General features: G+C 23.9%; 5 protein-coding genes across 15 annotated transcripts; 4 read left to right on the forward strand and 1 right to left on the reverse strand.

The window, feature by feature from the left end:
• The first annotated feature begins 3,512 nt into the window (after positions 1-3,512).
• LOC122507305 (ral guanine nucleotide dissociation stimulator) lies at positions 3,513-89,821 on the forward strand. 2 transcript variants are annotated; one of them, XM_043619928.1, is made up of 7 exons: positions 39,329-39,639; positions 51,283-51,683; positions 66,290-66,394; positions 73,750-74,182; positions 80,218-80,843; positions 83,637-83,951; positions 88,440-89,821. In XM_043619928.1, the coding sequence occupies exons 2-7, from the start codon at positions 51,522-51,524 to the stop codon at positions 89,085-89,087; spliced, it is 2,289 nt and encodes a 762-aa protein (XP_043475863.1). In that variant the 5' UTR covers positions 39,329-39,639; positions 51,283-51,521; the 3' UTR covers positions 89,088-89,821. The 2 variants fall into 2 exon arrangements, with proteins under 2 accessions (XP_043475864.1, XP_043475863.1); XM_043619929.1 differs by lacking the exons at positions 39,329-39,639; positions 51,283-51,683 and adding an exon at positions 3,513-4,272.
• A 5,750-nt stretch (positions 89,822-95,571) lies between these two features.
• On the reverse strand, positions 95,572-97,897 carry LOC122507297 (peroxisomal N(1)-acetyl-spermine/spermidine oxidase-like). The gene is made up of 8 exons (XM_043619913.1): positions 97,741-97,897; positions 97,393-97,660; positions 97,081-97,291; positions 96,721-96,957; positions 96,506-96,631; positions 96,142-96,347; positions 95,888-96,005; positions 95,572-95,782 (listed from the first exon to the last, which is right to left on the reverse strand). Exons 1-8 carry the CDS (start codon positions 97,817-97,819, stop codon positions 95,660-95,662), a joined length of 1,368 nt encoding a protein of 455 aa, XP_043475848.1. The 5' UTR covers positions 97,820-97,897; the 3' UTR covers positions 95,572-95,659.
• Positions 97,898-101,889: 3,992 nt separating this feature from the next.
• Positions 101,890-342,477, forward strand: LOC122507326 (whirlin). Of its 7 annotated transcripts, none has more exons than XM_043619982.1 (17): positions 101,890-103,132; positions 152,943-153,295; positions 159,559-159,839; positions 165,214-165,225; positions 182,919-183,049; positions 209,994-210,002; positions 215,631-215,951; positions 220,115-220,347; positions 221,753-222,053; positions 224,598-224,654; positions 243,826-243,980; positions 260,887-260,968; positions 261,226-261,333; positions 322,625-322,837; positions 335,853-336,158; positions 337,517-337,595; positions 340,833-342,477. In XM_043619982.1, the coding sequence occupies exons 2-17, from the start codon at positions 152,976-152,978 to the stop codon at positions 340,973-340,975; spliced, it is 2,751 nt and encodes a 916-aa protein (XP_043475917.1). In that variant the 5' UTR covers positions 101,890-103,132; positions 152,943-152,975; the 3' UTR covers positions 340,976-342,477. The 7 variants fall into 7 exon arrangements, with proteins under 7 accessions (XP_043475917.1, XP_043475921.1, XP_043475919.1 ...); XM_043619983.1 differs by lacking the exon at positions 101,890-103,132 and adding an exon at positions 143,582-143,660; XM_043619986.1 differs by lacking the exon at positions 322,625-322,837.
• A 12,180-nt stretch (positions 342,478-354,657) lies between these two features.
• LOC122507327 (sodium/potassium-transporting ATPase subunit beta-1-interacting protein) lies at positions 354,658-371,165 on the forward strand. 2 transcript variants are annotated; one of them, XM_043619989.1, is made up of 6 exons: positions 354,658-354,956; positions 356,522-356,659; positions 357,502-357,582; positions 359,471-359,662; positions 361,103-361,163; positions 370,251-371,165. In XM_043619989.1, the coding sequence occupies exons 1-6, from the start codon at positions 354,903-354,905 to the stop codon at positions 371,006-371,008; spliced, it is 1,284 nt and encodes a 427-aa protein (XP_043475924.1). In that variant the 5' UTR covers positions 354,658-354,902; the 3' UTR covers positions 371,009-371,165. The 2 variants fall into 2 exon arrangements, with proteins under 2 accessions (XP_043475924.1, XP_043475925.1); XM_043619990.1 differs by lacking the exon at positions 370,251-371,165 and adding an exon at positions 364,222-365,499.
• An 8,371-nt stretch (positions 371,166-379,536) lies between these two features.
• Positions 379,537-396,777, forward strand: LOC122507293 (glutaminase liver isoform, mitochondrial). 3 transcript variants are annotated; one of them, XM_043619905.1, is made up of 13 exons: positions 379,539-379,986; positions 382,498-382,595; positions 383,474-383,509; positions 385,447-385,546; positions 385,927-386,069; positions 386,417-386,790; positions 389,053-389,333; positions 391,650-391,826; positions 391,977-392,137; positions 394,087-394,212; positions 394,423-394,443; positions 394,942-395,082; positions 395,968-396,777. In XM_043619905.1, the coding sequence occupies exons 1-13, from the start codon at positions 379,894-379,896 to the stop codon at positions 396,152-396,154; spliced, it is 1,938 nt and encodes a 645-aa protein (XP_043475840.1). In that variant the 5' UTR covers positions 379,539-379,893; the 3' UTR covers positions 396,155-396,777. The 3 variants fall into 3 exon arrangements, with proteins under 3 accessions (XP_043475841.1, XP_043475840.1, XP_043475842.1); XM_043619906.1 differs by lacking the exon at positions 394,423-394,443 and having other exon boundaries at positions 379,537-379,986; XM_043619907.1 differs by lacking the exon at positions 383,474-383,509 and having other exon boundaries at positions 379,540-379,986.
• The last annotated feature ends 23,368 nt before the right edge of the window (positions 396,778-420,145 follow it).

A 420,145-nucleotide genomic window follows, 5' to 3' on the forward strand; every position in this document is an offset into this window, starting at 1 on the left:
CAATTGATTTCATGTAATTATTTGTTAATTTACATATTATTTTCTTTTTCAATTTTTGATAAATTCAAATTATATATTTTTCGATCGGCTGATGAGAGCCGATCTGCGTTACCACAAGCAAAAGTAAATAAATAAATAAAAATCTTTCGATTCTTGATGAACGAAAGTTGATGACAAAATAATGTCATCGCAAATTCTTCCCGAAATAGATGAAATAAATGAAATAAACTTTAATGTGTCCTCGTTCTTGATTAAAAATTCTTAATCAAAATGAGGATAATTTTACAAGAAAAAAAAAAAATGTCGATTAGGATAGTATCAATTCTTAAGACTTCGAGGAGCTGCAATTTTTTGATGACACTATAATGTTAATTATAAAAAAAAAAAAAAAATTAGAATGGATAAAAAAACAAATAACAATGGAAATGAGTCAATGCGGTTGTGACCAAACTAAAATTAAAAAAAAAATACATGGGATCAGCTTAGAATGCAGTTTGTCATAATAAACTTTAATATTTATAGTAGAGATCAATCAGAATGCGTAAATTTGTTAAAATTCGTCTCGAATTTAAAAAGGACGATTTTTTTCTTTGCGATTGTACAAGTTTTGACACAATTGACGTCTAGGCGATGCCATTTCAAATAAGAGAATATACACACATTAATGATATTCTTGCAATCTTGAATGCATATTATTATTAATATGCAAAACTTGTTTTTTATATACATAAAAAAATTTTTTTTTTTATTAAACTTGACAAATTTTTTGGTGCGTTTGTGGATTGCGAAAAAAAAACTCTTTTTTTTAAATAAAATTTCGACAATTAATGGAAAATGCGAAGAATGTAAAGTTTTTCTGCCTACTATTATAATTATTATTATAATTATTATTTACGATTTATTACAATTTATTTAGAAAAAGGGCAATTAAAGCTCAATTAAGAAGTTTTCGTTGTTGAGAAATAATTTTGGCTTTCTTTGTACTTGTTTCTTCACTTTGTATAAAAATCAAGTATTACGTTTCTGAAAATTTTTCGATGAAAAGAAAAATTATTTTTATTTCTGTGGTATGTAACTTATTAAATGCAGTTTGTCTTTATTTTTTTTTTTTAATTTTTTTTATTTATTTATTTTTCGATTTATTTTTTTTCGATAACATTTTTTTTTTGTACTTTATTTATTTTTATTTTTTTTTTAAGATTAAAAGTAAAATGAAAGGAAAAAAATTTGGAGAGAACAACAAAAAATGTGCGAAATTAAATTATTTGACGACAGAAAGTGTGGAAATAGCGACTGGATGAGCCTGATTGGTGGTGGTTGGTTGCCTTGTATTGTTTTTTTTTCTGAAATGCAATCCTCGTTCCTTCCGTGCGTTTTCATATGCAAAAAGAAAAATGAAATCTTTTTTAGTAATCATGGGACGTCGATCGCTAAATCCACGATTAATCGAAGCACTATGCGTATAAGAAATTAATTATATGATAGTATTAAATTTATACATATATTATATAAAAAAAAAAAAATAAAATAACGGACGTGTCAAATCCGGAGCATTTTTGCAGATACTTTTTGTTATTCATGATTTTTTTTTGCGCTCATTCATTGTCAGCCCGTCTTTTTTTTATTTTCTGGTAATGTTTTGTCCTTTTTTTTAGAGAAAATTTTTTTTTTTTGAAAAAAGCAGACGGGTTAGTCTGTAAAGGAACTGTAAACTTATAATATAAACAAGCCTTTAGTTGGGATCAGCGAGGTGGGTCCATTTTATGATGTTATACACTTTGCGAAGGACACGACACCTCCATACGACGTAAATTATACAAAAATATACTACACGTATGTAAGTTACTTTTAGAATATTTGAGTAAAAAAACATACATAGTTTATAGCGTTTTATTAAATGTTGTGAAAAAGTCATTTAATGTTGTACTTGTCGACTTTGTACCCTTCAATTTTTTATTTTAAGAGTATATTTATAAATTTTTATTTCTAGTTGTATAACATTTTTAATTTAGTTTTAGTTTCGTTTGTCACTTAATTCATTTATTTTGTAATTATTACTAATTTATTGATAAAAAATTAATTACTAATAATTTATTAATTTATTATTAATTAATTAATTACTAAATTTATTCATTTGTAATTAATTATTAATTTATCAATTCGTAATTACTAATTTTAATTTGGAATTAATTATTAATTTATTAATTTGTAATTAACTATTAATTTAGTGATTCATTAATTAATTATTGGGAATTAATACATTTTATAATTGTTAATTAGTTGTTTATTATTGAATTCAGTATTTGATAATTGAATTCATTAGTAACTTATTATTAATTTGTAATTAACGATTAATTTAGTAATTCATAATTAATTAGTTATTTATTATTGAATTCTATGTTTAATAATTAATTGAATTTATTAGTATAATTTATTGATTAATATTAGTAATCGATATTAGTAATTGAATTTAATGATTAATTAAATTTAGTTGGATACTATATTTAATTAATTTTTTAATTAGTATATTTAATGAATATTTATTTTTTTCAGGGCCCTTATTTTTTGTGCAATTTCGCGATTATATATTTTTTCTTTTATCAAAAAAAAAAAAATTACAATTTAAAAAAATTATTCATTATCATTTCTTGAAACAAATTTTAAAGAAAAGCAGAAAATTTTAATATATTTTAGAAAATTACGAATTAATTAACTAGAGTAAAACAACAAGAGTAATTAATTTAAAAGTTTTCTTTACTTTCTGACAAAGCACATATTTTTAATTTTTTACAAAAACAGTTTATTTTGACAAAAAACCATTATTTTAAGTATCACATTAAATTACTATATTTTTAATTTTAATTATTTATTTAATTAAAGTTATTTTATGAAATTTTTTTTATGTGATAAATTTATTATTTATAAAATAAATCGATTTATTATTATTTTGTAATAAAAATTATTTTGTAAATTACAAACTAGTTAAACTTTAACAAAATTTTAACAAAAATTATATTTATTATTTTTTATTATCTTATTTTTTTCTATTTTTTAATTACTTTTTTATTTATTTATTATTTATTGTTTACTTATTATTTTTTTCCTCATTTATTTTGTGTATTATCATGAATATTAATTATTATTAATACATATTATAATTTATTATTACTTCAATTAAAATAATTAAAACAATTAACATCCAAAATATTAAAAAAGTAAATATTTGAATTTTTATAAAAAGGGAAATACCACCGGGAATCCCCTGTAAATGAAAATTTCTTTTTTATGGTTTTTTAATTATTTTTCAAACTAAAATGTCGTATAACGGTAAATTAAGTAAAACTTTGTATTACAAACTCGAATTAAATAATTTACTTTGTATACTAATGGGATATAACAATTAATCTGCAATGTTTTTAATTGAAAAAATTATTGAAAATTTGAATTTAGCGCGCTTAGTGAAAGTGCGCACGCGCGCGTGGTCCGAAATTCAAAATGGCGCCGCAGCGGGAATTAGTCAATTGTCGTGTGTCAAACACATGCTTCTTTTTTCATAAACAAACTGTTGTTGTTATTGGTTACTTTCTCAGAAAGGTTGACAAAGAATTCACTTGCGAAAGAGTCGACGGTGTTAATGCGTGTAGAATGCAAATTGAAATTGCATCGAGAGTGACACTTGTATTTGTCGTTGTCGCTCTCCTACTGGTGGGGAGCCTGTGGGAAGGGAATGGCGTCTTTATTTAGTATAGGCTTTATACAGAGGTTAGTTGATCGTAGTGCGTCGACAGGTTGTGAAAAAGTAACATGTACATTTTGACAATTGAATCAAGTGAAGTTGAATAAAATGATTGGAAATTGACGTTGAGGTTAGAAAATGACAGTCGACAAGTTTCAATGGAATCGACGGACATGAGAGCAGCGTGTTTTGAATTAGTGTCGTTGACGTTTCTTGTGTCAGTGTCCTTCTCGTCTCTCTCTCCCTCCTTTGAATCTCAATTCATTTCATCATTGTCGCGAACAAGTGTTTAGAAAATATCCATCTCTCTCTCTCTCCTTTTCTCTTGTACGATGCCATATGACAGGTACGAGAGATGCAAGTGCTTCGAAACGAGATATTGGATGGCCAAAGGAATTTGACAAAATCTTTTTTGGTAAAATGAAATTCTAAAAGAATCACGTAATGAGGATAATAGAGGATTACAAGTGCAGGGACGAGAGCGATTTCCATCACGTTAGTGGGCTATGAGCGCTGACAATGGGGACGACTCCTTGGTAATTATTCTTACTTTCATTTTTTTTTCTTATGACCAATTTGATCTGGCTGATATTGTTACGTTCTCCGGAAGTTATAACTGGAGATTTGTTTGAAATTATCAGACCAGATGTAATTAAATTTTATTGAAAACTGCGAATAAAATTGGTGACTGGAAACATCTGTTCGTGGGGTGTCTGTATAGAGCTTCGGTTCCTTTTGGAACCTGCTGTGCTTCCGGTTACCGGTACTTAATTAATTTTATAGACTGGCTTTAAACAATTTATTACCTTCACTTTTTATTGTTCTACATTTTTTTTAAATTCTCTATTGTATTTTCTAGATTCTCATATAACTCAAGAAAAGTAACCGAATTTTATTACAAAAATTAATTTCGTAAAAACCATTTTCACATTTTTAATATTTAAATTTTTTGTTTTAATTTATTAAAAGTATTTTTTAAATTGATTCTCTAATTAATAATTTTATTCTAAATTAATAACTAAAGGATAAATTTCAAAAATACTGTTTATTATACAATAAAATTTCATTCTCTTCTTATTTACAAATAAAAGAAATTTGTTATTATTTCATTTCTTTCAAGTGTTATCAAGGTCAGTGTGTTTCTCGATTTTTCTACAAATACCAAACATATTTATTTGATTCTTTCTTTATATCTTTCTTGATTTTGAATTTTTTAAATTTTAATTCAATACAAATTGAAGATAATAAAAAATAAAAGCTAATTATTTTTTATATGCTTCTTTATACATAAAATAAATAAATAAATCGTTGGTTGAGATATGGTCTTAAATAAATATTTATTTAACAAAATTTACATTCAAAAATTTTATAATTTATTTTTATACGTGACGCAATATTTTATAATAAAATTATTAATTTTAATAAAGTTTTTTCGGCTTCAATATTTACAAACATGATTCTACTGAAATGGAAAATAATGTAAATTAAACATTTACGTAGGAATTAATTTTTTTTAATACACAAAATAATTTTTTGTACAAAATATAAATTAAAAAGAAGTGAAAAAATTGTCCTTCATTTAAACATTCTAAACTTTAGAAACAATTTAAAGATTCAGAATTTCAAATACAAATAATTTTTTTATTTCAACTTGAACGATAAGTTTTTTGTTGAACTTGAATTTTATTACAAATTAAATATTTGTTTATTTATTTATTTATTAATGTAAAATATTATAAATACAATTGTTCATTTTCATACGTTTAAAATAATTAGATACATTTTTTTGCTGTTTTTTTGTACTATTAAAAAAAGGCAGTGAAAAAAATATTTTTCCTTTGAAAAGATAACATTTAGTTATTTATGTTAGAAACCTCATTTTAGTGTTGGTCCCGAGAAAATTCTTAATTATCTATTTATTCATTTTCTCATTAAAAAAAAAACTTGAAATAACTTGTTGAAGATAATCTTTTACAATAACGCAATGTGTAACCATTATTTCTTTTCTTATTCAAAGATTTATTTACTTTTTGTAAATAATATTTTTTTCTTAATTTTTATTTAAATTTTTTTCCGCGTATTTTTAAGCTCCAATTTTTAATATCTGTAAAGTAAACTTTGCTCTATTCAAAGTGAAGTTTACAAATTTTTAATGAAATTAACTTCGAAAATTGTGAAATTTACTCCAAAATTGGTCAAAATTGCTAAACTAAACTTCGGTGAAATTCACAACATGTTTATGATCAATAATTAAAAGAAAATAATATTTTTTCTAACGAAATGAAGAAAACGGTGCAAAACTTTTTTTAAATGAAAACAAAAATCTAAAATAATATAAAAATATTTTCTCTACAAAAAGTTATAAAAATATTTATATATATATAAAAATATTTTTTACGTAAAAATTTTAATATATGAAAATAACTTTTATACAAAGTTTACAAAAATTAAAGTATAAAATTATTTTTTGTACAAAAAATTGTAAGAATTTAAATATAAAAATATTTTTTCTTCTAAATTGTTGATTATATAAATTATCTAAATCTAAATTAGTGAAAATTCGTCAGCTAATTAAAAATAGTAATGATTTTCACTAACTTAGTAAAATTTTGCTACTTAATTTAGTAGTTTTAATTTTATTAATTTGAACTATTTACTTAAGTTTTAATATTGAAAACTACTATACAAATTAATGGAAATTTTTACTAATTTAAATTAGTTGATGACATTTTGCTAATTTAGAGATTCAGAAAGAGAACGTTGAGTAAACGTCACCAAAACGTCAGAATGAAAATGAAGTGAAAATATATGTAAATTTTTGAGAATGAGTTCAATGAACGTAATTGAAATTATTTTCTTTTGAGATGCAATTGAACTTCTTTTGTATTAGAAATAAAAAAAGGAAGGCAATAAATGCGAACGGGACGTAAAAATGCTTTAGACTTTTGCCCCACCCTATTAATTTCGTCAAGTTGAGAGGCTAAGCAATTTGTTCTCTTCTAGACGACATTCTATTCAATTTACTGGTATTACATGTTCAAGCCCTTTTCTTGTATTCTGTTATTTGATTTCGCAAATTGAATTCGTATTTATCAAGGAATACGAAAAATACTATCATTTAAATATTTTCAGCTATTTGGACAAAATATTTTATTTTTACATGTAAAATAATTTTATTCTACAATCTAAATATTTTTATAGATTTGTCTCTAAAATAAAGATGAAAAACGTATTAAATTTTGAAACTATGTAAATTATTCTTTATAACACGTGACGTAATATTATTATAATAATATTTAATTTTGAAACAGAAAGCTTGTTGATTTGAACGTTCAGACTTTTAAGGACATAAATTGGAAATATTTTCCAAATTTCGTTCATGAAATTATTATCTTTAATTGCCCAGAAAATTATTTTTTTGATTCTGAATTTTGATGAAGCGTAGAGTTAAAAAATAGCTTCTTTTATTGTAATAGTAGCCCAGTTTGACGATATTATTATTTATATTGTCAAGTGCAAAAATATTTCTAAAAAATTGAACTGAAGGAAGGAATTCTGTTTTGATATCGTATAATTCAAATTCAAATCCTTGTATTATGATTCTGACGCAAAAAACAGGATATGATTCTTATTAGGATAAGACTTTAGAGTCAATATTTTATACGAGAAAAATTTGAATTTAGATGATCAAATGAAAATTTTGTTATTTGAATCTTGTGAATCCTGAAATTTCTATTTTATGGAAAGATTTATTCCTTTTCTTCCTTCAGTTTTTTTTTCATATCTACATAAGAATTTAAAAGTTATATATACACACGGTGGTTGTTTTGTTATACACTGGTTGCTGTAAAGAAAGTTTCAAAATTTTCGTTCAGACAAAAGTCATTTATTTCCCCCGGAAAGATTTCTTAACGAGCCAAAAATTTGTATTCTAAGAAACAAATAAAAACTCTTTGAAAAATAAGATTTCATCAAAATCTTACCTTTGCTTTGAGAATGTAAAGTAATACGTGTCAAGTCTAACGAGGCGCGTCGTGGAATGCAGAGCGAGAGAAGTTCGCATTCTGTGTTCGAACTTTACAGTTTTGTCGAGAGAAAAGGAAAAGGCCGAGGTTACAATAGACATTGATTATATATAGTAACGTTAATCAACGAAAGACAAATCTCTATCGTTTTCAAATTAGAACACGAGAAGAAATTTGATAGGAACCAATGAAAATTGATTGGGTTGACAAAAATTTGGTTGGGAAAATTAGAGATTCTTGTGGACCAAAGAAAAATTGGACAGAAGTAATAAAAGTTTTCTTAGATGCACAAGAGTTTGATTAGAAAAAAAGAAAGTTTTCGTGGACCAACAAAAAATTTGGGTTGAAATTATGGTAGGATGAATAAACCAATAATTTGATTGGACCAAAAGTTTTCTTGGTCCAACGAAAAATTGTTTATAGGACGACTAAAAATGTTTGTCAACGAACAAGAAATTGGTTATGACAATTAAAAATTCTTTTGGACCAACAACAAACTTATTGTATTTAGAATTTTAATTTTTGTAAATATTTCATATTTTTATATATAAATATTTTTAAAGAATATTCTCTTCTTCTTAAAGAAACAGGTTGAGGAGGTTAAAGTTTTGAACGTTCAAATCAACAAAAATTTGGTAGGAACGATAAAATGTTTTTATAGACTAAGAAATATTTGGTTCAATCTACAACAGTTTTCTTAAGCTACCAAAAATAATTGGTGAGAACTACTAAAAATTTTCTAGTATCGACAAAAATTTGGTTAGAACTATTAAATGTTTTCGTGGACTAACAAAAATTTGAAGGGCACTAATAAGAATTTTTTTGGACCAATCAAAATTTGATTAGAACTACTAAACATTTTTGTGAAAAAAAAAATATTTGAAGAAACATTTGAAAGTTTTTTTGGATTAACACAAAACTTGTTTAAAAAAAATTTAAATTGTTTTTTTGAAGCAGCAAAGAAATTTGGGTGCAACTACAAATTTTCTTTGATCAACACAAAATTTTGTTGGAAATACTTAAAATTTTCTTGGACCAACAAAAATTTGTTTGGAGTTACTAAATAATCTTGGAACTAATAATAATTTTGAAGGTCTGTGAAGCTGGCCGAACCACTTTTATAAAAATGAATTTAAATTATACCATTAATTAGTGCTCAATTAGTGCTATTTTTGTACCATATTGCCGAATTTAGTGCTCAATGTTTATTTAAAAAAAACAATGGTTCTGCTGAGTGAACGTTCCGCTGGCCGGACCATAACGAAAAACGCTTTAAAAACGCCAACAGAATATTTATAAATAGCCTATTATTTAGTGCTCAATTAGTGCTCAAAGATTAACAAAATAAAAAATTTTTTTATTAATTATTTATTTAAAAAAAAAAAAATTTTTTGAATGAGTGAGTAATCCGTTAGCCAGACCATAACGAAAAACGCAATAAAAACACCAACAAAATATTTATCGATAGCCTATTATTTAGTGCTCAATTAGTGCTCAAAGATTAACAAAATAAAAATTTTTTAATTAATTATTTATTTAAAAAAAATTTTTTTTCGATTGAGTGACTAATCCGCCAACCGCACCATTACGACAGACACGTCAAAAATCACAACAAAATATTTATCAATACCCTAAAATTTAGTGCTCAATTAGTGCTTAAATATTAACACAATAAAAAATTGTTTATTAATTATTTATTTATAAAAAACATTTCTTCGAAAGAGTGAACACGTTAAAAATGTTTTAAATTCGTTTTATAATTCGTTTTCTTAGCCTATAATTTAGTGCTCAAATAGTGTTCGCAGATTAAGAAAATAAAAAATTTTTTTTATTAATTATTTATTTAAAAGAAAAACTTATTCAAATGAGTGAGCGAACCGCTATCCGCACCATTACGAAAAACACATTAAAAACGCCAACAAAATAGTTATCAATAGCATATTATTTAGTGCTCAATTAGTGCTGAAAGATTAACACAATTCAAAATTTGTTTATTAATTATTTATTTAAAAAACTAACTTATTAGCTTATTACTAACTCAGCGATCCGCTGGCCGGACCATAACGAAAAACACGTTAAAAACGCCAACAGAATATTTACAATTAGCCTATTATTTAGTGCTCAAAGATTAACACAATTCAAAATTTGTTTATTAATTATTTATTTATAAAAAACATTTCTTCAATAGTTCTAGAGTTCCTGATAGTTTTTAGAAATAGTTCCGGCAATTAAATAGTAAAAAATAAGTTTTTTCATAATAGGGGGCCAACTTCACGCAGTCCCTCACTATTGAAAAAGTGGATTTATAATTAGAGTTTTGAGTTGTTTTAATAGAGTTCTAGAGTTCCCTTCCTTTTCAAAAAATCTAAAATGTTACGTTACAAGAGTTCTAATCAGATTTCTGTGAGCCCCCAATACTGTTCGATAAAATAACTATAATAGGTAACAATTTTCTTAAGACCCAAAAACTACTGAATTACAAGACCTTAAAGTTTCAAAAAAATTCATTTTTTTGTTAAATTTAGAGTTCTAAGAGTTCTGATGAGAGTTCTGCGAGCCCCCAATAGTGTTCGATAAAAAACCCTGAAACCAATTTTTTCAAAACCTAAAAACTATTAAACTACAAGACTTTTATGTTTCAAAAGAAATTTGGTTTTTTTAAATTGAAAGTTCTATGAGTTCTAATCAGAGTTTTGTGAACCCCCAATAGTGTTTGATAAAAAACCCTAATAAGAATTTTTTCAAAACCTAAAAACTACATAACTACAAGACATTGAAGATTCAAAAAAATTTGTTTTTTTTAAATTAAGAGTTCTTGTAGTTCTGATCAGAGTTCTGTGAGCCACCCATGGAGTTCGAGAAAAAACCCTAATAACAATTTTCTCAAAACCCAAAAACTACTGAATTACAAGACTTTAAGGTTTGAAATTAATTTGTTTTTGAATAATTGAATAAGTTCAAACACTTAGTCATGTAAAGTTGGCACTACTTTTTAAAAAAATCAAAATTTTAACAAGAGTTCTGGGCACTTTAGCAATAGTTCTCGAGTTCTATAACGATTATTATTTAAATAGTTCTGATGATTGACAAAAAAAGCGACAATGAAAAAACTTGGTGTTAACTTTGCATAGAACTATTATTTATGCAAAAAAGAGTTTTGTTCTCATATTCTGAAAGAGAATAAAGAGTTCTACAGTTCTCTACCAAAAGAACAAGAGTTCTGCAAAATTTCGAAAGTTATTAACAAATTAACCCCTTGGCTATCAACGAGATTTCCACTGTTCGGGCCAAAAGTTTGTTGAAAAAATTTTTAATGGATTTTTATGAAACTTGGTACCTTAAGGTTTCTAGGGTCGCTGATTATAATATATAATAATATATTATATAATATTATCTCTCTATATTACAAAAAGATATCGCCGCCGCTGTTTCAAGATTTTTTGACCTACAGGTCGAGAGTTGACCTGTAGTTTTCCCCTCAAAATTTAGGTCAATTTTGAGGACTGTTTTGACCTAGACGTCAACATTTGACAAACAATTTTCGCTACCCTCAAAATGTAGGTCAATTTTGAGGGCAGTTTTGACCTACGCATCAAAATTTGACAAAGAATTCCCGCTACCCTAAAAATTTAGGTCAAGTTTGAGGGCAGTTTTGACCTAGACGTCAAAATTTGTCAAACAATTTCCGCGCGCAGACTTAATGATGAGGTGAAGTTTGCCATCTGACCTAACAATGTAAGGTAATTTTATAATTGTGTTTGCTCTTACACCTATCATTTTGACCTAATTTTGACGTTTCATTTTTTACTCTCTCATTTAGTTACGTCATAATCTATGTGTAATTTGACTTTTATTTAACTACAACTTAAAGGGTTAATCTGACATCAGTATGATAATTTTTGGTAAAATCAAATGTCAATAAATACCCTGACATTAGCTGATGAATTTAATTTTTATAGTTTATTAAAATTTTTATATATTTTTTTACTTTTATTTTTTTATACAGGGGAGGATGGGGCAAGGATAGTAAGTTTTTGCTTATGCTCAAAAATCGAGTAATTCATGGTATATTCGCATTTTAACACCAAAAGATGATAGTAAAAATTGGAAGTCAATCTGTCACCATTTGCGAAGTTAGGAGTTTATTTTTGAAAATAGTCTATTTTGCTAAAATGTCAACGTTATGTTTATCATATTGTTTTCTATATTAGAGTTTCAGAATATTTATTTACGTAAGTGTTTTTCGGAGTGGAATTTCCTGCTGAACACGAATATTGTATTTATTTTCAAATTAATTCACGTCGTTCCTTAAAATTTAAAAAAAACTGAAATATGCGCTCAAGGGGCAAGGATAGTTATAGAGATAATACGGCACGGTAAAATCCTGTTAATGCCATTGCAAATTTTAAAAAAGTGTTTAATTGTTCTTTTTAGGTTGATATACATAATGGTGCGTAATTATATATGTAAAACAAAGCTTATTGACCAAGCAATTGGTAGTTGTCTGAAGATTTGGGGTTCACAAAACTCTGATTAGAACTCATAGAACTTTCAATTTAAAAAAACCAAATTTCTTTTGAAACATAAAAGTCTTGTAGTTTAATAGTTTTTAGGTTTTGAAAAAATTGGTTTCAGGGTTTTTTATCGAACACTATTGGGGGCTCGCAGAACTCTCATCAGAACTCTTAGAACTCTAAATTTAACAAAAAAATGAATTTTTTTGAAACTTTAAAGTCTTGTAATTCAGTAGTTTTTGGGTCTTAAGAAAATTGTTACCTATTATAGTTATTTTATCGAACAGTATTGGGGGCTCACAGAAATCTGATTAGAACTCATAGAACTTTCAATTGAAAAAAAAAAAATTTCTTTTAAAACATAAAAGTCTTGTAGTTTTGTAGTTTTTAGGTTTTGAAAAAATTGTTATAAGAGTTTTTTATTGATCTAGATGGGGGGCTAACGGAACTCTAATTAGAACTCTTGTAACGTAACATTTTAGATTTTTTGAAAAATTCTCGTGTTTTCAATTATTTGTTTATGACTTCGGATTATCAGAACTATTCAGTCATGTAAAGTTGGCACTACTTTTTTGAAAAATCAAAAATTTTACAAGAGTTCTAGGCACTTTGGTAATAGTTCTAGAGTTCTCTAACGATTATTTAAATAGTTCTGATGATTAACAATAAAAAAAGCGACAATGAAAAATCATAGTTCTAACTTTGCATAGCACTATGATTTTTGCAAAAAAGAGTTCTGACCTAATATTCTGAAAGAGAATAAAGAGTTCTAGAGTTCTTTACTAAAAAAACAAGAGTTCTGCAAAATTTCAAAAGTTATTAACAAATTAAAAAAACATATGAAAATAATATTTTGCAAGTTCTGAATAGAGTTCTAGCATCGTTGCGAAGAGTTCTATAAGTATGTCTAATGACATTTTGTTCTAAATCCAAAATCAAAAAAGTTACGGGACTATGAAGTTTTTTAAAATTTTCAAAATTTAAAATTCAGAGTTCTGAGAGTTTTGTAAAGAGTTCTGGCATCGTCATAAAGAGTTGTATAAGTATTTCTAGTGACATTTTGTTTTAAATCCAAAATCAAAAAAGTTACAGGACTTTGAAATTTTCATAAATTTTCAAAATTTTAAAATTCAGAGTTCTGAGAGTTCTGAAAAGAGTTCTGGCATCATCATAAAAAGTTCTATAAGTATTCCTAATGACATTTTGTTTTAAATCCAAAATCAAAAAAGTTACAGGACATTGAAATTTTAAAAAAATTTGAAAATTTGAAAATTCAGAGTTCTGAGAGTTCTGAAAAGAGTTCTGGCATAATCATAAAGAGTTCTATAGGTATTCTTAATGACATTTTGTTTTAAATCCAAAATCAAAAAAGTTAGAGGACTTTGAAATTTTCATAAATTTTTAAAATTTTTAAATTCAGAGTTCTGAAAGTTCTGAAAAGAGTTCTGGCATCATTAAAAAGAGTTCTATAAGTATTCCTTATGACACTTTGTTTTAAATCTAGAATCCAAAAAATTACAGAACTTTAAAATTTTCAAAAAATTTAAAAATTCAGAGTTATGATTAGAGTTCTGGCATCATAATAAAGAGTTCTATAAGTTAGTATTCCTAATGACATTTTGTTTTAAATCCAAAATCAAAAAAGTTACAGGACTTAACTGTTTGAGGAAAGTGCAACATGATTGTCCCAAAATTATTAAACATTAAATCCTCAGAATTCTGAATTTTTAATTTTTTTAATTTCTTGAAATCTTCAAAGTCCTGTAACTTTTTTGATTTTGGATTTAAAACAAAATGTCACAAGAAATTCTTATACAACTCTTTATGACGATGCCAGAACTCTTTACAAAACTCTCAGAACTCTGAATTTTAAATTTTGAAAATTTTAGAAAACTTCATAGTCCCGTAACTTTTTTGATTTTGGATTTAGAACAAAATGTCATTAGACATACTTATAGAACTCTTCGCAACGATGCCAGAACTCTATTCAGAACTTGCAAAATATTATTTTCATATCTTTTTTTAATTTGTTAATAACTTTTGAAATTTTGCAGAACTCTTGTTTTTTAGTAAAGAACTCTAGAACTCTTTATTCTCTTTCAGAATATTAGGTTAGAACTCTTTTTTGCAAAAATCATAGTGCTATGCAAAGTTAGCACTATGATTTTTCATTGTCGCTTTTTTTATTGTTAATTATCAGAACTATTTAAATAATCGTTAGAGAACTCTAGAACTATTGCAAAAGTGCTCAGAACTCTTGTAAAATTTTTGATTTTTCAAAAAAGTAGTGCCAACTTAACATGGCTCAACTATTCGAATAAAATGTAGGGAACTCTAGAACTCTATTAGAACAACTCAAAACTCTAATTATAAATCCACTTTTTCAATAGTGAGGGACTGCGTGAAGTTGGCCCCCTATTATGAAAAAACTTATTTTTTACTATTTAATTGCCGGAACTATTTCTAAAAACTATCAGGAACTCTAGAACTATTGAAGAAATGTTTTTTATAAATAAATAATTAATAAACAAATTTTGAATTGTGTTAATCTTTGAGCACTAAATAATAGGCTAATTGTAAATATTCTGTTGGCGTTTTTAACGTGTTTTTCGTTATGGTCCGGCCAGCGGATCGCTGAGTTAGTAATAAGCTAATAAGTTAGTTTTTTAAATAAATAATTAATAAACAAATTTTGAATTGTGTTAATCTTTCAGCACTAATTGAGCACTAAATAATATGCTATTGATAACTATTTTGTTGGCGTTTTTAATGTGTTTTTCGTAATGGTGCGGATAGCGGTTCGCTCACTCATTTGAATAAGTTTTTCTTTTAAATAAATAATTAATAAAAAAAATTTTTTATTTTCTTAATCTGCGAACACTATTTGAGCACTAAATTATAGGCTAAGAAAACGAATTATAAAACGAATTTAAAACATTTTTAACGTGTTCACTCTTTCGAAGAAATGTTTTTTATAAATAAATAATTAATAAACAATTTTTTATTGTGTTAATATTTAAGCACTAATTGAGCACTAAATTTTAGGGTATTGATAAATATTTTGTTGTGATTTTTGACGTGTCTGTCGTAATGGTGCGGTTGGCGGATTAGTCACTCAATCGAAAAAAAATTTTTTTTAAATAAATAATTAATTAAAAAATTTTTTATTTTGTTAATCTTTGAGCACTAATTGAGCACTAAATAATAGGCTATCGATAAATATTTTGTTGGTGTTTTTATTGCGTTTTTCGTTATGGTCTGGCTAACGGATTACTCACTCATTCAAAAAATTTTTTTTTTTTTAAATAAATAATTAATAAAAAAATTTTTTATTTTGTTAATCTTTGAGCACTAATTGAGCACTAAATAATAGGCTATTTATAAATATTCTGTTGGCGTTTTTAAAGCGTTTTTCGTTATGGTCCGGCCAGCGGAACGTTCACTCAGCAGAACCATTGTTTTTTTTAAATAAACATTGAGCACTAAATTCGGCAATATGGTACAAAAATAGCACTAATTGAGCACTAATTAATGGTATAATTTAAATTCATTTTTATAAAAGTGGTTCGGCCAGCTTCACAGACCTTAATTTTGACGTCGGTGAAGTTCGCAACGTTTATGATCAACGATTGAAAAAAAAAATTATTTTCCTACGAAAAAGAATAAAATTTTTTGTTCACAAATATTTCTTTTGTAAATCATTATTCAACATACTAACCAAAATATTTTCTATACAAAAATTAATAAAAATTTGCTTAAAAAATATTTTTCTTATGAAATCGTTGATTATAAACGTTGTGAACTTCACCAACGTTAATTTTGTTGGTACAGCTAAAAGTTTTCTCGGACTAACAAAAATGTTTGGAGCTACTAAATATTTTCATGGATCTACAAAACTTTGGACGGAACTAATAAAAATTTTCTTGCACCAACAAAAATTTAAAAAGAACTGCTAAAACTTTTCGTGGAACAACAAAATTTGGTTATTTCAATCAAAACTTTTCCAGGAGTAACAACAAAATTTGGGTAGAGCAATGAAATGTTTTCTTGAACCATAAAAAAATTTGGTGCAACTACAAATTTTCTTTAATAAATCACAAAATTTGGTTAGATCTCCTAAACATTTTCGTGAATCGACAAAAAATTGGTTGGCACTGAAAGTGATTAGAATTTTTCTTGAATCATTAAAAATTTAGTTTGAAAACCTAAACATCTTCTTGAACTAATAAAAATTTTTCTGGTCTAATAAAAACTTGATTGCATCTGCGAAAGTTTTCTTAAACCAAAAAATATTTCGTTATAAAATTTAAAATTGCTAATAATTTTCTTTGAACCATTGAAATTTTCTGGGACAAACAAAAATTTTGTTGGGACTAATAAAAGTCTTCTCCGACCAACAAACATTTATGTGCAACTACAAATTTTCTTCATAATTAACAAATATTATTGTTGGAAATACTTAAAATTTTTTGGACCCACAAAAAATTTTCGATACTAACAATTTTCGTGAACCAACCAAAAAATGTTTGGAAGTCCTTTTAGTTTTTAAGTCTATAAGAAGTTTGGATAATTTATTTAAAAAATATTGATAAACCAACAAAGATTTGGATTTCCTTAGACCAAAAAATTGAAAAATTTTCGTCGATCAATAAAAATTTGGTTAAAAGTAGATACAGAAATATTTTTCGAACCAACAAAAATTTTGTTTGATAAAACTGAATGTTTTCTTGGAGCATAAAAGAGTTTGATAGCAAATAAAAATTTTCTCGGACGAGCAAAATATTTTGTTCCTTAAACAAAAAGTTTTTGATTGCATTATTAGCCAAACAGCTAAATATTCTATTAACCAAAAAAAAATTTCGATTACTTTTGTAAAAAGATATATTTTTAATAGATATCAAGCTTCGAATTTTTTTTGTCAAGAAAAGGAAGAAAAAAACTTTCTCTTAAAAAAAATCGTTTTTTCTTTCTTCGTATGTATTCGGAACATTTTTTCTAGGCGGATTAAATTGATTGATACTGAATTTGTAGTGATCGAATTAATTTTTGTTGTTTGTTTTTTGACATTAAGATAATGGGCGTTAAACTTCTTTTGAGTTAGCTGCAAAAGAATCACACTGTGCCATTAAATTCCTTAAACGTAGAATGGCATGCTTGTCATCTGTTGGTACTGTTATAGTCACAGTTTTTCCACTGCAAACAACAAATTCCGGTTCATCGTTTTAACTTAAACTCAATAGTTCTCTCTTCTTGGTGAATCAAGTCTTCTTCTTGCCAAGGAGATAAACCGGTCAACTATACAATATACATTAAATATAGTACCTCTTCTAGAATTTCACCTCATTTTCATTTAACTAAATTTTATTTATTTTTTCATTCATTTTCTTTATTTAGAAGAATTTTCATTGAATTGAATATTTATATACTTGATTTTTCTATTTAACAGAACGTTTATTTTTAAAATATATTAGAAAAAAACATTTATTTTATTTGTCAGAGTTATGAAACAGAATTTTTCTTCTTTCGTCAGATGTGATAAATTGCATTTATTTTTCTTTGGGAGAGAAAAGTTTTCTTCACACTGACAAAATTTTTTTTATATTTTTCATGAAAATATTATGCTCTTGAATTTTTTTTACAAACAAAAATATATGTGTGTAATTGAGAAACAGTTTTTAGTTCACAAATACTTATAAAAATTGAAATGATGAGAAATTGTTCTGTTGAAATGAATTTTCTTTATTTTTTTTTCTATCTCGCAATCTATGTAATTGATTTCTCCTTACTCGCGAATATGAATCATTTCAGACGCACGCAAGTGACAAAAGTTATTTTTTTTTCATAAAAATAGCGGATAAAACATTGTTTTGTTTTTCTTTTGTTCTTCAGCATTTGTTGTTTTTTATTCTAGTGGTTGTCCACTTAATTTATTTTATATTATTAATTATTGAAAAATTAATAATAATAGAATTAATCAAAAAATAAAATCGCTTTGCTTCAACCATAACAGCTCGGTTGTCCCGGTCAAAAAATTTATTTACCATTCGGATTTTATTTTTTGATTTAATATTTTTATTTACCCCGCAGTATATAAATTTTATTTATTTAATAATACTTCCTTCATTTTTTGCCATTTATTTCCCCTCGATTTTTTTTCTGCCCAAAATTAAAGGATAATAAACTTTGTAAGAATTTTATGGGAAATATTTCATGATAATATGGGAGGTTTTTTTTTGAAGTTCTCTTTTTTTTGTAGCGTTAAAATTATATTCGCTCTCTTACGGAAATTTCACGCCTGGGTAGTAAATAACATTCGCATTGCATTCACAATGTTATGTATAACATTGAATAAGGGAAAGAGAGAAGAAAAAGGGAAGAATCCATTCTCTCTTCTCCTCGATTTCAGAATGGAAATCCTTTCTTCTCACGTATCCGCGAATTAATGGCACTATGCGCGATATGTTGATTGCGTGGGAAGAGCTGTACATGTATACATATATACATAGTATAATAGTAAAGTAAATATACATATATATGAGTTGAATAATGCAGTCTGGAATATTAGGATGTCATTTCACTAAAATTAACTTTTATATTATTACACAATACTGCTAAAAACAATATGTATGCACATGGAAAGAAACGATCGGAAATTATTGTCTGGTGTGTACAATATTCTCTTTTTAGATTTATTGGAATGTATAATATAATAATAATTTATGTCGCATAGAACAATATTGTCCATCGAGTTTTAATTGTATTCATTGTGAATAGTGGAATTTAATCGTGAAACATATTAATTATTATGTGCTCATTATATTTAGATTCATAATATACAGGCCTATATATGGTTTCTTCATTTTTCATATTGGAGTGGTTTCTATAATTCATTTTTTGTCCACCGAACATGATCCCGAATCTAAAAATTGCCTACACCCACAGACAAAAAAAAAAGGATTTTGATAAAAGTGGGAATGAAGACTAAATAATTGAGAATTTCGAAAAAAAATTGGGATAATATCCCCAAAAACACATTTTCTGGATCTGTATCCCTGCTTTTCTCAAAATCCTGACGTACTACACAATTTCGGGACCTGGGATCGTGTTCAGCAAACAAAAATACATTAAAAACCACTCCGATATTAAAAATAACGGAAAAAATTTTTTTTGGTCTTCACCATCCCCCCTTGTTTTTTAAAGTCTCTGTTTTTTGGTCTTAAAGTGTACGGATGTATCACGCTTTAATTTAAAACCTCATAGAAGTCAAGCACGTCAGGGCATTGAGAAACAATATATTAAAACACTCAAAGACATGTTTTTTGGGGTTTTTACTCCCACAATACAAATAATCCTTAAAATGATGGGCAATTTTGGGACCCAGGATCGATTGGTGGACAATATTCCCAAAATCCGTTTCCCAAAAAAAACTTTTCCCAAAACAGTTTATCCCAAAATATTTTTTCCCAATGCTGGATTTTCCAAAAAATAATTTTCCCAAAAAATTTTCCTAATGTTATATTTTTTCCAAAATGTATATTTATTATTGCCAAATTAGTAGTAAATAATCACATTCGAACGTAATGTCCAAGTGATTGTAAATACGTAACAAGTTTGAAAAAATAATAGTTTGAGTAAATTCTAGATGGAAAAAATATTTGAATAAATTCTAGTTCGAACTAATAATAGTTCCAATAAATTTTATTTCGATAAAACAATAGTTTGAATAAAGTAAAAAGTATGGGCTATCAAATGTGTAAAAATCCAAAAAGATGTACATTGAAAAATAAATCTAAATCTAATAGTTTGAATAAATATAAATAGTATTTTGAAAAAATTCTAATTTCAATAAATTCTATTTCGAAAAAAACAATAATTTGAGTAAATTCTATTTCGAAAAAATAATAGTTTCAATAAATTTTTGTTTAAAAAAAATACTTTTAATAAATTGTAGTTTGAAAAAATAATAGTTTAAAAAAATTGTAGTTTGAATAAATTCTAGTTCGACAAATTAATAATTTCAAATTTCGAAACAAGACTACTTTCAATAAATTCTAGTTTGAAAAAATAATATAGTTTGAGTAAATTCTATTTCGAAAAAATAATAGTTACAATAAATTTTTGTTTGAAAAAATAATAATTTGAATAAATTGTAATTTGAAAAAATAATAGTTTGAGTAAATTCTAGTTTGAAATTTTTTTTTAATAAATTCTAATTCGAACAGATTGGTGGACAATGTTGGATTATTTTTTTTGGGAAATAAAATATTTGTAAATATAATATTGGGAAAAATTTTTTTTTGGAAAACATTTTTTGGGAGTAATTTTTTTTTGGGAAAATTGACCCCCCCACCCTCGGGATCGTGTACAGCGGACAAAAATACATTGAAAACCACTCTGATATCAAAAATAAATCTTTTTTTGTTTTTTACCCCCACTTTTTTCAAAATCTGCTGTTTTATATTAGTCTTGCCTATATGGGTCTTAAAGTGACACTTTTCAAAATACATTTTTTTAAAAACTCGAAATTACAGTTACAAAAACTAAAAAACTTATTTAATTTTGAAAAGTTAACATCTTTAAAAAACTAACATTGTCTTGCGTTGTACTCGATTTATACTCTTTTGTGTCAAAACTCATTTTTTAATAACCTCAAAATTCCGGGCACACATCCATAAATTTTTTTTTAAATCTGAAAATTTAATATTTTTAAAAAGCAAATATTGTCCTGCATTGTCTTCGATTTGTAATATTGTGAGCCGAATATCATTTATTGAAAAACTCAAAATTCCGGGCACAAACATAAAAAAAATTAAAAAAAAAAAATTAAAAGAAAACATAAATTTTGGTGCTAAATTGTTCTGAACTTGTGTTTTGTTATTTTCTGAAAATCTCAAATTCCAAGTAAAACAGAGGCGGATCCAGACAAGGTTTTTTTGGGGAGGGCATCCATAAAAAATCAATTTAATGTTATCTCTTTCTATCTCATAGGAATATTTGACTCTTGGGGGGGGGGCAAGCACCCGTGGTTCCCCTCTTGGATCCGTTACTGAAGTAATATAATTAGAAACCTTTTCTTTTGTCCCCTAAAATAAAAATTTAAAAAAAATAATCTTGTACCAAATTGTGCCCTTTTGTTCAATTGAGGCATTTCAAAAGCAGGATTTTCCAAGAACATTTAAAAAAAATTATTTTTTCCCTTAAAAATACTAATTAATTTAAATAATAAAGGAATAAACGTGAAGTGTTACTAAAGTTTAAAATAATTTTATTTAAAAATACTGAAGTAATTTTTGGTTTTTGAAAAAATGCAGTTCACATCTTATACCTCAAAAGAATAAAAATTGAAAAGTAATTTAAATTATATAAGAATAATTTTATTTGAAACTTTTTAAATATTAGGTTATACGCAAAACGCAATTAATTCAAAATTTTTTTAACAATTTAAATTTTATAAAGTTATATTAACCCAGAGTAATAAATAATAATATAAAATATATTTTTCTTCCTTTATTATTTATTATTTATTTCATTTTATTTGCGAGTGAGTTTTCTTGACACCTGATGAACAGTTTGTGCATTATTCTGGCGCGAAATTTGAATTAAACGAAATAAAAGATCCAGTTATGTCAGGATAATTATTACACTGGAGCTTCACTTATTTTCACTAAGTTCAAAAAAACTGAAAGGCAAAGTCGCACTTATTTTCACTCTGAAACGTAACATTCAAATTGATTTGATTGGTGGATTATTTAACATCAACCAATGAGAACGCACGGAGAACCTTTTAACTGAAAATAAGTGAGACTGGAAATAGTGAAAATAAGTGCGACTACAAATAAGTGAGACTGAAAATAAGTGAAGCTCCAGTGTATTATATAGTGTAATTTTTAGGTTTTAAAATTGAAAGAAACTTTAATATTGGTATTGAATAATATGAAAGTAGATGAATTGAAAAAAAACCTTTTTAATGTATTTCACTTTGTGGAAGTCATATTGATGATAAAAGGGCAAAGATGCAATTATTACTTTCAGAGCCACGTTCTTTTTTATCAGTGTTTCGCAATCGTGCTTGTTTAAAATTGATTTTGATGAGAATCAATGAAATATGACATTTTAAATTGAAGTGTTGTGTTTCTCATCATTTATTAGAAAATATTTTTTATTGTATATATTTGTGTCTTTTTAAAATGTAGGTTAAAGAAAAAAATTTATATCTTAATTTTGAAAATTAAGTAAACAGATTTCTTACTTTCTTCAAAAAATTATATCGTTTGTTTATAAGGAGTTTTACTTAACATTAATTATTATTAATAATGAAAATAATTTCTACGAAGAAATATCAATAATTTTGATAATAAAAATGTCCTAGTTTATATAATTATGTAATTATTAAACGATTGATAAACTGAATATTCCTTTATTGTAAATATTGAAATAGCCACTGATTGGAAGTTAATTGCCAATTAATTTGATCTAAATGTTTACTTACAACTCTCTGGTCAGTAATATTTAGGTGATTGTTATATCCATAATTGACTAGTATTTATATCTATATTATTTTAGTCTAACATTTTTTTAAAATTTTTTGATAAGTATTTCACAATCTATAAATATTTCTTGCAGGGTCCTTTTATCAAATGTTTATAGCTCCCTGAAGTTAGCGTCAAACGCTGTATATCGTAAATCGTTTTATTCGCAAAAACGAAAAGATAAAACTATTGTTTCAAAGATTTTAGGCTAAAAATAAAACCTGAAAATAATTTAACCTTATGAGTGAATAAAAGAAGCGAAATTAGTGTCATTTTCATTTCTAAAAAGTAAAAATTTCGAATAATGGTTTTCGGCGTTGAGCGTCGACGCTGACTTCAGGGGCTTTCACAGGAGCCTTAGATTGTTACTAAAAAAAATTTTTCTATTTTAATTTTAATGAATTATTTTTGACACAATTAATTGCTATTATAAAATAGTTTAAATTTGATTTATTTTGGTATTTTAAAATTTTTTTATTGCATTTTGCCATTTAATTGTCCATTACTTATTTATTTTTATGAAAGAATTGGCAATATTTAACTAAAATTGATGTTAAAATTCCACGTGTTACTAATTAATGACTTGTAACGGAAGTTAAAGTGTGCACTTGAACTTGTATATTGTGTACGGTAAATTAGCAACTGGTGATTTAACGTACACGTTATCTGTTGAAGGGCACGCTTTTGTTGTGACAATAAAGCTACTCGAATGTGACAAAGAGTCTATAGTTGCGTGTGCCTGAGCTTGTCAATTTCAATAGGAAATTTCGCGACTTTATAGGCAATCGGGTTGTAAAATAGGCGTGGGTCATATATATGTATATATATATTTACAACCGAACGTCGCGTGAGTCACATAAAAACTCCTACGTTAGTCAAATAAGTTTTGCTCAAGGACTCAAATTTTATAGTGTATATAATATTTGAAAACAACTTTATATACAAGGTTTCTTTTCTTTCTTTTTTTATTGTCTATTTTGGTCTCTTATAAAAATTTATTGGATTTCTTCATTTTTTCCCTTAAGGATACATTTTCAATTATCGAAACATTATTCGAGAAATAATTTAAAACAATAATTATTGAATAAAAAAAAATCGGAGCAATGCGAGTTGTATTTGCACTGAAACCGTTCTGTACACAAATGTTAAAACTTGATATACAAACGAATTTAATAATTAAGTAAAAAGTTAAAGCAAAAATTCAAAAATATTTTCCAGAAAAGAACAATTTTTTACATCTTAAATGCATAAAAAAATAGAAAAAGATTTTTCCCCGGTTCGCCTTTCAGAAACTGTATTTATAAACGTGAATTCACAGGATCATAAATTCAGGGTTGCCAAGCAAACTAGAAACCTGAAAAACCTAAAAATGTCAGGGAATTTTCTAAACCTTAAAAAAATCTAGAAAAGTCAGGAAATTTTGATAGAAATCCTGGAAAATTGTTGTTTTCTAAAAGTTATTGTGTTTATTTTTGAAATCTAATTTTTACTTAAATATTTCAAAATTAATTCAATTTTGAGTTGCGTTTAGAATTTTCATAAGTAGATGAACTTCAAAAGGTTTTAATTTGAAATTTTGTAAAATTACAATTTTACTTTCAATTAATTTAATTAGAAATTTTAGAATACCTAGATTTTTAAAAAATTCAATTAACTAAAATTCTTCTGAAATTAGTTAAATTTTTTAATATTTTTAATTGATTATTGAAAATAATGGATTTATAAAAGAATTTTAGTTAAAAACACTAAGACAAATTGAATTTTGAAGTAATTACAAATGATTGCAGAAATTCAATTATTTTCAAAAGAATAGTAAAATTCTTCTCAGAAATTCAATTATTTTTAAAAATTTTCATAAAATTCTTGGCACAATTTTAATTGTTTTCAAAAACTTTCCTCAATTCAATACTTATTAATATGTACTTCTTTAATAAAAATTCCCCATTAATGAAAAAATATTTTATTAATAAAATTCTACGCAAACATTTCATTATTTTCACAAATAATAAAAATGTCCCAGGAATTCAATTTTTTACGAATTATTTTTATAAATAATAACATTTTTTACAGGGATTCAATTATTTTTATAAATAATGAAACTCATCCCAGACTTTCAATTATTTTCAATACAATTTTAATGGAATACTTCGAAAAATATAAATATTTTTAAAAAATTTATTAAAATTTATCAAAAAAATTCAATTATTTTAAAAATCTTTGCCTATATTTTCAATACATTTTTAATTAAATTTCTTCAAAGAATTAAATTATTATAAAAAATTTTAATGAAATTCTTTGTAACAATTCAATTTCTTTCAAAATAATTTTAATAAAATTCTTCGTAGAAATTTAATTAATTTCAAAAATTTGTCAAAATTCAATTATTTTCAATGTCTACTATTTCAATAAATTTTCACAAAAGAATTCAATTATTTAAAAAAAAAATTTTAATAAAATTCATCTTTACAAATAATAAAATTTTTCTCCGAAATTCAATTACTTTTACAAATTTTAATAAAATTCGTGGTAGAATTTCAATTATTTTTAATACAATTTTCATTAAATTTCTCGAAAAATAAAATTATTCTTAAAAATCTTATTAAAATTTTTCAAAAGAATTCAATTCTTTAAAAGTTTGTTGATAAAATTCTTTATGGGAATTGAATTTTAAGAAACATTCAAATATTTAATAAAATATTCATTTTTGTATTTAAATAATTGAATTCTCGTAGAATTTTCTAATAAATATATTGATTTAAAAATGAATTAGAATTAAAATTTTAGATTATAATTGAATATTGAAAACATTATAGCGTGGATTTTGTAGAAATAAATGAATTTTCAAAAGGTTTCAAATTAAAATCTTGGAAAATTTGAATTTTTGTTATTTTAAACTAAAAATTCTGTGGAATTCATTTTTTTAAGAAAGTTTTATGGAATTTTATTTTAATTACTTGAAGTTTTTAGTTTCTAATATATTTAATTGAAGAATGTCAGAATAATCGAAATTTCGTAAAATTAAATTGTAAACAAATTGAAAATTCTGAAAGAACTTTTTCAAAAATTATTTTTAAAAACTTGACTTGAAGAATAATTTTAGTTGAAAATTCTAGAAATGAATAGATAGAATTAAAAGTGAACAAAAAAAAATTTAGTTGTGTAACTGATACTTATATCTCGTTCATTCTACCTCACTTGCGAGCGAGTTTTCTTGCCCTCTACCGGATAGTTGCATAGTATTTTTGGCGCGAAATTCAAATTCACTTTAGTATTATATATATAGAAGGCGTATTAGATAAAAATAACTCTTGAAAAAATATCGATAAGTAATTACAATTTAATATAATTCTTTTTTTTTTAATAAAAACTACTTTTAAAATATTAAAAAAAGGTTATTTTAGAAACATGTTTTCGAAATTTTTTAAAATCGAAAATAATTGCTTTCACTTTTATACCGACTAAAGTTATAAAATTAATTGAACATATAACTTGTGACTATATGTGTGTGTGGTTTATTATAACAATATTTTCTATTCGAACTCACCGCAGACATCTATACTTATAAATTTATTTTGATATTTCCTCGATGTTACTTGTTAATATTTACACTTTCGGTTAGGAAACCGCAGGTCTTTATCAGTACTATTTATATATTCGTATTGCAAATTTCTCGTTTCATTTGCGCGCAAGATCTTTTATTTTCTCGCTTTTATGCGCGTATAAATATTATAATGTTTGTGCGTGAGTTTTTTTTTGTGGCAAATCTTGACGTGACACTTTCATTGAAAAATAAGTACTTTGATCATTATGTGTGTTTATATATGTATGAAAAATTAATGACGATGGTTGACGAGGTAATAGAGCTAATTACACACTATCAGGGTATATCTTATGTATACATATGCCCACACACATACTTTGCGAATCGTATGAAAGTGGAGAAAGTTTTTATTCGCGTTGACGCCATATGACTATTATATATATTATAAACTATTTTCGTGCGTGCCTTTATTTTCCCTTTTTCAGTTCGATACTTAACATTTTTTTTCCATTAAGTTTTCTTTAATGTATTAAAATAGTCAAGGCAAGAAAGTAAACGTATTGAAATATTCAAGATATTTACATGAATGTCTGCGGAAACAAAAAAAACATGAAATACGCAGCTCTTATAATACTTTATATTTTTAAATCAATTTTTTAAGTTACTTATTTAAAGGTTAATTATATTAAAATTTAGGCTAAGACTACGAGTATTTACATCTAATGCTAATTATCAAATTTAAATGGTCATCTACTATTATTATTGTTTTTATTTTGCACTTTTCTTTCCGTGATTTTGAATTTCGCGCCATTATAACTTATGACAGTTTCCGCCCAGATGGCATGAAAATTCGCTCGTAAACGACGTGAAGCGGACGGGATATAAGTATCTGTGATTCTTTATTTAGATTCTATGTTATTCAGTATTGATTGATAATGAATAATTTTTCTTAAATATTTAAAAATTAATTCAATTTTAAAAGAGTTGCGTTTATAATTTTCATTAATAGATGAACTTGAAAAAGTTTTAATATGAAATTTTATAAAATTTTAATTTTCAATGAATTTAATTAGAAATTTTAGAGAATTTAGATTTTTGAAAAATAAAAAGAAACTCAACGCAAAATTACATTTATTTTTAATACAATTTTAATCAAATTCAATAAATTATGAATAAAAAATAAATTTAAATATGAATTTTAGTTAAAAACACTAAAATAATTAATTTTTTTTAGAAAAGTTACAAATGATAGCAAAAATTCAATTATTTTAAAAAATAATAAAATTTTTCGCAAAAAATCAATTTTTTTTAAAAATAATTGAATTTCTGCTATCATTTGTAACTTTTCTAAAAAAATTTAATTATTTTAGTGTTTTTAACTAAAATTCATATTTAAATTTACAGTAGAACCTCGGTTATCCGAGCCTCGATTATCCGAGATTCCGGATTATCCGAGGCACTAAACATGCTCGGATAATGTGGAATAACTCGGATAAAACGGATCGAGCGACTAAATTTGGAAAATAAATTTTACAAAACCACTATTTGTGATCATTGCATTTAAAATTTCGTCCATTTTTGTCATTTAATATTATTCTAACACTTTAAACACATGAAAAATAATTTAAAATTTTGAAATTTTCATTGGTTCCGTGTTATCCGAGTTTTCGATTATCCGAGGTACCTCTTCCCCACATTACCTCGGATAATCGAGGTTCTACTGTATTTTTTATTCATAATAATTTATTGAATTCGATTAAAATTGTGAGTATTAAAAATAATTGTAATTTTGCGTTGAGTTTTTTTTTATTTTTCAAAAATGATGATTTAAAAAAAATTTTAACAGAATTCCATGCAAACATTTTTATAAATATAATAAAAATTCCACTGGATTATTTACAAATTCTTTAAAAATTTCTTCGCAATAATTTAATTATTTTCATAAATAATAAAAATTCTTTTTAGGAATTCCATTATTTTCATATTAATATGAATAAAACTCATCACAGAATGTCAATTATTTTTAGTATAATTTTAAGAAACATTAAATAATATTCAATAAATTATTTATTTTTATATTTAAATAATTGAATTCTCGTTGAATTTTCTAAGAAAAATTAATTTAAAAATGACTTTCAGTTAAAACTTAAAATAATAATTAAAATAAATTTTTCAAAAAATGCAATTTTTTATAATTTTATTATAAAATTCTTCTCAAGAATTTTATTATTTGCGAAAATTTTAATAAAATTCTAGTAAATTTTATTTGATTTCGTAAAAAGAATTTAATTTAATTGGACCAATGTCCAATATTTTTAATAATATTTGATAATGATAATAGTATTTAGATTAAATAAATAAATACTATTATCAATATTATTAAAAAAACGGTTCTTAAATAAAATTATTAAATTAATACTTGATAATGTTTGACGATATATATTTTCAGTATTTATTTATTTTTTGCTTTTTGTCATTGATTCTTATTATATCAAAATGGGTTAATTTTGTAATTAATTTTAAATTTATTAGAATTTCGCATCGGGAAATTTCCTGGAGAATATATAATGAAATTAACACCTAACCTAATTTTGCGTGCATCACATTTAACTATGCACTCTATATTTGAAATTACCTCTGACGAATTTGCCGTCACTGTCTCCCTTGACGTCGGATCGTCGACGTCATCAATGTCGTTCGAGGCAATGAATTATGATATCGAACGCTTCTCTCTCTTCCTCTCTCTCTCTTTCTATATATATATGCATTTTAGTCGATTAATTTCAAGTTTGTTGTTGACAGGTAATCAAAACTAGATTTTACATTATATCATTAAATTCTGCTTCATATAAATAATAATTTATTATATAATTACACTTTATATTCGACTATTATGTATTTATCTATTTATTATTTATTTACTTATTATTTTTTATTTATTAATTTTTTTTTATTACTTTTATTGTATATATTTTTTGTTATTTATTATTATTTATCGTTTATTATTAAAATTGTAAATTTTCAGGGTTGACACAGGTCAGGGAAAAGTCAGGGATTTTTATTAAAAGTACTGGAAAAAATTTAATTTTTGGAATTCATAAAAAAATTTTGAATTTTTGTGTCTTTTTTGTTTGCCTCATAAACTATGAAATTACCACGAATTCTAATCGAAAATATTGAATTTTTTACATCTCTAACAATAATTTCTTTTTAAATAACTTAATTCTTGAAGAATTATCATAAAATTATTGCTTATTTAAATTGCTTAAGGGCATTTGAACCAATATGACGTCACAATTTGTTCAAAGCATTTGTTCTAAAACTGTGACGTCATAATGTTTCGAATGTCCTTAATGAATAATTTTACTTAAATATTTCTAAATTAATTGAATTTTAAAAGAGTTGCGTTTACAATTTTCATAAATAGATGAACCTCAAAAGGTTTTAATTTGTAAAAGAAAAAAAAAAATTTTTAATTTTAATTTTGAATTAATTTAATTAGAAATTTTAAAGAACTTAGATTTTTTAAAAGTTTTAATAATTCAAATTCTTTTGAAATTAGTTAAATAATTTTATATTTGTAGTTAAAATTTTAGATACTTATTGAATATTAAATGCATTACAGCATGAATTTTTAGGAAAATAATTAAAAATAATATTGATTTAAAGAAGAATTTCAGTCAAAAATTCTAGAAAATAATAATTGAATTGAAATGATGAAAATAATTTTGAAGAAGTTACAGTATAACATATTCTTATAATTAGAATAATAATTTTATCACTCGGCCATCTTTAATTATTGTAAGTTATTGAATTTCAAAAGATTTGAATTTGAAATTTTTGAAAATCTTAATATGGAAAAATAATAATGGTTAAATATTTATTTAAAAAAGAAGTTAATGATGTTTTCATACAATTTTACAATTAAAGAAATTCGTAAATCAGTGTTTAGTCTGGAAATCAGGGAAAAGTCCGAGAAAAACAAAATTAAATTTTTGTGGCAACCCTGATTCTGTATTTTTGTTATTCCTAATTTTTATAATTTTAGGTTAAATTTAAAAATATTCTTTTTATTAACTTTTACAATCTTCAGTTCATTTAAGGGGAGACCCCAGCTTAATTTTGATTCCTTTAAAATAAAATTATTAAACGAGAAAATATTTTTTTTCCTGCATCATTTTTAACCTGAAAACATATAAGATGGTCAAAAATATTTAATTTTAATTTTTGAAGAGGTTAGAATTTTTTTCTTTTGACCTATTGCATATTATTGCAAATCCATGCGAGAAGTTGTTTAGAATGTTAAAATATGCATGGGAAAAAATTTTCGTTAAAAAATATTAAAAATTGTAAGAGAAGATCAATTTTTAATATTCAAATCTTTAAATTTTGCCGAAATTTCAAAAGCCGTAAATCTTTAATTTTTTTCCAAATTGTGTATATTTACGTAATTTTATGCTATTATTCAAAAAACATTGTTATAATTGACATTTAGCTCATTTCGTGGTAAAAACCATAAATATCATAGCTCGAAGCTTTTATGGTATACTTTATATATGAGGCTCAGCATCTTAAAAGGGCACTTTTACCATGTAAAATCAATGGTGAAAGTGCCCTTTTAAGATCCGGAGCCTCATATACCGAAATAAATGCAAAAAGCCATGATTTTTATAGTTTTTACCATGAAAATGAGCTAATCGTCAATTTTAACTATGTTTTTTCGACTCAGAGCATCAAATTGGAAAAAAATAAAGGTTCAGGACTTTCGAAATTTCGGCAAAATTTAAAGATTTGAATATTAAAAATCGATCTTCTCTTACAGTTTTTAATATTTTTTAACGAAAATTTTTTTCCATGCATATTTTACTATTCTAAACAACTTCTCGCATGGATTTGCAATAATATGCAATAGGTCAAAAGAAAAAAATTCTAACCTCTTCAAAAGTTAAAATTAAATATTTTTGACCATCTTATATGTTTTCAGGTTAAAAATGATGCAAGAAAAAAAATATTACCTCGTTTAATAATTTTATTTTAATAAGAAGTCAAAATTAAGGTGGGGTCTCCCCTTAAAAAATTTTCAACCAATTTTTTTCATTCTTTAAGTATAATTAAATTAGTTGAAGTAAAATTGCAAATTTTTATTACAAAATTTGTAGTTTCTGCGGGCAATTTGCAGAATTTATAATTTTGTAATCTAACTAATTAATAAATTAACTAGTATTAGCTGCAGGCGTCAAGGCGTACAGTAAACAGAATGCTTGCAGTCAGGGGTTCGATTCTTTCTAAATTGGGGATAAAAATTATAATTAATTATTAATCAATTCTAATTAGAATTTATAGTAATAAATAATAAATATAATTTATAATCATTTATAGTTTATAGTAATTTAAAATTTATTTTATATAAAATAATTCAAAATTTAAATGAATAAATTTTTGTTATTCTTTATACCTACCTCATGTGAATGAAATTAAAAAGCGAAACTGTAAGGAAGTTTTTAAATGCATAATATCCGTTCATTCCCCCTTTTTTCGAGGGTTGATTTGATGACTCAGTGAGTAAAAGCTCTTTCAAGACAAATACAATCTCGTTTCTTCTTGTTTGGTGTGAGTACACCGACAGTAAAGTACACTCGTATATACATATAACCGTCTGTCAAATGCTTTATCACCCCCACCCCCTCTTTTTTTCTTCACCCTTTTCGTTTTTTTTCCTATATAAAATTCACCAGACGCTTTTCAACTATATAACTTTTGTTGTGATGTGAATTTATACGCGCTAGACTCATTAGCAAATGTTAAGAAAAAATGTGTTACTAAAAAAAATTTATTCTCGTAGATTTTCGGAAATAAAATTTTATGCATTTATGTCTTCAATTAAAGTTGGAATTTTAATTATAATAGCAGAATGATACAAAATTTTTATTATTTTAATTACGATTACAGTTGCAGTTAAATATGGAAATGCTTAATTATATTCAAAAATTTAAAGAAATTCTCGTCAAAATTTCAATTTTCTTTATAAATAATAAAATTCTTCTTCAAAATTCAATTATTTTCTAAAATATAAATAAAATTCTTGGCAAAATTTGAAATTATTTTTAAAAATTTTCCTCAATTCAATGATATTTAATATCTACTAGTTTAATAAAATTTTCCAAAAGAATTCAATTATTTTAAAAATTATAATAACATTTTACGCAAACATTATTTACCTATTTTCATAAAATAATAAAAATTTCACAGGAATTCAATTATTTACAAATTTTTTATAAATTTCTTCGCAATAATTCAATTATTTTAATAAATAATAACATTTTTTCATGCATTCAATTATTTTCGTACATGTAATAAAATTGTTTTTAGGAACTCAATTTTTTTCATCAATAATAAAACTCATTGCAGAATTTCAATTTTTTTAAATAAAAGTTTAATCAAATTCCTCGAAAAATGTAATTATACTTAAAAATTTTATTAAAATTCGTCAAAAGAATTAAATTATTTAAAAATTTGTTGATAAAATTCTTTATGAGAATTGAATTTTAAGAAACATTCAATTATTCAATAAATTATTTATTTTTGTATTTAAATAATTAAATTCTAGTAGAAATTTCTGATAAAAATTGATTTAAAAATGAATTTCAGTTGAAATTTTAGATAATAACTGAATATTAAAAGCAATATAGCGTGAATTTTTAGAAATAATTAAATTTTGTAATTAATTTTTTTGAAAAAGTTTAATTGAATTTTTTTTATATTATTTGAAGTTTTTATTTTCTAATATATATTTAATTGGAGAATTTACGAATAATTTAAATTCGCAAAATTGAATATTGTAAACAAATGGATTTGAAAATTGTCAGAGAACTTTTTCGAAAATTAATTGATTTAAAAAAGTAGAATGTTAGTTAAAATTTCTTGAAAATAATAATTTAATAGTTTTGTTTAAGTTTATTAAGTTTCTTTTTTTTTTAAGTTTTGTCAGTAATTATTTATCAATCAAAAATTTTTAAGTAAACTTTGTTTCGAAATCAATTATTTTTAATAATAAGTTTCTGAAAGTTCTTCAAGAATTCCATTATTCAATTTTTTATAGAAATTATGTATAACTGTAACTCTTCATCGATTTTTTTAAAGTTATTAATAATATAATTGATTTTTAAAAAAGTACATATAACATAAAAATTCTTAAAATTATTTTTTTAAATACATTTTCAAATAAACTTTGAAGCATAATTGGTTTTTCAATTACACATAATTAAAAAATGTCCAAACAATTAAAATCAGTAAAATTTTTTGAAAAAAATTTAATTTTTTTAATGAATTTTTTGGAAAATATTAAAAAATAATCTAGTTTCTTAAAAGAAATTCTAATTACAAATATGAAAACACATTTTCTTTCCAAAATTTTAATAAGCCTAAAAAATAAGATGTTTTGAAAATTTTAATTTACTTTGATTGAAGACAATTGAATTTTAAAAATTTATTGTAAAATTCTAAGAATTAGTGTTTTAAAAAATTTTATAATAAAAGTTTTCGAAAATAATAAAATTTTTTAATAGAATTTTCAAACAATTTAAAATAATAATCAATTTTTTAATAATTTTAATGAACAATTTTGAATTATTTTCTCAAAAAGTTTGATAATAAAAATTTTAAAAAATTAGGTTTTTTATAAAATTTTATTGTAATTATTTTTTGAAGATATTTGAATTTTCAGAAAATAAGTAACTGAAAATATTAAAAATAATTTAATTTTAAAAATCTAATGAAAATATTCTAAGAATTACTTTTTTAAAAAGTATTTTAATACAACTTTTTGTAGCTAATTGTTATTAATTATTTTCAAATTTTCATTTTCTTTAAAGATGTTTTTTAAAATTTTTATTGGTTCGTAATTTTTCATTTTTGGTCCGTAAAGTCCGTATTTTTAAATACTTTCACTGTTTCGAGCCCTGGAAGAATTGAACCCCTGACTGCATCAATTTTGCTACTATATAAACCCTTTAACGCCTACAGCTAACACTAACTAAATAAGTGATTAGTTATGACGTTAAGGAAATTTCAACTATAATAAATATTATGTGGTTATAAATTGTAGTTGATAAAAAGCGTAAATATAGAACGGTAGTTTTTAATTATTAATGGATATAACTTTCTATGAATAATACTTTACGGAACTACTTATTTCATATCGCTATATCTTTTCCTTCAAAGTATAAGGTTCATAATTATTTTTGCTATTATTATTTTTTTTATTTTAAATTAAATTAAATTAAAAATAAAAAAATTGATTATTATTATTACTATTATAATTTTTATCATTATTATTCCCACTATTATTATGATTATTTTTTTAATAATTTATATTATTATTGTTATTGTTATTTACCTTGATATTTTAATTAGAGACTATTGTTATTATTTTTATTTCCTTTCAAAACCATTTAATTATCTTTTAAGGAAAAAAATATCTATTGTATTGTTACAACAATTTTCATGCCAATTTCGAAGAATTTTGATAATATAGTTTCAATAATAGTTGATAATTTAAAAATGCTAGTAATTTGTTTCTTTGTTAATTTTTTTTAATACTATTGTAGTATTATTTTTTGCTTTTCAGTAAAAAGTGGATAAAGAGTATAGATTTTAAATCATGTATAAAGAATTCTTAAAGTTATTGTATATATTCTTAATTGTTTTGACTTGAAGAAAATTTTTTCTCCTTTTCCCTGTTGAGGTATTTTAAAAATAAATTTTCTAAATAAGTAGGTATCTTTTTTTAGTACAAAATCGGTCCACGTGAGTTCGATATTATCTGGGATGAAAAAAAATATTACCGACAGAGATAAATCGACAAGTTTCTACACTGGAAATGTTGTGCATGTGCTTTATCGATGGGTGATATTATCAATACAGGTGTAAAGAATTATCTTTCGATTCAAAAAAAAAAAAAAGAAAATTTAGATAGTTTATTTTGGCCTTTATACTATTAAATTAAACGTTATTATTTTTTAAACCCTCAATTTTTGGAAGTACCATTAATTTCACCCGTTCCTTACTCATAACCTTAATGAGAAATTAATTGAATAATTAATTAAATTATTACTTAAATTATTAGTTAAACAACTAATTAAATAATTAATTTAAATATAGTTAAGTAAATAAATAATTGATGAAGTAACTAATTAAAGAAATAATTAATAATTCCTTCAATAATTGTAATTAGCCACACCCCAGAACAAAATTTTATTAGAATCAGATATTAATTTATATAAGTTAAATAAAATTATATTTGTCTCAGAGCAAATTTGAAAAAAAATTAAAAACCTTTAAAAACTTGAAATTGTTAATTACCTAAATTATTTATTTGTTTATTTAAATACAAAACTTACTCGGCACAATTAAAATTTTTTATTTATTGAAACAAACGAAATTTATTTAAAACATAAAATTTATTTGAAACAAATAAAAAGTTTAATTGACTTTCAGTCAAATATATCATTTTTCAGAGTGCCTTATTTTTAATAATAATCAAAATATATAATGAAAATAAAAATCTTAATTTTTTTAAATTTACTAAAATATAATAATTTAAAGTAGGTATAGGTATTTGTTAAATTAAAATTATCATTCTTCTCTATGTATTTTTTTATCTCTCTTATAATTTCTTAAAAATTTATTTAAATTTTTAGTGTTTTTAAATAAATAATATTAAATAAATTTAAAAAATAAATTTTTTGATTATATTCTCATTTCTCTAAAATACACTTCAATAAATTTTGTTATTTTTAATAAATCAATAGAAATGGTAAGCTTACTGTAGGGAAATTTTTTTGTATTATCTATAAGAGATATAAAATATAAGAAAAATAAACACTGTCTACATAAGGAAACGGTTCTTATTTTTAGTTTGGACTCGGATCAATAATTTGATCTTCATATTTAGTACACAGGAAAAGTTCCACCAATAGAAATAATTTTCTTCATTTTCATTACATAATTCCCTTCTTAACAACGCGATGATTTATTTTAAAATTAATCTTTTTTCTCCGTTTTAACTTTTTTTCTCAACAATTTTTATTATTTATTTTTATACTATTTAAAAACATATTTTTTAAAAGAATTTTCGAATTATTTATTTTTATATTATACTTAAAAAGTATTTTTTGTAAGATTTTTAAATTATTTTTGTATTTTTAAAAAACTTTTTAAAAAATGTTAAAGTTATATTTGTCAGGAAACTCAGGGAAAAGTCATGGATTTTTGATAAAAGTACTGGAAAAAATTAAATTTTTAGAACTTAGATTTTTTAAAAAATTTAATAATTTAAATTCTTCTGAAATTAGTTAAATTTTTTGATATATAAGAAGTAAAGTTCCCTTCCTTCCTATTTAATCAATTAAAAATATATTATTAAAAATAATGGATTTACAGAAGAATTTAGTTAAAATACTAAAAAAAATGAATTTTGGAGAAGTTACAAATGATTGCAGAAATTCAATTATTTTCAAACGTAATAAAATTTTTCGCAGAAATTCAATCATATTCAAAAATTTAAAAAAAATTTTTGGCGAAATTTCAATTATCTTCATAAATAATGAAATTCTTCTCCGAAATTCAATTATTTTCAATATTTACTATTTTAATAAAATTTTCCAAAAGAATTCAATTGAAAAAAAATTTAAATAAATTCTACGCAAATATTAAATTATTTTCATAAATAATGAAAATTTCGCGGGAATTCATTATAATAAATATTTCAATTATTTTTAATACAATTCGTTGAAAGAATTTAATTATTTACAAATTTGTTGATAAAATTCTTTATAAGAATTTAATTTTCGGAAAGATTAGATTATATTCAATAAATTATTTATTTTTGTACTTAAATAATTGAATTCTTGTAGAATTTTCTAATAAAAATTGATTTAAAAGTGAATTTTAGATAAAATTTTAGATACTAATTCGAATATTAAATGCATTATAACATGAGTTTTTAGAAATAATTGAATTTTGAAAAGGTTTCAAATTAAAATCTCTGAAAATTTTAATTTTTCATACTTTTAACTAAACATTCTGTAAAATTAATTTTTTTGAAAAAGTTTAATTGAATTTTTTTGAAATTGTTTGAAGTTTTTATTTTCTAATATTTATTTAATTGGAGAATTTCCAAGTAATCAAAAACAAATTTTTCGAAAATTATTAAAAATAATTTATTTAAAGAAGGATCTTAGTTAAAAATTTTGGAAAATAATAATTGCAAATTGAAATGATGAAAATAATGATGAAAATTTCTGCAAATGATTACCAAGTTGAAATCCACAACGTTGATCAACGAAAAAAAATTGTTCAATTAGTAAATTAATCAAAAATGATGCAGCAATATTGACACAAAAATATTTAGAAAAAAAAGATTGATGTTTATATTTTAATAATAATTATTTTACAATTAAATATTTAATTAAAAATAATACTTGAATGCATTAAATAAATTTTTTTCGTTGATAAACGTTGTGGACTTCAACTTCGTAAATGATTGCAGAAATTCAATTATTTTCGAATGTAATACAATTCTTCGCAGGAATTCAATTATTTTCGAAATTTTAATAAAATCCGAGTTAAAATTTAAATTATCTTTATGAATAATAAAAACCTTCTCCGAAATTCAATTATTTTTATAAATAATAAAATTCATCGCAAAATTTCTATTATTTTTAATACAATTTGAATCGAATTCCTCGAAAAATGTTAAAATTTGTATTAAAATTCGTCGAAAGAAAGTATTTTTAGAAATAATTGGATTTTGAAAAGGTTTCAAATTAAAATGTTAGAAAATCAGAATTTTTCATATTTTTTAAACTAACAATTCTGTTGAATTCATTTTTTTTAAGAAAGTTTAATTGCGGATTTTTTTCTCAATTTTGAAGTTTTTATTTTCTAATATATATAATTATTTAATTGAAGAATTTACGAATAATTGAAATTTTGTAAAATTGAATTATAAACAAATTAATTGGGAAATTCTTAAAGAACTTTCTCAAAAATTATTAAAAAGAATAGATTTAGAGTAGAATTGAAATTAAAATTGAAATTAAATTGAAATTATGAAAAAAAATAAAATTTTTAAAAAATTTAATTCCTATGGAAAAATAATAATGATAAAATATTTATATTTATAAAAAAGAAGTTATTGATGTTTTCGAATATTTTTACAATTAAAGAAATTCGTAAATAAAATAAAATTTTTTATAATCATTTTGAGAGTGAATCAGAATTTTTTTTTTGTGATGAAAAAAGTGAAAATTTTGTCTGATGGAAGTCAGGGATAAACAAAAATAAATTACTGTAGCAACCCTGAATATTGAAATTACATTTTTTTCGAAATTCACGCCCCTGAACCAATATTGACGATAAAAATTTGATCCAATATTTAATATATAAGAAATTTTCTAAGATTACACGATTAATCGTGTAATCTTAGAAAATTTCTCATTTGCTGATAAAGGAAGAAAACAATTTTCATTTTTGAAAGAAAAAAAGAAATGAGTTCAAATTGAACAGCAATTATTAAATTACACTTGACCTGCTATAGAAAATGTACATCATCACTTAATTATTATTAAACTAGGTTTGAAATAATTTTTAATGAAAATTGTTCGTCCTGTGTAAAGGAAATGACTTCATTTGCCAACTAATCGCTTTTGATAAACGTATTTTTATCGTGTTATCTTTTGCATTTAAGTATATTTAGCAAATGGGAAATTCTAAATTATTATAATTTCCATATTAAAAAAGAAAAGTGGTGGGATGCTGCTGCTACGTAAAGTATTAAAATCCACGCTATTAGAATTTATGAAATTACATACGTATACCCATACATACACGCATGTATAAATACGGTTTATTCACGCTCGCAATCTGGATACTATGTACCGCGTGTCATGTAACTTGAACGTCGCAGTCATTATAGTCGCTTACGAGTCAGTCGTTCTCCGAACGTCGACACGCGAGGTTCATTATTTCTAAGTTTCCTATCATTTTTCAAAAAGAAAAACTCAATAAAATAGAAAAAAAATGTCTGTGCGTTCGATAAGGACTCGTGTTGTTTAATATATTTAACAATTTTAATCGAATTCAGCGGGAAATTTAGTTTTTATAGAAAAAAAGAAAATAATAAACAAAAATTTATAGTTGACAACAATTCAAATTAGTTGAGTGCTTTAAAAATGAAATGAAATTTACAGAAAGAAAATACAGTGAAAATTGTGATAGAGAAAATTTCCCATCGGTAAAGTAAAGTTACTTCTTTTTTTTAATTAGTGCCGTTATTTTTTATTTTTATTGTTTTTTCTCTGAATTAATATAAGAAAAGCTGTTGCGCTTGATGTTTAATTAAAAATTTACAATAAGAGACTGTTGATATTTAAAATATTTTTTATATAATTACTTTAAGAATTCTGTCTGATTGGGCAATATATCAATTGTTTATTCAATCTTGGGACGATTTCGTCAAAAGTAATTTAAAATTATTTTTTTGTTATAGGTTTTTGTAATTTTAAATTACTTTATTATTTATTTTACTCAAATTCATCGAATAACTTCGGTAATTCGGTATTATTTATTAGGATTATCAATTAATTTTCAATGTTTCATTTTTTTTATTTTAATTAAATTTTTAATTTATTTATTATTGTAATTATTTGTATAATTCTTAATTTTTTTTAGAATAGAATAGAATTTATATTTCTTGATGCTGCAAATATAATTCTTAATTATTAACAAGTATTTATTAATAATTCATTAATAATTTATTATTATTGTTATTACAATTATTATTCTTACTATTTTTATTATTATTATATTAATTACACACTGAAAAAAATTCATTTGATTCAAATAACCAATTAATTGTCTATTATTAAATAAATATTTACTGGAATAAAATTAGTTTTGTATTTAAATCAATTAAATTGTGTTTGACTCAACAATTTCAGTTTTTAAATAAAATAAAACTTAATTGATTGAAATAAAAATTATTATTAGATCCAAGTAAAAATGTTTATGTAATATTATTTATTAGTAATAATAATAATAATAATTATTATTATTTATTTAATCGATCATTTGAATTGAATAAATTTTCTTCTCAGTACAATATTCAATTGAATATAATTAATTATTATATTCTTAAACTTTATATGGAGTAATATTGGAAAATATTTTTATTTAAATAAAAGATGAAATTTAAACAAAAATTTAATTTAAAAAAAAAGATGAAAAATAAACAAATTACTGTTTGGCTAATTTATAACTCCGATAGATTAGTGTGGCAGTAGTAACAATTTCCAGTGATTGTTCCTGGCTTTTGTCAGACAACGCGTCTGAAAGTTTGACTTAGTATATAGACATGTTTCACTGTGACTACTGGAGTATTTTTGGAATTTTCTTGCATATAGACATGTATATAGTGCAAAAAGCTAAAAAATCGTCTAATGGAATGATGTGACCAAAATTGTCGATGCACGTGCACTTACTTTCTGTCGGTATTTTCTCCAAAGCTTTCACAGAATGTATTATTTGTACCATTATAGAGACAAAGATCCAGTGCACGTGCATAAATGGCATTCTCTTCATTTTTTTTTTGTTTTCCTTTTTTTCTAAGTACCTACCACGTGCATGAATTGTAATATATATGTCTGTATACACATAATTATATGTAAATAATTATATTATTGCAGTGTATAGATTTCATGCTATAGTTTTCTGTACATTTGACAATAACTCTAAAATTTTCTATTTAAATTTTTAATATCGAGAAACAAAGTTTTCTTGAATCGATATTATTTTTAGCATTGATAAATATTTTATTAATCAGGAAAGAAATTAACAGGTTGAAATTGAAAATAGTAAAATAAATTAGTAGAATAATGAAAATAATATTAATAAAAATAATAATTGTAATAATAGTATAATATAGTAAACAGTAATGATTAAAAACCGGTCAACATTTATCTGCATTCATTTTTAGAAATTTTTTGCAAAAGTAAAAAAAATTTATTTACCGGTTTGTGAAATGTCAGTGTAGATTAATTTTGACATTTAAGGAAAATTTGTTTGCCTCAATTTTTTATATACATTAATGTTTTTAATTTAGGTTTGTTCGTAATTGTTTTTATATAATTAAAAAAAAATTTCTCATGTATTGGAAAAGTGATAATTACTTATTATAATTTGGTAGAAAATACTTTCTTCCTTTACGAAAAAGTATAAAATTTTTCGATGTAATTGATTTTTTATTCTATTAAAATATCATTCACACAGTTATTATTTATAATAATTATTATTATTTTTACCATCATCATTATTATTTTTATTATCATTATTATTAAATAGGAGAAGGGCAAAAATTTTATTGTTTAAAGAATTTAGTCTCTGGTTTTTAACAAGAAAGAGCGTACTTTTTTTAACACTCTACTGCTTAATTTGTGAAAAAAGTTTTTAGGAATTTTTGTGAAATTTAAATTTCTTTCCAAAACTCGTTTATTCAAGTATGTTAATTTCTGTCATATGTTGGAAATTAACATATTTTCAAAATCGTATTTTTACAAATGTCCAAGTCACAATTAATTTCATTTGAACTAAAAATAAAGTAAAATTTCGATAATGATACTATCAAATATCCAAGTCAGTTTTTATTCAAATCTTTACGTTTCGGAAATTTCAACCGACCAAAGGTAAAAAGAACAATTTTCTTAAAGGTATAAAATTATGATACCAAAACGGATAAAATTGATACAAAAAATTTGTATCAATTTATGATTTCACCCACATTTTTGGTATCAATTTGTTTGAATTTGATACTTTCAAGTTGACAGTGAATTCAAAATTATATGTAGGAGAAAAAACAAAATCAAAAACCGTTTACAAAATAATTAAAAAGCAGCCTATTTTTTTGTATCCTGAAGTTTTTTGCATTAAAAATCAGAGACTTTCAATTATTTCCAATACAATTTTAATGGAATTCCTCAAAAAATGTAATTATTCTTAAAAATGTTATTAAAATTTATCAAAGAAATTCAATTATTTTAAAAACCTTTGCCTATATTTTCAATGCATTTTTAATTATTTTTATTCAATTTCTTCAAAGAATTAAATTATTTTCAAAAATTTTTAAAGAAATTCTTTGTAACAATTCAATTTCTTTCAAAATAATTTTAATAAAATTCTTCGAAGAAATTTAATTAATTTCAAAAATTTGTCAAAATTCAATTATTTTCAATGTCTACTATTTTAATAAATTTTCACAACAGAATTCAAATATTTAAAAAGAAATTTTAATAAAATTCAAGAATTCAATTATTTTCAAAAGTAATATAATTTTTCGCAGAAATTCATTTATGTTCCAAAAATTTACAAAAATTTTCCTCAAAATTCCAATTATCTTTATAAATAATAAAATTTTTCTCCGAAATTCAATTATTTTCATAAATTTTAATGAAATTATTGGCAGACTTTCAATTATTTTTAATACAATTTTCATTAAATTTCTCGAAAAATGAAATTATTCTTAAAAATTTTATTAAAATTTGTCAAGAGAATACAATTATTTAAGAATTTGCTGATAAAATTCTTTATAAAAATTCAATTTTAAGAAACATTCAAATATTTAATAAAATATTCACTTTTCTATTTAAATAATTCAATTCTCGTAGAATTTTCTAATAAATATTGATTTAAAAATGAATTTTATGTTAAAATTTTAGATTATACCTAATTGAATATTGAAAGCATTATAGCGTAGATTTTTAGAAATAATTGAATTTTTAAAATATTTCAAATTAAAATCTTTGAAAATTTGAATTTTTCATACTTTTAATTAAGAATTCTGTAGAATTAATTTTTTTCAAAAAATTTAATAGAATTTTTTTTAATTATTCGAAGTTATTATTTTCTAATATTTATTTAACTGAAGAATTTCCAAGTAATCGAAATTTCGTAAAATTAAATTGTAAATAAAAGGATTTGTAAATTCTTAAAGAACTTTTTCAATAATGATTATTAAAAGAAATTGACGAATTTTAGTTGAAAATTCTAGAAATGAATAATCGAAATGATGAAAATAATTTTTAATGATGTTGCAGTAACAAAGTAGCAAGTTTTATAATAATATTCTTCTATGTTATTGAATTTAAAATTTTTGAAAATCTTAATTTCTGTGAAAAAATAACAATGATTAAATATTTATTTAAAAATAAAGTTCTTTAGAGTCAGGGAAAAAGTCAAAGTTTTGTTTGGAAATCAGGGGGTTATTTACTTTGGTAAAATAAAAATGTATTTTTAAACCTAGAAAAATTCCATTTTTTAACCTGGAAAACCTGGAAAAGTCAGGAAATTTGAAAAGAGCAAAAGCCTTAAATTTTTTAACCAAATTCTTTCTTTTTACACAAAATTTGCTAAATTGAACCAAATTAAATCAAATAAATACCTACTTCTTTAGAATAACCTAAATAAAAAATCTTAAAACTTTAGAATAATCTAAAAAGTAACCTAAAAATAAGGTTTATACAACAAGATAGACTAGATTCAAACATAATTTTTTTCAAAGTGTAGTGTTAGCAATAGCATTAAGTATTAGTTTCATTTAAATTTATTATTTCATAATAATAACAATAATAGTTTTTAATATATAAATCGAAGCTATAAATGATCATGACTTATATGGAGTTATGTAAGGAAGTTTGATGTCAAAACATGTATATAAAAATGAGATTTATACGAGTAACATATATTGGAGCATAAAATACATCAAGAATTTTATGAAATATCTATTATGTTCTCTATGTATTTGTGTATATTGCCGTAGGCTATAGAGATAAATATTAATCCGTTATTCGAATAAAAAACGCGATTCATTATCAAAATGATTTTTTATCATCACCACTTGTTAGATCTAATTTTGTAACATATGTATAAGAAAACAATTACATTTCACAAGTATCATCTGATATTGAGGGTAATTAATTTTTAACTTCATAATTAGGTTCTCTAGTTGTATTTGCAGAAGAGAAAAAAGTGTCACATATTTAATTCTTTATCATATGTGCAATCAAGATTATCAGGTTGATTTAAAAATTATTTTCTTTGTAGCATGATGGAGACAATGAAACACAGTTATACAATTAATTTGTTTATAGTAATAGGTAGTTACAATCAATTTACTATTCTTATGGCTACAATAATTTTTGGATAATTCTCTCAAATGATTTTTATGGTATAATCCCATAAAAATCATTTGAGAGAATTATCAGCTTTGCGAAATTTCTTGTTTCGAATTAATATTGAACACTAAAGATTTATTTCCAATTATACTCGATTTTTCAACATTTCGAATTAGTATTTGCATGAATATAAATATATGGACTAATTATAATTTATCTGAATTATAATTTAAGATGAGTTGAAAACCGAAGAAGTTAAAAAAATGAATTTCAAATATTATGAAATAATTGTATCAAATAGAAATCTATGGGGAAGGAAAATTAGTTTATAGAAGGTTTTATTGTTTATGATTTGTTTCTGTTATTTATAGGTTAAAATGGTATTTATAGGAATTTTTAAGTTATAAAAGTTCTACATTGCAGCACTAATATTTAATATAGAAAATTGATACAAGTCTTAGGTAACTAAATTTCTATTTTACAGTATTTTCATTGAAAGAACTTTTCATTTGCTCGGATTTGTATTTCTGTTCGTAAATAAGGGAATCATCCTCCTAAAAAAGAAATTACCCTCCTACCATAATTATTGAAATGGTTTCTAGTTTGTAATTTTTGTTTTATGTTCCTCTATATATGTCCAGATGTTTCATAATGAGTAACATTATTTTTTTCTTTACAATTATTTAAAAATAGAAAATGTTTCATCATCTCTATGATTTTGTGTTATTAGTTATAATTTGCTTCTTTATTGTTATTTCAGGCGAGTATGTTTGTGAGGTTATGAATTGTTTTGTATATGATTCAGAATCGTTTTGTCCGTAGGGATCAGAGATTATATATAGTGTGTAGAGGTTATTGTTAGACACTCTCTCGGAACAAAGATGACCCTTTTATATGCGTATATGGTATATACTAGCAACAGCAGTTCTCCCAAATCGATTATTATTATTACTTATCTTGAATCTTGTTTCAATCATCACAAAACGTGGTACATGTGAATAAATGCACGCGATTGGAATTTGTTATGCAATTAGTTTATTGTTCAGGAAAAAAATTGTCTCCAGAGTGAAAAAGAGAGAAAGAAGAGGAAGTCTAGTCTTATTGGCTTGTCTCGAACGAGCGGATTTTATGCCTCTTAATAATGCCAACGGAAGTTAGCGTTAACAAAAGGGTCGCGTCATAAAAAAAAGAAAAAAATTCTGTTCGAATAAAAGGGGAAATGTTATTTTATATCTGTACACTAATACGAAGAGTTTAGAAGAAACTAATTAAAAGTAAGAGGAGAGGAGATATTCTCAAAAAGTGGGTCAGGGAGTTAACCAAAATTTCTCTTTTTTCCAAAAATGAAGGAAATAGGCTATTTCTTTTTAAATTAGATAACTGATACTTTTAAAAATGTCTACAATTTTAAAAATCAATAAAAAAATCCTTGCAATTAAAAATTTGGGTTAATTCTTTCTTTTCATCGAATGTACTAGTTGTGTTTTAATCAAACAAAAACACAAATTGTATGTTTGTTTTAATTAAACAAAAACACTAGTTTTGTGGTTGTTTTAGTCAAATGCTTGAATAAATTGAGCAAAAACACTAGTTGTGTGTTTGTTTTAATCACAACAAATGCCCAAACTATTTGTTTCAATGAAATAAACAATATATTTGTTTGATAAAAAAAATGAATTCACCATGTAGAATATTAGGAATTAATAAAAATAATGATGATAATTGAAGTGGAGGCAATTTAATAAATCCGAGTGGAAATGTACATTATAGTTTGATTTTCTCTTGTTGGGAAAAGGTCAAGTTGTTCATTGGCAAGTGTCACTCGTGTTAATCCGTGACAGGGCGTTGAATAAATTTATCGAAACCAGTCGCATCAAAACGGATATATACTTTTTTATCAGCAATTGTCATTCAATGCCGCCTTCTAAGGCTTAATGTTTTAATTAATACTCCAAATAGATTAACATACATGAAAATTAATTTAGTTTTTTTAAGACTTTCTAACAGTGTCTATCAGTTATGTTTATTAGTGAAACTCAATTTTTTCAAACAATAGTAACTATAACAATAATAATATAGTAATGTCTATATAATAATAATAGTATCAGAATTTTTTTTCGTAAGTTCAAATATTTCAAACAAAAACTTCCATTTTGTAGTAAATTCTTCGCGAATTATATTATTTAAATACAAAACTTAATTTTTTTGAAAATGTTTAGACAAAATTGTATTATTCAAATACAAAAAATTTTTTTTCTAGAAAATTTTTGAGGCGCATGATTATTCCCCAAATGTCATTTTACTGAACTGTCATTTTATCGAATTGCATTTATCCGAACTGTTATTTTAACGAAATAACACTTTTACAAATCGCCATTTTTACGAATTGTCACTTTTGCGAAAAGTCATTTTTGCGAAATATCATTTTTACGAATCGTTATTGTTCCGAAATGTCATTTTTACGAAATGTCACTTTTGTGATTCGACATTTTTACGAATTGTCACTTTTGCGAAAAGTTATTTTTGCGAATTGTCATTTATGCAAACTGCCATTTTTTCGAATTGTCATTTTTACGAAATGTCAGTGTTGCGAATTGTCATTTTTGCGAAAATTGCTATAGTAAAAATGTCTATTCGCAAAAAGTGACATTTCGTTAAAATAACAGTTGAAATAAATGCAATTCAGTAAAATGACAGTTCGGTCAAATAACATTTGGGGAATAATCATGCGCCTCAAAATTTTTCGAGAATTCAATTATTTAAAAAAAATTCCATTTTTTAGTAAATTCTTCTAGAATTCAATTATTTAAATAGAAAAATTCAATTTTTCATAAATTTTGCATCTGTAACTCTTGATGGTTTTTTTGTTGAAAGTTTTTAAATTGATAAATAAAATTCAAAGGCTATGTTTTCAATATTTCCAAAAGTTCAAAAGTTTTCAAATTTTCGAAGCACTTTTAGAAATTTTATATTTTTCCACTACTATGGATAAAATTTACAGACTTTCAATATTTTCCAGACCAGTGGCAACTCTGTCATTGTAAAAATTCATAAAAATGTGTTTAAAAAAAGTTTCACTCAAAAGTAAATTAAAAAAAATATATCTTTAAAACTCATATTTTTTAATTCATTTGAATAAAAATGACTCGTAGTGATCGATATCTTCATGTTTTATAACAATTTTTTGGAAATTGTTTAATTTCAAAAAGGTTTGAATTTGAAATTTTTGAAAATCTGAATTCTTATGAAAAAATAATAATGATTTAATATTTATTCAAAAAAGAAGCAGTGGAACATTTTTCTGAGTAATAATTTTAAACTGATTGAGAATATTATTTAGAGTCAAGAAGTAAGAATTTTGTCTGGACAATATTATAAAAACAATATTATATACCTAAAAAGAATAATAGTAATAGGTAGTAAAATTTATAACAATAAAAAACTATTATTAGCAAATACAACAACATTAATAGTAATAATAGTAATAATCATAGCAACATTATAGCGATCACTGTTAGAAATTAATTTTTGCTCCAAAATTCGCATCTTTTAATCCCGGAGTGCATTTTTGATTATTCTAAAAATAGTCAGAAATTCTTTAGAGGGGATTTATTATTTTTGCGCGGCTTTGAAAATTGTAGTCGTTTTTTTTCTATCCGTAAGCTTGCAGGAGAGAACTGAGAAGAGCACTTAAAGGTGACGAGACACGTGATGGTGGTTATAAGTGAAGGGTCGTACTGCCTGTTAGCTTCCAGTTTTAGTTGAACCAGAAAGTGAAATTGCAAGGGTTTGAGCGCGAGCGAGAAATATTGAGCCGGGTTTCTTTCCAAGAGAGAACGTGTGTCATCAAAAGACATATGACTAGTGTTTGTGTCAGACTAATGATGATCGTTTTTCTCTTCTTTCTTGAACCCAACCCATATTATTAGAATGACCTCATACTCCAATAGATTCTATTCTCTTCCTCGTTTTTCTTTATTTTTTTATTGTTTCAATATACATACGTATATAATAATCAACGGATGTCAAGGGCTGGCCTTTGAATATTGATCAGATATAGTTTTCTCTTTTTCCTGGTGCTATGTGTGTAAATATCGGCAAATCTGCATTAAAGTGACCTATGTACAGTGAAATATCGCGAGTTGGCTTTTGCTTTCGTGTTCAGTGAACATCAGGTTAAAACTATTATGTATATATAAAGAGTGGGTTGCCTCCACGCTTTGATGATCACAACGTCTACGGTGGAAATGAGCGCTAACGAGGAAACGCCAAATTGCGCTTTTGCTAACGCGAATTGAAATTTATTTATGGGAAATTGTCGAGGCTAAATTTATGGTTCATGTTGAATGGCAAATCGCAAATCTTAAATTTAAATAATTGATAAATGCTTTTTAAAAATGTTTATGAATTTAGCGTCGACGCTAAGCTTTAAATAATATTTTCATTTCACAGAACTGTAAAAAAAATTAAGTCACACTGAAAAAAAGATTTATTTTATTCAAATAACCGATTAATTGACTATTATCAATTAAATATTTTCTTGAATCAAATAATATTTATTGGTGTCAATTAAATGGTATTTGAACCAATAATTTCAGTATTTGAAACAAATACCATTTAATTTACTCCAATAAATATTATTTAATTGAATATCGAATGTCGAAAACTATTATTCGCACCTAAAAAGTTAAATTATTTTTCAGGAGCTCAATTATGTAATTTGATTCTTATTTTACTTTCATTTTCATTTTTACTTCCACTTTGATAAATTTTTACTTTCACATTCACTTTGACAGATTTCTATTTTCCTTTTTACTTTTATTTTCACTTTCACTTCGATAGAATGTAAAAATAAAAATCTTTCAAACCCAAAGTGGAAATGAAAGTGAAAATAAAAATCTATTAAAGTAAAAATGAAAAGGAAAATAAAAATTTGTTAGAGTGAAAGTGAAAATGAAAATAAAAGTCAAAGTAAAAATAAAATTAAACAATCGACCCTCAGGGCATTTTTTTAACCTAAAATCTTCGAAAAATTAGTTCTTAAAATTAATTCTTTTCGCTTTTGTGAAAGAAAACTTTCTTGGTAAAAAATACAATTTATTTCGATTTTTATAGTACCAAACATAAATATAGTTAAATCTTTCAAAAATTTTTGAATAATTTTTTTAAGTTACTTATAATTTTGAAATAAATAATTAAAAAGTTTTTAAAAAATAAAATTTTGTAAAGTTTTATTGAAAATAATTAATTTTTTTTAAAGAATTTTATTAAAACTTTTAGAAATCAAATTTTGAAAAAATATAATTTTACATTTTAAAAGTAATTGAAATCTTAAAAATTTTAAAAAACATCTTCAAAGAAAATGAAAATTTGAAAATAATTAATGACAATTAGCTACAAAAAGTTGTATTAAAATACTGTTTAAAAAAGTAATTCTTAGAATATTTTCATTAGATTTTTAAAATTAAATTATTTTTAATATTTTCAGTTACTTATTTTCTGAAAATTCAAATATCTTCAAAAAATAATTACAATAAAATTTTATAAAAAACCTAATTTTTAAAAAAATTTTTTATGAAACTTTTTGAGAAAATAATTCAAAATTTTTCATTAAAATTATTAAAAAATTGATTATTATTTTAAATTGTTTCAAAATTCTATTAAAAAATTTAATTATTTTCGAAAACTTTTATTATAAAATTTTTTAAAACACTAATTCTTAGAATTTTACCATAAATTTTTTAAATTCAATTGTCTTCAATCAAAGTAAATTAAAATTTTCAAAACATCTCATTAGGTTTATTAAAATTTTGGAAAGCAAATGTGTTTTAATATTTTGTAATTAGAATTCTTTTAAGAAACTAGATTATTTTTAATATTTTTCAAAAAATTCATTAAAAAAATTAAATTTTTTTCATAAAATTCTACTGATTTTAATTGTTTGGACATTTTTTAATTATGTGTAATTGAAAAACCAATTATGCTTCAAAGTTTATTTAAAAATGTTTTTAAAAAAATAATTTTAAGAATTTTTATGTTATATTTTTTTAAAAATGTTTATAAAAAAATAATTTTAAGAATTTTTATGTTATACTTTTTTAAAAATCAATTATATTATTAATAACTTTAAAAAAAATCTATGAAGAGTTAGTTATACATAATTTCTATAAAAAATTGAATAATGGAATTCTTGAAGAACTTCCAGAAACTTATTAAAAATATAATTGATTTCGAAACAAAGTTTACTTAAAAATTATTGATTGATAAATTTTAAATTACATGAGACGAATACGCCCGATTTTAAATGATTATTAAAAGTATAATATAATATGTAAAATATTAATATCATACAATAATTTATTATACGAATGATTATTATTTATATAAGATTATTATAAAAAATTACAATTGTTACAAATAATTACTAGTTTATACTTAAAGTGTATAAATTATAATTTTTAAATATCAACAGCTTTCTTAAAATAATTAGTATGCACACACAATTAAAAATTACAATATTCACTTCTAAAATATTAACAATTTTTTTTATAAATTTGTAAAATATTAATTTTTTATTCAATTCGAAAAATCAGTTTTCACGTATAAATTTAACTAATTAAAAAATCATTAAGAAAAATTTCTCTGAATTAACCGTTACGTTTATGGATTTATAAAATGGTGAATAATAATTATAAACCGACGAATAATTGCAGATTCTTAATGCGAAGAGCGATTCCAAGGCGAAAAGAAAAATGGACTGTAAAACTGGATTTGATTATATCGTCAGTAAACAATTACATATCAATTGGGCTGTAATGGGAAAATATGAAGAAATGAAAAAATAAATGAACATTTTTCTCTTTTTTTCTTGTTTTGAGCAATAAGTGCTGAGAAAATAGATAAAGTAGAGAAAAGAGTGTGAGAAAGGAAAACAGTGGTCTCTTGATTGTGGATGCTGTGGCCTGTGCTAGGGGATGATGGGCTGAGGCCCTCGTCACCTTCGGGGGTGACAAATGTCAAGGGGGCCAACAGATTGACCCCCCTTCTTTTGTGTGCCCCATGTAAACCGACATTAAGAAAAAATCAAAGTTCAACCCAGTGGTATGTGCAACAGGTAAATTTAACAAAATTTTCTTCTTGTCTTGCTCACTTTTGAGTGGATATACATGAAAATTGTTTTTCGTATCTATAGACAACTTTTGTTATTTTTTTTTTGTATTTTTTTATGATAGAATAAAAAAAAGTACTGCGCATGTTTTGCAGGTAACATTTTTTTTTTGAGTGATTTTGACTGCATGAGATTAGGATTCTATTAGATTAGCCAATCCAAATAAGGATAGGATTTGAATAATGAATCAATATTGAGTTAAGGCTTTAAATTAAATTCTCTCGTTTTATTTATAGACAGGAAAGTAGAATAACAGATTGGAAAAAAATTTATTTCAAGTAAAAAAAATTTTTAATTAATTAAACTTGAATTTAATTTTTATAAATTTAATCAACATTTTAGTGAATTTAATTAAACTTAAAGTTAATTTTAATGAACTTAAGTGAACTTAAATTTAATTTCAATAAATTTAATTGAACTTAAATTTAGTTTATTTAGTATTTTAACTTTAATAATAATTAACTATTAACTCAAATTTTTTTCATTTTTTTTTTTTTGACAACGTTTCGATGGACTGGTTCGTCATCATTATCAGGTCACTAATTAAAAAAAAATTACATAAAAAATTTTAAATAAAAAATAAAACAAGTCGAAGAAATTAAATTTTAAAAATTAAAAATCACGAACATTTTCTTAGTAAGTGATTAGTAAGTAAGATTCTTAGTAAGTCAAACTAATCACTTACTAAGAAAATGTTCGTGATTTTTAATTTTAAAAATTTTATTTTTTTGACTTGTTTTATTTTTTGTTTAACATTTTCTTGTGACCAAGTGATGTAATTTTTTTTAAATTTGTGACCTGATGATGATGGCGAACCAGTCCATCGAAACGTTTCCAAAAGAAAATGAAAAAACTTTGAGTTTCATTTTATTCTTTCTTCCAAGAATCGAATAAAAATTATTACTATAATAATTAATTAATTAATTAATTACATCAGTTAATAATCTATTAATTAATTAAATTTGTTAATTATTTCTAATCATAGTTAAATTCGTAAATTTTTATTAAAAAAATGAGTATCTAAAATTAATAAATAACAATTTCGAAATGAAATAAATTAGCGAATTATTGTGAAAATTTATTAATTAAATTCAATGATTATTTTAGAACTATTTTTAAAAAAATATTTATTTAATATAGTTTTTTTTAGTTGATAGTTGCAATCAAAGGTATAATTTTAGTTGCCAATAACCTTGTAAAGTTTAACTTCATTTTTTATTGAAAAAAAGGAAAACTAGAGATATAATACTTTCCAACAATGTTGATTGGTAATAAACTGAAATAAGTATTAACCGGTGAAACCTTGTAAATAACAATTGAATTGAACTTCGTTTTCTCGAAACTTGAATATATATAAAATATATATCCGAGAGAGAAGATTACTTGGCAGAGATATGGGTGCGTAATCCGTAATTTTATACACCTTTGCGATTATATATACTATTCACACATATGTATACGTGCACTCACGTGTGAATTATAAACAATTTAAAAATTTAATTTCTTTTTTCTTATTCTCAACACATTTTGCTATCAAGCATTTTATAGTGTATAATCAGGGTTACAGTGTCATCAGACCGTATCATGTGTTTTTAATATAATATTGGTAACAGGTTCAGTCAGTTGTATTGTTGATAATATGTAGTTTATGTATATACGTACATATGCATATGTATATTATCAAATGAATTCGTATAATATCGTAAAGCAAGAGTTTATGAATGAATGTTATTTGACATGCAATAGAATCGTATCGTCTGACTAGTGCATTTTTTTCTTTTTTGTTTTTTATTATTATTAGTGACTCACATTGTTGTACACACTGAATTTTTCAAGGAAAAACGTCAGTCATCGCGTATATAGAGAAAATGAATATTAAGCTTTTTTCTTGTTATTTACAGTTTTTCTTAAAAAAAAAAAGAATTCTTATCAGTTTACTATAGTGAAGTTAGAAAAGCATAGAAATGTAAAATTGACATTTTTTATTCATTTTGTTTATTGGTTTAATATAATTTAAATAATTAAATAAATAATATATTTTTGAATTTTTTTCATTAAAATTAATTTTTATTAAATATTTTTATAATTTGGTACGTGTTTCAAAATATTTTCATTATTTTTTGAAATTTATTTTAAAATAATTTTAGTATTTTACTAACTTGATTATAGTTACTGTTACTTATGGGCAATTCCACGTGAGATTTAAGTCGATCTCTTAAAATCGGCCAAAAATATTTTTTTTCTATTCTGTATCGAAAAAAAACAGATACGTATTTTTTTATTTATGTTTAATTGTTCAAATTTTCGAGTTATGAATTTTCGAAAATTTGGACTTCTAATTGTAGACCTATATTCAGTAGCTTATAAGTCCGAAAATATTGAGTTTAGGAAAAAGTTGTCAAAGAATGAAAGTTTTAGTTTTCTTATTTCCGACTTTTAAGAAATGTAAACAAAAAATTTTTTTTTTAATTTTTTATTGAAAAAAAAATTTTTTTTTATAAACAAATTAATTTTTTTTAACTTTGGGCCGGATTTTTTTTTATTTTTTTTTTATTTTCTTGTACCTTATAATATAGAGCAGATTTTTCAAAAAGTCCCGAAATGGGCCTGATGTGTTAAATGAGTTTTAAAATATTTTCAAAAATCACTTGCAAGCATCACGGTGGGATTTTTTTTACATATTTATGAAAATAATTTGTAAATAATAAATTTAATTATTTCTAAAAATAATTGAAATTTTGATAAGAACATTTAAAAAATTTTTGAACATAATTGAATTTTTGCGAAGAATTTTATTACTTTTGAAAATAATTGAATTTCTGCAATCATTTGCAATTTCTCTAAAATTCTCCAAATTATGTTGTACAATTTACGAACTAGGATAATTTATTACTTAACAATTTGCAGTATAATTAATCAATTTTTTTTTCATTGATGACCTAATATTTATTCCTTTTATTTTAAAACTCAATTTTTTGCTTCTTTTCATTTCAGCAATATTTTTCTTTGTACACACAAATAGGCAAAAATAATAATAGACAAAAAAAATAATCCAACATTGTGATAATGATTCTCAGACTTGATAGCACTTCACTGTGAACTTGAATGACATTCTGACTATACACTGTAATTCAATATAGAATTCAATGAATGAGATCATTTCTCAAAGTTCAGTAGAAAAAAAAATGAGAAGATAGAGATATTTATTTCTATAGAGTTTGTGAAAGAGATGAAAAAAAACACATCTGATTAGATGTGTTTACCCACGGTATGTTTTTCTATAACTGTGCGTGCGTAAAAGGGCGGAGAAGACTTTGTAATTATGCATTACTTGGCCGGAAACTGAGGTCTATCTGCTTCTAATGGGATTCTTGTAAGACATCACAGGCCTTTGTTCGTTAAAGAATAAAAGACACTAATTTATCCTTGAAAATGTATTTCACCTTCCTCCAAGTATTGTCATAATACTTGGATAGTTTTAATACCTTAAAATTTAATATTAGAGAATTAATAGTTTAAGGACTACTTTTGCTTATTTCGTTAAATTTGAATTTCGCGCCAAAATAGCTCGTTAACTGTCCGTCCAGATGGCATGAAATCTCGCTCGTAAACGAGATGTAGCGCAGAGGGTTATACAATTTTACTTTCAATTAATTTAATTAAAAATTTTAAAACACCTAGATTTTGAAAAAAAAATTAATAACTAAAATTCTTCTGAAATTAGTTAAATTTTTTAATATTTTTAATTGATTATTGAAAATAATGGATTTATAGAAGAATTTTAGTTAAAAACACTAAAACAAATTGAATTTTGAAGCAATTGCGAATGATTGCAGAAATTCAATTATTTTCGAAAGTAGTAAAATTCTTCTCAGAAATTCAATTATTTTCAAAAATTTTAATAAAATTCTTGACAAAATTTTAATTATTTTCAAAAACTTTTCTCAATTTAATGATTTTTAATACCTACTACTTTAATAAAAATTCCCAAAAGAATTCAATTAGTTAAAAAATATTTTAATAAAATTCTACGCAAACATTTGATTATTTTGACAAATAATAAAAATTTTCCAGGAATTCAATTATTTACAAATTATTTTCATAAATAATAACATTTTTAACAGGGATTCAATTATTTTTATAAATAATGAAACTCATCGCAGACTTTTAATTATTATTTTCAATACAATTCCTTATCAAAGAAATTAAATTATTTTAAAAACCTTTGCCTAAATTTTCAATACATTTTTAATTAAATTTTTTCAAAGAATTAAATTATTTTCAATAATTTTAATGAAGTTCTTTGTAACAATTTAATTTCTTTCAAAATAATTTTAATAAAATTCTTCGAAGAAATTTAATTAATTTCAAAAATTTATCAAAATTCAATTATTTTTAATGTCCACTGTTTTAATAGATTTTCACAAAAGAATTCAAATATTTAAAAAGAAATTTTAATAAAATTCAAGAATTCAATTACAGTAGAGACTCCATTATCCGGACCCCTTTTATCCGGATATTCGATTATCCAGACAAATTTAAAATTAAAAAAATTTTTTTTTAATATAAAGTTTATAAGGTCTCAAGCCGTTAACTTCTATTTTAAATTTCTTTACACGAAATGTTGCGTTTTAAAGTGTTTTAATTATTATCCGGACAAGTGCCTGCATCAATTAGTCCGGATAATGGAGTCTCTACTGTATTTTCAAAAGTAATTTAATTTTTCGCAAAAATTGATTTATGTTCCAAAAATTTTCCTCAAAATTTCAATTATCTTTATGAATAATAAAATTTTTCTCTGAAATTCAATTATTTTCAAAAATTTTCATAAAATTCTTGGCAGAATTTAATTTATTTTTAATACAATTTTCATTAGATTTCTCGAAAAATGAAATTATTCTTAAAAAATTTTATTAAAATTTATCAGGAGAATACATTTATTTAAAAATTTTTTGATAAAATTCTTTATGAAAATTCAATTTTAAGAAACATTCAAATATTCAATAAAATATTTATTTTTGTATTTAAATAATTGAATTCTTGTAGAATTTTCTAATAAATATTGATTTAAAAATGAATTTTATGTTAAAATTTTAGATTATACCTAATTGAATATTGAAAGCATTATAACGTAGGTTTTTAGAAATAATTGAATTTTCAAAATGTTTGAAATTAAAATCTTTGAAAATTTGAACTTTTCATACTTTTAATTAAGAATTCTGTAGAATTAATTTTTTTCAAAAAGTTTAATGGAATTTTTTTTTATTGATTTAAAGTTTTTAATTTCTAATATATCTAATAAAAAAATGTCAGAATAATCGAAATTTCGTGAAATTAAATTGTAAACAAAAGGATTTGAAAATTCTCAAAGAACTTTTTCAAAAATTATTTTTAAAAAATTGACTTAAAGAAGAATTTTAGTTGAAAATTCTAGAAATGAATAATCTAATAATGTTGAAAATAATTTTTGAAGAAGTTACAGTAATAAAGTAGCAAGTTTTAATTAATATTAATAAATATTTTAATAAATAATAATATGAGTCTTCGACTCGGAGTGATCGCTTTCTTCATGTTTCATAATAATATTCTTATATGTTATTGAATTTAAAATTTTTGAAAATTTTAATTTCTATGAAAAAATAATAATGATTAAATATTTATTTAAAAATAAAGTTCTTTAGAGTCAGGGAAAAAGTCAAAGTTTTGTTTGGAAATCAGGGAGTTATTTAATTTGGTAAAATATAAATATATATTTTAAAAACCTGGGAAAATTCAGGGAATTTGAAAAGAGCAAAAGTGTGACAATCCTGTTTTTATAAAAAAAATTTGTCTTAATATAAAAATATTAGATTAACACTTCCTTTTCTTCTGAAATAATTTCTCACAATTCTTTTCACTTACAAGGAGGCTTAAAGTGTCGATAAACAGAACAATGTCACTTCCAGTTGACATTTTTAGTTCTTTGTATACAAGAATTAACTAGACACTTCTCTCTTTGAAAGAGCAGTTATTTAAGTGTCTACTTCCATGCTTTCATCTCCGAAAATTTTCTCTCTCTTTTGTTCATTCGGTCTTTGAACTTATTATTGCCGTATATAAATGTTTTTAATTTATCTACACATACATATACATTTAATAAAATAATATATTAATAATTATAAAATGGAAAAACTTGTTGTTCTTGTTATTATTATCTAATTGTGTAATTACTATTAGAGTGTCTACTAACCGTAAAATAAACGGAAATTGAAATTAATCGTCAATTTATCGCTAAATTGGAAATTTTTAAAAAGAAATTTAATTGTTGGAAAATTTATTAAAATTATTAGTTAAAAATTAGTTCAAGTTAATTTTAAAATAAATTATTTTTGTATTGTTTCGAAATTAGGGCGATTTAATTAAAAATTATTCTAAATTTACTATAGTTATTACGTAGTTAATATAAATTTAATTAAACATTTATTGTTCTCTTTATTATTAAATAAATAAATTAAAAATTAGTTGAAATAAATAGAAAATGAATGGTAGTAATTAAAAAATTAGTTGAAATAGATAAGAAATTAACTGCATTAAATAAAAAAGTAGTTGAAATGAAAAAAAATTAGTCGAAATAAAAATTAATTTCTGCTTGATTGTGGACTTGATATTTCTACAAATAAAAAAAAATTAAAGAAAAAAAAAAAAAGTTTTAAAAATTTGTTAAACCTTAGTTTTAGTTAGTTAATTGAAATTAGTTCAGATTAAAATTTTTTTTTTTAATAATTTAAATTATTAATTTTTTCAGAAAAATTTTTTTTATCTCCACAATGGTTTTAAGGAAAATTCAACTAATGTCTATTTAGTTATAGTCGATTTAAATTTAGAGTATAGATTTTATGTGTGTATTGATCTTATATAGTTTCATATAATATATGATACGATTAAAACCTTTTTTTAGTCTCTCACGTGAAAGTGTAATAAACTTGTTTTGTGGACATTGAACTATCATCGCATGATATATCATTCTTTACCTGACGAAGAACATCAAATCAAAAACTAATTTCAAAATTGAAAATGAAAATAAAAGAGTAATATTCCATTGAAATGAAAAATTCATTGAAAATAACGGATTTGTAATTGAATAAAAATTACAATGCTTTCAAATTTGTAAAAACAGTGTAATATCAATTATAGTTTGTTATATTTTTTTCAACTTTATACTTGTGTTTACAAAAGTATCAAATAAAAAAGAAATTAATTAACCAAATTTAATTACTTAATTTGTAGTTTAATTTTTTAATTATATTTTCCCTTTATTTTCATTTTATCTTTTGTTTTTTTTCTCCTTATTTTCAATCTTGTTTTCAATTTATTATTTTATTTTTAACTTTATTTTTGTTTTAATTTTTAATTTTATTTTTGGTTTAGTTTTTAATTTTTGTTTTAACTTTTATTTATTTTATATTTATTTATTCATTATTATTTTCCAGAATAATTTTCAAGACCGCATTCCAGATTAAATGCGAGTGTACTTTTCATAGTTTTTTTTTTAATTGCTCGTCATAAACGTAATAATTTTTTGTTTTTTTTTGTGGGAAGAAAAATAATTTCAAATAGACAATTTTGAAATTACGAGCTCATAAAATTGTGAATGTGTAAGTTCTTTTGCCATGATTGTTAACCCTGAGAAGTTAACAGGTCGATGCCACTTTGATTATTTATGTATAAGTCTTCGATAAAAAAGGAAAAAAAAACCTAGTCACGGTTAAGCCTTTTTGCACAGATCATTTATAATGTTTATTGTTTAAGACGTGTCAATATTTTTATATTGTTTATTAATTTGATAATTTAAAATTAATTTAATAACTTTTTATGATTATATTAATAGTAATAATACTTTGTACTTTTTTACTAAAGGGCAAGTCTCCTTTATGTTGAAATAAATCAATAATAATATTAATTAATTTATTATTTGGAAAATAATTATAATAAAATAAATGTAATAAATAACAAAATAAATCTGTGGAAATTTAAAATATAAAAATAATAGTTATTTTTATTTATATTGTTATTATTATTATTATATTATTAAATTATTACTATTATTATTGTTATTACTATTAATTTTATTTTCTTTTCTTTATTGTAAACGAGATTAATAATAATTATTTATTTAGTATTTTTATTAATATTTTTTTTATTAATTTAGTTTTTTTAATCATATTTTTTATCAATGTACAATAATAAATTCTTGTAAATAAATTTATAAGGGAGGATGATTATTTATTTAAAAATTGTAAGGGAAGGCAGAGATTTTTTTTTGTATTTACGTTTCTGAGAGAAAAAAATCATAGTACAATAATTTTTTTTATAAACCTTTGCGATGGATTTGTTGTTGTTAGTGATCTATTGTGTTCTTTGATAATTCAGGGTCGTAGAAACTCATAAGACTTGGGGTTCGTCATGCCTCGACTCTTTTTTCCTTAAACGTTTAATTGCCGGATCTTCTCGCAACGTTTGTTGCTTCTTTCGTTTTAACTTTTTCATTTTATTTTTGTACACATCTGTTAAATACTATATTTTTCATATGTAGGTTCAATGATTCTAAAAATTTACAGAAAAATATTTTCTTCTTGTTCATAAGAAAAATTTATTCTTTTTCTATTTTATAATGTTTTAAATAATAATTTTTCTTCTAATATTGTTTTTAAACATTTATTTTTGTTTCAAGCAATATTATTTTCATGAAAAAATTATTTTCTCATGGTTAGAAAATATTTATTTTGGTTTTTACTTATGTATTTTAGTTATTTATGATACATTAGTTCGTGCCTTTCGGCACGATACATTTTTCAATTAGAAAAAAATAATTAGTAGAAAAAATAATAATTGCTCTCACTGTTTTTTCTGCAAAATAAATTTTTATTGAAAATTGCTTTTTGATGTAAAAAGAACATAAAAATGTGGAGTTGAACTAACTTTTGATTTGAATGTCTATATCTAATTAAACTTTATAGAAATATTTTTTTTTTTTTTTTGAAAAATGATTTTCAAAGAAAGTTTTTATTAACGAGAATATTGAAATATTAATTATTTCTTAAGGGCTTGTCAAAGTTGCTCTGATTTTTACATGAAACTTTAATTGAAAAAATAGCCATGACTTTGACACGAACTTAATTAACACAATGAATTTTTTTTTTTTTTGAAGCGATAAATATTATTTTTATATTTTCTTTACTCTCTAATTAATCAATATATCATCTTTTTAGCTAGATATGTACAAAAAAATGTCATTTTTTTTAACATTTTTAATTTATTTTTACTTTTTTTTATGTTTCGATATTTTTTTAATTCAATTCGCATAATACTGTCAAATTTAAAATTTGTAATTAAAAAAGTTTTATTTATTTTTTATTTATCTTCGTATTTTTAATTTTTAAAGTTTTTAAATTAATATTTATAATTAGGGTACATTTTTATTATTTTTAATTTTTAAAATTGTCAAATTGAAATTTATTTATAATTTTATATTGATTTATTCAAATTCACGGTCGCAAAGCCTTTTAGTACAAAGTACTTAATTGTTTTTTTATGAAAAATTGTTATGCATTTCATTTTCAAGATTGTCAAATTGAAATTATTTTTCATTAAAAATGCTTTTAATTTTAGAAATTGAAGAATTAAAATTTCTTCATTTTTATAATTACAATTTACTTTTAATTTTTTCAACTGTTAAATTAAATATATTTTCAATTAAAAATTTTCGATTAATTTAAATTAAATTTTTTAATGAAACATTTTTTTCTATTTTTAATTTTTTCAACTAACAAATTAAAAGTTTTCAATGAAACATATTTCTGTATTTTTTATTTTTTAAATTGTCAATTTTAATGTTTAATAAAATCAGAACTGCCACAGGTCAGGGAAAGTATCAGGGATTTTTATTTAAAGTACTGAAAAAAATTAAATTTTTAGAATACCTATTGATAAGAAAATTCTAAATTTTTGGTGTTATTTTTATTTGACTCATAAACTATAAACCTACCACAAATATTCTAATATACAAAACCTTCAAAAAATTTTTCTATCTTTGACAACAATGAATTTTTTAAAATTGTTTAAATATTTTAAAAGTTTTAACAAAATTCTTCACAAAAATTCAATTATTTTTAGGAATTTAAAAAAAAATTCTCTGCAAAATTCAATTATTTTCATAAATAATAATATTCATCACAAGAATTCAATTATTTTCAAATGTAGTCAAATTCTTGGAAGAAATTCAATTATTATTAAAAATTTAAACGAATATCTCGTAAAGAATTCAATTTATCTTTATAAATAGCAAAATTTTTCGCCAAAAATTCAATTATTTTCAAAAATTTAAATAAAATTCTTTTCCAATTTTCAATTATTTTGATAAATATCAAAATTCATAACAAGAATTCAATTCTTAAAAAGTAATAAAATACGTTGGAGAAATTAAATAATTTTCAAATTTTTTTAAAAATTCTCGACAAGAATTAAATTATTGTCAAAAATTTTATTAAAATTCTTGGCAAAATTTTAATTATTCAAACAAAATTAAATAAAATTATTTTCATAAATATTATATTTAAATTCTTCTCAGTAATTCAATTATTTTTAAAAATTGTAATAAAATTATTCAAAAAGTTTTCAATATTATTTTCAAAAATTTTTATAAAATTCTGTAATATAATAACTTTTAGTTAAATTTTTATTAAACCCCTTAAAAGAAATTAATTATTTTCAAAATTTGGTAATAAAATTCTTCGTAGAAATTAAATTTTAAAAAACATTCAATTATTGAATAAATTATTTATTTTCGTATTTAAATAATTGAATTCTCGTGAGAATTCTCTAATGAAAATTGATTTGAAAGTGAATTTCGTTTAAAATTTTAGATAATAATTTAGGTAATAGTAAAAGCATTACAGCATGAATCTTTAGAATTAATTGAATTTTGAAAAGGTTTCAAATTCAAATCTTTGTAAATCCAAATTTTTCGTACTTTTAACTAATAATTGATTCAAAGAAGAATTTTAGTTAAAAATATAGAATAATAATTTTATCACTGGGTTATCTTTAATTATTATAAAACATGAAGAAATCAATCACTCGGAGTGATCGATATCTTCATGTTTTTACATCAAAATTCTTTGAATATTCTTTTAAGCTATTGAATTTCAAAAATATTTGAATTTTAAATTTTTGGAAAACTTAATTCCTATATGGAAAAATAATAATAATTAAATATTTATTTAAAAAAGAAATTATTTTCAAAATTATATTTTTATTTTCTAATTTTTTGTTTTAAATTTAGACACCTTTGGAATTAAACGTTCTTATATTTTTAATTCTTAAATTTCTTTAAAAATACAAAAAATGCTATTTATAATAATAATTATCCATTTCTATTACTATTTCAAATTTTCAATAAGTGTTTAATTTTTCCGCGCATTATAATTAATTTTCATATTATTAATATTTAAATGGACGTTTATAAAAATTTGTCCCGAGTTTATTGTGTGGGATCGCGAGAAGACAGTTAAACAATGCTTCTGATAATGGTTAACACCCATAGTTAGTTAAAAGTCCTCGCATAATCCATGAAGTTATCACTTGTCACGACAACCAAAGTAAGTCACGGCAAAATGACGCATTCTATTCTTGCCGAGTATAGTATTTAATAATTTTGTCATTTTTTTTCCTTTTCTTCTTTTTCATTATTATTATTTTTTTTGTTTTATTTTGCTTCGTAGACTTTTGTCATTAATAGACTTGGACCTTTACATATATGACCCCTAGGGAGATATAGACACTCTTTTTTACACCAACAATATAAAAAAAAATTATCTTGAATACCAGACGTAATTCTGACGAAAAGATGGAAAAAAAGATAAAAACAGATTGAACACGTTCTATAATTGTTAATTAGTTTTTTTATTCTCATTTGATTCACACATAAGTTATGTAATTTAGATCGAAAAACGGCGGTTGGATTGAAATTTTTTCCCGTTCATTTAGAAACTTAATAAATTATTAATGTATATATTGTAGAATTCTTTATTTTATATTGAAATGTATGTTAATTACACTCGTATAGAAATGTATACATTTTAAAAAGTATTTTTAGACATTTTTCTTTCTTTTTTTGTAATAAGTCAAGGTCACAATTATTGAATTTTAATTTTTACATTCATATTTATAAGTGGCTATATTTATTACGGAAATGAGTACGAAAATTTAAGACGAGAAAACCAGTTTTTGTTTATTCAAAATAGAAGAAAATATTTACTTTTATAATTTACTTATTATGCAATGTTGCCATGATATTAAACAAAAATTAAGCAGAATTTCTACTTAATTGAATTTTCATTTTTCTGTAATCTTTACACGTGATCGACTTTCAAGTTTTTTAATTTTATTTTGCATTTTATTTATTTAAATATAAATTTAATTTTAACAAAAAATAGTAAACAAAGAATAAAAATTAAAGTAATATATAAATATGAAAAAAAGTAAAAATAAATAACAATCAAATACCTAAATAATAATATTGTAAATGAATTGAATTTATTTATTTAACTTTTTATTTTATCGAACTGTAGATTTTGAATTAAATGAAATTTTAATTAAAATTAAAAAAAAATTACCATTTCATACAAGCTTTATTCAAGATCAATTTTTATGAAATGATTCTGATAAATGAAAATTTTCATTAAATTTATAATTTATTAAGTAAATATTATGTAAAATAGAAATTATTCGTAACAAATTCTTGAAAATAATTCTCGTAAACATAAATTCTACTAAACAGAAAGTTTGAACAAGTAAAAAATTTGGGAAATATCAGTGAAGCTAATGGAAAGTTTGGCTAAATGCGATTTTGGTTTAATAACAGTGAAGCTAATGGAAAATTTTGCTAAATGTGATTCTGGTTAAATAAGAAAATCAGTTCTATGAAAATTCTATCCAATGAAAATTTTGATTAATAAAAATTCTATTAAGTGGAAATATTTGGCTTAATGAAATGTTTAATAAACTGAATATTCTAACTGAAAATGCATCGAATTCACATTTTCTGCTAAATGAAATTTCAATGAAATATAATTCTGCTAAATAAAAAGGAAAAATTTTCATTCAGAAGAATTTTTCTTTAACAAAATTTTCATTAATAGAATTTTTGTTTTACTATAAATTTGTATAAGAGAATTTTGACATTGAATATACATTATTGTCTAATATGTGCATTTAATAGAACTTTTATTTAGAAAAAATATTATTAAACTGAATTTTTACTTTTATAAAATTCTTATTTTTTCAATTTTTTTGTTAAAAATAATTTTTATTATAGGCAAAATTATTCTTTGACGGAATTCCCACTGAATAAAATTCTCAATTATAATAACATTTTTTTCTACTAAACTTTGATTAAGCAGAATTTTCATTTTATAATTTTTCCTTTATTTATTTTCCAATTAATCAAAATATGATTTTTTCATATTTTTGTTTTTCAGAATTTATATTCACTGGGATTTTCAGTTGAACTAGTTCTCAGAAAAATTAAATTTTTATTTAGCGGAAATTTTCTTCATCCGAATTTTCATTGAATAAAAATTTGGATGAAGAAAATTGCAAGAAAATGAAGAAAAACTCTGTCAAACAAAATTTTAATTTTCTTTGACTGAATGTTTACTTGAGTGTTAAGTCTGTTAAATGAAAATCGACTAAGTGTAAATTTTGTTAAATAGAAAATTAGAAATCCAACTAATTAGATTCATTATTTAGTATAATAAAAATATTATTTTTAAAAATTTATTAAAATAAAAATTCTAGTAATTCAAAAATCTAATCAATAAAAATTTCTTTTAGAAGAATTTCTATTTAATAAAAATCTCCTTTAGGAGAATTTCTCTTAAATAAAATTCTCTACTAAATATAGAAATTTGTTGAAATAGAAATTAACTGAATTATTATTATTTTCTTAAAACCCCAAAAATTATGTATAGAATGAAAATGAAGTTAAATATGTTTGTTAAACTAAAACATAGTGGTAGTTGACTATAGTGTAATTATTTACAAACTGAATGAAAAAGGCATCGTGAATATTGTGATTAATGTGCTGAGTGATATAAAAATAATTAAGTGCCTTGAAAAAAAAAATATTTATAACATGTCAAGTGGTAGAAAAATGTTCAGACGTGTGAATCAACTTTGTAGTCTTTGCTATATAATTGGAGGACGTGGAATGTTGAATTATTTCTTTGTGAAGACTAAATAAAATATAGACGAGGGCCATTCCTGCTCTATCGATTAAATTTCATTAGAGTGTGCGTTGAGTAGATTGTAGAGTATGCTCCAAATGATAAAAGGGATTGCCATAGACCTTCAATGAAATTAGGACTATAATTCACATCCCCTATATGTATACGCACTCTTTGTATATCTATTTATCTACTATAGCAAATACTGCACACTATAATATAGTACTACCTGTCTTATTGCATATTTTTTCAAATTAGTCAAGTTTCTTCTTCATTTTTATTTTTCAGCCCACGTGGCGACTCTGGGGCGAGGAAAAAGGAGATGATGTTATATACACAGTGTACCTGAAAAAAGTCCGATATCACAGACCAACTAGAAGTCTTTCAGCTTCGGTAAGAATTATATTCATTTTATATTATATCTAAATAAAATATATAGTTTATCTCATTTTATAGGGTTCGATATAAGTCCGTAAATCCCGCAAACGTCCGTAAATTTGCTTCAAGTTCGTAAAACTAATTTTTTTTTTAAAAAAAGGTCCGTAAAGTCTGTAATGTGATTGAGAAAAGACGAAAAGTTCCAAAATATTGTATGATATAATTTGGAGAATTTTAGAGAAATTACAAATGATTGCAAAAATTCAATTATTTTCAAAAGTAATAAAATTCTTCGAAGAAATTCAATTATGTTCAAAAAATTTTTTAAATTCTCGTCAAAATTTCAATTATTTTTTGAAATTAATTAAATTCTTCTCCGAAATTCAATTATTTTCAAAAATTTTAATAAAATTCTTGGCAAAATTTCAATTATTTTCGAAAATTTTCCTCAATTCAATGACTTTTAATATCCACTATTTTAATAAAATTTTCCAAAAGAATTCAATTAATTAAAAAAAAAATTAATAACATTCTAAGCAAACCTTTAATTATTTTCATAAATAATTATATTTTTACAGGGATTCAATTATTTTCGTAAAAAATAAAATTCTTTTTAGGAATTCAATTACTTTCATAAAAAAAAATAAAACTCATTGCAGAATTTCAATTATTTTTAATACAGTATTAATCAAATTCCTCGAAAAATGTAATTATTCTTGAAAATTATAATAAAATTCGTCAAAAGAATGCAATTATTTAAAAACTGGCCACACTATCCGCGCGCAAGCGCGCGGGAATGTTGTATGGAACTGCTTATTTTAAACAATTTGAAAAATTTTAAAGAAATAATTATTATTACCTAACAAAGAGATTTAACTAACTAAAATTCAAATAATTTCACTCAATGGTCTTAATTTAAATAGAATTTACATTACTAGACTTAAACTATGGATAGAACAATTCCAATTAGTATCTGGGTCATCTTTTGCATTGCTTATTTCATAAAGCCATTTTAATTTAAATACTTTTTTAAGAAATAATAATTATTACACACTGAAAAAAGTTTTACTTGAAATAGCGATAAGTTTCTCTAGAATAACGAAAGTATTAAATGAAGCACTGAAAAATTTCGCTACTAAAGTGAAATCTGTAGTTTATCCAGCTAAATATTTTTTGCCGTGCATAACGGGAAAGGAATTAAATTAACAACAGATTTTCTAAATTAAAAAAAAACGAATTCAAATAGAAATTAATCATTTTAAAACTTAACCAAATTCACCCCAGAAATCACTGAATTCGATAATTTAGAAGAAAGTCAGACAAAAGCAGGGTTCCTACAGAATCTGGAAATCATAGAAATCATGGAAATGGTATGGAATTTCTAAAAGGCTAATTCTGGAAATCAGGGAAATCATGGAAAAGGCCTGAAATTGTTAAAAGTTTCTAAATTTTTCAGTTTTCCATTTTTCCTCTTGAATAGAAATTCAAATAATAATAAAGCTAAATCCCATAAAAGAGAGGAAAAAATGTTGAATTTTAAGAAATTCAGTTTTTTGAATTTTTGATAATTTTTGATAATTTTAGATTTTTTACCAAAGAGTCGAGGCTATTAAATAAGTAAAGTATTTTCCAAGAGCACAAAAATAATGAAGCTGAATCCCATAAAAGAGAGGAAAAAATGTTGAATTTTAAGAAATTCGGTTTTTTTAATTTTTGATAATTTTAGATTTTTTACCAAAGAGTCGAGACTATTAAATAAGTAAAGTATTTCTCAAGAGCACAAAAATAATGAAGATAAATCCCATAAAAGAGAGGAAAAATGTTGAATTTTAAGAAATTCGGATTTTTGAATTTTTGATAATTTTCGATAATTTTAGATTTTTTACCAAAGGGTGGAGACTATTAAATAAGTTAAGTGTTTTTGAAGAGCCCAAAAATATTGAAGCTAAATGCCATAAAAGAGAAGAAAAAATGTTGAATTTTAAGAAATTCGGATTTTTGAATTTTTGATAATTTTCGATAATTTTAGATTTTTTACCAAAGAGTCGAGACTATTAAATAAGTAAAGTATTTTCCAAGAGCACAAAAATAATAAAGCTAAATACTATCAAAGAGAAGAAAAACTAACTAACTAATTAAAAAAATAATTATTCATTTAGCTTTTCAAACAAAGAATTCCGTATCTTTCGAATCTAACATAACTGCAAAATATTAAATTAATTAATTGAAAATGATAAAGTTAAACAGCTTTTAATTCTAATTTCTTTGGAAAACAAAAAATCTGTAGTAAAAATACTAATTATAACTTGCATTAATTATTTAATTACAAGATGTAATATAATATAATGAAGCATCAAATTAAAAAAAATTCTAAATTCGTTTTTAGAAACAACGAAAAAAATGCCAGGTAAATTTTAGGCGTACCATAGCCCCAAAATTTTAATTCTATACATTGGTTGTTTAATTGAATTTTTAACTTTATAATTATCATTTACTCGGCAGGTATGTGTCCATAATTTAATGTTAACATTATTTAAATATAGAGAAAAGATATTTGATGTAATATAAATGTAATAAAAATTATAAGAAATAAAAATTATGAAAAATAAATATTATATTTTTCATAAAAACAGTATTTAGAGTTCTGCAAGTTTAAAAATTATTAAAAAGTTAAAAAACTAAATATTCTGTAATTAAGCAATTTATGAAAATAAAATTCAATTGAATGTTATATCAAATAACTTTTTAAAAAAATATTGAAATAATGTTAACATTAAATTATATACATTTAATTAAATTATAAAAAAGTATTTACCTTCAGAATGAATGATAGTTGAAAAGTTAAAAATTGAATTAAACACATAATAATATAAAACATAACATAACAGCGTGAATTTTTAGAAATAATTGAATTTGAAAAGGATTCAAATTAAAATCTTTCAAAATCTGAATTTTTCATATTTTAAACTAACAATTATGTGGAATTCATTTTTTTGAGAAACTTTAATTTACGAATAATTGAAATTTTGTAAAATTGAATTGTAAACGAATAAATTTGGATATTCTTAAAGAACTTTTTCAAAAATTATTAAAAATAATGCATTTATAGAAAAATTTTAGTTAAAAACACGAAAAAAAAATTCAATTTTAGAAAAGTTACAAATTATTGCAGAAATTCAATTATTTTCAAGAGTATAATAATATTCTTCGCAAAAATTAAATATTGGTCAAAATAATTAAATTCTTCTTAGGGATTCAATTATTTTCAATAGTAAAACTCATCGCAGAATTTCAATTATTTTTAATACAATTTTAATCGAATTTCTCGAAAAATGTAATTATTCTTTAAATTTTATTAGAATTCGTCAAAAGAATTCAATTCTTTCAAAATTTGTTGCTAAGATTCTTTATGTGGATTGAATTTTAAGAAACATTCAATTATTCAATGAATTATTTATTTTTGTATTTAAATAATTGAATTCTCGTAGAATTTTCTAATAAAATTGAATTGAATTTTAATTTAATTTTAATTTTAATTAAAACGATTAGAGCGTGAATTTTTAGAAATAATTGAATTTTGAAATTAATTTTTTTGAAAAAGTTTAATTAAGTTTTTTTATATTATTTGAAGTTTATATTTTCTATTATAAATTTAATTGAAGAATTTACGAATAATTGAAATTTCTTAAAATTGAATATTGTACCTAAACAAATGGATTTGAAAATTGCCAAAGAACTTTTTCGAAATTTATTAAAAATTAATATAGATAATCGATTTAAAGAAGAATTTTAGTTAAAAATTCTTGAAAAAAATAATTGAATTGATAATGATTTTAACATTCTTTCATCTTTAATTATTATAAGACATGAAGAAATCGATCACTCCGAATCGAAGACTCGGAGTTATCGATATCTTCATGTTTTAGTTATGAAAAATTTAATTTATAGTTTTATGTAAAATGTTCTCTTATCTGTCTTAAAGAATTGAAAAAGATTTAAATCTCATTTCATAGGCACTCAAAAAAAATTTTTTGAATTAGGTTTCACAGAACCTTTCTTTTTTGAAATATGTGAAAAAGTAACTTATTTTTTAAAAGTAAATGACAAGAAAGTGACAAAAAAATATTACATAAAATAAAGTTAAATGCAAAATACTTTGAATTTATCGAGATTTTGATTAGGGGAGACCGGGGCGTAATGGCTAAGGGGCGTAATGAATAATTGTAATTTGTTTAAAAACCGTAAATTGTAATAATTTCGCACAATAGACAAGTTATTGTACTTGGTATACTGCAAGTTTGTCGGAAGTTTCATTAATATTTATTCATTATTGTAAGAAATATAGTAGAAAAACTATTTTTGACATACGAAAGTAACTTTTCAAAATTTTCGTTTTTTCGTTCTATTTTTTTCAAAAATACCTTTAAAAAAAAACTGAAATGAGGTTTCGATCTTGACACGTTTGTTTTTAAGGGACAATTCGAGATTTTTGATTCACACTTCCGGTATTGTTAAAAATAAGCCAAATATTTGCCGAGTACCCCCGGGGCGTAATGGCTAGTTTTTCCCGGGGCGTGTTGGCTAATGCAATACGCTATGTATAAAGAGCAACCTACCATATCGGCGAAGTGTAGGTTTGTTTTCGCGGTTACTTGTCACTTAGTTTAAGTATGTTTAGGTGTTTTTAACAAAATTTTAAAGTTTTGGTCTAAAATTTACAAATAGTAGATTTCAAGCTACGATTTTAATGAGAAATTGAAGGGCTACATAAAATAAGGGGACGAACGCGAGGCTTGGAAAGGATATTACCAGTCGGGTAGCAGTGACAAGCCTTGAGCCGCTCACTGCTACCTGACTGATATTATCCCTTTCAAACACTCGTTCGTCCCCTTATTTTATGTAGCCCTTCAATTACAAAAAAAATTGAGAGAGTGTCAATATCACAGAATATTACTCTCTAAATCTGAATATGTGAAAATTCACATATTTGTACGTTATAAGTCGTCTTCTCGATCAATAAGTGCATATACACTTATAATAAGTGAAATTTCACTCAGAATAAGTGAAAAATTCACTTATTTATAAGTGTATATGCACTTATTGATCGAGAGGACGACTTATAACGTACAATAAGTGAAATTTCACATATTCAGATTTAGAGAGTATTGAAAAAGCGATAGTTGAAGTATTACTGAATAAAAATAGCATTCCAATTAAGGTTCCTGGGTATTCACCCAGGAACCTTAATTTACAATATACAATAAGATTAGAAACTGTAGATAATAATTAGCAATCATTATTCATTACGCCCCGGGAGTTATCCATTACGCCCCGGCTCGGGCCGTATTTTGGAGCTCTGCATTGCTCCAGAAAAACTGTTGTAGAATGAAAAGTAAGAGTCATATCGGGACGTTTGTAGTCTTAAAAGAAAGCTGAGATACCAAAGTAACTTTTCTGGATGATAAACATTAAATTAGAACAAAAATGTCCGAGTAAAACAACAAAGAGTGAAAAGTTAGCCATTACGCCCCGGTCTCCCCTAATTTTATTTTTTTCTTCACAATTGAAAATTGAGTTTTTTTTATTTTATTTTATTTAGTATATATAAACGAAACAAGTTGAAAATTTATTAATAAAACTGACAATTTTTTATCAATGAAAATTAGGAATGAATAAAATTTCGATCTGTGTACAAAATTAAAGCTATATATATATATATATTTTATAAAATAAAAATTGCTGTGCAAAAATAGGAAGAATAATCAAGGAATAATAAAAGTTTTATAGTACGTAGAGTGAAGCAAAAAAAAGAAATAAAAAAAATTGTAATTTTCATCCACATTGCTGGGAGAAGAGTTTTATTAAATGGGACTTTCTTTAATAAAAGTTTAATGAAAATTCTATTTCCTCGTTTGATTATATAGTTTTTCATAGAAAACTTTGTCACTGAGTTATATAAAAGTTGTCCTATTGACTTTCATCGCTCTGAGCTTTATCATTGCTACTTGGAACAATGCTCCTAAAAGCATTCATTTTGACTTTAATTCAATCATTAAATTCTCTACGTCTCAATAACAATTGTCTATCTTTTTTTAATTAACATTTTTATTCGTCCAACGTTTATAAAATAGTTATTTTTTAATTAAATTTTCTTTTAATTTTTAATTTCAGTTTATAGTTTTTGTACTTTCATTTATTTACTTTTGAGTTAATTTTAAATTTTCTTTTTAGTTTGCAATTGAGGCCTTGGATCCAATAACTCACCCGACGCTTGGAGGAACGCGCAACTGCCAGTCAGTGAGCAGTGAGCGCCTCTGGGCCACTCACTGCTACCCGACTGGTATTAGCGCGTGCCTTCGAGCGTCGGGCGAGTTATTGGATCCAAGGCCTCAATTTTAATCTCCAGTTTTTAATTTTAATTTAATTTTTAATAAAATTTAAAGTTTTATCTTTTTGTAACTGTTATTAATTCAATTTTTTCTTTAACACTGCTTAAGGAAATGCAAAAGTCGTTGTGATTTTTTTGATATTTTTCTTCTCGTCTTTAATTTAAATTTATTAATATTCTTTTAATTTGAAATTTTAAGTATGTTAAAATATTTATAATTTATTTAATAATCCTTTTTTATCAACTTTCTTTAATTTATAATTTTATATAGTTTTCATGGACTATTAATTTTAATTTTCTTTTATTGTTTAATTTTATATTAAATTTTCTTCAGTTTTTGTAATTTAATTTGATTTACAATTTTTCTTAGATTTTTATTTATTAGTTTTCTTTTAGTTTTCTTTTAGTTTTCAACTTTAATCTACAGCTTTTAATTCTAATTTAATTTTTAATTTTCTCTTTGTTTTTAATTTATAATTTTTTTCTTTCTAACACTATTTAAGGGGATGTCAAAGTCGTTGCGATTTTGTCTATTACATAGAGCTTCAATGAAAAAATCGCATCTACTTTGACATCCGCATCCCCTTAAAGTTGGAGGAGAAACTGAATTTTAATTTAATTTCCAACTTAATTAAAATTTGCCTCTTAGTCTTTAATTTAATTACAAATTTGTTCTTATAGTTTTTGATTTAATTAAAATTTGTCTCTTCGTTCTTAATTTTAATTTATTAATTATGATTTTAATTTATTTTGCAATTTTAATTTAATTTTAATTTACTACTTTTCTATCAATTTTTTCTTTAATTTGAAATTTTCTTTTAGCTTTTAATTTTTATTTACTATTTTTCTAATTAGGTATAGATTTTAATTTATTTTGTTCCTGTTTTTAATTTTAGTTTATTAATTTTCCTTTAATGTTTGAGTTGTAGTTTTTTAATTAGAGAATTTGTAAAAGTTTGTTTATTGGTAATTTTATTCGCAGGATTCAGATGATGAAATTTCACATTTGGAGTGGGAGACGGTGAGGGTGAGATTCCTAAAGGCCGGCACAGTTCAGAGATTAGTCGAGAGTTTAGCTAACGACGATGGTGAACTTGAATCGACGTACATCAATGTTTTTCTTGCGACATATCGCGCGTTCACAACACCGCAAGAAGTTTTGGAGCTTCTACTCGTCAGATACGATTCCCTGGACGAGAATACTGGAGCACTCACTGGCGAGCAACATCGAAAAACATTGGTTCAAGCACTTCATGTCTGGCTGGACGCGTATCCTGGCGATTGGTGTACACCACCGACACATCCACTTCTCATGAGACTTTTAGATTTTACACATCGACGACTGCCTGGCTCTGAACTTGAACTTAAGGCCAGGCATCGGCTTCATCGATTCTCACAGCCTAATGGCCAAATTGGTAATTTTTTAAATTTTTTTGCTTTTTGTAATATAATTGTACGTTTTATTTTATTTTTTTTTTATTTGAAAATTTAATAAACAGATTATTAAACTTTTGATATCAACTTTTTGATATCTGCTACAAAATATGAATAGCAAATTGTCACAGCGAAAATAAGAGAACATGATAGTTTACTATTACATTAAATATTTTTCGTTGTGACAATTTACTAGTGACTCTAAAATAATATTTTGTAGCAAACATCGAATGGATTGAGTTTAATAATCCGTTTGTTAAATTTTTTGAAAAAAAAATTTTTCCGCGTACTATAACATTTTTATTGGAGCAAGAAGAGAAGAATTTGGTTTTTTAAGAATAAGATAAGGTTGGAAAAAAATTTAATTATTTATAGAAGTCATAACAAAACTCGGAATTTTTGCGACGTTTTTGTTTGCCTTAAAAGTTTGAAATTACCAAGAATTTTAATATAAAACCTTAATTTTTTTCTATTTTTGACAATAATTTATTTTAACTAATTTAATTCTTAAAGAACTTTCAAAAAATTATTACTGTGAAGTCATAATATTTCAAATGCCCTTAATTATCGAGATTTTATAGTAATTAGTTTTTTTTAAAATCTCAATTCAAAATTTTTTGAAATTGGTTGAACTTTTTAATATAAATATTTAATTATTAAAAATAATTGATTTAGAAAAGAATTTTCGTTAAAAACTTTTAAAAAATAGAATTTTGGAGAAATAATTGAATTTTAAAAAGGTTTCAAATTAAAATCTTTAAAAATCTGAATTTTTAATTCTTCTAACTAACATCTCTGTGGAATTAATTTTTTTAAAAATTATTTCAAGTTTTTATTTTCTAATATATATATATTTAATAGAAGAATTTTCGAATCATCTAAATTTCGTAAAATTGAATCTAAACAAATAAATTTCAAAATTCTCAAAGAATTTTGTCAAAAATTATTAAAAATAATTTATTTAAAGAAGAATTTTAGTTAAAAATTCATTAACAAAAAGTTTTGAACGTTCAAATGAACAAAATATTTTGTAAAATATTTTTATAGATTACTGATTACAATAAAAACTAAAATCTCAAATTTTACTTTTAGAAATTTTATAATTAATTTATTTGATAGTGACGCAAAATTATAGGTAGTAATAAAAATTTAATTTGAAGAAGAAATAAATTAAATATTTGCGGGCAACCCAGTCAAAAGCAAATAATTTTTGATAAAAAGAATTAATTATTATTCTTAACTTAATTATTACTTAATTATTATTCCCACTAAATCTTAAACTGATTTTCAATCCAATCGAGACGAGTAAGATAATAGTTAGTGGAAATTTTAAGCCTTTTTATTTAATTTCGTCGACATAAATTACTTATTGCAGTAAAAATAAAAAATTTGAATTCTACATTTAGAAAATTTTTAATTAATTTTTTTAATTAGAAATTATGTAATTATAAATTTTAATTGTATAAGTGACAACATTGTGGAAAAGAGCAGATTTATCTAAAAAATAGTTTTATTTATTTTATTGTAAACTTATCAAAAAGTTTTATCCCTTGCATAAATCAAATTCAGATTATTTAATTTTGTTTCTAATTTATTACCAATTTAATTTGGCACTTAAGTCAAATATCTTATTTTTATAATTGTATAAATTATAGGTTTAAAAAATTATTATTTGAAATTAGAAAAATAATTAAATGAATTTTCAATTAATTCTCTTTTAAAATAGCCAAAATCATTTTTTTTTATTCAGCAATTTTTTTTTGATCCAAAAACATATTTTCTACAAATTTACGGACTTGTCCCATTTATATTTTCTTTTATGACTATTGAATTCCTCTCAAAACGTGACTATAAAACAGTTTTTATGGAACAATTAAATTATTATTTTCTTGATACAGTTAAAAAAGTCGGTGAACTCTTCCTGTAAATAATTGAAATTTTGATGAATATGTTATTTAAAATTTTGAAAAGAGTAGGTTTCATAAAAATTTTTATTATATTTTTATATATTTCAATTTTAAAAAATATGAAAAATTTTTTAAATAATTGAAATTTTTAAGAATTTTATTTCAAATTCTGATAAAATTCGATTCCTTAAAACTTTTAATGCTATATTTTAAAGATATTTAAACTTTTAAAAATAATTGACAAATTTTGAAATATTTGAAGTTTTCTGATATTGTGTTAAAAATAATTAAGTTTTTTTTTAAAGAATTTTATTCAAATTTTTTAGAAAATAATTTTGTTTTCCAAGAATTTTAATTGAAAATTTTGAAATTAATGGAATTTTATGACTAAAAAAATTTTTTTTTTTTGTAAATGTATAAAGTTGCTGTCTTTGTAGTTTTTCATCGGGATTATAGAGGAAAGATTCAAAAATCTGTTCGGATATCAGGGAGAAACAAAATCCAAATTTGTGGCATCTGTGTATTGGAATAATCTTTTTTTGTAGTACAACGAGAAAGTTTATTATTTTGTCAGATAGTACAAAAAACTTTCTAGGATGTACTAGATAATTTGTAATTATTTTAATAGCAATCGATTGTTGTTGTTTTCTTTATAATTTTCTAATTGAACGTATGGAGAGTTTATTATACGAGTAATAAATATAAATTGCGTCTGTTATAAACTTTCCATTATACTTCTTATTTGTTATATTTTAAACGTGTTTAATTTTTAATCATGATTCTGTAAATCTATAATGACTAAACTATTCCTATATACATTTTATGAAAACATATTTTATTTATCGACTATCTTTTCTTTAGAATTTTATTTTTTGTATTTATTTTATTTTCATTTATTTTATCTGTTAATTATTTATTTTATTTACTTTATTTTTTAAAATTATTTGCAATTATTTTTATCCCGATAGGAAAACTTAGCAGTTGAAAATTGTAAACTATAAAAATAATCTAAATTATAGATGGAGAATATTTTCGATTTTTTTTATTATAAAATATTTTTTATCTTTGGAAAAGGAAATTGAGTAAAATAAAAATTGAATAATAGTTTCGATTTGTTTTTGTTAACAGTGAAAAATATTTTTTATCTATGGAAAAGGAAATTGAATATTTTCGATTTTTTTTTTATTAACAATGAGAAATATTTTTTATTTATGGAAAAGTAAATATAAGAATAGATTGGAAAGAATAAAAAAGTAAAATAATTTTTTGTTAAAATTAAAATTATTATGTGGACGTTTGATTGTTGTTGACTGCAGAAAAAAAATTGTTTATAAGGGTTTCCGATATAATGAACGTTAACAACAATTAATAAATGAGGGCAATTTCGTTTCACTGTGTTTGTCCTCCATTTAAGTCAACATCTATGACACACTCGTCTGACTCTAGACTTAGTTTCAGGAAGAATTGTGTCAGCAAAGATCAAGAATTTGCTCTTGACAGTAATAGTTGTCTGAGGTATTTGCAGTTTCAAGAAAACTTTAATCAACTTGAAACTTTTGAAAAAAAAAGTAACGAGACTTCTATATTGGGATAAAAATTTATTTTTTATATTACAATTTTCGAAATTCAATTTATTATTATTATGCAAATTACAAAATTTTTTATTTTCAAATTTTAATTTTTGAATAATTTCATAATCAAAATTTAAAAAATTCACTTATTAAGTACATAATTAATTATTATTGTTTATATTTTCAAAAATTTTAATATAATTCTTTGCAATTATTCAATTATTTTCATAAATAAATACTAACATTCTTCGGAAGAATTCAATTATTATTTTTATAAATAGTAAAATTCTTCGCAGGAATTGAATTATTTTCAATACAATTTTAATAAAATTTCACGAAAGAATTCAATTCTTTTCTAAAATTTGAATAAATCCATTGAAACAATTCAATTATTTTCAATTATTTTAATTTTTTCCTCCTCGTTTCCTTCAGGTTATTCAAAAATTTTTTTTCTGAAAAATTCCTTAAAAATGCCTTTATTTTTAAAACGTTTAATAAATTTCCTGAAAAATATTCAAATATCTTCTTTAAAACTTAAGAAATTTCAATTATAATTCCAAAATTCAATTATTTTAAAAATAATTAAAGCAATTCTAAAATTGAGTTAATCTCAAAAATTCAATTATTCACAAAACTTTTAAGAAATTTCTTGTAAATTATTAAATAATATTATTCTAGAAAGATTAGAAAATGATACAATTTGTTTCTAAAAATTTAATTATGTCAATTTTTTAATAAAATTCTTTATAAAGTAAATTTTTTTTCTAGACTTTAAAAACTAATTTTTCAGAATTTTAAATACAATTTCTTTAAAGAATTCAACTATATTAAAAAATTTTGATTAAATTCTTCGCAAAATTTCAATTATTTTCAAATTTCAATATAATTTTGATAAAATTTCACGAAAGGATTCAATTTATTTAATAAAATTTCTCCAAAGAATTCAATTATTTTCTAAACTTCTAATAAATTCTTAGAAACAATTCAATTATTTTTAAAAATATAACAATTCTTCGCAAGAATTAAATTATTTCTATTAAATAATAAAATTATTCACAGGAATTCAATTATTTCCAATTTACAATTTTAATAAACTTTAATATGAAGTATATTTAATTATAATTTTTAACAGACACGATTATTTTTTAAATTTGAAAAAAATCCTTTTTTTTAATTCAATTATTTTCAAAATTTCCAATTAAAATTATTCAAAAACTACATTATCTTGAAAAAACACAGAGAAATTCTTCAAAAGAATTTAATTATTTCAAAAACTCTAATAGAATTGTTTAAAAGAGTTTCATTTTCTATCAATAATTTTAATAAAGTTTTAATAGTAAAATTGTAAATTAAAATTATGAACAAAATCGATTATATTCAATAAATTAAAGAAATTTTTTGAAAGAATTGAATTATTGTCAAAACCTTTAATAGTATCTATTCTTCGAAAGAATTAAATTATTTTTTATATTTTAATAAAATTCGCTGAATGAATTAAATTATTTTAGAAAATTGTATTAAAATTGTATAATAGTTCAATTATTTCCAAAAATTTTAAGAAAATTCACTAAGTAAGTGTTTAATTTCAATTATTAAGAAACAAGATTTTTATAAGAACTTCAAAGAAATTCTTCATAAAATTCAATTACTTTCAAAATTTTCAATTATAATTATTAAAGAAATTAAATTATTTTATAAATAGGATTTTGAAAAATTTTAATAAAATTCTTCGCAATAATTCAATTATTTTCATAAATAATAAAATTTCTCGAAAGAATTCAATTATTTTTAAAGATATTAAATAAAATTCAATTATTTTTAACATTTTTGTAAACATTTTTAAGAAAAATTAATTATTTTAAACGTTTTAATAAAAGTTTGCAATTGAATCCAATTATTTTCAAAATTTTTAAGAAAATTCTTTCAAAACATTTCATTACTTTGAAAAATTATGATAAAATTCTTCAAAACATTTCAATTATTTTTATAAATTTGTAAAATTCTTCGCAAGAATTCAATGATTTTCATGACATTAATTTTAAAATTGAAAATATTTAAAAAGTTTGGAAACAAAAAATCAAACAACAACTAACCTCAAACTTCGAACAGATTACCAGAATACAACGATTATTAAATATAGATATAGATTTTCATAATTTTTTGTAATTAAACTGAGGGTTTAAATTAATTTAGTTCGATAAGTAATTAAACAATTTATTTTCTGACTAAATAGTCAAATAGACATTAAGTATTTTTAAATATTCTTTGTAATTTTTCAAAGTTTCCATTAAATTTTGTCTGTTTGCGGTTAATTAATTATAGTAAACATCTCTAAAGTTGGAATGAGAAAATAATCATTATTGACTCGATGATTCACTCTGTTGGTAAAAGTAATTAGCGATTTTCAAAATTGTACAAATAAAGATTGATGATAAAAATCTCTAGGGAAAATGAAATGAATTGAAAATAGAAATGAAAGTAAAAAATAAAAAAAAAAAAAAAAATTGGCTTACTAACGCATTTTATCTTTTTCCCCAGACTCGTGTCAACCATACGACAACAGTCGTCTCACTCAGCATGGAACGACAGATGTGATAAACGATCATTGGCCGACCTACATTTTTCCCGAGGTGCCCCATCGACATTTCGCCGAGCAACTGACGCGAATGGACGCCGAAGTGTTCAAAAAATTAATAGCCCATCAATGTTTGGGCGCAGTTTGGTCGAGACGCGATCGTTCACGCAGTCATGACGCTGCAACTGTTTTGGCAACTGTCAATCAATTTAACGCCGTTTCGTTACGTGTAATTGCGACAATTCTTCAAGACTTGCAATTAAAGGCACACGAGAGGGCGAGAATTCTCGAGACGTGGATTGACATTGCTCAGGAATTGAGGGTGGTGAAGAATTTCAGTAGTCTCAAGGCAATTGTCTCGGGACTTCAGAGTAATCCTGTTTATAGACTGGAAAAATGTTGGCAATGCATGCCACGTGAAAAGCATGAGGTCTTCAGAGAACTCGAGAGAATATTCTCGGAGGAGAATAACGCATGGACACAACGAGAATTACTCATTAAGGAGGGAACGGCAAAATTTGCTGACACTGCCGGTAGAAGCGATAGGCATTTACAAAAAATATTTCAGAAACAAAATACTCACGCAGGAGTAAGTATTTTTTGAATGGAAAAAAAAAATTTTTTTCCACACTGAACTTGGAACAATTTTTTCAGTCTCGAATCTCAAGTTATCAAATCTCTATTTAAATGATTTTTAGGAAAAAGAATTAATAATTTACTGAAAATTTACAATTGTTATTCAAGCAAAGTTCTATTTATTTCTATTTATTTTCTATTTATTTTAGCCCTTTTCTATTTAACTACATTTTTAAAAGAGATCATTATTTTTTTAACCAATGTCCATTTAGCAGAATGTTTATTCAATAAAGTTTCTTGCTAGTCGAATTTTTAAATTACAAAATTTCCATTACACCGAATTTTTATTTGTCTGGATTTTTATTTTTACAAACATAAATAGAAATTATGTTTTAGAAATGATAGAATTCCTATAACGCCGAACTTTTATTTTTTTCCGAAATTGAAGTGGTCGAAGATATTGAATACTAAAATGTTACAACATTTTAGTTAATTATTTATATTACTTTATAAAAATCACTTAAATAAAATTTTTTTAATTTAGAATTAAACACCGCAGACTCTTTAAAGTTAAGTGTAGAAAATTTGCTTGCGTTTCGTTAAAACTTACATTTTGATCGATTTTGTTTTCAATTTTATCACCTATTCTATTTTAATTTGTCACTATTTTAATTTAGCAAACGCTACTTTTTCGTTATTACTGAAAAAAGATTATCTCTTAATTCTATATTAATAAAATCGGTCTTTTTTCTGCACATTGCTCAAAATTTTGAGAAATAATCAATTATTTTACCACTTATTTTTGTATTTTAATAATTGAATAATTGAGTTATATATTTTTTATAAGAATTGATTTAAAAAAGAATTTCAGTTAAAATTTTAGAAAATATTTCAAGAACTGGAAGAATTGTAGTTCTAATTTTTAGAAATAATTAAATTTCAAAAGGTTTAGTATTGAAAGTATTTTGAAATTTTAATTCCTGGTGGATAAATAAATGACAATAAGTATTAAAATATCTATTAAAGAAAAATTAATCAAATTTGTAAAATTCAATTTTGTAGTTTTGAAAAATGAGGTTTTTAAAAAATCGTAATTAAAATTTCATTAAATTAAATTTTTTATTTCACAGAATTTTATTTTCTCACTTTAAAAAATTATTTATAAATATTGTTGTATTTTTTGAAGGATTGTAACTTAAAATTTGTAAAATAATTAAATTTTACGAAGATTTTTGTATTTACATGTCTCGAACTAGGTCCGTAAATTCCGTAAAGATCTTTAAATTTGCTAGAAGTCCGTAAAAGTCAGTTTTTTTTAAAAAAAAGTTCGTACTTTGATTGAGAAAAGACGAAAAGTTTGTAAATTGTACGATATAATTTGGAGAATTTTAGAGAAATTACAAATGATTGCAGAAATCCAATTATTTTTAAAAGTAATAAAATTCTTCGCAAAAATTCAATTATGTTCAAAAATTTTTAAAAATTCTTTTCAAAATTTCAATTATCTTTAAAAGTAATAAAATTCTTCTCCAAAATTCAATTATTTTCAAAAATTTTCCTCAATTCAATGATTTTTAATATATACTATTTTAATAAAATTTGCCAAAAGAATCCAATTATTTAAAAATATATTGATAAAATTCTTTATGAGAATTCAATTTTAAGAAGCATGCAATTATTCATTAAATTGTTTTTTCATATACAAATAATTGAATTCTAGTAAAATTTTCTAAAAAAAATTGATTTAAAAATGTATTTCAGTTAAAATTTTAAATTATAATTGAATATTAAAAACATTATAGTCTGAATTTTTGAAATAATTGAATTTTGCAAAGGTTTCAAATTAAAATTTTTGAAAATCTGAATTTTTCATATGTTTTACTAACAATTCTGTGGAATTAATTTTTTTTTGAAAAAGTTCAATTGTATTTTTTTAAAAATTATTTCAAGTTTTTATTTTCAAATATATATTTTATTGAAGAATTTACAAATAATTGAAATTCTATAAAATTGAATTGTTAACTAATGAATTTGAAAATTCTCATAGAACTATTTCAAAAATTATTAAAAATAATGGATTAGAAGAATTTTAGTGTTAAAAACACGAAAATAAAATTTAATTTTTTAAATTTCAAAAAGAAAGTTTTTTCAACTAACAATAGGTTTTAAAATTTAGTTAAGAAAATTAGTACCTAGATAATAATTGTAATCAATCGGACTTAAAATTTTTGCAAGAATAATTTAGAGCCTCTGAGTAAGATTTCAAATAAACCGAGTTTTTCCGAGTTTAATAAAAAATATATAATTTTTTATAACATTTTTTAAACCATTTTCAATAATTACCACCTTCTTGAAAAAAATATCACCTTATTGATAATAAACCATTTTATCTTTAAAATAAAAGTACAAAAACATGAAAATATGTTAATTATTTTAGCAATAATGTTAATTTTGAGACAATAAATTTATTGTTTTGTAAAATCTGATTTAAAAAATTAACACAATTCTTTTGTTCAAAAATAATATTTTCTACAATTTTAGCAGTTTTTAGAATCTTAAAACAAGGAAGTGTTAATTAACGTTCGTTTAAAAAAAACACTATTTTTAATTTCGCTTCCTAATAAACAAAAAGTGATAAATTAATTTCCTAAAATTTGTAAGAAATTTTAAGCAATGTGAAGATGAAATTTTCAATTTATTTCCAAATAAACTAAAACTGAAATACATTCGATAGTCAGTTTAAAATATAAGTTTAATAATTAAAAGTATAAGATTTTAATTTTTCATGATGTATTTCTTTTTTCAGAATATTAGCTATGGCACGATACCTTATTTAGGAACATTTTTGACTGATTTAACAATGATAGACACAGCAATTCCTGACTCGATAGCGGGGGGACTTATAAATTTTGATAAGCGACGAAAGGAATTTGAAGTGCTCGCAAGGATTCGACTTCTTCAAGGCGCAGCGAATGCATATAATTTTAATACTGATCCAATATTCGAGAAATGGTTTCATTCAATCATTGTGTTCGACGATCGAGAGGCGTACAAACTCAGTTGTCAAATTGAAGTTCCACCTCCTGGAACAACTCTCAATAATCGGGTAAAAAAGAAACAGGTGTGTTGATTTAACCTTTATACATTTTTTTTTATAAAAGTTAATTAAAATTAATAAAATAAAGTAAATTTTTACAAAAGCAAACATTTTTTGAAAATTTTAATTAGAGTTATTTCAAATAAATGAATTATAGGGATCACAGGTTGTCACCTATTCACATTTTTTACACCTATTTAAAAATTTTGTTAACAGTTTCACCTATTTCACCTATTTTGTTAATTTATTACCTTTTTCACTTTCTTTTAGGATTCAATTAAGTTTTGGATGTAATATATTTTAAACCTGATTGAATTGCCAATGTAAAATCATAAATTATGCTGAGAAGTGTTGGAAAAAATTTATTATCTTTAGAAGCTTATTTTTAACCTTCCTGAGATTATATTAATTGCAAAATTGCAGAATTCTAGATTTACACTTCTTTATTATTATTGTCTGCAATTGTTTTCAAATTGTTTCAATTTATCTAACAATAAGCTTAAATTTATCAAAATTTTAAACAGATTTAAAATACACCTGGTTCAAATTTCAATGAATTTTAGATTTTACTTAAAGTATTTCTTGATTGAAATATTTATTGAACGAAATTTAAATACATTGTAATTCTGTTTGTTTTTTTACCACAAGTTATCCAAATTTAAATACTATTTCAAAATTTTAATTCTATCATAATTTTAATCCTACCAAATTACAATTTATTTAAATTTTAAATCTATTTTGAAAAAGAAGTTACTGTGATTTCTGTAATTAATAAATTAGAAATAAAATTTTACAAAAATAATTTCAAAATAAATTCTATAAAATTAATTTATCGAAGTGATTCCATAAAAATAAGTTACTAATAAATTCTTGTATAAAGTACAATTTTTTCATTTTGGAAAACTGCTTTTTCAAAAAATTCTGTATTGTCTTTGCAGACATAAATGAATCCAAAACAATAATTAAAAAATTGAAGTAAATTCAAAAAATTGTTAAAACAAAAATATAAGAATCAAGAAAGTTGACACAGATGAAGGAAATCAGAAAAATGTTAATGAATTTTGTCAAAAAGTATACTGAAAAAATATTAATCCAGAATTACAAAAAAGCTTCTTGTTTTTGATGTTCAGAAATATTTTTGAAACACTTATAAATATTGAATTCATGTTCAATTTCTTTTCGTTTTAAAAAGTTTTTTAAAAAAAAACTGAAATATTAATATTAATTAAAAATTGTGATTGCATTAACAAATATTTCAAGAGAGAATTATATTCAACGTTAGCTACAGTTGTCATTTTATTGCATTGGATTTTGAGATAACATTATCTTGAATTTATTGAAGAGTGATTAAGAATTGTTTTAGTTAAGATTTTAGATGGAAATTTTTTTAAAAATTAAGTTTTCTAAGATATTTTAATTCCATTTTTTCCCTAAATATTAGAATTTTTATAAAAATTTTGTTGAAAAATTATTAATTTAATTGAAATTTTATGAAATTAAATTGAAAATAATTAAATATGTTTCAAAAATAATTTAAAAATAATTAAATATGAATAATTTCACATAGAGATTTTTAAAAAATTGGATTTTTAAAGAATTTTAATTTTATAATTGGAAAATAATAATTGAATATTATAAAAAGTATTTCTTTGTGTAAAAAGCAGTATTAAATGCTCCAAATTGCATTGCAAATAATTTAATTTCGAAAAAATTTTATTTAAAATTTTCATTAATTAGTTAATTTTAAAAAGATTAAAATTTTATTTTGTTTTCATTCAATTTTCAAAAAATTCTGGAAAATGAGATTTTTTAAATATTTTATTTTTATTTTTCTAAGATATTATCATTATGCAAATTATAAATTTTTTTCTATCAAATACAAATTTTTGAATAATTTTTATAATCATTATTTAAAAAGTTCACTTATTAAGTACAAATATCTTTAAAAATTTTAATTCTTCCCAAGAATTCTATTATTTTTATAAATAATAACAATCTTCGAAAGAATTTAATTATTTTTATAAACAGTAAAATTTTTAGCAAAAGATCAATTATCTTCAACAAAATTTCACGAAAGAATTCAATTATTTCCTTAAATAGTAAAATCTTTGCAAGAATTCAATTATTTTCTATAAAATTTCACGGAAGAATTCGATTTTTTTTCTTAAATATGTAGCTTTAAAATTTTTCAGAAGAATTCAATTATTTTCTAAAATTTTAATAAATTCTTCGAAACAATTCAATTATTTTTATAAGCAGTAAAATTCATCGCAAAAATTTAATTATTTTTTATAAATAATTAAATTCTTCTCAGGAATTCAATTACTTTTAATGCAAATTTAATAAACTTCAATAATCAAATATTTAAATTATAATTCTTAACAGACGAGATTATTTTAAAAAGTTGAAAAAAATTCTTTGTTTAAAATTTAAATCAATTATTTTGAAAATTTTCAATTTAAATTATTAAAAAAAGTACATTATTTCTCAAAGAAACTTAAAGAAATTCTTGAAAAGAATTTAATTATTTTCTATATTTTAATAAATTTCCTTCTTAATAAGTTTTCCTTCTTCGAAGAAATTCAATTATTTAAAAAAGTTTTCACGAATATCTCGTCAAGAATTTAATTATCTTTACAAATTGCAAAGTTTTTCGCCAAAAATTCAATTATTTTCAAAAATTTATAAAAATCTTTGCAAAAGTTCAATTATTTCCAAAAGTTTTTTGCAATTCAATAATTTTCAATATTTACTATTTTCATAAAATTTGTCAACAGATTTAATTATAGAAAAAACTTTTTGATACAATTCTGCGAAAAGATTCAATTATTTTCATAAATAATAAAATTTCATTTACGAATTAAATTATTTTCATCGCAGAATTTCAAATATTTTCAATACAATTTTAAATAAATTCCTTGAAAAATGCAATTATTATTAAAAATTTTATTAAAAATTGAGGAAAGAATTCAATTTTAAGAAACATTAAATTATTCAATAAAAGAATAAAATTCGTTGCAATAATTCAAAATATTTTCATAAATAGCATTTAATTCGTAGCAGAAAATCAATTATTTTCAAAAATCTTTAAGTAATTTTGCAAAAGAATTCAATTATCTTGATAAACAACAAAATCGCATAAATTCTTCCCATAAAATCAATTATTCTAAGGAATTTTAATAAAATTCTTTTCCAAAATTCAATTATTTTGATAAATATCAAAATTCATCGCAAGAATTCAATTCTTTTGAAAAGTAATAAAATACTTTGCAGAAATTAAATTATTTTCAAAATTTTTTAAAAATTCTCGTCAAGAATTAAATTATATAATTATAAATAGATAGGGAAAAATCTTCTCAAGAATTAAATTATTGTCAAAACTTTTTTTAAAATTCTTCTCAAAAAGTCAATTATTTCCAAAAATTTTTATAAAATTCTTTTAATGAATTCAATTGTTTTCAAAAATTATTATTTAAATTCTTCTCAAGAATTCAATTATTTAAAAAAAATTTAATAAAATTCTTCAAAAAGTTTTCAATTATTTTCAAAAATTGTTATAAAATTCTTTAATATAATAAATTTCATTAAAATTGTAATTTAATTCCTTAAAAGAAATTAAATATTTTCAAATGTTGTTAATACAATTCTTCGTAAAAATTAAATTTTAAGAAACATTCAATATTATTTATTTTTGTATTTAAATAATTGATATCTCGTAGTATTAAATTATTGTTTTTCGTACTTTTAACTAACAATTCTGTAGAATTAATTTTTTTGAAAAAGTTTAATTGAATAATAATTGATGTTATTGATTTAAAGTAGAATTTTAGTTAAAAATTCTAGAAAATGTTAATTGAATTGAAATGATACAAATAATTTTGAAGAAATTACAGTAACAATATTCTTATATAATAATAAAATAATGATTTTGTCAGTCGGTCATCTTTATGTTTCATAATGATATTCTTTATGAGTTGTTCAATTTGAAAAGGTTTGAATTTGAAATTTTTGAACATCTTAATTCCAATGAAAAAAAAATGATTAAATATTTATTTTAAATAAAACTATTGGATGTTTTCGAATAACTTTACTTTTGAAGAAAATTTGTAAATAAATTTAATAGAACATTTTTTTGAGTATCTAATAATTTTGAGAGTGAATCAGAATATTCTTTAGGGTCAGGAAAAAATATAAGTCAAAGTTGTGTTTGAAAATCAGGGGAAAATAAAGTTAAATTTTTGTGGCAACCCTGTATAAATAAATTATATTTTTTATCTTTATTTAACTAATTTTTATGGTTCCTTAAAAGTTCTCTTTTTTAATTTTCAGTCCCCTATTTGCCCTAAAATACTTTTTAGGGACACTGTGAAGCCTGCCAGTATCAGGGAATAAGACAAAAAGTTTGGAAATCAGGGAAAAAGAAACTCAAATTTTTATGGCTGCCCATTATTTATATTAAGAATGAATTATCAAAAAATGTCCACGTATTAAATGGATTTTATTTTTTTTTAGAATCATCAAGGTCATCGAAAAAATGACTCGATAGCGTCAACGTCGAGTTCGAGCAGTTCTCAATTCTATTGCGATCTAGATTCATTGCCAAGTTCGCCACACAATTCCCTAGATCGAAGAACATCGCCGTCACAAATGTCCAGCTCGTCTTCCAGTTCTTCACTTCCATCATTGGACGTCTCATTGAGTTCGGGCGGTGGTGCGTCGTCGGGTCAAAATTCACGCCTAGCGCCTCAAATTGGAGTCACAACAAACGGAGGCGGTAGTCCGTGTCATCCTGGCCTACCGAGTCCAAGTCACTCGCACAAAAGTTCGCCCGATTTTTATATTATTAAGGTAACAATGGAAAGTGATAATGTCGAGACAGACGGTGTTATTCTCTATAAATCAATAATGCTCTCGAATAATGAGAGGACACCGCAAGTTATTCGTAATGCAATGCTTAAATTGGGTATTGAGGGCAATCCCGATCAGTATACATTGGCACAAGTGCTACCGGATCGCGATATGGTACTGCCAACATCGGCGAATGTTTATTATGCAGTTAATACGGCTCATAATTTAAATTTCATTCTAAGATTGAGACGCGATGTTAATGACGGGACCACGGATAGTCCGAAATCTAAAACGAATTCTCATAAACGATAAATGAGTTTGAGTATTATTGCATTTATTTAATATTCCATTCGAGCGATTGCTCATCGAGACTGTACCGATGTTGCGAAAATTTATCCCTCTTTTCTTTTTCTACTGATTTTCTCAGTTATTAATTAAGAAGAGAAAAACGCACATTTTTGCCAAACAAGTTTTTTGAGATGCCTTTTACGAATCGAATCATTGAATATATGGATTTAAAGATAATGATTCGTCGACTATTTTCCATATCATGACATATCGATATTAGTACTGACGATGTAGTTGTATAATTGTAAATCGAAACGCGTTTCACGATATAGTGATTTAGAGAAATCGAATCTCCTTGTATATTTATTATTTCTCCTTTTTTTATTAGAGGTCGACTAATTTAATTTTTTTTTAAGAATTTAGATTCAAACTTCACAAATTAATTTTTAATTAATAGATTATAATTTTTTCAAGTTTTCAAACTTGAAATTTTTCTATTTTTTTATAATTGATATTTCCCGGTGTTTCCACAATGGAACTTTATTGAGTATATTTTTTGCTTTTTGATTGTCAGCCGATTTTTTCTCTTTTATGATTTTGTATTATATAAATTTTCGAAAAATGACTAAAAATCATTTTGAACTTGAGGTAATTATTTTTTAATCTAAATGAGCCATGTATGTGCCTGGGGGATAATTATAAATCACCGTAAAAAACAAAGAATGAAAGGCGGAATAAAAAAATTTCCCATGGACAGATTTATCTCTGCATTCTTTGTTTGTTTTGAAAATTAATTTTTGTGGTTAAATTTAATTTTTATTTTTTGTAAATTTACATAACACTATAAACGAGTCGACTATGCACTCAATCACTCATTGTTATTTTCACAAAATCAACAATTAAAATGATGGTATATTCGCAAACAACATTATCACGATAAACCACGTGCAAAAAAAAAAATATATAAAAATATCAAGGATACTTTTATACAATTATAATTCATAAAATAATTTCGTATAAACAATAATCACACCGTGATTACATCCACATATCACTCAATAATTTTAAAAACAAAAGAAAAAATATAAACCTGAGATCACTTGTGTTGATAAGGCAGGTATTTCAAAAACTTTGCCTCCCAAAATCATAAATTGTTCCAATGTTGTTTAATAATTGACAATTATTTAATTTATGAAATAAGGAGGGCTCGAACTGGGTCCGTAAAGGTCCGTAAAGCTTCAAGTCCGTAAAAGTCAGTTTTTGTAAAAAAAAAGGTCCGCAAAGTCCGTAATTTGATTGAGAAAAGACGAAAAGTTCATAAATTGAATGATATAATTTAGAGAATTTTAGAGAAATTACAAGTGATTGCAGAAATTCCATTATTTTCAAAAGTAAATAAAATTCTCGTCAAAATTTCAATTATCTTTAGAAATAATAAAATTCTTGTCCAAAATTCAATTATTTTGGAAAATTTTCCTCAATTCAATGATTTTTAATATTTACTATTTTAATAAAAGTTTCCAAAAGAATTCAATTATTTAAAAAACAATTTAATCAAATTCTACGCAAACCTTTAATTATTTTCATAAAAGAATAAAAATTTCACAGGAATTCAATTATTTACAAATTTTTTATAAACTTCGCAATAATTCAATTATTTTCATAAATAATAATATTTTTACAGGGATTCAATTATTTTCGTAAAAAATAAAATTCTTTTTAAGAAATCAATTATTTTCGTAAATAATAAAACTCAATGCTGAATTTCAATTATTTTTAATACAATATTAATCGAATTCCTCAAAAAATGTAATTATTCTTAAAAATTTATATTAAAATTCGTCAAAAGAATTAAATTATTTAAAAATTTATTGATAACATTCTTTAAAAATGGATTTTAATTAAAATTTAAGATTATAATTGAATATTAAAACGATTAGAGCGTGAATTTTGAGAAATAATTGAATTTTAAAAAGATTTCAAATTAAAATTTTTGAAAATCTCAATTTTTTCATAAATTTAACTAACAATTCGGTGGAATTCATTATTTTGAGTAAGTGTAATTGCAGATTTTTTTTTACATTATTTGAAGTTTTTCTTTTCTGATGTATATTTAATTGAAGAATTCACGAATAATTTAAATTTTGTAAAATTGAATTGTAAACAAATTAATTTGGAAATTTTTAAAGAACTTTTTCAAAAAATATTAAAAGTTATGCATTTATAGAAAAATTGTAGTTAAAAACTCGAAAAAAAAATTTTATTTTGGAAAATTTACAAATTATTGCAGAAATTCAATTATTTTCACAAATAATAAAACTCATTGCAAAATTTCAATTACATGGTATTACTAATACAATTTTAATCGAATTTTTTGAAAAATGTAATTATTCTTGAAAATTTTATTAAAATTCGTCAAAAGAATTCAATTATTTATAAATTTGTTAATAAAATTCTTTATGGGAATTGAATTTTAAGAAACATTCGATAAATTATTTATTTTTGTATTTAAATAATTGAATTTTAGTAAAATTTTATAATAAAAATTGATTTAAAAATAGATTTCAATAAAAATTTTAAATTATAATTGAATATTAAATGCATTAGAGCGTGAATTTTTAGAAATAATTAAATTAAAATCTTTGAAAATTTGAATTTTTGATATTTTAAACTAAAAATTCTGTGGAATTCATTTTTTTAAGAAAGTTTAATTGCGGATTTTTTTAAAAAATTATTTGAAGTTTTCATTTTCTAATATATATTTAATTGAAGAATTTACGAATAATTGAAATTTCGTAAAATTGAATATTGTAAACAAATGGATTTGAAAATTGTCAAAGAACTTTTTCGACAATTATTGAAAATAATCGATTTAAAGAAGAATTTTAGTTAAAAATTCTTGAAAATAATAATTGAATTAGTTTTAAGTAAAATGTTCTCTTATTTGACTCGGACTGGTTATATTTTTGTCAGTAATTGGTCCGTAATTTTTTATTTTTGATCCGTAAAGTCCGTAAAGTCCCTAGATATGAAAAAAGCTGATAAAATTCAAAAACTAAAATTAATTATTAAAAAATAATATTAAGTATTAAAAATTAAAGTAACTTTTCTTTAAAAAAAAAAAATTACCCCAAGTTCAATGATTTGATAAAAGTGAAATTCAGTTGTTTTTGTTACAGAAGTTTAGTGAAATTAAGTAAAAAAATTTTTTCTTTGAAAAAAATCCTAGTACAAAATCAATTTATCAAAAAACTTAAATAAATTTATCTACAGCTGATCTTTCTGTAAAATGTGAAGAATGGAAAAAAGTTTTTGCGTGCAGTATCGAAAATTTTGTAAATATTAGTGATCCACAGGTGTGCATGTGTGTTGATGGAGAAAACTGAACGAAAAGATAATTTATTGTTTGTATCTCGTCAAAACTGTGGATCTAATGTTTCATCAAATCGAATATATAAAAGTTTTCTCATATATTTATTTTTAAAAAAATTCCTATTTTTGTTAAATTTTAATCATGTTAATTAAATCATTTTATTTTTATTTGTTTTTGTATAAGTATTTATTATATTCTATATTTATTATTTTTTAATTTTTTACGTTATTTATTTTTTTTATTGCATTCATTTATTTTTATTTGATCTTATTTTTTCTTTATTTTTACAATTCATATTGTTTAAATGCAAAATTTTTTCGATTTGAATTTTGTTATAATTTTTGTTTCAACCATCTGTTCTGATCAGTTTTCTCGAGAGTCACACCAACTTTTGTTAATAAGTTCTCTCTCCATGTAATATAAAGCTCCATTTATCCGGCGAAAAAAATTCTGTGATACTGGAATCGCTGTTTTTGGCCGCGTGATAGAATCTCATACAGGAAAGAATACTCAAATACCTGATTGGCTTTGCGTAGAAATTTAAAAAAATAAAAATTATATATATTATATATCTGCCTCCGGGCATCGTTTAGCGATTTTAAAGATAACGAAAGTCAATTTATATACCTATATACATATATCATTTTTAATCGAGACCAATTAATTTTTCTTGGACTCTGATTATTATCCAAAGTGTATTATACAACCAGACTATGAAATTATTAGGATCTAAGAAGTAAATTTTTTTCTTGTCTTTGTTTGAAAATGAAAAAAAAACTATTTCGATTTATATTCAACTCGAAAAAGTCTGGATTCAGATTTAAAAAGAAAATAGTTTTAGGCAATTTTGTACTTACAATCATCGATCATTGTATTACACTAATTTACTGACAGTATGTACACACCATTTTTCATTATAATAAAATCAATCAATTGACCGATATTTTTTCTTTATTTCTGAATTCTTGATTTTCTTTTATATTTAAAATTGAAAGTATTTTTGTCGTTCATACTTATTCATAGGAAAGAATTTTCATTATTTTTATTATTAAAATCTTTTAATTTTTATATTGTTAATTAAAAAGGATATTTTAATATGAATGGAACAATAAATCTTATTATAAGTCAACTAGCAAAACTACACGCGTGCAAGCGCTTGTGAAACTTTCGCTGTCATTATTATTTTAAAAAATTTCTTTTTTGAAATTTAATGAAAATTCTTCATTTTCTAAAAAATATAATTTTTCTAACAGTTTTTCTTTAAATTTAATTATTTGAACAACTCGAGGAGAAATTATCAAGATATTTCTAACAACAACTTGAATGTAAGATATTTTTTAATATAATTGAATTTTCGAGTACCAATGGAACAATCGTGGTAATAAGTTTAATTCTAATTTTTTTTTTAAATTTAAATATTTTCCAAATTTTCAATCAGAATTCTTAAAAAGTACGATTATATTTCAAAACAATTTTTAAAAGTAATTATTCTCATAAATAATAAAATTCTTTAGAGCAATTCATTTATTTCCAATACAATTTTAAGAAAATTTATCGAATGAATACAATTATTTTTTAAAATATTAATTAAATTCTATTATTTTCAAGAATTTTAATATAAATTCAATTATTTTCAACAATTGTGATAAAATTGTTTTAAAAAAATCATTATTTTCAAAATTTTTAATAAAATTCCTTTAAAAAATTAAATTATTTTTTAAAATTCAGATAAAATTCTTCGAAACAATTAAATTATTTTTATGAATTGTAAAATCCTTAACAAGAATTCAATTATTTTCATAAATAATAAAATTCTTCAAAGGAATTCAATTATTTTCATAAATAATAAAATTCTTCAAAGGAATTCAATTATTTTCATAAATAATAAAATGTTTCGGAGGAATTCAATTATTTTCAATACAATTTTAATAAAATTTCTCGAAAGAATACAATTATTTTTAAAAATATTAATTAAATTAAATTATTTTCAAGATTTTTGATAAAAATGCAATTATTTTGAACAAGTATGAAAAAAAATTCTTCAAAACATTTCAATTATTTTTATAAATTGTAAAACTCATCATAGGATTTCAATTATTTTCAATACAATTTTAATAAAATAACGGGTTCAATTATTTTTAAAAATAAGTGAATTTTTGAGAAGAATTTTAAGAAAATTGTATTTAAAATAATTGAATTCCTGTGAAAAATTTATTATTTAGTGATGTTATTGAATTCTTTCTAAAAATTTTAAAATAACGTTTAAAAATAATTTAATTTTCCCTAGAATTCAATTAAAATTGTATTTAAAATAATTAAATTCCAGGGAAAATTTTATTATTTATGAAAATAATTGAATTCTTGAATTGAATTTTATTAAAAGTTTTTTAAATAATTGAACTCATGTGAAAAATTCAATTATTTTTTTAAATTAATTGAATTTTCTCCGAGAATTTTTCCAAAAAATTTTAAAATTATTGAAAATTTCGAAGAAATCAATTAAAATTGTATTGAAAATAATTGAAAGCCTGATAAAAATTTTCTATTTATATATATAAAAATAATTGAATTTTTGTACGAAGATTTTTATTATTTATAGATTTACTTTTTGCAAAGAATTTTATTACTATTATTAAAAGTAATTGAATTCTTGTTAAAATTCAATTACTTTCAAAATTTTCAGTAAAAATTATTTTAAAAAACTGCATTATTTTCAAGAAAATTGAAATAAATTCTTCAAAACAATTCAATTATTTTAAAGAATTTTAATAAAAATCTTGTCAAGAATTACATTATTTTCAATAAAATTTTAATTACATTTTCTCGAAAGAATTCTATTATTGAAAAAAATGTCGATAAAATTTTTGTAATGAATTTAATTATTGAAAAAAATGTCAATAAAATTCTTGTAATGAATTTAATTATTGAAAAAAATTTAGATAAAATTCTTGTAGTGAATTTAATTATTTTCAAATTTTGTTATAAATACTTAACAAGAATTCAATGATTTGTACATTAATTTTAAAATTTTAAACATTTAAAAAGAAAAATTATTATTTAAAAAGTTAGGAACCAAAAAAGCAAACAGCAACTAACTTCAAACTGCAAACAGATTACCGGAATACAACGATTATAACAAATGTTTACTCTAATTTTACAATTTTTAATTTCTCTCATTTGAAAATAATGTTTCCAGAAGGGAAGCATCGAGATAGTTGAAAATCTATTTTTTAATATTTGGATGTTGTTTCATTATTCTTTCAGCTTCCCTCCATCCAGTTTCAAGTGCACCATGAACTGTGGCAAAGTGATGGGGACTCGTTGCCTCGCCGGCAAATAGAACGACCTAAAAATTTCATTAAATTTAAAAACATGTTAAGTAGATTCTTAAAAATATAATTACATGAAATTCAAGATTCGAGAAATTGAAAAAAAATTCATTAAAACTTACTGGTTTTCCTTTTCCAATGGGTTCTGATAATTTTGTTGGATTAGCAACATCAGGGTCACTCTCTACACTTCTGTAGCTGAGGGATCCCATGAAATTCTTATTGGTGAGCCATTTAGATCTAAAATGCTTAACATTCAGTTAAATTTTCTCTTCTGTTAGCTAATGGAATGTAATGTAAGCTAATGTTAGCTTACAGAAAATTTAATTAATTTGAGTTACTATAATTAAAATTACTGTTTCAAATTTGAAATCACCTAAGGATTCCAGTGGGATTAGTGACGGTGTGTGTCTTTCCGAAAAATCGGTTCATAATTTCAACAACATGACTTTTGACTTCATCATCCGATAGTTTTTCCATGTCCTCAGTGTTCTTTACCCCGGATATCCATGCTTCGAGTATATTTGGCATATAGGGACTTGAAGTAAATCCAGCTAATCCCCTAAGCCAGTTCTTCTTATTCTGTAAAAATGTTTTTCTTTTTTTACCCAAATGTAGAGTGTAATTAATATTTTCTCAATATTTTGAACCTTGTACAGAAATATTAAGGTAACGTACTTATGTGTTGAATAGATGACAAGTTTGACTGTCATTTATAAATCTTTAATGATAATACGTACATCCTTTTCGAGATTTTCTAAATCTTTGTTCTTCCAAATAAGATTGATACCATAATCCATATCTTCCTTCCACCATGGTGCATCAAAGGAAAGATAAACTTTTCCTACATTTCCGAAACCGGTTCCCTTAAATTATTTGTAATAATATTAGACTTGTTTCTCTTCTTAATCTTTTATGTTGTCAAACTTGGAAATAGTATTTACTATTAACAAACCTCGATTGCTTTTTGTTTATCATCTGGTAAAATGGGTTTGAACATTGACTTGTGTTTGATTTTTAACACACCAACGGAGGATGTGACGATTACATAGTCTGCAGTATATTCATCTCCATTTGTAGTTTTTACTTTAACTTTTCCATTTGGATCTGAGTAATCAATTGATTCTACTTCAGCGTTTAATTTTGTATTCTTCATAACTGGTAATTCTTCTTCTGGTTTCGGAAAACGTTTCTACAAGAAAATGCTAAATGTATTTTTTTGATAAAATCTAACTTCTTAATTTACTGTTTCTAATAATTAATCAAATCCTTAGGAAATTTTTAAAAGTTCGACTAATTTTCACAAGAATATTACCATTAATATGTCAAGAAGAGTTTTATATCCATTTGTTTTCCAGCTAATGAAAAATTCACCAGGACTACTGTGAAAATCTCTAATAGATACTGTTGAAACATTATCCCATGAATTTGCAGAATATATCGACATCATTGTCATATCAGTGAGACGTGTCAATCCGTCTTTATTCTCCTTACATTCTTGATGTGATTCCACATACTTATGAATTCTGAAAGGAGTAGTAGAGAAATTTATTATCTGGAAATATATGAATTTGACTATTTGGTATTGTTTCTTAATTAAGTATTGAAGAAAAATAAATCTAAATACTCATTCTTAAAGTAATCGCCTAAAGGAGAATTTTTATTTTTTTCAGCATATGCTACCAAATCCTCTTCCACTTTGGCAAAAAATTTATTAAAAGCTGAGACGGTATCTTGTTTTATTACATTGCCATCAGAATCAATTACATTATCAAAAATATTTATTACTCTATCGTCTCCTTTGTCTATCACTCCATATGGCGATGCCAACTTGTAAACAACATTTCCTTCTGCCCCGTAGACCCATTGGGCACCCAATTCAACTTTTTTACCAGCTAATGGAATAAAATTTGATTAATCATTATTAATACTATTTATGTTTAGGAACTAGAACATATTATTTTTATTTTCTTACCGAAATTTGTGGTAAATATTCGGCCTCCAATTCTATTTTCTGCCTCTAGAATTTTGACATCATTAAAGCCATTTTCCATAAGCTTGGATGCTGCAGCAATTCCAGATACTCCAGAACCAACAATAATTACACATGGTTGATTATCATTGCAATTTACTTTTAAAAAAATCGAAAATAAAAATATTATTGCAACAGTCGAAAATTTCTTTATAAAAAACATATTATTTCAATATTATTTTTAATAATATGAGAAACTTTTCAAAATTATGCTTCAAGTTAATACTATTTAAATTGTTATGACCATTGAATTTAAGCGAATCTATTATTGAAATGACACTTGCGATAATCTACTCGTTTTATATGTTTCCGTAGGTGAATTTTTTTACGGTCGATGACAAAAATACCTATTATACACATGGTAAAATAGCATAATTACTCTCAATTACAGTATATAATGATAAATAAGTAATTATTTAAAGTACATTTCATGGTTTTATATGAAGATAAAATTCAATGTTTTTTTGAAACATAATTGTGTTTTTTAAGTTTTTTCTGACTTTTTTTTTAATAATATGATAAAAATGAAATATAAAAAAATTTCTGAAAACTAGAAATTGAATGAAGATCAAGATTATTATAGGTAATTATTTTATCAATTAAAATACTGCACAGACAATGTTTAGGTCAATAATTATTATTTATAAAAAAATTTTTTTTTAAATCTTAACTAATTATTATTATCTAAACTATTATTATAATTTAATTAAAAATAAAAAAGTTATTAAGCCAAATAATTGTTAAAACTAAATTAATGTAACCCGGTGAGTGAAAGGTATATATAGGGTAAAATTTACCCTGTGTAATATTAATTTCTCGATAATTAGAATTTGTAATGCTGAATTTAACTGTAATTTTCAATAGCTGCCCTGGATACGGTAATAAATCAATAAAGAATAAAAAAATTTTTTTTTACATATTCTATTGTTTATTTATAACTATTGTCAATATATGTTCGCTGCACAGTGTGTTATTTTTGCATTTTCATTTTCAAAACGTAATTTCTCTTGAAGGAATTGACTAAAATGAATGAACCTTGGACCAAAATAAAGCTAAATAAATATAGAATAGAGGAAAATTATAGAGATCCCTTTTTCTAATTTTTTGAGCTCCTGGGAGTTGAGTGACGTTAGCATTTTTTATGAAAAAATGACAAATTGGAGTAAAAAAAACCTGTAAATCATGGCAAAACTTAATAAAACAACTTTTATGTAAGCATTTGGGATCACTGAATACAAAAATAAAGTTGGTGTTTCCAAATTCAAAATGGCGAATTCAAAATGTCGGACTAAATTTCCAAATTAAAAAAAAACTTTTAATTTGTTCAAAGTGTGGTATTGTAATGTTTTCAAGGTCGCTGAATTCAAATATGATGATAAAATTTAAAAATTCAAAATGGCGGACCTTATATGGCGGACAAAAATGTTTAAAAATGCTTCGATTTCATTAATACTTGGTACTATAATGTTTTCGAGGTCGCTGAATTAAAATATGATGGTACAATTTAAAAATAATTCAAAATGTCGGACACAACATGGTGGACAAATTTGATGCTCCAATTGAATAATTAAAATTTTTTTAAGGCGGCATAAGTAAAAGTAATAGATCGTCTAACATAATTTGTTTTGAAATAGGTTTCAACGATATATTTTAAAGCGCTTAATACAATTTTTTATAATAAATGCAGCTTGCTAAAAACACAAAAATTCTGTAAACATATATTTGAAATTTGTAACTTTCATAAAATCTTTATAATTAATCGTTGAAATATTTTATTAAATTTAATTTTGTATAAATTTGAATATAAAATATAATATATTTCAATACACCTACGAAAGTGACACAAATTCTCTAAGTGATGGATATTAAACGGAAGATTAAAAAAAAGCGAAGAATTCTTAAATTTTACCATTATATTTGAATTCAGCGACTTCAAAAATAACGTAAAAGTTCCAAGTCTTATTGAAATCGAAGCATTTTAAAAAAAATTTTGTCCACCATATTGAGACCGAAATTTTGAATTTTTAAGTTTTACCATCATATTTGGTTTCAGCGACCTCGAAAACATTACAATACCATACACTTTGAACAAATTAGAAGTTTTTTTTTAAATTTTGGAAATTTAGTTCGCCATTTTGAATTACGAAACACCAACTTTTTTTTTGTATTCAGTGATTCCAAATACTTACATAAAAGTTGTTTCTATTAAGTTTTACCATAATTTATAGGTTTTTTTACTCTAACTTTTTCAAAAAAATGCTAACTTCACTCAACATCCAGGAGCTCAAAAAATTAGGATTTAAAATTAAAAAATAAAATTAATAAAATTAATTAATTTATTAAATTAATTTAAATAAATTTAAAATTAAGGATTCTCTATAATTTTTTTCTATTCTATACATTTATTTATCTTTATTTTGGTCCGAGGCTCATTCACTTTGGTCAATTCCTTCAAGAGAAATTAGGTTTTGAACGCGAAAATGCAAAAATAACACACTGTCCGCTGACTATAAAACACTTCAAGAGTATTGTTTTTTGTATAATATAAAAAAAGTTGGAATCATGAAGGTACTTCACTATTATTGGTCATCAAAGATAAGTAATGTATTTTACTATATTATTAGAATGAACTTTTCATTTGCTTTAAACAATTTATTATTGCTAATTTATAACAATTCCAAAAACAAAATATGAAAAATCAAATTTCTATATAAATTTGGCAGCTTTTATTGGTATTATTTAATGTTAAATTAATAAATTAAATAAAATATAAAATTTAATTTGTTATAGTTATTATTTAACATTGTTTACACAATTAATTGTTGTTATATATTTACTTTTTACCTATTGCACATAGAAAGATGCAGTTTTTTTTTTAATTTTGTAATTTTCGGACCTACTTATAATAACCGATAAAAATGCTAAAATTTCAAATCGCTATTTTTAGCAATTATATATATATATATATTATTTTTATATACATATATTTATCGGTTATTATATAAGTGGGTCCAAATTGCAAAATTCGAAAAAAACTGCATCTTTCTAAGGTGCAATAGAAAAAAAGTTAATAAATAACAAGAATTATTTGTTTAAACAATTGTTTAAATAACGATTTAATATTTAATATTTATTGGTTATGATAAGTAGCTCCATAAATTGCAAAATTAGAAGAAAAAAATTGCGTCTTTCTAGGTGCATTGGGTAAAAAGTTAATAAATAACAACAATTGTTTATTTAAACAATTTTATGCAATAGTTGTTAGCAGTTTAACTAAATTTCTTATTTGTATTATACAGGACCATAAAATTTTTTTTAAAGAAAGTATTGAGCGGACCATGTTTTTTATATGTTTTTTGGGTCGCTTAATTCGAATCCGAACTTAGTTTTCCGCCATCAAGTCAAATTTCTTCAAAATGGCGGATCCAATATGGCTGTCGAATTTTTTTGAAAAATTATCAGATTTATTCGAAACTTGTTACTCGGGGGTTTTTGGGGTCGCTAAATACGTATTTCACCTTAGTTTTTCAAAATTCAAAATGGCAGATCCAATATGGCTAACGAATTATTTAAAAATTTATCATATTTTGAATTTTTGAAAACTAAGGTGAAATTCGTATTCAGCAACCCCAAAAACCTCCGAGTAACAAGTTTCAGTCAATTTGGGTAAATTGGGTAAATTTTAAAAAAATCGACGCCATATTGGATCCTCCATCTTAAATTTGTAATTTTTACGAGTTTCTTTGATTGTTTAACATTATATAACATTTTTCCAGTGTTTTAAAGTTGTTTTTTAATAGTATCTTCTGCTTATTTTTATATAAATCTTGTTTACAGTCAGTTTTTTTTTAATTTTATTAATTTATGAAAAAACTTGACGTGATGTCGGAAAACTGAGTTCGGATTCGAATTCAGCGACCACAAAAACATATAAATAACATAGTCCGGTCAATACTTCCTTTAAAAAAATGTTGTGGTCCTGTGTTATTAATTTAATACAGTACCAAAAAAAGTTAATTGTTTAATAAAAATTTTTTGATTTGAAAATTTATCGTAACATTAATGAATTAGATTACTAGGCAACATAAAACAATAATAGTAAAAAATTTCCATGATTTCAAGGTTATTTTTAATATGCAATTTAATATGCAAATAGAAAATCATTGCAGGGTAAAAAATACTCTGTTCCTAACGCTCCGTGTTACAAAGTTGAACCTTACGCTCGCCGGATTAAGTTGTTTTTAAAAAGTTATCAACAGCATCTTAAAATGCATTGGTTTCCAAGATGGAAAAATAAGATAATTTTAAAAGTGACTACAATGTATTTTAGATGTTTTTGCATAGCCGGTGACAATATTCTTATAATTAAGAATAAAGAAAGAAAGAGTATAAACTCGATCGAGAGAGATGCGTGCTGCTAATAACGAATGTCTGACTATTGCGCTCTCGTACTACTGCCAGTGCGCCGGACTTGAACCATAATATTGGTGGCAATAGTAGTAGTAGTAGTAGTGTTAGTAGTAAATAGTAGTATCTCGATAGGGTACAAAGTATACATAGATATAATACTCAATGTGGAGGATATAGTTGAAGGAAAAAGGCAATAGGTCGCGTGGGTGGTTGGGGTGGAGTGTAAAATCCATGGAGCTTGCGCGCCCCTTGCTCGATGGAATTGAGGTTTCAGCTACACAACAAAATAGTTTGCCAAGTTTTCGTCAGGTGGTGTTCCCGGTCTGCGGATTCGCCACCAATCCCCTTCCCCCCTCCTTGTCCCTCCCTCATGCCATGTCATCCCCTTAACGAATCCAAAAACTGCAAAAGCTCGTCAAGTAAAAGCACTGCCAGCTTCTGAAGCATCGAGCAACACGAGCGGCAGTTGGGAGCTTCAGGCCGGCCGGAGGCAATGCGCGTTCTCATCTGCAGTTACTTTCGCCATTGCGTTTGCGTGTGCAAAGTTAATCAGTGCTTTTTTACCGCATATATACGGAAGCGATTGTGTACTTGAAGGGCCGTGGACATGGTAATCGTGAGTTTTGTGTTTTGAAGGGGAAAGGATCCTCAAAATTGTTGTCCCATCACACGTTTGGAGCGACAATTTTCACTCGAATAAATATGGCAGCAAGTCGAGGGATCATTTTCTAGTCGATAATTATTTATTCTTCAAAATTTTTCATCAACAGAAGGAATAACGACTCTTTATTTCCAAGTCGCTTTCATGTTTACCATTTTCAACTTTGACCCAGAGAGATGACAAAATGAAAGTGTCGGATTAAGATATTGTGGAGCCCTTGGGGCTTACTGGTTTTTATCATCTTGGGAGCCCCTAATTTATACAGTGAGTGTTCATATATTCTTTTTTCAATTTTATCATCTTTTTTTTGGAAATTTTTATTTTTGTGCTTTTTTCTACAGATAGGCGAAGAACAAATAATATGCTAAAGTATAAATTGAAAAATAATCTTTCTTTTAAATTTATTCTTCAGTTACTTTTTTCATTTACTTTTTATACTGCATAAATAGTTATATTTTTATATAATTTTACATGTTTTGTGCATCTTATATATTTTAGTTATATTTTTGGATAAGTTACAGTTAAAGAAACTCTGCATCGAAATTGATTCTTATAACGAAAGTAGGAATAATATTACATAGGAAAAAGTAGACTACTTTTAGTTGATAAAAATGTTGAAATTATTTATAAAAAAAGAAAAGTAACATTTTTTAATAAATATCGTATACTTATTTGGAAAAATTTATTCAATACCCATATTATTCAAATTCTTTTTTAAATTTTATATTTATATAATTATGTGATTAAACAGGAGTATCATAGGTCAGGGAACAGTCAAAAAAAATAAAATTGGTCAGAGAAGACGGAGTAGTCAGGAAATTATATCAAAAATTCTAAAAAGAATCCTTTTCTAAGGATATCAAATTGAGACAAAAAACGAATCAAAATGTTGCTTCGCAACACTTTTGATTCATTTTTTGTCTCAATTTGATATCCTTAGAAAGTATGTGATATAGAAAATAAAAAATTCCTAAGAAAATTCGAATTTCTGAGGAAATGATTCAACGAAATTTGAAGATATTAAAAACATTGAGAGTTCTTCTTGTACTTTTTGTTCACTTTTTAAACTTTTAAGTTACTAGAAATTTTAAAATGTAACCTATCATTTGTTTCTACTTCTAATCTATTTTTAACAATAATATAATTGAACGTTAGCAAATATTTAAATTTATTTACATTAAATAATTTAATTCCCCTAAGAACAGTTTTAAAATTTCTATTTATATATGATTTAAGTAATATTTGCCTTACAAAATTTTAAAATTTATTAAAATTTGGAAGCGTAACAATTATGATTTTTATGAATAATTGAATTTCAAAAGGTTGATTGCAATTTTGGAAAAATTTTATATTTACTTTCAGCTCGTCTAATAAACTCTAAATCAGAATTAATTTAAAGTAAACAATAAATAATTAGTTTTTAGTAATGAAGTAACTACTGTTTAGTTAAAAAATAAATGGAAAACTTGTCAAATTTTACTAACAAAATTAGTTTTTAGTCGAAAATTTAAGTGCAGAAATATTTTTTAGTAAAAAGATAACTAATTTTTATTAAAAAAAAATATAACTGAAAAAGTAGTAAAATTTTTTTTTTAAATTAAAATTTTTTGTTTATTTTAAGTAGTAAATTAATAGAAATTTTAGTTATTTTCTGGTCATAAACTATAAGTAAATTTTAAGTAGTAATTATAGTAATAGTTTTAATTAAACCGTTAGCCAAAAAACAACTATATTTTAATTAACAAATAATTTATTGACAAAAAATAAAATATTTTTATGCACTTAAAATTTAGAAAGAATTTTTTTTGCTTGAAATCTGAATTGGTTAAAAAGAAATCCTTTTTTTAAACACTAAATCATTGAATAATAATATAATTTTAATATTTCCACTATATTCATTTAATTTATAATAATTAAAGAGGCTGAATTCCGCAAAGTTTTTAAAAACGAAAAATAAGGAAAATTTTTTTTTTAATCATTTCTAATTTTCATGTTTGTGAGTTTTTAAGAAATTATTACTTAATAATTATTGCTTGAAAAAGAAATGATCGAAAATAACGTGAATTTGATACTAATATAAAATAAACCGTCGCATTATTTTTGAGTTTTCGTTTTTAAAAACGTTGCGGACTTCAGCCACATAATAATTAATCATTTAATGAAAATTTTCCTGTTTTGTTAAAATAACTAAAATTTCTCATAACTAATTATTAAAATGTGAAATAAATAAATAAACTAATAATAATAATTAAGTATCAATAAATTATTAATTTTAAAAAGAAATTATTACGTAATTTTAAATAAATATGATAATGTTTTAGTTTATTTCTTCAAGTAAAAAATTAGTCGATTTTTTCCAAAAAAAATTTCATTTTATTTTTTTCTTAACCAAAAAAATTAAGTATAAGAAAAAATTATAACTAATTTATTTGGTAAGAAACAATATTTATGTCATAACAATTAAATAATCAATTATTTCTGTAATAAAACAAAAATTTTCTTTTTTGCTCATATGCAAAATGTAAAGATACATATAGCTGGAATTTTTCGTCGCATTCTATCGGAATAAATTTATTATTTGTTTTCGACACAATTTTTGGGAAATTGAATAATAAACGTTTGTTTGATTGTAACAATTATTGAGAAAAAAAGTTCGTTAGAGAGAGAGAGAGAGAGAGAGAGAAATAGGAATTTTAGCCAGCGTATGTTTGTCCAAATATGAAACATTGAACCTTTTATTTAAAAACTCAAATTTTATTTTTATATTTATATCTATATTTCAAAAATGCAATCTCGAATCAGATTTATTCTATATACAATTTGAGAATTTATTTTTAGTTTCTCAAAAGAGTTCTAAAAAATCAGTAAAAAATCTTTGAAATCATCAAAAGACGAAAAAAGAAAAATAAATACAATGGAATTCGAATAATATTTCATTATTTCTACAATTTGATGTTGGCAAGTTTGCCTTTTTATATACAGCTATTATTTAATGTATCATTAATTATATTAGAGGCGCTAATAGTGTTGATATAATTTAGTTATTGGAGGCAGTGTGTCGCATACATATAATTATAATAGCATGCTTTGCTAATTTTCCGTAAAATATTGACCCACACTCCCTAAAATGTGTTTCGTGATAAAATTAATGGATAGTTCGTGAAGAAAAAAAGCTACTTTCACCATATTAGAACATTATGTCCATTCAATGCCCATTATAGAAGCAGATTGTTCAGAATTATATTTAAACACATTTTAACACATAATCTAATAAGAAGTAAATTTCGATTTTTTCAAATAAGAATTACATTTTTTAATCTAAATAGTAACTACGGTATTCCTGTGAAATGCGGTGAAAACGAACGCTTTTGTTTTTATTTAAAATTCCGGGTTTCTCGCCATAGCAATATCTGCTTGATTATCGACTCTTAATTCCGTTGCTTGTTTTTGCTGCATACCAAGAGAATCCAGTATAACGATCTCAACCACAAAACTTCCTTTAAAGCCTCCGATATTTCGATGTATTATTCTGCCTCAGATGATGACAATACAGTAATCCTCTGCAAATTTGATGACCTTTCTATTTACCCATCTTGAAGTACAAACACGTATCCAGATGTGGATTTTCTTTCAGACAAATCCCCATCGTAATCTGTAGCACTATAACCATTAAAATTACTCTGAGCATTATCGTTGTGGATTAACGAAAAATTTCTTGTTTTCTTTAGATGTCCTCTAATCTTTCTGATCGCTTGCCGATGCAGTTACTTTATTTATTTATACACTCGTCTTTTGTCTTAATACTGGCGTCACAAATGTCCCATTGGAAATTTTCTTACAAACAATATACCTAATTATTAATTTACAATAAATTTTGCGTCTATAGAACAAATTTGAGATTAAGAGTACTCGCATTTGCCTGGATGAACCGTCTTTTAGATTTTCTCGACAGAGGAAAGCCCAGGTGAAAATGATTCGTACGAATATTGTTCGGAATTCGTTCGAAATTGGTTCAGAATTCGAATTTTGATTAAATGCCGAAGAAAATTATTATGTCTCAGAAAGAAACTAAACATATCCCGAATTATACATTTAAATTGTCCATTATTTGTGATCCAATACCTGATTCATTCACAGAGCGGAAGAGCATACAGATCTAAATGTCTATTTGGAACACTGGAACAAATTAAAATCCTTAAAGGAAACAGTATGAATATGAGGTTGTTTTTGTGTGATTTCGATATTTATTTTAATTTTAACCTTTGTCATTGACCTGGGAAAACAGTTTTCGCCGATTAGAAAGGTGAAGGGAACCAGGTGAAGGTTCAACTCAGTCACGATGCTTTCGGGCCAGCCTAAGTTCCGGTCCGGAGTCCAGATGTGATATGTCCCCAAGCTATTTTATTTCTGCGAATCCAAGTCGTAGGAAGGTACACTCTCAGAAAGGCAGTTGGTTTATAGTTGAAATCTTTTTTGTTCAGACGATAGATTCTTGGTGATGGTTCACCACAGTTTAGATACGATAGCGATCGTAGGGGTGACATGAAGAATAAAACCAGGAGATTAGGTGGAGATTTCTAGACTTGCTAACTCGAAGACTGATTAGCTTGAACTGTTTCGAAGAAGATAAGCAGTTGATTTGGTGGCGACTTCTAGACTGACTAATTCGGCCAGGGTGTCACCTTTTATATGTCCCTTTGCAAAGGGAACTTACTTTATACCACCCATTTTTATCACCTTTGGTGAATGCAATAAAAATGTTAACTACTGTATCATGCAAATGGGGATCCAATACACCGGGTAACAGTGGACTGTCTAAATTACATTGTGTCACGTCATCCCATTTTATTTATAAAATGATATTTTGTGTACACTGGTTAAAATCTGAATCCTTATTTTCTTGTAATCAAAGCAACATTGATCAGAAGTCTTCACTTGGATAGCAGATACTAAATATGGTCATCTGTATTTTGTGATCCTTCATAGGGAATGGTTTTTCAGTGGAGTTTTCTGGCTTATTTAGTTAGAGTTAGAGGCAGATTTGCAGAAATTTCCAAGAGTGCTGTCGTTACCATCTTTCAGGCTAAATCGACTTATCATTCTTTTAAGTTGTGTTAGCGAACAGTTTATTGATTCGACTAGAAAATTAATTGACGCCTGACGGAGAAATTTAATCATTTCAATTTCAAAATTTATGTTCATGTTGAAAGCGTCAGATTTTGTATTACGTTTAGCAGAAGATTTAATTCATTATTAAATTCATAGGTCACAAATTATAAGCAATAATATTTTTAAATTATCAACCTTACAATTAAATATACAAATGGCATACCGGCCAAATTACTTTTTACATTTCAAATTGAATTTCATGGTCAGGTTTAAGCACAATTAAAATATCTTCACATGGAAATCCTGTAAGTGGTCTATATGTACTAAGTATTCATCTAATATGAAGATGTTGCTCCTTACCGTTCTTCAGATGAATATTCGTGCACTAAATTGGACACCAGGCTTTTCATTAAGTCCTTCTCATCCAGACTCCGCAAAATGTAATTGGTCCTCAACAGGAAACCTCATAAGTGGATATTTCGCCACCCATAAAACCGCCAGTTTAAATAAGATATTTAAAGGACCAAGGTATGTGCAAAAATTGCCTGGTCCACTTAAATTTGTATATTAGAACAATAAAACAACAAAGTATTCTCGGCGAGATGTGCTGCTGGCGATGAGACTATTCAAACATCCATGCTATATACGGAATGAAATGGCAATTTTCATAAAGCGCAAAGAAATACTTATTGTGTGAATCCCCACGAGAGATAGATTGAAAAGCAAAACGACTATTTTTCAAATGATCAAATGATACTTCGATGTACATTATTTTATTTGATCGTCACAACCTGTATTCAGGACTATCTTTGAATGTAAGAGGTTGACACCAGAAGTCTATAAGTGTTCAACTGATAATCCAGTAATTGGCTCATAGTACCTACCTTCCTGTGATAGCAGGTGAACGATTCTGGTGTGTCCATTGTACAGAGGCAAACGATACCTCATATTTAGATAATCTAATTGCACTATTGTATTTTTTGTCCCTCCAAAAGAAACTTCTACTTTAGGTCATATTTAATAAGTGTTGTTTTTACCTCTTTGCAAAAAAATTGATTATGTTTCGGATCCAATTTTTTGTATACAAGTATTTAATTAATTCCTCATATACATTGAAGAGGGTTTTTTTTTATTTTTTTATCTAAAGGTTGGAATAGATTTCTGTTTACTTTTGCATCCTGCTGGTGGTTCTAAAGGATTTTTCTCTTTTTTTGATGACACTTTTTCGTTTAGTTCTATTGAATGATCCTCTTCTTTATTTGACGTGACCACAGTCTCTCTCTCGATGCTTCATCAGAAAACAGTTCGGCAACTTCGTCGTGCTCTGCAAGTGGCATAGGAAATAAACTTGTTCGCCTGCATCCATTCTATCTTCTATTTCCACATTAGAAACTCTTTCTACAATCTTCTTAACTGGGTCAAACTTACGATAAACCTTATCCGTTAGAGAATCATTACCAACCAATACACGAAGGTCGACTGTCATGGTAAATGTTTGACAAATAAATTCTTTACGACAGTACAGAAAGAAGATGCATTTTTGTCAGACAATTATTATAATATTTTATTATTGTCTACTAATTACTGTTGTCTGAGTAAGGTTAGTACTTGGATGGGTGATCGCGCTTTTATTCTAGTAATAATCCGGTGTTTTGTCACTTCTTTCGAGATATATCAAGCGGAAGGTTTGACATCGAGGTATAATAATGTGCACTGTCAATTAATGTCCAGTTTACACCAGTAGAACTCGGCTGTCGATAAACCGGTTGTAATTTGGAAAAGTTTTCTAGTTTTCCTTTTCTCTGGGAGAAAACCCATTAGACGTATGGTTCAAGCAAATGTGAGTACACCTATAATTTTAAGTCGTTCTGTAAATGCAAAATTTATTAAATAAGATAGTTTGTAAGAAACTTCGACAGGGGTACTTGTAAGGCTAGTATTAGGGCAAATACGAATGTTAATAAATAACATATTTTTTTGTTTTATTTTATATAAATTTTATTTAATTTTAATAACATAATGCTCTTGATGTCATTTAAAATTTTAACGAGATATTAAATATAATTTTAAGAATAATCTCTACGAAAATAAAAGCAAAAGTTAGTTTAAATTGTGTGCGACGTGGAAATGTTTTATAGTGACAATTTTAAAATAGAAGCTGATGGACCGAATTCCCAACGGGTGTATACATCACTCTGATGTTCGATCACAAAGTAATTTATCTTTCTTCTCTGTTTTTTTTCCTTTTTTCCAGCTATATGCATATACACTTTTTGCTCTTTATTATTATCATTATTATCCTTCACGGTTTAGAGCTTTTGTTCTTAAGCATCCACTCCTACCTGGCCACGAATTACCTTCCAAAGTCAAGTCTTCATTTTTTTTTCGGTATTTGTCACGTACAGGATTCACATGGTACGTGCTCGATGACCGAATATTCATCCCTATACATGTTTATTAATAGTACAATAGCAGCTTCCCTTTTATGTTTCCTTTGATTTAGAAAAAAAAAATTTGTTGCATTAGATCAGTGTCGAAAAATTATGTATAGATAATTTTTTGTTTTACGAAAATTTTTTAATTGATTTTTATTAGATTTTGCTTTCTTTCTTTTGATAAAGGGAATGATGTAAATATTAGTGATGTATTTTTTTGTGTAGAATGACGGGTTTTCGCGTTTATTGGTGAATAGATGAAATGACAGGGGTTATCGAGATTCACAAGTAGAGAATCGAGTTTCGATCGGTGTATTCGACAGGTTTTGCATTCAGTTTTGCTTGGTTTGTTCCGGGAATAAAAAGCCTGTCAGTTACAAAAGGACGGGTTCCTGTCCACTTTCAAAATAGCCTAATATACAGAAATGCATTTGGTAGATAACAAAACATGGTTTTTTCTCATTATGTTTATAATTATTTAGAAAACAATAAGATTAATTTTTACAAATAGCAATGATGTTACACTTTTAAAAAATAATTGAACAAACAATCGGATCATAAGTTAGTTTAACTCTACATTTCTACTTATAAATTTAAATAAATTTAATTTTTCTTATATATTTTAAGATAAACGTTCTTGACGTGCGACAAAAATATTATTTCAACGTTGTATGTGGGCGTTAGATCAGATAGTAGTTTTAGGCAATTTTGTGATCACTTTTATCGACGTCATGTTGTGTACATCACAAAGTATTGACGAACATCTATATCACCTTGAAAAACTCTTTGATTGAATGGAATTAGACAGAATTAGAGAAATTTAAAAAAATTAATAATGTTTTTAGGCTTAATTGATATTAAGTACAATGCTTTAAAAACTTCATGCAAAAGAAATTTTTACTTTACTCGAATTATTAGAAACCAAAAGTAAATGGGATTGGAACTCTTCAAAAGTTGAAGTATTAAATCATGTAAAATTAATAAATAAGTCTTCTGCTGATTTTCGACTGTCACAAGTATATTGACGCCTAACAGTGCGGTGTAACATTTAATCATGAGATCGAATATTAATTAACCGAAAAATTAATTAATCAATTTTAAAATAGTTAAAATTACCAAAAATAAGAAATTCAAGTTTTTGAGATTTTAATACAAAAGAAATAAAATTTATCAAATCCTTTTTTCCTTGCAAAATTAACTTTTAAATCTGATAAAAAAAAAATAAAAAAATTACTAAATTTTATGAAAATAGAATACTTTGCAAAATTTTGCTTGGAATGCTTTCTATTCAATACTTTGTACATCATGATGATTTCAGACTACTATTGAAATAACAAAATTACAAGTATAGATTTGTCCTCATTCTTTCGAGAAGTGTATCACCCCTCATTGATTTTCGTATTAGGTTAATTTTACGCCTTCTTTATTCTTTTAGTTCCACGTGTGTATATATATATATATATACTCTATTTGACTCTGCTAATTAGGAGCAATTTTAAAAATAAGAAAATTATCACATTTACACTATTATAATATAAGGAAAAAATTTGAAAAGGAAGCATGTCGTTTGGCATGTTAAAAGTAGGGGAGAAAAATTATTGACAATTATATGTTCTTTATTTCTTGTATGTTTAAGAAACACACGTATGTATATATACAATAATATATACGTGGGTATTGAAGGAAATTTCTATATCTACATGTATTAAAAGAGTCCTTTAGTCACGCTCAGTTCGAATACTATACCTTTAGTTATGGTTTCACTAACCCCCGACCTCGTGTAACTGGAAAGAAATCGATCAAACCGCTGGAAAGTGCGTGCATTTCACTTCTCGTGGAAAGCAAATCAACTTTTTAGATTTTTGAACGCCAAGAGCCATCTAGTTGATAACTGACTTTACTGACAGTTGACTATATTTATTTCACCATTACCTCGTTTAATAAGTTATCAATTGTAATTTACACTTTCTAATTTGAAGGAATTATTGTTTTAGTTTTAATCAAAACTATTATGTTTTGATATTACAATTGATGGAATATTACTGGTTCTTTATTTTATTTTTTAATTATTACTACCATTGAATTAGAAACTATATAATTATTGACTATATAAAATATTGCAAAAAATATTGTAAATATTACCAAATAGTGTAGACACATACTCTTGAGGACAATATTCGACCAGTAGCGGTTTAGAAATTTAAGCTAATTCCACTGTTCTTTATATTCATTCATTATAATGAATTAAGCCATCTATCTTTGGTATAGTTAGTAAACAAAGGTTGAATATTAATAAGAATGAATGAATTATTGCTTTTTATTATATTATAACAATTCTATTGGCATCTGTAGCGAAAGCAGTTTATTAACATTAACATGTAGTGAGGATTTTAATTAAGAAACTACCCAGTGGGCAAAAAACCATCATTGTTTTAAAAACGCTCCAAAAACGTTTTTAGAACGTTTCATGTCTGCTAAATAACAACCCAAAAACGTTATATGTTTCTAAAACGTTTTAAAAGCAATGGAACGTTTTTGGAACATTATTTGGCAGACATGAAACGTTCTAAAAACGTTTTTGGAACATTTTTAAAACAATGATGGTTTTTTGCCCACTGGGTATGATGAAATATAGAGAGCGGTTTATTCAAGTTAATGACCTAGGATCTTTACTCAATCATTTATTAACAAAAGTGATTTTTATAAGAAAATCTGGTCAATTGTTCACTGTTCATGACGTATCCAAAACGTAGTGTCTCAAAAGGGACGTAAGGACAGTTTCGGCCCAGGAAGATCTAGCTTATTCTGTTTTTATTGTTAAAGACCAGACAAGATAGGTCGAATCGTAAAGTTCAATATAACTTTAATGTAATAATTGTGACTTTGTTTAAAGATTAGAAGATTCAAAAATTAAATAGTGCTAGTCAGATTGGTTATTTGTGCAAAAATGTGGAACCAAACGGATTTTCATTTATTTTTTATCAAAATTGTTTTGCGAAAATTATTTTTAAACTTTTATAAACTTTTAAAAATCCCAATGAATTTTAACTTTGAAAAAAGTACTTTACCATAATCTATTTTTATGAGTTGAAATTGAAAATATTTTATCTCAAAGACATTAAATTTTTAAAACCCCAATAACTGTAAGTGCATTTTTATTTACGGTTAGATTTCTCTTTTTCTACCACATACACATACAGACCCATGTACATATAAGAGTCTGTTTGTGTATAAGTTTATTACTATTAAGGACCTATTAAAATGGTTTCGTATTTATAGAATGCATTGAATTAGAGAAGACATTTTTTACGTTTATTCAACCTGAAAGTAAAAGCTTAATTGTGTTTTTAACTTTGCTGATTTAGTAGAAATGCACTGAGAAAACATTTATTTCAATCAAGCATGTTTTGTTTAAATTGAACTTAGAATAAACTTTCGTACTACTTTGCTTTTTCTATTATATTTCTGTATACAAATTAAATAGAATCAACAGTAAATTAGTTATTTTTAAATAATTTTAACGTAGAAAAGTAAAAAACCAATTGTTTTGAATTATTTAATAAAACTTTGTAATGTTTCCCTTTTATCAACCAAAAAATGATTAATAGAAAATTTTACTGAAATTCATGAGAAGTTAATTGTTAATGCTTCAGCAGCAAGACAGGGAGTAACATTTTCAACATTAAATATGCACACGTTGCATTTCTGTCGTTGTTGTATATGCGTTTTGTACGTTACACACCTTGTGAATATTCAACATTGCGACGAATGCCATGCAATGCACACAGCTAATCTTGACATTACATTTTGTCCCCGTTAATAAAAAGAATAAAACATATATATATATTTATATATAGAGAGAAAATGAGAAAAAAAAGTAGTAGGTAGTCTCAAAAGAAAGACTTTACATAAAAAAAATGCTTTTATTGTTCCTAGAAATACCGTATAGAGAAAATTGTTGAGAGAGAGGAAGAAAAAGTACTGAAAAATTAGCGTCCCTTGCTATGAACCGCACGCTCTTGAAATTCCAGGCATAAAATAATCCTAGTAGGAATTCATGTTCACAGACTGGCTCTCGTGAAAATAATGCTGCTCCTTGTTTCTGTGCATTTAGAAAAAAGAGATGAAAATACAATAGCGATTCGTTTGACAGGAGAGAAGAATTGAAAAATTATATTTTCGTATAATTAGGATAAAAGCTTCTGCATATTTTAAAAATTTTATCTGAATTCGATGATTGATATTTATAGGTTGACTGAACAACCTTTTGGCTTTCATCTTTGCAGGGAAAGGTTCTTTCTCTTCGCTCTTCATGAAATAAGAATTATGAGGGATTCTTCTTACAATCTGCCTGGTCAGATTGTTTTTGGTCAGCTATTCTAGACCTGACCTTTTAATAGCTTTGTAATCTCTATCTATATACCCGTAGTAAAGAAGAGTAGTTAAAGACACCCTTACTATTATAATATTCCTCCTAACTGGAGAGGAAAGAAAACCCAACTTCACGTGTTTAAGATTTTCCAGCTTTATAGCTGAGCCGCATTTTTTGACTGCAATTATGAGGAGTTTATTAAACCGAGGACCTTCACTTTCCTGCTTCCACCTAGCGTTGTCAATACTCTTTATAGTAAATTATTATAGCAACAACGACCAGATTTCTTGAACATCTAGTTTTGTAAGGGTATCAGGTCACGGATCTTCACCGCAGTCTCCGGATTCGAAATCTGCACCCTACTCAAGTCTCCAATTACTCTTGTTATTAATTATCTCCTTAGCGAACTGTATATGATTTTAAAAACCTCTGCTTTTGATAAGGAGGCGTCCTTTCTTGGCGGTAGTGTTCCCTTCCAGTCCACGATCTTTGTGCGACTGGCCTCCGGGTTTACCTCTTTACAAAGTTTCTTCAGCACTGCGGTGTACGTCGTACCTTCCAGCCACTTTGTCGATCATCGTTGTTCGTTGCTGTGGCATTCTTGTCTTGTTGATAAAATTTGGTTTTGGTGTCAGTTTCGTCACCTTGCTTGCAATTCTTTTTGAAGGTCCTTACTCTACTTCTTTGATTCTTTCATCAAGTTGGTATTGCTCCTTCTTTAAGACAACTTTCTTATTTACAGCTGTATTAAAACGGTCGTGTCATGCTTCTTCTACGTAGACTAATATTTGATAAAGCCTTTCACCCTCTTTTCTTCCTGTTTCATACTTGTCCTTGACGTCTTTTATGAGCGATGTTAGGCTTTTACGTCCATCCTTGATTGTCATATTTATTTATTTAAGAAACATAACGGAACATGCCCTTTCGTACAAAAATACTCCTAAGTCTAATATAAACAATGAATTTATTTTACTTAAATCTAGGTTGAAACTTTATTATGTGTGATTAATCTCAGTTTCTAGTAAACATTATATTACGCAATGCCGCTGTGAACCTTGTAGCATTATTATCAAAGAAGTTTATTTCACTAGAAATAAAATTAGCTTCTCTAATGATTCGATCAATTAATGAATTATTACCATAGTTTGTTCTATGAAATGCCACTGAGAATAACGTATAACGTCTAGTAAACATTTTAGGAACGGATAAATTTACCATAGATAGAAGTGAGGGAAAATAGATAGCTCCGTTCATCAGTCTGTACAAAAAAGACATATCAAAGAAATGGAATCTAGATGTCAAAAGAGGAATATTCATTAAAGTTCTTAAATATTCATAATCATGCGTACGATAATCAAATGGAATATTTAGTATTCTCGCAGCAAATCTAAGAAATTTATTTTGAACACGTTCAATTCTGATTATGTGGAAGACATAAAAAGAAGACCAGATTATACATGCGTATTCAATTATTGATCTGATAAGCGTCAATGATAATGTTGACCATTCTTCTGGATTTCACAGGCCATATCAGCATTTTGCAGATATCTTCTTCTATTTTCAAAATGCCTGCTGTCTTTTCTTCCCGAAAATAAATGGTTTTTTTAGGTCCTTGTTGTAGGAAGCAATGTTCGCTGCAGAAGAATTACTGAAAACAGAAATGCATTTGGCTTGACTCGTCACATATACTTCCTCGTCGTCTTACCTTATCCACGATGATCTGAAGAATTCCTAACTCATTGTCGTTCTCCCGAATCTTTGGACCATTGACCATCGCTCCCACGCTAAATGCTTGACGATAGGACCCGCAGTGGGGGATTCTGCTGAAACATTACCCCTCAGGTACTCTTCCATGTTTGTACAATCGTTCATATTTGTTGTTTCCAGGTTTTGGTCAACGTTGGTTGTTTCATTTCACCGGTACCACCTTTAAATAGAAAGTGTTCCTCGATCGACCACATTGGGACGCTGTTGATGTAGGTCCAGCAATCCCTATAAAAGCTCTACTCCTTATTTACAATTATTTTGTAGCATTTTACAAGCATTTTGTTACATGAACCTTGTATGGTTACTATCATTTGGAATATACTATTTTCAAGTATTAGGAGACTGATTCTTTTTGGAGATATCTGTGAAAATGAATTGCTCTAACCTCGTAGTTTCAATATGTGATATGCGAACGTGTTACTAAACGTGTTATGAAATATTTTCATATGCTATTTATTGACCAGAAAATTCAGTTTGATGGCAAAAATCCTTCTGCAAATTTCATAGCTGATTTAGTATCGGAACGTTTAGAAAATATATCTATGTATTTTAAAATTTGTAGTGGGAATCAGATGTATGTAAATAATGTTGGCCAAGTGTCTAAAGTGTATTTTGTGTATTATTTGTCAATTTGTTCCTGGGATAATTATTTCTCCAACCTCATTAAATGGACCACTTGGAGAAGTGTTGTTTTTGAAGTCTCATTGAACAGAGTTGATGCGTTGTTTTCATTAACAAAAATACTGTTACACAACAATTTAGCGAAAAACTATTTTAGTTAGTTGACCAGCCGGTCCAATTTTATTAGCTCTACTTCTAGGTCAAAACAAGTTGATTTTACCTAAAATAATAATATGTGTTAACATATTATTATTTTAAGTAAAATCAACTTGTTTCGAAAAAATATTTATTTGCTAAAAGTAAAATTTTGATACAAATTTTTTTTTACACCACCCTCAAAGAAATAAATTTCCAAAAGTTCAATAAGTCAAAAAGTATCTTGACGTCAGAAGCATACATTAGACATTATGGCGACTCTTATTTTTCTGAATAAGAAGAAATGAAATAAGAAAAAGTGAGAGATATAAAAAGAAAGGAAAATTCCGAGTTCTGAAATTAATCTTGACAGTATTGAAAGTACTTTTCTTTTAAGAAAAAGCCCGTAGAGTCAAGTGTTAAGAAACGAGATTAAACTGCGCGAATAAAATGGGATGAGAAAAATGAGGACATATAAAAGTAAAAGTTGTAAAAACAAAAAAACAATTTCTTTATAAACTTTAGAATTCCTTTTCTGCAAAACAAAAGCACATTTCAATTGTTTGTGAAATATAAAGTTTCGCTTCGCTAGCTTTATTTTCCAATACAATACACGTTACAATTCAAAAATCATATTATAAAATAGATTGTTTGCTGTTTATAAAATCAGTATATATTGGAAAGTTTATTTTTTATTTAGATTGAGAACATACCACAATTGTATATAATTGATTTTTATCTTATATGGATTCATGTTTTTTTTCTAAATGTGACAATTGAGGTTAATTTACACGTTCGTACACTATAAATTTTTAATTTATTTTTATTATTCGGATGTGGTCCAACAAGCTGCCAGGTATCTTTATTTAATTTTTATTGCTAATTTGTACTGAAAGGTTTTATTTCAACAAAAATAATAATTCTCTGTTTTTATTAATGAGACATTTATTTTTATGAATCAAACAATGATTTCCGTTCTAGTGAACTATTCTTTCAATTTATTTATTAAAAGGGATAATAATAATTTTTGAGCTGGAAAAATTCCGCGTCACAATAAATAAATATATATCTGTATATATGTAACTTTCGGATATATGTGACTCGACTATAAATAATCCAGCACGTTCTATCGAAACCAATCGCCTATACGATGTTAACCACCCGCAAGGAATCGTGCTTTACGTTTTAAAAGTAAAAGATACTATGTTTTACATTAAAATGATTTATACCCCGGGTAATAGCACAGAAAAATACATTACATTGTAAACAAAACTTCTCAAGTTGAAAATTATATTCGAAATTTTGTATTATTTGAAAAAAATTGTTAATTTAAATCACACGAAGAAAAATGTAAATTTAAATTAAATGATATGAAAAAAGAATTTTTTTAATTAACGAAATGCATCTTTAAAAATACGCTATTAGAAAAATGCAAAAATTAATTAAATAGAACATTTAATTTCATAAAATGGCAAAGCAATCATTAGCCCTACCTTTTTTTTTAAACAATTTTGAAGGTTGTTTCATAGGCAATTTATTTATTTTCTTCGAGTCATTTCACAAACATATATGACAATCAGTACTTTTAAAATAATTATAATTTAATTTAATTATAACTACTATTGAATCTATAAAATCCAATTTTTTAGTACATGACATTAATTCATTGTTTCCATTTTATGGAAATTTTATTTCTTTTAACATACCATCATCACTTGGAAGTTGGAACTATATAACCTGAGAAGAAATTTTTCACTCTGAAAATTCTTCAATTACCTCTTTTGAGTCTTTTTTAATTCCCTTTAACACGTTTTACAAGATGAAATTTTTTTATTATTTTTAAAGATCTTTCCTTTCTTTGCCTTTCATTTATTTAACTCGTTCAGTGTCAGTGACCCAACATTGGGTCGTGAACTTCTCGCGCAAAATAAATAAATTTTGTTATGAAAATTGTAAAATAAATTTTTATCACTATTCGCTCAGTATAGGTATCAATAATACTAAGTGAAGTAATAAATAAATAATTTTTTGTTATTTCCAACTAATGTAACAATTTTAAATTTGATGACCTTTTAAACTTTTTATCCTAATTAAAAATGTGAAAGAAGGGATTGCTCTTCGAGCCAACTTAGACAATCTTTTCAGCTGCGGTTCTTAATTAACAAACTTTTTCTTAATCCCTTAAAGTTCAGAGTGGTCACCCATACAAAATCCAAATCCCCTCTTTGAGGATAAAATTGACAATTAATTTATCTGAATGATAGAGATGATAATATTAAAGAATGAGATTTTTGCATCACAATAACAGTAGTTATGATTGTCAGAAATACAAAACATTTTTAAAATATTCATTTCTTTAGAATACGTATGTTGCTATCGTTATTTCCAAACTTTTCTACGTTGCCTTCATCTGGGACCTTCAAAAGGACATTGAATACTTTGAAAAAAATACAAGAAAAAGAATTTATGAAGTTCTGTCTTAAACACCATATAGATCCTCCTCGGCTATCGAGAGCTTTGCATGGAATTGAACGTCCTGACTTAACGGCTGTTTTCGGCACTCACCCAGGGTTAACCCCGAGTTAAATATTATCCAATCGTCAAAAACATTCTGTTGGTCTAACCAATCACCATTAACCCGGAGTTAGCTCGGGGCGAGTGCCGAAAACAGCCTTAGAAGAACGTCGTAAAATTATTAATTCTAAATTTTTATTTTGTGGCGAACTTCGCGAGGCTTCAATATTTTTGAATTTAAATAAATGGGGATAAGGGTTCGGCTCACGACAGTCGACACAAGGGTTGATGAACGAAATCTTCCAATATCAAATTACGACTTTACCTGGTGTTCTAACTAATGAGTAGTTGCGAAATAATTGATAAACGAGACCAATAGATGAGAAAGAAAAGATTGTACGAACTTACCAAGTGATGATTATTTATTGAATCGCAGCTCAAATATTCTCCTATAATTTGAAAATCTTAGCGATTTGAGGAACAAAAAACACAATAAAACAAAAATATCTTCTCCAACTGCTACGTCTATCCGCTAAATCATCTAAACTCTTTTTATCAGCAGCTCAATTATAAAATTATTAAAAAGTAATTGATTGGAATTCACTTTCAAGAAACCTTTTCTTTGAAAAGTTAAAAATGTTCAATTGTTCTTAATTCCTCTCTTTTTACTGGGGGGAGACGTGATGCTAAGGAAATGCGTCACTACTCGGTTAAGGGATGTGCCTTGTGCTGCGGGTAATAATTTGATAATGTAAAACAAGAGTGTGAATTAATATTATATCGTAACCTTAATCTGCAAACCTCGTATTACGTCAAAACTGAAACCTTTTTAAATATCTCTATTTTTCTCGTTTTAAATTTGTTTCAAAATGAATTTATTTCGTGATGAGAGGATACGTAAAAACACATATTCTATTTTATCCAAAATGAAGTGGGTGTTAACTGGGTGCCATTTTCAGCTTCTTCATGAATACTTATACTGTGTCAAAATTAGATTTCTTGAGACTTTTACTATTGTTTTTAAATTAGTTCTTCTTGCAACTTTACTAAGGGATAAACTTAGTTCGGTTTTCCAAATAATACTCTCCATGACTTTACCACCACGCATTAGGGTCGATTTCCAAATGAATACTCTCTGCCAAAACAAAACTGCTTGCCATTTTTATGGCGAGACTCGGCTGTCCGTCCGTAGCTTCTAACGGCCCTCTTGGGGTCCGTTAGATTACAAGGTAGTGGTTACCATTAGTAATTATTTTAACCAGTAATCATAGGAACTGTTTATATTGCTACAGTTGCTACAATAATAGTAACCATGAATTATTAAAACTTAATAATTCGTGAAAGTTTTAGTTTTTATGGAAATATTTCTGGAAAATCATTATGATTTTCTCGAGAGTTAATTATTTATTTTATTTTTTGATGCACGAAACCCGAAGATGTAGTTTCTTTGCGCGACTACCTTGCAATTTTGATGATTCACGAGTTATATCAATGCGCTGAATTTGCTTTTCTTATATCTACGAGCTGACATTTTCCTATGTTCATTTAAGTGCTTAACTCACGTAAGCTTTTTGTTATCTGGTGGTTCCATATTCCTTGCTTAATACATATAATTAATATGATCATAAAATTAATTCACTTATGTTCTAATATGTATTTGTAACGATTTTATTATTTCACAAAATATTTAAAAATACTGCGACAATGAAAATAAAAAATTTATTAATGTAATTCAAAAAGTGAGAATTAAAACAAAAATACAAACAAAAAATTGACAATTTATTTTCAAAAAATAAAATTTTATATTTATCTCACTATAGGATTTTCCTTTTTTACTGTGAAAAACACCTGCTTTTAGATTAAGATAAAATTAGCTTTTGAATATATGAACCTCTTTTTACAACTTGAGACAATAAATTCTTCTATCGGTTCTCTACACTGAGAAAAAAAATTATTTGATTCAAACAAATTTTGTTTAAATCAAACTTAAAATATCTTTGCTATACAGTCAAACATATTTAAGTTTAATTCAAACATATTTTCTGGTTTAGTTTAAGAGATTATATATTGAAATCAAACATAAATTGTGATTGATTTTAAATTATCTGTAGTCAACTTTTAAGTTTGTTTCAAACATAAAATTTTTAAACATAATTTTTGTTTAAACCGTAACAAAAAATATGTTTGAATTAAATATAATTATTCAAACAAATAATACTTTTGAATCAATGCAGTAGATATTTTCTGTATATTGAGATTAAACTTACAAACTAATTTCAATTAAACAAAATCGTCTAACATTATTTTTGTGTTTCATTTAAGTATAATGTTTTCTCAGTGTATATTCATAAACAAAAAAGTGATAAAAGTATTTTTAATCTTTGTTAAACCTTCTTTAGAAGTCTTTTTTCACGATAAGGCGCAAATAGAATAAGACTATTGAACCGTGAAACTAAATTTGTGTCTATAAGGTGGTGTTATAAAGTGTTAACTAATCAATTAAGTTAAAATTTGTCCATTTGCGCGTTGAGGTACACTCGATTAAGTTTCGAAGGCGTTGTATCGTGGAAGTTATTGTCACACATCGAGTATAGCTATAGAGTATACCTATAGAAATCGAATTATAATAGTCAATGTATATATGCTATGGGATCTATAGGTTGATGTTAGATTCACCCCCACACACACACACGTATATATAAATAAGTATAGTATATACGTGTGTATGTAGGTGCTCCTTAGTCCAAGGCACATTCCATGTCGAAAGTGTACACGCTGCGGGTCAAGCGTTCGTGAAATATTGCTACCGCAGTAGCCGCAGTATTGTTTCCTGTGTGTATAAGAGAGGCTTGATGCTCAACTAGGGACCTGAATCTTACATACATTTTTTTTACTATGTTTCCTCTCATGTTGAGAAAAAATGCATTTCAGTTGCTCGTGACTTCTATTACACCCTTGTGGACACAATGAATCCAAAAGAAAAATATATGATTTATCGAGAATTGATTCTAAAAAGGCTGGTATTTATTTTTTTCAAAAATGAACATATGCATTTGTTTTTTAAGTAACAATAAACAATTATTCGCTGAAAAAATTTTGGGTGATAGGCATTTACTCTTCTTCTTTTTCTTCTTATATGACTTTAGACACGGCCAACTATCAGAACATTTACTCGAAGCATTTACTTAAAGTTGAGATAAAAATATCGAAATCCTTATACTTCAAGATAGCTTCTCTTGACAATCTATCGTACAGGATCCTCAAAGGATCCCGTGCAGGAAATTCGGACAAGGTTCCTGTGCAGGTTCCAGTGCAGGAAGCTGAAAAGCGAGTAGCATTTCTCGTTACGAACCCAGGACTCCATTTGCCTTTCCTAGAAATATGCTGATCAAAATTTTAATCAGAAGGTTTTACCTAAATCAGAAATACTATACACTCTTTGTAACGTATTACCATCAATTGTATATTGAAATTCGGATACGTCACTCTGTCTAGAGAAGGAAATAGTACAACATTTTTTAATATTTAATAACAGATGGTTATTCACTGACCATTTGTGTAAACGAGTATGAGGTCTGCTTGAAATTTAAGAAAATGGTCATTACTTTCAATACTTTGTGACGTAGAGATTAACTGATGAATCAAATTAATATATTAAAATATTCAATTTAAAAAATTTGCATCGAATCCCGTCCAAGAAACACTCTGCTACTCGCAAACACCGCTTTCTCAAAAACACAAAATCTCATCGGGGAATTCTTCCAAGACGATGCCGTGATGCAAACCGGTCAACTGAACAACAAACAACTAAACGAACTTTTCAAACACGACCGTTGAGACGCTACCAATATTCTCTTATCTTTGGCACTCTCCTCCGGTCCACAATAAACTCAAACACATTAAAACACCAAATTAATAAACAATAACAATTTATTAATAAAACTCAAAAGCTCGAAATATTAAACAAACTACAAATTAATAAACCAAATTCTCAAACTATAACTCTCGATTCTGACACTCGTCAAAATCGCGTCACGACTTCTCGGAAACCCGCAATTAAGTGTCGAACCATCTGATTGTCCCCAGTAGGCTTTCCCGCTATCAAAATCGTTTCCTTGTTTTTCCTTCGCAATTTTCGGAAGAACCCTTCTTCTTATCCCCACGGAACTGCACCTGAAAGAAACCTGGAAAGGGTCGCTGACCATGTGACGTACGCTGACAATTAATCATGCGCAAAATCATTTAAATTCTGATTTCACGAAAACCACAGCTCCTCACACGCTGATACGAAAGAATATACAAAGAGACTTGACAACAAACGAGACAGACCTTTGATAAGAAAGAGACAAACAAACGACCCTCTATACGCTGAAAATGCTTTCCCTACACATGGCAAATTAGGCCGAGTAAGTAACGAAACATTTCGTTACAAATTTTGTAAATTTTAAGATAGTTTGCATATAAGAAAAAGTTACAATGTTGAAAGATCAAAGAAAGATCATTTTAATCATCTATCCGATTAGTAGCTTTTGAACCACTCAAGTTCAGAAAATCCCATAGTTGCGTTAGTTTGGAAAGTATATAATGATTAATTGTATCGAAAGCCCAGGTTCTGCAGAATATTTTATGTATAAAAAACATTGATCATCTGAACAGGTTCATGTTGTCTTTATGATCGCTTTTTTTATGTCTTTAGGACGATTTTTAAAAGACTATTTTGAGATGTCTTTAGAATATGTCCAGGACGACGTTTACATAATGTTCTAGGAACATTTCCAAAAACGTTTATCCAATATCTTAGGAACATTCTATGTCTTTTGGTGTCCACTGGGTCCCTAATAAGAAACGAGTAGATATGTAAATTAGGTAAAGAAATTTCTATTTTATTCACTTTGGAAAGAGAAAGAAGCACATGGTTTTTATTCTTATCTTAGTTTTGTTGGAAAACAAAGTCAGGAAGCCATTCAAATGGTGAGAAGTAAAATTGGAACAAACCCTTATTTTTGAAGAGATTTAGACTTTTATGTTTTAAGCTTCCGAAAAGGTGATTTAACTTCTGTAATTTTTGTTTCGATATTACAGTTTTTTTAGGATAAGTCCTTATGTGTTTTATTTACTGTTGCATTTAAGGATCTCTGCTTTCGACCCAAAAAAAAGACAGAACTTACGCATTTATTTGTTTTCCTTAGTTTATTCTCATTTTTTCGATTTATTTCGAGCGGTTTCTCGCGCTCGGATACATCAGTAGATTTATTGCGTTATTAATTTCAATATTTTTAAACATAGTTTTCCGTCTTTTTAATTTATTTTTCGTTAATATTTTAAAATTGCGTTCTTCAGCCTAGAAAAAATGAGAGTCTACCAGAAATAAAAATTACATCTGAATGTATGTATTGAATATAAAGAATAAATTGCGTCCTCCACTTCCGCTAATGACCTATGCTTTTTATCAGAATTTTTATTTCGAATCGTTATTTCCATGAATTTTTATTTTGAGATACAATTTTTTTTTATCAAGCTGAACTCTCATATTTAATGAAAAATTGCAAAAAGTTTTCTCCTACAGTTGAAATTTAATAAAAGATATATCCAATTTTTAATCAATATGGAAACAGTAATATAGGTGAATATGAATATAAATTTTACAATTATCTTCTGAATGATCAATTTGTAAATATTGTTACATATGTAATTCTAGAAAATCGACTATATTGTTTTGTGCAAAATATATACCTATATTTTCTGTGTAGTTGACATAGTTTTGCGAAATTATCTTCCAGCCTTTTTATGTTGCTTCATAAAGTTGATAACGGTCAGAATATATCTTCAAAGTGTTTCTGTTTTTAATAGTGACAAATAAAAATCAAGTATTAAAGTAATTTTTGTGTATTCAAATTTTATGTAGTAAAATATTTTTTATATATGTTAAAGTAGGATTTAGAAATTTAATTTTAATTTTTAAAACTTTAACTTACGTGTCCTTCGGACAAAAGAAATTGTAAAGGTAGTGGATTCCCCCTCAACTTAGTTATTGATTCAACTAAGAGGTTGAGAACCCTACTCTTGAATAAAATGAGAAGATAGAAAAATTATTAGGATGTTTGAATTGAAACACAAAATTAAGATAATAACAATTAAATGTATATATTTTGCCCAAAGTCCCTATTACAGATAAATCTAATTTTATGTGTAAGACGAGTAAGTGTGTCTGTGTGAATGAAGTATAAGTGTATGTTGTGACACGTAAGATCTTTACTCACTACTGGGTGATTCTTCCTTGGTAATACGAATCCAATGAATGTGTCTTGTCTTTATATCCGCTTCACGATGTTCTTCCGAAAAATTCAGGAAATACCAAATCTAGGTTCACTAGATTGATATTTCGCTGTGAACTTTAATATTCTTTTTAAGTTGCACAAAGTTTAAGATCTGAACCTCGTAAATAAAGGATGTCTTCTAATATATATTTGAAATTAATATTATTTATTTTTATAGCTTTACTTTATTTTCCTTTTTGATATAAGAGTCTTTTACTTTACTTTGATCACTTTAATTCTTTTATATTCCTTTCACAAATTCCTTTATGTTTATTCTTTATATTTTTTTATATTCAATTTCATTTATTTTATTTTCAATATTTTCTTTTATTTCTTTTATCCTTTTTAATTATATGACTTTATTTTATTCTTTATATTTCAATTATATATTTTCCAATTCAACCTTTTTTACTTCTATTTATTTATATTTTTCTCAATTAAATTCACTTTTCTTAACAAACTTCTTATTAATTTCTTTGAACTTCTGAGATCCTTTTATACAACACGGCCAATTGCCGGACTTAGGTTTGCCTGGCCCAAAAATGCCGGCTATAACTACAGGCTACAACGGCCTGGACTAAACTGCCCAGATTTCCCTATGTCGATCACTTTTATTGAAAGACAATTTAGTGGGAGAATTCATAGTTAACGTGGCTGTTGCTAAGCCGATTTCTGCAACCTTGCAGATTTAGGCAGTGGCGTGATCCGAGTTCGGTGACTTGGATGCACCACTCCTTATATTGAACTATTTGCTTGCCTTTGATAATTTCTATCCATTTCTCAAAAGAGTTAATAAGCTGTTTGTGAAAGAAAGGAATTTATTGAGAAGTATTGTATTATATTCTTAAGTTTTTTTACTTTAAAAATTGTCAAACTCAAAAAAACATTAAATTCAATCTTTATGTAGAATTGGAATTTTTGTCAAATTTGGGATACCTTGGATTAAAATTACCAAAGTGAAGAGTGTCCCTTTTGTGAAATTACAAAGGGTTGTTTTTCGTGTAAATGTTTTGAAGCTTGTTAACAAAATCTCTTGTTGTGTATAATTCGTTGTTTATAATTCGGTTTTTTAAGTATTGTAAATAATTATTTATGATATAAAAAGTTACGGAGTTCGGCCGTAACAATATAAAAAATGTAAAAAATAAATAGAAAAAAATATATATGTAGTTCAAAAAGAATACAAAACCAGTTTCTTCGTAGATATTTCTGAAAGTTTGTTATTATATGTTTCTTCTCCGTTAGGGTTTAGTGACTTTATAAACAGTCAAAAAATTGATTTTTTAAATTTTCTTAAACAATATATTTTTAGAAGTGTATTTGCAATTTTTTAAAACTCTTCCAGTGAAAAATGAATGGGATGTACTGTATAACATGTAGGCGCGCTGGATCGCTCCAGATCAGGCGCCAGTCACACCTGGTGCTTAATAGATGTTCCCCTATCGTCCTCCACTGAGGTATTTCGGGTTTTTGATTTTCAGAGAACTCAGGATAATATGAGAAGCAAGTTTAATTTTCATTGTGAACGTTGAACTTAAAATATCGAACGCCTCTCATGTCATGACAGAAAAGTTAGTTGAAACTTAAAATGTGCTTTTCTCAAAATTACATTTTGACTAATACTTTTATACTTTTTTGTCAACTTTTGGTGTTCCACAAGAATCATAACTTGGACTTCTGCTTTTTAAATTATTTATCAATGATATCACTTCTGTTTTTAAATATATTTTTTTCATTGTTTGCAGATGACCTAAAAATTTGTAAATCAATTGAGAACAGTAATGACTTTGAAGACATCCAAACAGATTTATCTACCCTATAGGCTTATATGATTGTCTATTAATAACTTATAAATCATAACATATTTTTAAAATATAAAATTTATTAAATATAAAAACAACGGATATATAAATATCCGTTGTTGTTAGGGTAGGTAAAAAATAACATTTTTTAAAAACTTTAGTGGTTTTTGTAGAAAAAATTCTTGAAAAAGATCTTTTTTGGCATTACAAATGGTGTATCCCCCCTTAAACATTTACAAAATACTTTCTTCGTCTAATCATTAAATTTTAAAAATTCCTTAAACTTCCTTTCAACAATAGTTAAACTTGAGTTTTATGTCAAAATAAGCAAATCCTCTTGTTAAGTGAAATGCATAATATATTTACAAAGAGACTATAATATCTTTGATTGACGCACGTGTAAGCAAGTATAAATATATCAAAGGCAATGCACTGTAATCCAATATTCTAAATTCCGTTCTTGAAGTACATTTGTTTTATGAGCATTTAGTGGCTTCTCTTATGCTAATTTACATTCAATAAATTCCTATTTACACAACTACTTTTCACTTGTAACTATTTTTCCTAAGGATTCTTATTTTATTGTCAATTTATACATAGATTAGAATTACTAAGATTAAGTAAACTATGAAAATGGTATTTTTGTTTTATACATTACTTTTTTCTGTTATTTAGAATTGGCTTTTGCCAATTTTAATATTAAATGTTAAAATAATTAAATGCTTCAATAATGAAAAATTTGAGAAAGAGAAAAATAAAGTATTGTTCTACTTTATTTTGAAATCAAGAACCGTAAAAGCAATAAGAGCGGATTTTCAATTTTGATTTCCCTGGGGTGAATATTACTGTAAGCACACAGTTCAGTGGCAGCTGCCACTTTTCAAAGCCTTTGACAAATTCCTTTTTCCTTTTTCCTTTTTATTAACCTTTTTCTATCATTTCAATTAATAAGAAGTTAGTAGAATTTTCATAAGTAGAATTTTGTTTAATGTGTAAAATTTGAGATAATTAAAGATTTTTTAATTCCGTAAAGCAATTACCATAGTCACTGATAGTTTTATAGTATAGGAGGTTTAAAGTTTGTAAGTTAATTAAATTGACCAGGGGCGTGGAAAACATCTTTACTCCACTATTATTATTTTCAAATCAATTCAATTCCATTCAATATTTATTGCAAACAAATATAAAATTACATAAATAATAATATCTCGGGGATTATGTACAGTTATCAACGTCAATATCATGTCATGTCAATTTTAATTAATAAGATTTATTATCTATCAAATTTTGTATAATTTGATTCTTTAAATCAATATGAATATCTTTCATAGTAACGAAACAATAAAATTCAATATCATGCTCGTACATTCATGTCCAATCAGCACATAAGCTTGCCACGACCTTGCCACAAGCTTTTTACAATATTAAAAAATTATTTAATATTCAATTTTTATTTAATATAACATATGTAATTATAACAACGTTATAATAAAAATGTTATTAATTTCCCCAAAGAATTGGAGTTGTGCACTATTATCCGTGATCAGTGGATAATAATAAAAAATTTCCCCAAAAAAAAATTTTAGTTATTAAAATTTTTTAAAAATCTAGGTGTTCTGAAATTTCTAATTAAATTAATTGAAAGTAAAATTGTAATTTTACAAAATTTCAAATTAAAATCTTTCGAAGTTCATCTACTTATGAAATATGTAAACGCAACTCTTTTAAAATTGAATTAATTTGAAAATATTTAAGTAAAATTAGATTTCAAGAATAAGCACAATAACTTTAGAAAACAACAATTTTTCGCAGGATGTCGATCAAAATTCCCTGACTTTTCCAGGTTTTTTCAAGATTTAGAAAATTCTCTGACATTATCAGGTTTTTCAGATTTTCAGGTTGCGTGGCAACATATAGAAATTTAACTTTTCTAAAATTTTTGTAACCACTTAAAACTTGTTACTTTTAGGTCAATAGGGTCACTAATAGATTAACTAAAGTTGGGAATTATATTCCCCATTTCGAAGTTTAAGTTAAATTCGATAAATTTCAAGTTTTCTAAATAGATGCTCGCTTTGAAATAAGTTAACTTCTGTTCGCTTTAATTCACCAATTTGTGAAACAAAGAAATTAGAGGTATTCAAATACACGAACGAACACTGCCACTGGATGTGTTGAGTTCGGTGGAAAGTTGTAAATTTTCAACTGTGCAGCTGTAAATACAGGGAGGCGAATGTCAAGGAGAAACAGTAGTTGATTTAAATGCAAAGTATAAGGGTATTTGACGTTAAAACCTGGCAACATTAACATCAATAAAATAGTGGAAGTGACTTTAGAGTTTGGCCGCACGTCATTGACGGACCTAAATATATGTATAGTGTGAGTGTAGTAAAATGTTACCAACTATAGGTAGAGATGTAAGCAAAGGTTTGTAGCGAATGGCGAAAAGGGCGAGTAGAGGGAAAAAAGAAGAATAGAAGCTTCTGAATGAAGTCGGCTACTGGGTTTGCAGTATTGATCGCCCCATCCTCGTGCTTTTAAGAGAAAGCTCCTCTTCAAGCTTCCCCTGACCCTTCTTGTCCTTCCTTAACCTCACCCGTTATACCTTTTCTTCATATATAACAACAAGCACGCAGACCTCCAACCAACCCCTGCATCTGCTGATACTACTTCTGCTGTTGCGTTGCTATTGCTGGCAAACAAGCTGATTTTCTCAGTGTCAAGGTTGGGTCAGACTCTCCTATGCATATACAACAGGAGGGTGTGTATCGTAAATGGGCAAAGCTCCCAAGAATTTACCAATGGGTCATACAGATCACTTTGGAATTTAATTTATTTTTCCTTACACCGTTCTCTAGAAGAAAAAAAATTACTTTGTGAGTGGCTTTGAAAAGAAAGAGATTGAAGGTCACTAGGTAACTGAATACCACTACTGCATTCAATTGGAAACGTATTTATTTTTTAAGTAGAAAATGATTGCTTCCTAATTTTAGAAAATATGTTATCGTTGAGGAAAAGTTTTTTAAATTGAATTTTTTTAAGCACGAGAAAATGTTTCAGTATTTCTCCGTATTATTCCTATTGAAATTAGTTTTCAAAATTATGCATCTCTGTTCTATAATGTCTCTGTTTATTTCTGAAAATTGTTGATGCTGTTTCATGTAAATGTATTTCTCAAAACTTCCAAACACATATGTTAGATAAGATTTCTAGGAATTACTATTCTGGTTGTTTGTTTCTAACCGATTAGCATTAAGCAGAATTTTTAAAATTGAATATAACCACCCACTTTGATAATTACGTACTGGAAGTACGCAGTGGCAACTGAGGTGTTTTAAAGATGTCCTAAAATAACCATCGAAAATGGTATATTCAGACTCAAAAGTTTTACATCAGGAATCTCATTATTTTGAGTATGTCGACTTGCAGGACTTTTGTTAAATACAGAATTCGACTACCTAAGAACGATTACAAAATAATAATTATAAAAAGGGCTTTTGCCTGATGAACAGACCATTCACAATATATCTTAACTGATAATGTTAATAGTTAAGTCTGCAACGATGTTAGAAATTTTTTATTATTATCCACTGATCACGGATAATAGTGCACAACTCCAATTCTTTTGGGGAAATTAATAACATTTTTAAAACCTGCCCGAGTTGAACTTTTAGACCTGCTTACCTCCTTAAAACTGAGGGTTTGTAAGGATGTAATAGGATGAAAGCAGAGTTTATTTGCATTGCAAGTTAACTCTGATTACCTCCTGCAAACCCCTGGTTAGCGACAAATTTAGATGGTAAAAGGAGTAAAGCAGGTGTTCCTAGAACCTTATTAAATACTGCTTGACCCTTACTTACAGAATTCTTTCCTCTCCCAAAACCCTGGAAAAACTGCTCATAGCATATTTGAGATCATTTTTAACTAATTTTTATAATAACTTTAATTATTAATAAATGGCATTATTATTTAATGATTTTTACTTTTTTTTTAATTTAATCGTGACCAATAGCGAATTCATAAATAATGTTAGTATATATGTGGAGATTAATACATATCCATTTATATATAAACAAAAATTTTTAATTTAATATTTGTTAATTAAATTATTTAACGGTGTATATAATCATTAAATTGCATACTTATACCTATACAATACTGAAAAATCGGAATAAACGCAAACCTACGAAATAAATAAAATCTAACGCACGCGAGACTTGAACCTACGACCTACGGACTACGGACTACGAAACTAACGCCCTAACCACTATGCTACGGAACCTAACTGAACACAGACGCTCTATTTTCAGTGACTTGTTGAGTGATTCAATAAAGCATTAATTGACACTAATACACTACAGCAAATAAATAAATTGTTTAATAATAATAACCTTTAAACATTCATAAATTAATATTTTTATTATTTAAAAAAAATGTCAAAACATTTCAGTTAAAAATAATATTTATAAATTAATAATAAAAAAGTACATGTTTCGGTAACCTATTCGCAGTTTGAAGTTAATTGTTGTTTACATTTTGGTTTCTTAATCTTTTTTTAATTTTTCTTTTCAAATATTTTCAATTTTAAAATTAATGTATTGAAAATCTTTGAATTGTTGCAAAGAATTTTATCAAAAAATTTGATAATAATAAAATTCCTTCAAAGAATTTCTTTATTTAGAAAAATAACTAAATTCTCAAAGAATTTTATTAATATTTTTAAAAATCCTAATTAAATTTTTTTGAAAAATTTCTTTGAATTTTTTTTTAAACTAATGGAGTTTCTTTAATAATTTTAATTGAAAATTTCAAAAGCAATTGAATTTTATGAAGAAGAATTTTATTAAAATTGTATTGAAAATAAGTCATTTCTTGCCAAGAATTTATTAAAATTTTAAGAAATAATTAAATTGTTTATGAAGAATTTTATAGAAATATTTAAAAATCATGAAATTTTACGAAAAATTCAATTAAAGTTGTTTCGAAAATAATTGAATTTCTTTAAAGAATTTTATTAAAATTAAGTATATTCAAAATAATTGAATTCATCATAAGAATTTTAATTACTTTTCGAAAATAATAGAATTATTTTAATTCTTTTGACGAATATATTCAAAAATTGTATTGAGCTAGTAATTTAATTCTTATATAGAATTTTTTTAAAATATTTTGAGAATAATTAAATTGTTTTTCAAAAATTTTAAATTCTTGTTGAAACTAAATTTTATGGGAATTTTTGAAAATAATTAAATTCTTTCGTTTAATTTTATTTTAATTGGGTTAATAATTATTTAATTCTTGCAAAGAGTTTTAGTATTTATAAAAATAGTTGAATTATTTCAAAGAATTTATTAAAGTTTAAGAAAATAATTGCAATTTATGAAAATATTTAAAAATATTTGAATTCATCTAAGGAATTCAATTAAAATTGTTTTGAAAATAATTGAATTCCTGCAAATAATTTTACTATTTATAAAATTAATTAAATTCTTGCGAAGAATTTTACTATTTATAAAAATACACGGAGAGAAGAGTTGCAGTAAATGTGACAGAACGCGTTTAGTAAATCATTTAGTGCACCGGTTAGTGGCGCCAACTGTATGTTTAGTATAATACACTACGACACCTCTCTGTTTAGTAGAATATACTGTTTGCTCAGTGTATCTTACTATCTTACTAAACAGTGCAGTAGATGGCACTGTCTGTACCGTCAGTCCAAACCTAACGATTCTGTTTAGTAGATTTAACTGCCATGTCAGTAGAATCTACTACGCCCTTCTCTCCGTGTAATTGAATTTTTTCGAAGGATTTATTAAAATTTTAGAAAATAATTGAATTCTTTCGTGAAATTTTCAAAATAAAAAATTTTGTAATTTGCAAAACAATAATAAGTTGAATATCTTGTTCCGCGCGTAACATTTCCTATTGCGTAAGAATGTAGTAGAAGCAATACAGGGTTTGAGGTTCAATTAGGACTTAAAAAGGAGTTGTCAGAGTTAAATAGAACTTACGCAGGAGGAAAAAAACACCAAGGGTTTGTTAGGTGCAGGTTAGGGTTAAATTATACTTACCAGGAGGTAAGCAGGTCTAAAAGTTCGACTCGGGTGGCAACATTAACATTAATACAATTTTTTAAAAAAATTTAACTTATTATTAAAAATAATGGATTTATAGAAGAATTTTAGTTAAAAACACTAAAAGAAATTGAATTTTGAAGCAATTACAAATGATTGGAGAAATTCAATTATTTTAAAAGTAGTAAAATCCTTCTCACAAATTCAATCATTTCTTCCAAAAATTTTCATAAAATTCTTGGCACAATTTTTATTATTTTCAAAAATAGTTCTCAATTCAATGATTTTTAATATCTTCTATTACTTTAATAAAAATCCCCCATTAATTAAAAAATATTTTAATAAAATTTTATGCAAACATTTCATTATTTTCATAAATAATAAAACTTTTCCAGGAATTCAATTATATATAAATTATTTTCATAAATAATAACATTTTTTATAGGGATTCAATTATTTTCATAAATAATAAAACTCATTGCAGAATTTCAATTATTCTAAATACAATTTTAATTGAATTCCTCGAAAAATGTAATTATTCTTAAAAATTTTATTAAAATTTATCAAAGAAATTCAATTATTTTAAAAACCTTTGCCTATATTTTCAATACATTTTTAATTAAATTTCTTCAAAGAATTAAATTATTTTCAAAAATTTTAATGAAATTCTTTGTAACAATTCAATTTCTTTTAAAATAATTTTAATAAAAAATCCTTCGTAGAAATTTAATTAATTTCAAAAATTTGTCAAAATTAAATTATTTTCAAAGTCTACTATTTCAATAGACTTTCACAAAAGAATTCAATTATTTGAAAAGAAATTTTAAAGAAATTCAATTTAACAATTCAATTATCTTTATAAATAATAAAAATTTTCTCCGAAATTCAATTATTTTCCAAAATTTTAATAAAATTCTACGCAGAAATTTAGTTAATTTTAAAAATTTGTCCAAATTCAATTATTTTCAATGTCTACTATTTCAAAAAATTTTCACAAAAGATTTCAATTATTTAAAAAGAAATTTTAATAAAATTCATATCAAGAATTCAATTATTTTCAAAAGTAATATAATTCTTCTTAGAAATTCAATTATGATCCAAAAATTTACAAAAATTCTTGTCAAAATTTTAATTATCTTTATAATAAATAATAAAAATTTTTCCGAAATTCAATTATTTTCAAAAATTTTAATAAAATTGTTTACTAAATTTCAATTATTTTTAATACAAAATATTCATTGAATTTCTCGAAAAATGAAATTATTCTTAAAAATTTTATTAAAATTTGTCAAGATAATTCAATTTTTTTAAAATTTTTGTTGTTACAATTCTTTATATGAAAATGTCAATTTAAAGAATCATTTAATTATTTAATAAAATATTTTTTGTTTTTGTTAAATAATTGAATTGTTGTAGAATTTTCTTATAATATTGATTAAAAATTAATTTCATTTTAAAATTTTAGATTATAATTGAATATTGAAAGTATTATACCTAGCGTGGATTTTTAGAAATAATTGAATTTTCAAAAGGTTTTAAATTAAAATCTTTGAAAATTTGAACTTTTCATACTTTTAATGAAACATTCTGTAGAATTTATTTTTCTCCAAAAATTTTAATGGAATTTTTTTTAATTATTTGAAGTTTCTAATTTCTAATATATTTAATTGAAGAATGTCAGAATAATCGAAATTTCGTAAAATTAAATTGTAAATAAAAGGATTTGAAAATTCTCAAAGAACTTTTTCAAAAATTATTTTTAAAAAATTGACTTAAAGAAGAGTTTTAGTTGAAAATTCTAGAAAAAATGAATAATCGCAATGATGAAAATAATTTTGAAAAAAGTTACACTAACAAAGCAGCAAGTTTTAATTATTATTAAACTTGAAGAAAACGATCGCGAGTGATCGCTTTCTTCATGTTTTCTAATAATATTCTTATGTTATTGAATTAAAAATTTTGGAAAATTTTAATTTCTACGAAAAAATAATAATGTATGTATTTTGCTAATTTGTACGGAAACTCAGAGATAAAGCACTTAGCAGATTATGTGGAAATTAAAAAAATGACATTCATATAATTTTGTAATCGATTGAAGCAATTTAATTAGAGACGAAGGTTATTTCTTTTTTAAAAATGTATAAAATAGAGAATTGGGGCGTCCAATGTTACATTTTAATGACAGCCATTCTATTTGCCTTATCTGACATTTTAATTAGAATTGAAGTGCCAAGAGTATATATAATAAATTTAAGAGAAGTTATATTATTAGCATATCATTATAACGTCACTCATTAAAATTCATCTCTTGTAAAAATGTGCTCAGAAAAGAGAATCAAAATTTATACATCTATTAAATGAAATATTTTTATGAAAATTATTATCGCAGTTTTTTTTATTTAATTCGTTTAGTATAATATTATTCTTTTTTCGCAATTTCAACTATGAAAGCTAAATGTCCCTGTAATTTCCGTTTGTAATTATTCAGCAAGAAGAGAATTTATACTTTGGAAACTAACGTTTATTATTTAAATTATTTTCTAAAAGCCGTTTGAAATAAAATTTGTTTTTTTTTACTAAAAGTTTAAAGAATTGTTTTACAATTTTTTTTATAAAAAATGTTGAATGTTTTCTAAAATGTTTAATCAGAAATTAAAATTCTTGATTGGAAGAAATTTGAAGTTTATTAGTGTCGAATGTCACTGTTTCCGTGAAATCCAATTGGATGATATCAAAGTCCGGAAATTTATGACTCCGGCCTTAATTGGTCTCTAGGGCACATTTGAAAAACAGCTCGTTTATTTCCGGAATCAGCGTCCGAATGTCCCGGCTCGTGCAATACGCAAATTACATCAAATTTTGGGTATAAAAAAAATATTGGCATTCCATCTCTCTTCTTTTCTTTTTATCAACTCTTTGCTGGAGATCAAACATCAAAACAACGAAAATTTCTAAACAAAATTTCTTGATTTTATGTAGTTGTAATGAACCAGTAAAATAGAATTCGTTCACTTATTTTTGTATATTAATGGTAACCAAAAAAAAACAAGATTTTTAATTTTCTTTAATGCTACCTTAAAATATTGTTCTTAATAGAAAAAAATTAGATACTTATTTCTTAATTTTTTTAAATTCATTTTTAAACTTCTGATTTTCAAAGTACGGTGTTTTTTTTAATAAAATAATTAATTTTGAGTCTCCTGGCTTAGATCTGATTAATTTTGTTGTAAATAAAAGTATTAGTTAATTAACTTTAAGTATAAAAAGTTTTAGTAATGTATCTGTTTGTCAGATTTCTCACAATATTTGACATTGAAGACAAAGAAAATCCAATTCCCATAAGACACAGTGTTAAATGTGAAAAGAGAAAATTATTTATATCTTTCGTCGCAATCAATATCAATCAATATCTTCTTTAAACAATTATCCATCAGTATATCAAATTTCATAATATTATCTGTTTGTTATTTCTGTTTGCTAAAGAACCTCCTTAATAATGTTGAAAATGATTTCATGTATGATGCTCGATTTTTTCAACCTCAAGAAAAAATTCAGGATTTAATTTCTAGTTGACGTTTATATTTGCATAAATAATATATATATCTACATTTTTATGTATTATAATTAATAATTTTATTCATGCATTTGAAAAAAATTTTACTATGTTTTCTACCTGTTTTAACGGGTATAGTTTCAATTTTCATTCTTTCGGATGAGTAAAATCCGTTAAAAGTTTATTAATTACTTATCAACTATTTTTAGTAAAAGATTTTGTAGCATATAATTAAATTCCATCAATTTTCGTCATTAAAAAAATTATCAATTAACATTTTGGAGATATTTTGACGAGAAAAATAAAAATTCACCTTTTTCAGGGACTTGTATGACCTGAAAACAATTAGGTTTTTGAGATTTAAATCTAAATATTATAAAAAAAAACTAAAAAAGTAAACAAAAATATAAAAATTAAAAAAAGACTTTCCAGTTCACATTTACCTTCACTTGGTGTAAGTTGGGCAATATTAAAAATAGTTTAAAGATTTTAATGGCTAAAGAACGTGATTAACGAATTTCAACGGACCGATAAGTTTTTATTGGAAAATTCGTCCGCCATATTGGATCCGCCATTTTGAATTTTGATAATTGGACATTAGATTCGTAATAAGCGACCCCAAAAACCCCTAAGTAACAAGTTTCAAACGATACTAATTAGTTTTTAGAAAAATTGTCCACAATATTGGATCCGCCATTTTGAATTTTGAAAATTTGAGTTCAGATTCGTGATCAGGGTCCTCTAATACCCCCGCGAGTAACAACTAAACACTTTAAACAATTTCATACTTTCCGGTGAAATTTTCCAAAAAAAAATTGAACTTCAGACTCTATTTTTGAGCCGCCATTTTAATTTTTTATTTTCTCTGTAGTCCTATCTTGTAGCTTAAATATTTTTGTCACGTTATTTGTAACATTCGAAATTATTTTTCTGCTATTTCGTAGTAAAAAAAATTGAAAATTAACCAAAAATTTGAAAAAATCGGACTTTTTTAATAAAAAACATTAATCTTTCTTGTTTATGAATTTTTTATTTTTATTTATTACGCTATTCGATAGAATGCATATGAAAACATAAGAAATGATGATTTATGAACTTTTCTATTGATTTTTAAGTACCGAAATAAGTCCTCAAACTTCAAGCCAAAATTTTGTACATTTAGGCGTTAAAGGGTTAAACGATTTTTTAATTCAATAATTGATCCAGTAATTATTTTCCATAAAGTATATAAGTAATGTCATTAATTCTTTTTGAAATTTTAAAGATTTGTAAGATTATCATTTATCATGTAACTATTTTAGACAAGGAAAAAGAGGAGTGCGTGGGACCTAAGTATATACAGTAAGATGATTCTAAAGAATTTTTAAAAATACATTTAAATCCTGGAAAGTAATAATGATGCGAAAGGTATATCAAATACAAAATATATTTTTAATTGGGGAAGTACATTCGTTAGTCTCTTGGGATTCGTATAATATACAGCATTTAAAAAAATTTTCATCACCATTAGACACACCCAAAATATCACTTTTGTTTACTTTTTTCTGCTCCTTGCAATTCAATGCGTGTTTCATACAAAACAGTTTTTTTCTAAAAAAAGAAAGAAAAGAAATTTTTTCAACTATATCATTTGTGCAGAACATTCGCAATTTACAGGAGTTCATAAAGCAAAAACTTTTGTATAAAGTTTTCTCCTAAATTTCTGCTTGTACAGTAGTGTGGATATGCATTTGTCTCCAAAAAAAAGAAAAAAAAAATAGGTTCGTGCATTATACTTTATTCGCGGCGGGACTAAAGGTGAAGGTAATTTCAATTTTAATATTGAGGTTACCTTCAGTTCAGCGCAATGTGCCATCAGGGAATGAAGAACCAATACTTCAGTATCGAACCACGTTTTACATGATATAAAATTTATATGAGAAAACCTAGTCCTATGCTTATAACTTTCTCGTTTATACATCAGAATTTTCTCTTTTATATCATGAAATTTTTAAAAGCGTTTTAGCAAAAAAAAGTGAGTTAAAATTTTTAAAAATTCCCATTGGGAAACTACCGTCAAGGTTGATTGGTTAAATATTGGAGCAATTCTTATCGGCGTATATAGTAGCAAAAATAATAAATTGTATAATTTCCCAGGATTTTATTTCTACATAATGAAATCGATTGTTCAGCAAATATTTTGCTTTACTAGTAAATTTATAATAATTGTAATTAATTGTTGTAATTGTCCAAATTTATGAACTTATCCTAATCTATATGTCAAGTTGCATACCTGATGGCAAATTGAAGAGAAAATTAATTAAAAATAATCCCAGTGGCATTAAAATCCGTGGGATGTTCCTAGGGTGCCCTTTCGATTCATTTTTTTCTCAATTTGATATATCCTTGGAAAAACTGTTGTGTTAAAATCATCTTTTGGGGGTCTTAAGCATATATGTTTGGGACGAGCTTAAAACATTTCCCAAACATGTCCAAAATATTATTAAGACATCTTACTTTGCACTGTGAAGTTTCAAATATTTATTCCGTATTCCATTGCTAATAATTTGATGTTCATTAATTTGTTAACAAATTTAAATTAATCACCTAACTCATTAAGTGAAACTTGATGCAAAACGTTAATTTTTTTTTTGTTTTCACTGAATATATTCTATACCCTCTAGTTTAAAATGAAAATTTCATTAATGACTTTTCATGGTAATGTACATGCACGAGGTTAAATTTTCGGATGCTGAATCTCAAAACGTGTGTTAATCCACGAGCGCACTCTTGTTTTGAACTATGCTATAACAAAAGCTCGCGCAGGTGTGCGCACTGGCCTCCCATACAAATGGCTGTCTCAAGCAAGTGGTGCACAATAAATTCCCATTACCTACATTTGAAATTCATCGCCTTTCAAGATAATGGCCTGCTTTCCAGCTTTGCATAATAATAAGTTCGCCAATTTTTTTTTGGGAGCTATTTTACATGTTTTTTTTCGTCGTCCAGAATCAAAAATTATAAGTTCGTCGTATTTTTTTGACTGTTTGTTCCTCTTCTTTCTTCTTTGACAAATATTAGTTGAATGTATTTTTGAAAATGATGACCAATGTATAATATTTTGAATTCGTCATTCTTCGAAATTGTTAATTTATAACAAAATGTTAAAATATTTTATGTCTGCTTAAGGAGAAATGATATTGATTCAGGATGGTTGCGATCAAAATTATCGTCTTTCATCGTTAATATTTTAGAAAGTCTTGTAGCCTAGTGATCAGTGTGTTTGCTCAGCGGTGCGCAAGTAGTAGGTTCGAATCCCTTCAGATGTTATTCTAATTTTTCTCGTACTAATTTTCGTGTACTTTAATACAAATGCTCCTAATCCCTTATGGTAATGATCTCTGATAATAAACAATAATAGTTTAATCGTTGGTAATTTTAAACAATGGTTATTGTGATCGATGGTTAAAACATTAATAGTATCAATTGAAGGGAATTGTAAACAATGTTAGTTATAATTGATGATCGTTCCAATCTTTAGTAGTTGTAAACCTTGGTAGTTACAATTGTTGGTAGTTGTAGACAAACGGAAGTTACAATTTTGGTAGTTGTAAACAAATGGTAATTAAAATTATTAATAAATAGAAGCAAAAGTATTCAATGTTATTATATATTGTAGGCAATGGTAATATTAACAGTTATTAAAACTAATTAATTTTTAACTGTTAGTAATAGCGATATTTATCAGTACTGTTCCAAATTGTTAAAATAGCCATATTCTCTAAATTCTTCAATAATAAATTAAAAATAATCAATGGCAATATTATTATTGATAAAACTATCTATTGTAAAGTTTTAATTAATAATTATCCATTTTAATAAATGACAGTAGTTGTTGACGATTTGACAATTAAAAATTCATATATCCAAAGGTTGATAATTTTAAACAATATAATTCCGATACAGTTAATGATATACAAACGAAGTGAAAAGCGAATTTTCAGAAAGTACAATGCAGAAAAAATATTGAATAGAAGAGACGCGCTCATTATTAGTGTCGATATTATTATTATTATGTCCGTAAAATATAAGAGCATTATGTTTATAAATAAAATGGAAAATTTTCAAAAAAAAATCACCGATATGTATATTAAGCATTTAAAAAGTTTAAATTTAAACATTCCTCTATACACGGTTATATATTGATTATATATGTATATGGAGAGTCATGATTTTAGTTCTTTGAAATTACATTTGCACAAAACTCATTAGACTAATTAAACAAGAGGCAGAGAGTAAATTAATGCTAACAAGCCTTCACGTAAATAATGTTTATCCTTCACATGTAGGTGTAGGAGTCAAAGTATTTTATATTTTGTTGTATATTATGTGAATATATATTTATGTATGTTTTGTCTATTTGCAAACATGTGTTACGTAATTTATGACATATATGGAAATTTTTTCCCCACCCCAAATGGGATGATAATCGACAATTAAGGATGAATTAAAGGGAAAAAAGGGGTTGGGGGAATGAATATCTTGATTAGCACTGCTATCGATCTTGTTTCGACTATATAAGTATCGATGGAGGCAATTAACTCCCGGTCAAAGCCCACAAATCTCGATGATGAAAGTTGGCTTGATAATCGACCACTTCTTCTTCTGCATCGTCTTCTTCTGCGAGCAATTGCCTTATTGGCACGCAAACTGTTCCTAGGGCTTCCTTTTCAGTAAAAGGTTTCCTTCAATTCGGTCACTGATCCTCATGCAATTTCATTTACTTATTTCTCCACAATTGATTACTTTTTCTATTTTTGTTTCATTAATTTTCTATTGCTTCTTCAAAAATATGTATATTGATATTCTATTTATAAGAGACTTTCTATATCAAATGCTATGATCCAAAACAATGTCCAGAACATTGTTGTTTTATATAGATGAAGTCCTCTGAAACTCTGCAGTAATAATTTTGTTACCAAATTCTAGAACTAATTTTGAACAGATGTTCCAGAACTTGTTGCATACTTGTTACTGGAATGATGCAGAACAATATGTAACAGAACTAATTGCTGACATTATCATTCACTTGAAGGAGCTAAACTAATAGTGAAATAATAAAATTTAATTAGTAAATTCTAGAACTAATTTTAAGCACATATGTTCCAGAACTTGTTTGTGCACTTGTTACTAAAATGATGCAAAATGTGATAGAAATAATTGCTGACAATATCATTCACCTGGAGGAGCAAAAATACCACAAAGATTCAACAACAGCAGCAGAATAAGTTCTAGACCATTTGGTTTTTTGTGGCATAGTAGCAGAATTTTTGCAGTTATAACAAACTAATAAAATTTGTAGAACTAATGAAAAGTTTCTAGAAAATTTTACTAACATTGCATCTACTTAAGATGGCTAAGCAATGTCATACTCTTTAAAGATGAAAGCACTGAAACACTCCATTAACAATTTTACCATACAAATAGTACTTTAAAAAATTTAGAAAAGACTTTTCGGATCATATTTTATATTTTTCATAAAACCAAAAAAGAAAAACATTCAACATGTTGCGATACATCATATACAGACTTTGATCGCATTGCGTCCCATAGTCCTAGGAGCTGAGGGTAAACTGATCTCCCCTATATTTTCCTCTTTCCGAAATGAGAAATTATTCGTTTGAAAATCAGTTGACAATTAACGCGCGTGTGTTTATGTTGCTCTGTTTATTATGTGCTCATTTATTTGTGTATCTTGTTCTTATATAATATGAAGACAGTTAATGTGATGATTGGAGAGAAAAGTAAGCATTTAATTGTAATTGAAGGCTTCAAGTTTTCTTTTCAAAAAACATTAAAAAATAACGTACAACTATGGGTTTGTTAAGGATATCGAAAATGCAAGGCATATATTAAAGTAAATTCAATTCATAAAATAATTGAAAAAAATGTCAATCATGACCATGTTCCGGACAGTGAGAAAATTCTTAGTAGATAAAAATTTTGTGTGATTGTTTAAACGAAAGGTGTTGATGATTCTTCAGATCGTCCACCAAAAATTTTACATAAGGAATTAAAAAATGGAGACATAGATACTTTGATGATGTTCGTAAGGTAAGGATTAATATGAATTAATGTCAGAAAGGGCGCGATTTCAATATTACCGGAGACTATACAAAATCTTTACACGAAATTTTAAATACAATTGACAAATAATTTAGAAAACTTTTTATTACATAATGACAAGATTCATAACATTATTTTTTTTTCAACTGAACAAAATGTAACTTTCTTATGCAATTAATGTCCAATTTTTGTTGATGGAACATTTTATAGTTGCCTAAAAATGTTTAAACAACTTTTTATTGTTCATAGACATTATGCGAAAACATTTATATTCCTCTAGCTTTTTCCTCTTACCAAGCAAAATGACAACATCATATCAGAAAGCATTTGATATTTTGATATCTGAATGTTTCAAACTTAAATTACAGTTATTCTCGCCTCACCAACTATTGTTTATGTTGACTTCGAGAAAGCTATTCATAATGCCATTCGCTTTTGTTTCGCAATAATTTTTATAAAAGGCTGCGGTTTTCATTTAAGCCAAATTTTTTGCCAAAAAATTCAAGAATTAAATTTAGTTACAGAATAATCAAGAGAAAATTCAGAAATTGGAAATTTTCTAAAATTATTTATATTCTAAAACACTTTATTTCTCATCAGTATTCGAAATGGATGCACTAATTTACTTCTTAATCCTAGAATTAATTTAATACACTCATTTCGGAAAATGGATGGAACTTATTGTAAGAAGTAATACAGAATAAATGTTAGAGGATTAAACTAAAACACAGTTTCGGAACTACTCCGAAAGAAAATCATGACAATTGCTCTTTAAAGCTGTTCTGAATGGTCTAAAACATTAATGTAATGTACACACTGAGGACTTTCAAAAAAGGGTTCTTGAAATATTTAAAAAAAACATTAGTAAAAGTAGTGATGACACAGTTGTGGATTTATATTTTTAAGAAAGATTCTTGTACGTATCCATTAATTGTGGTAAAAACAGAAACTTTTGTATAGATAAGATGTGAGTTATTAATATTCAAATTTCAAACTTGTGTATAGGATTATATTAAAAATTCAACACAGGTATCTTGTCTCCTAAAATAAAAAAAGATTTTGATATTCTCACCAAATCCAAAGTATACAAAAACAAAAATTTCTTCCCGCACAGCACTGCTAAATTTTCAGGAAAGTTTCACGCTAAACATTTATTGAAGTGGAACATTTAAATCTTTACACAATTGTCACTAAACTTTGCAAGTATATACTCCGAAGTTCGCAAGTAAACCTTTATAATAAATTTTTAGGAAAGTTTTAGTGCTGTGAGGGTTACAAATCATTTATTAGGGACCTTACGTCCGATATAAATTTTTCGAGAAAACTTCAGATGGCTTAATTTTAAATTTTTTTAATAAAAATTGAAAACTAATGTTTCATAAATATTGTAGAAGTAGTTATGGTAACAATTGAGGCAGTGTTATAAATAATTCTACAATTATTATTTCCAGCGTTATTTGCATTGGGTTGAAAATTATGGTCATGCTGTTCTCCTTTAATAAATTTATTCCTTGCATCGAATTAATGCTTTTTCTTCCTATTTAGATATTCTGCATATAGGAGAAAATTGGATAATTTTCACTTCGTTTAGAAATATTTAAATTTCGAATTTAATTTTCGTCTTTAAAAATTACTAGATTTTTGAAAAATTCATACACAAGAAATTGGTTTTTTACATTATATTGGTTTTCGATTAATAATTTTTGTAAAAGATAAAATATTTAATCTGAATTCTCCTACGTTTATATACGTGAATACTTAAAATATTATCTTGAAAATGTATAAATTTTCGTAAATTACATTCTCGTCTTAATTAAATTTGAAACATTTGAATAATCTGCACGTAGGTATTTAAACGGTTAAATTCGTTTGCTTTATGGGAAACTGTATTTTCATGCTGTGATAATAATAATTAGATAAGAGGAGATTTTTAGTCCTTAAGAGGAGGGGTAAGGAAAACAGATTTATGCTACAAAATCAGATAATTTGTTATTGTAAAATTAATAATTATTAAATGCTAGGGAGACGATTATGTATTTCAATTCCCCTTTGACTTCCACTTTTACTTTTCAGTTCACTTTAATTAATTTTCACTTTTCTTTCCACTTCCACTTTAATTAATTTTTACTTTTCCATTATCACTTTCACCTTTGATTTCACATTAACTAATTTTCACTTTTCCTTCCACTTTCATTTCTATTTTTGATTCCACTTAAACTAATTTTTACTATCACCTGTGATCTTATTTTAATTATTTTCACTTTTACTTTTGATTTCACTTCAAATTATTTTTCACTTTACTCTTCAGTCTAATTTCCACTTTAATAAATTTTCTTTTCTAAATTAAAAGAATTAAATATAAAATTTTTTAAAAATAACGAATATATCGTATATTCAATAAATCACTTAAATTTAACAAACAGAATTTCAGAACAAGATTGTCTAAAAATAAAATAAGAGTAAAAATGAAAGTAAATTTAGAAATGAAAGTTAATTAATGTAAAATCAAAAGTGTAAGTGTAAAGAAAAATCGAAAATTATTTAAAGATAAATAAAAACTAAAAGTGATGATAGTGAAAGTGGATGGAATAAAGTAAAAATTAAAAAACCCTTTGCGGTATACATTACATTACAACACTAATTTAAGAAACAAAAATGTTTATGGGGGTTTTTGGGGTCGCTAATTACGAATCTGAAGTCCTTTTTCTAAAATTTAAAATGGCGGATCCAATATGGCGGACGAATTTTCAAAAATTAGTCGAAGTCGCTTGAAAGTCGTTACTCGGGGGTTCTATCGGGGTCGCTGATTACGAATCTGAAGCCCTTTTTCCAAAATTCAAAAATGGTGGATCCAATATGGCGGACAAGAATATTTTAAAATTATTAAAATTGCATGAAATTACTTACTCTGGGATTTTTGTGGTCGCTGATTACGAATCTGAAGTTACTTTTATTTAATTAACTTTCTTTTTTGAAATAAAAGTAACTTCAGATTTTTGGTGATCCCAAAAATTCCCGAGTAACAACTTTCAAGTGAATTCGATTAATTATTAAAATTTCGTCCACCATATTGGATCCACTATTTTGAATTTTGGAAAAAGGATTCAGATTCGTAATAAACGACCCAAAAAACTTTTTAGAACGAATTCACCCAGAAGAAATAAACTTTTTAAGAGTACTGGGTTACCACTATGTTGCAATGGGTTAAAATGAAAGTGAAAACTAATCAGAGTGAAAGCAAAAGTGGAAGGGGAAGTGAAGTGAAATTATCTAATCGACCCCTAAGTCCATAGAGTAATGGCATCGAAACTTTCCTAAAAATTTATTAAATATTTACTTGCAATATTCGGAATATTTAATTGCAATGTTTATTGAAAGTTGTGTACAGATTTAAATGTCCCGATTAAATAAATGTTTAGCGCGAAGCTTTCCTGAACATTTCAATAAAATCTTCGCATAATTATAATTATAATTATAATTATGCGAAGATTTAATTTCATGTTCAGGAAATGTTCAGGAAAGCTTCGCGCTAAAGATTTATTTAATTGGGACATTTAAATCTTTACACAATTTTCACTAAACTTTTCAGTTAAATATGACGAATATTGCAAGTAAATATTTAATAAATTTTTAGCAAAGTTTCGGTGCTGTGGAGGGGGGGGGGAGAGAAAATTTAGAGTAACTTTTTGCATTTGTCTACACAAAACTCTTCGTTCTTTACTATCATTCCGCACAACTGTCGAGCAGACATTGAAACGCAGCCTAGAGCAACGAAGCTTCAAATACTCATAACTTTGTCAATTTTGCTCTGATCGACTTGAAATTTCGACACAATATTCTTCCGATATTATGTATTTATTTAAAAAAAATTTAAATGCAGAAAAAAGTTTAAATGCCTAACACCTCCCTTAATAAAAATCGAGATTGTAGACGAAGGTCAGAGTTTGAAGAAGCGTCAATATAGTGTTCATACTGAACAGTTTGCAGCTAGTTATGACGGATTATGCGAAAGAAAAGAAAGCGGGGGAAGAGAGAAATAAAGAAGCTTTATGATGGGGTAGGGCAGTGGGGTCATGAATGAGAAAACAGCGTCATTCGACTTGAGAATAAACGCGACCTGCTGCAATATAAACACGACCCACGACTCGACGTCTAGATTGCTTTTGAGAAATGAGGTCGGTTTTCTTTTACCCTTTCCCTCCTCTCAACTTTACTCAGCTTCACTTCGCAGAGGAGACTTTCATATACCTGTTACGTTCTAAGAATCTTTCTGAAAACGCTTTTACTGGTAAACCCTGGAACGAAGAGTGCTCAACAAAATTTACATATGAACACATGACTGGAATTGAGCTATACATGAACAAATATATATGTGTATACTCTATATATTTAAATTTAAAAGAATTATATTTTCATTTCGTTTTCAAATTAAATATTCTTTCCTACTTGGACGCAATTAGTTCACTTGAATTTTTTATCCACATGGCAAAAATGCTTGGTGGTGGTTTTCAATATTTATTTCCCTTTTTTTTAAAGGGAATTCAAACTAGAGATATATTTTTATATAATTAAACAGATTTTATACAAGCGGGATGTTAAGTACCCAAGAGTGAGTATGTGCATACGTCATTTTTCGCTAAAGGAAAAGTAAAGTGAACTACTTTGCTAAGTGAGATATTTAAATATCAAGTAAGGCACTTCCTAGAACACATTGAACCCATGCTCGACACGCAAACCATGCCGACGTAAAGACCAACTGACGGAAAGTCATCTTTATTCAAATTTCACTTGCATTTCAGAACTCATGCAGTTGTAGGAAAGATCATATCTATCAGCTTTTACACGTGTTCAATGTACCCAGATATCCTTCGATTAAGGGTCAAGTACTTTCGAATCCATTCAGTAATTTCTCATTCTTAAATGCGAACTTCACTCAACGAAAGTTGAAAAGTATTTCTGAAATGGAGCAGTTTTACTATTTTTTTCTAATACAGATGATGATGCTAATAAAATTATATTAACTTCAATTTCGGTGTTAAACAAATTTTTTGACAAAAGAGAGAGATTTTTTGTTCTCTGCATCAATACAAACAATTTTTAGAATTTTGAATCGCGAATTTCAAAGAGTTTTGTGAATAATTTGGAAACATAATCATTAGAACTAGAGGATTTGATAGAAATGTTTGTTTTTGCATACTTTTGGATTTGGTGAGAATATCAAAATCTTTTGTTATGCTATGAGACGATGAGATACTTGTGTTGAATTTTTAATACAATCCTGTACAGAAGTTTGAAATTTGAATATTAATAATTCACTTCTTAGCATTACAAAGGTTTCTGTTTCTACCACAATTAATGGATACGTATAAAAGAATTTTTCCTGAAAATATAAATCCTCAACTGTGTCACTGTATAGTTCTGCTAATATTCTTTTTGATAATATTTCCAGAACATTATTGGGGATTTCCTGTGTATGCATGACAAAAATGTTTTAGATCCTAAAGAGGACGGCATCGTAGAACAGTTGACGTGATTTTCTTACGGAATAGTTCCAAAACTGTGTTTTAGTTTAATCCCCTAAAACTTGTTCTATGTAACTTCTCTATGTTCGATCTATTTTCTCAAAACAAGTGAATTAAATTAATTTTAGAATTTGGAAGTAAAATTGTTAGTGGAGCATTTTAGAGTACTGATGCAGGAAACAAATTTTTAGATATTTTTCTAGTTTTGTTCTTGAATCTTTTCGATATGCTGTTTTTGTATTTAGAAAATAATGTTAAGGATCTGTTAGTAACATAAAATATTCAGTAACTGCTTCTATATCTTTTCATTTATATCTATCAAAACGGCCAAACACGAGTATTTTTTTTATCTCAGTTTTCGAAATGATTTTTTTGTTTGTGAAAAAAGTTGAAAGTCAGTTTTTTTGAAAAAAGGTCCGTAAAGTCCGTAATTTGATTGAGAAAAGACGAAAATTTTGTAAATTGAACGATATAATTTGGAGAATTTTATAGAAATTACAAATGATTGCAGAAATTCAATTATTTTCAAAATAATTCGCAGAAATTCAACTATGTTCCAAAATTTTTATAAAAATACTCTTCAAAATTTCAATAATCTTTAGACATAATTAAATTCTTTTCCAAAATGCAACTATTTTCAAAAATTTTAATAAAATTTTTGGCAAAATTTCAATTATTTTCGTAAATAATAATATTTTTACAGGTATTCAATTATTTTCGTAAAAAATAAAATTCTTTTTAGGAAATCAATTATTTTCATAAATAATAAAACTCATTCACTTATTTTTAATATAATATTAATCGAATTCCTCAAAAAATGTAATTACTCTTAAAAATTATATTAAAATTCGTCAAAAGAATTCAATTATTTAAAAATTTATTGTTAACATTCTATATGAGAATTAAATTTTAAGAAACATGCAATTATTCATTAAATTTCTTTTTTGTATTTAAATAATTGAATTCTAGTAAAATTTTCTAATAAAAATTGATGTAAAAATGGATTTCAATTAAAATTTTAGATTATAATTGAATATTAAAAGCATTAGAGCGTAATTTTTAAGAAACGATTGAATTTTGAAAAGGTTTCAAATAAAAATATTTCAAAGTCTGGATTTTTCATATTTTAAACTAAAAATTCTGTGAATTTTTTTTTTTTTAGTAAGTTTAATTGCGGATTTTTTTAAAAAATTATTTGAAGTTTTTATTTTCTAATATCTTCCGAATAATTGATATTTTGTAAAATTGAATTATAAACGCAAATTAATTTGGAAATTCTTAAAGAACTTTTTCAAAAATTTATTAAAAATAATGCATTTACAGAAAAATTTTAGTTAAAAACACGAAAAAAAAATTTAATTTTAGAAAAATTACAAATTATTGCAGAAATTCAATTATTTTCAGGAGTATAACAATATTCTTCGCAAAAATTAAATATTGTTCTAAAATAATCAAATTCTTCTTAGGGATTCAATTATTTTCATAAATTATAAAATTCGTCAAAAGAATTCAATTCTTTAAAAATTTGTTGATAAAACTCTTTATGAGAATTGATTTTTAAGAAACATTCAATTATTCAATAAATTATTTATTTTTGTATTTAAATAATTGAATTCTTGTAGAATTTTCTAATAAAAATTGATTTTCATTTCATAAAAATGAATTTCAGTTAAAATTTTAGATAATAATTGAATAATAAAAGCAATATAGCGTAAACTTTCAGAGATAATCGAATTTTGAAATTAATTTTTTTGGAAAAGTTTAGTTGAATTTTTTTTAAATATTATTTAGCTTTTATTTTCTAATATTTATTTAATTGAAGAATTTACGAATAATTGAAATTTTGTAAAATTAAATACCTATTGTTAACAAATGGATTAGAAAATTGTCAAAGAACTTTTTCGAAAATTATTGAAAATAATCGATTTAAAGAAAAATTTTAGTTGAAAATTCTTGAAAATAATAATTAAATTGATAATGATTTTATCACTCTGTCATCTTTAATTATCATAAAACATGAAGAAATCGATAACTCCGAGTCTTCGAGTTTTCGAAGACTCGGAGTTATCGATTTCTTCATGTTTTATAGTTATGAAAAATTTAATTTCTAGTTTTAAGTAAAATGTTCTCTTATTTGACTCGGACTGGTTATATTTTTGTCAGTAATTGGTCCGCAATTGTTACTATAAAATTTTTAGTAGTACTGTTAATAATGAACAATGTTCTAAAAGTTTTTCTAATTTTACCATCACTGAATGTTTTTGTTACTTTAAGAGGATGGTATTTTTGGACATCCTAGTTAGATGACATGTTAGTAACTCGTTCTGCATAATATCTTCTGAAATTATAGTTTTTTAAATCATTTTAATAAAATTGTTATTTCCGCTTTCTAAATTATTGCTTCCGAAGAACAATTATTGTGTAGCTATACTTTTGGATCTGTTGCACAATCTTTTTACCTTTGCGTTTTCCAAATGGAATATCTTTTTTAAATTAGCTAAGAAATTAGAATTAAGAATTTTGTAAAATGAATTACAGTATATTTTTTTTGTCCTTTTGTTTCTCCATTTGGATCCCATTTTCAGCATCCTATTATAGTAATTTGTTCTGTATTGGTTAAATGATGGTAATGTGTATCATAATGTCGAACATCTTTTGTAAATTGGTTGTAGAATTTAGTAGTAAAATTGTTACTGCTACTAAAAAAAATTCTGTACTCTCTAAATTTGAATAAGCGAAATTTCACTGTTTCACAGCGATAAGTATACAACTAATTCCAAAAAGCGTATATACGCTAATTAATTAGTGAAATTTCACTGAGTTTTTAGCGAAATTTCACTAATTCACAGCGTATATACGCTAATTGGAATCAGTTGTATACTTATCGCTGTTTCAGATTTAGAGAGTAGGTAAGTTTTTGTAAGTCTGTTATAACATCTTTCCGGTATTTTGATTCTTTGGCCTAAGCCTTAAAACACAATAATCTTTCCGGTATTTTCATTATTGTTGTTCTAAATGTTTGTGTAACAATGTAACATCTTCTGAAACATTTTTGCTATGTTCTATTGTTAACTAGCCTTGGAACTTGTACTTTTCTGTTCTGTATATCGTTACAGATTTTTTCGTTATAAATCAACACATAGCTCTTCTTCTTCTTTCTAATATCAATGTTTTCTGAAATTTTTAATAAGTAAAACTACAAAGAAACATTAGAAAGAATATTCCATTTTTTATAAGAAACAATTTCTGTTTTCTTAAAATTTTGAAACACTTTTTGCTATAAAAATAAACGTCTCTGGAATACGTTTACACTGCGCTCGCACAAGGCAACTTTTCAATAAAGTGGCACACATGTTAAGATTGATTTAAAATAATAAATTGAAGCAAGTCTCATAAAAATTTTGCAATACAACTAATAAATCAAAAACGAGGCATAAAAATATTGATTGAGAAGTGCGGCGAGGGCACATTTTTTCTCTGCAAGGCTCTCGAAGATAAAATATTACATATCGAGAGCATTATTGAGAAGTGCTTGCCTCGCTCTCTTTCTTGTCGAGTCAGAGCGTAAATAGCTGTCACGTAACTGGACTTGTGACCTCACTTGAGCCCAAAGAGTATCAGTTATCAATAAAAATTGTTCTCTATTATACATTCCTATTCTTTCTGTTTCTGCACATCATCTAAAAGACGTGAGTGTAAATTTGGTATTCTCATCTTTTCACTAAAGTAGGACAAATTTTCTTTGCAGGTGTGAGTGTGAGTGACCGAAAGAGCATCAGGCATGGCAAGCAGTACGGAGGATTACGGATCGGAGTTACAGGAGTTGCAGTGGGGTAGAAGCACTGGTTCCCACTACTTACGTAATGGTTCTCATTTTATGAGAAGTGGGACCAGCGGTTGTTACGAGGCCGAGGACTTGGAACCGACGAGTAGACATCACACCAGCCAACATCGAGGATACTATAGTCCACCTGGAACGAGCTATACAATTGTTGAAAGGCCACCCAGTGCCCCCCAACATCATTCCTCTCATACCACCCCTTATCGGCATCGTGGACATGCTTCGGGAACAGGACCCATTTCGCCTGAACAAGTCATTAGGTAAACTATAATTAAGCCGCTATTTATCAATGCTCGGCGATTTTAGAATTCTAAAAGATTATCAAGAATGTGTGGAAACTTTATTTTATTGCTTTTTCTTTCATTTTTATTTTGCCTACTTTTTTTACTTTTTTTTCTTCTTCGAGAAAGAACTTGGATTTTAATTATGCAAATTTTTTCAAGGATTATTACATTTAAAACAGTCAATTTTATTAGTGACGAGAGAAATATTCTGAAATTCAAGATCCTTGATGTCTAAATATTTTATTATAATTTTATTTTTTTTTTTTAATAATTTCGTCTATTTATGAATTTTTAAACTTTTAAATTTTGGAAATATTTCTTGGCACTTTTGTAACCCAATCTTCTGTTTATTTTATCTCTTGTTGATTTTTGTTTACTGCTTATTATTTATCAGGGCTCGAACTAGGTCAGTAAATTTACTTCAAAGTCCGTAAAAGTCAGTTTTTTTGTAAAAAGGTCCGTAAAGTCCGTAATTTGATTGAGAAAAGACGAAAATTTCGTAAATTCAACGATATAGTTTGGAAAATTTTAGAGAAATTACAAATGATTGCAGAAATTCAATTATTTTCAAAATAATTCGCAGAAATTCAACTATGTTCAAAAATTTTTTTAAATTCTCTTCAAAATTTCAATTATTCTTAGACATAATTAAATTCTTCTCAAAATTCAATTATTATTTCAAAAATTTTAGGTAAAATTTCAATTATTTTCGAAAAAAATAATATTTTTACAAGGATACAATTATTTTCGTAAAAAATAAAATAAATAAATAAAAATTCTTTGCAGAAATTCAACTATATTCAAAAATTTTAAAAAGTTCTCTTCAAAATTTTAATTACCTTTAGAAATAATTAAATTCTTCTCCAAAATTCAACTATTATTTCAAAAATTTTAATAAAATTCAAAAAATTTAAATTATTTTACGAAAATTTTCTTCAATTCGATGATTTTTAATACCTGCTATTATAATAAAATTTTCCAAAAGAATTCAATTATTTAAAAAAAATTTAATAAAATTCTACGCAAACCTTTAATTATTTTCATAAAATAAAAAAAAATTCACATGAATTTAATTATTTACAAATTTTTTATAAATATATTAGCAACCATTTAATTATTTTCACAAATAATAATATTTTTACAGGGATTCAATTATTATTTTCGAAAAAAATAAAATTCTTTTTAGAAAATCAATTATTTTCATAAATAATAAAACTCATTGCAGAATTTTAATTATATTTTCAATACAATATTAATCGAATTCCTCGAAAAATGTAGTAATTATTTTTAAAAATTATATTGAAATTCGTTTAAAAGAATTCAATTATTTAAAAATTTATTCATAACATTCTTTATGAGAATCAAATTGTGAGAAACATGCAATTATTCATTAAATTGATTTTTTTGTATTTAAATAATTGAATTCTAGTAAAATTTTCTAATAAAAATTGATTCAAAAATATATTTCAATTTAAATTTTAGATTATAATTAAATATTAAAAGCATTAGAGCGTTAATTTTTAAAAATAATTGAATTTTGAAAAGGTTTTAAATTAAAATCTTTAAAAATCTGAATTTTTCATATTATAAACTAACAATTTTGTGGAATTTATCTTTTTGAAAAAGTTTTATTGCAGATTTTTTAAAAATTATTTGAAGTTTTTATTTTTAATATATATATATATATATATATATATATATATATATATATATACCTATTTAATTGAAGAATTTACGAATAATTTAAATTTTGTAAAATTTAATTGTAAACAAATGAATTTGGAAATTCTTAAAGAACTTTTTCAAAAATTATTAAAAATAATGCATTTATAGAAAATTTTTAGTTAAAAACACAAAAAAAAATTAATTTTAGAAAAGTTACAATTTATTGCAGAAATTCAATTATTTTTAATACAATTTTAATAGAATTTCTCGAAAAATGTAATTATTCTTGAAAATTTTATTAAAATTTGCCAAAAGAATTCAATTCTTTAAAAATTTGTTGATAAAATTCTTCCCAGGTGCGAATTTTGGTCGGCCGCCAGAGTTGGCAGGTCGGGCCCAGGTCGGCCCATCTATGGCTGCCAATAGGTCGGCAGCCAAAGTCGGGCCGACTTTGGTTACTGTTTCCACCCAAGGTTGGGCCGACTATGGGTGCCAGAGTTTAGAGAACCTAATTTTAGTTGGTCGGGCCGACTCTGGCCTGAGTCGGGCCGATGGTCGGTAAAACTATGGCAGCCAGAGTGAAAAAAACCTAATTTCTGTTGGTCGGGCCGACTCTGGCCTGAGTCGGGCCGATGGTCGGTAAAACTATGGCAGCCAGAGTGTAAAAAACCTAATTTCTGTTGGTCGGGCCGACTCTGGCCACGGTTGGCCCGACCATCTTAAAAAACATTTCTATACTGCCATGGTAGAAATTAAAAGTTTTTGTGTTAATTATTTTAGCTAAAATGGATTAAACAAAAACTAATAAACGTTATCTGATTTATTAATCGTTATGAATTACAAATTTCTTTTTTTAAATTGCAGCTTATAAATTCATTTTTGTTCTTAGGCTTTCATGTAAGCGTAGCGTAATGGTTAGCGTGTTAGACTTCGGTGCGTTAGGTTGCGAGTTCGATCCCTGCGAGCGTTAGAAATTTTAATTTGTATTTATGTATAAGATTGCGTCTAGTGTTAAGATGAATGCGATAAATAAATAAATAAATAATGAATATTAAGATATCACTTAATATCTGTTAATTGTAAAGTTAATAATTTTTTGCAAACGGTCGGCCGACTATTGGCTGCCAAGGTCGGCACGACCATGGTTGCCAAAATGAAGCCGACCTTCTTTCTCATGGTCGGGAAAACTTTGGCACCCCTGGTCGGCCCAACTTTGGCAGCCATAGTCGGCCCGACCATGTCAGCCACTGGACGGCGGGTGTTACAATTCGCTAGTTCGGCCGACCTTTGGCTGCCAAGGTCGGCACGACCATGGTTGCCAAAATGAAGCCGACCTTCTTTCTCATGGTCGGGAAAACTTTGGCACCCCTGGTCGGCCCGACTTTGGCAACCATGGTCGGCCCGACCATGTTAGCCACTGGACGGCGGGTGTTACAATTCACTAGTTCGGCCGACCTTTGGCTGCCAAGGTCGGCACGACTATCCACTTGGTCGGCGCGACCATGGCCCGACCAACTTTTCGCACCTGGGTTTATAGGATTCAATTCAAATCCTAGTAGAATTTTCTAATAAAAATTGATTTAAAAATGAATTTCAGTTGAAATCTTAGATAATAATTGAATACTAAAAGCAATATAGCCTGAACTTTTAAAAATAATTAAATTTTGAAATTAATTTTTTTGAAAAAGTTTAATTTAATTTTTTTTATTTAGTTTGAGTCCTGTTATTTATTTATATTTCGTTTATTTCTTATATTCCCCTCTTCTTTCTTTCTATTTAATTATTTCTTTTTAATTATTATTTTTATTCCTTAATTCTTCTATTTATTTCTTTTCAATTATTTTTTCTATTTTCTACTTATTTATTTCTAAAATTTCTTATTTTTGTATTTATATTTCTTTTTAATTATTTTTTCTATTTGCGATTTATTGGTTCCTTCATTTTTTCTCCTATTTCAATTATTTATTCCGTTTTCTATTTATTTGTTTATTTATTATTTCTTCTATTTTCTATTTACTTATTTATTTATTCATTTTATCTATTTATTTCTTTTCAATTACTCTTTCTATTCGTAATTCATTTATTTTCTCTATTATTTATTTAACATTCTATTTGGTTATTTTTTATTAAATTGATTTTTACCGTGAAAAAGTCTATTACCGCCAGGATTTGAACCCTCGAATTTCGGAACACGAATCGAGAGTGCTAACCATTAGCCCATGAGTCTCTATTCTTCTACTATATTTTTTTTCTTGTTCTTCAATTTTTTAAAGAAAAACTTATTCTAAAATACCAAAAAAATGTAGGTATTTATTTTTTTCACTCTTATGGATTATATTTTTAATAGTTATTTTGTTTCGCATTTTGAGAAGTTATTTATTGCTTGAAAAAATTATTTTTAATAATTGTAAAAATTGTTTTTTGTTCCTGGTTTTTATTTTATTTTTTCATTTTTTCTTTTAATATAAATAGTAATTCTGAGTTTTAAATAAAAAGAAAGTTTCATTTTTGAAAAAGTCCCGTATGCTTTGAAATTGATTTAAATAAATAAAATAAATAATAAGAATAATAAAAGTTTTTGATTTACTTTTCTGATCAGTAGAAAAAAATATTTTGAAAATATAATATATTACTTGGTATTATTTTATATATGAAAGAAAGAACATAAACTACGAAGAATAAAAAAATTGTGGTAAAAAAAAGTTAGAGAAATCAGATTTATTTTCCTTTTCCCTGTTTACATCCTGGAAGCTCTCAATGCACTCAGACTGAAGTCACAAAGGGACAAGGATGACGGGAAAAGAAATATTACATTCTATATATATATATATATATATATATATATATATATATATATATATATATATATATATATATATACACCAAGAAACGAATGTCAATAAAAAAAAAGTCAACGAACATAAGATTCGTTCTTTTAATTCTGTTTTATTTTGCACCATTTGCTTAGACAATTTTCACATTTTAGTATAGACACTATGAGCCTGTTTACACCGCGTCGCATAAATGTATTCCTCCGCGCGCATAAACGTATATTCCTCCAGGAGAATAAACTCGCGTCTGCGCAAAGTGCTTCCCAGCGGTTTCCAACTCTTCACAACACAGCTGGGAAGCACTTTGCGCAGACGCGAGTTTATTCTCCTGGAGGAATATACGTTTATGCGCGCGGAGGAATACATTTATGCGACGCGGTGTAAACAGGCTCTATAACATAAAACGAAACAGGAAGAACCTGTTTTCAATTTGGTTTTTTTAGATTTAAGAAAAAAAAAACATTTATACGTTTATCTTTAAATAGAAACATTTTTTTCCATTTCTATTTTTTTTCGAAGCGATATGTAAAAAAAATGAATTTTTTTTTAAATTAAGGGGAGTTTCCACTGAATTTTAGGTTTTTTTCATATCATATTTTATAGTAAAAAGAATATTTATTACAAAATTTTATGTAGGTAATAAAATACAAGTCTTAAAGTACTCGAAAAAAAAATTTTTTTTTGATTACTTTAATAATTGCATTTTATTATAAAAAAATGTTAAGTAATAAATATTTTTTTACTATAGAAAAAAATCTCTGAAAGAAATCTTAAATTCAGTTGAACCTCCCCTTAATTTCTAAAATCTTTTTAGTTTTTTTTAAAGCATAATAAGAAAAAGATTCCAAAAAAGAGAAATAAATATTTTTTTAAATTTAATTTCTCAAAATTTAGAGGAATTTAAATTTAAAAAAATTTATAATTTCAAAAAACTTTTTGAATTTTATTCTTTTTATTTTCTTATTTGTCATAACAATTTTTAAAATTAATAAATATTAACGTAAAAATAGTTTCAAACAAACTTTCCTATATTGGAAAAATAAGAGATAGTTACTTAATTAACATTATTCTTAAGAAAAAAAAAAAATTTCAAAAATATTCTCATTTCAAGGAATTTAAGATAAAGAAGAAATATTGTTATATTTTCTACATTCCTTGAAATGAGTTCACTCTTCTTGGAGTGGAATTTATTCCACTTCAATAAGAGCGACAAATTCGCTCTAAAAGAGTGAAAATTAATTCGATTTGAAGGTAAATTAATTATTTTTTATGAGTTCGTTTTATTTTTTGTGTAAAAATAAGTTAATTAGATTTTCATTCCTCTTTTAAAATAAAAAAAAAATCTACTCAATCGAAATCTGCATTTTCACTCTTTTAGAGCATTTATCCATTTTGATTGAAGTGGCTCAATTTTCAGAGTATGATTGAGTGAAATTCTTTTTCGTTTCTAATGTAAAAAGTAAAAATTAATTAGAATCAATAAAATATAATGCAGTAAAAATTTTCTGTTTTATCATATTTATAAACAATTGGGAAAAATATATATAATTAACGAAAAAATATGAATAAGAAATTAATTAAATTTGTTTATTTATTACTATTTCGTGCTGATTGATATTCTAAATATTCGCTCTTGAAATTAAAAAATTACCTTTTTGAAATTCACTCTTCATTTTTGCCTCGTGAAAATTGAGTCCCTTCAGTCAAAAAGCAAAAGAAATGATTTGAAAAAATTGCTTCCAGACTCTTTGGCGGCAATGGACTCTCTTCCGATAGACGAAAAGGTGATAAAAGAACGCCAGCATCGAGTCCAGCGAGTGTGTCAGCACTCAGGAGTTCATCCTCGTCGTCTCAGCAGCAACAGCAGCAACAACAGCAGCAAAATGCTCAAAGTCCTCAAACTCCCCCAGGACCACAGGCTCTAAGTTTACAGGAGCTCACTGTAAGAACAGTGACAATGACACGTGAACCTCCAGAATCACATCACGGTTTTGGAATATGTGTTAAAGGTGGAAAAGACGCCGGTAAGTCCTTTGAAATATTCAATTTTCTTTTTTCACATTTTCTTTACAATATTTTAACAAAAAAAGCAGCTTAGAAGTGTCTTTGAGATAATGTGTATTTATTTATATTTAAAGAGAAAATCGGTTTTTTATTATTTGAGTATAATTACATGTGTTCTGATTAAGTCGAAACATTAGGATGTTTAGGGACATTGTTATATTCAGATTCGTATAATAATTCAGGGTTGCCACGTAACCTGGAAACCTGGAAATGTCAGGGAATTTTTTTGATCGAAATCCTAAAAAATTGTTATTTTCTAAAGTTTATTCTTGAAATCTAATTTTACATAAATATTTCAAAATTAATTAAATTTTAAAAAAGTTGCGTTTACAATTTTCATAAGTACAGATGAATTTCAAAAGATTTTAATTCAGGGTTGGCACGCTTTTATTAATAATTTCTGAAAAATTTCTTTTAACATTTTCAAATCCTTTTGTTTACAATTGAATTTTACGAAATTTCATCGATTATTCAGGTATTCGGAAATTCTTCAATCAAATATATATTAGAAAATAAAAACTTTAAGGGTATTTGAACCATTATGACGTCACAATTTTAGAACACGTGCTTTGCACAAATTGTGACGTCATAATGGTTCAAATGCCCTTAAATAACTTCAAAAAAATTCAATTCAACTTTTAGAAAAAAATTAAATCTACACAATTTTAAGTTAAAAGTATGAAAAATTCAAAAATTCAAAGATTATAATTCTGCTGTCCAAATTAAAAACCTAGTAACTGCTTTTTTCATATGGTCGAAGTTCACTTAGATTTATAAACAAAACACGACCTTACGAAAAAAGTGGTTACTAGGTTTTAACTTTGTACAGCAGAATTTGAGACCTGCCTTTCAAAACTCAATTATTATCTAAAGTTTCAACTGAAATTCATATTTCAATTAATTATTATTAGAATATTCTACGACAATTCAATTGTTCAAATACAAAAAAAAATAATTTATTGAAGAATTGAATGTTTTTTAAAATTCAACTCTCCTTTAAAGAATTTTATCAACAAATTTTTAAATAGGTAATTAAAATTCTTTTGACGAATGTCAATCAAATTTTTAAGAATAATTTCATTTTTCGAGAAATTAGATTGAAAATGTATTAAAAATAATTGAATCACTGTGAAAAATTTGATTAAATTGAGAAAAGTTTTTGACAATAATTGAAATTTTGTCAAGAATTTTATTAAAATTTTGTTAAATAATTGAAATATTGCCAAGAATTTTATTAAAATTTTTGAAAATAATTGAATTTTAGAGAAAAATTTCAATATTTTTGTAAAAATAATTGAAATTTAGACTATAAATTTGTTTAAATTTTTGACCATAATTGAATTTCTAATAAGAATTTTATTACTTTTTAAAATAATTGAATTCTTGAGACGAATTTTTTAATAATATTTCTTTTTAAATGTACCTAATTATTTTTAAATTTTTAATACAAAAATAAATAATTTATTGAATAATTGAATGTTTCTCAAAATTGAATTCTCATAAAGAATTTTATTAACAAATTTGCAAATAATTGCATTATTTTGACGAAAAATAATTGACGAGAATAAATGAAATTCTGCAAAGAGTTTTATTATCTACGAAAATAATAATTTAATCCCTGTAAAAAAATTGTATTACATAATTATAAAAATAATTGAATCTCTGTAAACATAAATTGAATATTTTTGAAAATAATAGAATTATTGCGAAGAAATTTATAAAAAATTTTTAAAATAATTCATTTCTTTTGGAAAATTTTATTAAAATAGGTAGTAGATATTGAAAATCATTGACTGGAGGAGAATTTTTGAAAAAAAATTGAATTTGTTAAAAAGAATTTCATTAAAATTTTTGAAAATAATTGAATTTTGGTGATAAATTTTAATATTTATAAAGATAATTGAAATTTTGACGATAAATTTTTTTAACTTTTGACCATAATTGAATTTCTGCGAAGAATTTTATTACTTTTGAAAATAATTGAATTTATTTGATGAATTTTAATATAATTTTTCAATGATTTTTAATCAATCTACTACTTTAATAAAATTTTTCAAAAGAATTCAATTATTTAAAAAAAAATTTGTTAATTCTACGCAAACATTTCATTATTTTCATAAATAATCAAACTTATCTCAGACTTTCAATTACTTTTAATACAATTTTAATGAAATTCCACGAAAAATGAAATTATTCTTAAAAATTTTATTAAATTTCATCAAAGAAATTCAATTATTTAAAAAGACATTTTAATAAAGTTCGTCTCAAGAATTCAATTATTTTCAAAAGTAATATAATTCTTCGCAGAAATTTAATTGTGTTCAACAATTTACAAAAATTCTCGTCAAAATTTCAATAATCTTTATAAATTTTTCTCCGAAATTCAAATATTTTCAAAAACTTTAATAAAATTCTTGGCAAAATGTCAATTATTTTCAAAAACTCTTATTAAAAAAAAAAGTTTCAAAAACTCTTTTCTCTGTGGAGAAATTCAATTATTTTTTAATAAAATTTTAATCAAATTTCCTAAAAATAAACTTATTCTTAAAAATTTTATTAAAATTTTTCAAGAGAATTCAATTATTTAAAAATTTGTTGATAAAAGTCTTTAAAAAAATTCAATTTTAAGAAACATTCAATTATTTAATAAAATATTTATTTTTGTATTTAAATAATTGAATTTTGAAAATGTCTTAAATTAAAATCTTTTAGAAAATTTGAACTTTTCATACTTTTAATTAACAATTCTGTAGAATTTATTTTTTAAAAAAGTTTAATTAAATTTTTCTTTAATTCTTGAAGTTTTTATTTTCTAATATATATTTAATTGAAGAATGTCAGAATAATCAAAATTACGTAAAAATTAATATTGAAAATAATTGAATATTTACGAAGAATTTTATCATTTTTAAAAATAATTGAATTCTTGCTGAGAATTTTATCAATTTTGAAAATAATTGAATTCTTGCGAAGAATTTTGTCAGTTTTAAAAATAATTGAATTATTTCGAAGAATTTTATTTAAATTTTTTGAGAATAATTTAATTCCTGGGTATGATTTTATTATCTATAAAAATAATTAAATTCTTGACAAGATTTTTAAGGAAATTTTGAATTAATTTTTCTCGAAAAGTTTAATGGATTTTTTTTTTTAATTATTTAAAGTTTTTAATTTTTAATTTATTTAATTGAAGAATGTCAGAATAATCGAAAGTTTAGGTAAAATTGAATTGTAAACAAATGGATTTAAAAATTCTCAAAAAAGAACTTTTTCAAAAATTATTTTAAAAAATTGTTTTAAAAAAGAATTTTAGTTTAAAATTCTAGAAATGAATAATTGAATTGAAATGAAAATAATTTTGAAGAAATTACAGTAACAATATTTTTACAATATAAAATAATGATAGAATTTAAAATTTTTGGCAACCCTGTAATTATTTTGACAAAAATTAAGGGTTTTTAATTTTTTTATACAGAGAACTTTAAAGCATTTTTTGTGTACTTTTCAATACCAAAAATCTTTCTTTGAAAAAACAGATACAATTTTTTTTTTTTTTGAGAAAATCTTAGGTTTCCAATGAAAATGTCAAAAAAATTAAAAATTTTAGAGAAAGTTTATAAATAGAAAATAAATAAAAATAGACAAATAAGAAGTAAAATAAATATCTGCATTGAAAAAAATAAGAAATTGAACAAATATAAATAAATAGCAAATATAAGTTATAAATATTTTTGTCATTCAAAAAATTACACAAGCAATGCTTTAAAACTGATTATTTCTATAACTGCAATCCCGATAATTTATACAATTTATTTTCAAGAGAGTTAACATTTTAGAATTGTATTAATTTTATATAAAACAGCTAGCAATTTAATCAGAGTTTCATCCAATTAGAGAAAATTAAAATTTCCACTCGATCGTTTCACGTGGAATTACTCGAATACTCTACTTAAATTTTACATAGAAAAAAAACTATAAAGTAACTTTTATCATACTTTTATAGTAAAACCTATAAACTATTTTAAATTTCTTGGAATTATTTCTCAAAGTTTACACTATTTTCGGAATAAGTAAATTTTACTATAATTTTTGCTAAATTTACTCTTCCGAAAATAGAAAAAAAATGTCAAATATGAACAGAAATTCTTGATAGTTGAGATTTTACCATATAAATAGTAAAAGTTAATTTATTCCTTTTTTTATGAGGAATTTTTGAAAATAACCGAATTTCCCTTTAATGATAAAAATTAATATTTTGTCAGATATTCTAAAAGAATAAAAAAAAAAATTAAAATGTTTGCACTACATTTCTAAGTAAAGAACTCGCAAATAATTAATTTAATAGTTTTTAATTTTCAATTTAAAATAGTTTTTAATTAAATAAAGCGAGTTCACCTCTCTTTTGTCGAAAATTGAATTAATTTTTAATTCAAAAAGAAAAACATTTTAAAATGAAAAAGGAAATGGAATTCAGAATTTGAAAAGCGTAATTAAAGAACTTTTGAAAAACATTTCTAATTTCATTTTAAAAACAAATATGTCATAAACAGATAAATCTAAGTTAATGCTGCAGTTTTTAAATTCTATCTGATTTCACTTTCTCGACAAAGTTTTTAATATAAATTATAAAGTTTAACAAATTCTCTATTATTATAATAATAAAAGGAATAAAGGAAGCTTTTAATTCTAGTAATAATAAGAAAAAAAAGTCGAGGAAGGGAAATTTTTTATCATTCTTATCATTTTATTATATAAAATAATATATTCAAGGATCTTCTCGAAAAAGAAATTAAATTGCTTTTATAACAATATTTATTCTGTTCAATGAAAATTACTTCCAGAAGAATTTTTTTTTTAATTAAAATTTTCAATTTTCTCTACTTTCAACTTTCATTTTACTTTTATTTCAAAAAATTAGAATAAAATCGTTTGAGATTCTAAAATTTTCATCAACTTTTCTGAACATTTCAATCAATTTTGATTATAATTTTAAATAGTTTTTTAAATCAAACTTTTACCATACTTTTAATAAAAATTAACAATGAAAATAAAAATTTATTAAAAATTATTATTTATATTCAGTTAGTAAATTATTATTATTAACTGATTTTTCCCATTAAAATTTTTATTTTTTTCGTGACATGATGCTTTTTATTAATAATTTTTCTGAAAAAAAATTTCAAAAGAATTGTAAAAACAAAAATATTTTAAAATTATGAATTCAAAATGTTTTGGTGAATTTTTCTTTTTTTCGAGAAGATCATCAATTTTATTGAAATGAGTGAGAGCAAGTTAGTGACTGCGGTGTATTTCTTGTTTGTTCCGCTGTACCAGATGCGCAGTCAGGTAACCAGCGTAGTGTCGCAAAACAATACAACAACAAAAAAAAAGGATTAAAAATTCAGTAAAACCACCGACAAACGAAATTTAATCTATAACAGAATGAAAACAAAAATCCAAAAAAAGAATTTTATTTCATAAATTCATTAATTTAATCACAATAGAATCAATGACAAAATAGAAACAAATTTTTTAAATTGATTAAATTTATTTATTTATAAATTTAATCAATAACAGAATGCATAATAACTGCGTTATGCATTGTTAAACAATTGTTAATAAAAAAGATTTCTATAATAAATCATTTAAAGTAAACAATATTTTTTCCATTAAATTAAAAACTTCTGAATGAAGATTTTTTAAAGTCGGTGGTTTTCATTCTTTTTATTTTTCTTCTACTTCTCAATGTCGCATGAAAATTACACGCAGAATCTCCTCGATTCGAGAACTGGAGAGATAAAGTGTTTTAAAATAATACTATTCCAATAATTATTCTTTTCAAAGTCACGCAAGCAAGTTTCATAGTTTATTAAATCACTTCTTAATTTTAAATTGCATAAGTATAAAGCATTTTCTTCTTCTTTTATAACTCTCTTCTCTCTATTTTTTATATAAATATTGTATATATTTTTTATCCTTAACAAATTTTTTAAAACTTCTTAGGCAATTTTTTAATTTAAAATTATTTTTAAAAATTTAATTTTTTTAATGTATTAGCTAATTATTTTCAATTTAGTGTAGTGATGATACAAAACGGGTAAAGTACGAATATATATAGGTGGTCTTTGTTACACTAAACAAAATTTTTTTGGATCACATAAAATTTAATTATTGATCAAATCAAAAGTGATTTACGTTTTATTCTATTATCTGTTAAATCTATATTTGAACTAAATAAATATTTAAATCATCTAAATGCATTATTTATTAGGGTTTCGTGGACAAGGGCCGAAACTTAACTTAAATTTCAAATAATATGAACATTATTTGTCATAAATTTCATTGCACACAAAATCCATTTGACATAAATATCATTTGTTATAAAATTCATTTAACACAAATTTTATGTTACATAAAACTAATATAACATAATTCCCATTTGACATAATAATTTAACATAAATTTCTTTTGAAATAAAATTCATTTAACGTATACATTTTATTTGTTATAAAATTCATTTGACATCAATTTCATTTGGCACAAAAGTCATTTAACATAATTCTCATTTGACATAAAATTCTATAACAAAATTCTCATTTGACATCAAATTCACTTGACATAAATTTCATTTGACTATATCATTTAACATACTTCTCATTTAACATAAAATTCACTTGATATAAATTTCATTTGTCATAAATGCCATTTAACGTAATTCTTATTTGACATAAAATTCACTTAACATAAATTTAATTTGACAAATAAGTCATTTATCATGTTTCTCATTTCACATAAAATTTACTTGACACAAATTTCATTTGACATAAAAGTCATTCAACAAAATTCTCATTTTTTCATAAAATTCAGTTGACATATATTTCATTTTACATAAAGATCATTTGACATAAAAATGTAGGCGCGAATTTTAAAATTGACTATAATCACAATCTTTTTGTATAAAATAAATTTTATGTCAAATGAGAATTTTGTTGAATGACTTTTATCTTTTATGTCAAATGAAATTTATGTCAAATGACTTATGTCAAATGAGAATTATGTTAAATGTCTTTTATGTTAAATGAGAATTATATTAAATGAGATTTATACCAAATGAAATGTATGTTAAGTCAAATTTATGACTATATGTAATTTATTTTTTTTATCAAATGTATATTATGTCAAATGACATATTTTGATTTTTATGTAAAAAAAGTCATGTCAAGTGTATTTTTACCTTAAATGGAAATTATGCTAAATGAGTTTTATGTCAAATAAAATATACGTTGAATTAATTCTATGTCAAATTACATAATTATATGTTATATAAATTTTATGTCTAATGAAATATATGTCAAATGGATATCATATTAAATGCCATTTATGCAATATAAATATTGTATACCTATAATGAAATGTATGTCAAATGAATTTCAAATTAAATATTTTTTATACCACATAGACTTTATGTCAAATGAAATTTATGTTAAATGGTTTTATGTCAAATGATTATTATATGTCAAATAATATTTCGGGAGTAGTCATGCGTCTCGTAATTTACATCAAATTAAAATTATTTAAATAAAAAAATGATATAATTAAATCAAGCAAATAATGTTGCAACCAAGACTGGAAATTATGTAATTCAAACTTGAATCAAATAATTTTTAAAACACAGTAAAAAGTAAATCTTAATTTAAGAGCTGCCTTAAATTCAACACTGTCTGCTATAATATTAAAGGATACGAAAAACGTGCGTAAATTCAACATTGACTGTCTTAAAAATGTTGCATCTTAATTTAAGGCAGCTTTCGTGCCTTAACAGCATGTGACTGTTACAGAAATCAATGTTAATTTTTTCGACCATTTTTCTCTTAAAATATTAAATAAATTAAGCTAGTTTTTTGTGAATAACTCTGAAATATAATAAAGAAGAGCAGTGATGTGCAAAAGTTTTAATAATTCTAAAATAAATTATAAAAAATACTTTGAAATCGGAAAAGGCAAGAAATTGATTAAAAGTGATTTTGAGAACTGGTAATTTTAAAGTTATTTTTTAATAAATAATTTTAAAAATATTAAAACTTTTTCACATCACTGCCCTTCTTTATGATATTTTAGAGTTATTCACAAAAAACTAGCTTAATTTATTTAATATTTTAAGAGAAAAGTGGTCGAAAAAATTAACATTGATTTCTGTAACAGTCACAAGCTGTTAAAATAAGATTTTCTTTTTACTGTGAAGATGGCCCAATACATATCTTTCGTATTTTCATTCTCATTAATTGAATATTTATCAAAAGTAACTGTCCATTAAATAAAGTTAAGAATAAAGAAAAATTTGTGTTTTAAAAAATCAAAAAACTGCTTGAAAATATCAGTAATTATTGAATTTAGATACAATTTTCAAAATGTGTAAGAAATATCCGTACTTTACTCTATTTTTTATTCGTAAACTTAATATATCTTAAAAATTATCTACATATATTTCTGTAACGAAGGTAATTTGTCAACTCAGATTGCATTTAATCGTGCATCAAGCTTACCGCAAAATTACTGCAAGTTTACGTCAAACATGCGGCTAAAAATTTTATTTTATGCATAAAATGGTATTAACATATAATATTTTACTATATAATAAAATTATTTGTAGCAATCTTATACATTTGAATCTTGCAGCAATTGCCATGTGGGAACTAGTTAAAAATTGCAAAGAGAGATTAAAATTTAGTATCATCGCTGTTTTAATAAATTAATAATTGATTAAAGAAAGTACTGTACAACATTAAATGGGGGGCATTTTCTTTTTTGTGAAAAAAAAAGTGGAAAAGAAGAATTATTATTCATTAAGTATGAAACTAGAATTATAAAAAATGTGGTTTCTCTGGGAAAATGAGTTTTAAAGTCGTGTGTATAATGTAGATAAATGTTCGATGTACTTAAATTCCTAAAGTGTTCGGTGGAGATGATATAATTCTTAAATAACATTTGCTCCATTTCACACTTTTCCTTCCAGTTTCTTGATATAGTTTTTTAAAAAAAGAGGAGAAGCAATAGGAAGTTGAACCTAGTGTGTGCTCTCTTTTAAAATTTAATGCTCTAAAACCAGCTTCGGTTGCACCAAGTGTTCTTTATTTCTTCTATATACTTTGGCTTCTTTCCCTATACACGAACGTGAACTATTTCGAAATCTTGTTTGAATTATGCGTGACAGAAATTTTTCTTTCTCTTTTTTTTCTTTCTTATCCTCCTCTTTCAGGTGCGAAAATGAGAATGGACTGTTGCAAAAGTTACATTTTTATGTGCTTTTCATGTATTCGTTATATAGAAAATCTTTATAAATTATATTTTATATTTCTGCTTTCAGATTGATTGTCATAATAAATTTTTTTAATTTCACACTAAAATTAATTTCGCTCTTAATTTTGTTAATTTTAAAATTTAGTTAGGTATTAATTAATTGTTAATCACTATAGAGAAAATTAATTTTTGAAATTATTATTCACGAAATTAGTTTTATAATTTTATTATTAAAATAACTGTATCAGGTTGAAACAATAATCTTTTTTTTATTTTACTTTTTAACAGTTGAAATTGGTCATTAATTATTAGCATAAATAATGAAACAAAATATATTTGTATAATATACGGTATATAAAAAAATATTTATCTTTTTTATTTACTTATTTATATTGATAAAATACTATATTTTGATTATTTATAATTATTAATAACATTATAAATAATTTTAATATTTATTTGTTGGAATTTTTATTTATAAATTTTTTTATATGTTCTTGTATAGATTTAACTTTTCTATTTTCAAAACTTATAGTTTTTCACTTAAAAATAAAAGGTTAAATTTAATTATATATATTTGCATGAATTGTATAGGATATATTTTTAGTATTAGGAAAAAGGAACTATTTCTAATTATTAATAATAATCGATAAAAAAAATATTAAAATATCTTGAATGTGACAAGAGTAGATATAGAAATTAAAAGTAAGAAAATAAGTTAAAATTTAATTAGGACATTAAATTTAAAATAATAGTTAACAATTTAAATTTATTTTAAAAAAAATTTTAATTTATTAAAAAATGTAATTTATTCTAAAAAAAATTTTAATTTCCAAAAAACTTGACTTATTTAAAACGTAAATTAACATTTAATTAAATGTATAACTAATATTATTAAATAATAAATAATATTATTACGAAAATCGATGATATGGATTACCTACTTTCATTTCATTATTGAATAGTATTATTTATTTAACATATATGACTATAAATCATTGTTTATACACAATATATAATATTAATTGAATTGAATTATAATTAAATTCTATTTGAATTTTGAAAGAAATATTAAAATTTAATTTTATTTAAATTTAAATAGTTTTTAATTTCTTATTTTGTAATATTAAAAATGAAAGAATCAATTACATTTTTAAAAATAATTTTTTGCTTGTTTCTTCATTTATAAATTATAATTTTTGTGAATTTTAAATAGATTTATCACTTTATTGTAAATTTTTTTTTAATTCTGAATTGTAATATTTTTTGGAAATACTTTCAAAAATAATTAATATCTTAATTACAGATATCAGAGAAAATTAAATATTTATCTTTTATTTTATAGCTGTAATATTTATATTGAAATAATATATAGTAATAATATATTTATAATATTTTTATTATTATAAAATAATATTTATATTATTATTTATAATAGGTATGTTCTAGTGTTATTATAGGATTATATTTCTATAAAAATTATTTCACTAAATTTGAATTCGAATTCACTTTCGCGGTCTTTTCTTAACTTTCTGCGCTTGCGCAATGTACGACTGTTAATTTGACTCAAGTGGTAAGGCTACGTCAAAAAACCTACTACTTTTCTACCACATAAAATTTGTCACATCGTTTTGAACTAATTCATACAAATTTGACATGAAATCTATTACATTTTGTTGCAAGTAAGTAATTATCGTAATTGGTAAATGTATTTTTACTAGCAGTGTGAAGAATTTTTGGAAAATTCTGCAAGTTGACCCTGAAATCGTAAAAATTGTCACAAAATGATTTTTGAGGTTAGGTAAATCAATTTTTCTTTTCTGTAATACATATGTGTAATACATTTTAATTCACTTCACTTAATTTCTCAATCTGTATTATTTAAAAATGTTTTCTATTTTTACTCTTTTGATTATTGGATTATTGTAAGTAATCATTTTGAATAATTTTAATACGAATTTCCTGTCTAATCTTTTACATCTGCGCATGAGCAGATATTTCTTGTAGTTCGTGTTTTTTAGTCGTTGATTTGACTAGTTTATTCTTCATGAAAAAAAAGTGTCTCAGTTTGTTGCTCCTCGATTAATTTCATAATTGCACACAAAATCTTTAACATTTTGTTGCAAAAATGTGATAATTACAAAAAGTAACTGTACATTTAACAGTATTAGTGTGAATAATTTTTAAAGAAAATGACAAATTGACCATGTATTAGTAAAAATTGTCAGAAGATGAATTTTGAGGTTAGGTCATGTTAATTTTTCTATTATTAATTATTATTAATTATTAATTTTCTTACTTTCATTTAGTCAACAAAGTTATTTTATTAGGAATTATTTTTAAAGTTTGTTTAAAAACATTATCTTGATTATTTACCATTTTTGGCCAATTCTGCTAAATTTTTTTTCTTGTTATCAAATGTGTATTATTTACAATTTAGTCGTGTAAGTTTTGTAATGGAGAATGATTTAACTTTTTATTTCGGGTTAATCCCATATTTTATTTTTAAATGTAGAAAAACTCACTGTAATATCTGTAATTAACTTAAATATTAGGCTAACAAGATTAATTATCTTTTTTTTTCAGAAAATTTCATAGCTTATTTCTGAATGTTTTAAATTAATGCCATTTTAATTAAAACGAATGCTTAACGTTTATACAAACGGCACAATAAAAAGCTTCTTTGGCGAAAATAGGATTTGCAGCAAGAGCGGCTTTACTTGCTTTTTGCAATTACTACATCATATAATGAAGGGAGATCCTTTCATTAAAGGAATTTCGATGGATCCATCTTTGCTCCATTGTCCCTTATCATACACTATTCATTGTCCTTTCTCATTATCTCTTATTAACGCTTATCTTATCTTAATTATTGCCTTCATCCTTGAAGATTAATTAGGCATTATAATGTAATCCCTTCTTGCATTATTTGTCAGAATATAATCCATCGCTATCTATAAACGGTTTAAGCTCTAATTAAGTTAAATAAGCATCTTCCAAACATATATATATATTATTATATGTATATTTCACCTCAATTTATTTTGAAATATTTCTCTTCGAGACTAATAATTATTCTATACATTTTTTAAATTTAGCTTTTTGTTTATTAACTAATTTTATCTGAGTAATATTTATTTTTTAATTACTATTAGTAGGATTATTATTATCCTTATTATTTTCATTTTATTTTTATATTTTATCTATTTTTTATAAACTTTTTTATATTAATATTTTTAAATTAATTATTTTTATGGTAATATTTTCAGGGTTCGAACTAGGTTCGTAAATGCCGTAAAGGTCCGTTAATTTTCTTAAAGTCCGTAAAAGTAATTTTTTAAAAAAAAAGGTCCGTAAAGTCCGTAATTTGATTAAAAAAAAGACAAAAATTTTGTAAATTGTACGAGATATAATTTGGAGAATTTGAGAGAAATTACAAATGATTGCAGAAATTCAATTATTTTTAAAAGTAATAAAATTCTTCGAAAAAATTCAATTATGTTCAAAAATTTTTTTAAATTCGGAACAAAATTTCAATTATTTTTAGAAATAATGAAATTCTCCGAAATTCAATTATTTCCAAAAATTTGAATAACATTCTTGTCAAAATTTCAATTATTTGAAAAAAATTTCCTAAATTCAATGATATTCAATATCTACTATTTTTATAAAATTTTCGAGAAGAATTAATAAAATTATTTTTAGGAATTCAATTATTTTCTTAAATAATAAAACTCATTGCAGAATTCCAATTATTTTATTTTAATGCAATTTTAATCGAATTCCTCGAGAAATGTAATTATTCTTAAAAATTTTTAATTGAATTCTCGTAGAATTTTCTGATAAAAATTGATTTAAAAATAGATTTCAGTTAAAATTTTAGATAATAATTGAATATTAAAACCATTAGAGCGTGGATTTTGATCAATAATTGAATTTTGAATAGGCTTCAAATTAAAATATTTAAAAGTCTTAATTTTTCATATTTTTAGTTAACAATTCTGTGGAATTAATTTTTTTTGATATATATATATATATATATATATATATATATTTATATATATATATATATATATATATATATATATATATATATATATATATATATATTTATATTTATATATATATATTTAATTGAAGAATTTGCGAATAATTGAAATTTTGTAAAATTGAATTGTAAACAAATAAATTTGAAAATTCTCAAAGAACTTTTTCAAAAATTTATGTCAGTAATTTGTACGTATTTACGCAATGTTTCATTTTTGGTCCGTAAAGTCCGTATTTTTAAATAGTTTCACTGGTTCGAGCTCTGCATTTTTTTTACAATTTATTTTATTTTCATAATTTTATATAATGTATACGGAAAGAAATTTCATTTCAAAATTTAACAAACAGATTATTAAACTTTTAATTTAATGTTTGCTGCAAATTATTAATAGAATCACTAGTAAAATATCAGCGAAAAGAAAAGATGTATGTATTTTGTATTTTAATTTATATTTTATATTTTGTTGCAAAAATCCAGGCCTCGGATATTATAACTTCTCGAATTTTTTCTTCTATTTAAAAAAAATACGAATTTTTTCGACTTATTTTTAAAAATTTGCGACTTTTTCAAATTTCTTTTCAAATATTACAACAAAATACCACAATTTTAGTATAAAATGCAACTTATTTCAATTTTTATGGTTTGAAAAATAATTAGACAAATGTTTCAAAAATTATTTTTGAATAATTTTTCTAATTAATTTTTTGAAATGTACAAATTAAAATATTTTGAATAATTGAAAATTAACTTTTAAAAATTATATAAATATATTTTTGAAAAAAATAATTCTTAGAATTTTTTTTTCATTCCAATTTTTTGAAATTTAATTAATTAATTAATTAATTTTTTAATATTTTCAATTTCTACTTATTTCAAAAAATTCAAATGCATGCAAAAATAATATCGTTAAAATTTCTTACAATTATTAACATTTTAGAGAAAACAGTCATGTTGAAATATTTACATAATTAAAATTTGTCAAAAAATTGGTTTGGGGCCATTCAAGTATTACGTAAGCATATTTTTCAGGTTTTTAGACCCCCCCACCCCCATCGTAAGATTTTTTATATGCATTAGCGCCAATTTTTCTAATGGAAATAAGCAATAGCTAGAGACCCCGCCTCCCCTTAAATGCTTACGTAATACTTGAATGGTCCCTTTTTTAATTTATACAAATTATATTTTTCAAAAATTCAATTATTTAAAAAAAATTTTGTCAAATTTCAATTGAGGCCTTGGATCCAATAACTCGCCCGACGCTCGGAGGAACGCGCAACTGCCAGTCAGTGAGCAGTGAGCGCCTCTGGGCCACTCACTGCTACCCGACTGGTATTAGCGCGTGCCTTCGAGCGTCGGGCGAGTTATTGGATCCAAGGCCTCAATTATTTGGAAATTTGTCATTTGTATATTTATAATTGAAAAACTATTATCTTTTAAAAATGATTGAAATATATTTTTAAAAAATGTAATTTTAAGAATTTCTTTATTATAAATTTTTGAAAATACTAATAATCGACTAAAGGGGGGGGGGGTATAGTTAATTCGGTGAAAAAAACGCATGTTTTTAAGAATTTTTTTTGGCGATACGCAGAAAGTTAATTTATTTTATCGCTTTGCATATAATACTGCAACATTTGAACAATATTTTTCTAAATTTTAATTTAAAAATATTAAGAACTGAGCAAGATTCTAACATTTTCCTCAGGCGCCTCCAAAAATTTGCGGTGTTCACTCTAACTCGCAACAGAATCATCCAAAACAAAAAAATCAAAGTGCATTTGTTAAGGAGAAGTTTTTTGAGGTAACATCGGAAGCCATTATTTTTTTATTAAAAAATTACCAATTTTACAATAACAAATTAATCGATTTTTTACAGTGAAAATCGACTTTTTGGCTTTCAAGTGCTACGGAAAATCGAAAAGTAAAAAAACAAAAAAATCCCTTCCGATAATACCTCAAAAAACATCTCCTTTAACAAATGCATTTTGATTTTTTTGTTTTGGATGATTCTGTTGCGAGTTAGAGTGTACACCGCAAATCATTTTTTTTTGACGCGGCTGAGAAAAATCTCATTATCTCGCTCAATTTTTAATATTTTTAAATCAAAATTTAAAAAAATATTGTTCAAATGTTGCAATGTTATATGCAAAGTGATAAAATAAATTAACTTTCTGCGTATCGCTAAAAAAAAATTCTAAAAAACATGCGTTTTTTTCACCGAATTAACTATACCCCCCCCTAAAGCGACTTTTTTTGCACTTTAAAGTCGATCCGAGGCCTGAAAATCAAATAGCCCAAGTTTAATAATCTGCTTATTAAATTTTTTAATAAAATTTTTTCTTCGATCAGATTAAATAAAATTGTGAAAATAAAATAAATTGTAAAAAAATATTCAACATATAAAAATAATGATTTTAAAAATATTAATACGCATCGAATAGCCCAGGTTTAATAATCTGTTTATTAAATTTTAAAATAAAATGCCTTTTCGTTCATTGAATATGTGTGTGAAAAAGTCCTTTTCACTACGTTTTATTAAAATTAATATTAATACCTGATATTAAAAATTGATGATTTAAATTCTATCCTCCTTGTTCAGCTTTTTATTCATAATTTCTTGTTTGCTCGATATTTGCATTTATGGAAAAAAGTTTTAATTTCACATTTTGTATATTGCTGAAAGGAGAGATTTTTTTTTCAAATTGTGACTCAAGCTTTGGAAAATCTTGAATAGGTAGAGGATTGAAATGAGCTTTGGCCGTACGTGAGGTGAAGTAGACCTTTTCAGAAAATCACTACTGAAAGTTATTTGAATGTCGAAATTTTCAGTTAAATACCGTTCTGAATTGTAATTCATTTTGTCGAATTCTTATTTTTTTTTCTTTTAAAAGTTCTTATTAATATATAAATATAGTTAACAAAGATCATGAAGAAAAATAAATTTGCTTCTCTTGTAGAAAATTTGCAATTAAATAAGAAAATTTTTATGTTTGTGAATTTCAAATTTATTATGAAATTCAGTAATTTTATATTTTACATTAACTATTTTTTGATCTAAAGAGAAGAAATTGTGTATTTTAATATTACAATTTTTTGTCGTTTATCTATATATATTTTTTATATTAAATTTTGATATATTGATATTTTAATATTATTAATATGTTTTTATTTTAATAATTTGGTATCAATACTCCGATATTAATATTTTTATACTATTCTTAGAATCATTTTTTGTAATCTAAAATTTTTATACTAAAATTAATATTTTTAAATTATTTATTTCTATTTAATCCTTATTTACCACATGCTACTATATTACAAAGAAATTCAAGATCTAGTATAAATGTTTATAAAAATTACTGATTGTTATAAGAAGCAAAAACGAAAGTAAGGATTATAAATCTTTATAATTTTCTTTTCTTAATACGTAACACAATGTAATTATTCTGTAAGAAACGAAGAAAAAATACCAAGAGTGAGTGGTAAGCAAGGATTAATAGATTTTTTTAGAATTTATTTAATTTTATTAATTTTATTTTTTATATAATCTGAGTGTGTATGAGTGCAAAAAGCATGTTCATTATAAATCACATCACTATATAAAATTTTAACATCCCTTTATATATCACTTGCCTTTTTTTCGGCAACATTTTTTGCACGATAATAATTGTCATGTCAAATGATCATCTTATACTTCCCACACAAAGAAAAATAATTTACTAAGTTATTTTTTAAAAATAGAAAAATTTTAACTCTTTTCGCAATTAAATTGAAATTTAAATTCTTTATTGAAAATTGAATTACTACAATTCAAATTAAAAACTGTTCATTTATCGAAAATTTTACTAAATAAAAAATAATGTTATTTGGTAAAAATAAACAATAATCTGCTAATAATAATTGTTATAATCTCATTGCTAATAATCACTATCAAAATTTTACGATTTGGAGTAATCGATATCTTCATGTTTTATAATAATTTAAATTTCCATGAAATTTTTCAAAAAAAATTAAATTATTTACAAAAATTTTAATAAAATCCTTCCCGAGAATTCAATTATTTTTACAAGTAATAAAATTTTTAACATGAATTTAATTATTTAAAAAAATGTAATAAAATTCGTTCTAAGAATTCAATTAATTTCATAAATAATACAATTTTTCATAGGATTTCAATTATTTTTAATACAATTTTAAATAAATTCCTTGAAAAATGTAATTATTTTCAAAAATTGTTTGCGCAAGAATTCAATTTTACTTCACAAATAATGAAATTCTTCTCTGAAATTCAAATATTTTCAAAAACTATTATTTTAATAAAATTTCTTTTATTTAAAAAAAATGTAATAAAATTCGTTGCAAGAATTCAATTATTTTCATAAATAATATAATTCTTCACAGCATTTAAATTATTTTTAATACAATTTAAAATAAATTCTTCGAAAAATGTAATTATTTTCAAAAATATTCAAAATTTAATTATTTTTGAAAATTATTTAAATATAAAAATACCTAAATAATTTATTGAATAAATGAATGTTTTTCAAATTTGAATCCTCATAAAGAATTTTATCAACAATTTTTTAAATAATTGAATTTTTTCGACGAATTTTAAAAAAAATTTTAAGAATAATTACATTTTTCGAGGAGTTAGATTAAAATTGTATTAAAAATAATTGAAATTCTGTGATGAGTTTTATTATTCATGAAAATAATTGAATCTCGGTAAAAAATTTTATTATTTATGTAAATAATTTAATGTTTGCTTTAAATTTTATCAACAACTTTTTTAAATAATTGAAATCTTTAGAAAAATTTTGTTATAAAATAGACGATATTGAAAATGACTGAATTGAGGAAAATTTTTGAAATTTTTGAAAATAATTGAATTTTGGAGAAGAATTTTATTATTTTTAAAGATATTTGAAATTTTGACGTGGCATTTTAAAAAATTTTTGAACATAATTAAATTATTGCGAAGAATTTTATTACTTTTGAAAATAAATTGAATTTCTGCAATCATTTGTAGCTTCTAAATTCAATTTTTTCCAGTACTTTAATAAAAATATCTGATTTCCCTGATTTATGACAACCCTGGAAATGTTAAAATATTTTTAAAAGAAAAAACTTGCAGAATTTCCAGGGGGTACTTCCATGGAATTTTTCGACGTGGGTTATTATAAATGTTTTGTTATCTCTTCTTTGTAATATGGAAAGTTTTTGTAAATGTTTTATTCACGAAGATCGGACAACAAAAACATCTATAATTTACATATTGAATTAAAAATCAAAAAAATTTAGTAATAATAAACAATGAATAAGTAGAAGTAATTTAATAGGTAGTTTAGATGTTAAATAATATTTTCAATTAATTTTTTTAATAATGTAAATATTAGATATAGTGATAATGAACCACTGAGTTTTGCCAAAAGTTATTTTTCTTTGTGTACCATCTATTTTATAATATATGCATTCGCACTTGTTTTTGAATATATTTAATCCTTTTTTTCATTAATAATCACCCATTTTATCACACATATATATATTTATCTGTTCTCTTTATTAAATGTCCACACATGGCGACCTGATTTACGTTAGATTTGCGAACGACTCTTCTAATAAAAGACCAAAAGGTTGGAGGTCACTGGAATCGGGTCTTGAGGAACTCTGATTTTCAGATTACAAGTGAAATTTGTAGACACACTATGATTTTATCTTGTTTCAATTTGTTCTTGTGCTCTGATTAAACTACATACTGAATAACCTAGAAATCCCTGTAATCTACGAAAATATGTTTTATTTTTCTTGAAAAATATAGAAGAGTATTTTCTATTTCTTAAAATTCGCCAAAACAAATATTGTAGGAAATATACAATAAGTATTTTTATAAAAAAAGGTAATAACATTGTTGGTACTCAACTAATATATGAACTAATTGTATAAGATTTAAAATTCACATTTTCCATTTAAAACCAGTTTTTTTAAAATTCAATTTATTGATTGAATTTTAAATAAATTTACTTTCTAAATTTGAATTAGTGGAAATGAGTCTACTAATTTACATTAGTAAAAATATCGACTAATTTTATAGTCGCTTTTTTATACAAAAAGTTAATAGTAAAACACTATTCAAATATATACTAAATGAAATATAGTTAAAAATCTATATACTGAGAGAAAATATTTGTTGGGGTTACAATTTTTTTTACAAAATTTTTAGTTAGTAAAGTAAGCTTCTGCTAATTTATTGATCGAGGTTACAAGTTTTAGTAAATTTGAATCAGTGACAGACTTTTTGCTTTTGAATAAGTAAATTTTACTAATAAAGTAGTGTAAATTACTATTTATTAGTAAAATTTACTAGTTCAAAAGTCAGTCAGTCATTAATATTCAAATTAGTCAAAGTCATAAAGACAATGTCAAAGTCGAATTGAAAGTAAAAGTTAAAGTCATAAAGTCAATGTGAAATTCAAAATTTAATTAAAAGTCAAAGTTAAAATCAAAAAGTCAATATTAAAGTCAAAATCGAATCGAGAGTCAAAGTTAGAATAAAAAGTCAATATCAAAGTCAAAATCGAATCGAAAGTCAAAGTTAAAGCCAATGTTTAGTCAATGTGTAAGTCAAAATTTAATTAAAAGTCAAAGTTAAAGTTAAAAAGTCAATATTAAAATCAAAATCGAATTAAAAGTCAAAGTTAATGTTAAAATCGAATCGAAAGTGAAAGTTAAAGTCAAAAAGTCAATGTGTAAGTCAAATTTTAATTAAAAGTCAAAGTTAAAATCAAAAAGTCAATATTAAAGTCACAATTAGAGTCAAAAATTAAAGTTAAAGTTAAAAAGTCAATGTCAAAGTGAAAATCGAATTTAAAGTCAAAGTTGAAGTTAGAAAGGCAATGTCAATGTCAAAATCGAATTAAAAGTCAAAGTTGAAGTTAGAAAAGCAATGTCAATGTCAAAATCGAATTGAATGTCAAAGTTAAAGTTAAAAAGTCAATGTTAATGTCAAAATCGAATCGAAAGTCAAAGTCAAAGTACAAAATTTCACCTCTGTAATATTATAATTAATATGTATCGTAAGGGACCGTCCATAAATTACGTAACACGTTTTTAGTGAAATTTTGAACCCCCCCTCCCCCTATGTAACAAGTTGTAACAAAATCGTTTTACACCCCCCCCTCCTTATCAATGTTACGTAATTTTTAAAAATATTTTTTTACTAACGTTTTTCGAAACAAATTTGTTTATTACTGCTATTTTTAGTATTTATATCGTACAATAGCAATACAAAATTAAGTTAAATATAAAAAACATTTAGAGGAATAATTTTATTAATCATACTGAACAACCAAAAATATAACATTGATTTTTTAACAATAAAAATTGTACCTATATTATTCCCAAGAATCGGTTCGCGAAATGATTCGATTTTTACTTATATTGAAGTGGCGGCAAGGGACAGCTTTTCAAAAATTTATCCATTATAAAGAGATTAAGTTCCTTATAAATATTACGTAACAATGATGATTGACCCCCCCCCTCCCATGTAACATATGATAACATTTTCTCGAACCCCCCCTCCCCCCTAAACGTGTTACGTAATTTATGGACAGCCCCTTAATCTTATAATATAACAATCAAATGTTTATATTATACCAAATAAAAAACCAATAATATTATAAATTATAATCAAATATAATTGAAGGAAATGATATATAATCAATATAATTTTATAACAATCAAATGTTTATAACAAATATATTACCAATACTTATAATTAACATAATTTTATGTATAGGTATTTCATTAAAAATTAAATGTTGATAACAGTATACAGAAAATTAGTGAAAATTTTTACTAACTTGAATTACTAGATTTTTCACAAATTCAAATTTAGAGAATATTTACATTTTTCTATTATTTTTTCTCTTAGACGACTTGTTTTTTTAAAAACAAATATGCAAAGAGTTTGCAATAATAAAAGAGAAAGAATTCATATGGCACGAATTTCTGTGTTTAAAAAAAAGAAAAAATTTCAATTGCCAAAATGCTTTCCAATTTAAACTTCTCTCTTTCTTTTCATGCATTTGACAAGGAATTCTCTGTCAAAAAGGAAAAAATAAATAAAAAAAATATAATAATTGTTAAAACAAATTTATGTGATCGATTTCAATTAATGAATATTACTCTACTTGAGATGTTTTCAATTTATTTAAGTCACAATTTTTTTTTGTTCCGTTACATATTTTTCCATTTGAAAAATTAAGATTCTCGTTTCTTTTCAATTTTCACAATTTTCCATTTAAATTTCTGTTTACAATATATTTGAAAGTGCAATTTTTCAATGTTGAATTGTTTTATCTTTCAAGTGAATTTGTTTGAGTCCTGCGGGGGTGGGGAGAGGGGGAAATGGGTCGAAACAACAAAATAAAATGTGTCAACTGCACATGTAAATATAAACTCTTTTTCCCAAGTTTCGCTCTATAATACTTATGATAAATGGAAAGTAGAATTTTTTTTTGAAAAAAATGAAAGAAGTTTCAGTGGATTTTTCTTTAAGTTTTATTAGAAGGTTTTATTTTGGTTTCTTGGAGCTTTTTTTATTTTGTTTTATACTTATTTTTTATCCATTTATTAATTATGTTTATTTATGAACTTATTTTTTGATGTTTTATTTTTCACTTTTTATCCATTGTTTATTTTTTCATTTTTTGCTTTTTAATTAAAAAAAATTTTTTTTTAAATTTTATTATTTATTTATTCTTCTACTTCTTTTATTTTATTTTTTGCCTTTTATTATTTTATTTATTATATTAATAACAATTTATTATTTATTCTTTTACTTTTTTTTGTTTGTTTACCTTTTATTTTATTAACTGTTTTTTCTTTTATTTTTTTTTATTTTTTAGAGACGCGTGAATATTGTGCTTTCAAATTAAATTTTTATAATATTTTGAAAAATAATAATTCAGTCAAAGTAGAATTTTTTATAAAGATTTAATTATATTTAATATTTTGCTAATTAAATTTTTCCGATATGAAAATTGTGTTTAATTTAAAGTTTAAACTCTATGTAAAATTTTGAATAAATTAAAAATTAAAATAGGTAATTATATAAAAAATAAAGTAAACCTTATAAATTTTGAAGCAATAAAATTGATGAATTAAAAGCATATAAAAATAAAACATAATAAATTTTGAAGCAGAAAGAAGAAAAAAATTTTCAAAGTAAAATAAATTTTATAAATTTGAAAAAAAACTGGGAATTCGAATTGACTAATTAATAGAGGGAAAAATTCATGAGAATAACATGTATTTGAATACAAATTCGCTATTGTTTTTAAATTGAAATGAGAAAAGTTTGAAAATTTTGTGGAAAAATGAAAAAGAAAAAGAAAAAGCACGAAGGAATCCTTGGATGAGGGATTAGTTAGGACTCTGTAGTGGAATCAGTGCCAATTGAGTTTATGGAACGAGATAAATTGAAAGACCTTGAAATTGAAGCTTTTCTCCCGATTGCATGAACATTACGTTGAGTGGAAAATGCAATCTGGTTTGTTGAATGCGCACATGGGCGCCATGAGTGGAATGGATTAGTGCACATTTTTCCGATTATTATCATTATTATTATTATTACATAAAATATAGAAACAGCTATTTTATAGAGACTAATGGAGAATATGTGAATTGTTCTCAGGAGTGGGAGTCTATATTTCGAGGGTGGAAGAGGGTTCGGTGGCCGAACGTGCTGGACTCAGGCCAGGAGACACCATCTTGGAAGTGAACGGCACGCCCTTTCGGGCTGTCACCCACGAAGAAGCTCTAAAGGTGAGTTTTTCTTTCAACTTTTTTTTATTCTTCTTTCTTTTCTTTATCGCCTCTTCTTCATTATATTTAAAAAGTCTGCGGTTTCGCCGACAATATATATATATATATTTTTGTCATTATGAAAAAGAGACTCCGCAATCGAATCAATTTTCAGCTACAATGAGAAAAATACCAACTTTGACTACATTTTTTTTTGTTATGCAAAATCGACAACTGGGTTTTTGCAGTTTTTTTTAAATGTAAGCTTCGTATATAAAAGATGTTGAAGAAGGGAAAAAAATATGACTGTAATTTTTATAATTTTATAAAAATTATGATTATGGGGATTATTAATAGTAATTAAGTAATTACTATTTATTTATAATACAGTGAACTATGAATAAAAATGCTCTTTTGTATAGAATTGGTTGAAAGTAATTATTGTTACTTTGAAAAAATTATCTGATTTAACCTGCATTGTATGTATTGTAAATTAATATTATATGTGACCTGGACTTTAACGATCGGAAAAATCGATTTTCACTTTTTGGGTGATTCTTATAGAAAAAGATAGGCTCCTTTCAATGGAATTAACCGAGCATCTCTATCTTCATTTACTTTTTTTTACAAAAGCGCTTTAAAGTAGGGCACATTTGGTTAAAAAAGTAAAAAATATCAAGAGAGTAAAAATTTATAAGAATTGATCGGATTTGTTTGAAACATTTTGCAACTTCATCAGGTTTGCTTGATACTCTTTTTTCTGGTCTTTGGGGTCACTGATCATGAATCTAAAATCAGGGTTCCTACAGAATCTAGAAATCATGGAAATGGTATGGAATTTTTAAAATTTTTAAAATGCTTCTGGAAATCAGGAAAATTATGGAAAAGACCTGGATTTTTTTATAAGTTTCTAAATTTTTCCTGTTTTCCATTTTTTCTTTTCAATAATTTTATGTAAGCTGTAACTTTTCATTGCAGTCTTTTTAATTCGCGCGGGAATATAAAGCCTCGTTCGTGAGTCGTGACACGTATTAGAAATTTTAAGATAATATACATTTTACGACGCGGAAATTAAATTTAAAATTCCACTGGAATTTCCTAAAAATTTGATCTGGAAATCATGGAAAACGTATGGAATTTTAAATTCGGATTTCTGTAGGAACCCTGTAAAATCAAATTTTTAATATTCAAAATGTCGGATCCAATATGGCGAATGAAGTTTAAAAAATTAGTTGGATTTGCAGAAAACTCATTATTTCGGAATTTTCGAGGGTCGTTGATATCTAATTTGTCATTAGATTTTTAAAACAAAAAATTATAAATTCTACTGTTAACTTAAAAGTATCATATTGCAACGAATTGATAAAAAAAATGTGGATCAAATAAAAAATTGATCCAAATTTTTGGTATCAATTTAATCCACTTTAGTATCAATTTGATATTTTTAAGAAAACTGTGGCCCAATTGGGCTAAATCTGATGCTAGATTCATAATCAATGACTATAAATAACCCCGAGTACCGAGTTTCAAGCAACATTGAATCAATTTCCAAATTTTGTCCGACATATTGGATCCGACATTTTAAATTTCGAAAATCTGACTTTAGATTCATGCTCAACGATCCCAAAAACTTCCGAGTAACGAGTATCAAGCAAATTCGATGAACTTGCGAAATGTTTCATAAACGAATACATTTAATTCTTACAGTTTTCGGCGCCATATTGGATCCGCCATTTTGAATTTTGATTTCGGACGTAAGGATTCTTTTAATTGTCGAGGTCACGTATATTAATTCAAAATTATAATATATATAATAATTATAACTATAATTATTAAAATAATAATTATATGTAAAGAGAAATTTTTTGAAAGTTTGTAATTGATTAATTTTTAAGAAAGTTCAAATTCCTGACATAACCTCAAACTAAAGAAGCGGTTTTTAACACAAAATAAATTTCAAATTTTGTGTTTCTTCTATAAAGTTAATTATTAAAATTTCAATTTTTATCTTATTTAGACAAACAATAGCTCATTTTGATTTATTTTGAAAGATTCTCTACAATTCTCTTTGTTTCAATTAAAATTTTGTTTAAAAATCTAAAATGTACAAATTTTATTTTTTACTTGTTCAATAACTTTTGAACAAATTATTAATAACAAAATACAACTAACAGAATTGTGAAGAATCTTTCGAAAAAAATGAGTCATAATATTTGTAAAAACTGAATGAAAATATCATTTAAAGAAAAACAGAATATTAAGATCCCTGAAGTTAGCGTCAACGCTCAGAGTCGAAAAACTTTTTTTTTGTGAAAATGAAAAGAATAAAATAAAACAATTTTTTAAGGTTTCAAATTAAAAAAGGATTTTGAGATATCAGCACTTGAAGACCCGCATGTACAAGAAGAAAAAATAGAGGATTTTGAGAAAAGTAGGGGTAAAGAGCTCCAAAAAAATTTTTTGGTTACTTTTGATATCGGAGTGGTTTTTAATGTATTTTTGTCCTCTGAATACTGTTCCGGATCCTGAAATAATTGTCTAGCAATTCAGGATTTTGAGGAAAGTGTGAGTAAACAACTAAAAAATTGTTTTGAAAAACCCTAAAAATAATTTTTTTTGGGTCTTTACCCCCACTTTTTTCAAAATTCTGAACTGACTGGTAATTTAGAAACTTGAAATCGTGTACAATGGACAAAATTACATTAAAAATCAGTCCGATATAAAACAATACACCACATTTTTTTTGATAATTTTAGGAATGGATCTTTCAAAAGGTAAAATAAATTTTTATTTGCAGTTTTATTTGAAGATAAACATCACTTTTTGGTTTGAGGTGATGTATAATGGTTTGAACATCCTTAATTTATCAAGTTTTACGTAAAGAATAATATCGATATTTTTGAAAGGTGCGGTAAATATTTTGAGGATTTATATTATAATGTTATCTAAACTGCAAAATGGAAATATGACATTCTTTTCTTTTTAACTTTTTATTTCTGTCGTTTCTTTCAATTTCATAAAAGGAGTTTTTAATTACGGACATTTATATATATATTTTTTTTCATAACACGATGAGAATATTCTGTGGTAGAGAAAATTGCCGTCTTTTTTTTTTCTTTTAATGACAAAATGTAAACGTCATATAAAATTTTCAGAAAATTAACATTTTTAAGACTTTTTTTATACAAATAAGAAGAAAAAGCTGCATTTTTATGGTTAACAAAAGAATAGTATTTGAGTTGGAAATTTGAAAACAGAAATTATCAACTTATTTCGGAAGAATACATTTTTACACTTTCTTATTCGTTAAGAATTGAAAAATTGTAATTAGGTATGTACATTTTGCTTTTAATATCTATAAAGTGTAATTAAATTTTTCAATCCTTACAAATGAAAAAGCAAAAAATTTATTCTTTCGAAATAAGTTGATAATCTTTATTTGTCAGTGATTTTCGATTTTTGAAAGCTATACTTTTTATTTCTATAAAATAAACTTTTTATATCTATAAAAAAAAAATAATTCTATATTATTTTACGGGACAAAAATGTTTCAATTCCATTTAAAATATTTTTATATGTTGAAAAATGTCTTTCTACTGGATGCACCTTCTTTAACTAAACGATTTCTCAAGACTGTCATTTTGAAAAAAAAATTCACATAAATTGTGCACATCTATCAAACTTTTTATCTAAATGTCTAACCTTCATATACATATATGTATATTATAGAGACGAATTTTGCAAGTTTATGAAATGAAATAGTAAAAGAAAGAAAATAGAAAAAAGAAAAGAAATTTTGTTACAGTATAACTTTTTGCTTATCGAGGACGATATACTCTGAATTATATTCGAACAATTTGTAATTCAGAATATCGATTTTTCGACGTATGAAAAAAATATATTTCTGTTATAAAAGAAAATTTTCTTTGAAGTAATTTTGTGAGCAAATGGCAGGTCTCTGGAAGGTGGAAGGTTAGTGTTGACGCTCAGTGTCGAAAACTATTTTTCTGGGATAAAAAAGTCACTTTTGATATAGATTCATATGCGTCTAGGGTTTATTTATCAGAATTTAGTTTAATAGAACAGTGTTTCAGTGTAAAATTTTTGAGAAACTGCTTCATTTTTTTCACTGTTTTCTTGAAAGTATCAAATTGATTCTAAAGTGGATAAAATTGATAACGAAAATATAGCTAAATTTTTTATTTGATCCACATTTTTAGTATCAATTCGTTGCAATTTGATTCTTTTAAGTTAACAGTGTTTGTTTTAGCACATCAGTAATTTTGTCGATCACTTTTCTCTTTAAATATTTAATAAATTGAGCTGAAATTTTGTACGAAAGTCTAAAATACAATAAAGAAGAGCAATGATGTGCAAAAGTTTTAATAATTTAAAAATAAATTCAAATAAAACACTTTAAAATTATAAGTTGTCTCGGTCACTTTTAATCAATTTCTCGTCATTACCGATTTTAAAGTGTTTTATTTGAATTTATTTTTAAATTATTAAAACTTTTGCACATCATTCTTATGACTGTGCAATCATGATCTTCTTTATTATATTTTAGACTTTCGTACAAAATTTCAGCTCAATTTTATTAAATATTTAAAGAGAAAAGTGGTCGAAAACATTACCATTGAGAACCTAACAATCACATGCTGTTAAAGATCATTTTTAGGGTCGACGCTATCTTCACGATAGCGGTAAATTATAATTAAAAAATTTCAAATTTTGTTGAATATTTTGTCACATTATTAAGTCGTCTACTTTCACATCCCTAACTATTTCAATATAGTAGGGTATATGAATGCGACATCGAAGTTTCATGTAGCGCATAGTTTCCGGAAGTAAGTTCCAGCTTCTCCAGTTTGCGCGTCTTCCATAAGACGTGTGCCTTACTATATATATAAAGTTACCTCGTTGGCAAACACGGTTTTCGTTGAACGAAGCAATTTTCAGATCGATCAAATATCAAAGAGAGAGTGAGAGAGAGAGATACGCTTCTATATATCTTGAGGGCTGCGTCTGAATAAGGAATCCAAAAAAAAAGAGAGATGAAAAAGTAGGGAAAGCATGGAAAAGGAAAAAAAATGTAAGGGAAAATGTGTGCTCTCGGTGAATTTTAAAGCGTGAATACCATGGCAGTAGCTTTTGCATTATGTAGAGAAAATAAATGACGGGGTTTCATAGCGCCAAGACGACTGGCGCCGGGACGCACTATAAAAGGCGACAATGATGTTCCTATTCATTTTTCTCCTTTTCTCCCGCTATCATTTTCATCTACAGTAAGAAAAGCTATCCGTCAGTCATAGGAAAGTATGGGAATCGCATAAGTCTGTCTCACTCCCACTCATGGGATATGACTGACGTGCTAGGTTTTCGTACTGTATATAGTTTTCTCTCCAGTCATTACATTCTATTATCAGTGAAAGTTTATTTATCGGAGAATTCCGTGCTTTGAATTTATTTGCGATCAGCTTGTTTTCGCAAATTTGGTTTTGGATTGTTTTTGTTGAATTACTGACGATTGGCTTTTGACTCTCTGCTGTATTGCTAATGACCATTATGGTCAAGAAACGTCAGGTCGGACAACTGAGATTTACATTCTATTACGCTAGAGTGGGATTAGTTAGCAATGGTTGAGGGTTAATATTAGACCAATTTTTAACGCCACAGATAAATTTTTGCAGATAAATTTTTTTTCCAAAAATTAATCAATTTTATTAGAATTTTATTTTGATTTAATATATTTAATATTTGTTTTTGAAAATATATACTTTTTTAATTTTTCAATTATTAATATTAATAACATTAGTTTGTTATGAAAATTTATGGTAAATATAATCTCGACGGATAATTGACTCTTACATTCTGTCCACTTCCATTTCGTTTGCGAGAGAGATTTTTTGCCATCTACACGGCCGATTGGAGAATTTTATTTTGGCGCGAAATTCAAAATGAAATAAATGAAGAAAATAAAAATTGACTTCATATTCGTAATCAGCGACCTCAGAAACCCCTTAATAGTAAGTTTCGCAAAGATTGACAAATATTTATATTTTTCGGCCATATTGGATCCGCCATTTTGTATTTTGCAAAACTGACTTCAGATTCCTGATCAGCGACCCAAATAACCCCTTAATAGTAAGTTTCGCAAAGATTGACAAAAATTTATATTTTTTCGGCCATATTGAATCCGCCATTCTGAAATTTCGCAAATGTCAATAAGGGTGAATAAAGTACGAATAAAGAGATATGTTTTGTGCCAAAAATAAACTATTTCTACTATGAAATTAATATTTTTTTAGCAAAAAGTAAAATTTTTTTTAAGCTCCTCGACTGCTTTAACGCGACGTACAAGTCCACCATCTTGAATTTTTTAAAAAGGCCACCATGCAAATAAAAGTAGCTGTTCCAAGCTTTAATTTAAGCCCTATTTTAATTTTTTTCGTTGAAATTAAAAATGAACAGATAGGTGGTAAAATTTGACATAGAATGCCCCATTAATATATCAAAATGAGTATTAAAATTAGAAGCCACAATTTCAATTTCAAATGAAATATAATTGAATGATATCATCTAGATAAATATATGTAATTATGTATAGAGAGAAACAAGTATGGAGTATAGAGAAAAAAAAAATGAATCACACTAGTTGAAAATAGCTAAATTGCTTCTCTTATTTAACGATCCTCTCACAAATTGAATCTGTATACGTGTTCTAACTTGCTCGTTTAGGCAATCGATTTTTGAGATATTCTCTTGCTCCATTGTCTTCATCTTCCGAGGAAGCAATCCCTTTCTTCCTATTGTCGCTCTATTCCACACCCTTTACTCTCCACTCTGTTTTGTGTCTGTGTAATCTGTTCAACTCCCGCTTTCATGCGGACAGATTAAAGATATACTTCCTTGATGAGTTTCAATGATTTTCCTGCTTTTTGATCTTTTTCACGTCTTTAGAATATCAAGTCTTTCAACTTAAATAATTAAATAAAGAGAGAAATAAAATAAAAATAAATAATAATTAAAGAGAGAAATAAAATGAAAATAGATAATTAACAAATATGAACAAAAATAATTAATAGACAAAATAAAAAGTACATATAATTAATTAATAAAAGAATGATTAATAAATAGAAAAATAAGAAGTAAATAAATAATATATACAAAAAAAAATCTATAATTAAATCATTTTAATATAATTTGAGAATAAAATATCGATTTGTAAATTATGTATAATTTTCACATTAGTTTAAAAACATTTTTTTGTTAATTTAACCTACGTAAACTTTACGTTATTATAGAAACAGTAAAAGTCGACTATATATTTTTTTTCAAGTGAAAAAAAGTGGACAAGATTTGAATTTCGCGCCAATATTTTTCAAACTGTCCGTGTAGATGGCGAAAGATCTCACTCACAAGCGAGATGAAGTGGACAGAGTATCAGGGACTCATTGAAAGCAATTAACCATGAAGAAAGCAGCCATTGTATTAAAAAACTAAAACTTGGATTCATAGGCAAATTGAAAAAAAAATATATACCTGTTTTTTGTTTTTAATTTTCAATTATTTAACAACAATTGTTTAAACAAATTAATAAAAATTTATCAATTTTCAAAAACTATTAAGGCTAGTCAATTTTATGTGGAATATTAAGAAAGTTTTGTATGGGTCATATTTTTCTCCAAGTCGTATTTTGTTTATAAAATTGGTTATAAACAAATTACGCTAGATAAAGAGTGTTCAATCCCAAGCTTAAACAAATGGATTTTAAGTAAAATTAACAATTGGATTCATAGGCAAATTGAAAAGAAAGAAATATACCTGTTTTTTTGTTCCTAATTTTCACTTGTTTAACAACAATTGTTTAGGCAAATTCATATAAACTTAGAAAATCTTTAATAATTTATTATATAATTTGTTTATAACAAGTTTATAAATAAATTACGGCTTGGAGAAAAAAGTGACCCATTTAAAACTTTCTTAATTTTCCACACAGAATCTATTAACGTTAACAGTTTTTAAGAATTGCTAAATTTTTATTAATTTGTTTAAACAATTGAAAAAATTTAACAATTTAAGGAGGAATGGTATACCTAATCGGGCCAAAAGTTTGTGACACTTAGGGGAATTTGTAATTTTGTTATTTAAGCTACATATAGCAGTTTTTCTTATTGAAATCATAAAAGTAGACATCAATGAATATTAAAAAGTATATATTAAATAAGGAAAAGATAATAAATTAATGAAATTAATTTTTTTTATAAAAGCAGAAAATAATTTTTGTTACTGTCTGTACGAATTTAAAACCTAAGAAAATAAAAGTTACTGAAATTTTCTAAAAATTATTTTCGGATTTATCGAGTATTCCATTGCAAACTTTGAAAAAATGCTATTATTACGTATATATGTGTCTTATTATGCTGTAATATTAATGTTATTAATTATAAACATTGTCAAATAACAATTTGTAATGAGCGTATAATCGTGACAACGTCGCAATGCAAGTAGTTTGTTTTTTGATCGTTGGTAACAGTGTCAAGTGTTGTGGTTTGTTATGATTTGCATTTGTGTAGTTAAAAATAATGAAAATTTGTCATTTTTGGTACCTTTGGCGCCATCTCTTGGTTCTATGTACCACTAAACAGCTGTCACATGTGAGTTTTTATATACAGTGTTGCCACGTTTTCTCTGTTTGTCTGTCATAAAATTAGTTTTCTTCCAGAAACTAATTAATTACTTTTAAACTAATTAGTGAATAAAAAAGAACCTTCGTGATTAATAAAGCTTAAATCTTGACCTTCAAGATACAATTTTTGCAAAAAAATCTGAATGTTTTAAGTATTAAATTTTTAATGATAAACATGCAAATTCGTGCTTTCCCCATAAGAGGTAATGTTAAATTAAATAATTTTTAACCTGTAAACTATTTAGTGAAAAATTCTGAAATTTGGTGGGTAACTTTATTATATAAAAGCAAATCATTTCCCAAAATATCAAAAGATTCTGAATGTTTTGAATTTCTATATCGTGCTTTCCCCATAAGAGGTAATGTTAAATTAAATAATTTTTAACTTGTAAACTATTTAGTGAAAAATTCTGAAATTTGGTGGGTAACTTTTTATTATATAAAAGCAAATCATTTCCCAAAATATCAAAAGATTCTGAATGTTTTGAATTTCTATACCATTCCTCCTTAAAATTAAAAACAAAAAAACAAGTATATCTTTTTTTCAATTTGCCTATGAATCCAATTGTTAATGTTACTTAAAATCAATTTGTTTATACTTGGGATGAAACATTCTTTATTCAGCATAATTTGTTTATAACAATTTTATAAACAAATTACGACTTGGAGAATAATGACCCATTCAAAACTTTCTTAATTCTCCACACAGAATCGATTGGCGTTAACAGTTTTTAAGAATTGCTAAATTTTTATTAATTTGTTTAAACAATTGTCGTTAAACAATTGGAAATTAAAAAAAAGAGGTATATCTTTTTTTCAATTTTTCTATTAATCCAATTATTGAGGCGCTTAATTATTCCCCAAATGTCATTTTACCGAACTGTCATTTTAATGAATTGCATTTATTCGAACTGTTATTTTAACAAAATATCACTTTTGCAAATCGACATTTTTCCGAATTGACACATTTGCGAAAAGTCATTTTTGCGAAATATCATTTTTACGAATTGTCATTTTTACGAATCGTCATTTATGCGAACTGCCATTTTTTCGAATTGTCATTTTTACGAAATGTCACTTTTGTGAATCAACATTTTTACGAATTGTCACTTTTGCGAAAAGTCATTGTTCCGAATTGTCATTTTCTCGAATTGTCATTTTTACGAAATGTCACTTTTATGAATCGACATTTTTACGAATTGTCACTTTTGTGAAAAGTAAAAATGATATTTCGCAAAAATGACTTTTCGCAAAAGTGACAATTCGTAAAAATGTTGATTCACAAAAGTGACATTTCGTAAAAATGACAATTCGAAAAAATGGCAGTTCGCATAAATGACGATTCGTAAAAATGACAATTCGTAAAAATAATATTTCGCAAAAATGACTTTTCGCAAAAGTGACAATTCGTAAAAATGGCGATTCGCAAAAGTGACATTTCGTTAAAATAACAGTTCGGAGAAATGCAATTCGGTAAAATGACAGTTCGGTCAAATGAAATTTGGGGAATAATCAGGCGCCTCCAATTATTACTTTTTTAACCCCTTCGCAGTCCAGTTGAAAATCACTTGTGGTCCAAAAACGGTCCGAAAAAAAAGTTTACAAAAAAATATGATTTCATCATATATAAGGTTTTTGGGGTCGCTGAATTCGAATTTGAGGTTAGTTTTTGAAAATTCAAAATGGCGGATCCAATATATGGCGATCAAATATGGTGGATAATTTTAAAATTAAAGCGTTTCAAGGGAAATTCATTTCTCGGGGGTTTTCGAGGTCGCTAAATCTAAATCTGAAGTCAGATTTAAAAAATTCAAAATAGCGGATCCAAAATGGCGACTTCAAAAAAAAAATTTTTTTCAGATTCGCTTAAAACTCGTTACTCGGGGGTTTTCGGGGTCTCTGATTACAAATATGATGTCAGATTTTCAAAATTCAAAATGTCGGATCCAATTCAAAAAATTTGATCGACATATTGAATCCACAATTTAGCATTTAGAAAAACGAACATCAAATTCGAATTCAGCGACCCCAAAAAACCTCGGGAACCGAATTTCGATCAAAACGCATAAATTTTGAAATTATCCGCCATATTGGATCCGCCATTTTAAATTTTGTAAAACGAACATCAAATTCAAATTCAGCGACCCCAAAAACCCCCGAGAAACGAATTTTAATCGAATCGCATCAATCTTGAAATTATCCGCCATATTGGATCCGCCATTTTGAATTTTGAAAATCTGACATCATATTTGTAATCAGAGACCCCGAAAACCCCCGAGTAACGAGTTTCAAGCGAATTTGAAATTTTTTTATTTTTTGAAGTCGCCATTTTGGGTCCGCCATTTTGAATTTTTTAAATCTGACTTCAGATTCGGATTCAGCGACCCCAAAAATAGTAGTATGTACTTGGCTACTAAAATCAAATCATGTTTACCTAGTATTTTTTTTTTTTGAGGTGGCCATATAAGGCCACAGACGCAAAGGTGGCACGACTTTTCGTGGCCATATATGGTCCAAGGACTGTTAAGGGGTTAATACAATGTCTGGTTTCTTCATGGGACTTAATTATATAATAATTATAATAATAATAGTAATAATAATAAAAATATAATAGATGTATTCAAATAGTTGTTCTACTTTCGTTTAAAAAATAAATTAAAAAACCCTAGAGAAGAAGAGAAGGCTAGTTAACAAATTTTTGAATATATTGTATTCTTTTAATAAAGGATTTGTTATTTTAAGAAAGAAGAAGCGAAAGAAGCGTTTCTCTAGTAGTTTTATATCTCAAGAAATTACATTTCTTCGAAATTTTCATTCCTTTTAGAATGATAATTAAAATTAAACAAAAAGAAGAAATTTTACACTTCGTGTCTATCATTTATCAAGTGAAAACACTTTTTATTATTCAAATTTTCAATTATCTTTTATTGCTTCGTCTCTTGAAAATGGAATTTGAAATATAAACGTACACTTTATTGAATTTGTAAGAAACTTTATCTATTGAGAAAATTAAGTTATATAAAAAGTTAGAGCACATTAAAAAATTTTTTCTGATTTTTTTTTGTCTCTCATTTCATTTAATGTTATTTTGTGTTTTTAATTTTTTTTCTCCGCATTGATTTGTAAATTTGATTGTTGAAATTTGAGTTGAAAACTTTATGAGACGTTATAATTTCCTTTGTCGTGATTTGATGAAAGATAAAATTTATGTCTGTAAATGGAACAAAGATTCAGTATTTTATTCATTTTACGAGTAGAGCAATTTACAGAACAATAAAATTTACTTTTCCCCTATAATATATAATATCGTCGAATTCTTTTATTTCTTGTAAATAAACTACTTGTGGGTAAATGTTAATTTCAGTGAAGTAGAAATTTTGAATAAATAAATGTAGATTGCTTTTAATCTAAATGTTATTTTTTATTTTTTATTTATAAATAAAAACTGTAGTTTATAGGAGATTGAAAAAAAGTAATTAAAAAAAAGGAAAAAAAGAAATATTTTTAGGGGAAAATGGAGAAGAAAATGAAAGAAATATGAAACTAAAGCTTTATAGCCTTGAGAAACGCTAAAGTTGTTAAGGGTCTGTTATAGTGAAGTCAATATCAGAATGACTTCGACAGACTAAGTAATTCAAGGAGAGAAGAATATATTTTTACTTCTTTGATTATTTCAGCTTTTATCCCCTTTTTTGTATCTGTTATTAATATTACCGTTTTTCATTTCTTTCCTTTTTCTTATATTTTTAAAAGATGATGTATTGAAAATAATTGAATTTCTGCAAAGAATTTTGTTATTTATCGCAAACTATTTAAATTCTTCCAAGGAATTTTATTAAAAAATTTTTAAATAGTTAAATAGTTTAGAAAAATGTTATTTTAATCCTATTAAAAAATATTTTAATTCTGATAAAGAGTTTTATTATAATTGATAATAATTGAATTCCTGCAAAGAATTTTTTTAATTATAAAAATAATTGAATTCTTGAGAAGAAATGTATCAAAATTTTTAAAATAATAATTGAAATTTTTCGAGAAATTTTTATCATAATCGTATTGAAAATAATTGAATTCTTTTGATTTGATTTAATTTATTGAAAAATTTATTTATTTGTAAAAATTTTGAAAATTTTGAAAATAAGTGAATTATTTCGAAGAATTTTATATTAAAATCGGCAGTTAATATTTGAAAATTTTCTTGTTTCTTGCCATTTGTTAAAAAATTGGTGGATTTTTTTTTCATTTTTCGCTATAGACTTTTATATATAGGAACTGAGATTCTTGTGCGGTTTTTGCGACAAGTTTGAGAGCTAGAGTGAGTGAGAAATCTATCGTGTATATGGAGACCTTTTATACCGGAGATTACCTGAAGCTAGATGAAGCTCAAAGGTTTTCCTCCCTGGGTCTTTTTCTCATCTCTCTTTTCATTCTCAAGTTTCTGATTCATCTGTAATTGAAATCGGCTCTGCTTTTCTTCCACTTTTCAATATTCTTTCCCTCCTTAACCTAGAATTTATTGCAAATAAACGTATATAGAAAGAAATAATTAACGTTTCATTGAAAACTCTGTATAGTCAAGAAGAAATAAAAATGTTAACTCTCCACTTTTCTTAAAGTGAAAAAAAAATTTTCTATACTTTAATCAAATAATCGATTATACTGGTCTATTATTATACAAGTAAATATATTTACTTGAGACAAATAATTTTTATATTTAAATCAAGTATAAATTGTAGGTATTTCAATCACATTTCTTCACTTGAGGCAAATAATATTTCCAATGTTTATTTAAATAAAATTTATTTTTATTAAAATTAAAAACATTTATGAATAATGATTGAAAAAAAACTATATTTTTTCTCATAAAACAAAAATATTTCGTTTTTAAAATTTTTTAGTTTTTGAATTATTGATGAAGAAACCTAAAAAGTTTTTATAGATAAAAATTTGAATCGAAAAATATTTGTTCTTTTAAATCCTTGATTATAATAATGTTGTGCACTTTACCAACGTTTATATACTGATTTATTATTAAATTATGTTTTTAATTACATTTTAAACTAAAAAGTATAAAAGGTCCGTAAAGTCCGTAATTTGATTGAGAAAAGAAGAAAAGTTCGTAAATTGTACGATGTAATTTGGAGAATTTTAGAGAAGTTACAAATGATTGCAGAAATTCAATTATTTTCAAAATTAAATAAAATTGTTCGCAGGAATTCAACTATTTTCAAAATTTTTTAAAAACTCGTGAAAATTTCAATTATTTTTAGAAATAATTAAATTCTTCTCCAAAATTCAATTATTTTAAAAAATTTTAATAAAATTCTTGGCAAAATTTCAATTATTTTCGAAAATTTTCCTCAATTCAATGACTTTTAATATCTACTATTTTCATAAAATTTTCCAAAAGAATTCAATTACTTAAAAAAAAATTTAATAAAATTCTACCCAAACCTTTAATTATTTTCATGAAATAATAAAAGTTTCACAGGAATTCAATTATTTACAAATTTTTCATAAATTTATTCGCAATCATTCAATTATTTTCATAAATAATAATATTTTTATAGGGATTCAATTATTTTCTCGTAAAAAATAAAATTCTTTTTAGGCAATCAATTATTTTCATAAATAATAAAACTCATTGCAATACATTTCAATAATTTTTAATACAATATTTATCGAATTCCTCGAAAAATGTAATTACATATTCTTAAAAATTATATTAAAATTCGTTCAAAGAATTCCATTATTTAAAACTTTATTGATAACATTCTTTATGAGAATTAAATTTGGAGAAATTTTTTTTTGTATTTAAATAATTCTTGAATTCGAAGTTTTCTAATAAAAATTGATTTAAAAATGGAATTAAATTAAAATTTTAGATTATAATTGAATATTAAAAGCGTGAATTTTTAGTAATAATTGAATTTCGAAAAGGTTTCAAATTAAACTCTTTGGAAATCTGAATTTTTCATATTTTTAACCAACAATTAATTTTCTTAAGAAACTTTAATTGCAGTTTTTTTAAAAAATTATTTTAAGCTTTTATTTTCTTAATATACTTTTAATTGAAGAATTTACGAATAATTGAAATTTTGTAAAATTGAATTGTAAAAGAAATTATAATTAATTAATTAATTAATTAATTATAAATTAATTTGAATTTGAAAATTCTCAAAGAACTTTTTAAAAAATTATTAAAAATAATGGGATTTTATAGAAGAACTTTAGTTAAAAACACAAAAAAAAATTTAATTTTGGTAAAGTTATAAATTATTATATAAATTCAATTATTTTCAACAGTAATAATATTCTTCGCAAAAATTAAATATTGTTAAAAAATAATAAATTTCTTCTTATAGGGATTCAATTATTTTCACAAATAATAAAACTCATCACAGAATTTCAATTATTTTAATACAATTTTAATTGAATTTCTCGAAAAATGTAATTGTTCTTGAAAATTTTATTAAAATTCGTTAAAAGAATTTAATTCTTTAAAAATTTGTTGATAAAATTCTTTATGGGAATTGGATTTTTAGAAACATTCAATTATTCAATAAATTATTTAATTATGTATTTAAATAATTGAATTCTAGTAGAATTTTCTAATAAAAATTGATTTAAAAATGAATTTTAGTTAAAATTTTAGATAATAATTGAATATGTTAAAAGCAACATAGCGTAAACTTTTAGAAATAATTGAATTTTGAAATTAATTTTTTTTGAAAAAGTTTAATTGAATTTTTTTTATATTATTTGAAGTTTTTATTTTCTAATATTTATTTAATTGAAGAATTTACGAATAATTGAAATTGGTCATTTTTAATTATATTATAAAACAAGAAGAAATCGATTCATGTTTTATATTATGAAAAATTTAATTCCTAGTATTTTAAGTAAAATGTTTTCTTATTTGAATCGGACTGGTTATATTTTTGTCAGTAATTAGTCCGTAATTTTTCATTTTTGGTCCGTAAAGTCCATATTTTTAAATGTTTTCACTGATTATTCAATAATATTATTATTTTTTAAGAAAAGATTGAAAATATTGTGAAGAAGAACTGAATTCTTTTCCCCTCACTAAAAATTAGGTTTACCTTAACTACTGAAATGTCTGATCGAAATCGACCTATTCTCCTTGGAAAGCATTTTCAGCGGTAATTAATATTTCTTTTGTAATTTCGTGTCAGCTTATTTCTTAATGGAAAATTATAAGGAATTTTGTAAAGAAAATTTTTTATATAGAAATCCCCTGACTATGTAAACTTTAAATAATGATTTATCAACTTTTGTTCGTTACTTCTGGCTATAAATTAGGATTTGGGAAAAAATATTTCAAATGAGTTTCGTTCAAAAATTTCATTTTTGTAAACTAATACATTTTTCTCTAAAGTGCGATAATATTCGTACTTCTCATTATTCGTGTCATGCGATGATACTATTTTTTTCGGTCAAAACGAGCGCGCGCAATTATCAGGAGAATATTCCGGAAACTCACTTGGCGCTGGGATAATAAGCACCCTTTCACATGGACTAAACCCTAATATCCTGTTTGCAACCTAGATTATGGTACTCTCGGTCTGACTTGGTATTTAGCTTTGCATAAATGGCAGTTAAACTTTCTTTGTCTTTCTAAAATTTCTTTCTTAAGAAATTGCTAAAACTAAAAATTGCTCTGTTAAAAGGAAGTAATAATAATGAAATGAAAATGTTTGTGATGTTCCTTAGAGGAAAATTTTGGAATTTTTAACAATTTTACTTTATTTTTATATTAAGAGATAATTTTTTTTATAAAATCCTTTTCCATTTGAAAATCAGAAATAAAATTAAGAAAAATAATTTCAGTATTTAATATTATAATAATAATTGTCTTCTTTTTCTTTTTTTTCTGGATTATATAATTTTGAGAGAGGCAATTAATTAAATTGAATTACAATGATTGATTGTACTCTGAGATTTCGGTTAGATAACTATCTCATAACTCACTGTCATTCTAAATCAAATTTTCATATCAGAAATTGAAAGCTGATAAATCCTGAGACATATTTTTTGTTTTCTGAAATTCTATTGATTCATAAAGTGGCGAATTTTTTTATTCTTTTTTTTAAGATATGTATTTTTTTCAGGAAAATATTGATTTTTGAAAAAGAATAACGTTCCACTAAAATTACATGTGAAATATATTTTGATCAAATAAATAATTTATTGAAACGAAAATAATGAATTATTCATTTACTTTTACTTAAATATTTGGTACATATTTTGATATAAATGGGAATTATTCGACACAATAATTTTATTTTATTAATATTACTCAATAGGAGTATTTATATTTACTTGAATTAAATAATTTTCAATTAAATCGATTAGTTAATTTTATTTTATAAATTGAATTAATTTAATATCTTCATCGTAAATTGTGTTAATTTTATTTATTTCATAAATAAGTATTTGAATGAAGAAAGACGTTTACTTGAGTAAAATAATTTTTTATTTCTGTCACTTTCACAATTATTTCTAAATGGAAAATTTTTTCCTTTTGAAACAATAAATTATGTCTTTCGCCTGTATAACGTTCTATTTTACGCAATTAGAAAAATATTGGTGATAATTAATTAAATTATGAATGTTAAATAATCAAATAAAGTTCAAAAAAATGTTTACACTACTTTAGAAAAAAACATTTTATTCATGCAAATAAATATTTATAGGAATTAGAAACATACATTATTGAATTAAATAATTTTTATATTTTTCTTAAAGCATCATTTATTTGTTCCAATTGTAAAATTTTTAGTTTTAAATAATTTGAATTTGAAGCAAACTACTATTTATTTGCTGCGATGAAATATACTATTCAGGTCAGGTAAATATGTATTTATTTCTAATTTATAGACTGAATAAACCAGTGAATAATTAGTGAATAATAATAGACAAATAAATCATTTCATTAGATCAATTAAATGTTATTTGATCGAAATATATAAACTTTTTTTAATGTTTAAGTTTAAAGAAAATAAAATCCAATTTTTAAATTGTTAAATTGTAATTGTATTAAAAAATTAATTGTAAGATTTTAATTTTGCACTCAAATTATTATTATTACATTATCTACTTTTTTCTTTTGCAATATCGTAGGTATCATTAAAATTTGACAACCGTAACTATAGAAGCTTGTAATTATTTATCACTATATGCAACTACTAAATGTATATAATCTTTGTTAATTTGAATTTTATTATAATTTTCATCATAGATAGAATCAAAAGCTTCACATAAAATTAATAGTACTCAGCGTATAGTGAATTAATTTTACTTATCATATAATTTACAGTTAAACCATTTTAGCATATTATATTATATAATACAATAAAGTGTTTATTATATCTGATTGTTTACAAATTTATTTTATCAAGAATTATATTTTCTTCAAACCTCCAGTTATATACTTAATAAATTACTTAATAAAGTTATTTTTTCAATTACAAAAAATTATGTAAACGTTCAAAAACATATTTTAAATTTCCGGAAATTATTACATTTTTCAATTAAAGTTAGCATTTTTTAATTATATATTATTTTCTTTTTAATATTAGCAATAGAATTTTATTATAAATTTATATTACAATTTATAATAATAGAAATGATAAATTAATTGTAACGATGTTAATAAAAATTGGTAACAATACAAATAGATGTAATTATTATTTTCATTAAAAAAAATTTTAAAATGAAAACATTTTTCTAAAATAAAAATTTCTAACAAGTTTTGGTTTATAAAGTTTATTTTTTAAACAGTTTTTAATTTGATAAATATAATTTTTATAAAAATTTTTAAATTTCCAACAACTTTTGGTCACAAAAATATATTTTTCCAATAATTTTGAATTTTTAAAATAAAAATTTACAAGTTTTGGTTTCTAAAAAGTATATTATTCTAACATTTATTTTTCTTTTGCTTGACGCAGAAAATTATATAATAATAATTATATTTAAACAACTTTTCTACGACTTTCGATTTTTTTCATCTTTATAATAAAATGTACTTAAAAAATTTGTTGATTTTGATAAACTAATTTTGATTAATTACAAAAAAGAAATGATTGATCGAAATTACCGCAAAAATATTGGATTTGTTTTAAATTGAACTCTTCATCAGAAATTTAAATTGATTGCGGTAGAAATTCAAATGTTTAGAAAATAAGGATTTGAGAAAAAAATTGTTGCTCACGAATCACAAAAAAACGATTTCTACTATTTCAAACTGAACTTTATTGGAAATTTATATTCATTAGTAGAAATTGATGTTTATTAGAAGAAAAGGTATAAGAAATTGAAATTTATTAGGCAAAAAGTTTTTAGAAATTGAACTTTATTCGTGGAATTTTTTTTTAGAAATTAAACTTAATAAATTGGAAAATATTTAGAAACTAAAAAGTTATTAATTATGTTTTCGAAAAAATATACTTTAATCATGTTCCTAAAGTTCTGAACGTTTAAATGATAGCGAAATTTATTTATTATTCCTTCTTCAAATTAAAATTTTACTCCAATACTTTTGCGTCACTCAACAAAACTATTAATTATAAAGTTTCTCAACATAAATTTCAGTTTTCAATTTTAATTGCCAACAGAAATTTATATATTTAATGGAAAATATTTCATTCAAATTATTCGAATTGTTCGAAATGTACCCTTCCATTATTTTATGAATAATAATTTTTTAAGCGATCAAAAGAAGTTGCACTTCTTTTTACCTTCCTTTGATCGTTTAAAACATTATTATTAGAAAAATATTTCGTTCATTTGAACGTTTAAAAATGTGGATCATCTCTAATCATAATTTTAGGGGGTATCACAATAATAATAATAATAATTAATAATTATGTATTTAAAAATTAAATAGATACTAATGGGAAAAATAATAAAAAATTAATTTCATACAGTATTTACTGGTTATAAATTTAATTTCTTGAACTCTATTCGTATCTATTATTTTTCTGATTTTTTTTTTAATGAGAAAGAGAGATATTTGGAAAATTGAGGGAAATTTTTTGGAATGAATATATAGGTATATATATAAAAGAGCGTCAACAATCTCTTTTGTCCTATCTGAAAATCTCCATAGAATTGATTTTGAGATTGGAAAAACAAAGTAAACAGTATGACAGTTAATATCTTGAAAAAAGATGCAAAGCTTTCTGCTGTCGTTCATGCAATTCATACGGAAATATCGTAAGGACGAGACTCGCGTTGGGTCAAGGATAAGCAGGATGTGACGTCACGGGCTGCTATGAGATCGATATCCTAGCTACCGTATGGCATGGCGTCAACTCGAAACGTTATGTCTGCATATTGTCTTAATGTCTTTCTCTCACTAACGCTTTTCTTCTACTATCTATATTATGAATTTTCATAAAAAAAGAAAGAAAAAATTTAATTAAATTTCACTTTATTAGACATTTTATTAAAAAATGTTGAAAATTTTTTCTAATTTTCTCTTTTGTTGTAGATTGTTTTTTTTCGCACAGGTGCTAATGTATTTTTCTCACAAGCAGAAATTTTGCATAGTGAGAATTTAGAAAACCCACTATTTTTAAATTGGGGTTTTCTAAGGGTTTAGCCAATTTTTTTATGAATTTCTTACAAGTAAGACTCTTTATTAGAGATATATTTTTAAATAGGAATAGGGAAATTTTTGCACGGGTCTAAGTTGCTTTACCTAATAAAAATAGGAATTTAGCCAGGGTTTTGCCAGATTCCTAATTTTTCTTCTTTATCCCTCTAATAGGTCAATTTTTTCTCGGAAATATAACAATACTACCTATTTAAATCTGAATTAGTTAAAACTACTAATTATTGTAGTAAAATCTTGTCTGACTTTTTACTTCAGTAATTAGTAAAATTCAGACAAGTATCAATATTTTTGATACTTTTATAGAATTTAAGCAAAGAAAACTGAAAATATAGCGACTTTTTGACATTTACACGGAGAGAGAATATATATTAAATTTTGAAAAAATATTTTCAAATTGGGGAAAAAGTGCGACAAAGCGAAATTTTGATATAAAAAATACTAAACTTTAAAAAAAATTATGTGAAATTTAGTATAATTATATCAAATATCAAGAATATTAATTAAATTCTAATATAACTTTAATAAATTTCACAAAACTTTTTTTAAAGTTTAGAATTTTCTATATCAAAATTTCGCTTTGTTGCACTTTTTCCCCAATTTGAAAATATTTTTACAAAATTTAATATATATTCTCTCTCCGTGTAGACAAACCTAGAGCCTAAACTACTAAATGAATTTGCAAGATGAAATCTCGTTATATGTTTCAGGAAATTTCAACACATTAAGTATTTTTTTGAAATATTTGGATTTTTCACTAAAAAATGGGATTTTTTGACATTTAGACAAACGTAGAGCCTAAAAACTACTTAACGGATTTGTAAAATACTCTGGAATTTAATAAATTGGATTAAAATCTCGATGTATATTTTGAGTTTTTCTTTACTCTAAAACTACTAAACAGTTTTATAAAGTACCCTACAATATTATTAACGATGCAAAAAGTATTTAAATCCCAACATAAACATCTTTGATGCAAAAAGTTCCGCCAAGTAAAAGTTTTTTTAAAAGTCCAAACAATTAGTGAAATAAAAGTTTACCAAGTAAAATTTATAACTAAAGTTTTAATATTGAATAGTAACAAATATAAAATTTAATTTAATGATTCACATAAGCAACTAATAACATCTAATTATTCGTCTTAATAAAAAATTTCTATTTGAAGCAATTTTAAGATCTTTGCGTCAATACTTTCATTAATTACAAGTCAGAAATAGTATAAATTGATTCCAAGATCTTAAAATTGCTTCAAATAAAAATTTTTTATTAAGATGAATAATTAGATTTTAAAATTAAATTTTATATTTGTTACCATTCAGTATTAGAACTTTAGTTATAAATTTTACTTGGTAAACTTTTATTTCACTAATTGTTTGGACATTTGCAAAAACTTTTACTTGGCGGAACTTTTTGCATCAAAGATGTTTTTGTTGGGATTTATTAAAATTCAGAATTAAAAGAAAAAAGAAAATTAACTATTCATATATGTTGTGGATATTCTTCTGAAGGTGTCTTCATAAACTCATAAGTTGGGCAATGAAAAAAAAAATTTTCTGAGTTGTAGTTATTAAAAGTCATTAAAGTCATTAAATCCCCCCGGGATGGGGCTATTTTGTGCATCGAACTTTGTTTTTTTTATAACATTGCTTAACAAATTTTTTGATTGTTTTTGCTTTATTAAATCTTTTTTGTAGATATTCCAGAGTGAATTAAAAAAAGAAAGAGATGATAAATTTTTTTTGGTAGAAATTGTACAACAAAGTGTAAATTAAAACACTAAGATTTTACTAAAATCTATATTTACTAAAAATTGTTAACTATCAAAGAAGTAAATAATAACATTTAGTGCCCTCTAATTGTCATGTAATCAAACTTTTGTTTTATAAAAATAGCAGATTAAAATATAATTCGTTTTAAAGATTTTATTCATTAAAAACTTCGCGATGTTTATTTTAAAAAATTCAAAATGGCTGATCCATCATGGTGGCTCAGATGATAAAAATCACTCAGATTTGCTTGAAACTTGTTATTTAGGGATTTTCTAGGATTTTTGATTTCGAATATGATTTCAATCTTTCAAAATGATCCCAAAAAACCCCAATTGATAAGTTTCAAGCAAATTCGAGTGATTTTGAACTTTTTTGTCCACCACAATGGATCCGACATTTTGAATTTTTTAAAATGAACTTTAGATTCGTAATCAGTGATGACTTCGAAAAACACCGAGTAACAAGTTTTAAGCAAATTCTATCAAATTTTTTATTTTTTCACTATTTTGGCAGCGCTATTTTAAAATTTGGTGTGCTAGGAAAAATCTAGCAACGCATTCTAATTCAGCGTAGTAAAATACGTCAAAAAGTACGCTTTTTGGGTCTACTTGACGTTTTGGGTCCAAAAATTTATTTTAATTTGTAAACCTGTGTTGTTAAAGATTTTTTAAACCCTTCTTGTAATTTCCCCTCTTGATTAAAAATAAAGGAAAAAACTTTAAAAAGTATGATTAGTTTTTTACTTGAAAACTATAGTTATGTCCTTTTTAAAACTCTTGATTTTGCCTAGTTTGTAAAAGTGGGACAATTTCTACGAAGGCAGTTTTTACAGATTTTTTACATTTTTACTTTTTATAATTTTAAATTGTATTTACCTTTTTTCAAAATAAAAAGACTGACAAGGCGCTTGTCATAGCTCTTTATTTAAACTATTCAACGTTCTTTCTAAATCTGAATTAGTAGAAAGTTACTAATGAAATGACGAAAAATCTTCCACCAAATGATTTAGTAATAATTTTACTAACAAATAGTGAAATTTGACTAATTGTTAGTAGAATTCTACTAAAAATTAGTAGAACTGTTTTATCGACTATTAATAAATTTCACTAATTCATTTAGTGAAATAAGTGACTTTCGATTAGTGGAATTCTAATAAACATTAGTAAAATATTTTACTAAAAATTAGTAATATTGTACTAATTGAAAAGGGGGAAAGTCGCGTCTATAAAAACTACTAAAAATTAGTAAAATGTTACTGTTTTTTACTAGAATTCTACTAATTCAGATTTAGAGAGTTTGAGGTTAACTGTAGAACTTTTAGTCAAATTTCTACCATGTGAAAAATTATTCAAACATTTATAAAAAGATGTTTTATGCCCCTACATTTTTCGCCTACTTTCGTGAAAATGGAACTTTATAGCGAAGGCCTAGCTAGTTTTCCTGTTTATTTACATTTTGTTCAAAATAGGAAAACTGTCGAGGCCCTGGTCAAATCCCCATTCAAAACAGTAAATTAATTTAAAACATAATAATTCGAAACAGATGTACTTCTTGGTGTAAAAATTTTCCTACTATGCCCTGTCAAAACAGGATTTTAACAAGTTTCCAATCAGGTTTCCCAGTTTCTAGTAAGATCCATATTAGAACCCTATTTTGAAAAAGGGCAAAGTGGGACAATTTCTGCAAAAGTTTGCACAAGTTTCTTTAACTCCTTACGGAGTTAAACTGCAAAAAAGTAAATTTACTCTTCCTTAACTTCAAAAGAACAGACAACTTCTATAAAATCCCGTTGGGAGTAAAATTTTTACCCATTTTTTGAAACACTGCAATTAAATAAAATTAATTAGAAAGAAATATTCACAAAGTTTGACTCTATGAAAAAGTAGAATTTTTTTTTTGTATTCCTAAAGAACCTTTGAGCAAATTTTCTTTTTGTTTTAAAACAGAATGCAAAATTCTCCATAGTAAATTTAAATCTTTAGAAATATTTTTTTTCTGTTTTAATTAATGGAATAAAGTCTGGCAGAGGATATTCAAAGTGAATATAATTATGTATATTTTAGTCTACTCTGAAAACTGAACACTATCTGTGAAGACAATATTCAGTAATTCGAAGTTTTCTAATTTTACATATCACTTTAGTGTATAAAGTTTGGAAAACTTTTCAAATAACCCTGCTCTGTGCAGTATTGTGCGCACGTTTATATACGAATTTAAATAAACGTTCATAGAGAAAGAGAGAGAGAGAAGGAGGAAATTTTTCACTTCTTGATATTCTACATTCGTGTTTCCAATTTTTGGTCAATTAGAGTTCCCGTATTGATTGAAGTTGGCAAGTTGTCATAAAAAAAATTGACGTCAAACTACTAGAGTTTCAAAATTTTTATTACACTTTCCCTTTTTTTTAATAAACGCTGATAACAAGTGCGCTATAAAGTTTTTAAAGCAGGAAAAAAATAAAACTAGAAAATATGAAAAAATTTAATTTCTGTTTTTTATTTCCAAAAAAATACAAATTTTAGAGAACCTTTAAAAAACTTTTTTAAAAATTAGAAGAGGAATAAAAAAAAGAATCGAATTTATGGTATAAAAATATAAAAATTGAATTATGAAAGAAATGGGTCAAATTATGTCATAGTGGGGTAATAAGTAACAGGACTTTATAAGTTTTAATTCAGGATTTTTATTATCGATGTTTTTGTTGTTCGATCTTCGTGAATCAAACATTTAAGAAAACTGTCCATTTTATAAACGTTGGTCAACAAAAACGTTGATAATAAACATACTCAATCAAAATTTAAAAAATAAAATTTTCCTATAGAATTCAATTATGGGACCTCAATTATTTTCAATACAATTCTGAAATTTTGTAAGAAAGTCTAAAATATAATAAAGAAGTGCAGTCATGTGCAAAAGTTTTAATAATTTAAAAATAAATTATAATAAAACATTTTAAAATCGGTAAAGAAGAGAAATTGATTAGAAGTGACCGTGACAACTGATAATTTTAAAGTGATTTGTAATGATTAATTTTTAAAAAATTAAAACTTTTGCACATCACTGCCCTTTTTCATTGTATTTTAAACTTTCGTGCAAAATTTCAGCTCAATTAAATAATAATATTTAAAGAGAATTTTAAGTGATCGAAAAAATTACCATTGAGAACAAATAATACATTTTTTTATAAAAAAAAAGTGAATTATATTTAAAAAAATTTGAATAAAATTCTTCGCAAAAAATCAATTTATTATTTTAAAAAATGTTCATAAAATGCTGTATAAATTTGAAAATGTATAATAAAATTGATCATAGAATACAATTATTTTCGTAAAATATAATATTCTTCCTAGGAATACAATTATTGTCAAAAATGTTTGTAAAAATCTTCAAAACAATTCAATTATTTTCTTAAAAAATAAAATTCTTCGAAGCAATTCAATTATTTAAGAAATTTCAATAAAATTCTTTAAAAAAATTTAATTTTCTTTCAACAATAAATATTTCCACAGGAATTCAATTATTTAAGAAAAAAAAATTAATAAAATTCTTCGTTAGATTTCAATTATTTTTAATTTTTCAATTTAATTTCTCGATAGAATTTAATTATTTTCAAAAAGTTTTAAAAAATTCGGAGAAATTCAATTATTTAATCAAATTTTGAATAAAATTCTTCACAAGAAATTAATTATTTTCATAAATAATAATATGATTCTCCGGAATTCAATTATTTTCACAAATAAAATTCTTGACAGGAATTCAATTCTTTAAAAAAAAATTTTAATAAAATTCGTTGTAAGAATTCAAATATTTTCCTAAATAACAAAACTTATCGCAGAATTTTAAATTATTTTTTATACAATTTTAAATAAAATGATAGGAAATTGTATTCTTTTTTATATTTTTTTAAATTCACTGAAGGAATTCAATTATTTTTAAAAATTTTGATAAATTTCTTCATAAAAATTCAATTTTAAGAAATATTCAATTATTTAATAAATTATTTATTTTTGTATTTAAATAATTGAATTCTCATAGAATTTTCTAATAGAAATTGTTTCAAAAATGAATTTCAGTTAAATTTTCAGATAATAATATTGAATATTAAATGCAATATAGCGTGAATTTTTAGAAATAATTGAATTTTGAGGAGGGTTTAAATTAAAATCTTTGAAAATTTGAATTTATAGTTATAATATTTTTATGATATAAAATAATGATTTATATCATAAATCATGTTTTATAATAATATTTTCGTAAGTTATTGAATTTCAGAAGGTTTAAATTTGAAAATCTTAATTCCTATAGAAAAATAATAATGATTAAATATTTATTTAAAAAGGAAGTTATTGATGTTTTCGAATAATTCTACAATATTAAGGAAATTTGTAAATAAATGTAATAGAACATTTTTTTGAGTATCTAATAATTTTTGGAGTTAATCAAAATATTCTTCAGGTTCAGGGAAAAAGTCAAAATTTTGTTTGAAAGTCAGGGAAAAGTCAGGGAAAAACAAAATTAAATTTTTGTGGCAACCCTGATAAACGAATAACATTGTTTTTTGGTGAATACAAAAAATTTACATTATATATGTATTTGTTACATTTAAAAAAAATGTACAAAAGTATTGATTTGTAAAGAAAATGAAGTATGTATAAAAAAGGAGAAAAATGTTTAGTGAAAAAGTAATCTAATTATATAGTAATAAATAAAAGTATTAAAAAGAAAAAAGGTTGAACTATATAGAGTGATATATGAAAATATAAGTTTCTTTACTATTAAAATAAAAATATATAAAGAATAAAAAGTCTTATTGGCTTGTACAATCGTCCTATCTTTGTGCTTTCTTTTTCTGTCTTGCCACCTCAGATTCAGAGTGTAAGTAACACTTTTCAAATACTTCCTCGATAAACACAAATTTCACGACCCCCTCGAGTCAAAAATATTTTCAATCCTGAAAAAAAAGACTGGTTACATTCACCAAAATTTTTATATTCTTTATAAAAAATTATTTAATTCATGTGTCAATTAAATTAAAAAATTTTTTCTTAAAATTAATATTTAAGAAAGTTTTCTCAAAAATTTATTTATTTATTCAACGTATATTAGCTGTATCGTATTAAAAATGATAAAAATAAAATTATTTTTAAAATCTTTTAATAAATGTCGTGAAGAAAAAGTCCTAAAGAACAAAAATTTTGTAGGTTATGTTTGCTATCTCTTCATCTTGAATGAAGGGTTATTTTTTTCATTTTGCAAAATGAAATAATAATTTTTGAATAAATAATTATTGAATATTTGATAAATATATTTTGGAATGAACATAAAATAAGTTTATTTCAAAATAATATTACTTAAAATTTAAAGTTTATTAACTTTTAAAGTGGACATTTTATGTGATTATTGGTAAAAATTTTAGGGGGGGAGGAAAATTCAAAAATATAAAATTAATAATATAAATGATATTCTTATTATTAAAGTAAAAAGTCTATATACACTTGAATTAAATAATTTTTTTTACTCTATAATCTGAAAAAATTGTTCTAGTTATTTTTAACTAGAAACGTTTGTAAAAAAAATTGATAACTATAGAATATTTTTAACTAGAAACGTTTGTAAAAAAAATTGATAACAACTATAGAATATTTTTAACTAGAAACGTTTGTAAAAAAAAATTGATAACTATAGAATATTTTTATAATGGTGCAATTAACCAAAACTTTTTTCAGTGCACTAAATTTATTATTAATAGTGTTAATATTTTATTATTCGAAAACCCCTTTCTTTTTGGGAAAAATGATATTGCGATGCAAATTTGAAGAAATTATTGTACAATAAAATTTCTAAAAATTAAGTTTTATTTAATAACTTTTTTATATTTTAGTAAATTTCAACTTTATTATTAAATGATAATGAAAATAATAATAATAATAATAATAAAAGTAAAGATAATTGTTTTATAATTTGTCTTATAATATAATTTCTTGTGTGTAAATATTTAATGAGTCTATCTGTTATATTATTTATTACTTTAATTAATTAAAAATAGAAATAATTTGTATTTAAAGTAATTAAGTGAATCATTAATTTAGTTAATGTTTAATATTAATATATTGTAATATAATTATTTAATTGTTTAATAATTAAGTAAAGTATAATTTAATACTCAAAATTGATATTTTGTTGAGTATTGAAATTTAAATATAAAAAGATAAATTTTGAATTAATCTACTTTACATAGATATACTTTAATATCTACTTTTTTAAATTTCCACCTTTCGAAAAGTAAGAACGTTTTTCCATCGCAATACTATTTTGAAAAAATAAATAAATAGCACGTTTATTGTAATAGGTCCATTTCGGGTTTTTTTTCTATAATAACACTTATTATTTTTGAAGTTCAGTTTTTAATTTTTATTTCATTTTTGTAGAATAATTGACTATAGTGCCAAAAATCAGAGTGCAATGACCAATTCCGGAAATTTGTTTAATTCCATTATGAATAAATTTTTGAAAAAGCTACATATTTTCCATTAAATATTTCATATTTGTAAAACTTTTTCATTTTTTATTAAATATTTTTTTTATAATTAAATAGTTGATGAAATTTTTAATTCAATTGTTAATAAAAATGGCAATTAAGTTTTAAATTATTAATTTAAATTGTTAATTAAGTATTAAATGGCGAATTAAGTTTTAAATTGTTAATTAAGCATTAAATGGTTCATTAAGTTTTAAAGTGTAAATTAAATTGTACATTAAGATTTAAATTCTTAATTGAATTTTTAATTAAATTTTTAAATTGGTAATAAATTTGATAATTTAATATTACTCCTTTAAAATATAATTTCAGTAATTGTAATTTTTATTAATAATACGAAAATTTTATTAACTTTCTTTTCTTATTATTCATTTTTCAAAATGCATGAAATTTTTATATAAATTTTTTCCTTTTTTTTAAAAAAAAAAGAAAAAAAGGTGAATCATTTGGGATCGTTTTTCTTTTGAAAAATTTCACTTGCACACTCGTTTTAGGCTCTGTCTTTTTATCAAAAGAAGTTAGTCCGGATTGGCCTATTTTCCTGATATAGTAATTATAGAGAAATTGATTGAATAATTTTTGGCACAGTTGACTTTAATTGAATGATCCGAACCTAAAATTTATCTATAATAAAATTAGCGTTTCCATTAGAATAATAATTATAACTCTAACACCAGTTTTAATAGAGTAGAAAATTTGTCTATAATATATCTAGACAAACAAGGTAATCGAAAAAGCAAAACATGAATAATTTCATTTGAGTTTCTCATTATATTTGAAGAAGAATTGGAAAATTAGTGAAAACAAAAGTGTCAGTTTTTTCAATAGTTAAAAAATTTAACTGCTCTTTTTCTTTTACTTTTTATTCCAATTCCTTTTGTTGCGAATTCATATAATAATTTTGTAATATGTAATTTTTTATTAATTATTATTATTGTAGTAGGATTTATTTATAAAAATCGTATTAACAAAAATTTATTTAATTAGTTTTTTAAATTGTTAATCATTTGTATGGTAATTAAATTATTAATTTATTTGTTGATTTAATTACCATTACTAATTTAATTATCGACAAATTTGCAAATAATGTTAATTAAATAATTAAATTATAAATGGGTCAGATTTCCTAAAGAGAAATTTCAATTATCGAAAGGTATTCCAATATTGTTGTAATACATTTTTTTAGTCGTAAATAATGATAGAAACACTTTTAAATAATGTTGAGAAAAAAAATTGTATCAAAAGTTATTAATAGTTAAAATATATTTGAAAAAATGTTTTATCGATTTTTCTTTAAAAGCAAATTTATTTATTTATTTATTTAAGAAAATTAGTTCAAGAATAATCGAGAGTTTATTAAAAATTGTACCACTTAGATAAAAATATTGTCAAAATTCAAAAGTTAATTTAAAACTAATACAATTTGTTGAAATAATTGAAAAATTTTGTAAACAAGGTAATATTTAATATTTATATTTAAATTTATTAAATAATAAAAAAAATTTTAAACAAATTTTTTTTGAACATGTACGAAGATAAATTTTTAAAACTTTACTCTAACTATTTCTAAAAAGAAAATTTTAAAGAAAAGTTTAACAAAACTCGAAACTTAAAATATTTCCTCTTTGGAAACAGTTTGAAAGTTGAGATTAAAAATTTTTGTTAAAATAAAAAAGAAAAGGGAAAGTAGAAATTAAAAATTAACTCGATACGAATTTATTTCTTATCAAGCAGGTTTAAATTTCCATTGTTTAAAAAATTTTTCAATTTAAATGAATTGCTTTATCATTTTAAACTACTATAAAGAAGGAAAACAAAATAAAACTAAACTTTTTGCAAATTTTTATTATTTTCAGAGTAAATTTTACTGAAATTTATTTATTCGAAATTAATAAAATTGAAAAAAAGAGGAAAAATTTCAGATAGTTTAAATTTATTTTTGTGCAACACCTGTAAGGAAAGTAATACTTTGCATGCCTGTAAAGTAGGCGCAAAACAGTACTTTGCTGCACTAGTGTGGCAAAGAGCTTACTTTGCTGCACTAGTGCGGCAAAGTGCTCACTTTGCTGCACTAGTGCGGCAAAGTTCTTAAACTTTTGGGTTTTTTTTGGTGATATACATAGGTATTTGTTTTCTATTTGTAGAATACCTGTTTTTTACAGTAATATACGCGTAGAAAACCACGTATATTACGTGCGGTAACATACGTTTCAAACCCTGCTAAACAGTACGTATGTTGGCGTCAACTAGCTTTTTTTAAACAGCTTTTTTTATCAAAACCAAAAGGTGTTGCACAAAGTACTGTGTGCAACACGTACGAAAGAAGATTTTCCGACTTCGTGCAAATTGCTGCCCTCGCTTCGCTCGGGACAGCAAACTTTGCACTCGTCGGAAAACAGCTTCTTTCTGTACTTGTTGCACAATATACTATTGTTTTATTTATTATTTTTATTATTTTTTCTTCAGAATTAGAGAAAGAAAATATTTCTTTTTACATATAATTTTCGAATTTTTAAAATTATTTTAAGTGATTGAAGATATTTATAATTCTATCGAATATTTTTGAGTTCTTTTTTTTAATTTTTCTGTTACTACTTATTTTTTTCATCATTCAAAATTCATTATATAAAAAAATATTATTTTGCAAAGAAATGAATAATAAGTTACCGATGTTTACGTCGACGCAAAGGAGAAAACAAATTTTTTCGAAAACTGAAAAGCAAATAATTTTAGACAGAAAGAACTTAATTATTGTCCTCATTACTTTCTTAAGAGCTTTTCAAATATAATCAAGGTTAGAGATAGCAGATAGACCGATAGTTTTTAAATTCGTTTTGTTTTCGAAAATGTGTTAAGGTCATGTTGAAGAAAAATTCATTTCGTAAATTACTTTTCATTTAAAGAATAAAGAATTTTTCGGAAGTAATAGAGGAAGGTACATTGAAGTATTCACTTTTTGGTATTTTGCAAAATTTCCAAAAATAATTGTATACTGAAAAAATTGTTTAAACTCTCGACGTTTTTATAAAAAAAAGTGGTATCGTAAATTTAATTATATAATTTAATAAAATTAAATTATATTATAAATATAAAGAAAATGCTCTCTTCTAATTATCCTAAAAAATCTCAACTCATTTCACAGTGAGATACCCAGGAAATCACTTTTTTTGTGTGGAGACTTTCCTCTCATGACCTTAATAGCTTTTCAAATCCAATCAATGCGAGAAAAACAGAATTCACTGATAAATTCTATTCCTTTTTTTTCCTTTCGTCGATGTAAACATTGCGGTAACTTTAATTTCATAAGAAAAAGGAAATTTTGCTTTGGAAATAGATGCTAACAAGTTCGGTTGTTAATAACTTTTGATATTTACAATTTTTGTTTTCAAAAATATTTATTTTTATCATTATTTTTTAGTTAAAAAAAGATTTGTTTACGGGAGAAATTTTGCTGCATCGGTTGTACTTGTAGGTGTTTAAATTCTTGTGCTTTTGAAAAGAATAACTGTTATTTCGATGAGGGATAACAAACGAGCTTATCGCGTCAAATCGGAATAACAGTTGCTCTTAACGAATAGTACAAAATTTTTGTACCACCAATGCACGTAAATTTTTTCCACTTATTAACAGAAAATAGAAATACGAGAGTGGAAAATTGTTATCGTCGAACTACGAAAAAAGAAACCTGACCCAGAGTTAAAATATTATTATCATCATAAGAATAAAATATATTGAAATTATTATTTGAATTCGAAATGTTAATGATTCACATTTATTATTGTATCACTGATGAAAAGAGAAAACTGATTTTTCTAGAGAAGAAAAGCAAATCAAAAAAAGAAAAGAAAAGGAAAAATTGTATGCGCCATATAGAAATTAGGTGCCAGAATGTCAATCCGGGTTAAGATCTAGAATTATCAGTGGACAGTTAACGAAGGCCCATGACTCTTTTGATTTGTTCGCAGATGTTGAAATCCTGTCGGACCTTGAGCATGACGGTACGGGGTCCAGCATTGGATCCTCGCTGTCGCGGTGGTCATCCAGTGTGGACCGCTACCGGAAGACAGCAGTCCTGCAGTTGGATGGATCGACAAGGTAGGCCAGCGTCGCCACCGCCTCTTCATCCGCGGGATTCACGCTACGGTCCGAGAACTCGTAAGGTCGAACTTTGCATAGAGCCTGGCCAGTCGCTTGGACTTATGATTCGAGGTGGTCTTGAGTATGGTTTGGGTATTTACGTAACCGGAGTGGATAAAGACAGTGTCGCCGATCGTGCTGGCCTTTTGGTAAGTTTCTTTTTTCGCGAATAAAAATGTTTATTTTTACTTATTACAGTAGGGCTCGAAACAGTGACAGTATTAAAAAATACGGACTTTACGGACCAAGAATGAAAAATTACGGACCAATTACTGACAAAAATATAACCAGTCCGAATCAAATAAGAGAACATTTTACTTGAAACTATAAATTAAATTTTTCATAACTATAAAACATGAAGATATCGATAACTCCGAGTCTTCGACTCGGAGTGATCAATTTCTTCATGTTTTATAATAACACAGGCACACAAAAAAAAGTGTCGTGGCCGAGACACTACAGTAGTATATTCCCATGTATTTTTGGCCGCTGAATCCGAATCTGAAGTCCGAATGCTCAAATTAGTTCTTTTTTTTGAGTTATACTGAAAAAACGACTCAAAACACGAATTTGAACCAAAAAAGTTAAAAATTTTTTTTGTGACATGACAATAGCATATTTCCATGTATTTTTTCCCGCTGAATCCGGATTCGAAGTCAGAATTGACAGATGTGCTCAAAATTTTGAGCTAAACTCAAAAAACCGAATTAAAATGACGAAAATGAAAAATTTTTTCTGTGACACTGCAAAAGTATATTCCTATGTATTTTTTCATGCTGAATCCGAATTCGAAGTCAAAATTGACAGATTTGCTTAAAATTTTGAGATAAACTCAAAACACCACTCAAAAAAAGACTCAAAAAACCGAATTAAGATGAAAAAATTTTTTATGACACTACACTACTATATTCCCATGTACTTTTTCCCGCTGAATCCGAATTCGCAGTCAGAATTGACAGATTTGCTCAAAATTTTGAGATAAGCTCAAAGAACTGATAAAAAAAGCGATTTAAAATAAAGAAATGGAAATTTTTTGCTATGACACTACATTACAGTATTTCCATATCGGATCTCGCATTTAAAGTCAGAATTGACAGATTTCTGACTGATTTGCTCAAAATTTTGAGATATACTCAAAAAACTGATAAAAATGTAATTTAATATGAATAAAGGAAATTTTTTGCTATAACACTACACTAGTTTATTCCCATGTATTTTTTCACTATGATTCCAAAGTCAGAATTTTCAAAGTGGCTCAAAATTTTGGATTTCATTAAAAGTGCTCAAAAACATGCATGCTTGTACCTGTAACCAGGGTTTGAGTTCTAAAAAATTTTATGTCATTCTGATAATTCTAACTTCGAATTTGTATTCAGCGTATATAAAATTCATGAGAATACACTACCGAATACCAAAAAAATGAACTCTTTTGCATTATATTAAATTTTGAGCATTTTTGGATTTAACTTAAAATTTTGAGCCAATTTAATAATTTTAACTTTGAATTTAGAAGCAGATGTAAAAACATGAGAATATACTAATGTAGTGTACTAGCAAGAAAAGTAGAGTTTCTTGACTTTAATTTTTGTAACTTAACAGATTTTCTTGTGTGTCTCAAAATTTTTAGCCATTAGAATAATTCTGACTTCAAATGCGAGATCCGAGTGTAAAAATATATGGAAATACTGTAATGTAGTGTCATAGCAAAAAATTTCCATTTCTTTATTTTAAATCGCTTTTTTATCAATTCTTTGAGCTTATCTCAAAATTTTGAGCAAATCTGTCAATTCTGACTGCGAATTCGGATTCAGCGGGAAAAAGTACATGGGAATATAGTAGTGTAGTGTCATAAAAAATTTTTTCATCTTAATTCGGATTTTTGAGTGGTTTTTTGAGTTTATCTCAAAATTTTAAGCAAATCTGTCAATTTTGACTTCGAATTCGGATTATTTAAAATTGTATTAAAAATAATTAAAATCCATACAAGAATTTTATTAATTATGGAAATAATAAAATTCTCGTTAATATTTTTATTAACTTTTTAAGCAATTAAATTTATGAAAAAATTTTTATTATTTGGTAATAAAAATATTTGAATTCTTGCAAAGAATTTTATAAATTTTTTTTTTTTAATAATATTGAATTTTTTTATTAAACATTTGGAAAATAATTAAATTCTTTTGATGAAAATAATTACAATTGTATTGAAAATACATGAATTCTTATAAACAAATTTTATTAAAATTATTAATAATAATTCATTTCATTCGGAGAATTTTATAAAAATTTCTTTAAATTATTTTGTTACAAAAAATTTTATGATAATTGAATGTCTATGAAAATTTTATTTTTTATTAAAATAATTGAAATCCTGCGATGAGTTTTATTATTTATGAAAATAATAATTGAACTCTTGCAACGAATTTTATTAAAAGTTTTCAAAATAATTGAATTTCTAAGAAGAATTTTATTAAAGTTTTTTAAATTTCTTCTGAAATTAGTTCAATTTGTCAATATATATTTAATTAATTATTAAAAATAATGGATTCATAAAAAAATTTTAGTTAAAAACACGAAAAAACTGAATTTCGGAGAAGTTACAAATGATTGCAGAAATTTAATTATTTTCAAAGTAATAAAATTCTTCTTCTAAAATCAATTATTTTCAAAAATTGTAATAAAATTTCAGGAAAAATTTCAATATGTACATATTTTCAAAAATTTTCCTCAATTCAATGATTTTCAATTATCTACCATTTTAATAAAATTTTTCAAAAAAATTCAATTATTAAAACAATGTAATAAAACTCGACGGAAATATTTAATTATTATCATAATAATAAAAAAAATTGCACAGGAATTCAATATTTTTATAAATTTCTTCGTAATAATTCAATTATTTTCATAAAAAATAAAATTTTTTACAGGGATTCAATTATTTTTATAAATAATAAAATTCTTTTTAGGAATTCAATTATTTTCTTCAGTAATAAAACTCATCTCAGAATTTCAATTATTTTTAATACAATTTTAATTTGAATTCCTCGAAAAATGTAATTATTCTTAAAAATTATATTAAAATTCTTCAAAAGAATTGAATTATTTAAAAACTTCTTGAAAAAATTCTTTACGAGAATTCAATTTTAAGAATCATTCAATTATTCAATAAATTATTAATTTTTTTATTTAAATAATTGAATTCTCGCAGAATTTTCTAATAAAAATTGATTTAAAAATAAATTCTAGTTAAAGTTTTCGATAATAATTGAATATTAAAAGCATTATAACGTAAATTTCTATAGAAATAATTGAATATCGAAAAGGTTTGAAATTAAAATCTTTGTTAATTTTAATTTTTCGTACTTTCAACTAACAATGCTGTAGAATTAATTTTTTTGATAAATTTTAATTGAATTTTTTTTTGAAATTATTTGAAGTTTTTATTTTTTAATATATATTTAATTGAAGAATCTCCGAATAATCGAAATTTCGTAAAATTGAATTGTAAACAAATGAATATGAAAATTCTTAAAGAACTTTTTTAAAAATTATTAAAAATAATTTTTTTAATATTTTAAATCTAACATTAAGTACGATTTCAGTGAACCAAAAGATACCCCCCTGACTAAACATTTTGAGACAAATACGTTAATTTTTGAAATCTTTGGTCCACATTTTGGATCCGCCACTTTGAATATTTTAAATCTGACATTAAATTCGGATTTAGTGACCACATTCAGTCACCACTCAAATGCATTTTCGACATGTACACGACTCATCGGGAACTACAATAAAAAACAAAAAAGCTTTTGTCAATAAAATACGTAACAATAGTGTTTCAAGGGTAGAGAAATGAGAATAAACAAAACATGCCGCATTACTTTTTCATTTTTATTTGGTTACTCATTTTTTATTATTATTAATAAGCATTTTTATTACTTATAATTATAAAAAAATTCCAATTATTCACATGAAAATTAGTTTTCGCGTTAATTTTTTATTTATAATATGTTTTGGCTCCGATTTGTCGGAGAATAATTTATTTTCTTTATTTGTAAAGAAAAAAGATATGTTAATCCCTGTGGTTTGATTCTTTTTAATTCAGCGGTAAAAGAAAAATCATTGCTCAGCGTCTACTTCAACTTAAATGATTCTAAAATTTTTCAGATTAAAAACACACATATTTTGAAATAGTGTTTCAATAATTTTTTTTAAACTCTCATCACATGAGAAAATATTATGTTATTGTATTAAATCGCAGAGAAAAGGGAAGAAAGTAAAATAAAAATGTTTCACTCTGCTTGATTTTCAGATTGGCGATCAAATACTTGAAGTGAATGGACAAAGCTTCGAGGAAGCAACTCATGATGAAGCCGTCCAGATTCTTAAAACAAATAAAAGAATGTCCCTTCTGATTCGTGATGTTGGCAAAGTGCCCCATTCCTGTACGACAAGCACACCGATGGTTGTTCCCGTGTCCAGGTATTCGGATCATGATTCAATGATACTTGAAAGTCCACCAAATCATCGACCTCCTAGTCCTGCGTAAGTTGCATTATATTTATTTTACTAAATATCATATTTTATAGTATTAAATGTAATTCATTTCGATTTTTATAGCACCAAAAATAATTATAAACAAATTTTTCAGAAATTATTTTTGAATCATTTTTCTATTTAAATTTTTGAAATATACAATTAAAAAGATTTTGATTAATTGAAATTTTGTAAAATTTAATTGAAAATAATTAATTTTTTTCAAGTATTTTGTTAGAATTTTGGAAAATCAACTTTTGAAGAATTTTAATTGCAAATTTTCAAAATAACTAAATTATCAAAAATGTTAATGAACAATCTAATTTTTTTTAAATTTAGTATTTTCAGTACTTTCAATTGCATATTTCCGAAGTTTTAAATACATACAAAAAATAATAACATTTTAGTATTATTTTTAACATTTTGGATAAAAAAATCATGTTCAAAACTTTTAATTAAAATTCATCAGAAAATTAATTAGTTGTTTTAAATAATACAAAATCTCTTTTAAGAAATCCAATTGTTTTCGAAAAATTACATTAAAATATTTTTAAAAACTACTTAATTCTTAGAATTTTGTTATGATAATTTTATAAGATTTAATTATCTTCGAATAAAGCAAATAAAAATTTACTTTTTTGGACTTATTAAAATTTCGGAGTAACCATGGTCATATTTACAATCAAAATTCTTCAAACATTTGATTATTTTTATTTTTTGACAATATTACCTATACCTTAATAAACTGAAGAAAAAATATGGAGAGTTACAAATATTATAAAAAATTGAATTTTCGTATTTAAATAATTTAATTCTCGAAGAACTTTCGGAAAACTATTTGAAATAATTGATTTAGAGATGAGGTTTACTTGAAAATTATAGAAAATAATTAAATTCAGGAAGGGTTATAGTTGTAATTTTTAGAAATTATTAAATTTCATAAATTTTACTCATTTTCCGTAAACTTTCATATTTTCCTGTAAAAAAATTTTGACAAGGAAAATAATTTTAATGTCAGTAAATTGTCAAGGAAATTGATAAACTGAAACTTGTGACTACTGTGAAGTCACAGTAGTGTGAATCAGAATATACTTTTGGATCAAGGAAAAGGTCAAAATTCTGGCTAAGAATCAGGAAGAAATAAAATAAAATTTTAGTGCCAAGCCTGAAAAAGTTTTGCCAGTTTTCGAGATTTTGTAAATTATAAAAAAGTCTATTTAAATACTTGAGCTAACAATTAGTTTAGAGATATTTAATTGCTGTAATGATTAATTGTTCCCTAAAAAGAATTCGAGAAACATTTGGATCAAATTTAGACGAGGGAAGTTAATTAGGGAATTTTCTTTTTTTTTGTGATTTTGTTTCCTTTCTTTCGGGCATTGTTTTTTATGTTTGTTTTTTATTTCTTTGGCAGGAATAGCACCAACGAATGGAGGCACCGAGGTGTTCATTCTGTATCAGCAGCCACTGCGGCAATGGTGGAGGAGAAAGCGAGGGTTGTTCTTGCCAGAAGTGAAAGAGCAGCCCTTTCACAACTTTTGGCTGATTATAGAACACGAAGGATAACAGTTGAGGAACTCGTGGCAAGCCTAGCTGATCTTCTAAACACTCATGAAAAGCTCACTTTGCTCATTGAACTTAGAGAACTTGTCGACAGCAAAGATAGAGTCTGCTTTGATGATTTAGTCTACAGACCACGTGTCTCGATGTCAAGGGTAATTAAATTTTCTTTCTTTCTTTGGCATCTTTTTTTTTCTTTTGATTAGCTTTTATCTTATTTTGTCTTTTTTTCTTTACTATTTTTTTTATTTATTTTCTTTTTCTTTATTATCTTTTCTCTTAATTATCTTATTTCTTTATTATCATTTTTCTTTTATTATCTTTTTCCGTTCAACGTTTCCACTAACTTGTTCACTTTTCAATTATCTTTGATTATTATTCAATTATTATATTGAGAAAAGACAAAAAGTTCGTAAATTGTACGATATAATTTGGAGACTTTTAGAGAAATTACAAGTGATTGCAGAAATTCAATTATTTTCAAAAGTAAATAAAATTCAACGCGGAAATTCAATTATCTTTAGAAATAATTAAATTCTTCTCTAAAATTCAATTATTTTCAAAAATTTTAATAAAATTCTTGTCAAAATTTCAATTATTTTCGAAAATTTTCCTCAATTAAATGATTTTTTAATATCTACTATTTTAATAACAGTTTCCAAAAGAATTCAATTATTTAAAAAAAAATTTAATAAAATTCTACGCAATCCTTTAATTATTTTCATAAAATAATAAAACTTTAACAAGAATTCAATTATTTACAAATTTTTTATAAATTTATTCCCAATCATTCAATTATTTTCATAAATAATAATATTTTTACAGGGATTCAATTATTTTCGTAAAAAATACAATTCTTTTTAGGAAATCAATTATTTTAATAAATAATGAAATTTAATGCAGAATTTCAATTATTTTTAATGCAATTTTAATCGAATTTCTCGAAAATTGTAATTATTCCTGAAAATCTGATTAAAATTCGTCAAAAGAATTAAATTCTTTAAAAAATTGTTGATTAAATTCTTTATGAGAATTGAATTTTAAGAAATATTCAATTATTCAATAAATTATACTTTTTTGTATTTAAATAATTGAATTCTTGTAGAATTTTCTAATAAAAATTGATTTAAAAATGGATTTTAATAAAAATTTTAGATTATAATTGAATATTAAAAGCATTAGAGCGTGAATTTTTAGAAATAATTGAATTTTGAAAAGGTTTCAAATTAAAATCTTAGAAAAATCTAAATTTTTCATATTTTAAAGTAACAATTCTGTGAAATTAATTTTATTGAGAAAGTTTAATTGCGTATTTTTTAAAAAAATATTTGAAGTTTTTAATTTCTAATATATATTTAATTCAAGAATTTACGAATAATTGAAATTTTGTAAAATTGAATTGTAAACAAATGAATTTGGAAATTCTTAAAGAAATTTTCAAAAATTATTTAAAATATTTACATTTATAGAAAAATTTTAGTTAAAAACACGAAAAAAAATTAATTTTAGAAAAGTTACAAATTATTGCAGAAATTTAATTATTTTCAAGAGTATTAAATATTCTTCGCAAAAATTAAATATTGTTCAAAAATAATCAAATTCATCTTAGGGATTCAATTATTTTTATAAATAATAAAACCCATCGCAGAATCACAATTATTTTTGATACAATTTTAATCGAATTTCTCGAAAAATGTAATTACTTATTCTTGAAAAGCTTATTAAAATTCGTCAAAATAATTTAATTCTTTAAAAGTTTGTTAAAAAAATTCTTTATGGGAATTTAATTGTAAGAAACATTCAATTATTAAATAAATTATTTATTTTTGTATTTAAATAATTGAATTCTAGTAGAATTTTCTAATAAAAATTGATTTTAAAATGAATTTCAGTTAAAATTTTAGATAATAATTGAATATTAAAAGCAATATAGTGTAAACTTTTAGAAATAATTGAATTTTGAAATTAATTTTTTTTGAAAATGTTTAATTGAATTTTTTTTATATTATTTGAAGTTTTTATTTTTTAATATTTATTTAATTGAAGAATTTACGAATAATTTAAATTTCGTAAAATTGAATATTGTAAACAAATGGATTTGAAAATTGTCAAAGAACATTTTTCGAAAATTATTAAAAATAATCGATTTAAAAAAGAATTTTAGTTAACAATTCTGAAAAAAAATAATTAAATTGATAATGATTTTATCATTCGGTCATATTTAATTATTATAAAACATGAAGAAATCGATCGCTCCGAGTCGAAGACTCGGAGTTATCGATATCTTCATGTTTTAGTTATGAAAAATTTAATTTATAGTTTTAAGTGAAATAATGTTCTCTTATTTGTTTTGGACTGGTTATATTTTTGTCAGTAATTGGTCCGTAATTTTTCATTTTTGGTTCGTAAAATCCCTATTTTTAAATACTTTTACTGGTTCAAATCCTGTTTTTCTTCAAACTTAAAGTAAAACCTACAAATTTTGAAGTTGCTCCTAAATAATGGGCTAAATAATAATCAACAATATTTTTATTGTTTAGGAGCAACTTCAAGGCAAAAGATTTTTGTAGGTTTTACGTTACGTTACTTTAATATTATTCATAATACATAATGATAATAATATTCATAATTAAAATTTAAAATAGAAATAAATTTGTCAACTAAACGAAAATGAATAAAGAAATATTTTTATTTTTCAGAGGAGAGATCGTGCCTATTCGGATTTAGTGGTGACTCCGTCGCTTCATGACCTTCCGGTAAGTCATTTAAGAGATTTAATTTTCTTTTACTGGTACCTTCTTCTATTTAATGTACATATTGTACTGTATAAATGATCCTAAAAATTGTATCTCTTTCTCTTCACGACATTTATGTACTAGAAATGCCTGCTGTGTCTTTCTCGGTCCATTCTCTTTGTCTTTATTATAAACGTTTACTTCACCTTCTTCTTTTTATTTTACATTTATCGCACAATTGATATTGAATTTCTAGACACTAAAAATAACAGATTTTTCATTTTTTCACGAGTATTATTTCCGTAATATTCAAACCAATAAATTCACTTGCTTTTTTTGTATTTTTTGAATTTAGTATTTTGGGTTTATTATTTTAGAACACACTTAATAGAATACTATGAAAACTTATGCTATGAACTCTCAAAAATTAACCCTTTCTAAAAAATAAACACCCGAATACACTGGATTTTTTTTACTTATTTTGAACGAAAAGTGGGTTTATCTAGTGGAAATTTTTCCACGAATAAAATTGAACCCCAAGAGATTAACCCCTTTGAAAAATCTAGATTTTTTTCTATTTCAAAATGAATGAATTGAAATTAATTAAAAAAAACATTATAATTCATTTTTGAAACAAATTAAAATAGTCTCGGTTTGATTTTAATAATTACCATTTAACTAATTTAATCCAACAGTAAAATTCTCAACAAATTAAAACACTAAGAATCAAACCCTTTTCCAAAACGTGAATGCCCTGCAATTTTTGTTTCATTCTTTAAATAAAAATTGCACTTAAAATCTTCAAAATGTTGCAGATAAATTTGTAGGTATTTTTTACAATCAATCAATTTCAAATATACCGAAAAATATTAAGAGATAAAAAAATAAGGCCTTCCAGAAAAAATCGAGTACCTTAAATTTTCCCATTTACTTCAATTAAAGTTTGATTCAAATAATTCTAAATGGTTCTAGAATTGTATTGCCACGAATTAACTAATTTCGCCGAGAGTCAAAATTACTAAAAAAAAGAGGTTTCCCCTATAAAATTAATCCCTTTTTTAAAAAAAGAAATGAAAAAGAGGAAATGCAAATAATAAAAATTGTGAGGGACACATTTTTTTCACTTATTTTAATTAAACTATGATTTAAACAATTTTAAAATGGTTCCGACGTAATCACCAATTAATTATTTGACAGAGCGAGTCATTCCCTACTACAAACTAAATGAATAAAAATTGAGTCGGTATCAAAGCAATACAAAAATTTTCACAAAAATGTTACATTGTGCAAAAATTAAATATTGTTATTTTAACATTTAATTCTTTCCATTAAGTTTTTTCAAACATATTAATTGTGATTTATTTCAACCATGAAAAAATGTAATTTTTTATTATTTTTTTACACTGAAAAATTTTTGTTTATTTTGTTATTATAAACCTTTTATACCCACACACATTTCAGGGCAAGATTTCTGCATGTAATGTTGAAATAAATAAATAAATAAATAAATAAATATATATATATATAATTAATATATAATTATACACTATAATAAATAAATAAATAATAATAAATTAAATTTTTGTACACACAAAAAAAAATATGGTAAATTTGACTACTTTTTTACTATTTCCTGTAGTTCCTATAGGCGCCCGTAACATTATTTAGTAAAATGAACTATGACAGAATAGTTAGTCTAACTGTAAAATGTGGTAATAAATACCATTTTTACAGTAAATTTAACTACTAAAACAGTTATCTTAACTATTTGTTGTTAGTCATACTAACTGCTTCATTTAGTTGCAGTAACTAAATTTTCATAGTTCCTATAGGCGCCCGTAACAAATTGTAGTTGTAACAACTGTAAAAAATAGTTAAATTAACTATTTAAAGTAGTAAAATGAAATTATTTATTTGTTTTTTATTATTATTGAGGTCCATTTTTTTATATTTTCTCTTACCTATTTTTGTTCATATATAATTTATATATTAAATTCTTATACACCTAACAGAGAAAAATCCCCAAACGTCGGGGATTGAACGCACGACCCTAACATTCGCAAACCGATAACCTAACCACCTAACCACGCTCGCACGCTACGATGACTGGCATTGTACTTGAGGACATTCTTCTTAGATTCAGTCATAATAACTACTCCGTTTAGTTGCAGTAACTAATTTTTTAAGCTCAAGGACTTAGTTGAAATGTAGCCAGCATATGATTTTAAATGACTCAACGATAGTGCAGTAGTTAAAAGTACTGTTGAAAATAGTTATTTTCAGAATTTCTGTAGTAAAATTATCCACTTTTTACTAGTTATAAAAAAATTAAACTTACTATTTTCATATAGTAAAAATAACATAAAAATTGTTACTTTTATGACTTTTGTAGTTATAAAAATAAATGTTTCTTACCACCCTAGAGATAAATTATTAAAAGCAAGTAAGAATTGGTTCTTTTAACTACATTAAACACAAAAATAACAAATTCCAGCGGTTGTTTTTACTCTTTGGAACAGTAAATTTTAATTTATTTTGCAAATAGCAAGAAATGGATATTTCTACTACAGAAATTCCGAAAATAACTATTTTTAACAGTACTTTTAACTACTGCACTATTGTTGAGTTATTCACAATCATAATGTGTAGTAGTAATTTTAACTACATAAAACCTACTATTCAATTTTAGTTCCACTAACTATGGAAGTTTAGTTGAAATGCTGCTGAATATGGTAGTTTTAACTATATTTTTTTAACTGCACATATGTGGATGTTTTTACCACTCACGTTTTTTCTCTGTTGAAAAAAATGATCTTTTCAACTGCATAAATAGTAAAAATAACTATTTTCAACAATTCATTTTACTATATGAAAACAGTAAATTTCTTTCTTTCTCTGCAACTAGTAAGAAATAGTTGTTTTAACTACATAAATCATAAAAGTAACAACTTTCAGAGGTTGTATTTACTATATAAAAACAGTAAGTCTCATTTTGTTTGCAACCAATACAAAATAGTTATTTTTGCTACCACAATAGTAAAATTAACTATTTTTAACAATAGTTTTTACTACTACACTATAGTTGAGCCATTTACAAGCATCTGTTAGTTATTTCAACTACGTAAAGTAGTTATTTTAACTACATAAAACCAACTACTTCATTTTGGTTCCACTAACTGAGGAAGTGTAGTTAAAATGCTGCTGAATATGGTAGTTTTAACTACTTTTTTTCTAACTACACAAATGTGGTTGTTTTTACCATTCGCATTTTTTTCTGTGTACACTTGTTACTTGAGAATATTTTATAAACACTGTACTTAAAATGTTTGTCATCAGGCAAAATTTTTAAAAAATTTTAGTGTGTGGGTAAAATGTTGTAAAAAAGAAAAACATTTATAAAATAAAAAACTACTTTTATAAATACAACTTTTTTTTTACAAAATAACATGTCAAATAATTTTTTTAACGTAAAAAATAACAACATTTATCTTTATGGACAAAATAACCAACAACTTTTTTGAGAAATTAACAACAAAAATGACAAAATTCTTTAAATGTAAATAATAACAATGAGAAATTACGCATCTGATGTCAGATTTTAAAATTTCAAAATGGCTGATCAAATATGGCGGACAAAATGTAAAATTCATCGGACTCGTTTGAAATAATACCTACTTATTACTTGAGAGGTTTTTTCGGGTCGTTGATTACAAATTGATGATTGAATTAGTAAAAATTTTCCAAATTTAACTTTAGAGAGCCGAGTAAAAAGTTTCAAGCGAATCTAATAAATTCTAAATTTTGTCCGTCATATTAGATCCGCCATTTTGAATTTTGAAAATCTGGCATTGTATTCGTAATCAGCTACCCCCAAAAACCCCCTTAGTAATGAACTTTTAGGGAATCCTTTGAATTTTTAAAAAATATATCTGACATATTGGATCCGCCATTTAAAATTTTTTAAATTTTACCCCCTTTTCCTATACCAAGTCACATTGTATAAATGTGTTTAAAGACAGTGAATTCTATGTTTAAAGCAGAATAAAACTATCTTTAAACATTTATTAAACCTACTGTTTAGTAAAGTTGCTTTTTCATGCACGCAAAAAATATTTTACTTGGAACAGCGATAATTTTCTCTAGAATAGCGAAAGTCTTAACTGAAACAACTAAAAATTTCTCTATTACAATAAAATTTATAGTTGTTGCAGATAAAATATTTTTTGCGTGTAAGTGTAAACAATTACAACTCATAAAAATTCTTATATTTAAAAAACTTCATTAGAAAAATTAAGGAGGTTCTATCGCTTGATGCAGCTAGTCAAAACAGTGAGAAATATTTAATGTTTTGACTCACTTGGTAACGTCAAACGTTTGGCAACGTCGAATTATTTCTAACCTGTGATGAAAATTATCATTTAAATTTCGCGCTCAAATTTAATGTGTATAGTGCATGCAACGTTGCCAAACGTTATAAGTGTTGTTTATATTTTCAGATGAAACGTAAATTTTGTTTACAAATTGATTTATTGTAAATCTCACAGGTACCTATTGACAATTGTTTTAACAGATATGTAATTATTGCATATCGGTTTAGTATTTAAAAAATTTAGATCAATATCTGTTCATTAAATCAATTATCGATAGAACCTCCTTAATTGTTAAAATAAAAAATTTAATTTTTGTAGAGTGCAAAATTTTTATTGAAAATTTTTTGATGTTATTGTTTTAATACCGACTCTAAAGATTAACCCTCACAACGCATTAACGTGTGTTTTATTTGATTTTTCACTTCAATGAAAATTTTTTTATTATTAAATTTTTTTTCTGTATCTGCAAACAATTGAGAATATATTTGAAATAGTTTTTCCTTCCATTATAATATTTATAAAGAAATTTTTTTCGATTTTTGGAAGATGATGGAAAAATTAAAAAAGGAAAAAATTTCAAAAAAAATTTGTTTATAAAAATTGAGAATATAATTTTTTCATTCGCATTCTTATAAAGAATTTGTGTAATATTTTTATCCATTTTTTAATATCATTGTATATTCATTCAGCTTTTTAACTTTATTATTGTTATTTCACTTATTTATGAATATATAATAGAACGCGATGAACAGAAGTGTTTTTGTTCCGTTTCCACTTGCCTCTACTGCGATAAATATTCACATGTACACCTATATACACTATTGATAATTGGATAGCTAAAGCTTTTAACTAAAGAATCACTCCTCAAGTGTAAAGAGCTCTATATGTATACATATATAGTTACAAGTGGTAATGGAACATTAGACCGAAACAAAAGGAGAGCGAACGCGAAAAACATTATTTTGAGGCGAAAAGTGAAGAGAAAAATTTATAAATGTATACCTATAAAAAATGTAATACATATACTCGTCAAATGGAGAGGTGCGAGAAAAGGAAGTTTGTGTTAATAATTTTCTTATAAGGATACTCGTCACACATTAGCATTAGGCGATTAATATCGATATAGATTATCCTCTAGTTTTTCTCGTTATATATTTGCTTTTCTTCTGCATAATTTTTTCTGGACCTGAGGCATGAAAAAAGCACTCCACCTGATTATATGTACATATAATATATAAGCATACTAAAACTACTACCTAACCACTCTTTTAAACATATTTGTCTAGATAACAAACTTTTTCGTATAAATTTTTTTTGTTATACTATTATTATTATTATGATAATTTTTATAATTATTATAAAACATTTTTAAACCGGCGAGTGTAAGGTTTAACTTTGTAACACTGAGAGTAAGGGAGGGTATTTTTTACCCTGCAATGATTTTCTATTTGCATATTAAAAAAAAGCCTTGAAATCATGGAAATTTTTTACTATCATTGTTTTATTTTGACTATAGTAATCTAATTAAATGTTACGATAAATTTTTCATTTGTTTAAACAATTAATTATTGATTATTTATATCATTTTTAAATAAAACAAGAAATTAACAAATTTCTATAAAACAATTAACTTTTTTTAGTACTACATAGAATTAAATTAATAATCCAAATAAGAAATTTAGTTATCTGCTTACAACTATTGCATACAATTGTGCATTTATTAACTTTTTATCCATTGCACCTAGAAAGACGCAGTTTCTTAACAGATAAATATTAAATATGAATTCGATGTTTTAACAATATTCGTTTAAACAAATAATTGTTACTTATCAACTTTCTTCCTATTGCTCCTGAAAAGATGGAGTTTTTTTCTAATTTTACAATTTTTCGACCTTCTTATAATAACCAACAAATATAAAATGTCAAATCGCTATTTAATAAATAACAATTATTTGTTTAAATAATTGCTAAAATAGCAATTTGACATTTTATATTTGTCGGTTTTTATAAGATACATGGTTGCCATAGAGCCTGGAAATCCTGGAAAACATGAAAAAGGTATGGAATTTAGAAAAGGGTATGGAAAACCTGGAAATAGAATGGAATTTAAAAAAATTTCTGGAATTTCGCCTGTTTTTAAAGATTTCTAACAAATTTTAATTTAAAATTATTATTCAATAATTTTTATAAATAATAACATTTTTCACGGGGATTCAATTATTTTCATAAATACATAATACAACTCATCACAGATTTTCAATTATTATTTTAAATTTTTAATACAATTTTAATGAAATTTCTCGAAAAATGCAATTATTCTTAAAAATTTTATTAAAATTAAGCAAAGAAATTGAATTATTTTAAAAACTTTTGCTTAAATTTATTTATTACAATTTAAGTATTATTTTCAATACATTTTTAATTATATTTTTTCAAAAAATTGAATTATTTTAATAGATAATGAAATTCTTTGTAACAATAAAATTTTTGAAAAATAATTTCCATAAAATTCTTCAAAGAAATTTAATAAATTTCAAAAATTTGTCAAAATTCAATTATTTTCAATGTTTACTATTTAAATAAAATTTCACAAAAGAATTCAATTATTTAAAAAGAAATTTTAATAAAATTCGTCTCAGGAATTCAATTATTTTTGAAAGTATTCTAATTCTTCGCAGAAATCTAATTATGTTCAAAAATTCACAAAAATTCTCGTCAAAATTTCAATTATCTTTATAAAAAATAAAATTCCTCTCCGAAATTCAATTATTTTCAAAAATTATAATAAAATTCTTGGCAGAATTTCAATTATTTTTAATACAATTTTAATCAAATTTCTCGAATTATGAAATTTTTCTTAAAAATTGAATGAATTGAATTCTCGTAGTATTTTCTAATAAATATTGATTTAACAATGAATTTCAGTTAAAATTTTAGATAAAAATTAAATGTTGAAAGCATTATAGAGTGGATTTTTAGAAATAATTGAGTTTTCAAAAGGTTTCAAATTAAAATCTTTGATAATTTAAACTTTATATACTTTTAATTAAGAATTGTGTAGAATTAATTTTTTTCAAAAAATTTAATGGAGTTTTTTTAAAATTATTTAAAGTTTTTAATTTCTAATACATTTAATTGAGGAATGTCAGAATAATCGAAATTTCATAAAATTAAATTGTAAAAAAAAGTATTTGAAAATTCTCAAAGAATTTTTTCAAAAATTATTTTTAAAAAATTGACCTATAGAAGAATTTTAGTTGAAAATTCTAGAAATGAATAATCGTAATGATGAAAATAATTTTTGAAGAAGCTACAGTAACAAAGTAGTAATTCTTATAAGTTATTGAATTTGAAATTTTTGAAAATTTTAATTTCTATATGAAAAAATAATAATGATTAAATATTTATTTAAAAATGAAGTTATTGATATTTTCGAATAATTTTTGTATTAAAAATCTGGAAAAATTCCGTTTTTTTTAATCAGGAAAATCTGGAAAAGTCAGGAAATTTGAAGAGAGCAAAAGCGTGGCAACCCTGAAGAAGGTCCAAAAATTTCAAAATTAGAAAAAAATTGCGTCTTTCTAAGTGCAATAGAAAAAAGTTACTAAATAACAACAATTATTGGTTTAAACAATTGCTAAAATAGCGATTTGACATTTAACATTTATCGGTCCGAAAATTACAAAATTAGAAAAAAAACTCCATCTCTCTATGTGCAATAAATAAAAAGTAAATTTATAACAAAAATTAATTGTTTAAAAAAAATTAAACCATAACTATAAAAAATTTAATTTTATATTTTATTTAATTTATTGATTTAACATTAAATAATACCAATAAAAGCTGCCAAACTTATAGAAATATGCTTTTCTCTATTTTATTTTTGAAATTGTTAAAAATTAGAAATAATAAATTGTTTAAACAAATGACCAAATTTTTATTTTTTATTTATTTAATTAATTTTAAAGCTTTACATCAATATTTGTTTTTAAAAAGGTAAAAAAATATTCAGAAATTAAGAAATTATTAACTGTCTGTTTACTGCATATTTTTTTCATTTTGGAATTGAAAGGAATATGAAAAAAACATAAAATTGAAAAGGACAAATATTTAGTTTATAACTTTCTTAATTTATTTATTTACTTATTTGTTTATTTACATACGCATAAACAAATTCAAATGATAATAATAAACGGTCTTTCGAATTAAAAGACTTTTAATTAACTTTACATGACACTTTCTTTCTTTCATTAAATGAAAGTAAAAAAAAGAAAAAAAAATGAATTCGTAAAATTTAGAACCCAAAGGGCACGACCTTTAAATTGTTTGTTTTTTTTAAATTGAAAGGAAGAATTTATAAAAGCATATATATGCAATATTGGAGGCTATAAAAATTTGATATACACATGCTTAATACGTTTTTCAATTGGCCATAATCTCTCACAGTAGTGCCATCAAAATCTTAGAATTATGAATGGAGATTTCAATGTAAGATATTATTTTGTTTATAAAATGTAAGGCTTCATTTTTAAATGGGGGAACTTTTGAATGCTCAAGTAAGTGAGAGTAAGTGTCGTACTTGGTGAATTTATGATTTTATTCATAATGAAGAAGAAAATTTACTGACAAATTCAATGCAAAGTCATAAATTTAATGTCAACGTTATTTATACACTTTGTGTGTAAAATACAAAAAGTGATTTACATTATGAATGTTAAAAAAAAGGAGGAGAAATTACTTTTCAGCTTCGTGATGCGGTTAATTATTTACTTCATGTTTTGCATTCGTTATTTAATTTATTTTTAATTGTTTTTTTCTTATTTCAATTCTTTCTAAGTTTGTCATGAAAATAATACTTCTTTTTTTTACTCTTGCTTCTTTGATACAGAATTTGTATTCTTTTATTTTTATTTCCTTTTCTTATTTTACTTTTGCACTTTTAATTTTATTATTAACATTAATTGTATATTTTAATTTTCTATTTATATTTTTTTACTTTAATATTTAATTTTATTTCTATTTTTATTCTTTTTTAATTTATTTTTTATTTGATTTTTATTTCTAAATAGTTAAAAAAACAAGGGTTTCTTCTTTCTTGACGCTATAAAATTAATAACATTTTCAATTTTCTTCTAACATATTAATCATATTAATGAATTATATTAATTAATCATGTTAATGAAAATTGTTTCAATGCAGAATTAATTTTTTTAAATTTATTAATTTTAATATATTTTAGTTAAAAGCTAGTAAAATGTTAAATAATTTTCAAAACGAAGCAAAACTTTTAAATGTGAAAAATTTAAAAATTGTTAAATTAAGTGCAGCAAATTTAATACTCCTTACTTTAAAAATTTAATGTATATTTAGTGTATAACTTTTTTGACTTTATTTGACTATGTTTTTTAAAATTGCGCAACATGTCGCGAATTATTTTAATTTTAATTTTTTTCCACGTATTGCAAAAAAAAATATTTTCTTGATATAAAAAGCTATTTTAAAAGTTTCAAAGTGATATTTTAGAAAATTTTAATTTTTAATAATTTCAATATAAAAATCCTAAAAACTTGGATTTTTCAAAAATTTTGATGAAATTTTTTTAAAAATTTGTTTATTTATTAAACAGATAGTTTTAGAGCAACCTAAATATCGTAATATTTAATTTACAACAATTGAATTTTAGAAGTTATTTTAAATAAAAATAATTGAATTCTCAAAAAAAAACTTTCTCAAAAGTACTAAAAAGTAGTTTATTATTTTTTGAAAGAAATTTATCATTTAAATTATTAAAATATTTAATACTAGAGTTATTAAAATAATTGAATTCTCAAAATTACTAAAAAATAATTTATTTTTTGAAGAATTGTAGTTTAAAAATTCTAGAAAATAATTAAATTACAGAGGATTTGAAATTGTATATTTTAAAAAAATTTTAATTATCATAAAAAAATAAATAACATTAAGTATTTAAAATAATTGAAATTTTAATTTAGAAATTGTAAAAGATTTTCTTTCTGAAAAACTTTAATTAATGCTTTAAGTTGATTAAATTCCCGAAAATAATTAACTGACAAATTTTCAAATAATTGAAAATTTCGTTAAATTTTTACATTTTGAACGAAATTTATTATAATTTTTATAAATAGTCTTGTTCTGTAAAGAAAAATATTTAAAAAATAGAAAAAAATTATTTGAAAATCATTAAATTTTAATTGTCATAAGCTGAAACAAAAAAATACGTTCATACATTTTTAATTTTTATTTATATTTCTTATTTTATTTTTATTTTTCAAATTTTATTCTTAATTTATTTTTAATTAAGTTTAATTTTTATTTTCATTATGAAATGAAAGTTGAATTATTTTCTAGATATATAGGTAAAGTTTATATAATAGATTTTAAAAAAATATTCTCGCGTCAAAGGAAAATTTTTTAAAGTTTAATTTTAATTGTCGCAAAATTAAAATTTTTCTCTTTTTTGTTTTGGTGACTTAACAAAAAAATTTTTTTACAATAATTAAAACGTGTAAAAAATAGAAATAGTAATTTTCGATTTTTCTTTAGAAATTACATGAGTAAAAGACACTGAGTTCATCATTGTCGTAACAATCTATTTTTGCATTGTTTGAGTAGTAACGGCAAGTCATAAAGAGACACACGCTGTTTTACAGCTGTTTTACAGTTGAGACAGATTCCTTCAATCACACAACCGGTAGGTGTCCAATAAAAAAATAGTCATCTATGAGGTAATGAACGGGAAATAAAAAAAGAAAATAAGAAAAAAACTTGAGTTACTGCTTAAAGAAAAGTACATAAAACAAATTAGATTTTATTATTTAGAATCATTATTGAAAAAGAAATTTTTTGAAAATTTTTTCTTTTTTATTATATGAAGATTGCACATCTTAATAACACGATTTATATGTTAAATAAATGACTATGTTGGTACTTTATATAAGCTTTGAGTAAGATTTTAAACTCATTTATAAAGTCTCAGCGACCGACAAGTACAGTCTACATTTTGATCCAAGAGAGCAAACAAGTATGCAAATTCTTTATTATTTACATTTTTTGAAAAGTAGTTTGCATTGGTAATTAGAAATTATGTATAGTTATTGTAATTTTAGATTCTATGAAATTTCAAACCCTATATAATTTATAGGGTATTTATACTGGAAAGAAAATTTTTAACTCACTTTTTGTTCCCTTTTTTTAAATTTTAACAAACTTTTTATTTTTAACTCACGCAATTATTTTCTTTTTATTTGAAGACAAAAATTCTTAGTTATTTGTTTTATATACATACATGTATACAATAAGGGATTGACATTTTTTAGTAACTATAGTGCAGTAAATAAAAGAAGTAGGTTGCATTGGTAATTATGAACTACATGCAATAGACCAGAATTCAATAAAAGTTCAACCTACAATTTGTTAGGAATTTTTATCGAGATGGTCATGTATATATATATATATATAATAAATTTGTTTAAATATGTACTCGGTTTTTTTCAATCTATGGAATTTTTAGTTTTTAACTATTCGGAATTTTTGCAATTGTAAAATTATTCCAAAACACCAATAAATTCTTTTTTAAATAAATATCTAATCATTATTATTATTCCATAGGAATTAAGATTTTCAAAAAATTTTAAATTCAAATTTTTATGAAATTCAACAACTTACAAAAAATTGTTATAAAACATGAAGAAATCGATCACTCCGAGTTAATTAATTAATAATTAATTTCATAAATAATAAAATTTTTCATAGGATTTCAATTATTTTTAATACAATAATTCTAAATAAATTCCTCGAAAAATGTAATTATTTTCAAAAATTTTTTGCAAGAATTCAATTACATTTCTCAAGTAATGAAATTCTTTTCTGAAATTTAAATATTTTCAAAATCTACTATTTTAATAAAATTTCTTAAATGAATTCAATTATTTTCATAAATAATACAATTCTTTACAGGATTTCAATTATTTATAAATTGTGAATCTCGTTTTCTAAATAAATAAATAAATAAATATTAAAAAAAAATTTACTAACAATTTGTTGCAAGAATTCAACTATTTTCATAAATAATAAAATTCTTCACAGGACAAATTTTAATAAAATTTTCAAGAATAATTACATTTTTCAAGGAATTCGATTAAAATTGTATTAAAAATAATTTAAATTCTATGATGAGTTTTATTATTCATGAAAATAATGGAATCTCGGTAAATTATTTAAAAATAATTTAAATCATTTTGAAAAATTTTATTATAAAATAGTTGATATTGAAAATGATTGAATTGAGGAAAATTTTTGTAAATAATTGCAATTTTGCCAAAAGAATTTTATTAAAGTTTTTGAAAATAATTGAATTTTGCAGAAGAATTTTATTATTTTTAAAGATAATTGAAATTTTGATGTGGCATTTTTAAAAAATTTTTAAACATAATTGAATTTTTGCGAAGAATTTTATTACTTTTGGAAATAAATTGGATTTTTGCAATCATTTGTAACTTCTTCTAAATTCAATTTTTTCCAGTACTATAATAAAAATCCATAATTTTTCCCTGATCTATGGCAACCCTGGAAATGTTAAAATATGTTTAAAATAAAAAACTTGCAGAATTTCCATGGAATTTCCATTGAATTTTTTGACGTGGGAATTATTTTGTACAATATTTTAAAAATAGTTAATATTTTGATTTTTGAATCAATTGAATGTTGAACTCTCTAAATTTGGATTAGTAAAAATGTTTACTAATTTGAATTAGTAAACATTTTTACTAATTCAAATTTAAAGAGTGGGGGTCTCACTACCCCCAAAAATGTGACATGATTTGGTACTTTTCTTTTTTATTATTTTGGAAAAATAAAATTTTTTTTCTTTAGACTGATGCGGTGAAAATTTATAAAATTGAATTGAAAATAATATTCATTCAAATGCTTATAAATATTTTAATACACTGAAAAAATTCATATAATTCAAATAACCTATTACTTGTCTATTTTCAAATAAATATTTACTTGACTCAAATAATTTTTATGTAAATCAAAGAAATTGAATGCGAACCAATAATTTAAATATTTGAATCAAATATGAATTTAATCATTTAATTGATTTAAATAAAAGTTATTTGATTCAAGTAAATATTTATTTGATAATAGACAAGTAACCAGTTATTTTAATCAATTAATTTTTTTTTACTGTGAAGAAGATATGTACTTGAAAAGAAATTTATTTTATTTTTTGACTCGAATACTAATAATTATTTTATACAAAATTAAATTATAGAAATTTTCTATAATCTTTTTTTCTATTAAAACTTAAAACAAAAAACTTGTCTTTAGCAGAGTTAAATTTTTTGCATTAAATTGACAATGATAAATAGATTGCTTATTTATTGTTATATTTTATAAAAGGATGGATTAAAAATTTATTTAAATAAGTAAATAAATAAAATATCTGTTCAAAAAGCAATCGATTGAAATACATCTTTTTAATAATAGTTATTAATAAGAAGCAATATCTATTTAATAAGTTATTTAATAAGAATGAAATATCTACTTAATATTTTATTCGATAAATAAATAAAATATTTGTCCTTAGCTGGAAATAAAAACTTTTATATGTATACCTAAAATATTGACAGGAAGTTGCATGTGAATTCCAATTGTACAAACCCTTGCACCATTTACCTCCAATCATTTATCTATATTTTATAGATGATTTTTTTATTACTTTCTTTATAAGCTTGTTGCGCTCGCTTTCTCAGGCTTTTTTCTTAATTATTAATTTGGCCTTACATTATCACACGGTGTGTTTATATCTATATATTTCCTGTGCAGTATTACACCAAAGCACGAAAGCTAAAGAGGAACGAGAAAAAACACAAGGCGTCGTAATATAAATATATAAAACATTAATTCCTACCTACATATAAATATATATATATTATACAATTCTATAATTTATAATACTTTCAACAATAATACTGATGTGAATGCGACTGTCTTTATCTTTTCCTTCCACTGTAAAACCACTGAACAGAGAATAATCGCGTTACGAGTTCGCCTGAGCTTTGCTGAATATTTTTTTTTACCTTTTCCTTTTGGTTCTCTTATTTTTCATGTGACAACGACCGAGTGCGCATTTTTCACGTAGAACAGCTTTTTTTTACGAAAAAAAATTTATTGAAGAGATTTTTTCTCATATCGGAGGGAGGATCAATTTTATAAATAGTTTGTGTTACTTTTGGAAGCAATTTTTAAACAAGTTTGTATTATTAATTTCAATATTTTAACCCTTGGATTCTGGAAGAGATTTGTATTTGTTTGAGTTTAAAGTATATTTTGGAAGAAAGTTTAATGAATTTTTGTAAAATTTTGTGTCTAAAGGTTTTTGGAAATGCTGATTACGAATGTGATTAGTTTTTTAAAATTCAAAATGGCGGATGCAATATGTCAGACTTGTTTTTCTAATAGAATTTCACTAGAACAATTCAATAGAATTTTTATATGAATCCTAGTAGATATTAAATATATCAAAATTTACGCAATTATTTTTTTTTGTAGATGATAATCTTTCTATTATTTTCTCCGAATAACTGAGAAAAAAAAAATTGTTGTTTTTTTGTATTTTTGATACGTCATTTTGAATATTAAAAAACTGACTTAAAATTTATAATCAGTAAACCCAAAAACCCCTGAGTAACTAGTTTCAATCAAATCCGATAAATTAAAAGAATCCGCCATATTGGTTCCACCATTTTGAATTTTTAGAAACTTAACATAAAAATTATAATCAAGAATCCCGAGAATCTCTATACATCAGATTTAATGAAAATTCTATAATTTTAAAATATTTCTCCGCCATATTGGATCCGCCATTTTAAACATTGAAAAACTGACTTAGAATTCGTAACAAGCAAATCAAATTAAAAAAAAAAAAAATAGTAAAATTCACTTTGGAAATGTATAGTTAAAGTTTCTATAGAAGTGAGTGGAAATTAGAAGTTTAGATTGACGGATGAAATTTTTATTATTATTATAAGAAAAGAATGAGACAAAAATAGAACAAAATATACTTTTTTCAGTATAAAATTGTTTCTATATTATAATAAATTACATATTAATTTTACATTTACATATCTATAATCATATAAATCATGAAAATAATAATTAAAAATGATTAACAAATACAAATTTAAAAAGAAATAAAAATTGTTTGTTAAATTTTTAAAAAAGCTCTTTAAAACTCGGCAAATTCGAATTGTTTCTTGATTATAGATGAAAAATTAAAAATTCAAACCTTTTAGCTAAAATAAAAATACCGAATAATAAATTTTTAATAATTTCGATTTTAAGCATATCGTATAATGAGAAGGTATTATTTTTAGAAAAAAATTTAAATAATCTTTGAATTTCTCAAAAGTAATGGACCAATTAAAGATAAGATCATTAGTGCATTTTTATTTATTGAACTATACTTGGAGAATTTTTCGGTTGTTTTTTCTACTTTTATTTTTTGTTTACTTTTTGTTTTTTTTTTTTTTTTGTTCGTTTCTTCAGGTTTGTAAATGAACTTGGTTTGAATTTAGTATCTTGCCTGATCTTTACTATTTTTCTTGCTCCTACTACTTTTCATTTAAAAATTTTAATAAGGAATTTGTTTTCATTTTGTAAAAATTAAAAATATAAATTATTACAATGTAGAATACAATATTGTATATAAATTTTATTATTTTTGTTTCTTATTATTGGTAGAATATTAAGATTCCTTTATAAATATTTTTCAAGGAAAAAAATGCTATAATCTCTATTATAAAATTATGTTTTTATTGCGCAAAAATATAATTGCTGTAAAACTTTTTCAATTAGGATCTGAAATTTCTCTGAGAACGAAAAAGTTTAATTTAGTTGTTGTCATGTTCCGTTGAAAGTCTCAAAGAAGACATAATTTGATTCTTATAACTTAAATTATATTCTCGACAAAATACAATTTACGATTTTTTCTGATTCACATATGAGGATGGGATATAAAATCTCTTCTATTTACTCATTGTTATTATTATTATTATTCATAATTTAAGAAATGTAATTTAAATCCAAAATTAATTTTTCTTATTTTTAAAAAAGAACAAGAATTCTCAATTCATTGTATTATAATTTATTTTTACACAAAATTAGAATATTTTTAAAATATAACTTTTTTTTAAAAAGAAGGAAAAAAAATTATTATTAAACCTTTCCTTGTAACAATTTTATTTATTTTTTTTTTTTTTGCTTACTTTACTAAGATCAACTTTATGAAACATAATATTCAAAAATTAATTTATTGACAACTTTGAAAATAATTGGTTGATTAAAATTTTGATTGTAAAGGTTCGACTGCAAGAGAAAAATTATTTTCAACTGTTGCTGTATTTATAAGTGTCAAAATTGTTTGTTCAAAGTTTCAAACTCATAAAATTTAATCATTTCAATTTATTAAATTATCTAAAATTATTTTTTTTACTCAATAAGGACATTAAGAAAGAATTTAATCTATAAAAAATAAAATTTCTTAATAGTATACAATAGATTATAGTTATTAATAATTTAATAGTAATAAAATTAAATTCCAATTACGAAAGAAGATTTCGACTTTTTCAGCCAATAGTGAATATAATTTGAATTATAAATTTTTAAATTCTGTCATTTTTAAAATTGTTAATTTTATATAAAATAGTAAAAAAAAAAAGTTGTCCGCGCGCGAATTGTTGCTAGTTATTACACCTTTCTACAAAATTTAACTTTTCTTTTCACACACAAAAAAATCAAACATTTTCGGAAACTAAGACCAAAAAAAAATACCCGTGTCTGGCGGTTTTGCTGGATCAAGTCGTTTGTGGCTTCTAGGGGTGAAAACAACCCTTAAATGAAAAGTGACAAGTTATATTTTAAAAATAGATTCAATTTGCCTAAAACTCGTTACTCCGGGGTTTTTGGGGTCGCTAATCACGAATACGATGTCAGTTTTTCAAAATTCAATATGGCGGATCCAATATGGCGTCTGTCAAAATAAAAAATAGATTCAATTTCCCTGAAACTTGTTACTCGGGAGTTTTTGGAGTCGCTGATCGCGAATCAATCCGATGTCAGTTTTTTAAAATTCAAAATGATGGATCCAATATGGCTGTCAACATTTTTAAAAATAGATTCAATTTCCCTGAAACTTGTTACTCGGGGGGTTTTTGGGATCGCTGATTACGAATCTTAAGTAAGATTTTCAAAATTCAAAATGTAGGATCAAAATGCAGATTACAGATCTAGAATGAAACTGAAAGATTTAATTGTGTGATTCTTTTTTGTATTTTGACATTTTGAATTTTTAAAATTTGACTCTTAAGATACGTAATTAACGACCCCAAAAAAACTCCTGAGTAACGAGTTTCAAGGGAAATTGAATCTATTTTTAAAAAAAGTTGTCAGTCATATTGGATTCCCCATTTTGAATTTTGAAAAACTGACATGAGATTTGTAATCAGCGACCTCAAAAACCCCCAAGCAACGAGTTTCAGGCAAATTAAATCATTTTTTTTAAAAGTTGTCCGCCATATTGGATCCGCCATTTTGAATTTTGAAAAACTGACATCAGATTTGTAATCAGCGACCCTAAAAACCCCCAAGTAACAAGTTTCAAGCGAATCTGATCAATTTTTTATTTTGACAGCCGCCATATTGGATCCGCCATTTTGAATTTTGAAAAACTGACATCGCATTCGTGATCAGCGACCCCAAAAACCCCCGAGTTTTCACCCCTAGAAGCCACAAACGACTTGATTCAGCAAAACGGCCAGACACGGGTATTTTTTTTTGGTCCTAGTTTCCGAAAATGTTTGATTTTTTTGTGTGTGAAAAATCGTGTCGGACGGTGTTATTAATGAGAAATAATTTTTATTAAAAACTATTATTATTAATAAGCCATTATTATTCACAATTAATATAAATAAAGAATAATTTTTTGTCACAATTATTAAAAAGTAATAAACCATTTATATTCTTAATAAATAAATAATAACTTTTATTTATAATTGTTATAAATGTAAAATAATTATTATTCACAATTACTGATAATAATAAAGAGTTGTGAATCATAATTATTATTTATAATTATTTTTTTTAATTATTATAAATAAGGTATTACTTTTGTTCAGTTATGGAAAACAATAATACCATTGTACTCGAAAATTAAATTCATTTTATTCCTGACTTGGTTAACTTACAAACTTGATTAACGCCTTGTGTTTTTACTTGAAACAAATTTACTTTTTTTAGTTTTCCATCAAATTTTCCTATAATAAATCATTTTCCCCAATGAGCCAACTGTCAGTCAAAAAGAATAAAAGAAGAAACTAAATTTTCCAATACAGGAAATTTTCCTTTCATTTATTTAAAGTCATAATAAAACAATAGGAGAATTATGTTTGATGATGCACACTCGGTTGTTCTTGATGATATCTGAACTTTTCATATATATATATACAAAAGCTGACCGCGTTACCTTGTCACGTGCTGCATTTTGTCACGGCTGGCCTACTTCTTAAGGAATCGTCGTGTTTTTTTTATCCTTAGTCATTTAGTTGCATGGGAAGTTGAATTCGAATTTTGAAACACAAAGAATCAAAAAAGAACATGTAGAATTGTAGTACTATAAAAAAAGAAAAGAATAGGTTTTCCAGCGATTGATGATGAACAAAGCTCGGGCAAGCTCAATTTTATTATACAAAACAAAAAGGGGGTGACCTTCGACCTTACTGGATCTTGATAATTTCCCGCAGAGGGGTGCATCCAGTGGTTGTTGCCGATCAGGACGACTGGCGGACGTTGAGGCTGTTCCCCTAGGAGTCAAGGGACCACATTCACCAAGGGAAACACAGGAATATAGGTCACCTAGCGAGGACAGCGGTCTAGGGTCCGATATGCCCAGGACCAGGTCAAAATTATTCCATTCCATTTCGTTTTTTTTTTCTATTTCGTTAGCTTTCACAGATTCTAGCATTTTTTTTTTAAATTTTAGACATTTAGTATTTGTTCTGAAAAGAAACCACTGTGGAGTTACAAACTTTCTGGTACTCGAGAGTCCTTACTGTAGAATGGTTCCTTTTTTGATTGTTACCCGGAAAAAAGGAAGAAAGTAACTTATAATACTTTAGTCCTTGTGTCAATATTGAGATATATTGTCAATATTGCATCAATTTTTACTTTTTATACGGAAATGATGTCAATGTTGTCGCAATGTTGCACTACTGAAATTACCCAACTGACAAACAACCGAACTGTCATGAAATGCATGCAACAGAATAGTCACGTAACTGACTTGACACTCTTGTCAGCAGAATTATTATATCGAAAACCTGGCATATAACAGAATATTGTTTCACAGAACTGATTTATAACGGGATGCATGAGTATTCCCAAACTGACAAACAATCGAAATGTTATTTAACAGAAAAGCGTGCAGCAGAATTGAAATTTAAAAGTAATTGTCACGTAATTGTTATGTTGACAAACTGACTTGTAACAAAATTGTCCTTTAACAGAAGTAACAGAATTATTATTTAACAGAACTAACATTGAACAGAATTTATATTTCACTGTATGGCCATAAAACAAAATTGTTAATTAACCATATACTGTCAAGCAAACGAATTGGTAATTTGTTATCTAATCCTGAAAAAGAATAGAATTATCATTTAAGAAAACTGATATTTAACAAAATTCTTCTAATAATCTTCTAATACATTTGACATCCAAGAGAATTGCTAATTTACCGAAATAGCAAGCAACAGAATTCTTATTTTACAGAAGTGACATACAACCGGGACTTTAAACAGAATTATCAATTAGCAGACGTAGCATGAAACAAAATTGTTTATAAAACATTTGTTATTTAACATGCCTGATCTGCAACAGGATTGACAATTTACCGATCTGATAAGCATAAAAGAAAATTATTATCAATAAATAGTTGTTCCGATCGAAGAACCTGTTATAATTTTTTAAGACTCAAAATTCTCCGCTTCTAAATTAAAAACGTATTTTAAATTATAATTTCTTGTAAGCATTTCGTGTTTGTATAAAGATTACAAAAAAGTTGCTGAAAAAATGGTGATTTAAAACATTTTAATTTGTTATTTATTTCACAATGATTTTTAGTTAAAAAGAATCATAACCGGTTCTTCGATCGGAATACTCAATTGTCATTTAATCTACCTGAGCTGCAAAATAATTCTTATTTTATTGAACTTATACAAGAAACAAAATTGCTATTTAACATACATGGTATGGAACAGAATTGACATTTTATTATTTTGACAAGTAACAGAAATGTTATATATCTACAACAGAATTTATATTTTACTATCTGAACCCTAAACAGAATTACAGCACGGAGAAAAATGGAGTTTGAAAAACTGGGAGTCAATATTGAAAAAACAGGACTCAGTCCAGTAAAAGTACATTAATTTATTTCCATTAAACGCATCTTAGGGTATTGCGTATAGTGTATAGAGGGCCTTAGTTCCAAATTTCACTGTAAACAGCATTGAAACACAGGCGAAGATTATAAGGCGCGCTGCAGTGTGCATAGTAGAGAAACTGGACTCAGTCCCCTACTTCGAAATTTTCACAATAAGGGAACGCAGGCGCGGAATAAAATTCTTGTCAAAATTTCAATTATTTTCAAAAATTTTCCTCAATTCAATGATTTTTAATATCTACTATTTTAATAAAATTTTAGAAAAGAATTCAATTATTTACAAAAAAAATTTAATAAAATTCTACGCAAACCTTTAATTATTTTCATAAAATAATAAAACATTCACAGGAATTCAATATTATTTACAAATTTTTTATAAATATATTCGCAATCATTCAATTATTTTCATAAATAATAATATTTTTACAGGGATTAAATTATTTTAGTAAAAAATAAAATTCTTTTTAGGAAATCAATTATTTTCATAAATAATAAAACTCATTGCAGAATTTCAATTATTTTTAATTTAATTTTAATTGAATTTCTCGAAAGATGCACCTAATTATTCTTAGAAATTTTAGCAAAATTTGCCGAAAGAATTAAATTCTTTAAAAAATTATTGATAAAATTCTTTATGGGAATTGAATTTTAAGAAGCATTCAATTATTCAGTAAATTGTTTTTTTTGTAGGTATTTAAATAATTGAATTCTAGTAAAATTTTCTAATAAAAATTGATTAAAAAATGGCCTTCAATTAAAATTTTAGATTATAATTGAATATTATAAAGCCAGAGTGTGAATTTTTAGAAAGAATTGAATTTTGAAAAGGTTTCAAATTAAAATGTGTGAAAAAATGAATTTTTTATATTTTTAACTAACAATTCTGTGGAATTATTTTTTTTTGAAAAAGTTTAATTGCGGATTTTTTTTTTTGAAATTATTTGAAGTTTTTATTTTCTAATATATATTTAATTGAAGAATTTACGAATCATTAAAATTTCGTAAAATTGAATATTGTAAACAAATAGATTTGAAAATTGCCAAAAAACTTTTTCAAAAATTATTGAAAATAATCGATTTAAAGAAGAATTTTAGTCAACAATTCTTGAAAAAATAATTGAATTTGAAATGATTTTATCACTCGTTTATCTTTAATTATTACAAAAACATGAAGAAATCGACCACTCCGAGTCTGTTGCATTGCAATTTTGGTAAAAATAACAATTTTGTTGCTTATAAGGTCGGTAAATTGACTCTCTAAATCTGAATTAGTGAAAAGTCGTCCATTAATTAGTGCAAATTTTTAGACGCATGAATATTCCCGAAATCATATTTCAAATAACAGTTAATTGACACAGAACCATTTAACATAAATTTCATTTAACATGAAATTCATTTGATATAAAACTCATTTGAATAATGAAATTTATTTGGCATCGATGGCATTTGACATAAATTTCATTTTAACATAAAATTCGTTTGAAGTACAATTTATTTGACATCAATGTCATTTAGCGTGAAATTCATTTGATATAAATTTTATTTGACATAAAATTTATTTTAGATAAAAGCCATTGAGATACATTTCATGTGACATAAATTTCATTCGACATAAAATTCATTTGACACAAAAATCATTTAATATAATTCTCATTTAACATAAAATTCACTTGACATAAAATTCATTTGACATAGAAATATAGGCGATAATTTTAAAATTGTACCAATCAAAATTTTCTTGATAATATCTGATTGGTTATTACTTTAAAAATTTCAGCCAATATAGTTTTATGTGAAATGAATTTTATGTTGAACGAATTTTCTTTCAAATAAAATTTATGTTAAATGAAACTTATGTCAAATGGTTTTTATGTTAAGTTAAATGCATTTCAAATGATTTTTTTAAAATGGGAATTATGATAAATGAGTTTTATATCAAATGAAGTTTATGTTAAATGAGTCTTATGTCAAATGATTTTCATATGAAATGATATTTATGTCATGTGAATTTTATACCAAATGATATTTATTTTTAATGTTAAATGTTAAATGTTAAATGTTAAATTTTAAATGTTCTATTTAAATGACAATTTTGGTGCTGTTTAGATTCGCAAATTTTAGTCAAATTCTACTGAAAATTAGCCAATCTAAATTTTACTGAAATTTTACAAATAAAATGTTACTAAAAGTTAGTCTTTATTTAGCAAAATGTTAATTTGCTACAATGCAAATTAAATTTCTTTACAATTTGAAATTAATACTTTTTAAAATTAAATTTCCTGATAGAAATTATGTCCAATAATTTTGTTTTCTTTGCTTTCAATGTCTTTTTTAAACCCTCCCAATATACGTACATAATTTATGTTTTGCATCAACAGCAATAATAATATTTGAAACTAACAAACAACAGTGTTTATCAGATTTTCCAAGAAATTACTTTAGTAAACCACGGAAAAAGAAGCATTTTCTATTTTACAATGTTTGCGAATGTCGTTGAAAGAAGCTGTTATAAGCAATAAAGTTGAAATTGTATGGTGTTGAAAACTTATCGACATTGATGAAAAGTGGTTTTAAGGGACAAAGTGAATGTGGAGAACAACATTGTACTTTCGTATATATACAGCATACACTATATATATACATATAGATCCAGCTATAAAAGTTTTGAGTGGACATTTGATTGTCGTAAATTTACTAACTGCTACCATAGCACAACACAAAGTTTTCACCTTATCGAAGGTTTACACAAATAGCTTCAAGGTAAATCGCCGCCCTTAAACTCAAAGTACACACCAGTTTTATGCTCGCAAAAAACAATTTATCAATTTCCAATACAGTATAAAATATATATATATATTGTTTATCGAATAAAGTTTTAAAATTTTCGTGTGTTAAAGAAAGCAACATTTTGCTGCTAACCATAAGTATGTAAATTTTGTTATCGTTTTATTTTCTAAACGACATTAACCGCAATTTTGTCTCTTTTAGAAATGGAAGACTAGTGAAATTAGGCACAAAAAGAAACTTAACATTTTTTTATTATTCTCATGATAAAGTTCAGAAAATTGAATTTAAAGAAATTTCGATATGGAAAAATCTGCAATCGCAAAGAATCGAACCCGGACTCATACTTTTCTTGTGAGTCAAACAGAGAAGCCGGTGAGCCATCTCACTTTGAAATTACTGTCAAATTTGGAAGTAAAATAAAAAGTATTAGAGATGATGAAATTTTAAAAAACAAATTAATAGAAGTTTTAATTAACAGAAAAAAGCGAAATCACTGAAATCTTTAAATTTAGCAACTGCTGTATTCATTAAAGTTCAATCAAAACTCAATATTATTATTCTAATAAATAAATTTATGTTTAATTAATCAAGTAGTGTTTATTATTATATTTTTACTAGTCGATTTTTATTTTTTTACCATACACTAATATCTAAAGAAGTTCGAAAATCAAAATTTCTAAATTTTGTCAAGACACTTCGGATCAACGAATTTTTTCCACCTCGGGATTTCTTAAATTTTAATTTTAGAAACTTCATTGTGGAGAATCTGTAAAAAATTCTGTCTGACTAAATTTTACTCTTACTACTGAGGCCAAAGGTACAAACAAATATTTATTATTTTCTAGAATTTTTTAACTAAAATTCCTCTTTAATTAAATCAATTATTTTTAATAATTTTTAAAAAATTTCTTTGACAATTTTCAAATCCATTTGTTAACAATTCAATTTTATAAAATTTCGATTATTTATAAATTGTTTTATTAAATATATATTCAAAAATAAAAACTTCAAATAATTTCAAAAAAAAAAAAAATCCGCAATTAAACTTTCTCAAAAAAAATAATTCCACAGAATTGTTAGTTAAAAATATAAAAAATTCATTTTTTCACATATTTTAATTTGAAACCTTTTTAAATTATTTCTTTCCAAACATTTACGTTATAATACTTTTAATATTCAATTATTGTCTACAATTATAACTGAAATTCATTTTTAAATCAATTTTTTGTTAGAAAATTATGCAAAAATTCAATTATTTAAATACAGAAATTAATTATTTATTGAATTTAAATATTTATTGAATAATTGAATGTCTGAAAATTGAAGTATCATAAAGAATTTTATAACCAAATTTTTAAATAATTGAATTCTTTCGGTGAATTTTACTAAAATTTTTAAAAATAATTGGAATTTCGCAATGAAAATAATTAAATTCCTGAAAAGAATTTTATTATTTATACGAAAAAAATTGAATCATTGTAAAAAATTTTATTGTTTATGAGAATAATTGAATTCCTGGGAAATTTTTATTACCTATTTATAAAAATAATTTAATAATGACTGTTCCCTGACCAGTTTGAGTGAGATTTTTTTTTTTTGCTTTATTAACTAAAACTGTATTTTATATAATTTTTATCTGACTTTACAATCAAATTTTTTGTTTAAGTAGTAAAAGTCTTTTTGAGTCAGACTGAAATATAAAAGTCTTGTAATTTTAATACATAATAAAAAAAGAGATTAAAAACACTGAAAAAACAATCTGTGTATTTAACTTTAAAGGAATCCTTTTATCTTAAGCGGTTTTTTCTTTTAATATTTATTTAAAAGGATTTCCTCTTGTAAACAAAAGGAAAGTCTTTTAAAGTAGATCCTTTAATTATTAAAAGAATCTAGTTTACTATTAAAGGAAACGTTTCTGAAACGAAAATAATAATAGATTTAATTAATTATTTATTATTATTTATTAATTAATTTATAATATTTTGAACAAAACTGTAAATTTTCGAGAAACCAAAATAATAACTTGTCTCATAATTTCTATTGTTTTTCTTTGACAAGTTTTTCATTGTTTTGAATAATCAATCATAAAATTGTTTTTGAAAATCTTCAATTCTTTCAAACAAACTTTGTTTAACTCTAATCTGATTGTGACTACAAAAAAACAATTCGTTACAATTTTCACAATTTTTCCATAGATTTTCCGAATTTCCCGGTCAATAAAAAAACCTGCAACAGTTATTCCAGACTAAAAAATAATTTAGAAATGAATTTGAATTACTTCTGTCAGTTCTGAAACAACATCAATAGATAATTTTTACTATTTTCACTCTTCCTGAGTTTTCCGAGATTTTCACACATTTTTCGGACATCAAGGAAAAATGTAGATATCATTGTACATATAAAATTATTTTAGAACCAAATTCAGTTAATTTTGTTCAACTCTAAACTGATTCTGACCACTTAAAAATCATTTTGGTACATTTTTCAAGGAATTTTCATAAATTTTCCAACTTTTCCTATAGTAACCGAGCATATAGCAGTTATTTGTAGACCAGAAAATATTTCAAAATATTTTATGATATATTTTTATCCTTTTTGCTCTTATTCTAAATTAATTCGTATTTTGCAGAGTTTTCATGGGTTTTCCTCATTTTCATCATTTTTCCAAGGGTATGAGGGGAAATGAAGGTTCCCGAGTCAAAATTTAAACCCTCTTTTTTTAAACTTCGTTTGAACCTGAAAACGATGCGGAAAAATCCATATTCAGATGTTTAGAGGTTAAAAAGAGGATTTCAAATTTTTATGAAATTTAAATTTTTTAAATTTCTATCTATGCTAATATATTTATTGAAATCATTCAAAAACTATTATTTTCAACTTCTATAGGGCAATTAAAATATATCTCTGTGAAAAAAATTCCAATTGCTTCCTCATAAAGGAAGCTTTGTATTAGCAAAATTTTGGATTGGCATTTTTGACATATTTATAAATTTTTTTTATTATGCCTAATACTTTAGTACTTTATATATGCACAGGAACTCCCTGTATAAATGTTCTAAATAAATAAAAAAAAAATTTTGACGTATTTTGACCTCCGAAGTCCAAAAAACGGATTTTAAAAATTTGTCCCGATGTGTGTGTGTGTACTAACATTACATTTGCCACAATATCTCAGAACGGGAAGGAGCTAAAGGCCTCAATTTTTTTTAAATTGTAGGTCTCCCCGGGGGTCATAAAATAAAAGTATTTTCAACCCGATTCATGAAATTTAACTATTTTTTTTTTTGCATTTTTCATTTTGTAAAAAAACGTTTTTACGACATAACTTAAAAAAATGTTAGGACACTTATAAATGTTTTTCTTTAGTTTTGTAGAGTTTTTTCACACGCATCTTTTGAGCCCTAATTGAACATTTTTCGTCCATATTAACCGGAGATATTAAACTTTTAAAAATCAAAAATTTTGAAAAATAAGACTTTTTTAAAAATTTTGTTAAAAAATGTAGAAGTTTAGTTTTGTTTTGTATTTAGTTTTGTAGAGTTTTTTCAGATGCATCTTTTGAGCTCCAATTGAACATTTTTCGTCTATATTAGCCAGAGATATTAAAGTTTTAAAAATCTAAATTTTTCGAAAATAACACTTATTTGAAAATTTTGTTGAAAAACATAAAAGAAACTTTAAAAGTTTCATTACCAACTTGTAGAGCATTGAAAAAGGCTTCTATTGACCTATTTTTGAACCTAATTCGGTCAAAAATTATGAAATTATTGGTATTTGAAAAATCAAAAATTGTGGAAAATATCATTTTTTCAACATTCTTGTTTATTAATTTATGTGTAATTATTAAACTATTATTACCATCTTATAGAATGTATAAAAAAACATTTTTCGGACCAAGATTTAATGATTTTTAACCCTTTTATAAAAAGTAATTCTTATATTTCAATTATTATTATTTCTATGAGGAAGCAAAGTGTTCATGAAATGAACACCAAAATTATAAAAATGTACAACTTGGCAGCGGTTTTTTAGTTTTCGAAAGATTTAAAAAATCTTTTTTCGGACCTCTTTTAAGCCTCTTTACTTTCTTTTTAACCTCTTATGAACCTCTAATATTGCGGAAAAATCAATTTTTGCAGTTTTTAGGTTCAAAAGAGGATTTAGAAGTATTAAAGAGGCTTAATAAAAGAGGTTAAAAAGAGGTTTTTGGAGAACTAAAAGAGAGTTCAAATTTTGACTCGGGTTAACACTCGATTCATGAGCTCAAAATCTATAAGAATTCACTCGAAATTTACTATTCTTGTTTCGGGGGAAAAAATCGACCTTTTTTTAACATCTTTATTTCTCTGTAAATCAGGGAGATGTCAGGGAAAAACAAAATTAATTTTTTGTGTCAACCCTGTTATACCAATTAATTAATAGAAGTTGACATTAATTGAGAATTAAAGAATAATTAAAATTACTCAACTATTTAAAGAGTAATTGATGTAAACTGTCAAGTTGTAATACGACTGGAAATTTTTATGTTTCGTGAATTGAAGTGAAACTTGTTTCGGAGTGTTATATTCCTTGGAACGTGAGTTTGCTTGACTTAATGGCTTTTCTATGTAGAAGTCGGCAGGACATCGATATTTCATTTCCTGTTCCTTTCCTTTTATATGTATACAATATAGCATAAAGAGAAAGAGAGAGACCCCTGACGCTGCATCTCGAGATCTTGCACGGGTGCATGGAGAGATAAATTGATATGTAGGTGCTCCGGGGGCAAAGTAAACAGATGCGATATGGCGAACTTGTGTATTCACCATTCTCAATAGATAAACGTGCACTGCACTATAAACGAGGGAGAGAGAAGGAGAGAGAGAGTCAGGATCATCCTCCTCTTGTTTTTCTTTCTTATTTTCTTTTTTTACCTTCTCATCTCGTGAAAAGAGAAAGATGAAAGTGAAAAGATTCAAAAAGGGATACCAATCGGTTGCACGTTTTCTTGGGATATTTTATTGCCATCTTTTTTTTTCTTCTTTTCTCTCTCTCTCTCTCTCTCTTTTAATACGAAACAGCGTGCCAGAAAGTCGTATTTCATATCTTCTTATCTTCCTCTTTTCCTAGCCACAGAAATAATGCAAAAAGTCGCGTAGAGAGGAGGAATTCTTGTGGACTTTTGAGTGCACTTGTGTTATATAACATTTAGAAATTATGCTTTTTGTACAATTAATTATATACATTTTTGTGAGCTATCAGCTATAATATATGGAACATCTTACATTACTATTATTCTTTTTGTCTATTTTTATTATTATTACTAGCAAATGGTACTTGCGATAGCGTGCATAACCCAGTCTTCTGTTTATTATTATTATACAATTATACAAAATTTTTTTGTTTTTAAATTTCAACTTCAATTTTTGAATAATTTCAAATTGAAAATTGAAAAAAAATCACTAATTAACTGATTACTTATTAGGGGCGCCTGTTGATGCCTATACATATTAAACTGACTACAGGGGAACTATGCACAAAATAAAATTATAATACAAGCTAATTTTTAAATAACATTTTTTTAATTTAAAATTATAAACTGCACACAATTGAACTGTATACAAATTAAATGATTTTATTTAATAAATTATTTGCTATTTAATTGCATATCGCTTAACTGCATACAAGAAACAAGTTAACAAGTTAATTTAGAAATTAATTCAAACATAATTATCTTTGTATACAGTGAACCAAAAATTATTTTTGAATTAAACGTAAAAATTTCGATTAAAAAAAAATCATTGACATAATGTAGAAACCGCTGCCAGTTGTATTTTTTTTATAATTTTGGTGCTCATTTCATGAACACTTTACTTCCTCATAGAGATAAAAATAATAGAAATATATGAATAACTTTTTATAAATATGGTAAAAGTGATTGAATTTTGAGTCAATGAATGTATTTTTAAATACCCTACAAGATATTTACAATAATTTAATAGTTAAATAAAAATTTTCAAACAAAAAAGTTGAGAAAATGTCATTTTTCACAATTTTTGGTTTTTAAAATACCAATAATTTCGAAATTTATTATCGAAGTAGGTTCAAAAATAGGTCAATCGAAGCGTTTTTAATGCTCTACAAGTTGATAACGATAAATTTAAAGTCACTTCTACGTTTTTTAACAAAATTTTCAAAAAAGTCTTATTTTCCAAAATTTTTGATTTTTAAAAGTTTAATAACTCCGGTTAATATGGACGAAAAATGTTCAATGAGGGCTCAAAAGATGCGTCTAAAAAAACCTTACAAAATTATGGAAAAACATTTATAGGTGTCCTAACATTTTTTTAAAGTTATGGGCAAAAAACGTTTTTTGTCAAAAAATCGAACTCGAAAAATTTTGGTATTACAATACTTCCTCTATGAGGAAGTAACAATGGAATTCTTATTTAAAATTTTATTTAAAAATGAGCTTGTACACAATTTTATTTTGTGCAGTTTCTCTGTAGGTAGTTTATTGTCGACAACAAAAATTATTTCAGATTCATTTCTTTGCAAGAATTCAAATATTTCCAAAAATATTGAAATTCTTCGAATCAACATAATTATTTTTATAATATTTTAATGAAATTCTTTGCAGGAATTCAATTATTTTCTATATTTTTTATAAATTTCTTCTTAGGAATTGAATTATTTCAATAATTTTAACAAAATTCTATGCAGAAAATGAATTATTTCAAATTCAATTCTTTGCAAGAATTCAATTATTTTCAATAGAATTTTAATAAAATTTCTCTAAAGAATTCAATTTATTATTCTTAAAAATTTTCATAAAATTCTCTGTAGAAATTTAATTATTTCAGATTCAATTCTTTGTAAGATTTTAAGAATTGTTTTCAATACAATGTTGATAAAATTTCTTGTAAGAATTTAATTACTTTATTTTAAAAATTTTTGAATAAAAATTTTTGAATAATATTTTTTGGAAAGAAATTTAGTTCTTTTAAAAATGTTAATAAAACTCTATTCAGAAATTAAATAATTTTTTGATTTAGGTAATTCTTTTCAAAAATACAATATTTATAGATTTCCTCGAAAGAATTCAATTATTTTCAACAATTTTAATAAAATTGTATGTAATAATTCAATTATTTCAGATTCAAAATTACAAAAGTTAGAAAAATTATAAGATTTTTTTAAACAAAATGTTATGTTTTGAAATTAAAAAAAATTATACTTATTAACAGAAAATCATGGAAAATAAAATAATTTCCAAATTTTTTTTTGCAAAATCTGTACCACAAAATTTACTCTCTAAAATTGATTTTCCATTAATAAAAATTAGTTTTTCTACAATAGTTTATAAGTAGGTAACTATTTTTATGTTTTAGAAAGTTAAATTAAAATTGTAAATTAAATTATTATTTTTCATTCAAAATAGTTTTGTTTATAATTAATTCTTGTTATAATTTAATCTTCATAACATTGAATTTTAAAATTCAAAACAATTGAAAGGATCAATTCCCAAAGGAAATAAAAAAGCAAACTAGAACAAGTGTAAATTTTGCATGAAATAAAAGGGATTACATATATAGGTTAATTAGAAGGTAATAATAATCTGAATATGTTTATTATCTTGACTTTTTGTGAAATTATTGATGCAAAATATTGTTGAATTAATGAACATAAACAATGTTTGAATAAGAATATAATTTATTCCAATTGAGTATTATAATAAAAGATATGATTAAATTAAAATTGTAAAATTTTCAATTATGTTACAAGGTTCTTTATTGAACTCAAAAAGATTTAGATTAATATATGTAACATAGGGATTGTAGGACAAAAGTTCCAATATGCAAAATGTCTAATTTAAAAAAATTTCAATCTGGAGAAGTTCCAAAATAAGTATGTTATCCAATATAAATAAGTCCCAATGTTGAAAATACCAAAATACACAAGTGCCAACGTACAATAAAAAATTGAATTAATCTGAGAAAAATTCACGGAATAAAAAATATATTATTAAATAAATAATTATTATTTTTAATTGTATAGCACATGCTATTAATAATTAAATGATAAAAAATATTAATGAAATAGTAATTTTTTTTTAAATTATATACAATCCTATTAAATTAGGTATTTAACTTAATTAATTAAATTATTTAGATAAATTATGTTTAATAATATTATTAACACATAAATCACATTCTTGCCATTGGGAAAAATTGTTTTGAAAAAATATCGTCATTTAATTCCATTTAATTTGAAATTTAGACGAATTATAAAATTTCAAGTGGATCAGCTGTTTTATTTGTCCGCCGCCATTTTGTTTCTCGTAATTCTTAGAAGTGATGGAATACGGCACGAAAAAGTTTCTAAATTTGAAGTTTGAATTTGAAAAAAATGTTGGACCGTTTGGTTTTTGGAAAAAGAATTATTGGAATTTTTGGTTTTTGAAAAAAAAATTATTGGAACTTTTGGCTTTTAGAACAAAGAATTATTGGAACTTTTTTTTTCAAAATGGAACTTTCATCCTCCAACCAATATAGGGACTGGAAACAATTTATTTGATTCAAATAAACAATTTCTTAACTATTAGCAAATAAATATTAATTTGCATAAAATAATTTTTATTTCGATGAATTAAATGCTATATTTGTTTTAAATAGATATATTGAAATTATTGCTTGAAATACAGTTTATGTGATTTAAATAAAAATTATGTAAATATTTATTTGATATTAGACAAGTAAACAGTTATTTGAATCAATTAAATTTGTTTTCAGTTTTCCAAGGAATTTTCCATTCGAGATTTCGCAATTTTCCGGACCATAAAAACTTCCATGAGTTGAAGAGACTGCGATTTAATTATACAATTTAAATTGAATAAGTTTGGAGGTATTTTAAAAGATTAAACAAAGAGATTACAATGCAATAACAATTATAAAAATTAGTTTGAAATAAATCAGTAGCTAATTAATTTTCAACTGACTGGCGATTAATTTCACAGATTGCAAACAAGCATATTATACATTTTATGTGTCTCGGCTATCTTAACAAGTTTGACATTTTTTTTCTCCCCCTTTTTTTTATAATCAATTTCGTTTGAATCTGATTTGAATATCGACGAGGACGACAATCGAATTAATTGCCTACAGGAAAATGTAAATTACTGAAGTTTAAATTAAAAAAAAAAAAGATAAAAGAATGATGAAGAAGAAAAAGAAGCAAAAAGAATAGCTGTGCAAATATGCAAGGACATTGAAAACTTACGTCCCTTGAAATTGGGCCAAAGTAAATTATCACCAGATGTAAATCGATTCATCTCGTATACAGGAAAATGTCAATGTATTCGAGTGGCGATAGAAGGAGGAAGAGAGAGAGAGAGAGAGATGAAGTTGGAGAAACGGAAGAAGAAATTGGGAAAAATGTAAAGAGAATCTCCGATATATGGAATAGAGATGAGATTGTAGAAGCTGTATATGTATATAAAGCTCTTGGTCCAGAGCAATGTCGTTCATGTTTCCTGGATCTAGTCCAGTTTTATGGTAACGACAGATGGCAAATCATTGAGCATGAAAGGGATTATGATTTACTTCCTGTGTGTAACAAAGCTGCTTGACTTTCTCTTTAATTTCAACATTTTTTTCTTGTGCTTTAAATGTTAAACTTAAAGATTAATAAATGTTAATTAAAATCAAAATAGTAATAAAAGTAAGAATGACAATTTTTTTTTATAGTTATTAAAATGTTAGTCGATAACAAACCCAAAATGATAATAATATATCATTATTCTTACATTAATTTACACCAGTTACTAAAAATATTAAAATTGTTTTTAATACATTGAAAAACTATATTTTTAATTTAAGAATATAACCTTAGCTCCTCTTTAAGTATATTTTCCTATTTCAATAATATTATATTTTAACTTTAAGAATAAAATACATGGAAAAATACTTAAATAGGATCCAAAATTTTATATTCTTAAATTTTCGAATATCATTCTTTCTGTGTAGTTAATTCTTTAATTTATATCTACTATCTAGCAATAATTAAATTAAAACATACTCTAACTTTCAATTAAACTTTCTTTAACAGCATGTGATTTTGTTAAGTTCTCAATGGTAATTTTTTCGACCACTTTTCTCTTTAAATATTTAATAAATTGATCTGAAATTTTGTAAGAAAGTCTAAAATGTAATAAAGAAGGGCAGTGATGTGCAAAAGTTTTAATAATTCAATAATAAATTATAATAAAAATAAAACACTTTGAAATCGGTAAAGACGAGAAATTGATTAGATGTGACCGTTACAACTGATAATTGAGGCACCGGATCTTAAAAGAGCACTTTCAGCATTGATTTTAAATGGTGAAAGTGCCCGTTTAAGATCCGGAGCCTCAATTTTAAAGGTATTTGTAATAATTAATTTTAAACATATTAAAACTTTTGCACATCACTTGCCTTCATTATTGTATTTTAGACTTTCGTACAAAATTTCGGCTCAATTTATTAAATATTTAAAGAAAAAAGTGTTCGAAAAAATTACTATATATATCAAATCAAACTCTCTAGATTTGATTATAAATAATTATAAAATTACGAATATTGACGAATATTTTGAGATTCAATATGGAGATGCAACTCTCCACCTGCGAACGCCAAGGTCACCGTTAGATGGCAGTTGAGTCAATAAAATCAGATTCCTCGCCATCTAGTGGCGATCTTAGCGTTCTCAAGTGGAGAAATTAAACCATTTTATTCTTCTAAAACTGTTTTATAATAAAAAAAATGTTATTGGGAAAATGATTTAAATTCTGTTTTAATTGCACATTTACACCTAACGCAGTGCTCGAACCAGTGAAAGTATTTAAAAATACGGACTTTAGGGACCAAAAATGAAAAATTACGGACCAATTGCTGACAAAAATATAACCAGTCCGAGTAAAATAAGAGAAAATTTTACTTAAAACTATAAAGTAAATTTTTCATAACAATAAAACATGAAGATATCGATAACTCCGAGTCTTCGACTCGGAGTGATCGATTTCTTCATGATTTTTTTTTTTATGATTTTCTTCATTTTTGTTTTATTATTTTTGAAAATAATTGAAATTTTGGGAAGAATTTTATTGAAATTTTTGATATCCTAATTAAATTCTGTTGAAGAATTTCATTGAATTTTTTTAAAATACAATGGAATTTCTTTAATAATTTCAATTGAAAATTTTTAAAGTAATTGAATTTTATATTCAAGTTTTTACAATAATCGTATTTCTTAAGAGCTGAGATTAAACATTTTTAATTCTTGAATTTTATTAAAATTTTTAGAAAATAATTGAATTCCTTCGAATAATTTCTGTAATTTATTGAATACAATTCGAATTTGTTACTAATTGTATTAAAAATAATTGAATTCCTGAAAAGAGTTTTATTATTAAAAATAATTTAATTCTTACGAAGAATTTTATTACTTTTAAAAATAATTGAATTGTTTCGAAGAATTTGTTAAAATTTTATAAAATAATTGGATTTTTTCGAATAATGATATTAAAATTATATTTAAAAATTGAATTCTTTCATGAAATTTTGTTAAAATTGTATTAAAAATAATTGAATTTTTGCAAAGAATTTTACTATTTAAAAAAATAATTGAATACATTCGAAGAATTTCGTTGTTTCTCTAAATAATTGAATTTTTTCAAGAATTTTATTAAAATTTTTGAAAATAATTTAATTTTGGAGAAGAATTTTAATATTTTAATATGATGCTTGCAAGTGATTTTTGAAAATGTTTTAAAACTCATTTAACACATCAGGTCCATTTCGGGACATTTCGGAAAATCTTCTCTATATTATAAGGTATAAATAAATTTAAAAAAAATTTTTTTAAATCCGGCTCAAAGTTAAAAAAAATTAATTTGTTTATAAAAAAAAAATTTTTTTTTAATAAAAAATTAAAAAAAAATTTTTTTGTTTACATTTCTTAAAAGTCTAAAGAAAACTAAAACTTTCATTCTTTGACAACTTTTTTCTAAACTCAACATTTTCGGACTTATAAGCTACTGAATATAGGTCTGCGAATAAAAGTCCAAAATTTCGAAAATTTTGACAATTAAACAAAAATAAAAAAATACGTATCTGTTTTTTTCGATACAGAATAGAAAAAAAATATTTTTGGCCGATTTTAAGAGGTCGACTTAAATCTCACGTGGAATTGCCCACATATAATAATTCACGTGAAAATAATCGCGCGAAAATTTATAACATAATTTTTTTATTTATTAAAATAACGACTATAATAGTCGAGAAAACAAATTATTTGAATGGAATATATGTTTTTGGTCAGTATAATTATACTGACGAATTTTTAAAGTTGGATGAAAAAATTCCAAAACAAAAAATTAAATCCAAAGACTTTAATGAAATTCAATTTATTAATTGCTGTAAAGACTCTTGAGTACCTATACCGAAAGTAAACTAAATATGTGGAAAATTATCGAAATTTTTATTTATCTCGGGAATTAAAAATATTTTGAAATCAAAAAAAAAGAAACTGGTTTTTACGGATTTTGGGCACATTGCAGAATGGGCTGCAGAAAGATTCATCAGTACCAGGTCGCCACTTCTGACCTCGCCCTCTCCAACGATGACGAGTGTGATAATCAGGTACAAAGAAACGCGTAATCGACTCTCTGAAATCGAGTTTTTTCTCATTTATGTGTTTTTTCTTCTCTTGTTTCAATAAAAATAATATGTTTACCTGGTTTGAAATTGAATATATTATTTATATATAAATGTAAACATTTGAGTGTTTTGAAATAACAAGGAAAAATATTGTAATTGAGGGGAGAATTAATTTTCTATTTTACTAATTTTTTTTTCTTTTTTTTTTAATAACCGTATTATTTTTCTTTCTTTTCCAGGATTATGACGACGAAATTGATAATGATCGAGGACGTCGACACAGTTCACCCGGAAGTTCTCGTGGAAATTCGCGGGATTATCATCATCGTCTTCATGCCGACAATTTGGTGAGTCTTTCAATATTTTATCTTTATTATTCTCTTATTTTTCACTTTTTTCAAATAATTTTCTTTTTTAATAATATATATGAAAAACATTTTCTCGAAAGAACGATTTTTCATTCGTAAAATAATTTCAATTTCTTTAATAAATAATTTCAAAATAATAATAATAATAATAACAGGCAATAATAATAATTATTATTATTTAAATTAAAATCTACTTAAATTCTTGAAAATTTATTTAAAAATAAATTTATTTTTAATAGATTATTTGTTTTTATTTATTTTTAATATTATAACTGTAATAAAAAACTTTTAGATTAATTTGACAAATGTTATTAATTGTTCTCAATTGTTCGTTAAAAAAATTCACCTCTACAATGTTTTAACTCTTGTTGATAATAAAAACAATGGAAATATTTTCAACAATATAATAATGAAAACTTTTTCAGTCTATTCTCTTTTTTGTGAATAAAGGAATTGTGTTATTAAAACAATCAGTCTTTGAAAATTGTTATTTAAATTCGAGAAGTTTTCTCAAATGAAAAAGAGAATGTTTTTTATTTTTAGTTTAAAATTGAATATTATTATTAATAATTATTATTGTTGTGAAGAACTCGTTCTTTCGAGAAAGAAAAAAATCTATAGAACAGTTATCAGTTAGAAACTAGGAAGCGTTATTTTATGATTAGACAAAAAAATATATCATTAGGCCATAAATATTATTAGCTTCGCGTCAGTAACATACTTAGAGCAATGGCAGTTGAATACAACAAAGGATTTTTTTTATAATAAGGTCTATTAGTTTTTAATGAAGGTCTGTCACTTTGTTACTATTTTCTTCAAAATAAATTGCTTCTTTCATATTTCATTTTAGTAATTTAGCTTTCTTTATGGAAATTTATTTTTTACACTTTATCGAAATTTTTGTTCACTAAAATAAAAAATTCTTATTTGCGTCAAATTAATTTCTTTTTATTTAAAATACAGAATTAATATTCTTTTTTTTCCGATACATGTAGATTTTCAAGTTACAATTTGACTTTAAAAAAAATTATTCGGTTAAGTCTGTTATTTATTTGTCAATAGTTATTTTAATTAATAATCAAAACTCTTTATTAATTAAACAAACTCAAAAAGTTGACAAAAAAAAATTATTTTGTATTTTGTCAACAATTTTTTCCAAAAATTCAACCTTTTTTTTAAAAAAATAATTATCTCATAGTTGAAGTTGAAAGTATAAAAAGTGTAAAATGTAAAACTAAGAAAAATTTTATCTTAAATTAAAAGTTTAAAAAAATTATTAAATAGAAAAAAAATTTTGTAATAGAAAATTCAAGTATTTTTTTTTAACTTTTTATGAAGCAGGTGAAGAAAATAATTTACAAATGTAACAATCCTGAATTAGAAGATAGAAAATTTGATCTAGTCATATTTATTATTATTCTTAGCAAGCAAAAGAAACGTAGAATTTAGAGTTTGAAAATAAACGTAGAATTTGAACAAATATATCATTGACTAGAAATTTTTTTTGTTAATTTTTTCTTCTGATTTCAAAATCGAACATTATCGAAATTGCGTTTTGCGTATTATTTTATACATAACATAAAGGTAAAGAATGGTACAACTGAGTAAAGAAATATTTTACCACCAGGAAGGGTTAAGGCCTTGTTATAATATTTTTCACATTTCAAACTCTTGTGAAGAATAATGACGAAACAATCGGCTTTGAGGGACAAACGTTATAGTAGAAACTTTATATATGAAATCATCTATAGAGTTTAAAAACATTTTCATGTGCGTCGGTATTTCTTGATATTCTCTCGTGAGAAATGTTCATAATATACTTGAAATTTTTTTTTAACAAAAAAAAAACGAAGAAAGAAAAATATGAGACGTAAATAACGTCTAAATTCATGACAAACACCTCTCAGAAGACCTGTGCGAAATTTTTAAATTTTCCTCCTGTAAGAAAAATATTGAATTTAAGATTGAAGAAAAAAAATAGAAAAATTTTTTTTTTTATTTTATTAAATTTTGAAATTTTTTTTTCTGGAGAAGTTTAATTAATTATTGTTAAAAAATATTTATTTTAATTTATATATTATATAAATATTTGATATGAGCTTTTATGAAAGGTATCTAAGAAGCAAAAAATTGTAGGTTATGTTTGGAATTTTTTGAATGAAAATACGCAAAGGGGATCAACTTGAAACAAAAATGACTGATGTTTAAATTTTTATTACATCTAGAATAATCAATAAAAACTCATTTTAGTTTAGAAAATTAAACACAATATTTTAATTTAAGTAAAAATAACATAAACATAACCTTTAAATGATTCGCGTCAAAGTCGATGCCATTTTCCCATTGAAGATCAATATAAAAATCGAATCGACTTGGTTATCCCCTTAAGTACCTTTTACAGAAGGTTTTTTTACTGAATTTATATTAATTATTATTAAAATTAGTTAAGAATAAATTCTGTTAGAATTACAGTAAAAGAAAAGTCCTGTTAAATATAAAATTTCTTTTATAGCCAACAAATTTTAATTTATAGTAGAAATTTTATTAAATGGGTTTTCATTTAACCAAATAAAAATTTAGTTTGATGAGAATTCTTTTAAATGGATTGTTATTTAACCAAAAAAAAATTTAGTTTGATAAGAATTCTGTTAAATGGATTGTCATTTAACCAAATAAAAAATTTAGTTTAATAAGAATTCTTTTGAAAAAATTTTTTTAGTTTAATAAAAATGTAGAAATTCTATTAAATAGAATTTCTTTTAGCCCAATGAAATTATATTTTAATAAAAACTCTGTTGAATAGAATTTCTTTCAGTCAAATAAAAATTTAATGAAGTAGAAATTCAGTGAAATAAAATTTCTCTTAGCCAAATAGAAATTCAGTTCGGTACGAATTCTCTTCAACTATAAATATATCTTCTAACTACAAAAAAATTTATTTTGACTTAAATTTAATTAAACAAAACATTTTTAAGCCAAATAAAAAACCTTTCAAATTATAATTCCTCTGTAAATTTAAGTTCGGTTTTAAAAAAAATTTGTCCAATATTAAGCATATTCAGTTCGTTGAAAATTATGTTTAATGAAAATATGGATATTGCTAAATAAAAATGTTATTAATTCGAAATTTGGTTTGATGGAAAATTTCAGTTTAATATAAATTCAATTTTATATACAGGCAATTAAATATACAAAGACTAAATATATTTTGAATTACTGTAAATTTATGAAGATATTTTCTGATTATAAATATGTAGAGTCGAAAATAGAAATTTTTAAAAATTTTTTTGTGTCATGCAGAATTAATTGTAGACTTGTTTCTACCCTTTTTCGAAAAATAAAAAAAAATATTTATTTTTATCAATAAATAATATCTTTAACCAAAAAAAAAAGAAAACATACGTTTAGAAAGAAAAAAAATATAATAGTTTTATAGTTGTCTGAATAGCGGAAATAAAAATAATAAAATCTCTTGCTTCCATTTTATGATGACGTTAGATTTTACTAAAATGGTCTTTTGATGAGAGAGAAAGAGAGAATCTTTAGATGTAAATCAAAAGATATACACGCCGATTCATGGTGTGCTCGCTTATCTATCCTTCTATATCGAATCTTTGATTCCTCTCTATCATTTATTTACGTCTGACGTGGCCCGTTTTTCTTCCATCAATCCATCTCTTTTATATGCTTTGTTCTTTGATACGATTTCTGCTCTCTCTATCAAGAACAAAGCAAAGTGAGATGAATGAGAGACAAAAAGAAAATATTCCAAGAGAGAGAGAGACCCTCCAAGACGTGAAAAATAAGTCGTTGCTTCCTTTCGATTTTTTCTATTCTCAATAAAAAAAAAAGAACCAGGAAAAAAAAATTCCCCGATGATTAAAAGAACAGTTGTTTTGCAAAAAAAGAAAAGGTTAAGAAAGGAGAAAAATTTTCTTTTTGTTTCATTTTATGTATATTAAATAACAGAATAAAACAGAGATTATTACAGAGGTAAAATTAATTATACAGAGTTTGAAGTCGAATAGCACGGAGTATTCTATTTACATTCCTGGCGTATTCCATTTGGAATATTGGGAATGTTCTTTTGGAATTATTTAGGAATATTAATATGTCCTATATTTTGAATAATATAGAAATATTCCATTGGAATACTGTAATTGAAAAATATGAAATATTTCTTAGGAATATTACAATGGAATATTGCTTTTTAAACTGACAACTTTTTTAGTTCAAAACAAATTGATAATTTATTTTAATGGCTCAAAAATTGTTTAAATAGACCCACAATATTTTGATGTAATATTTCTATATTATTTCAAAGGAATATTCCAAAGTTCAAATATTTTAATATACCAGAAATGTTAATGGAATATTCTCAAATGTTTCAATGTATTATTTTTCTGGAATATTACCTATCAACATTTGAATAAAATATTTCCAATATATTCTTTTGGAATATCCCTAATGTTTCCATGAAATATTCTTTTGGAATATTCCCAATGTTTCAATGTAATATTCTTCTGACATATTAGCAACGTTTCAATGAAATATTTCCAATATTTAAATTGAATTTTTTTTCTGAGTATTTCTAATATTTTCATGGAATATTCTTTTGGAATATTCATAATGTTTTAATGCAATATTTTCTTGAAATATTTAGAAATACGAATTTTAGGAATATCTACATGTCCTACGTTTGGAATAATATATAAAATATTCCATTGGAATATTGTAATGGAAAAATATGGAATATTCCAATTGGAATATTATGGGAATATTTTAATGCACTATTTGAACATTATTTCATAAGAATATTTCGAAGTTCGGACATTTTAATATTCCAAAAATATAAATGCAATATTCTTCTGGAATTTGCAGGTTTCACGGAAATATTCTTTTGGTATATTCTCAATATTTCAAGAAATATTCTCAACGTTTTAATGAAATATTCCCAATGTCTTTTAAATGGAATATTCTTTTATAAAATTCCTAATGTTTAAATGAAATATTCTTTTTGGATATTTTCAATGTTTCAGTGGAATATTCTTTTGAAATATTCCTAATATTTAAATGAAATACTTCGGAGGAATATTCTGTTTGAATATTGCAAATGTTTCAAAGAAATAATTTTTTCCTGATAATATTTCCATACTGGAATATTTTAAATATTTTGATAAAATATTCTTTTATTAAATTCCTAATCTTTAAATGGAATATTCTTTTGAAATATTCCAAATATTTGAATGAAATACTTCAGAGGAATATTCTGTTGGAATATTTCCAATATTCCAATGGAATATTTCAATTAATTATTCTTTTGGAATATTCCTAATGTTACAATGAAATATTCGTTTGGATTGGAATGTTCCTTTTGATTATTCCAAATGTATCAATGGAGTATTCTTTTTAGAATATTTCTAATATTTAAATGGAATGATTCAATGAAATACTGCAATGGAATATTTCTAATATTTAAATGGAGTGTTTCGATGAAATACTCCAGTGGAATATTCCCAATATTTCAACGAAATATTCCAGGAATATGAGTGAAATATTCCGTGCTATTCGGAAAAACATTCATTTTTTGTTTTGTAAAATAAATATAAAATTATATATTTGCGGAATTTTGTTTGTTCTCATTACGTACTAAAATTGTATAAGTATTAATTAAAACGGCGAAAGTATAATATTATTGTGTGTACACAAATTATTATCAATTTTTAATCTAATCGATATAGGACTATAATATAATTTCGGTATTGCTATATAAACGCAGATTTTCATTATATATCACATAATTCGCGTGATACACGCATTTGAACTTTTACGCTTTTTAAACATATAATAAAGAAATGATGAATGGATGTTAATGTAAAAAAAAAAATTATGAACCTTGCAAATCAGTCGGATTTTGTGAAGGCTATACTGAAGACAAATATTACGCATTAAATTTAACATTCATTGCTTTTCGATTATATTGAATCAGTGTCGGCGTTCTTCTATACATAATATTCTAAAATTTACGTGAAACAAGAAATAAAACAAGTTGAAAGTATTTAAATTTTTGAAATTTGTCTCATTTTATTTTTTAGAGCAAATTTTTTGGGAGTTTAATTTTTTCAAGCAATTTTTTGCTAAATAAAAATTTAGTTATATGGGAATTATGTTAAACAAAATATCTTTTAACCAAATAATTTTTTAGTTGAACAGGACTTCCGTTAAATAGAATTTTTTTCTCATATCAAAATGTAGTTTATTAGTAGAAATTCTATTAAATCGTTTTTCTTTCAGCCAAAAAATTGAATTTAGTAGAAATTCCGTTAAATAGAATTTTTTTAAACAAAATAAAAATTTTCTTGAGTCGAAATTCTATTCAATGAAACTAAAATTGAAAATTAAGGAAGAATGTGACGGTCCACAACAAAAGTTAGCCCAATGCCATCAATTTGTATTTCGAAATCAAAAATAATTCAAATATAAATTAATTTGTTTTCCTGAGGAAGTAATTTCTAGAGAAGAAAAATAAAATTAAAAAATTAAAAAATAATTTCTCTAAAGTTAGCTTTCAAGGCTGTAAATACAGAATAAAAAAACAATTATAGGAAAAAGTTTTCTTTTGTTTATTAACGTAATAGAGACTAAAAATAAAAAAAAATTGAAGAGATTTAAAAAGATAAAGAATTCACAAAAGATATTGAAGTTTTAATTAATTACGTAGTTAACTTAAAAGGATTTCAATTTACTTCTTTTAAAATTCAATTTTCTATCGTAGGAAAAAAATAATTAAATTTACCGCATGACTAATCAGAAATGGAAAAGAAAAATTTTCTTTCAACTTGTTTTCTTTTTTCGTCTTACTATAAATAAGTATAGGTACCCTATAAATAAACTATCATCTACAATAACGATTATTTACAAAAATATTCAATGGTCGGATCCCTGATTACAATATTTTATACATTATTTACGTTTTTTTGAACTGAAAAAATACAATTTTTTTTGTTACAATATAATAAGTTAAAAAATTGACCCAATTTTCTTTGTAAAAGACTGATTTTTGGTCACGAGAAAAAACCAAAAAGGAAAAGAGAAAAAAAAAGCATGAAAACGAGAAAAAGCGGACGGAATTCACTCTGAATTAATTGGTATCCTGATAAAATAAAAGAGAGAAAGAGAAATGAATGAAGAAAAAAGAAAAATTGGATGATTGAAGCGAGTAGGACTAATGGATCTCAATCACGACACCGCACCAGATTCTTTTTTCTTCCTCCATATATACTATTCTTTTGTTTTTCTGCTGAATGCATGTGCGTCTGTATGTGCATACAGCTTGCGAGATTTATGCGGACCATTTGCTCTCAAGGATCCAGGCGAGGTTTTCTCGATGTCATCGTGTATGAATGTGTGTGTGTATGTGTGTGTGTGTGTATTTATTTGTGAGCTCTCTCCTCTTCTTTGAATGAAAGTCCCGATGAGACAAGTTTGTGTCACACGCAACATTTACTATATAATGGCGTGTGTCCTCGCGCTTGTCGCCATTGGATGTGCGAAAGGTACGCAGAGTATGTATATATATATATACGCATTTATATATATAAAAAGAAAGAAGAATTCAACACTCGTGAATCCTCCTCGTGAATCAGAGCTTGTCCTGTATGGCCTGACGGAGTTCCTCGGTTGCTTTAGTCACGTCTTGGACTTGTCTTATTGCGTGAACCTCAGACCTGATGTGGTGTTGCACAGTTGAATTAGATCGTCTAACGGAATTTCCGCTACCGAATTTCGGTCGCGGGATGCGCACTCGTTGAACTTCACTTAACCAGGTCTCCATTTTTAATCGTCTCTGCGCCTCGCTCTAGAAAAAAGAACGAAAAAAAAAATGTTACAGACAGACTTAATTAAAATTGGCAAAAGCAGGCCTCGAAATCATGGAGGCGCAATGCTTATTCTCGAAAACTTTTTTGACAAAATAGTTATTTGATGGCTCAAAATTTATGAAGCGTACCACTAATTTTTATATTGCATATCAATAAATACATAAAATATATATAAAATTATTGAATTTTATAGTATTTTCGTTACAAAATATGACCCCAAAGTTGATTTTGTAAAATTTAAATTTTTTTAAGACTTATTGTGTAAACAAATTTTTACGCATCACATTATTGAAAATTTTTTTCCCACCATTCTATTGTATGGATTTTAATAAAATTTGGTATAAGTAATATACAATAGTCATACCTTCGAACAAATAATATTTGTTATATTTTGTTCATAATTTGTTTAAAGTAGCAACAATTATTATAAATAAATAGAAATAAAATAAACTTCTCAGTCTAATTTCGTACTTTTTCTAGTCAATTATGATTCTCTGTTTCATTACAAGTATTTAAAAAAATAAAAGTCAATATATTGTATTCGGTCAAAAGTTATTAATATTTTCATAACGCGGTGCTAAAAAGGGCACTTTTTTGCACCTTGTTATGAAAAGTGTCGTTCATTTTGTGAATTTTGATTTTGTGAGCGCGCTCACTGCGCTCCACAGTGGGATAAAAAGACACAATTTGGTTCAAATTAACTTTTAGATCACAATTTTTAACCAAATTAAAAATTTTCTATTCCTCTAACTCAGAACTGAATTCTAAAAAGATCTGTGAAAGTCAATTTTTTAAATTTTGTTTTATCATTTTTTAATGTAAATGTAAAGTGAAAGAAAAATGATTTTAAAAAAAAAAAATTTTGTCAGGGTAGAAATAAAGATTTTTATCGACTTATTTTCAAAAATTGCGATTTTCTCGACATATCTTCCCAATTGTGCAACAAAATATCATATTTTTTAGTATTAAATGTAACAAATTTCGATTTTTATAGTGCGAAAAATAATTATAAACAAGTCTTTCAAAAATTATTTTTCATTCTTTTTTCCATTTAAATTTTCGAAATATACAATTAAAATGATTTAGAGTAATTGAAATTTTGTACCTATTGAAATTAATTAATTTTTTTCAAGTATCTTGTTAGAATTTTTAAAAATCAACTTTTGAAGAATTTTAATTGCAAATTTTCAAAATAATTGAATTATCGAAAATTTTAATGAAAAATCTTTAAACGAAAATTTAAAAATGAAAATTAACTTCTAATTTTTTCAAATTTAGTATTTTCAGTACTTTCAATTACATATTTCTGAAAATTCAAATACAAACAAAAAGTAATAACATTTTAGAATTATTTTTAACATCTTGGAGAAAAAATCATGTTCAAAATATTTCATTAAAATTCATCAAAAAATTAATTAGTTTTTTTTTAAATAATATAAAAACTCTTTTAAGAAATTCAATTGTTTTCGAAAAATTATATTAAAATATTTTTAAAAACTACTAAATTTTTAGAATTTTTTTTAGAATTTTTAAAGATTTAATTATCTTTGATTATTTTTATTCTTTGAAAATATTATACCTTAATAAATTGTCAAAAAAAATATGGAGAGTTACAAGTATTATAAAAAATTGAATTTTCGTATTATTTAAATAATTTAATTTTCGAAGAACTTTCGGAAAATTATTTAAAATAATTGATTCAGAGATGAAGTTTAGTTGAAAATTATAGAAAATAATTAAATTCAGGAAGGGTTGTAGTTGTAATTTTTATAATTAAATTTCATGAATTTTACTCTCTTTCCGTAAACTTTCATATTTTAATGTAAAAAAAAAATTTTGTCAGGGAAAATAATTTTAATGTCAGAAAATTGTCAGGAAAATGTTAGCAAAATTGATTAACTAAAACTTGTGACCACCCTGAAATTATATAAACAATTACACTCTAGGCGAAGATATGACTAAAAATAATGTGTTTTATAAATTTACTTCAGCTAATTCCGAATAAACTTTATTTTAATGAAAATGTTTTGCAATAATTTTTCTCAATTATTTGAACAATTCAATTTGTTTTCAATTTTTTTTAAAAAATGATTAAGTTATTTGCAAAATAACATTTTCATGAGGATAATCTCTAGAATGCCTTAGAATAAACATTAATCGTAATAAATTTGATTCATTTCTGCGCAAAAGTAACAAACAAATTTTTTTTAGTCCTATCTTCGCCTGAAGTATAATTGTTTATTTAATTTGTTTATATATAACAATTTGCAATCTTAGAAACAATTTTTTTAATACTTACACATCCCCAGACATAAAATGTATGCAATATTGAGTATGAAAAAAAATTTTTATTTAAAATATATTCAAAAGTTTAAAAAATAATTTTTTTTACACTTTACATTTACATTAAAAAATTATAAAACAAAAATTAAAAAATTGACTTTCACAGATCTTTTTAGAATTTAGTTCTGAGTTAGAGGGGAAAAAAAAATTTTGTTTTTTTACACCACTGTGGAGCGCAGCGAGCGCGCTCACAAAAATATTAAATAACTTTTGACCTAATGCAATATACTGATTACGGACTTTTCTTCTTTTTTAAATACTCGTAATAAGACAGGAAATCATAATTGACAAGAAAAATACGAAATTAGGCGGATAAGGTTATTTTATTTCTATTTATTTATAATAATTGTTGCTATTTTAAACAAATTATGAACAAAATATAACAAATATTATTTGTTCGAAGGTATGATTATTGTATATTACTTATACCAAATTTTATTAAAATCCATAAAATCGAACGATAGGAAAAAATTGTTGAATAATTTAATGCGTAAAAATTTGTTTAAACATTAACTCTTAAAAAAAATTATAATTTTTCAAAATGAACTTTGGGGTCATATTTTGGTACGAAAATACTATAAGATTATTGATATGAAATATAAAAATATCTCCATCGAAAAATTAGTGGCACACTTCAGAAATTTTCAGCCTTATTTAAAATTAAGTTATGTTTAAATTAATAATCATAATTAGGTAATTATTGATCATTAATTTAATAATTATTATTAGTTACTCTGTACCGACCTCTGTACTGAAAAAAATGTATTTGATTCAAAAATTCAATTACTTGTCTATTATCAAATAAATATTTACTTTATAATCGAATAATTTTTATTTAAATCAAATAAACTGTATTTGAACCAATAATTTCACTATTTACAACAAATATCATTTAATTGACTTAAATAAAAAGTATTTAATACAAATGAATATTTATTTGATAATATACAAGTATATTTGGTTATTAGAATTAAATTAATTTTTTTCAGAGTGTAAATTAAATTATTAATAAATTTTTAATTATAGAAATTAGTTTTCTCTTTTTAATTAATTGAAAATCGATTGACAATATTTTGAAAAAGGGGGACGAAAAATTTTTCACATTAATGAATTTATCGAAAAAGCTCTTTATTGAAAATTCAGTTCACGTCCCTTCCGAATTTCTCCGGAAATTGAATTTCATACATTCGAGAAGCAAATAATCTTACACCATCCAAAGCCAATATTCTTTTTTGATTTATTTCTTATCTTTCTTATCTTAGAATATATAATAATTTTTATAATATTATGATACATATATTTTGATATTTTTTTATTTATTTATATATAGGTATTTTTTATTTATTAGTCAATTGTTTGGTTTATTTATTTATTATTGATTGTTTCTTTATATTGTTTATTTATTTCTTTATTGTTTGTTTGTTTTTTTATTTATTGTCTGTTTCTTTATTTATTTTTATGTATAATTTTTTTTAATCCCAGTATGAATGTGCAATTAAATATTAAATTTTTTTCAGTTCTGTGTGTAAACATATAAAAAAAGTTAATTTAGAAATTTTATCACCCATCAAAAAGACACTTATAATCAAGTAAACTGAAATAATTCTCGAGCTATTTTTCCAGCTAAGAGAGCGATAAATCATCTTTTATTGGAGATAAAAATGCATGAAAAAACGGAATGATAAAACTCATAACTAAGGAACATAAAAATCTCCTAAGGAAAATAAAAATCATCTTTGAATTTCGATTCGGAAATATAAGTGCGGAACTTGTGTACGTATATCTATAGATATAGTACTTTTAAATGAAGAAACAATCTAAAACATAATTGAAAAATCAATCAATAAAAAGCATTAATCTTGAAGGAAAGAAAGTAAGATTATTGAGAGTATAAAGAATCTTTTTTTTTCCTTTTTTCTTGATAAATGATGAATGAGAAGATAAAAATCGAGAATCTATAATTTATAATAATGTCAGTTATGAGAATTTTTCCTCTTGGAGAAACAGTTTCTTTTAGAATATATAGATTCAGAGAATAACTTTGTTATAAAACTTTCATTGCCATAGTCGAATCAAAAGAAAAAATCTGAAATTTGTCCAATTAAAAAAAAAAAAATGTAGAAAAAATCGGAAATTTTACAAATTAATAAAAAAAATTTTAAATACTTTTTCCTTTTTTCCAAATTGACGAAACAATAGAAAATTCCTAATATTTAACAATATTTTTAACTGATTAAACTGTCAAGAAGTTTGACATAATTTAAAAAATGACTGAAAATATTTACAAACGTAAAATTCTTTATGTTGTTTATTGTCAAGAGAATTGAAAGTTTTTCACATTATATTTTTGCAAAAGAACCTGAGAAGAATAATAAAAGCATCTTTGCCTTACATATTTAGGTACGAAGGGGGACATGAGAATTATTTTTTAATCAGTTTAGGCGAATATATATGTCGAAAGGAAAGGTAGACGATGAATTAGTAAGTAGGAAAAAATTTTCAATGGAATTTAAAAAAGGCTCTTCTAAAGGAACTTCTTAAAGCTCATGAATTACTTAGAACACTAAAAGCATCCTTGTAACTCTATTTTTTTTTAGAAAATCGTATTTTTTTCGTATAAAGGAGACAACTTTTGAATTTCTTAAAAGTAGAATGTTAAATTTTTTTACAAAATAAGAAAATTTTTTGTTATTCCCAATTTTTAATAGAGTACATTTCATATTTATTTGTTCCTATTATTTATATTTTTTACAAATTTAAAATTACTTTTTTTTTTTAAAAATAATTTTACTAAAAAAAAAAATGAAACAAGTGCGAGATTTACAAGTCCGTTTGGAAAAATTCAAAATGGCGGATCCAATATGGCGAACAAATTTTGCTAAAATTTCTTAAAATTGAGAATCCGAATTAAAAAAGTGGTCATAATTTTTTAAGACTTAAAATACTCGACCTCTAAATGGAAAAAGGATTTAAAGTAACAATATCTTGTAAACATTTCGTATTTGTATGAAAATTACAAGAATTTATTTTGACAAAAATTGTGATTTAAAATATTGTTTAATGTATGATTAATTGAACAATGATTTTTAGTTTTAAAAAATTGTAACTTATTCTTGACACTTTCTACTTGAGGATTCTTGGGGTCGCTAAGTTTTTAAGGAATAATTTTACTTAAACATTTCAAAATTAATTGAATTTTAAAAGATGAGTTGCGTTTATAATTTTCATAAATAGATTAACTTCGAATAATAATGATTAAATATTTATTCAAAAAAGAAGTTATTGATGTTTTCGAATAATTTTACAATTAAAGAAATTCGTAAATAAATGTAATAGAACAATTTTTTAAGTATCTAATAATTTTTAGAGTGAATCAAAATATTCTTTAGAATCAGGAAAAAAGTCAAAATTTTGTCTGGAAATCATTCTCTATAAATCTGAATTATTGAAATTCCACTAAAAATCAGTGAAATTTGACTGAGAATCAGTGACTATGTTCTCACGATTTGAATCAGTAGAATTTCACTGAAAATCAGTTAAAATTTACTCAAATATCAGTATAATTTTTCATTTTTCACTGATTGGCCAATTAAAAAACAAGTGAAAATTTCTGTTACACATATTGAAAATTTCAGTTAAATTTTAATTGGCTAATCAGTGAAAAATGACTCAAGTTTTAATCATTTTTAACTAATCTTCACTAATCTTTAAATTTCACACGGAGAAAAATATAAAGTAACTTTTACTACTTTTATAGTAAAAAATTTCCGCTAAAGCATTTCTGGTAATTTTTACTACTTTTGGAGTAAATTTGGCTACTTTCGAAGTAAATTTGACTAATTTTTACAAATATTTACTTTGAACGTATAGCAAAATTTACTCCAAAAGTAGTAAAAATTACCAGAAATGCTTTACCGGAAATTTTTTACTATAAAAGTAGTAAAAGTTACTTTATATTTTCTCCGTGCACTGATTCGAATCGCGAGAAGAGAGTCACTGAAAATCAGTCAAATTTCACTGATTCAGTTTTAGAGAGGAGGGAAAAGTCAGGAAAAAACAAAATTAAATTTTTGTGGCAACCTTCAATATAAGTTTTTCTAAAATACCTAAGTAGAAAAATCTTAATTCTCGTAAAAACTCATAGAAGATAAAATAACAATAATAATTATTCCTCCCCTTTTCTCGCGACATTCTCACGTTTAATAAAGACTCACGCGACAGGAAACGAGTATACGAGTAGACCAGAGGGCTTTGGGAGACATACAACTCCGACGTGTATATATATCGCGAATGGTATCCATATCCGAAGTAAATCCAATTAGAGGCGGTGGCGCACTGCATATGGCGCGCGTTTGTGTCCATCGATAAACCGAATCGTAGTAGATACCCCGATATGAATTTCAACTCAGGCAGCGTTGAGAAAATTTTTACAAGCAAAAAAAGAAAATATTTCCCCCACCAGCCGGTCGCATTTAACTTATATTCCATTCACTGATTTCAAACCCAAGTCATGTTGTGTTTTACAGTCTTGTTTACGTGTGGTTCCTTCGGGGTTTCGAGTGAGAGAGAGAACCGCAGTCCCAGCAGTAAAAAGGTCGTTTCGCGAGAATCTAGGCGGATTCCAATTAGTACCTGTAGTCAAGGAGAGTCGAAGCCAATGCAGAATTACAGCTCTTACGAGTTGCATGCCTGCTGTTGCTGCGATCTCTTCCGAGATGGGAAATACTGTCGAGAGGGGCACAAATCAAAGAGTAAAATCAGCCTCTTGTGAAAGAAAAAATAAAAGGAAAAATAAAAGAAAAAAAAAGTAGAGGAAACAATTTAGACTCGCTGTTGCTGATTTTAGATATATATACATACAGATGAAGACAGTCGCTCCAGGAATCCAGGCATTTTTCCCCTTTTTTCTTTTGGATAATCTTCTTTATATTTTGAAATTCTTGTAAATTTATGACTAATGGAATTTTATTAACAAAAGTTGATGTTAAGTTGATTTTAAAAGGGGTAGTTTGGTGCTGGGATAATTTCGGTTCGTTGAGCCCGATTTTGTATTAGTGAATTCTTCTCTACATTTATACTTGCGACGATGAGAAACTTGATAATGGACGTCAAGGTTGCTTAACATCGTTAAGAAATGTACCTACTTAAGATAATCCCTTTTTGCTTCCTTATAGAGAGAAAAAGAAAACTCTGTACACGCATCATTTCAGAAATATACTTTCTTTTTTCTTTTTCGGCTATATATGTAAGATTCTTGTAATGACACTGACAGAAGGGAAAAGAATTTTTTTCTTCCTTTTAAGAAAGGGCAAAAACCATTTTGCTAATAACAGTTGTAAGTAATCCATAAAATTTTCAGAGAGAAATGAAGAATTTTTTAATAGACGAAAAAACTGCTGAAAAAAATTTGGGTAAAAAAAATGGTACAGTGTAAAAAAATGGGTATTAATTTAGAACCAATTTTGGGTATTGAATGGTCAATGTTGGTTTCATTTTATTACCTGAAATTAGCTCTTATTTTGCACTTTCTTTTTATGGTGAAAGAAAATTAAAATATATGGTTTAGAAATTGATGTCCCGGTAAAGACCGGGACTTTAACGATGCTTTTTATTAGAAACTGAGCGAAAACTAGCTGGAGCCTTGCTAGGGCTCTATTTGAAAAAAATTTCCAACAAAAAGACAGAAATTAATAAATAATTTAACTTCAAATAATTGAAGAAAAATTCAATTAATCTTCTTCAAAACAATTAATTCTTCAGAATTGTTAGATAAAAGTATGAAAAATTCAAATTTTTTTTTTATTTATTTACGCTATAATGGTTTTAATATTCAATAATTATCTAAAATTTTAGCTAAAATTAATTTTTAAATCATGTTTTGTTGGAAAATTCTACGAGAATTCAATTATTTACCTACATAAAAAAACTGAATAATAATTTATTGAAAAATTGAATATTTCTTAAAATTGAATTCTTTCACCGAATTTTAATAAAATTTTTAAGAATAATTACCTTTTTTGAGGAATTCAATTAAAATTGTATAAAAAATAATTGAATTCCTAAAAAGAATTTATATTTTTTATTCAAATAATAATTAAATATTTGAGTTGAATTTTATTACCATTTTGTTTAAATAATTATTGAATTCTTTTGGAAAATTTTACTAAATTAGTACATATTGAAAATCATTGGATTGAGGGTTATTTTTAAAAATAATTGAAATTTTTCCAAGAAGTTTATTAAAACTTTTAAAAATAATTGAATTTCGGAGAAGAATTTCATTATCTATAAATATAATTTCTTCAATCATTTGTAACTTCTCCAAAATTCAATTTTTTTTTAACTAAAATTCTTCTATATGAATCCATTATTTTTAATAACTAATTAAATGTATATTAAAAAATTCAACTAATTTGAAAAGAATTTGAATTATTAAAATTTTTCAAAAATCTAAGTTCATTAAAATTTATATTAAAATTCATAGAAAATTGAAATTTTGTAAAATTTCCAATTGAAACCTTTTGAAGTTCATTTCATCATAAATAAGTGAATGTTTCTTAAAACTGAATTCTAATGAAGAAATTTGTCTACAAATTTTTAAATAATTGAATTCTTTCCACGAATTTTAATAACATTTTTAAGAATAATTACATTTTTCGAGAAATTTGATCAAAATTGTATCTAAAATTTTAACTAAAATTCATTTTTAAATCAATTTTTATTAAAAAATTCTACGAGAATCCAATTATTTACATTAAAAAAATTAATAATAATTTATTGAATAATTGAATATTTCTTAAAAGTTCATTAAAATTTTTAATTAAATTCATTAAAAATTGAAATTTTATAAAATTTCAAATTGCAACCTCTTGAAGTTCATTAATGTATTTATAAAAATTGTGTAAGTATCAGTGACTCCCAGAGATTATATTATCACTTTTAATTTAATAGGTATCGAAAATAATTATAATTACTAATCATTATTAAATTATTTGTTATAATTTATAATATTAATATTATAATTCTGATTATTATTAATAAATAAGTTATTAAAATATTATACATTATTATCGCTTAAAATTTGAAACTTTATTGATTGATTTTTTTGGCGTGAAATTCAAATTTATAGAAATAGTTAATAATTATATTATTATAATAAATGTAATATTATAAATAAAATAGTAATAAATAATATTCTTGAATAAATAAATAAATAAATAGATTACAAATATAATAATTTACAAATTTTATAACTAAATTTATTAAATTTATTTCTTAAAAATAAATTGAATGAAATTTAAGTTCATAAAAATTAAATTTATCGAAAAATGAAAACAAATTGATTTAACAACTAATTTACGTCAAGAAAAATTTTTCTTTTTCAAAAGAGTTTTTTTTTAAATAGCAATATCCTGCAGTTTCATTTAAAATACTTAAATTTTAATCCGAGGTATTCAATGTAGGCGTATACGTTTCTTTCAAGAGCAAAAGCTGAGTGGTTTTAATTAATATTAGAATTTTCCATAAGGTTTCACAAGATTCTTAATAGAGATTCCTTGGAAAAAAAAGGAAATGAAAAAAAACTGTCACGAGTGTCCTTGTTAATAAATTCATTATAATGCGGTAGAGTAATATTCGATATAAAGTTTTTGAGAAATTTTTTTTCTCTTTGTCCTCGCAGTAGACTTATTTTAGGAAAAAAAAATCTAATGGCATTTTCATCCCACTCCGTCGGAATTATTCTTATGTCATGCAAATTTTTTCTTGATTCCAAGCGTATCATTCACTTGATGGTCTTCATAAAAAATTCTCAAGAACTGATAGTGGATTTCCGTTTAATCTCTCACTCTTATATATGTACATAAAGAGAATTTTTAAAAAAAGGAATTTTTCACTCTTAATACAGCAACTTTTTTTAATGTTTTCATTGTATGTAAAAACTATGAATAATATATGCAAAGAGATACAAACAATTAATTATTTTCATTGTCTTTAAATATGAAAACGAAATTGATAAAGGTATTAATAATAGTGTTTTACACTGTAAACAGTTAAATATTAATTTAAAATCGATTTTATCTAATAAATTACAAATTTTAATTGAAAATGAAATTAAAATTTTTTAAAAATAAAGGAAAAAATTTTACTCAAAAAAAACAACAATAACTTCTTTTTGGAATAAATACTTAATTATTATTTTTTGATAGGAATTAAGATTTTAAAAAATTCCAAATTCAAACCTTTTTGAAATTAAACAACTTATAAAAAATTGTTATAAAACATGAAGAAATCGATCACTCCGAGTCTTCGACTCGGAGCAATCGATAAGTTCATGTTTTATAATAATTAAAAATGACCGAGTGACAAAATCATTATTTTATATTGTAAGAAAATTGTTACAGTAACTTATTCAAAATTATTTTCATCATTTCAATTAAATTATTATTTTCTACAATTTTTTATTATTTTTTATGAAAATAATCGAATTTCTTAAAAAAAATTTTATTATTTATAAAAATAATGGAATTATTGCGAAGAAATTTATAAAAAAATTTGTAAATAATTGAATTCCTGGGAAATTTTTATTATTTATGAATATTATTGAATGTTTGCATACAATTTTATTAAAAAAAATTTAAATAAAAAAATAAAAAAAAATTTTTTAATAAATAATAATCAAACCGATTATTCTATTCATTTAAGTATTTTGTTATGATAAAAAATAATTATTACGATTATAAATTATTTTTGTGTCTCATTGCAAATAAAGAAATTGGGTCGGAATTTGTGAAATTTTCGTACAAAATAAAATGTTTTTTTTTTAAATTGAAATGATGAAAAAAAATTTCTATTTGGCCTTAGGAATGTGTTTACCAAAAAACAAAAAAAAAATTTTTTTCAAAGGTTTATTGCAAAATGAATTTTTTTGCAACTTTTTAAACAAAATTTTATTTCTCTTGATGATTAATTAAATTAAATTCATTAAAAAATCATTAAAATGAATTTTTTAAAAAGTTCATTTTTTAACAATTATTTAAAAAATTGTTTATAAACAACTTATTTTTGTAATTTTCTGCGCCTTTAAAAAATTTGAAAAAAATCTCAACATATATTAAAACTATAAGGAATCAAAATCGGTTAAGAAAATTTAGAAGCGACAATTATTTTAAAAGTTATAATGAAAATTATATTGCGCTGAGATGCGATTTTGATGGTTTTAGAATTATAACACATTCCTAAGGCCAAATAGAAATGTTTCTTCAACATTTCGATTTAAAAAAAAAACTTTTTATTTTTCGTGAAAATTTCAAAAATTCTGACCCAACTACAAATAAAATAATTTTCATAAAAATATTTTTTGCATTCTACACTCAATTCTAATAATACGCCATTGACATTTTGCCATTTTTTAAATAATTTTTACAATTTAATGCTTTTTTTAGGGTTTTTTTTTTAAATTTCATTCGATATTTTTGCGTCTTTTTCGGAAATTTCATGCGACTTTTCGCGACTTTCGTTGTGAATTTATGCGACTAAAGCGACTTTTTTTAGTCTTAAAGTCGATTATTATTATTAATTAACAATTATTAACAATAAATTAACAATAAAAGTAACAATTATTACGTAAATTATAATAAAATAATTATGTTAAATATAATAAATAAATAAAATATGAATTTATTTACTTATTTCATATTAAATAAACGAAATAGTTTTAGCACTTTGTTGTATTTTAAAAATATTTTATAAAAAAGAATTTTTTTTCTAAATTGAAGTTATTTATTAAATAAACGAAATAATTTTAGTATTTTGTTGTATTTTAAAAATATTATATAAAAAATAATTTTTTTTCTAAATTGAAGTTTGAAAATACAAAAAATGACATAATATTATAAAATAAATTGGGTATTTATTATATAAATAAAAGAAATTGATACGATGACAGGCACACGGGAAAGATGAATCTGTTTAAGATGCAGACCTTGCCTTCTTTTGACCCGACTGAATTCATCAGTTCCCTGTCCCAGTGACATTGTCGGTTAAACGTTCAACGGTCTGTGACCTACTTTTTCAACCCCGATGAAGAATATTGAATGCATATATTATATGTATAAAAACCCCCCACGTATTTTGACACTTCTGACACGTGATAATACAGTTTTGAATTTGTAGGATCGAAACAACAATATTTTTTTTTTAAATTATAGGGTGTTATACTGACTTTTTTTCTTGTTTCATTTTCTATTATTGTTCTTCCATTTTCATTTCAGTTCTTTCATTTCATTTTTCCCCCGTGTGTTTATTTTTTCCATTTCTTTATAAATATATTTTCACTGGAAATAATTCTTTTATTTCAATTTTTCGCTTTAATTTATTTTTTAAAATTCATTGAAATGTGAAAAAATGCCAGTTAACTTATATAAAAAAAAATAAATGAATATATTAATTAAGAAAGATAATAAGATTTCATTATTTTATTTTTAAATCTATTATTAATTCTATTTATTTATAAATAGTTTTCGCTTATTTACTATTTTATTTATTCATTATTTTGCTTATTATTTCACTTGTTTGCTATTTAAATTGTTCTTTATTTGTTTACTTTAGAAATAATAATTATTAACTAATTAATAACAAATAATTATTAATATTATTTATTCATTTATTACTGTATATCTTTAATTTATGTATAATTTAATTAATTTTTTATTATTTCACTTGTTTATTATTATTTTAGTTTATTTATTTCTTTATTATTTCACTTATCTGTTATAATTGAATTATGAATTTCTTTATTCATTTACTTTATTGCGTTATTTCTTTATTAGTACATTTGTTTTTTTTTCATTTATGTTTTATTTGATTTATTAATCCATTAATTTATTTTTCCGTATGTTAATTATTTTATTTATTCATTATTTCATTTATTCATTATTTCACTTATTTATTATTACATTTAATTAAATTATTTATTGCTTTTTATGTAATTTATTTACTATATTCAATGAATTAACTTTGTTATGTTATTTATTATAAATTTTTTTATTACATAATTTGTTTTTCTCATATTCTATTTTGTCAATAGGTATTTATTTGTTTTATGTACTCACATTATTTACTGTGTTATGTATTATTTAATTAGTTTATTGTATTGCTTTTTCATTTAATATTTTATTTATTTTTGGCATATTGTATTTTATTTCTTTGTTTTTTTATGAATTCACTAATTATTTATGTAATTTATTAATTCTTCAATTTTATTTTATTCATATGCCATTTTGTATGTGACGCGCTCCAAAGAAAGGTACCTAAGGAACAAAAAATTTTAGGTTATGTTTATAATTTTTAAAGTAAAAATGCAAAAAGAGAATCTATTACTAGTGCAAACTAATTATGATCAAGTCTACATTACATCAAAAATATTTAATAAAAACTGATTTTAAATTTAAATAATTAAAAAGGAACTTCTAAAATCGAAATCAATCTAACACAAAAATAACCTATAATTCATTTGCGCGTCACATATTGTTTCATTTAACTTAATTTTTAAAAATATTTTCACTTTATTTACTATGTTATTTATTTTATTTTTATTTTAAACACTGTAGGAATTATAATTTATTTATTTATTATTATTTATTTATTTGTTACTTTATTTACTTATTTATTATTTATTTTTTAACTTTTAAATTTATTTATTTATAAATTTATTTATCATCTCACTTAATTTTTTTTATTTACTTTTAATTTATTTTAAAGGACCTTAATATTGGATAAATAATAGTTTTGACTTTTTTGTGGCTTTGGTCCACAAAAAATTTTATTTATTCTTAATTATTTATTTAATTTATCATGTTTCTTAATTATTTTTATTTCCTTTGTTTTTGTTAATTTTGTCGTTGTAATTTAATTATTTGTTTAATTATTATTTTATTTTCACTATTATTTCTTCTCAATGCAGAATAATTATATATTCATCTCGTATACGCACACGTGCATTGAAGTCCTTTACAATTTGTTAGTTTCTAAAAGCTGTCTTTATTTGTCAGTTTATCTCTCTGAACATTCTCTTGTTCTCTTGCGTTTGTTACCCTGACCTTATTTAGGCCTTTAATCATGACATTCTACTTTTCTTATCAGCCTTTATCTTTGTGTTTTGTTTCTATGCCTTTCCTTTCTCGAATCAAAAAATCATCTTCTCGAACATTCATTATAATTTTTATTCATTTCGCACTAAAAGAAAAATAAATAATTCTTCACTAATATTTGAAAAAAAAGAAATCTTGTAATTATCATTAAACGGGATATAGATTTTTTTGTATTATTATAATCGCAAGTATAATTAAATGTAAATTAGGACGCAGATAAGTAATTAGTGCGCACATAATACACGAGTAGAATAATATTTTCATTTGTTTGTATTTCAAGAATTGAGAATTTACAACAGCAAAGTTGTAAAATGCAAGTCTAATATGTATACTTTAGGTACTTGCAATAAAGTAAACAATAATAATCGTTATTAATATATTTTTTTTTTTGCAATATTGCGGATAATCTGATAATCATTCTTCGAATACAGAAAAGATAATAAAAGGAAAGAATTTTAAAATCGATAAGTCACTTTCTGGAAATACTATTTCTGACGTTTACCTTATTATTCGATATTTACCGTTTCCGATTGAGTGTTCCTCTTTCATACTGTATAAACTTTGTTCAGTACTATTTTTCTCTTTTCTTCATTTATTTATATCTTTTTGTAAAATTAGAGAAAATCGTAAAACTATTTTTTACTTTTTCACAACTTATATATTCGATATGAGTTCTTTTTCTGTTTATTTCTATTTATTTTATTTTTATTATTATTTACATTGAACTTCATCATTTTTTTTCATTTTAATATTTCTTCTTATTACTAATTATTTTATACTCAATATTATTTATTTCATTTTTTAAATGGAAAATTTTGAAATCAGTGGTCGACCTTTTAATTTTTATTTTTAATCTGGAACTCTAGGTTTCAGTGTGAGTTAAATTCACACTTTTCCGATTTTTTTTTGTTATTTAATAATATGAGAATAATAATATATAATAATAAATAAATAATAAAGAAATAATTATTATTTTTATTATTTTAATTCTAATTTTCATAATAAAAATAATAAAAATAATAAATGTAATAAAAATAATAAAAATAATAAAAATAAAAATAATAATAACAATAATAATAATAATAATAAATAATAGTAGCATATTAATGCAAATTAGGGGATGACAGTTTGATACATTGTTAACTTTACGTTCCAGTTTCTTTTTATCGTCGAATCAATATAATTTGTTTCTATATTGGGAAAAGTTGGCAAATAATGTAAAAGACCTTTTAATATAGATTTTTTATTGCACTTAAGAAACATTTCGTTTTTATGGGTTAATAAAAACACGAAAGAAATTAATAATGCTAAAAATATATATTTATGTAACTCGTTCTGTAGAATTAAAATTTGACAATTATGATAAAATTGGAAAATTTCAAATTTAAAGGCAGAAAAAAAACTCTGATTTATTGCCGAAAGTTATAATGAATTTTGATTAGGTAATTAATATTTAATTATTATTATCAATCTTTCGAACAAAATGCTAAATCTTAATTAGAGAAAAATCATCCACTAATTTTAATTAATATAGACATTTTTACATTTTTACTAAAATTCGATAGTAAAATTTTACTACATTTCATTTAGTAGTTTTTCTAAATTTTTGTACTAAGGTTTTATTATTTATTGAATAATGAAATTTATTAAATTTTTTCCGTTCAATAAGTACAAATATCCTGTGCGCAATTATTTATTTACTGATTATAAATAAAGGAATTTCCATAAATTAATCAATTTCCATAAATATAAACCAATTAATTACACATGTTCGTTTGAAAGTTCGTCTTCTTTTCTCTATTTTATCGCACTTTATTTGTCAATTTAATATATAATCGTATCACATTAATTACGTAACAACTGTTATAAAGTGAAATCTGGTTGCCGATATTTAATCGGGAAATAATTAATGATCAATCTGAAGCATTTCAGAAAAAAAAATAAATAACCTCCATTTGCAATCAGTATAATCCAATATTAATTGATCGTAAATTTCTCTATTGGTATATATGGGTTTTTTTTTTTTTTTTTGGTATCTCTATGGTATATTTTGTAAGTTTTATTTATTTTTTCGGAAAAATTTTCAATTTAAAGTAAAAAAAAAATTGAAGAAAAAACTTGACACACATTTCACAATAATTATTATGTTTGAAACTATATTTCCACATTATGATACGCTACAAGTTCAAACTGTAGTATGAGAATTTTTTTAATTTATAGCAAAGCCAGTTGGCAAACTTCATTATCTCATTGCAACAAAAATTCTATCAAATTCATAAGCATTTGTAGGACGATAATTTAGTTTATTGTTTTATTCAAAATTTTTCCTTTCTTATGAAATTTTGCTGTTTGGGAAAATGAGATTCTAATTATTTTTTTGTTTCTTTGTGCATATGTATCATATTTATTATATTCTCTGTTTTATTATATTCTATTTTGTTCTATTCTTTACTCTTTTATCTAATTTGAAAAAATAGAGCAAAATAGGACAACAGAATAAAATGGGATATTTTAATTATGTTAAAAAATAGATAAATTAAAGCAACTTTTAAAGTTATGCAAATTATTTATAAGACTTTATAAGTTACTTCCATATTTAAAAAAAAAATTTTTAAATAAGGCTTTCTGTACAATTTTTGGTTTTTAAAATACCAATAATTTCGTAATTTCTAATCGAATTATGTTCAAAAACAGGTCATTCGAATCGTTTTTAAAGCTCTACAAGTTATGCGAATTTTTAAGTCAATCCTAAATTTCTTGAACAAATTTTTATAAAATTAATATTTTGAAAAATTTTAGATTTTTAAAAATTTAATATCTCCGGATAATATGGACGAAAAATGTTCAATGAGGGCTCAAAAGATGCTTCTAAAAATACTACAAAATTAGAAAAAAACATTTATAAGTGTCCTAAAATTTTTTCCAAGTTATGGACAAAAAACTTTTTTTGGCAAAATTAAAAATCTAAAAAACTATATATAGTTTTACTTTATTAATCTATCTCAAAGTACTCTCATTTTATGTCCTTGATTTTAAATAAACATTCCTATCAACTATTAATTTTTTATCACCAATTTTCGCCGAATATTCCATATTTGACACACAAGAATTTAGAAAATAATTTACACAAATTGAAATAGAAGTTACTTTTACACAACAATTTTGAATTAAAAATAAAAATAATTGAATTTCTTGCGAAGAATTTTATAAAAAGATTTAAATAATTAATTTATTCGACTAATTTTATTTAAATTCTAATTTAAATAATAGAATTCTTGGAAAATTTTTATTATTCATGAAAATAATTAAATTCTTACAAAGATTTTTACAAAAATTGTTTTAAATTATTGAATTCCGTTTGGAAATTTTATGAAAATAGTAGATATTGAAAATCATTGAATTGCGAAAAGTTTTTAAAAATAATTAACCTTCCGTTGAATTAAATTTTTCAATTATACAAATAGATTTTATTATAATTTTTTAAAATAATTGAATTTCCAAGAAGAAAAATTTTTAATTTTGAAAAAAATTGAATTCTTATGATGAATATTGTTATTTATGAAAATAATTGAATTCTTGGAAAGAATTTTATTAAAATCTAAGAAAATAATTGAATTATTTCACAAAAATTTAATTAAAATTGTTTTTAAAATAATTGATTTCTTTCGAACAATTTTATTCCTGTGAAAAATTCTAATATTTTTGTAAATAATTGAATTCTTCCAAAGAATTTTTAAAAAAATTTTATAAATAATAAATTCACTCGAGGAACTGAAATTACATTTTTAAGAATAATTACATTTTTCGAGTAATTCCTGTAAAATTAATTAATTAATTAATTAATTAATTCCTGTAATTTATTTATGAAAATAACTGCATTATTGAGAAAAATTTTATTTTAAAAATTAAAATGTTTAAAAAACTTGAATTTTTGTGAAAAATGTTGTTATTTTTGAAAATAATTGAATACTTCATAAGAATTTTATAAACATTGTTTTAAATAATTAATGTTTTCGAAATATAATAAATATTATAAAAATTTTATTTTAAATATAATTGAATTATTGTGGAAAATTTTATTTGTGAAAATAATTGAATTTTTTGATTAATTAATTTGAAATAGTATTAAATAATGGGACTCAATGCCCGGAAATGAATAAATAAATAAATAAATAAAAATAATTGAAATACTTCGATGAGTTTTATTATTTATGAAAGTAATTGAATTCTTGCTTAGAATTTTATCAAACATTTTTTTAAATAATTGATTTTCCAGGAAAACTGTTATTATTAATGAAAGCAATTGAATTATTGTGAAGAATTGTGTAAAAATTTTGTTAAATAATTGATTTTTCGAAATTTTCTTGAAAATGTAATTCTAAATTAATTGAAATTCGTGTGGAAATTTTATTATTTATGAAAATAATTGAATTTTGGATGAATTATATCAATTTTTTTTTCAAATAATTGAATTATTTTGCGAAATTTTATGAAAATACTAGATATTAAAAATAATTGAATTTCGAATATTTTTGGATAAGAATTTAATCGTTTTAAACATTTTGATTATAATTTTTGAAAATAATTTTTTGATTTCTAGTATTAGCGAATTTAAAGTAGTAGAAATTCTCAAAAAAAAAATCTGAATTAGTACTTTTTAGTGGCTGAAATCTAAAAAAAGTAATTTTTATTAAAATCTAAAAGAATAATTGAATTATTTCAAAAAAATTTAATTAAAATTATATTTAAAATAATTGATTTCTTTCGAACAATTTTATTAAAATATTTTAAAAAATAATTGAATTCCTGTGTTAAATTCTAATATATTTTTGTAAATAATTGAATTTTTCGAAAGAATTAAAAAAATTTTTTTTTTAAGTAATTGATTTTCTCGAGGAATTGAAATTTTTAAGAATAATTACATTTTTTGAGGAATTCCTGTAAAATTGTATTAAAATAATTAAAATAATTAGGTGCTAAAAATTTTATTAAAATTTTAAAAAATAATTGAATTCTTGAGAAGAATATTATTTTTTATGAAAATAATTGAATTATTGCGAAAAATTATATTAAAATGTTTAAAAAGAATTGAATTTACGTGAAAAATTTTGATATTTTTGAAAATAATTGAATTTTTTAGAATATGCTATTCTAAATTAATTGAATTCCTGTGGAAATTTTATTATTTCTGAAAATAATTGAATTTTGGATGGAATTTATTAATTTTCTTTTAAATAATTGAATTCTTTTGCGAAATTTTATGAAAATACTAGATATTGTAAATAATTGAATTTCGAGTATTTTTGGAAAAGAATTGAATCGTTTTAAAGATTTTGATTATAATTTTTGAGAATAGTTTTTTTATTTCTAGTATTAACAAATTTAAAGCATTAGAAATTCTCAAAAAACTGAAATAGTATCTTTTAGTCTAATTACAACATAATTAAGATGGTATAGCACACAATAAGTCAAAATAGGGTATCAGGTCATTATTTGACCTAATAGAGCATAAAAGGACAAAATGTAATACAAAAGAGTCACAGTTTTTCTAAGGATATCAAATTGAGACAAAAAAGGAATCAAAAATGTTGCGAAGCAACGTTTTTGATTCCTTTTTTGTCTCAATTTGATATTCTTAGAAAAACTATGCTATAATAAATTATTTTACTGGCAAAATATAGGATACAATCGAATAAAATAAAAGAAAATAGAAATTAATAGAAAAAAATAGAAGAAAATAAAACAGAAGAGAATAGAATGGGACATAAAAGAATATACAATAGAATTGAGAACAGCATAAAAGCATAGCGCATTCTATAATACAAAAGTAGAAAATACAAAAAAACACTTGTTGATTTTTCGCCAACTATACACTATTTGTCAACAGTAAAAATAGGCTGTTCTTTATCTAAAGAGCAATTTTTTTTTATTATTATCGCCAACACCAGGAAAGTAAAAAGAAAAAAACGCGGAAAAAAATCTAAATAGTCGTGTCGCTCTGATTATGAAATCGTGAACGGCCTGTGAAAAGTCGCCTCGGCGCTGTTTACTATATTTAACGATCATTAGATTCCGTGGGTTGTGTTATATTCCCTGCGTTGCGTTGTATATACACGTGCTGAGATGTATGTACCTTTTAGGTATACTATATGTATACATACAAGTTGTACATTATTCTTAGCGGTTTATAATCGCTCATAAATTTCACGAGGATGTATTCGCTGCCGGGAATAATTTCTCCTATCGTCCCAACCTTCTCTCTTCTCTCATGCCACGGGGGGAAATTTTTCTCCATTTTTTTTTTTTATTTTCGAGTAAAAACTCAACAAACAGTGTGAGAATTAGATAAATCTGTGTATATATGTATATATAGATTCTTTTTCCATAAAGTAAAAGCCGATTTAGTACTTGGTGGGATATACCATTTCTATCATGACGGGAGTTTATATACAGGTTTCCTTTTCCTATATACACTTACTACGTATATAGTGATTGTTACTTTATTTCAATTCCTGATAGCCACACAACGGTGCGTGTATTTACAATATATTGTATATGTATTTTCGCACAAAGCTCGTTTTGCGTTATGCAATTCTACGTCACCGCGTATAGTTGACCATCGAGAAACCCGGCTCTCCTTTGACTTTTTCTCTTTCTCTTTCTCTTCCTCACCGAAACACGTTAATGTAGAAACATTTGAGGAAAAAATTAAGATTTACAGTTACTCGTGAATAGAGTTGTTAAAGGTGGACAATTTTTCTTTCTTTTTTTTCCTTTTTTTTTATTGTTTGTGGATAAAGAATCGTTTTCCTTGGGGCGACGTTAAGGAAAAATTAGAAATTTCACATTTGGATACTAATTTTATGAGATGTCGAGTGAACCTTCTTTTCTTTGTATAAATAACCGAGCTGAGATAAGCGAGAAATTGAAAATTTTTTATCCAATTGGGTGCAGTCAAAAATGAGCTCAGTGTACATTCTTTTCCATAATTAGAGAACAATATTGTTTGAAACAATAAAATTTTGGTTGAATGAACCAAATAAATAAAGTGCCATATTGAATCCGCCATTTTGAATTTTTTAAACTAACATCTAATTTGTAATCATCAACCCCGAAAACCTCCGAGTGACAAAATTAAGGTCAATTGCATAAAGTTAAAAATTTTCGTCCGCCATATTAGATCCGCCATTTTTAATTTTTAAAAACTAACATCGAATTCGTAATCAGCGACCCCAAAAACCCCCGAGTGACAAAATTCAAGCGAATCCGAACAATTTTTTAATTTCGTCCGCCATATTAGATCCGCCATTTTGAATTTTTAAAAACTAACATCTAATTTGTAATCAGCGACCCCAAAAACCCCCGAGTGACAAAATTAAGGTCTATTGCATAAATTTAAAAAAAAATTGTCCGCCATATTGGATCCGCCATTTTGAATTTTTAAAAACTAACATTGAATTCGTAATCAGCGACCCCGAAAACCCCCGAGTAGCAAAATTTAAGCGAATTCAATAACATTTTGGTATTTTGAAAAATAGTGACCAAAACTTTCAAATTTTCCTTCATATTTGACGCCATATTTGGTTCGACATCTTGAAATTTTGAATTCTAATTTACGTTTCTTAAAAGTATACAATTTTTATGCAACTATGGTTGAGAATTATTGTACATTAATAACAAACGTTTTATGGGTAAAAAAAATTATCAAACTTGAAAAAATGAAATTTTTTTGTGATTTTTGAAATTAAAACCGTTATATTTAATTTTGGGTTGAACGAAATTCCTTTTTTACACCGGAATACAAAATAAAAAAAATTTAAATACAAAAGTATAAATATAAAATATAGTCCTAAGTAAATAATTAGTGTAAATATAATTATTGTTTATTATAATTTATTGTATTATATATATTTATAATTACTATAATGAGTAATTTTCGTTAGTAAGAAATTCGTCATTATCGAATTTTTAAATTAAAAAATTCCCAATTCACTAAATTTTTATTTGTTCTAATTTTTAGTTTCATGAAAATTGTCACTTATTAGTTTGCAATTTCAGTGAAATGAAAATTCGACGTTTTAAAAATTATATCAAAGACATGCAAAAAGAAGTAAGTCAAACTTAAAACAAAGAAATCAAGATCACAAAGAAATAAAAAATGGCAATTAGATGAATTGAAAATTCAAAAAGAGAAAAAAATTATGTTAAATATAACGATAAATGAACATTCGTTTAAAAATAAAAATTGTCTTTATCAAAAAATTCGGTGGAATAGAAATTTTTTTAGAGTGGTCACAAGTTTCGATCAATTTTCCTGACATTTTCGATTTTTCTGGCAATTTACTGACATTAAAATTACTTTCCCTGACAAAATTCTTTTTACAGGAAAATGAGTAAAATTTATGAATTTTAATAATTTCTAAAAATTACAATATTGTAACCCTTCCTGAATTCATTTATTTTCTACAATTTTCAACTAAACTTCATCTCTGAATCAATTAATTTAAATAATTTTCCAAAAGTTCTTCTAGAATTAAATTATATTTTAAAATAGTTTTTGAAATATAACAGTTTTTCAATTTTGAAAAATTTCCAAACAATTAGAATTTGGTAAAATCTTTTAAAAATAATTCAATTTTTAAAAATTGTAAATAAAAATGGTCAAATTTTTGAAGAATTTTAATAAATTATAAGCAGAACCATGAAAAAGTGAATTTTCATAAATTTTTATTAACTTTGTTCGAAGTTGATTGAATCTTAAAAAATTATTATAAAACAATTCTAATAATTAGTTTTTAAAAATATTTTAATGTAATTTCTCGAAAATAATTGAAGAATTTTTGTATCAACTAATTAATTTTTTTAAGAATTTTAATTCATATTTTTGAACATGATTGTTTTCCATAAAATCTTAAAAATAATTCTAAACTATTATTTACTTTTGTATGTATTTGAATTTTTGGAAATATTTAATTAAAAATAGAAAATACTGAAAATATTGAATTTTAAAAAATTAGAAGCTAATTTTCATTAATTTTCATTTTTAAATTTAAAGATTTTTCATTCTTCAAAAGTTGATTTTCAAAAATTATAACAAAATACTTGAAATAAATGAATTATTTTCAATTAAATTTTACAAAATTTCAACTATTCACAAAGATTTTTATTATATAGATATATTTAAAAAATTTAATTATGTTAAAAACTTATTCAAAAACTATTTTTGGGAGGATTTTTTTATAGTTATTTTTCGCTTTATAAAAATCAAAATAACTTACACTTTTTTTTTACTATAAATTGTGGTGCATATTTTGTTGCAATGTTTGGAAGAAAAGTCGAAAAAGTCGCAATTTTTTTAAATAAGTTGAAAATAGTCTCAATTTTCTTAATTTCCTTGACAAAAAATTATTTTCCTGACATTTCCATTTTTTAATTTAATTTACTATTTCTATTTAAAAAAATTTTTCAAATAGAAATTTTCCAAAAATAAAGATTGTACTTTTTTAAATTTCGGCAATTATTAATTAATCAATATTATTAATTAAAACTTCCATTGATTTTTTCTCCTAACTTTTTTTTTTAAATTCTCACTATAAAAATCAGTAAAATTGATATTCAATACTCGGAATTAGACGTCAATAAAAATTTAATTACAAGTTGCGAGCGGGGAAAATATTATTCACTTAATTATAGATAAAAATAAAGTTAATCTCATGAAATAAATAAACAAAAACGGAGGGAAAAAATGAATGATTGCATGTGAAAGTGAGTGTGTTTCTTTGAAAATTTTCCTTTTTAAATACGGCAACTAATTGATTTGTATTGAGACTGTCATTTGTCGAGTTCTGCATTAAACTCTTCCGTAAATACCTCCTGACAGTTTATCCGGCAGGACGACTCTCTCGTAATCATTAATTAAAGTTCACGCTTCGCCGATGCCTGCTTGTCTTTCTCATATACATATATATATATATATGTATATATATATAGAAGAGGGCATGAGACTGCGACATCTGCTACTTTAATCAAGTCTTTCTCTCTCACACACAAGTTGATGAATGTGTTATTTGAAATTCCATGTGAAATATTAATTACATATATAAGCGCATGAAAGTATATTATTTTTTGCCAAAAAATAAGAAAAGAGACAGACTTTAATATGTTTCATTTTAATTGTATCCATAAAAAATTTTATTTAAATTTAAAATGCACTTTTTCAATGTAGAAATTGAACTTGTTTGTTACACAAGAGACTTTTGACATTTGGTGCGGTTATTATTTAACAAAGTTTTTTCTCCTTTCGGTTATTTAATTTTAATTCGTTGATTTTAGTTTTCTTACTTTCAATAATTTAAATTTCTATTTTTAATGACAATTTGCTTAGATTTATTTTTTAAATTCTAATTTTTAATTTTAATAATTTATTGTTTAATCTTAATTTCTTTTAATTCGATTTTTTAAAGTTTAATTCATTAAGTTCTGTTTTTTAATTTTTTAATTTCTCATTAATTTTTAAAGTTATTGAATATTTAATTTCAGTGTTTAATTTTGGTTTTTTAAGTTAATTTTTTTTATGATCTACATATATACTAAATTTTAATTCTTGGATTGCAAATTTTAATTTTGATTTTTTAATTTCGAGCTATTAATTTTAGTTCTTCATGTTTCATTATCAATTTTCATTTATATAATTTCGCATATTTAATTATAATTTTCTACATTCCATTGCTTATTTACTAATAATTTTGTATTTCGATTATTTAATTTTAAATTTCTTAAATTCTATTGTTTAATTTCAATTTTTTTTACTTCTGTTTTTTCAAGGTCAATTATGTAATTGAAATTGTTTTAATTCAGTTACTTATTTAACTTTAATTTTTTAAATATAATATTTTTAAAACTCTATAACTTAATTTTCATTCTTAATTTCGATTTTTTTAACTTTATTATTTAATTTTAATCTTTGAATTTCGTTGTTATAGCTTCAATTTCTTAAATTCTATTATTTGCCTAGTATTAGTTTTTTAATTTTGATTTTTTAAATTCAATTTGTTTAATTTATTTCACTTTTTCGTTTCGATTTTTCGAATTCGATTTGTTTTATTTATTTCACTTCTTTGTTTCGATTTTTCATTTCCATTTTCAATTTCGAATTTTTTATTTTTTCTTGTCGCAAAGTAGATATTTAATTTCAAATTATTAAATTCTACAATCACATAATTCATTTTTTTGATTCGATTTTTAATTTTTATTTTTAATTTCGATTTTTCAAATTCAATTTGTTTAATTATTTATTTCACTTTTTTTATTTTTAATTTTAATTTTTTTTAAATTCAATTTGTTTCGTTTCATCACTTTTTTGTTTTGATGTTCAATTTCCATTTTATTTTTTATTTTTTAATTCAATTTATTTAATTTACTTCACTTCTTTGCTTCGACTTCTTTGCTAATCGAAAATAATTTGTATTTAAACAAAATAAATTGAATTCGAACCAATAATTTATGTACTAGAAATAAATACCGTTTAATTAACTGAAATAAAAATTATTTGATGCAAATAAATATTTATTTGCTAATTTATTTGCTAATAGACAAACAATCGTTTATATTTTAATAAAATAAAGTTTTTTCAATGTAATTTTATAATTTTCTACATTTAATTATAATTAATTATAATTTGTAATTAATTATATAATTTCTTCAATTGATTACAAAATGTTTTTTATTAGTTCGACAATTTTTAATTATTTCATTACATAATTTCCCTAATTGCATAATTTATCTAATTATTTAATTATAATACTAAAATTTTGTAATTGTAAAGAAAAAACTTGCGAAAAATAAAAATTCAAAAATAAAAAAATCGAATTATTTGAGAAAAGAAAAAAAATTGCAATTTTTTTAATGAACCTCATGAATGAAGGATGAGTATAGAATTCAATGAATGAACGTAAGGGGAACTAACGGAATGGGTAAATAAATGCAATCGCGAAATTCATTCGAAAAACATTTAAAAACAAAAAATTTTGTTTACTAAATAAACAATAATTATAAATATTCATTGAAAAACAAAGGGAAAAAAAGTTTCAATGAATTAGTTTACGATGTTTATCGCCGATAGAGCAAAATAAACAAAAATAAAAAAATTTGCAAAAAGTTTTAACAAACTTTCTCTTTTTCATAACAAGAATCAATTTTTATTTTTTTTCCGAAGAAAAAGTTATATTAAGATATCTATTGCGCTGTACTTACTTCTGATTGACGTTGTTGCACTTCCTGGCACCTCGGGATTTCAACAAGGATATTGCGTGTGCCGGATAAAAGTCGCGAATGAAAAATCGAGGTCAAAGTAGAAATCGAAGTTAGGGTCAAAGTTGAGAGGGAAAAATGACAAGAAAATTGTTGTCGATTATGTGCTTTTGCGTGTATTTGTAATTAAATTATAAATTTAAAAAGTGAATAAAAAGTGTGGAAAAAAATGAACTCTTGAAAAATATACGAGGAAACACGATTCTTTTTTAAAAACACGTTCTTGTTGAGACGATGGTACTGACTCGACTGATTCAAGAAGTGAAGTAGCGGAGTAGCCAGGCAAGGTTTACGTTTACTTTACCTGATCAGGAGTGAGTAAAAGAGAAAGAGAGAGAGAGAGAGAGAAAGAGAGAGAGGGACTTAAAAAGACAGGCCAAGTTACCTGAGGGAAGGGAGACCAATGATTCTTAATACACCGTTGCCAAGTTGTGTCCTCTCTTTTAATACCACATAATATACACGAGGCCCATTTGTCTCCAAAATTTATCAATTAATTTTTATTTCCTCGTCTTTACTGCCGCTGTTGCTTCTACCTTGAAAAGGTTTATTAAACCGAGTATTTTTGATTAATTTTTCATTGCTGACAGAAAAATTACTCTTTTATAATCGCTAGCCCTTTTTCATCCCTTTTTTTTAAATAACGGTCGATTAATTTTGTCCTTGTCTCTTGTGCAATTTATTACATTCTCAATTTTATGATAAGACTGTGGGAAAAATGCGATTTTTCTAAGACTTGGACTCGGCGGACGTGTTGCCAAGATTGGGCCAGTATTGGCTCCATAGACACATATCTATAGAATATTAATATATCACGTAAAAAAACTGATAATTTAAACTTATTTCGTTTAAATTTACTTGGTTGCCAATTTTGGGCCAGTATTGTCACAGAATCAAACTTAAATTTCGGTATTTAACCAACATTGGCTATGGATATTAATATCCTACAAAGAACTGAGTTTTTATACTTAGTTGTAACTAGTTGTTCCTATAGTTGTATGTTACTTACTTGGTTGCCAATTCTGCGCCAGTATTGGCAAACAATCAAACTTGAATTTTGTTATTTAACCAACATTGGCTGTGGACAGTAATATTGTATAAAGAACTGCTAATTTAAACTTACTCAGTTTAAAGTTACTTAGTTGCCAAGATTAGGCCAGTATTGGCACAAAATCAAACTCAAAGTTTGTCAAATCTTGTACCAATTGTATTTTTTTTACTTTTTTTTCAATTTCCACTTTTTAGAACTTTTTATTACGAGTGGAGAAAACAAATGACCTGACATTCAAATGTTACCAGGTTTGAGCCAATAATGCCCAAGATTGCGATAGAAAGCAATAAAAAGCTTCGTATTTTATTATTAGAGCATTTGATCCAAAATTAAGGCAGTATAGAAATTAAATTTTTCGTCAATGACGATCGGCTTTGTATTAGTTCAAGTCTTGTAGCCAATATTGACCCAGGATTGCTAATGAGTTAGCGACAAAGCCAAATTTTAATATTGAAAGCGTAATAATTGAAATATTAAGTTAATTAGTTTATTAATATTAAGATAACTATAAACAACTATTAGAACTAAAGACTGACAACAATCTGAGCAATTATTAACTTCAAGACTTTGATATTTTTTCTACTCTCGCAGTCTTGGGACAATTTGGGCCAAATCTTGGCATAACGTTCAGTCTGAAAATTGTATTTTTTTTCATTGAGTATAAATGTACTTCAATCTTGGCAACATTGCTCTCAAAATATGTAGAATTTTACAGAAATTGTTTTTTTCCTTCTGGATGTACATTGTAATCACTGAGTCATTCTAAATAATGAAAATACAATGACAATGATAAGCTGGTATCTTGTAAGAATGTTTCCAAGATTGGGCCAATATTGACCCAAGACTGAAATTGAAAATAGTAACACTAATGGCCAATTGGTCCCTATTGGGACCATATAGACTAAGATATTGGCTAAATATTAGAAATATTCTTTATGTAAATATTGGCCCAAGTTGGTAAATGTGTAAATCGATGCAAAATCACAAGTTTAGAATTTAAACATCAAACTAATATACTAAACCAAGATTCTAATATAAAAATATACTATTCAAGGCTGATAATTAGCTAAATATTGGAAAAATATCAAACTCTTGTTACTGGGCTCGAAATAATTCAACTCTTCTCCCAAATTCAATTATTTTCAAAAATTTTAATAAAATTATTGGCAAAAATTTCAATTATTTTCAAAAATTTTTCTCAATCAATGATTTTCAATATTTTCTATTTTCATAAAATTGTCCGAAAGAATTCAATTATTTAAAAAAAATTTAATAAAATTCTACGCAAACCTTGAATTATTTTCATAAAATAATAAAAATTTCACAAGAATTCAATTCTTTTACAAATTTTTGCTTCCTCATAGAGGATGGATTGTATTAGCAAAATTTTCGATTGTGATTTTTTGACATATTTATAAACTTTTTTTCATTATACCTAATCTTTTAGTACTTTATGCACGAATGGGCATTGCCCGTATACATGTTATAAATAAATAAAAAAAATTTTGATGTAATTTTATCTCAGAAGTCCAAAAAACGGATTTTAAAAATTTGTCCCGATGTGTGTGTGTACTAACATTACATTTGCCTCAATATCTCAGAACGAGAAAGAGCTAAAGGCCTCAATTTTTTTTTAAATTGTAGGTCTCCCCGGGGGACATAAAATGAGAGTATTTTCAGCCCGATTCATAAAGTTTAACTATATTTTTTTGCATTTTTCATTTTGTAAAAAAACGTTTTTTGGCCATAACTTAAAAAAAATGTTAGGGCACCTATAAATGTTTTTCTTTAGTTTTGTAGAGTTTTTTTAGACGCATCTTTTTAGCCTTCATTGAACATTTTTCGTCTATATTAGCCAGAGATATTAAAGTTTTAAAAATCTAAATTTTTCGAAAATAACACTTTTTTGAAATTTTTGTTGAAAAATATAAAAGTAACTTTAAAAGTATCATAACCAACTTGTAGAGCATTAAAAAACGCTTCGATTGACCTATTTTTGAACCTGATTCGGTCAGAAATTACACAGCCACACAAAAAAAATAAAGTGTCTTGATCTGGGGTCGAGACATATGTATTCCGATGTATTTCGATGCGCTGAATCCGAATCTGCCCTCAGAATTTGGCCAATGAGTCCTGGTTTCGCCCTAACCTCAAAAAATACCCTAAAATTGTTAAAATGGTCACTTTTGATTTATCAAAATTGAATCTAAGCGCATGTTGATAATTTTCTAAGATTCCTTAATTTAAATAAACTATTCTATAAGCTTTTCAATTGAAAATTCCTATAAAACATTAAATCTATCGAACCTAACCTCAAAAACACATCTAAGATTCCAAGCAAACAAATTATACCATACACAGCACAATAAAAATTATGTAAGCTCATGAAAGTTACAACTTAGGTGTTTCTATGATTGCTGATTACGAAGCCGATGTTAGTTTATCAAAATTAAAAATGGCGCATCAAATATGGCGAACAATATAAATAAAATCTGATTGGATTGGCTTGAAAATCGTTACTCGGGGGCGATGTCGGTTTCTAAAAATTCAAAATGGCGGATCCAATATGGCGGTCTTTATTATTTTAACGATTTTTTAAAATTTATTACTTGCGGTTTTACGAGACCTTTGATAACGAATCCTATATCAATTTTTATAATCTTAAAGTCTTACAAATTGTTAGAAAAAATTGTTAGAAAACCAAAATTTAAATTCTAAAACAACATATAGAAATTTTTATCCTTTATTTAAAAATCCCTATTTAACAAGTTTAGACAATAAATTTGGTTTAAAAAGTTTTTTTTTTATCTCTTTTCCGAACTCCCAAGTGAACAATAAAGATTTGTTTCCTTAAAAAGGATGGTTTCTTTTATCGAAACTTTTACTGACTATATCGATAATGACTTTTCTAGTCTAGAAATAGTGTTAGTATTATAGGTTAAAATATAAATTCCATTAGTTTTTATGGAGTGCTGAAGATAGAAATGGAGCCAATAGATCCCTGTTTATAGTGATAAGACAAAGTGGAATACACGCTTCTTGAGAAATAAATATATAGAAAAAAGGAAAATACAAGGGGAATGGGAGGGAGGGGGGAAGGAAGAAAGTTCTTATATATATCTACATACTTATAGCTTCTTGGATAATGGGTTCAAATTTGATCGTCTCTTGATCGAAGTCTCTTATTGCTCGTGGATGATCTCTTGATAGTGATGATGGTTTAATGCAATACGTTAACGATCATTATCTCATTGAGTATCCAATAAATATGTTACATGTGGTCTTTCGACTAAACGATTTTCTTGCTCATACATAAATTTCAATTATGCTCGTTTGAACATTTTTCCTTTTTAATGATGGCTTTCATTCATCTTATATAATGAGATGAAAAAAAAAAAAAATTTTGTCACGAGAAAATGAGAGTCATTTTTATCGGGAATTTTTCTTTTATCACCAGAGAAAAAATAATTTAAGAATTTATTTCATGTTTTAGGATAAATTCCAGATCCAAAATTATGTTCACTAAGAAAAAAATATCATTAAATGTAATAAATGATATTTCTTGATTGTAATCAAGTTTATAATGGAAAAAAAATACATCGCAAGTTTAAAAAAAAGTGAATTATTTTTTATTATAATAAACTAATATTCAGAAAGTGGAAATAAAAATTCGACTCTGAGAGTAATTATTGTGAGACAGAAATAAGTTTCTTTTTTAATATCTAATATAGCTGAGAAATTCTCACTGAATGAAAATTAATTGCACCGAGAAAATAAACATTTTCAATTAGCATTTATTCATAAGATTTTCAGTGTCACACGTAAAACTATGAACATAATGAGAAAATAAATGCAAATTTTGTTTCGAAAGTTTATACTTTCATTTTCATAATTTTCATTTCTATATTCATTCTCATTATCGTATTGTTTCATTTTATTGACTCATGAAAAGAAATTGAAATTTTCTCTTCAAAAAAAAAAAAAAAAACAAGAAGGAAAGAAAGAATGAAAGAAGAAAACGAAAACAAACGAATTAAATTAGATAATTCTAACAATGGAAAAGAACACGAAAATATTTCTCTTATTTCCGCTTAAATTAACAAAACTTTAAATAAACCTTTTACTTTAAATCTTTTTACTTTAAAAAATTCTTAAAATTAAGAAGCGGCAAATCCTTATTTTATTTTAAATGTTTATTTTTTATTATGTTTTTTAAATTTTAGTAAATGAAACTCTGGTAAAATTAATATTTTTATAAATCTTAGTTTTTTTAATAAAAAATAAAAAATTTTAAACTTTATTAACCCTTTCACGCTGAGGGATTTAGATTGAAACCACTTTTGACTCGAAAAATTCATAACTTCGACAAAAATTAAGATATTTTTTATTGCTAAACGCCTAGTGCCCACAAATTTTTTATTATTTATGAAAAAAATGTTTATTACAATAAACAATTAATAATTTTGTAATTACAACAACAATAAAAAAGTATGTTTGTGGCAAAATAATTGTCAAACTAATGGGATCAGCGACCCCAAAAATTCCCAAATAACAATTTTCAGGCAAATTGAATGAATTTTAAAAAAAGTTGTCCGCCATATTGGGACCGCCATTTTGAATTTTTAAAAATGTTAATAGATTAAGCAATTTTTGTTGTAGCAGCGAAATTATAATATTGACTAAAATAAAATTATTTAGTTATGTCAACCAAACATTTCGTATTTTGTTACACTAACCAAATATTTTTGTTGTTCCCCCAATCAAATTTTAAGTTCTTGGAGTAAATATTTTTCTCAGTGCGCAAAACATAAAGAAATATCAATCATTATAGGTATTAAAAAATAATAGATTATTTTTTCACTTTTCAAAAAATTAAGATTCAAAAATATTCGTTAATGATTTTTATGTAAATATGTTTTTAAATTTTAGTTTTTATTATTATAAAGAATTATTCATATAAATGAAAACATCACTCAGCGTTTGTTTTATGTTGTTTATTTTTCTCTCATCAAGTGTTTTATTCGCGCATTATAAAAGTAAACTAAAATAATAAATACGGAAGCACTTGCAAGGTCTGAGATGCATTAGCATCGTCTATCCTCTTTTAAGAAACTGCAATTATTGCTGCAACGCTCTCAAGGAAAAAAAATGAGAATATATATATATATATATATATATATATTAAGTATCAAAGTTCATTCTTCGAGTCGATCCCGTTATCACGGAAGGAGTGTATATTTAGTTTTATCGAGAAGTTTACGAGTCTAAAAAAGATGCTATCAATCCTTAATTAATCGAGGTGTAAATCTAATGTAAATAGAGTGTTAACGTCAAATAAATTCAACTCGACATGATTCGCGAAATTATGCATGTTTTAAATAAATCAATTATAATTCACGCGTTGAATAATATCATAAATCTCATTTACTTTATTAATAAACTTTATATTACAGTCGGAAGAGGCAGTTTATAGAAATATTGTTATTGAACGTTCATACAAAGGGAATTTCATTTTTGTTAGAAAATTGTAATATTTTTTTGTATATTTTACTTTTGAACATTCAAACTATTAATTATTATTAACTATTAATTATCAGTTTCGTTAAAAAAAAATTTTTTTAAATTGAAAAAAACACCAATATTTTTGAAAAATTAATAATTAATATAATTATTATCAAATAATTTGTTATCCATAAAGTTCGTAACGTTCCAATGAACAAAATTATTTATCAATATAAACATTTTCAAAAATTGCTAAGTGTAATAAAAAGTAAAAATTTAAAATAAAATGTTTAGAAATTTTATGTTTTTTTATACTTAACGTAATGTTATTAAAACAAAATTTGAATTTTAAGAGACAATAAATAAGTAACGTTCGTTTGAAAATTCAATTTTTTATATGATAACAATTATCATTTATTTATTTATTATTATTATTATTTACTTATTTGCAAATATAAAATTTATATATACATAGGACTATAAACTGGCTTACAAAAAAGTGCCCTTTCGTCATTATTAGTAAAAAAAAAATTTCTTACTCTTACACGGAGAGAGAATATATATTAAATTCTGTAAAAATATTTTCAAATTGGGGAAAAAGTGCGACAAAGCGAAATTTTGATATAAAAAATACTAAACTTTAAAAAAACTTATGTGAAATTAAGTGTAATTATATCAAATATTAAGAATATTAATTAAATTCTAATATAACTTTAATAAATTTCACAAAACTTTTTTTAAAGTTTAGTATTTTCTATATCAAAATTTCGCTTTGTTTGTGTTTGTGTGCTATATGAAATCAAGTAATCATTCTATAGAATTTCTACATGAATTCTAGTATATATTAGGTAGAAATTTACATATAATTATTTTTTATAGATATTAAGTATCTGAAGTCAGATTTTCCATATTTTCAAAACTCCAAATGTTTTCAAAAACTGAACTCATATTCGTAATGAGCAACTCCAAAAACCCCTGAATAACAAGTTTCAAGCGATTTTGATCATTATTTAAAAATTTTCCGCCATATTGCATCCACCGTTTTGAATTTTGAAAATCTGAATTCATATTTGTAATCAGCGACCCCAAAAACCCCTGAGTAACAAGTTACAAGTGAATTTGATCAATTTTAAAAAATAAGTCCGCCACATTGCATCCGCCATTTTGAATTTTGAAAATCTGAATTCATATTTGTAATCAGCGACCCCAAAAACCCCTGAGTAACAAGTTACAAGTGAATTTGATAAATTTTAAAGAATAAGTCCTCCATATTGGATTCGCCATTTTTGAATTTTTAAAAACTGATCCCAGATTCGTAATCAGCGACCCCAAAAACTGTCTAGACATGATCACTCTTATTTTATATTGTTAATTAGACACAATTACATTTATTGTAAAAAAAAATCGCTTTCTATAAAAATTCGCTTGAAAATCGTTAATCGGGGGTTTCTCGGGTCGCTGATTACGAATTTAATGTTAGTTTTTCAAGATTTAAAATGGCGGATCCAAAATGGCGGTCAACTTTTTGAAATAATTAACTAATTGGCTTGAAAATCGTTACTCGGGGGTTTCTGGGGTCGTTGTTTACGAATCTGATGTCAGTTTTTTAAAATTCAAAATGGCGGATCCAATATGGCTGACAAAATTTAAAAATCACTTGAATTTATTTGAAACTTGTTACTCGGGGGTTTTTATGGTCGCTGATTACGAATTTGGCGTCAGATTTTAGAAATGAATTAAATTTTAAAATTAAAATTAGTTTCAAGCAAATCTGAACAATTGGATCCGACATTTTTAATTTTGAAAAACTTATGCCAGATTCGTAATTAACGACCACAAAAACCCCCGAGTAACAAGTTTCAAGTAAATTAGTTAATTATTTCAAAAATTTGACAGCCATTTTGGATCCACCATTTTGACTTTTGGAAAACCAACATCAGATTTTTCAAGCTAATTAATTCATAATTGAGAATTCTTTTTACCCTTATTTTTAACCCATTTTTTATACAAAACCCTTATTATTTAGGGTTAATATGCTCCAAACATCCTCATTTAACCTTCAATCATCAAAATTATCATTTTTCTTTGGTGGAAAATGTACCTATTTTTTAAGCATTTAAATGAAAATTTCAAGGGGGCCAAAAACAGGCCTTATTGGCTCTGTTCCTTTCTGTTTAAATGTGTAGAGCTAGAATTAGTTTTTATTAATTAATTCCCAACGGGAAGTTGCCAATGTTAACGATTGGTTCAATAATGGGCCATGCTTGGTACCCAATGGTTTTTTCTTAGCAAAACAATTGGCAACCATCATTGGACCACCAATGGTTTAAACTTGGGATGATCACGCTACTGCCAATGATCGGTAGCCAAGCATCGGGCCAATATTAGTTGCCAAGGAATTGCCAAGGAAACAAAATCGATTTTCAAAAGCTTGATTTTTTATTGGCAGCCAACAAAAAACCAAGGTTTTGAAAATTTATTTTTTTTAATTATTAATTAAAATTTATTTTTAAAAAATATATTTTTCAAAAATTTATTTTAAAAAAATATATTTTTTAAAAATATATATTTTTTTAAATTAATAGAACATATTAATTTAATTTTTCACCTCTGGTAAAACAAAGGTGAAAGACTGATAAAAATTCCCTCACCGTTTCTCACAGTGGAGGGATAACTGTGAATGTCTTTGCGAGAGAGGAGCAGGTACTTATATAGAGCCAGTGAAACAGGTCACAAGCGAGAAGAAATCACTAGCATGCACTCTGGCGGCGCTTGTCGGAATTGGCGCAACGTTGGTTGCCAAGCGCTGTGTCGATAATGTCAGGATATGCATGCGCGCCAGAAAACAGTTCCGACAAGCGCCGCCAGAGTGCATGCTAGTGATTTCTTCTCGCTTGTGACCTGTTTCACTGGCTCTATATAAGTACCTGCTCCTCTCTCGCAAAGACATTCACAGTTATCCCTCCACTGTGAGAAACGGTGAGGGAATTTTTATCAGTCTTTCACCTTTGTTTTACCAGAGGTGAAAAATTAAATTAATATGTTCTATTAATTTAAAAAAATATATATTTTTAAAAAATATATTTTTTTAAAATAAATTTTTGAAAAATATATTTTTTAAAAATAAATTTTAATTAATAATTAAAAAAAATAAATTTTCAAAACCTTGGTTTTTTGTTGGCTGCCAATAAAAAATCAAGCTTTTGAAAATCGATTTTGTTTCCTTGGCAATTCCTTGGCAACTAATATTGGCCCGATGCTTGGCTACCGATCATTGGCAGTAGCGTGATCATCCCAAGTTTAAACCATTGGTGGTCCAATGATGGTTGCCATTAATGTTCCAATAATGGAACGGAGTTCGCCAAGCATGGCCCATTATTGAACCAATCGTTTACTTCCCATTGGGTTTGTATCTAATGATAACTTAAACCAGTATTTTATAATGAAAACTTGAACCCCTTTGTGAAATTTCATTCAAAAAATTACAAACATAATCTACAATTACTTTTGACTCCTTTATAGTACCTTTCTTCGGAGCGCGTCACATTTATTTGTTTATTTTTTTAATTATTATTGAATATTGCAATTTGACGCTTGGCATTGCTTTTAATTTTAATTGTATAATGATTAATTTATATTGTTATGAATTTTTTTATTTTTTATGTGACGCGTTTTGAAGAAAGGGACCTTAGAAGCAAATCACTTAAAGGTTATGTTATATCATTACTTTTTTTCTTGCTTGAAAATTTCTTTTTACATATTGCAAATTAAAATCAGTGTTAATTAAATATTTTAGTTGTAATGAAGACTTAAAAATTAATGATTCACATTGACAGTTGATCCTTTTTTTTTTTATATTTTCATTTTAAAAATTGCAAACATAACCTATAATTTTTTGCTTCTAAGGTTCCTTTCTTCAAATCGCGTCACATATATTGTAATTTATAATTTTCTTTATAATAACATGCCCTATTAGTAAAAAAAAGTTTTTATTCTTAATCAAAAGTTGCGATAACTGCGTAATCTCTGAACCAATATTTAAAAATTCAAGTCTCAACATTGAGCGAGGCATTGAGCCAATATTGTCAATACTAAAATACTGCTAATCATCCATCACGCGTGTAAATTTTTATTGAAAAAATAAAAAGACAGAAATAATTTTGAGAAACCGAAAAAGAGAAGAAATTTATTCCTCGAACGTAATTATGAGGTACTTAAGGTTTTTTCTTGTATAAGGACGTAAAGTGTGTGTGGCACTTAAAGGATTCTACGAAAAACGTTTCACAGCATAGTTATATATTTTGTTGTTGCTTTATTTATTTTTCTTTTATTTTCCAAGTTGAGTAATGTAAGTACATGAAATAACAAAAAGAATAGGATGACCTGCATTAAGTGTTCTGTAATCAAGAGGGAGGCCCCCATTGAGTCGTCGTGGTCGTGGTCGTAGTCTTCTTCCCCAGGGCGTATAAACTCGTCGAGCAGCTCTCTTAGTCTCTTACTCCTTTCTGATATTGTGAGTCACTCATTCGCGGTTGTGCTTGTGACTCACGTGGAGAGCCGCAAAGTATATAGGATAACGCGCGAGAGAGCAGACAAATGGGTGAGCGGGTAATTGAACTGGGACGTATTTTTCCTCATGTAGACAAGCAGACTGATCTCAACAGCTCTTCCGACACGTTGAGAAAGAAAACCTTGACCGCGAACACAATATATAGATTTATTCTATATTTATATATATATAGAGTTAGAAAATTTATTATTTCTCATCAAACATTCAAGGGGCGTGCTTTTATAATATATCCGAAAATGGATGTATTATAAAAGAATTCCTCTTATTTCGATAATAAATTTTATACTGCGGTATAATATTATTATTATAGACAGAGAGAAATCTCGGGGGAGTTTATCATTTAAACACCTTCTTTTCTTATTTTATCATTTTTTTATATATTCAATATTTTTTCAATATTTCTTTATTTTTACTACCTTTACTTTTAGATTTATTTTTATTTTTCAACTTTAATCATTTTATTTTTAAGTAAAATTATTTTTTTTTATTAACTAAATTTTTAATAGATAGAATTTTAATTCCGTCTATTTATTATTATTTAGACGAATTATCATTTCTAAAGTTCATCATTTATTTATTTATTCGCTTATTGAAAAAAATAGTTTATCAGAATTATCAATTAACGGATTTTTTTATTCAAGGAAATTTTATTTAGCAGAATTTTTATCTAGTTGAAATTCCATTTGATCGAATTAATTATTAACTATATTAATCTCCGTATTCTTTCATTCATTCTGTCCGCAGTTTAAAGTTAATTTCTGTGCTTTTGTTTTTTTTCTTTAAAAATTATTGTTTGACAAATCGAAAATATGTAGGTACTTTTTCATGATTTATAATAAAATAGATAATATTACAAATTAGAAATTTTTTTTTTAAATTAAGATTAACAAATAAAAAATATACCTATTTTGTTTGTTATTTGCTTTTTTTCTATAACAAATTTCGTTTGACTGATCTAAATTATTATTATGCAAATTATTCTCCTTTTTATTTATAAAAATTACTAGAAAATTGTTAATTTTTAAAAAAAATTTTATTAAGAAATAGAAAATATGTTTTTATGCATAATTTTTGTTTCTCAATAACAATATTGTTTAGATATTCATTTTTTTTCTTTTGAGAAGAAAAACATTAGTTATTCCCATTTTTTGATATTTTTGTAAAAAATTCTCAATTTTCATAATGAAATAATTTGTATGAATTCTATTTCTTAATATTTCAATTGTTTTAATAAAATTCACAGTTTTTTAAAAATAAAGAAAATAAAATGTTTTTAAATTATATTTGTCAATTAGAAAATTTAATTGAAAATGAAACTGAATATTTTTGAATTTTTAGAAAATAAAGGAAAAAATTTTATTGAAAAAAATTCTCTGTTAAATTTATTTACGAATAGGTATCTTTAATTGTAAAATTATTCGATAACAATAATTTCTTTTTTAAATATTTTATTATTATTTTTTTTTCCATAGAAATCAAGTTTTTCAAAAATTTTTAATTTAAATCTTTTTGAAATTAAACAATAACAATTAAAGAGAATCGAATTTTATTAATAAATTTTTAAATAATTGAATTCTTATTGTTAACAAATTTTTTTTAACAAATTAACATATTTCAATAAAATTTTTTAGAATAGTTACATTTTTCAAGGAATTCGATTAAAATTTATTGTATTAAAAATAATTGAAATTCTGCGATGAGTTTTATTATTTCATTTATTTCTGAAAATAATTAAACAATTATTGATTGTGCATTTAATCAAATTTTGTTTAAATCGAATTCATATTAAGCCGAATTTTCATTTAGTAAAATTTCAATTGAACTGAATCTTTTTTAATTAAAAAAAATTGTTTGTAAAATTTTCAAATTCAGGCTAATCAAAAAATCGAAAAGAAGAAAATTTTACTTAAATGTAATTTCTACTGAAAAGAAATTCGGTGAAATAAGAATCTGATAAAATGTAAATTCGCCCGATTATTTATTTAGCTAAATTATTATTATTTAACCAAACTTTTATTAAATCGAATTTTTATTTAGCCAAATTTGCATTTAGTCGATTTTCCATATTTAATTAAATTTTGCTAAATTTACATTTAGTTGACGGGGTTTAAATAAATATTTGTAATACTCAGTCTAATTGTAGATATTTGATTAATTATTTTCGAATACAATTTTCTCTGAGCATTAAAATTCTCTTTAACTTTCAAATTAAAAACTTTAGAACAAATTGGAATAATTACGAGCCTGATGACTGGTTCTTTTAATGAGGCGTTAAGCATTTATTTTTTATGACACACATAAAACGACAAATTACTGTTACTTTACAATGGAAGTTTTTAATTTCTTTTCAAAACTTTTTTACCTTTAAAAAAAATATATCTACTGTTACAGTTTGTAAAATAGTGTTATTGGTTTTTCTAATTTAATAATAGATGAAAAAAATTATTCATTTTTAAAATGTACATATTTTTATAAAAAAAAATATATAAATTTTTTGTTTTAAAAATCTCTATTAAATGTAAAAAAGAAAATTTGGTTTTTCATGATTTTTAAAAAGATAAAAGATGTTTTTAATACTTAAAAGAAAGTAAAAACTAGTTTTCTTAATTTCTTTCTAGTAAAGAATATTTTCTTATTTTTTTAAAATGAAAATTTCTTTGAATAGAGTGAGAGATATATTTTATTATTTTTTTTTAAGAAAGAGTAAAGAATATTTTACTTTTTTTAAAACAGTAAAAATTGCAAAAAAAAAAAAAAAAAATTTTTTTTTGGAAAAAGAGTAAAAAATATTTTTTTTATCAGTAGAAAAAAAATTACAGAACTTTTTGTTATTTTCTTTTGAAGAAAAGAATTGTAAAGAATTGTTGTCAGTTAATTAACTTGGAACATTTTGCTCGATTCTTTTCTTTTTTTTTTTTAAATGCAAAAGTCTATAGTGTAGACGAATTGTACAGACGATTCGTTTCGGCTCAATGATCGTAAGGAAAAAGATTCTTTAAACGAATATACAGAAAAAAGGAAAAAAGGAGACATTCGAGAGAAATGAGAGAAAAAAGAAATAATAGCGAGTGTAAAGAAGCGCACAAGACGCAAAGGATAACGAGAATCACGTTTCTCGACACTTTACTCACGACGTGCTTTCCAATTCTGTCTCTTCTTCTTTTGCCATTTCCATCATCATCCCATGATTCCATAATACATATGCCAGAGAGAAAACTTCTGTCGATTTAGATCCTTATCGATTCATCGTAACAGGTGTTTCGATCCACGTTCGATGAGCCATAACCATTATATATTATATGCATTGAGAAGAAAAAGAGCTTTCCCTTAAAATAAGCGGAATTCCGGTTTATTTAATGTTTATCAAAGCATAATAAAATTACAATCTTTTTTTTAATGTCTTTTTTTCTTGTAAATAATTGCTATTTTTTAAAAAAGGATAAGTGGCAAAAATAGTTTCAGATTAATAATAATTGGACAAATTTTACGTAGCAATTTTAGCAAGATTGAAAAATCTTTGTGAAAATTAAATTTTTAGAATTTATAAGAAAATTCTGAATTTTAGTGTCTTTTTGTTTGCCTCATAAACTTTGAAATTGTCAAGAATTCTAATACAAAACCTTCAATTTTTTCTATTTCTGACAATAATTTATTTTCATTTATTTTTAAATGACTTAATTCTTCAAGAACTATTATAAAATTATTTCAATTATTTTTAATATCTACTATTTTTATAACACTTTCCAAAAGAATTCAATTATTTAAACAAAATTTTAATAATTTCACAGGAATTCAATTAGCTAACAATTTTTTATAAATTTCTTCGAACCAATATTCAATTGTTTTTAATATTTTAAAGAAATTTCTCGAAAAAATTCAAATATATACAGAGAATTGAAAAAAAAATAGTTCTGAGAAATACAATTATTGCGAAAAATTTAAATAAAATTCTTTTAAAAATTCTATTATTTAGAAAAATTTTGACAAAATTCTTTACAAGATTTAGTTAATAAAATTTTCAATACAATTCTTCTTAAAAATTCAATTATTTTCACGAATAATACATTATTTAGGGGAATTAAATTATTTTAAAAAATTTGAATAAAATTCTTCGCAAGAAATCAATTATTTTCATAAATAATAACATTTTTCTCGAGAATTCAATTATTTTAAAAAAATTTTATAAAATGCTTTATATAAATTTTAAAAATTGTAATAGAATTGATCAGAAAAAAAATTGATTGAGAATACAATTATCTTCGTAAAATATAACATTTTTCCTTGAAATACAATTATTGTCAAAATTGTTTGTAAAAATCTTCGAAACAATTCAATAATTTTCGTAAAAAATATAATTCTTCTAAGGAATTCAATTAATTATAAGAAATTTAAATAAAATTCTTCCCAAGAATTCAATTCTTTTTAAAAATAAACATTTTCACAGGAATTCAATTATTTAAAAAAAATTAATAAAATTCTTTGTTGGATTTCAATTATTTACAATTTTTAAATGAAATTTCTCGATGAAATTTAATTTTTCTTTTGAAGTTTTAAAAAATTCTGAGAAATTCAATTATTTAAAAAAAATTTGAATAAAATTCTTTACAAGAAATTAATTATTTTCATAAATAATAATATTTTTCTCCGACATTCAATTATTATCACAAATAAAATTCTTTTAAGCGATTCAATTATTTAAGAAATTTAAATAAAATTCTTCCCAAGAATTCAATTCTTTTCAAAAATAAACATTTTCACAGGAATTCAATTATTTAGAAAAAAATTAATAAAATTCTTCGTCGGGTTTCAATTATTTCCAATTTTTAAATGGAATTTCTCGATAAATCTTAATTTTTTTAAAAAAAGTTTTGAAAAATTTTGAAAAATTCAATTATTATTTTTAAAAAATTTGATTAAAATTCTTCACAAAAAATTAATTATTTTCATAAATAATAATATTTTTCTCCGAAATTCAATTATTTTCGTAAAAAATAAAATTCTTCGAAGCAATTCAATTATTAAAGAAATTTTAATAAAATTCTTCCCAAGAATTCAATTCTTTTTAAAAATAACCATTTTCACAGGAATTTAATTATTTAAAAAAAATTAATAAAATTCTTCGTCGGGTTTCAATTATTTCCAATTTTTAAATGGAATTTCTCGATAAATCTTAATTTTTTTTTGAAAAAGTTTAAAAAAATTTTGAAAAATTCAATTATTATTTTAAAAAAATTTGAATAAAATTCTTCACAAGAAATTAATTATTTCCATAAATACTTATATTTTTCTCCGAAATTCAATTATTTTCACAAATAAAATTCTTCACTGGAATTCAATCCTTTAAAATTTGTTTTAATAAAATTCGTTGCAAGAATTCAATTATTTTTATAAATAAGAAAAGCTTATCGCAGAATTTCAATTATTTTTTATACAATTTTAAATGAAATAATAGAAAATTGCATTTATTTTTAAAACTTTTTTTTAAATTCGCCGAAAAAATTCAATTTTTTTTTTAAGTTTTAATAAAATTCTTCATAAAAATTCAATTTTAAGAAATATTCAATATTCATTTAACAAATTATTTATTTATTTTTTAAATAATTGAATTTTCGAAAATTTGTAATTTCTTTTAAATCTCACTGTTTGGTCAATAAGAGAAAATCGCATTTTTCTTTAATTATTATCAACCTCTTTTAATACCACTCCATAATATCTTCAATTTATAACTTTAATCAACAAATTCAAAAAATTACTTTATTTTAAAAATAGAAAAAAATTGCTCCTCTATCTATAATAGTAGTCTTGGGCCAATCTTGGCAATAAGAGTTTGTCGAATCTTCATTTTTTTAAATATACTAGCTCCTCCGACGGCCGCAAGCGGCCGTCTACGGTGCTAGTTTTTATATGTCCATTGTCCAAGTCCATTATTTCATTAATAATAATATTCAAATTTTTTCAGTTAATAATTTGCTTATTTATATTTGAAATGTTGACGTTTTTTTTGACAATGCAAAATAAGATTTATTATGAGTACTTTCTCTTAACAAAAATAAAATTTATATATTCGCGCTCTTTTTAAATAACATACGACTGCAGCGCCACCTTCACATGTACAAACAATTTTAAAAACACCCTTCTATTAAGATTTTACATTCTCATTGCCCATTCTTTACTTCGATACTTTTCGATACATTCGACCTTTCCACTCCATGTCTTTTTTAAGAAAGGATAAAAGAAAAATGTTTTAAATTCAAAAGAAAAGTTTATTGGATCTTTTCTGGATCTTAAAACAAAAATTATGATAGGGAAAATTAGATCCCTCTTTTTTTCTTGAAGAAAAAGAATTGCTTTTTGCAATGATGATGATATGATGATGATGATGTTGATCAAAAGAAGTAAAATGATCCAGTAAAGTGTCTTTATGCTAGAGTGGATGGAAAGAGATGAAGTTTATGCACTGGGAAAAGGATTCTCAGATTCAAAGAAATTCATTCGTTTTCATTTGAGCGTGAAAAGAAATTGTTCACTGTTAAATGTAACTGTGACTGTGGGCATACATCTATATCACACCGTATGTACAATAACGACATGGCAATTTAAGAAAACCACTTTTTTCATGCCATTCTTTTTTACACGGGCTATTAATCTACATAAAACAAAATTAACTCATTGTTTCATTACATAAGAAAGAAACTGGAATAGTAACTTTTACTTTTTTCGTTTTTATCTTCTTAAACAAAGTACATTAAGTATTTCAATTATTAATTAAGCAATAAAATTTTGAATAATGCGCAGAAATTAGCGATTATTATTAATTTATTAACAATTAATATTTTTTAATATTATTAATTATAATAGTAAAAGATGTTATTTGTTTTTTTAAAAATTCAATCCACATTTATTCAAACAAATAACAAACAAACAAACAAACAAATTCAAACAATAAATAACATCTTTTACCTACTATATTAGAACAAATCCAAAAAAGTCTAAACATCTTTAAAATTAATTATAATATTTATTATATTAAATAGCGATCAAGTGATAACTTCGAAAAAATAATAATTAATATTTTTATTTACATTTAGTAAACTTTTTAGTTGTATTAAATTTAAAAACCATTCAATTATTTAATAAATTATTTACTTTTGTATTTAAATAATTGAATAAATTTGAAAATGTTTCATTGAAAATTTGAATTTTCTATACTTTTAACTGGCAATTTTGAAGAATTAATTTTTTTGAAAAAGTTTAATTTAATTTTCCGCGGGGAAATGTGTATAAATAAATAAATAAATAAATACAAAATTTAATTTTTTTAAAATAATTTGAAGTTACATGGAACTGACATGGGAATTTTTCCAAATTCTCGGAAATTTTCCTATATTTTCATAAGGAAATTTTTCTAAATGTTTAAGAGAATTTTTCCAAAGTTTTGGAATTTTTTCTACACAATTTCATTTTCCTATTTCATAGGAAGTTTTCGTTATTTTTTTAGAAAAATTCCCTTAACTACATATGTTAGTATAAATTTTTCTAAATAATTAGTGAAATTTGCTTCTTAAATTTTTTGGGAAAAATTTCCAAATTTAAATTTTAATTTAAAATTTTTAAACAAATTTATTTGATAATTGTGAAAGAACTTTTTCAAAAGTTATTAAAAATAGTTTATTTAAAGAAGAATTTTAGTTAAAAATTCTAGAAAATCATAATTGAATTGTAATGATAAAAATAATTTTTAAGAAGTTAAAGTAACAATATTTTTAATATAAAATAATGATAATACTTTTATAAATTATTTAATTTCAAAAAGGATTGAATTTGGCATTTTTAAAAATCTTAATTCCTGTGGAAAAATAATAACAATTAAATATTTATTTGAAAAAGAGGTTATTGATGTTTTTGAATAATTTTACAATTAAAGAAATTCGTAAATAAATGTAACAGAACATTTTTTTGAGTAATATTGTTTCTTTTATTTTCTAAAAATTTAAAAATTTTCAATTGACAAATAGAATTTATAAATATTTTTTCCCTTTATTTAAAAAAAAAACTTTGAATTTTATTATTTCCATATGAAAATTGAGAATTTTCTACAAAAATATTAAGAATCGGGAATATATGTAATGTTTTTTTTTCCCAAAAGAAATGAATGAGTTTGTGAACAATATTGTTTTATTGAGAAATCAAAATTATACATAAAATTGTTATATTTCCTATTTCTGAATCATAATTTTTTAACAATAAACAATTTTCTCATATTTTTCATAAATAAAAAGCAAAAAAATTTGCCTAATTTAGATGAGTTAAACAAAATTTATTATAAAAAAGCATATAAAAATCAAACTTCAGATGTGTACAAAAAGAATGAATGAAAGAATTTGTCGATTATTATTGTTAATTAATTATTATTATTATATTATTTAACAATATTAAATAATAATGAAAATTCAATTTAAAAAAGTGCAAATTTCTCCGAAAAAAAACTAATTTTCAACTTTTATCATGACAAACTTTAATTTTACAAAATTTAAAAATTTTCCCGCAGTGGTTAAAATTGCAATTTTATTTATTTCGTACTCGATTGTGGAGAATGCAATGCAATATTGAAATCGCAAACATATTTCACTCGTGCAGGGAGAGTTAATAATAACGTTCAGAATTTGCGATTACAATTTGTATTATTGACATTTTTTTTCTTTTTGTTATAAATTTAATAACCAGGAGTGTCGCATTTTTTTTTTCAAATAAAAATTAAATATCTCCTTCTTTCACTGGCGACTCTACACGAACTTTAAACGTTGACCTCTGTGGTTTTTGTAACAGGATATACACGTGCGTTCAGGACAAAACCGCAAATAATAATAAAGGCAATATGAATTGCGGAGAAAGTTTTTGATATCCGCACAGTGTGTTAAGTTCTGCGAATTTTTTTTACGATCCTTACAATCTAGGTTAATATTTAAATTCAAATAAAATATGATTAATATTTTTTATGTAGAATTTTACATTTTCTCCCTAAATGCTAGAGAAAAGGCAATAGTATAGTAATAAAATTGAAGAAAATTTATATTTCATTTTTTCTCACTTTTAAATAAAAATCTTTTCATTTAAAATTAAAAATTTTTAATTATTCAAAATTTTTGAATAAAATATTATAACATATCTTTTTTCAACCTTTTAGATACTATTTTTAAAAATAATCATAAGATAAAAATAAATTAGCACAGATAGAAAACTCAAGTCTATAAATCTGGAATGTAGAGTACGCTTTTATAATTCAATTGTCTTATAATCCAGTTATTTTTTCCATGTCTGAAAAAAAATCAACTGCGATTAAATTAGATTTGCAGTGAATTATAAATTGTGAAAAAAAAACTTGAATAAAAAATGATTTTATTACGTTAATTAAAAATATTTTCGAAAAATTTGTTTCTTGCTTGTAATTTCACTTTTTACTAATGAGAACCGAAGAGTTAATTACTGGATTACATTTCTATTCATTTACTTATTTGAAAAAATACAGGATTCATGTCCTTGTATTTATGTATTTAATTTATTTAAACATTAAAAACAAAATAAAACAAATTTTCTATTTGAGGTTTTACTAACATTATTAATTTACTAACACTTTTGATATTAAATTTGATAATATTTTTTTTTTTAGTAAAAATTATACAAAAAAATGTTGCTATATTTTGCGAAAATTAAAGAAAAAATGATAAAAAGTTGTTAAAATTTTAAAAAGTGATAAAAATTATATTTATATAGATTTTATACAGATTTTTTTTATATTTATATAATTTATACAAAATGATTTAAAAAATTATACAAATCTGTGAAAATTTCAAGAAAATTGATTCTTTGTAAAAATTCAAAAATTACTAAAAATAGTTCAAATTTGTAAAAATTAAAGCAATTTTGTAAAACTGAATTAAAATTTATACTTTGTAACAATTCAAATATCTGACACAATTTGTAATTTAAAGAAATGATTTTGATACTATTTTTTAAAAGTAAATAAAAATTTATTCTTTGCAAAAATTAAAAACAAAAATATCTAACAATTTCTAAAAATATTTTTTAAAAAAATGCAAATTTTTATATATTATGAAGAAACAGTTAAATACTAATTAAGAAAATTTATTTCAAAACTAGTTTCCAAACCAATTTCAAAATTAACTTCAAAATTAGATTCAAAATTTACTTCAAAATTAACTTCCAAATTAATTTCAAAACTATAGTTTTGAAATTAAAAATTTTTTTAAAAAAATTTAAAAAAAAAAAAAATTTTTAAAATAAAAAATTTTTAAAATAAAATTTAAATTTAAATTTAATTTTTAAAATAAAAAATTTTATTTTAAAAAAATTTTTTTAAAAGTTTTTTCAAAACTATAGTTTTGAAATTAATTTGGAAGTTAATTTTGAAGTAAATTTTGAATCTAATTTTGAAGTTAATTTTGAAATTGGTTTGGAAACTAGTTTTGAAATAAATTTGGAAGTTAATTTTTTTTTAAAATTATAATTTCAAAATTAACTTCAAAATCAATTTCAAACTTTACTTTAAAAAATTAAAAATTAAATTTTAAATTAATTGTTAATTAAAAACTAATGTCAAAAAAAATTAACTTAAAAACTAATGGTTAAATTAATTTCAAAATGCAAAGTTAATTTTAAAAGTAATTTCGAAAAAAAACTAGAAGTTCATTGAACTTGGAGAATATTAGAGAAAACGGTTTCTATTTATAAAATTTTGTTCCCTTAAAAAAAATGTTATTCCTGGATCCTTCAGACATTTTGACAAGTTACTATTAAGTTTAAACTGAAGGGATATTCTCTCTCTGAGGCAGCAGTGATTAATTATAATTAAGAATCCTAAGCTAACGAGTTTTCGGTTTCTGCCACAGCATAATACTTTCGCATCAACTCTTGTAATTAGTTTCAATATCAAGGGTCTTCAATTATAATAGACTACTATATACATATATACTTTTCAGACACAACGTTAATTGATTTACGATTTTTATTTCTGGGGCATTATGTAAAATCTTCTCACGCACTTTAGTGGTCTTAATGTGCCATTATTTCTTTGATCGATAAGAAATAAAGTTATATATATATATATACTTGAAAGGAATGGATTAATGACCTGTATTAAAATATATACATACTGTGACTTTAAAGAGTGTATAATTATCTTCAATTTATATTCACGAGTCATAAATTTTATTTTTATAATGTTTTTTTTTTTTTAGAGAATTATGTCCTGTTGTTTTTAATATCAATTTTTATTTAATATTTTCATTATAATGAAAGTTTTACAATATGATTATTAATGAACATTTTTTTTATCTATTTATTTTTATTTCAGACAAAAAGTATTTTCTTTTTTTTTAATTAAAAAAAGTACTTTCGAGAGAAAAAATTGTTTTTTTTAAACAAAAGAACATTTCTTTAAAAAAAAAAGATTTTTCTCTTATTTCTTCAAATGAAAATGAAATATTTTAATCGAAAGAAAGTCTTTTCAAAAATGCTTTTTTTAATTCGAGGACATTTTTTTAAGCCAAAAAATGATTTTTTGAATCAACGAAAATTTCTTGAAACAAAAGTTTATATTTTAAATAAATAAGCAAAAAAAGATTTTTTTATATTCAAGATAAGTTTTTTGAAACCAAAACTGAATTTTAAAATAAAGAAAAGTTTTTGGGCCAAAAAATATTTCTTTTTGAATCAAAAACATTTTTGGAGAACAAAAATACTTCTTTTTGAATCAAAAACATTTTTGGGGAACAAAATTATTTCTTCATTAAATATTTTAAATTCGAAATAAATACTCAAATTTTTGTAATTAAAAACAAAAATGAAATTCTCATAGCGAAGAAAAATTCTTTGACTTATAAAATATTTTTTCAAATTAAAGAAATTTTCCTCAAGACTAAAAACTGATTTTTTGAATCAAATAAAATTTCATTAAGAAAAAAAACTGTTTATTGAATATTTCGAATTGGAAATAAATAAATTTTGTAGAATAAAAACAGAAAAGAATTTTTTTGAGATCGATGAAAATTTATTTGAGTCAAAAAATGTTTTCCAATTCAAAGAAAGTTTTCTGAAAATAAAAATATTTGTTTATTAAATATTTCATTTTCGAAAGAAAAAATTTTCTGTCATTAAAAAAATATGAATTTTTTTCGACGAAAGAAAATTTCTTTGATAGAAAGAAAAATGTTTTTTTTTTTAATGAAAGAAAATTTCTTTCAGACAAGACAAAAATATGCGTCTATTGATTACTTTTTTAAATGTCAAAGTGCCCTGGGATTCCTGGGGAATATTTTAACTACAATATGAATACATAATTAATTTATAATTTTACAATAATTAATGCATGTAAATTTTCGATTAATTAAAATTTATATATTAAACCTAATAATTATTAATTAAATTCGAGTTTAAATATAAAATACAAAATTTGAAAAATTCGCACAGGTCAACTGATGTTAGGGGATGAAAAATATTGTAGTAAAAATTGATTACTGTAATATTTCTGTTAATATTATTTTTTTTTGCAAATATTTTGTTTATTTGTTTTTTTCTTAAGTAATAATTTTCTCTAAATAATAAATATTTTATCGTCTCTCATAAATAAAAACACATTTCCTAGGATAACATTTTATTATATAGTTTATCCATAAATATCATGCTCATATATCTGGATTAAAAATCGAAACGGATGTAGCATTATAAAAATCGAATTCTTCCTCCAAAACTATAATTCATCACAGCAGCCATCATTGTAACCTTTGAAAAAAAATATTCTAGAAACTAAGTAAAAAAATAACGTGAAATTCCATAGAGCTGGGAATATTTTTTTTTCTTTCTTAAATTCGCTTTTTTTTGTCTAGAGAGCAAATGACTTCTTGGGTTGGGAAAAATTATTTTTTTGTACAGGAATTTTTTCATTGTACATTAAAATTAATTTATAAGTATAAATAAACATAAACATTTTTTAACTTTAATTAAGAAAATTAATTTCTTTGACTCGAGAAATTTTCTGCAATAATTTTTGCTTTGCAACTAAAAAGAGTTTAAAAATATTTCCCTTAACTTTCGAGTGAATATTCTTTGAATAAAAGAAAAAACTCTTTTCTTTAATTCATCGAATTTTGTTTGAATCAAAAGAATTCTTTAAATTTAAATCTAATTTTTATTAAATTGAAGAAATTTGTTTGAATTTTGAAATTATTTTTTATATGTCAAATATTTAGAAAATTCTTTTTTATTCAAAAAAATTACATTGATTTCAAATACCGTTTTTCATTTAGAACACTTTTTTCGATTTGAAGAAATTTTTTCGAATTAACAAAAAGTCTTTTGAATCAAAGAAATGTTTCAAAATCAATAAAATTTCGTTTGAATCAGAGAAAGTTCTATTCGAATTAAGAGAAGTTTAATTTGTGTAAAGAAAGTTTTCCGAATCAATAAAAATTTTTTTTCTGATTAAAAAAGACTCAGAAAGAAAAAAATTCAAAACAAATTTCATGAATTGAAAAACATTTTTCAATTCAAACCAAACTTTCTTCAATTTAAAAGAACTTTTATTGATTCGAAAAAATTACGGTTATTTAAATAAAACTTTCTTTGACTCAAAAGAACTTTTTTTTATTCATTTATTTATATTTCAATCATTCATTGATAACAAAAAATTTCTTAAATTTAAATGCAACTTTCTTGACTCATCAGAGCTTTAATGATTAGAAAAATATTTTTAAATTAAGGAGAACATTCTTTTTTTGATTAAGAAGAATTTTTATTGATTCGAAAACATTTCTGTTATTCAAATGGAACTTTCTTTGACTCAAAAAAAATTTTATTGGTTAGAAAAATCTTTGCTATTCAAATGGAACTTTCTTTGACTCAAAAGAACTTTTATTGATTCGAAAAAAAATTTTTGGTATTCAAATGGAACTTTTTTGGACTCAAAACAATTTTTATTGATTAATAAAATTTTCTGTTATTCAAATGGAAATTTGTTGACTCAGAGGAACTTTTATTGATTCGAAACAAATTTTTGTTATTTAAATTGAACTTTTTTTTACTCAGAAGAACTTTTAATGATTAATACAATTTTCTGTTATTCAAATGGATTATTCTTTGACTCAAAAGAATTTTTTTTATTAGAAAAAATTTTCTTTAATTTAATTGGAACTTTCTTTGACTCAAAAGAAAATTTTTTTTATTAGAAAAAATTTTCTTTAATTTAATTGGAACTTTCTTTGACTCAAAAAAATTTGTATTCGTTCGAAAAAATTTTTTTTTATTCAAATGGAACTTTTTTTGACTCAGAAGAACTTTTATTGATTAATAAAATTTTATGTTATTCAAATGGAACTTTTTTTGACTCAGAAGAACTTTTATTGATTAATAAAATTTTATGTTATTCAAATGGAACTTTCTTTGACTCTATAAAGAATTTTTTTTTTTTGTAGAAAAATTTTCTTTTATTTAAATGGTACTTTCTTTGATTCAAAAGAATTTTTTATTAAAAAAACTTTCTTTAACTCAGAAGGAATATTCTTTGATTAAAAATAATTTTTATTCATTTGTAAAAGTTTCTTTTATTCAAATTTATCTTTTATTCTTTGATTCAATTTAACTTTTCTGGATTTAAAAACAATTCTTTAATTGGATTTTAATATTCTTTCTTTAAGTCAAAATAATTTTCTTTATTAAAAAAAGTTTTTTAAAAAATTTCTGAAAAATTGAAGAAAAATTAACTTTAATTTCTGAAGTTTCCTTAAATCGAAAAAAAGTTTCTTTAACTTAAAAGTAATTTTTTCTTTAATTCAAAAAATTTTCCTAGTGTCAAAGAATTTTTTCTGATTTTGAATATAGACTTTCGTTGTTTCAATAAGTTTTTCTCTTTTACAAAAAAATTCTTCTCTTAAAGAAATTGAGTCAAAACGAAAAATTAAAGATTTGTAATAAAATTAAAATCACAATATTACTTAAAAAAATGAAATTTTTTTTTCAATTTTGAACAATGTCGATAGTTATTAAAATTTATAAAAACATAACAATTTGTAATTATAAAAACAGTTATTTTTCGATAATAAAATAATGCCCTTTTCGATTCTTTTGACCTTTGTCTCTTTTTTTAAAATACTTTTTCCCAAAAAAGAAAACAAAAAAAGTTTTCTCGAATCTCGATCCCCTCAAAAGTTGATATAAAAAAATTGACTGTTTCTTTTTGCCCATGTGACCGGCGCTCTAGACAGAAAAAAAATCATACAAAGAAAAATGATAAAAAAAATACTTACGGGTCGAATTTTTATTTATTAATTTTTTTTCTATGAAAGAAAAAAGTTTGAAAGAATATTAAATTAAAGATGACTTTTGAAGGTCAACTAATAAAGATCCGGTGTCTTTTTTTCTTTTTTTTGCTTTTGGGACTGTTTATGGGGACTAGGAAAGCGATGGAGGTTGCGATGGTAGCGACGCCGAGATGATTGGTAATGGGAGGAGAAGAGATCGTGATCGTGATCGTGATACTGAGGATGAGGAAGAAGGAAGGGAGGACAGGAACTCGGAGAGTGGGGGAGGTTTTGGTGGTTGGAGGTCTCACCTTCTCGGTGGCCTAACTCAACGAGTCAAATCCTGGTACTGGGGCGCCAGACCCCTCGTAAGTTTCAAAAAAAAAAAAAAAAACAGAAAAACAAAAAAAATTCCCGCACAATCTTCTTTTTTATGCAGTATATATACATTATTACATAATTGAAAAAGAAAAACAATATTATGTATGTATGTATATTTTCTGGCCTCTGCAAACTCTATATAATCACTTCAATTGGATCTACCACCTTCAGCATCATTTGCTACTTTACTGCCTGCGACTGATAAAAAAATATATCTTTAATAATCACGGTTATCAATCACATTTTTATTATATTCATTCGGCTTTTTTCTCTTCAGACGATTTTTCTTCTAAATGATCTCTATTTTTAATTCACAATTATTTATTATAATATATAAGCACTTTGGTAATTCAATTTATACACACATTCATATTATGTCGTTTTTCGACCTCTCGTGCATATCTTTTATTATATTTGACAAATATTTTAAATTAAATTAATATTAAAAATATTAAACAAAAGCAAAAATAATGTTACGATGTTTTGAATTTTATTTTCAATTTTTTTCAATATGAACATATTTTTAATAAAATAAAAGAATATAATATTTTATTAAAAAGAAGAACGATTTTGACTATTAGATTATTTTTTTGCAAATTAAAATTTTTTTATTGGCTCAGGAAAATTAATATTTACATGAAACTTAAAAAATGTTAAAAAGTGAAACTAAAAAATACCATTTTTTATTTAAAACTGAAATTTATTTTCATTAAAAATTTATTTGTTTATCAAAAGTATTAATATCGCAAATTAATGTGAATTAAAAATTAAAATCCGTTTATATTAATTGTCAAACTCTCTAGATTCAATATGGAGATGATATTCTCCAACTGCGAACGCCAAGGTCACCGTTAGATGGTAGTTCAGTTGATAAAGTCGCAGATTCTTCGCCACCTGATGGCGATCTTGGCGTTCTCAAGTGGAGAAATTAAACCATCATTTTTTCTCTCAAAGAACTTTTTTATAATTACAAAATTTTTTTCTGAGAATAATTTAAATTGTGTGTTTTTAATGCTTTTATTAAAAATCCTATTTTTTGACAAAAAATTGTCTTAAATATTTCAAAATTTTATTGAAAGAATTAAAAAAAAATTTTGTTGAGCCAATCAAATAATTGCGTTTTACATTAAAACGTAAAAATGCAGAAAAAAAAATTCACATTGCTCTCATGTTCTTTCGAATTAGTTAAAATCTACTGAATGTATAATAATGAAACACGTCAACTAATTGGATAAAAAAATTTCTATTAAATTTTAAACATTAGAAAGTCGACAATAATTTTGTTGACTAATTACGAAAAATTAACAATTGTAAAATATTCACAACTAATTGTATACACAAATTAATTATTTAATATCAGCTAATTAAAAGAAAAAAAATTATTTAATTAAATAAAAATTTTTTTTACTTTGAATTAAAAGCATCAAAATATTTAATTATAATTAATTCAAGATTTAATTAGGTACTATTTAATCGAGTTATTAATTAGAAAATTATCGAATATTCTTATAAAAGAGTTATTGATAATTTATATAAAATTCAGAAGTAATTAATTAAGTAAAAATTTAGTACCTAACTAATTAATAAAAAAAAATCAGGAACTAATTATTTATTAATAAACTTATTCATTATAATTAGTTCAAAATGTAGTAGTTATTAACAATTTAAATTTAAAACTGAGTAACTAATTAAATCAAAAGTCAGGAACTAATTACTGAAATTATTTATTAACAAATATTTGAATCTTCATTTAAAATTTATAGTTTTTGTTTGTACGCTAATTAATAGATATTGACTAATTAATTAAGAATTTAATTGTAACAAATTAAACAGTTTTTAAGCTAATTAATTTAAAAGTTATTGACTAATGAATGGAAAATTTGGTAGTAATTAATTAATTAATTAGCTAATGAATTACAATTAATTCAAAATTTAATTAATAATTGTTTAAAAGAATTAATTAATTTAATAGTCATTGATTATTTGAAGGAAAAATATTATTAACTAATTAGGAGAAAAACATTTAATTAAATAGAAAAAAAATGCAAATTTAATTCAATAGAAAATATTGCCAATTAATTAGGAGGAAAATGTTAACTAAATAGATGAAGGAAAAAGATTGCTAGTTTGCTTAGAAAAAGTTGAAGAATTAGTAAAAGTTGAATAATTAAATAAATCTGTTGATTAGTTGAATAAAAAGTTCTTTATTTAAAAAAAATGGTTGATTACTAAAACTAAATTTACTAATTAATATTAAACAGTCGAGAAGAAAAAAAATCATTGTAAACTGACAAAAATTCGTCACTATTTGTTAAAGTAATAAGTAAAAAATACATTTTGTTTAAATCATTAATTAAGAAAACATTAGTTAATTAATTAATTAAATTAAAACAATAGTTTATGAAAGTAATTAATTAACTTTTAAAAAAATATATTACAATTTTATTCCACTTTATTTTCTTTTTTCATGTTTTCGAAAAAATATATTTCAACATTATTCTTTGCTAATTTATGTATTTTTTTTCGAAAATAATAACATTCGACGAACTTTGATTTCTTTTGTCAGCAGTTTTTAACTAATTTCGATATTTTAAAGAGCTAATTAAAAATTGAAAGTTTCAAATGCACTTTAGAGATGTTTAAAGCAGTGGTTAAAAAAAATTCTAAATTAATACATAATTAGTTATAATATAATTTTTAAAAAGAATAATAAATATATAGTAAACTAACTATAGAAAAAATAATAAAATAATTTTTTATGAAAAAAGTAAAATAATTTTCAAAAAATGAATTAATGTAAACACATTAATAAATATAGTAAAGCAATTGAAAATAATCTCGAAAATAATAAATATAGTGAAATAAATAGTAATAAATAGTAAAATAATTAAAATTAATAGTAACTCTCTAAATTTTAATTTAATGTTTATTAATTTGAATTAGTACTGACTTTTGTTTTTGAATTAGTAAATTTTACTAAGCAAAAACTGAGTCACTAATTCAAATTACTAAACATATTTACTAATTCAAATTTAGAGAGTAATAATTTTCACTAATAATAAAATAATTTCTAAACTAAAAAATAAAAAATACATTTAAAAATGTGAAAAGAGACGGAAACATATAGACAAAAACAGAACGACATTCGATTTGACATTAATCATTATAAAAATATATAAAAAAGCACTCTTTTGGCATGTCTAATTTTTAACTAGATTTCTCTAATTTCACAAAAGAACATTTTTTTAAATTTTTTTTCAAAGCCTAATAGGTAATTAAAAAAATTTTTTTTTAAATTTTTTAATAAAACATTGCTATAATTATTATATAGAGGTAGAATATAGTCAATAATAGCGAGTGTACGTGTTTTTCTTAGATGTCTTGCACATGCTCCTTTTTTCATATATTATACATATATAAATATATTGTTCTTGTACTCTTGAAAGCACGATTTTCTACATAGATGTCTTTAGCATGCACCAATCACAAAATAAAATTTTTGAAAAAATAATATACTCACATCGAACAATATTCAAAATAAAAAGAAAAATTTCAAATTTTTTCATTATTCCAAAAAGTTTCAACTCGCAGCCACTGCAATAAAACATCAACGATATCGAGAACGATGAATGTCAACAAAAATAAAAGACAAAAAACAAAAAAGCAAAAAAAGCAAGGCTAAACGAGAAACGCACAAATTAACAAAAAAAAAAAAAAAAAAATTAGCGTCAACTATAATTATTCCGCAGAAGTTGAGGATTCTCTAATTTCGCGGTGAGAAACATTTTCCACAAAAATTATAATATATTTTTTTACTCTACTTTTTATAAATGTTTATACATATACATATATAGTCAAGCTACCAATTTTTGTTGTAGTCAGATAGAATTAGAATTAAATATATAGAGCGTAATGTGAGCTTCTTTAGAAAATTATTATTAGCATATATAACTATAAAAAAAAATTCGTCACATAGTCTAAAAAAGTTATAGTTTATAAAAATGTAGAATACAGAATTAATGATTGTTTAAAAATTGTTGACAATTTTTAATTCATAATATTAATCATTTTTTTTTACAGTTAGAATAGTGCTATTGGGAATAATGAGAATGATAATAAGAATTCAATAATAAAATGATATATTGATTTTATTTACGTTTCTTTTTTTCTTTTTTTGATCGACAGGATTAATTTAATTATCTTTTTTAATTCTGTATGTGACGCACTCGAATATCGAAGAAAGATAAGAAGCAAATTTTTTTAAGGTTATGTTTGTGTTATTTACACCTGAATTAAGATTTTCTGTCAAATATATGTATAAAACTAAAATCAGTTTTTAATCATTATTTTAGATGCAATGAATAGTTAATCATCAGTCGTTTATATTAAAAAATGATCCTCTTTGTGTATTTTCATTTAAAAAATTATAAACATAACCTAAAATTTTTTACTTCTTCACCTTTCTTAGGAGCGCGTCACATATTTGGATAATTTTTTTCGAACATTAATTTCCAAATCTTTTTTCAATCATTTTAAAATTATTTTTATTTAATAAAAATTATGACATCTTTTTAATTATTATTTTTTCACGTTTGTTATTTTTATAAGTAAAAATTTATAATAAAATAAAATAATAAAATAAATTAAATAATTATCGAAATATATTCTAATTATTTCAATTATTATTATGCTTTCAATTAACTTTTATTAGTTATTTAATTTAAATTAAAAAACAATTATTTCGTTTTTTCTTAAATTGTCTATTTTTCGGTTTTCATTTTAATTATACAATTAAATTTTTTTTTCAAATTCATCCCTGTTTTTGTGATTCTGTACAAACTTTTTAAAACTAATGTTCGATAAATTAATCACAGAGAAACGTATATTTTTATCGTTCTTCATTGGAAAAAATACGTTTGTGATTATTTCTTCCATATAGTCTTCATTTTTATATTGAATATTTTTTAATCTATAGAAATAATATTATTGTTAAAATCTACTATAAGTGAAAAAGTTAATTCCTATAAAAATGAGGAAAAACACTAATTGGATTAGTAAAAATTTCCAAATTAGATGTAAAATATTAATAACTCAGAATCATAAATATACTGAATTAGTAATTTCTGTTTAGTTAGAATAACTAATTATTAGTCAAAATTGCAAAAACTCACTAAATAATAACTAATTATTACTTAAAAATATTAATTATTACTTGAAAAACCTAAATATTAATTTAAATTATCAGTTGTTAGTTAAAAATACTAATTGTTAATCAAAATTAAGTAAATAATCGTTAATATTAATAATTATGAGTAAAGTACTAGTTATTAACTAAAATTAGTAAATTATAGTTAAAATGACTGATTATGAGTGAAAATTACTAACTTTAAGGAACAGTACTAATTATTAAATTAAAATTACTAAAATATTAAAATTAAAAAAACTCATTTTGATTGATTTATAACTAATTATTTTTGAAGATTATTAAATATTAGTTATGACTAATTATCAATAGTTAATAACTATAATTATTATAGTATCTCTTTATAATTATTATTAACTAAAATGAGTATTTAATAGTTGTCAGTTATTATTATTAATGCTACTCATTAGTAAAAATTACTAATATTTACTGATTAGTGACTAATTATTACTTATGAATATGATTAATAATTATTTGTTAAAATTACTAGTTGAAAGCTTAATTATTATTGCTCAAAACCTATTAATTTTTAGTTAGAATTACTAATTAGTAGATTAAGTAACTAATTTTTAATTAATTAATGTTAATCATTAACTGAAAACTATAATTTTCATTAATAGAAAAAATACTGATTCTGTAACTTTTATTAATTTATTATAATAATTTACGTACTAAATTTATTTACTGAAGTTAATTATCGAATTGATTTATTAGACTCAAAGAAACCTACTATTTCTTTATAAGAAAATATTTATTTATTTGATTCTATTAATTATGATTTAAATCAAATAATTTTTATTTGAATAAAGTAAATATTACTTCTTTCTTTTTCATAATTATTTTTAAGAAAATAGTTTATTTGATTGAAAAAATTTTTTATATTTTCCAAATAAAAATCATTTAAGGGAATTTGAACCATTATGACGTCACATATTTAGAACAAATGCTTTGAACAAACTGTGACGTCATAATGGTTCAAATGCCCTTAAAATAAAAATTGCTTTCAATGAAATTTATTTTAAATATATTGAATTATTTGATTCAAAAGAAAATAATTTTAGTTTTTAAAAAATTGATTAAAAAAAATTATTTTATTGAAATAATCATTTGGTTTATATAAAAATTGTTTGGATGAAAAAAAAATATTTGATGCAAATAAATTTTTTTATTTATAAATAAATATTTGATACAAAAAAAATTATTTGATTTGATAATGATTTAATTGGCATAATGATCATTTGGATAAAAAAATTACTTCCTTCAATAGAACAATCTTTTGATTTCAATTGTCTAAAAATTATTAGAATAAAAAAATTGTCATTAATTAGGTATAATATTTGATTTTAATAATTTATGATGGAAATAAAAATTTTTTGATATCAGTATAAAATTACTTGTTTAGAATAAAAATAATCCGTTTTGAAAAAAATTTGATTACAAACAATCATTTTGATAAAGAAAAATTACTTGATTCAAATAAAGAATCATTTCGTATACATTTTTTTTTTTTGGTTTTTAATTAGAATTTATTTTAATTAATAATAATTATTCTATTAAAAAAATTTGACAAATTTGAACAAATAAAAGAGTATTTGTTTATTAATATTTGATTCAAATAAAAATTACTTGATAAACAAAAATTAGTTGGTTTATGAAAAATTATTTAATGCAAATAAAAATGATTTGATTCAAAAAAATTATTTGAAAAAACAATAATATCTTCTGTTTAAAAATCTTTATTATTTTAATTCTTGATTAAAAAATACAAAAATTTGTTTAATTAATTAATAATTAATTCGACAAAAATTTGAAGACAAAATTTTTTTCTTCTAAATCGTTGATCATAAACGTTGTGAACTTAATCAACGTTTTTTTGATAAAAATTATTTTATTTAAAAAAAAAAGATGCCAAAATTTTTCCAAATAAAATATTTTTTTTTTAAATAGAAATTATTTGTTTGGAAGAAAAATAATTTGAATACAAAATAATCATTTTGATAAAGTAAACTGATTAATTCAAATGAAGAATCATTTGATTTTAATTTCATACAAATTATTTTATAAAAAAATAAAATTTGACAAATATTTTTAATTTACAAATTTGATCAAATATTAATTTTAATGTTTAATATCTTAAAGATTCCAATTATTTGAATCGAATATTTTTTTGTAGCGCATTCGCATTTACTGCATAAATTTAAATTTTCTAATTCAATTGGTGGACAACTGTTTTCATATTATTAGAAAATTTTAACAAATATTATACCAATCAGAAAAAAAGGAAAGTAATCGATTTCTTCTTGAAATAAATTTTTCACATTACATTTTTCTCTGCGCGGTTATAAATTCACAATGAATATTAGCGGTATGTTGAAAAAAAAGAAAAAGAATTGGAGAAAAAAATCTGCGAATCGATTTAAGACTCTTTTGTCAAAGAGAGAAGAAAATCCCTCAACTAGCGATGCACCTATTTGCAGATTATCAACACTTTCACCTTTATTCACGTTTCTCTCCTCGCAAAATCGAAAGAAACGAGCCGCGAACTTCATAATTAACTCGATTTCCAAATCTTCCGACCGAAACCTCCGCTGTGGTTTTTCAGTCGAACATATCCAATTTTATTCCAGATAAATATAAATATTTTATGTGCGCACATACACCTCGTGAATCACGAGTATATGACTAGTGAAAATCGTTCAGAGGAAAAGAAATATGTTTTTTTAAAGATAAGAAAGAAAAAAATTAATATAAAGAAAATTAAATTGATTTTTGATGAATTTTGTTTTCACTTTCTCTTTCGTTTGTGAGTTCAATTTTTTATCTAATTTTTGGAATTATTAATAAAAGTGATTAAATAATTTATTTGCAAAATCTCTTTTCTATAAAATAAACTACTTTTATCTGAATACAATTTTCTTTTAAAAAATAAATTGCTTTTTTACGAATCAATTTTTTTTTGGCAATTCAATTATTTGGAGTTACTAATCAAAATAATTAAATAATTTCTTTGCAAAAAAAAACTTTTCTATAAAATAAACTATTTTTTTATGAATTCAGTTATTTTTTTTTGTAAATTCACTTGTTTTTGTTATGAATTAAATTATTTGTTAATAAAAGTTAAATTGAATTTTTTTAAAAATTTAATTATTTTTCGATAAAAAGTAAATTAAATTTTGATTTTTCTTTGTGAATTCACTTTCTTTGTTATGAATTAAATTATTTGTTAATATGTAAAAGTTAAATTGAATTTTTTAAAAAATTTAATTATTTTTCGATAAAAAGTAAATTAAATTTTGATTTTTCTTTGTGAATTCACTTTCTTTGTTATGAATTAAATTATTTGTTAATATGTAAAAGTTAAATTGAATTTTTTTAAAAATTTAATTATTTTTCGATAAAAAGTAAATTAAATTTTGATTTTTCTTTGTGAATTCACTTTCTTTGTTATGAATTAAATTATTTGTTAATATGTAAAAGTTAAATTGAATTTTTTTAAAAATTTAATTATTTTTCGATAAAAAGTAAATTAAATTTTGATTTTTCTTTGTGAATTCACTTTCTTTGTTATGAATTAAATTATTTGTTAATATGTAAAAGTTAAATTGAATTTTTTTAAAAATTTAATTATTTTTCGATAAAAAGTAAATTAAATTTTGATTTTTCTTTGTGAATTCACTTTCTTTGTTATGAATTAAATTATTTGTTAATATGTAAAAGTTAAATTGAATTTTTTTAAAAATTTAATTATTTTTCGATAAAAAGTAAATTAAATTTAAAAAAAGAATTGAATCGTTTTTGATAATGAACCAAATATATTTTATTGTTTAAATTTTCAATTTTCTCTTTTCTTATTTAAAATTCTAAAATTTTTTTAAATTCATTCAATTGTTTTAATAAACAAATTTATTTCCTGGTTTTCTTCTTCTTTTTCTTTTTTTTTGAATATAATAAAAGCCACGAAGAAAAAATTATTTTCAAAATGTGATTCGATAGAAAAATAGTAAATAAGTTAAATAATTTCTTTATAAAATAAATTTTTTATGAATCTAGTTTTTTTGTATGAATTCAATTTTTTTCTGAATTACATTTTTTTTAATGAATTGAATTATTTTTTGAATAAAAATTACATTACAATTTGTTAAAAATTAAATTAATTTTCGATCATAATTAAATTTTAGTTTGATAAAAATTGAATCGTTTTTTGTTATACAAGCAATAATAATTAAATTAAATTTTTTGTCTTTTCTAATTTTCTTTTTTCCGGATTTGAAATTATAAATTCGTTTGATTTGAAAAAATTTATTTCCTGATTTTTTGTTTCTTTTCTTATTGAAATTGCAAAAGGCATGAAGAAAAAAAATTATTTCCAAAATGTGATTCGATGGAAAAATAGTATTTGTGATGAGAATTTTTTGAAATATTCAATAGAAGTGTATTTCTTGTGATTTGTTTTTGGAGTGTCAAAAACTCGATGTGACGTGACAATGAATGATGAAAAAAAAAACACCACCACCACCACTCTCCGAGCACCACCAACACCCTGTACCACTACTAGTTATCAGCAAGCATGATTCTTATATATTTCACATCTAATATATCTCTATATACATTTAAATATATTTCTTATATCATCTGAAATCGAAATTGCATTATTATTCAAAAAATGTGTAATTAATATTATTACAATTTCTTATTTTTTTTTATTTTTAAATTCATTATTTTTTTATAGATACAATTTTTCTTGTCTACAGAACTTTGAAATAAATAAATAAATACTTATTTTTAAAAATTTTTTCCAAATTAGCCACTAATTTTTTTTTAATTTCAAATTATAATTTTAATTTCTATAAATAATTTTTTTATATTTATTATTTTTTTCAAAATTTTGTCTATATATTTTTTTAAATATATATTTATATACCTATATGGAGAAAATTAATTTTGAATTATATTTTTTCTAAATTTTTCATTTTTTTTCTATTTCAAAATCTAAATTATTTTTCTAAACAAAAAAATTAATTTTTCTATTTTTAATGTCGAAAATTAATCATTTTGCAACCAATCATTTTGTACTCTAGGATATAACAAAGAAATAAATATGTTTTAAATTTTTATTATAAACTTCTTGTACTTTTTGATAGACTAAATTTAAAAAATTCGAATTCCTTTAATTTGCAGAGTAATTTTTGCAAACTGTTGTAATTTTTCAGTGGTACAAGCTGCTAAATTATTTAAAATTAGATACTTTCAACTGATTCTCTATAAAATTAGTTTAAATAAATTATTTAAAGTAATATTTTAAATAATTTAGAAGAAAACTCTAAAAAATTGTGTTGAAAATTTTAAATATTTTACAAAATTACTTTGCAAATGGTAAGAATCTGAATTTTAATTTCCAAAAGTCTAAAAATAGTTTTTGTAAAATTTAAAGAAAAATTTTTTTTTTTTATTATTTATTCGTGTATTTTTTAAACTTATATTTATTTCTTTATTTATCTATATCATTTGTTTATTAAGTTATTAATTAGATATTAATTGTTAGTGAATTATTTATAAAATATTTATTAGTTATTTATTTGTTATTCATGAGTTAATTATTAATTACATAATTTTTAGTTTATTTTTAGTGTTTTTTTTATTTTTAGTATTTATTGCATTATTAATTATTTATATTTCTGTATTTATAAATTTATCTACTTTTTTATTTATTTATAAATTTATATACTTATTTATTATATTAATGTTCTAATTTATAATTCAACTAGCTATTTAAAATTTTTATCACCTTCTTTTTATTCAAAAATTTTAGAAAATTAGAAAATAAAACAAAATTTACTAAATTCAAAAAGTTTATATAGGAATAAATCTGTATTTAATTTGTATGAATATTTCATTTTTCTTCTTTTTTTTAATATTACATAATTTTTACAGAATATTAATTACACAATTTTCGAATAATTTTATTTCGATTTGATTTCGATTTTTCAAAAATTACAATTATTTTTCGATTTCTCTTCCAATGTATATAGGTATTATTATATGATTTTTTTGAAAACAAAATTTTGTTGACTCGTAGAACGCATAAGCATTATTTTGACGTATGTTCGTGTGTCAAAAAACAAGAAAAGAAGAAAAAATGCTTCATGTCAGTTCATTTACGTCGCAGCGGTCATACAACTTTTGTAACTTTTATTTTTTATGGTTAAACTTGAGGAAAATAATTAACTTTTTTATTGCATTTTTTAACTCTAAACAATTACTATTAATTTTAATTGTTTCTTTTTTTAATATACGGTCTTTTATCGAAAAAATGTTTATTTTTATTTTTTATTAATTTTCATTATTTGTATAATAAATATTATGTTCTCGAGAAATTATCTAAATTTGGAGTAAACGAAAAAAGAACTAAAAATTATTTTTGAAAAATATTTATTTTCTTTTCGAAATTATTTTGTCAAGTAAAAAGCAGGAATTTTAAATTTTTGTTTGAGTTGCAATAAACAATTCTAATAATTATTAAGTTATTATTGATTTATTATTGATAATTTAATTGTTATTTTCAATTTATGATTTCTTCGTAACACAAGAAAGTCCATAAAGTTTTTAACTTTTTTTCTTTTAATAATCAAATATTATGGAAAAAAATGGTAAATAATTTTCAAAAATAGTTTTTATACTTAGTTTATTTTTTCATGATTAAAAATGTCATAATTCTTAATTTTCGTTATCTATACGTTTTTTTATTTTAGTTTAGTTTATGAATTTTTTTTAGTTTATGTTTTAATTTTTTTGTACGTTCATTTTTTAATTTCTTTTAGTTTATTTTTTAATTTTTTAGTCCAATTTTAAATTTTGTTTCATTTTTTATTTTGTTTGCTTAGTAATTTTCTTTATTTACGTTTGAATTTTATTTTAGTTTCCTGCAAAAAATTTTTTTAATTTATGTTTTAATTTTTTTGTAAGTTCATTTTTTAATTTCTTTTAGTTTATTTTTTAATTTTGTAGTCCAATTTTAAATTTTGTTTTATTTTTATTTTGTTTACTTGGCAATTTTCTTTATTTACGTTTGAATTTTATTTTAGTTTCCTAAAAATTTTTTTTTAGTTTATGTTTTAATCTTTTTTATGTTAATTTTAAATTCAGTTTTAGTTTATTTTTAATTTTGTTCCTAAATTCTTATCTTCCTACGTTTACGTTTCAATTTCATTTTAGTTTACTTAAAAATTTTTTTAGTTTATGTTTAAATTTAATTTTTATATGTTAATTTTGAATTTAGTTTTAGTTTATTGTTTAAAAATTGTTTCTTAATTTTCGTTTTAACTTTATGTTACATTACTTAGAATTTATTTTAGTTGATTTTTTTTTAACTATTTTTAGTTTATTTTTTTATAATTTTGTTTTAGATTTTTTGAATTTTGTTTTAATTTTCTTCCTGATATTTTTTAGTTTCATTTTTTAATTTTTTTAGTTTATTTTTTAACTCTTTTTATTTACTTTTTTTATTTTTTATTTTGTTTGTGTGTTAATTTTCTTTTAGTTTATTTTCAATCTCTTGTTAATATTTTGTTATTAATTTTTAATATAAAAATTAAGTAAAAAATGTTGAATAAACAAATTAAATAAAAAATGTTGAATAAACAAATAAACATTTGTTTGGTTTTTTTTTATTGTCGGGAATAATAATGATTATTTATAAGAGAGTGACGAGAGGCATGTATTACCGCTGTGACGGTAGAAAGGAGTTTTAGTTGAGTGACAGTTTATTACAAAAAAGACGAATGAAGATTTACTCGTTTCAGGAACTCGCACACAAGCTATCGCGCAGCTTTGACATGCAAGGCGCACAGCTACTCGACGAAAGTGGTTCCGGAAGTGGAACCACTGGAAGTGCAGGTTCAGGTGGACCACCCCGAAGACACCACAGTGCCCAGAGATTGGCGAGAGGCGATCTTTCCGAAAGGCGAGACGAGGACGCTGCTCTAGTTGTGCCCGATCATCAGGGTAATCTGAGAATAACAGTCAAAAAGACTAAATCCATTTTGGGCATCGCCATTGAAGGTGGTGCGAACACCAAGCATCCACTGCCCAGGATCATCAACATTCACGTGAGTTTCTTTCTTTTTATTTTGTTTTCAAAACGTATTTTTATTCACACCCAGAGAAATGTTTTATTTCAAGCAAAAATCCAGTATTTGCACCCAGGAAAAAAATATTAGTACAAACACTAAATTTTTTAATTAAACAAAGTAAATAAATCAAATATATTTTTTTCCTGGGTGCAAGCACTGAATTTTTGATTTAAATAAAATTTATTAATTACTTTGTTCCAAATAAATATATTTTAGTAGGTTCTGAGTCAAATGTATTTTTTTCCTGTGTGCTTCAAACACAGAATTTTTTGTTTAAATAAAATTAATTTATTTATTTATTAATTTGTTCTAAATAAATAATTTAGTAGACTCTGAGTCAAATATATTTTTTCCTGGATGCAAGCACTGTTTTTTTGGTTTAAATAAAATTTATTAATTTATTAATAATAAATAAAAATTTTTTGTTAAATCGTGAATATTTAAAATAAAAATTGAATTTATAAATTGAATATTAAAAGTACAAATGGTCCTGAGTTATAATAGTAACTCCTTTAAAATATTCTTTAATCCTTTCAAAAAAAAAAAAATGTTAAGTAATATTTTTAGAAAAATATTTAAATTACAGGAAAAATGAAATATTTTGTTGAATTGTTATTTATTGAAATGAATAAAAATAAATTCAAAATAAAAATAGTCCTGCAAGATTTTGAAAAAAAATTCTGTTTTCAACGTTTTTTATAAGTAAATAAATAAATATTTGTCTATCTAGTAATATTTCTGTAATTTTTAATAAATAAAAATAATCGTGATTTCATGAAAAATTTAATTTTTTGGTTCTTATAAAAAAAGAGGAAAATTTGTTTGAAACTCTTTCAATATAGTAAATATTTTTCGAGTGATATTTCTGTAATTTTTAACAATGAAAATAATGGTGACTTCATAATAAAGAATTTAATATTTTTAGTTATTGAAAATAATATTTAAAAAAAAGATAAAAATGCATTAGAAACTATTTGTTATGGGTAAATAATTTTTTTAGTAATATTTCTGTAATTTTTTTCAATAATAAATATACTGGCGATTTTATAAAGAATTTAATTTCTTTAGTCATAGAAAAAAAGAAAAAAAATAATAATAATAGTAAAGAAAAAAAAATTGTACAATGTATGTCAATTTCTGACGATAATGTCTGAGAAGAAGCATTATCATCTGGTGTTAGTAGATCAATGGCACTTGCCCTTAAGGATCATTTATATGAAACTCGAAGAAGTTTAAATTGACGTCTTTCTATTGATCAAGAATAGAAGAGTTATATGTATATGCTGCGAATTGTATAATGCATTAAGATCTTTTTGGTTTTCAATATGTTTCAGGACAATGGAGCAGCTTATGAAGCTGGTGGCCTCGAGGTGGGTCAACTCATTCTCGAAGTCGACGGACACAAGGTCGAAGGTTAATACCCTCAATAATGTCTCAATCACTATTTCATTACTGCATTAAACAACAAATTACTATTTTTATTCTCCTTTATTTATTTCTATATTTTTTTATATCAATACTATTTTTTATTTGCTATTTACTTTTTAATTTCAAAAGTTTAGAACCTTTTAGATTTAAATTTAAAAAAATTAATGTATTAAGGGCATTTGAACCATGATGACGTCACAGCCTTAAAACACATGCTTTGCAGAACCTATGACGTCATAATGGTTCAAATGCCCTTAACTAATTATTATTATTTATTATTATCAAAAATTTTAATAATATTATTTACGAATATAATTCAATTTCAATACAATTTTAATAAATTTTTTTCAAAGAATTGAATTATTTTTGAAAAATTTCATAACATTTTTTTATAAGAATTCAATTATTCTTTTTAACTAAATTTCTCAAAAAAAATTCAATTTTTTCATAAATTTTAATAGAATTCTTCGAAACAATTCAATTATTTAAAAAAAAGTAAATAAAATCCAACGCAGGAATTTAATTATTTTCAAAACTTATTTAATAAAATCCTTCACAGGAATTCAATTATTTAATTATTTTCATAAATTATAAAATTCTTAGCAGGGATTCAATTATTCCAATATCTGCAATTTTAATTGAATTTTTCGGTAGAATTCAAAAAAAATTTTTTTAAAAAGTTTAAAAAAATCTTCAATTATCCTAGAACTTTTGTTCACTTTTAAAAATTTTGAATTACAATGAATTATAAAATCCTAACTTTTTATAATCCACAAGTTTTATTCGTTCAAATGAAAAAAAATACTTTTTGATTAAAAGTATTTTCATATATTATTGATTGCAATAAAAATTAAAGACTTACATTTTAGATTTAGAAACTTTATAAATATTATTTTTAAAGTGACTCAAAATTGTTGTTATAAAAATTTAATTTTAAAATTAAATAAATAAATTTCGTAGGTACATTTGAAGGTTTAGAACTCTTTAAGAACACCATCTTTTTCTTATTTCCGTAAAAAAATACATTTTATTTTAAATAATTAAATTCTAAAATAATTTTCTTAAAGGTATTGATTATAATTAACTTAAAATTGGGATTTGAGGTGAAAACTTAAGATTTTCAGAAATAATTGAAGTTCAGAAGGCTGAAATTTTTAATTTCTGCGAGAAATTAATAGTAATTGAATATTTAAAAGAGATTTCAGTTAAAAATCATTGCAATTTTAAGAAATAATCGAATTTCAGAAGGTTTTAAATTAAAACTTTTGAAAATTCCAATTTCTGTGAAGAAATTAATAATAGTTGTATATTTTTTTAAAAAATTGTTTAGGTAAATATCAAATAATTTTATTTAAAAATTATAAAAACATTAAATATATTGTGAAAAATTTGAATTCAATTCTTTAAAAATACTTAAATTTAAAAATTAGTTTTTTTTATATAATTGTCAGATTGATTTAAATTTTGTAAAATTGAATTGAAAATAATTGAATTTGTTAAAGAACAAACATCTCTTCATTAGAGAATTAAAAGAATCGAATCTATGAAGTTTTGGTTTTGATTTTCTCAAAATTTTTTTTCTAATCATAGGGATTTTTTTCCTAAAGATATTTAAAATTTTCAAAAAAAATGTTTTATAAATAAATTAATTTTGGAAATTTTGGTATAAAAATGATGCAAATTATTATTTTTTTCAAAAAAGAATATAATTTTTTTAACAAATTGTGATAAGAAATAGTAATTTTATAAAATATTGTCTACTTTTTCAAAAAGAAACTTTTAATTTTGTAAACAAAATTGTGATTAGGAAACAGAAAATATGCAAAATAGTTTCTATTTCTTAAACACAATTTTGTTTACAATTTTCTAACATTTATCAAAATTATAGAATTTTACAAAATTTAGGAAAATAAATATTAGGAATCATAACTTTTTAGAAAAACTTTTTTTTAAAAACAGATTTCATTAGAAATCACTTTTTTAGACAAAAAGGATTAGAAAATATTTTTTTTAGAAAAAGCGATCTATCAGGGAAAAACAAAATTTATATTTTCAATAATTTTAATATAATTCTTCGCAAGAATTCAATTATTTTTATATAAATAATAACATTCTATGGAAGAAATCAATTATTTTTATAAATAGTAAATTTTTTTTACAAAAATTCAATTATTTTTAACAAAATTTTAATAAAATTTCACGAAAGAATTCAATTAGAAGAATTATTATTTTAGAATTTATTATTTTCAAGAATTATTTTCTAAAATTTCAATAAATCCTTCTAAAGAATTAAATTATTTTTTAAATAGTAAAATCTTTGCAAACATTCAATTATTTCCAATAAAACTTCACGAAAGAATTTAATTTTTTTCTTAATAAGTTATAAAATTTTTCAAAAGAATTCAATTATTTTCTAAAATCTTAATATATCCTTCGAATTAATTTAAAAATTTCCATAAAATTCAATTATTTCTTAAAATTTTAATAAATTCTTCGAAACAATTCAACTATTTTTTATAAATACTAAAATTCTTTGCAGAAATTAAATTATTTTTAATCCAATTTAAATAAAATTACACAAAAGAATTTAATTATTTTAAAAAATTTCCATAAAATTCAATTTCAACAAGAATTTAAAATTCTTTAAAAATAATTCAATTATTCTCAAAATATTTTAAAAAAATTCTATATGAAAATTAAATGACTTTTAATGCAATTTTTAAATATATTCGTCAAAAAAATTGAAAGAATTCAATTATTTTCAAAAAAATTTCAATTGTATTCTTCTGATGAATACAATTATTTTAAATATGCTTAATTTTAATAATATTCTTTACAGAAATTCAATAATTTTCGAAACAACTTTAATTGAATTTCTCGAAAGAATTTAATTATTTTTAAATATTTACTCTTGAAATTTTTTCATAAGATTCTTTGCAAGAATTCAATGATTTTAATACATTAATTTTAAAATTGAAAATATTTAAAAAGAAAAATTTTAAAAAAAGTTAGGAAACAAAAAAGCAATCAACAACTAACTTAAAACTGTAAACAGATTACGGCAATACAACAATTATTAATAATATACCCAGATTTTTGGAATTTTTTTTTCTTCAGTTTTTTATAGAATTAATTTTTCTACAATTAAGTAAAAATAAAGAAAGTAATTTTTTGTGAATCTCATTTGGGTAAAGTTGGACTATATTAAATAAAATGTTTCAGGACTACATCATCAGGAAGTGGCGAGACTGATAGCCGAGTCCTGGGCGCGAAGGGATCGTAACGACATCGAGTTCCTTGTTGTTGAGGCCAAGAAGAGTAACTTGGAGCCGAAACCAACAGCCTTGATTTTCTTAGAAGCGTAGCAGGAATCTCCCACCTCGGAGTCTGATGTACCATAGCAAAGAGCCCCCAGAGTACTTGTTTTGAGAAAAGTCGATTTGGATGCTGAAGAACAAGAAGGTGCCGAATGAAAAAGTGATTGGATTCGAAATGAGAATTCCACTTCTACTTCTTTATCTCCTAGTCATGTGGTTAAATAGAAACGAGTTCGCTGAAACAAAACCAAGAACAAAAAAGTAAGAAAGAAAAGAAAAGAAGTAAGAAATTAGCAAACGAAGCAAAAATAGAAAAGCGTGAAGAGCAACAACAAAAAATGTGAGAAAAAAAAGAAAGAATCGTTTAAAGAATCTCCAAGAAAAAGACTGGTAATAAGAGGACAAGAAATACTCCAACTAGTGAAACAAAAATTCAACATGAAAAATAATCAAGAAGGTGGAAGAAATTATTATTAGCAAGAAAAGAGGGAAGAAGAAAATATATTCGAGAATATAATAAACACAAAAAATAATTCAAATAAAATTAGAAACAATTTTTATGATTTTAAACAGAAAGAATGTAAAAATGGGAAAGAGTAAAATTTGTTTTGTAAATTATAAAAACCAGGAGAAAAAATTCTTTTCTGTAAAAATAAAACTCTATTTTGGCAGAATGAGAAACCAGAAACAAAAAAATTTCTATTTTGCCAGAATGAAAAATCAACAACAGGAAAATTTCTATTTTGTCAGAAAGAAAAACCAAAAGCTGGAAAAGAACAAAAAACTAAAAACAGAAAATTTTCCACTTGGTCAGAATAAAGAATCTCAAGGAGAAAAAATTCCTTTTCAAGAATGAAAAACCATAAAGAGAAAAAAAATTCCCCTTTCGTGAGAATAAAAAAAAGAACCACAAGGAGATAAGGAGACACTTCATTTGATTCTTCAAATATCCAAAAAGAGAAGCATGTGAAAAAAAGTACAAAATAAATCATAAGAAAAAAGAAAGAGACACACAGCCGACGGTAAACGGAAGAGAATAATAAGAAGAAGGAAAATAAAACGAAATTATTTCTTCTTTAATTCTGAAGCTGTATGACCGCCAATTATTGTCATGATATATTAACAACATGCCAAAAGACTCTCAAGAAACAAGGTACTGTAAAAAAATATAAATAAATATGAACAATATTGCTAAACAAAAACTGACCCTGGTGGTGGGAAAAATTTACGCTAAATCTGATTTTGAAGCTTTTAATCGTATATATTAAAGAGACTTATAAATGAAGAAACAAAGTTACCTATAAAATTTAAGTTTAAAGATCCTACATTTTAAGTGATAATGGATGAGAGGGAGAGAGAGAAAGAGAGAAGGAGAGAGAAATATTATAATAAACTGTGGTAACAATTTGCATTCAGTATTATAAAGACTCAGTGAATATGATTGACGAGTAAAAGAAAAAATGCGTCTACTGTGCCAACATTTTTTTATTTTTTTCTTCTTTCATTATACATTTATTATTTTTTTTTATTATTATTATTTTTATTCTTTATTATTTCTGTTATTTATTACTTTTATTATTTATTACTTTCATTATTTATTATTTTTATTATTTATTATTTTTAACATTTTTTATTATTTATTAACCATCATTTGAAAGATCAATTTTTTTCCACACCTTTCTCTTTTATTCTCTTTTCTATATTCTCATTTTGTCATCAAATTTTTATTAATAAAATTAATTTTCCCCCCTGAACTTCTTTTTGTTTCGCTTTACTTTTTTCCAAACTATGGAAATAATTTAAAAATAATAATTCATTATTTTTATTTGAATTTTCGTATTTTACTACATTCTCATGATTTAAATTTTAATTTTCCTTTGACGATTCAATTAACTTATTGAAGCAAAGAGAGAAAAAAAATGACACAGTTTACGCACACGATTATTTGAATTTCTTAACGAGAAAATGTATATTATTCACTGTTGACCTAATCTGTTAAAAAAAAAAGTTTCTTGGAACCTGATGAGAAGCATATGAAGTAAAAAATTATTAAAGTTTTCATTTTTCAACATTTTTCCACCTAGAATAATAAAAAAATAAATAATTAAAAATGAAAATAATAATAACCGTTTATTCTGAAAATAAATGAAAATAAATGAAAATGAATGAAAATGAATAAAAAGAATATTAACAGTAATTAATTAAAAGAAAGAAAAATATTAACAGAATAAATAAAAGCTTTGAAAAATAAAAAAAAATTAAATTGATTCTGAAAAATAGAGTAAAGAATTAATTGTTTTAAAATGGAGAAAATAAATTAATTCTGATAAATAGTGTTAAAAAAATAGAAAACGAATTTAATTGAAAAATTTGTTACTGTAAATTTTCCGTTTCTTTTCATTTTTTTTTTGTCGTTTCTTGTAAAAATTGAAAAATTCAAATAAATATTTTACTCTTATGATTTTCATCGTGTGCCACGTGTCGTATACAATATAATAGACTTATTATGGGAATTGTTGATGCTTACAAAGTATATTAATATTAGTACTGAATTACTGATACATAAATTATATATATATATAGATATATATTATATATAATATAGATTAAATATTATATATAGTATATGAATATAAATACCTGATATTGCCGAAAAAATTGCAGTAGTGGAATTGTAAAATATGCTAAAAGCGAAATTTTTGCAAATGTATTTAGAAAAATTCAAGAAAAGTACACACGCAAAAGTAAAGAAAAAAAAATAAATATATATAATACGATATTTTCAAAAAGTTACATTTTAGCTCGCAATATTATTATAATCCGTAGTTGAAATATTGATTATGTCAGAAACGTTAAATCGCCGATTATCGTCTAAGTAATGAAAATATTGTTATTTATAGTATTTAAATTATATTTATATATATATGTTAAAAAACTTATATTATTAAATTTGAAAAAGGACATTAAAAATTATTTATAACTGTATTATTAAATATATTATTATGTTAAATTTATTATTACTGATTTATAATTTTTAATCTCTTTTTAAGAAGAACTGAAAATTGAACATAGAATTGTAAAAATTATTTATTTATTTATATACATAATTTTCTTATAAGTTATTTTACAAGTTGAAAGTATATTGAAAATAGTTTTTAAAAAAATTTTTAAATAGAAAAATTGTAAATAAATTATTGTTATTATGTAATTGAAAACGTTTATTTCAATTATATGGATAGTATAGAGACTAATTCTGAAGTATTCGATTAAAATTGTTAAATTAACTAATTCAATTAATTAATTAATTAATTCTGTTAATTAATTGTTATTGTAATTAATTCATTAGTCTATTATTTTGTAAATTTCTATATTTTTACTATTATTCCTATATTTTTAAATATTATTCCTATATTTTAATATTATTCCTATATTTTTAATAATGTTGATATTTGATAAAAAAAAAATTTACGTTCGTAGTCACTGTATTTAAATTTATAGAAAGAAAACTTGGTCCTAAGAATGTAATTATTTGAAGTAAGTTAAGTTTTGTATTAATAATTAGAAAGACGATAATTGGCAATTTTTCGACAATGCTGGTTACTGCAAAATTAGTGCAATATGTGAAAAATAATTGCAGAAAAAACGTACAAGAAAGCCAAGCAAATTTTTTTTGAGAAAATGCCTATGCGCGAGTGTATAAATGTATAGTTATATTATCTACTATCTTTTACTAGGACCATTAAGTTGGAAATGTGCCAAAGTAGTGCAATAAACTTGCAAAGTTCCTCATTTTTGCAAAATTAAAAAAAAATCTTGAAAATATTTTGCTTTTTTGTACAATTTTGAATTAAAGACCAAAATTTGCATTTTACGATACATAATTATTCATAGTTTTCAACACTTGGATTATTATTATTATTATTTATTACATATATTTGCAACGTTACCCAAAAATATAATATAAATATAATATTTATTCAGTATTATTCATTAATTTATTATTTTTTATTACTGTTATTCATATAATATTAATTGATAAATAAATTTCCTTATACTTTATGAATTAGATAAAAAAAAAGATTAAAAAAGTGATATTTCGCCTGATCGAAAAAAACTTTTTCTATATAATTATTGATATTGTAACTAATTGAAAAAAATATATTTTTAATTATAATTCGTAATTTAACAATCGAGGTATAAAACAAAATTTTAGCACCAAACAATAAAAAATCTATTCTGTGAAGAAATGTAGTATTTTTAAGTATTTTAACGAATTAAAAAAATTGCTTTTTTGTTTAAAATTATATTTCTAATTATAAATTTTATAACAATTTATTTGTACCTAATATTTATTTATAATGATAAATTTTATAATAATTTATCTCAGAATTTTTATATTATTAATTTATTATATTTTTTTTATAATTTTACATTTTAAATAAACGATAATTCTTGTAATTTACCTTTTTCCCGTGAATTACATTTCTCCCAAGGAAATCGCAACAATAAATTAATAATTCAAATAGTAATAATAATAGCAATAATAATAATACTTAATAAATTAGTAAATTAATAAATTCATTTAATTACAAAGTTTAAAATCTTATTTAGTCTAACGTTTTTCTCATGAATAGTAATGCAATAAATTAATTATTAAAAATAGTAATAATAACAACTTATTTAATTAATTAAATTAAAAATTCAATTTAGTTAGAAATTTCTCTTTTTGGTATATAATTATTTTAAAGTGAGGAACTTTGCAATTATTAATTACTAAGCTATAAGCAAAATTGTGAGAAAACCGGAGTATATTGTAATTATTATTTATAATTTTTAATAATAAGAGAGAAAAAGAGAAAGAGAGAGTGAATGTTTTTAATAATTGTATATGGAAGAACCAATGTCGTGAAAAATTTTATTTTGAAAATTAGCGAATGAAATTGAATATGGAGTGCGGGGGTTGATTCTCAAATTGGTATACACATCGGATTTTATTCTACTCACTGTCTTTATAAAATAGCACGCACAAAGAACTTGAAAATACGCACTGCTTTCAGTCAGCAACTCTCTAATTTACACTAAATATTTATAACAAATTTTCATATAAAAATTAACGAATAATGGTTCTTGAAAGGGAGAAATTAATTTTTTATTTATTTAACATCAATTTTTTTTTATTTATTTGTAAAAATGGACTAAAAAATATCCCTGTGGTACAAAAGTACTCAAATTTTTAACTAAATATTATGCTAAGAAAAATTTTGTTCCATTATTATTTTCTGATAATTAATGATAATTTTAAAACAATATTTTTTTTGTAACTTTTTTTTTGTAATCAATAAACTATTTTTTATTTTAGAATAATTAAAAAAATGTTTTTATTGTTGCAAAAAATTTGTTTCCAATTCTGAATACAAATCAGGTAAAAAATTTTGTAAAGAGTTGAAAAACAACAGCTATTTTATCTCTTTAATCTTTTTTTTTCACCTCATGAATAAATAAATAAATGAATAAATTTTTTTCTTGGAACCATTATTCATGAAAAAATTAATAAAATTCACTTGTAAAAATTTTGTGAAAATTAAAAATTTTGCTACGTATCGGTTCAAGGAGTGGTAGAGGTAAACTTTTTTTCTGGACGAATCTTCTTCAAAGCAAAAAGTAAACAAAAACAATTTAAATAAAATAAAAAAAATATATAAAGATAAAAAACCAAAAAAAAAAAAAAAAAACAGAAAACACAGAAAACTCGGCAAAACGGGCTTTGAGAGACAAATATTTTTGTAAGCTTTCGAAACGCGCAGTCCGAATGGCCGGAAATTTTCAGCTGACATATCCAACAATGCCTTACTGCTTTACATGTTGAATAATGTTACTGCGATGGGACAATGGACGATTTAACAAAAAACGCCCAACAGTCCTTTAAAAAAAACACCCACGGAAGACCCATTAAGAGTCCCCAAAAAATTCATCTCCAACGAGACATTTCCAGCATTTAGTTTATGAGAAGCGATCCTTTGAAATGATGCTCGCAATTATAAGGACTTTTTTTATTTTATTTTTTTTTTTTGAAATATTTATAAGATTTTCAAAGTACATCGAACTGTATTTTTTATTTACTACTAATTATTATTCCTAGCTCAAGTGATTCTCATTTTTTTTTATTTTCTCTTCAAGCATTTTATTGGAATTTTTTATTCAGATTCAAATAATATATTTGAAGTCGTCATTTATGAGCTAAAAGAAATTGATTTTTTTTTAATTATCTCATCAGTTTATTTTATTTCATTTAAGGCAATAAATTTATATGTTTGTAACTTCGAAATTTGTATTAATTTTTAATGTATTTCTATTTTTTTCTGGTTGTCTTTTAATTTTAGAATTTTTGTCCTTCTGTTTGAAAAATTACGCTTTGAAAAATATTGTTGAAACGTAATTTTTAAATATTAATTTTATTAAAAATTGACAAAGTATTTGTAAAGTAAAAATATTTACAAAATTATTATACAAATTAAAATTTGATGATAATTATTTATTTTTAATATTAATTGTTCACTATTAATTGTTTATTATTTTTTATGAATAAATTAATTATTTGCTTTTTTATGAATTAATTAAATTTTCCAATAAAATGATTTTCATTATTTCGGAATATTTTTTTGCAATAATTTTTTAATAAAAAATTAAAAAAAGTATTCAGAGCGAAAATATTCGAAAATTATTCGAATGAAATATTTTCTGAATATTTCTTTCGAATAATTTTGGAATATTTTCGCTCAGAATACTTTTGGAATATTTTCTGAATATTTCTATAGAATAATTTTCGAATATTTTTGCTTTCAATATTTATGTAACATTTTTATTTTTCTATCTTGTTGAAAGTAAATAAAATGTAAAAATAAATAAAATGCTTTTGGAGAAATAATAAAAAAAAATTGTATTTCATATTTTATTGTAAATTTTTCTCAAAATTCCAAATACTTGTAAATATACGTATATAAACTTCTCTCTAAATGCTGGAATAGAAAATCATTTTTTTTCTCAAATGTAAAAAAGAAAATGATAATCTTCTTAAAAATGTATATTATTATAAATATAAAAGCAGACATCTTGTATGAAAAAAAGAAAATAATTTCCAGCGATATAGTTAACGAGAGGCCATAGAAAATTTTTGCTATAGTGAATTAAATTGTTAGTGAGACAATGAAAAAGAAATGTGAAATAGTATAACAGATTCTAGACAACTTTTCAAAAAAAAAAGAAGTTTTAGCAAAATGTTTATTTTTTCAATGAAACTTTACCTTTATAATTAATCTACATGCGTGTACCTTGAAGACATCTCGAAGATTTCAGAAATTCACTTCTTATTCTCATTTTTAAATAAATATTTTTTTAGTATTTTTAATTAACAATATGCTAATTATTCAATTTTGAAAATATTTTATAAATTTTAAAAAGTAATTTTATTATTTTTTAATCAAATGAAAATAATTCATTAGTTTTCAATTAAATGACAAAAAATTCATTATTTCTTATAAACGAAATAAATTTTTTGTCTAAAATCTTATTTCTTCTCTTTAAATTTAAACTGTGTTTATAAATTTAATATAAATCGAAATTAATCAATTAAGTTTTAACTAATTAAAAATATTGCCAAGAAAATGAAAGAAAGTTTTTTATTTTAAAAGTAAAAATACTTTATTCATTTTTTATTTTAATATTTTTTTTTATTTTTATAAGAAAATTAAATTAATAAATTCAAATAAAATTTTTTTTTAATTTTTAAAAAATTATAATTTATAAATATTTACAGTCAATTTAATTAAAAATTTAAAAATTTTATTTATTCAAAAATGTTATGACTAATTTTAAAAGAGTAGAAGATAAAAGAAAAGTAAAAAATGAGTCGATTCTGAAATCTTGAGACTGCGATATCTGTAATTCTTTCAGTAGAAAAAAAAACATGTACTACTTAGAATAGAAAATAGTAAAAATGTGTCTTGCTTTAATTCATCGTGCAATTTTCAGGGACTCTTTTTAAACTCTTTGACTCAAAATCATCACACGATTATTGCAATAATTATCAATTGGCTCGCTCTACCAAATTAATTGCGTGAAATACCAAAAAATAATTATTAATTATCGCATAAAACATTGTAGGAAATTTTCTTGAAAAATTGCGCTCAATAATTTATTGTAATGTATTTTACATAAATTAAAATTTATAATTAGGTAACTTTTTTTTATTTCAACCAATTAATATTTATATTTTAATTAACTACTTTGTTTCAAACTTTATTGTAAAAAAAACTTGTCATTGTTAAAAATAACTTAAAAAATTTTTTAGAAATAAAATTTGAAAAAAATTTGTGCTTTTTTGCATTTTGAATCTAATATTGAAATGCGAATTTCATTTTTAAAATTTGAATTAAAATTTGTATACTTAAATAAATTTGTATTGAAAAGTTTGTATAAAATTAAAAAAAAAAATTATTGCATTTTTTGGAAAATTGTTATAAAATATTAAAAATATCGTGTATATTTAAAAAAAAATTTTCTTTATTAAGGTTTTTTTCTAAATAATTTATTATTATAATATTTAATAATTATAATAAATCTACAAAAAATTTATTTATTTGTTTATTTAACATAGCGAGTGAAACAAAGAGTTAAAATTCTTTTTCTTATTGATATGAAATGTTCAGCCAAATTTTCAAAAAAATTTTCTACACTACTCAAAAAATTTAGTTCCTGTGGAAATTATTATAAAAAATATATATCGAAGTGTATTCAAGTATTTTAAACAAAAGCAAGCAAACATATAAATATAATAAGCGACATTGCAAGTTTGAAAAAAAATTTTGTTAAATTTACTTCTAATACACGTTACACACGAAAAATATGTAAAATTATCAATTCCTCATTTAATTATATACGATTATTCTAATTAAAACAAAAGAAAAATTGAAAAATCCGGACTGTTCGAGGTTCTTTATTTTCTTATCGATTTTAGCCGAATACTTTTTTAAGGACCTTGAACAATCTCTGTATAGATTTATTTCTTTTTTAAAAACAACACACAATATTTTTCTTCACAAAAAAATAATAAGCGAAATATTTTTAAGAAATTTCATTAAAAAAAAAGATAAAAAAAATATTATTTCAATGAAAATGAAAGCATTTTTTACTCATAAACAGAGAAAATGTAAATTCAACTTAAACCGTTATTGAATAATTTGGTTTGCATGGGAATATACATAATATGAACATAAACGAATTAATTATTAATAATAATAATATAAATAAATGAAAATTATAATAAATATATATATATATATAGTCAAATCAAAGGGTGCCACATTTTATGCAATTTTTCATTATTATAATTAATTATTATTACTATCATAGGTTTAAGATGGACATACTTTTTTTCTGTAATTTTTGCGACGATAAAAATATAATGCAGACGTTAATATGCGATGTGAACATAAAAAAATATTATTGTAATTATGTACATTGTAAATAAAAAAATTTACTCGTTCATACCATTTCACATAGCTCTTATTTTTTAACATATTGTAAATATTATAATATTGTATTTACTGTAATTAAATTGAATTAATTATTAAAAATTAAACTGATAAATTACTATATAATGAAGTTGAATTTTCAAATATTTAAATTAAACTGAATTACCCAAATTGAGTGACATATTTCAATTTATAATTAAATAAATATTTCGGAAATGTTTAATTCTATTTTCATGAAAATAGAAAAAATCAGAAATATTCTTTGAAATTTTACGAAATATTTTTGTATAATTTTATTCGAATGCGTTCATGAAACATTTTTATAAATATTTCTGTGTAATTTTAGAGAAATATTTATATAAAAAATGTAATAATAATTATTTGGAATATTTTATAAATATTTCTTTTGTATATTGTTTTTTGGAAAATTTTTCAAATATTTTTTTTTTTAATAATTTAATATTTTATGGTTTTTTTCTGGAATATTTCAATGAAATACTTTTTAAATATATTTATGTTTTGAATACTTTTGGAGTATTTTATGAATTTTGTGGAATATTTGTTTGAATATTTCTTTAATTTTGCTTTGAATACTCTCGGAATATTTATTAATATTTATTTGTCGTATTTTTTTAATATGTTTGTTTTAAGTACTTTAAGGTTTAATTCAAAATTAAAAGTTAAATATATAAAATCTTTGAATACTTTTTTCTCTAAATACTTTTGTAATTTATTTATTATGAACATTTTTTTTATAAACGTTGGAACATTAATCTATGAATATTTTTGGATGATTAATAATTATAATTATTTTTTCTTTAAATATTTTTGCTTTGAATACTTTTGGTATATTTTATTTATATTTTTTTTAATTGTTTTAGAAATTATTTTGAACAGTTTTATAATATTTTCTTTAAACTGTTTTTAGAAAAAAAAATCAAAAATATTAGGTATATATATATATAATGAAATCAATGTATCAATTTATATTTGCACTTTGTTTTATTTCAATTGCTTTTTATTCTCTCTGTGCATTAATAGTTTTCTATTAATTTTTAATTAGTTTCTAGTTAATTATTAATTAATTTATTCTATAATTTATTTTGCAATTAATGAAATATTAATTAAGAACATTAAACACTTTTTTTCTTCTTTTTGTTCGTGTTTAGAATATGTATAAATAATTTATTTATTTAGTACACAATAATAAATAAATAAATAAATACAATCACGTTTTGTCGATTTATTGGGTAATATTTTTTTGTTTCAAATAAATTTTGTTTGGTTCCAATAAATAATTTAGTAGACTACGTGACATACTTTCATTTTACTCAAATTATATTTGTTTTAAATGTAACATTTCTCTGGGTGTAAAATTAAAAAAAGGAAAATTTTTTTTATTAATTTATGATATTATCAGAAAATTATAATAATTTAAAAATATTTTTTGAACATAATTTTATGGTAATTATTATTTCGATAATTAAATATTATTTGAAATATGAAGTCAATGTGTGGAAACGAAATCGTAAACTAATTCAGCCGACATTCAACACCAAAATATTGCAAACATTTCTGGAAGTATATTTAACTAGCATTCCAAATTGTTCGTTGTACATTTAATAACTGAATGCCGAGGGATTGAAGTGAATATCTTTGAAGCAATGTCAGCCTGCAATATGAATATTATATTATAAAATTTAATATAATAATGATTATGTAAAGTTATATTTTTAATTATATTTTAAACTTTATTTTCAAATTACATGACCTAAATTATTACATTTTCAATTATTTATTCATTTACTCATTACACGGGTTTACATAATTATACCCTTTATAATATTATAATTATCATAATATTTATAATTATAATTATATTGAAAATTTTAATTATACATATTGACAATTATAATTAAATGGACTAAAAAATTAAGAAAAATATCGATAATCAGTAATTGTTTATTATGAATTAAACAGTTAATAATTAATAGTTTTGCTTAAATACAAAAATACATGTTTTCGAATATTATCCATTTAATGAATAATTATGTTTTTAGAGCAATGGTAGTAATAGCAACTAGACATTTTTACCCTTGGTTGCACCTGGATTTCATATTCAAACTTTCCCAAATGTCAAGAGATTACGATAAGTCTATAGAGTACATGAATAAAGTAACAAGTGAGGTAAATTTATTTTTTAGGTTTCGGGACATTTTTTTCAAAATTATCAAGATAGATTTCGAAATAAAATCTACTATCTAAATTTCAAATAAATAAAATAAAAAAAATGTATTTTTAATATTTAATTTTATATTTTTTTTTAACTATTAAATATTAATCTAATTTTAAAATTATATTTTCTTAAAAATAACGATTAATTTTCAGGTAATTTAAAAGAAAAACAGAAATTTAGAAAATGGTGAAAATCAAAATAAATCGGGTATGATATTTTTTTTAAAGAAAACATAAATTATTTTTGATTCGGTCATTATTTTTGATACAGTCGGGCGGTCGGAAAAATGCAGTTTTTCGGGATTTTTTTTGTAAAAGGAATTTTATTTATTAAAGCGAAAGTTTTCCTATAATGTTTTACATCTTTTAAAGTTTAAAAAAAATATTTCATTTGTAAAAATATTACTTTTTTTGGCCTCTGCAGCTTATCTCCCAAAGATCCTCGAAAAAAAAGTGTTCCTCGGTGAACAAGATAACAATTGATAGAATCATCTGAGATCAAAAAGTTAAATAGATTCTGTTATTGTATGAAAAAATGTAGTCTTTGATCGTTGGAATTAAGAAAATATCACTTTTTGACAAAATGACAGCCAAAAAGAAAGTTCATTTTTATGAAAAAAAATCGTCTTCAAATGATGATTAAAATTATAATTTTAATTTTATTTAAAAAACCTACGCGCCTTTCTAGTTTTGTCTGCAACTTAGAAAATATTTCTCGAATCTTAATAAAAATTTTTTTCACAACAGGCATATATATATACTTTAAGAAAATGCAAAAAAAATCGATTTTTTGAAAATCGTGACTGTATATAACCCCTTAAAGTTGTATTGAAAAAAATTGAATTGCTCTAAAAAATATTATTATTTATGAGAATAATGAAATTCTCGCGAAAAATGTTATTAAAATTTTTTAGTAATAATAAACAAGAATATATTTAATTTTTAATCTGTAATCATTCAAAAATTTATGTTTATTCTTGAAGATATAAAGTTTTTTAATTTACAAAGTAATAATACCTAAATCATAATAAAAAAAAATAAATAAAAAATAAAAAAAAAATCATAAAATTATTTAAACAATAAATCATAATAATAATTTGATAGTAATAATAATAAATAAAGCTGAAATATTCCTATTTCATTATTTTTATCAATTTGGTTAATAATTATTATTTTATTTTTGTTATTATTATAATTATTTGAATAATAATAATAATAATAATATTAATAATAATTTTTTTACTATTATTTACTAATTTTAAAGTATTTTAATTATTTGTACTAACTAATAAAGTTATTATTTAATAATAGTCATATTATTGTACAATTATTAACTAATAATAATTAATTAGTATTTCCTTATAAATGCAAATTGTCAGACAGTGTTGTACTGAAATTGCTTCTCTACAGGCGCACATGACAATTTAAATTTCTCTGGAAACGATATTCATTTTTAATAATTTTAAATATATACTTCCCTTTTTGAGAATTATTAATGTTTCCTCTTTTTATTCTTTATAAATTTTTCAAATAAATCATATCAAATAATTCGAAACATTTTAAAAGTAAAACCATTTGAAATTATTTTTTAAATCCTTGCTATTCTTGTAAATCCCAGAGAAATAATCAGTGTTACCAATAGATTTAATTTTTTTCGCCTGCTGGATTGCATAGAATAAAACAAACTGAAGGTGAAAATAAGTTGGCAACCTTGCCTACCTTTCAAATTCTCTATATCTATACATTTTTTTTTTTGAATTGTGATCAAAAATAACTAAAATTAAGAAGAAAATTCTATTTTTTCGAATTATTTAAAATTACAGAGTTTCAAGTGTATAAAAAATATGTTTTTTTCGAATGAAATTGAAAAAGTTTGTTTAAATTTCCCCGCCGAATGGTTATAAACGTTGTGAGTCAAATTAACGCTTGCGCGTTGATAATCATATTGGACTCCGTAACCTCGTATAGTAGTAGTAGTAGTAAGAGGCATCATTTATGGAACCATGATGCCAGGTTGCATTCAAGCACCCACGAAAAGCGTAACAACAAGTTAACAAGTGCAGTGTGTTAAGAAAAAATGGCGATGCATCGGAACGCGGTAGACTAAAAATACGATGCAGTGTGTTAGTGAAAAAATTGTTAACCTCAAAATTTCGAGAATATAATTCTTGGGGCCTCGTAGAAGAGCATCATCTTTTTGTCCAAATGACATGGGAATTTGCAGCAGAAGATATTTTCTATTGACATTATGCATTCTACAACTTGTAAGTTAATTTTTCTTTTTCAAATATTTCAAGTGTTTTCTTCTTCTAATGTATAAAAGCAAGACGATAGAAATTTATTGATCGTATCGACTTTGGATTCAATTATAAACGATGTTTATATTTTCTCTCATATGATCAGGAAAACAATTTTTTTAAGAGAAGAGACAATGTCTTTATAATATACATCTTTCCAGCTTTGCGTGATTCACGCGATTCTTTGAAAGTTGAATAGGGTAACATACAGGACTCGTGAGAAAGTAATGAGTGCATTCTTATCTTGATGACAAAGGATTCTTTACTGTATCGATCCGTTTAAGGTAGTCGTTGTCCATTTCTTGCTTTTTCAGATTTTTTTTACATTCTTTTTTATGTTAAAAGTGGTAAAACCTGATTAAAAGCGGTTGTGAGTTTCCGCTGTAAATTTTAAAACGACCTCGATTTTCTTGGTTAAGTCTTGTGGTGATATAAATAATATCACCCAATAGTTTGTTTACATAACTTTAAATTTAAATTAACCGATTAAAATGATCTTAAATTGAGATTAAAGAAAATTTACGTTCTTACCACTTATCATCCGCTTATTTCTGCGGCAATAGTTTCTGTTTTCTTTTCTTTTTTTTAATTTTCCAAAGATCTTTAGTTTGAAAGTTTGGATCGTAAAATGTTTGAATAGGTTTTATGATTCGTGGGAGCATAAAAATGTGAAAGATAAGATCGATGATAATAAAACACGTGTAAGAAAAAATTGTAAAAAAAAGGAAGAGTCGCGTTCTCGCGTTGACTTGTTTTTTTAATTATCGTTCGGTAATGAGGATAATTATTGTTGGAAGTTACAATTTTTTTGCTATAAGTAATTTCTCTCGACCTCGATTAAGTTCATCGGTCTTTTTTCCTTTTTTTTGGGGGGAAAAATTAAAGATATTTTTATTCTATTTTAGAATAAATTTGTATTTCTTAGTTATTAGATATAAATTTTCAAGTGATTAATTTCTTTTGCGTAATTTTCACATATTGTGCAATGATCTGGTTTTAATGAAATCTACAACTTTTCCAGTATTGCCATTTTTGCTTAGATTTTCACTTGACCTCGATTGAGCTCTCTAATCTCTTTACACTTGAGAAAATTTAATATTATTATATAGTCTATGACAATCTTTTCAGGAAGTATTTTTTAGAATTAAACAAAAAATTGATCTAAATAATCTCGAGTTAGGAACAATTTTTATTGGAATGATTTTTAAAAATTTTATTCTCCATTTACTCGCGAATTATATTATCAAATTTAAAGTGCGAGATAATTCTGACTTCTTATTACAAAGTGCACGATCATCTCATAAAGACTCAAATTGCCCGACACAATAATAATTAAACAAGTTATTTAGAACACAGAACAATTACACTAAATTAGGTAAATTATCACTTACAATTTACAAAGATGATCCCCCCTCGAAGAAAAGATGATTTTAATAAATCGTCATATATCTAACACATAAGAGTTTATATTTTACAATTAAAAAATTTTTTTTAATTTAATTTTTAATTGAAAAATAAATTTTTATTTACAGATCACTACCATCGAGCGACAAGTCTTCGACTTTCTGGGATTTATGTGGATCCCGATACTGGTCAATTTTTTCAACTTGATTTTCGTGATTCTCGGATTTTTCGGAGCCTTTCAATATCGTCCTAAATACATTATATCGGTAAATATTTTCCTAATTTCTCCATTTGCTATTTTTTTTTTTTTTTTGAAAATGAGATTCATTCTGTAATTAGTATTGCATATACACTTTCTCTTCGCTGATTGTATGAGAGATGGATTAGAGAGATATAACGAGACTCTTCCCTGATCATCAGACCATGGCAGGTGCTCATTTGAAAATTTATAATTTCACTCGAAAGTGATCCATTATTTATTTATAAAAAAAGGAAGGAAGGAATAAAAGGAAAGCAATGAATAAATATTACACGTATGAGTAATGAAAATTCCTCTACACTGCAAGATAAATAATTGATAAATTTAATATTTTATTTTAAATTATGTAATTTTAATTTGAAAGTATTACCTTGTATTATAATTGCATTTTTTTTTACAATAATGATAATTTTATAATGAATTTTATTTTTATTTCTTAAATATAAAATCTTATAATTTAAATTTTAAATAATTTTTAATTTACTAGTTTAATTTTAAAAAAATAGTAAAAATTCTATAGGTAAATATTAATTTTTATATTATATTCTATTTTATATATATTATTTGTTAGTATATTTTACTAGATTCATTATTATTTAATTATATTATATAAATAGCATCGAAATAATTAATAATATTCTGAATTAAATATTTAGTATAAATTGAATTATTTTATTTTTATCATTATTTTATAATAATGATAAAAATAAAATAATTCTGTCAACATAGTTAACTGATAAAAATTATTTCAAAATTTTTGTATTTTTTCCAAATAATATCAGAAATTAAAATATAACGCAAAATGGATAAATTTAGAAATTTAGAAATTAATTAAACTATTTTTTTCAGTACTGTATTTGGAATATTCTTTGGCTGGGATGGAACATATTTGTAATTTGTTTCTACGTCAGTGCTGGTGTTTTAGATAAGGTAAATTACCTTGATTTACTTATTTACTTTATTTAATTATATTTAACTGACCCCTCTTTGAAAACTAAAATGGAAACATTTTCTAATAGTGACAAATGGAGGAAAATTGAAGGAATATTATATTTGAAAAAAAATTAATTTGAAACGTAAATATACCGAAAGAATAAAAATGTAAAAATAAAATAGAAAATATAGAGAAATAAAACAAAATATGGAAGTAAAAAATAAAATACATAATACAGGCCTCGGATATTAAGACTTTTTTTGACTATCTTCAAAAAATGCGACTTTTTTCGACTTATTTTCAAAAAATTGCAATTTTTTTTGACTTTTTTCCAAATGTTGCAATAAAATACCACAATTTTTAGTATAAAATGCAACTTATTTTGATTTTTATAGTGTGAAAAAAAACTGTAGACAAATTTTTCAAAATTATATTTTTGAATAATTTTTTTACGATAATAAAATTTTTAAAATGTTTGTATAATTAAAGAATTTTAGAATAATTGAAATTTTGTAAAATTTAATTGAAAATAGTTTTTTTTAAAAGTATTTTACTACAATTCTTAAAAAACAACTTTTGAAGAATTTTAATTGCAAATTTTTAAAATAATTAAATTCTCAATAATAATCAAAAATTTTCAAGTGTAAATTTAAAAATGAAAATTAATGAAAATTTGCTTCTAAAAAGTAATTTTAATTAATTAAATTATTTTTAACACTTTGGAGAACACAATTATGTTCAAAATTTTTAATTAAAATTCTTCAAAAAAAATTTATTAGTTTTCTCTAACTTACAGAAATTTTGAGAAATTCTTTAAAGAAATTCAATTATTTTTAAAAAATTGCAGTACAATATTTTTAAAAAACTAATTCTTAGAAATGTTTTATCATAATTTTTTAACAATCAATTATCTTCGAACAAGTAAATGAATATTTCTAAAAATTTAATTTTTCAGACTTAATTAAATTTTGGAAAAAACATGTTCATTTTATTTTTTAATTAAAATTCTTTAAAATTTTTTTATATTTTTCAAAAATTCTTTTAATTTTAAAAGTATTTATCAAATTTCAATTATTATTATTAGATTTTTATATTATACCTTAATAACTTTTTAAAATAAACCATTGTTATAAAAAATTGAATTTTTGGATTTAAATAATTGATTTAGAGATGAAATTTAGTTAAAAAAATAATTGAATTTTGGAAGGAATTTTATTTCCTGTAAAAAAACAAATAAGTATTTAAATATTTATTTAACAAAATTATTCAAGTTTTGAATAATTGAATTTAGAAGTCAGTGAAAGGTCAGGGAAATACAAAATAGAATTTTTGTGACAACACTGAATTAAATAAAACGACTTTTTCGATTTTTTTTGCCCCTTAAAGTCGATCTGTGGCCTGATAATAGAAAAATAAAATATAAAGTACAAAAATAAAAATAGAGAAATAAAAATAAAACGAAAATAAAAGTTTGCGAAAATAGAATATAAAGTAAGAAAATAAAAAAGTTCAAAAAACAAAGTCCAAGAAAAATATTGTTTGTCATAAATAAAAACATTAAAATTCATATCTTATTGTTTAATTAATTTTTACAATTGTATTAAAAAATAATTTTTCATTTGTCTACCTTGACAATTATATTTTACGTTTTAATTTCGATAGACAAGTTTTAATATTAGAGATTACTTCATTCTGATTGTTTTTATCATGCATGTTGAGGTGAATCATTGAAACAATAGAAGCAGTAATTTAGATTTATGTAGAATTAACTTTTTCAAATTGTATACATTCGTCCTTGTCAATTTACCAATTTTTTTTCTATTATTACGGAATTTACATATTATATGTGACTGACATTTCTTGTTTCTTTCAACTTGATTTCAGAAAAGTGATTTACTGAATTTTGGTACTGGCAGCTTTTCCTGGTGGCTGGCTAATGGACCAGGATGTAAACCAATTTATGACAATATTGAACCAGAATTTTTTCGACCAGCACGACCCACCAATGTCACTGGTTGTATATTAGAATATGAAGTAATCGAAATTTTACACGCGTCCATTCAGTGTATCTTGGCTGTAAGTTTTTTATTTCATTCCTCTCTTTTTGTTTAAAATTGCCAGCGAAAGAATTGTAACTATTCTTTCTTCTCTTAAATCTAATTAAAGTCTAAAAATTCTACTTTTAGTTAGTTTTTTTGTTTTAAATTAAAGAGATCTTTACAAATAGTAATACGTTAAAATTTAATTCAATTATTATTATTTAAGAATTTTTACATTTTTCTAAAAATAATTTAAATTATAAACTATTATAAATAATTCTTTACAATTTTTAATAAAAATTTTGCTTTTTAATTTGAATATTTTTAAATTTTTAAATCGAACTGATCAATTTGAAAAAAATAGATTTTATTTTTATTTAGTGAATTTTAAAGTACATTTTATATTATTTTCACTGACAAAAATCTTTTCTCAAAAAAATTGTTTAACCCTTTTATTTACTTACACGGGCCTTTTATTCAAAAATAATTTTTTTTTCAATTTTTACAAAAAAATCACCTCTTATTTCATTCTATTATCATTTTCACTGGAAAACTGAGATTCTTTCCAATGAAATATAACAAAACGAAAGTGGGACAACAATGGTTTTGAAGAAAATAAAAAAAGTGTTTAAAATGTTTTTTTTTTAATTTTCTCGAAAGTATATTGTTGTCCCACTTTCATTTTTTTATATTCTATTGGAAAGAATCTCAGTTTTCCAGTAAAAATGATAATAAAATGAAAAAGAAGTGTTTTTTGTAAATATTGAGAAATAATAGATATTTTTCAATAAAAAAGGGATCAATAACTTTCTTTGAAAAAAGATTTTTGTCATTGAAAAGTCCTCAAAAAATCCAATATAAGAACTGTTTAAAAATTAAAATCTCAAGCTTTGTCGAAATTATACAGATTTTCAATTAAATTTGTAATTAAAAATTTCGCTTAAAAAAGCATAATTGCAATCCGCATAATTTGCACAATTTATTACTGAAAAAGTTAATATTTTTTTGATTTTATTACTTTCATAGTTAATTCGTTAATATTTAAGAATTTTAATACTTTTCGATTTTATTCTTTTATGCAGAACAACAATTTATCAGATAATTGATAATTTCCTTTGAATTCGATTTAACAATTTATCAGAGTTTCAATCAATTGCGGAAAATTAAATTAAATCAAATTTTTACATGATAGTTTCACGTGGAATTGTTCAATTACTCATTGAGTAATTTTTTATTTAAAAATTAAAATTTAATTTAGAAAATATTTTTTTTTTTGAAAAAAATTGTTACATTCTTAATTTATTTGATTATTTGTTAAATATTTCTTAATATTGATGGTCAAATAAATTGAAAAAATTTTTTTCGATTATCAACGTTGTGCACTTCAACTTCGTTAATTGAGAATAATTTCCCCCATTTTACTCTTTAAATTTTTTTTCGCTACTAAGTTTTTTTTCTAATTAATTGTTCGTTTTAGGTCATAGCAGTCGTGGGTGGAATATGTCTCAGCCGCGTTTTTCTCGAAGAAGACGATAGCTGTGAGTAGTAAAATGTTCACTTCAAATTTTACTTAAATTTCGATAAAAAAAAAATAGTCAATACTAATTTTTGAAGTAAGTACACAAATAATTTTTATACAAGAGTATAAAAAGAAGTGTCACACTATTACTAGAAGAATAGCACATTCGCACAATTTTTTTCACAGAAAAAGCTTATTCGTTGTTTAATAATATATTCATAAATTATTCCGTAAAAAAACGGAGCAGAAAAATTGAAATTTTTTTCTTATTATTTAAAATTAGAAATTATTAAGATTTCTCTATCGTGCCTTCAAATAATTTAGCTTTAGCTTGAAAAAGAAATTGTGGCTACTAAAGCTTCTCAAATAACAAATTAACATGCTGAAAGCAAACGCTTTTGAAACAAAAAATTCATCATTTGTTTAAAATTTAAAAAATTGTAAAAGAACATTATTTTTCAAAATTAAAAATTTCTTTCTATTCTAAATTGAAAATTTTTTTTATGTACTACATTGAATTTTTTTATTCTAAATTGAAATTTCTTTTCATTGTCAATTAAAATTTTGTTCCATTCTAAATTAAAATCGATTGAAATTATCGATTTTCAAATAATTTAAAAAATGGCAAAATATTGAATATTCAAATTTACTATTTGGTAATTGGAAGTAATTGTTGAAAAGAGGGATTGTCGGTTACAGTTGATTTCATTGGTGGATTTGATCCTCCTTTTTGGTAAGTGCTTCGCTTATCTAAATTTCATCTGCACGCTTTTCTTTATATGATAATTATTGTCGCTATTATCATTATTATAATTAATAAAATTATTACTATTATTCCTTTTAGGTATTATTCCTACGGCTAATATTATTATTACCTGTGCATTATTATTATTAATTATGTTATGAATTAAAAATTATTAAATTATTTTCATTATTATTGCTTCGCATTGCTATTGCTATTATTATAACTATGACTATTATCTATGAAGCATGAAATTCAGTAGTAGTGGGATATCAAAGTTTTTTGTGTACTATAAATTTTAATTTTTATTAGTTTCGAGCTTTTAATTTTCTATTAATCTTTTACTCAATTTTTTATCGATTACTTTTCGGTACAAAAAATTCTGGTGTTGGCGAAAAAACAAATACAATTCTCCACAATATCAATTATTTTGGAAATTATGATAAAAAGAAATTTTAAATGACGAAATATTTCATAAATAAACTTCGAAATATGTAAAGTTTAATTTCAAAAAATATTTCTCTTAAATGAATGAAAAATAAACAAAGTCAATTATATATTATTTTTTATTAGGATGTATTTTTTGGATGTCAATTTTTTTTATTATTGATAATTACTTTTAAAATAATCGTGTTTGTTAATAATTGAAATTAAACATTTAATTTTATTAAAATTTAAAAAAAATTTAATTCTTTCGAAAAATTTTATAATTAATCAAGAAAAAATTTAATTCTTTTGTGAAATTTTGTTAAAAATAATTGAATTTTTGCAATGAATTTTACTATTTATAAATATAATTGAATTGTTTCGAAGGATTTATTATATAGAAAGCAATTGAATTCTATTGAAAACTTTTATAACGAATTAAGAAAAAAATTGATTTCTTTTGTGAAATTGTTTTGAATGCAATTGAATTTTTGCAATGAATTTTATTAATTTTATTAATAAATATAATTGAATTGTTTCGAAGGATTTATTAAAATTTTATTATTTTTTTATTAATTTTATTAATAAATATAATTGAATTGTTTCGAAAGATTTATTAAAATTTTAGAAAATAATTGAATTTTTGCGAAAAATATTACAGGGTGGCCGCAAAATTTTATTTTCAAAATTCACTGACTTTTCCCTGATTTTTCCCTGACTAATTTTTGATTTTCCCTGACTAACAAATTTTTGAATTATTTAATATTCTACATTAAAATGTCCGTAAAAAGGTCCAAACTTATAAAAAATGTGACGTCACCATTATAATGAGCTATATTACAAAAACGTCTAAATAAAAAACTGAATTGACATTTAAGTATCAAAGTTTTTTAATTTGTTGTTTTCTTTCGATCAAAATTCCCTGACTTTTAAAGAATTTTTAAAAATTCCCTGACTTTTCCCTGATTTCCAGTTTTTCCCTGACTTGCGGCCACCCTGTTATTATTAAAAATTTTAAAGAATTGAATTCTTTAATCAAATTTTATTAAAATTGTCTTAAAAATAATTGAATTCTATTGAAATTTTTTGTAAAGAATTAAGAAAGAAATTGGATTCTGTTATGAGATTGTTTTGAATTTAATTCAATTTTTGCAAAAATTTTATAACGAATTAAGAAAAAAATTGAATCTTTTTGTGAAATTTTTTTGAAAATAATTGAATTTTTTCCAAGATTTTACTATTTAAAAAAATAATAGAATTGTTTCTAAAATTTTAGAAAATAATTGTATTCGTTCGTGAAATTGTATTAAAATTTTGTTTAAAAATAGTAATTGAATTTTTGCAAAAAATTTTACATTTTTATATAAATAATTGAATTCTTACGAACAATGTTATTATTTATGAAAATATTTGAATGATTGTGAAAAATTTTTAATAAAATTTTTTAAATTAATAAACAAGAAAAATTAATTAGTAAATTAGTTAAAAATTGAATTTTTTTAAAGTTCGAATCTGAAATTATTCAAAAATTCATATTTGAAAATTAAAAATTTTATAATTTGCATAATAATAATAAATTAAAGATCACGTTCCGCGCGTAACATTTGCTAGTTAATAATAAAATAAATTGAATGACCGAAAAGCAAAACAAATTCTAAATAATTATTATTTTTATCAACAATTATCTATTAATAGTGATTGTTAATTATAATTTCTATATTCATTTAATTATCATTATTTAATGTTTATTTCTGAAATTTTTCGTTCTTAATTGAAAATTAGAGACAAAAATATTCCCTCGCCACGAGAAATTAATTCTTTTTTTTTATTTAAAAAATTCTTAATAAGTATTGTAAATAGAAGAAAAAAAATTGACATTGAATAAAAGAGGAATGTGGGTAAATTTCAGTTGACTTTGTCGGAGGCGGTGACTTTGGTTTGGCCGGACACACGGCATTACATCCAATGTACGTTAGCTACTCGGCACTACCACCGCCTGTCTACTCCCATAAAAATTCCAATCAAAACTTCTCAACCGGCACAACTAGTTCACATCAATCGACTTTCCCGAAACCCAATGAAAAGCTCATTAATAGTATAGGTCGCGGTCGAAATCACAATAACAACAGCAACAACAATAATAATAATAATAATTTATTCAAAAATGACAATACAATTCGCAGTAATCGAAGTAATCAAAATCAAAATCTCGAATATATTGATTATTCGAATGATTATTCAAATCCATTTGATCATTTACAAAGACCCGTGTCACCGATAAATGAATATGATTCATTGGAGGATGGCGGTAGTAGTAGTAGTAAATTTAAAAAAAATCATCGATCACATCACTATAATTCCTCGTCAAGATATAGTCCAGTGATTGCTCAAAAATCAAAATCAAATCGAAATAATACGAGCAAACAGAATAAAGTTCCTATTAATAAGCCGCGTATTTTCACTGATTACATACGTGAACAGCCTTTAAGATCGTTTTATTCTGATCCAAGACTGGCTGTTGAACAGCAACAGCAGCACAGCTTAACTAGACGTGAGGGTGCTAACAGGAGTAAGAGAGACAGTCGACCTCTTTCCATGTTTGCCACAAATTTTTGAGAAAAAGAAAAGAAAAGAAATACGTTTTCTATATATTACAATAATTATATTTATACATCGCTTATATTTTTAGACCTATTATTATTATTATTGTTATAAACAAAGACTTAATACAAGATTTTTATCGAACTGACAAAAAAAAACACTGTAAATAATACTGTTGACGGAATATTTTTTTATGTTTCTTTACCTAGCTTTTTTTTGTTCATTTGAGTCGGGAATATTTTGTGCTTAATTTAGAGAAAAAAACTTGTCTTCGAATTTTTTGTTTCTATTTCCTACTCTTGCCAAATATTTATAGATTTTCAACATGTCTTTCCCTATCGTATGTTTTCCTGTATATTTATATATAATATTGAAAGGATGCAGGAATATTTTCTTAAATTGAATAATTCAAATTATTTTTCTTTAATTTTAATTGAGAGTGGATTTTTTGTTTAGATTATGTTCGTGGAATTTCCATTTCGCATGAAAATATAAAGGAAATAAACAGCGAATTATAATTTTATAAAAATTACAATAAGCGATTTTCTTATATTTCGCATTTTTTTCGAATGAAAATTTAATTGTTAATAGAATTTCTATTTAGAGAAAATTTTAATATTTTTCTTTTATTTTTGAATTTGAAAACTGTAAATAAAATTTTCATTTAGCCAAATTTTTAAGTCATATTTTTTTAATTTTACTGATTTTCCTAATTGAAAGTTAGTCAAATAGAAAATTTTTCTCGTTTTAATTGAAGAACTGCGATGAAATTAACATTCTGCTGAATTGAAATTTTTTATTTTGTCAAATAGAAATTTAATTACCATAGAAATTTTTATTTACTCCAATTTTTTATTGTCGACATTTTTATATGATCGAATTTTTCAAACTAAAATTTAGTCTAATAGAAAAGTTTTCCATTTTTCTAATAGAACATTGCGATTAAAATAAAATTTTGACAAATAAAAAGTTTGGCTTTTGTCTTATTGAAATTGAATTGAATATGCAATTTTCATTTAACTGAATTTTGAATACAAGTTAGAATTTTTATTTTAACGAATTTTCCAAATGAAAATTATTAAAATAAAAATTTCATTTTTAAACATTCTGTTAAAATATAAATAAATTACATTTCTGATGGAACATTGCGATTAAAATAAAATTTTGACAAATAAAAATTTTTGCTTTTGTAACATTTAAATTTAATTGACAACGGAATTTTCATTTAACCAAATATTTATTTTATCTAATTTTTCGAATAAAAATTGAATAAAATAACAATTTTATTAAAATAAAAATTCCTTTATTAAAAACTCGGTTGAATAGAAATTCAAGTTCTATGGAAGTTTGAGACTAAAGAACAATTCATCAAATCGTTTAATACGAATTTCATTTTCAACGCAATTTTCATTTATCCGAAATTTTGAACGTAAATTTTTCTAAATAAAACTTCTGTCTAAATGGGAAATTTTTTCATTTTTAATTGGATTTTTTAAAAATTTAATTTTGTGTTAAATTGAAGTTTCTGTCAATTTTGAAAATTTAATTGTCATAGAAATTTCTCTTTAGTAGAATTTTTTATTGTCAAAATTCTTATATTACCGAACTTTTCAAATGAAAATTTAGTCTAATAGAAATTTTTTCATTAAAAAAAGGCTCAATTAAAATTCTGCCAATGAATAAAAATTTCAGTTCTTGACACATTGAAATTTAATTCTCAAGGGGATTTTTGCTTAACCTAATTTTTAATATAATTTTTATTATTACCAAATTTTATTTTCCAAATAAAAATTGAGTAATTAAAATAAAAAATTTAAAAATAAAAATTCCATTTTTGATGGAACTTTGCGACTAAATAAAAAATTTTCTAAATAACTTTCGTTCTTTTTTCTTCTATTTTATCAAATGGAAATTTTTCCCAATTCTGTTAAATAAAAAATTTGATTAAAAATTTACTGAAAAATAGAAATTCTATTAAATAAAATCAAAATTCAAATCTATTAATTAATTAAAAATTATTATAAATCAAAATTCCACTGAACTAAAACTTAGAATTTAAAAACCGCTTTCGAAAATTAGGTAAAAAAAAATTCGTTCATTGGTAAAAGTTTTTTTTCGATTCAGTGAAAATTCGACTCAATAAAATTTATTAAAATATTTACGCATCCAGTATTAAATATTCTATTTTCCCCTTTTGCGATAGTATTAGGTTCTAAAATAAAAGCAAGATAATTCTAAAATATCTTCCATTATAATGGTCAAATAGACCCTTTTTGTTATTTTTTCGAAAATCATTTTATTTTTTTCTATTTTTATTTATATTTTCTTTTTGTAGTACGTAATTGTCTTGTTGCGTTGCATAGACTTGAATGAATATTTAGAGACTGTGATACTTAGAAAAATGGTCAAAAAGCCGCATTGAGTGCTTCAATTTTTACATTATAAGAGAAAAAAAGTAAGAAAAAAAAGATAACACTCATTCTGCAATTTTTCTTTTTTTTACAAAGAATTACACGATAAATTTTGCATAATTTTTTAGTTTTATTTTTTGAATAAATTGCATAATTGAGTGAAAAAAAAGTTTTTCTTCACAGTTATATAGCTTTCGAAAAATTTACTTGCAACAATATTTGTCCAATGATATTGTCTTGACAAGTGAATATTTAATATAGTTTTGTTTTCGAAAATAAATTGTAATTTCGCATTTAAGGGGCTATGGTTCTTAGTAGAGGAACTTTCTTTTTTTTTTGTTATTTAAGCATCACGGTTTATTTATTGCATGGTAGTACGAATTTAACTCTTTCGTTAGGAAAATAATAACAAATTATTTTTCTAAATATATTTAAATAGTAGTTTTAAAAAGAATATTTTATAATCGAAAAATGTTTAATTTTTTAAAAGTCAATATATTCAATAAATAAATAAATATAAAACGTTAAATTAATATTGAATAAATATATTTAAAGTAAAAGGTTATATATACGTTAAATTTGAAAAAATGAAAAAAATAAATAAAAAATTTTAGTTTTTATTTTTTAAATTGAAAAAAAAAATTTATTTTTGAGAGAAAATTTAAAAAAATTGGTAGTTATTTTTTGTTATCGTTTATTGGCGAAAGGGTTAAATAAATAGTTCATCCCTTATTTTAAAAAAAATGTAGAAAAATTCAAATTCTCTGCGTGATTTTGGAAAAAAAGTATTTGTTTCGTTTATAGATTTTGGAGAAATTTTTTGTTTCGTAGTTTATTAAGTAGAAAAAACATGTATCTTGAGTTGTATTTTGAATTATTTAATTATATTGTATCTCACTTTACACATCATTTCAGTGGCTACAATAAATGTGCATTACAATACTAGAGCTTGCTTTTTTATTTATTAACCCTTCACTCTATTTTTTTCCTCTCTTTAACAAATTTTCTATTTATTAAATGTTCTCTGGTTTCTGGTAAATCATTATTTGTAGACATTCAATTATATTTGTAGTTTTTCTCTTTTTTTGGTAGAATATTTCTATATATTTATAGGAAAAGAAAATTTTTTGTTATTTATAAAATGACAGAATTTAACTTTTTGAGAAAATTTTGGAAATTTAGATTTATTTTATTTATTAATAAACAAACGTCAGCATTTGGTCTAAAAAATATGTAATTAATTGATGTACATTTAATATTTAATTTTTAATTAGCAGGCCTTGGATAGTATGACTCATTCGATAAAATGTGATTTTTTAAATTTTTTTCCAACAAAAATTTAAAAAATTTAGTTTTAAATATTTTTTAAAATTAATTTTTGAGTTAGACTTGTTTTAAAATTTTTATGAATTTTGGCAATAAAATAATTGCCACAGGTTGAATTTACGAAAAATGACAGCTGTATTTTTTAGAGATTTTTACAATATTGAATTAAAAACAAATTTTAGACGGATTTTAAGTGAAATTTTTTTTCTTTTTTTTGAGAAGTTACAGTAGAATTTTTAATAATAATTAAATTTAAGAAGATTTGAAGTTAAAAATTCTTGAACATTTCAATTATTGATATAAAAGTTTAGTAGAAAATAATTTAAATATTTAATTTTAAACTTTATTAGACTTTTAAATAATTTTAGTTTAAAATTCTAGAAAATAATCGAAATTCGAAAGAATTACAGTTGTAATTTTCAAAAATAATTTTTATTCAATAAGTTTTGAATTTGAAATTCTTTAAAATTTAAATTTAAAAATTAAATAACAATAAGTATTTAAATATTTCTCTAACAAAATTCTTGAAGTTTTGAATAATTTATTTTAGAAATTCTTAAAGATTCGGTTTTTAGAAAATTTAAAATCCAATTTTTGAAGATAATTGAATTCTCGAAAGTAAAAAAGTTTCCAAAAAATGGAAATTTCGTAAAATCTTTTTAAAACAATTTTTCTAATTTAAAGAACTTTTATCAAAATTTTCAAAAATAATTGTGGTTTTAAAGACAAATTGTAAAATATAAAAGAAAAAGGTTTAGAAGTAATTGAATTTTATAAAAAAATTTTAATTCAAAGTTATTACTATTTAGAAAAGTTAACATTTTTTTTTATATCAGGAAATTCTTGAAAATAATAAAATTTTGGAGAAACTACAGTAGCAAATTTTATATCATTGAATTGAAAAAGAATTAATTCATCAAAATTATTTCAATTTCAGGAGGTTTGAAATTAATTTTTTTTTTTTAATTCCACTGGATAATATTTAATAATATTGAAATACTTATTTTTATAAATTATTAAACTTCTGAATAAATTTAGTTAGAAATTCAAGAAAATAATTGAATTATAGAAGAATTACAATTGTAAATTTTATTACAATTTTTTAAAAGTAATAGCGTTTTTTGAAAAAGAAAATATTTAAAGTATCCAAATCTTCTTTGAAAATAATTGAATTTTACAAAAAAGTTAGAATTTAAATTATTATTGGGATGAGATTTGAAAAAGTTTTGATTTGAAAAATTTTCTGGAAATCAAGGAAAAGTCAGGAAATAGAAAATTAAATTTTTTGTTGATAACTCTGAATATAATAAACGACTTTTTCGATTTTTTTGTATACCTTGAATCGATTGTTTCTGCTCCTTAAAGTCAATCCGAGGCCTAAATAAGTAATATTATTGATATTTTGTATTTTTTGTATTTTAGTTTTAATATTTTCGTATTTTACTAATAGTATTTTTGAATTTTACTTTTAGTATTTTTGTAATTTACATCTTTTTTTATTTTTTATTTCTTTTGGGAAATGAGCTGTAATTTTTTATGGCATGATAAAGGGAAATAACAACAGAAAGGAGAAATAAAAATAAAAATTTCTTTTCGACAGTACACAGTAAGAAGAAGAAGAAGAAAAAACAACCACGACCATTGTACAGCATTGAATATTCCCAACCGGAGCCGCCAATTCAGGACGAGAGTGTTTCGCCAAAGCCAATGACACCGCGTCGTGTGAAACGTCGTTCGGTGATATCGCGCGACGGAACACGTCGTTCGAGTCGACGGAGTTCAGTACGACAATCGAGGAGAAAAAATCCCGTCAATCGAATTATGGATCAACAAGAGGGTCTCTATGCAAATTCATCAATTAGCAATTTAACAAATCAAAATGTCTCGTCATTATCGCAGGGCACATTGAATTACGATAGAATAGCGAATAATTGGGAGCGAGAGAGAAATCTCAATTGGCAACCGGAGGCAATGAATATGGCAGTTTCGACGCCAACTCTATGGAATCAGGATTCAAATTATTCGAATTGTACAAATTTCCCCAGTCAACAGTTACCCCAATGGGATGCGAGTTGTTCGACGAGAAATCTAACGGACAATTGGCAGGGGAATCAACAAATTAAACAATGGCAGGGACAAAGTAATCCGACATTCCAGCCGACAAGTACGCAGAATATTAACGCCGAAGATGTTGATGAAATTTATAGTAATCGACCGGCTAGCGCGAGGTCGAGTTACAGTAATTATCATGGTGTTCGTGCGACTCCACAAGTTCCTCAGAGGACTGATATTGTACGACAAAGCCAGAGGCAATTTGTCCTCAGTGGACCGCCAGCTTATCAGGACACCGTGATTTAAATTTTCTCTCCGTTTTCAATTGAGTTGAATATTCCAAAAACTGCATCAGCTTTTTCTTCTTTATTTTAATTTAATTTTAACGAGGAAATTGGACTAATTTTATTATTATAGTCATCAAATAATAAACTAGTCCAAATTAATTTTCTAATTTTTTAAAAAATAATTTTCGTATTTTGAAATCAAAGCAATCAATTCATAATTAAAAATTTGACCAATTTTGTTTTTGTCACTTCAAATCATAAAAAGTTGTTACTTGATAAAGAAACGATACAAATTTTAGTTTGTTACTGAAATTGTGTCTTAATTAAAAAAAATTTTATCAGTATTCCTATAAACTCGATTTTTAATTATTCAAAGTTAAAAAAGAATAAAATTGATTCTACTTTTCGTGGAACTTTTAATTTTTATTATAAAATCTTTTTTTTTTATTTAAAAGTATTTCGAATGCAAATGAAAATTGCGCTAATAAAAATTTACTATTAAATTAAAATTTAACTAAAAAGAAATTTTGCCTTCGGGCAAATGAAAATTTTATTTTCAACCGGATTTTTATATAGTCAAATTTTTCAAAATTAGAAATTTTTGATTTACCGAATTTGACAAAATTGAGTCAAATAAAAATTTGCGACTAAATTAAAATTTTGCTAAGAAGAAATTTCGCCTTCTGACAAACGAAAATTTAATATTTAAACCGAATTTTTAGAAACTTTTATTTTACCAAATTTGACAAATTTAAAAAAATTTTAAATAAACTTTTGATTAAATTAAAATTTTGCTAAAAGGAAATTTCGCCTTTTGACAAATGGTAATTTAATTTTCAACCGAAGTTTTAGAAGTCAGAAATGTTTGTTTTACCGAATTTGACAAAAATGAAAATTTTGCTCTAGTTCATATTTTTTTGTATTTTTAAATCTATCAAATCATAATTAATTTGAGTGCAATTTTATTTTTGTTATTTTAAATAATGAAAAGTTGATATTTGACAAAAAAAAATTATAAAGTTCTTATCAATTTTACAATTTGCAATAATTTAAATTTTTTCGAATTTAAATTCAAATTGAATCAAAAAACAATTTTTTTCAAATTTTGAATGAAAATTGAGTCAAATAATAATAATAATTTGTGACTAAATTATATTTTTTCTAAAAAGAAATTTCTACTTTCAGCAAATCAAAATTGAATTTTCAACCGAATTTTTACTAAGCCAAATTTTTGGAAATCAGAAAAAAAATTTTTTTTATTAAAAAGTACGAAATTTCAATTTGGAGGAATTTTAAAAGACAGAATTTTTAGAAGTCAGAAATTTTTATTTTACCGAATTCGCCAATTAAAATTTTGCTCTTATTTATAATTTTTTATCTTTTGAAATCAAATCAATCAATTCGTAATTAAAATGTGAACAATTTTAATTTTGTTACTTTAAATCGTAAAAAGTTGATTAGCATTTGATAAAAAAGCGATATAAAATTTTTAGTTTGTTACTGAAATAGTTTCTTAATTAAAATAATTTTTTTTATCAATATTCGTATAATATCAGCTTTTATTTCTTCAAAGTAAAAAAAATAAAATTAATCTCTCTTTTCTTGAAAAATGAAGTTGCACTTGATTTTATTTGACTGTCTACCAAATTTATTAAATTATTTTAATTCAAAGTTGTCATGAATAATTAAAAAAGATTTAATTATAATAATTATTGCTTTGAAATATTGAAACTATTTGAATACTTAACATTGAAAAGTTTTCAGAATTGAAAATTATAGAATTTTACTGATTAAAATATTTTCCAAAATAAGGAAATATCTATGATTTTAATATTTTTTTTAATTGAAGAACGAATTTGAAGAATGAAAAAATTAAAATTGAATCGAAATTGCTGATACACTTTTGGAATAAAAAAACTCTTGTATAAAAAGGGTACTTAATTTAAGTATTGAGTAGTTCGTAGTTTATTCAAAATATAGCAATAGATACAAGAGTTTTGACTCCAATTTTCAAATTACCTGAATTTTTATTTTCTTTTCATTATTTTTTATGTCTTATTTTTTTAATTTCTTTTTTATTTCTTTATATATTTATTATTATATATTATTTTTTCATTTCTTTTTTGCAAATTTTGTATGACTATATTTTTATCAATAATTATTTTATTTATTTTATTTTTATGTTTCTTTCTATTATTTGTTCATTAATCTTTTTATTAGTTGTTTGATATTATGTTTATTTTTTTTACTATAATTTGCAATTGAAGAAAAACAAATTAAAATTTCAAGAAAAGAAGAATTCAGGAATTTATTGAAAAAATTGGGAAAGAAAAATTTCTAGTATCACTTCCGGTAACGTCACTTGTACGTCCGCCATATCCTACATATACATTAATTGAATGTAAGAAATCAAATTATAGACGATTTTAATAATTTATCGGAAACTAAATTTCTAGTGAATTAATCGTGAAAAAAAATTAGGTCCCCACAATATTTCTCTGTTAAATTTTTCACTTAATTTCCCCCTTTTTCTTCTATATTTAGAAAAAATATTTTTTTATATCAATAAATTTAATTTTTCTACGCGATTTTTTCGATTATAAAATACTTTTGTATTTTTATTATGTAATATTTTTTATACGAAAAAAACAAATTTCGAATCTTTTTTTTACAAAACGAAAAGATTAAAAACTATTTTGTTATTCTATACAGTTAATTTTTTTAACTGTAATAATCTTTTTTATAAAAAGAATTAAGTGAATTTTTTATACGCATCGATTTTTAATTCTGATGAGGAATTTAAAAAAAATTGTAATAATTTGAAATCTCGTAGATTTTCAAAATAAAAGGAAAAAGAATTTGTTTAACATAAGTAAAAAAAAACAAAAAAAAATAATGATCGTTTTGTAAAATTTTTGAAAAAAATTTTTAAATTTAGCGAAACTTAATGCTATTGTGAAGAGAAAGAAAAAAAGGACTGACAAGAGAAATTAATACAGATATTTTCTGTATTTCTAATTCAGTTTTCAAAAAAAAATTTTGCTCAATGAATTCAAATTGAAGGCCTTCTTTTGATTATTTGAGAGAAAAATGCACAAAAAAATGCCTTAAAATCCAAACTCAGGAATTGTTTTTTTTTATATATCATGATTCTTCGAAATATTTTCAATTTGAGACTGACTTTTTTAATACATAATTAATTTTTACAACAAAATTTTTGTGTAGAAAATTATTTCATGAATTTAAAAACTATTTTTTTTCTCAATTCCCATTTGGACTTTGTATTTACTATTATTTTGTCCCCTTTATTTTAAATTTTCAATTTTTTTATAGTGATTTCAATTTTTTGTTTAAAAAAAAAATTATAGCAATCTTGAGATTTTATTATATTTTTGAAAATATTTTGTTTTCTTTTTCTAAAAATCTTTTTTTCTATTATGTTAATATTTTTCTTTCAATGATAATGCAAAATCAAAATGTTAAAAATCCAAAATTGTAAATAGTACTGCCAATGTTTTATCAGCAATTTGACGGGTTTGTGTCAAATGGTAATGATAATATTAATTATAATTACAATAATAATGTTAGGAATATTAATAATAAGATTATTGATAATTATAATAATGATAATAATAATAATCCCTTCATGTACAAAGAAGACAATCATCTTCGTGTTAATTAGATGACCGACATACAATTAGAATTTTTGCACAGTTTAAATTGTGATATTTTAAGGATCTTGAGCAATTTTGCTTCTAGTGTTCAACGCCGTACATTTTTAATTTTTTTTATCTTTTTGCCTTTTTTAAACTTTTTTCTACCTTTTTTTAAACCTTTTTTAAATCTTTTTTTAATCTTTTTTTATACTTTTTAACTTTCTGTTTAATTCTTTTTTACCCTTTTTTACCTTCTTTCTTGATGTTTTAATGCCATGCGAAAAAATACAAAAACATTGTTTTTAAGCAACGGAACAAAAAAAAATTGTCCAGTAGACAATAAATTATCATTTTTTTTTTTTTTTGATACGGCAAAATATGCGTAAGAAAAGTACCAAAGTATTAAATATCATTAGCAATAAGTTGTAGTCTAATTGAAGAACTGTCCATTTTTTTTGTGTTTAATACAATAATTTGTACCGAAAAACTGCAATATTTCTGGTAAACGTATTTTTTACCAGTAGAGTTAATTTTAAGATAGTTTCCAATTTTTTTCATGTTTTTTTTTGCATAAATAATTAAATTTGAGATAATTCTCAAAAAAATTGAGAAACTTATTTTGATAATCAACTAAGAATCTCATATAATTATAGTCATGCGCCTTTCACGCCACTTAGAAAAATATATTACTTGCAATTATTATTATTGTATACTATTAAACGAGCTTTACAGGTCTTTGCTTTCTTAATGAAAATTCATTTTTAATTATTTACCGAAGTCGTCAATTTTCTTTTTCTTTTTTTTTCTAGTAATTTTGAAACTATTATGTAGAAAATTGTTCGTCTCGTTAAAAAATGAGGAGCAATTTAAGAAACGCAACAGCTCAAAAAAAATGAAAATTAACGCAAATTAATAATTAATTGGTATTAACAATTAATCGCTATTAAAAATTAATCTCTATTAAAAATAATATTTGTTATAATTAATATTATCCAATATTCATCAATACTTTATTTTATACTAAAAATTATAATTTATATTGTTTACATTTTTTTTACAAAAATCAATTAATTTTGTAGCTTTTAATTTTTTTTTTGTACAAAATTAATTAATTTGGTAATTTTCTTTTAATACAAAATTAAATAAGTTTCATTTCTAATATACTTAGTTAATATTTCCTCTTATTGAAACAAAAATAAAATTAAAATGTAATTGGAAATTGTTAATTGCATTTTAATTGACATTTATTAAAGTTACTATACCAAAATTAATAATTGGGGAAATTCCGTCAAAATATTAATTTTCCATTGCAATCCAAATGAATAGTTTCCTAATTAACATTTAATGATTATTTTATACTAAAATTAAGAATTAATTGATAATACTAATTATTTGCTAATTTATATGAATTTCGAAAATTATATGAGAAAGTTTAGACTATATATTATATATTTATATTTTTTAAGTATAAATAAATTTCAATTGTTCGACTGAAAATTTATTTTTCAAATGTCGAATAATATTTGACAAAATATTCATTTTAATTATTTAAAATGTAATAATGTAGAAAATGACAATAAAAATTCAAATAAAAGTTACGAAATAATTATTTGTCTTTTTCTTTTCGATAAAAATAATACGATTTAGTGTTACATCATTTTTTATTTGCTCAAATTTTGTTTATTACGTTTTAAACGAATTAATAGTAAATAAAAATTTTTTTTCTATATTGACACTTTAATTATGAAACTTTGATTTTTTTTATACATATTTTTCACTCTAGAAAAATTTGTTTTCAGGCTGAATCAACATTCTGTTTGAAAATATATTCATGTAAATATTTTTGGAGTCATTTTTGTCGTTTAATTTTTAAATGTTTGCTACAAATAATAGTACAAAGAATTAATATTAATAATAATAATTAAAAGAGAATAAATCTATTAATGATATTAATAATAACATAATATTATAAATAATATCAATGAAAATAATAATTTTTCAGTTGATAATTATCCGAAAAACTATTTTGAATAATTATTATTATTGCAAATTTCAATTTTTTACTTTGATAATAGTTTTCCGAACTATTTTTATTTTCAAAATATTTTTATTTAGAGAAACACATTTTGTGTTGTTGATTCTAAATTTACTGGGATTGAGAAGGCCTTGACAGTTTTGAACTTTATAGGGAAAAAGGTGTAAATTTTTCTTATAAGTATTACCTAATCTAGTTGTGCGATAATATTTTGAAAAAGAGACTATAAATGGAAAATTGTTTATAAAATTAAATAATAAATATTACGAATGTAAAAATAAATTGTGGGTAAAAGTAATTAGAATATTGTCATGAGGTAACACTATTTTACTGAAAACATTTTTATTTACTTAATTTTCCGATAAATTCAAAGAAATTTCTATCTATTATTCTAGAGAAATAAAAATTGTGCCATTTTTCAATAAAATAAAAGTAAACAAAAAAATTATTTTTTAATCTATTAAAATATCATTTTTAATAAAATGCAAATGGAAATTAAAAAAAATTTGCGACGATTGAGAATTGTGATATTTAAATAAATAAATAAATAAATAAATAAATAAATAAATAAATAAATAAATAAATACCTATAGAAAACAAAATGAAAATAAAAAATAAATTACAAAGTCGAAATATGAAAATTAAAGGTTTTTATTAATAAAAAAATGTTGTCATCTAATTTCAATTAGAGAATAAAATATTCCTATTCTGATAAGGAGTTATCTTTAGAAAATATCATATTTGACTAATTACAAATTTTCCTGGAATATTGACTATTTCTGATATATCCGCAACTAATGTGGGGCACAAAATTTATGCTTTTCATTAATGGAAAATTTAATCACTTTATAATTATAATTATTCCAAGTTATTTCAAAACTTTTCATGAAAATTCAACGCTTTCTCAGAAATCAAATAATATCATCAAAAAAGAAAGAAAAAACTCGATGAATTATTGAAATTGAAAAAAAAATATTTGCAATTTGTTTGATATACGGAGTAGGTAATTACATACAAATTTACTAGAAGGCTCGTAAATCGTAAAATATTTTTTTACAACGATAAATGTCTTTTCAAGTCGCGTTTAAAATTTTAATTTATTTATTTATAGAAAAAAACGTTAAAATTAACAAAAATGAAATATTTTAATTTTTAGGTAATTAATATTTTAATAAAATAAAAATAATATTAATTAAATTAATATTATTATTGATTAAAAATATTATTAGCACTTATTTATTCTTAAATTTTTTTGTAATGTTTTCAAATTTTTTAATTTCAATACTAAGATAACAAAAGTTTGCTTAATAAATAAATTTTTTATTTTATTTGTAGAATTTTTTTTATATCTTTACGAATCTGTTGATTTTTCTTGTAAATTATTTTGTGATTGAATAAAATTATTAGCTCACTCCAATATTTACAAATTTTTTGTATTGTTTTGAAACTTTTTTTATTTTCGTGACATTTAATAACAAATATGAAAGAGGAAAATTCTCTCAATTAAAAAGGAAAACTTTAGTATCACTATCTATTTGCAAAAGCAAAAAAGGGGGAAAAGAAAAGGAATATTCTAAAATTCGAAACTTTTTTTGTGTGTAATTATTAAATAACAATTAATAATTAAATGAATTTACAAGTTAAATTTACTTCGTTCATAATTACAATACAAATAATTATATATTATAATCAACATTTTTTTCAAGAATTGAATTATTTCGAGTAAATGTAATTAAAATTGTATTGAAAATAATTTAATTCTTGGGAAGATTTTTATTAAAATTTTTTTAAATAATTGAATTATTTTGAAGAATTTATTTTAATTTTCTTAAAAATAATGGAGTTTTCTTTAATAATTTTTACTGAAAATTTAATTGAATTTTATGAAGATTTTCTTTTAAGTTTTTAAAATAATCGTGTTTTTGTAATTTATAATTTTAAATTCATTTAAAAAATGTTATTATAGTTTTTATAAATAATTACATTTTTTTTTTGAAAAATTTCATTGTAAAAATAATGTAATTTTTTAAAATAATTTTAATTGAAAATTTTGAGAACAATTGAATTGTTTAGAAAAATTTTATTGCAATTTTTAAAAATAATTGAACCTGTTAGAGAAATTTTATTAAAAAATTGTATTGAAAATAATTGAATTTCTCAGAAGGAGAAATTAATAAAAATTCAATTATTTCAAAAATAATTGAATTCTTGACAAGAATTTTACAATTTATAAAAATAATTGAATTGTTTCGAAGAATTTTTTTATCAGAATTGAAATAATATTGAAAATAATTGAATTCCTCCGCAACATTTTATTATTTATGAGAATAATCGAATTCCTTTATAGAATTTTATTATTCATGAAAATAATTGAATAATAATTAATAATTGAATAATAATACAATACTATATTAATTAATTAATAATTTAGAATAATTTAATTAATAAATAATTATAACAACTCATTATTAAGTTAATAATTAATTATTAAAATTTTACGATTTAAATGATTCTAAAAATTTTTTAAATTCAAAATTCAAATACTAAAAATAAATTTATAATTACTCTGCAAAAATAATTTCTATTGTTCAAAATATATTCAGGGGTGGAATTTTTTGGAGCAATTTCAAGTTGGAAAAAATGAAAATAGAAATAGAAAAATAAATGATTATTGACAAAAATAATATTACAAATTCAAGTGAAAATTAATAGAGTCTGATTTAATACGTTTACCTGAGGAATTTTTCTCAAAGTATTTTAGTATACGCATATCAAAGCTGAAATCGCGCATGTCTTGATTTAGGCGACCCAGGTCTGTCTTCTTTTCAGCCCTTCGCTATTCAAACCAGAGTGAACATCCCAGAACCAGAAACAGTAGTGTCTAGACTTTGAGACGTTGAGCGTCTATATATTATATGTGATTTTTGTCGTTTAGTGCGTGAGTGTGATTGCAAAAAATATATTTATCAAAAAAAGAAAATAAATCAATTAATTTATCACTCTAGATTAATATTAATAATAAAAATAATATTTAATACTATAAATAATTTTAACAAGAAAATAATTTTCTTTCTTCGTTACAAAAAAAAAAATTATTGTATTGATAAAATCAAAGAAAAATTTTTAGCAAAGAAAAAATATAAGTGTATTATTAATATTGGATATTGTGCGTCAATTACGGAAAAAAGAAGTTAATTAAAAAAAGTGCGAAAAATGTACAAAGAAATTATTTATCATGGTGTGAAAAATCTCAAATTAACAAAAATAGGAAATAATATTTTTAGACGTTTTCACAATGGAAATCAGGTAATTTGAAAAATTATTTAATTAATTAGTTAATTATTTTTGATTCCCTTTCATTTTTTGAGGGAAAAAAAATTTGTTTCTCATCTTTAACGATCAATAATTTTGCGCTTGAGAGTTAAAGCCGTTAGATTTTCAATTTTTTGTTAATTTATTATTATGTTTAATTTAATACTTTTTTATAATAGTATTTTTAATTTTATAAAAATAACAATAATAATAATTATTATTATTATCATTAATGGATTTTTTATTACACTTGATTTTTGGAAATTTAATTTTGTTCTTTATCAAAATTATTAAAATGCGATTTAGAATATTAATGTTTAAGTTAAAAATAGTTAATAACTGTATTACATTGTTAAAAAAGAGAATTGTAAATTAGGAATTTTTTTTATACCGGTTAATGAATAATTAAAGACTAGAACACGTGCATGGGTAATCGTATTTTTTTATTTTTTATTTATTTATTTTTGTTAATAGAACATTTTTGTATTCCTAGTAAAAAGATTGTAATTTTTATTACTTACTTTTATTTTAATTCAGAAAAATTTGCATTTAAATGAAAAATATTTCTAAATAAAGAAATTTAGTATTTTATTAGTTGAATTGATTTATTTATTATTATTATTATTATTTATTTTTTTTTTAATAAAAAAGAGAATTTTTCGATTTGAATAAATTTTGCTGAAATTACACGTGGGGAGGTTTCTGCTTGGGGTAGATTTGTGTATTATAAAATCAATACTAGACATGGGTTTCGAGAAACGTTTACATTGATAGTTCAACCGAAAGAAAACGTAGAATTAAAAAAAAGAATAATTAAAAAAAATCGGTTTTAATTTTTTTTTTTAGAAAAAGATATGGTCTATTTGCTTTTTAAAAAAAAACATTTTTAAAAATAATTTTAATTAAAAAACAGTTTAATTTTTTATTTTCAATTACTGAAACTCCTGAAACTGAATAAAAAGTACATTAAATTTTAAACATTATTTTATCGATTGTCGAAGTTTGAGAAAACTAACTGTTTGTAATGATAAATAATATTCCATTGTTAACTTTCCTTCTCACATTTTGTGACATAATATTGACATAACAATTTTATTCAAATTAATTTTTCAACCACGATAACAGTTCAATTGTTTATTCAAAAAGAAGAAAATAAAAAACAGAAATGGGAATAAAAATTATATCCTATATTAAACAAAAAACAAATATAATGAAATAGATATTTTACTCCTAAATATGTTTTTTTTTGTAATTTTCAAAAAGGTCAAATATTTGTTTTCTGAATTCAGGAAGAAAAAAATGATTAAAAATTAAGGAAATGACGAGAAATAAATTTCTAGTTTTATTCAAAGAGGGAAAATTTATTAAAAATCATAACTGGTAAAATGAAAAATGACTAAAATAATAATATTTTTCTTTTGAGTTTCCTTTTCTTATCGTAAGTCAATGAACGAGTGAACTAATTTGTTAATTTGTATACTTATAAGATTATGTAAATCATTTGTACTTTTAAGTATTTAATTATTTTACTATTAATTTTAGTTACAATTTATTTGATTTTCTATTCATTTGTTTCATTATTTATTCAATTTTTTACTTATTATTCTCTATTATCATTAAAATCATTAATTAATATTATTGCTTTCTCATAGAGAAAGGATTGTATTTTAGTAACTAATATTATTTTTAATTTTCTATTTATTTTATTAAAAATTAATTTATTTTATTAATCATTAAGTTATTAACATTAATCATTAATATTAATAATTTATTAATATTAATCACTTGTTTTATATTTATTTTATTTATTTATTTATAATTATACATTTATTAATTATATGGAATTGGAAATTTTTAAATTTGAACTCCAACGGTGGGAATTGAACCCTAAACCCAAGACATCACTCTCTCAACGTGAGCGTTTAACGACTGCGACTACCGAGGATTTCTTTTAATATATTTTATTATTTACTCAATTTTCTTCTCATTTACTTTATTAATACTTAATTTGAATTTCCCAGCCAATTATTAGTTTTCTTTTTTTTCCTTTCCTTCTTCTTTATCTCAAATTTTCTTTCTATTTTTATTTATTCTATTATTAATTAAATAAAATATTAAGTAACATAAAAAATAAATAAAATTATTAATTATTAATTGTACGAGAATTTTTTAAAGAACAATTTATTTTTCTTTCGTTTTTGGTATTAAAAATGTTATTCTTTCATATTTTTAAATTTCTATTTTTATTTTCCTTGACATAAAGAGGAAATTTTCTTTTCTTTTTTTGCTTCTCATTCTTCTCAATACTTAGCACTGACTCAGAATATCTAAAAATGGTTTATTTAAAAAAAAAATTCGGGTGGATATCTTCTGCGCTTTTAACACAAACTACGTCAGCGGATTTTTTTACTAAATTAAAAAATTATATTTAAAAAATGAATTAAAAAAAAATTTATATTTTAAAATGTTATAGAGAAGATTTTGATAATTTTTGATATTTTACAGAAAAAGGCTGCGGTCCCAGCGTCAATGAGATTAGGAACAGCCAGGTATTTGGATGCAGCTTATGGAAGTGCCTTGGAATTAGAGCGCGTGCCAACACGGTACTAAAAATTTGCTTTCAATGTTGATTCTAATTAATTAATTGCAATTTTCAGCCAATTTACGATGCAGTTCAATATTATGTAATGTCAATATATACATATTTCATTTTCTCAATGCAATTTAACACACGAGGCATTTTTGTTTGAGTGTTTTTTAATTATATTCTCATAAATTATTGTTAAATTATTAAATTAAATAATAGCAATAATAATAATTATTAATATATTAATAATTATTAATAATTAATATTACCGTTGATTATTAACGTTAAATATTAATAATACCGTTAATTATTAATATTATTAAAATAAAAATAATTCGGGTGTATTTTCGTAAATATTTTTTTTTACTTTTAATTTAGGTAACTAATTTTTTAATTTATGAGAAAACAAATTATTAAAATAGTCTCTAAGCGTGTGTTTAAAATAAAATTTGTGCTTCTTAACAAAACTGTATACTAAAAGTTTTATTCTATTTTTTATTTTTATTTAAAAAAAAAATTTATTTGAAAATCTCAAAAAAAATCTACTCAGTTTAAATAAGTGACTAATATTTTTGTTTTAAAAGAAAGGGCAATTTAACAAATCGTTTGTTTAATGTCAGGGTTTTGTGTGCCTGAAAAAAATTTCTATTTACTTACAAGAAAAAAAAATTGACGTTGGAAATTTTTTGAGTGTTTTTTTTCCTTTTTTAAAGTAAACCAATTGATTAAAAATTGGCAAAATTTGTTAGTTTTGTCAATTGGGAGGAAAAAATTGACAAAATTATTATTTAATTCAAAACGTACGTTAAATAATAAGAGAAATAAAAAAAAATTAATAAAAGTGTTACAAAAATGAAAAATAGCACTTTTAACGATAATGTATTTTCTTTACAGTAATTACAGCTTTATTCATGACAGCCATTATATGTAGTGAGTACCATGTAATTTTGCATGGAAAAACATTGAAATTAAACAAAGAAAAATTTATAATTTATTTTCAAATGCGGCTTCTAGTTTTAATATAGTTATTAATAATTAGTGAAATAAATTTAATTTTCCCTCTTAAATTAATTTTAGAGAAGCATGATTAATTCTTTTCTTTGCTAGTTTCCTCGTTTTTTCTCTTAAAACGCAATTATTACATTTTTGTTTACAAGTTGTTTTTTTAATCATTAATATTTTTTTCAAAAATAAATTTTTTTACACAAATTTCTATTTTTAAAAAGCCGAAGTTTGAATATTTCAACAACAAAAAATTGTTTTTGACTCTATGTAAATTGGAAATAAAGCCATCAGGTTAGGTGTCAAAAAATATTTTTCAATTTACTGTCAAAATCTTGAAATTTGATTTTTTATTGAACAGAAAAAAAGAACATGCGAATTTCCTGGTTTAAATTTTCAAAATCAGTGTCGAATTTCATTTTTAAACGTAAATACAGGTATTTTTGTTTTTCACTATCATAAATAATAATTATTTTATCATTGTAATTAATTAATAATTTTCTCAGCAAAGAATGCGATTCATAAATAAAACATTATTAAATGTATAAAATATTAGGGAAAAAAATAATTTTGTTTACAGGAAATTCTAGAATGAAAACAGTAGAAATGAGAAATCGTTAATTATTACATTTGACATCATTTTATTAAATAAAATTATATCCTAAAGTACTTATTAATTAGTTAATAAATAATAACAGTTAATACTTAATATAAATAATATCATTAATTATTGATAACCTGCACAAGTGAGAATTTTTTTATAACAAGTTAACAAATCTTTGCGAATTTTCAATAAAAATATGTATAATTTTTTTTTTTAAATTAATTTCAAATATAAGTATTTTTTTTCTTTTAAACAGTTTAAAATTAAATTATGTTTTTTTATTTTTAACAATTTGAAATACGAATATTTTTTTATTCCAACTCATTAGAAATAAAAGTAAATTTCCAAACGGTTTGAAATAAAAATGTTGATATATTTCTAAACATTTTTAATAAAAACATGTTTTTTTTTATTTCTAAACATTTGAAATACAAATAGTTTTTTATTTCGAATTATTTGTAATAAAAACATTTTTTTTGTTTCCAACAATTTTAAATACAAATATTTTTTTATTTCTAACAATTTTAAATATTTTTTTAAGCTCCAAATCATTTTGAAGTAAAAAATATTTTCTTTTATGTCTGAAAATTTGAAATTAAAATATTTGAAGTTTATTTTAAATAATTTGAAATAAAAATTGAAAAAGTATTATTAAAAAAAAAATTAGAAATTTTTGAAATTTGTTCTTTGTCTCTTTTTTTTTACCTAAATATTTAATTACTTTTAAATATCATTAGAATATTCAATTTTTTTGTTAATATTTACAAAATTATTTTAAATTTAGAGACATTAGTAAATTTCCTTATTTTTTAAAAATATCTTCTAGTTTTTGTTCCATAATTGAAAATAGATTTATTCATTATTACTAATTGTACTTAAGTTTATTGCCAAAGTATATTTTGCAATTTAATAATTACTTTGTTTAATGTATTTGTAAAAAGGTATTTTCTTTCAAAAATTCTACTTTTTGCTATATTGAATATTGTGTTATTAGCAAATTTATTTATTTATTTATTTCACTGATCTTAATTAGTATTTTGTGATTTGCAGAATGTTTCTATTTATTTTCTACTTAATAATTTAGAATTTAATAAATAGTCCTACTTTTTTTATATTCTGGGCTTTTTTTTCTTCTTTCTATTTAATTATTTAATTTTTTTCCTATTTAAATTTATTGTTATTAATATTTAGTGGAATTATTATTATTCACTTTTTATACATTCTGATTAAAAGAAAAATTAATTTATTTTTTTGTTTTCAGTACCAGAGATCAAGATCAAGCCAGTAATGTTGAAGATGTTCTCTTCGACATGTTCAAAAATGAAGATACCGGTCTTTTGCCCGTTGGAAAATTTTTAGCAGTGAGTAGAGAGTTGTGCAATAACGAATTTTTTTCTAATAAATATATTTTGGCGAAAAAAAAATTATTTTTGAAGATTACAGTAAAACACGAATTTTACATAAAGCGAACAAAAAAATGGATAAAACTGTTTTAAAAAAATTTAATTATTATTGTAGTAGTAAAGAATTTAATTAATTATGGTGAAAATTTTAATGAAAATTCTTGTAACAATTTAAAAAAAAAATTTTTATAGTTATTTATTAATAAATAAATTAATTAATTGGTAACTATTGAACTTAATAAAAGTAAAAAATAATAAAACAAAGAAATAGTAAAAGTAAATAATAAATAGTTAAATAATAAAAGTATGTGTATAATAATTATGAAACTGTTTTGCAGGCTTTGAGAACGACAGGTCTAAGGAAAAATGATCCTCGGCTACAAGAATTGACTGAAAATTTAAAACAAGAGCATATAAAAACCGGTGGTCACGAAGGCATATCCCACGAAACACAAAAATTAGATCGAGAACAATTCAAAAGGTATTTAATTATTAATATTAATATTTAATTTAATAAAATTAATTATTTTATTCAAAAGTGTTTTTATTACTTTCTACATTAGCGATAAATTAAAGAATCATTTTGCAAATCTTCAATATCAAAAGAAAATATAAAACATTCAAGAAACAATATTATTTGTCTATAAATTTGTCAATAATTTTAATTTTAATTTTTTATTTTAATCGTTAATGAAATTCATTTTAATATAGAAGGCAAAAAATGTAGTTAACTCACAAATTATGAATTAACTTTATTAAAATTAATTGAATAATTTGAAAAATTTTCAAAAGAAAATGTTGATTAATAAAATTTTGTTTATTTTACAGAATTGTTAGTCCAAATATTGTTCTAATATCGAGAGCGTTTAGACATCAATTTATAATTCCAGACTGGGCTGGATTTATAAAGCATATAGAAGATTTTTATTGGAAATGCAAGACAAATACAGAGGGGAAGGTTGCTTCTTACATTCCTCAATTAGCTAGAATGAATCCAGAATATTGGGGTGTTTCTGTTTGTACAATTGATGGGCAACGATTTAGTATTGGCGATACGTCAATTCCATTTACACTTCAGAGTTGCAGTAAACCATTGACCTATGCTATTGCCCTTGAAAGATTGGGTCAAGAAATGGTTCATCAATATGTTGGTCAAGAACCGTCCGGAAGAAATTTCAATGAACTTGTACTTGACCATAACAGTGAGTTTTCTCTTCTTAAATTATCCATGAATTTTTTTTTTTCATCTAAAAAACTTTTTAATCACAATGAATTTAAAAACAATAACTTGATTTTTTCTTAATTCTGTAAATAATTAAATTTATTTTAATTTGATATTAAATTGAAGTTATTAATTTTAATTAACTTAAAAATGATTTTCGTATAAAGTAGGAAAAAATTTTCATAATTTTTGGTTACAAAATTTTTCGTCTCTTTTGAAAAAAAATCTCTATATAATTTATATTTTTTAATCAGAATTTTTTTAACGAAATTATAATTTCTTTTTTTTAGAAATTAATGATAAAAATTTGCATAATTTTTATTTCATAATCACAATTTTTATATAAAATCCTGTTTTTTTATTTTAAAGTAATGAATTTGGATCATTTCTGTTTTTCACTCACAATTCTTTAACAAAATCTGAAGTATTTTTAGAAGTAATAAGTAAAACTTTTTTTCTATATTAATAATCGTTGTCTTCCGGTAATCTGTTCGCAGTTTAAAGTTAGCTATTGTTTGCTTTTTTGTTTCATAACTTGTTTAAAAATTTTTCTTTTTAAATATTTTCAATTTTAAAATAAATTAATGTATTGAAAATCATCGAACTGTTGCAAAGAATTTTATCAAAAAATTTGATAATAATTGAATTCCTTCGAGGAATTTTATTATTTAGAAAAATAATTGAATTCTCGCGAAGAATTTTGTTAAAATTTTTTAAAATCCTAATTAAATTCCTTTGAAGAATTTCTTAAAGTTTTTATTTGAAAAGAATTGAATTTTATGAAAAATTTGTTTCAAGTTTTTAAAATAATCGTGATTTATTACTAATTGTAATTAAACATTTAATTATTGAATTCTTTTGAAAAATTTAATTGAATTTTTGCAAAGAATTTTACTATTTATAAATAAAATTGAATTGTTTAGAAGGATTATTTATTAAAATTTCAGAAAATAATTGTATTCGTTCGTAAAATTTTATTAAAATTTTGTTTAAAAATTAATTAAATTTTTTCAAAAAAGTTTACTATTTATAAAAATAAATTAAATTCTTACGAAGAATGTTATTATTTATGAAAATAATTGAATTCCTGCGACTAATTTTATTAAAATTTTTGAAATTAATAAAGAAGAATTGGAATTAATTAGTAAATTAGTTAATAATTGAATTTTTTTAAAGTTTGAATCTGAAATTATTCAAAAATTCAAATTTAAAAATACAAAATTTTGTAATTTGCATAATAATAAATTGAATATCACGTTTCCGGCGCTAGCGCGCGTAACAGTTACTATTTAATTTATAATTGATGACAATTAATTATTGTATTTTGTAATAATTGACCTAGAATTACATTATTTTTTATTTTTTTATAACTCAAAAAGATGTTTATTAATTTTTAAAAATTACCGATTTTATTTATTTATGTTTTTTCGTCGTCGCGCCAAATTTTGAAAGATAATCATTTTCCTTATTCCAAAAACAAATTATAATTTTTTAATAATAATATAAAAATTGTGATTCACAAATCAAAATCATGCAATTTTTTTTCCATAAAAAACCAAAAGTTTTGCTAATAAATCTTGTTTGACAAATCGAAATTATGCAGGATTTTTTTTATTTATTTTTAAGAAAAATTGGAATATTATTTATCAAATTTCAAGCATTTTTTAAAAGTAAAAAAATTTGTATAATTTATTATTTTTTAATCGCGATTTAAAAAAAATTCTGATTTTTTAGAAATAAATGAAAACAATAATTGTTAATGTTAATTGATTTCCCCTTTAATTACTTTTTAAATGTAATAATAAGTATCAATGATAAACATAAGTTGTATTCTTTTAATAATTGACTTAGAATGTGCACGCGCGTTTTAACACGCGTAGGTATCTAATGCTAGTATGAATATTAAATGTTAATTATCTTTTTTTATATTATCGAAACTTGATTGTTTAAATTTAAATATTTCTAAATTCTTAACACAATGTTTTAAAGATAGATGTGAATTTTTAAATATTTTATTAAGGAAATGTCAAGAATTAATTAAAATTTTGTGAAATTGAATTGAAAATAATTAAATTTTTTGAATTAGATTTTAATAAAATTTATTAATTTGATTAGTGATTAAAAAAATCAAATTTAAAAATTTTTAAACAAATTATAATTTACAAAAAATCAATTTAGTAATTAATAAATAAATAATTATCATTCTACAGTTTTAAATATATTTTTTGCATATTTTTTGCAGAAAAGCCACACAATCCAATGATAAATGCGGGAGCAATTTTAATTTGTTCATTATTAAAGGCATTAATAAAGCCAGAAATGACATTAGCTGAAAAATTCGACTTCACGATGAATTATTTCAAGCGTTTAGCAGGAGGTGAAAATTTGGGTTTCAATAATGCCGTTTTTCTCTCGGAACGTGAGGCAGCGGATAGAAATTACGCCCTCGGCTTTTATATGCGTGAGCACAAATGTTACCCGGACAAAGTCGACCTGAAAACAGTTATGGACTTTTATTTCCAGGTAGAATTTCCTCTCATCTGTTGACAATATGGTTAAAATTTTCGTACACTTTCGAAGATAAATTGCACTTTAAGATTCTTGATTCTTTCGAGTAAAGTAAGGAAATTTTATTCAACAAAATATCAAATTATTCGAAATTATTCGAAACCTTAAAATAGTCTATGAATTTTCTTTCTTAAATTAAAAAAAAAAGTTTCAATTTTTAGAAAGAATCAATTATTTTATCACTTATTTTTGTACTTGAATAATTGAATTCTCGTACAATTTTATTATAAGAATTTGATTTGAAGAAGAATTTTAGTTAAAATTTTAGAAAATATTTTAAGAATTGAAAGAATTATTGTAGTTCTAATTTTAATTTAATTAAATTTTGAATGATTGTAGATTCAAAATTTAAAGAATTCACTTATTTAAAATATTTAGGCTTGTTTATTATATTCAAAAATTTTAATAAAATTTTTCGCAAAAATTTCATTATATATTCTCATAAATAAAAATATTTTTTAGAGCAAATCAATTAGTGTCAATACAATTCTAATAAAATTTCTCGAAAAAATACAATTATTTTTAAAAATATTAATTGAATTCGAGTATTTTGAAAAATTTTAATATAAATTCAATTATTTTCAACAATTCTTGATGAAATTTTTTTTAAAAAAACCATCATTTTCAAAATTTTTAATAAAATTCCTTCAAAAAATTCAATTATTTTCATAAATAAGAAAATTCTTCAAAGGAAATCAATTATTTTCATAAATAATAAAATGTTTCGGAGGAATTCAATTATTTTCAGTACAATGTAATAAAATTTCTCAAAAGAATACAATTATATTTAAAAATATTAATTAAATTCAATTATTTTCAAGAGTTTTAATGAAAATTCAATTATTTTCAACAAATTCTGATAAAATTCTTATGAGAAATTCAATTATTTTTGTAAAAAATAAAATTCTTCTGAGAAATTCAATTATTTTTTCAATACAATTTTAATAAAATTTCTAGGAAAAAATTTAATTATATTCAAGATAATTTTAATAAAATTTCTCTAACAGGTTCAATTAATTTTAAAAATTGTAATAAAATTCTTCTAAACAATTCAATTATTCTCAAAAGTTTTTAATAAAATTCTTTGTAAATTTCAATTATTTTTCAAAATTTTCAATTAAAATTATTTTAAAAAATTACATTATTTTTACGAAATTTAATAAAATTCTTTAAGAAATGTATTTTTTTTTACAAAAACTCTAATAAAATTGTTTAGAAGATTTTAATTTTCTATGAATAATTTTAATATAATTTAATAGAAAAATTGTTAATTACAATTAATGATAAACAGGGTTATTTAAAAATTTTTAAAGAAAATCTTCAAAAATATTCAATTACTTTCAAAATTTTCAGTAAAAATTATTTTAAAAAAAACTCCATTACTTTCAAGAAAATTGAAATAAATTCTTTAAAACAATTAAATTATTTTAAAGATTTTTAATATAAATCTTGCCAAGAATTAAATTATTTCCAATACAATTTTTGATAAAATTCTTGAAATAAATTCAATTATTTTTAAATTTTTTGATAAATACTTTCCAAGAATTCAATGATTTCCGGTAAATTAATTTTAAAATTGAAAACATTTAAAAATTATTTAAAAAGTTAGGAAATAAAAATGCAAACAGTAACTAACTTTTCAAACTGCGAACAGATTACCGGAATACAACGATTATTATTAATATAGAAGATAGATTTTTTTGAAGAATTGCAACTAAAAATTTGTAAAATAATTAAATTTCAAAACGTAACTGAATTTTTTAAAATTTCAATTATAAAATAAATAAAAATAAATTTTTAAATATTTGCTTAACAAAAATGATTGAAGTTTTAAATGATTTTATATAGAAATTCTAAAAAAGGTTTTTGACAAATTGCAATTAAATTCTTTTTGGAAGATAATTGAATTCCTGAAAATATTTTTAAAAACTGAAAAAATTAAAAGTTGTGACAAATTTCATTGAAATAAATTTTATATTTAAAAGAATTTAATTTTATTACTTTTAAAAAATATTTTGAAATATAATCGTAGTTTTGAGGAATTATATTTTATATTTCGAAAAGTTATATTTTTTAAAAAGTAATAAATTTTCATTAAATTTCGGTAAGAAAGTTTTTGTAACTAACAATGGGTATGAAAATTTGACTTGCTTGTATTTATGCTAGTTATTAATAAAAATATTCATTTTTCGTAACCGGTGGTTGTCGAATTAGAAAAAGAAGAATTATTTGTAACTCTAATAATTAAAGTTATTTAAATTTAATTTTTAGTGCTGTGCCATGGAAGCAAATTGTGAAACAATGTCTGTGATGGCAGCCACTTTGGCGAATGGGGGAATTTGTCCAACCACGGAGGAAAAAGTTTTGAAACCCGATAGTGTTCGAGATGTTTTGAGTTTAATGCACAGTTGTGGAATGTACGATTACAGTGGACAATTTGCTTTTAAAGTAAGAATTTATTAAGATTTTCTTAATTAAGTAAAGTATAAAAAAAAGTAATTTTACTTTTTATGATCATTCTAAATTAATTTGTTTGCTAAATTTCACTTCTACCTTAAGGTAATAAAACATAATTTTAATTTACAATTTTTATTTCAGGTAGGAATTCCGGCAAAATCAGGAGTATCCGGAAGTTTATTAGTAGTCATTCCAAATGTCATGGGAATTTGCACGTGGTCACCACCTTTAGATCCATTGGGAAATTCTTGTCGTGGCGTTCAATTTTGCCAGGAATTGGTCTCTGAATTTAATTTCCACAGGTCTGAAAATCAAATTGCTTTATATTCAAAAATTTTTTTTTGTTTTTCAAAAATTAATCTTTTTCCTTATTTTTTAAATTAAATTTAAAAATTTATTTTATTCAAAAGATTATTTGATTTTTGTACAGTTTTTTTAAATCGCAATTTCTAAAACTTTTTTTTCTAATGAAGATGAATTTCTAAAATTTATTTGTCCCATAAAGGTCATTTTCTAAAATTTTTTTTCTAACAATATTCAGTTTCTATTAATAAATGTAATTTAATTTAATGAATTAATTGGATAATAATTTCGGTCAATTAATAAATAACAATAATTCTTGCTTTTCGTTTAAAACATTTTTTAAAAAATTATTTTCTATTATAAAATAAATAAAAAATATTTTTTTAATCAAAATAAGTTATTTTTAGTTTATCAGGGTTGCCACGCAACCTGGAAAAGTAAGGGAATTTTGGTCGAAATCCTAGAAAATTGTTAAACTAAAGTTTATTCTTAAAATCTAATTTTACATAAATATTTCAAAATTAATTAAATTTTAAAAAAAAGTTGCGTTTACAATTTTCATAAGTACAGATGAATTTCAAAAGATTTTAATTTGAAATTTTGTAAAATTTCAATTTTGAATGAATTTAATTAGAAATCGTCTTAAACAACGTAGATTTTTGAGAAATTTTAATTATTTCAATTCTTCTGAAATTAATTAAATTTTTCAATATATATTTTTAATTGATTATTAAAAATAATGGAATTATAGAAGAATTTTAATTAAAAACACTAAAAGAAATTGAATTTTGAAGCAATTACAAATGATTGCAGAAATTTAATTATTTTCAAAAATAAGTAACATTCTTCTAAAATTTAATTATTTACAAAATTTTTAATCAAATTCATAACAAAATTTCAATTATTTTCAAAGACTTTTATCAATTCAATGATTTTTAATAAATCTACTACTTTAATAAAAATTTTTATTAAGATTTGTCAAGAGAATTCAATTATTTAAAAATTTGTTTATAAAATTCTTCATGAAAATTCAATTTCAAGAAACATTCAATTATTTAATAAAATATTTATTTTTGTATTTAAATAATTGAATTCTCATGGATTTTTTTTTAGTAAATATTGATTTAAAAATGAATTTCAGTTAAAATTTTAGATTATTATTGAATATTGAAAGCAATATAGCGTAAATTTTTAGAAATAATTGAATTTTGAAAAGGTTTCAAATTAAAATCTTGGAAAATTTGAACTTTTCATACTTTTAACTAACAATTCTGTAGAATAAATTTTTTAAAAAAGTTCAATTGAATTTTTCTTTATTTCTTCAACTTTTTATTTTCTAATATTTATATTTAATTGAAATATGTCAGAATAATCGAAATTACGTAAAAATTAATATATTGAAAATAATTGAATTTTTACGAAGAATTTTATCATTTTTGAAAATAATTGAATTCTTGCTGAGAATTTTATCAATTTTGAAAATAATTGAATTCTTGCGAAGAATTTTGTCAATTTTAAAAATAATTTAATTATTTCGAAGAATGTTATTGAAATTTTTGAGAATAATTGAATTACTGCGAATAATTTTATTATCTATAAAAATAATTAAATTCTTGACAAGATTTTTAAGGAAATTTAGTATTAATTTTTCTCAAAAAGTTTAATGGAATTTTTTTTTAATTATTTGAATTTTTTAATTTCTAATTTTTTTCATTGAAGAATGTCAGAATAATTGAAATTTTAGGTAAAATTGAATTGTAAACAAATGTAGTTTTAAAAACCTGGAAAAATTCTGTTTTTTAACCTGGAAAACCTGGAAAAGTCAGGGAATTTGAAATGAAGAAAAGCGTGGTAACCCTGATAATTTATTTATTATTCACATATTATGATTGAAAATGTTGAGACTAACGATTATTATGTTTAATATTTGCTAATTGTGTGTCGACAGATACGATAATTTGAAACACGCGACAAATAAGAGAGATCCAAGAAGGCACAAATATGAGACGAAAGGATTGTCAATTGTAAATTTGCTTTTTAGCGCAGCTAGTGGTGATGTAACGGCAATGCGAAGGTGAAAGCAAAATTGATGATGAATGCTTTTTTTTAATTCATTTTTTTCCATTTAATTTACTTTACTAATTTATTTTGATATTTATTTTTTTTTCTATTTTATTAATATTCATTTTCATTGAGTTCTTTTTTCCACTAACCGATTTTTATTTTCATTTACACAACTGTTAAACACAACATTATGAACGCGTGCACACAAAAATACACGCAGTCTGAAAGAACTAACAGAATGGTGAGTTGCTTTTTTTAGAAGATTTTTTAAAATGTTTTTTTAGAAATATTTTTTCAGTTTTCTTTTCATTTGCAATGTTTTCTGATGCTTTTTTCTTAAAACAAACATGACAAACAAGAAACATTAAACTATTTCACGAGTTTTATTTTTATAGAAAAATTCGCATATCGAAAAACGAGGGGAAAAGGAAAGATAACTTTCCCTTCATTTAATATATTTTTGAACACTGAATTTTGTTTTTAATTTTGTTTTTTTCGCAAAAACTAAAGAAAAATTAAATGAATTATAGGGAAATAAAATAAATTAAATGAATATAATAATATATTAAAATTTAATATAAAAACATTACAATTTTTTAGATGTGTGAATTTTTTAGTTCTACACTTTTTCTTTTGATTTCTTGTCATTTTTTTACGATTTGTAAATGAAATAAAATTACTAAAGACGGAAAATTTTATTTATAATTTCAATTTAAAAAAAATACTTTACTGTTTTTAGGCATCGACTGAGTGGCATGGACATGACGTTATCTGATTACGATGGTCGGACAGCTTTGCATTTGGCAGCAAGCGAAGGGCATTTGGATTGCGTCGAATTTCTCATCGAGCAATGTGGAGTACCTCATAATCCAAAAGACAGGTGAAATATAAACAATTAGTTTTTTTTATTAATTTTATTATTGTTAATCTTCTATTTTATTTGACAATTTTTTTCTTCCTAATATTTTGAATTTTTAAATTAATGAAATTCTAATTTAATGTTTTGAAGATTAAAGATTACAAAAAAATTAATTAAATCAAATTGTTTTCAATTAAAAATATTTCTTTTATAGTTTATAATTTTGAATTTGAAATAATTGAATTCTTATAACGAAATTTATTCAAATTTTTCAAAATAATTAAATTTCTTGAGAAAAATTTGTATTAAAATCATTAAAAAATAAGTTAATTTTTTCAAGAAAATTAAATTAAATAATATTGAATTCTTTCGAGAAATGTTATTAAATATGAAAATAATTGAAATCTTTGTAAAAATTTTATGAAACTTCTATTAAGAATAAATGAATTCTTATAAAGAATTGTACCAAAATTTTTCAAAATAATTGAATTTCTACGAAAAATTTCATTATTGTATTTAATTAAATTTTTTTCTTATAAAGAATCCAGCCCTTCAATTTTATTGAAATTTTTCAAAATAAAAAAAATGTTTGCGAGGAATTTTATTAAAATTCTTTAAAATAATTAAATTGCTGGAAAGAATTTTATTAATTATGAAAATAATTCAATTCTCATAAAGAATTTAATAAAAAATTTGCAAACCAATTGAATTTTTGCGAAGAATTTTATCAAATTTTTAAAAATAATTGAATTCTTTTGAGGAATTTTATTGGAATTGTATTGAAAATAATTGAATTTCTATGAAGAATTTTATTGAAGTTTTTAATTTCGCATTTAAATTAGTTTTTTTTATTTTAATAATAAAATTTAAGAATGATTTTTTAATTTGAAATTAAAATTTTTTTAGATGGGGCAATAGACCAGTGGATGAGGCGCAAGCTTTTGGACATTCTCAGGTTGTGGAATATTTGCAGAATTACGAACTCTGTCACAATAATTCTCAGGTTGATAACAATATCAAAGATACAGCATTGAATAATGAAAATGAAAACGTGAATAATCCAAATTCTGGTAAAACATCACCAATATCATAGAGAAATTTAATTAATTAGAAAACAATTTAGAAAAAGAATATCGACAAAAACGTAACAGAATATCGAAAAAGCACCCGATTTTTTTTAATTTAAAAACTGCTTAAACCAAGAAACAAAAAAAAAAACCTTAAAAGGAATATAATTTTAGAATCAATTAGAAAGTGTTAAGAAAAATAATTTTGGAGTTTAAAACAATTTATTTTAATTCAAAAAAGTATCAATAGTGATCAAATTTTTATTTTACACAAAATAATTTTAAAAAATCTAAAATAATCAGTGCTTTTATTGAAACAAATTTTTGTTACATCTATAGACAATAGAAATAACTTTTCGGTCAATTTTAAATAATAGAAAAATGTTATCTAACTGTTGGAAATATTTTTCAACTGAAAGAAATTTAAGCGAAGGTGAAATACGTAAAATCTGCTGAACATTTTTTTTAGAAAAAACGAAAATTAGAAATATTTATTAAAAGGGACTGTGATTATTTAATTACAATTATTATACGCGCATTGTACTTCCTATTTAGTTATAGATTTGTAAATTTGCATGAACTTTTAGTAATTCTTTTTAAAATTTTTTAAAACTGTTTCGAAATCAAGTGAAAAAATATTTAAAAATCACAAATTGTTTTTATTTTTTTTTTCTTACGGATTATTTTATTTTAATTATCTTCCTCTCGTATAGTTTTTAAGATTCATTGATTTAGAAAAAAAGACAAACTAATACGGTGCTTCTAAAAATTCTTAACAAAAATAGCCTACCTCTGAGTTTAGCAGAAATTCATTTTCGATATTAACGGTTTAAAATTAAAAAAATTGAAATATTAGTAAAATTTTATTTATAAATACCAAAATTACAGGGAAATTATTATTATACAAGAAAATTTAGAATGTATTTTAGTTTTTTAGATTTAGAGAAAAAAGACTTAGAAACAAATTAAAGTATTGAATTGAAAGTTGTAAAGAAAAATAAAAATAAAAAAACAGTAATGTATACGTAATCAATTTCTGCTCAGCTCTGACAAAGACTTATTATAAGACAATAATTATTATTTACACATTATGCTATAAAAAAAATGATTTTCGTATTTTTTAGTAAATATTTCGTATGCTTAGAGAAAGCTGAAAGTATTTGTCTCGAAAATTTTCTTCTGTTATAATCAAGTAATTAAAAAAAATTAAATTTTAGTCAAAATGACACTTTTTTCATAAATAAAAAAATGAAAAACCAAAAAAAAATATTAAAAAAAATTCACTTTTGAGCGGAAGTGAAAAAAAACAAAAAAAATTCAAGTCCTAGTTATGAAAGTTTTCAGCTTTTTCAAAAAAAAAAATTGTTCCTGAATATTTTAATTTAGTTTTATTGCCTAAGAAAAGAAATTGTGCGTTCCGTTATAAACAGTATTATAGTAGTTATAATTATGAGAAACCGCAAATTCTACATAAGATCAAATGGAATAATATTCAAAACCATTTTTTTTCTCCCCTCAACACATTTTATTAGTAAATATAAATTTTTTTCCACTTAGATTTATTTTATTGTACTTTTCGTACTTTTGCGAAACAAATACGTCAAAAAAAAAAAAAACTTCGAAGAAAATTTTACATGGAAAAAAATATAAAGTAAACTATTTTCAAACGAAAACCAATGTCTGAAATTTCCGTCAATTTTTGTATTTATTCGATACTATTTATAGGATAAATTTTACTAATTTTTACTACAGTATTTTTTCCGTGTTGAAAAACGAATGTAACTGATTTGCAGACACAAAAAAATAGAAGTTTCCAAAAAATAATAAGAATTTGGAAATAATTACAAAGCTGACAATAATTATATAAAACTGAGTTTAATAATAATAATAGTAATAATAATAATGTGATTTTCAATACACGAGAAATATTTCCATAAACATATTGTAAACAAGTAGTTTGGAAAAAAGTACGAAATATGAAATATGGCCTCGTGAAAAACCAAAAATTAATTAATTTTTATTTCAGTGGATAAAGTTTTTTAAAAAATAATTTATTTCAATATAAAATAAAATTTATTCTCATATTTGTAGTAGGCAAATTTTTGAGTCATTGTAAAGAAGAATATTATCTGAAAAAGAAATTTAAAAAAAAGTTGTGATTTAAAGGAAAACAAATTTTTTTCTAGCTTATTAAAAACAATTTTCTCATATCAAATAGAAAAATATTCAGATAATATTTTTAATAACTAAAGGAAAAATTGTCGCTTTTAAAAATTAACCAAAGTTACTGAAAAAAAATTTAGAAAACAAAATCGTCCATTTTCCCCCCTGTTCAACATTATAATGTGAAAATAAAAGTTTATGAAGAACAGTTTTTACCTTTGTTGTTTTTTATTATATTTCAAATTTTCAATTGTTGATAATCAATTCAATGAATTATCTATTAATTGAATTGAATTATTAATTATTATTAATTACGTTATTAAAATATTTAATTCATTGTTTTGAATAATTTTAAAAAATTTTAATATTGAGTCAAAACGCGTCAACCGTGAATAAAATTTTTTTATAGTTTTGGAAAAGTCAAAACATTTATGAAAATCTGTAGTTCACAGCAAACCGAAAAAACACTTTTAATCGTTTTTCAAAATTTTAAATATTTATACCTTTTTTTATAATAAAAATTTTTTGCATTATTTAAGAAAAAAATAAATAACTCATTACTGTTTTGCTAGAAATTAATGGCAATTTTTTTGGTAGTCATTGAATATCCACTCTTTTAAATAAACTTAATTGTGAAAAAAAAATTTTGAAAATTTGAGTAGGGGATTTTTTATTTCTTAAGAAGAAAAGTGACATAACTTGTCATTACAAAACTAGAACTAAAAGAAAGAAAGCATAAAAATCAGTAAAATTGTTCCTGTTATTTTTATAACCGCATTTATGTTTAGCAAACATTTTTTTTGTTACGAAAAAAATGTGTATCAAAATTAAACTTACTGTAAAATACTCAAATTGTGCTGAATGCAATTATGTATTTCACGATTAATTTTATTATCGTCAAGATTTTTTGATTCTTTATTTTTTAATTTGGGGAAAAATCTTCTATTTCAATATCCTGTCTAATTTCGGTTAAATTCCTCTTTAACAATTCAAATTGACATGCGACAATATTCATCAAACCAGTGATAAAATTGTCTACGCAAACCTTTAATTATTTACATAAAAGAATAAAAATTTTACAAGAATTCAATTATTTACAAATGTTTTATAAATTTATTTGCAATCATTCAATTATTTTCATAAATAATAAAATTATTTTTAGGAATTTAATTATTTTCATAAAACTAATAAAATTCATTGCAAGAATTTCAATTATTTTTACAAATACAATTTTAATCAAATTCCTCGAAAAATGTAATTATTCTGATAAATTTTATTAAAATTCGGCAAAAGAATTCAATTCCTCTCCCACTTCCCACACCCTCTTCCCACCTTCCACTTTTACTTGCCACACCCACCTTCCGCTCTCACTACCCACTCCTACCTTTCACTTCCTACACCTACTTCCCTCATTATGTATTTTTGCACTTCCCAGTAAACGAAAACTAATTGAAATGAATTAAAAAGAATTCACAAAGAGCTTTCGTGAATCCCGCTTTGTGACAAATACGAATTGGAGCCATGATGCAATTTTCCTGAATTCGTGAAACTGTATTGAACTTCCGAACCTTCTATCCGTACCAATTCACTGGACAAGTTTTGAGCCTTTAATTTTTTTCAATTCGTTAGCACGAATTCAATGCATTCCTTGGCCATTTCTTTCGAATGCGAATTCGTTTGGACAAATTGGTACATATTGAATTAAATTCAATTGAATATACAAAGAGCTTGAGTGAATCCCGCTTTGTGACAAATACGAATTGGAGCCTACCAAAAATGTTAATTCGTTTCAATTCATTTGAATTAGTTTCTTTTTACTGGGTTCCCACTCTCACTTATTATCTTCCACTTTCACTTCCTAACTTCTATTTTTTACATCCTCTTTTTACTTTTACGCTCTATTTTCCATTTTTCACGCCTTCTTTACACTCACAATTACTTCTCTCACTTTCTACCTTGCACTCTTAATCGTTAATCAGGTATTTTCATTTAAAAGTGGGAGTGGTGTGAGATGGTGGGAGTGGGAAGTGAAAGTGTAAAATTGGAGTAAAAAGTGAGAGTAGAGTGTGAGAGTTAAAAGTAGAAAGTGGAATGCGGGAAGTCATAGTGTGAGTGGGTGTGGGAAAGTTACAGATTGTGGGAAGTAGGAGTAGGAAGTGGAAGGTAGGAGGAGAAAGTGTGTGTGAAAAGTGGAAGGTGGGAAGTAAAAGTGAGAAGTGGGCGTGGTAAGTGAAAGTAGATAGTGGGAAGTAAGAGTGGAAAGTGAGAGTGAGAAACGGAAGGTGAGAAGTGAGAGTGGAAAGTAGAAAGTGGGAAGTGGAAGGTGGGAAGCGAGAGTGGAATGTGGAAGGTGGGAAGTGAGAGTGGGAAAGTGGGAAGTGAGTCTAAATAGACGATTTTAGACGATAACGGTCACACGAGTAGGTAGAGGGTTCTAATTGAATATTAAAAGCATTGGAGTGTGAATTTTTTTAAAAATAATTGAATTTTGAAAAGTTTAAGGGGCGAAACCGCATTAAGTGGCTTATTTTTATGGATTTTTTAAGATTTTTTTTTGGAAGAACTATATTAATTAAAATTCAATAACATTTGGGCATCTTTTTATTAGTGTTTTGAACAATATTTATAAATTCTTTTGATTTATTTTAACCTGAAATAAGGCAGATATGCTGTCGTAACCACTGATGGTCCTGATATTTTTTTCGGCTTGCGTGACGTGTAGCAATTTTTATTTTTAACTGAAATTAAAAATTTTTTTCTTACATTCTTAACTTATTTACTAAGAATATAAACCTCAATCCGGGTAAAAATAATAAAATTTTTTAATTTTGATGGTGTTTAAAATTTTTTCTTCAATTTTCACAATTTTTTACACTAATTACACAAAAAAAAACCTTAAAATCGTGATATCACCTCAAATATTGGTTCATATTCTTCATAATTTTATAAAGAATAAAACTACCAAATCTCATTATTATTTTGAGAAAAACGCATTTTAAACAAAATCTCTCTCGGCGAGCACTCGGATCTATCTATGCTTATAAATATTAAAAGAAATGCGAATTTTGCTTCAACACTTTGAGAACGTATTTTTCGATGGTTAAACTAAAAATTTATGCAATAAAAAAATCGATTTTTTTAACCCCCTAATGTGGTTTCCCCCCTTAATTGAATTTCTTTTATATTATTTTAAGTTTTTATTTTCTAATATATAATGTAACAAGGCATTTTTTACTAGGATAATAGCGGTTTGTCTTTGTCGGAAAAGTCAGTGTGTTAGTTGGTATCTCTTTCTTAAATTTCCAAAGTTGATTTGATTCTCGTTGCGGTTCACTGTATGTGATGAGAATAAGGCGTGGTGACGAATGTCCACGATTGATTGAAACAACACTTATAACGTTCGGCAACGTTGCATGCACTATAAATTAAAATTAAAATAAATAAAATTTTATAAATTTAAATTAAATTATTCATTAAATTTGAGCGCGAAATTTAAATGATAATTATCATCACAGGTTAGAAATAATTTGGTGTTGCCAAACGTTTTACGTTACCAAGTGAGTCAAATCATTAAATATTTCTCATTGTATTGACTAGCTGCGTCAAGCGATAGAACTTCCTTAACATATAATATTGAAGTCTTGTAAAAGTTGAGGTGACGATTCTATTACATGAAAAGGGGGATTTTTCGCGGTTTTAATCAAATCAAAATATTTTTTTTCAGTTTTAATTCTTTCGGACAGGAAAAATGTGTACTATTTCAGTATTTAATTCTGCAGCTAAATAGTAAAAAAAAATACGTGAGTAATTGCGAGTCTGACTCCCGCAAGCGTCAGAGAATAGAACTATTTTTGAGTGACATGTGGGATCAAACTCAATATTTATAACGTAATCTAAGAAACTGCAAACTGTATTTGCACCTTTTTCGCCAATCCTTCCATAAATAATTTTGTTCTTTTAAACATTTTTTTAATAGTAGATATTCTTCTACCATTTTTTTGTGATTGATTATTTCATCCGATTGTGTTTCTTTATTTTCATTTCCAGTACATTCGTTGCATACATCGGTCGTAAACGGAATATTGCTATTAAAATATTTACAATATGTCGACAAATTTATTGAACACCAACTTCTTGTGTTACACTTTTATAAAAATCACAAAATATATAGTACATGATTTGTAAATTTAATTCTGGGTTACTGAAATAATTCAAAGTAGTATCTTCACGTTTAAAGTGAGATTGGCGATGAGGTATACTCTGACAATGGATGAGAATTAGTTCTTTCATATCATCTGTTAATTTTTCCTCTCGATTACCATGTTTTCCTCTTTCATCATTTAGATATTCGTTATTTAAAATTTTATCTTGAACGGTTTTCAATCTTTTGAATCCGACGTTTAAATCATTGCTCAAAAGTTGTTTACAAATTGGAATATTTTGTTCATCTGTAGAGAAGTAATGATGATAATGATCTTTTTTTAAACACTTTTTTAAATAATTGCACACTTCCCACACAGCACGTTAAATTTCCTGAATATGTCCTGAATATTTCGTTGAAATATTGAAACAGTGAAATGTCCGCCTAAAAGAAATATTGCAGTATTTGGTTGTATGAATATTTCAACGAAATATTCAGGAAATTTAACGTGCTGTGTGGGACACTTTAAAATAGAAATTCACACGTAAAATCTATTTTCTATGGAAGCGCATCATAGGCTCAGCTATGTTAATGTTTACAAACAGAGGACGTATAAGGCGAAACAATATAGAGGGAAAAGATCAAAAACAAATTCTTTTAAAAAATGAATTGGATCTGCTTTTAAAACTAAAAAGTTTAACAATAACTAAATTACCCAAAATATAATGCACTACGCCACTATTACTATTACTATTACTATCACGGACGGGCGCGACGCGGGGTATCAAAAAGTAAAATTATTATAAATTGTAAATTAAGAAAATCACCCACTATACTGTCACATGCTTAAGCAATTGAAAGAATTAGGTGAATCTGACGAAAGTTATAATTCGATTTTAGAGGCTTTAAAAGAAACACAGAAAGTCTTTCATGGATTAGATACCGAATATTTAAGGTTACAAACTTTAGAAAAAATTGGAGTCTTGCTTTCGCCAATTGAACACGAAATTGGTAATAGATATGAACCACATTGTACACAAGATGAACAAGTCACTGAAAAACACATCGACATTTATGGAGAATATATTCCAGTAAAAGATACTTTAAAAAAAGTTTTTGAATTGGATGGAGTATTAGAAGGAGTGACAAATTATATGAAAGAATTGAACAAGGAAAAGGAGATTTTATCTAATTTTATACAGGGATCCTTATGGAAAGATCTTATAAGAGATTACAATTCAACGGATACTGTAACTCCTTTATTTCTCTTTTTCGATGACTATGAAACAGGACACGCTCTGGGCAGTCACTCAGGAGTTTATAAAGTAGGAGCCACTTATTTCAGCATTCCGGTATTTCCTCCACAATTTCAATCGTCTTTAAAAAATATCTTTCTTGCCGAATTATTTTACACCGATGACAGAGAAACTTGCGGAAATGCATCGGTTTTTTTAAAATTAATAGAAGACCTAATTTCTCTTGATACCGGTCACTATGTGTGATTAAGAGTGACTTGTTCAAAGGCGGGGAAAAATAGAAGGGAATGCGTAAACAAATATTCTCCTTAACGATGGATGGATGGACTCGGTGCAGCCTCACTTCCCGTAGAGGATGCCGAGTGGCGTTGACCACGTCGTCCGGTTCCGAGTTAGCCGTAACCACGGCGAGATCCAGGTCCAGGGTAAGGACGGTAGCCCTGTTCTGCGTGTGAGCTACTGGGAACAGAGAGCGGCGGGCGCTGCTGAACTTGGCCCGGATGCGGCGTCGTAGGCGTTGCACCTTCCGAATTGGTGCGGACCCTGCAGGGAGAGGGGCGCAGCGGCCGTAGGGAGTGTTGACGACGAGTAGGTCGTCGCTAGGATGGCCCCCTTGGCCGGCGGAGAGGACACGGGGTTGACTTCAAAATTGTCAACCTGGGTGACGGCCTCCTGCTGGACGAAGTTCTGAGCGGCTACTTCCGAGACGGCGTCCTGAAGGCGATCCTCCCGCGCTCGACGGTGACGTCGCCGTTGTCGTTGGTTTTTGGCCATCCACGGGGTAGACTTCGCTGGGAGAGACTGGCTTGGTTTGTCGCTTGGTCGGTCGGAGGACGGCGGCGTGCACTCACCTGAGGGAAACTGGGTCGGACTCAGAAGGTCCCGGTTATGGGCCTTAGGTCGTCCTTGTCAGCACCTTCTACAGGAGTCAGTGCACGGTTGTCTTCGAGAGCGGCAACGGCGGCGGGCACTTGCCTGAGGGAAACTGGGTCGGACTCAGAAGGTCCCGGTTTATGGGCCTTAGGTCGTCCTTGCCAGCACCTTCTGCAGGAGTCAGTGCACGCGAGCCAGTGAGCTGAGCGTTGTCCAGGTAGCGGTGGTAGCCTCGTTCTGCTTCAATCCAGGCGGCTCCGGCGTGGCGAAAGAGATGTCCTTTTAATGTATTTGAACCAAAATTCTTTACGTATAAATTTGCCCTGAAAAGGGCAGATTGTATTTGAGGATTTCGGAGCAAAGTAAAACAACTGTCGTCTTCGATATATTCCACTTTTATTCCCAGGATGGTCCCTAAGGGGAACAGTACGGGCACTAGCTTGGCTGGCGGTGAGTCCGGAGATCGTCGAGGTAGGCGTGGGTGCCCAGAGGCAGAGGCCTCGACACTTTGAAGTCCGACAAGGTTCTGAGCGATGTTTCTCCTCCAGGAGAAACGGTAGGCGAACGAGTCAGCTCCAGCGAACTCGTGGTGGCGGCGGCAGTAACGGTGCTCCACGTGGTTACTCCAAGAAAGTCGGCGATCGAATGTGTCGCGTCAGGGAAAAACGCTTGGTATTTATGCGCCTCTGCCGAGTCGCATCCGCGGTTTCCCTTTCCCCACTGGTGGGAGCCAATCAGCGCGCAAGGCACCCCCACCCTCTCTGTTGTATAGCGAAACCATGCCAAACCAATGCCGTGTACCTTTCCACGATACAGCTTTTATGTGAAATGTTAAATTTACGCGCTAAGAGATGCTGCTAATAAAAATAATACTAAGAACGTAAAAATGATACAAAATTAATAGAAATAATCACAACATTAATTGTAATATCAAAGATAGTCGCAATAATAAGAACATTAACAATATTCATAATATTAAGAATAATGAGAACAATGATATCGACAATACTAAAAATAATAATAAGTACTAATAATAATCATAGTAAAGAATGAAGTGTAAGGAAAAGTTGGTAAAAAAAAGAAAAATTAAAACATTAGAGTTAAACATTGAAACAAGTTTTAACATTAAGGCAGATGGCCGACAACGTCACGGGTTTTTCCTCTACCCGGGACAATAGGGGCTTAGGTTTGCCTAAATGTCTCATTCTCTAGTTTAGGGTGTTTGTGTGAATTGCATTACCTTTGCAGGTAATGTTTGCAAACACAAACATCCCAAACTTGAAGAGGATGAATGTAACACTCTGCAAGATGAAGGGCTACACATAAAAACTCCTGAAGGTGAAAAGAAAGTTTATTTTAAATGAGCATTGATAACAGGCGACAATCTTGGATTAAATTCTGTTTTTGGATTAGTAGAGTGCTTTGTTGCAAATTTCCTTTGCAGATTTTGTAAACTACCCAAGGAAAAAAGAAGATATAAAGAAGTTGAAAGTGCGTTGCGAACAGTGGATTCCTATCAGAAAGACTTGTTATTAAATGATGTTTCACAAACTGGGCTCAAAGAAGATAGTGAATTTAATAAAATAAAAGGATTTCACATCCTTCAAAACGTGGTCGTTGATATAATGCATGATCTTTTTGAAGGCGCTTGTGACGATGACATGGCCGAAATTTTAATTTATTTTATTTATACGAAAAAGTATTTTACTTTACAAGAATTAAATGATCAAATTAGATATTTCGACAACGGACCAATCGATAAAAAGAATATTCCTCCGCCATTATCCAATACATTTAATCAGAAAAATAAAAAAATTTCTATGACAGCAAAACAGATGTGGACATTTGTTCTTCACTTTGGACTAATGATGGGTGCTCGTATACCATCTAACGACCCTGTATGGTTATTTTATCATACTCTAAGAGACATCATCTGTCTTGTGACTTCTACCCAGTAAAAAAAAACTAATTCAAATGAATTGAAATGAATTAACATTTTTGGTAGGCTCCAATTCGTATTTGTCACAAAGCGGGATTCACTCAAGCTCTTTGTATATTCAATTGAATTTAATTCAATATGTACCAATCTGTCCAAACGAATTCGCATTCGAAAGAAATGGCCAAGGAATGCATTGAATTCGTGCTAACGAATTGAAAAAAAATTAAAGGCTCAAAATTTGTCCAGTGAATTGGTACGGATAGAAGGTTCGGAAGTTCAATACAGTTTCACGAATTCAGGAAAATTGCATCATGGCTCCAATTCGTATTTGTCACAAAGCGGGATTCACGAAAGCTCTTTGTGAATTCTTTTTAATTCATTTCAATTAGTTTTCGTTTACTGGGTAGTTCACTTCAAAGAAACTGCAATATTTTGTTAGATGCTCTTGTTGAGGAACACAACCGTTCCTATGTAACATTGTTCAAAAAGCATTTAAAGCCTAAAGCCCATTTTTTGACACATTACGGTCGCGTTTTATGTAGATGTGGACCTCTTGTAAAATTCTGGTCATGTACCTAGGCCTCATTTTCTACTAGCGCCCCTAGTGGTCCCAGTCACCTCTCACCACACTTTTTGTATTGGAATTACATTACCGTGTCAGAGGGGTGTTTCAACCTTTTCGACAAATAACCTTCTTCTTGCTAATTGGGTGAAAAAATCTGGCACCCTGTACCAGAAAAATCTAGCTGTTGTGACAGGAGAAAAAGATGGATTTTTAATTTTTGGTTACATTAAAAGCGTCATTCTAAACAAGGAAATGAAACTTTTCTTTTTATGCGAAATACTAAAGATAATAGATTATAATTTACACTTCAACGCGTATGAAGTTCAATATACTTGTTTTGAATTTCTTGCGACTTATGATCAGTTAGTGAATTCAATTCCTTTGCATGTAATAGAAGAACATGGTTCGTCATTTATTTCATTAAAACACATGCCATGATTAATGCTAATTTGTAGGTCAATTCATTTGAAATAAATTGTTTATGAATTATAATAAAACTTGTATTTATTCTATTTATAATTTTTTAAAGTAAACTCCCAAAGCAAATGTTTAATTAAAAAATTTTACTACTTTTAAACAAAACGTTCTTTTCATTTTTAAAATGTTTTTAAATATATATAAAATAATTTAATATGTAAAAATTAATATGAATAATAAAATTGTAAATTAAATATAAAATTGTATTATATGGATCTTAAAAAAAAATATATATATATATATTTATATATTTTACAATTATTTAAAATTAATTATAATAAATTATATATTAATTTAAATGAAATACATAATATTCTAAAACATGCTAATGTGTTTAATATTACTCTCTTAAATAATAAATTAAATTCTTATTGTAATAAGAATTTCATTTATCCGAATTTATCACTGTGTAGGGTAAAGGCTTGCAGCTTGACCTACCTAAGCTTTTTTACTCATAACTCATTAAAAAAATAATTGATATAAGCATACCATCGGAAAGAGAACCTAAACTGCTACCAATTTGACCATAGGCAATTTATTTAAGTTGTCAAAAAATAAAATTTTTACATCAAATTTTAAGAATGATGTAAAATCATCGTTTCGAAGTTTAGGCTTATAAATAAAATTAGCTAAATAAAAAAAATTTTTAATAAAAATTTGTCTTTTAATTGAAAATCAAACGGAAAACAAGATATGTTAAAAAGATGAAATTTTGGAAACCCTGTAAATTTACTCCAAATTATATATAAATTGGATTCGCATTTCTGACCTGCAAGTCGTAAAGTGAGTCAACCTGCAATTTTGATTTCTATTTTTAAATCGATGAAAAAAATTAATTCTTGATATTTTAAAAATTTCTTTTGGATTATCAAAATGGATTATAAAAGCAACTCAGAAAAATGTTTTAACCTAAATTATCTATAAAAATATTTTATTTGTTAGCACATGAAAAAGTCACAATTTTAATTTTTCAATTTTTCCACAAGTCAATTTTAGAATTTGTTTAACAAGAACATTTTTATTGATTCTTTTTTCTCCAAAAAAGTATAAAAAATAAAAACTAATCAATTGACAACAATACCTATCAGTCGCGTTTTTAATTATGTCACTTTCAGAATAAAAAATAACTGAAAATAACACAAGTGGGACAACCTACAAGCCGAGATAACCTGCTAGTTTAGAACTACACTGCAAGCCCGATCAGCGGTCAGCTCCGGGGGTGCTTGACCGCTGATCGGGCGTAAACATATAGGACCGTACGAACTGTTTTATGATGGGTTACCATTACTTGACTACTAAATTTTTTTTAAGGGGCCAGAGCGTCTTTAATGTATACGCTACTGCCACAACTTTTTGACTCCCTCATGGCCCCTCGCCCGCCTCATCTACAAACGATGTAAACAAGCGACCACTGATCAGGCTTGCAGTGTATACGATCCGTATCACAAAATTTGAGATTTCTAATATCATTTTTAGGCATAATAAATGCGTGTTCTTTACAATACTAATATTCGGATTAGATATAACACCAAATTTCAGTTTTAGAGATCTGGTTACATCTTACGTCCGATTCCAGTGATAGTTTATGCCTAAATCTCAGATTAAATCTCTAATTTAGCGATTAATTTTTTTCCGTGTAGTTTCTCTCCCGCGATAGGGTCGTATCTTCCCAAGTCTCTGTTTGGAATTGTTGATTCCATTAGTACCAAGTAGGGAGGGTCGTTGCTTTCATCAAATTGGACAATAACGTGTTCCAAGTCTTCCAATCTTGCCTGATCATTCATTAAAAGTTTTCACTATGTGCCACGTTGATCTTTTTGTGTCAACTCTGTTCTTGTGCTTTGAAAATTCAGATTTTTTTCAATGAGATTGTTGTTTTTATTATTATTATTATTATTGCGAGTGTTAGATCCCTCCTTATGAGTGGTGGGAGAATTTTTCCGTCCCTTTCTTTCTCTCCTCGAAGGTAAAGAAGTAACTTTGCTGCTTTCCAACGAATCTGAACACTCTCTTTTATTATTTTATTATTCTGTGATAATTTGACTCGAAAAAGATGTGTAAGTGTGTGGGAAATTTGTTGCGAGGGTGTCCTGCTAAAGCATCTTCCTCTCGGAACGTAGGTACCGTTGCTGGAATTAGGCTGTTGCAAATCACGTTGGTTATCTTTCGTTAGCTACTCCGTACTTGTCTCATTGGATTCTTTATTGTTGGTATTCATATTGGAATTTTATGATAACATATCTCGATGCCTTAATTCTATTTTAATCTAAGATTATAAAAACAAAAATCACAAACTATAATTTCTTATTAATTGTAACTTACTCAGATATATTGTCCTCGGTGCACAATGAACTAATAATGAAGATAAATAATTAATTTGTATCTAGGCCTTCTCATTACTCAACAAAACAAAATAAATAATTAATTATGATAAAGTTTGAGTAAAATTGTATTTAGCTCACATTTTTTTAACTAAATTTTTTTAAATTTATTATTTTTCTGTATAGAAAATACAAATGGACTCTCTAAAATTACATATTATTTCTGCTACAGATCCCATTTTACTTGACACGTTGATATTAATTATTTCTTCTACGAAGAAGAGCGTACATTGAATAAGACGTTTGCATTATCTAAAAAAATGATTAGAAATGTTAAAATTTGTTTAATTAATTAATTTTTTGCTTAATGGTTAATGTAAGTATGGGTCCATAATATTAAACTAAAATTATCTGAAATTAATTAGATAAACAAATTTATTCTAACTAAATCAACTATTATTTATTAATCATTTAGGGGGGAGACTGGAGCTAAATGTTAAACAGTAGAGTAGAGTCGTAAACATTCCTAAATTTTATTGGGCAACGAGGTTGGACAGATTTACTCCTTCCCTTCCCGGTCCAAATGCTGGTTTTGCAATAACGTAGGTTTCCCCAAAGCAACGAACAACGTCTTCAAGTAGTTTCCATAGCAACAAAAGAAATCGTAAAAAATTAATGTTTTCAAATGGTTATTTATTCGGTTCTTAATTTTGCGGGAAAAAATAATTTGGAAAGTAAGTACTTCGGGAAAAAATAATTCGGAAGAATAAATTCGGGAAAATGGGTTTCGGGAAAATAATTATTCGGAAAAATGGTCATTCGGGAACTTCCTTTCGGGAAAATGGTCAGGTACCGTTCTAAAGCTATTATTAAGTAAATACATTTTTTTTATTAACTACATTACCTGTTTTAGGCATACTTAAACTTATTTACTACTTAACACCTATCAGAAAGTAGTTTTAGTAGGCTAGAAATAGAATTTAACATTTAGCCCCATGTTGGGGCTAAATGTTAAAAAAACAAATTTTTAAAAAATGTTAAAACCGTTCTGTATTTTACGCGAAAATATCAGAAACTCTTTTATTGAAAGTTGTTGAGGACAACTTGCCCTACAATATTAATCTATATATATTTGCATCTAAGCGGATTTATTGCCTAATAAACATTTTTCCAAAATTTAACATATAGCCCTAGTCTTTCCTACTATAATTAAATTGAATAAATTATTTTTTAATTAAATGAGTTAAATGGAATGAACTTACAGACATAAATGTTTCAGCTGTTAATTTAATTAAAAAATTCGTAGTTATAATAAGTGGTTTTCGAGATCTTATCATTATTATTTGTAAATTGCGTTTATTACGTAAATTTAATTCCCACCAATTGCCCATATAAATTGCAGTAGCTAAACTTTCATTCTGTGAAAAGGAAAAAATATTTTTTATTTTCACGTTCTTTTTGTTTTTAAAGTCAAAAATATAAAGAAAAACTTTTTAAGGTGTAAGGCCACCATGTGAGTATAAGAAAAATGGCTAAGTTTGGGAATTTTTTCAAAGAGTATACACTAAAGCTATTAAATTTTCATATCAACAGGCTTCGCACTCCATTATGAGTTTAAAAAAAGTAGGAAAAAGTATGTAGCTTAAAAAAAAATTAACAAAAACGAACTGATTTTAAATGCATTCGTGTTGCATATCGCAATGCTTCACATTCTTCACTTTGACTACTTAAAAATTATTCAAAAATACGTTACAATTATTTTTAAAAATGATTAATTCTGTAATAATTCGGAAATAATTTTTGAAAACAGTAAACACAGAATATGCTGTTGATGATATAAACAAAGTTAATATTGAAAAAGTGAACTTGTTTAAATCAAAGCCAAAAAAAGGTTCTAGTGAATATCGGTCATGTAACAATAAATAAATAATATTTCCTTATCTTAATTATCTTTTATTTTTGTTAATGAATGAAATAATAAACAACTTTGCCCAAACATGACTGGGCAATGTCAACAATGACCGGGCGGGCATTGTTAAAGATTTTTGAACATTGGTAAAATTTTCAGGACATTGTCGACAGTGACCAACGATTTTGGGCATTGTCGACATTGACCGGTCATTATCGGAGAAAGTCCAATTCTGGTGTTTGCCCGTAACATATATGTATCCTAAAATGTCCCAAGAAATATATTAAACAAATTTTTTTATTATAAAATGGCCCGCTGCAGGATCTGTTTTAAACGATGACATTTCTTGGAGGTCAAAAACGGGCGAAGTGAGTGTACCGCCAAATTCACAAATTTTGCTCATGGTGGTCTTACCTCTTAATTAAAAAGTAATGTTTAAAAACATTTTAAGAGGAAAATATTACTTGAAGATACAGCTCATTTCCATGCCAACAGTATATTAAAATTTGATATGACATTGATATAATGTATAAACTCTGTCCAATAATGGTAAAAAATTCAGTTGATGGTATCTTGAAAGAAATATGTAGGTATGTACAGATTTTTTTAAAAATTGAAAAACTTAATATTAAAACATTATTTTTCTCGAAAACTGCATTAGAATTTTAATTTTGCCAAAATTGCCGCAAGCTTGTCGCAGACAGTAAAAAATGCGTAATAAACTTGCAAAAAACTTTCACTATAAGCTTACAACAACCTTTCACGGAAAGATTGCTATTGACATTTTTCTGTCTGCGACAAGCTTGCGGCAATCTTGCGCTGCAAGCTTGGTAAGATGTTATATTAACCTAAATAGTACAACATTTGACCACAATACTTACTATTGTGTAAATTTATAATTGTAAAAAATACCTGTGACATTGCATATGTTGAGATACAAATTACTAAAGAATTGAAGATCAATTGAAAACCAATAACAGTACTGAATATATTCTGTACTTCCTCGATAAATCTGAATAGCATAAATGAATAACACTAATTAAATAAGCAAATAATAATAGATGTTAAATTTAATTGAAATAAATAAAATTAAATTGTTGTTTAGTCGTCATTTCTATACATATAGGTTAATGTCAATACCCACTCAAAAATAACTAAATTATGTTGAATACATCTATGTAATTTTTCATTAATACTATTGTCCATTTTCTCTAATTCTCTCGAATATTGTGATTTATTATTGCAATTTCCTATTGAGTAAATATTCCATTTCAATATTTCAAATTGACAAGAAGCGACATTTAATAAACCGGAAATAAAACAATCAACAGCTATGTTATTCACTGAACACAAGAAAATTGCAGTTCCCTAAAAATTTAAGAAAAACAAAAATTAATTATATCGAAAATGTAATATTTTTCAAGTTTGCTAATTGAGACTCATCATTCAGAAATTTTAATGTTTATTCAATATTGATCAATACTGCGCCTATACACGGAAAAAAGTACGTGAATCCTTCCTTGACAGTGCTTGACTTTTGGATAGGACACAAAATACAAGGCTGTTCCATATACTTTTTATTAGAAAATATAAGAAAGTCCTAGAATTATTCTAGTACTAGTATGGGCCGTACTAGTACTAGAATAATTCTAGGACTTTCTTATATTTTCTAATAAAAAGTATATGGAACAGCCTTGTATTTTGTGTCCTATCCAAAAGTCAAGCACTATCAAGTAAGGATTCACGTATTTTTTTTCCGTGTATATATGAATGATTTTCCTCTCAGTGATCACTTTTGCTACTGTTCCTTGTTTAATAAAAGTTATGATTTAATTAGAAATGGATCAAAAATGCATTTTTATCGATTGTCCACAAATACATCATCAAGTTTAATATGGTTTATTTTAGACAAAGCCTATTTTAATCGTGTCTTTATTTATTCCATTCGAAAGTTAATCTCTAAAACCAAGTTTTTTGTGTTATTTTACAATTTTCATTGATTAATGAATAAAAAAATTAAAATAACACTGATTTGGAGTAAGCAAATCTCTCTAACATTCTGTAAAGATTGTTTAATTTTATTCATTTTTACGGCTTTCATGAAATTTTTTCTTTGATTTGTAAACTCCGGTGCCTAATTTTCATTCGAGTAATGGAAGTGTTTTGTTTTTATAAAAAAACATGTTATTTTGTCCGCAGAAACTGAGGCGCAGCAATTGACACAGCGTGCAGAATTAGACGCTTTTGATATTCTTTTTAATCATTTAATATTATTTTTTCATTATTCTTTCCTTACCTGATGAATCCAAGTTAATATGAAATTTAAAGGGTTTGTAGTATCAAATGGATACCATCCATCTGAAGGTAACTTTTTTTCTTCTCCATTTAAAATAGCAGGAATTGGCGAACATGACCATGAAATAATAGCAATTGTTGAAATTACTTGAAAATTTACATGATGAAACATTCCTTGATGAACGTACCATGCAATTATATTTTTATACCTAGAACAAAATTAATTAGAATAATAGTTTTCTTTCTTTTAGTCATAACATAATTAATATTGGAAATAATTCTTCTAATATTGAACATTTTATTTTTAATATAAATATTTCATTTTTCGGAGAAGAATTTTAATTGATGTAAATTTTTAGCCAGAAATACATTTATAGAATTTACTACATTTTATACATAATTATAGAAAACTACATTTATATAAAAACTTTATACATACTAAATAATATATAGTCAATATTTTTTTATAAATAGTACAATATTATTTTATCTATAAAAAAGAGATTTTAATAAAATTTCAAAATAAATAAAAGGAAACAAAATGTACTATCTAGAAAATTATTTTTTTTGTCTGTACCTAAAATTATTTTCAGCAAAAATGGGACTTTCCACGATTGCGAGAAGTCTACGTAATCTTCGATGATTTCGAAAAATGGTGATACACTTTAAATTAAGTTGAATTGAAAAATTTCTAGATTTTCAAAATATGCCACACAGTAAAATATGCGTGTTTTCAATGAATAACAGTCACATGTTTTTTCATGATATCAAATAAATAAAATTAAAAAAAATAAATAAAGTAAATAAAATAAAAAGAAAGGAATTCAATAAATTAATTGATAGGATAAATCAATAAAATAGACAGAAAAAATAAAAATAAATTTGCCCAAAAAATGCCAGTGAAGAATAATGATATTTATTTTTCACTTGAAATGTTAATTGAAATTAATTTTGAGATTAAAATTTTTTTATTATTCAAGTTAAATAATTATAGAGGTACATATTGTGTAAAAAAAGTAAAAAAATATTCTTTATTTTAAATACCTTGTACGAATGCAGAAGATTTGTGAAAAATAGAGGAACACAAGAGGCAATTTTACCAAAATTGTTATAATTAAAAATGACATTCATTATTTCCACAAAAATTAAGGATCCTACAGTAATTGAATAAATGCATAAGCTGTAAGCAATAAACATTAATTTGATATAACCAGAATTTTCCGGTGGCCATGTTCCCGTGAATCTTAAAATTTTCAGACAAAATTTTATATTAAATTGAGGTCTGGCTATTTTTATATTTGTTTCTGCTTTAAGAACATTCATTTTAAGAAGAAATAATCTCTGGTTATTTTGTTTTTGTTATGTTTTTTTTATTTTGAAATAAAATATATTAAAATTTATTTACGAGTATTTTACTTTTATTTAATTTTTACAAAGAATTTTTTTATTATTTACAAATAATTTTTTTTCAAAATTTTATTTTTTTCAGAGACAATTTTTCATTATTGACAAATATAGTTTTTTTTATTCACAAATATTTTTTCTTATTCACAAGTAATTTTTTAATTAAGAAATCAATTTTTTATTCACAAATAACTTTTTTTAATTCCGAAAAAAATTTTGTTATTTACAAATATATTTTTTTTATTCACAATTAATTTTTGTTCATTCACTTATATATTTTTAATTATTCTTAAAATATATTCTTTTATTTATAGAACATTTTTTTTATCTTAAATATTTTTTTTAATTTCAAATAATTTGTTTTGTATTTAAAAAATGTTCATCGTGAATTTTTTTCTGTTGATTATTAGATTTGTATCGTTCAAATAAAAATTAAATTTTAGATTATAAATTATTTTTCACAATTATAAAATTTGTCAACATTTTTAATTGAAAATGAAGAATCAAAGAAAAGAAAAGTTAAGGGAATGAAAATGAAAATAGTGAAGCGATGAGAATTAAAGGCGTTTTGTAAAATAATAATCCCTTATACCCGGAAGGAAATGTTTGCTCGTTCATTTAGTAGTTTATAGCAAAATATTATGTAATTAAAGAGAATGGATAGATTCTCTCTGCAATATCTGAGCTGTAATTAAAAAATCAATATTGCAAAGCGAGGACATAAATTCTCGAACCTGTAATTATTCCTCTTCATCATCTAATACCTGAATTTATTTTATTTATTGATTTCAAAGTTAAACTTCTAAACAAGACGTGTTTAATGTCTACTCTTCAGTTCTGTCCTAAATTTCTCTAATATGCTAACAAATTTAGAAAAGTTTATAAAACAAATTTCCTGAACAACCTTTTGCTATCTACAATTTTTAAAGTTTAATTATTGTTTTCTTTAAAATTTTAATTATTGTTTTTTAAATTTTTATTTAATATATTTATACATTTAATGTCTCTTACTTTATTAACTTTTTTTAATGTTTATAATTTATTTTATTATTCTACAACTAATAATCTTAACAAAAAGAATTAGAATTTCTTTATTTTGTTCCAGGAAAACCATGAGAACAATAATCAAAATACAATTTCAAAATATACATAATACATATCAAGAATAATACAAATTCATAAAGCAATTTGAATTTAAAGTTGAATAACAAAAATAATGCTTAAAATACAACAATATAATGATAAGAAACAAGTAACTTCATTTTTAAAATCATACATTAAACATACAAGTGATAAGAGACTCTACTACTCTGAATAAAAACAAAAATTCAATTTAAAAACAATTGAAGTATACATAATTTTTAGTCACAAAAAAAATTATACAATATCACTAACAATAAGCTAATAAATATCTAAAAAGTTTAGACTTAAAAATAGCAATACTTTCTGCTTTGGTTATCGAACCAGGAAGAGAGTTCCAAAAAGTTGTAGCAGTAACAATGAAAGAACTTTTATATTGTTCCGTTCGACACAAAGGCACCCTCAATAGATTAGGATTTCGCATCTCTCTCGAGGTATTTTCACTTCTAAAAATAAAGTTTTCATATAAATAACTAGGCTTTTTAGAATTTAAAATTACATATGTCAAACTTCCAATAAAAAACAAACGTCTGTTTTTAACATTTAACCACCCCAGTCTTTCACGATAAGGAGAAATACGCTCATCTCTTTTCAAATTAAAAATAAACCTTATACATGAATTAAGAAGTTTCTCAAGCTTATCATTGGGTTCATCTGTCAAATCATTATTAACAGCACAACAATAGTCGAAATGAGGTAATATCAAAGAAGAGACAAGCTGTGTTTTTAATTTAATAGACAGAGCATTTCTATTCGACTTGAATTGTTGCAATGTTGCATAAACCTTTCTACAAATGTTATCAACATGTTTTTCCCAAGAAAGAGTTGGATTAAAAATAACTCCCAAGTTCTTAACAAGCTGCACACAAGGAATGACTGTATTATTTATCTTAATGGGACTGCACTGATTTAAGTCCAATCTGTTCACATTCCAGGATGAACCAATTACCATTGAATAACTTTTATTAAGATTTATTTTAAGTTTATTTGACTCCGCCTTACTGTAAACAGCTTTTACATCCTGATTAATCAGTGCCACACTTTCCTTTAAATCATCAAGACTACAATGTACATAGATTTGCAGATCATCAACAAAATACATATGCTTTGTATGCTTAAGAATACTCCTTAAATCATTTGTGAAAAGTATAAACAGTAAAGGATCCAATACCGAACCCTGTGGAACGCCTGTTCCAATAAGACCCCATTCAGATATTTCACCATCCTGTTCATAGACAGATTGCCTTCTGCAAGACAAATAGGACGCAAACCATCTCAAAACAGACGCTGACAGACCAAAAGACTTTAATTTTAATAACAATAGATTGTGAGGGTTCATGTCAAAGGCCTTGCTAAAATCAAAGAAGATAATTATAGTTACCTTCCTGTTATCAATAGCATAAAGTATGTCATCAGTAATTTTAAGTAAAAGTGTTTGAGTTTTTAATCCTTTTCTATAGCCAGACTGAAATGGATCAAGAATGTTATTAGACTCTACAAATTCAATTAGCTGATCATGCACACACCTCTCAAGAACCTTTGACAGACCACACAGAATAGCTACCTGTCTATGCTCCCCAGGATGATGTGGAATCTTAACTTTATTAACTGGTTTAATAAGAACATTCTTCCATTCATCAGGAAAAACTGAGGTTTGCAGAGATTGATTAAAAAGTTGAAGCAAAAAAGGAAGCAAACTGACATCGCTTTTTTATAATGCTGATCAAATGACCATCAAATCCCTGCGCTTCAGTTTTTATACCCTTTAAAGCATTTAATATGTCAGAAGGACCAATATCTCGAAAATATAAAAAGCCATCATCAAAATCAACATCAATAAGGAGATCCGAGAGCAGCTGAAGCGTTATATTAAAAGACTGATTTCCACAAATAGTTAAAAAATAATCATTAATTTCATTTACAGTAAAAATGAGTGGAGAAACATTTATATTTTTCTTCACAACACCAAGATGTCTCAATTCGTTCCAGAGATCTCTCTGGTCTGTCATTCCCTGCAGCCTGTCTGCATTATAGCAATCACGCGTCTCTTTCACCAAAAACTTAACTTTATTTCTTAATGTTTTATATTTATTCTTAATTGCAATATCTCCTACTCTCTTCCATGCTCGAAAAGCAGAGTCTCTTTCTTTAATAAGATCCTTAATCTCTACACTCATCCGTGGACATAAGGGAACGTTCACAAATTACGTAACATTATAAAGGGGAGGGGGGGTCTAGCTATTTGTTATGTACAGCAGGAAAAATGGCGCTAATGTATGTAACAGTGTATTACATGGGGGGAGGGGGGTCAAAATTTTCAAAAATTAGCGTTACGTTATTTGTGAACGCTCCCTAATTTATTTTTCTTTATTTTAAAAGTATTTAAAGGTGCATGCTCATCTAACGCTGCATTAATCACATTACAGATAACAGTTAACTTATCATCAAATGAAAAAAGTTGCAAAAAATCATCTCAGTCAACATTACTAAGAGTTGATAAAAAAGCCATATCATCAATTCCTTTTAGATTTCGACATAACCTCACAGAACACTTTTACACATTAAATTTCCATTTATAAGTTAATTCAATAAGCTCATGTCCCGCAACAAAAGGAACATGAGACTGAGAAAAAGAAATTAATTTACTGTCATCATCAACAACACATAAGTCTAGCCAAGAATCAGAATTTCTTGTGTGGTCAGTGGCAGCATATGTAACAATAAACAAATTCAAAGATTCAAAAAAAGACCTGAGATAACCAGATTGAGATGAATTTTTGTTTAAATCGTAATTAAAATCTCCACATATAATTAAATTATCATATCCATTAAGGGCATCCGGGAAATAATACTGGTTTCGTGATAGACGTCTCATTTAAAAAGAAAAGAATATTTTGAGTCGGGAATTTTTGGTAAATATAGAGAAATGCTCTGGGACCAGCGGTCCTCTCGGAATTTAGAGAAATTTTGATAAATAATTATTGAAAAAAATTGTTTAAATATACGGAAAAAGGGGTTTTGAACGGTTCAGTAAAGACGTCTCATTTTGAGAGGATAAAATATTTCGGGTTCACATTTGGAGGGATGATAGAGGAAGACTCTCCGAGGAGCGGCCCTCCCCGTTTTTGCAATAATTTTGCGAGGAAATTATTTTATTAACGATTGAGAGTGGAGTAATTTGAGATTAATACATTTCCTCAGTTCGAGTCGCGACCACTTCCGAGAATTGGCGCCACCTCCTTGACCACTGACACATAGATCCACTTGTCTGTGTGCTCACCGCCATATTGTCCGAAACTTTCGCCAAAAATCCAACTTTTGTAATTTCGTTTTTCAATATTTATTTAAAAAATTACTTGCAAATTTCGAGAATATTCTTTATCATCATGAATTCCCCTAATTATCATGGTAAATCCCAACTAAATATCTTTAATTATTTAGGAGTGAGACGACACGCAGGAAAACACTTTTTGGGCTCGATTTTTCCCGGATGCCCTTAATAAATCTTGTAAAATTATATTCAAATTTTTCAAG

Source organism: Leptopilina heterotoma, unplaced genomic scaffold (genome assembly GCF_015476425.1).
Source record: "Leptopilina heterotoma isolate Lh14 unplaced genomic scaffold, ASM1547642v1 Lhet_46, whole genome shotgun sequence".
NCBI lineage: Eukaryota > Metazoa > Arthropoda > Insecta > Hymenoptera > Figitidae > Leptopilina > Leptopilina heterotoma.

What these genes read in the sequence shown, in the direction of transcription:
- LOC122507305 (XM_043619928.1), top strand. Translation starts at nt 51,522, where the DNA reads ATGCTGTGGCCTGTGCTAGGGGATGATGGGCTGAGGCCCTCGTCACCT. An exon ending in CTAGAAGTCTTTCAGCTTCG is followed by an intron (nt 66,395 to 73,749) that starts GTAAGAATTATA and finishes TTTTATTCGCAG; the next exon opens with GATTCAGATGATGAAATTTC. An exon ending in ACAGCCTAATGGCCAAATTG is followed by an intron (nt 74,183 to 80,217) that starts GTAATTTTTTAA and finishes CTTTTTCCCCAG; the next exon opens with ACTCGTGTCAACCATACGAC.
- LOC122507293 (XM_043619905.1), top strand. Translation starts at nt 379,894, where the DNA reads ATGTACAAAGAAATTATTTATCATGGTGTGAAAAATCTCAAATTAACA. An exon ending in GTGGACAATTTGCTTTTAAA is followed by an intron (nt 391,827 to 391,976) that starts GTAAGAATTTAT and finishes TTTTTATTTCAG; the next exon opens with GTAGGAATTCCGGCAAAATC. An exon ending in CCTCATAATCCAAAAGACAG is followed by an intron (nt 395,083 to 395,967) that starts GTGAAATATAAA and finishes AAATTTTTTTAG; the next exon opens with ATGGGGCAATAGACCAGTGG.
- LOC122507327 (XM_043619989.1), top strand. Translation starts at nt 354,903, where the DNA reads ATGGGAATTTGCAGCAGAAGATATTTTCTATTGACATTATGCATTCTA. An exon ending in GTGCTGGTGTTTTAGATAAG is followed by an intron (nt 357,583 to 359,470) that starts GTAAATTACCTT and finishes ACTTGATTTCAG; the next exon opens with AAAAGTGATTTACTGAATTT. An exon ending in TCTCGAAGAAGACGATAGCT is followed by an intron (nt 361,164 to 370,250) that starts GTGAGTAGTAAA and finishes TCTTTTCGACAG; the next exon opens with TACACAGTAAGAAGAAGAAG.
- LOC122507326 (XM_043619982.1), top strand. Translation starts at nt 152,976, where the DNA reads ATGGCAAGCAGTACGGAGGATTACGGATCGGAGTTACAGGAGTTGCAG. An exon ending in TCGCCTGAACAAGTCATTAG is followed by an intron (nt 153,296 to 159,558) that starts GTAAACTATAAT and finishes AATTGCTTCCAG; the next exon opens with ACTCTTTGGCGGCAATGGAC. An exon ending in GTCTTCATGCCGACAATTTG is followed by an intron (nt 261,334 to 322,624) that starts GTGAGTCTTTCA and finishes TATGGGGACTAG; the next exon opens with GAAAGCGATGGAGGTTGCGA.
- LOC122507297 (XM_043619913.1), bottom strand. Translation starts at nt 97,819, where the DNA reads ATGGAAAATGGCTTTAATGATGTCAAAATTCTAGAGGCAGAAAATAGA. An exon ending in GGCGATTACTTTAAGAATGA is followed by an intron (nt 97,292 to 97,392) that starts GTATTTAGATTT and finishes TACTCCTTTCAG; the next exon opens with AATTCATAAGTATGTGGAAT. An exon ending in CTCTTCTTGACATATTAATG is followed by an intron (nt 96,958 to 97,080) that starts GTAATATTCTTG and finishes ATTTTCTTGTAG; the next exon opens with AAACGTTTTCCGAAACCAGA.